The sequence below is a fragment of the Mastigoproctus giganteus genome, chromosome 4 (assembly GCF_048544385.1).
Source record: "Mastigoproctus giganteus isolate SK-2022 chromosome 4, ASM4854438v1, whole genome shotgun sequence".
Taxonomy (NCBI): Eukaryota; Metazoa; Arthropoda; class Arachnida; order Uropygi; family Thelyphonidae; genus Mastigoproctus; species Mastigoproctus giganteus.
In genome coordinates, this window is record NC_143578.1 from 145,845,642 (window position 1) to 146,422,357 (window position 576,716).

A 576,716-nucleotide genomic window follows, 5' to 3' on the forward strand; every position below is an offset into this window, starting at 1 on the left:
TGATAGTTTATACAATTTCTGAACTAGAAAATTTTGACTTTTATAACCTGAATAACAGTAATTCCATAATAGACAACTGCAAGTTGCAGAGAGCAGATGCAATTCTCATTGCTCTATTGCTTGGTGAATTATATTTCTGGTATTATGGGTTTCGGTAAAGAATTCAGTAGATTAATTTTTGCTTTTACTTGATTTCTTTACTATCTTAATTTAATTCTATTACTTTTAAATTAAATTAAAATTTTATTTATAAATTAAATAAATAAAATATAAATTTGTAAATGATAAATTTTAATCTTGTTAAGATATTCTTTTTAATATCTTGTAGGTTTAAATTCATAAGTTCAATAGTTGATAAATTTTTGGTACCTATTTAAACACTATAATATTTAGCAAATTTAATTCAGTAAATTGTAAATATAATTCTCACCTTAATAATGGTTGCTACAAAGATGTGCTTTGAATACTTCATCTGAGGATATTGTGTGAATCAGAAGGGAATGGCTGTAGGCAATTCACATGCAAGTCATGAATTCATGGCTTATATAACCTTTGGCATATATTCTAGCTTCCCATATGTTTAAACAAATGGGAAACTAATGCTAGGGAAAAAAAGCTTAAAACTGCAAAGTGTGTGTCAGGGTAGTTGTTCTCATATAGTTTACTATATGAGAACAACTCTATTTGAGAACTATTTTACTATTTGACAACAACTAAGTGTTCTCATATAGTTTACTGTATGGGAACACTTAGTTTCACCTGTGTTTTCAATAAAATCGGTGAAGTTAAACTCCTGGTTACAACAATTAATATTGATATCACAGGGCTAATGAAAATGTAATGTTACCCAAAAATAGGAAATGATGAGTTTCACTATGATATGTACAATATAAGAAGGATAAGGAAGGGGGATGGAGCACGCATAACTTCTTATCAAAAGCATACTGGAATGTAAAAAAGCTTTCAAAGATTTCACAAGTTACATATACTAGTACATATGTCATTATAATCCTCACAACCAGAAGGTTTTGAATAGAATGATGAGAGCTTCCTCATGCAGATGAAATTGGTAAGCAAGGATGCCTTATTACGGGTGATTTCAATTTGACCTTATTGATCGGAGAAAGTTGGAGGGAAGTCATTGTGAAATCAGAATCTTTAAAAATCAACCAGATGCTTATTAATTTGAATCAGCATATTAGGGAAAGTACCAGAGGAAAGAATACTAAAACTGATCATAAGACAGTGTCAAAAGGCCAAAGAAGGGGGTGATCACAAAATTGTAAGTTGTACGATGACAACAGAGATAGCTGTTAAGGGCAAATTAATGGGTTTTAATTTCAGGAAAAGAGACTATGACAGCTTAAGTGAATACGTTAGAATTGTAGAATACCCTTAAAGCAATAGACACAGAAGCAGTGAATGCATATACAGTCGGTCCTCGTATAACACGTGTTTGCATTACACGAATTCGATCATACACGATTTATAAATAGAGGAACGTTATCTTATATAACACGAACCGAATTCGCTTATACACGATTCGCCTTTGTGTTTACAAGAAATGGCAGTCGAACGCGGAATCACCCCAACTGAACGCAACACGATAGGAATGAAGAAGATTCTGAAAATGTATTTATGTGTTTTATATCAGTGAAGGGGAAACACATTTCACCATAATAACGTAAAAACCAACACAATTCCAGCTATCGATATAATCGCAAATGCAATTAGATGGAGTTTACTACCAGTTTATAACAGGTTCCACTAGCATAAAAGCAACTGGAAATTGTTTTTATTGTTTTATGGTAGTAACCTCCAAAAATGTGCTTTAGTAAAATGCAATGTGTTAATTAATAGTGTATCTCGGCCTTTACGGTGTTATTTATTCAGTTGCTACACGTGCGCAGCTTTGTTTATGTGTATCAAGCGTGCCTCCTCGTTTTGTAATTGTGCTTTATTCCCTAAAAATTAGTAAAATACTTAAAAGGTGTGAAAAGGAAGCGTCCTGGCTAAGACACTGCAGATTCAGAGAGAAAAAAAAAAAGCAATATCGATAAACAGAGCCGGACTGGATCAAAAATTCTTACCCGGGAAAATTTATAGTGGCCTCATACTACGGTTTATGGCCAAAATCACACCGGCCTCCGGCCCCCGGCCCACCGTGGTTTCCCCCGTAAGGCTTATGGCCAGTTCGCTTCTGTCAATAGAGAAAAAATATGAAATTGTGAAACGCTTTGAGCGAAATGGAAGACCGATATTGCACGTGCTACAGACTTAAATGAGGCAACGCTGAGAATTACAAAGAATGCGGAGAAAATAAAAACAACTTTCATAGCAGGAACAACTCAAAGTGTAATTAAAATCATTAGATTAAGACACAAAGAATTGGAAGAGATGGAACGGCTGTCATCTCTTTGGTTAGAAAATCAAACAAAAAGCAAGTTTGCTTACGATAGAAGCAAAAGCATTAGCAATATTTTATTACGACTTACGTATTATAATTTATACTTACGTATTATAAAATATGTAAGTATTTTATTACGACTATTTTATTTAATATATTAGTAAAATAATAAGAGGAGTATACCTCAATATAGTGCGTAGAACCCTTCCGTATGATACCCTCCAGAAATTAAAACGGAAAAATCGGCAACTTACCGGTACATTAGAGTAAAAAATAAATAATTAAATGATTTTTAATTGTTTTAAATTGATTTGTATTGTGTTAAATTGATTATTTAATTATTTATTTTTTACTCTAATGTACCGGTAAGTTGCCGATTTTTTCGTTTTTTCCGTTTTAATTTCTGGAGGGTATCATACGGAAGGGTTCTACGCACTATATTGAGGTATACTCCTCTTATTATTTTACTAATAATATTACCAACGTAGAACATATTGAGTAGCACAGCTCTGATTCATACTATCTATTTATTTAATATAATAAATTTTTTACGAATAAAATACATATTTTATTCGTAAAAATACTTTTTTAGTATTAAAAAATACTAAAAATACTTTATTATAATATAATATTATTTTTATTACGTATTTTAATCATTATAAAATACGTAAGTATTTTATAACGATTAAAATTACCCGATTATTTATTGTGTTTGGTAATGTTTTGGTTCCAAATGTGTGTTCAATCTTGGGTGGTCGGCACCTAACCCTACTTTTCCCATAGGGCCTGTTGTTTATATTGCATGATTTTGCATTGCACGAGGATTTCTAGGAACGCAACTATCGTGCTATACGAGGACAGACTGTATACCATTAACATTTGTACAGAGAAATAGAATAGGCCAGTAAATCAGAATATCTTGAAATGGGGGATTTTAACTTCCCAGATATTGACTAGAACTTATGGGTTGGTCACTCGCATGCTAGCAAGACTTTTGTGGATGATTTTTTTTTGCAGCAGCATGTTCGAGAGGCAACCAGGAGTAATATTTTTGATCTAGTTATCAGCAGAGATTATTCATGTATTAAGAATTTACAGATAAAGGAACCACTAGGTTGCAGTGATTACAGTGTACTGATGTGAGATTTACTTAAAGACATTAACAGGAGTATCATCCTATCATCAGGAGTAAATGAAAGAGTTTTTGCTTCCATAAAGGTGACTCATTGGTCTCAGGCATTTAAATTCTATATGATGGGACTATCTGATGATGCTACCAACAACAAATTCTAAATGGGAAGCATTCAAGGAATTAATCTTGGAAGCTACACTTTTCACACCAATTAAGAAATTCTGTTCAATTTTTAGCCCTAAATGGATGTCAAATGAACTAATGAGACTCAGAGCAAAGAAGAAAAATGCACGGGATGCATATAAATTATCAGGTGACACAGAAGCCTATGGTACATATTATTATTTATTTGGTTTTTTTTAGGAGCATTAGCAACTAAGGCCATATTGCTCTGGGGATATGCGGTGGTCATTATTTGACCTTTCCGCATCCTCTGTATTTGGTGGTCACAGGCTCGAACCCCGGTCTAATCAAGAAGCGTGTGCTACGCACTGCTGCTCCTGCCCACCTGGCTACGGAGGCACCTATGGTACATATAAGCTAGTCTGTAATCAAGTCATAAAGGAGGGTAGGCAAGTGAAGGCAGATTGAGAAATCTTTAGCAAAGGATGCTAAGAAAAACAGCAAGGAATTCTTTACTTATATAAACTCTAATGGAGGCATGTGATGCAAGATTTGATGATAGCTGACAAACTGAATGCGTATTTTGTATCTACATTCACATAAGGAACTCTGTAGGGAAACGGAGGACAGAAGCTTATTAAACTCTAGCAGGGAGCTTAATGATTCTGCAATAACTGAGAGTAAAGAAATTAAGCCTTTCTTGGTAAGAGGACCTCTTCGTTCCCCTCCTAAAATGAGGCTTCTAGTGCTGTACGCAGTACTCAAGACGTGGCCTGACCATTGCCTTATACAAAGGGATTATCACCTCCTTTTCCCCTACAAGAAAAATTCCTGTATATCATTGACAATACCCCATGACCTGCTCTTGCAGCCTATCTGTATTGATCAGAAAACTTCATATCTGACAACACAATTCCTCCCAGATATTTTTAATTTTTTCTACCACCCCAAATGTAGTACCACACAGTTGGTACATTTATCTGAGGGTACTTCTGCCCATATGCAGTACTTTGCATTTGTCAATGTTAAACTTCAGTTGCCACTTTTCAGCCCATCTGCCCAAATTTTCTAGATCCTGTTGCAGTAGCACACTTTCATTAACAATCCTGTCAACTTTTGTATCATCTGCAAACTTTGACATTAAACCTGATATACCTTCATCAATTGATAAATATACAAAACAGTGGGCCCAACACCCAATCCTGGGGGACTCCACTAACAACATTAGTCCACGAAGAGCAGTGTCCATTGATTACCACTCCGTCTTCTTCCACCCAACCACCCTTTTATACATTGTAGCGACTTACCCTTAATACTACACCTGTCAATTTAACTTCTGTTCCGGGGAAAATAATGGAGTCGCTGGTTAGAGAAGCATTGCAGAATCATCCAGACAAGACTGCAGTAATAATTCAGACACAGCATGGGTTTTTAAGGGAAAGTCTTGTCTGACAAATATGATTGGATACTATGATGTGGTTACAAAGGAAACTGGATGCAAAAAATAATTTTTATATCATATACTTGGATTTCAAGAAAGTTTTGGTACTGTTGCTCATGGAAGACTACTGTTCAAATTGGAGCAGTATGGTATTAAGGGCAATTTGCTACAATGGATAAAAGGATGGTTGAGTGGGAGAAGACAGAGTGGTTATCAATGGGCGCTGCTCTTCGTGGACTAATGTTATTAGTGGAGTTCCCCAGGGTTTGGTGTTGGGCCCACTGTTGTTCTGTATATTTATCAATGATGAAGGTATATCAGGCTTGATGTCCAAGTTTTCAGATGATAAAAAGGTTGGCAGGGTTGTTAATGACAATATGCTGCTGCAGCAGGATCCAGAAACTGGGCAGATGGGCTGAGAACTGAAGATTAACATTGACAAATGCGAAGTACTGCATATTTATAGAACTAACCATAGAGAAACGTATCAACTGTGTGGTACTACATTTACAGGGTGGTAGAAAATGAAAAAGACCTGGGAGTACTTGTGCAGTCAGATATGAAGTTTTCTGAGCAGTGCTGGCAGAGCAGGTCTTGGGGTATTGTCAGTGATATACAGTAATTTTTCTATTAAGGAAAAGGAAGTGATTATCCCTTTGCAATGGTCAGGCCACACCTTGAGTGCTGCATACAGTTCTGGAGGCCTCATTTTAGAAAGGATGTAGAGTTGCTTGAGCGAGTACAGAGAAGGGCAACAAGATTGGTGAGGGGAACGAAGTGGTGCTCTTGCCAAGGTAAGGTTGTTCTGCAAATTGCAGCATCTGGAGACTAGGCACCTGCGAGGTGATCTGATTGAGGTGTATAAGGCCTTGAATGGGTTGAGCAGGCTCAATTCTAATGGGATTTTTCCCTCTTGCTCAGATTATGAACCTAGAGGGCATAAATTCAAATTGAGGAAAGACAGTTGTCGAACTGCTGTGCAAATTTGCCTTTACTGCGGGTAATTAATTGCTGGAACAAACTTCCATCTGTCGTGGAAGTTGATTGCTTAAATAAATTCAAGATGAAACTGGACAATCTTTTAGAGGGAATGGATGTGTGAAAAGTTTTTTTTTTTATTCTTTTGGCTGATGCTGCATAAGCTTGCTTTCTTGCATCGTATGCTTCTACTACTATTAAGATAGAACAGCACAATAAGGATGCCAAGATGGATGAATAATGAACTAGCCAGTTGAATTATAAAATGATGACATGGGAAGGTTACAGAGTTATGAAAGGTACTGAAGCCTATAACAAGCACAAGTTGATCTGGAAAGGTAGCCAAAGTTGATTATGATAAATTCTAAGGAAAAAGGAGATTTTGATGTATTTAAATACAAATAAGACCTGACCACATACTCAGTACCATCAACCTTTTATTCACCAGCCAAGTATGTGCAACTAGAAAGCTGAAGCCAAGTAGAGTTGCAAACATTAAAATCATGAAGGTAAATTACTTCACTATTAGGAAAGTTATAATGGAGAAAGTTGAGTTTCAAAGAAAGGAAATGAGAGGGTTCTGAGTGATTAGTGGAGTTGGGAGAAAGATAGCCAACAGATGAATTTGACTGGATGGAGAGACTTTAATCCAGTGGAGATCCATGTTAAGAAGTCTCTGACAAGGTATATCAGGAAGGACATATGTACAAGTACCATCTTTAAAGCAGAAGGAATCACACAGTAAACAGTTGGGGCAACTGATAAATGAGACCATCAGAACAAATTGTAAAAATGGGCATCACTGAGACCATGTATTTTTGTGAAATGAATGAGGAAGTTTTTTGTAGGTTTAGATCTTTTTTCCATTGAAGTTTTATGTTTGACTATTCTTGATGCATTCAGTAGGTTAAGTAAAAGGGGAGAACATGTATGGATTAAATGAAATTTTTGGAACATGTATGAAATTTTTGGCTATGGTGTGCACACAGTAAGCATATACCTAGCTCCTTGACTTTATGTGGCTTCAACAATGCCACACAATCACACTACTAGGACTCCCTCCAGTCACTAGCTTGCAGAGTAGAACAAGATAATATATATTTGCTGATCCAAGTGGCTTGTAGAGCGTTACCAATAGGTTTGGTCCGGTGGCCTGTTGTAAACACTGTGTTACCCTTGCTGTACCCTTCTAACATAAAGAATTCTTAGCATGATTCTCATCATAACCTCAAAAAGACATTACTCATACTGCATCATGGAAGAGATAGTGTTTCCAGCACTAATCCTGGATTCACCACTTCAAGCTTCCAAAATGATGATGTTTCATTAGTCATCTTCCAGCTAGTATGACCTGGTGACACATAGGGGCAGCATTCTTTTCTATGATGTTGATGCCACACAACTCCTGCTCATGTTGATTCAACTGGATGATCACCTCCAGTATACTAAGTGCCGTGTTTCACACCTTGTATGGAGAACATGTATGGATTAGGAACCTGATTACTAACAGTCCCACTATCATGAAGGTGCAAGCAGAGGATTTGGTTGTCACAGAACAACTGGACTTCAGAATTTAACCAGATGGTCTCCAAATATCAGTTCTATCAGCATTTTAAACTCTCCGCTAGCAAGTCTCATCCTATCATACCTGGAAGAATATCTGTGACAAGCCTGATAGCTCAAAATTGGTTATACAGCCAGGCCTCGCTTAACCCTTTTTTCAGTTACCGCTATTTGAAAAAATCATACCACTTTTTACTTTACGTGATCTTTTTTATGTGATAGTTGAAAAAGATAAGAATCGCACGCTAAGCATTTGATGGCTAATAAACAAACTTTTGCCTGCCTCAGTGTGTTCCATCAACCATCGGAAACAAACATGTTACTTGTTTGTCTCCCGTTAATAAAGTCACATGCAGACATTTAAAAATTCTAATTTTCTATCCCTGTTAATGATGAGTGAAAACCAATGTGATTGCAATGAAAAAAAAAAAAAAAAAAAAAAAAAAATGTTATTACTTTAGCTGAAAAACAAGTTATTAAAAAAACATGTAAGTGGTGCAAACCATGCAAAAATCGTAAGAGATCTAGGATACAGTGAGTCTACGGTACGAACTGTCTTGAGCTGTAAGGACGAATATAAAGAGAGGTAAAGTTTCATCAACTTCTTTTGATTTATAAAATACCAGAAACAAAATTCCAATAATGATTGAAATGGAAAGTTTTTTTTTTTTTTTTTTTTTATCAATTTGGATAGAAGATTGCAATAAAAAAAAAATTCCATTATATAAGTATAATATTCAGAGCAAAGCTATTAACATTTTTAATGAGCTCAAAGAAACAAAATCTCAAGTGGAGACAAACATTTTTTGCTAGTTCAGGGTGGTTTCAACATTTCAAAAATTGAATAGGACTGCATAATATTAAAGTAACAGTTAAAGCTTCTTTTCTTTTTTCTTTTTTAAAACAAAACTGCTTTTGTTTTACAAAATACCAGAAACAGAACTCAAATAATGATTGAAATGGAAAGTCTTTTATCAATTTGGACAGAAGATTGCAATAAAAAAAGAATTCCGTTATCTAAGGACAATATTCAGAGCAAAGCTAGTAGTTGTCGGTGACTCCATTGTCAGGGAACATTGTGCAAAAGGATAGGTTGAACAGGACCAGGGTATGTCTGCCAGGAGCAAAGGTTGATGACATTGTAGAGTAGATATCATCTTTTAAGGGCACAAAAGGTGATATCGTGTTAAATGGTGGCACTAATAGTAGTAGTAGTAGTAGTGGCACTTGATGCAAGAAAGCAAGTGTAGGAGCTTATGCAGCATCAGCCAAAAAAAAAAAAAAAAAAAAAAATCACACCATACCCTCCAAATGCCTGTCCAGTTCCTCCTTAAATTTATTTAACCTATCAACTTCCACAACGACAGATGGAAGTTTGTTCCAGCAATTAACCACCCGCTGGCTAAAGGCAAATTTCCGCACATCTATTCTACATCTATCCTTTCTTAATTTGAACTTATGTCCCCGTAGGTTCGTATTCTGAACAAGTGGGAGGATCCCATCAGAATTCAGCGTGCTCAACCCATTCAAGGCCTTATAGACCTCAATCAGATCACCGCGCAGGTGCTTAGTCTCCAGCCACTGCAATTTGCAGAATTTAAGCCTCTCTTGGTAAGAGGATCCCTTCATTCCCCTCACCAATCGTGTTGCTCTTCTCTGTACACGCTCAAGCAAATCTACATCCTTCCTAAAATGAGGCCTCCAGACCTGTACGCAGTACTCAAGGCGTGGCCTGACCATTGCCTTATACAGAGGGACAATCACCTCCTTTTCCCTGCTAGCAAAATTCCTATATATCATTGACAAAACCCCATGACCTGCCCTAGCAGCCTGTCTACATTGCTCAGAAAACTTCATATCTGACTGCACAATTATTCCCAGGTCTTTTTCATTTTCTACCACCTTAAGTGTAGTACCACACAGTTGGTACGTTTCTCTCGGGTTACTTCTACCCATATGCATACCCTACTCTTAATATCTTAATGATATTAAGAGTAGGAGACCAGCGGAATTACTTAACAAATAAAGGTCACTGTTGAAAAAAGCCGTGAATTAGGGTTGAATTTAGCCAGCGAGTTATAAATTACTGGAATAAGTTGCCTACATGGGTGTTAGAGGCTGACAGTTTGGGGAAATTCAAAGGTCATCTGGATAGTACCTTTAGGTGAGGGAAGTGCATAGGATGATAAGTTTAATTTCCTTTTCTTTTATTAATTATTATTATTTATTATTGTTATTTTTAATTTTTTATTATCATTGTTTTATTCGTTTTTTTTTTTTTTTTTTTGACTTGTGGAGCATAAGCCATAGGCTTTCTTGCACCATGCAGCCATTACTAATACTAATTTGAAAGCATCTGAAATTCTGCCCAGCACAATAGGAGGGAGTACATCTTGGGAGCCTTGTCGATCAATTCGGCCCTGGAGAGATTGTGCAAGGCTCAAGGGGTAGAATTTTTCTTAGCCTGGTCTGTGCTTGTTAACAGGAGAGATTGCTTCTACAGGGATGGGATACACTTGAATAGAAAGGGTGCAAGAATATTTGCTGATGTTATCGAGGTAGTGTTAGGTGGGTCGGAAAACTGCTAGCTTGGGGGTTACATGGACTAATAGATTAACAGTAGCCACTGGCAGAGGTGAAAGTAATTCTTGCACTGCTTCTATTGAAATGAGCAGCATCCTGGAAAACAGGATGCAGGGGATTTCAGAGACTGCTGGGAGTCATTGTGGTACAAGTAAACACATGGGCTGTGTTAGGGTAATTAAGAATAGGAACAGGTGCACGTATACTTGCGTGGGCACCAATGCTAGGAGTTTGGTAAATAAATTTTATGAATTTGAGGTGTTGATCAAAACATCAAAGGCAGATATTGTTGGGATATCAGAGACATGGTGTCACACATATATAAGGAATGCAGAAATGGAATTTGGGGAGTACAATGTGTACAGAAAGGATAGATACGACAGGACAGGAAGGGAGGAGAGGTTATGCTATTAGTTAAGAAACACAAAATCCAAGGAAGTACAGCCAGTCGACATGGCTGGACAGTGCAGTGTTGAGTCAGTTTGGTGTTACATAAGCACTGGGAAATCAAAATTGAGAGTAGGGGTGTGTTATAGGCCTAATGACTCTGATGAGTATAATAAACAAATCTGACATCCATTTAGGCATAGCTAAATGGATGTCAGCTGAACTAATGAGACATGTGGCAGAGAAGAAAAATGCAATGGGATACATATAAATTAATGGGAGACATGGAAGCCTATGATAGATATAAGCTGGTCTGTAACGAAGTCACAAAGGAGGTTAGGCAGATTAAGAGAAATCTTTGGCAAAGGATGCAAAGAAAAACAGCAAAGAGTTCTTTACTTATGTAAACTATAGAAGGAAGGGGATGAATCAGATTGGTCCACTGGATATTGATGGTTCAACTGTTGATGATTCTGCTCACGTAGCTATCAAACTAAATGAGTATTCTGCAACTACATTCACACATGAGAGGAATGCCAGAGGTGAATTAAACTCTGGCAGTGGGCTAGATGATTTTTAATAACTGAGAGGAGAAATTGTTGAAGATAAAAATATAATAAAGGCACCTGGAGTGGATGGGATCTATCCAGTTATATTAAAGGAGGCAGCAAAGGAAGTAAGCAAACTCTTAGCCATAATTATGAGAGCTTCCTTGGACTCAGGGGAGGTATCCATGGACTGGAGATGTGCAAATGTGACCCCAATTCACAAAGGATCAAAGGGCGACACAAGTAATTACAGACCTGTTAGTTTAACTTTTATTCCAGAGAAATTAATGTAGGCACTGGTTAAAGAAGCACTGCAGGATCATCTAGACAAGACTTCACTTATAGCTCGGACACAGCATGGTTTTGTTATGGGGAAGTGTTGTCTGGGCAATTTGATTGGATACTATGATGTGGTCACAAAGGAACTGGATGCGGGGAATAACTTTTATATCATATATTTGGATCTTAGAAAGTTGTTGTTGTTGTTGTTAAATTTGTTGGTGCATCAGCAGCTTAGGCTATAATGCACTAATTACTGTCTAATATCTTCTTCGTTTGTCTTACGAGTGATATAACTCATATATTGTGATATTTATTTATCAATTTTAGAAAGAGAAAAATGTCATCCATATCCTCACGCTCTCCTAGAACACACTGTAATGATAACTGGCTGAAGTTATGAAAATGAGAGAAGAAAGCAGTTTTCCCTCCTTTTAGATATAGCAGGCATTCCAGGATAATATGTTTTACTGTTAATGAGCATAAGCAGTTACTGCATTGTGGAGGATCATCGTTTGTTAGTAGGTAGCTATGAGTGAGGAATGTATGACCAATCTTAGAAAGGCTTTTGATACCATGCACAAGGAAGACTGCTGTACAAATTGGAGCAGTGTGGCATTGTGGACAAATTGCTGCTATGGATAAAGGGATAGTTGAGTGGGAGAAGACAAAGAGTGGTAATCAGTGGACACTGCTCTTTGTGGACTAATGTTATTAGCGGAGTCCCTCGGGGTTCAGTGTTGGGTCCATTGTTGTTTTCTGTATTTATTGATGATGGTATATCAGGTTTAATGTCTAAGTTTGCGACGATACGAAGGTTGGCAGGGTTGTTAATGACACTAATGACAGTTCGCTGCTGCAACAGGATCTAGAAAAGTTGAGCAGATGGGCTGAGGTGGCAACTGAAGTTTAACATTGACAAATGTAAAGTACTGCATATAGGAAGCAGTAACCCCAAAGTGATGTATCAACTATGTGGTACTACAATGACAGTGGCAGAGAATGAAAAGGATCTGGGGGTAATTATGCAGGCAGATATGAAGTTTTCTGAGCAGTGCAGAAGGTTTGCAAGAGTAGCTCATGGTGTCTTGTTAATGATATACAGGAATGTTTCTAGCAGGGATAAGGAGGAGGTGATGATCCCCTTGTATAAGGCAATGGTCAGGCCACACCTTGAATACTGTATACAGGTCTGGAGGGCTGATTTCAAGAAGGATGTAGAGCTGCTGGAACAAGTACAGAGAAGGGCAACAAGATTAGTGAATGGAACAAAGGGTTGCTTTTATGAAGAAAGGCTTAAGTTTTGCAAATTACAGTGTCTGGAGACTAGGCACCTGCAAGGTGATCTGATTGAGGTGTATAAAGCCTTGAATAGTTTGAGCATGCTCAATGCTGATGGGATTCTTCCTCTTGCTCAGAATAAACGCCTGAGAGGGCATAAATTCAAATTGAGGAAAGACAGTTATAGGATAGATGTGCAGAAGTTTGCCTTTAGCCAGTGTGTGGTTGATTGCTGGAACAAACTTCCATCTGTTGTCGTAGAAGTTGATAGCTTAAATAGATTCAAGGCAGAACTAGACAAACGTTTGGAGCGAGTGGATGGGCAAAGTTAGATTTTTTTTTTTTTTTTTTTTCTCCTGATGGTATATAAGCTTGCTTTTTTGCTTCATGTGCCTTTACTAATGCTAATGATATTAACATTTTTAATAAGCTCAAAGAAACAAAATATCAAGTGGAAAAAAAATATTTTTTGCTAGTTCAGGGTGGTTTGAACATTTCAAAAATAGAGCAGGATTGCATAATGTTAAAGTAACTGCTTGTGCTGATGAAGATGCTGCAGCCAAATTTCCTGTAGAATTGCAAAAAATCATTCAGGATGGTGAATACAATGATTGGCAAGTATTTAATGTAGACAAAACGGGCCTATTTTGGAAATGGATGCCAATTAAAACTTATTTGGCTGCAAATGAAGCATCACAACCTGGGTGTAAAGTCCCAAAAGATTGACTAACACTTTTATTAAGAGGTAATGCTGAAAGTGATTTTAAATTGAAGCTTATGCTTGTGTACCATACACAAAATCCTAGGGCTTTAAAGGGATACAGCCATCAAACTTTCCCAGTCATTTTGCATTCAAATAAAAAAGAATGGATGACCAAAGCCCTATTTGAAGACTGGTTTACGTCGTAATTTCTGTCCAACAGTTGAAGCCTATTGCAAGAAAAATAATCTTACTTTTAAAGCTCCTTTGCTTTTAGATAATGCACCTGGACATCCTTCTACACTTAGTGACTTAAATGAAAATGTCCAAGTTTTTTTTTTTACTGGCGAATACAACTTCATTGTTGCAACTTTCAAGGCTACTATCTCTGTAGAACATTTGCACAGGCACTTGAAGCTACAACAGGAGACAATGCAATTTCTGTACCAGAATTTTGGAAAAAATATCAGATACAGGTGGCCATTGAAAACATTCATGCAGCATGGGAAGAAGTGATAGCCAGCAATATGAGAGCAGTTTGGAAGCATCTTTTAAAACATTGCACAAACGATTTTACTGGCTTCAAAATGCAGTCGAAAAGGTTACTGAAGACATAACTAATATTGGTAATGACCTTGGTTTCAAAGGCTTGGATATGGCTAACATTTGATAATCACTGAATTCACATTCAGAACACTGTGTGTATGAAGAAGTTGAAGAAAAAGAGTGTGAGCCAGATGAAAATGTTATCTCCTTTGTGGTAACACAAAGGAGATAAAGTAAAAGAACTAGGCAAAACCTTTCGTGTTGCGGAGAACCTCAAACAAAAGGTAATGGATGTTGATCCTAACATCGAAAGAAGCATGTTATTTCGTCAGGGCCTAGAGAAGCATCTTGTCGGCTATTGGAAATTGTATGATGAAAAAAAGAAAGCCAACACTGTTCAAACAACTGTGTTCAAATATTTCTGTAACAAATAGTTATTTCTTCATTATGTATTTTATGCAATAAACATTTCATTCTATAATTATTTTTATTATCTTTTACATGGTATACAGTTATAAAGTTATTTAAAAAGTATTTTTAAAATTCTTTATGGGCATTTCTGAAGGTCACAGACCAATTATAATTTTTCCTATTGATTATTATATTTGATTAATGTGGGTCCATTTTGCATGATGGGGTCGCGGGATGAATTAATCGCATTAATCAAGACCAGCCTGTAGTACTATAACCATTAAAAAAGCTTATACATTTTTATAGGAATTTTTTTTTTAACTTAAAATGACTGCCTGTCATTAGCTCCCATAGTCTTCTTGTCGAATTACTTTGTATTTTTTTTTTTTTAATTTAGTACTTTTTTTTACTAAATTTTATGGATTTCTTTTTGTTCGCCTTGATATTAACCAACCATCTAGAGGGCAAATTAAAATGGGAAACAAATGTTATTCTTGATTCTGACTTTACATGTATAATATGATCAAAATACATTAGAAATAACAGCTTAGTTATCCAAAAAAATCCCCACTATTTTATGACCAAATCTCAGGATAGCAAAGCAGGTGAAACAAAGGAAACAAACTATTACGGAAATTAACATAGGATTTTTTTTATAGGTGCTATTCCATTTAAGTTTTTTTTTTTTAAACTTATAAATTATATATAGATATTTAAATTTATAAGTTTGACTGTTTTTGGTGTACAAAATACAAGGTAAAAGTGTTTGGTAAAAATTTACCAAGGTAAATTTTTACCAAAGAAACATTTTTGGTAAAAATGTTTCTTTAAAAAACTTGAACTGAATGTAAATTTAGAGGCAAATTTATGCAGAGAGGAATCTATATTGAATGTAGATGTGTAATTTCCGAAGACTTAAAAACTAAGTTCATTAAAGCACAGCTTTATTTTCACAGCAGCAAATTAATCACACTACAATGAAACAAAACAATAACAGAAGTATTATACAAAACATACATTATTGCACACATGAATATTCATGTTCACATGATGTTTGTGACACCCTCCCACGATGGGAAGTATAATAACCTTATTTTGCTCACTTTTCCACAAACTGTTTAAATTGAAGACATATCAGAATGGTTGGCTTCTGTGATATGTATTAAATACAAGAAGGCAGTGCAACAGAAATCTGTATTTTAGAATGGTAGGAATTTCTGTTTTTCTGCATTATATACCGAAGGCACAGTTCTTCAGTGTGTGTGTTATGTAGTAAATCTCTATATACATATACTGAAAAATAACCAAATGCTCCTCTGTAAGATGTTAAAAAAAATATGTACAATCAAATTGTTCTCTTATCAAAAATCCCTACAACTTGAATTTTAATTTCAGAAACTTGGTTGAAGTTTCTCAGGTATTTCCAAGGTTATTATTAAATTTGTTAAGTTCTGACTTTGATTAATTACTTTATGATGCTAATTATAAAGGCAATCCTTTCTATTTCTGACTTCAGTAATAATTAGTATGAAAATATACAAATGGTAGGTAGTGATTCCTTAATTTCAAGCTACCAAATGGTAGTTCATATGAAGAAACAATGAAAATATGTAATCCGCTTCATCACAACCATTTCCATGGAAGGTAAACCAGCAACTAGCATTGGCACAGGTCTCTTTGAAAAGGTTAGTTTTCTTCATCTGGGAATCCTTTTGTCAAGCTCTCTAGAAAATGAGTCATCTCGCTCATCATCACATTATTGGCACACAGTTATTGAAGTCTATCTTTGTCAATTTTTTGGTTTTCTAAATAGATAGGTGTTACTCGAGCAGGTTTGAAGGACCTAGAAGATAAGGGGGGAAAAAGTTAAGACAGTGAGTACCCTTTTAAATGATTGAATAAAAAGAACACTTTTATTCATGAATAAGAAATAATTTACACAATGAATGAAAAAATTGTTACAAAATAAAAAGTTAATCTTTTATTCATTATTAGAATACATTTTTATTTGCTGAATGTGAATGAAAATTAGAATAATCAGAAAGGCAAGTCTTGTATTTTAATGGGTTGTAAACCCTGACTTTGCTTACAACTGAAGTGGCCATCCTGTTTATACTTGCCACTTCAATGTCCATACATTATAATCGTTCCAATCATTCAAATTAGATTGCAGTACTAAATTTTATTCAAAGAAGTCATCAAAATGTCTATGGACTTAGGAATGTTAATAATAGAGGCAAAAGAGAAAAGTCTTCCTACCAGTGCAGAAGATGGAAGTGGTATATCAAATCGAAGAAATACTTTCTTGACAGCCAGATATTTCTTTAAACAATTTATATCAACATCCCCTTCATTTAAAATGTGCAGTACTTCCAGTTCTCCACTTGATGCTACTTTTTTCCCTACATGGTGTTGGTATTTCTCCACTTGTTCTCAAAACCTGTGCTCCTGAACTTACTCCTGTTCTTTGCCGCCTTTTTTCACTTTCTTATTCCAAAAGTGTTTTTTCCTTCTGCTTGGAAATTTGCTCATATCCAACCAGTTCCTAAAAAGGGTGACAAATCCCTCCCATCCAATTATCGTCCTATTGCAATTACTTCTACTCTTTCTAAGGTAATGGAGAAATCAATTAGTTATCAACTCCCTTCAATTAGTTATCAACGGAAGGTTTCTAGGTAGTTATTAAACTACCTAGAAACCTTCCGTCTGATGAACGATTGCCAGTATGGATTCCGTCAGTATCGATTCACTGGTGATATTCTGGCTTGTGTTACTCATTTATGGACAAATTCAATGGAAAGGTTTGGTGAAAACACAAGCAGTTGCTCTTGACATCTCAAAGGCTTTCGATCATGTTTGGCATAAAGGTCTTCTAAACAGGCTTCCATCTTATGGTTTGCCAACTGTTTTTTGTAATTGGTTATCCAGTTTTCTATCTGATCGCTCACTGAGGGATCACCCTCAGATGGCTCTCTGTCTTCTAACTTCTCCACTAATGCTGGTGTCCCCCACTCTTTTCCTCTTGTATATTAATGACCTTCTTACATCGACTGGAAATCCTATCCACAGTTTTGCCAATGACAGCACATTGCATTCCACTTTCCATTTTGAGAAACCTTGCCCTGTTCAGTCAGCTTCAACTTCTCGAATATCTGCTACCAATTCCTTAAATGCCGATCTCCAAGTAATTCTCCAGTGGGGCAAAGACAACTTAGTTGATTTCAATCCTTCTAAAACTCAGTCTTGTCTTATATCTCGCAAAAAGGATTCTTCTGCCCCTATGCTTATCTTTGGTGACACTCTGATTTCTAGGCAAATTAAGATATATCTCTTTTGGGGATTACCCTGACTTCTAATCTCTCTTGGCACAAGCACATTACAAATATTGCTTCTTCCGCATCTAAAAAACTTGGTTTTCTCTTTTGTTCTCAGCGTTACTTTTCTTCCAAACAACTGTTCACTCTGTATAAATCGCAAATCTGCCCTACCATGGAATATTATTCCCACATCTGGGCCGGTGCTCCCAAAACCTCTCTGAGGCTTCTAGATTCCATTCAGAAGAGGTCAGTAAGGTTAATTAATGACTCCTCTCTAACAGAGTCTCTCCACTTGCTGTCTCATAGACATACTGTTTCTGCTGCATGCCTTTTCTACAGATACTTCCACGGGCACCGTTCTTCTGAATTGGCTTCTATAATTCCCACTCTCTCTTTCAAAACAGTCCGAACACGTGCTGCCACCAGCCAACATCCATTTACTGTCCAACTTAAAACTCACAGAACCAACTTTTCATCTTCCTCGTTTATTCATTCAAGTGCTGTTTTCTGGAACAACCTTCCTTTATACGTATTTCCTGAAAATTACAGTCTACAGAAGTTCAAGTCTAATGTCAACAAATATCGTCTTTCATTTTCTCAACCTCCAACCCAAGCATAAGCACGGTACTAAGTAGTATTGGTTCTAATACCTCTCGTGTTTGGTGTTTTCATTAAAAAAAAAAAAAAAAGTCAGCTGTCTTGCATACAAAATTTATTTTAGAAGTTCCTGTTTTATTTGAGAAATGCTTATAGTGGAATAAATCATCAATATGATGTCCAAGATTATGACATCTATTAACTTTGAAACCAGCTTTAGAAATATTTTAAGTTCTCATACATTTTTAAAAAATATGTTCTCGACAGTTCTCAGAGGAACCATAACATGCGTTTTGTAATGTCTTCATTAGAAAACTGTTGAGAAATACTTATCTTCATATTCGGTGATAGCGTTTTATTTTTTAAAGCAGATTCACGACTTCTTTCAGGCTTTTTTTTTTTTTTTTTTACTTGCTATATTCCTCATTATCTTAGAAAGCTGCAATTCCATGCCACCTATTAAGATGAGAAATAAAATTATATGATGAATTTGTGGAACCTTTAATATTTATTCTCCTTCATTTTACGCAGCACTTTACGCAGGATGCAACAATCCTGTTTTCAGATGAACTTTCTTCAGTCAACACTTTAAAAAAAAAGAGTGCCATCCACAATGGCTAATCAGAACTGCGACTCACTTTCAAGTTTATTGCTAATGGATTCATTTATTCCCAAATGTCCAAGTTTCATGGATATTTCAAAGCTTGAAAGGCTAAAACTTGATCGAGTATCACTGTAACTTCAGTCCATTGTGAATAAAGAGGAAATAAAAAAAATTGTAACTAAGTCAACACAAAAAAAATTCCACTTAAAACAAATTTTCCAACTAATCAAAGATTAATTAATTGGAAAAATATAATGGATTAACAAGAAAATAATCTCGAAAGAAACTGTTTACTCCTCGGAAGCAAAGAAAGAACCGAGGAGATAATGAAATCATAAGTTAGAAGAAAAACAAATCAACAGTTGTTTGACTTCAGTTCTGCAAGTTTGCAGCTTAGAAACTAGGCACCTCTAAGGAGACATGATTTAAGTTTTTAAAGCTTTAAATGTATTGAATACACTAAATGCTGATGGCACCCTTACTTTTTTTTTATCCTCGCCTTTTCCCATTATTATATGGGGGTTCAGCGTTTTTATTGTTTTGGCATGCAATTTTTATGGCTGGATGCCCTTCCTGACACCAACCCTCACCCTTTATGCGGGCTGGGAATATGCGGTGGTCATTCCCTGACCTGCCGCATCCTCCGTATTTGGTGGGTACGGGTTCGAACCCCGGTCTAATCAAGAAGCGTGTGCTATGCACTACTGCTCCTGCCCATCTGGCTACGGAAGCGCCGCTGATGGAACCCTTACTATTTCTCAGAAAATGAGAGGATATAAACTTAACCCTTTGGCACTCATCTATGATTATTACACAACTAGTCCACGTAATTCAAAAAGACCTGATACCATATCAGTATGCTGATGTGGTATGTTAATAGATTAATTTCCTTGATAATTTCTTAGCAGATGCAATATACACTGAAGAAAGAAAGCATATATATTTTTTTGAAAAACGAATTTGTTGTGAGGAGTACAAACTCTTTTCAATATAAACATGTGAGACCATGCACACACTTTAGTTGAGCAAACTAGCTATGGCTACTGCACGCTAACCAGGTTCATTAGAGTAAGTGCATAAATCACATTTAAAAGAGTAGGCAACAGAGCTATGTTTGGAAGCCTATGTCATCGAAAAAAGCAAAAGTTGTGGCTTCTGCAGGATAGGTTATGGTTGTCTCTTTTTTTTTTTGACATTCAAGGAATAGTTTAATAGCATGCTGTGGCACATCATACAACTATTATGGGACCTTACTACAAAACTGTAGTCCACACTTTGCAGGATCACATTCATCAAAAACAGAGCCGGCCCGAGGGGGGTGCAAACGGTGCGAGCGCACAAGGCCCTGCACCGCTGACTGATTTTGCAAAATAAAAATGGTTTAATTATTATTATTTTTTTTTTGTTTTAATACTGTCGCAAAATCTAGCGACATCGCCATAAAATGGCCATATTTTTAATATACATAAGAAATAAAATGTCAATAATCATGTTATTAACATTATCTGAAAGCCCATCAAAGAACACGGAAAAATATATTTTCTTTCAAATATATTTAAAATATCTCTCCTTACAAATAAAAATAATAATTATATAATAATTTATTGGAGTTTCATTTGAAATTATTGAATAAATATTCCCCACAAATACGAATATATACAGGGTGATTCACTACCAGTGCGACAAACTTGCAGGAGGTGTAGGGGGCGCAAAGACGAATCGGAATCACATAGCATTGCAGGATCCGAAATGCCTTCATCATGCGGTAGAGGACGTTGAACAGGAGGTCGCGTGAACAGCGATCCCGCTGGAAGTCAGCATTTGCGAACCGTTTCTGTTGAAGAAACCAAGTAGCAAAAGTCCTCCGGAGTGGATAATCCACAGGCTCCAATGATTGGACGCATTGCAGATGGTATGAAGTCATTTGGTTTGTTGACAGTATCCTCCATACAGTGGATTGGGAAATACCCAATCGTTGGCTTATCGCTCGAGTACTCGGATTGCCTTCTGCAAGACGTAGGACATTCTCCTCATTGTCTGGCATCCTCGTCATTCGCTCTCGATTCATGGCACCTCTCGTGAAATAATCAGTCTCACGTAACCTTCTGTGCACACGTGCGAAAATCGTATGATGAGGAGCACGCCTGTGCAGGAAACGTTCCTGGTACAAGCGCAGAGCGACGCACACGTTACAGTCCGCAGCTCCATATGCGAGGTGCATGTCGGCCAGTCCAACGTTTGAATACTCGTCCATCCTACTGCCTCAGGAACCGGTTCGCAAATGCTGAATTCCAGCGGGATCGCTGTTCACGCGACCTCCCGTTCAACGTCCTCTACCGCATGATGAAGGCATTTCGGACCCTGCAATGCTATGTGATTCCTATTCATCTTTGTGCCCCCTACACCTCCTGCAAGTTTGTCGCACTGGTAGTGAATCACCCTGTATATATATATATATATAATGACAGCTGATTGTACATCATACGTTTTTATTGTGATTCGTGAGGTGTGAAAATAAATAACATATTCGTAAATAACATATTCGTATCTATTTCGCAACATGACTAGTAGAGACAGAGATGCAGGAAGAAAGTATGTGTGGCTCTGATAAATTGAAGAAAAAAAGAGGAAGTCCCTTGCAAAATTTTTAAAAACCGAAAATGTGCAACAAACTGAAGAAACGCATAATTCACAGTTACTGGAAGATCAAACTCGGGGAAATGAAATTACGGCGTGCAACATCCACGAAAACGATCCTGATCATCATAAAGCCAGCTCTCGTCCTAATGAGGAGGAAAGCGATGATAAGAAAACTGTAGAACAGGAAGATAATCATGAAGCAGAGAGAAACGTACAGACGGAGGATTTTTTGTCAGCGTTGAACAAAGAACAAGATGAATTATTCCGAGGACCGCAGCTTCACGAGAATCAACAAAGCGACGAAGACAAAAATGTCGATATCAACGATCCTGGTACTTGGCCTGAAATTATAACTGATAAATTTAGAATGGCTATCGTACAAAATGGCATGACACAAGTAAAAAACTATATTTTCTGAAAGAAAAATAACAGAAGTTTTTCTGAAAATTATTATTAACGAATGGGGAACGTCAAGAACGAAGGTGGTTACTCTACTCAAAGTACAAAGATGCCACATTGTGTTATGCGTGTAAGTTATTCTCTTCAACTACCACTTCTCTGTGTTTAACTGGACTTAACAATTGGGTACATTTAAGTTTGCGATTACAAAGTCATGAAAGATCAGAATATCATTTACAAGCTATGTACAAATTGTTACAACTTGAAAAGAATTTGAAACTTGGAAACGCTATTGACAAAGAACATGAAAAAATAATATTATCAGAGCATAATTTGGCGTTCAGGGTCAGTAGCGATGCTTTATATAAACTGCACAACGGTAATTCCTTAGGTCTCAGAATTACTTGCAAGATTTGACCCAATCGTGAAACAACATTTGGATCAGTGCGTAGAATCAGCATCGCGTTCCTATTTATCTCATAGAATACAAGATGAACTGATTTCTGCTTTGGCTAAAAAAGTTAGAAAGGAAATAATAAATACAGTTAAGAAAGCTAAGTATTTCACAATTTTATTAGATTGCACTCAGGACGTAAGCCATCAAGAACAATTATCTGTTATTTTAAGATATGTTAATGTAGATAACTCTGAAAGTGATGTGAGTATACAAGAACGATTTATTTGTCTGGAAACAGTAAAAGACTCGACAGGAAAAGGGTTATCAGCCAAAATTGAAAGCATATTAGAAAAGGAGGAATTAGATTTAGGGAACTGTCGAGGACAGGGGTACGATAACGGAGCTCATATGAGAGGTTTATATAAAGGCGTGCAAGCACTTATCCTGCAAAAGAATTCCAAAGCACAGTATATGCCCTGCGGAAGTCATAATTTGAATTTAGTTCTTGGAGACATTTCAAAATCATCTTCTCTTGCAAATTCATTTTTTGGGACTTTACAAAGCATATATAATATTTTTGCAAGTTCTGTAATATGCTGGGATATATTAAAAGAACATGTCAAACATCTTACTCCAAAACCACTGTCAAAAACAAGGTGGGAATGTCGCCTCGAAAGTGTGAAATCTGTGAGATACCAAGTACCACAATTTTCTCTAGCTTTGAAATACCTTTATGAACATACCAGTGACATGAAAACAAAATCCAATCAATCAAAAATAAACTTACTTCATTTGAATTTTTATTATTTGGTCATTTGGTATGACATACTGAATGAAGTAAATATTGTGAGCAAGATATTTCAAAATTCAAATATAGATATCGGTACTGAAAATTCACATTTAAAAGGCCTTTTAAATTTTTTTGAACAGTATCGTGAATTGGGATTCAAATCTTCTTTAATAACTGCAAAGGAAATAGCTGAAGAATTACAAGTGACATCTGAATTTAAGAATCAAAGAACTGGACGAAAAACAAAGCAATTTTGTTATGAAGGAACCGATCAGCCTATTTTATCAGGCGAAGAATATTTCAGAATTCAATATTTTCTAGTCATAATCGATAGTGCAATTATTTCTTTTATGAAAAGATTCGAAATTTATCACGAACATGAGACATCATATGGTTTTTTTATATAATTCGGATAATATTCAAAAACTGACTGAAAACGATCTTCTTAAATGTTGCAAAGACTTAAATGCGACCTTGCAAGACGATATTGATTGCATTGATTTATTTAATGAAATCAAAATTTGTCGTAGAGTTTTGCCTTCCAGGATCACAATATTACAATATTTACCGAAAAATAATTTATTTGAATTGTATCCAAATTTTGTTACTGTTCTGAAAATTATATTAACCTTACCAATTACCGTCGCATCTGCAGAAAGATCTTTCTCAAGATTGAAAATAATAAAAAAAAAAAAAAATTACTTGAGATCTAGCATTAGTCAAGAACGATTTACCTCCTTAGCCATTTTATCTATCGAATCCGAAATAGCCAAAAAACTAAATTATGATGATATCAACAAATTTGCTATAAAACATGTAAGAAAATGAAACAAAAATCACATATTGTGACCTTATTCGATTAAGTCGCATACCAAATTCTTGTGAACTATCTTGTGAACTCCTCTGATCATTTGGTCGTCCCGGAGTATAAACAGAAAATTTATTTATTTATTTAAATTGCATTTTATAAGTATATGAAGCAATTATTTTTCTTATTTGATTTATTAAAGATTTTTTTGTGATTGAAATGTTAATTTTATTAAAATAATTTAATTATTTATCATTTTCATGTAATCCTTACTAAACCAATTTGTGCAATGTAATAAATATCAAAATGCAATAAATTATTTTGTTGTATGAAATTTGTATCAAGACCCCGCAAGTCAACTTTGCATCGGGCCCCGCTTTTGTTCGGGCCGGCCCTGACCCTGATCAAAAATAACCACTAACTGCACACAGGTCCTAGTACACTTATGTGCATAACAGCATCCTAAGCTGTCCCCACGATGACACCAGTAATGGTGGACATTTTCATTGATTCAACTGCAAAATTTGACAGAGGATCACTGGTTGTTGCTTCTAGAACAATGAATGCTATGCAGTATGCAGACATGCTGGAATGCAGGTCAACAAGAATTTTTCACTTGGGGTCTGGGGGAGATCTTTGGATGCCGATTCTAAATCCACTTTTGATTTGCTTATAGCACATCAGGAGACTGGTGTGCTATAAGCAAATCTGATTCTACCACTCATATCTCTTTAGAAATCCTACATAAGTATAGTTATTATTTATTATATTATTGTTATATTAGTATTGTTTATGTAATTGAATATAGCTACAGTAGAGCATCAGTTATCCGGAATGATTGATGTTAGACCTCTTCCAGAGAGCCAAATTTTCTGAATAATCGAACTGGAAACTTTTCCGGATAATTTTTCCGGTAAGATTAAATAAATTAAATTTATTTAATCTTACCTTACAATTAAATAAAAAAAAATAAGATTAATAAAATTTAAAAAAAAACTAATCTCAGAAAAAAAAACTGTGTGCAAATGTCATTGGGATGCACAGACAATCTGTGCATCCCAATGACATTTGCACACATAGTAATTGGTGCAGGCATTTCTCAGTAATGCTTTCCATAACAAGCCCGTCTCATTAATGTTATAAACATTTTCTTTCTCGTAATTTGCTTAACTGAAGCAGACTTACTTTTAAAGGACACAGCTGCCAATTCATCTGCAGACAGTTTCTTGCCTTGAATATCTAGTTCATGTATACCGTGTCTCAGTATAAAATTTCTCAGTCAACTTGTCAACCTGTGCTTGCCTTAAAATCTTCATTACCTCTTAATTTTTGATTAAAATCCAATGCTTTTTCATACAACATTGGGCCAGACACTGGTTCACCTAAACTCACTTCTGAAGAAAACAAAAAAAAAATAAATTGCAATCTCTACAGTGGCATTTTCAGGTTTCGACATAGTCTTTTTCCTGCTAGATCCTCCTTCACTATCCATAATCGACGCTTTGGAATTTTTCTTGATGTCGTAAATTCTTGAAGTCCCCACATTAAACTCCTTGGAGAGATTTCCTAAATTTTCACCTTTTCTAATTCTATTAATAATTTCCGTTTTTTGTGGCAATGTTAAAACTATGCGTTTTCTTTTCATTCACATTTTTCCATAAAAAATTGAGAAAAATAATAAATCGCAGTTTTGGGCCGATATTATTCTTACCGAATATGGAGCTAAACTAATCTAAAATTCACTCATAGTTTCCAAGAAAACCCAGTAGTCTCTGTGATATTTTTCTAAAGCACATTTCTGAAGGTCACATAGAATTCTAGAGGTCACAACCATAAAACAATAAAAACAATTTGCATGCAATTTTCGGTTTATTGGGCTTTTTGTTTGTACAATCTGTTATAAATGGGTAGTAAACTCGATCTTTTGCTTATTATAATCAAAATTCAATTTGCAAAAGTGATCACTATATCCGGCGCTTACCGTACTACCATCAATAAAAAAAAAAAAAAAAAAAAAAAGAGGAAAGATCAGCCTTTCAAATTATTCCAGATAACCAACATTCTACTGTATATCTTTAATTATTACATAATAAATACATTTTGTTACATAATTTGATTATGTAATTAAATTGTAATTATGATGATAGTTACACTTTATAATATGAATGTAACTGGATTCTCAGCAAAAGATTGTTTATTTGAATCTGGATTCAGTGGAGAAACCAAACCCTTGTGATGATGGTACCAATTCCTGTACCTCCATAGCAAAGACTAGAATAGCAAAAAAGTAGTCAAGTCTAGTCAAGTCTAAAAGCCATCTATCCTTACTGCACACTCTGTTCATCTAAAGGAGACACTAACATGACTTTAACACTACTAAAAGCAATTCAATACAGCTGTCATCAATGAAATATTTGTGGTGACCTGAAAGACATTAATATGTTAATGGTATGTAAATTGAATCTATTGAATGGCCATTACATCAGATGTTGCCACAAAGAAGCTCAGTGGGCCAGAAACAAGTAGTGAGCAAGTACGTTAGATTAGTGAATCTAATAAACATTTTTTCCTCAACCTCTCCACATTAAACTTGATCTAAGGAAAAGTTTTGTGAAAGTATGATGAATTCAAGAGAATTTCCTTACTTAATTGAGAAATTTTCAAAGGTCAGTGCCACAAAAGTGGAAGTTTTGTGGGGCCTCAAATCAAAGTTTCTGCTGGAAGAAACCATTGAAAAAGACTACCCATGTTTAGTCTCTAGAGCTAAGTTCTGGTCAACCCTTCCCCATCTCTTCCATCATGCACTATGATTGATGACTTTTGAGGTTATGATGAACATCATGGCGAGATCCAATATTCCTTACATTTTGAGGGTACAGCTCTAAAACGGTGTTCGCAGGCTGGCTGCTAGTTAGTACACCGGACCGAACCTATTGGTAACTCTCTAGAAGGCTTCCGGATCAGCTAGTGTATAATCTTACTACCTCCACTCTGCCAGATAGTGACTGGAGGGAGTCCAAGTAGTGTGTATGCGGGAGGCATTGTCGAGGCCACATTATGTCAAGGATCTGGGTATATTCTTACCATGTGTAAGCAATATACAAAAATTTCATTACTTCATACAGCATGTCCCACCCACTTTTTCTTACTATGGAATACACCATGAATTGTCAAACTAATAGAGCAAGCTTATCTGCGAAAAGATCTAAACCTCCCGAAACACTTCCTAATTCATTTCACAAATATACATGGTCTCAATTTTCAATTGCAGTCTGCCAAACCTCATGTACTTTTTCTGACAGAATCTCAGTTATCGGTTGATTCAACTACTGCTCATCTCAGATGCCCAAATTATTTGATTCTTTGTGTGATTTATTTGATTCTGTATGATTCCTTTTCCCTCAAAGGTGGTACTTGTGCATATGTTCGTTCTGATATTCCCTGGAATTTGGAATCTCCTCTCTTCGATCGTCTCTGGCTTAAAATCTCTCTACCTCATTGTGTCAAATTCATCTGTTTTCTCTACTGTTCTCCCAACACCACTAATCACTTGGAGCTCTTTGACTTCCTCTCTTTCCAACTTGACTTTCTCCAGTCCAACATTCCTAACAGTGAGGTAGTTTTCCTTGATGATTTTAATGTTCACAACTCCAGCTGGCTTCCGTTTTCTAATCACACCGACTCAGCTGGTCGAGATTCTGAGGCTTTTGCAATTACGTCATTGCACAGAACAATCTGTGCAATGATGTTGCGCAGATTGTTCATTTACCTACAAGAATACCGGACAATCCTAATCATACAGCCAACACGTTTGATCTTTTTCTCACACACAACCCTTCTCAGTACATGGTCGAAGTGAGAGGTCCTTTAGGCACGTCAGATCACAACTTGGTGATTGTCTCTTCTCCAATGGAGCCTTTATCTCATGGCTGTTCCCAACCTCGTGTTGTTTGGCATTACAAGAATGCAAAATGGGATGACCTGCGAGATTTCTTTTCTTCCTTTCCTTGGTCGGATTACTGTTTCAAAACTTCTGATGTCAATGTTTGCTCAGATCGTGTCAGTAAAATTATTCTTGCAGGAATGGAATCCTTTATCCCACACTCCACTTTAAAATCTCGTCCTTTATCTAAACCTTGGTTTTCCAATAAATGTGCTAAGGCTGTTCAAGAGAAGAATGTTGCATATCATAATTGGCTTGTTTCTAATTCTTCAGTTTCATTTTCTGCCTGCACCAAAGCTTGCAACTCTGGACTGATTAAAGCAGTTATTAATCAGTCCAAACTAGAGTTTGAACAGGCTAAGAGTAGAAAACTTGTTTCTTCCCTAATGGTAGCTGAGCATCCTGTTCTCTTGCCAAAACTATTGGCTGCAACTTTTGCCCATCTCTGCTCCCACCTCTGTCCAAACCAGATGGTTCTGTTGTCACTTTAGCCAAGGGAAAAGCTGACCTGCTAGCATCCATTTTTCTTCCAACTCATGTATTAATGATCTTGGTAAAACACCTCCCACCATTCCCAACAAGCTCCATTCAATGCCTCCTGTGGTCTTCCTTCAAAAGGATGTCAGAAGGATTTTGACGATTCTTGATGCGAAGAAAGCTCCAGGTCCCGATGGTATTTCTCCACTTGTTCTCAAAACCTGTGCTCCTGAACTTACTCCTATTCTTTGCCGCCTTTTTTCACTTTCATATTCCAAAGGTGTTTTTAAACCTTCTTGGTTTAAAAACACCTTTGGAATATGAAAATAGCCAGTTCCTAAAAAGGGTGACAAATCCCTCCCATCCAATTATCGTGCCATTGCAATACTTCTACTCTTTCTAAAGTAATGGAGAAATCAATTAACCGCCAACTCTTAAACTACCTAGAAACCTTCCGTCTGATGAACGATCACCAGTATGGATTCCGTCAGTGTTGATCCACTGGTGATATTCTGGCTTATGTTACCCATTTATGGACTAATTCAATGGAAAAGTTCGGTGAAACACAAGTAGTTGCTCTTGACATCTCAGAGGCTTTCGATCGTTTTTGGCTTAAAGGTCTTCTAAAAAAGCTTCCATCTTATGATTTGCCAACTGTGTTTTGTAATTGGTTATCCAGTTTTCTCTCTGATTGCTCACTGAGGGTGATGGTAGATGGCGCTCTGTCTTCTAACTTCTCCACTAATGCCGGTGTCCCCCAAGGTTCAGTTCTTTTCCCCTTGTATACTAATCACCTTCTTCCATTGACTGATTGACTGGAAATCCTATCCATAGTTTTGCTGATGATAGAACATTGCATTCCATTTTCCATTTTGAGAAACCTTTCCCTGCTCAATCAGCTTCAAGTTCTCGAAAATCTGCTGCCAATTCCTTAAATGCCAATCTTCAGATAATTCTCCAGTGGGGCAAAGACAACTTAGTTGATTTCAACCCTTCTAAAGCTCAGTCTTGTCTTCTCGCAAAAAGGATTCTTCTGCTCCTATGCTTATCTTTGGTGACACTTCGATTTCTAGGCAATATAACATATCTCTTTTGGGGATTACCCTGACTTCTAATCTCTCTTGGCACAAGCACATTACAAATATTGCTTCCTCTGCATCTAAAAAACTTGGTTTTCTCTTTCGCTCTTGGCATTATGTTTCTTCCAAACAGCTGCTCACTCTGTATAAATTGCAAATGCGCCTTACCGTGGAATATTGTTCCCACATCTGGGGTGGTGCCCCCAAAACCTCTCTCAGGCTTCTTGATTCCATTCAGAAGAGGGCAATTAGGTTAATTAATGATTCATCTTTAACAGAGTCTTTCACTCGCTGTCTCATACACGTATTGTTTCTGCTGCATGCCTCTTCTACAGATACTTCCATGGGCAGTGTTCTTCTGAATTGGCTTCTATAATTCCCACTCTCTCTTTTAAAATAGTCCAAACACATGAAGCCAACATCCATTTACTGAGCAACTTCAAACTCACAGAACCATCTTTTCACCTCTCTCGTTTATTCATTCAACTGCTGTTTTCTGGAACAACCTTCCTTCATACGTATTTCCTGAAAATTACAGTGTACAGAAGTTCAAGTCCAATGTCAACAAATATCTTCTTTCGTCTTCTGAACCTCCAACCCAAGCACGGTACTAAGTACTATAATACCTCTCGTGTTTGGGGTTTATATAAAAAAAAAAAGGGATAAGGAGGTGTTTATCTCCTTGTATAAGGCCATGATTAGGCTGCATCTTGAGTACTGTGTACAAGCCTGGAGGCATCACTTTAGGAAGGATGTAGAACTGCTGGAAGAAGATCTACATCCTAATAGCTTCAGTTCTGTAAATTGCAGTGCCTCAAGACTAGGCATCCGTGGGGAGATCTGATTGAGGCGTTGAATGGATTGAGTAAGCTTAATGTTAATGGCATTCTTCCACTTGCTGATTGCAGGATAGATGTGCATAAGTTTGCCTTCAGCTAGCAGGTGGCTGATTGTTGGAATGCTTCCATCTGTTGTTGTGGAAGTGTTGAATAAATTCAAGGAACAACTAGACAAATTCTTGGAGAGTACGGATGGGTGAACTGCGTTTTTTTTTTGACTGATGCTATACAAGCTTGCTTTTTTGCATTATTTGCCAATACTGCTACTACTAACTATATGTGCATAACTCGGTTAGAAAAGGGTATTTATATCTTTGATGGAATAATTCTGTTCATCAAATGGTATAAGTCTGTTCTACCCATACTGTAGCAACAATGTAAGGCAGGCTCTTTTCTGTTTTTGCATCACACAATATCATCCTGCACAGCTGGTAGTGAATAGGTTTGAAGACACAGGCACATAAAGCATTGCTGGCCTGCCACAACTTTAACCAAACTGGATTAGAATGTCAGCCTTGGGCCAGGCCAACATACACATAATCAGTAGCCGAACTGACCAAGAAAAACACTGAAATATTTCCTTCCCCGAGTAGACTCTGATACAATGTGCAATAAGGCAAAAGATGGCCAAACATGTTATTAAATATTGTATATAAATATACAATAATATCTTGCAGGTGTTATTACTTTTTTGCATTCTTTGGCTTCACATTACCAAAACACATACTTTCAGCCATAAAGCCTCTAAGACTATGTAACTCCTTGACAAGGCAATCTGGGAAAATATACTGCTAATTTTATAATTAAATATAAATCTGATTATTTCTCTGTGTGTGTATATATATATATTTTACTTACGAGTATGAAGAATTTGGCACTCCTACTACCAACAGATGGTTTCCTTTCATATACAGTCTCCACATACTCTAAAATATTCAAAGGAATTGTTTAGCTTTCTTCATATATATAGATAAGAATTATCCAAATTACATTCATAAAGATCATAAAAATCACAAAATTAAACATTAACTATTTTTCAATACTATTTGGAAGAGAAATTTTATACTGTACTATGCAAGTGGTTATCGGAGCAATATGGCCTTAGTTGTTAATGCTCCTAAAAACCAAATAACAAACAAACAACAAGCAAGTGGTTATATTTTCAGAATTTATTATTATCTGCTTAAGTTTTTTTATTAGTGTGATCTCTCTCTCTCTCTCTCTCTCTCTCTCTCTCTCTCTCTCTCTCTCTCTCTCTCTCTCTCTCTCTCTTTCTTTTTACTTGACACCTGTCTAGTCCACATTTACCATAAGGTAATCAGAACACACGCTGAAGGCAGGGATATCATTTGGTGTCTGTAATCCTAGATAATCTTCATTCCGAATATAGCTTCCAAAAGGAACACAATAGACTGTCCACCTCTGAAGCTAATCAGCTCCTAATGAAATAACAAAACAATAAAAAAAAGGACACAATCAATCAAGAACTTTCTTGATTATGCACTGGTCATATGAGCCTGTGAGCAAACTCTCTCTATTCATTATTCAAAGTTGCCTACACAACAGTAATTTGACCATTTTGGGTATCCCCAAAATGGTCAAATGACTCAAATCAGATCTACTAATAGACTACATAACCTGCAATGTTGAGTCAGTTTGGTGTGACATAGTGCTGGGAAAGCAAAAATGAGAGTAGGAGTGTGTTATAGGCCTAATGACTCTAATGAACACAACAAACAATTGCACAGAGAAATAGAATGGGCTGCCAATTCAGATTGTGTTATAATGGGGGATTTTAACTTCTTAGATATTGACTGGAACTTGTGAATTGGTCACTCGCACACTAGCAAGACTTTTGAGGATTTATTGGATGATTGTTTTCTACAGCAGTATGAACGAGAGGCAACCAGAGAGGGTAATACTCTTGATCTGATTATCAGCAGTGATCCTTCGTCCATTAAGAATCTGCAAGAAAAATACACACTGGGTGGCAGCGATCACAGTGTAATAATGTAGAATTTAATTAAAGACATAACTACTATAAAGGAAAGGGCTTTTGCTTTCATAAGGGTGACTACACAGGATTCAGACAATTTTTAAACTGTGTGCAATGGGATCAACTGATGATGTTACCAACAGCAAATTCTAAGTGGGAAGCATTCAAGGAATTAATCGTGTCATGTTGGTAAGGTGAACTTCGTTCCCCTTACCAACAAGACTGGTGAGGGGAACAAAGGGATCCTCTTACTAAGAAAGGCTTCAGTTCTGGAGACTAGGCACCTGTGAGGTGATCTGATTGAGGTGTATAAGGCCTTGAATGGGTTGAGCACACTGAATTCTGATGGGGTTCTTCCGCTTGTTCAGATTATGAACCTGAGGGGACATAAATTTAAATTGAGGAAAGACAGTTGTAGAATAGATGTGCAGAAATTTGCCTTTAACCAACATGTGGTTAATTGGTGGAACAAACTGAATGGTCTCTCACACACTAGCAATATTCGTGAATTTATTGGACTTCTTTCTACAGCAGTATTTTAGAGAGGCAACAAGAAGAAGCAATATTCTCGATCTTATTATCAGCTGATTTTTCATACATTAAGAATCTTCTGGTATAAGACCCACTGGGTGGCAGTAATCACAGTTTCCTGAAGCTTTTCATATCAACTAAAAGTGCTATTCAAAGGCTCAAATGAATTGCAGACAAGAACAATTCATGAATGCATATAAAGTATTAGGTGATACAGGAGTCTATGGAAGATATAAACTAGTCTACAATCAAGTCATAAAGGAAGTTAGGGCCCATTCAGTGCACTGTTTTCTATATTTATTGATGAAGATATATCGGGCTTAATGTCTAAGTTTGCAGATGATGATGATACAAAGGTTGGAAGGGCAGTTAATGATAGTAATCAAGGTATATTACTGCAACAAGATCTATAAAGATTAGGTAGATGGGGTGAGAAAAGGCAATTCAAATTCAACATTGACAAACACAAGGTTCTGCAGATGAGTAGCAGTCAATTAACATATTAATTGTGTGGTATTACACTCAGGGTAGCGGAAAATGAAAAATACCTGGGGGTAAATGTGCAGTCTGATATGAAGTTCTCTGAGCAATGCAGACAGGTTACCAGAACAGATAATGGAGTTTTGTCAATGATATACAGGAACTCCACTAGCAGGGATAATCCCACTGTATTAGGCAATGGTTAGGCCACATCTTGAATACTGCATAGTGGTTTGCAAGCCTCATTTAGGAAAGATGCAGATCTGCTGGAACAGGTGCAGAGAAGGGCAAAAATTGTTAAAGGGAACAAAAGGGTGGTCTTACCAAGAGAGGCTTCAGTTCTGAAAATTTCAGGGGCCAGAGAATAGGCACTTGCATGGTGATCTGATTGAAGTGTTTAAGGTTTTGAATCGATGCTATCAATACTGATAGCATCCTTTCTTTTGCTCAGACTACATGTGGGCATAAATTCAACTTGAAGAAGGATGGACGGATGCAGGATAGATGTGCAGAGATTTGTCTACTTCAGCCAGTGGGTGGGTAATTGTTGGAACAAACTTCCGTCTGTTGTAGAAGTGAGTAGTCTGAATAAATTCAAGGAAGAACCAGATAAATTATTGGAGGAGGAGATGGGCAGGTGAAGTTTTTTTTTTGGCTGATTCTTAAGTTTGCATTCTTGCATCTTTTGCCACTACTAATACTAAAAACATGAATCAAAAACCAGAAGTAAAGTAACATAAGCCAGAAGAATTAAGATTCAAAAAGATGGTAATCTGGTTCTATGCATAACATCATATTTACTTTCATTAAGCCAAAATTGCCAAATTCAGTAAAAGTAGGTTACCTAAATCATCATCTCTTACCCTACATTCCAAATCCCGTAATTATTACCAATGTCTAAAATTTCCCCACTTATGCCAAGGCTATGCCATATGTCAAATGGTGGATTAAAAAGTCATATCCAAACAGAATACACTGCATCATAACCTCTCTGCTCTAACTGCAAGAGTAATGATCCAGCTCTTTCTAATGCACATGACTTATGGAAGTTAGGGGGAAAAATACAGAAATATATCTCAACCCCAGGGGCTCACATCTGGTGAGTATGGGCTTGGCACACCCAGAGTCCTGGTTATCATCATTCTTCTCTTTCTTGATGATTCCTTTCTACTTTTGACTCACTCTCTCTCTCTCTCTCTCTCTCTCTCTCTCTCTCTCTCTCTCTCTCTCTCAGGGTAACTCAAATTTTTTTTTTGCTGATGCAGCATAAGCTTCAGGCTTCCTTGCACCATATGGCTAATAATAATAATAAAACTGAAAGGTAAGTGACAAAGTGACATACCAAGAGGTGAGAAAGCAAGTGAAGTTAATCATAGCAAAATGTATGCCTTAACTACTCAAAACTACAAGTCTGTAACAATTCAGACAGAGGTGACAGTTCCCTTGAGCACATTATTAGAAGAATGGGCTATATCAGTGTTTTCAATCCATTATCCATCTTCCAAGTCATGTCTAGTAGTCCAAGTAGTAACACTTCGATCACAGTAATAATAACAACAGTCTTGCAAATAATAAAGCACTAGAAGGATCACACAATCCAGATGCTGTTGGAGCACACTAATCATGCAAAACCAATCTGAACGTAGACAATAGCAACCGAGATGGAACCACGTTAGATCTTCATGCAGAACATAGGAACTAAATGTTCTCTAGACTTAACCAAGGTTAGAAAATGAGCCTGTACAAAAAAAAAAAAAAAAACCTGTCCATAAAAACAGACTGACTCATCTTCCTCCTTGAAAACAAAATAATGCAAAAAAATCGTACACAGGAATTGTGGATGATTATGCAGCAAAATTAGGGCCGCCGTAGCCTAGTGGTCAGGCGCGCGGGTGCATAAGTACACGTGCCTTGAGTGACCGGGGTTCAAGCCCGTGACTGCTGAATACGGTGCTGTTTCTTGTATTCTGTCTATCTTGTTAACTCCTCTGACTGTTTGGTTGTCCCGGAGTATAAACAGAAAATTTTATTTAATATTGAAGGCATCTATGATCTCCAGATATGGACCCACAGCAATCTTACAAGAGACTCACCTCACTCCTTAGGTGACTCCTAAAATCAAAAGCTATATTATGCATTAAAGAGATAGAGGCGCCTTCGTAGCCAGGTGGGCAGGAGCAGCAGTGCGTAGCACATGCTTCTTGATTAGACCGGGGTTCAAGCCCGTGACCATCAAATACGGAGGATGCAGAAAGGTCAGGGAATGACCACCACATATCCCCAGAACAATATGGCCTTAGTTGCTAATGCTCCTAAAAACCAAATAACAAACAACAACAAACAAACAAAGAGATAGAAATGCATCCTCCTCTACTCATGGAGGTGTGGTGATTGTAGTGTGCAAACGAGTTCCATCCAGACAGATTCCTCTTCAAACATCCCTGGACACAGCTGCTGATTGCATTAGACTGGGAATTGCATTAACTATTCTATATATCTTTCTTTAAACTACACCTGAAGGACTTATAATACTACTACCATAACCCTTCTGCTTATTAGGTGACTTTAATGCACACTGCCCATTATGGGGGTTCACCCACTTATATACGCTTCTCGACAGATTCCATCATGGCTATTAATCTTTCTATATGCCCTCCTGCTTTATACTCAAGCACAGAGTGCGGCAATGCTAAATGCTCTCTTGGCAGCGAATATTTTTTACTCTGTAATTACAAACAGCAATATCATCACACAGAGAAAACTGAAAAACCTGGAAATTCTCCAAAACAGACTGGTAAAAATAACAATTAAATTTTACAGAATTGAAAAAAATGTGACCAAATACGTAACTAAGGAAATACGAGTAGCTACCAAGACATATAATGGAAAAACAAACATGTTAATCACTGGTGGAATGATTTGTGCAATAAAGTCAAACAAGAACAGAACAGAGCCTGGAACTTATTTTGCAACTACCCCACAACAGCAAACCTCATTAATTATAAAAGACTGAAAGCCAAGGCAAGTAAGCAAAAAAGGAAACATGGTTGCACTTTGCCTCTACCATTACAAAAGATTCAAATACCAGATTAACTTGGAAAAGAATCAAACAGTTAAATGGCAAATATCTGTCATCATCCAGACCAATTCTCAGTTGGAATTGGCAAAATATATCCCCCACCTTGAGATAACATATCATTCTATACCATATCAGAAGTAACAGCATAACCAGATTATTCTTTTCATATCAAAATGCTAGTTGAGCAATATAAAATAAAAATGAACAGCAATTTATCTCTAGATTATAATTAGTCTTTCACAATAACTGAACTTAGGCAGTCTTTAACCACAACATCCAAATAGTGCTGCAAGTTCAGATGAAATATATAAAATTATGTTACATCTAAATGATGTAACATAATTTTATATATTTCATTTATGTTATATATAATATTTCATTTTATATATTTATGTTAATATTTTATATATTAACATAAATAAATATGTTACATCTAATAATCTTAAATTCGTTGATTTTTTTTTTTTTTCATAATCGAATACTATCAAAAAGCTCATATCTTTCATTCTTTTATCAAGAAAGTATCCTATAAAGGTCAGTTCTTAGTGCCATGTTTTCTATTCAAGTAAATAATATGATATAAGATATTCCACTGTTGAAACATATCTATATGCAGATATTTCACAATCTCACATCATTTGCGAAATATGCACACTACAGGAAGACAACTTCAGACTTCAATAAACAGAATAGCATTTTGGATGACATGCAATGGCTTCTCAAAAATCCAAGGCTATTTGCTCTGTAAGAATCATGGCATGCATCCTGAATGTGAACTATGGTTGAAAACTTAACCAATTCCAGTTACCAATTGTATCAAATTTCTAGACCTAATACTAGATAATAATCTCACTTTTGTTGCACCATTATACATTTACATATGTTATGTTTTAAAAACTAAACATCCTTAAAAGCATCTCTGCAAAATGTGGGGTGCTTAACAATACACCCTCTTACCTCTGTATCATGAACAAATCAGTTCCCATTTAGATTATGGAGCTCCTGTTTATGATTCAGCTAGACAAAGCATTCAATACTGCCTTGAGAATTGTTTTGGGAGTATTTTGAACATCTCCAGTACAAGGCGTCTATACAGAAGCAAATGAACTGTCACTACATCTCAGGAGGAGAACACTAATGCAGAAATATGTGACTGAAATTCTGAGTACAAAATTAATAAAAAATTTGTGAAAAATAAAATTTTCCTTCGTTATTTTGAAAAAACCTGACAACAGAAAAAAATGGAAAAAATCATTTTTAAAATCAGCATTAGAAAATGATTCAGAAAAAAAGCTTTCATGAGAAAATGAAATTTCTTGCAAATGCAGAATAGTGTTATTCATTTCATAATTACAAGACTATTTGGCTATTTATTTTATAACCACAGAGCTTTTGCTATGTTAAATAAACTGAAGTTTTAAATTTAAAAAATTTATTAAAATAAAATTGTAAAAATATTCATACAGACCTTGTGGTATCCTCTTGCATCTAAATCCCAGATTTTAAAACACTATGAGTAAGATAGAAAAATTAACAAAATTTGATATTTTCTGAAACACAAGATCATGAAACAAAAAAAAATATATTATTAGCATTGACAAAATAGTCAAGGAAGCAAACCCATACAGCATCAAAAAAAAAAAAGAAAATAAAAAAAAAGTTTAATCCACTTCATTTGCCCATTCTTCTTCTAATAATAATTTGTCCAAAATCTTAAAATTTTTTGACTTACTTTCATAAAACTAAGTGTAAGTTTATTTCAACAATCAATTATTCTCTGTTTGAATGTGAATGTCTGTATTTTTCTATTCTGCAACTGTTTTCTTAATTTAAATGTATGTCCTCTTGGGTTTTTCATTATAGTAAGAATTTAGATAAGATGTCAGCAGTATATGAGAGTACATATAACATATTTTGGGAATTAATTGCAGCTGATTCCATAACTGAGACTGTGTTGAAAAGACCTACATAAACTTTATTTATTGATATAATATTAGATATAATAACAGATTATTAACAGATACTAACAGATTAACAGATACCATTCTACATGGTATCTGTTAATTTTAATCAAAGTTGGAAGTATTAATTAGTTGCACAATATCGCAGATATGAGATCAACACACTAAGTAGCAAACCTAGTTTGCTCATTACTATGTATATAAAGAGGCGTTTGCTGGAAATTACTTGATTTTATATAAAGTATATTTCATACATTTTAAGATGTGTTAATTGCTACATTTTTCATATGCATCCTAATGTGCTGGCCCGAGAAAGAGAGATATTTTGGACAAAGTTTACGGAATAGAATTTTCTCAGCATGGTCTGTGCTTGTTAAGAAAAGGGACTGTTTTTACAGTGATGAGATTTCTTGAATAGAAGGGGTATAGGAATATTTGCTGACAATATCAAGGCAGTGTTAGGTGGGTTGGAAAACTGCTAGCTTTAGAGGATATACAAACTAATATATTAACAGCAGTTGCAGGCAGAGGTGAAAGTGATTCTTGCACTGCTTTTATTGGGACATGCAGAAGACTGGAAAGTGAGGAGTTGGAGATTACAAAGTCTGCTGGGGATTACAAGACCTGGTCTTGAGACAAACATGGGCTATGTTAAAATTACAAATAGCATAAATAGGTGCAGGTATATTTGCATGTACATTAATACTAAGAGTATAGCAAAACAAATCTGAAGTACTGAACATGGACACTGTAGAGTTAATGGAGTCATGATCATGCAGACATAAGGGATGCAAAATTTGAATATAGAAAATACAATTTATATAGAAAGGAGAGGAGTGAGAGGGGGGGGGGGTTATGTTTGTTTGTTTTGGTGTTTAGGAGCATTAGCAACTAAGGCCATATTGCTCCGGGAAATGCGGTGGTCATTCCCTGACCTTTCCGCATCTTCCGTATTTGGTGGTGACGGGCTTGAACCCCGGTCTAATCAAGAAGCGTGTGCTACGCACTGCTGCTCCTTCCCACCTGGCTACGGAGGCGCTGGGGGAGTTATGCTTTTGGCTAAGAAACACTTAGAGCCTAAGGCAGTGTACTCAGTTTACATTGGTGGCTAGTGCACTGTTGAGATAGTCTGGTATGATACAAACACTGGGAAAACAAAATAAGTGAAAGTGTCTTATAAGCCAAATGATGTACATTGAGTACAAATAAGTACAATGAGCAACTATACAGACAAACTGACTGTGCCAATAAATCAGAATGTCTTATGTTGGATTTTAACTTTTCAGATACTCATTGGAAATTGTGGGTTGGTCACCCACACATTATCGAGAGTATGGATTTATTGGATGACTGTTTTCTTCACCAGCATGTTAGAGAGGCAATGGCAGAAAGCAATATTTGTTATCTGATTATCAGCAGTAATTCTTCATGCATTAAAAATATCCAAGTAAAGGATTATCACTATATATTGAAGAGGAAGCTACTTAAAGATATAACCATTATGAAGGGTAAAGGGAAGGGATTCTAATTCATAAAGGTGACACCGTGGTTGTTGACAATTTTCAAATTCCCTCCAGTAAGACCAACTGATAATGTTACAATGCAAATTCTAAATGGTAAGCTTTCAGGAAAGTAATCAGAGAAGCTACTAGGCTTTTCCAACCAACTAAGAGATATTCTTCCAGGTTTAGATCTAAAAGAATGTCAGATGAAATAATAAGACTAGTGATAAAGAAAATAAGTTCAGGGATGATTATAAATTAGCAGGAGAGAAAGAAAAAATTAAGTACAAACTAGTCTGAAAATATATCACTAATAGGGTTAGGCAAGCTAATATGGATTATGCAAGTCTTTAGCTAATAATGCAAAGAATTCTTCGCATAGACGGGCTGCAAGAGTAGCTCATGGTGTATTGTCAATGATATATAGGAATTTTTCTAGCAGGGATAAGGAGGTGATTATTCCCTTGTATAAGGCAATGGTCAGGCCACACCTAGAGTACTGTATACAGGTCTGGAGGCCTCATTTCAAGAAGGATGTAGAGCTGCTGGAACAAGTACAGAGAAGGGCAACAAGATTAGTGAATGGAACAAAGGGGTGCTCTTATGAAGAAAGGCTTAAGTTTTGCAAATTACAGTGTCTGGAGACTAGGCACCAGCGAGGTGATCTGATAGAGGTGTATAAAGCCTTGAATGGTTTGAGCATGCTCAATGCTGATGGGATTCTTCCTCTTGCTCAGAATAATCACCTGAGAGGGCATAAATTCAAATTGAGGAAAGACAGATGTAGGATAGACGTGCGAAAATTTGCCTTTAGCCAGCGGGTGGTTGGTTGGTGGAACAGACTTCCATCCCTTGTCGTGGAAGTTGATAGCCTAAATAAGTTTAAGGCTCAGCTGGACAGGTATTTTGAACGAACAGAGGGGTGAAGTAGTGGTTTTTTTTTTTGGCTGATGCTGCATAAGCTTGCTTTCTTGCATCAAATGCCTCTACTAATGCTAATGTTAACACTAAAAGAAAAGGGATAAACCACATTGGCTGAATAGGTATGAATGGCAAATGATTCTCTTTAGGTTGCTGACAAACTGAATAAATATTTTGAATCTACACTCAGGGTACCTACCTACCCACTGAAGATAGGCCAAATAGCCTTGAAATGGTACCATCTGGGTGGTGGTGGTGCTATCCACCAAGAATAAGTAACAATAGTCTTCTCCATTAGTGAAGCATTACTTATTCGAGACAGTGCAATATCATAACTCATTGTGAATGTATTTACAATATGAGATACACCTAAACAATGCCATTTTCAGCTATTTTAGAGTTTGCTGAGTAGTAGTAGTAGTGGCATGTGATGCAAGAAAGCAACTGGAAAAAAAAAAAAAAAAAAAATCACACCATTCCCTCCAAATGCCTGTCCAGTTCCTCCTTAAATTTATTCAACCTATCAACTTCCACAGCGACAGATGGAAGTTTGTTCCAGCAATTAACCACCTGCTGGCTAAAGGCAAATTTCCCCCCCACATCTATTCTACATCTCTCCTTTCTTAATTTGAATTTATGCCCCGTTGGTTCGTAATCTGAACAAGTGGAAGGATCCCATCAGAATTCAGCGTGCTCAACCCATTCAAGGCTAACATGATGCCATTGCACAAACTTGTACATTGAAAACAGGAGTTATAACATGGAGCTAAAGGTAAATATGGCACTAGCAGTTTATGGGATTTATCCAACTATAATAAGGGGGGGGAGGTACTAAAGAGGTAAGCAAACCTTTTGTCATAATTATGAGAGCATCTTTCAATTCAGAGAAAATTATGGAGTCACTGGTTAATGAAATAATGCAGGATGTCTAGACAAGAATGGAGTAATACTGCAGTCCCAACATGGATTTGTTAAGGGATGATCTTGTTTGACCAATGTGATTGATACTGTACTTCTGTAACAAAGGAACTGCATACAGAAAATAATTTTGACATCATATACTTGGAATGAGAAAAGCTTTTGATACCCACATGAAAGACTGCTGTACAAATTGAAGCAGTGTGGCATTAGGGACAAGTTACTGCTATGGACAGAAGAATGGTTGATCGGGAGAAGACAGAGATGGTTCTTATCAATGGGCACTGTTCTTGTTGGACTAATATTATTTGTGCAGTGTTCCTAGGTTCTCTGCTGTTGTTTTCAATATTGATATCAGCTTAATGTCTATGTTTGCAGAAGATACAAAAGTTGGCAGGGTGGTTAATGACAGTAGTCAGGGTATGCTAGAGTTGAGTAGCATACCCTGAAATGTATCCTCTTCAGGTTGCTGAAATGATTACAAAGAAGAGCAATGAGGTTAGTAAAGGGAAGAAAAGAGTACCCTTACTACGAAAGACTTCATTCGTGCAAGTGTCCGGAAAAAGGGTGGCTGCAATGAGATCTGAATGAACTGTTTAGGGTTTGAATGCACTGAATACCAAATCCATGAGCTGAATAGATTGTGTAGAAGCTATATATCTGAGTCAGCTAAAATAAACTTGGTGTGTTGAGTAAGCTAACTGTTGATAGCATTACATTACTCTTAACTTGTTTAAATATAAGATTGATATCATACCTTTATTGTAGGAAATCTTAACCCGACGCTCACATCAAACTAATCCGATTAATGTAATATAAAATCTTTAAGTATTAAAATCTTAAAAACCACGAACATATCCCTATTGAAGGATTGTTGAACGATATGATATGATATTATATAAAAAACTAAACATCTCTTCAATTCACATAGTCTGCCAGCTGCCACCAAGGAAGAGCCAAGCACAGCCGATGTACATCCACTTACCCCAAACTAAACCCATTTGATAGACCAGAAAGAGTCTGTACTTGTTAACAGAAAGGAATACTTCTACAGGGATGGGATACACTTAAATAGAAAGGATGCAAGAATATTTTCTGATGCTATCGAGGCAGTGTTAGGTGGGTCGGAAAACTGCTAGCTTGCGGGTATACAAGGACTAATAGATTAACAGTAGCCACTCGCAGAGGTGAAAGTGATTCTTGTACTGCTTCTACTGGAATGAGCAGAAGCCTGGAAAACAAGATGCAGGATATTTCAGAGACTGCTGGGAGTCATTGCGGTACAAGTAAACAAATGGGTTGTGTTAGGGTAGCTAAGAAAAAGAACAGGTGAATGTATACTTGCATGTACACCAATGCTAGGAATTTGGTAAATAAATTTGATGAATTTTGAGGGATTGCTCAAAGCATCAAAGGCAGATATTGTTGGGATATCAGAGACGTGGTGTCACACAGATATAAGGAATGCAGAACTGGAATTTGGGGAGTACAACATCTACAGAAAGAATAGACAGGAGAGGAAGGGTTATGCTTTTAGTTAAGAAACATAAAATCCAACGAAGTGACGCCAGTCGACATTGCTGGACAGTGCAGTGTCGAGTCAGTTTGGTGTGACATAAGCATTGGGAGATCAAAATTGAGAGTAGGAGTGTGCTATAGGCCTAACGACTCTGATGAGTATAATAAGAAACTGAACAGGGAAATAGAGTGGGCCAGTAAATCAGAGAGTCTTATAATGGGAGATTTTAATTTCCCAGATATTGACTGGAATTTGTGGGTTGGTCACTCACACACTAGCAAGGCTTTTGTGGATTTATTGGATGATTGTTTTCTACATCAGCATGTTCGGGAGGCAACTACAGGGAGTAATATTCTTGATCTGATTATCAGTAGCGATTCTTCATACATTAAGAATCTGCAGATAGAGGAACCACTAGATGGCAATGATCACAGTGTGCTGAAGTGGGATTTACTCAAAGAGGTAACTACCATCGGGGTAAAGGGAAGGGTTATTGCTTTCGTAAAGGCGACTATGATGGTCTGAGACAGTATTTAAATTCTATACAGTGGGACGAACTGATGATGTTACCAACAGCAAATTCAAAATGAGAAGCATTCAAAGAACTTATCTTGGAAGCTACTAGGCTTTACATACCAACTAAGAAATATTGTTCAAGGTTTAGGCCTAAATGGATGTCAGATGAACTAATGAGACATATGGCAGAGAAGAAAAATGCATGGGATACATATAAATTAACACGTGAGACAGAAGCCTATGATAGATATAAGTTGATCTGTAACCAAGTTACAAAGGAGGTTAGGCAGGCGAAGGCAGATTACGAGAAATCTTTAGTGAGGGATGCAAAGAAAAACAGCAAAGAGTTCTTTACTTATGTAAACTCTAGAAGGAAGGGGATGAATCAGATTGGTCCACTTGATGTCGATGGTTCAACTGTTGATGATTCTGCTCAGGTAGCTAACAAACTAAATGAATATTTTGTATCGACATTCACGCATGAGGAGTTATTCAGCAAGGGGAATGCCAGAGGTGTATTCAACTCTGGCAGAAAGCTATATAATCTTGTAATAACTGAGAGTAAAGTGGAGGAGAAATTGTTGAAGATAAACACAAGAAAAGGCACCTGGGGTGGATGGGATCTATCCAGTTATATTAAAGGAGGCAGCAAAGGAAGTAAGCAAACCTTTAGCCATAATTATGAGAGCTTCCTTGGACTCAGGGGAGGTACCCACAGACTGGAGATGTGCAAATGTGACCCCAATTCACAAAGGAGGATCAAAGGCTGACACAAGTAATTATAGACCTGTGAGTTTAACTTCTGTTCCAGGAAAAATAATGGAGGCACTAGTTAAAGAAGCACTGCAGGATCATTTAGACAAGACTTCAGTTATAGCTCGGACACAGCATGGTTTTGTTAGGGGAAAGTCTTGCCTGACCAATTTGATTGGACACTACGATGAAGTCACAAAGGAACTGGATGCAGGGAATAACTTTGATATTATATACTTGGATCTTAGAAAGGCTTTTGATACTGTTGCACATGGAAGACTGCTGCACAAATTGGAGCAGTGTGGCATTGGAGGCAAATTGCTGCTGTGGATAAAGGGGTGGCTGAGGGGGAGAAGACAAGAGTGGTAATCAATGGACACTGCTCGTCGTGGACTAATGTTATTAGTGGAGTCCCTCAGGGCTCAGTGTTGGGTCCATTATTGTTTTCTGTATTTATAAATGATATTGATGATGGTATATCAAGCTTATGGTCGAAGTTTGCAGACGATACAAAGGTAGGCAGGGTTGTCAAGGACACTACTGACACTATGCTGCTGCAACAGGATCTGGAAAGGTTGAGCAGATGGGCTGAGAGGTGGCAAATGAAGTTTAACATTGACAAATGTAAAGTACTACACACGGGAAACAGCAACCCCAGAGCAACGTATCAACTCTGTGGTACTACACTGACAGTGGTAGAGAATGAAAGGGACCTGGGGGTGGTTGTGCAGGCAGATATGAAGTTCTCTGAGCAGTGCAGACGGGCTGCAAGAGTAGCTCATGGTGTATTGTCAATGATATATAGGAATTTTTCCAGCAGGGATAAGGAGGTGATTATTCCCTTGTATAAGGCAATGGTCAGGCCACACCTAGAGTACTGTATACAGGTCTGGAGGCCTCATTTCAAGAAGGATGTAGAGCTGCTGGAACGAGTACAGAGAAGGGCAACAAGATTAGTGAATGGAACAAAGGGGTGCTCTTACGAAGAAAGGCTTAAGTTTTGCAAATTACAGTGTCTGGAGACTAGGCACCAGCGAGGTGATCAGATAGAGGTGTATAAAGCCTTGAATGGTTTGAGCATGCTCAATGCTGATGGGATTCTTCCTCTCGCTCAGAATAATCACCTGAGAGGGCATAAATTCAAATTGAGGAAAGACAGATGTAGGATAGACGTGTGGAAGTTTGCCTTTAGCCAGCAAGTGGTTGGTTGGTGGAACAGACTTCCATCCCTTGTCGTGGAAGTTGATAGCCTAAATAAGTTTAAGGCTCAGCTGGACAGGTATTTTGAACGAACAGAGGGGTGAAGTGGAAGTGGTTTTTTTTTGGCTGATGCTGCATAAGCTTGCTTTCTTGCATCAAATGCCTCTACTAATGCTAATGACGTTTTCCCACTTAATGTTTTTTAAATATAGAACTTCTTTATTTTTATATTAAAAAAAAATATAAATCAATAAAAACATTTTGGTAATTGAACAAGTAAGCTTTCCTGCATAAAAAGCGCATGATAAAGAATACATAGTGTATTATTATAATGACATTTTCCCCCACTTAATGTTTTTTAAATATAGAAATTCTTTATTTTTATATTAAAAAAATATAAAACAATATAAACATTTTGGTAATTGAACAAGTTAGTGCATAACATCATTTTAGTTCATAGTAAACCACCAAAGTAGATGAAATGGCATCGTTTTTTATATCTCATATTGTGAATGCCTTTGCAACAAGTTGCCCTGATATTTCACTATTTTACTTATTCACAATGTTACTTATTCTCAGCGGATATCACCACCCAGGGGTGGTGGTGGTGGTATCTGCTGAGAATAAGCAGCATTAGTCTTCTCAGTGGCGAAGCATTGCTTACTGGAGGTAATGCAATATCATGGGCAACATGTTGTGAAGGCATTCAAAATATGAGGTATAAAAAATGATGCCATTTCACCTACTTCAGTGATTTTGAAAATTATCAGTGATTCGAGGAGTTAGGATAGGGGAAAGTTGGCACACAATCAACTCAGGTAATGATATGGGCAAAACTACACTTGCACCCTCCCTGTTAGGGTAATTAATGGTTGGGAAGCTGTAAAGGTAAAATCCATCAACATTCTAGGACCTTATTGAGAAAACATTTTTACCAATAACTCCAACTACACTGGATCACAAAATAGCTAAAAGAAAGGAGTCTGAGAGTTGTCAAATGGTTAGTCTTCAGAGTAGACTGGTGTAACAAGTGCAGTCTCTTAAGGTTTGGTATTGGTCGCTCCTTAATTTCTAATTTTCATAAATGCTTTGATGAAATGTATCCAAGAGAAACAATAAAAAGTTTGCCAATCATTTAAAGGCTGGCCCATTGTTGTTTTCTATATTTATTAATGATAGCAATGAAGGCATATCAGGCTTAATGTACACTTTTGCAGATGATATATTGCCATAGGTTGGCAGGCTAATGACAGTAATGAATGTATGCTGCTGCAACAAGGTCTAGAAAAATTAAGCAGATAGGCTGAGAAATGATAAATGCAAGTTAATGCATATGGGTAGTAATACCAAAGTAACATATCAACTGTGTGATACTACAGTCATGGTAGATAGTGGAAAATGAAAAGGACCTGGGGTTAGTTTTGCAGTCACATATGAAGTTCTCTGAGCAGTACAAACAGGCTGCCAGGACAGCTATGTAATTCTGTCAATGATATACAGGAATTTTGCTAGAAGAGATAAGGAAGTAATTATCCTATGGTATAAGGCAATGGTCATGCTACATCTTGAGTACTGCATACAGATTTGGAGGCCTCATTTTAGGAAGGATGTGGAGCTGCTGGAATGGGTACAGAGAAGGGCAAGCCTGGTGAGAGGAACAAAAGGGTTCTCTTACCTAGAAATGCTTCAGTTCTGCAAATTGCAGAGGCTGGAGACTAGGCACCTGTGAAGTGATCTGATTGAGTGTTTACGGTTTTGAGCGGATTGGGCAAGCTCAATGCTGATGGGATTCTAGCTCTCGCTCAGACTATGCAAATGAGGAAGAATTTATTCAAATTGAGGAAGGATGGTTGCAGAATACATGTGCAATGTTTGCCTTTAGTCAGCTACTAGTTGATTGTTGAAACAAACTTCCATCTGCTGTTGTTGAAAGTTGACTTTAGGAATGTCTGAATTTAAAACCATATGATAGAATGTCTTTAAGATCAGAATACATAACAATACCCAAATCTCCAGTAATAATATGACCAAAATTTCATTGTTATAACAATATGATTCAATATTTTGCATGGTTAAAACAAATTTATTAGAACGTTTATACTCTGAAAATTTTAAAACCATTTAGCCAAATCATGAATCTGTCAAAAAGATAGTAACAATTGTGGATTCCGTGTACTTACTTTAGCTACTTGTAGCCACGTTGTAAAATCTCTAGGCCCATTCATTTTGATGAACATTACATAAACTTCTCCCTATAATTAATGAAATAGAAATTATCCATTATTCAAAATATTTTACACCTAAACCACATACATTATGTTATGGCAAAGAATCTTATTTGCAATCATTGTAATTTTCTGCATTGTCTTTAGCAAATTTATTATGCTGCTGTACTTTGCTTTGAATAATCTGGGAAATAAAAGGGATAGAATAGTAAAATTAAACCTTTGTAGTTCAATGTAGCATCTCACATGACACCATACAATTTCTCATCTGTCACGTCATATATGCCTTTCTGTTTTTCCAATTATATAGCTTGTTTTCCCACTCTTCTGGCATAATAATTGAACTGACTTCTATTTATACTTCATATAAACAATTTGACAAACTAATTGAATGTTTACATTTAACTGTTAACAGTTGATGGCTGTAGTTTTTCTTCATTTTAGTGTTCACTGTATATTATTATATTTATATGCATATATATTTGTATATATATTATTTATATATTTGTATATATATTATTTGTATAATCTGTATATTTATTTTATTTATTTACTATATTTATATAAATATTTATTTATATTTATAATATTTATATATTTATTTTTTACTGATTCTTTGTTTGAAGAATAGGTAAAAAAACAGCTACCCACCGTGCTTCATATTGCATGGTATCAACATATGGTTCTGTTACTGGAGGTCTCTATTTCATGAAAAGGATAGGTGTACCCAAGTATTGTGAAGGGAAGGGGTTGCACTGATTTTGTTTCATCTGGCTGGCAACTTCTAAATCCATTTTGAAATGTATTTCCTCTGCAACATCCTTATTCTTACTCTCAGTTTATTCTCCCCACCTCTCCCTCTCTCACTCTTAATTGTAAGACCACATTTGGAATACTGTGTTCAAATATGGAGACTCATCTGAAAAGACACTGAGCTTCTTGAAAGGGTCCGAAGATGGGCAACTTGAATGGTGAGATCGGCAGAAGGATGACCGTGTGAGGAAAGACTCCGATTATGTGGGCTACAGAGCTTGTCAACCAAGCACCTCAGAGGTGACTTGATTGAGGTTTATAAGGCTCTGAGAAGGATTAATAAAATGAATGAAGGCGGAATTTTCACTGTTTTAAAGAATTCCAGAAATAGGGTCCATAAATTCAAATTGCAGCGGTTTAGATTAGATTGTAGGAAGTTTTCTTTTAGCCAGCTAGTTGTTGGCTAAAAGAAAACTATTAACTATTACTATTATATCCTAGTATTTCTTTCTTACTTTCTTGTTCATAATTAACTTTTCTCTCTCCATTAAAAGTTTACACCATCTCAGTTAGTGGTTTGAATTTGTTTTGCGAGTTCCTTCAGCTGCTATATTTCAATTTTTTCACTGCATAAGGGCCACCATCATTATGCAAATATATTGCACATGTGCAGACTACATGTCAGCTGTATTGATATATCAATTTATTTAGTGTTTCAAATGCAGTAATTCAATGGCCATTCTAATCTTGTAGGTTCTGATGATATGGGGTTCAATGGTTAATTTTTTAAAATTTATTTTTGCTTCATATTATTAGGGATGTTGTTGTGGTACTTAGCTCCTTCATGTAGTGATATTTTGTGCAGTTTAGTCATGAAATTAGGAGGGGTCTAAGTTTGTTTCAATGGCCAGCTTTTGCTATAGTAAAGTACCAGTTTTCTTTGTATTCAATTCTTTCTTGGATTGTTCATTCTGCTAATATTCTTAATTTATACATTTTACTTTCATTATATTCTGTAATGTGTAGCTGGTAATACACTGCCATTGATACATATCTTACTGTCTTTTTGTACTTTTCTTCCTTTATTCTTTTCCATATTACATTAGAAAAAATACATTATATATAATTTAGTTTGTTTATTTTTATTTATTCTTTTATTCTGTCAGCTGCCACACAATCAATCAGCAAAAATAGATAGCAGAATAGTAGCATTACATCTTACAGATGTTTCCATCATGCATTACCCAGCAAAAATCATAAAAATTCACTTCAGAAACTAAAAATTCATTTCCAAGTGTAACTCATGGCTACAGCAATGAGATGCACTTTGTGGGGAATGTTTAGCTCCAGGGGGATTTTAATTCTGCATCAGTGACATTGCACTTCACAGATGTTTTTAAAAATATCAGTCATTAATTACTGGTTCAAGATATATAAAAAAAAAAAAGCACTACGTTCCTAAACACAGACATTTTTATCTGATTAGTTTTTGAAATGCAATTTCGTGGTTTTTAACATAACAATGGGCTACATAACTAAAAGTAAATATAGGCACATATATAATTTCATGTACACTAATTTATTTACCAATGTCAGGACCATTAGTAAATAAATTTGACTAATTTGAATGCAGACATGTTAGGATGTCAGAGATGTACTATCACTCAGATACAAGGAATGCAGAATTTGAATATGGGAGGTACAATGTGTACAGATAGGTCAAGAGGAATGGAATGGCTACCTATGTCAACTAGTTAAGAATCACAAAATCTAAGACAGTGCATCTAGTTGACATAGGTAGCCATTGCAACATTGAGTCAGTTTGGTGTGACACCAGGACCATTCAAGAAACAAAAACGAGAGTGGAATTGTGTTATATGCCTAATGACTGATGATGTCATTAGGCATATAACAACATACAGACAAATAAAGGATCAGTAAATCAAAATGTCTTATAATGGAGGATTTTAGCTTTCCAGATATCAATTTTAATTTGTTTAATCTAAATTTAATTCTTAATTCCCACATGATGCCTTTCACCCAACATATTAGATGTATTCCCTCCCCTTTACATCTTCAGTATATTTTAATATAAGAAATACACTGGTATACTTCACACTAAATGTTTAGTTAATATGAAATATACATGTGGGTTAGCATTAACATTAGTAGTGGCATATGATGCAGCAAAGCAATCTTATACAGCAGCAGAGAAAAAAAAAAAAAAAAAAAAACACATACTTTCCACTCACCTATCCATTTGATCCAAATGTTTGTCCAGTTCATCCATGAATTTATTTAACCTATCAACTTCCACAATGACAGATTGAACTTTGTTCCAGCAATCAACTGCTCACAGACTAGAGACAAATTTCTACGCAGTGGTTCTGCAATTGTCTTTCCTCAATTTGAATTTATGCCCCCTCAAGTGTGTAATCTGAGCAAGAGTAAGAGCGAGAATCCCATTAGCATTGAGCTTGTAAAACCATTCAAAGCCTTATCCATCTCAATCAGGTCACCTTAAACATGCCTAGTCTCCAGACACTGCAATTTACAGAACTTAAGCCTTTCTTGGCAAGAGCACTCCTTTGTTCCCCTCACCAATCTGATTGGCCTTCTCTGTACTTGTCCTAGCAGCTCTACATCCTTCCTAAAATGAAGCCTCCAGACCTGTATGCAGTACTCAAGGTGTGGCCTGACTATTGCCATATACAAAGGAATAATCACCTCCTTATCCCGGCTAGCAAAGTTCCTGTATAACATTGACAAGACCCCATAAGCTGCTCTAGCAGTCTGTCTGCACCGCTCTGAAAACACCATATCTGACTGCACAATTACCCCTGGGTCTTTTTCATTCTCAACTACCCTGAGTATAGTACAGAACAGTTAGCATTAGCATTAGTTGAGGCATATAATGCAAGAAAGTGAGCTTATACAGCATCAGCAAAAAAAAAAAAAACCTTCTCATTTCATCCATCCGGTCACTCCAAATGTTTTTCTAGTTCAGCCTTAAATTTATTTAAGCTATCAACTTCCACAACATTAGATGGAAGTCTGTTCCAGCAATCAACTATCCACTGGCTTAAGGCAAACTTCTGCACATCTATTCTACAACTATCTTTCCTCAATTTCAAACTATGCCCCCCCCTCAGGTTCTTAATCTGAGCAATCAGAAGTATCCCATCAGCACTGAACCTACTCAAACTATTAAAGGCCTTATACACCTGGTCATATCACCTCACAGGTGCCTAGTCTCAAGATGCTGCAACTTGCAGACTTAAGCCTTTCTTTGTAAGTGCATCCCTTTGTTCCTCTCACCAATCTTGTTGCCCTTCTCTATACTCGTTCTAGCAACTCTACATCCTTCCTAAAATGAGGCCTCCAGACCTGTATACCTCAAGGTGTGGCCTGGTCACTGCCTTATACAATGGGATAATCACCTCCTTGTCTCTGCTGGCAAAATTCCTATATATCATTGACAAAACTCCATGACCTGTTGTGGCAGCCCATCTGCACTACTCAGCAATACTTATCTGACTGCACAACTACCCTGAGGTTTTTTTCATTCTCCACCTCCCTGAGTGTAGTACCACACAGTTGGTACATTTCTCTTGGGTTACTGCTACCCATATGGAGTACTTTGCATTTGTCAATGTTAAACTTCAGTTGCCACTTCTAAGCCCATCTGCATAACTTTTCTACTGTATTTCCTGTTGCAGTAGCATACTGTCTTTACTGTCATTAACAACCTTGCCAACCTTTGTATCATCTGAAAACTTGGAGATTAAGCCTGAGATACCTTCATCAATATCATTGATAAATACACAAAACAACAATGGGCCCAGCACCGAACCTTGGGGATTCCGCTAATAACATTAGTCCACGAAAAGCAGTGTCCATTTACTACCACTCTCTGCCATCTCCCACTCAACCATCCCTTTATTCATTGCAGTAACTTGGCCTTAATGCCATACCACTCCAATTTGTACAGCAGTCTTCTATGTGCAACAGTATCAAAAGCTTTCCTGAAATCCAAGTATATGATATCAAAATTATTTTTTGCATCCAGTTCCTTTGTAATCACATTGTAGTATCCAATCAAATTGGTCAAACAAGACTTCCACTTTACAAACCCATGTTGTGTCTGAACTATTACTGCTGTCTTGTCTAGGTGATCCTGTATTACCTCCTTAACCAGTGACTCCATTATTTTCCCCAGATCAGAAGTTAAACTAACAGGTCTATAATTATTTGTGTCACCCTTTGAACCCAATTTGTGAACTGGGGATACATCTACACATCTCCAGTCCATGGGGACCTCCCCTGACTTTAAGGATGCTCTCATAATTACAGCTAAGAGTTTGCTTACTTCCCTTGCTGCCTCGTTCATTATAACCAGATAGATTCCCTCTGCCCCAGGTGCCTTTTTTATGTTTGACTTCAACAATTTCTCCTCCACTTTGCTCTCATTTATTACAAAATCACTTATCTCCCTGTTAAGAGTTTGATAAATTTCTGGCATTCCCCTCCTTGAATAATTCCTTATGTGTGAATGTAGATGCAAAATACTCATTCAGTTTATCGGCTACTTGAGCAGGATCATTAATAGTCGAACCATTTATGTTAAGTGGACTAATCTGATTCATTCCCTTCCTTCTAGAATTTACATAAGTAAAGAACATTTTGCTGTTTTTCTTTGCATCCTTTACCAAAGATTTCTCGTAATCTGCCTTTTGCCTGCCTAACCTCCTTTGTGACTTGATTACAGTCTAGCTTATATCTGGCATAAGCTTCTGTGTCGCCTGATAATTTATATGCATCCCATGCTTTTTGCATGGGATGCATACTAAACCTTGAACAGTATTCATGGGATGCATACTAAAGCTTGAACAGTATTTCTTTCATTCTTCACCTCCCTGAGTGTAATACCACACAGTTGGTACTACACTCAGGGCCTAGTAGTAGGCCTAGTAGTAGCCTAGTAGCCTTCAAGATTAAGTCCCTGAAGGCTTCCCATTTACAATTCACCATTGGTAACATCATCAGTTGATCCCACTGTACAGAATTTAAAAACTGTCTGAGACCACTGTAGTCACCTTTATGAAAACAAAAACCCTTCCCTTTACTCTTGATGGTAGTTACATCTTTAAGTAAATCCCACATCAGCACACTGTGATCACTGTCACCTAGTGGTTCCTTTATCTGCAAATTATTAATGCATGAATAATCATTGCTGATAATGAGATCAAGGGTATTACTCCCTCTGGTTACCCCTCAAACATGTTGCTGGAGAAAACAGTCATCCAATAAATCCACAAAAGTCCTACTAGTGTGCAAGTGACCAACCCACAAGTTCCAGTCAATATCTGGAAAGTTAAAATCTCCCATTATAAGACATTTTTATTTACTGGCCCACTATATTTCTCTACACAATTGCTCATTATACACATCAGATTCATTAGGCCTATAACACACACCTACTCTCATTTTTACTTTCTCAGTGCTTATTTCACACCAAACAGACTCAACACTGCATTGTCCACCAACATCAATTGGATGCACTTCCTTAGATTTTATGTGTTTCTTAACTATTAGCATAACCCTTCCTCCCTTCGTGTCCTGTATGTCCTTTCTGTACATTGTACTCCCCCAAATTCCAATTCTGCACTGCTTATATCTGTGTGATACCATGTCTGATACATTAGTGTACATGCAAGTATACAAGCACGTGTTCTTACTCTTACATTACATTTCTTAATAATCTTACATCTGTGTGATAAAGAAGCAAATGATGGCCTGCATCTATGTCAAATCATAACTGCTTGAAAAGTCGTGAGTTGAGAGCTCCTCCTTTCACAAAATTCACAATTTGAATTGTTTGATCCAAAAACCTTCCCTAGTTGAGCTGGAAGTGTTTTTGAGGCCAGTGCCTGACGATGGATCATACAATGAATGCTTTTCACTTTTGGAGCTCGATTTTTCACACTAACTTGAAATTCAGATTTTGTTCCCAACATAGCTGGTGCTCCATTTGTAGAGCACCTACAGACATTATCCCACAAAAGATTTTCTGATTCAAAGAAAGATGAAACCTTTCCAAAAATATCTGAGGCCTTGGTTGTTGTTTCAAGAGGAGAACAAAAGAGAAAATCATCTTTAAATGAACCTGAGTGAACATATCTTGCAAACAGCAGCAACTTTGAGCAAGATTCCACATCAGTTGATTCATCAAGCTGAATTGAAAATAAGCCAAATGCTGCAGACTTGATCTCCTGCACAACTTTATCCTTGATGTTAATGGCCATGTTGCTGATTCTCCTTTGAACAGTACTATTCGATAGTGAAATTGCTGCAAGTTTTTTCTCCAATCCATTTCCCAACACAATTTCCACCATTTTGAGAGCACAAGGTTTGATCAAAGTTTCCCCAATTGTATGTGGTTTTTTCTGCTTTGCTATCTCCAGTGCTAAGACATAAGAAGCTTCAGTAACCTTGTGGTTCATTTCTTGGAATGCCCCTGTTGAATCCAGCTTAATCTTTTTGAGAGCATTCCCATGACGTTCAAAAAAACTTTTGTCCTTGTGTTGAGGATGAACATTCTGTAAATGTTGCTTCAACTTTGTTGGTTTCATAGAATCATTTGACAAAGATTTGCTACAAATAACACATTGAGGCCTTTCTGCTCTATTGATGATGACGGATATGAATTCATATTGAATGTATGAATCATCATACCATCTTTTTTTGACACTAATGATGGGCTCCAAAATCTGTGCATAAAAAACAAGAAATAGTCAAATATAACTATAAATGGAATATTTCCACAGATAAAAAAGTGAAATATTTATCTTTATTTTTAATTTAAAATGTGACATCCAATAAAGTGTGATGTCCTGTAGATTATGTACAATCTGTAGAATTGTTTGTAGAAAGATCAATATTCCAACGGTTTGAGTCTGTCAATCTGTGGTCCCAATCCCTCCCTGAAACTATAAAATCCCAACCCCCCGGTTGAGAACCCCGCTCTAGCAGATAGTATGAGTGCCTCCATAGCCAGGTGGGAAGGAGCAGCAGTGCGTAGCACACGCTTCTTGATTAGACGGGGGTTCGAGCCCGTCACCACCAAATACGGAGGATGCGGAAAGGTCAGGGAATGACCACCGCATTTCCCAGAGCAATATGGCTTTAGTTGCTAATGCTCCTAAAAACCAAACAACAACAAATAACAATAACTATCAGATAGTATGGCACTGATTGGGTAGAAACATCAGGTAGATTAGTTCCGTGGAAATCTAGTATGCATAAAGGCCAGAATGAAGTTACTTTGGTCAGATTTCAAGTAAGCCACAGTTACTTCATTCATTCATTCATAGCTTTTAAAAGCTAAGGATTTGTCCATTTGAAGAAATAACTCTGAAACTAACAGTAGAGCATGTTTTTAATATCTGCCGCAATTTTTTTTTATGTGCAATGTAAAGGTTATACTGCTTTTAACTTGGTTTCTTGGTTTCTTCCTGAATAGTCAAAGGGCAAACTACCTTTGCCCTTTGACTACTCAGGCTGATTTTAACTGATAATGTATCAAATGGTGGACCTTTTTGCAGTTAATTCATGTTTGCTATGGTATATAACTTGTGAATTTCATTATGCTGTACATCTTTACCTTATACTCTTATACATAGTATTTTGATACTCTTTTACTCCTTCCTCCTCCTCCTTCTGATAACAGATCTCACAAAAATGCCTCAATGACTGGTATGCTTCATATGCAGTGATTCTTATGGTGCAGTGGCACATAGCCAGCCAGAACAAAAATATCCTTCTGGTTATGGATAAGTGTACCACTGACAATCATAAAAGCATGAATTTGGAACTCATGCATTCAACACAACTAGTTATCTACAATTCTTGGACTTGGATATCCATAGCTCCCTGAAAGCATTGCACCAGAGGTGTGATATTACACACTTCCAATACAGTGGTTCGATTTTTCTGGCCCATTCCTGGTATGGAATTCTGTGTGGGGGGATTCCATGTGTGTAGGGGGGGGTGGAATTCTGTGAAGTCCAGAATAATAAAAAAAAAAAAAAAAAAGGTTTTGCTCAAGTTGGATTTATTTTAAAAAAATAGTGCCATCAAAGAGGATGGTGTGCAACCTACTTTTATATCCAATGACTGAGAGCAGTAACACCTATAATGGATTCTTCATTAAATTTCAACAGTATTATCGGACATTAAATTTCAACAGTATTTTCAACAGTATTATGGACTGCATCACTGCAACTTCTGGCAGTACCACAGAAGAAGAGGAGGAGAGTGAAAGAGTACACAAGAAAAAGAAGGAGCTGCCTTTTGAACCTCAACATAACTCCCTTAAATAAGCATGCACTGCTTTCACTGTACCTAAGTCAATACCACAATTTGGGAATGTAATAACAGCATAATGGAGCACTAGACAAACATCAAATTTGTTATGAAATACAAAACTGAAAAAGGGCAGAGCAAGATAGAAAATTTCTTTAAAAATATGATCTGTGTGGCCTGTTGCTCTAACTACTTATTCTCATTCCCATTTTGACTCAAACTTGCTAATAAGTAATGAATTTTGTGTTATGCTGTATTTTATTTGTTGCTAACTCCTTTCCATTATGCATAAAATTACCATTAAATACATATCACATAACATTTCATCAACATATGTGTATGCACTTCTTTATACATCTGTAATTATTTTATTTTTAACTATTTATAGATATAATTATTTACCATTATTAATTATAGTATTAGTATTGTTATTATTAGATTATTATTACTGTATTTACTTTCAGCAGAAAATATTTGTTCCATTTTACCTTTGCAATGAAGAATATATTATTGCCAACTGTTACATACAGCATATTGATACTGACAACACAATTTTAAATGTTGCTTATATAATTTGAATAATACAAATTTAATAATTTAAAGTCCCCTTGATATTCAAATTAACATGGTTTTCCTGTAGATATATGTTAGGCATACCTTAGTGTCAGGAATGAAGTTTTCTTCGCAAGGTGATTTACTGTGATCTAGAACTACTGCCTTCCTGAAATATTATGGAAACAATAAGAAAGAAAATTATTATTCATTATGCACTGTTAAGTTATAGAAGTTACTTTGAAAAAAAAAAAAAAACATCAAAATTTATTATTTGTTGAACAGGTGCATGTTCAAACAGATTTTACATAATCATTATGTAATTATCTCTTATGGTCAGCTAAGAAATAATTAGTATTAATCGATAATAATTAATATCTACATTAATAATGGCAAGCTCCATTCAGCTCTTGAATTGTAAAATTTTTAGAAGTGTGAAAAATACCTTAAGAAGAAATTAATATTAAAATGATTTTTAATGGCAAGCTCCAATTGAGTTGTTGAATTGGAAAATTTTTAAATGATACCAAAGTTAAGTATTATCATTGATTATTTTCTTTTATGTAATTCTGTAGGCATATACACTGAGTGGACAGAAATCATGGGATACCTATCTAGTAACGGGTAAAGTAAAATGTATTTAGTGTCAAGCGGCACCAGGGAGTTCCCCCATCTCCACATTGAATTTATTGTGGGTGTTCCAGTTCACTGGAAAGGCCTGAGATTTAAAAGTGTATGGATATTGTATACGTATAGTGTTATGTACCATTGTTCTTCTGGCCATTTAGCCGCTGGAGGCAGACCAGGTATCCAGTAGCCTTGAAATTTACTCTGGCAGGTCCTGCCATCTAATTTCCTGAGATTTCAGTGGCTAGAACCTATAAAAAAAAATTAAAAAAAGTTGATCTTTCGCATGGGGGTGATAGTGCTAGGATTGGAAAGACCAAAATTATTGGCGAACAGTAATTTGGACGTGTAGGGCATTTGCTTGTGTACAGATAAAGTAGGGGGGGAGACTAAAGACTGGGGGAGAGATAGAAATATGGGGTCAACAGGAAAGGTGTCAGTGGGGCATGCCCCACCAGAGGGAAAAAATGGGGGTGGCAAGGAGGGGAAGAGACAAGAGGATAGTCACCTCCCCCCACCAGGGAAGGGGAGTGGAAAGCAATCCAAGCAAGAGCGGCCAGCCCGGGTCGCCAATTGGCCCACTTGCAGCAAATCTGCTTTCAACGTGGGGAAAAGACACGGGTCCAACGAGACAGTCAGAACCAGTGCCCCCATGTCATTCGTGGGCCATGTGCCTGTCCAGGTAAGTTCAAGTCAGTCACGTTCATGGGGTAGATGCCTGACCAGGGTAGAGCGTCTTGCAGATTATGTCTTTTGCATCCCGGATGGGTCTGGTCCATTGATCTTGTTCCCGTCATCAGGGAGGGTGGTCCAAAACCTTTTCCATCCAGTGGGCCCATCATTTCTGTGGTGTGGGTCAAGTAGGTTGGTTGGATCAGGCAATTTGGGTTTCAGTGCTGGTGTATTTGCTCATAGTCTGGTGGTTGTCGAAGTTTCATGTCTGCTAACAAGGCGCACTGTGTCTTTAGTTCCTGATCACAGAATGGGTTCTGGCAAAGAGTGCCTGTGTGAATCTGGTGAAGTTCTTATCTTTTTCGCTTGTGTCCAAGAGATTATGCTCCTGGTCCCACAGCAATTAGGTCCTCATAGTTTGTATATTCGTGCACGGGGTGGGTCCAGTTTGCCGGTTCGCCACACAAATAGTTGGGATCTTGGAGGAGGCCCAGAGATGTTAGTTTCTTGTTGAAGGGGCCGTGACCCGTCAATAAGTAGGTGGCAACTACCGGCCTGGGTGAACCATGCAGGTAGTTTCAGGAAAAGCCTGTCTACATCAGGTATGAAGCATCATGTTACTTCCCCTTTGGACAGACTCAACCAAAGACTTGGCACACCTAAACACATTCCTGTTTTAGGTGTGTCAAGAGCAGAGCTTTTTCCATTTTTAGTGTTTGTGGGTTCAATCATAAAGCCTGAGTAGGTCACAAAGATTCCTTGTGACAGGTAGTATAGTAGTCCGCATCTGACCACTTTGAGATCTAGTGGTAAGGATCCAGTAAGAACCTGGAGCGCCTACGCTCACAGTATTGCAGGCTCAGGTGATTTTGAGCAATATTATTTGTTGTGTCAAGTCCAGAATTCTTTTGTTGGTGGCCAGTCTGGTTCTATGGTACTATATTGGTATGGGATATGTGATGGCTGGGAGAAAAGTGGTCTTGTAGTAGAGAGGCGGGGCCGAATAGTTCCTAATCTTGGTCCTGAGATGTGGTTGGAATGTGAGCTTGCTGTGAAAAATGATTCTGAGGTATTTCATTTGTTGAGCAAATTTGATTGTAGCATGATCTATTTTAATTTGCAGTGGGAAGAGACAAGATGGAAGTAATTTTGGGCGAGATCTGCAGAAAGTGCTCCGTAGCCCACCGCTGTAGAGTATGTAGAGCTTGATTTGCTCGAGTCTCAAGTTGTGCCCTATTATCTGCTGTCACAGTGAGAATTTAATAGAACTGCAAATGCCTGGGTTATCATCTCCCCAAGGCCGGTGTTCAGAAAGTCATCAAATGCTATATTCCACAGCAGTGGTCAGAGAATGGAACCCTGGGGGCATCCCCTGTGGATGTTCCTGCTGATTTGCTAGTATGGTACTTTCTCTTCTATTTTTCGGTGTGAGAGGTAGGTTTTGATATTATTGTAAAGGTTGCTTGGGACCTGCACCATTCTGAGCCTGCCCAGGACACTCAGCTACCAAAGTGAGTCGAACGCCTGAGCAAAATCACTGCATTAGCGAGAAAGTACTTCTGTTGGCTGATATGAGTAGGTTTCTCATCGCATCGACAGTTGAGTGACCCGGCTTGAATCCGAATTGGTTTTTGCCTCAAGGAAGGTTGGTAGTGGAGTAGTACGGTTGGATCCGTCTATGAAGGAGCCATTCATATAGCTTGCTTAAAAGTGTTAGGAGCACTATGGGTCGATATGATTCCAGGAGTGCTGGATTTTTGCTTGGGGCTTTGAGAATTAATTTGACATTTGCTGTTTTCCATTCAACAGGGAAGTAGCCAGCCTCCAGGCACCAATTGTACAATCTTAGGAGAAGTTAGAGTGCTAGGTCAACAACCTTCGTTATTATTTCAGGTTCAAGCATTTCTCTTCCGGGGCATCTTTTGGGCCTTATCAGGGCAGCCACTTCTTGGAGTTCCTCCATTGTAAATGGTGGTTCCCTCTGTTCCATGAGGTATTCCTTGTTTTCTTTGAACAGCTTGAGTTGTTGTTCACTGGTGGGCTGTGATGGTTCCGTCAGTATTGCGTTTAGGAGGTTGTTGACTGATTCCTCCCACATTGTTGTTAGAGTGCCTTGTGGCATTCGGGTTGTTGTGAGGACTTCTCTACTGGGGAGTTTGTTCGTGGTTACATTGTATACAACCCCCCAGGGATCCATGTTTCCAGCGGTGGAGACAAACTTCTTACCTCCCTGTAGTGTTGTTTTAAGGCCTCCACCTCAGCCTGCGGCCAAGACCTGTGGCTCTTTGGAATTGTTTCCTTCTATTTGTGACCTTCCTAAGGGTCTGAAGCTCCCGGCTCCACCATGGGGCCCATTCCCTGGGAGGGTCTATTCTTCTTTATGGTTGCAGTGCTGGGCTCTGTGATTATGTAATGTACAGATGGCCCTCTGTGTGTTATGCTAGAATATTTTAATCTCCGTGGTATTGAATTTCTTAGTTGTACCCATTAATCAGTTCCAAGTTTGGTACATGCTCTTGGCTTTGATGTATGAGGGGCACTTGGGGTGCTTTATCGAGTGTTTGCATTCCATTTTTACTGACTTGCAATTAGTACAGATAGGGTCTTTGTCCTTATTTGGACAGTTTTTAAACTTGTGTCCCCAGTCTCCACTCCATGCAATGGCCGCAGGTGGGCTGAGTCTGAGCACAGGTGTGGGCAGTATGCCCGAATTTACAACACAGGCACGTACTCCCTGAGGCAGTGGCTGCCCCAGTTGATAAAGACTGTTTTTCTGACATATAATCTTCCAGGCCACTGATGAGAGCTCTACCACCCAGTTGGTGGTGTTTGCTGCTCTAGCTTTAGTCTGAAATCTCGGAGTCATGATGGTTGATTGTTCCTCCCCTGAATGGTCTTGCTGTAAGTTTCTTATGTACAGCTCTGTTTGGATCTCAGTCGGGGTTATGTCCTTATCCAAGTCGTATATAATTAGAGAATTAATTTAACATTAGGTCCCTTTCTTTTTGGTGGTAGGGCCTCTAATCCAAATGTGAGGATTCTTTGATTATTTAGTATCAGGTTTGCATCCTCCTTTAGTATTCCCATTAGTAGAGACATACGATGCAAGAAAGCAAGCTTATGCAGCATCAGCAAAAAAAAAAAAAACAAAAAAAAAACAAATGCCTCCCATTTCATTCCAAATGCCTGTCCAGCTCAGCCTTAAATTTATTTAGGCTATCAACTTCCACAACAAAAGATGGAAGTCTGTTCAACCAATCAACCACCCACTGGCTAAAGGCAAATTTCCGCACATATATTCTACAACTGTCTTTCCTCAAATTGAATATATGCCTCCTCAGGTTCTTAATCTAAGAAAAAGGGAGAATCCCATCAGCATTCAGCTTGCTCAACCCATTCAAGGCCTTATACACCTCAAACAGAATACCTCACAGGTGTTTATCTCCAGGCACTGCACTTTGCAGAACTTAAACCTTTCTTGGTAAGAGCACCCCTTTGTTCCCCTCACCAATATTGTTGCCCTTCTTTGTACTCATTCTAGCAACTCTACACCTTCCTAAAATGAGCCCTCCAGATCTGTACACGATACTCTAGGTGTGGCCTGACCATTGCCTTGTACAATGGGATAATCACCCCCCCCATCCTTGCTAGCAAAATTCCTATATATCATTGGCAAGACTCTGCCCTGCCCTGGCAGCCCATCTGCACTGCTCAGCAAACTTCATATTTGACTGCACAATTATTCCCAGATGTTTTTCACTTTCCATTTCCGTGAGTTGGTATGTTTCTTTTGGGTTATTGCTATCCATATGCAGTACTTTGCATTGTCAATGTTAAACTTCAGTTGCCACTTCTCAGCCCATTTTCCCAACTTATCTAGATCCAGTTGGAGTAGCATACTGTCTTTACTGTCATTAACAACTCTGCCAACCTTTTGAACCCTGGGGAACTCCACTAATAACATTTGTCCACGAAGAACAGTGTCCATTGATTACCACTCTCTGTTGTCTCCCACTCAACCATCCCTTTATCCATTGTTGCAACTTACCCTTAATGCCATACCTCTCCAATTTGTACAGCAGTCTTCCATGTGCAACAGTATCAAAAGCTTTCCTGTAATCCAAATATATGATATCAAAATTATTTTTGACATTCAGTTCCTTTGTGACCATATCATAGTATCCAATCAAATTGGTCAGACAAGATCTCCCTTTAACAAACCCATGCTGTCTCTTAACTATTACTGCAGTCTTGTCTAGATGATCCTGCAATGCATCTTTCACCAGTGACTCCATTATTTTACCCAGAACAGAAGTGAAACTAACTGGTCTGTAATTACTTGTGTCACCCTTTGATCCTCCTTTGTGAATTGAGGATACATTTGCACACCTCCAGTCCATGAGGACCTCCCCCGAGTCCAAGGATGCTCTCATAATTATGGCTAAGGGTTTGCTTAGTTCCTTTTCTGCCTCATTTAATATAACTGGATAGATCCCATCCACCCCAGGTGCCTTTCTTATGTTTAACTTCAACAATTTCTCCTCCACTTTGCTCTCAGTTATTACAAGATCATTGAGCACCCTGCTACAATTTAATAACCTTCTGGCATTTTCAATCCTTAGCTCCTCATGTGTGAATGTTGCTGCAAAATACTCATCCAGTTTGTTTGCTATCTGAGCAGGATCATCAACAGTCGAACCATCGATATCAAGTGGGCCAATCTGATTCATCCCCTTCCTTTTTGAGTTTATATAAGTAAAGATAATATTAATAATACTAAAAGTCCTATGGGTGGCAGCATTTCCATATATTGAAGCCCAGTCAAATCAATGATAAAATCAAAATATTATGCCCTTGAACAAAGGTGAAAAAGTGAGATATAAAAAAATTACTGAAATCAAAATAGTCATCAGATTGGTCAGCGAAGGTCACACATTATGCTGCAATTATCATGTACCTGCATTGCTGTCCAGATGATTCAGCAATATTTCTCTAACTTGGCAGGGATGCCCCAAAGTGTAGCAAAAACAGTGATGGGTCACAAGACAGGTGACCAACTTTCATTAATTTCTGGGAAAAAAATTATTATTATTATTTTTTTTATTCTGCTTAAACAGTGTCAATATTTCATTTTTTTAATGGATTGCAGTGCTTATTACAATAGACTTATTACAACAGACAACAGTGCTTATTACAATGTACTTTAAGTTTTAATAAAAAAAATAAAAATTTTAAAACATGGTGTTTTGCACCTCTTCATTTAAAAAAAATAAATAAAGAAATAAAAATTCTGCTGAAAATTGCACAAAAAATGTTTTAGGCATAAAATAGAAACAATCTCATATTCTCTTCCATTTTCAGTTTATAAGACTGTTAAGTGTGCAAAATTTCAAATATGCACATGCACAAATATTTCTACTAATAATGCATATAAATATTATAAATAAATTTAAAAAAAAAACATTATATATATATTCAGTACTATTACTTTCATTTTTTGGTTTATTTCAAACTTGGAGAGTTCACAATGTGAAAAAAACAAACTACATATCATGCTTCCTGCAGTGAAGTGGCCATCTTGAGTGAATATCAAGTTTTGTATCTCCATCTTTATTATGTGAAAACAAATCTTTCAAAAACAATTAGGGTAAGACTGAACAAGTGGGAGAAGAAAATCAAGTAATGTGAAAGTATAAACAAACATTACATCAGTGCTTGTCCACTATTACACCATTCAAGCAAACAGTTGCAAAGACAGCGGTGGGTCACTTACAGATCCTTGCACACAGTTTCGGTACAACATACCATAAAAAACTATCACTTCAGAAAAAAACTGCATTAAAGTTTGATTATATTTAGGAAGGTAAAAAAACTTTCGGTTGTAAATCATTAATTAATGGTTAACATGGGATCATTATTTTCAAAGGTCACTTGTCAGGTGACCTACCTTCACCGCTAGGTTAACCACTGACGCCTTGATTTTTCTTGGCACAAAAGTCAAGCTTATAGTTGTCTATTTACTCACTTCACCCTTTGTGTAGAGGAGAGACACTTGTACATTTTCAGTCTATAGAGACTTATTCTGACTCCAAAGATGCTCTCATATAATTCTGGCTAAAGATTTGCTTACCTCTTCTACTGCTTCTTTTAATATAATTGGATAGACTCCATCAGCCTTAGGCACATTATTTACTTTGCACTTCAGCAATTTCTTCTCCACTTTCCTCTGTTATGGTAACACATCAATTAACTCTCAGTTAGAATTGTGTATTCTTTTTGTATCCACATCCCAAAACTTCACTTGTTAATGTAGATAACAAGTGAAGTTTTGGGATGTCCACACAAATATGGACACTGCCATTTAGTGGTTCCTTCAATTGAAGTTTCATAATACATGAACAGTCACTGCTGATTGCCAGATAAAGTGGACTGCATAGAAAATAGTTATCCAGTAAATTGAGAAATGTTCTGCTACTGAGTGAGTGAGTGAGTGACTACCCAAGGCTTCCAAATCAATAACTGGAAAATTAAAAATTAAATATGCAGTAAATCAATAGTTGATATTGATTTACTGGCCCACAATATTTTTCTGTATAGCTGTTCAAATGATCACATTCAATTGGCCCATAACATACTGTTCTCATTTTTGTTTTTCCAGGGTTTTATGTTACACCAGACTAACTCAACTTTACAATGGTCTATGCCAACTGGACATATGGTTGAGAATCCATATGCTTTTTAACCAAAATCATAACACCTCACCACCTCCTGTTCAGTTTGTAAAGGGCTTGCTTTTGCTAGACATTCATTATATAAGAGTAATAGCACCCTATGGTTTCAGCTTGATAAGCCTCTTAATCACACTTCAATGAGGACCATTCTAGGGCTTTTGTGTGCTTGAATGCCTCATCAAACCACCTCAGTTAATGTCTGTTTTGCTTGCGGTTGTGACACAGTTTTAATTATTTTATGTAATTTCTACACATTCCTGGCTTTCATTGCTTATGTCATCCTTTGCAATTATTTCTCTTAGGATGCTCTCTATAGGGGATCTCTAGACAATTGTTTCTGTTGAATTCTCTTGTCTGATGAAAGAATTTAGTAATTCTTTCATCACACAACATATAGTCTCAATCTGCATCAAATGGCAAATAAATGTGTCTAATCTACATATGAAACCATGCAGTGTGGAAGAAAATCTTTTGATGGACAACAAAAGAATTTAGTAATTCTTTCCTTAAACAAGTAGAATTTATAATTGCAAACAAGATTACTGTAGTGGCAAATTCAAACTGTGAGGTTCATGAATAATGGTCCATCAGTGACAATTTGACTATAACAATAACCTTGACTGACAATAGAATCCCACAAGAAATCAAGTAGATGTGTTTTTTTTTTTTTTTTTTGCTGGCACTGTATAAATTTGCTTTTTCTTGCATCATTTGCCACTACCAATACTAAGCATCAAATTCAGGAATTAAATTTTAAAATATTAATAGTATGAGAAAATAACAACACTGTTCTGCATTGTTTTCTGTCTTTATTGTCTAGAGATATTATTCCTCATATACTGTAACAGAGATTATAGACTTAAGCTCACTTCAGAAATTATTAAAACTTCAAGGGCATTGGTGTTACTGGTTTTGGAATTATTTGGCTCTTCATCACACAACATATAGTCTCAATCAGCAATCTGCATCAAAATGCAAATAAATGTGTCTAATCTATATAAGAAATCATGCAGTGTGGAAGAAAATCTTTTGATGGACAATGTAATTTTTTTACGAATATCAAAAGCTGCCTGTCACTAGAAGGACAAGAGTATCCCCAGATAGGAATACAGAAGGCAGGACCAGTGTTTTTTTTTTCTCAAAATAATTCAATACTTGCAATGAAATGGTATCCTGCTTCTTTATTAATCTGTTCCACTGGGCCAATACAGCATTCCCAGTTTCAATTCAATTAAAAGTGATATGAGAAACTTTAGGTTAAGTGGTGAATAAAGTAACTATCTCTAAAGTGAGCATTCCCAAGCTGTCGCTGTCAGTGGAGAGACAATAATATCCCCAGCAGTAAAGAGAGAAAAACATAAGAGTACCTTTCTTTTCTCAAACTATTGTAATTTTTCTTGATACAATTAATAAATTAATTATTTAATTTATTTAATCCAAACCTGCTTATTCTGCAAGGCCTAGTACTATGCTAAGTTTTAATAATTTCTGAAGTGAGCTTAAGTCTATAATCTCTGTTACAGTATATGAGGAATAATATCTCTAGACAATAAAGACAGAAAAACAATGCAGAACAGCTGTGTGTGTGCATTGGCTGCTCTAACAATGAAATTAGCATCTTACTTGCTTTATAACTTTTCACTTGCTTTATAATTACAAAAGTATATATTTATGCACTTTATATACATATACAGTGGTCCTTTTATCCCTCAATCACAAACCAAAATTATCATTACTCAGCATACGAAATACATGCTAAAGGCTTAATCCATTTCAATAATATTGGAAGTTGAACTTTTTCACTGAAAAATGAACATTACAATACAGTACTGAATAGTATTTGAGAATTTCATATTAGTAAAAAAAATATTTATACTAACATTGCTCTATGCCTTGCAGCCAATCTCTTCCTGGTTCTAATGATATGGAATTTTCTTAACTTTTACAGTTGTCATATATTATCATCCTGCTTTCTTTTGTCTTCTCCAACATCATGTTTGATCACAGATTTCAACTGGTGCTGGTCTTCAGCAGTTAGTTCCCTTTCATAAGACTCAAAGTCTTCAACGTCCTCTTTGCCCACTTCAAGTCCAATAGACTGACTAACAGAAATTTCTCGATCAACATTAGCCTGATCCTCAAAGCCTTTAATGCTGAATGGCTAGCCAAAAAGCTTTCCAAGCAGCATTCAGGTAGTGAATTAAGACTTCTTGCCACATGACAATGTTTTTTTACAACTCCAAGATGTTGAACTTTGTCTTCCAAAATTCCTTTGGCATCATGACATCATCAATGTTGCTTTTTAGTATTTACTAAATGCCATCTTCATGTAAAGCCTCTTGAAGCTGGCTATCATTTGTTAATCCACAGGCCAGAATAAAGAAGTGGTGTCGGCTAGCAGGAACATCACTTTGATGAAATCAAATTTGCATCCCAAAGAATGCAGAAAGCTGAGGGTCATGGCCAAGTACACAGTATAAAAACAGCAGTGCCTTCAATACCAGTCAGTTCACCTTGGATAAACTTTTTCTGCTCATACTCTGAGATTTATAGAGCAATATACAACTGTAGGATTTAATTTGAAGTTGTCAGAACCATTAGGACCAAGCAACAAGATAATCCTGTCCTTCATAGGCTTGGCAAAGCAGCTTCATTTTTAGTTATGTTGGTTCTCTTTGGAATCTTAGTACTTCTTCACAGCAGGACAAAAAATTCAACTGCCCATTCAATAAATATCTGCCGGGTCACCAATGCCTTGTGGTTTGACCCTCAATTCACCTTGGATAAACTTTTGATGCTTATACCTTGAGATTTATAGAGCAATACACAATTGTGGAGTTTAATTTGAAGTGCCAGAAGCATTAGCACCAAGCAACAAGATTATGTTTGGAATCTTTAGCATTAGCATTAGTAGAGGCATTTGATGCAAGAAAGCAAGCTTATTCAGCATCAGCCAAAAAAAAAAAAAAAAAAAAAAAATCACTTCCACTTCACCCCTCTGTTCGTTCAAAATACCTGTCCAGCTGAGCCTTAAACTTATTTAGGCTATCAACCTCCACTACAAGGGATGGAAGTCTGTTCCACCAACCAACCACCCGCTGGCTAAAGGCAAATTTCCGCACGTCTATCCTACATCTGTCTTTCCTCAATTTGAATTTATGCCCTCTCAGGTGATTATTCTGAGCTAGAGGAAGAATCCCATCAGCATTGAGCATGCTCAAACCATTCAAGGCTTTATACACCTCTATCAGATCACCTCGCTGGTGCCTAGTCTCCAGACACTGTAATTTGCAAAACTTAAGCCTTTCTTCGAAGAGCACCCCTTTGTTCCATTCACTAATCTTGTTGCCCTTCTCTGTACTCGTTCCAGCAGCTCTACATCCTTCTTGAAATGAGGCCTCCAGACCTGTATACAGTACTCTAGGTGTGGCCTGACCATTGCCTTATACAAGGGAATAATCACCTCCTTATCCCTGCTGGAAAAATTCCTGTATATCATTGACAATACTCCATGAGCTACTCTTGCAGCCCGTCTGCACTGCTCAGAGAACTTCATATCTTCTTCCAAAAGAGGTTAGTCTCATCCACTGAACACTTGGTGAAAAAATTGACCTTCCTTTTCTATTAATTCACAAAACAACCTATTTATCTGCACTTGCAGCTTCACATGCCTGGCTACACTTTTAACTGTGGTTGTCTCTTTTAAAATGCTTAAACCATCCTTGACTAGTTGTAAAGTCTTCAAAATGGGAATCTGATGACTGTGAAGTGTCACATTTTAAATCACAGCTTTAGCCCTGTCATAAATAAATTGAGCACTGAAATTCATCTTTCATTTCATTTTTCACAAACCACAGCATTAATAGTTTTCCATTTCTAAAATTAATCCTTTGAAAACTGGTAAAAGCATCCATCACTTGCATTGTTTTTAATGCATCCTTTTTGTTTAATGATTGTCAAAACCGTGGATTGCATAACACCACATTCACTTACAGGTGCACTTACTTTAACATTGTTTTCAATGTTAATATTTTGAAAAATCTTTCTTCATTTGCATAGAAATTGATTTCCCTGCTTTTCTTTTCCTTCACATTCACTTATCCCAGACAAATGGACTCCAAGCACTCAAATGCAACTGCATGATTTTAGAGTATTGTTGTCGGCTTAAAATTAATGCTTGACTTTAGGGGTACTTGGGTGGCCAAAAATGAAGACTGCATGGCTCATGAGCACTTTTCTTGGCCAAAAATGAGCCCAGAATATTATTGCACTGATATCATTAATTGAGGCATTCATCATTAATCAGATGCAAAGGTTCTATGAGAGGCACATCATAAACTAAAGTATCATTAATCAAAGGCATTATTAATTGTACCACTGTATATTTTTTTAAATATGACTCACTAAATTTTGAGGGTTAAATAATAAATTGGTTTTTAACAAACAACAGGTTTATTGATATTAAAAAAATAAGATAAATGAATTACAAATGACAGACTTTTGAGGAAAGTATTACTTACCTTAAGAGATCATGTATCACTTCTTCGTAACTTTCTTGTTTCACGCTAAAATAAAATTCATGCTGATTAATTAAGCAGAGAACATAAGCTTAGAGAACAACTGCATTATAATTTTACTAACAGCAGTAAATTAAATGAAAACTTCCAATTAACATTTACCTGTCCAGATCTTTTAGTTCAACATGAGGCTGTGTATTAAATGCATGTTTCTTAAAATACACATCTTGAAAATAGGAATTCATGTTTAATCCTGAAGAACCAAAATGGTACGTACGGGACACATCAGGAACTATACATTCTCTTCCCTTTCGAATATCTGGTAGTCTCATCCACATATCCCAGTCCCACAGCTATGGAAAAAATTATATACATGTAAATACACCAAAATCTCAATGAGTAACAGAAAAAGTATATAATTTCTATATGCTGTTTAAAAAAATAGACACCAACCAATGCTTCTGCCTGGCAACTCAAATTTGAGAAAGTTTTAATTTTCAAAAATTAATTTAAAATAAATTTTTAATACAAAACATGTACTTTTCACAGTCATCTTCAGAAAAGACTGAAAATATAATGGCATCAAAAAACAGTTTTGAATTATTTTTTGGGGATTTTTCATGTGCACAGAGGAATTGCATTTTGCATACTTAACTCAGGGTTAAAAGCAATACTTATAGATGTACTAGCTAAAAAAAAAAAAAAAAAAAAAAAACATTCATTTCTCCATTCCTTCTAATACTTTTTTCCAAATCATCCTTAAATTTATTCACCAGGATCCCAACATGAACTAATGTGATGAGTTGGAAACCCACTCAACACATTAGTTCATGAAAGGCAGCAGCCAGTTATAATTACTCTGTCTTCTATCACTTAACTAAGAAATACTTCTAATCCAACTAAGAAACACTGTTCAAGGTTTAGGCCTAAATGGATGTCAGAGGAATTAATGAGGCTCATGGCAGAGAAGAAGAATGTATGGGATGCATATAAAGTATCAAGTGACACAGAAGCCTACGGCAGGTATAAACTAGTCTGTAATCAAGTCACAAAGGAGGTTAGGCAGGCGAAGGCAGATTACAAGAAATCTTTGGCAAATTTTGCAAAGTAAAACAGCAGAGAGTTCTTTACTTATGTAAACTCTAGAAAGAAAGGGATGTATCAGATTGGACCACTTAACATAGATGGGTTGACTATTGATGATCATGCTCAGGTAGCTGATAAACTGATTGAGTATTTCGCATCTACATTCACATATGAGAAGTCATTCAATGAAGGGAGTGCCAGAAGTTTATCAAATGCTAACAGGAAGGCAAGTGATTTTGTAATAACTGAGAACAAAGTGGAGAAGAAATTGTTGAAGTTAAACATAAGGAAGGCACCTGGGGTGGACGGGATCTATCCAGTTATATTAAAGGAGGCAGCAAAGGAAGTAAGCAAACCATTAGCCATAATTATGAGAGCTTCCTTGGACTCAGGGGAGGTCCACATGGACTGGAGGTGTGCAAATGTATCACCAATTTACAAAGGGGGTTAAAAAGGTGACAAGTAACTACAGACCTGTTAGTTTAACTTGTGTTCCGGGGAAAATAATGGAGTCACTGGTTAAAGAAGCATTGCAGGATCATCTAGACAAGACTGCAGTAATAGTTAAGACACAGCATGGGTTTGTTAAAGGGAGGTCTCGTCTGACTAATTTGATTGGATACTATGATGTGGTCACAAAGGAACTGAACGCCAAAAATAATTTTGATACCATATACTTGGATTTTAGGAAAGCTTTTGATTTGCACATGGAAGACTGCTGTACAAATTGGAGAGGTATAGCATTAAGGGTAAGTTGCTACAACGGATAAAGGGATGGTTGAGTGGGAGATGACAGAGAATGGTAATCAATGGACACTGCTCTTCGTGGACAAATGTTGTTAGTGGAGTTCCCCAGGGTTTGATGTTGGGCCCATTGTTGTTTTGTATATTTATCAATGATATTGATGAAGGTATATCAGGTTTAATGTCTAAGTTTGCAGATGATACACAAGTTGGCAGGGTTGTCAGCGACAATAAAGACAGTATGCTACTCCAACTGGATCTAGATAAGTTGGGCAAATGGGCTGAGAAGTGGCAACTGAAGTTTAACATCGACAAATGCAAAGTACTGCATATGGGTAGCGATAACCGAAGAGAAATGTACCAAATCTGTGGTACTACACTCAGGGAAGTGGAAAGTGAAAAAGACCTGGGGGCAATTGTGCAGTCAATTGTGCTGAGCAGTGCAGATGGGCTGCCAGGGCAGGTCATGGTGTCTTGTCAATGTCAATGATATATAGGAATTTTGCTAGCAGGGACAGGGAGGTGATTATCCCATTATACAAGGCAGTGGTCAGGCCACACCTAGATTACTGTGTACAGATCTGGAGGCCTCATTTTAGGAAGGATGTGGAGTTGCTAGAATGCGTACAAAGAAAGGCAACAAGATTGGTGAGGGGAACAAAGGGGTGCTCTTACCAAGAAAGGTTTAAGTTCTGCAAATTGTAGCACCTGGAGAGTAGGCACCTGTGAGGTGATCTGACTGAGGTGTATAAGGCCTTGAATTGGTTGAGCAAGCTGAATGCTGATGGGATTCTTCCTCTTGCTCAGACTAAGAACCTGAGGGGGCACAGTTTCAAACTGAGGAAAGATAATTGTAGAATAGATAAGTGGAAATTTGCCTTTAGCCAGTGGATAGTTGATTGGTGGAACAGGTTTCCATCTTTTGATGTGGAAGCTAATAGCCTAAATAAATTTAAGGCTGAGCTGGACAGGCATTTGGAACGTATGGACGGATGAAATGGGAGCGGTTTTTTTTTTTTTTTTTTGGCTGATGCTGCATAAGCTTGCTTTCTTGTATCATATACCTCTACTAATGCTAATCATTTTTTACAGAGGAAAAACTTGTCCTAATACAACATTGCTCAAATTCATACAACTGCACATATGGTCTAGTATCAAAGGCCTTTATTGAATTCTAAGTATGGAATGTTAAAATAACTCTTTGCATCCAGTTCCTTTGTGATAACTCATAGTAGTTAATCAGACTGGTGATGCATTGATCTCCATTTAAAAAACTCATGCTGTGATTGCCTTATAGCTCTACTCCTATCAAGATGATCTTCCATTACTTCTGTTGTTCACACTTTACAGAGACTAAACTTAAAGGTCTGTAGTTACTCAATTTACCTCTAAATCAGTCATGTGAATAGTAGATACATTTTCACATCTCCAGTCTGCTGGTACTCCTTCTGAATCTAAGAATGCTCTCATTATTAAATGAATGATCTCTTTAAAGGTTTAACTATCTCTTTTGCATCTTCTTTTAATATAACTGAACAGATTCTAACAGCCCAGTAATCCAAAAAGTGTACTATACACATAAGAAAAAATACTAAGGCATTATTACAGAGAAGGGCAATGAGACTAGAGGGGAAACAAAGGGATGCTCTTATGAAGAAATGCTTCAATCGCAGTGCTTGGAGACTAGGCACCTGCAAAGTGATCTGACTGAGATGTTTAATTAAGGCCTTGAATGGCTTGAGAAAACTCAATGCTGATGGGATTCTTCATCTTGCTCAGACTGTGCATATGAGAGGGACAAATTCAAACTGAGGAAGAATAGTTGCAGAATAGATGTACTAAATGTACAGAAGTCTGCTTTTAGCCAACAGATGATTGAATGCTGGACAAGCTTCCATCTGCTGTTATGGAATTGGATAGTTTGAATAAATTCCAGGAAGAACTAGACAAACTACTGGAAGAGATGGATAGGTGAAATGGGTAATATATATATATATATATATATATATATATTTTTTTTTTTTTTTTGCTCATGTTATATAAGTTTGCTTTCTTGCATCATTGCCACTAGTAATACTAATACTAAATTGGTTAAGCCAATCTGATATATACAGAACCTATAAATAACTATTGATTACAGCTAAACTAATTTAATATACTGAGAACCTGTAAACAACTGCCAGGGTATATTATATAATTATTCAGCTAGTGCTTGAAGTACTGTTAACTTTCTCATTAATTTGTTCAGCAATGGCTTATTATAGCCATACTCACCTCCTGCTTAATAAGCCATTGCTGAATGAATTAACTGCCAGGATCTATTAAAGCTAAACCAAATTTAGTATTTAAATAAATGCACTATGTTATATTTAATTTTTAATAATATCCTGTGGATATACATGATTAGATCATAGCTTAAGGCATACTGAATCCCATTAATCATACAAAATTGGTTTAGCTTTATTATACTAACAGCATTTCATAATGATAGGACCATCAGTGCAGTCATCTCTTCATACAGCCCATCAAAACTTGCTGTATAACATGCCTACTGCTTACAGTTTTAGAATAAAGTTAGTTCACAGTGGTAGAACATCTATGAAATAGATTACAAGTTTTATTTTTTCTTTATTTGCCCTATGGCATGACTTGTTCCAACACTGAAATTCTTACAAATTCCAGTTCAATATTGCAGCCTTGTAATATTGGCTATTAGTGGTCACATGTTTAGCAAAGGAAGTAAGCAAACCCTTAGCCATAATTATGAAAGCTTCCTTGGACTCTGGGGAGGTCCCCATGGACTGGAGATGTGCAAATGTGACCTCAATTCACAAAGGGGTATCAAAGGGTGACAAGAGTAATTACGGACCTGTTAGTTTGACTTCTGTTCTAGGGAAAATAATGGAGTCACTGGTTAAGGAAGTGATGCAGGATCATCTGGACAAGACTGTAGTTATAGTTCAGACACAGCATGGGTTAAGGGGAAGTCTCGTCTGACAAATTCGATTGGATACTATAATGTGGTGACAAAGGAATTGGATGCAAAGAATAATTTTGATATCATATACTTGGATTTTAGGAAAGCTTTTGATACCGGGGCACACGGAAGACTACTGTACAAATTGGAGCAGTATGGTATTAAGTGTAAGTTGCTACAATGGATAAAAGGATGGTTGAATGAGAGAAGACAGAGATTGATTATCAATGGACACTGCTCTTCAGGCTTAATGTCTAAGTTTACAGACAATACAAAGGTTGGCCGAGTTGTTCATGACAGTAATGACAGTACACTACTGCAACATGATCTGGAAAAGTTGAGCAGATGGGCTGAGAGGTGGCAACAGAAGTTTAACATTGACAAATGAAAAGTACTGCATAAGGGTAGCAGTAACCCCAGAGTACCGTATCAACTGGGTGGTACTACACTCAGAGTAGTGGAGAATGAAAAGTATCTGGGGGTAATTGTGCAGTCAGTTTTAAGTTTTCTGAACAGTGCAAAAAGGCTGCAAGAGTAGCTCATGGTGTCTTGTCAAAGATATACAGAAATTTTGCCAGCAGGGATAAGGGGGTGATTGTCCCCTTGTATAAGGCAATGGTCAGGCCACACCTTGAGTACTGTATACAGGTCTTTAGGTCTCATTTTAGGAAGGATGTAGAGCTGCTGGAACGAGTACAGAGAAGGACAACGAGATTGTGAGTGGAACAAAAGGTTGGGGTTACCAAGAAAGGCTTAAGTTCATTGCAGCTTCTGGAGACTAGGCTTGGTTTGGTTTGGTTTTTTTTTTTAGGAGCATTAGCAACTAAGGCCATATTGCTCCGGGATATGCGGTGGTCATTCCCTGACCTTTCCGCATCCTCCATATTTGGTGGTGACGGGCTCGAACCCCGGTCTAATCAAGAAGCGTGTACTACGCACTGCTGCTCCTTCCCACCTGGCTACGGAGGCGCCTGGAGACTAGGCACCTGCGAGGTGATCTAATTGAGGTGTATAAGGCCTTGAATGGATTGAGCAAGCTCAATGCTAATGGGATCTTCCTCTTTCTCAGATTACTCACCTGAGGGAGCATAAATTCAAATTGAGGAGAGACAATTGTAGAATAGATGTGCAGAAATTTGCCTTTAGCCAGCAGGTGGTTGATAGTTGGAACAAACTTCCATCTGTTGTAGTGGAGGTCAGCAACTTTAAAAAAATTCAACGCAGAACTATACAAACATATGGAGTGAATGGATGGGTGAAATGGGAAGGGTTTTTTATTTTTTATTTCTGGCTGATGCTATATAAGCTTGCTTTCTTACATCATATGCCTTACTAATGCTAATGTTAATGTAATAACTGAGAGCAAAGTGGAAGAGAAATTGTTGAAGTTAAACATAAGGAAGGCACCTGGGGTGGATGGGATCAATACATTATATTAGAGGAGGCAAATGAACTAAGCAAACCCTTAGCCATAATTATGAGAGCATCCTTGGAATCAGGGGAATTCCCTACGGAGTGGAAATGTGCAAATCTATCCTGAATTAACAAAGGGGGATAGATGACACGAGTAATTACAGACCAGTTAGTTTAACTTCTGTTCCAAGTGAAATAATGGAGTCACTGGTTAAAGATGCATTGCAGGATCATCTAGACAAGACTGCAGCAATAATTCAGACACAGTATGGGTTTGTTAAGGGGAAGTCTTGTCTGACAAATTTGATTGGATACTATGATATGGTTACAAAGGAATTAGATGAAAAAAATAATTTTGATATCATATACTTGGATTTCAAGAAAGCTTTTGATACTGTTGCGCATGTATAAACTGGAGACCTGGGAGTGATTATGCAGTCAGATATGAAATTTTGTGAGAAATGCAGACAAGCTGCCAGAGCAGATCATGGGGTATTGTCAATGATATACAGGAATTTTGCTAGCAGGGAAAAGGAGGTGATTATCCCTTTGTATAAGGCAATGAGCTTGCACACCTTGAATTGAGGTCACACCTTGAATATTGTGTACAGGTCTGGAGACTTTATTTTAGAAAGGATGTAGAGCTGCTGGAACGAGCAGAGAGAAGGGCAATGAGATTGGTAAGGGGAACAAAGGGGTGCTAGTACCAAGATAAGCTTAAGTTTTGCAAATTGCAGCACCTGGAGAGTAGGCACACGTGAGGTGATCTGATTGAGGCATATAAGGCCTTGAATGGTTTGAGCAGGCTCAGTGCTGATGGGATATTTCCTCTTGCTCAGATTAAGAACCTGAGGGGGCATTGATTCAAATTGAGGAAAGACTGTTGTAAAATGGACGTGCAGAAATTTGCCATTAGCCAGTGGGTAGTTGATCGCTGGAAGAGACTTCCATCTCTTTTTGTGGAAGTTGACAGCTTAAATAAACTTAAGGCTGAGCTTGATAAGCATTTGGAGTGAATAGATGAGTGAAATGGGGGGGGGGTTCCCTTTGGCTGATGCTGCATAAGCTTGCTTTCTTGCATCGTATGCCTTAACTAATGCTAATGATAATGTAAAAAAAAAATGAACTGAAAAAATAATACATAAATGATGAGTTATAGATATAAAAGTTAATATTTTTAAAATCATTGAATAAATACTTAAGTTGTACAATATATATCGCAGTATTATTTTTTCTAAAAATGTGCCACCATACCAGATTTCAGTATCAGGAGGGTACAATGTACCTGCTGACCCTACCCTGGCTATGCCATTGAACAGTAGTAATCAGAAAGTAATCCATTACAGTGTGGGCAGTGGAGAATGTTTTCTGCTTCAAATGGATGGAAAGTAGTTGTCAATATTCCATTTGGAAATAATGATAACTGGCGTGGAGGCAGTACAATCGGTGTTTTTTTCTGAAAAGTTCCTTGCAGTAAATTTAAACAGGAAGTTACCCCTTACATTACTGAAAGGAATTTTGCTAGAAGGGAAAAGGAGGTGATTATCCCTTTGTATAAGGCAATGGTGAGGCCACATCTTGAATACTGTGTACAGGTCTGGAAACTTTATTTTAGGAAGGATGCAGCCAGTGCTAGGGGTATGCAAGTGAGGCACTTGCCACTGGTGCCATGCTGTTAATAAAATATGCTTTACATTTAACATTCAGTATCAATTTCTACTTTCTCTCTACCCCAAATACAAAATATATTTTCTTATTTATTGTATTGTTAGGTTTCACTACCTACGATGATACAAATATACCAGTGATAGGTATAGTTAGTGCTTTTTTTGGTATGCAACAGTACGGTGTACCTGCACCTTTATTAACAGTGACATTTGGATGCAGTACATTTCGAAATTTGTAATATTTAGTAAATTTTTTTCATATGTTTACCTACTATTCAAATAAGCTTATAGTTATTTAACTAAATTTGCACTTTTCACTGTCTGTTGTTAAGATATTTCCTATATAAAACTTTACAACCATTTTTAGAATTTTAAATTACTCAATCGGATCTCTTTTTAACGAACTCCTTTATAGCTAATTTTTCTATTTGAGTTTTTTTGAATTCCCCTTGGTAAAATAGTTTCCATTGAGTGAAGAAAATTTTCATATAACAAACAGTTTAGGAGAGACTTAAGGGTATGCACTGTTCGCATTTCTTGCCTTCAGGCAATTTAGGCAATTAGTGCTGCTGCTGCTAAGCACATATTAAGAGAGCTAAAGGGATTACCATTCAACAACTTAGTGGAATTTGTACAACATCTGACCACCTGTCCCACATACCAAGAAGTTGCGCTGGTGAACAGTGAGCAGATCAAGGGGTATTCCCAAATTCTCTAACACTGTGCTACTATAAGTGTCCTGTTAGAGAATTTGGAGAGAGTGATTTAGAGAATTAGGAGAGAGAAAGTATCTGTTGAAAAGCAGTCATAGGTTTTACTAGTGGAGGTGTCTATTTTTAATGATATCACAATTATTTCGGTGTCACACAGTGCCATACCTAGACTTCTGTCGGCCCATGGGAAAATATTCATCTTGGTAGTGGTTGGTTTGTTGTTATTTGGTTTTTAAGAGCATTGGCAACTAAGGCCATATTGCTCCGGGGATATGCGGTGGTCATTCCCTGACCTTTCTGCATCCTCCGTATTTGGTGGTGACGGGCTCGAACCCCGGTCTAATCAAGAAGCGTGTGCTACGCACTACTGCTCCTTCCCACCTGGCTAGGGAGATGCCTCTCAGGCCCTTTACGGGCCTGGCGTCTTTGGCTGTCTCCTGTTTTTCCAATTTTCATCATTAATTAAGTAGGGGCCCGAACATGTTCTTTGCCTCCGGGCCCGAAAAAGGGTAGCTATGCTACTGCATCTTGAGCCCCCTCGCAAAAATTAAAGGTGGAATTCGTAAAATTGAAAAAAAAAAAAGTAAACACTCAAAAATTATTCTAATCATAATTATTTATTTAAACTTTAATGGCTAGTACATTATTTATATAAACTTAAAAGTTTTCACATCATTATCTTACAATATTTACTTGCTATGAATCTGTTTATAACTTCTGATGTTTTTATATCTTTTAGTACATCTTGTTCTATTGACATAATGGCCAATCCCTTAATTCTTTCTTGGCCAACTGTTGCTTGTGAATATGTTTTAATCATTTTGAGTCTTGAAAAACTCCTCTCTCCTGACACAACCATTGGCAGTGTTAATAATATCTGAAGAGAAATGGTGATGTTGGAATATAATTCAACTAATAAATTAATAAATAAATAAATAATTCAACTAACAAATAAATGTCAATAATTCTAAGCAACTAAATTTTTTTTCCTTTTAAAACATGTTGCAAAGATTGGATTTCTTGATGTAACTTTTTAGCATTGATGTCGCTGCTCCCATCGTCGCCAGTGAGAATTCCTTCAAGGTGTTGACATTTCGTTTCTATTGCACTTTCAAATAAATTCATGAAGTTTTCTGATTTTAGAATAAGATGAAATGCCGAGGATATTTAATTTATTCATCTTCTCAAATCTTTCTTGTAAGCTAACGATAGCAACATTGATCATTATATTAAAAAATTCTGTTTCAAATGTTTGAAAATACTGTTTCAAATTCCACTTTGGTTGAATCAATACAGTGTTCATCTGATGAAGTTTCATAGGTAAACTCATGCTTTTTCTAGAAACTCGCACTTCTAGTAACACTGATGGTACTTCCAACTCAGTTGCAATGTCTGTAGCTTTATCTATGCACAATTTAAATCCTGATGCTTTAAAATTGTTTAGTTGACTAAGGACACCTTCTATCAATATAAATGCAGTGTTACTACTTTTCATGGCTTTACTTAATTTATAATACTTAATGTTTCATACAAAACAAACTACACTTATAATAAATTTAAAAGAAGTAATTTCTGTTAACAATCCTTGTATTTCAGACTGAAATTTTGCATCTTTTCCTTTGGCTTGTTCCTTGATTTCATTTAATGCAGCCTCGTAACTGATATTGTTATATTCAGAGCAAAGCAAACAGTTTTAAATCTGAATCTGCATTATTGTGGGTTTTTGCTGCATTAAAACTAGGTTTAAATAATAAAAATAGGCAAAAATTAATTTATTTCAACATCTGATTATAAAATTTATAAATTTACTGCAATATAAATAAGGCAATATTGAAATTTTTTTGTATAATTAAAGTATTAAATTAAGAAACAATCATTTTTTTATATTTAAAATAATTAAAATATCATCGGAATTTGGCCCCCCCCCCTACATTCTCAGACCCTGGGCAGCTGACCATACTGGTGCCGCGAGGTGGAATTCAAAAATTTTTCCATACTGCAAACAAGTGATGAGCACTTTCTCAAACAATACTTGAACACTTCATATGTGAAATGAGAAAAAGAATGGACTGTCCTCATAATGGTATGTTATCTGAATTGAGAACTTTATGATTAGTAAAGATCTGTGCACATTGATATTCTCTTTAGTATTCAAATAAAATACTTTCATTCGTTAAAACTGTCTTTAATGAAAATTTTCGAATTTTAACCAGAATAATAAGAACACTATAACTACAGCTTGGAAATTACAATCTTTACCTTATAATTTTCAGACATGGGTATTTATTTTCAAGCTTAACCACAATAGGCGAATTTCATTTAACTTTTAATTTCTCCTTAGAATTTAAAAATTCATCTGATTGAAATTAATTTCAAAACTTTATAATTTCACATAATATTCCAGTTTAAGGCACTTGCCCATAAACTTCAGTTCAAATCCCACCAAATGAAATTATTTTTATAAAAAAAAAAAGTGGCACCACCTAGCAGCAAAATTTAAAATTAAAAAATAAATAAATAACGGGGTCCAACCTGTGCAAAGGATCATTGGAAATGCAAATAAACTATTGGAGTCCAGTCTGCGCAAAGGATAATGGGAAGCAGTCATCGGAAAAAATATCGGAGCACGGAGCGAAGAGTCATGTGGTTGCACAAGGGATCATGGAAAGGTCAAGGAATACCAGAGTGGTATTCCAGGAAGCAAACAAGCAGATGGTATTTTTGATATTCAGGACAAGTTATAGCAGAACCTAAAAATACTGGTGTCCTTGAGATCCACACAACACATGCTGGAATTTTTGAGAGTCATCCATACAGCTTAAGTATTTAAGGGCAATTTGTTATTTTTATTAGATAATATAGTAGCTCTCATTCCTATGATCTCCTCAGTTGTCAGCATTAGGAAAAAAACATTAACTCCTACTGCGGGATGGGTCTAATGAGTAATGCCCTTGTCTGAAAAAAAGGTTGTGGTTCCCCTGTTTGAAATGAGGTATAAATAGTGCAACAAGATTTCAAAAATCAAATGGCCTTAAAAACTAAGTACATACTACTGTGGTATTAAGTACTATTGTGAATTAGAATGTCTGACAAAATGAACACATTTATATGTTGCAAATACATAGCAATAATGACATGTAGTCTAGGAAATTACATCCCACTAGCTTATTTCCCCTCTGCCCTTGTACATTTAACTACCCTTGGAGAAACATTCAGAAGTTTTTGATTTTTGAGGTTCTATCATTATTTTCATTCTGTATTTTTCATAGTAGTGAAGCTGAGACCAGATAGATTTTAAAACTGGATTAAAGAAGTGAAGATGATTTTGTGTAACTGACATTATTGTGAAATCTGTACAGATTATTGCAGGCCATACAGAGAGTTCACCTATTTTAACCAGAGCTAAATGGATTTCATGTCTCAGCTTTAAGTATACTGCATTCAAGAGGTAATAACACAGAGTACATGAAGGAAGGAACTACAGCTGCTGCATTGCCATGCTTTTCAGATTTAGTACCATCTGTGTATATTTTATATTTATCTAGATTCTCTGAAGCATGCACAGCATAGTTGTTGAAACATATGATGTGGTAATGTATTCCTACAACAACATGTGAAGGATACATTACAATGAGGATGTCAGGCTCTACCATGGTGGAACAGGCATATCAGTATCCTAGTAAATGTTACACAGACCACTTCAGTTGTGTAACAGTTTTAATCTGACAGACTGGGGAACGGAATGGAGATGGGAGAAAGACAGTAGCCTTGTGCAGGCGAAGTTTTTTCTGTTTTATTAGCTTAAATTAACTTATTTTCTAGAGTAGTTTTATATTCCTAGTTACGATACTTTTGGTGGAAAAGTTCTCTATAGGATTCAGGTCCGACTGGGCTGTTTCCTGGCCAGCTAACAGTTGTAATGGACCATTCTTCCAACAATTTTTTCACCTGTAACAAAAATGTAAACACATTACTGTCGAACCTCTAATGCAGAAATGAAGATAAAGCAACTACAGAAGTGCCTACTTTTCGCCCGATGACAAGGAGCAGAGTCGTCCTGAAAGATGCAGTTACTTAGCAGGTTGAAATGGTCACTAATTGTTGGCAGCAATTTGCCTTCCAATATAGCCAGGTATCCATTGGCATTTACGGAACCTTTCAGGTTCCGTAAATGCCAATGCAAACTCCGCGATACGAAATGCACCCCCATAACATTTGGCTGGCAGGAAATTTCACTGTTGACACCATACAGTCTGGATGGTATTCTTCACCATGTCTACGGCAAATTGTTTGTCTCCCATCAGAGCCATGCAGGTTGAATTTCTTCTCATCTGAGAAAATAACTGACTTCCACTGCTCGAGGGTCCATTTGACATGCTCCTTACACCAAATCGATTGGACCTTTTTCATTTTTTGTGTGTGAGGAGGGGCTTCTTCTTAGGATGCCAGGCTACAAGTCCATTTTTTAAGAAGTGTCTTCTGACTGTTACTGCACTTGCTACCACTCCTGTATGTTCTTCTCATTCTTTTTTCAGCTCAGATGAAGAAGCTTTACGGTTTTTAAGGTTTAAGCACTTCAAACCGCGGCCCTGTTTTGGCGTAGAGACTTGTTTGTGTCCGTTTCCTTTTTTCCTATCAGCAGAACCAATATTCTTGAGTTTGGAAAGAAATATACTCACTGTTGAGCAACAATAGCACACTTTCTTCGTGGCACCAATTGCATGTAACTCGCCATCCTGCACAAGCAAGGAATGACTGCAACTCTTGCAGAGCGTGCTTATATAGCTGAAAGTAACAGCTGATGCAACATTACATCATTACCTATGCGTGTCAATGTTATCTGATGCAATTTGTAAGAAATATTGCCATATACTTACGTTATTTGGACAACAATTACAATTTTAAGCAGTAATGCACTTTCTTTGAACACCAGAGTATGTAAGAGGAACAGTGAAAATGAACCTACACTATTACTCCTGAGAAACAGTGTAGGTTCAGTTGCTTCTTATATATAAACTTTGTACTGGAAAAGTTCTAAAACCTTTGTGGGCTGTCCGAAGAGCACTATGCTGAACAGTATTGAGATGCTGTAATATACTTTTCCTGGCTGATGAATATACTTAGGAGGAATGAATATACCTAGAAGTGACCTGACTGATGCTTTATATCAAGGATGGGCAACCTTTTTAAATGGTGAGCCATATAAAATGTCTATGACATACACGCGGCCAAAATTTTTTTTAGCTTACTACGATTTTTAGAATTATTAAAAGAGTGTATAATAAAAAAAAATTGTGCTAAACCTTTTCATGTTATTTATTGAAATATTTCTACATATTCATACATATAATTAATTTTATTAATAGCAAAAAGGAAATACAAATTCAAGATAAAATTACAAAAATACAATCATAGCATACAATTATAAAAAAATTAAATAGAAAATTATTATAATTTCAAAGATTTTTTAAAACTTAATAATTTTAGATTTTCAATTATGCATTACAATAGGTTTGAATATATACCTTCATAAAAATAAAATGGTAAATGCTCTCCAAATTTTTTACTTTTATCTGTTCATTATTCACTGACATTTAGCATTAGCATTAGTAGAGGCATATGATGCAAGAAAGCAAGCTTATGCAGCATCGCCAAAAAAAAAAAAAAAAAAAAAAAAAAAAAAATGTTCCTATTTCACCGCTCCATTCGTTCCAAATATCTGTCCAGCTCAGCCTTAAATTTATTTAGGCTATCAACTTCCACAAAAAAGAATGGAAGTCTGTTCAACTAACCAACTACCCAAAGCCAAACTTCCGCACATCTATCCCACATTTATCTTTCCTCAATTTGAATTTATGCCCTCTCAGGTGATTATTCTGAGCAAGAAGAAGAATCCCATCACCATTCAGCATGCTCAAACCATTCAGCTTTACACACCTCAATCAGATCACCTTGCAGGTGCCTAGTCTTCAGATTCTGTAATTTGCAAAACTTAAGCCTTTTTCGTAAGAGCAACCCTTTCTTCCATTCACTAATCTTGTTGCCCTTCTCTGTACTCATTCCAACAGCTCTACATCCTTCTTAAAATGAGGCCTCCAAACCTGTATACAGTACTCAAGGTGTGGCCTGACCATTGCCTTATACAAAGGGATAATCACCTCCTTATCCCTGCTAGAAAAATTCCTGTATATCATTGACAAGACACCATGAGCTACTCTTGCAGACCACCTGCACTGCTCAGTAAACTTCATATCTGCCTGCACAATTACCCCCAGGTCCTTTTCATTCTCCACCACTGTCAGTGTAGTACAACAGAGTAGTACTACACTACTCTGGGGGTTACTGCTTCCCATATGTAGTACTTTACATTTGTCAATGTTAAACTTCATTTGCCACCTTTCAGCCCATCTACTCAACTTGTCTAGATCCTGTTGCAGCAGCGTAATCTCATTTGTGTCCTTAACAACCCTGCCAACCTTCGTATCGTCTGCAAACTTGGATATTAAGCTTGATATACCATCAATCAATAGCATTTATAAATACAGAAAACAACAATGGACCCAACACTGAGCCCTGAGGAACTCCACTAATAACATTAGTCCACGATGAGCAGAGTCTATTGATTACTAGTCTCTGTCTTCTCCCCTCAACCATCCCTTAATCCATAGCAGCAATTTGCCTCCAATGCCACACTGCTCCAATTTGTGCAGCAGTCTTCCATGTGCAACTGTATCAAAAGCCTTTCTAAGATCCAAAAATATGATATAAAAGTTATTCCCTGCATCCAGTTCTTTTGTGACCACATCATAGTATCCAATCAAATTGGTCAGGCAAGACTTCCCCTTAACAAAACCATGCTGTGTCCAAGCTGTAACTGCAGTCTTGTCTAGAGGATTCTGCAGTGCTTCTTTAACCAGTATCTCCATTAAATTTGCTGGAACAGAAGTTGAACTAACAGGTCTAATTACTTGTGTTGCTCTTTGATCCTCTTTTGTGAATTGGGGTCACATTAGCACATCTCCAGTCCATGGATACCTCCCCTGAGTCCAAAGAAGCTCTCATAATTACGGGTAAAGGTTTGCTTACATCTTTTGCTGCCTCCTTTAGTATAACTGGATAGATCCCATCCACCCTGGATGCTTTTTTTATGTTTATCTTCAACAATTCCTTCTCCACTTTTCTCTCAGGTATTACAAAATCATCTAGCTCACTGCCAGAGTTTGATTCACCTTTGGCATTCCACTTCCATGAATAACTCCTATGTGTGAATGTAAAAAAAATACTCATTTAGTTTGTCACCTGAGCAGGATCATCACCAGGTGAACCATCAATATCTAGTGGACCAATTTGATTCATCCCTTTCCTTTTAGAGTTTACATAGGTAAAGAACTCTTTGCTGTTTTTCTTTGCATTCTTTGCAAAAAAAATTTCTCATAATCTGCCTTTGCCTGCCTAATCTCCTTTGTGACTTGGTTAGAGACCAGCTTATATCTATCATAGGTTTCCATGTCACCCATTAATTTATATGTATCCCATGCATTTTTCTTCTCTGCCATATGTCTCATTAGTTCATCTGACATCCATTTAGGCCTAAACCTTGAACAATATTTCTTAGTTGGTATGTAAAGCCTAGTAGCTTCCAAGATAAGTTCTTTGAATGCTTCCCATTTTGAATTTGCTGTTGGTAACATCATCAGTTCGTCCCACTGTATAGAATTTAAATACTGTCTCAGACCATCATAGTCGCCTTTACGAAAGCAAAAACCCTTCCCTTTACTCCTGATGGTAGTTACCTCTTTGAGTAAATCCCACTTCAGCACATTGTGATCACTGCCACCTAGTGGTTCCTTTATCTGCAGATTCTTAATGCATGAAGAATCACAACTGATATTCAGATCAAGAGTATTACTCCCTCTAGTTGCCTCCTGAACACGCTGATGTAGAAAACAATCATCCAATAAATCCACAAAAGCCTTGCTAGTGTGTGAGTGACCAACCCACAAATTCCAGTCAATATCTGGAAAATTAAAATCCCCATTATAAGACTCTGTGATTTATTGGCCCACTCTATTTCCCTGTACAGTTTCTTATTATACTCATCAGAGTCATTAGGCCTATAACACACAAACTGACTTGACACTGCAATGTCCAGCGATGTCGACTGGCTTTACTTCCTTGGATTTTATGTGTTTCTTAACTAACCGCATAACTGCTCCTCCCTTCCTATCCTGTATATATCATCATTCTTCTCTTTCTTGGTAATTCTCTTCTACTTGTGACTCTTTCTCACTCTGTATCTCAGGGTAACTTGGGGAATTTTTTTTTTTTTTTTTTTTTTGGCTGGTGCAGCACAAGCCTCAGGTTTCCTTGCACAATGTAGCTAATAATAATAAAAAATCCTTCCTGTACACATGTACTCCCCAAATTCCAGTTCTGCGTTCCTTATATCTGTGTGACACCACGTCTCTGATATCCAAACAATATCTGCCTTTGATGTTTTGAGCAATACCTCAAATTCATCAAATTTATTTTGATGAATTTGAAGTATTGCCAGATATTTATAGGGATGCCAGAAGATTCCATTTTCTGGCATCCCCTTCCCTAAAAAATTCCTCGTGTGTGAATGTAGAGATGCAAAATACCTATTCTATTTGTCCGAAACCTGAGCAGGGTCATGAACAGTTAACCCAGAGACATCAAGTGCCCCAATGTGATTCAACCACTTCCTTCTACTGTTAATATAGCATAGAAGCGAGTGCAGAGACTTCTCATAATGTGCCTTAGCTTGCCTAACCTCCTTTGTTACTTGATTCCCACTAATTTATATCTAACATAAGCTTCTGTACCACCTGATAATTTATAGTGTACGTCTTCATTCACTAATACCAGGATGTTAAGGGAAATATTTTCACAAAGAACCGGGATAAGCAGAAATGAGTGAGTCGAAGAATTCTCTGAATTAAACTATATAGGGCAACATCAGTAGAACAAAGCACTAAGAAGGACAAGAGAAATCTAGAAAATCGGGGATTAACTGGGGGGGCAGGATAAAGGAATGGTATCCCTCTACACATTTACGGAGGTGCCTGAATCAGTATGTGTGTGTGTGGTATGTAGTCGTGTGCAGACGTAGTGCGTGTAGAGGTATTGTGGTTAGTCGTGTCTAGGTAGTGGCGTAGAGTGCAGTGGAGTGTGAGGAAAAAGGATTGATATTTTGGGAAGTGGGATTGGAAAGTTGCAGTCCAAAGGTGTTCGAAAGTTATGATAAACACTTAGAATCCTGAAGTTTCTAAGTAGAGTTGGAGGTCCGGGGAGAAAAGTGGAGGAAGGCAGAAAAGGTTCCAGGAAATCCAAAAATGGAAGCAACTCCTGGTTAAGTAAGCTGGTCCGCCCTGATAGAAATTGTAAGTAACAATTTTCCGTATAAAGTTTTCCTCCCCAGAATTTTCCAGACAAGCAGTATTAAATACTTCTTTTCTGGAAGCAGCGGAAGTGAGCCAGTAGAAGGAAACTCCCTAGATGGCATTCAGTGTTCCTGAGAACTCATATTTTATTGTAGATAATTTTAAAGGATAAATTTCCAGAACTCTGGAATGAGATATGCGTCATTTGAGATCGTAAGAACTTTTCCTGAGATTGGAACTATAGTATTTGGATTTTATTGGTGTGTGGAAGTATAATTTTGATAATTATGTATATTTCATGTGTTAATAATAGATGCTAGTATGTGGGGCGTATTCCCATTGACCAAACATTAAAAAAAAAGTTCATATAAACATGGGTCTAGAATGCTTAGTTTCTTCCCCACATGCCTCGATATCACTATCAAGTCATGTAAACACAATACTAGTAGAGACTCCACCACTCAGCAGAAAAGATATTTGCAACAGGTAGTAGTGTTTTGTTTTGTTGACTGGCTTTTTCTTTGTTGTTTACGAACATTAGTTGGTTGTGGAAGATACTGCAAGATTACTTCGGATTAAAGAAATCGTAAAGAAAATGTATTTGATGAGTGAAATGGCAGATGTGCACTACACTTATGGTCTTGCAGATGGGAATGCATTAAGAGCACGTGAACTTTATTCAGAAAGGTATCCCAACAGGCATTTACCTTGTCCAAGAACATTCACACGAATCCACCAACGTTTGCGAGAGATGGGCTCATTTGAGAGAAGACCTTTTGACACTGGAAGACCAAGAGAGGTACGAAATGCTGACCTTGAGGAATGAGTTCTTCATAATGAGGAAGAAAATCCATCAGATAGTACAAGAAGAATTGCAGTAAGGGAAGGAGTTAGTCATATGACTATTTGGAATATTCTCCATGAAAACCTTCTGTACCCCTATCACCTTCAACGAGTGCAAGGACTTATTGAGGCAGACTTTCTGTCATGAAGAACATTGTGCCAACACATTCAAAAAAAGTGTGCTGTGGTCCTGAATTTCTTGGCATTTATCTTGTTCACTGATGATGCTGGTTTTACACATGATGGGGTCTTAAATTGCCATAACAACCACATCTTGAGCGATGACAACCCTCATGCAGCGCGACAGGACAAACATCAACATAAGTTCAGTCTAAACGTTTGGGCTGAAATCATGCATGATCATTTGATAGGCCCCTATTTTTTACCTCCGTGTTTGATTGGAGACATTTATCTGCAGTTTCTTGAAAACGAATTGCACCATTTAATGGATGATGTACCTCTGGATGTCATCCAACAAATGTGGTTCATGCACGATGGTGCCCCAGCTCACTTTAGTCTGAGAGTTCATCAGCATTTGGATGGCCATTTTCCTCAAAGATGGATTGGTCGTGGGGGGGATCCATCGAATGGCCTGCTCAATCACCAGATTTGAACCCAATGGATTTTTATCTCTGAGGACATTTAAAGTCCATTGCTTACGCAATTCCTGTGCCTGATGTTGACGTTTTAAGAGAGCATATCATAAATGGATGTCAGCAAACAAGTAACACTCCAGGTGTATTCAACAGAGTATGACAAAGCATGGAACACAGGCTCAGAGGATGCATTGAAGCAGGAGGAGACCATTTTGAACAATTTTTGTAACAAAATGTTTTCTGTCTTGTGTTTACTTTGTTTCTGTTAAACTTTGTCTTGTTTAATTGCATTACTTGTTCTGTTGGATTGCTTATTAGCTTATTAGTTTATTGCTTATTAATAGTTTTAATAGTTTGATATTGTTAAACAATAAAATTCCTCCTATCTCAGACTAAACGTTTCTAGACCTATGTTTATATGAACTTTTTTTAATGTTTGGTCGATGGGAATATGCCCCTAAAATATTTGACACAAATTTAAATACACACTGTATATGAGTTTAAAATTTTCAGTTTATACTCCAGCGCGACAACCAGGTCAGTAGAGTTTACAATAAATCATCAATACAAATATTTATCGTATTTAGCAGTCACGAGCTTGAACCCCAGTCCACTCAAGGAATGTGTGCTATGCACTCTCGCTCCTGACCACTCAGCTACATCAGGCCTACATAAATTTTCTGTTTATATTCTGAGATGACCACACAGACAGAGGAGTTCACAAGGTAGAGAGAATACAAGAAACAGCATCGTATTCAGCAGTAACGGGCTTGAATCCAGGTTACTCAAGGCACGTGTACTTATGCACCCGCGCGTATTACCACTTGGCTACGGAGGAAGAAATTGCCCATATGGGGTATGTATAAATTAATGTCTGTGAAATATTATATTAAGCTTTTTTGGAATTATACTTATGTCTAAAGTAAGTTGCTTCACCCTACTCTGTCCTTCTTCTGAACTTGGAATTTCTTCAGTCATACAGAATACGAATTTACAGTAGGAGGGTAGCCTTCATGCAGAATTAACTTATGTGATAGGAATAAAGGTATAAAATTGAAATCTATCCAGCCAGGATTTCTCCTACAATATGCATACAATGCACTTTACTTCTCTGTCATGTGTCTCAATAGTTCATCTGACATTCATTTAGGTCTAAGCCTTGAACAGTATTTCTTTGTTGGTATGAAAAGCCTAGTAGCTTCTTTGATTACTTCCCCGAATACTTCCCATTTAGAATTTGCTTTTGGTAACATCATCAGATGGTCCCACTACACACAATTAAATAACTCTCCGAGACCTCTGTAGTGTGTTGATGGTTGCCTTCAGCCAGCAGGTGGTTGATTATTGGTACAGGCTTCCACCTGTTGTTGTGGAAGTGGATGGGGTCAATAAATTCAAGGGACAACTAGACAAATATTTGGAGAGTATGGATGGGTGAAATGGGTTTTTTTTGTTTTTTTTGGCTGATGTTATATAAGCTTGCTTTCTTGCATCATTTTGCCAATTACTATTACTACTACTAACTCAAATAGCCTTCAAGAATGGTCAGATAAGTGGCAGCTGTGTTTTAAAATGCAATTTTTACATTTTGAAAATAATTCCAAAATAACTTATACCCCTGGAGGGGGTTAAATCAAAAATAGTTGATGAAGGAAGCAATTTGGACATTATGACACAGGCAGACTTGAAGTTTTCTATTCCTTACCACACAGGTGGCAAGGAGTTTGATGGTGTCCTATTGATGATTATGGAACAACTACATGTAAGAAAGGAGGTTATAATTCCACAATTACAGCAGACTCTCGATTTATCGGGATTGGATTAACTGGGATACTTTGACTCCAAATAAAAAAAAAATCAACCAGAAATCATAAAATTCAAGTAATAACTAGAATAGGTATAAACAGATGATTTGCAAGTCAATATGCGACAAGAAGCGACGTTATAAGCCGTCACTGGGAGATTATTATCTTGCAACACCCGCAGCTCAAAAAAAAAAAAGAGAGACCAAATGTTTAGTTTTTTTTAGTGTGTCGCGTCAATTGTTGTGTTCCATCGCACCGCTAAAGGACAAATTTTGTTTCGTTATTTAAATCAGGGATGTCGGATTTTTTTTAATTTTTTTTTTTTTGTTTAGAAATCGCGAAAATGATGGGCAAACGCAAGAGTTGTGCTTTCAATTAAACAAAATCTTGAAATTATTCAAAAGTTTGAAAACGGTGCATCCGTTAAATCTCTAATGAACCATTATAATGCTGGTGACCAAACCATATGCGACATTGTAAAAAATAGAGGAAAGCTACACTGGCATGCAAAATTTAAGGTCCAGTCAGGTTTTCACCTGTAGCTTCACATAGGAGTGGCCTGGATATGGGAAAAGCATACAAAAGGAACTTCGTGAGGTACAGAAATGATGAAGGAAACAACACAGACACAACAATGGAAACAAAATGGTACAGAGGGACTTTATTCAAAAATGGCAACACAGCACTGGCTGCCATGATACAGATGCATCACTGCCAAAGATGGAACAAATGGATGGAGGTGGTCCTCAGTAGGAGGTATGGCCACCCCTAATGTTGATGCAGGCTTTGCACCACCTGTCCATACTTAGAAAAATGTTGTTGATAAGTTCTTGCAGTAACATTGTCCATTCCTCTGTCAGCACCATCTTCAGCTGATGCACATTTTCTGGTGGGTGTGGGCATGCCGCTAGGTGACTCTACCCAGATGTCCCATATGTGTTCGATGGGGATTTAGATTGAGGGAATGGGCAGATCAATCCATACCAACAATGTCCTCATTCTCCAAAAGCATATCAACAGCTGCAGTGTGATGGGGTGTGCCGTTATCATCCATAAACACGAACTCGGGGCCAATAGCACTTGGAACAGAAGCACATGGGGAAGGATTACCTCAGTACAGCAGCGTGCACCGGTTACAGTACCACCTTCCAGTATCTGGAGTTGTGTATGTCCATCCAAGATAACGCCTCCCAAGACGAGAACACCTTGACTGCCATATTAATCCCTTTCAGTGATGTTTGCGGGGTGATACCATGTGCCAACCTCTCGCCAGATTAGCTGACATCCAGAATCACTGCTGAGACTGAATCTACTCTCATCAGTAAAGAGTACCTTAAGTAAAGATTTTGCAGTTGTAACCTTTAGAAATAGTGTGGGTCCTTAAGTTTTGCACACCAGTATATTAGATTTAAAATTGACATCGTAAAAAATAAATGCGTGTCCAATACGTGAGTAGTGCATATTGGACATGCATTTATTTTTTACGATGTCGATTTTAAATCTAATACTGGACATGCGAGTAGTGCATGGTAAGTTTTTTTATTTTTTATCTATCACCATACTTTTTACATAGATTGCTGAATATTTTTCGATACAGTAAGTCCCTGACTTATTTAGCTTCAGACTTATGTTACGTTATTTATATTTTTTTCTTATATGACTGAAGATTTCAGTGAAGGGGACACACATTTCACCATAATAACATAAAAACCCACAGAATTCCAGCTATAGGCATTATCGCAAATGCAATAAGATCGAGTTTACTACCCATTTATAATAGATTGCGCTAACAGATTTGCCAAGTAACCTGGAAAGTGCAAATTGTTTTTATTGTTTTATGACAGTGACCTCCAGGGGCGGACTTTGGCCTAGACAGACTAGGCAACTGCCTAGGGCCTGTAATTTTTTGGGGCCAGCAAAACGGTTTTATTATACATTTTTATAGTATAAATTTTTATAGGCAGAGGACTCTTTTTAGCTTTCAACATAATACAAGACCTGTATTTTTATATTTAGTAATAGAAGACCTTTTTTTAACCCATTCAACTGTGTCCTCTATTACAATTTCTGAAATGTGGCAACCGTAGGCGGGGCCCGAAATGAGACTCTTGCCTAGGGCCCGATTTTTCCTTAGTCTGCCACTGGTGACCTCCGGAAATGTGCTTTAATAAAATGTGAGCTCGCGTGGGGTGATAATAGTGCGTTTTCGCCTTAACCCTGTGAAGTTCTTTACAGAAAATTTAATTTTGACTGTTATCATGGTGTCGACTAAGAGAATAAGTGACAGCGCTACTAGTAAATCTACCAAGAAAAGGAAAGCGATCGATTTGGATTAGAAAATTAAAATAATAAGGATGTATGAAAATGGCCAAACATTAACAAGTATCGCGTGGAATTTAGATTTGTCAGTTGCAACGGTGAACACAATAATAAAGTAGAAAGACAATACGAGAAGTGGTGAAATGATCGGCACCAATGAATTTAACTATAATAACCAAGGCTATGTACGAAATACAAATCAGTTTTTACAGTACAATAACATGCGTTTTTTTCTTCCTTTTATGTTTTCTTTTCTTATGTGCCACTCTGCCTACTTCATCGCTGTCCCCAGATAAAGTTTTTAATTGAACTAATTAAAAATATATAACTATTTTTCTTCATTCTTCTGAGGATATTATGTGGTTTTTGTAATTTTGGCATATCAGGGATATAGTAGCAATATTTTATTAGTTATCTCCAAGTTAGTTACATAAAACTTGACTTACGTAAGAAGTCCTGGAACGTATCTCTTACATATGTCGGTGACTCACTGTATTTTTGGATTAATCGGGAAATCGATTATCCGAGAACTTTTTTTTTACCATGCATCTTGGAAAATCGAGCATCTACTGTATATATAGCAATTTTGATACCACACTTGAAACACTACATCCAGGGATGGTGGCAACACAAAAAAAAAAAAAAAAAAAAAAAAAAAGGAGCAATAATGCGATTGAACTGTCAAAAGGTTGCCTATTCTAGGTGAGATTTCAACTTTGAATATGTGGAACTAGACTTCTGAAGTTTGAGGTTCCAAGTAGGGATAGTAAAATGATGAAGGCAAAATTTTCACATGTTAATTACATTTCAACAAACTGAGGTGGACTGTACAAAGTTTTGCTTTAGCCAGTGAGTACTTAATCAATAGAAGAATTACTTTCATGGGCAGTGGAGATTGATTCCTTTGGGGGGGGGAGGAGAACAGAAGTTTTTTTTTTTGTTTTTTTTTGCTGATGCAACAATAATTTAATATTTTAATTAAATATTAAATTACAATTATAATATATGATTCATTTTTATTAAACCATTATTTAATAATTAAATATCACTTGATAAAGGTGCTCTCCCTGATCACTACTGAGCAGACTGTGCGTGCATGCCAGTACTTGTCGAGCTAGTGCCAGTTTGAGCTAGCTTTGAATGGGTTGAGCATGCTCAATGCCGATGGGATTCTTCCTCTTGCTCAGAATAATCACCTGAGAAGGCATAAATTCAAATTGAGGAAAGACAGATGTAGGAAAGATGTGCGGAAATTTGCCTTTAGCCAGCGGGTAGTTGGTTGGTGGAACAGACTTCCATCCCTTGTTGTGGAAGTTGATATCCTAAATAAATTTAAGGCTGGGCAGGTATTTTGAACGAACAGAGGGGTGAAATGGGAGTGGGGTTTTTTTTTTTTTTTTTGGCTGATGCTGCATAAACTTGCTTTCTTGCATCATATGCCTCTACTAATGCTAATGTTGCCTGAAGAGAGTTTTTTTTTAGCTGCATGTCACTGACAATCATTTTGAAGCAAGTATTGTGTCGGATACACAGATTTAACAGTGATATGTGATTCGTTATTGTGTCAGATGGGGAATGCCTCAGAAACAGTTGAACAGATGAATGAAGCATATGGTATTGAGCGTCTTGGTAGGATGGCCATATTTAAATAGCACAAGCTATTCAGTGAAGGCCGTGAATCTATTGTAGATGACCCAAGACCTTCCTCCTCAACAATACTCCTGAGCAAATTGCAAAAGCCCTGGAAATCTTGGACGAAGACAGGCGAATTTCACTTTCTGAAATAGCTGTTAGAATGTCCATTTCATGTGGTAGCGCTCACAATATTGTGAAAGAACACCTGAAAATGTCATGAATCTGTGCCCCTGGATTCCATACAATTTGACTCCAGAACAAAAACAGCAAAGAGCAGACTTGTGCAAAGAAATGCTTTGAAACACAGAGTCAAAACTTTTTAAATCGAATAGTGACTTGTGATGAAACTTGGATTTTTCACTATGATCCAGAGACAAAATGAGTGGAAGCATTCTGATTCATCAAGACCTAAGAAACTGAGCTTCTTGTTCAGCTGATAAACACAGTTCTTGCAATTTTTGACATAAAAGACATTCTTGTTACACATTTTGAATAAGGAACAACTATGAATAAGGAAGCATACTCTGAGGTCCTCAGAGTCAAACTTTGCCACGCCATTCGTGAGAAACATCAAGACCTTTCCAGTGTAAAGTGGTTTCTCCATCAAAACAGTGCCAGACCCCCACATGGCTAATATTATGCAGCCAGTGATCACTATATGTGCTGAGGTTCTGGTGCATCCCCCCTTATTCACAGGACTTAGCCTCGTGTGATTTATTCCTGTTTCCACATCTGAAGAAAGCTTTGAAAGGCAAGCATTTTGCGTCCAACAATGATGCTCACAGAGCTGCAATGGAAGCACTTTACAGTCTTTCAAAAAATGGCTTGCAAGCAGCATTTAATGTGTGGGTATAATGGTGGAAAAAGTGTGTAAAGTTCAAGGGAAAGTATTCTGGAGGCCTCATTTCAGGAAGGATGTAGAGCTGCTGGAACGGGTACAGAGAAGGGCAACAAGATTAGTGAATGGAACAAAGGGTTGCTCTTACGAAGAAAGGCTTAAGTTTTGCAAATTACAGAGTCTGGAGACTAGGCACCGGCGAGGTGATCTGATAGAGGTGTATAAGGCTTTGAATGGTTTGAGCATGCTCAATGCCAATGGGATTCTTCATCTTGCTCAGAATAATCACCTCAGAGGGCATAAATTCAAATTGCGGAAGGACGGATGTCGGATAGATGTGCGGAAATTTGCCTTTGGCCAGCGGGTGGTTGGTTGGTGGAACCGACTTCCATCACTTGTTGTTGAAGTTGATAGCCTAAACAAATTTAAAGCTCAACTGGACAGGTATTTCGAACGAACGGAGGGGTGAAATGGGAGTGGGTTTTTTTTTTTTTTGTTTTTTTTTTTTTTTTGGCTGATGCTGAATAAGCTTGCTTTCTTGCATCATATGCCTCTACTAATGCTAATGCTAATTTCGAGAAGGAGAAATCCACAGAAGATTCAGGTGATGCAGACTCGTGCAAGATAAGATCTTGCACGAGTCTGCAAATTAAACATGAAGCTCAAGCTCTCAACACTAAAAATGGCAAGCTGAAAGGTGATGGTAAAAATGGCGTACCTTTTCCGGAGTAGGCCACCGAGGCTCTAGCTCTTCTTTATATAAAGACCGTTTCAATATCCATCCTAAACCTGGCATTGTTTCAACCCTATAGAGGAGCCCTGCATCTTCACTGGTATGTTCATATCCCTTGAATGCAAAAATGCAGAAAGATTTTTCATCCTCTTAAACATAACTCTATAGTATTTGTTATGAACAAATTATTAAATCATATGAAATAAATAATTTTCTCTGTTTTTCCTTAACAAGTCAAACATTTTACAATTGTAGAAGCTCAGAAATTAAAGATGGTGATGTGTACCTGGAATATTTAATTTTTCATGTGTTCAAGCAGTTAAACACATGATAAAAGAAAATAAATTTATTCCAGTCATAAATCAATAATTACAATAGGAAATAATTATTAATCATTTCATATGCATTCAGCACCAGAAAGTGGGATATTCTTAAATTTTATGTTATAAAAGTGATTATGATTAATTTAAAAAAAACGAATAAAATAATCTGTGCCATTTAGGGAATGTGCTACATGATAATATAGATAACCAATTAAAACAATATTGTGATTAAATAATTTAATTAATACATTTAATTATAACATTTATATAGACATATAATTAAAATATTTACTTAATACTTGAAGTGTTATAATAAAAAGTCAATTTAAATAGCAAACAGGCATTTAAATTGACTAGGCTTTGTTTATCAGAAGATAATATATTCTGGTCGTAATATATATATTATGTGCTCTACATAAAGTACAAATATATAGCATAGCTGCCACAGTGACAATATGCAACTGTAATCATAATCTTGCCATTAGACCAGAAGTGTCTCTTCTCTGGAATGCTGACAGCAAACATCCTGCATAAGAACTACAGATTCAATAGTAGGATGCATGTGCTATCCCTGATTATGCTTCATAACCAAGCAGCAAGATTAATTACCAACATCAGTAATTCGTACTATAGCAGCACAAATTATGCTGACAACAGGAATCAGCTTATTGAAAGAATTGGACCTACTGAAACAGGTAATGAAAACCAATTACTGACAGACAGAGAAAAATGCAGACATTTCTTTGCCTATGTACATGAGGTGCTGCAAGGTAGAACCAATAGGCACAAGAAGAATCACCAAAACCCAAACTATAGAGCAAAATGGATAGCCAACAAATAAAAATCACCATCCTGCAATAGACCTCCCTGACCAGATGCAAACACCTTTTTTTAAACATATAGGACTTAATATAACTCTACTTAATATAACTTGACTTAGCCTAATTAATTAAAAATTAAATTAAATTAACTTGAGGTTATAACCTACAGAACTAGTGACACACCCCAATATCAAACAAACACCTAATTAAGATTAAATGAACATTCAGGTTAATTTTGTTTCACATCAAATAGCCACATTGAAATGAAAGTTAATACTTAATAAATTAGAAAAGTTATGCAGCAGAAACTGAACATCTATGAGATAGAGTGCAGAGACTTTGAAAGGCATGGTTCATTGGTTCATTAATTAACCTCACTGCCCTCTTTTGAATGAAGAAAAGAAGCTTGAAAGAGGTCTTGGGATACCACCCCAAATGTGGGAACATTATTCCACGGTAGGGTGGATTTTAGATTTGTACAGAGTGAGTAAATGCATTTTATTGTACAACAATAAAAGTGAACACCTCTGTTGTACAAGCCCTTCACAGCCAGAAGACCAGGAGTAGTTGTTTAGAAGAAATGTGCTGAGAATGAGAGAAACGCAGGAATCTTTTTTTTTTTTTTTTTTTTCAGAGGATGTTAATCTAAGTGTCATTGAAGATGAGCACAAGAGCTGTAGCCTTTTTTTTTTGCAAGAATGAGTTTCAGCAGGACTGAAGTTAACAAGTTTTCTTTAACTCATTGCAGAATTACCTGCAGATCACAATTTAAGGAATTTAAGGCAGTATATATTAAAGAGGTTGTGGCTGTTTGAGCACTACAAAGTTTTTAAAAACTAGCAAGACTTATTATTATTATTTTCTTTTTAAGTTCACACTGCATCTAAAATTAAATTTCACTAGCAAAATGCACATTTTATATTAAAATACAGCCATATGATTGTTTACCAGTACAGAATGCTTTCAAACATTAGTTTACTAAGAAAAATTTTGGGCTAAAAGTCTCAAACTTAGTTTACTTAACATTTTTCTGTCAGCAGATTTCTGTTTGAATATTCTCTTAGACTGACTGATTTTGATTTCTTCAAGACAGACACTATGCAGACTTTGCCCTCTTAAAAAATGTTGTGTTAAATTTTTGTTCATAATAATGGCCCTGCTGTCCAGATTTTGTTGTCAAGAGCATTTCCAAAGCTCCAACCAGAAAGAGAATATCTATCTAAACTCAGTTTTTGTTTTTCTAATTTAAATGAATATTCCCTCACATTCAGAACTGCTACAGAGAACTGTTAAAGTGCCAAGCATGACTTGGGACAAACTGTTATATTTCAAGCTTCCTTGTGCACTTGTCAGTTCCCAACAAAGGACCACTGTACGTCAATTCTTTATTTCATAACAATATTCTGATTGGTTCTCACACTGAAACTGACTGCAGTGCATTTATTGTTTTTTTTTTTAACAACAACAAGGAATACTGGAAAGGTGTCCATAAAAAATTTCAAAGTTTAAAGTGATGCAGTGCCAATGACAGGTCATGTTACATCATCATTTATAAGAACATCAGTTTACAACAGGAACTTGTGCACCACGCAGTCAAATGTAGTGTCATAAAGTAAAAAAAAAAAAAAAAAAAAACTTCGAAAATGGAAGTGGATGATTCTTCAACATATCCAGGAGTAATAATCTCAGTACATGAATGCAAGTAGGCCTTTATGTCTACCATAACAGGTATGATATCAGCATTAAGCACCAGACAGTTTTTTAAAGGAATCCCAACAAACATTTTCAGGTTTTTCAGGAGACGTCTAAAGTTGTAGAGTGTACAGTAACTTTTCCAATGCTGGCACTGAGAGCAAGATGCTTTCAACCTGATGAATTTTTTTTTTTTAACTAAAAAATGGCCCATTCTTCAGAGCTATCACTACCTCTTCTTTTCCTATCTGTGCAACTTAAGTAACAATGCTATATATTTTGGTTCTTCCATAACAGTATTTTTTTTTTCTTCTTTTTTGCCATTGCACGAACAAAAAACATATTTCTGAATGTCACAGCATGATTGGCACAACTAAGAGGAAGATTGTTTTTATGACAAAAGATTCAAATATCCATTCAGCACATGACTTTACATCATTATCAACATGAAATGCAACATCTTTTGCATTTCTTTCTATTGCATGCTCTTTGTACTTATTTGTTTGCAAATATCTGATTACACCTAATTTCCTGCTACTTGGAAAAGAAAACTCACATCTACATACATGAATGTGAAAAAAAATCACATCTACAAACAAGATGTTATTGTCAGAGTCACCGGCTTGGAACCTCTCGCCGGTGACTAAGGTGAACTAAAAAATGAATAGCAAATGCTTAGAAAATGGTACTCACCTTGTATAAATCTGCAATAAATTTTTTTTGATAGATGGTAGTTAAATTTAGGTTGGAAGAAGCATTAAAAAGAACTAAGGCGGGGAATGGGGTGAAAATATTTTAAACAGATTTTAAAATGAGCGCAAGGAAGTAGAAATGCAGATCTCCAATCCTTGGTTGTCATAAAGAGGTTGAAAGACGTAAATGAAAAAAGAGAGAAGACCGGTGGTGCCAATAGTCATTATGAAGGACTTTCGTGAGTAAACCGTCATCAGTTGGCAAATGGAAGAGAAGTGAGCGCGTGTTGTATTTAAAGTTTATCTAAACTCCCATGATGCTCTTTTTGACACGTGGGAACTTTAGCCGCGAGAGGTTCCAAGCCGGTGAAAGGTTGAAGGGAAGTTTAGCGTTAATAATGTTGAGATCAGAATGGTGACGGTACCATTCGATGGTGAGGGCTTCATATTGAAGAATTCTGTAGCTCGATCTAAGTTTAATAATAGTGATGGCAGAGTCAACAAGAGGGGTGTGGTTGTGGGTTTGAGATGGGTTGTTAACTCAGTGCAGGATTGACTTGTCTTGAAACTGATGAAGTGGTAGTATGCGCGGGTATTGGAAGTTGTGGAGGAACTGAATTTGGTGGTAATGCTGCCGATGTAACAGGTGTCGCAGTTCGGTTGGCATTTTATGAGATATATTAAGTTATTGAGATCATTGATGGGATATTTGTGTGTATCTTTATAAGAATTAAATAGGGAACCTAGTTTATTGTAAGTGGAGAAGGTGAGGGAGATGTCGGTATCTTTGAATGTACGTCAAAATTGTGCTGCGAGTTCACTATGGTAAGGGAGAACTATGCGAGTATTTGTCTTGTGACTGTGTCTGGTGGAGTTATTAATACTGTTTTTAACGGTGGATATTGTGTGTTGGATGAGTTGAGGGGGGTAGCTCCTGGCTATGAATTTATCAGTAAGGTATTGAAGTTCATTGTGTAGATCGTTTTGTGAAGAGGTGAATTTGAGGTGAATTCACCTCTTCACAAAACGATCTACACAATGAACTTCAATACCTTACTGATAAATTCATAGCCAGGACTACCACCAAATTCGGTTCCTCCACAACTTCCAATACCCGCGCATACTACCACTTCAACAGTTTCAAGACAAGCCAATCCTGCACTGAGTTAACAACCCATCTCAAACCCACAACCACACCTCCCTTGTTGACTCTGCCATCACTATTATTAAACTTAGATCGAGCTACAGAATTCTTCAATATGAAGCCCTCACCATCGAATGGTACCGTCACCATTCTGATCTCAACATTATTAACGCTAAACTTCCCTTCAACCTTTCACCGGCTTGGAACCTCTCGCGGCTAAAGTTCCCACGTGTCAAAAAGAGCATCATGGGAGTTTAGATAAACTTTAAATACAACACGCACACTTCTCTTCCATTTGCCGACTGATGACGGTTTACTCACGAAAGTCCTTCGTAATGACTATTGGCACCACCGGTCTCTCTTTTTTCATTTACATCTTTCAAACTCTTTATGACAACCAAGGATTGGAGATCTGCATTTCTACTTCCTTGCGCTCATTTTAAAATCTGTTTAAAATATTTTCACCCCATTCCCCACCTTAGTTCTTTTTAATGTTTCTTCCAACCTAAATTTAACCACCATCTATCAAAAAAAATTTATTGCAGATTTATACAAGGTGAGTACCATTTGCTAAGCATTTGCTATTCATTTTTTAGTCAGATTTATCACGGTATTATAAGGTTACTATAATTTCACTATTATCTACATTTATTAATGATACTGATGAAGGCATACCAGGCGTAATGTCTAAGTTTGCAGATGATAAAGGTTGGCAAGGTAGTAATCAGTAATCAGGGTACTGCAACAAGATCTAGACCAAATTGAGCTGATGGGCTCAGAAGCGGCAATTGAAGTGTAACATTCAGAAATGCAAGCCACTTCATATGAGGAGCAGTAATCCAGGATTAACATGCCAGTTGTGTGATACCACACTCACAGCAATGGAGAATGAAAAAGTAGTGCAGATAGGTTACCAGGAGAGATCATGGGTTTTGTCAATAATCTGAAAAAATATATTGAGGTAATTGTCCCATTATATGAGGCAATGGTTAGGCCACATCTTGAATACTGAATACAAGGTCCAGAAGCCTCATTTTAGGAAGGATGTGGATCTGTTGGAATGGGTGAAAAGAAGAGCAACAAAATTGGACAGGGGAGCAAAAGGGTGCTCTTACCAGGAAAGGCTTCAGTTCTGCAAATTGTAGTGTCTGCAGCTTAGGCACCTGCAAGGAGATCTGACTGAGGTGTTTAAGGCCTTAAATGGATCGAGTAAGCACAATACTGATGGACTTCTTCCTCTTACTCAGACTACACACATGAGGAGGCAAATTCAAATTGAAAAAGGTAGTTGTAGGCCAAATGTGCGCAAGTTTGCCTTCAGATTGAGGGTGGTTGATTGTTGGAACAAATTCCAATCTGGTGTTATAGAGGTAAGTAGTTCGCGAGTCAAAAAAATTGGAAACTTTTTTGACTCGCGAACTCTCTTCAACATAATATTTTTATAGCGAACCACTAGGCCCACATTCTCTGAAATCGTATAACAGTTCTGAATTTTTATTATAAAATATTTACAGTACTATGCTTTTATAAGCAATATTGCATAATAATGTAAAATTATTATTAAGTACCTATACATAAGAATGGTCTTTGTGAATGAAAAAACAAATTTAGTATGGAAAACATTTATTTAACACAATATACTGTAAGATGGTAAACTAATTATAAGGAATCGTGGGAGATTCTGGAAGCCTCATTTGAGGAAGGTTGTAGAGTTGCTAGAACGAGTACAGAGAAGGGTAAAAAGACTGGTGAAGGGAACAAAGGGGTGCTCTTATGAAGAAAGGCTTAAGTTCTGCAAATTGCAGCTTTTGGAGACTAGGCACCTGCAAGGCAATCTGGAAAACAGAGACATCAGGATACTTATGAATACCAGAGAGCCTTCTACAAGAAAATTGGGAAAAAGGAAAGCAATAAACCCTCCAATCAGCAGGTACTCGAGAGTTTCTGAGACAAACTGTGGAGCAGCAACATTAGCCATAATGATCATGCCCCTGAATAGTTCTAGAAAGAAAGAAAACCAAGAATGTATGAGAGATCACAGAATTGGAGATTTGGAAAGAAGAAGTAGTACAACATGCAATAAGGAAGTCCCACAACTGTGAACTCGGACACACACACACACACACACACACACACACACACACACACACACACACACACACACACACACACACACACACACACACACACACACACACACACACGAGCGAGCGTAGTAGTTCACCCAGATAATAAGACGCCTTGACACAATCCTACACTGACTCAAGGAATCACCTTCATGAAAGCTAAGGACAAAAACACCACAAACCCAGCAAAGTACGGACCAATCACTTGTCTCCCAACAATGCACAAGATCCTGCATAATTAAGAAGATATCAGAACACTTGGAGAGCCAGAACATCAGAGCCAAGTAGGAGAAGAGATGTAAGCAAATGAGCAAAGGATACAAGGAGCAACTACCATTGCTGCTGCATTACACAGTCCCAGTACTAACATACTGCTTTAGAATCATAGATTGGACCAACACCAAGCTGGAGGAGATTATGAGATCAACCAGGATAATAATTACCAAGAGCCGCCGCTGCCACCAACCACCACAGCCACCTGAAGTTGGCCATCGAGAGATTGACCTTAACCTGGAAAGAAGGAGGGAAGGGACTGACTGACCTCATTTATTGAACAGAAGAAGCCAATTAAGAACTTGCGGAATTTACTTCAGGGAAAACATAGCACCAATCTACCAAGCTATAAGAAAGATAGACAAGCTCCACTCACTCAACTTTAACAAGGAGACCACACTTACACAGATAGGAGAAACAAAGACAGAAAGATGGGAAAAGAAAACACTCCATGGTAGACACTACAATGACCTCCAACACTTGGCTTGCAAATGGAAGGCTCTTATCCAAGCCTGAAGGGTTAATGCTTGTCATCCAGGATCAGGTAACCAACCAGGGATACTGGAATAAAAGCTAACATGTTGATGATGCCACCTGGCCCCAAAAACAATCCAGCACATCACTGCAGGATGATCATCCACACAGAGAACACTGAATTGTTTCCAACTTCAGTGTTCATAGACATGGCCAGGTCACCATGATAATGCATCAGAAGCTAGCAAAAATAGCAGCTGATCAAAGAAAGTTTATCATATTACAAGTACAAACCTCAGGCCATACTAGAGATCCCTACTCACAGATCACCTTGTCTGTCATTATGGCACTGGGACAGTGCCATAATAACAGACAAGATGATCCCACACAACAGACCAGACATAACCCTCATCAACAACAAGAAGGAAATGGCCACCTATCTGAGTGACATAGTGGTAGCCAACACCAGCAACCTCCAGAAAATATAAAAGAAAAAGATCAGGAAGTCTCTGACCTAAGACAGGAAGTCAAAGAAATGAGGCATATGGAACAAGTAATGACCCTCTTGATCACCATGCCAACCACCGGCATGGTGCCACAGAGCCTTCATAAGAACCTAGCAGCAATAGGCCTCCCAGAGAACACCTACATGGAACTCCAGAAGCCATGATCCCGAAAACCTGTAGGATAGTTATTACTGTTAGTTGTTCAACTAACAGTAATAACAATAATAGTAGCTGGACTCAGCCAACCACCCCATGCACTTGGTACCAGTATCTGTCACAGAAGGAAAAAATCCTATGAAGGAGAAAAAGTTCAAACCCCCCCAGCTGGTTACCATCCTGGCACGTGCAGCCAGGCTAGTGATCTACTATCTCAAACACAAACATGTTCTAATAACTATTAAGGGAAACCATGTACTGCATCTTTATCAGTATAAAGTAAAGTCATTGAAGAAAGACCCTAGCCACCTAGGATTTAGTCCAACCATTAAACAGTAAAATCACAACAATGTCACTTACAATAAATCCTGTATCACCATAAGCAGCTAGGCTTCAATCCAGCTACCAAAACAGTAGATTCACAATAACATCACTTGCTTTAAATCCTGTATCACAGATGTGTTCAATACTGCAGACACTCCTGCACTGGGTCAAATTTGTACAAAATCACTCTTCAAGATCATGTCTATAGTTAGTCAGGGGACAGGCAACGAGATTCAAGCCGGCCATCAGACAATACTAGTAGTATGATGACTATGTCACTACTGAAGAAGTCACAAAAGTTCAGACATTTCTGCATAAAACCAGAATCATACATGATCACCAGGGTGATCAAGTATGATTGTATTGCGTATTACATGAGATGTAATACACAATATTCAAGTGATGCATGGAATAGACAAGTCACTAAAACAACCTCCGAGCAGCACAAAGGGTTGCACAGGGCAGCCCACTTTTTAGCATTAGCATTAGCAGAGGCATTTGATGCAAGAAAGCAAGCTTATGCAGTATCAGCCAAAAAAAAAAAAAAAAAAAAAACCACTTCCACTTCACCCCTCTGTTCGTTCGAATACAATATCTGTCCACAACACAAGGCACAGCAGTGAACTTTACAATATCTGTCCACCACACAAGGCATAGCAGTAGAATCAGCCCTCACACAGTGTAGCAACCATTCCCCTGAGATACAAAGTTCACAGTCAGTCATCGAGATAATTAAGAAGTGTTTAAGGAGCCTCAAAGCAACACCAAGAGTTGCACAGGAGAGCAGTCATCCACAATACTAGCATAATATATGAAGTCCATCACTTTCAGAAACACAGAGGCCAATAAGAAAAGGTTCAAGATGATCTCCAACAGCATGAGATGCTGTGCAATGTAGATGCACAAGTTATGAAGATTGAGAAGCTTCACTTACACAGGTACTATGAAATGATTTCTCAGTAGCCACACTTACACAGGTACTATGAAATGATTTCTCACAAAAGAGAATAATGCTATTATTCCATATTTCTATTTTGTTATATTAGACTATTACAACACACCTGACAACCAACTTCTTAATGAAAATAAGCAGAAAATGGCAAAATTTAAAAAAATACAATTTTAAAATAGTTTTATTATTGTTTGTGAAAAGAAAAGATGGAGAATGGCCGAGTTTTTGCAAAAAGACAGAGAAAGGTCAAATTAAGTAAAAAAGGCAGATTCCCCATATGTAACTAATACCAACACTTGTCACAGAATTACATGCCAATCACTGATTGATTAAATTATATTAAGGATTTTGGACAATTATTATGAAGACAAAAAAAAAAAAAAAAAATACCTGATCATTCCAAGCAGATATGCAGTAGATTGAATCATCCTCTTCTAACAGTCGCAAGGCTTGGCTGAAATAGCTGAAAGACAACAAGGAACTTTTGCATCCCTTTAATTGAAAAATGAAAATAATAATAAAAAAAAATTATCCAAATAAAATGGCCAAGTTTTCAAATCACCTCAAAAAGTCTATCACAAATAATTAAAGATAAAAATATGTTGAACCATAAATACTTATTTAATTTATCTAATATAACTGAAATCAATGAAATGATACAATAAAAGTTGGGATTTTCATTTTGAAAGGAAATACAGTACTCAAATAATAAGTCTTTGTGGCTTCCTTTATCATAAATATTATAGCTGCAGAAGCTAAATATCAAAACAGTTCCTGCAGTTGTAATCTTGAGCCTAATTCATTTCACAAACATAAATATCATGAAGTTCCTCCAGGGTTTTTGATACATGCTGCAGACCAAGGCCCAGAAACATTTTTTACCATATGATCAACTTTAAAAATAAACAAGGTCTCAAGAACAACCCATCATTTTTTTATAAGTGTATTTCTGCTTTAAATGAAATATGCTTGTATTAGAATTATTATAATTCATTTTTATCATAAAAAAAAACACATTATGTAGCTACATAAAAATTGAAAGTATAAATAAAAACTAAATCAGGAAAGTAATTAAAGGTTTGATACTAGTGTTTCTCAGAAAATTATATTTTTATTTCTTATGCACTCTGACCAAAACATACTTTGGAACCGATCATTCATTTGTGATCAACCATTTTCTAGCCCCTGCTGTAGATAAACAAATGCAACTATAAACATGGGGTTTGCTAAAATTTGTAGTAAATGTCTAAATTTCATTGCTTACCTCAGAATACAACAATGTAGGCATCTTCAATGGCACAGAATGCATCCATACAATAATTGGTATCCTACATTGTTTGTCTGAGCATAACATAGTCTATCACTTCAATGGAATTTGAAATCATTCGGGGATCATCATTCATTGCGACTATAGTGTGATACATCATGTATGCCATAGTTGAATGCGATAATGTGTCCTTACATTTCTACATAAAGAAATCAAGGAGGTAAATCTGGTGATTATTTCAATGAAGATGGACTGACAGAGAACGGGAAAACCCCTGGCTTCCCTGCTCCACAGACATAATCCCACCTGATTTATTAATGTAAGGAAATGTTATGGGCAGAGATGGTCTTATGATCCATATTATAAACACCACTGTGATGATAGAAACTGCTATGCTGAAACCAACATGGGTAGGAAATCAATTACTGGGTGGATATACTCTGTGCTATCAAGGATGCCGATACTGAGGTATACCAAGCTAGGCAATTATAAATGGAGAAAATGATTAAAAATTTCAGCAAACTGCATTCACTATAGTTGCATTCATTTGCCTACAGCAGCTATTCAAAGTCCTGGAATAACCTTGCAGATGCTTTGTATATGGTATCAGTTCTAATTTCAATGATGTCCATTGCCAAGCTGCTAAGTTCCACTTACTTTTTCAGACACTCTCAAGAAAATTTCTTCAACCACCATTCACACTCATTTGTCCTAATTACTCATTCTTCAATTCTTTCCACTTTAAAGGGGGAAAGGTGTATATGCCCACTCTGAATTTCATTTTGCTTGTTGTTTTTCACTCCTTTTGCAACAATACTCTTATCACATTGCACTGCTACTTGCATCACTTAGATGCTGTTTGATGTGCATATACATCAAACAGCATCTAAGTGATGTGTCACTGAAATATATATGAAGTTGCTCCTCAACATTAAGAAACTAATGGCATGTGGAATGCATTCTCTCACAAACAGGCAGTAGCAAGCATGTTAATAATATCTATCTGTTGTCTCTACTGCTTTCTAAAAATGATAAAACATCTGGAAACTTTGGATTTTTCAGCTTTTTTTTTGGATATTTGCCTTTCAAAAATCACTTAAATTATTTTTAAAAGGCATTACATATAAGAATCACATTTTCTGATAATGTCATGCAGTAAGTGTTTGCCTTCATTTAAATGTTTCTAATGTGTTTAAATGAAGACAAATACTTACTGCAATTTTTGGTAAACTCACAAATTATTTGAAAACTCAGGATTTTCCAGGTTTTTGTTGCAATATTAATGCAGTTATTCCTGGCATTCACCCTGTATTTGTACATAATATTGTTGCACATAAAACACTGCTATACAAATTGGAGTAATATGGCATTAAGGGCAATGCTACTGCCATGGATAAAGGGGTGGTTGAGTGGGAGAAGACAGAGTGGTTATCAATGGGTACTGCTCTTCTTAGGGTTCAGTGCTGTGCCAACTGTTTTCTATATTGATGAAGGCATTATCAGGCTTAATATCTAAGTTAGCAGTTGATAAAAAGGTTGGTAAAGTGGTTAATCATCAGAGTAATCACGGTATGCTACCGCAAGATTGAGACAAATTAGATAGATCGGCTGAGAAGTGGCAATTGAAATTTAATATTGACAATTGCAGGGTACTTCATGTGGGAAGCAGTAATCCCAGATTAACATACCAGCTATGTGATATCACACTCGGGATAGTGGAGAAGGAAAAAGATCTTGTGCATTTACAGTTACTCGCAGGGGAGGGAAGTCATAAATTCTCTGAGCAGTGAATTTATACAGGTACGGCAGGCCAGCTCATGGTGTTTTGTCTGAGCAGATTTACAAAATATTTATTAACACATTCATTATTCTTTCTTTTTTTGCATTTTATATCAGTGGCCAGGTTAGGCTCAATGCCAAGAATCTGAGCCTATAGAGACAGAAGCCATGCTTATGAAATATGAACATAAGGCCCAAAGGAAGCTCACTGGCACACATGACAAGAAGTAGCATCTACCTTTCTATGGCATATGGCATTGCCCTTGTTCATTGCCTAAATGGCTCTATACTACCAAATATCAGCTGCATGTATGATAATTGGAGGAAAACATAGTTGTAATTCGGTCCTTGAGGCTGTCACAGACATTCTCTCAGATATGCCAGACAAGTTGTGCTTGCTACCCTAAAACGCTGAGAGAACTGATATTCGGGTCAAACTCAAGTCAAGTGGACGCAATTTCGGCAAAGTCCGGATGGTCTGTGACAGCCAAATCCTCTGCTTGCACCTTCACGATGGTGGGACTGTTAGTAATTCTGGGTATAATCCCCATGCGCAAGCACACTGTGCGTGACCACCCAGGTGCGAACCAACATAAGCAGGGGTTGGGTTATGGCACCCACACCACACAGAGGAATGATGCCCCTCTGTGTTACTAGGCAATATTAGGTGGTAGAAGACTCTCATCAACCAGTACAATAACCACCACTTTGCTTACTGGAGACTGGAAGTGGTGGAACCCATGTTTAGTCTCCAGAGCTAAGTTCTGGACAATCCACCGCCATCTCTTCCATCTTGTAGTATGAGTGATGTTTTTTGAGGTTATGACGAACACCATGGCGAGATCCAAACTTCCTTACATTTCCAGGGTACAGCTCTAAAATGGTGTTCACAGGGCGGCAGCTAGTCAGTACACTGGACCGAATCTATCGGTAATTCTCTAGGAGACTTCTGGATCAGCTAGTGTATAATCTTGCTGCCTCTACACTGCCAGATAGCTACTGGAGGAAGTCCGAGTAGTGTGTATGCGGGGGGAATTGTCGAGGCCACGTTATGTCAGGGATCTGGGTATATTCTTACCATATGTACACCATATCCAAAAATTTCATTACTTCATACAGCATGTCCTTCTCCCCTTAACTAATTCAGCAAACTTATCTGCGAAAAGATCTAAACCTTCCAAACACTTCCTAGTTCATTTCAGAAATATATGTGGTCTCAGTTCTAATCTCAATGATGTCCATTTCCATTTACAGTCTGCCAAACCCCATGCACTTTTTTTGACAGAATCTTAGTTATCGGTTGATTCAACTCATATGTCCAAATTATTCGCTGTATGAATCCTTTCGCCTCAAAGGTGGTACTTGTGCATATGTCTGTTCCAATATTCCCTGTCAGAGACTTGGTTATTTGGAATCTCCTCTTTCGATCTTCTCTGGCTTAAAATCTCTCTACCTCATTCTGTCAAATTCATCTGTTGTCTCTACCGTTCTCCTAATTCCACTAATCATTTTGAACTCTTTAACTTCCCCTTTTTGCAACTTGACTTTCTCCAGTCCAACTTTCCAGCTGGTTGAGATGCTGAGGCTTTTGTAATTACTAATGACCTCAGACAGACTGTTCATTTACCTACCAGAATACCAGACAATCCTAACCATACAGCCAACACACTTGATCTTTTTCTCTCAAACAACCCTTCCAAGTGCACATTCAAAGTGAAGTGGTCCTTTAGGCACCTCAGATCACAACTTGGTGATTGTATTTTCTCCAATGAAGCTTTTATCTCATGGCTATTCCCAACCTAGTGTTGTTCGGAATTACAAGAATGCAAAATATGATGTCCTGCATTATTTATTTTCTTCTTTTCCCTGGTCAGATTACTGTTTCAAAATTTCTGATTTCAATGTTTTCTCAGATCGTGTCAGCAAAATAATTATTGTCAGAATGGAATCCTTTATTTCACATTCCACCTTAAAATCACATCCTTTATCTAAACCTTGGTTTTCCAATAAATGTGCTAAGGCTGTTCAAGAGAAGAATGTTGCATATCATAATTGGCTTGTTTCCAATTCTTCAGTTTCATTTTCTGCCTACACCAAACAATTGCTCACAACAATTGTAAAGCAGTTATTAATCAGTCCAAACTAGATTTTGAACAGGCTAAGAGTAGAAAACTTGTTTCTTGCCCTAACAGTAGCTGAGCATTCTGGTCTCTTGCCAAAGCTACTGGCCACAACCTTTGCTCATCTCTGTTCCCACCTCTGTCAAAACCAGATGATTCTATTGTCACTTCAGCCAAGAATAAAGCTGACCTGCTAGCATCCCATTTTTCTTCCAACTCATGTATTAATGATCCTGGTAAAACACCTCCAAGCATGCTCCATTCAATGCCTCCTGTGGTCTTCCATCAAAAGGATGTCAGAAGGATTTTGACGAATCTTGATGCTTAGAAAGCTCCAGGTCCTGATGGTATTTCTCCACTTGTTCTCAAAATCTGTGCTCTTGAACTTATTCCTGTTCTTTGCCACCTTTTTTCACTTTCTTATTCCAAAGACGTTTTTCCTTCTGCTTGGAAATTTGCTCATATCCAGCCAGTTACTAAAAAGGGTGACAAATCACTCCCATCCAATTATCGTCCCATTGCAATTACTTCTACTCTTTGTAAAGTAATGCCAAAATCAATTAACTGCTAACTCTTAAAACTATCTAGAAACTTTCCGTCTGATCAACGATTGCCAGTATGGATTCCGTCGGTGTCGATCCACTGGTGATATTCTGGTTTATGTTACCCATTTATGGACAAATTCAATGGAAAAGTTTGGTGAAACATAAGCAGTTGCTCTTGACATCTCAAAGGCTTTCGATTGTGTTTAGCATAAAGGTCTTCTAAATAAGCTTCCATCTTATGGTTTGCCAACTGTTTTTTGTAATTGGTTATACAGTTTTCTCTCTGACCATTCACTGAGTGTGATGGTAGATGGCTCTCTGTCTTCTAACTTCTGCACTAATGCTGGTGTCCTCCAAGGTTCAGTTCTTTCCCCCACTCTTTTCCTCTTGTATATTAATGACCTTCTTCCATTGACCAGAAATCCTATCCATAGTTTTGCTGATGATAGCACATTGCATTCCACTTTCCATTTTGAGAAAACTTGCCCCGCTCAATCAGCTTCAACTTCTCGAATATCCACTACTAATTCCTTAAATGCCAATCTCCAGGTAATTCTCCAATGAAGCAAAGACAACTTAGTTGATTTCAATCCTTCTAAAAGTCAATGCTGTTTTATATCTCACAAAAAGTATTCTTCTGCTCCTATTTTTATCTTTGGTGACACTCCGATTTCTAGGTAAGATGATATATCTCTTTTGGGGATTACCCTGACTTCTAATCTCTCTTGGCACAAGCACATTACAAATATTGCTTCCTCTGCATTTAAAAAACTTGGTTTTCTCTTTCACTCTAGGCGTTACTTTTCTTCCAAACATCTGTTCACTCTGTTCACAAATTGCAAACTCGTTCTATCATCATATATTGTTCCAACATCTGGGAGGTGCCCCCAAAACCTCTCTCAGGTTTCTAAACTCCATTCAGAAGCCTCATCTCTAACAGACTTTCCACTCTGTCTCATAGACATACTGTTTCTGTTGCATGCCTTTTCTACAGATACTTCCATGGGCACTGTTCTTCTGAATTGGCTTCTGTAATTCCTGCTTTCTCTTTCAAAACAGTCCGAACACGTGCTGCCACCAGCCAACATCCATTTACTGTTAAACTTCAAACTCACAGAACCAAATTTTCATCTTCCTTGTTTATTCATTCAACTGTCGTTTTCTGGAACAGCCTTCCTTCAAACGTATTTCCTGAAAATTAGAGTCTACAGAAGTTCAAGTCTAATGGCAACAAATATCTTCTTTCATCTTCTCAACCTCTAACCCGCGCATGATACTAAGTACTATAGGTGTTCTAATACCTCCCGTGTGTTTGGGGTTTTCATAAAAAAAAAAAGAAGTTGTAACACTTTACCTTCAATGTCCCAATCAGTATGCATGATTCTGAGCATAACACATAAATTTGTTAACTTTATCTGATAAATGAGCTAGGTGGGGGCCATAGTTTATGATCTAAAATAACTCCTAATGCTTTAGAAATGTAACATTAGATAATGAGTGATCTTGATGTTTTATCAAGATGTCAGATCACCTTTCGTTAACAGTTTTGGTTTTGTCAGGGGAGGTAGGCCATTAGTTTATTTGTTATACACCATGTAGCAAGTTCTTTTAAAACTTCATTTGAATTTTTTTTCTATTTCCCTTGTGGAATTTTAAGTAACAAGGATATTAAATCATCTGCATATGTGACCGTACTGGTTTTATTCCATATAACATGATGACTGTTTGCATTTCTGTTGATTGTGGAGGTGAAACACATCCATAATACCTTTCTACTCTTATGCCATATGTGATCTGGCTATAGTTCTGGCTTTTTTTAAAATTTATAAGATTGGTGATGGTTGGATACTTTCAGAAGAGATTCCAAGCCTTTTCTCTTTTCGTAATACTGCATTCAATGTCCTGCCATGTAGTGCATGTTTATGATAATTTTTGGATGATTGAGATATTGTACTTAAAAGTTACTTAAAGTTACTTTTAAGTTACTTAAAATTCCACATTAATACCTGGTTAGTGGAATCAGTTATAGCAATGTCTATAGACTGAGTAGTGATTATTTTTTCATCTACTGTCACAAGAGTTGTATATTTTGTCCAATTAGCTTTATGGAATCTCCATCGTTTTTTGCCATCACAACATATAACATTATTTGTTAATATTCTGCAGACCACAGGAATATTAAATTAAATGTACCATTTAAGACTGTTCATTCATGGAGTAGGTATAGGACTGGTGAATACATGGAAATGTCAATGGCAATGTTGTTCCTGTGAGTAAATGGATTTATGTTTCAGCTTAAGAAATTAAAGATTCAATAATAATTCAATAATTAAATAATTTTTCAATAATTTTCAATCAGTTTTACTTGTTTGTCTTTATGGTGAAATCCACACAGGGAATGGTGTTCATTTATATCTGCCATGATACAGATCAGGGGTGGTAACTGAGTCACTAACTCTTCAAGATTTAGTTATGTATATTGTTCATTTGGAGGAAGATAAAGTGAGACTAGTGTGAATGTAAACTGGACTGAGATTTGCACTGCAACTGCTTCCAAAATTGTTTGCAGATGATGTATTTACATGAGATCCTGAAGTCGATTAAAATAGACACTCTGCCATGTGCACCCCTGAATGGAAATCAGTCTTGTCTGTAAGTACCATAATGGTTCACTGTTACATTTACTTATGGAGGCTGGTTCATTTCAGATTATATTTAATCAATCAGGTCACGAATGCCATCGATGTTACTGTGGGAACCAGAACAATTCCATTGTATTATTGTATGCGTTATATTGGTTTCATATTTGTGTCTATCTTTTTGTGAAAGGTGTTCTGCTTGTATCATTCAGGCTTTTTCTCTTTTTTCAGGAAATCCAGATAACTGTCCATCTCTTCCTAAGACTGGTTCAGCCAAGGCTTCTTTTCCATTTATATCCATATGATCTTGGACAGAGGGTTTGACTTTTGTTTCTAGATCTTCAGCATTTGTGGTTGGCTGCAAAGTAGAAGACATGTTTGGCAGAATTGTAAGTGTTGTACTGGTGGCAGTGAAGACCACTTTAGTGTTGAATCTAGCATTGAGCAGGTCCAATCAGCCACAGAGATGGTGGGAGGAACTGAAACATTGGTTTGAACTGCAGTGGTAGTGGTAGAAGATATCTGTTTGTGTTGTTGGACATTTGCTGAAATGTGTATGGTATTTGATCTATTATGTAATTGGTCTGTTATGGTGATATCTGTATCTTTGCTTCCAGATAAGTAACTTTTAACCTCAGTTTTCTGAATCATTTATCTCTTTTCCATGTTTCACAGTCTTTGGAATAGGCAGTGATTGCCTATATAGTTTTGGACAACACAAAGAATGTGTGGAACATTTACTATGTGTATGTTTCTTGAACCACACAAAGCACATGCTGCCTGTGAATGCCAAAATTTCTAACATTTGAAGCAGCTGATAAGGTTTGATATATATTGCTTTTACAGAAATTGGTAGTTTTGGCAAGTTAAGCGTTAGTATATACAGTTGACCCCTACTTTAAGATATCAGTTCATTCCGGAGACACCATCGTATCGTGAAAATATTGTAATGTGAACCCAATAACACTGTTTTTTGGCAATTCGTTCCAAGTCTTTAGAAGTTGAAAATTTCACTATATAACTAAGCTATTTATCTCTCGAAAAAGCAATTTTTATAATGGAAATTGTATTAGTTTTATACAGAATACCGAATACCATATTTTCCAGTGTATACCACACACCTTTTATTTAAAAAAAGTAGCTCTAAAATTGTGGTGCGTCTTATACACCAAGATAAACATCAGAACACGATACAAATTTAAAAAAGGAAAAAATTGTTGATGGTGCCACATTTTTACTTATCCCCCCTCAAATGTTGTTTAAAATGACAATTGATAATTATAAACATCAGAAAAACAAGAATGGTAATTTTCATTTAACTTACACTGGAAAAGCTGTTTCAATGGTGGCGTGGTGATGGAATTGGAAGAGAATCTTTTATCATCAAGACAACCTTCAGGATCTGGTGTTTTTTCCAGTCGCTGCTTCTTGCTGCTTAGGTATAAAAACTGTCCAAAGTGGTTTGCTTTTGGCGCTTTCTCTAAAGGTTCTTGAAATAACGTAACACCTGATCTTCAAATTTGCAGGCTGTCAATTCAGTGGTTTAAATATTTGGTTTATTTTTTACTGTCCTCTTCATAATGTCCCACACAGCAAAAATGTCCTTAATTTCTAGAGTTGTTGCTACATGGTCATCATCCTCATGTGCTTCATCTCCACTGTCATGCTCACCCATCTGCTCTAATTCCTAGAGCACCTCTATTGTCTACTCAATTCCATGGTCCTCAATTTGGCATCAATCTCAAGAGCCAAAGACTCCCCTGCTCTAGAACAACTTCAGCTTCAAATCCTTCAAAATCATGGATGACTGAAGGCCACAAGTTCTTCCAGGCTGCATTGAGGCACCGAGCTGAAACTTCATTCCAAGAACTGACAATCATTTTTACACAGTCTAAGATATTAAAACTGGTCTTTCAGGATTCCTTTAAGGTGATGGCTCTTTCTCCTGAAGTCTCTTCAAAGCACTTGGCAAGCATCTTCTTCATGTAAATTTTTTAAAAGTTGGGAATCACTTGCTGATTCATCAGCTGAAGCAGAGGGGTGGTATTGGGTGGGAGAAATTTGACAGTAACAAAGTCAAATTGCTCCTCCAGAGATCAGGAAAATTCAGGATCACGGCCTGGAGCATTATTCAAAATTAACAGTTCCGTTAAAGGAAGTTTGTTCTTTTCTATGTAACTTTTGACTAAAGAAAAAAACACTTCAAATACCCATTCATTGAAGAGGTGTCTTGTCACCCGTGCCTTCTTGTTACACCGCCAGAAGACACCCAACCTGCTTTTGATGAACTTTTGCTGTTTAACACCCTTGGAGTTTGAGTGGTAAACCAAAATTGGCTTAAGTTTAAAATAACCAGAGATGTTGGACACCAATAGCAGAGTAAGCCTATCCTTCAAAGGCTTATGCCCAGGCAATGAGGCCTCTTCTTTTGTGATGCATGTTCACCTGGGCATTCTTTTCCAAAAGATGCCCATTTCGTCTGTATTAAACACTTGTTGAGGAAGGTAACCCTCCTTCTCAACGAGCTCCTGGAACTCCACCTTAAAATTTTCAGCTGTTTCCTGATCAGCACTGCATGCCTCTCCATGCCTTATGACACTTTTAATATCGGACCTTTTTCTAAAATGGTCAAACCAACCTTTTCTGGCTTTAAAGTCCCCATATCGCATATCACTAGTTGAAGGTGTTTTAGCCTTCGAAAATTTTAGCCTTTAATTCCCCAAAAAAAGTTGCGAGTTAGGGTTGAATGTGAAAGTGTCTGCAACTCTGCCCAGACACAGCAGGAGGGAGTATATGATGAGAGCCTTGTCAATCAATTCGGCCCTGGAGAGATTGTGCAAGGCTCAAGGGGTAGAATTTTTTTCAGCCTGGTCTGTGCTTGTTGACAGGAGAGACTACTTCTATAGGGATGGGGTACACTTAAATAGAAAGGGTGCAAGAATATTTGCTGAAGCTATTGAGGCAATGTTAGATGGGTCGGTAAACTGCTAGCTTGCGGAGATACATAGGCTTAAAGGTTAAAAATAGCTGCAGGCAGAGGTGAAGGTGATTCTTGCACTACTTCTAATAGAATGAGCAGCAGCATGGAAAGCAAGGCAATGGAGATTTCCAGGACTGTTGGGAGCCATAGTGGAACAAATAAATACATGGCTGTGTTAGGGTAACTAAGAGTAGAAACAAGTGAATATATACTTGCATGTACAGTTAATAAATTTGATAAGCATGAAGTGCTAATCAAGACATCAAAGGCAGGTACTGTTGGGATATCAGAGACGTGGTGTCACACAGTGCAGAATTGGAATTTGGGGAGTACAATGTGTACAGAAAGGATAGACAGGACAGGAAGGGAGGAGGGGTTGTGCTGTTAGTTAAGAAACACAAAATCTAAGGAAGTGCATCCAATTGATGTTGAGTCAGTTTGGTGTGACATAAGCACTGGGAAATGAAAAAGGAGAGTAGGTGTGTTATAGGCCTAATGAATCTGATAAGTATAATGAGCAATTGGGCAGATAAATAGAGTGGGCCAGTAAATCAGATTGTCTTATACTGGGGGATTTTAACTGGCTTGGGTAAAGAGAGCCTGCACGAGAACGACGAGAAACATCGGAAAACGTACGTGGAAAATTAGCTTCCCGATACGGCACTGTAGCACTGCTCGGTCTGGAGCAGAAATTGAGAAGGATATATTGATTGACAGGTAATTTTATGACAGGCGTGGCAAACGATGAAATGATTGGTGGTGGTGGTGGTGGGCGTGACAGACGACAAGCTACTGTGTAGTCATTGGTTGGCATTATGATGTGTATTTACCAGTAGGTGCTGACTGACGTTATGATACGTATGTATCCGCATGAGTGTCTTTAAAAATAAAAGTACAGTAATAACAATTTAATATTTCATTAATAAACAATTTATGTGCTAGTCCACTCATGATTCTAAAGAAAAAAGGTTAGATTACCCCCTCCATTTTGGAAGAGGTTCAAGCTCCCATGGGATTCAAGTCGAGGTAACCTGACCTTTTTCACCATTACAGTAAATGTTAGGGCATGTGCGATTAGGAAAAGTTACCATTAGTGCTGCTACACTAATACTAAACCGATGTTATCGTGTGTTGTTGTTGTTGCTGTTTTGGTTTTTAGGAGCATTAGCAACTAAGGCCATATTGCTCCGGAATATGCAGTGGTCATTCCCTGACCTTTCCGCATCTTCCATATTTGGTGGTGACGGGCTCGAACCCCGGTCTAATTAAGAAGCATGTGATTCGCACTACTGCTCCTTCCCACCTGGCTACAGAGGCGCCCCGTGTGTTGTGTTCGCGCACCAATCAGCACATCGTTTGCCACGCCTACCCGTCAATCAGTATATCGTTCTCGACTTTGCTCCAGACGATAACACCTAGCGTCTGTTTACCGAGTGAGCAGCGCTAGAGTGCTGTATAGGCAAACTAATTTTCCGCATAAGTTATCCGACGCTTCTCATCGTTCTCATGCAGGCTTTCTTTACCTTCGCCTTTTAACTTCCAAGATATTGACTGGAAATTGTAGGTTGGTCACTTGCACACTAGCAGGACTTTTTTGGATGAATGTTTTCTACAGCAGCATGTTTGAGAGGCAACCAGAGGGAGTAATATTCTTGATCTGATTATCAGCAATGATTATTCATACATTAAGAATTTGCAGATAAAGGAACCACTGGGTGACAGTGATCACAATGTACTGATATGGGAATTACTTAAAGATGTAACTACCATCAACGCTAAAGTGAAGGCGTTTGCTTTCGTAAAGGGGTCTCAGACAGTTTTTAAATTCTGTACATTAGGATCAACTGATGATGTTACCAATGTTGAATTCTAAATGGGAAGCCTTCAGGGACTTAATCTTGAAGGCTACTAGGCTTTTCATTCCAAATAAATACTGTTCAAGGGTCAGGCCTAAATGGATGTCAGATGAATTAATGAGGCTCGTGGCAGAGAAAAAAAATGCATATAAATTATCAGGTGACACAATGGCAGATATGAGCTTCCCTGTAATCAAAACACAAAGAACGTTAAGGTAGGCGAAGGCAGATTTTTTTTTTTTTTTTTAAGAAAACCCCACACACCAGAGGTATTAGAACCTATAGTACTTAGTACTGTGCTTGGGTTGGAGGTTGAGCAGACTAGAGAAGATATTTGTTGACATCCAGAGTATGGTAACGCAGGAATTTTTTCTCTTTGGCTGGTGCAGCATAAGCCTGAGGCTTCCTTCCGCCATATGGCTAATAAAAATAATAATAATACTAATTAGACTTGAACTTCTGCAGACCGTAATTTTCAGGAAAGATATATGAAGGAAGGTTGTTCCAGAAAACGGCAGTTGAATGAATAAACGAGGAAGATGAAAAGTTGGTTCTATGAGCTTGAAGTTGGACAGTAAATGGATGTTGGCTGGTGGCAGCATGTGTTCAGACTGTTTTGAAAGAGAGAGCGGGAATTATAGAAGCCAATTCAGAAGAACAGTGCCCATGGAAGTATCTGTAGAAAAGGCATGCAGCAGAAACAGAAATCTATGAGACAGCGAGTGGAGAGAGACTGTTAAAGATGAGTCATTAATTAACCTAACTGCCCTCTTCTGAATGGAATCAAGAAACCTGAGAGAGGTTCTGGGGGCACCACCACAGATATGGGAACAATATTCCATGGCAAGGCAGATTTGCGATTTGTACAGAGTGAACTGCTGTTTGGAAGAAAAGTAATGCTGAGAGCAAAAGAGAAAACCAAGTTTTTTAGATGCAGAGGAAGCAATATTTATAATGTGCTTGTGCCAAGAGAGATTAGAAGTCAGAGTAATCCCCAAAAGAGATATATCACCTTGCCTAGAAATTGGTGCGTCACCAAAGATAAGCATAGGAGCAGAAGAATCCTTTTTGCAAGATATAAGACAAGCCCGAGTTTTAGAAGGATTGAAATCAACTAAGTTGTCTTTGCCTCACTGGAGAATTACCTAGAGATCGGCATTTAAAGAATTGGTAGTGGATATTCAAGAAGTTGAAGCTGAATGAGTAGGGTACATTTTCTCAAAATGGAAAGAGGAATGCAATGTACTATCATTGGCAAAACTATGGATAGGATTGCCAGTTAATGGAAGAAGGACATTAATATACAAGAGGAAAAGAAATGAACCATGGGGGACACCAGCATTAGTGGAGAAGTTTGAAGACACAGAGCCATCTACCATCACCCTCAGTGAGCGATCAGAGAGAAAACTGGATAACCAATTATAAAAAACAGTTTGCAAACCATAAGATGGAAGCTTGTTCAGAAGACCTTTAGGCTAAACACGATCGAAAGTGTTTGAGATGTTTAGAGAAACTGCTTGTGTTTCACCGAACTTTTCAATTGAATTTATCCATAAATGGGTAACATAAGCCAGATTATCACCAGTCAGTGGATCAACACTGACGGAATCCATACTGGCGATCATTGATCAGACGGAAGGTTTCTAGGTAGGTTAAGAGTTGGCGGTTAATTGATTTCTCCATTACTTTAGAAAGAGTAGGAGTAATTGCAATGGGTCGATAATTGGATGGGAGGGATTTGTAACCCTTTTTAGTAACTGGCTGGATATGAGCAAATTTCCAAGCAGAAGGAAAAACACCTTTGGAATAAGAAAGTGAATAAAGGCAGCAAAGAACAGAAGTAAGTTCAGGAGTACAGGTTTTGGGAACAAGTGGAGAAATGCCATCAGGACCTGGAGGTTTCTTAGCATCAAGATTCATCAAAATCTTTCTGACATCCTTTTGGCGGAAGACCACAGAAGGCATTGAATGGAGCGTGTTGAGAATGGTGGGAGGTGTTTTACCAAGATCATTAACACATGAGTTGGAAAAAAAATGGGATGCTAGCAGGTCAGCTTTATCCATGGCCGAAGTGACAACAGAACCATCTGGTTTTGACAGAGGTGGGAGCAGAAATGAGCAAAAGTTGTGGCCAATAGCTTTGGCAAGAGAGAACAGAATGCTCAGCTACCAGAATTGGAAACAAGCCATTTACAATATGCAACGTTCTTCTCTTGAACAGCCTTAGCACATTTATTGGAAAACCAAGGTTTGGATAAAGGACAAGATTTTAAAGTGGAGTGTGGGATAAAGGATTTCATTCCTACAAGAATAATTTCAATGACACAATCTGAGCAAACGTTGACATCGAAAGTTTTGAAACAATAGTCCAACCAAGGAAAAGAAGAAGATAAATCTCGCAGGTTATCCCATTTTGCATTCTTGTAATGCCAAACACACGGTTGGGAATAGTTATGAGATAAAGGCTCCATTGGAGAAGAGACAATCACCAAGTTGTGATATGAGTGGCAAAAGACCATTCACTTTGACCGTGTACTTAGAAGGGTTGTTTGTGAGAAAAATATCAAGCAGGTTGACTGTATGGTTAGGATTGTCCAGTATTCTTGTAGGTAAATGAACAATCTGTGCAAGGTTATTAGCATTTGCAAAAGCCTCAGCATCTCGACCAGCTGAGTCGCTCTGACTAGAAAACAGAAGCTAGCCGGAGTTGTGAACATTAAAATCACCGAGGAAAATTATCTCACTGTTAGGAAAGTTGTACTGGAGAAAGTCAAGTTGTAAAGAAAGGAAGTCGAAGAGCTCCAAGTGATTAGTGGAGTTGGGAGAACGGTAGAGACAACAGATGAATTTGACACAATGAGGTAGAGACATTTTAAGCCAGAGAATATCGAAAAGAGATTTCAAATTACCAAGTCCCTGACAGGGAATATTGGAACGGACATATGCACAAGTACCAACCTTTGAGGCAAAAGGAATCTTATGTACTTTTTCTGACAGTATCTCAGTTATCAGTTGATTCAACCGATAACTGAAATTCTGTCAGAAAAAGTACATGGGGTTTGGCAGACTGTAAGTGGAAATGGACATCATTATGATTAGAATTGAGACCACATATATTTGTGAAATGAACTAGGAAGTGTTTGGAGGGTTTAGATCTTATCGCAGATAAGCTTATTCTATTTAGTTTGACAATTCATGGTGTATTCAATAGTAAAAAAAATTGGGGGGGATTTTCATTATTGGGGGAAATTTCATTACTTCATACATGCTGTATGAAGTAATGAAATTTTTGGATATGGGTACACATGGTAAGAATATACCCAGATCAACAATGGCTTCGACAATGCCCCCGGCATACACACTACTCGGACTCCCTCCAATCATTGTCTGGCAGAGTAGAGGTAGCAAGATTATACACTAGCTGATCTGGAAGCCTCCTAGAGAGCTACCAATAGGTTCGGTCCAGTTTACTAACTAGTGGCCGGCCTGCGAACATCATTTTAGAGCTGTACCCACGAAATGTAAGGAAGATTGGAGCTCTCCATTGTGTCCACCATAACCTCAAAGTCATCAGTCATATTGCATGATGGAAGAGTTGACTGGAACTTAGGTCTGGAGACTAAACATGGGTTCCACCACTTCAGGCCTCCAATAAGCAAAGTGGTCATATTGCAGCGGTTGATGAGAGTCATCTACCACCAATATTGCCCAGTAACACAGAGGGGCAGCATTACTCCATATGGTGTGGGCACCACACCTCGACCCCTGCTTACATTGGTTCACACCTGGGTGGCCACCCAGTGTGCTTGTGCATGGGGGTTATACCCAGGATTACTAACAGTCCCACCATCATAAAGGTCCAAGCAGAGGATCTGGTTGTTACAGACTGTCTGGACTTCACTGAAATTGGGTCCCCTTGACTTGAGTGTCTCCCGAATATCAGTTCCATCAGCGTTTTAGACTCCCATGCAGCAAGTACAGCTTGTCTGGCATATCTGAGAGAATGTCTGTGACAACCATCTGGATACTTCAACAGGATCTCGATATGTTGGGCAAATGGGCTGAGTTGTGCAACTGAAGTTTAACATTGACAAATGCAAAGTACTGCATATGGGTAGCAATAACCCAAGAGAAACGTACCAACTGTGTGGTACTACACTCAGGGAAGTGGTTGTTGTTGTTAGGTTTTTAGGAGCATTAGCAACTAAGGCCATATTGCTCTGGGAATATGTGGTGGTCATTCCCTGACTTTTCCGCATTCTCCGTATTTGGTGGTGAAGGGCTCGAACCGCGGTCTAATCAAGAAGCGTGTGCTACGCACTGCTGCTCCTTCCCACCTGGCTATGGAGGCCAGGGAAGTGGAAAGTGAAGAAGACCTGGGGGCAATTGTGCAGTTAAATATGTAGTTTGCTGAGCAGTTCAGATGGGCTGCTAGGGCAGGTCATGGAGTCTTGTCAATGATATATAGGAAGTTTCCTAGCAGGGACAGGGAGGTGATTATCCCATTGTACAAGGCAATGGTCAGGCCACACTTAGAGGCTTGTATACAGGTCTGGAGGCCTCATTTTAGGAAGGATGTAGAGTTGCTAGAATGAGTACAAAGAAGGGCAACAAGATTGGTGAGGGGAACAAAGGGGTGCTCTTACCAAGAAAGGTTTAAGTTCTGCAAATTGCAGCACTTGGAGAGTAGGCACCTGTGAGGTGATCTGATTCAGGTGTATAGCCTTGAATTGGCTGATCAAGCTGAATGCTGATGGGATTCTTCCTCTTGCTCAGACTAAGAACCTGAGGGGGCACAGTTTCAAACTGAGGAAAGATAATTGTAGAATAGATAAGTGGAAATTTGCCTTTAGCCAGTGGGTGGTTGATTGGTGGAACAGACTTCCATCTTTTGCTGTGGAAGTTGATAGCCCAAATAAATTGAAGGCTGAGCTGGACAGGCATTTGGAACGAATGGAAGGGTGAAGGGGAGGGGTTTCTTTTGGCTAATGCTGCATAAGCTTGCTTTCTTCCATCGTATGCCTCTGCTAATGCTAAAATTTGCTTTGCACATTCACAACTGTATTGTCCAGGAACTGTATCACCCTTCATTTGTTTTTCTTTTATCCACAGCAACAAAAGCCTTTTCATTTCTACAATGAGTTCTCTGCCTTTTTGGACTGTGTTAGATTCATCACTTACTTTAACTTTTTTAAGGTTTTCTTTTTGTTTCACTATGGTTTAAATGGTTGACTGGGAAAAACCATATTCACGCACCAATGAAGTAATTTTAGCACTATCATGTTTTTTCACTATTTCTTGTTTAATTTTAATTGGAATTTTCATTTTACTGTGCTCTGTAGGAGCTATATTATCAGTTTACACAATGTTGTACGTTGAAGAATTCAATACAGGAAATTTATGGAAAGCAAGCACAACACAAAAAATCACTTCAACTAAAGGATACAAAAAATAAGTGCCCAACACATTTACAAATGCTGCTATTGGCAGAGAGAAAGGACCATATTGTGGAGACAATCGTAAGCCATCGTAAAGTAAAATAAGTAGGCACCCGTGATCAGTGGTTAGTAGAATCAGCCACTTTATAGAGTAAAATTTCAAAAACCCAATTCAAATTATTAAAATGCACTTCACCACACCATTTATTGCTATGTTTTGTTTTAAGAATCAATTTTGAAAGCATTTGTGATATTTTTCTAAAGCACATTTCTGGAGGTCACTACTATAAAACAATTTGCAGTTTCTGGTTTATTGGACTTTTCTGTTAGTGCAATCTAATTTTAAATGGGTAGTAAACTCAATCTTATTGCATTTGCAATAATACCGATCGCTGGAATTCTATAAGTTTTTACGCTATTAAAGTAAAATGTGTTTCCCCATCATATAAAAAACATAAATAGATTTTCAGAATCTGCTCTTCATTCCTATTTTTTAAGGTTCGTTTAATAGAATTAAAATTAAATTCCCAAACATGATCACAATGTCTCACACTTACTACATATCGTATAGTGAAAGGTATTTTATTATGGAGAGTCCATCGTAAAGTGATTTGATCATACAGTGAACCCATCATAAAGCACGGGATTCACTGTATCTGGTTGGAACTAATGAGCCATCTGTTTTAATTAATATTCTCTTGGCATGAACATTTTGATCTGAGAGTTCCTGTGTAATTTATTCATCACATGCACATGTAGAAGATCCCATTCTGTTTTCACTCCTTTTGAGTGGTTTAAGGTGGCATGAGGGACACCTGTATGGGAGTTACTACAAATGTTGCCAATTGAACAATTATTCAGGGTGCCTGTGTTGCATTGTTTCAACAAGCAAGTGTCTGGATTTTTGTCAACAAACCATTTTTGGTGAGCCAGCAGCATTCTCTAAAAAATTATGGATCAAAAAAAGGGGCAGAGCTTGCTAACTGGTTGGTCAGTCAGCAAATGTATTCTCTCTCTCTCTCTCTCTCTTTCAATTTCTGTATTTTTCCTATTTTTCTTCATTTAATTTAATTTAATTAAGCAACCACAGAATGGAAGGTGCACTTTCCTTTCTTAGAAAATTTTTTATAGCCCATAACTTAGTTTTAAACCCATAATCTCTGTAAGTTATTAGAATCCTATAACCACTATGTATGTGATAAAACTCTCCACCAGCTAACGGATTACTATGAGGTGAGTGCTGAAAATTAAGCTAAGCTATACATACGATCTAGTTATTACATTACAGCACATAAGGACTCCTTAAAAAATCAAGTTTCTGTAGATTTTAATTTTCAGGAAATACATATGAAGAGATTACAGAAAACGGAAGTTAAAGGAATAAATGAGGAAGAAGAAAAGTTGTTTCTGCGAGTTTGAAGTTGGAAAGTAAAAAGGTGTTGAGTGACTGTGGTACATGTTCGGATTGGTTTGGAAGAGACAGCATTAATAACTGCTTTACAATTGTTGTGAGTTTGGTGTAGGCAAAAATGAACCTGGAGATTTGGATGCAAGCCAATATGTAACATTCTTATCTTGAAGAACCTTAACACATTTATTAGAAAACCAAAGTTTAAAGAAAGGAAAGATTTTGAGGTAGATTTTGGAACAAAGGATTTCATCCCTACAAGAATAATTCGCTGACACGATCTCTGCAAATACTGCCATCAGAAGACTTAAAAAAGTAAACCAACCAAGGAAAAGAAGAAGAAGAAGAAGAAGAACAGAAATCTTGCAGATCATCGCATTTTGCATTCTTGTAATGCCAAACAACAAGAGATTGAGAATGGTCACAAGAGAAAGTCTCTGTTGCAGAAGTGTCATTCACTAAGTTGTGATCAGAGGTGCCTAGAAGACCACTCGCCTCAATCGTATACTTGGAAGGGTTGTTTGTAAGAAACAGATCAAGGGTGTTGGCTGTGCGGTTAAGATAGTCTGGTATTCTGTATGTCATTTATGACTACTTTCTGTTTCCTATCTTTTCAGCCAGCCCCTGATCCAATAAACACCATTTCTAGTAATCTCTATTTGCTTCATATAATAATAATCTTTCAAGGGAAAGATTATTATCTTTCCCTTGAAAGATTATTATTATATGAATCTTTTTTTGAACCACAATAAAATATTATTATTTAATACAGTTACAAGGGTAACCATATTAAAAGCTTTACTGAAGTCAAGCTAAATAATGTTCAAGTTGTTTTATACATCCAAATGTTTTTGACTGTCATCAAAATTAACTAGACTGATCCTTCAAGATGTTCCTTTTGCAAATCCATACTGTGATCCATTAAGAATATCATTCCTATTGGAATAGTTCTGTATTGTATCCTTAAGCAGACTTCATAATCTTTTGTACCTTTGCTCAACTTCAGGAGTTTTCCCAAAAGATTCTTCTCTAAGACTGCTATATTATTTAAATTTATAGTCACCTGATTCCTTGCCACTGATCACTCATGGTTCAAATGACTGTTCAACTGCAAAGATAACTGTAAAATATGTGGGGGCGGTTCAAAAAAAGATTTGTATTCACCCAGAAGTAGCTGAAATAGAAAGGTTTTTTTTTTTTTTTTTTTTTTTGATACCTTGAAATCTCTATAGCAACCACACAAATTTTTGTTTCGATCTGACAATTAATTTTTTTCTTTGCAGAGCCGAATGAAGTGAAGTGTCAAAATAGATAATGTAGTGGAATACAGATCAGTGATTTTGATCCCCTTTCTGCAAGGGGAAAACATCCAAAACACTCCACAAAGAAATGGTCAGTGTTTATGGAGAAGATTGCCCAGGTTAGCGTGTTTGCAAACTGGTATAAACAATTCAAATGTGAAAGGATTTTAGCGCATGAAAAATATCATGCCCAGCAACTACTGTAACAGTTTTCTGTTACAGCAGTTGCTGGGCGTGCTGCAAAAATTGAGGCACTAATCCTGGAAGATGGCCATACTAGCATCAGAAAACTAACTGCACCGCTCCAAATTAGTGTAGGTTCTGTGGAGAACATCATCCATATGGATTCCCAGACTTCTGACCCCTTACCAGAAGAAGGAAAGGGAACAATGTGCATATGAAATGCTGTGACATGAAAAGCAATGGCTATTTTGTTTAGCTGTTCTTAACAGGTGTTAAGAATGCCAAGTTGTGCAAGCACAGCTGGAGTAGGAAGCAGCGAAGAGAACAATTCATTTACAGATTTATGTCTATTACTTGCACTCTCCCTCTCACTCATCCCTTATTACATACCATGCAGACATTTATTTTAAGTGGTGTGTGTGTGTGTGTGTGTGTGTGTGTGTGTGTGTGTGTTAGCACAGTAGTCAGGGAAGGGAAGAATCTGTATTTATATGTCTTATTCCTATCTTTTCATATAATCATCTTTTCAGGTGGGAGTAGATAATATAAATTTGGTAGCAGGTAGTAAGGCAAGGTAAGCAGTTATTTGAAGAGCGAAAAGCTAATGTTCTTTGGAGAGAAAAAAAGTTATTTCTACACCCAAAAGGAGGATGTCATCAGGGTTAGCAGAAAGTGTGTCAGAGCTGTTAGCAGAGGTACTGCTCCTGCTAATCTAGAGTACATTTGAGATCCTTCGGTAACTGAATTAGCCTTGCCTAAGCAGTTAACCAACTTCTTTGAGTGAGTGCAGAGGTTGCAGACCAATGCTTGGCTCTGTTCTGGAGGGAAAGCAGCAAATGTTCAAGCCACATGCAGTGAGGTCTTTTATAGTAATTTCTGTGGTCATGGAAGGCAGCTTGTGGAGGACATGGGTATGTACAGTAGGAGAGGGAATTAAGTCTGAAAGGTAGCACAGGAGGGAGGTCTGTAGAGCAGTTTGGAGATTTGTTAGGAGGGAAGCATTCACATGCCACTAGCCAAGACCATTGGGGGGGACATGGTTTATGGAGTGGGATCGATTGTAGTAGTATTAGTATTAATAGTGGTAAATGATGCAAGAAAGCAAGCTTATATAGCATCAGAAAAAAAAAATCCAATTTCACCTACTCATCCATCCCCTCCAATAATAGTTTATCTATTTATTCCTTGAATTTATTCAAACTATCCACTTCCACAACAATGTATGGTAGTTTGTTCTAGCAAGCAACTGTCCATTGGTTGAAAGCAAACTTCTGGACATCTCTTCTGCAACCATCCTTCTACAATTTGAATTTTCCCTCTCATATTCACAGTCTGAACAAGAGGAAGAATCCCAACAGCACTGAGTTTGCTCAAGCCATTCCATAGTATTTTCCCAGGTATTGGATAAGTCTGTATGGCTAAGTAGTTTTTAACAAAAGAAGAAAGGATATTTGTGAATGTTACTTACAATGACATTTCCTAATCGTGCACACACACCAAGTTAATTTTTTTTTTTTGTTATACACCAGTCTGCTGCTTTGGGTGAACATGTTTTCTCATTTGTCACGTATACTGAAAATGATGATATTTCACAAATTTGACTGACAAAAACATTCCTGCCATTCTGCACCCAGCTTATTCATACAATTTAGTACCATGCAACTTTTGGCTATTCCCAAAATGAAAACAGGACCTGAAAGGAAAATTATTGAGTTGATTCAAGAAATCTAACCAAACATGGATTGCCTAAAAGCATTCAGAAAAGAAGACTTCCAAAAATATTTTTATCAGTGACAGGCACCATGGAACAAGCATGTGGTTGAAGGAGATTATATTGAAGAATATTAACAATGTAAACATTTATCATTGAATAAAATTTATTTTTTGCAATACTCACTGAATTTTTGATAGAACCACAAGGTTTGATCAAAAGATAAAGCAACAATCCACCTCATTACTAATTCAATGGTTGGAGAAATGTATTTCAGTTGACTGGCTTCTGGCTTTATTTTTCTCTAATCTATTTCAGTGATGGAACATTTCCATTGAAAGTGGACACAAAAGACAACTGCTTTTATATAGATTCTTAATATTTAAAAATATTTGCAAAACAATTTTTTAATGTCATATTTTCATTTCAATATTTATGTTTATATATTAATGGCCAAGAGAGATAAAACGAATTTTTACACTAGAGTGCATAAAATGATACTTTGAAATTTATATAAACAATAAAATATGAACAATACACTATCTTCCAACATGTATTGGGATGCATTATCCAAAAGTCACATAGCAAGCTGATGTTTGGCACTGGTTTTTAGGAATATGTAAGAGGGAAAACAGACTCAGGAGCAAAAATAATAAGAATCAAATTCCCCCTCCCCAAAAAATGACGTGTTATAGCAAGATGCCATATTGTGGGTATATCCATTTGTTAGATAGCAAAGCAAACCTGCAGGTCCCAAGTCAACTGCTGAAACTACTGTATGTGAGTGGAAGGTAATATTACTGATTTCTCAAAGAATGGTAGGAACCTATTAATTCTGAAAGTCAGCAGATGAAAATGTACTGGACAAGGAAACCACAAAGAAATCTTGTCAAGCTCTAAATAGTAACAGGCAGAGAATGCAGATAACTGTTGCACCAATCACTGCCAAAAGGACCCATGTAAGAAGAGAGATTATGGCCATGAATCTATTGACAAGCTCAGGATATCAATAACTCCAGCCAATACTTGTCATAAAAAATATTATATAATCCGCTGACCAGATGGATGCACCTGATTGCGGCAAATGGCAAACTACAGATGCAATGTGCCTACATTGAAGCTGTGGCAGTATAATAGTTCCAACCAGGGACATACACAGAAATTTTACTGGATGAAGGTGGGAGTATTCTTTCCAAATTTTGGCAGATTACCCTTTGCACATATTCTATTTTGTAATGCCTCCCTCAATTTATAGATCCCAGGTAAACTTTTAAGTATAGTTTTTCCTTGATTTTCACAAGAAAATTTGACAATTTATTCCCATTCTTAGCCACTGTACATATCCCTGATTAGGGCTTGAGGCACAGAGTTTGGCCTAGGCCCATTAGTTGTCTTCCACAGCAAATTAGCCAGCATAGTACGCTATCTGCCACTCACTGTCTGAGTTTAGTTCCAGTCTGTAACTAGAAGAATTTTTGAAGTCCTTTTCAAGTATGCTGTAGTCAGCGAACCTCAGGCAGAGGGAATAAAGTTTTCCCCTGAGAGTTATTTCGGGGGTTATCAGACTGTACAACATGCAAATTGGCCCGTACATCCACTTTCAGAGAAAATATTCATGTATATAATAAGAGAAAGAAACTTCAGTGCCATTTTTAAAATAATAATTTGGAGTTAGTCTCATTAGTTGTTTTCCAGAACTATAAATTGCTTACATTTTAACAATGGATAATTCAGCCCTGTCTATTTGTGGGAAATTCAGAGAGAGAAGTGAAATACTTGCCACACAGTTCATCAATAATACACTGGTCTTAGGGATAAGAGTTTTAAAAATCTGCCTAGGGCTAGTCCAAAACCCTCATCATCAGCCATTTTCAATCCACTGCAGGATGAAGGCCTCTCCCGCAATTTTCCAGTTCCTTCTGTTTTGAGCACTGCCCATCCATTTACTACCCAAAAACTCATGAATTTCATCTATCCATCTCTGCCTTTGTCTTCCAGGTTTTCTTCTAGCTCCTCTTGGGTACCATTCTGTTATTTTCTTAGTCCATCTGTCATCATGTCTTCGAGCTATGTGTCCTGCCCAAGACCATTTTAGTTCTTTAGTTTTGATAAGAATGTCCTTTACTTGAGTTTGCTGCCTAATCCATGTGTTTCTCTTCTTATCTAACAGTCTGATTCCCAATATAATTCGTTCCATTCTTCGCTGTGTAGTTCTCAGCTTCTCTTCCATTCTTTTGGTGAGTGCCCAAGTTTCACTTCCATAAGTCATGGTGGGGAGTATACATTGATTCATTATTTTACGTTTCAGACAAACTGGGATATTGCTCTTCAGTATGTGACTATATTTCCTGAATGCTATCCATCCAAAATTTATTCTTCTCTTGACTTCCAGCCATTTATCATTATTACAGCTAATAACTTGTCCCAGATAAGTATATGACTCCATCTTTTCAATTACTGCTCCTTCAATCATTATTTCCCTTTCCGTGGCATACTTGTTCATCATTACTTTTGTTTTAGCCATATTCATCTTTAGTCCAAAATCCTTAATAACTGTGCATAACTGATTAAGATTTTCATCTAATTCTTTGGGATCGTGGCTTATGACCACAATGTCATCTGCAAATCGTAAATGGTTTAGGTACTCTCCGTTCACATTGACTCCTTTCTGCGACCAGTCTAATCTTCTGAAAGCTTCCTCAAGGGCAGCAGTAAACAGCTTCGGAGATATTGTGTCTCCTTGTCGAACTCCTTTCTCGATTTTAAATTTCCTACTGTCTTTGTCTAGTCTAATAAAGGAGGTAACACTCTCATATATTTTCTTCAAAATCATAATATATGGGGTATCTATGCCTTGTCTTTCCAGTGCCCGAAACACTGCCTTATGCTGTATGGAGTCAAATGCCTTTTCATAATCCACAAATGCCAGGCATAATGGTGTTTTATATTCATTTGCTTTCTCCATTAGCTGTGATATTACGTGAAGGTGATCCATAGTTGAGAATCCTGTCCTAAAGCCAGCTTGCTCTTTTGGTTGATTCTCATCAAGTATTCTTTCTAATCTGTTAGTAATGACCCTTGTGAACAACTTGTAGATGTGGGATAACAAGCTAATTGGTCTATAATTTCCCATTTCTGATTTATCTCCTTTCTTATGCAGCAAAACTATGATTGCATTATTCCACTGCTTAGGTGTCACACCTTTTCTAATGCACTTTGTGAACAGCCTTGCCAGTTTTTGTGTTATGTCTCTTCTTCCCAATTTTAACAACTCTACAGTAACTTCATCTTCCCCCGGGGCTTTCCGATTCTTCATTTTCTTCAATGCATGTTCTACCTCATCAGGAAGAATATCGGGTATGTCGTATGTGTTGCTACTTTGCAATCCATTTTCCCTACTGCTGCTATCATTCCCTCGCTCCTTGTATAATTCTCTATAGTAGTCTTCTGCTATTTGAATTATGCCTTCTCTGCTTTTTATAAGTACACCATCGCTATTCTTCAGTTTCAGTATCATTTGTCTTTCTGTATTACTGCTCATGGCTGCTGATTTAAATCCTTTGTTTTCCCTTAATGCTTGTTCTACTTTTCTTGTGTTAAATCTTCTTATGTCCTCTCTGAGACTCTTTCTAATGGCTTTGCATAACTCAGTATACTCAATTTTCTCCCTGTCAGTGTTTTTCTTGCTCTTCATTTGTCGTCTTCGGTTCATCATGACAAGTGTTTCTTGACTAATTTTTTCTTCTTTGGATTTCTTTTTCCCTATAGGTTTCTTTAGCTTTATCACTTTCAGAAAGTTGTAATATTCCTCGTCGTTATCTTGGTCCTGAGCACTCTGCAGAAGCTCAAACTTGTTCTTAAGTTCCAGTACATACTGCTTTTTCTCCTCCTCTGTTATCTCAAAGACCTTTGTATTATTTACTCGAGTCAGTTTTTTCCTTTCCTACATCTATATCAAGTGTAGATCTTAACATTCTGTGATCACTTCCAACATTTACCTTATTCAGGACGGTAACATCATTCACAATATATCTTGTGTTAGTGAGGATGAAGTCGATTTCATTAGTTGTTAATCCATTTGGACTCTTCCATGTCCACTTTCTGTTCACCCTTTTCTTCAAAAAAGTGTTCATTACTGACAGTCCTTGAGATTCTGCAAATTCCACAAGTCTTTCACCTCTTTTATTTCTTTCACCAATTCCAAAATTTCCTATAGTTGCTCTTTCTGCGCTGTTTTGCCTTTTTCGAACCTTAGCATTGAAGTCCCCCATAATAATAGTGTAGTGGGTTTTCTGCTTATCTAGAAGACTCTCAATTTCGGTGTACATTTTTTCAACCTCTTCATCATCATGGCTCGATGTTGGTGCATAAATCATTATAATCTTTAGCTTGTACCTCTTAGAAATCTTGAGTATTAGTCTTGACACCCTTGGTGATGTACTTTTGAATTCCAAAATGTTGTTTTTAAAATGTTTATGGACCAGAAACCCAACTCCACCTTCACTCCTTTCACTGTTTCCATTGGTGTACAGCAGATTTCCACTTGATAAACTTATAAGTGATTCATTTCTTCTTCTTGTTTCAGCCAAACCGATGATATTCCAATTCACATTTTCTAACTCCTTTTCCAGCTCTAATATCCTGTCTTCACCGATGAGTGATCATACGTTATAACAGGCCAAGTTCAGTTTCCGTGCATGGCAGACTGGTCGTACCCAGAGATTCTTAGCACCCTCTGCTTCCACTCTGATCCTCTCGCTGCCGTAAGAGGGAGAGTGAAAGCTGCTGGGGACTGAGGGCCATTTGTATTGTTGTTCTGTCATATGCTGGAGGGTTTAGTCTTTTTCTCTTCACGCTGACCAGGCATCTTGAAGAGAACCACTCTACACGTTCGTTGCCACCTAAGTGATGTAACAGGGCTTACCATCGAGAAGGTGTACATGAGTGGATTTTAGGGAGGCAGGCCAACCGGACTTCTCCTAAATCTTCTGTAATAGAGAGATATTGGATCCATCAGTGTTTTAGGCTGAGTGTCTGATAACACACAGGATACCTGTTCCCCTCTAAGCCCCAAAACCCTCATTTTAATCCAACTGAATATCTAAGATTCTCAAGAAGCAACCAAAAGCTAGATCAAGAAGCCCAACTTCTATGAATAGTTCTTTACATTGTACTGAATTGCATCAAAATTCAAGTGTCCATGGACTGGCTGAAATCTTGCTGTAGTTATTATAAAGCCTCTAAATATGACCACATCAGGATCTGAGGGCAGGGAAAAATTATTCATTAAACCAGGAATATTTTGCAGGGAAAAATCACATCCCTTTATCAAATAACTACTGCATCAACTGTAGGATCCGAGGTCAACTGTGACCTCCCTAAATGAGCGATGTGTTCAGAGAGATTTGGAACAGGTGGAATTACAAATAGTAATTCATATGAATGAATTTGTAACAAATTCATTCTTATGGTGCAATAGAATGAATTTGTAACAAAGTAATTATTAAATAAAAATAATCTGGCTGCTCTCTTTTTGAATAGAATAAAAAGTTTACCAAGTTCTTTACCAAGATGACCAAGTTTACCAAATTCTTTACCAACCTGGATGTTGGGTAGATTTTTGAAGGAAAAAAAAAAAATAAATAAAAAATAAATATATATATATATATATATATATATATATATATATTATTTTAACAGTGCTGGAGTTTTTTGCTTCTATGAATAGTTCTTTACATTGTACTGAATTGCACCAAAATTCAAGTGTCCATGGACTGGCTGAAATCTTGAATTCTATTTTGTCTGTAGAATTGCATGTTCATCAGTCAATCTGGATGGTGGGCAAGCTGAAAATCCTTGAATAACCTAGTTTCCTTGAAAATCCTAATTTCCTCACCCAAGATAAGCAAAGTACAGCCTCAAGTGAAGAGGATGGACTCAGGTCACCTACACCTAAGTTCGATTGGAAACTCCGGTCTCTCCAAATGAGTGCCAGACAATATATTGTGCTGATTAAGCTACTGCAGAAGACTTTTTGAAAGACATTGAAAAGTCATTTTCAATGACTTTGAAAAGTCATTTTCAAATTTGGGGATTGACAATGGATTTGACAGAATATAGTAAAGGTATTTTTAACCAAAGGATACAAAAAAGAGGAGATTCTAGGTTATAAAATAGCTGACAAGGAATATTACACTGGACAAGTACCATCTTTAAAGTGGAAAGAATCAGAGTGAATAATTTGGACAAATAAGATAACTGTTGTCAAGGAAACTGATACTTGAAATCCTGTTAGAAATATAAGTATAAGATAAAAGACTAGATGATAATGAATGAACCAAGACCAACATATCTGTGAAATGAATTGGGAAACTTTTGAGAATTAGATTTCTCAAACCAGTCTTTTTTTCTCAATATATGTTGGAGGATGGCATATATGGATATTGCATAATGGTGGTAAACATACACAAGTAAAGTACCTGAAAAAATCTAGCGAAACATCCAAATCTTCTTCAATAATTATAGCATATTTTGCATCCTGAAATAAATAATGCTGGTTATAATAAAAAGAAACTAGTCTTTCTTCAGATCAAAAACAACAGCATTTGCCATTTTACAAAGAAAAGAATAGAAATTATTAGTGAAATTTTCTAGTTTACTTTTCTCCCCCACTAAGATATGACTATGAGCCTAGAAATGGAAAGAGAAAAATATACAAAAAAACATTCACTTATATTCTAGAAATACATTCTTTCTATTCCCAGTGCAACCTTCATATACCATGCCTTGTTACCACCATTTTGTATGTATCACAGGTGTGATTATGTTCCCCAAGATGGAGATAAAAAAAATACATTATACAGCAAAACATTAATTTTTTAGAGAAGCAATAAAAAAAAAAAATCAATAAAATGCTAATTTCATACTGAAAGCTCATAAAAGTAAACATTTACCAGTGGAAGGGGAACCAGCTACAGGTTTAGTTCAAATTACCAACAATAGAATTGCCAAGTGTAAAAATACTGATTCAAAACAGTTACAAGTGAAAATGGCAGTTAAAAACACCGACAGAGTTAAAATTACAAAAGAGTAGCACATTGAGAGGATGAGAATACCAACAAATCAAACCATATGGTTTAAATGCCTGTAGTTCAAAATTCCAACAGGGTCAAAATGCTGGCCAAAACACTGAAAGTTCAAAAATAGTGATAGCTGAAAATGCCAATAGGGTGGAAACAAATTGGTCAAAACTGTGATGGGCTGAAAATCGATAGTTACAGTGCAAAATATTCCAGATTCCAAATAGGAAAAACAACAATTATTATCATATCTAATAATTATTATTATTAGATATAATATTCTAATATTATTATTATTATTATTATAAGAAGAATAAAAAAAAGGAGGTGCGATGGCCCAGTGGTTATGACACTGGACTACCAGCTTGATGGACCCGGGTTTGAGTCTGTTTTGGCAGAAGCAAAGGCAGCTCCATCACACTGGGAGACCGGTATAATAACTATAGTAATAAATTTAAAAATATATAAAATAATAATAATAATAATAATAATAATAAATGAAAAATAAATAAGTTGCTCCAGCAGACCTACCTTCCCCGAGGTCGGAGTGATGGCTAAGGCAGATTGTGGTGCTATTTGGTGTTGCTCACAGGGACTAGCACTACCACTGGACATAAGCCGAAGTGCTAAACAGGTACACCTCCATAGATGGATGATGTCAAAAAGAAATAATAATTATACTGCATCGAGTGTGGTGCAGGATAAAGTCACTCGCATTCTGTACTTAGGCAGAGGAGTTGGTTCAAAAAGTCGGAAACAGTCTCCAGAGGAAGACAGTGGAGAAAGTTGCACTGTCCCCCATAAGGCTACCACAATAGAAGGGCAAGACCATCCAGCCTCACTAACTGGAAGTGCTTCCTGCGCAACTGCACTACTGACCACCCAGGAAGGTAGAAAACGGCAACACATCAAGAGGAGCATTGAAATGATTATGTACATCATGCGAGCATACTATGAAATAACCAAGCTAGAGACTACAGGTGGAGACTACATACCAATTGGTTGGAACAATTACCAAATATTCATATCACCAAATGAGCAGCCAGCCGACCAGCGAAGGACCATCATTATGAAGAACCTGATAGCTCCTGTAATCTTGGAAAAAATCAAGCAGGATGTGAGCGATCAACTACAAAGAACAACATATATGGGCAACACGTAACCAGAGGAGGAGGAGCAAGAAGGAAAAAAATCCAGAGCAGCTGAAGTGGAAAGAGATGAGTTCGTGATATCCAAAAGAGAAGATGAGTGGAAGAAGGCCCTCACAGAATTCAAAGAAATGGAACCCACAAAGACCTATGTGATACCGAAGCAGAGGCCCAATAGAATCCTGTGGAGAATCAAAGACCACCTCAATCAGCAAATAATACCACATTACCTCAATAACAATGGTGCAACTGGAGGCCATCCACCAGTCGTATACTGTGCTGCCATAGCAGCAACTAGGATTAATGGAAGAGAAACAATAGAACAACAGCAGAAGAGCCGAAAAAAAAAGAAGGAACCGCCAGCATGGAAAAAACATCAGCAGAAGATAGATGAATTAAGAGTCAAGATAGGCCAATCGGCCCAGTACCAAGAGATTAAAGGAGTAAGAAATTGATTGGAAAAGTGAAGAGTATCCTCAAGAGAGAGAGCATCCACAGCAAGCACGAGACCAAAAATCAGAGAATAGGGGAATACTTGGATACACTGAAGCAGAACCTCCTCACACTCAGCAAGAGACTAAGCCAATACAAATAGAGCTCCCAGAGGAAAATAAACAAGCAAATCTTCGATGAGGACCAAAGAGCGAAGTCTCGGAAAAGATGGAAATGTACCACCCAAGCAGAAGACGATCAAGGAGTTCTGGGACAACAAATGGAGCAGTGAAGCCAAGCTAGATAACCACATAACAGCCAAGCTTCCTGGATAGAACTAGAATGGAAGAAAACCAAGGATCTACAAGAGATGGGGGGGAGAGAGAGAGAGATTTGGAAGGGAGAAGTAAAACAGTCAATTAGGAACCCACAAAACTGGTGAAACCCAGGAACAGAACGTCTACAACTACAGGTACAAGAAGCTCACTTGCACACACAAACACCTAGCAGGGCAGCACCTGAATAATAAGGCACCCAGAGACAATCCTGAAGTTTCTCACTCAGGGAATCGCATATCTGAAGCCTAAACCAATATACAAGAAACCCGTAGAAATACAGGCCAATCACCTGTCTCAATGATGTACAAGATCCGCAAAAGCTATGTGATACCGAAGCAGAGGCCCAATAGAATCCTGTGGAGAATCAAAGACCACCTCAATCAGCAAATAATACCACATTACCTCAATAACAATGGTGCAACTGGAGGCCATCCACCAGTCGTATACTGTGCTGCCATAGCAGCAACTAGGATTAATGAAAGAGAAACAATAGAACAACAGCAGAAGAGCCGAAAAAAAAAAAAAGAAGGAACCGCCAGCATGGAAAAAACATCAGCAGAAGATAGAAGAATTAAGAGTCAAGATAGGCCAATTGGCCCAGTACCAAGAGATTAAAGGAGTAAGAAATTGATTGGAAAAGTGAAGCGTATCCTCAAGAGAGAGAGCATCCACAGCAAGCACGAGACCAAAAATCAGAGAATAGGGGAATACTTGGATACACTGAAGCAGAACCTCCTCACACTCAGCAAGAGACTAAGCCAATACAAATAGAGCTCCCAGAGAAAAATAAACAAGCAAATCTTCGATGAGGACCAAAGAGCCTACAGAAGTCTCGGAAAAGATGGAAATGTACCACCCAAGCAGAAGACGATCAAGGAGTTCTGGGACAACAAATGGAGCAGTGAAGCCAAGCTAGATGACCACATAACAGCCAAGCTTCCTGGATAGAACTAGAATGGAAGAAAACCAAGGATCTACAAGAGATGGGGGGGGGGAGAGAGAGAGAGAGAGAGAGAGAGAGAGAGAGAGAGAGAGAGAGAGAGAGAGAGATTTGGAAGGGAGAAGTAAAACAGTCAATTAGGAACCCACAAAACTGGTGAAACCCAGGAACAGAACGTCTACAACTACAGGTACAAGAAGCTCACTTGCACACACAAACACCTAGCAGGGCAGCACCTGAATAATAAGGCACCCAGAGACAATCCTGAAGTTTCTCACTCAGGGAATCGCATATCTGAAGCCTAAACCAATATACAAGAAACCCGTAGAAATACAGGCCAATCACCTGTCTCAATGATGTACAAGATCCTCAAAAGCTGCATAACCAAGAAGATGTCAGACCACTTGGAGAGCCAGAACATAATGGCCAAATAGCAGAAAGGATGCAAGGAGCAATTAATCATAGATGCTACAGTAATAGAGCAAGCCTACAAGAAAAGGTGCAACATGTACATGGGCTACATCGATTACTTCAAGGTCTTCGACTCTGTGCCTCATAGCTGGCTAATAGAGGTGCTGAAGATCTACAAAGCCAATCCGACAGTGACAAACTTCCTAGAAGCAATGATGGCAAAATGGAGTACCAGCATTAAGGTCAAGAACATCACAACCAGACCGATCTCCATCAGGAGAGGAATATTTCAAGGAGATGCCCTGAGCCCACTGTGGTTCTATCTAGCACTTAACCTGCTATTAACCATGCTCAACAGCAGCAAGTATGGATATAACCTCAAAGGAGGAAGGAAAACCATACACCCTCTCCCACCTGATGTACATCAATGACATAAAGCTCTACGTGGCAACCAAGAAGCAACTCCAGCAACTAGTCCGGATCACTGAATAATTCGGCAATGATGTTTGGTCTAGACAAATTCAAGATCCATAGATCGCATCAGGGGAAATTAGTCAGCCGAAACTACGAAATACAGACTGGTAAAGTGATCGAACCTATGACAGAGGGAGAGACTTACAAATACCTGGGAATCATTATTGGATGATTGTTTTCTACATCAGCATGTTCAGGAGGCAACTAGAGGGAGTAATATTCTTGATTTGATTATCAGTAGTGATTCTTCATGAATTAAGAATCTGCAGATAAAGGAACCACTAGGTGGCAGTGATCACAGTGTGCTGAAGTGGGGTTTACTCAAAGAGGTAACTATCATCAAGAGTAAAGTGAAGGGTTTTTACTTTCATAAAGGTGACTACGGTGGTCTGAGAGAGTATTTAAATTCTATAGGGTGGAACCAACTGATGATGTTACCAACAGCAAATTCAAAATGGGAAGCATTCAAAGAATTAATCTTGGAAGCTACAAGGCTTTTCATACCAACAAAGAAATATTGTTCAAGATTTAGGCCTAAATGGATGTCAGATGAACTAATTAGACATGTGATAGAGAAGAAAAATGCATGGGTTACATATAAATTAACACGTGACACAGAAGCCTATGATAGATATAAGCTGGTCTGTAACCAAGTCACAAAGGAGGTTAGGCAGGCAAAGGCAGATTATGAGAAATCTTTGGCAAAGGATGCAAAGAAAAACAGCAAAGAGTTCTTTACTTATGTAAACTCTAGAAGGAAGGGGATGAATCAGATTGGTCCACTTGATATCGATGGTTCAACTGTTGATGATTCTGCTCAGATAGCTAACAAACAAAATGAATAAATATTTTGCATCGACATTCACACATGAGTTATTCAGGGAGGGGAATGCCAGAGGTGAATTAAACTCTGGCAATGAGCCAGATGATTTTGTAATAACTGAGAGCAAAGTGGAGGAGAAATTGTTGAAGATAAACATAAGAAAGGCACCTGGGGCAGATGGGATCTATCCAGTTATATTAAAGGAGGCAACAAAGAAAGTAAGCAAACCCTTAGCCATAATTATGAGAGCTTCCTTGGACTCAGGGGAGGTACCCATAGACTGGAGATGTGTAAATGTGACCCCAATTCACAAAGAAGGATCAAAGACTGACACAAGTAATTACAGACCTGTGAATCTAACTTCTTTTCCAGGAAAATTAATGGAGGCACTGGTTAATGAAGCACTGCAGGATCATCTAGACAAGACTTCAGTTATAGCTCGGACACAGCATGGTTTTGATAAGGGAAAGTCTTGCCTGACCAATTTGATTGGATACTATTATGAAGTCACAAAAGAGCTGTATGCAGGGAATAACTTTGATACTGGTAACTTTGATAACTTTGAATAAAGGCTTTTGATACTGTTGCACATGGAAGACTGCTGAACAAATTGGAGCAGTGTGGCATTGGAGGCAAATTGCTGCTTTGGATAAAGGGGTGGTTGAGGGGGAGAAGACAGAGAGTGGTAATCAATGGACACTGCTCATCGTGGACTAATGTTATTAGTGGAGTCCCTCAGGGTTCAGTGTTGGGTACATTATTGTTTTCTGTATTTATAAATAATATTGATGGTGGTATATCAAGCTTAATATCCAAGTTTGCAGATGATACAAAGGTTGGCAGGGTTGTTAAGGACACTACTGACGCTATGCTGCTGCAACAGGATCTGGAAAGGTTGAGCAGATGGGCTGAGAGGTGGCAAATGAAGTTTAACATTGACAAATGTAAAATACTACATATGGGAAACAGCAACTCCAGAGCAACGTATCAACTCTGTGGTACTACACTGACAGTGGTAGAGAATGAAAAGGAACTGGGGGTGACTGTGCAGGCAGATATGAAGTTCTCTGAGCAGTGCAGACGGGCTGCAAGAGTAGCTCATGGTGTCTTATCAATGATATACAGGAATTTTTCTAGAAGGGATAAGGAGGTGATTAATCCCTTGTATAAGGCAATGGTCAGGCCACACCTTGAGTACTGTATACAGGTCTGGAGGCCTCATTTCAAGAAGGATGTAGAGCTGCTGGAATGAGTACAGAGAAGGGCGACAAGATTAGTGAATGGAACAAAGGGTTGCTCTTACGAAGAAAGGCTTAAGTTTTGCAAATTACAGTGTCTGGAGACTAGACACCGGCGAGGTGATCTGATAGAGGTGTATAAAGCCTTGAATGGTTTGAGCATGCTCAATGCTGATGGGATCCTGCCTCTTGCTCAGAATAATCACCTGAGAGGGCATAAATTTAAATTGAGGAAAGACAGATGTAGGATAGATGTGCAGAAATTTGCCTTTAGCCAGCAGGTAGTTGGTTGGTGGAACAGACTTCCATCTCTTGTTGTGGAAGTTGATATCAGCTGGATAGGTATTTCGAAGGAATGGAGGGGTGAAATTGCAGGTTTTTTTTTTTTTTTTTTTTGGCTGATGCTGCATAAGCTTGCTTTCTTGCATCATATGCCTCTACTAATGCTAATGCTAAGTTAGTTATTATCTTTAACAAAAGTAATTTTTCATATATATATATATATATATATAAATGAATATTAAATGTAAACCATTAAAGGTAATGTTTAAAAAGTTATATGGGATAAAAAGGTACTCAGTTGATGAAATGGTTTCAGTAAATGAAAGGTTAATAAGTCAGGTATGACAGAGGCACCTAAAAGCACAAAGAAGCATTACAGGATTCAAGAGTATATATAAGTTGTATTAATATATTGAATAAAGTATCCATAAATGGATGTGAAAGTTATACAGAGTGCCAGTAACAAGAGGGGTGAGGATAGTTGAAAAATAATTGTAGTAAATATGCAAAACAATGTTAATATCCTAAAGCTTATGATGAATTAAGAAAATTATGGGCTGAATTTTCTTAGGTTGAAAAAAAAAAAAAAAAAATCAATTTTAGCAAGACTGAAATGTTGTCTTCAGGGCCAGGACATGTTCTAAATATTGCAGGTTTTAAAATCAAACAAGTCGATAAATTCAAATATTTGGGATCAATCTTACAAAGTGATGGATCATCCCAAGCAGAGATCAATAAGAGAATTACAGATGGCAGAAAGGCTATCGGCTTGTTAAACTCTGTTCTGTGGGGCAAAAATATCCTAAATAAAACAAAGAAACTTATATTTCAAACGATTGTACAAAGTCTTCTATTGTATGGAGCAGAAACCTGGACATTGAATAGGCGAGCGGAAAACAAATTGCTCTCCACAGAAATGGATTTTTGGAGACACTCAGCAGGAACTTCTAGAAGAGACAGAAAACGGAATGAAGACACAAGGGAAAAAATGGAAGTGAAAAAGACTATTATTGACACCATCAAAGAAAAGCGTCTAACATGGTATGGACATGTAAAACAGATGCAAGAAAACAGATATCCAAAGGCTATCCTGGAATGGATACCTCCTGGAAGAAGAAGAGGAAGACCTAGGAGGACATGGATGGATGGAGTACGGGAGTGCATGACAGCCCGAGGCTTAACCGACCAAGACACCTTGAACCGCACTTTATGGTGGGAAAAAATTCCTAACAAGAAATAACTTGTAGGCTGAGGAAACCCATTGTAAATGGAAACACTCCTCTTGAAGAACATGGGCTGAATTACTAAGCCAATAGAAGGTGGGAGAACTGTAAAGTAAAAATTAGTACAGCAAACTGCCAATAAACCAAAAATAAAAGTAAAAAGTGGTACAGCTGTCATCAGATATGGGGAAACATATTTAGATAATGGTCAAATATAGGTAAGGCAAATGTGTTTGATCTGATGTCAGCTGAAACAAATATTAATACATGATGACAGCTGTACCACTTTCTACTTTTATTTTTGTTTTATTGGTATTTTGCTGTATTAATTTTACTTTTCAGTTCTCCCACCACATTGGCTTAGTAATTCAGCTCATAATTTTCTTAATTCATCATAACTTTTAGGATATTAACATTCTTTCACCTTTCACATATCTACTACACTTCTTTTTCAACTATCCTCACCCTTCTAGTTACTGGCACTTTGTGTAACTTTCCCATCCATTTATGCATACTTTATTAAATATATTAATACAAGGATATATATATATATATATATATATACATTCCTTGATTTCATAAACTGTAAAGATGCTATGAAATCTACAATTGTCTTTCCTTAATTTGAATTTCTTTCCCCTCAGGTGAGTAATCTGAGCAAGAGGAGGCATTGAGCTTGCTCAATCCATTCAAGGCCTTATACATCTAAATTAGATCACATCGCAGGTGCCTAGTCTCCAGAAGCTGCAGTTTGCAGAACTTAAGCCTTTCTTGGTAACACCAACCCTTTGTTCCAATCACCAATTTCGTTGCACTTCTCTGTACTCGCTCCAGCAGCTCTACTTCTTTTCTAAAATGAGGCCTCCAGCCCTGTACAGTACTCAAGGTGTGGCCTGACCATTGCCCAATCACCCCATTATCCCTGCTAGCAAAATTCCTGTACATATTTGACAAGACACCATGAGCTACTCTTGCAGCCTTTTGGCACTACTCAGAAAACTTCATATCTGACTGCATAATTACCTCGAGATCCTTTTTATTTTCCACCACCCTGAGTGTAGTACCACCCACTTGATACGTTACTCTGGGGTTACTGCTACCCATATGCAATACTTTACATTTGTCAATGTTAAACTTCAGTTGCCACCTCTCAGCCCATCTACTCAACTTTTACAGATCCTGTTGCAGTAGCGTACTATCATTACTGTCATTAACAACCCTGCCAACCTTCATATTGTCAGCAAACTTAGACATTAACCCTGATATACCTTCATCAATATCACTGATAAATATGGAAAACAACAAGGGCCCAACACCGAACCCTGGGGGACTCCACTAATAACATTAGTCCATGAAATAGGCGCCTCCGTAGCCAGGTGGGCAGGAGCAGCAGTGCGTAGCATACACTTCTTGATTAGACCGGGGTTTGGGCCCGTGACCACCAAATACAGAGGATGCGGAAAGGTCAGGAAATCACCACTGCATATCCCCGGAGCAATATGGTCTTAGTTGTTAATGCTCCTAAAAAACAAATAACAAGTCCATGAAAAGCAGTGTATTTATTATATTGCTCCAATTTGTACAGTAGTCTTCCATGTGCCACAGTATCAAAAGCTTTCCTAAAATCCAAGAATATGATATCAAAATTATTCTTTGCATCCAATTCCTTTGTGACTACATCATAATATGCAATCAAATTTATCAGACAAGACTTCCCTTTAACAAACCCATGCTGTGTCTGAACTATAAATGCACTCTTGTCTAGGTGATCCTGCATATCAGTTCCTTAACCAGTGATTTTATTATTTTCCCTGGAGAATTACACTGGTCTGTAATTAACCATGTCACCCTTTTGATCCCCTTTGTGGATTGGGGACACAGTCAATGGGAACCTACCCTGAGTCCAAGGATGCTCTCATAATTATGGCTAAGCTTTTGCTTACTTCCTTTGCAACCTCCTTTAATATAACTGGATAGATCCCGTCCACTCCTGGTGCCTTCCTTATGTTTAACTTAAACAATTTCTCCTCCACTTTGCTCTCAGTTATTACAAAATTATGTAGCTCCCTGTTAGAGTTTGATAAACTTCTGGCATTCCCCTCCTTGAATAACTTCTCATGTGTGAATGTAGATGCAAAATATTCATTTAGTTTGGCAGCTATCTGAGAATGATCATCTACAGTCAACCCACTGATATCAAGTTGACCAATCTGATTCATCCCTTTCCTTTTAGAGTTTATAAAAGGAAAAAAGTATTTGCTGTTTTTCTTTTCATCCTTTGCCAAAAATTTCTCGTAATCTGCCTTTGCCTGCCTAACCTCCTCTGTGACTTGATTACAGTCTATAGCTTATATCTGCCATAGACTTCTGTGTCACCTGATAATTTATATGCATCCCATGCATTTTTCTTCTCTGCCACAAGCCACATTAATTCATCTGATATCCCTTTAGGCTTAAACCTTGAAAAGTATTTCTTAGTTGGTATGAAAAGCCTAATACCTTCCAAGATTAAGTCCCTGAAGGCCCATTTAAAATATTAGCATAACATTTTAAAAGAAACAAGCAAATTGCTTTATTCAGGCCAGAAGAGAGGAACATAAAGACTTTCTGCACTAGTGAGGATAACAACCTCAGAGTTATCAGCTTGTTCAGGATTGCTTCCACCAGAATGAGTTCTTTTTCCTGAAGTTCATCAATTTGTCTTCTTTCAAAACTTTTGGATCATGAACTGGATTTAAATATGAGTCATCTACACTTCAATTTGGTAACTCTGATAAGTCTTAGTATGACTTTTCTCACCATTTCTAACCTCTTTTTTAAAGAGATTTGTCAAAGGTTGCCACTGCTCTGCCAGTCTAGTTACACATTTAATAGGACAGCCAATGTGTACATACATGCTTAAAAATCATTTTTACTTTAATGGCATATACATCAGTTTAAATTGTTTAAATTTTTCCTTTTAGCATTTCTCTCTAGATAACAGTAAATTTCCATCAAATATTCACCCACTATCACAGGAAAGCATGCAGAGCCTTTTTTCAGTACCCAATTTAACATGACAGATACAGCCTATTACCACCAAGTGTCAATCTGTTCTTTTAATATCCTTCTATCCAGTCTTTAAGCTTAACATAAAAGGCACGTTATGAATACCAAGTGCCATACAGTTTTTTTTTTTTTTTAAATGAATACCAGGTGAATTCAGGTTGTTCAGAGGATAATGTCCAATGTTGTATCCTGTAGATTCACCTTCCAACGTTGGCACTGATGCAAGCTCTTTTTACATTTGATGATTTTATTACAAATTACAATGGGATATAGTCTGGAATAAGTTTGATTCCAAATCTAATTATTGTATGTAGCAATCAAAAATAGCCCATTTTTCAGAGCCATCACAAAATATGCTCTCCCTATCTGTGAAATTTCATTAATAGTGCATGTTGTTTTTATTCTTCTAAAACTGTAATTTTTTGCTATCAGAAACATATTTCTGAATAACATGCTTCCACAATTACCACAACTCAGAACAAGCTTATGTTCTATGACAAAAGATGTAAATAAACACTTAGCGTATATTACCTACAAAGATGTGTGTTCACATCTACTTTGTGTTCCCTATGCAAATGGAACACTAATTAAAGTGTTCTAATTTTTTTTTCCAATCTAAGTTCTAATCTTTTTCAGATAAAGTTCTAATCTTTTTCAGATATTACAATACATGAAATATCTTGCATATACATTTTCTGCAATTGAGGTATCTGAAAAAGTTTACTAATTAGCTCTGCATCACAAAAGTATAATGAAATGTACATTACAAAGAACAAAGACTATTATCTCATGTTTCTATTTGAAATGTAGACTGGGACACTTGACAACCAAATTAGCATTAGCAGTGGCAAATGATGCAAAAATGAAAGCTTATACAATAGTTTGTTTAGTTCTTCCTTGAATTCATTTAAGCTATCAACTTTGACAACTGGAACAAATCACCTGCAGGCTAAAGGCAAACATCTGCACATCTATTTTACAAACATCCTTCCTTGATTTGAATTTGTGCCACCTCGTGTGTAGACTGGGCAAGAGGAAGAATCCCTCAGAATTGAGCTGGCTCAATCCATTCAAAGCCTTTTAAACACCTACATCAAATCACCTCACTGTCTAGTCTCCAGATTCTGCAATTTGCAGAATTGAAGCCTTTCTTGGTAAGAGCACCCCTTTGTTACCTCTCACCAATATCTTTCCCTTCTCTGTACTCCTTCCAGCAGTCCAACATTCTTCCTAAAATGAGGTCTCCAGACCTGTATGCAGTACTCAAGATGTGTCCTGACCATTGCCGTATACAATGGGATAATCACTGCCTTATCCCTGCTACTAAAATTCCTGTATATCATCGACAAAACTCCATGAACTGTCCTGGCAGCTGGTCTGCATTGCTGAGAGAACTTCATATCTGACTGCACAATTATCTCCATGTCTTTTTCATTTTCCAGTATGCTGAGTGTAGTACCACACAGTTGGTACACTACTCTGGGGTTACTGCTACCCATATGCAGTACTTTTCATTTGTCAATGTTAAACATTCAATTGCCATTTTTAGCCCATCTGCCTAGCTTTTCTAGATCCTGTTTCAGTAGCACAACATCATTCCTGTCATTAGCCACCCAGCCAACCTTTGTATCATCTGAAAACTTGGACATTAAAGCCTCATATGCTTCATCAATATCATTGACAAATATAGAAAACAGCAATGGGCAATACTGAATCTTGGGAGACTCCACTAATAACATTAGTCCACTAAGAGCAGTGTCCATTGATTACTGCTCTCTGTCTTCTCCCACTCAACCATCCTTTTATCCATAGCAGCAACTTGCAATTAATGTCACATTGCTCCAATATGTACAGCAGCCTTTTATGTGCAACAGTATCAATAGTTTTCCTGAAATCCACGTATATGATATCAAAATTGTTTTTTTGCATCCAGCCCCTTTGTGACCGTATCATAGTATCCAATCCAATTGGTCAAACAAGATATCTCCTTAACAAACCCATGCTATGTCTGAAGTATAACTGCAGCCTTGTCTACATGAGCCTGCATTATTCCTTTTAACAGTGACTGCATTATTTTCCCTGGAACAGAAGTTAAACTAATAGGTCTAATTAATTATCATTTTCTGCAATTGAGGTATCTGAAAAAGTTTACTAATTAGCTCTGCATCACAAAAGTATAATGAAATGTATATTACAATGAACAAAGACTATTATCTCTATTTTTTGCATCCAGCCCCTTTGTGACCATGTTATAGTATCCAATCCAATTGGTCAAACAAGATATCTCCTTAACAAACCCATGCTAGGTCTGAAGTATAACTGCAGCCTTGTCTACATGATCCTGCATTATTCCTTTTACAGTGACTGCGTTATTTTCCCTGGAACAGAAGTTAAACTAATAGGTCTAATTAATTATCATCCCCTTTCATTCCCCTTTGTGAAATGGGGATACATTCGCACATCTCCAGTCCATAATGACCTCCCCTAAATCCTTGGATGTAGGGGAGGTCATCATCGCTAAGGGTTTGCTTAATCTCTTTGCTACTTCCCTTAATATAACTAGATAGATTTCAACAATCCCAAGTGCCTTTCTTATGTATAACTTCAAAAATTTCTCTTCCACTTTTCCTCTCATTTATTAAACATTATTTATCTCCTGTTAACGTTTGATAAATTTCTGGCATCCCCTTCTCTAAATAATTTCTCATGTGTGAATGTAGGTGCAAAATTCAAATTCAGTTTGTCATCAATCTGAGCAGGATCATCAACAGTTGAACCATCCATATCAAGTGGACCAATTTGATTCATTCCCTTCCTTCTAGCATTTATATAAGTAAAGAGGCCTTTGCTGTTTTTCTTTGCATAGTTTGCCAAAGATTTAATTGCAAAAAATATTTTTGAAAGAAAGACATAGAAACTCTTTGTAGCCAACTATATTATGATGGTGAGACCAAAAGGGGCTGAATTATGAAAATGGCAAATTCTCCATTGCTAAATCACAGTTGGCAGCTATGCTATGAAGAAGGTTGAGATATGGGTCATTTACCCAACATGATAGACAAGTTTGAGAAAATGGAAAGCTCTTATGCTTTGCAGAGGGAGGTTGAACGGTTTCCGATGTACTGTACACAAAATTACTGTGGAGGATTTAACATTTAGTTAGTGACAAATATACTTCGTTTTTTCATTTACTGCATTAATTTTTTTTTCATAAATAAATTTTAGGGAGAAATTGATAGACAAAAATGCTTATCACTGAAAATAGAATATATGAAATAAATAAATTAACCATTGTGTGATATATATATTGTTATATATTGCAAAAATATTTGCTGATGCTATCGAGGCAGTGATAGGTGGGTCAGAAAACTGTTATCTTGGGGGGGATACTGATACTATTAGTTTAATTAGTGGAAAATTAAATTCTAAATTCTAATTAAAAGCCACAGGCAGAGATAAAAGTGATTTTTGCATTGCTATTATTGGTACATGTGTGTGGGATTTCAGGCCCTGCTATGGGTCATTATGGAACAAATGAATACATGGCCTGTGTTAGGATAACTAAGGGTAAGAACATAGGCATGTATACTTGCATGTAAACTACTGCTAGGAGCATTGTTAATAAATTGTTAATCTATGGCAGTGCATCAAGTTGAGATGATGAGTGCAATGTTGTGTCAGCTTGGTGTGTAAGCACTGGGAAAACAAAATTGAGAGCAGGAGTGTGTTATAGGCCTAATTACTGTGATGAGTCGACCAAATAATTACACAGGGAAATATAGTGGACCAGCAAATCAGAATGTCTCAAAATGGGGGATTTTAACTTTCCAGATATTGACTGGCATTTGTGGATTAGTCACTCACACACTAGCAAGACTTTTCTACAGCAGCATGTGAGAGGCAACTAGAGGAAGCAATACCCTTGATCTGGTTATCAGCAGTAATTCTTCATTCATTAAGAATCTGCATGAAAAAGACTCAATGGGTGGCAGCGATCACAGTGTATTAATGTAGAATTTAATTAAAGACATAACTACTGTGAAGTGTAAAGGGAAAGGCTTTGCTTTCATAAGGGTGACTACAGAGGACTCAGACAATTTTTAAATTGTGTGCAATGGGATCAACTGCTGATGTTACCAATAGCAAATACTAAATAGGAAGTAATCAAAGAAGCTGCTAGGCTTTTCATACCAACAGAGAAATACTGTTCAAGGCTTAGACCTAAATGAATGTTAGATGAACTATTGAGACACATGACAGAGAAGAAAAGTGCATTGGATGCATATCAATTATCAGATGATATAGAAGCCTGTGCTAGACATAAATTAGTCTATAATCAAGTCACAAAGGTTAGGCAAGCTAAGGCAGATTATGAGAATTCTCTGGCAAAGAATGCAAAGAAATACAAGGACTTCTATGCTTACATTAACAGTATAAGAAAGAAGTTGAATCACACTGGACCACTTGATGTCTATGGGTTGGGTTAAATCAGTGGTTTTCAACCTTTTTTTAATAACGGCACCCCAAGTCATTTATTTTATTTTGGGGCACCCCTACTCAATTTTCTGCCTGTTAGATCCAATTCTCTCTCTGTATATATAGATATATAATATTAAAAAAGATATAGAGGTACTAAGTAAACATCAATTATAGATTACACCAAATTAAAAAGATACCGTACACCTTTTTTATAATGAAATAAACATATAAATTTTAAAAAAATAATAAGTTTAAGTAACTTAAACCAAAATTACGTGGCACCCCTGGAATGTTGTTGCGGCACCACAGTTGAAAACCACTGTGTTAAATGTTGATGACCCTGCTCAGGGCTGCAGACAAATTGAATAGGTATTTTGCATCTACATTCATGCATGAGGAATTCTTTAGAGTAAGAGATGCGAGAACTTCATCAAAATCTAACAAGGAGCTAAATGAATTTGTGATAACTGAAAAGGAAATTGAGAAGAAATTGTTCAGGATGAACAATAAAAAAGGTTCAGGATGGGCATAAAAAAAAAGGCACCGGCAAATGGAATCTATCCAATTACATTAAGAGAGGCAGCAAAGGAGGTAAACAAACCCTTAACCATAATTATGAGACCATCCTTGGATTCAGGGGAGGTCCCTATGAACTGGAAAAGTGCAAATATATCCTCAGTTCGTAAAGGGATATCAAAAGGCAACACGTGTAATTATAGACCTGTTAGCTTAAGGTCTGTTCCAGAGAAAATAATGGAGTCACTGGTTAAGGAAGTAATGCAGGACCATCTTGACAGGAATGCAATTGTACTGTAATCACAACATGGATTTGTAAGGCAGTCTTGTCTAAACAATTTGATCGGTTACTATGATGCTGTGACCAAGGAAGGAACTGGACGCAAAAAACAATTCTGACATCATATACTTAGATTTCAGGAAAGCTTTTGACACTGTTGTGCATGGAAGAGTACTGTAGAAATTGGAGCAGTATGGTATTAAGGGTAAGTTGCTACAATGGATAAAAGGGTGGTTGAGTGGGAGAAGACAGAGAGTGGTAATCAATGGACGCTGCTCTTTGTGGACTAATGTTATTAGTGGAGTTCCCCAGGGTTCAGTGCCGGGTCCATTGCTGTTGTCAATATTTATCCATATTGATGTAGGTATATCAGGCTTAACATTAAGTTTGCAGATGATAAAAAGGTTGGCAGAGTAATTAACAATAGTCATCAGTGTGAGCTACTGGAACAAGGCCTGGGAAAATTGGGTCGATTGGTTGAGAAATTAGCATTAGTAGAGGCATATGGTGCAAGAAAGCAAGCCTATGCAGCATCAGCCAAAAAAAAACCTCCCATTTCACCCCTCCAGTCATTCCAAAAGCTTGTCCAGCTCAGCCTTAAGTTTATTTAGGCTATCAATTTCCACAACAAAAGATGGAAGTTTGTTCCACCAATTAACTACCCGCTGGCTAAAGGCAAATTTCCGCACATCTATTCTACAACTGTCTTTCCTCAATTTGAATTTGTGCCCCCTCAGGTTCTTAATCTGAGCAAGAAGAGTATATTAAGAGTTAATGCTATGATTATAAATGTAGTATTCATTTACTATAACACAATTTCTCTTTTATCTGGTGGTATGACAATTCTGTGATGAACTTAATGTACTACTGTAGAATTATCTCTAGTTTATATATCAGCATATCTTAATAAAGTAGAGGTTCGAATTAGATTTCTCTTATAAATCAGCTCTTTAGAGGTTCTGACAAGTGACACTGGCCAAATCATGTTAGTACAAGTAAAGATTAATTCCTATTAATGTATTTGAGATATTGTAATAATGTTTAAATTAAAAAAAAAAAAAAAAAACATAATGGAATTACAGAAAAGAACTGCAATTAAAAAAAAAAAAAAAAACTGAAACAATTTAAAAATCTTTTTAAAATATACTAATTACTTACAGGGAAGAGGTTGAAAGTTGCAGTCAGACTAGCTTTATAATGTTGAGATATCCTTGCATTTTTAACTCCAATTGGTGTATGCTAAAAATTCAGAAATGTTACAGCTAAGAAACTAATAAAGAATACTAGTATTATGAAAGTGGAGTACAAACAAAGATTAAGAAAAAAAGAGTCAGATTTTATAGCCTTATAATCAATTTGTGATTTCTAATAACATTTCTAACACACACACACGTGCGCGCATGCACACACAGTGAAGAAATACAGAAGAAAGGCTGAAGACATCTAAGTAATAGAAAAATAAAAAATATAGAAAAAGGGAAAAAAAAATCTAAAGAAATTACAGCATAAAAAAACATGCAAATATACAAATAAATATAAAAACAGATAAATATATCACTGTATAACCCACACCCCTGGTGTCATTTCAAAGAATCAACCACCAGAAATGCACAAAACTATGACAATATGGAGTCTCTGTTTCTAATGCAAAGCACTTTTTTTTTTTTTTTAAATAAAAACACCAAACACATAAGAAATTAAAACCTATAGTACCATGTGTGCACTGAAGGTTGAGTTGATGTAATATGATACTTGTTTACACTAGAATTTAATTTGTGTAGACTGTAATTTTCACAAAATATACTTCAAGGGTGACTGTGCCAAAAAAAAACAGAAGTTGAAGGGATACAGGAAAAAGAAAAGTTAGTGTTCTGAGTTTGAATTTGGACATAAAGGAATGCTGCTGACTGGTTGCAGCATATGTTTGGACTGGTTTGGAAGAGAGGGTGGGAATTATACAAGCCAATTCAGAAGAACAGTGCCCATGGAGGTATCTGCAGAAAAGAATTAGATACAGAAACAGAACATGTATGAGTCAGATAGTGGAGATACTTTGTAAGAGATGGGTCATTAATTAACCTAACTGCCCTCTTTTAAATGAAGTCAAGAAGACTGAATGAGGTTATTATTATTTTTTTTTTTGTTAGTTGTTGGCGCATCTGCTTCTGTGGCCATAATACACCTCCCAAAGTTTTTGCATTTTTTTACTCTGATCCAAGCCCAAGGCAGGATTCGAACCTGCGACCATTGGGTTGCCAGGCAGGCACTTTACCCCCCTGGCTAGTTCGGTCGGCAGTGAGGTTATGGGGACACCATCCCTGATGTTGGAACAATATTCTATGGTAGGATGAAGTTAATATTTATACAGAATGAGTAGCTGTTTAGAAGAAAAGTAATGCTGAGAGTGAAAGAGAAAAGACAGCTTTTTTCATTCAGAGGAAATAATATTTATGATGTGCTTATGCCAAGACAGAGATTAAAAGTTAGAGTAATCCCTAATAGAAATATATGTTCATGTATAAAAATCTGAGAGTCATTGAAGATAGGAGCAGGAGAATCTTTTTTGAGATATAAGACAGGCCAGAGTTTTATAAAGATTAAAATTAACTAACTTATCTTTGCCCCACTGGAGATTTACCTTGAGATAAGCATTTAAGGAATTAGTAGTGGATATTTGAGAAGTTGAAGCTGTGCAGAGTAAGGTTTCTCATACTGGAAAGAGGAATGCAATTTGCTATCGTCATCAGAACTATGGACAGCATTTCCAATCAATGGAAGAAGGTCATTAATATACAAGAGGAAAAGAGTTGAAGAAAAAACTAAACCTTTGTGGAACACTTAGCATTAGTCAAGAAGTGAGACAGAACCATCTACTGTCACACACAGTGAGTGGTCAGAGAGAAAACTGGATACCCAATTACAAAAACTACTTGCAAAAACCATAGGATGGAAGCTTATTTAGAAGACTTTTATGCCAAACATGGTCAAAAGCCTATGAAATGTCGAGCAACTGCTTAAGTTTAACCACTCTTTTCCATTGAATTTTTCCACAAATGGTAACAAAGTATGGATTCTGTCAGTATCTGTTCACCAGTGAACAGACACTGACAGAATTCATACTTTATCCTTTAAATCTTGCTGGCCTAAAAATCTAATAATATAACGATCTTAATTATAAAAACAGAATAAACCTACCTTTCCAACTCTATAAGGCTAATGGACGTATCTACATTTGGAGAAATGCAACGTGAGGACATGGCACCTGGATTCACTGATAGTGTTCGGCAGGCTGGGGGTGGTGGTGGTGGTGTTATGATTTGTTGATTGTTTCTATGGCATACCCTAGGTCTTATCACCATTAATCAATGGCTTGGTGGGAACAACAATATCATCGCTAATCAAGTATACCTCTTCATGATGATAACTATCCAGACAACTCCAGTGTTGACCAACAAGACAATGGCCATTCCACTTGGCCTGGAAAGATGCTAACTGGTGTCGGGAATACAACAATGAATTCTCTGTTCTCCCACTCACCTAATCTCAACCCAAATGAACATGTTGGGATCTACTCAAAACGGGCATTTGATGCTGCAACCATCCGCCGAATAATGTGCAGGCATTACTGTATAGATTGTGCAGTGTAGTGCTACCACAGGATATCCTGCAATGCCTAGTGGATTAATAGTAATAGAGGCATGTGATGCAAAAAAGCAAGCATATGAGCTTATGTAGCATCAGCCAAAAAACAAAAAAATCCACACACCATTCCCTCTAAACGTTTGACCAGTTCCTCCTTAAATTTATTTAAGCTATCAACTTTCACAACGACAGATGGAAGTTTGTTCCAGAAATTAACCGCCCGCTGGCTAAAGGCAAATTTCTGCACAATCTATTCTACAACTGTCTTTCCTCAATTTGAATTTAAGCCGCTTTAGGTTTGTAACCTGAGCAAGCAGAAGAATCCCATCAGACTTCAGCATGCTCAAGGCCTTTCAATCAGATGACATCACAGGTGGCTAGTCTCCAGCCGCTGCAATTTGCAGAACTTAAGCCTCTCTTGGTAAAGAGGACCCCTATGTTCCACTCACTAATCTACATCCTTTTTAAAATGAGGCCTTCAGACCTGTACACAATACTCAAGGAGTGGCCTGACCATTGACTTATACAAAGGAATAATCACCTCCTTTTCCCTGCTAGCGAAATTCCTGAATATCATTGACAACACCCCATGACCTGCTCTTGCAGCCTGTCTGCATTGCTCAGAAAACTTCATTCTGACTGCACAATTACTCCCAGGTCTTTCTAATTTTTTACCACTCTAAGCGTAGTACCACACAGTTGGTACGTTCCTCTGGGGTTACTTCTACCCTTATGCAGTATTTTGCATTTGTCAATGTTGCCACTTCTCAGTGCATCTGCCCAAATTTTCTAGATCCTGTTGCAGTAGCACACTGCCATTACTGTCATTAACAACCTTGCCAACTTTTGTATCGTTTGCAAACTTTGACATTAAGCCTGATATACCTTCATCAATATCATTGATAAATATGCAAAACAACAGTGGGCACAACACCGAACCCTGTGGGACTCCACTAATTACATTAGTCCACAGAGCAGCGTCCACTGATTACCACTTTGTCTTCTCCCACTCAACCACCCTTTTATCCATTGTAGCAACTTACCCTTAATACCATACTGCTCCAATTTCTATAGTACTCTTCCATGCACAACAGTGTCAAAAGCTTTCCTGAAATCCAAGTACAGGTGACCCCCGCTTAACGCTGATAATTCGTTCCGTAAAAACAGAGCGCTAAGTGAATCCACGCTAAGCGAGCACCGCATTCCCATAAGGTAACATATGTATTTGTGAGTTGCGGTCGGTGCCATAGGATATTTCCTAATCAATAATAAACGGTAGTGAAAAGATGCACAAATGTCGGTCAAAATATTTAATATTCAAATATTTGTACATATAAAATATTCTACATTACATTACATATGTATATAATTATGTGGTAACTACTTACATATCAAAATTAAACTTAAAATTCCAATTAAAATCATGAATTTAATTGATCTAAATCTAATTGATGAATTTAATTTAATTGATGAATTTAATCATGAAAAATGTGTCGATTTTGGGTTGAACTTTGGCCCTCTTCCAAATAAAATAAAAGGGGTATTAATTTTAAATCCCCCGCAGCGTTACCACCCAACAATAAAGTCAACCGATCCTTCGCTGCTTTGAAACCTGGCATGTTTTTTACTTCTTTCAATATGAAACTTCTTTTAGGCATTTGTTTCCACAAAAGTCCTGTTTCGTCTAAGTTAAAAACTTGTTGAGAAGTATAACACATAATATCCCTCTTCAATAATTTTAACAAGTTCTTTTTTGAAAGTTTCGGCTCCTTCTGCATTTGTGGCTTCTCCCTGGATTTTAAATCTATTCAACCAGCCCTTACTAGTTTTAAATGGTTCCACATTTTTTTTTTTAATAATATTTAACTTAACTGAATTATGCATTGGATATTATCTTCAATAAAATTAGTTAAAAGTCTTTCCATTTCAATCCTAAATAGCCGGCCTAGCCCTAGTTGCTTGCAGTGGAACAGCTATCTTTCCCGCTGCTAAAATTAATTCTTTATCTTTTTTTATAATTGTTCTTACAGTTAAACTTGCAAGTCCTAAATTATGGCACACATCTGCTTGTCTTTAACTGGAATCGATTCGCTTCAAAACATCTAATTTGATTTTCAAATTCAGTCTTTTTCTTACATTTAAGTCTTCGTACTGCGCTCAGACGTTGTTGCTTTTTCATTCTTATCGGCCATTATTAACTCTTCGAAAATGTAACTGCGTTGGTTGCATTAATTATGATACAATGTTCAAGTAAACTGTCCGTTTCGCACGATGTCTAATAGGGTACTGAGTGATGACTAGACTTCGGATAAATGCACATAACGCAAATATTACAAGCAATATTATTATTATTATTATTATTAGCTACATGGTGCAAGGAAGCCTGAGGCTTATGCTGCACCAGCCAAAAAAAAAAAAATTCCCTAAGGGAGAGAGAGAAAATCAAAAGTAGAAGGGAATCACCAAGAAAGAGAAGAATGATGATATCCAGCTCAGGACACTGGGTGTGCCAAGCCCATACTCACTAGATGTGAGCCCCTAGGGTTATAATCAGATCAAGAGTATTACTCCCTCTGGTTGCCTCTCAAACATGATGCTGTAAAAAACAGTCATCCAATAAATCCACAGAAGTCTTGCTAGCATGCAAGTGACCAACCCACAAGCTCCAGTGAATATCTGGAAAGGAAAAAATGCCCAATTATAAGACATTCTGATTTACTGACCCACTCTCTCTCTCTGTATAGCTGGTCATTGTACTCGTCAGAGTCATTAGGCCTAAAACACACTCCTACTCTCATTTTTGCTTTCCCAGTATCACACCAAACTGACTTAACATTGCACTGGCCACCCATGTCAACTGGATGCACTTCCTAAGATTTTATGTTTCCTAACAACATAACCCCTCCTGTCTGTCCTTTCTGTACATGTCAGGCCCGTTTTACACCCCTCGACATGGGCACCTGTACGTGGTGAGGGGACCTCCCAGTGATGCTGCTGGGCTTCCAGATTAGCATCACTGGGATCTAATGCCCATACCTTGGTTCCAGGGTTACATCTTTGGAATCCGGCGTGTGCAGCCGTATGCCGCGACCCATGGAATTCGGAAAGGGGGATCCTGGTGGTTGAGGGGCCCAGCCTTAATACACCACTTTGGCTCCTACTTCGACAAGACGTGATCATTTTTTAAAATGTTGATCTCGGAACTACCTAACAAGTCACTGTACTAAATTAAATTAGCGTGCGAGAAAATGTCACTGAGTGTGGGAAAAATTTTTCAAGTCGGCGTGGGAAACGTTTTAATGCAGTTTTGCTATTCATTTTCAAGCTATTGACTCCATCAAATGAAACGATTTTGTTAAATATGCCAAAAATGCAATCTGTAAAAGAGCGTTATAGTGATCTGTGACAGCATTATAGTCAAATAGGAGTTATAATATAAGAACAGCGTTATAGCGAATCAGCGTAAAGTGAACCGCGTTATAACGGGGGCCTGCTGTATATGATATCAAAATTATTTTTTGCATCCAGTTCTTTTGTAACCACATCATAGTATCTAATCAAATTTGTCAGACAAGACTTTCCCTTAACAAACCCATGCTGTGTCTGAATTATTACTGCATTCTTTTCTAGATGATCCTGCAATGCATCTTTAACCATTGACTCCATCAATTTACCAGGAACAGAAGTTAAACTAACTGGTCTGTAATTACTTGTGTCACCCTTTGATCCCCCTTTGTGAACTGGAGATAAATTTGCACATCTCCAGTCTGTGGGGACTTCCCCTGAGCCCAAGGATGCTCTCATAATTATGGCTTATGGCTAAGAGTTTGCTTAGTTCCTTTGCCGCCTCCTTTAATATAACTGGATAGATCCCATCCACCCCAGTCACCTTTTTTATGTTTAACTTCAACAATTTCTCCTCCACTTTGCTCTCAGTTATTACAAAATCATTAAGCACCCTGTTACAATTTGATAAACTTCTGGTATTTTTCTTCCTTAATAACTCCTCATGTGTGATCATCCTCAATCATCCACATGTGTGAATGTAGATGCAAAATACTCATTCAATTTTTCAGCAACCTGAACAGGATCATTAACAGTCGAATAATCGTTATCAAGAGGACCAATCTGATTCATCCCCTTCCTTTTAGAGTTTATATGAGTAAATAAATCCTTGCTGTTTTTCTTAGCATCCTTTGCCAAAGATTTCTCGTAATCTTTCTTCACTTGCCTAATCTTTTTTGTGACTTGATTACAGACTAGCATATATCTGCCATAGGCTTCTGTGTTGATTGATAATTTATATGCATCCCATACATTTTTCTTCTCTGCCACGAGTCTCAGTTCATTTGAAAACCATTTAGGCAACCCTTGAACAATATTGTTTAATTGGTATGAAAAGTCTAGTAGCTTTCACAATTAATTTCTTGAATGCTTCCCACTTAGAATTAACATCATTAGTTGGTCCCACTGTACAGAATTTAAAACCTAAGACCAATGTCACCTTTACGGAAGCAAAAACACTTTACTTTACCCCTGTTGGTAGTTACATCTTTAAGTAAATCCCACATCAGTACACTGTGATCACTGCCACCAAGTGGTTCCTTTATCTGCAAATTCTTAATACACAAATGATCACTGCTGATAACCAGATCAAGAGTATTACCCTTTCTGGTTGCCTCTCGAAGATGCTGCTGCAGAAAACAATCATCCAATAAATCCACAAATGTCTTGCTAGTGTGCGATTGACCAACCCACAAATTCCAGTCAATATCTGGGAAGTTAAAATTGCCCATTATAAGACATTCTGATTTCCTACCCCACTCTACTTCTCTGTACAATTGTTCATTCAAGTCATTAGCCTGTAATACACTCCTACTCTTATTTTCGCTTTCCCAGTGCTGATGTCACACCAAACTGACTCAACATTGTACTGTCCATCTATGTCAACTGGATGCACTTCCTTAGATTTTATGTTTTTCTTAATTAACAGCATAACCCCTCCTCCCTTCCTATCCTGTCTATCCTTTCTGTATATATTGTACTCCCCAAATTCCAATTATGCATTTCTAATATCTGTGTGACATACCATGTTCTTATTCTTAGTTACCCTAACACAGCCCATGTATTTATTTGTTTCATGATGACTACTATCAGTCCCTGAAGCCCCCAGCACCCCTTGCTCCAGGCCACTGCTCATTCTAACAGAATTAGTGCAAGAATCACCTTCACCTCTGCCTGCGGCTATTTTTAACCTTTTAATCTGTGAATACCCCAAGCTAGCAGTTTACCAACCCACCTAATACTGCATAGATAGCATCAGCAAACACTCTTGTGCATTCAATGTCTATTTAAGTGTATCCCATCCCTGTAGAAGCAATCTCTCCTGTTAACAAGCACAGACCACGCTGAAAAAAAAATTCTAACCCCATGAGCCCTGCACGCTCCCCTCCAATGTGAATTTATTGACAAGGCTCTCATCATATACTCCCTCCTATCATGTCTGGGCAGAATTGCAGACACTTTCAAATTTAACCCTAACCCATAACTTTTTCAACATTGACCTGTATTTGTTAAGTAAATCTGTATATCTCTTACTCTGAATGTCATTTGTGCCGACGTGTACAACAATATTACCCTTTGTGCATTTAAAAGATGATATCTGCTCTACAATGTCATCAACATTTGCCCCTGGCAGACATACCCTGGCCCTCTATCCTTTTTAAACAATATATTAACCATCTCCCTGACAATTGAGTCACTGACAATAGCCAACTCCTGTGGGACCAGTGCATTCTGCCTTGGAGATTGCTGCTGTGTTGTCTGATGCACAGGAGTGAGCTCTGGCGTTGAATTGGGCAGCTGACAGTTTGATGGGCCCCTCATATTAATTTCTTCGACGGCATCTACCCTACACCTCAAGCTCTCATAGAAGCCCATCAGAACGTTCAGTTGATGCCAAATTTCTTCACATTATCTGCACCTAGCACACACAAAGACATAATCCTTGGCTAGATCATATTCTGTTCCAGAGAGTTCGGCAAACATTTCACAAGTTGCACATTTTTTTAGGCTGTTATGCATTGAAGAATTGCCTCCCTCATTTCTCCCCCGAGTTCCTACCAAGAAGTGTATGGGCTATATTGTGTACAAAAGGTAGCCCCATGATGTATTAGGTAGATGGTGCTAATGGAAAGGTGGCACTATTACACATGAATGCATAGTATGTTTTAAAAAAATAGTTATTAATGTATTTTTATGAATAGTTTTATGGTCCATGGCTTCTAATTGCAAATATAAAAGTGGCCTGGAGAAAAAAAAAAAAAAAAAATAGAGACTTAAATCTTGTTTTGTGTCACCTTTACACACTCCTTTATTCCACAGGAGTTTCCTTCTTGCATGGAAATTTGTTCATATCTAGCCAATTCTTAAAACTATGGCTGGATATTTGATGATGCTAATGTGATGTGTCCTGTAGCCTACTGATAAAACTGGAAAAAATATATATATATATATTTTGCATTTGCATTCAACATGTGAAGAAGTTTTTAGAGATGGGAATATCCTAGAGTTGTTCTCTTACCGAGAAGAGCTTGGATTCTATAAATTTGAATAGTGCAACGAGTGTAAAGGATTCTCCCCTACCAATAAGACTGAAGCTGGATTTCCACAGCTGTGGGCTCTGCTTTATTTGAAGCAGCTTATTATACCTCTGGATATGCCATATTTGAATCCACTTGTGGGTATATATCTGTCAAATAATTGGTTTGTGGTCAGTAAGAGAAATCTGGACAAAGTCAATGTCAAAATGGTCTCTTTCCACTTAGTTCTGTGAATTCATTTTCCAGCATCCCAATATACTTGTAAGCCGAGCAAAATTTTACAGTATACTTATTTTGATTGAGGTGAAATAGCAGATATAATTTGCTTCAACAATGAATGAGAAGTTTGGGAATTATTCTGCAGGATCTTCACTGCACTTAGTCTATATAGATTATGATCTGTGAATGGAAGAGATCTTAAAGAAAAGCTAAGGCCATCTTAGTTGCATACAGTTAAACAGTGTACACACTACATTCCTGTAGCAGCAAGACAGGGATATTATGGGAATTATTCTGCAGGATCTTCACTGCACTTAGTCTATATAGATTATGATCTGTGAATGGAAGAGATCTTAAAGAAAAGCTAAGGCCATCTTAGTTGCATACAGTTAAACAGTGTACACACTACATTCCTGTAGCAGCAAGACAGGGATAACAGGGGTGGGGAAAATTACTACAGCTTCCATGGATATATATGATTTTGAGACACTGGTACATAACTAAAAAGTTTGGGCATTAGTTGAGACATGGCTTGCTTACATGCAATTGCTGAAATCTTTGGCTTGCCTTACCAACAATTAGATGCATAACATTGTCTATGGAGGTTGTACTGTCAAAGTCTTCATATTAGCAAGATGTACATTCCATTCCTGCTGCATTAGATCTTGAAAATTGGATTCAGTAGATATCATCACTGTTACAAGTTGCTGATCTCTAAGGATGCCTGCAGTTCAAATATGATAAAAGTGTTGTCAAAGATATACATAGCAGCAGAAGAATTCTTTTTGAAAGATATAATGCAGGGTAGAGTTTTAGAAGGGTTGAAATTAACTAAGTTATCTTTGCTCCACTGGAGAATTGCCTGTAGATCAGAATTTAAAGAATTAAAAGTGGATATTCCATAAGTTCAAGCTGTTTCTGCAGGGCAAGGTTTCTCAAATTGGAAGGTAGAATACAGTGTGCTATTATCAGAAATACTATGGATATTATTTCCAGTCAATGGAAGAAGTCCATTAATATACAAAAGGAAAGGAGTGGGGAAAAAACTGAACCTTAGGGAAAACTAATGTTTGTGGACAAGTGAAAAGACAGGGCTGTCTACCAATCACCCACAGTGAATGCTCAGAGAGAAAACAAAAAATTGACAGTCCTTAAGACAGCAGCTTGTTTAAAAGATTTTTTTTTTTTTTTTTCTGTTAGTTGTTAGTGCATCGGCTTCTGTGGCTATAATGCACCTCCCAAAGTTTTTGCATTTTCTACGCTGATCCAACCCCGAGGCGGGATTCGAACCCGCGACCTTTGGATTGCCAGGCAGGCACTTTACCCACCTGGCTAGCCTGGTCGGCTTAAAAGACCTTTAAGAGAAAAACAATCAAAAACCTTTGAAATGTCAAGAGCAACTGCTTGAATTTCATCACGCTTTTCCACTGAATTTTTCCATGGATGGGTAATATGGGACACTGACAAAATCCATACTGGCAATTGTTGATCAGGTGGAAAGTTTCTAGCTTGTTTGGGAGTTGGCAGCTAATGGATTTCTCCATTCCTTTAGCAAGTGAAGTGCAGTGGGGCGATAATTTAATGGGAGGGTTTTGTCATCCTTTTTTAGGAACTGGCTGGACTTGAGTAAATTTACAAGCAGAAGGAAAAATACCAGTGGAATTAGAAAGCGTAAAAAGGTGACAGAGCAGGAGTAAGCTCAGGAACACAGGTTTGAGAACAAGTGGAGAAATACTATCAGGATCTGGAGTTTTCTTGGCATCATGATTATTCAAAATTCTTCTCACATCCTTTTGATGGAAGACAACAGAAGGAATTGAATAGATTGCTCTGGGAATGATAGGAGGTGGTATACCAAGATCATCAATACAAGAGTTAGAAGAAAAGAAAGATGCTAGCAGGTTGGCTTTATCTTTAGCCCAGGTGGCAATAAAACCATCAGGTTTTAACAGAGGTGGGAGTAGGGATGGGCAAATGTTGCAGCCAATAACTGGCAAGAGACCAGAATGCACAACTACTGTTTGGATAAGAAGCAAGTTTACTCTTAGCCTGACCAAAGTTTGGACTAATTAATAACTGCTTTAAAACTTTTTCGAGTTTGGTGTAGGCACAAAATGAACCTGTAGATTTGAATGCAAGCCAAATTCAATATGCAACATTCTTATCTTGAACAGCTTTAGCACATTTATTGGAAACCAAGGTTTGGATATCTCTGTATACCATACTGTAGCCTAATCATGGCCTTTGTAAAAAGGGATAATCACATCTTTATTCCTGGTAGAAAGTTCCTGCATATCATTGACAAACATCCTATGAGCTGTCCTGCTCAAACAACTTCATACCTGACTGCACAATTAACAATAGGTTCTTTCATTTTCCAATATGCACACAATTGAGTGTAGTACACAGATGGTGTGCTACTGATTACTACTATCCATATGCAGTAACTTGCATTTGCAATGTTAAATTTCAACTGCCATTTCTCACCCCAACAGCCTAATTTTTCTAGATCTTTTGCAGTAGCTTTCCTTGATTACTGTCTTTAACACCCTGCCACTTTTTGTATCATCCGCAAACTTAGACATTAAGCCTAATATACTTTCATCAATATCATTAATAAATAATGAAAACAATAACGGGTAACCAAGCAGCAAATCCTGGGGGCTTCATATTATCATTAGTCCACAAAGAACAGTGCACACTGGTAACAACTCTTTTCTTTTCCAGCTCAACCATCCATTTATCCACAGCAGTAACTTGCCCTTAATGCAACATTGTGCCAGTTTATAAAGTTGTCTTTATGTATAACAGTATGAAAAGCTTTCCTGAAATTTAAGTGTATAAGATCAAAATTACTTTTTACATCCATTTACTTTTATACTGCATCATAGTATCCAATCAGATTGGTTAGACAAGTCCTCCTCTTAACAAATATATGCTGGGACTGCAGTATAATTGAATTCCAGTATAGATGGTCCTGCAACACTTCTTTAACCAATGACTCCATTATTTTCCTTGGAACAGACATTAAGCTAACATATCATCATTCTTCTCTTTCTTGATGATTCCTCTCTCTCTCTCTCTCTCTCTCTCTCTCTCTCTCTCTCTCTCTCTCTGGCAGGGTTACTAGGAAATTTTTTTTTGGATGGTGCAAAATAAGCCTCTGGCTTCCTTGCACCATATGGATAATAATAATAATAATAATAATAATAATAAAGGTTTGTAATTACTCATGTCACCTCATTTTGATAACCCTTGGTCAACCGGAAATACATTCCCACATCTCCAGTCAATAGGGTTGACTGGAGATGTGGGAATGTAATCCTGAATCCAAGATGCTCTATAATTATGGCTAAAGGTGTGCTTACCTCATTTGCTTAATATTATTGCATCAAACTCCAGGTGTCTTTTTTATGTTTAACTTCAACAATTTCTCTTCCACTTTACTTTCAGTTATCACAAAATTATTTTCTCTGTGTTAGAGTTTGATAAACTTCTCTCATCCCCTTCCCTGAAAAATTGTTCATGTATGAATGTAGATGCAAAATACCCATTCAGTTTGTCAGCTACATCAACAGTTAAACCATTGACATCAGGTGGACCAATGTGATTTTTAATTAATATGTTTGTTTTATTTGTTATTTGGTTTTTAGTTGTTGTTGTTATTTGGTTTTTAGGAGCATTAGCAACTAAGGCCATATTGCTCTGGGGATATGCGGTGGTCATTCCCTGACCTTTCCGCATCCTCCATATTTGGTGGTCACAGGCTTGAACCCCGGTCTAATCAAGAAGCGTGTGCTACGCACTGCTGCTCCTGCTCACCTGGCTACAGAGGCACCATTTTTAATTAATAAGGTATAGTGGAGAAAGACCCTTCCTTCTACTGTTAATATAAGCAAAGATCTCTTTGCTGCTGTTCTCTGCATTTGTTCCTGGAGACTTCTCATAATCTGCCTCAGCCTGCTTACCCTCTTTTGTGATTACAGACTAGTTTATATCTACCATAGGCTTCTGTATCACTTGACAATTTATATGCATCCCCACACCATTTTATTCTCTGCCAAAAGTCTTGTCCGTTCATCTGACATCCATTCAGGTCTAAGCCCCGAACAGTACTTCTTAGTTAGTAAGATAAGCCTAGTAGCTTCTATGATTATTTCACTGAATGCTTTCTATTCAGAATTTCCTCTTGGTAACATCATCAGTTAATCTCACTGCAAAGAATTTAAAAAATGTCCAAGACACCGTTACCCTTATGAAAGCAAGAGTCTTTCCCGTTACCCTTGATAGTAGTTATATTTTTAAGTAAATTCCACATCAGTACATTGTGATCAACGTCATTCACCTGCAGATTCTAAATGCTTGAAGAATCACTTCTTGGTCTGCTTTGAGTCAGAACAATCAAACAGAAGTTAATAAAACAGAAGTTTTACTAACACTTGGTGAGGTCAACAAAAAATTAACCCACTATAGTAGATCATATTGCACATCTCTCTTTCATGTAATCTCCAGCAGATAATATCTACATAGTTACATAATGTCAGCATTGATGTTTAAGTTTTTTAATACATTTATTAATTAAAAACCTTAAACATCAATGCTGACATTATGCAACTATGTAGATATTATCTTTCTTATATTAATTGTATAAGTTGTTATTATATATTTTTCTCACCTTCTTTCAGCTTTGAAATCTTTCTTTCCTCCTATTTCTACTTTCCGTCCTTCACTTCCTTTAGGTTCTCATCCTGAACAATGAAAACCTCAACTTACCATCTTACGTATACCTTAAATTTTAACTTAACAATTATAGTTTAACTTACAGTATACCTAAGCAGAATAGTTCTCAAAGGTGTACGTTCATATTTTATTTCTATATGCATAAAAATGCACCCACACAGTGTTAATTTCTACTATTCTGTGTGTGTGTGTGTGTGTGTGTGTGTGTGTGTGTGTGTGTGTGTGTGTGTAAAAGTACAAAAAATCCACAATTTGTTCCTACATGTGCAGAAACCAAGACTTTAATTATAAAAATTATAAGCCCATTTAAACTAAAAAGATAACAATTGATTTATTTGTTCAATAAAAAGAAAACAAAAAAACATTAAGTCACCTGAATTCCACGCAGCCCAAAGAGTTTTGTAACTTCCAGTGGTTCCTAGAACGAGAGAAATGTAAAGAGTAAATATGTATTTTTCAGAGACAGATTCTGAACAACTACTAATTAAAATTCCAATTACTGGTGGTAATAATTTAATGCTACTGATTAGTGTTTCCCAAAATAAAACAATCATGTACTATTTTCAGATTCTTGGCCTTATTCACTAATTTTTATCAATCTTCCTTTATATTTTTTTGTTATTTTTGAATTATTTATTATTATTACATTATTCTTTGTTATTATTGCTTATTCTTCATTATTTTATTTTTGTTGTGTATCAAATGCCTGCGGCTTCCTTGCTCTACATGGCTAATACTAATACAATGAGTCCCTACCTGAAACTTGAATGAATTGGAAGTCTAAGTGCCTTGTTATGTGATATTTCTGCTTACCACTCACAGATTTGAAACTGTGGGATGGTAAGTTATCAAAACACTATGTTCTTACTTCATCTGCTGGAGTACCTTGTAGCTGTCCCTGAGGAGATGAGTATACACAGCCAAATTTCTATATCTTCTCAAGTGTGTGCATATGTGTGTTTTTAATGTTGCGTAACTTCCATTAGACAGACTACTTTATTCTTTTCTAAATTAATTTCAGCTTTAAATAGATTTAGAACACTAAAGGAGACATATCATCTCACTACTTTTTTAAAATTTTTCACTTTTGAAAATTTCTCACAATCATTTCGTGTAATTCATTTATAACTTCAGGTTTCAAAGGATGCCAACCACCTCACTGAAATCTTGGAGTTTCTCTTTCTTACAATTAATTTAATTTATAAAAGGATAGACTTTATATTAAACTTTCTTAGGCTTTATTTTTCATTTGGCCAGTGGATGCATATTATCTGAACAAAATAGGGAGGATTCATAACTACCTCAGTTCAAATGCCCATAAACACAAAGCAATTCAAAATAAAACTTAAACTACAGTCTGTAGAAAATTAATGCAGGGACAGGTTAGAAATGTACAGTGCACTTTGGGTTTTCAACTTTAGCATTAGCATTAGCTGTTGTTGTTGTTGGTTGGGTTTTATTGGCGCATTAGCATTTAGCATTAGCAACATTAGCATTAGCATTGGAATTTGAGCATACTCAATGCTGATGAGATTCTTCCTCGTGCTCAGAATAATCACCTGAGAGGGCATAAATTCAAATTGAGGAAAGACAGATGTAGGATAGATGTGTGGAAATTTGCCTTTGGCCAGTGGGTAGTTGGTTGGTGGAACAGACTTCCATTCCTTGTTGTGGAAGTTGATAGCCTAAATAAATTTAAGGCTCAGCTGGACAGGTATTTCGAACGAACGGAAGGGTGAAGTGGAAGTTTTTTTTTTTTTTTTGGCTGATGCTGCATAAGCTTGCTTTCTTGCATCATGTGCCTCTACTAATGCTAATGCATTAGTTGAAGCATATGATGCAAGCTTATATAGCAACAGCCAAAAAATAAAAAAAAAAAAAAGAAGCCCTTCCCATTTCACCCAACTCCAAATGTTTGTCTAGTTCAGCCTCAAATTTATTTAAGCTGTAAACTTCCTCAAGACCAGATGGAAGTCTGTCCCAACAATCAACTACCCACTGGCTAAAGGCAAACTTACGCACATCTATTCTGCATCTGTCTTTCCTCAATTTGAATCTATGCCCCCAACAGGATCATAATCTGTGCAAGAGGAAGAATTCCATCAGCACTGAACCTTCTCAAGCCATTCAAGGCCTTATACACCTCAATCAGATCACCTCGCAGGGGCCCAGTCTCCAGATGATGCAACTTGCAGAATTTAAACCTTTCTTGGTAAGAGCACTCCTTTGGACCTCTCATCAATCTTGTTGCCCTAATTTTTACTCATTCTAGCAGCTCTACATTCTTCCTAAAATGAGGCCTTCAGACCTGTATGCGGTGCTCAAGGTGTGGCCTGACCATATCCCTTAGGGGATAATCACCTCCTTGTCTCTGCTAGCAAAATTCGTATATATGACAAGACTCCATGACCTGCTCTAGCTTGTTTGTTTGGGAATTTTTTAGGTGCATCGGCATCTATGGCCATGGTGCACCACCTGCTCTGGCAGCATGTCTGTACTGCTTAGAGACCTTTGTATCTGACTGCACAATTAACCCCCAGTCTTTTTCATTGTCCACTTCCCTGAGTGTAGTACCACACAGTTGGTTGTTTGTTATTTGGTTTTTAGGAGCATTAGCAACTAAGGCCATATTGCTCCGGGGATATGCGGTGGTCATTCCGTGACGTTTTCGCATCCTCTGTATTTGGTGGTCACAGGCTCGAACCCCGGTCTAATCAAGAAATGTGTGCTACGCACTGTTTCTCCTGTCCACCTGGCTACGGAGGCGCCCACACAGTTGGTATGTTTCTCTTGGGTTACCGCTGCCCATATGCAGTATTTCGTATTTGTCAAAATTAAACTTCAGTTGCCACTTCTCAGCCCATCTGCCTAACTTTTCTAGATTCTGTTGCAGTAGCATACTATCTTTACTGTCGTAAACAACCCTGCCAACCTTTATATCATGGGAAAACTTGGACATAGAGCCAGATACCTTCATCAATATCATTGATAAATATACAAAACAACAACGAGCGCAGCACCGAACCCTGGGGGATTCCACTAATAACATTAGTCCACAAAGAGCAGTGCCCATTTGTTACCACTCTCTGTTGTTGCCCACTTAACCATTCCTTTATCCATAGCAGCAACTTTCCCTTAATGCCACACTGCCCCAATTTGGACAGCAGTTTTTTATGTGCAACAGTATCAAAGCTTTACTGAAATCTGAGTATATGTTATCGAAATTATTTTTTTTGCATTCAGTTCCTTTGTGATCACATCAAAGTATCCAATCAAATTGGTCACACAAGACCTCCCATTAACAAACCCAAGCTGTGTCTGAAACTATTACTGCAGTCTTGTCTAGATGATCCTGCAACACTTCTTTAACCAATCACTCCATTATTTTCCTTGGAACAGAATTTAAAACTAACGGTTCATAATTATTTGTGTCATTCTTTGAAACTCCTTTGTGAATTGGGGATAGATCTCCGGTCTAAGGGGACCTCCCCTGAACCTAAAGTTGCTCTCATAATTATGGTTAAGGGTTTGCTTACTTCCCTCGCTGCCTCCTTAAATATAACTGGATAGATTCCATCCATCCTGAGTGCCTTTCTTATGTTTAATTTCAACAATTTCTCTTCCACTTTGCTTTCAGTTATTTCAAAATCATTAAGCTTCTGTCCTCATTCCCCTACAGAGTTCCACATGTGTGAATATACATGAAAAATACTCATTCAGTTTGTCAGCTATCTGAGCAGGTTCATCAATAGTCGAACCATCAATACCAAGTGGACCAAATCTGATTCATCCCCTTCTTTCTAGAGTTTACATAAGTAATGAAGTCTTTGTTGTTTTTCTTTGCATCCTTTGCCAAGGATTTCTTGTAATCAGCCTTTGTGACTTGATTACAGACTAGCTGATAACTACCATAGGCTTCTGTGTCCCCTGAAAATTTATATGCATCCATTTTTCGTCTCTGCAACGAGCCTTATTAGTTCATCTGACATCTATTTAGGTCTAAATCTTGAACAGTATTTATTAATTGGTATGAAAAGCCTAATAGCTTCCAAGTCTAATTCCTTGAAGGCTTCCCACTTAGTTGTTGTTGTTATTTGGTTTTTGGGAGCATTAGAAACTTTTTTTTTTTTTTTTTTTTTTTTTTTTTTTTTTTTGGTAGTTGTTGGCGCATCGGCTTCTGTGGCCATAATGCACCTCCCAAGGTTTTTTCAGTACTTTGATCCAAGCACGAGGCGGGATTCGAACCCGCGACCTTTGGGTTGCCAGGCAGGCACTTTACCCACCCGGCTAGCCGACCGGGCTAGCCGGGTAGGCACTTTACCCACCCGGCTAGCCCGGTCGGCGCATTAGAAACTAAGGCCATATTGCTCCGGGGATATGCGGTGGTCATTCTTGACCTTTTTGCATCCTCCGTATTTGGTGGTCATGGGCTTGAACCCCGGGCTAATCAAGAAGCGTGTGCTACGCACTGCTGCTCTTGCCCACCTGGCTATGGAGGCGCCTTCCCATTTAGAATTCGCTGTTTTTAACATCATCAGTTAACCCCACAGTACTGAATTTAAAAACCCGTCTGTGACAACTGTAGTCACCTTTACGAAAGAAAAAACCATTCCCTTTTCCCTTAATCGTAGTTACATCTTTAATTAAATCCCACATCAGTACACTGTGATCACTGTCACCTAGTGATTCCGTTATCTGCAAATTCTGAATGCATGATATGCATGAATAATCACTGCTGATAATCAGATCGAGAGTATTATTCCCTCTGGTTGCCCATCGAACATGATGCTATAGAAAACAATCCTCTAATAAATTCACAAAAGTCTTGCTAGCGTGTGAGAGACCAACCCACAAGTTCCAGTCAATATCCAGGAAGATAAAATGCCCCATTATAAGACATTCTGATTTACTGGCCCACTCAATTTCTCTGTACAATTATTCTTTGTACTCATCAGAGTCATTTGGCCTATAACACACTTCTACTCTCATTTTCCCTTTCCCAGTGCTTATGTCTCACCAATCTGACTCAACATTGCATTGTCCACCCGTGTCAATTGGATGCGCTTTCTTAGATTTTATTTCTTAACTAACAGCATAACCCCTCCTCCCTTCCTACCCTGTCTATCCTTTCTGTACACATTGTACAGAAAGGACATTGTACAGGGTAGGAAGGGAGGAGGGGTTGTGCTGTTAGTTTTTCGTCTCTGCAGCAAGCCTTATTAGTTCATCTGACATCTATTTAGGTCTAAATCTTGAACAGTATTTATTAATTGGTATGAAAAGCCTAATAGCTTCCAAGTCTAATTCCTTGAAGGCTTCCCACTTAGAAGTCGCTGTTTTTAACATCGTCAGTACTCCCCAAATTCCAATTCTGCACTGCTTATATCTGTGCGATACCATGTCTCTGATATCCCAACAATATCTGCCTTTGATGTCTTGACCTTCAAATTCATCAAATTTATTTACTATACTTCTAGCATTGGTTTACATGCAAGTATACATGCACCTGTTCTTACTCTTAGTTACCCTAACACTGCCTATGCATTTACTTGTTCCATGATGACTCCCAGCAACTTGCTCTCTAGGCGGTGCCTTCGTAGCCAGGTGGGAAGGAGCAGCAGTGCATTGCATACGCTTTTTGATTAGACTGGGGTTCGAGCCCATGAGCCACCAAATACGGAGGATTCAGAAAGGTCAGGGAATGACCACTGCATATCCCCGGAGCATTATGGCCTTAGTTGCTAATGCTCCTAAAAACCAAATAACAAACAAACAGCTCTCTAGGCTGCTGCTCATTACAATAGAAGCAGTGCAAGAATCACTTTCACCTCTGCCTGCGGCTACTGTTAATCTTTTAGTTGATTGACAATACTCTCACATCCTATACTCCCTCCTATCATGTCTGGGCAGAATGGCAGACTTTCAAATTTAACCCTAATTCACAACTTTTTTTCAACATTGACCTGTATTTGTTAAGTAAATCTGCAGATCTCTTACTCTTAAGGTAAATGTCCACAACAGTATTACCTTTTGTGCCCTTAAAAGATAATATATGCTCTACAACATCATCAACTTTTGCCCCTGGAAGACATACCCTGGTCCTGTTCTACCTATCCTTTTTGCATAATATATTTCTTGTCTCTCTGACAATACAGTCATCGACAACAACTAGCTCCTGTGGGAGCACACATTCTGCGTTGGAACTTGCCGCTGTGTTATCTGATGCAAAGGAGTGAGCTCGGCATTGAGTTGGGCAGCTGAGAGCTTGATGGGCCCCTCATTAATTTCTTCAAGGGCATCCAACCCTATACCTGAAACTCTCATAGACACTCATCAGAATGCTGAGCTGCTGCTGAATTTCTTCACACTCTCTGCTTGTTGTTGTTTTTTGTTTTTCGGTTTTTAGGAGCATTAGCAACTAAGGCCATATTGCTCTGGGGATATGTGGTGGTCATTCCCTGACCTTTCCGCATCCTCCGTATTTGGTGGTCATGGGCTCAAACCCCGGTCTAATCAAGAAGCGTGTGCTACGCACTGCTGCTCCTGCCCACCTGGCTACGGAGGCACCTTCACACTCTCTGCACCTAGCACACAAAAAGACCTGCTTGGCTAGATCATGTCCTGTTCCAGAAAGTTCTGCAAACATTTCACATTTCGCAAATTGTTTTAGACTGTGATGCATTGCAGAATTGCTCCCTTCGGTTCTCCCCCGAGGCACAGCACTCCCGCTACTTTGTGCCCATTGCTTTGCTGCTGTAGTCTAGGTCATGATTCTGTTTAAGTACAACTTAATTAACAATGAAATTTAATACGAGTAATAAATTTTATTGATTAATTTATAATACTATACTAAGCTAACAGATTCCTAATACAGTGCTACGTATTAGGCTATCTAATTTTACATTACACTTTACACTATCCAGTTTTATGTTATATTTTATGCTATTCTGTATTGAACTAATATACTATAACAATGGTGGCAAGTTATGAACAGAGGCTCTACCGACACCATGTGTTAACTTTCAAAATCACTATCTAAATTCAAAATAAACTAAGAAGCGTGACTAGGACTATAAGCTACTTCTAGAAATAAATTAATATGACAATTACGTCAATAAAACGACCGTATATTTATCAAAAACTTAACGTTTGCCGGAGCTGCAAATTCTTGTACAACATGTAGATAACCTCGTTATTACATTAACTTAAATAACACTGGTCAACAAAATGAAACCTTTCCCCCATCCACCAACACATTTTGCTAAACCAGTTTTCAATGCTGATTTCAAATATGTTCTCAGTATTTTCTAGTATTTGGAGGTTTAATAATACAACTGCTGATAATATCAGTACAAGTTAATTATGATCATTCCATTATAAAACATTTGGGACTAGTTACAATTACATTTTTTATCACTTTTACAGTTTAAACTGAACACACTATTGTAAAAAAGATATGTACAATTTAAAAATGTTGTGCAGATGATTTCCTTTATGGTACATATTGCCCAGAATGTCACAGTACAACATGCAGCAGTAATCTAGCAACATACATTCAGTCCAGAAACCCTGGCTGTGATTTCCCATCAACTTCATGCATTAACGGGATTGTTTCCCTGCTAGTCAACTCACTGTGAATACCACACTATAGGAATGCTAAAATTTGCACAGATTTAATTCTAACATATATTTAAATTTAATATTTTTACACATATAAACTTATATATATATATATATACACACACATATATATATACAGGGTGTCTCAAAAATATTGGTACAAACGTTTAGGGGAGGTAGGTAACATCTAAAGGAATCTGAATCACATAGGAACCCATAACCGGAAACATCACCGTAAGTAGGTAGATGGCGCTGTTGATCAGTTCGCGAGAGGGAAAATTTCTGGTTTACTCATTCAGCAGTAGTCGCCGCACGAAGAGCATGCATCGATATACGAACTGTGAGCTGGCAGACATGAACCCAGTTATGGATTAGCAGAGGCCAATGGACGAGCAGCTCAATGAATTTATGGAGAATGCTTCCCAGACAGACATGTACCGGACCACCATTTGTTTGAGCGTGTGCATCAAAATTTGTGTGATTATGGGTCATTTAGAGGTAACAGGAGTAGTGTAGGCAGACCACATTTGACGCGAACTCCCGCCATGGAGGAAAGTGTGTTGAATGTCATCCAGAATAATCCTACTACCAGCACACGTGCCATTGCCTCTGCCTTAGGAGTGTCTCATTGCAGTGTACAGCGTGTCTGGCATCACGATTCCTTACACCCCTTTCATCTCCAAATGGTTCAGTTACTGCTCCCCCAAGATCATCCTGCACGTGTGGCTTTTGTGCAGTGGTTTCGCCAAGAAAGTGTTCAAGACTTGAATTTTCCAGCCTATGTTTTGTTCACGGATGAGGCTTATTTCACTCGGGAAGGCTTATTCAATCAGCACAATGCTCATGTTTGGGCTCACAACAACCCAAACGGTGTGCACCCCCATGCGGCACAACATCGCTTCGCAATAAATGTGTGGGCAGGTACGGTCGGTGACTGTTTAGTCAGCCCATACCAGTTACCATCCTGCATGAACTCTGCTAAATATTGGATCTTTCTTGAACAAGTTCTATCAGGGTTACTTGACGATGTTCCAGCAAACGTGAGACGCATCATTTGGTTTCAACATGACGGGGCACCTGCCCATTATGGAAGGTGTGTTCATGACCATTTGAACAGGCGTTTTGGGCGTCGATGGATTGGCCATGGTGGACCCGTTGCCTGGCCCCCCCATGCTCACCTGATTTATTGAGCCTTGATTTCTTTCTGTGGGGGACCCTCAAATCTATCATGTATGAATCGCTAGTGGAGACGGAAATGGATCTTGGGGCGAGACTCATCTGCGCTGCTTCTACTGTCAAAGAAACTCCAGGTGTGTTTGACCGTGTCCGGCAATCCATGCTGCGTCGGTGTCACGCATGCATCGCGTCTCATGGTGTATATATATATACAAAGAATGAAATCAAAATGAATTAATAGAAACATACACAAAGATGGAGCAGTATACAACAATAGAAGAAAAGGAAGAAAATGAAAAGAATAAGATACAAAAAAGGAAAAGAATTTTAAGAATCTATAAGAATTATAAAATTATCTGAAATTACAGGCTGAATCAAAGAGCCAATTCAAAGTAGAGGAGCTGAAAGGGAAAGTAAAATATATGATTAGTAAGTAAAGAAAAACAGTGAGTATCAAATTGAGGGTGGGAAGATAATAAACTAACTGAGGGAAAGTAAATGTTTGATGCAAACTATGGAAGGCTGGTACATAGATCATGTATTTCATCAGGGGACTACACCTAACTATGTACCAAATTACTGTGTTTCTATACACAATTTATGGTAATAAGTTTATATAGAAACTTTGAATTGTATAGAAAGAAATTTGTATAGAAAGTTTGTATTGGTAATTGCTTGTTAACAGAAGAGACTGCTTCTACAGGGATGGGATACACTTAAATATAAAGAATGTCATCCAGAATGCAAGAATATTTGCTGAAGCTATTGAGGCAGTGTTCGGTGGGACAGAAATCTGCTAGCTTGGGGGGGGGGGATACACAAACTAATAGATTAACAGTAGCCGCTGGCAGAGGTGAAAGTGATTCTTGCACAGCTTCTATTGGAATGAGCAGCAGCCTGGAAAACAAGATGCAGGGTATTTCAGAGACTGCTGGAAGTCATTGCGGTACAAGTAAACACATGGGTTGTGTTAGGGTAGCTAAGAATAGGAACAGGTTCATGTATACTTGCATGTACACCATGGATGGGAGTTTGGTAAATAAATTTGATGAATTTGAAGTATTGGTCAAAACATCAAAGGCAGGTATTGTTGGGATATCAGACATGTGGTGTCTCAGAGATATTAGGAATGCAGAACTGGAATTTGGGGAGTACAATGTGTACAGGAAGGACAGACAGGATAGGAAGGAAGGAGAGGTTATGCTATTAGTTAAGAAACACATAAAATCTAAGGAAGTACAGCCAGTCGACATGGCATGACAGTGCAGTGCCGAATCAGTTTGGTGTGATATAAGTACTGGAAAAGCAAAATTGAGAGCAGGAGTGTGTTATAGGCCTAATGACTCTGATGAGCACAATAAACAATTGTACAGAGAAATAGAGTGGGCCAGTAAATCAGAGAGTCTTATAATGGGAGATTTTAATTTCCCAGATATTGACTGGAATTTGTGGGTTGGTCACTCACACACTAGCAAGGCTTTTGTGGATTTATTGGATGATTTTTTTCTACAGAAGCATGTTCGGAAGGCAACTAGAGAGAGTAATACTCTATCTGATTATCAGTACTGATTCTTCATGCATTAAGAATCTGCAGATAAAGGAACCACTAGTAGGCAGTGATCACACGTGCTGAAGTGGAATTTACTCAAAGAGGTAACTACTATCAAGGGTAAAGGGAACGTGCATTTGTAAAGGTGACTATGGTGGTCTGAGACAGTATTTAAATTCTATACGGTGAGACCAACTGATGATGATGTTACCAACAGCGAATTCAAAATCGGAAGCATTCAATTAATTAATCTGGGAAGCTACTAGGCTTTCCTACCAACTAAGAAATATTGTTCAAGGTTGAGGCCTAAATGGATGTCAAATGAACTAATGACACATGTGGCAGAGAAGAGAAATGCATGGGATATATATAAATTAATAGGCACACGGAAGCCTATGATAAATATAAGTCTGTAACAAAGTCACAAAGGAGGTTAGGCAGGCAAAGGATGCAAAGAAAAACAGCAAAGAGTTCTTTACTTATGTAAACTCTGAAGGAAGGGGATGAATCAGATTGGTCCACTTGATATGATGGCTGAACTGTTGATGATCCTGCTCAGGTAGCTAACAAACTAAATGAGTATTTTACATCTACATTTACACATGAAGAGTCATTCAGGGAGGAGAATGCCAGAGGTGAATTAAACTCTTGCAATGAGCTAGATGATTTTGTAGTAACTGAGAGCAAAGTGGAGAAGAAGTTGTTGAAAATAAACATTAGGAAGGCACCTGGGGTGGATAGGATCAATCCAGTTATATTAAAGGAGGCAGAAAAGGAAGTAAGCAAACCCTTAGCCATAATTATGATTCCTTGGACTCAGGGGAGGTACCCATGGACTGAAAATGTGTAAATGTGACCCCAATTCAGAAAGGAGGATCAAAGGGCAACACACTTGTGTTCCAGGGAAATTAATGGTGGCAACGGTTACAGAAGAAGGGAAGATAGTTGTGCAGAAGTTTGCCTTTAGCCGACGGGTGGCTGATTGCTGGAACAAACTTCCATCCTTTGTTGTAGTAGTTGAGATCTTAAATAGATTCAAGGCAGAATTAGACAAACATTTGGAATGAGTGGATGGGTGAAATGAGAAAGGTTTTTTTTTTTTTTTTTTGGCTGATGCTATATAAGCTTGCTTTCATGCATCATGTGTGAGTGCAATATGACCTAAGTAGCCATTGCACTTTAAACCCCAACAACAACAACATGCATCATGTGCCTTTACTAATGTTAATAGGAAACAAAACAAAATTCATTTAGGAATGAAGATGATTAATTAAGAAGTACAAAGCAGGACAAAGTTTGTCATCTATTGCACGGAATTAGGTCTCGCTGCTCCGTAGCCGAGTGGTCAGGAGCGGGAGTGCAGTAGCACACGCTCTTTGAGTAGACCGGGGTTCAAGCCCCTGACTGCCGAATACGGTCGATCTGCCAACCCGCACTGGACCAGCGTGGCAGATTATGGTCCATTTCCCTCAGCATGAATTGTTGAGGAGGCTTCCATCCTGCAGTGGGTTGATAATGGCTGCACTTGACCTTTGCTTCAACAGTGAATACTATTTTAAAGGAGAGTGCACATATAAAAGAACCCATTAAAGAATCAATGCATTTAAGATCAACAGTGATCACAAAACAGCATTCAGGTGCTATATTGAAGGTGGAAAAGCTATTAATAATATGGATGGAAAATCAGATTCAGAAGCAAGTGCCCCTGAGTCCAATGGCCATTCAATTAAAAGCAAGAAGTATTTATTTTATGAAGATATTATAAGCATAAGTACGGCGAACCCAAAGCCAAGTTCGTGGCAAGTAACGGGTGGTTTAATAGGTACAAGCATTGGCACTGGTTTCCAAAACATTAAAGTACGTAGTGAAGTCACCACTGCCTACTAAAAGAACCCCTACTAAATCTCCACAGCCCTCAACTTCTGCAGCGGTGTGCTTATCAGCTGGAGAGTTAATTCTGGCAATGATGCTTGAAAGGTAAAACTTGCTGACGTTATGCCTGTCTCCTCTCTCTTTTTATAATTTTATAATTTTTGTAATTTTTCCCGTGCATGAGATAAAAAAAATTTAATAAATAATTCTATTTACATGTTCATTTAACATTTCTTTTTTGCTTCAATCAAATTCAGCGCGCATAGTTGCGAGTGTTGCAAAAGCATTCAGGAAAATTCCAACTTATGTAAAATTTGACTTATGTAGAGTTCAGCGGACCGCAATTCTTACATAAGTCTGGGAGTGGCTGTATATATATTAGGTCAAACAATTGATTTTTGTTTTGCAAGTGGTAGTGTAAATTTTTATTATTTTGGGCAGGATGCATTACTGGTAAATAAGGCTAACATATAGGTTAGTGCAAAAGCATCATTTTAACACAGCCATTGTTTTAGTTATATCTCATATCGTGAATACCTTCAAAATGAGTTGCCATGGTATTGTACTACCTGATATAAGTAACACTTCACCAGTGGAGAAGACTACTGTAACTTATTCCCAGTGGATACCACCACCCAGACGGCCCCATTTCAAAGCTTGTTGGCTTCTCCTCGGCGGGTGGGCAGGTACCCTGATGTTGTGACAACCCAGTTATGAAGTATAACTTCACAATATGAGAGATACCTGATAGTGTGCAATGATAAAGACTATTAAATATTTAATGGTAAAGGCCTCATGCTACGAGATAGAATGACTCTGACAAAGATACTGAAATTGTGAAAAACACTGCAATGTAGTCTTATTTTTGTCGTCTTTTCATATCTTATTTTAATTTCTTGTCAACTATCTGTCTCTTTTTCATATCTTACCTGGCCACCTCATCCTACCATATATCACTACATTTCTTATCCATTTTGTCGAATTCACGTCTTGTGTATACCGTATATTCAATAGGATTAAACAAAAAATCTTTTTCACACTTTCTTCATACCATAAATATATATATACAGTGTATATAAAATATTTAAGGGCAAAGGCCTCATGCTATGAGATAGAATGACTCTGAGTTTAGGCATGGTTTTTAAACATAATTTTGGAATGTGAATTTTTCTAGCCAAGTTAGAAATATTCACATGCACATCGAGGGATTAGTGTAAATATATATATATAAGTGCATTACACTTATATATATATATTTACACTAATAAACACTACGCAGAAGGCCTCCGTAGCCGAGTGGTCAGGAGCGGGAGTGCAGTGGCACACGCTCTTTGAGTAGACCGGGGTTCAAGCCCCTGACTGCTGAATACGGTCGATCTGCCAACCCGCACTGGACCAGCGTGGCAGATTATGGTCCATTTTCCCTCAGCATGAATTGTTGAGGAGGCTTCCATCCTGCAGTGGGTTGATAATGGCTGCAATTTACTTTATTTTATATATATAAGTGTCACCAATGAAAGTAAAATAAAATAAAATAAAAATAAAAATAAATATAGATGGAGAAGTTATTAAACACAAAATGCCGAGCCTAGTTGAAGAAAAAAGAGAAAAAGAATGTTAAGAACCTATATAAAAAAATTAAGTAGAATTAAATCTGAATTAATGCCGAATTAACCGGCCAATCATATGTACAAAAGCTGAAAGAAAAAGAGGGGAGGGTAATAGAGATAAAAATTATAAAATAAAAATTAAAAATTGGTACATAGATCAGGTATTTCATCAGGGGGCTACACCTGATCATGTACCAAACACTGTGTTTCTATGCAAACTCATGCTGATGGAGACGCTATAGAAATGAAATGGATATAAAAATTTATTTATTTTTTTTTTTTAATTTTTTAAAAAAATTTAACAACCCGAACCTTAATTTTTATGAATTCCGTTATGTTGATGACATTCTTATTCTCAACATTCATTTTGAAAATATTGCTAAATCAATATATCCAACTGAACTCACTCTCAATAAAGAAAACCTTGGCAACCGACATGCAAATTTTCTAGATTTAAGTATTACTCTAAATAGTCCTCCTCTTCGTCATAATTTGGAACTATTCGACAAAAGAAGCAAATTTAATTTTAATATTATCTATTTAACAAATTGGAACTCGAACATTTCGATTAAGGTTCATAAAAATATAATCTACACACAAATTATCCGTTTAGCTAATATTAGTAGCAATCAATCACTTTTCGCTGGTGCTTTAAATGATCTCTATACCAAACTTCGCAATAATGACATTCCTATTAATTTCTTAAATTTTATTATAAAAAATCTCTCTGATTTCATTAAAGAAAAATTCGGTTTCACCATGTTCCACCTTGATTAGGGTTAATTCGATACCTGTATAGTTGTATATTTGAATGGTGGTATTTCCACTGCTTGGAAAGTGATCACACATAATGACTTCTATTATGACTTCTATTAGAACGATGTTCGTGTTCTTTCACTTCCTAAGTTTTTCTTTTCATTTTTCGTAATTTAATATCAGTATTTATTTTTGTCCAATCTTATTTTCTCTATTTTATTTTAACCACAGAGGGCTCCCATAGTTCTTCTCTTCTGAGCAACTCCACCATCGTTGTCATAGTTTTCCCTCTGTTTACATTCCATTCTTATTAATCATATTCGCATAATTGTATCTTCATTTCTTGATTATATTTCCCTCAACTTATTTCTGCCAAATATCATAGGTATTTAATTTTTCTCCTCTTCATATTTTTTATTATATTTCATGTCTTTCACTCAAAATATACACTACAAGCTAGCGGTATTAATTTCCACTTCTACTAACACTCTCACAGCCAAGGCCCTCTCTATGAGGTTGGGTACTTACACACCCAGCTTGCCTAGTATCCTTTAAACTCTTTTCCTTCTCTTTACATCTTTCTACTTTCTGATCTTCGTTTTTCCGTCCGTTGAACTATTAGTGTAATACGAGGGTGATTCGGACATTCTCACTATCTTCGCCTCTATATTTTTAACTTCTTTTCCCTCCCCTACCTTGCATTGCTTCCTCTTTCTATACCGCTACCTTGTTATTCATTATTATTTAACTTACATACTTTTGATTTAAACTTACGTTCTTACACACTTTCTACTTAATTTATTAAATTAAACACACTGTGTTTGCGTTCTTACATACTATCGACTCAATTTATTTTTAAATACACTACGTTACTTAATTTATTAATCTAAATACACTGCGTTGGGGCTACCTCACTCATGTTTCTGGAGTTTTTAAAAAATTTAAAAAAAAAAAAAAATTTTTATATCCATTTAATTTTTTTATATCCATTTCATTTCTATAGCGTCTCCATCAGCATGAGTTTGCATAGAAACACAGTGTTTGGTACATGATCAGGTGTAGCCCCCTGATGAAATACCTGATCTATGTACCAATTTTTAATTTTTAATTCTTTAATTTTTATTTTATAATTTTTATCTCTATTACCCTCCCCTCTTTTTCTTTCAGCTTTTGTACATATGATTGGCCGGTTAATTCGGCATTAATTCAGATTTAATTCTACTTAATTTTTTTTTATAGGTTCTTAACATTCTTTTTCTCTTTTTTCTTCAACTAGGCTCGGCATTTTGTGATTAATAACTTCTCCATCTATATTTATTTTTATTTTTATTTTATTTTATTTTACTTTCATTGGTGACACTTATTTATATACATGTATCCTGTTTTGCTGCTTTGCGCATTCAGGTACACGTACTGTTTTTCCTTTTTTTTTTTTTTTTTTTTTTCCACTTCTTCGTTTTCATATTTCATATATATATATATATATATATATGCATACACATAAATAATATAAACAGATTATCAATAAAAAATTAAATATAAACATTAAAAGAAATGTAAAGTTATTATTATAAAATTATGAATAATAAAATTATTTAAAAGATATTTAAATAAAATAAATTCATTGCTATAATAAGCTGTCAATACCTTTGAAATAAATAAATACAAGCAATCTGAATCATAAACAAATCATTAGCAAATATCAAAAAATCTTTGTTTTCACAAGCAAAAAATCTATTTTTCAGAACAGCATTAATTCTAAAAAAGGAGTAGTATTAACACACCTCAAAATAGCCATCAATGAACACGGTTATCATTTCAGGATTAGCACCATGTGCTGAAAGTAGTGATCGAAGCATTCTGGGGGAGAAAATAATAATAATACTTGATAAGTCTGTATTTCACTGAAAATTTAAAAATTTTAGAACAATAATTTTATTTGTAATTTGCCTATTAAAAAGTATACTGAAAAAGTATGACTGAAAAATATAATTATGACTTGCATCCAAATATAAATGCTGAAAAAAATTGCAAAAAATATTATGAATAAATCAAGTAAATACACTGCAATAAAATAAAATCAGTAAAATAAATTGTATATCGTATACATAATTTATTTGGCCAATTAAATCAAATCATCTATTAGTAGCAAAAATAAATAAATAAATAATAATTTACACCTTTCTACATGCAGATATAGTACACCCGGGGGCTCACATCTGGCGAATATGGGCTTGGCACACCCAGGGTCCTGAGCTGGATATCACCATTCTTATCTTTCTTGGTGATTCCCTTCTACTTTTCTCTCTCTCTCTGGGTAAATTCAGAAATTTTTTTTTTTTTTTTGCCTGGTGCAGCATAAGCCTCAGGCTTCCTTGCACCATATGGCTAATAATAATAATAATGTTATGTTAAGTCACTCTTCATTTAGCCATTTTCATCATCATCAGCCATTTTCAATCCACTGCAGGGTGAAGGCCTCTCCAGAAACTTTCCAGTTCCTTCTGTTTTGTACAATGGCCATCCATTTACTACCCACGAACTTGTGAATTTCATCTGTCCATCTGCGTTGTCGCTTTCCAGGTTTTCTTCTAGCTCCTCTTGGGTACCATTCTGTTATTTTCTTGGTCCATCTGTCATCATGTCTTTGAGCTACATGTCCTGCACAAGACCATTCGTTTAGTATCTTCATTTAATATAGAGTGACTCAACATAAGAAATTCAAGATCACATATTTCTTATTGGTAGCAAAACATCAACATCACATGAATTATTAAGGAGGTGATTATCCCCTTCTATAAGGCAGTGGTCAGGCCACACTTTGAGTACTGTATACAGGTCTGGAGGCCTCATTTTAAGAAGGATATAGAGCTGTTAGAATGAGTACAGAGAAGGGCAACAAGATTAGTGAATAGAACAAAGGGCTGCTCTTACGAAGAAAGGCTTAAGTTTTGCAAATTACAGTGTCTGGAGACTAGGCACCTGCAAGGTGATCTGATTGAGGTGTATAAAACCTTGAATGGTTTGAGCATGCTCAATGCTGATGGGATACTTCCCCATGCTTAGAATAATTGCCTGAGAGGGCATAAATTCAAATTGAGGAAGGACAATTTTAGGATGGATGTGCAGAAGTTTGCCTTTAGCCAGTGGGTGGTTGATTTCTGGAAAAAACTTCCACCTGTCATTGTAGAAGCTGATAGCTTAAATAGAATCAAAGTAGAACTAGACAAACATTTGGAGCAAGTGGATGGGTGAAATGAGAAGGGTTTTTTTTTTTTTTTTTTTTTGGCTGATGCTATATAAGCTTGCTTTCTTGCATCATGTGCCTTTGCTAATGCTAATTATAAGAAGGATTAATAATAATAAATAAACATATATTTATTTCTTATATAATGACCAAAAAGGCTGCTCTTTGCTCAGAAATGCATCAGACAGCCTTAAAGAAATTAACTGAGAATTGGGAGTAGGAGGAATGTATTAAATGAAAAATTGACTTTTTTTTTTAACACTTCTGAAATCCAAAATAGAGATGGAGAATGGTTTGAGAATATGCTAGCTGCATAAATGTTGAGAGAAGTAGAGGTATCACTGTATAATTAATTACACTCTAAATTTTGTATACTATTTAACTGGGTAGCCAGGTGGGCAGGAGCAGCAGTGTGTAGCACGCACTTCTTGATTAGACCAAGGTTCGAGCCCGTGATCACCAAATACGGAGGATGCGGAAAGGTCAGGGAATGACCACTGCATATCCCCACAGCAATATGGTCTTAGCTGCTAATGCTCCTAAAAACCAAATAAACAAACAAGTTATTTAACTGGTAAATCAACTGCTTATAAGTAACGGATATGAAGGTTCAGCAAGGCCACTGAATTTAGGCATGTTTTTTAAACATAATTTTGGAATATGAATTTTTCTAGCCAAGCTAGAAATATTCACATGCACATCGAGGGATTAGTGTAAAAAAACGTTAACTACATAATCATTTTTTAGTTAATGTTTTTGTAGTTAACCAAGAAAAAGTATTTTGACATTTTCTTGGTTTACTGGAAATGTACTTACAGCCCAAGCTAACTTGTAAAGTATCAATCGGAGAGATACAGCTCTATGACATGAGATGCATTGTTATTTGTATAAAGTAAAACTAAAGTTATCTCAAAAAATGCATTTTTGTATTTAACATTGTTTAACACTAAACCCTCAACATGTTAAAAAATTCCTGCTTTTTTCAAAGAAATCTGGTTATCATATTCTCCATTATGACAATATCTTGGCATTACAGCAACACAGATCTGTCCCAATCTTCTAATATTGAGGTTATTTTAAATAGCCTGACATTAGATGTTTATAATGATTGCTGCAAATCAATATTTCTATTTCATGTTTTTTTTTTCTTGATTAACTACAAATGATAAAAGAGACCAAGATAATGTTTCTGTTGAAAGCTTGTTTAATCAACCATTGCTTGCAATATAAGTTGGATCACATACGCTGGTGCAGCATTTTTGCTTTTATCATAAAATGCAACGTTCAGCATTTTCTTATTAAACTGAAAATTGTATTTTGTTAATTATTTACAAAATTAATCCCATTTCTCATTATTTAATTTTTTTTCTCTGGTTGGCTCCTTTGTTGTACTTGCACTTTCACCAGGTTCATTCATGGGGGTTCAACCTGGAAATGCAGAATTAAAAAAATGTAAAAAAACAAAAACAGAATCAATTAAAAGTTTGATACAACCAACAATGTACCCAGCAATAAAAATATAATATATGCACAAATAAAAAAATAATAGAAGTGCAAACTCAATAAAACCGATAAAATTTGAAGACACTATAAGTTATCATTTCTCAAACATTCCCTTAATGAATTTTCATATTAATGTATTTGAAAATTAGCACCCCATTTTCAATACACTGAGTGCATTTTTGCTCAATGATAATTAGCCAAGCAGTGTCTATATTGCATGGGTTGCATATAAATTATCAAGTAACACAGAAAGAAGCCTATTGTAGATATAAACCTGTAATGAAGTCACAAAAGAGGTTAGGCTAGCTAAGGCAGATTATGAGATATCTCTGGCAAAGGATGCCAAGAAAAGCAGCAAAGACTTCTTTACTTATATTACTTTACTTATTATAGCTACTAAAAGTTTCATACCTATTAAGAAATATTGTTCTAGGTTTAGGCCTAAATGGTTATCTAATGAACTAATGAGACTCGTAATAGAGAAGAAAAATGCATGGGATGCATATAAATTATCAAGCGACTCAGAAGCCTATGGCAGATATAAGCTAGTCTGTAATCAGGTGACAAAGGAGGTTAGGCAGGCGAAGGCAGATTACGAGAAATCCTTGGCAAAAGATGCTAAGAAAAACAGCAAGGATTTCTTTACTTATATAAACTCTAAAAGGAAGGGGATGAATCTGATTGGTCCACTTGACATCAATGGTTTGACTGTTGATGATCCTGCTCAGATAGCAAACAAACTGAATGAGTATTTTGCATCTACATTCACACATGAGGAATTATTAAGGTTTGAAAATGGCAGAAGGTTATAAAATTGTAGCAGGATACTTAATGATCTTGTAATAACTGAGAGCAAAGTGGAAGAGAAATTGTTGAAGTTAAACGTAAGAAAAGCACCTGGGATGGATGGGATCTATCCAGTTATATTAAAGGAGGCGGCAAAGCAACTAAGCAAACCCTTAGCCATAATTATGAGAGCATCTTTGGACTCAGGGGAGGTTCCCATGGACTGGAGATGTGCAAATGTATCCCCAATTCACAAAGGGGGATCGAAGGGTGACACAAGTAATTACAGACCAGTTAGTTTAACTTCTGTTCCGGGTAAAATAATGGAGTCACTGTTTAAATATGCATTGCAGGATCATCTAGACAAGACTGCAGCAATAATTCAGACACAGCATGGGTTTGTTAAGGATGTTAAGGTGTTAAGGAAAGTCTTGTCTGACAAATCTCATTGGTTATTATGATGTGGTTACAAAGGAACTGGATGCAAAAAATAATTTTGATATCATATATTTGGATTTCAGGAAAGCTTTTGACATTGTTGCGCATGGAAGACTATTGTACAAATTGGAGCAGAATGGTATAAAGGGTAAGTTGCTACAATGGATAAAAGGATGGTTAAGTGGGAGAAGACAGAGGGTGGTAATCAATGGGTGCTGCTCTTCTTGGACTAATGTTATTAGTGGAGTCCCACAGGGTTCGGTGTTAGGTCCACTGTTGTTTTGTATATTTATCAATGATATTGATGAAGGTATATCAGGCTTAATGTTGAAGTTTGCAAATGATACAAAGGTTGGCAGGGTTGTTAATGACAGTGATGGCAGTGTGCTACTGCAACAGGATCTAGATAATTTGGGCAGATGGGCTAAGAAGTGGCAACTAAAGTTTAACCTTGACAAATGCAAAGTACTGCATATGGGTAGAAGTAACCCCAGAGAAACGTACCAACTGTGTGGTACTACACGTAAGGTGGTAGAAAATGAAAAAGACCTGGGAGTAATTGTGCAGTCAGATATGAAGTTTTCTGAGCAATGCAGACAGGCTGCCAGGGCAGGTCATGGGGTTTTGTCAATGATATATAGGAATTTTGCTAGAAGGGAAAAGGAGGTGATTATCCCTCTGTATAAGGCAATGGTCAGGCCATGCCTTGAGTACTGCGTACAGGTCTGGAGGCCTCATTTTAGGAAGGATGTAGATTTACTTGAGCGTGTACAGAGAAGGGCAACAAGATTGGTGAGGGGAATGAAGGGATCCTCTTACCAAGAGAGGCTTAAGTTCTGCAAATTGCAGTGGCTGGAGACTAGGCACCTGCGCGGTGATCTGATTGAGGTATATAAGGCCTTGAATGGGTTGAGCATGCTGAATTCTGATGGGATCTTCCACTTGTTCAGATTACGAACCTAAGGGGACATAAATTCAAATTAAGAAAAGACAGATGTAGAATAGATGTGCGGAAATTTGCCTTTAGCCAGCGGGTGGTTAATTGCTGGAACAAACTACCATCTGTCGTTGTGGAAGTTGATAGGTTGAATAAATTTAAGGAGGAACTGGATAGGCATTTGGAGGCAATGGTGTGATTTTTTTTTTTTTTTGGCTGATGCTGCATAAGCTCATACACTTGCTTTCTTGCATCACATGCCACTACTACTACTATTAACTGCCATTGGTCCTCATGATGTCGATGGTTTCACTGTTGGTGATCATACTCAGGTCGCTGACAAACTGAATAGGTATTTTATATCTACATTCATGCATTAGAACTTCTTTAAGGAGGAGAATGCGAGAAGTCATCAAAATCGAAGAGGGAGCTAATTGATTTTGTGATACCTGAGAGGATGGTGGAAGAAAAATTGTCGAAGCTTAACATAAAAAGAAGGCACCTGGGGTGGATGGGATCTATCCGATTATATTAAGGGAGGCAGCAAAGAAGGTAAGCAAGCCTTTTGGCATAATTATGAGAGCATATCTGGATTCAGCAGTCCCTATGAAATGAAGACGTGTAAATGTATCCCCAATTCACAAAGGGGGGATCAAAAGGTGACATGAATAATTACAGACCTGTTAGCTTAACTTCTGTTCCAAGGAAAATAATGGAGGGACTCTAGTAATTGCAATTAAACTACAGTTACTAGAAAGTACTTAGAGCAATTACTAGAGGGAATGCAATTAAACTGCACTCATAGCATGGATTTATTAAGGGGCAATCTTGTCTGATCAATCTCATTATGAAGTAACAAAGGAACTGGATGCAAAAAATAATTTTGATATCATATATATGGACTTCAGGAAACCTTTTGATGCTATTGCATACAAAAGACTGCCATAAAAACTGAAACAGTGGGATATTAATGGAAAGTTACTGGATAAAGAGATGATTGAGTGAGAGAAGACAGAGAGTGGTTATTAATGGACACTGCTCTTCATGGAATAATCATATTAGCAGAGTCTCTCAGAGTTCATTGCTGGTCCCACTGTTGTTTTCTATATTTATTAATAATACTGATGAAGGTAAGGCTTAATGTCAAAGTTTACAGATGATACAAATGTTGACAAGGTGGTTAACACAAATATGCAATACCTTGACAAATGCAAGGTAGCAGTAATGCAAGAATAATGTACCAACTGTGTGGTACTACACTTAGGGTGGTGACAGTTGAAAAAGACTTGGGGGTAATTGGTCAGTCAGATAATAAGCTCTCTTAGCAATGCAGACAGCTCATGGAGTTTTTTATATGATATACAGGAACTTTTCCAGTTGGATAAGGAAGTGATTATCATATTCCATTGCATAAGGCAATGTTTAGGCAGTACCTTGAGTACTGCATAAAGGTCTGGAAGGCTTCATTTTATGAAGGATTTAGATCTGCTGGATCTGCAAAGAAAGGCAACGAGATTGGTAAAGGGAATGAAAGGGCAGTCTTACCAAGACAGGCTTCAGTTCCATAAACTGCAGCATCTGAAGACTGGGAGCAGTGATCTGATTGATTGTAGTGTTTAAGGCTTTGAATGGATTAAGCAGGATAAATGCTAATTGCATTCTTCTTATTATTGCTCAGACTACACACATAAGAGGGCATAAATTCAAACTGAGGAAGAATGGTTGCAGGATAGATATGTGGAGGTTTTCATTCAGCTAGCAGGTGGTTGTGGTTATTCAAACACATCGATCATTCCATGCATTGTTGTTATGGTGGTGAAAGTGGGCAGTTTGAATAAATTCAAGGAAGAACTAGACAAATACTTAGATTGAGAATGAACAGGTGATACGGGAAGGGAAGGATTTTTTTTTTGTCTGAGATTTTATAAGCTTCCTTTCTTGCATCATATGCCTCTGGTACTACTACTAATAATATTGCCAGGAAATTAAAAGATGATGAGGTTAGTACTCTCCAGCCCTTTTAAAGTAAATATTTTCAAACAAGATAACTTGAACGTGAAATGCGACCTTGGCAAAAATGCTGAAGATGCCTTTGTTGCTATAGGTAGCACTTAAAAAAAAAATGAAAAATGTGCACTCAATTCTTACTTGAAATGAAAGCTAAGGGGATCCAGTGACTTCAGACCTTAGTCATCAACTTCAAACAGCAATAAACGGCCATTTTTTTTAATAATGTATATTTATTTTCATTTTTTACTGTACAATTTAGGTGATCATTCATTATAATAAATACATCCTTTAATTTAAGTGGAAGATCCATTTACACTTAACAAATGACTTTTGAGGAAACATCTCTTTAAATTTATCTTTATAAATCTTTATTTCTATAAAATGAGTAATTAGTGTAATAAAAACATTAAAAAATTGGAAGTAATTTATTTGCATTTTAATTTTTTAATAACATATTTTAATATATTTTTTTTAATTTTTAATAAAAATAATAAAAATAAAAATACTTTGTCGGTTCTCTCCAACTTTTTAAGATAAGCTTTTTGGATCACAAAGCTTATTTGGTGAACAAACAGAATACTGTTTTCAAAAAAATAAAACTATCTGCAAGCCGAAATGCATGATGAACATAATGAATACAGTGTGCCCAGTTCAGGGGTGTTCCTAGGGTATGTGGTGCCTGGGTGCCAACTGAAATTTGGTGCTCCCTTTAAAACTTTCTTCATATATGTATGAAAGTTTCAGGTTTTCAGGCACCCCTTGAATGTTGGCACCTGGGTGCAGTGCACCCCTTGCACCCTTAGGATGGCCCACCTCTGGCCCAGTTATAGAACAGCAACTGTAAAGGAGGCAGCAACTCTTATTAATCCACCAATCCATGAAGCAATATTCACTTATTATACTCCAACAATTACAAAAAACTATTGACAGATGTGTTTGCAATGGATGAAAACTATAACAGAAACTATTGCATCATCAGCTTGTTTTGGGTAAAAGATATGATCGCACTCTCAAAGTCAGAGAAATAACAGAAATAAAAGAGAGAAAGAGAGAGAGAGAGAGAGAGAGAGAAAAATAGTTCAAATGTATTTTTTCTGCTGCCAACATTTAACAGAGTGTATTCCATGTGCTAAAATTCAGAATTTTGATGAGCAACTCATTTAATATCTGCCTAAAAATAGATAATGGCTGAAAACTGGAATTTGCAGCTCAGCCCAAAAGTAAGTGTTCACTAAACTGAACACTTACTTTTGGGCTGAGCTGTAAATCAGAACAAATTTCAAAATTTTATCAGGAGTTCATTCCATACATATAAACTAACCTCAACACAAAGAACAAATAAAACTGTGCCAGCACATGATTGATAACCAAAAACCCAAACATTTCTACAAATTCTTCTGAATTGGCTTCTATAATTCCTGCTCACTCTTTCAAAACAGTCCAAACACGCGCTGCCACCAGCCAACATCCATTTACTGTCCAACTTCAAATTCACAGAACCAACTTTTCATCTTCCTCGTTTATTCATTCAACTGCCATTTTCTGGAACCTTCCTTCGTATGTATTTCCTGAAAATTACAGTCTACAGAAGTTCAAGTCTAATGTCAACAAATATCTTCTTTCATCTTCTCAACCTCCAACCCAAGCATGGTACTAAGTACTATAGGTTCTAATAACTCTCGTGTTTGGGGTTTTCATAAAAAAAAAAAAAAAAATAGAAGAGGAGTTCACAATCAGTGTGCCAAAATTGTTAATAAAGCTGCCACTTTACATATTGAATGATCTTCACTGTCTGTATTGATAGTCGATATAAATTAAAAAAAAAAAAAAAAAAAGGAATGATTTAGAGATAAGTCATGATATAAGGAAAGAGTCATTGATACAGAGTCTGAATTTAATTTCAAATTGTTTTCTTGACCATCTATTAATTAATTTTTTTCAATATCTTTCTTAAGTATAAAGCAAGTATCTCCTATCTAAGATATCACCTATCTGTGTTTTTTAAAAAATTATAGTATAATATAAATGACTCTTAGGGCTATACTAGACTTGTGTTTAAAGTGCCGGCGTCAGTTGGTGTTGTGAACGCCTCGAAAACAGCAAACTACACAGAGTTTCTAATGTCAAATTGTTTTAAGCTAGAGGGAAAGCATTTCTAATATTTTACTGGATACCACCAGCGACTCACTTTTTTCTATTATCAGTTGCAAGGTGGATGTTGTTCAAGTTGGATGAATTGTGCATTTATGTTTACAGTTGATTGAAAGTAGAAAGAGAAAACAGCGATAGTGGATTCATCCAGCCCAGCAAATTCAAATAGGTTAAAACAGGACAGTTTTATATTATTTTTGAAACACATAGGAAGTTTCCTAAGAAGGTTTTTATTTTTTATTTTACAGAATGTTGATACAGAGTTTTGATGAACTTCTAATGTTAATTAGTGAAAAAATATCACAAAATTTGATAGCGTGATGCAAAAATCGATACAAACTACTGTTTCACTGCATTGGTGCTTATGGATGTGATGGTGATTCAAACATTTTTAAAAATTCATATTTTGGAAGAAGCTTGTTAAAGAAACAACTTCATTTGCCGTTAAATAGAGCTCTTCCTGTGTGAAATTTTTTTTTTTTTTGGCTGATGCTACATAACATCATACGCTTGTTTTCTTGCATCACATGCCTCCAGTACTACTACTACTACAAATGAGACGGCAATGCTATTTGTTTTTGTAAAGGCTGAAGCATTTGGACTGACTGAAAATTTAATACTACCATACCCATCAAAAAATTTGAGCAGTGAGCAAAGAATTTTCAATTATAGATTAAGGCGACTTGTGGAATGCATGTTTGGAATACTGAGTAAGTTGCACATTTTTCACTCTATCATATTACTGAATCCCCATTCTCCTATCAACATAATAAAAAATTGTTGCATATTTGATAATTTTGTAATAAGAAGGGATGGAAGTCTTTTTGAAGACACATTAACTTGAACTTGAGAGATGAAAGAGAGAATGGAAATGACAGCAGTTGGGAGGGGCAGTCTTCAGGTGTGTCAATAAGGGATCCTTTTTCTACATATTTCAATGGTGATGGTGCCCTTCATGGTAAAATATTAGAATATAATAACAATAAAATTTATCCTATTTTTTAAAATAAATATTAGTATTTAGAAGAAAATTAAAATTCTGAAAAATAAGAAACTATGTACAATGAATTTGAATTAAATGTATGTGGCAATCAAAAGATTTAAATTATTTAATACTTTCCCTCACATATAATAAATTTCATTAAAACCTTTGTTAGTCCTGTGCAGCAATCCTTTAATGCCATGTTGTACAAGGCAGGCCTCCTTCCCACCTCACAAATAAATTTCTCAGTGTCAAATATTGTATTCTCCAAATAATAACAAACAAATGAATGAAGGCCAACCACCCCAAGCACAGGGAGAATTTCTCCTCAGGCAATATAAACACCAAGTTGGTGTTTTCAATGCATCTGGTGGCGTCAGCAGGCATTGAACATCAGCTAAAGTCGTTCAATGTGGTGTTGGATGCTTCCTTTAAAACTGGGCATTTGAAGGTTTTTCCCAACACCGCATTTTAAGCACCAGTCTAGTATAGACCTTAAGCTTATAAACTTCAAAATTTCTTTGTTTTTTGGTCCATATGGTATTTCTAATTATTGCCTAAAGAACACCTTTAGGTGTTCTTTAGGCAATAATTAGAAATACCATACTTTTGGAATATTATTCTTTACTTTTGGAATATTATTTTATTTATACAGTTGGTTAAGCTTTTATCCCTCCCGAGCTGAAAAGATACAAAACTATTTAGTTTAATATTTCATATTTAATAATATGTCTCTTAGAGTTAATATAATTCCATATATCATGACACTTATGGTAAAGAGACTGTCATATCATGCAACAACAACTGAAAAAACCAACAAGGGTGCCTTATTGGATTCTTATACATTAGTGTCAATCCTTGGTTTTTGTTTGGTGTGCTAAAATAGAAATAATTAGTTAAACATAATGTCAAACATATACATAGTGAGAAATGTTAATAATCGATATTTATTTTATATATGGGGAATTGACTTTGAAATGGTCCTTAAGGCTGTCACAGACACTCTCTCAGGTATAACAAGTTGGGCTTGCTACCCGGGAGTCTAAAACACTGGGGGAAAAAAAAAAAAAAAAAACCTGATATTCAGGTGATACTTAAGTCACCAAAGTCTGGTTATTCTGCAAAAACCATATTCTCTGCTTGCACCTTCACGATGGTGGAGCTTTTAGTAACCCTGGGTGTCAAGTCCTGAAATATGGCAACTAATATACTGGAGGTTACAACCCAGGTGTGAACCAAAGTAAGCAGGGGCCAAGGTGTGGCATCCATACCACACAAAGGAATGCTGCCCCCTCTTACCAAGCAATACCACTACTTTGTGTAATGGAGGCTAAAACTGGTAAAACTCATGTTTAGTCTCAAGAACAACCCCATCTCTTCCATCATGTAGTATGATTTATGTCTTTTGAGGTTATGATAGGCATCATGGTGAGATCCAATTTTCCTTACATTTTGAGAGTACAGCTCTAAATTGGAGTTTGCAGACTGACCACGAGAAAGTCCACCAGATGGAACCTACTGGAAACTGTCCAGGGGCATCCAGATCAGCTAGTGTATAATCTTGCTACCTGTATTCTGGCAGTTAGTGACTTCAAGGAGTCTGAGGAGTATGGATGCAGGTGGCATTATTGAGACAACATTATTATTATTTTTATTATTATTAATAGTGGCATATGATGCAAGAAAGCAAGCTTATAAAGTATCACCCCAAAAAAACCCCCAAAAAACTTCCACATAATGTGTTCATCCACTGCTATAATTTCTCTAGTTCTTCCTTGAAGTTATTTAAATTGTCCACTTCAACAATACCAGATGGAAGTTTGTTCCAACAATCAACAACCCACTGATTGAATGCAAACTGCCACACATCTATCATGCAACCATCCTTCCTCGATTTGAAATTACGCCACCTCATGTACATAGTCTGAAAAGGAAGAAGAATGTCAAGAGCATTTAGCTTGCTCAATCCATTCAAAGCCTTAAACACTTTGATCAGATCACCTCACTGGTGGCTAATCTCAAGATGCTGCAATTTGCAGAATTGAAGCTAGTCTTGTAAGACCACCTTTTCGTTCCTTTCAATCTTGTTGCCCTTCTCTGCTGCCAATCCAGCAGATCTACATTCCTAAAATGAAACCTCCAGAGCTGCATGCAGTATTCAAAATGCTGCCGCCTAATCATTGCCTTATACATGGGATAATCACTTCCTTATACCACTAGAAAAGTTCCTGTAAATCACAGATAAAACTACCCTGGAAGCCTGTCTGCATTGCTCAGAGAACTTCATATCTGACTGCACAATTACCCCAGGTCCTTCTCAATTTTCACTACCCTGAGTGTAGTACCACACAGTTTGTACATTAATCTGAGATTACTGCTACCCATAGCAGTAATCTCAGATTAATGTACCTTGCACTTATCAATGTTAAACTTCCAACTGTCATTTTTCAGCCCATGTGCTTAATTTGTTTAGACCTTGTTGCAGCAGCTTACCTTGATTACAGTAAATAACTACCCTACCAACATTTGTAACATATCATCTGCAAACTTAGAAAGTAAGCCTCATATACCTTCATCAATATCATTAATAAATATAGAAAGTATCAATTGGTCCAGCACTGAATCCTGGAGAACTCCACTAATAACATTATTCCACAAAGAGCAGTGTCCATTAATAACCCAATCTGTCTTCTTTCACTTAACCATCCCTTAATCCAGAGCAGTAACATGCCATTAATGCTAAACTGCTCTAATTTGTACAAGAGTCTTATGTGCAACATTATCAAAAGTCTTCTGAAATCTAAGTATAGGTAACCCTGACTCAATGCTGATAATGCATTCTGGAAAATCTGTAACATAAGCCACTGATACTTGTATTGATTCTTATTTAATAATTCCGGTCTAATTTAATATTTAATAATTCCAGTCTAACTTGGCTAGTGTCCTGAATGTTTCCCATTTTCCATCTGGGGTGCCTAATGGCTTGGTATGTCATTTTCCTCATGATTTTCAAAATTATGGGGTAGTGCAGAGGTTCCCAACCTTTCTCGGTTCACGGCGTCCTTACTGTCCCAGTAATTTTTACACGACACCCCTAGGCCAAAAGAAATACCTAACACAGTAGTTTCGACCTTTTAATTAATATATACCTATATAATAATTTTATTCTTTATATAGAGATACTAAATAAAGATCAATTATACATCACCACAAAATTAAAAAGATATGGTACAATGGATATTGTACCGTACCCTTTATATTGTACCCATTTTATAATGAAATAAATTTATAAATTTCAAAATAATAATAATAACTTTAAGTAACTTAAACCCAAATTACACGGCACCTTGCACATTCCCTCCAGGGCCGAATTGATTGACAAGGCTCTCATCATATACTCCCTCCTATCGTGTCTCGGCAGAATTGTAGACACTTTCAAATTCAACCCTAATTCAAGCTTTTTTTTTTTTTTTTTTAAACAGTTACCTGTACTTGTTAAGTAATTCTGCTAGTAACCTACTCTTAATATCATCAGTGCAAACATGTACAACAATATCACCTTTTGTGCTCTTAAAAGATGATATCTGCTCTATGACATCATCAACCTTTGCCCCTGGCAAACATGCCCTGGTCCTGTTCCACCTATCCTTTTTTGCACAATATGTTCCCCGTTTCCCTGACAATAGAGTCACCAACAACTACTAGTTCCTGTGGGACCAGTGCATTCTGCATTGGGGGTTGCTGCTGTGTTGCGTGATGTTCAAGTGCAAGTTCTGGCACTGATGTGGGCAGCTGAGAGCTTGATGGGCCCCTCAAATTAGATCCTTCAAGGGCATCTACCCTGTCCTTCAAGCTCTCATATAGGCCCATAACAATGCTGAGTTGTCGCCTGATTTCCTCACACTCCTTACATTATGCACACACAAAGACATTCCCCTTGGCAATATCATGTCCCTTCCCTGATTGCTCAACAAACTTCAAACAAGCAGTACATTTTAAAAGGCTGTGATTCAGAAGACAACTGTCCCCCCCCCCAAGTTCTCCCCTGAGCCACAGCACTCCCATTAGCCAGAGCCATTTGCTTTGCTGCCCTGAGTCATGATTTCAATACAAAATTATAACCCTAAACTTATATCCTAATGCAGTTATAACACTATATATATATATATATATATATATATTTTTTTTCATTATCGAGTATTATCTCCGAGTTTCATTATGTAACTTCCGTATATGTATTAATTAATAATGTTACGTTCATAAAATCTAAGTCGTTATAAGTATTTAGTTAAAAAAGTACAATTTAACTGACAATGAAGTTTAACAAGATTAATAAATTTTACTGATTAATTGATAATACTATACTATACTAAACTAACAGATTTCTAATACCGTGCCATGTGTTTCACTAACTAGTTTTACCTTAAACTATCTAGTTTGGGATATACGTTGTAATGCAAAATAATGGCGGCAAGTTACGAATGGTAAATCTATGGACACTAAGTATTAAGTATTAATGAACTTTCAAAATCATGCTATCTAAATTCAAAATAAACCAAGCAGCTTGACTAAGTCTATAAGCTACTTATAGAAAATAATTTAATATAACAATTAAATCAATAAAATGGCTAAATACTGTACAAATAAAGACTTAGCGTTTGCCAGAGCTGCAAAAACTTGTAAAACATGTGGATTCGAAACCCTTACTGTTACTAACTTTAGGGAAGGGGATGCCAGAAGTTTATCAAACTCTAACTAAAGCTAAATAATTTTGTAATAAGTGAGAGGAATTGTGGAAGAGAAATTGTTGAAGTTAAACATAAGAAAGGCACTTGGGGTGGATGGGATCTATCTAATTATATTAAGGGAGGAAGCAAAGGAAGTAAGCAAACCCTTAGCCATAATTATGGGAGCATTCTTGGATTCAGTAGAAGACCCATGGACTGCAGATGTGTGAACATATTCCCAATTCAAAAGGAGAATCAAAGGGTAGCATCAGTAATTACAGACCTGTTAGTTTAAGTTCTGTTCCAGGAAAAATAATGGAGTCGCTGGCTGAAGAAGTAATAACAGGATCATCTAGACAAGACTGCAGTTATAGTTCAGACACAGCATGGGTTTATTAAGTGTAAATATTTTCCAATTTGATTGGATACTATGATCTGATCACAAAGGAACTGGATGCAAAAAATAATTTTGATATCACATATTTGTATTTCAGGAAAGCTTTTGATACTGCTGCACATAAAAGAGTGCTGTCCAAATTGGAGAAGCGTGGCATTAAGGTAAAGTTGCTACAGTGGATAAAGGGATGATTAAGTGGGAGAAGACCTCTGTCTTCTCCCACTTAATCATCTCATCCAGTTGTAATCAATGGAAACTGCTTTTCGTGGAATAATGTTATTAGTAGAATGTCTGGGTTTTAATTAAAAAAAAAAAAAGTTTTCATAACAATAATTAAGAGGCATGTGTTAAACTTTGGATGTAAGATCAATGGTATGGATAGCAACAAAGGTTCATAGTGTGATTGTTATTTCTGTCTGAATCATATTAGCATTAGCAGTGGCATATGATGCAAGAAAACAAAGCTTATACAGCATCAGCCCAAAAAAAAAAAAAAAACCCATTTCACCTATCTATTTGCTCCAAAAATTTGTCCAGTTCTTCCTTGAATCTATTTACGCTATCAACTTCCCTTCATATCTGGATTTTATTCAAAGCTGAAATATTCCCATACAATATGTAAACCTGCTGTTTGATATTCAGCCAATAATTCAGTGATAAGAAGCTACAAGTAATAGAGCCATCTGAAGAATAGCCTTTAAAATAAGAAGAATCCAGTGCAGAACTCAAGCAATGTACCATATATAACAATTTAATTTATGGATCCAGACTTTCAACAGTCTACTGCAATGAGCTTTCTCTTTATTTAAATCACAATTAAATGATCTTCTCAGCAACCTCAATTTACAAATTAAAAAAAAAAAAAAAAGAAGAAGAAAAAAATTAAGCTGAGCTCTTAAGGTTCCAGATTGCAACGACAGACTCCTCCAGAAAAAATGTATCAAAGTCACTTTTCTTCATAATTTTGTAACTGTTTAAAGTGTCACTGACAGTTTCCTAGGCAATATTAAAGCAGAAAATTATGTTGACATTATTAAAGAAATGTTGGACATCATTAAAAAAAAAAAAAAAAACAGGCATCAATATGTCCTTAAAGATTTGTTCTGTACTTGCATTTACAGTTTTTCTATCTCATCTGGATGCTATCAGTGATGAAGATGGCAAAAATTGTATGAATTGTTGTTGTTGTCTTAGGTTAATGGGTGCAAATTCTACAGTGGCTATGTTGTGAGGGCTGAAAAACACTGAATAACTCATGGATAGGGTTGTCTTTTCCATTAGGCACTGTGCTTAGTCTCCAGGAAAAAAAAAAAAAAAAAAAGAGAGAGAGAGAGAGAGAGAGAGAGAGAGAGAGAGAGAGAGAGAGAGAGAGGAATGCAAAAAAAAAATAATTCAGATAGAGTATTAGATTAAGAAAAACATTCATTTCTTTCACGAGCATGATGTCAGCCCTGTAATGTGCTTTTCTTAGCTTTTCCTTGTCAGAAGCCACTGTAGCATTTGCATCTTCCAAATGATTTTTAATTACACCAGATTCACAGATATCTTTCAACCTCATTTGCTAAATATCATTAAAGCATTACACAATTTTACAATAAGAAAGACGTTAGAAATATCCAGTAATACAGTTACAAGATCAAATCATTAAGCATATGCTTAATGATTTGATCATGAGGGAAGAAAATACTTTATTTCACTGTTTATAGAAAGGTTAGGTGTGTGTGTGTGTGTGTGTGCGTGTGTGCGTGTGTGCGCGCGCGCAAACTGAAGTTCTTCAATATGTTATTTGGGAATAGCCATATTTTTTTTGACATCTATAACAGCTGATCAGCCTGGGAATATATGGTAGCATATAATTTAAGTAGCCTACTTTGACTCTTTCTAGTAAGGATGAGTATTAAAAGTGATAATAATATTATAGGTTTGTGAAAGAGACTATATTACTATTTGTTTTGTTGAATAACCTTTTGGTCATACCATTTCTGGATAATCTACTCTTCGGTAACAGTCCAAAAGTCGCACTCAGAGATGATGCCTTTGGAAGTATTAAAGGTGTCATGAGAATTAACTATATACGGATACAAGCAGAGGATCATGATTTTAAAAGTGACTCTGAGTGCTAAGTAATTGTTTCAATAAGTAAATCTCCAAGTTGAAGCCTCTTCACTGTTTTAAGTATATACAGCATTTTATAATAAGCACTTCTGGAAAAAAAGAAGGATAGATACTTGTGTAAAGCTTTTTTTTTTTTTTTTTTTTTTTGTCTCTTAGGATTTACAGTTTCATTGTCTTTCTTCTTCTTCTTGGTCCTTAGCTGGCAGCTGGGGGAGGCGGTTGGCCACGCAACCAGTATGCTTCTGTAGGTGCTGCAGGGTTTCGGACTTGCTCTGTGATGTTCTTCCATACTTTACGATCCATGGCGTCAGTCCTGGCCTGGTTAAGGTCGAGACGTCGGCTCTTCAAGTCATTTTCCACTTGCTTGGCCCACGTTTTCCTAGGCGCAGTCCGTTGGATGCTCCATTGGGTGGGTCGTTGTCTCCAAAGGAGTGTGGATGGTATTCTGTTCGTGCCCATTCTACATACGTGGCCAAACCATCTAAGCCTTCGCTTCTGGATTTGGTCGGCAATGGTTGGTTGCTGTTGGCATCTGGTGCGGATGGTATCATTAGTGATGCGGTCACGAAGTGAGATGCCCAAAATCTGCCGCAGGCATCGCATTTAGAATACCTCAAGTTTGTTTAAATCTAGCTTGAGACAAATCCATGTTTCTGATCCGTAAAGGAGAATGGGCAGGATCAAAGTCCGGAAGAGTCGGATTTTAGTCTTTGAGGAAATGTTGGTCCTCTTCCACAGACACCATTTGAGCGAGGCGAACGCAGTGGCCGCCTGTCCAATTCTGCTGTGGATTTCCATGGTGGATGCAACTTTCTTCTCCTGGACCAGCGACCCAAGGTATTTAAAGTCCTGCACTTGCTCGATCTGGACGCCTTCGAGATAGATGGTGGCTTGCGACCCATCTGTTGTCAGGGCCTTTGTCTTATCAGCATTGATCTTCAAACCGTATGGACGGGCAATGCGGGCAATGTCGTAGAGGATGTCCGTGGCTTCAGAGTCGTTACCAGCAAAGATAGCACTATCATCGGCAAACATCAGGTCAGTCACATAGTGATCCTTGTCATATTGTATGCCCCGTCTGTTTCTGAATGCTTGCCTCATAATGGCGTCGACCACGATGTTGAAAAGCAACGGGGAGGCTACATCCCCTTGGCGGACTCCAGTTTGGATGGTAAATTCCTCAGATAAATCATTCTGGATGCGCACCTGGCTGGTTAAACCATTGTATGCAGTTTGGAGGAGTGTGATGACTTTTCGAGGTACATGTTCGACCTCTAGTAGTTTCCATAAGGCAGGCCGATGGACACAGTCGAAAGCAGACTTAAAGTCAATGAAAACAATGACGGTTCGCTGTCCACACCGGATCCTCTCCTCCATCAGCTGACGGATGGCAAAGATTTGATCACAGCATCCTCGCCCGGGTCTAAATCCTGCCTGTTCTTCTCGACCGGTTTGCTCGCAATGTTTTTGCAGCCTTGACTGGATGATCTTCATAAAGACCTTTCCGATGATGGAAAGGAGGCTCATGCCACAGTAGTTCTTGCAATCCTGGTTATCACCTTTGTTGCGGATCGGTACGATAATGGCTTTCCTCCATGTTAGTGGAATTTGTTCAGTGCACCAGATGGTTTTAAGGAGTGAGTGTAGTCGGCGAAGCAGTACATCTCCCCCGGCTTTGATCGCTTCTGTGGTGACTTGGTCCACTCCTGGTGCCCTGCCATTCTTTAGGGATTGTATGGCTGCTTTCACTTCTTCTACTGTAGGCTCAACATCGACCATGGAGACTTCAGGGGGATCGATCGATAGTGCGGCTTCTGGCGGTCCCTGAGGTGGGTCGTGATTATACAATGCTTTGAAGAATTCACTCCACCGTTGCAGGCGTTCGGACGGTAATCGCACGAAGGTCCCATCAGCATTCTTGATGTTGTCACTAGTCAATTTGGTCTTTCCACTCAGACATCTGAGGGTGCGGTACTCGTTCTTGGATGCCGCCACTTCAAGATCGTCTGCCACTTGGTTCCAGTATGCTTCTCTTTCCGCTGTCATCCTCTGTCGGACTTCTCGGTTGAGCTGCCGGTACCGTTCAAAGTCGACCAACTTTGCCTGTTTCCGTTTGTCCACGAGGTCGAGGCACTCGTCTGATATCCATGGTTGCATTCGACGTCGGGCAGGTGGACATAGGGGCTTGGCACATTCCAGGATGGCATCAGAGATCTGATTTTCTTCTTCATTTATATCCTCGGGCACGGCTAGCGTCTCGAAGGGGTTGGATAGGGCGATCTGATATGCCCTTTTGTTGGCAGCATTCATTAGCTGCCTCCAGTCCAGCTTGGCTGACCGAGATGACCTTTTTGCATGCCGTAATTTGAGCTGCACCTTAGCCCGGATGAGGTAGTGATCAGATCTGCAATCAGGTCCCCTCATGGCACGAACGTCCATGAGTGATGAGCGAAATCGGGCGTTGATCAGAATGTAGTCTAGGATTGCTGAGTCCTTGCCAGATGGATTTCGCCATGTAAGTTGATGTTTTTGAGGGTGCTGGAAATGGCTGTTTCCGATGATCAGGTTGTTAGATGCGGCAAAGGACAACAAACGTAGTCCGTTGTCATTGATCTTCCCATGGCCAAACTTGCCCATTGTTGTTTCCCAACCAGATCTGTCCACGCCAATGTGGGCATTAAAGTCCCCTGCGAGGATGATCACTTCTGTCTGTGGAATTGAATCCAGCGTATGTTGGAGCTGGTTGTAGAAGTCATTCTTGGTCGGGTCCAGGCTAGTCTCAGTTGGTGCATAGGCGGAGATAATATGGGTCTTGATGGTGCCCTTGACAGTAAGGACTGCCAGGCAGTCCGATATTGGTTGGAAAGCGATCACACTACTGGTGGCCTGAACATCGACCATAAAGCCCACTCCTGCTTCACGTTTCTCACCACCAGAGTAGAATAGCATAACCGCTTCGTTAGGTGCTGGTGGTTGGATGATCATCGTTCCAGACCCGGTGAGCCTTAATTCGGATAATGCCGCGATTGATACCTTGCACCTAAGTAGTTCTTGGGCAATGATTTCCTTTTGTCCAACGTGGTGTCCCGTTCGAACATTCCATTCGCCAATGTTAATTGCCCTTTTCGGCGTAGTAAGCTTATTGCTATGGCCAGTGGTCCACTTTACACCAGCACCCTGGGTCCCCAGTGCTGGCGCATCGGCTACCCCGGATGCGGTAACATTGTTGTCATGGTCCTTACCATGACATTCAATAATGTGTCCTCATCCTCATGAGTTTTAAGGCTCAATCAACGAAAACTGTATATTCCAAGTTGGTACCTTATTGCTGCCATATAGAGGCAGCAGTGCCACTTGGTGGTCAAGTAAACAAGCAAGAAACCAAAGTTTTCTCATTTCAGTACTTACAGAACTAATGAAACAAGATAAACTAACCCATGAACTTATCCCCTTACAGAGAGGGAGAGCACTACATGAATCAGAGAAATTGTTTGGCCATAGAATATACTTGGAACCCATGGCCATTACGGTTAGAAATTTGCCCCCCACCAACACCACCTAAAAGGAATGAGTGTTAGGACTGAACCTATCACTGAATTTATTAAATAACAGCAATAATTACAGAATATAATGCCATAATTCACAGATGGCATGAAGGCCACTGAAGGTGAGTGGTTAATTGTTGTTGTTGTAATGGGGGTTTAATGGCGCACGAGCTGCTGGGGCTATAGTGCGCCTATTCATAGGAAAATAATAAAAATCAAATTTCAGATAGAATCAATTTATGGTTTATTAGAGTGATGTTTTAAAATTTATGATACAATCCAATTTTTTTCAAAAAAGAGAAGAATTCGTTGATGTTTGCATCGTCACCTATAATATTTTTTAATGTCTTCGGTTCTGGAAGATTTTTTAGGGAAAGGAGGATGGATATTCTCTCCTGATCATAGTGAGGGCAGTCAACGAGAATGTGTTTGACTGATAAGTGCGAGGAACAGTGTGGACAATGAGGAGGATCCTCTCCTGTAAGTAGGTGAAGGTGAGTCAGATATGTATGTCCTATCCGTGCTCGTGCAAGCACTACTTCTTCTCTTCGTACTGTTTTGGTGCTAGAGCGCCAAAGCTGTGGATCCTGTTCAAACTGATAAAGTTTATTATTGCTTTGGGTGTGTCATAGCTCTTTCCACATCGCAAGACATGTTGTTTGAGTGGTTAATGACCACTGACCTGGTCCTCTTGCTAACATCAAATAATGATCCATTGAGAACTTGAATAGGACTCAGGAATGGTTAGCAAGTGATAACTATGTTTTAATGCTGTAAAATGTAAGATTTTACACTTAGGTAATAACAACCCAAAAATACAGGGTGATTCACTACCAGTGCGACAAACTTGCAGGAGGTGTAGGGAGCACAAAGATGAATTGGAATCACATAGCATTGCAGGGTCCGAAATGCCTTCGTCATGCGGTAGAGGACGTTGAACGGGAGGTCACGTGAAGTCAGCATTTGCGAACCGTTTCTGTTGAAGAAACCAAGTAGCAAAAGTCCTCCGGAGTGGATAATCCGCAGGCTCCAATGATTGGACGCGTTGCAGATGGTATGAACTTATTTGGTTTGTTGACAGTATCCTCCATACAGTGGATTGGGAAATACCCAATCGTTGGCCTATCGCTCGAGTACTCGTACACGGATTGCCTTCTGCAAGACGTAGGACATTCCCTCATTGTCTGGCGTCCTCGTCATTCGCTCTCGATTCATGGTACCTCTCGTGACACAACCAGTCTCACGTAACCTTCTGTGCACACGTGTGTATGATGAGGAGCACGCCTATGCAGTAAACATTCCTGGTACAAGCGCAGAGCGGTGTGCCCGTTACAGTCCGCAGCTCCATACGTGAGGTGCATGTCGGCCAGTTCAATGTTTGAATACTCGTCCATCCTACTGCCTTGGGAATCGGTTCACAAATGCTGACTTCCAGCGGGATCGCTGTTCACGCGACCTCCCGTTCAACGTCCTCTACTGCATGACGAAGGCATTTCGGACCCTGCAATGCTATGTGATTCCGATTTGTCTTTGTGCCCCCTACACCTCCTGCAAGTTTGTCGCACTGGTAGTGAATCACCCTGTATAGTTCCTGGATGTTAAAGCATGCATGGGCACGATGCATTCCCTCTAACCTCTAGTTTACTCTTCCTACTAGTGAGAAGTAATATCAAATATGTTCCAATGGTTAAACTGAAAAAGTTTCTTCTTCTTCCACCTTTGAATATATAAAACTTGGAATAACAAAGAATTTTGTTAAGGTTCTAAATAAAAAAGGAAATGGATTCTACTAGCTAAAGGAAGTTTTTTCTAATTTAACAGATTCAAAACTGAAAGAAGGAATCAAAGGGCCTCAAATAAAGAAACTGCTGAAATGTGATGTATATGAAAAGCTACAGGATACCAGTAGACTAGCTGTGCATGGATTTCTTGGAAGAAGGAAAGAAGACAATTAGGAAGCTCTGATGTCAACTTTACTACAATATTATAAAGATATGGGCTACCAAAATGTCATTGTCTGTCTTTGAAAATTCATTTTCTTCATTCCTATCTCAGTTTTTTCCCTCAAAATTTGAGAGATGTAAAGATGAGAAATGGGGAATGCTTTCATCAGAATATATCTACTATGGAAATGTGATACACAGGTCATTGGAATACTGCCATTATGGGAGATTACTACTAGTTTTTTAAGAGGGAAAATAAAATGGACTATAAGAAAAACTATGAATAGCAAACATGTCTAAGGAAATAAATGTTTGCCACTCTCTTAAAAATTTTTATTTTTAAAAATTTTTAAGATTCTTATAAAAGAATATATAATTCTTAAAAAAGTTTTATTCATTTTACAATGCTTTAATCAAACATAATGTACTACATATATTACGTTATGTTTGATTAATGTATCATAAAATGATTAAAACTCATTTTTAACAGACTTATATGTTTTACTGTATGCTATTTGAAATTGGTTGTTCATTAAGTTACTAAAACTTCAGTATATCTTCAGTGGAGATGTGATAGGAAATTTTGGTATTTTCGGAATCAGCAGATCAATTTCCTGAGTCTGCAACTTTTGCTGTGGCATAAAGAAGAAGAAGAAGAAGAAAACAAAAAAACGTGTTGGTCATTGTTACGAGGCCATTATTAGAATAAGTCTCACTGATATGGAACTATCAAGTGGCTACTAAATTTGAGGTTAGGGAAAATACAAAAACATGCTGTAACACATCTGGGTATTGTATATAAATACCCAATACTTGAAGATAATTGCATCACTCAACTGCAATTTTGTGCAGTCATCTCCAGCTTTAGTATAATTTTATTGCTTCATAAAACTACAATGCTGAGCAAGCACTGTCTTCTTTTAATTGCAAATTAAAAATAAAGATTTTATATCCTGATTTTATACTTAATCAGATGTAACAGTTTAATTATAGTAAGTAAGCATAAGTATTAGCCATACAGTGCAAGGAAGCCACAGGCTTTTGCTTGTACCAAGGTATATAAGAAAATATATTATTATTATCCATGACCTTTGAATTTCTTTAAACTGCTAACCCCCAACTACCTGCAGAGGCATTTTTTCCCCAGTAATCAATGGCTCTCTGGATAAAAGAAAGCTTCTAGTCTAAACCTCTTTCTTGCACTTTCATTCATTTTAATAACTCCCTCAGTGCCTTATAAACTTCAATCAGGGCCCCCCCCCCCTCCAAGGCTGCCAAGCTCTGGTAGCCCATATTCGATAAGAGAGAGAGAGAGAGAGAGAATGAAAGAGAAGCCTCTATCCAGTTATGAACAGCAAATCATAATCAACAGCACTTGATTATTTTATGGATCATTAATAATAAGCAAATACCAAGAAAGCAGCATGCCAAGAGTCTCCATAAACTTTTATTAAGCTTTGTGCTGCCAAATGTTAAATGATAGGAATAAATTGAAGATATTTTTATTTATAATTTCTAGTTAAAAGAAGAACAAGAAAATGAACTCGCTCAGCAGCATAACATTTTCTGAAACAATCAAGTGTCACCAACTGCAGTTTGTTGTTTTCTACAATCACATTATCAATGGATTTGACCAAGTAAAAATGGCTGGAGATGATGTGTGTGTGTGTGTGTGTGTGTGTGTGTGTGTGTGTGTGTGTGTGTGTGTGTGTGTGTGTGTGTGTGTGTGTGTGTGTGTGTGTGTGTGTGTGTGTGTGTGTTTTCTTTGAGCACAATCCTCAAAATAGCCACTCTATAAAATGAATATTGTTATCATCCTTTATCTGAAAATATCTTAAAATCACCTACCTATATAAATAATGAGGTCTGTTGCTTGCAATTATAGCAACTGGAACATCATAAACCCTATTGTTTAAAACCTAAAAAATAAAAAGATGGATTTTCTTAAACATTTATAAAAAAAAAAATCAAACAGGGAATAGCTTATAATGATTCAATTATATGCAAAAATTATTCTCTATCCTGTCTGAAAGCGTATTAAACTGCAAAGAGAAAAGAAGTCCTAGGAATCTAAACAAAAGTGGCAAATGCTGCCTTGTGATATATTTGGTTCATCTGCAATAGATTTGTGGATATACATGACAAAGGAAATGTATAGAGCAGGACTTTCCAAATCTCAGTAATCTCTCTAAAATCTGGCACCCTTGGGATCGAGGGGTGCCAGATTTAAAATTTTTTAAAGGTTTTTGTGAGGTATATATACTTAGAGGTTGAACAGTTTTAAAGGAGCACAGGGGCTTAGAGGGAAACAAGCATTCTGCGTGTTATCAGACACTCAGTCTAAAACACTGATGGATCCAATATCTTTCTATTTTAGAAGATTTAGGAGAAGTCCAGTTAGCCTGCCTCCCTAAAATCCACTCATGCACACCTTCTCGATGGTAAACCCTGTTACATCACTTTGGTGGCAATGAACGTGTAGAGTTGTTCTCTTCAAGACACCTGGTCAGCTTGAAGAGGAAAAGACCCACCCCTCCAGCACATGACAAAATGAAGAAACAAATGGTCCTCAGTCCCCAGCGGCTTTCACTCCCCCTCTTATGGCAATGAGAGGATCAGAGTAGGGTGCTAAGAATCTCTGGGTACGACCAGGCTGCAATGCACGGAAACTGAACTTGGCCTGTTACAACGTAAGGTCGCTCATCGGTGAAGATAGGATATTAGAACTGGAAAAGGAATTAGAAAATGTGAATTGAAATATCATCGGCTAGGTTAAAACAAGAAAAAGAAATGAATCACTTATAAGTTTGTCAAGTGGAAATCTGCTGTACACCAATGGAAGGTGGAATTGGCTTTGTGGTTCATAAAGCTATAAAAAACAACATTTTGGAGTTCAAAACTACATTACCAATGGTTTCAAAAGACTAGTATCAGGATTTCTAAGAGGTACAAACTAAAGGTTATAATGATATATGCACCAACATTGAGCCATGATGATGAAGAAATGTACACTGAAATTGAGAGACTTCTAGATGAACAGAAAACTCACTACACCATTATTATGGGGGACTTCAATTCTAAGGTTGGAAAGAGACAAAACAGCGGAGAAATGGAAAATATAGGAAATATTGGAATTGGTGAAAGAGGTGAAAGACTTGTGAAATTTGCAGAATTTCGAGGATTGTTAGTAATGAACATTTTTTTTCAAGAAAAGGGTGAACAGAAAGTGGACATGGAAGAGCCCAAATGGATTAACAACTAATGAAATCAACTTAATCCTCAAAAGAGAATTAAGCTGATTTCATTAACAGAAGATATATTGTGAACGATGTTACCATCCTGAACAAGGTAAGTGTTGGAAGTGATCACAGAATGGTAAGATGCACACTTGATATAGATGTAAGACAAGAAAGGGGAAAAAACCTGACAGAAACTGGCAAGTTTCTGTCAGGTTTAATTATAATGCAATCATAATTTTGCTGCATAAAAAAAGAGATATGTCAGAAATTGGAAATTATAGACCAATTAGTTTGTTGTCTGCATCTACAAGTTGTTCACAAGGGTCATTACTAACAGATTAGAAAGAATACTTGAAGAGAATCAACCAAAAGAGCAAGCTGACTTTAGGACAGGATTCTCAGTTATGGATCACCTTCACATAACATTGCAGCTAATGGTGAAAGCAAATGAATATAAAACACCATTATTCCTGGTATTTGTGGGTTATGAAAGGGCATTTGACTCCATTTGGTCCTTGAGGTTGTCACAGACATTCTCTCATATATGCTAGACAAGCTGTACTTGCTACCTGGGAGTTCTAAAACACTGATGGAACTGATATTCGGGTGACATTCAAGTCAACTGGACCCAATGTCGGCAAAGTCCAGACGGTCTGTGACAGCCAAATCCTCTGCTTATACCTTCACGATGGCGTGACTATTATTAATCCTGGGTATAACCTCCATGCACAAGCACACGGTAGGTGACTACCCAGGTGTGAACCAACGTAAGCTGGGGTACAGCTGTGGCACCACATGGAGGAATGCTGCCCCTCTGCATTACCAGACAATACTAGGTGGTAGATGACTCTCATCAACTGGTGCAATACCATCACTTTGCTTATCGGAGGCTTGAAGTGGTGGAACCCATGCTTAGTCTCCAGAGCTAAGTTCCGGTCAACCCTTTCCCATCTCTTCCATCATGCAGTATGACTCATGACTTTTGAGGTTATAATGAACATCATGGTGAGTTCCAATCTTGCTTACATTTCAAGGGTACAGCTATAAAACGGTGTTCGCACGCCGGCCGCTAGTTAGTACACTGGACCAAACCTATTGGTAACGCTTTAGGAGGCTTCTGGATCAACTAGTGTATAATCCTGCTACCTCTACTCTGCCAGATAGTGACTGGAAGTAGTCTGAGTAGCGTGTATGCGGAGGACATCGTCAAGGCCATGTTACGTCAAGGATCTGGATATATTCTTACCATGTGTACGCCATATCCAAAAATTTCATTATTTCATACAGCATGTCCCACCCACTTTTTCTTACTATTGAATACAACATGAATTGTCAAACTAATAGAGTACGCTTATCTGCGAAAAGATTTAAACCTCCCAAACACTTCCTAGTTCATTTCACAAAAATATATGTGGTCTCAATTCTAATCTCAACGATGTCCATTTCCACTTGCAGTCTGCTAAACCCCATGCACTTTTTCTGACAGAATCTTAGTTATCGGTTGATTCAACCACTGCTCATCTTAGTTGCCCAAATCATTCGCTGGATGATTGCTTTCGCCTCAAAGGTGGTACTTATGCATATGTCTGTTCCGATATTCCTTGTCAGAGACTTGGTAATTTGGAATCTCCTCTTTTCGATCTTCTCTGGCTTAAAATATCTCTACCTCATTGTGTTAAATTCATCTGTATTCTCTACCATTCTCCCAACTCCACTAATCACTTGGAGCTTTGTCTTCCTCACTTTGCAACTTGACTTTCTCCAGTCCAACTTTCCTAACAGTGAGGTAATTTTCCTTGCTGATTTTAATGTTCACAACTCCAGATAACTTCTGTTTTCTAGTCACACTGACCCAGCTGGTCGAGATGCTGAGGCTTTTGCAATTACTAATGACCTTACACAGATTGTTCATTTACCTACAAGAATGCGACAATTCTAACCATGCAGCTAACACGCTTGATCTTTTTCTCACAAACAACCCTTCTAAGTACACTGTCGAAGTGAGTGGTCCTTTAGACACATCAGATCACAGCTTGGTGATTTTCTCTTCTCCAATGGATCCTCTATCTCATGACTATTCCCAACTTCGTATTGTTTGGCATTACAAGAATGCAAAATGGGATTACCTGCGAGATTTATTTTCTTCTTTTACTTGGTTGGATTACTGTTTCAAAACTTTTGATGTCAACGTTTTCTCAGATCGTATCAGTGAAATTATTCTTGTAGGAATGGAATCCTTTATTCCACACTCCACTTTAAAATCTCGTCCTTTATCTAAACCTTGGTTTTCCAATAAATGTGCTAAGGCTGTCCAAGAGAAGAATGCTGCATATCGTAATTGGCTTGTTTCCAAATCTTCAGTTTCATTTTCTGCCTACACCAAAGGTTGCAACAATTGTAAAGCAGTTATTAATCAGTCCAAACTAGATTTTGAACAGGCTAAGAGTAGAAAACTTGCTTCTTGCCCCAATGGTAGCCGAGCATTCTGGTCTCTTGCCAAAGCTATTGGCTGCAACAGTTGGTTCTGTTGTCACTTCAACCAAGGATAAAGCTGACCTGCTAGCATCCCATTTTCCTTCCAACTGCTGTGTTAATGATCTTGTTAAACACATCCCACCATTCCCAACACACTCCATTCAATGGCTCCTGTGGTTTTCCGTCAAAAGGATGTCAGAAGGATTTTGACAAATCTTGATGCTAAGAAAGCTCCAGGTCCTGATGGTTTTGAGAACAAGTGGATTTCTCCACTAGTTCTCAAAACCTGTTTTTTCACTTTCTTATTCCAAAGGCGTTTTTCCTTCTGCTTGGAAAGTTGTTCATATCTGGCCAGTTCCTAAAACGGGTGACAAATCCCTCCCATCCAATTATCGTCCCATTGCAATTATTTCTACTCTTTCTAAAGTAAGGGAGAAATCAATTAACCGCCAAGTCTTTTAAACTACCTAGAAACCTTCCATCTGATCAATGATCACCAGTATGGATTCTGTCAGTGATATTCTGGCTTATATTACCCATTTATTGACAAATTCAATGAAAAAGTTTGGAGAAACGGAAGCAGAAACTCTTGACATCTCAAAGCACTTTCGATCGTGTTTGGCATAAAGGTCTCCCAAACAGCTTCCACCTTATGGTTTGCCAACTGTTTTTTGTAATTGGTTATCCAGTGTTCTCTATGATCGCTCACTGCGGGTGATGGTAGATAACTCTCTGTCTCCTAACTTTTCCACTAATGCTGGTGTCCCCCAAGGTTCAGTTCTTTCCCCCCCACTCTTTTCTTTTTGTTTATTAATGACCTTCTTCCACTGGAAATCCTATCCATAGTTTTGCCGATGATAGCACATTGCATTCCACTTTCCATTTTGAGAAACCTTGCCCTGCCCAATCAGCTTCAATCTCTTGAATGTCTGCTACCAATTCCTTAAATGCAAATCTACAGGTAGAGACAACTTAGTTGATTTCAATCCTTCTAAAACTCAGTCTTGTCTTATATCTCACAAAAAGGATTCATTCTTCTGCTCCTATGCTTATCTTTAGTGACACTCCAATTTCTAGCCAAAATGATATATATCTTTTTTTGGGATTACCCTGACTTCTAATCTCTCTTAGCACAAGCATGTTACAAATATTGCTTCCTCTGAATCTAAAAAACTTGGTTTCTTTTTGTTCTCGGTGTTACTTTTCTTCCAAACAGCTGTTGACTCTGTACAAATCGCCAAATCTGCCCTACCATGGAATATTGTTCCCATAGCTGGGACGGTGCCCCCAAAACCTCTCTGAGACTTCTAGATTCCATTCAGAAGAGGGCAGTTAGGTTAATTAATGACTCCTCTCTAACAGATTCTCTCCACTCACTGTCGTATAGACATACTGTTTCTGTTGCATGCCTTTTCTACAGCTACTTCCATAGACACTGTTCTTCTGAATTGGCTTCTATAATTCCCGCTCTCTCTTTCAAAGCAGTCCAAACATGTGCCGCCACCAGCCATTTACTGTCCAACTTCAAACTCACAGAACCAACTTTTCATCTTCCTCATTTATTCATACAACTGCTGTTTTCTGGAACAACCTTCCTTCATACGTATTTCCTGAAAATTACAGTCTACAGAAGTTCAAGTCTAATATCAACAAATATCTTCTTTTGTCTTCAACCTGGCACGGTACTAAGTATTATAGGTTCTAATACCTCTAATGTTTGGGGTTTTCATAACAAAAAAAAAAAAAAATGTGTAGCCATATCCAAACATTTCATTACTTCATACAGCATGTTTCTCCCCCCTCACCTTTTCTTACTATTGAATACACCATGACAGGTCAAACTAATAGAGTAAGCGTATCTGCGAAAAGATCTAAACCTCCCTAACACTTCCTAATTGATTTCACAAATATACGTGGTCTCAATTCTAATCTCAACGATGTACATTTCCACTTGCAGTCTGCCAAACCTCATGTACTTTTTCTGACAAAATTTCAGTTATCGGTTGATTTAACTACTGCTCATCTCAGTTGACCAAATTATTCACTGTATAATTGCTTTCGCCTCATAGGTGGTACTTGTGCAAATGTCCATTCCCATATTCCATGTCAGAGACTTGGTAATTTGTAATCTCATCCTTCTGATCTTCTCTGGCTTAAAATCTCTCTACCTCATTGTGTAAAATTCATCTGTTGTCTCTATAGTTCCCCAACTCCACTAATCACTTGGAGCACTTTGACTTCCTCTCTTTACAACTTGACTTTCTCCAGTCCAACTTTCCTAACAGTGAGGTAATTTTCCTTGCTGATTTTAATGTTCACAACTCCAGCTGGCTTCCGTTTTCTAGTCACACCTACACAGTTGGTCGAGATTCTGAGGCTTTTGTAATTACTAATGACCTTGCACAGATTGTTCATTTACCTACAAAAATACGGGACAATTCCAACCACACAGCCAACACGCTTGATCTTTTTCTCACAAACAACCCTTCTAAGTACACAGTCGAAGTTAGTAGTCCTTTAGGCACCTCAGATCACAACTTGGTGCTTGTCTCTTCTCCAATGGAGCCTTTATCTCATGGCTATTCCCAACCCTGTGTTGTTTGGCATTATAAGAATGCAAAATGGGACGACCTGCAATATTTCTTTTCTTCTTTTCCTTGGTCGGATTACTGTTTCAAAACTTCTGATGTCAACGTTTGCTCAGATGTTGTCAGTGAAATTATTCTTGTTGGAATGGAATTCTGTATTCTACACACTACTTTAAAACCTCATCCTTTGTCTAAACCTTGGTTTTCCAATAAATGTGATAAGGCTGTTCAAGAGAAGAACGCTGCATATCGTAATTGGCTTGTTTCCAATTCTTCAGTTGCATTTTCTGCCTACACCAAAGCTTGCAACAATTGTGAAGCAGTTATTAATCAGTCCAAACTAGATTTTGAACAGGCTAAGAGTAGAAAACTTGCTTCATTCCCTAATGGTAGCCGAGCATTCTGGTCTCTTGCCAAAGCCGCAACTTTTGCCACCTCTGCTCTCACCTCTGTCAAAACTAGATGGTCTTGTCACTTTAGCCAAGGATAAAGCTGACCTGCTAGCAACCCATTTTTCTTCCAACTCATGTATTAATAATCTTGGTAAAACAGCATTCACAACACACTCCATTCAATGCCTCCTGTGGTCTTCTGTCAAAAAGATGTCAGAAGGATTTTGACGATGAATCTTGATGTGTCACATAATATTGCAGCTAATGGTGAAAGCAAATGAATATAAAATACCATTATGCCTGGCACTTTTGGATTATGGAAGGGCATTTGACTCCTTTTGGTCCTTGAGATTGTAGTAGTAGTAGTGGCATGTGATGCAAGAAAGCAAGTGTATGAGCTTATGCAGCATCAGCCAAAAAAAAAAAAAAAAAATCACACCAATCCCTCCAAATGCCTGTCCAGTTCCTCCTTAAATTTATTCACCCTATCAACTTCCACAATGACAGATGGAAGTTTGCTCCAGCAATTAACCACCCACTGGCTAAAGGCAAATTTCCGCACATCTATTCTACATCTGTCCTTTCTTAATTTGAATTTATGCCCCCTTAGGCTCATAATCTGAACAAGTGGAAGGATCCCATCACAATTCAGCGTGCTCAACCCATTAAAGGCCTTATACACCTCAATCAGATCACCGTGCAGGTGCCTAGTCTCCAGCCACTGCAAATTGCAGAACTTTAGCCTCTCTTGGTAAGAGGATCCCTTCATTCCCCTCACCAATCTTGTTGCCCTTCTCTGTACACTCTCAAGAAAATCTACATCCTTCCTAAAATGATGCCTCCAGACATGGCCTGACCACTGCCTTATACAGAGGGTTAATCACCTCCTTTTCCCTGCTAGCAAATTTCCTATATCTCATTGACAAACCCCCCATGACCAGCCCTGGCAGCCTGTCTGCATTGCTCAGAAAACTTCATATCTGACTGCACAATTACTCCAAGGTCTTTTTCATTTTCTACCACCTTAAGTGTAGTACCACACAGTGGTACGTTTCTCTGGGGTTACTTCTACCCATATGCAGTACTTTGCATTTGTCACGATTAAACTTCAGTTGCTACTTCTTAGCCCATCTGCCCAAATTATCTAGATCCTGTTGCAGTAGCACACTACCATTACTGTCATTAACAACCCTGCCAACCTTTGTATCATCTGCAAACTTCGACATTAAGCCTGATATACCTTCATTAATATCATTGATAAATATACAAAACAACAGTGGACCCAACACCGAACCCTGTGGGACTCCACTAATAACATTAGTCCACAAAGAGCAGCACCCATTGATTACCACCCTATGTCTTCTCCCACTTAACCATCCTTTTATCCATTTTAGCAACTTACCCTTAATACCATTCTGCTCCAATTTGTACAATAGTCTTCCATGCGCAACAGTGTCAAAAGCTTTACTGAAATCCAAATATATGATATCAAAATTATTTTTTGCATCCAGTTCCTTTGTAACCACATCATAATAACCAATGAGATTTGTCAGACAAGACTTTCCCTTAAGAAACCCATGCTGTGTCTGAATTATTGCTGCAGTCTTGTCTAGATGATCCTGCAATGCATCTTTAACAAGTGACTCCATTATTTTACCCGGAACAGAAGTTAAACTAACTGGTCTGTAATTACCCATGTTACTCTTCGATCCCCCTTTGTGAATTGGGGATACATTTGCACATCTCCAGTCTGGGGGAACCTCCCCTGTTTCCAAGGATGCTCTCATAATTATGGATAAAGGTTTGCTTAGTTGCTTTGCTGCCTCCTTTAATATAACTGGATAGATCCCATCCACCCCAGGTGCTTTTCTTATGTTTAACTTCAATAATTTCTCCTCCACTTTGCTCTCAGTTATTACAAAATCATTAAGTATCCTGCTACAATTTGATAACCTTCTGCCATTTTCAAACCTTAATAATTCCTCATGTGTGAATGTAGATGCAAAATACTCATTCAGTTTGTTTGCTATCTGAGCAGGATCATCAACAGTCGAACCATCAATGTCAAGTGGACCAATCAAATTCATCCCTTTTCTTTTAGAGTTTATATAAGAAAATAAATCCTTGCTGTTTTTCTTAGCATCTTTTGCCAAGGATTTCTCGTAATCTGCCTTCGCCTGCCTAACCTCCTTTGTCACCTGATTACAGACTAGCTTATATCTGCCATAGGCTTCTGAGTCGCTTGATAATTTATATGCATCCCATGCATTTTTTTTCTCTGTTACGAGTCTCATTAGTTCATTAGATAACCATTTAGGCCTAAACCTTGAACGATATTTCTTAATAGTATGAAACTTTTAATAGCATCCACGATTAATTCCTTGGATGCTTGCCACTTAGAATTTACTGTTGGTAACATCATCAGTTGATCCCACTATACAGAATTTAAAAACTTTCTGAGACCACAAAGACACAAGAGAATGCCGTACAAGCTGTACTTGCTATCTGAAAGTATAAAACGCTAATGGAACTGATATTCGAATGACATTCAAGTCAAGTGCACCCAATTTCGGTGATGTCCGGACGGTCTGTGACAGCCAAATCCTCTGCTTGCACCTTCATGATGGTTGGACTGTTAGTAATCCTGGGTGTAGGCTACATGCACAAGCACCCTGTTGATGACCACAAAGGTGTGAATCAACGTAAGCAGGGGTCGAGGTGTGGCGCCCACACCACATGGAGGAATGCTGCCCCTCTGCGTTACCAGGCAATACTAGGTGGTAGATGAATCTCATCAACCGATGAAATACCACCGGTTGATGAGAGCTAAGAAAGCTCTAAATCCTGATGGTATTTATCCACTTGTTCTCCAAACCTGTGCTCCTGAACTTACTCCGTTCTTTGCCACCTTTTTTCACTTTCTTATTCCAAAGGTGTTTTTCCTTCAGCTTGGAAATTTACTCATGCCAGTTCCTAAAAACTGGTGCCAAATTCCTCCAATCCAATTATGGTCCCATTGCAATTACTTCTACTCTTTCTAAAGTAATGGAGAAATCAATTAACTGTCAACTCTTAAACTACCTAGAAACCTTTCGTCTGATCAATGATCACCAGTATGGATTCTGTCAGTGTCGATCCACTGGTGATATTCTGTCTTATGTTACCCATTTATGGACAAATTCAATGGAAAAGTTTGGTGAAACACAAGCAGTTGCTCTTGACATCTCAAAGCCTTTCGATTGTGTTTGGCATAAAAGTCTTCTAAATAAGCTTCCATCTTGTTTACCAACTGTTTTTTGTAATTGGTTATCTAGTTTTCTCTCTGTCTGCTCATTGAGGGTAATGGTAGATGGCCCTCTGTCTTCTAACTTCTCCACTAATGCTGGTGTCCTCCAAGGTTCAGTTCTTTCCCCCACTCTTTTCCTCTTGTATATTAATGACCTTCTTCCATTTACTGGAAATCCTATCCATAGTTTTGCCGATGATAGCACATTGCATTCCACCTTCCATTTTGAGAAACCTTGCCCTGCTCAATCAGCTTCAACTTCTCGAATATATGCTACCAATTCCTTAAATGCTGATCTCCAGGTAATACTCCAGTGGGGCAAATACAATTTAGTTGATTTCAATCCTTCTAAAACTCAATCTTGTCTTATATCTCACAAAAAGGATTCTTCTGCTCCCATGCTTATCTTTGGTGACTCTCCAATTTCTATGCAAGTTGATATATCTCTTTTGGGGATTACCCTGACTTCTAGTCTCTCTTGGCACAAGCACATTACAAATATTGCTTCCTCTGCATCTAAAAAATTTGGTTTTCTCTTTCACTCTCGGCATTACTTTTCTTCCAAACAGCTGTTGACTCTGTACAAATTGCAAATCTGCCCTACCATGCAATATTGTTCCCACATCTGGGACAGTGCCCCCAAAACCTCTCTGAGACTTCTAGATTCCATTCAGAAGAAGGCAGTTATGTTAATTAACGACTCCTCTCTAACAGAGTATCTCCACTCGCTGTCTTATAGATGTACTGTTTCTGCTGAATGCCTTTTCTACAGCTACTTCCATAGGCACTGTTCTTCTGATTTGGCTTCTATAATTCCCGCTCTCTCTTTCAAAGCAGTCCAAATATGTGCCGCCACCAGCCAACATCCATTTACTGTCCAACTTCAAACTCACAGAACCAACTTTTCATCTTCCTCGTTTATTCATTCAACTGCCATTTTCTGGAACAACGTTCCTTCATACGTATTTCCTGAAAATTACAGTCTACAGAAGTTCAAGTCTAATGTTAACAAATATCTTATTTCGTCTTCTTGACTTCCAATCCAAGCACAGTACTAAGTTTGTAGTTTGTTTGGTTTTTAGGAGCATTAGCAACTAAGACCATTTTGCTCCGGGATATGCGGTGGTCATTCCTTGACCTTTCCGCATCCTCCGTATTTGGTGGTGACGGGCTCGAACCCCGGTCTAATCAAGAAGCGTGTGCTACACACTGCTGCTCCTTTTCGCCTGGCTACGGAGGCACCTCAGTACTAAGTACTATAGGTTCTAATAGCTCTCGTGTTTGGAGTTTTCATTAAAAATAAAAAAATAAATAAAATAAAAAATACAGTATAAGGCAATGTTTCGGGCATTGGAAAGACACAGACAATCCATACATTATGATTTTGAAGAAAATATATGAGAATGCTACCTCCTTTATGAGACTAGACAAAGAAAGTAGCAAATTTAAAATTGAGAAAGGTGTTCGACAATGAGACACAAAATCTCCGAAGATGTTTACTGTGCCCTTGAAGCTTTCAGAAGATTGGACTGGTCGCAGAAAGGAGTCAATGTGAATGGAGAGTACCTAAACCACTTATGATTTGCAGATGAAATTGTGATCATAAGCCATGATCCCAAAGAATTAGAGGAAAATCTTAATCAGTTATGCAGAGTTAGTAAGGATTTCAGGCTAAAGATGAATATGGCTAAAACAAAAGTAATGATGAATAAGTATGCTAGAAAGGGATATAATCATTGAAGTAGCAGTAATTGAAAAGATGGATTCATATTCTTATCTGGGCCAAGTCACATGTAACAATGATAAATGGCTGGAAGTCAAGAGAAGAATAAATTTTTGATGGATAGCATTCATGAAATATAGTCACATACTGAGGAGCAATCTCTCAATTTGTCTGAAATGTAAAATAATGAACCAATGTATACTCCCCACCATGATTTATCTAAGTGAAACTTTGGCACTCACCAAAAGAATGGAAGAGAAGCTGAAAACTGCATAGCGAAGAATGGAACAAATTATACTAGGAATCAGACTGTTAGATAAGAAGAGAAACACATGGATTAGGCAGCATACACAAATAAAGGACATTCTTATCAAAACTAAAGAACAGAAATAGTCTTGGGCAGGACACATAGCTCAAAGACATGACAGACGGACTAAGAAAATAATAGAATGGTACCCAAGAGGAGCTAAACGAATACAAAACCAGGAAGTTAACAATGGAGATGGACAGATTAAATTCACAAGTTCGTGGATAGTAAATGGATGGCCACTTCGCAAAACAGAAGGAACTGGAAAGTTGCTGGAGAGGCCTTCATCCTGCAGTGGATTGAAAATGGATGACGATGATGATGATGAAAGGAGCACATTTCAATTAACATTAAACACAAATAACTGAATTTATTTACCTCTGTAAACACTCATGACTATTTTGTCCTTTCATCTGTTTTTGCAGACAACATTTAAACTGCACTGTTTTAATTCTAACAGCAGACAAACTTGCCACTGTAATGAGCTGTTCTAGTATTGCACCACTCTCAGACAAGTTTTAGACAAGTTTTAGCTATATTACATTATTATTATTGTAGTGTTTTAGGAAATCAGCAACTTAGCCCATATTGCCGGTAAAATGTGTATGTTTTGTGGTCAATTTGCTGGGTGAAAAACCCAAGTTTCTTAGAGGAAACTTTGCAATCTTCACTTAAGACCAACTAAATTAGCGACATTGTGAAAACTGCCCATGATAATTCCTTGCATCATTAACAGGATTCAAACCTGTGCCCTTTCACCTGGTGTGAGGAGAATGGTGCTTACATGCACTGTGCTACCCACAAAGGCCTATATTACATTTTTGGAAACCCTCATTTCATATACTGTATTGTAACTCACATTAAACAACTTATTCACAACCAGTTAAGTATGGTTCTTATCACTAGTGACCACTTGCTATCTGATGGACCAGTTATTCCTAACAGACTTGATTTGGTATGGGTTTTTTTGGCACAGCTTCAGTTTAATGCTGATGTGCCAAGTCACATAAAAGATAATAGTGAGGAATTCAGTGACCTCAGCTCACAACATGGAGAACCACAGAGATATGTAAATGGGTATAAAAATGCAAATTTTAAATAAGACTAAAAAGTTTTAAGCATTTTAAATAACTAAAAATGGCTGACACAGTTATTGCAGGATAAAATCTGACCGAGTGTGTCAGGCTCAGTAGATTACTAAGAGTGGTAAAATATAAAACACCGTAATGACAATTGCTTTTGTTGAATAAACAAGGATGATTTGGTTGCTTTGACATTTGCTTTGGTTGCTGTGTCCCGAACATATATGCTCTGGAGAGCATATATGTTCGGAACACAGCAGTGGCAATCTGAATGGCCTGATGGTGGACTGTGTCGAGCTGTCGTAGTTTCTAGCCGATGCATACACCTGGGACTAATAATCTAATTAAAACAAAAGATACAAAAAAAAAAAACAGAAGTAACATGCAACGAGCTGCACCCCATTTTTTGGAGGACATAGCCTGTAACAAGTGCAGCCATTTTGAGCAATTTGTTTAAAGTTGATGGATGTGCTGTAAAAATATCCATCTTTTATCGAATATAAGGCCCAGGAATTTTGTTTCGGGTGCTACTTGGATCGCATTTTGTGTGAGCTTTAGTTCCAATTTAGGGTGAAGGTTGTGCCCCTGAGAGAAGCGGATGCAAACAGTCCTCTGGGAAGAAAACTTCAATCCATTTATCATTTCCCAAGAGTTAATATGGTCAATGGCATGCTGTAATTTCCTTTCAATAACCCTCATGTTGTATGACTGTGAAAAGATGTAAATGTCATTGACGAAGATGGCACTGTTTATGGTTGGAGGAAGTTATTCAGTAATAGAATTAACTTTGACAGCAAAAAGCATTACACTTAGCACTGATCCTTGAGGAACTCCCTCCTCTTGGAAAAATGGATGGCCAAGAGAGTGGATTCTACATGAAATTGGAATGACTGGCTTGAGAGGAAATTTTTAATAAAAATGACAATGTGTCTCCCTAAGACACGAGTTGTAAATATCTTTTAAAATTCCAAATCTCCAAGCTGTGTCATATGCTTTTTCCCACATCAAAGAAAACCAAAACCTGGTGCTCACTTTTCAGAAAAGCAACACAAACAGATGCAAATAGATGTCTATTTTTTTGGATTAACTGGCGAACGGTTAACCTGTTTCTTTGGAAGCCACAGTATGTCCTGGAAAGGAAGTCATTAACTTCTAAATACCACATAAGTTGAACATTGACCATTCGTTCCAGAATCTTGCACAAAGAGCTGGATCGACAATTATTTGGTTGGTTTTTTTTTTTTTTTTTGGATCCTTTCCTGGTTTAAGAAAGTCAAGTACGACTGCTATGTGCCAGGAATCCAGAAATTACTCTTCTAGTCAGATTCTGTTGTAGAGAGAGCAGACAACCCATAGATCCTCACGAAAGATGTTTAATCAACTCATAATAGATTTTGCCTAGTCCAACAGCACTAGCCTGGGATAGAGAAAGTACTGCTTTCAGTTCCCATTGTGTAAAATGTTGGTTATAGGTTACACAGCCATTTGAGGATGCCTTCAATTGCTGTTTTTCTGAATGGCCAGAAACTCTGGGTATAAGATGTTTTGGCAGGTAAGCAAAAAAGGCAAGCTGCAGCTATTATCAATCCACTGCAGGATGAAAGCCTCCTCAACAATTCATGTTGAGGAAAAAATGGACCATAATCTGCCACGCTGGTCCAATGCGGGCTGGCATATCGACCATATTTAGCAGTCAGGGGCTTGAATCCAAGTCTACTCAAAGAGTGTGTGTGCTACTGCACTCCTGCTCTTGACCACTCAGCTATGGAGGCTAATATTTCGGCAGACACTTTAGCAAACGCCTCTCCAAGAGTGTTTGCAATTTGCACATCCATTATGCTCTAGGATTGATGAGGGGTGTGATGTGTATTTTCCCTTCATTTGTTGGACTTTGTTCCAGAAAATTTTTGCTGTTGCAACCCAGCTGAGGGAAGAGAGGTCACTGTTGATAAAAAGCCTTGAATTAAGGTTGAATTTGAAAGTGTCTGCAATTCTGCCCAGACACCATAGAAGAGAGTATATGATGAGAGCCTTGTCGATCAATTCAGCTCTGGGGAGATTGTGCAAGGTACAAAGGGTAGAATTTTTCTCAGCCTGATGCATGCCTGTTAACAGGAGAGACTGCTCTATAGGGATGGGATACACTTAAGTAGAAAGGATGCAAGAATATTTGCTGATGCTATCGAGGCAGTGTTTGGTGGGTTGGAAAACTGCTATTTTGGGGGGAGGGTATACATGGACTAATAGATTAACAGAAGCCGCTGACAGAGATGAAAGTGATTCTTGCACTGCTTCTATTGCATGAGCAGCAGCCTGGAAAACAAGCTGTAGGGGATTTCAGAGACTGCTGGGAGTCATTGTGGTACAAGTAAACACAAGTGCTGTGTTAGGGTAGCTAAGAATAGGAACAGGTGCATGCATACTTGTGTGTAAACCAATGCTAGGAGTTTGGTAAATAAATTTGATGAATTTGAAGTATTGGTCAAAACATCAAAGGCAGATATTGTTTGGATATCAGAGACATGGTGTCACACAGATATAAGGAATGCAGAAATGTAATTTGGGGAGTACAATGTGTACAGGAAGGACAGATAGGATAGGAAGGCAGCAGGTGTTATACTATTAGTTAAGAAACACATAAAATCTAAGGAAGTACAACCAGTCGACATGGCTGGACGGCGCAGTGTCGAGTCAGTTTGGTGTGACATAAGCATTGGGAGATCAAAATTGAGAGTAGGAGTGTGTTATAAGCCTGATGACTCTGATGAGTATAATAAACAACTAAAAAAGGAAAATAGAATGGGCCAGTAAACCAGAGAGTCTTTAATGGAGGATTTTAATTTCCCAGATATTGACTGGAATTTGTGGATTGGTCACTTACACACTAGCAAGACTTTTGTAGATTTATTGGATGATTGTTTTCTACATCAGCATGTTCGGGAGGCATCTACAGGGAGTAATACTCTTGATCTGATTATCAGTAGTGATTCTTCATGCATTCAGAATCTGCAGATAAAGGAACCACTAGGTGTCACTGACCACAGTGTGCTAAAGTGGGATTTATTCAAAGAGGTAACTACCATCAGGAGTAAAGGGAAGGGTTTTTGATTTTGTGAAGGCGACTATGGAGGTCTGAGACAGTATTTAAATTCTATACGGTGGGACCAATTGATGATACTACCAACACAAAATTCAAAATGGAAGGCATTCAAATAATTAATCTTGGAAGCTACTAGGATTTTCATACCAACTAAGAAGTATTGTTCTAGGTTTAAGCCTAAATGGATGTCAGATGAACTAATGAGACATGTGGTAGAGAAGAAAAATGCATGGGATACATATAAATTAATGGGTGAAATGGAAGCCTATGATAGATATAAGCTGGTCTGTAACCAAGTCACAAAGGTGTTTAGGCAGGCAAAGGCAGATTACGAGAAATCTTTAGCAATGGATGCAAAGAAAAACAGCAAAGAGTTCTTTACTTATGTAAACTCTTGAAGGAAGGGGATGAATCAGATTGGTCCACTGGATATCGATGGTTCAACTGTTGATGATCCTGCTCAGGTAGCTAACAAACTAAATTAGTATTTTGTATCTACATTCACACATGATTTATTCAGGGAGGGGAATGCCGGAGGTGAATTAAACTCTGGCAATGAGCCAGATGATTTTGTAATAACTGAGAGCAAAGTGGAGGAGAAATTGTTGAAGATAAACATAAGGAAGGCACCTGGGGCAGATGGGATCTATCCAGTTATATTAAAGGAGGTAGCAAAGGAAGTAAGCAAACCCTTAGCCATAATTATGAGAGCTTCCTTGGACTCAGGGGAGGTACCCATGGACTAGAGATGTGAAAATGTGACCCCAATTTACAAAGGAGGATCAAAGGGCGACACAAGTAATTACAGACCTGTTAGTTTAATTTCTGTTCTAGGGAAATTAATGGAGGCACTGGTTAAAGAAGCACTGCAGGATCACCTAGACAAGACTTCAGTATAGCTGGGACACGGCATATTTTTGTTAAGGGGTAGACTAATCTGACCAATTTGATTGGATACTATGATGGGGCCACAAAGAAACTGGATGCAAGGAATAACTTTGATATCATATATTTGGATCTTAGAAAGGCTTTTGATACTGTTGCACATGGAAGACTGCTGCACAAATTGGAGAAGTGTGGCAATGGAGGCAAATTGCTGCTATGGATAAAGAGATGGTTCAATGGGAGGAGACAGAGAGTGGTAATCAATGGACACTGCACTTTGTGGACTAATGTTATTAGTGGAATCCCTCAGGTTTCAATATTGGGTTCATTGTTGTTTTCTGTATTTATTAATGATATTGATGGTGGTATATCAGGCTTCATGTCCAAGTGTGCAGACGATATGAAGATTGGCAGGGCTGTTAATGACACAAATGACAGTACCCTGCTGCAACAGGATCTAGAAAAGTTGAGCAGATGGCCGAGAGGTGGAAACTGAAGTTTAACATTGACAAATGTTTGTTTGTTTGTTATTTGGTTTTTAGGAGCATTAGCAACTAAGGCCATATTGCTCCGGGACGGGATATGCGATGGTCATTCCCTGACCTTTCCGCATCCTCCGTATTTGGTGGTGATGGGCTCAAACCCCGGTCTAATCAAGAAGCGTGTGCCTCGCACTGCTGCTCCTTGCCACCTGGCTACGGAGGTGCCCCAACAAATGTAAAGTACTGCATATTGGAAGCAGTAACCCCGAGTAACATATCAACTCTGTGGTACTACATTGACAAGTGTAAAGTGTAAAGTGTATTGGTGTCAAACGGCACCAGGGGTTTTCCCCCATCTCCGCGTAGTATACATTGTCATGTGAAACAGAACACTGTTGAGGCCAGAGATTTAAAAGTGTATGGATATTGTACTTGTGTACTGTCGTGTACCGTTGTACTACATTGACAGTGGTAGTGAATGAAAAGGACCTGGGGGTAATTGTGCAGGCAGATATGAAGTTTTCTGAGAAGTGCAGACGGTCTGCAAATGTAGCTGATGGTGTCTTGTCAATGATATACAGGAATTTTTCTAGCAGGGATAAGGAGGTGATTATTCCCTTGTATAAGACAATATTCAGGCAACACCTTGAGTACTGTATACAGGTCTGGAGGACTCATTTTAGGAAGGATGTAGAGCTGCTGGAGCAAGTGCAGAGAAGGGAAATAAGATTAGTGAATGGAACAAAGGGTTGCTAGTAAAAAAGGCCTACGTGCTCGGGATTCATTACGAAAAATTTTATTTTGTTTCTCAGAGCAAAACTGGAGTTACAATTAATAAGCTTTCGGCTGGGAGGCAGCCTTCTTCAGATTAAATACATGAATGGCAGTTGGAATAGAGATGTGCACTGCCAGGATGGTGTGTGAGGCACGTGGTTAATTGTTTGTTGATGTTTGTGGCTGTGACATATGGTGGTGAAGTGGCCAGCGTTTGTCTATGGATAGAATTACTGATTCTGTGATGGGATTAACTTGGCAACCACTGTTCCTGTTCAAAGAGACATCCGAGCATTTTATATTTAACGATTCCAACCAGGGTGTGCGTCGATGTCGTGGCGGGTTGTCCAGACATGCTCTGCGATAGCTGAGTGTTCTACATCTGCCAAACGGATCGCCCTTTTATGTTCTGAGAGACGTTTCTTGAGTCGACGTCCAGTCTCTCCAAAGTAGCAGCTGGTGCAGTCACGGCAAGAGATGCGATAGACCAAACCGCTCTGTAGAAGAGTGGGGACGGGTGTTTTTTACGTTGGAGATAAGAGAATGCAGTTTCTTGCCTGGGCGTTGGATGCATTTTATCCCATATGATTTTAGGATTCTACCAATCTGTTGTGACAGGTTGGGGTAGTATGGGATAAATGCCCTCGTGGATGACTCGACCCTGTTGGCGTTGCTGTTGGTCGTCACGTTGTCGCGATCCTGTAGATCACACCTGTCAAGGACATCGATGGGAAAGCCACACCTCGTAAGGTCTACTTTGACTCTGGTGATCTCTTTGCGTCTTTCATCTGCGGATCTAGAGTGTGTCCAGGCGCGAGTTAGCAAGGTTCGGGCAGTGGAGAGGAGGTGGCCCTGCGTGTGTGCTGACCGGAAGTTGGTAAATTGGCCAGCACACATAGGTTTGCGATAAACTGTCGTCTTCAAGCATGTGTCTTCGCGCCGGACAAGTGTATCTAGGTATGGTATAGAGTTGTTCGACTCCAGCTCAATCGTAAACTTTATGAAGGGCGATAGTGACCAAAAGGCGATGTGATCTGGCGCATGTGTAAACGCACGTCCCTCTAACTCCTCCATCACGATGTTTGCTGTGACAGAGCTGACAGGGGAACCCATGGCTGTGCCATGTATCACATCGCCTTTTGGTGTCGCTATGTAGACGATGTGTTCGTTGTCATCCCTAGAGACTCAGATCAACGACTCCTAACCCACCTCAACTCACTATCGCCCTTCATAAAGTTTACGATTGAGCTGGAGTCGAACAACTCTATACCATACCTAGATACACTTGTCCGGCGCGAAGACACATGCTTGAAGACGACAGTTTATCGCAAACCTATGTGTGCTGGCCAATTTACCAACTTCCGGTCAGCACACACGCGGGGCCACCTCCTCTCCACTGCCCGAACCTTGCTAACTCGCGCCTGGACACACTCCAGCTCCGCAGATGAAAGACGCAAAGAGATCACCAGAGTCAAAGTAGACCTTACGAGGTGTGGCTATCCCATCGACGTCCTTGACAGGTGTGATCTACATGCACGCGACAACGTGACAACCAACAGCAACGCCAACAGGGTCGAGTCATCCACGAGGGCATTTATCCCATACTACCCCAACCTGTCACAACAGATCGGTAGAATCCTAAAATCATATGGGATAAAATGCATCCAACTCCCAGGCAAGAAACTGCGTTCTCTTATCTCCAACATAAAAAACACCCGTCCCCACTCTTCTACAGAGCGGTTTGGTCTCTCGCATCTCTTGCCGTGACTGCACCAGCTGCTACTTTGGAGAGACTGGACGTCGACTCGAGAAACGTCTCTCAGAACATAAAAGGGCGATCCGTTTGGCAGATGTAGAACACTCAGCTATCGCCGAGCATGTCTGGACAACCCGCCACGACATCGACCCACACCGCGATGTCATGGTTGTGGACAGGTCCCACCATTACCTAAAGCGCACCTGGTTGGAATCGTTAAATATAAAATGCTCGGATGCCTCTTTGAACAGGAACAGTGGTTGCCAAGTTAACCCCATCACAGAGACAGTAATTCTATCCATAGACAAACGCTAGCCAAGTCACCACCATATGTCACAGCCACAAACATCAACAAACAATTAACCACGCGCCTCACGCACCATCCTGGCAGTGCACATCTCTATTCCAACTGCCATTCATGTATTCAATCTGAAGAAGGCTGCCCCCCAGCCGAAAGCTTATTAATTGTAACTCCAGTTTTTCTCTGAGAAACAAAATAAAATTTTCCGTAAAGGGTTGCTCTTACAAAGAAAGGCTTACGTTTTGCAAATTACAGTGTCTATCGACTATTCACCTGCGAGGTGATCTGATTGAGGTGTATACAGCCTTGAATGGTTTGAGCATGCTCAACGCTGATGGGATTCTTCCTCTTGCTCAGAATAATCGCCTGAGAGGGTATAAATTCAAATTGAGGAAAGACATTTGTAGGATAGATGTGCGGAAGTTTGCCTTTAGCCAGTGTGTGGTTGATTGCTGTAACAAACTTCCATCTGTTGTTGTAGAAGTTAACTTAAACAGATTCAAAGCAGAACTAGACAAACATTTGGAGCGGGTGGATGGGTGAAATTAGAAGATTTTTTTTTTTTTTTTTGGCTGAAGCTATATAAGCTTGCTTTCTTGCATCATGTGCCTTTGCTAATGCTAATGCTGAAAGACTGAAGAGGATCCAAGATTCCTTCTGACTCTGATGTAACACACTTTGGCATGTGCACATTTGAAGGCTATTACGATATGAATGGAATATTCCCCCACTCCTTGTTTTGTGCCTTTCTTACTGCAGTACATTCTGCATTCCACCATGGTTTCGGAAAAGGTGGAAATTGAGTAAATGTCTTCAGAAATTCAGTTGCCACTGCTTGGATAATACTTTCTGTGATGTACTTAACTGTGTCCTTAATTGGCTTCTCGCTGACTGTGGTTATATTAAACAATGCCCAATGTTTGAAGGCATTCCAATGAGCATGATCAATTTTCCAACATGATAACTAGATGGGTGGCATAGTCTCCCTCTGCAAAGGGTACTATCACGGGGAAGTAAGTGATCACTACCGAAAGGTGTACTTCAACCTCCCATGTGAACACAGGAAGAAGGGAAGCAAAGCGGATGGAAAGATCAATGGCAGTAAAAGTACAGGTATGCATGTGGAAAAACGTATTAGAGTTCAAATTTAGAAGGGTAAGGTTGTTGTTTTCCAGCATATGCTCAATAGTCTAACTCTTATATTAGCACTACCCCACAGTACTGTCAATTGAAATACCCTAATAATAGAAAAGGGGCACCAACTGCCTAATGAGATTTCAAGGTCTGCCTGGGTGACGTCGCTCCCAGGTGGCAAACTGATTGATCAGATATTTAGAATGAACTCTACTGTGAGGCATATAGCTACAGCCTCCATCGTAATGGTCAGTGATGTAAGTTGAAAAGGAATATGGTTACACAGAAGGATGGTGGCTCCTCTGTGGGCAAGTCCATCCCCAGTTCTGTCCTTCTGAATGAGGACCCTTACAATCACGCATGTACGGGTCCTCATTTGCTTTTAAATATGTCTCCTGTAAGCAGAAGCACATTGGCTCATACACAAAACAGCCTTGATGTCTTCACTATTTCAATGGAAACTACAGAAGTTCCACTGCAGAAATCTTAATATGGACATTACTTGAATTTGCTGGGCTTCTGGGTGGGGGGGAAAGGCCTTTGCTTTCTCATTCTTGGATTTATCCTTTTTGGCCAAGTATGGTTTTTGTCCAGTGTCCATATCTTCGTCTGCAAAAAGTTTCAAGACCATATCTTTATTCGTTTCCTTCACCACCATATCCATTCTTTCATTTATTTGTTGAGGGCATCGAGTCAAGTTTTTTAGTATTCTTCATTTTATTTGGTTAGTTAGAGCTGGAACAGTTGGCAGTATCGATATGGGAGTGGCAGCTGATTATTTATTTTGTACTGGCTTTCAAGTGGCATGCAATAAGTAGCATGCAATGGGAGCAAAAGATTCTTTTGGCAGGACTGTCATATCTAGACATATGTTGATTCCTTCCTTGCAGCCTTCTAGACATATGTTGGATTATTGCTACTTATTGGGCATTACCAGTTTTCTCGCCTCCTTATAGGGAATATTCAGTTCTGCCTTGTGTCACTGTATTTGCTTTTCTTGTTTCCACTGCTAGCATACACTTGAGTATGCAGGGTGCTCAACTTCACAATTGACACGTGTGGGTTTGATGGCTGTACATGCATTGCTTTCGTGGCCTTTTTTGCACTACACCGAGCACAGGCAGGTGCTCCATGGCAGGTCATCTGTGAATGCCTATATTTCTGGCATTTGAAAGACCGCAGTGGGTTTGGGATGTATGACCTTACATTACAATTTATGTATCCACATTGAATATTGTGGATACATAAATTGTAATGTAAGGTCAAGAAAACATTGGAGTATTAAATGTAAGGATGATGTTTCTCGTTGGCACTAACTTCTCATCTCTACGGTTCCTAAATTCTTTTAACAGCTATCACTCCCTGCAGCTTTAGTTTGGAGCATCTTTCCTCCTCAGAAACCTCAAGGAGGTCCCACTCCAAGATGACACCTCTTGATTAATTTAGCATTCTGTTGGTTTTGCAGTAATTGGTATCCCTTCTGATTGATGTTGTTCATAGTAGCTGCTCAGTGCCAGTTGTTTTTGGTTTCAATTAAGAGGTGCCAGGAACGAGGCAACCTCTTAACTGATTTTGAGTAACCTTCTAAACACCTCTAAACCCTTCTGTATAAAAAAGGGCAACATTTTCCACATAGGTCTGTCAGTTTTAGAGTCAGGGTGGCATATTTTGAAAATTGGTAAGTGGGACAACTTGAAACGAAATGTGTAGTATAGCATTTTTTCCTTCAAAAAGTAAAAGACAAATATAAAATTACAATTAAATAAATTTTTTTATCAATCAATCAATCATAGTATTTATTTGTTATATTTGTTCTATTTTTTGCTTTATATTTGTTCTATATTTGTTTATTTGTTATATGATTGTTATTAATATGTATTTGTCCTATATAAACTATACTATTATTTATAACAGTTATTTTAAAAATAGCGAGGAAGACTACTTTTACTTTATATATTTTTCTTTAGATTTCACTAGTTTTAAAATTTCTTCTCCTTCCAAAGATTTAAAAAAGTTTTTAAATTCTGAACAGGACATGTTATAGTTTTCTTTCACCATAAGTTCGGCTTCTAAATTTTCTAATAATAGATGGTTTCTCTCTTTCCACAAAGCAGTTTTCATTAAGCTGAAAACTCTTTCTGATGAAGCATTTGAATGTGGAATGCTTAATAGTGAGCTTACAATTTGAGACAAATTATTTGCCTCCAGAAATTTTGAGAAAAATTTAACCCATTTTTTTTATCAATTTTAACAATTCAAAAAAAGGAAAATTCATTTGAGAATTATTACTAAAATAATGTATGACAGAGATAAATTAATATGTTATACAAGTAATTTAAAACAACAAAGAGAAAAAAGATTTCTCATTTATTTTTCTCTTGTTATTAGAATTAATTTTTAACACATCCATTAGATACCAATAAGAATTAATTAAAAATAAGTAAAAACAATAAATTGACAGTTTTTTTCCTTTCTTATCAGGACGAATGATGGTATTATCGGGAAGCGGGACTTGAAGCTCTAAATCGGGACAATCCCAGTCATATCGGGATGGTTGGCCACCCTGTTTAAAGTGTATGATTAAAAATCTTGGAATGGGACCTGACAGAACTTCAGTTTGCAGTCTCTTTGGCTGCATTGGCATAGTTTGCTTCACCGTTTTTATTTTCAAATAGGGACCTTGTTGGAACCCCTGAAGTAATAACTTTATCAGGATTCATAGAGTTTTTAATTTTGGTTCAGTGGCAGGGCTCCATACTCACCACTGAATTAAAACTTGAACCTACTCACAGACCTATTTTAACTAACTGGCTGCAGCCAACTGTATTATATTAGCTAATGGAACAATTAATGAAAACAAGAGAGATTTTACGTTGGAATCACTCCACAAGCATGGAAGTTTATAATTTTTAGTTTCGATAAAAAATGTTTCCTTTCTATCTGGCCAATATTTTCCCATAAGTCAGAAATAGCTACTGTTGTGCTTCTAACTCATTGTGGTTACTCTGCCACACACACAAAAAAAAAAAAAAAAAAAAAATTCTTGATTATATATATATATATATACATATATATATAAAAAATCAAGAATAATGATTTAGAGAAGCTATATGATATGGGGAGGAAATTAAGTTTGAAATTAGATAAGTCTGAATTACAATAACATAACTTATGGATCACTGCTATAGCAAAACTTACGTACCCTACAGCCATAATGTGTATATGTATATAAAAAATAATTTAAGTATAAAATATTGTAGGTAGAACATGTTAAACAGCTTTATGTATAGAATTAAAACTAATGAATATACCGTATACTCTGGGAGCGATATATGTTGTGAAAGAAGGGGGGGAAATGAATTGGAAAATAAAACGATAAGAATTGCACAAATTGAAAAAATATTTTGAAAAAACGACCAAGGTGGAAATAACATTTCAGTGTCTTTCATAATTTTTGTGTCATCATCAGAGGTCATCCACCAAAATCATGAAAAGACAGCAGTTCTCTTACTTCTGTTTCCAAAAATGCATATTTTTGTTTTAATAGAGTGAATGTATGGCTAATCCATATGCCTCTAATGATATGCCTCTATAGGTGTGTTATGTTTGTAAGCTTGTTGAAAGCAGTAGTTTAACAGGTCTTGATATAGTTGTTTATTGAAAGTGGTTAGATTTATTTTGGTACATGGCCTGAATTTGAATCCTTGTGATAGTATATATCTGAGCAATGGGTCTGTAACTATGTTTAAATTACCAGTGATGATGTGTCCATGGTCTGGATCAATATATTGTTGCATGTTACTATGCTTGCATATGCAGTTGTTGATGTCTGTATTATAGGATATTAAATTGGTTGTCATGGATTTATAGTTACAGGCTAATATTCCAAAAGGTTTCTTATATTTATATCTAACTTTTATATAGCTTTGGCTGGTATTAGGAAGCAGATAATTATGATGATTTATAAGTTTATTAATATTTATGTTGTCCATTATTTGGCTATTGAAGTTTAAGATTATGATTGATTCATTTGCACCTGTTGTAGTGCATAGGTTTTTTAGACTGAATTTACAAATATCGTCTATTATATGAAAGAGATGTTGGACTCGAAGTTGAATGTGTGTATGAACCTGTGTAGTGCTTTCAGTATACTGTGTTTAGTGCTGAAAAGTAAATTATGTATATATTGTACATCTATATTATTATTTTTATCCCAGTCTTTAAGGGTGGCATCAAAATTGCCTAGAATAGGCTTATGTTTAATGTTGGTATTTTTAGATTTTTTAGAACGTTTGTGTGGTTTGTTGTGGAATTTAATTATATTGAATTTGTCATATATACAACAGTCTGTTAAGTTGTTGGTAATAATTTTATGGTTGAATTTATTATTTAGACCATATGGGTATAAGTATTGCATTGTTTGATTTTTAGGAGCATTAGCAACTAAGGCCATATTGCTCCGAGAAATGCGGTGGTAATTCCCTGCCCTTTCTGCATCCTCTCTATTTGGTGATGACGGGCTCGAACCCCGGTCTAATCAAGAAGCGTGTGCTATGCACTGCTGCTCCTTCCCACCTGGCTATGGAGGTGCCTATGGGTATAAGTGAGCTCACCCTAAAAATATATATATACAATGAAGGGTGAATGAAGTGTGGATGCAACCAGGTGTAGACCATAAGTTCAAAAGTAGGGATAGGCTGGTGAACATATAACATGCGGGTTGTGTATAAGCTGTTCTAGGTGGCGTGAGCTCAGCTTTGTCCAGGCTGAGCTCACTTATACCTGAGCTCACAACAGGTGCAAATGACTCAATCATAATCTTAAACTTCAATAGCCAAATAATGGACAACATAAATATTAATAAACTTATAAATCATCATAATTATCTGCTTCCTAATACCAGCCAAAGCTATATAAAAGTTAGATATAAATATAAGAAACCTTTTGGAATATTAGCCTGTAACTATAAATCCATAGCAACCAATTTAATATCCTATAATACAGACATCAACAACTGCATATGCAAGCATAGTAACATGCAACAATATATTGATCCAGACCATGAACACATCATCACTGGTAATTTAAACATAGTTACAGACCCATTTCTCAGATATATACTATCACAAGGATTCAAATTCAGGCCATGTACCAAAATAAATCTAACCACTTTCAATAAACAACTATATCAAGACCTGTTAAACTACTGCTTTCAACAAGCTTACAAACATAACACACCTATAGAGGCATACCATATGTGGATTAGCCATATATTTACTCTATTAAAACAAAAATATGCATTACCTAGTTCAAATATATATAACCAGCACAAATACCATAACTTAGCTAAATTAAAACAAAAACTGCTAGAAATACACAGACTTCATCATCACACCTTTAGATAAAGCAGCAAACAATTATGCATTTATTTGCAAATCTTTTTATGCACATACCTTGATAACTGAACTTAACTCCAGCAATACATACAAGCCTATATCCAGTGCCTGCAATATCATTACAAAAAAACTCATAGCCTTCAATAAAAAACTAAAGCTGAACAATTACAGCTTACCTTATATATACTTCATTCCAAAATTTCACAAAAAACCCATAGGTTTCAGATTCATAACCTCCTGCAAAAATAGTTATGTGCACAAACCTGGAAAAACACTTGAACAACTACTGCAACCACTGTTAAATAACATACATAACAGCAGAATCATAGGCAACAACCTACCAGTATTAAATTTCTTGCAGAATAATAATGTTACCAATATACAAACCTTTGACTTCCACAGCCTATTTACAAGTATCAACCAAACCAAACTAAAAACAGTACTCAAAGATATATATGCTAAATATAAAGATTATATAACATGCAATACCTACTACTGGAACAACCTACTGAACTTGTGTATCTCCAATAATTTTATATATGACGGTAAAACAGTGTATCAACAAACCAATGGGCAGCCCTGCCTCATGCATAATAGCCAACCTATATCTATATTGGTCAGAAATCTCATTTCCACAGGACCTTAACCTCTACAGATATATAGATGACCTCATAGTGATCAACTGCCCTAATTTCATCAAGGATTATGGACACTTATACCCCAATGAACTCATACTGGAAAAAAACAAACAATAATGATACTACAGCCCATTTCCTGGATCTGGATATTAAGTTAAAGAACAACATAGCCACCATTAACCTGTACAACAAACGTGATGCATTCAACTTTAATATAGTCAACCTCACACAATGGAATTCGAATATTTCCAAAGGAGTACATGCCAACGTTATTCTAGCGCAAAGCATCAGAATAGCAACTATTTGCAGCAATAATGAAACAGCTATTGATAACATCAGGATATTATACAAAAAACTTATAAACAACCATTTTTCTAAAGCATATCTTTGCCATCACATCAGTAAAGCCTTAACATCTTAAGGCACAAAAAACTAAAGGATATTAATATAGTAGTAGTAGTAGTAGTGGCATGTGATGCAAGAAAGCAAATGCATGAGCTTATGCAGCATCAGCCAAAAAAAAAAAAAAAAAAAATCACACCATTCCCTCCAAATGCCTGTCCAGTTCCTCCTTAAATTTATTCAACCTATCAACTTCCACAACGACAGATGGAAGTTTGTTCCAGCAATTAACCACCCGCTGGCTAAAGGAAAATTTCCGCACATCTATTCTACATCTGTCTTTTCTTAATTTGAATTTATGCCCCCTTAGATTCGTAATCTAAACAAGTGGAAGGATCCCATCAGAATTCAGCGTGCTCAACCCATTCAAGGCCTTATATACCTCAATCAGATCACCGCGCAAGTGCCTAGTCTCCAGCCACTGCAATTTGCAGAACTTAAGCCTCTCTTGGTAAGAGGATCCCTTCATTCCCCTCACCAATCTTGTTGCCCTTCTCTGTACACGCTCAAGTAAATCTACATCCTTCCTAAAATGAGGCCTCCAGACCTGTACGCAGTACTCAAGCCGTGGCCTGACCATTGCCTTATACAGAGGGATAATCACCTCCTTTTCCCTGCTAGCAAAATTCCTATATATCATTGACAAAACCCCATGACCTGCTCTGGCAGCCTGTCTGCATTGTTCAGAAAACTTCATATCTGCCTGCACAATTACTCCCAGGTCTTTTTCATTTTCTACCACCTTAAGTGTAGTACCACACAGTTGGTACGTTTCTCTGGGGTTACTTCTACCCATATGCAGTACTTTGCATTTGTCAAGGTTAAACTTCAGTTGCCACTTCTTAGCCCATCTGCCCAAATTATCTAGATCCTGTTGCAGTAGCACACTGCCATTACTGTCATTAACAACCCTGCCAACCTTTGTATCATCTGCAAACTTCGACATTAAGCCTGATATACCTTCATCAATATCATTGATAAATATACAAAACAACAGTGGACCTAACACCGAACCCTGTGGGACTCCACTAATAACATTAGTCCAAGAAGAGCAGCACCCATTGATTACCACCCTCTGTCTTCTCGCACTTAACCATCCTTTTATCCATTGTAGCAACTTACCCTTAATACCATTCTGCTCCAATTTGTACAATAGTCTTCCATGCGCAACAGTGTCAAAAGCTTTCCTGAAATCCAAATATATGATATCAAAATTATTTTTCGCATCCAGTTCCTTTGTAACCACATCATAATATCCTATCAAATTTGTCAGACAAGACTTTCCCTTAACAAACCCATGCTGTGTCTGAATTATTGCTGCAGTCTTGTCTAGATGATCCTGCAATGCATCTTTAACCATTGACTCCATTATTTTACCCGGAACAGAAGTTAAACTAACTGGTCTGTAATTACTCGTGTCACCCTTCGATCCCCCTTTGTGAATTGGGGATACATTTGCACATCTCCAGTCCGTGGGAGCCTGCCCCGAGTCCAAGGATGCTCTCATAATTATGGCTAAGGGTTTGCTTAGTTGCTTTGCCGCCTTTTAATATAACTGGATAGATCCCATCCACCCCAGGTGCTTTTCTTACGTTTAACTTCAACAATTTCTCTTCCACTTTGCTCTCAGTTATTACAAAATCATTAAGTATCTTGCTACAATTTGATAACCTTCTGCCATTTTCAAACCTTAATAATTCCTCACGTGTGAATGTAGATGCAAAATACTCATTCAGTTTGTTTGCTATCTGAGCAGGATCATCAACAGTCGAACCATCGATGTCAAGTGGACCAATCAGATTCATCCCCTTCCTTTTAGAGTTTATATAAGTAAAGAAATCCTTGCTGTTTTTCTTAGCATCTTTTGCCAAGGATTTCTCGTAATCTGCCTTCGCCTGCCGAACCTCCTTTGTGACCTGATTACAGACTAGCTTATATCTGCCATAGGCTTCTGAGTCGCTTGATAATTTATATGCATCCCATGCATTTTTCTTCTCTGTTACGAGTCTCATTAGTTCATTTGACAACCATTTAGGCCTAAACCTTGAACAATATTTCTTAATAGGTATGAACCTTTTAGTAGCTTCCACGATTAATTCCTTGAATGCTTCCCACTTAGAATTTACTGTTGGTAACATCGTCAGTTGATCCCACTGTACAGAATTTAAAAACTGTCGGAGACCACTGTACTCGCCTTTACGGAAGCAAAAACCCTTTCCTTTCCTTTACCCCTGATGGTAATTAAATCTTTAAGTAAAGCCCACGTCAGTACACTGTGATCACTGCCACCTAGTGGTTCTTTTATCTGCAAATTCCTAATACATGAATGATCACTACTGATAACCAGATCAAGAGTATTACTTTCTCTGGTTGCCTCTCAAACATGCTGCTGCAGAAAACAATCATCCAATAAATCCACAAAAATCTGACTAGTGTGTGAGTGCCCAACCCACAAGTTCCAGTCAATATCTGGGAAGTTAAAATCCCCCATTATAAGACATTCCGATTTACTAGCCCACTCTATTTCTCTGTACAATTGTTCATTGTACTCATTCGAGTCATTAGGCCTATAACACACTCCTACTCTTATTTTTGCTTTCGCAGTGCTTATGTCACACCAAACTGACTCAACAGTGCACTGTTCATCTATATCAACTGGATGCACTTCTTTTGATTTTATGTTTTTCTTTATTAGCAGCATAACACCTCCTCCCTTCCTATCCTGTCTATCCTTTCTGTACACACTGTACTCCCCAAATTCCAGTTCGGCATTCCTTATATCTGTGTGACACCACGTCTCTGATACCCCAACAATATCCGCCTTTGATGTCTTGACCAACACTTCAAATTCATCAAATTTATTTACTATACTTCTAGCATTGGTATACATGCAAGTATACATGCACCTATTCTTATTCTTAATTACTCTAACACATCCCATATACCCACCTGTTTCATGATGACTGCCATCCGTCCCTGAAACCCCCAACACCCCTCGCTCCAGGTCGCTACTTATTCTAATAGAAGTTGTGCAAGAATCACCTTCACCTCTGCCTACGGTTACTGTTAAACTATTAGTCCTTGTATCCCCCCAAGCTATCAGTTTTCCGACCCACCTAACACTGCCTCGATAGCATCAGCAAATATTCTTGCACCCTTTCTATTTAAGTGTATCCCATCCCTGTAGAAGCAGTCTCTCCTGTTAACAAGTACAGTCCAGGCTGAAAAAAATTCTATCCCTTGAGCCTTGCACAATCTTTCCAGGGCCGAATTGATCGACATGGCTCTCATCATATACTCCCTCCTATCGTGTCTGGGCAGAATTGCAGACACTTTCAAATTCAACCCTAATTCACGGCTTTTTTTCATTAGTGACCTGTACTTGTTAAGTAATTCTGCCGGTCTCCTACTCTTAATATCATTAGTGCCAACGTGTACAACTATATCACCTTTTGTGCCCTTAAAAGATGATATCTGCTCTATAACGTCATCAACCTTTGCCCCTGGCAGACATACCCTGGTCCTGTTCCACCTATCCTTTTTACAAAGGATGTTCCCCGTTTCCCTGACAATAGAGTCACCAACAACGACTAGTTCCTTTGGGACCAGCGCAATCTGCCTTGGGGGTTGCCGCTGTGTTGCGTGATGTCCAAGTGCAAGCTCTGGCGTTGATGTGGGCAGCTGAGAGCCTGATGGGCCCCTCAATTTAGATATTTCGAGGGCATCCACCCTGTCCTTCAAACTCTCATATAGGCCCATAACAACGCTGAGTTGTCGCCTGATTTCCTTACACTCCTTACATCGCGCACACACAAAGACATCCCCCATGGCAATATCATGTTCCGTTCCAGATAGTTCGGCACACATTTCACAAGTTGCACATTTTTTAAGGCTGTGATGCATTGGAGAATCGTCCCCCTCAGTTCTCCCCCGAGTCACAGCACTCCTGCCACTTTGTGCCCGTTGCTTTGCTGCTCTAGTTTGGGGCATGATATTTTAAATTAATAAGATCAATAAATTAAATTAAATTAAATTAAATGTCAATACTACGCTATCTAATAGAAACAGTGAAGCGTATTACTGTTTCTATAATTATACGTTAGAGCTACCTAGCTACCTCAATTAAAAATTTGAATTCCCTATCACTATATACAAAAAACAATGCCTGCAAGATTCGAACGGACTAACGGTTTTATAAAGTATTACGTATATCTACAAAAACTGTTTATATAAATTAAAATAAAAATAACCAGCGTAATTAGAACTATAAGACTACGTATTAAGTACAATATAAAATAACAATTATGTAAATAAAAAGCAAACACTTATCGTTTTTTTCGGAGCCTGTAACTCGCAGCTGTATTTTCTAAAGAGAGTCAGCGCCCTCCTGACTCTTTAGATTCAGGAGGGCATTCAATCGGTAATGCTAATTATATTAGCATTACCGATAATGCTAATATAATTAGCATTATCGGTAAATAATTATTCCCATACACATCAAGTATGTATATAGTGTAAATACAATACACTAGACCTCTGTGTTGTCTTACAGTCTGGAAAACTCGTACCCACCAATTGGCCTATCACAGTGTATTAATCTTGTAATTATATTCAAGCTTAACTTTATTTCATTATACCACTCATTTACACAACTGACCTTAAATACATGATGCACTCACTCCCAGACATTCGTTCAGGGTCCTAACTATAGGAACAGGTTTGCAACCCCGAGCTACCTGAGCCCAACTACTTATCTTTACCATAATCATCTTTCTACTTTACTATCCTCTACTTCATATGTCCTGTGAGCCATTAGTATACCGAACGCAACAGCGGGCTCTATTTTCTAACTTTACCCAATCTATTTTTCGCCTTAACAAAGTTTAGCTGCCTTCTACGGCTACTTTGTCAGCTATTATATTTCTTAACTATACTAGGCAGTTTGGACATCATGCATTTAACCTAGCGCATCATCACCACCCATTTCATTTCAATCAAAAACATGCACGATAATTTTTAACACTAGGAGCCGCTAGTGTACCCACACATAAATATACAGGTAACCCGCTAACTCAGTCTTTTGGTCAGTTCTGCTAGTAACGGTAAGTCCCTGTCTTACGGTATATACTGATTTTCCTTACTTTCGGCTTTACATTTTTCATTTTCATAGCGTTTCACTTACTTCTGTAAGGGCATCCATGATCGGTATGCAACACTTTTATTAGCACATTAACGTAAATTCAAATTTAGTAAAATTATATTCAAAATTTGTAAAATTTAAATTGTAAAATACCACGTGGCTTTTCACAAGTGAACCTATGCAAACAGAACATGTCGGAAACAGAAGTAAGAGCATTACTGTCTTTTTCATGATTTTGGTGGATGACCTCTGATGATGACACAAAAATTATGAAAGACACTGCAATGTTATTTCCACCTTGGTCGTTTTTTCAAAATATTTTTTCAATTTGTGCAATTCTTATCGTTTTATTTTCTGATTCATTCCCCCCCCTTCTTTCACAACATATATCGCTCCCAGGGTATACGGTATATTCATTAGTTTTAATTCTATACATAAAGCTCTTTAACATGTTCTACCTACAATATTTTATACTTAAATTATTTTATATATACATACATATATATATAAATATATATACACACACATATATCCGATAATTCAAAGATAATTCAAAATAAAACGAAATTAAAACATAAGCCAGTAGTATGGCAAAAATGTAGAGCGAAATATTAATATAAAAATAACGTAAAATAAAATGAACAAACAGGAAAGGGAAAGTAAAGGTAATAAGACATAAACAGTAGCCGATTGTACCCTATATAATTTAGCACTTTAAATCCAATTAATATATCACTTTAAATCCAATTAATTAATATTAATATATTTAAATAAATCAGGGTAGTAGTGGGTTGATGTGGAGGATGTGCATTTTGCTGCCTCTAATGATAGCTTAATATTTTCTTATTTTATCTTACATTAAACTTTAAGCCATTATTTAAATATAAATCAGGGTAGTAGTGGGTTGATATGCTAAATAAGCAGCGCCTGTGCCGCCATCTGTTCCATTTTTTTCTTTATATAAGCTGGTTAAGCTTACATTATGTCAGTGGTGTGGCTCTGATCTAGAGTGCTGTCTGTTCTATGAATTATTTCTCGCTGCATAAGAACCACCGCCATGCAAATCCTCTGCATTGGTGGATCGATCGGAGGAGGAGGAATGGGTGGTTAGGTTCTTCGATCTTTTCGCCTTTGCGACGATTTGTATGATGATTGAAATGCAGCGATTCCATGAAGATTATTGGCCTCGTGGTCCTCTGTCGATATGGGGCATAATGGTTAGTCTATTATTTTGATATTTTGTTTTGCTTTTAGTAGTTCTTTTAACCCCTTTTTTGGTGATATTTCACGTTTTTCAGAACTGGTACCTTCAAGGGGGGGTACCGCTAAATCATATTATAATTGGCATTATTTTAAATTTGACATCGGTTCTATTAATTGGATTTAAAGTGCTAAATTATATAGGATACAATCGGCTACTGTTTATGTCTTATTACCTTTACTTTCCCTTTCCTGTTTGTTCATTTTATTTTACGTTATTTTTATGTTAATATTTCGCTCTACATTTTTGCCATACTACTGGCTTATGTTTTAATTTCGTTTTATTTTGAATTATTGGATATATCAGGGCTTCATGTGGAGGATGTGCATTTTGCTGCCTCTAATGATAGCTTAATATTTATTTATTTTCTTATTTTATCTTACGTTAAACTTTAAGCCATTATTTAAATATACACACACACACATATATATATATATATATATGCAAGTCCAATTAGCATACACATGTGACCACAAATGACATATAATATAAATTAAACTACATGTAATTGTCATAATACCATTACTATTTTCATAGTAGAATAATTCAGTTAGGTATGTACTTACTGATTCAGGAATAAATGTGAGAGGTGCAGGATCTATGCAACTGCAAACACTGCCATATCCTTCTATATGATTACAAAATGCTCGCCGGCGCTTATTTTCTTCAGTATCTGGCCAGTCGCATTCACTTTCTATTAAGAGAAACATTTCACCAATTATCATAACAAAAATGGTGCAATAAGGATAGCAGTTTTTTTGCAACCTCTTAGATGACCCCAAATATAATTCCCTGCTGTATTAGTTAATGTGACTGTACTTAAGTTTTCTGGGAACTTAAAGCCTGGCATAACTGACAATGTTCTGGAAATACTTCATAAATACTGGATAAAATAAGTCAGAGATATACACTGTCCAGTCAAAACATTATGACCAATTTCCCATGTTTTTGCAATCAGCCATTCCACCCCACCCGGTGGCCATTCCACCCCACATGCTGTGATGAGAACCAATAAATGTGATACTACAGGATCTTGGCATGCAGTCCATACCATGTATGGACTGCACACCAAGATCAATACAAACAAGGGATGTGATATGACGGGTTTAAAAAAGGGATGACTGTCGGGTACCAGTCGAGGGTGGCAGTATTACGAAACCTGCAGTTCATGTGGGCTGTTTGCAGAGTGCTGTCTGTTTAAAGTGTTTGAAGAATGGATGGACAGTGGGCAGAGCAGCAGTCACCAGGGGTCAATGGCTGTACTCACACCTCATCAATGATTGTGCTGAATGAAGGCTATCTCACCTGGTGCAAGCTGATACATGGAAAATGGTGGAATGGCTAACCACAGATTTTAACCAGGGAATGACGAGCAATGTTTAAAAGACTACGATCCATGAAATCTTCCTCCATATATACCCGTGGAGTAAGTGCCCAACAAGGAATCCATGCTTATGTCCACCCATTGCCAATGACACCTAAAGTTTGCACCTGAACGGAGTCATTAGACCATTCAGAACCAGAAATAAGTTGCTATTTCCTGTGAATCATTTTCCTTGCTATGCTGTGTGGATGGTAGACAGAGGTTATGGCGACAAACTGTGGAGAGAAATGACTCCAATTTCCTTGTCCAACATAAACAGGTAGGTGGCAACAGTGTTCTGGTATGGGAATGTTTTCCTGGGAATCTTGTGGAGCCTTTATACCCTTAGAACAGTGTTTCTCAAACTTTTTCGTTGGTGCGACACACTTTTAAAGACTAAAATTTCACAGCACACTATACATGGCAATCACTACTATACTCATATATTCACAAACAGGAAGTTATTTCTGTTGGGTATATTTAATAATACACTTATTATTTGTGTAGTATAGGTGAACAGATCTAGTACTCTTTATTTTTATTTATTACTAGGAATCAAACGTCACATTAAATTTACTGTCGGAAGGCACTCAGATCGGCGCAGATTAAATAAACGAATATTTTGTTTGAATTAATTTTATTATAAAACTTGGATTTATTAAGGTTATTATTATATTAAAACCATTCTTATACCATGTGAAAATTAATTATTATTATTTTTTGTCCTCGCCTTTTTCCCATTTTATATATGAGGTCAGCGGTTTTTTTTTTTTTTTTTTTACTGTTTTGACATGAAATTTTTACGGGCGGATGCCCTTCCTGACGCCAACCCTTACCCTTTTTTATCCGGGCTGGGGATATGTGGTGGTCATTCCCTGACCTTCCGCATCTTCCGTATTTGGTGGTCACAGGCTCGAACCCCAGTATAATCAGGAAGCGTGTGCTACGCCCTGCTGCTCCTGCCCACCTGGCTACAGAGGTGCCTACCACGTGAAAATTAATAATATAGTTTATTAGGCTGCTCACCTAAATTACTATACATTAGGGTGAACAGCCTAATAAACTTTATTATTAATTTTCACATGGTATAAGAGTGGTTTTAATATAATAATAACCTTAATGGAAAACAACATTGTAGCGTCCTTCCCTAAGTATATTGGATTTATTATTATATATATTTTTTTAATTTGCATTTTCCTGTGTACACTTAAAGCATACTCATGGAACACTAATGTGCCAAGGTACACAGGTTGAGAAACACTGCCTTAGACCATACTCTGAATTCTAAAAACTACCTATCCATTGTGATTGATCAGGTACATTCTTCATGGTGATCATCTTCTGGGATGGCACAGGTGTGTTTCAGCAGGAGTGCACTGCCACATTGCTGGTATTGTTCGATAGTGGTTCACTGAACACAAAAGGGACATCTAGGTGCAACTTTGCAGTCAAATTTGCCAAATGTGAATCCCATGAAACATCTCTAGGATTATGTGGATTGACAGATCTGGCATTCGGATCCTCCAACGTGGACTATTGGCTATCTACAGGATGGAATCATGGTGACATGGTACAATACGGTACACTTCCTGTAGTGTTCAGAAGCCTTATAAAGTCCATGCCTTATTTTATGGGCGACAGCACTGGCAGCAAGAGATGGATATACCATATGCAAGAGAAGGATAGGCAGGTTGTTAAAGTTTTAACTGTGTATATATACACACACGAAGACTGCTCCAAAACTAATAGCTCAAAATTTTCAACTTCAACTGCCATTTCTTGGCTTCGACCCAATTTTCCCAGATCTTGTTGCAGTAGCTCACCCTGATGACTGTTGATAACCACCCACCCTGCCATTGTAACCTTTGTATCATCAGCAAACTTAGACATTAAGCCTGATATACCTTCATCAATATCATTGAAAAATATTGAAAACGGACCCACCACTGAACCCTGGTGAACTCCACTAATAACATTAGTCCACAAAGAGCAGTGCCCATTGAAAACCACTCTCTATCTCCTTCCATTTAACCATCTTTATCCATAGCAGTAACTTGCACTTAATGCCACATTGTTCGAGTTTTATATCTATATAATATAGGTGTGGATACACCATAGATAACTCTTAAGAAAAAACTACGATAGTAGTGTGGGAGGCATCATTTCCTCTATCTCATATTGTGCTTGTCCTTCACAACGAGTATTACACTACTTCGAATAAGTAACACTTCACCAATAGAGAAGACTATTGTTACTTATTCTCAGTGGGCACCACCACTCAGATGGCACCATTTCAAAGCTATTGGCCTGTCATTAGTGGGTGGGCAGGTACCCTGGTATTGCAGACATGATGACCCAGTTGTGAAGATAATCACACAATATGAGAGATGCCAAAAGGTTTATATAGTATTTAAAATAACTAAATGCAAAAAGGCATAATATGTTAAGAGTAAAAGTTTTATATCTATATAATATTGGTGTGGATATATAGATAGATAACTATAAATAACTCTTAAGAAAAAAACTACGATAGTAGTGTGGGGAAACATCATTTCCTCTGTTTTCCTTAAGAGTTATCTATGGTGTATCCACACCGATATTATATAGATATAAAACTCTTACTCTTAACATATTATGCCTTGTTGCATTTAGTTATTTCAAACTGTTCCAGTTTATACAGCACTCTTATGTGCAACAGTATCAAAAGCCTTCCTGAAATACATGAAGTCAAAATTATTTTTTGCATCCAGTTCCTTGGTAACATAGTAACCTATCAGATTGGTTAGACAAGACAAATCCATGCTGTGATTGCAGTACAATTGTATTCATGTCCAGATAGTCCTGCATTACTTCCTTAACCAGGACTCCATTATTTTCCCTGGAAGAGACGTAAACTAACAAGCCTGTAATTACTCATGATGCCTTTCCATATTTCATTATGAATTGAGGATATATTCACACTTTTCCAGACCATAGGTACCCCCCCCCCTGAATCCAAGGATGCCCTCATAATTATGGTTAAGAGTTTGCTTACCTCTTTTCTGCCAAAATAATGCTAAAAAAGGAGTGACCTGTAGAAAAAAACTATTAAATGAGAATGAAAAATAAAAGTAACAGTCACTGGCATCAAGATAATGGTGCGCAAATTTGGCTATAATTCAAAAAGGGGGAATATGGCAAAAGTAAAACTTTATACATGATCAGGTATTTCTGATCATGTATTATATTCTGATTAAATACCTGATCATGTATTAAGTTTTACTTTTGATGTCATCAGATTTTATTCATATTTGCTCTACTCCTCCTTTTTGAATTATAGTCAAATGTGCCCACCCTTATCTGATGCCAGCGAACATTACTATTATTTTTCATTCTTCACAGGTCACTCTTTTTTTAATCATCTTTATGATATAACCTGCATTTTCTTCTCGACTTTTGGCATTTGTATAACTTACACTTCCATCTTTACATTTAACTGTTATATTTCTTACAATATACGAATATATACAACTGCATCATTTGCTGCTGATTTGCACACTCTGGTGCATTTGTCATATCCAACTTATTTTTATTTTTTCACTTTTTCTCCTGGTTTTGACTCACTAGTATTACATTTTATATCAATTTAAGAATTAGCTATCTGCTGCTTTGTGCAATGTTATTCTTTAAATTACAGCCACTTCTGTTTTATATCTTTAGATAGTCTTGTTTGTCACACAACCTGCCATACTTCTACATACTTTTTTGTTTTAAATTTAGCATGCATTTTTCTCATATTTCTGCTATCTTTTTCCTCTTGGCTTTTGGCATTTGTGTAACTTACACTTCCAGCTTCACATTTATATGTGTGTGTGTATGTATATATATATATATATATATTTATATACACACCAATGAGCCAAAACATTATGACCAGCGAGTCATTATGCATATTGAAGCAACTGCAGGTGAACTACAGAGTGTGCGCAGATCAGGACATGGTATAAAAAACACCTGATACTGAGCTCCGTTAATCAGTGTTACTCTTGTTCTTCAGATGGGAAAGGCAGCGGACTTAAGCAAGTTTCACAAAGGCTAAACTGTAATGGCCAGATGACTGGGTCAGAGCATATCCAAAACAGCATGGCTGGTGGGGCGCTCACAGTCAGCCGTGGTTAGCACCTACTGAAAGTGATCCAAGGAGGGAAAACCCACGAACCGCCAGTGAGGAGGTGTTGGACGACCATGGCTCATCGATGCTCGAGGTGAGTGAAGGCTCTCAAGGATAGTACGTGGCAACAGAAGGGCGACTGTGGTGCAACTTGCCGGTAATTGGAATGCTGGTGGCAGGAGTAATGTGTCACAACACATAGTACATCAAACCCTGCTGAAAATGGGGCTGTGTAGCCTCAGGTCGCTCCAAGTGCCCATGCTAACCACAGTTCACTGGTGACAGAGGCTACAATAGGCATGCGAGCATTGAAACTGGACCTTGAGTGATTGGTAGAAGGTTGTCTGGTCTGATGAATCATGTTTCCTGTTGCACCATGTGGATGGATCGGTATGCGTGCATCATTTACCTGGGGAAGTGATGGCGCCTGGATGCACCGTGGGATGAAAATAAGCCAGTGGCATGCTTTGGGCGATATTCTGCTGTGATACCCTGGGTCCAGTCATCCATGTGCCAGGCATTCTGATATCTACCACCTACCTAAACATCATTGCTAACCAGGTACACCCTTTCATGGCAATGGTCTTCCCCTCTGGCGGTGCTGTCTTTCAGCAGGATAATACGCATGCCACACCGCCCGGATTGTTTGAGACTGCTTCACGGAACATGAGGAAGACTTCCAGGTATTGCTCTGGCCTGCAAATTCCCCAGACATCAATCCCATCAAGCATCTCTGGTTTGTGTTTTAAACAGCAACTCCGATCTGTGGGATCCTTTAACTCCTTACAGGAGTTAAAACACGTAACCAGTAGATCCTTTAGCTCCTTACAGGAGTTAAAGGATCTACTGGTTACGTGTTAGTACTAGATACCACAAGACACATTTAAAAATCTTGTAGCATCCATGCTTCGCCAGATACGAGCTGTTTTGGCTGCATGTGGAGGACCAATTAGGTAGGTGGTCATAATGTTTTGGCTCATCGGTGTATATATACCAGGTAGTTATAAAATAAGTTTCCCTATTCAGGAGACCCTAGTGTTAAAACTGTAAAAATCGGTGGGTAGGTCATTTAGGGTATGGGGTATCAATTTGTAGAAAAAAAAAAATTAGTTCAAATTTCCATCACCATGGTAGAAATTGGCACTGTAAACATGAGATGGAATACTTAACTTAGGATTAGATTTTAATATCAGAACTTAGAAAACTACAGATACAGTAAACCCTTGATTTAATGGACTAATAGGGGAGAAGGAGAGTCCGTTAAATCGAATGTAACCTGTGGGGGGGGGGACATTTTTTTATTGTTCTTAAGGTAAAAAAAAAAAGCTTTAATACAATATACAGTACTGTACAATATAAAATTATGTTGCAATTTGGCCTTTGATTTACGGATATCAGAAACAGTTTTTTATTTTTTTTTTTACGCCGTAAATTTCACAAACACGTGCTACTGAGACGCTTTGTTCTAATTTCTGTGCCTGCTACATTTAAGTTCACACACTTTCTTTTAACTCCTCTATCACTTGATGCCATTTTAAATTGTAAGGATTGAAAAATTATTTAATAAATAAAGTCAATTCAGAAATCACAGAAACACTGTATACAACCTGACTGCACGATAGGTTGAGGCAGACTGACACTGAAACAAAGCGAGTCAGTATACCTGCAGTTCAGCTCACAAGTCACTGTCTGCTCTTATTTGTTATCTGTATTCTGGGAAAACAGCTATTTGAACACGTTTTCAGAAAGAATAAAAAACAATTTCCTGACTACAATTTCGCAAATTTGATTATAAAAATAAAAGTAGGTAATTTAGAGGGGAACAGGTATCCTGTGTGTTATCAGACACTCAGCCTAAAACACTGATGGATCCAATATCTCTCTATTACAGAAGATTTAGGAGAAGTCTGGCTGGCCTGCCTCCCTAAAATCCACTCATGCACACCTTTTCGATGGTAAGCCCTGTTACGTCACTTAGGTGGCAACGAACATGTAGAGTGGTTCTCTTCAAGACGCCTGGTCAGCGTGAAGAGGAAAAGACCAAACCCTCCAGCATATGACAGCACGACGAAACAAATGGCCCTCAGTCCCCAGCAGCTTTCACTCTCCCTCTTACAGCAGCGAGAGGATCAGAGTGGAAGCAGAGGGTGCTAAGAATCTCTGGGTACAACCAGGCTGTCATGCACGAAAACTGAACTTGGATGTTATAACGTAAGATTACTCATCGGTGAAGACAGGATATTAGAGCTGGAAAAGGAATTAGAAAATGAGAATTGGAATATCATTGGTTTGGCTGAAACAAGAAGAAGAAATGAATACTTATAAGTTTATAAAGTGGAACTCTGCTGTACACCAATGGAAATAGTGAAAGGAGTGAAGGTGGAGTTGGGTTTCTGGTCCATAAAGATTTTAAAAACAACATTTTGGAATTCAAAAGTAAATCACCAAGTGTGTCAAGACTAATACTCAAGATTTCTAGGAGGTACAAGCTAAAGGTTATAATGATTTATGCACCAACATCGAGCCATGATGATGAAGAGGTTGAAGAAATGTACACCGAAATTGAGAGTCTTCTAGATGAGTAGAAAACCCACTACACTATTATTATGGGAGACTTCAATGCTAAGGTTGGAAAAAGACAAAACAGCGCAGAAAGGGGAACTATAGGAAATTTTGGAATTGGTGAAAGAAGTGAAAGACTTGTGGAATTTGCAGAATCTCAAGGAATGTCAGTAATGAACACTTTTTTCAAGAAAAGGGTGAACAGAAAGTGGACATGGAAGAGTCCAAAAGGATTAACTACTAATGAAATTGACTTCATCCTCACTAACAGAAGATATATTGTGAATGATGTTACCGTCCTGAATAAGGTAAATGTTGGAAGTGATCACAGAATGGTAAGATGTACACTTGATATAGATGTAGGAAAGGCAAGGAAAAAACTGACTCGAGTAAATAATACAAAGGTCTTTGAGATAACAGAGGAGGAGAAAAAGCAGTATGTACTGGAACTTAAGAACAAGTTTGAGCTTCTGCAGACTGCTCAGGACCAAGATATCGACGAGAAATATTACAACTTTCTGAAAGTGATAAAGCCCAAGAAACCTATAGGGAAAAAGAAATCGAAAGAAGAAAAAATTAGTCAAGAAACACTTGTCATGATGAACCGAAGACGACAAATGAAAAGCAAGAAAAACACTGACAGGGAGAAAACTGAGTATACTGGGTTATGCAAAGCCATTAGAAAGAGACTCAGAGAGGACATAAGAAGATTAACACAAGAAAAGTAGAACAAGCATTAAGGGAAAACAAATGATTTAAATCAGCAGCCATGAGCAGTAATACAGAAAGACAAATGATACTGAAACTGAAGAATAGCGATAGTGTACTTATAAACAGCGGAGAAGGCATAATTCAAATAGCAGAAGACTACTATATAGAATTATACAGGGAGCCAAGGGAATGATAGCAGCAGTAGGGAAGATGGATTGCAAAGTAGCAACACATACGACATACCCAATATTCTTCCTGATGAGGTAGAACATGCATTGAAGAAAATGAAGAATCAGAAAGCCCCGGGGGAAGATGAAGTTATTGTAGAGTTGTTAAAATTGGGAGGAAGAGACATAACACAAAAACTGGCAAGGCTCTTCACAAAGTGCATTAGAAAAGGTGTGACGCCTAAGCAGTGGAATAATGCAATCATAGTTTTGCTGCATAAGAAAGGAGATAAATCAGAAATTGGAAATTATAGACCAATTAGCTTGTTATCCCACATCTACAAGTTGTTCACAAGGGTCATTACTAACAGATTAGAAAGAATACTTGATGAGAATCAACCGAAAGAGCAAACTGGCTTTAGGACAGGATTCTCAACTATGGATCACCTTCACGTAATATCACAGCTAATGGAGAAAGCAAATGAATAAGGCAATGTTCCGGGCACTGGAAAGACAAGGCATTGATACCCCATATATTATAATTTTGAAGAAAATATATGAGAGTGCTACCTCCTTTATTAGACTAGACAAAGCCAGTAGGAAATTTAAAATTGAGAAAGGAGTTCGACAAGGAGACACAATATCTCCGAAGCTGTTTACTGCTGCCCTTGAGGAAGCTTTCAGAAGATTAGACTGGTCGCAGAAAGGAGTCAATGTGAACGGAGAGTACCTAAACCATTTACGATTTGCAGATGACATTGTGGTCATAAGCCACGATCCCAAAGAATTAGAGGAAAATCTTAATCAGTTATGCACAGCTAGTAAGGATTTTGGAATAAAGATGAATATGACTAAAACAAAAGTAATGATGAACAAGTATGCCACAGAAAGGGAAATAATGATTGAAGGAGCAGTAATTGAAAAGGTGGTGTCATATACTTATCTGGGACAAGTTATTAGCTGTAATAATGATGAATGGCTGGAAGTCAAGAGAAGAATAAATTTTGGATGGATAGCATTCAGGAAATATAGTCACATACTGAAGAGCAATATCCCAGTTTGTCTGAAACGTAAAATAATGAACTAATGTATACTCCCCACCATGACTTATGGAAGTGAAACTTGGGCACTCACCAAAAGAATGGAAGAGAAGCTGAGAACTACACAGCGAAGAATGGAACGAATCATATTGGGAATCAGACTGTTAGATAAGAAGAGAAACACATGGATTAGGCAGCAAACTCAAGTAAAGGACATTCTTATCAAAACTAAAGAACTAAAATGGTTTTGGGCAGGACACATAGCTCGAAGACATGATGACAGATGGACTAAGAAAATAACAGAATGGTATCCAAGAGGAGCTAGAAGAAAACCTGGAAGACAAAGGCGGAGATGGATAGATGAAATTCATGAGTTTGTGGGTAGTAAATGGATGGCCAGTGCTGAAAACAGAAGGAACTGGAAAGTTGCTGGAGAGGCCTTCATCCTGCAGTGGAATGAAAATGGCTGATGATGATGATTATCAAAACATGTAATTATTATTAATTTTTAATTAATAATAACACTGAAGTTTTGTATAACCTAAACAAAATAATATGGTCAAGATTAATATGTACATTACTGTATTATTATTTATCCGGTCTGTTACATCTGAAATCCGTTATTTCAGGGTCCGTTAAATCGAGGGTTTACTGTATTGTTCTATGTGCTTTCCTTCATTTGAGATGAATTCTGGAAATGGAGGACTGCGTGTGACACAGTTTCAAGTAGCATCTCATTGGGGATGTTGGCTACATGCTGTTTAATGCTTGCCTTCAAATCGACAAATATCTTTATGCCGCCACAGTAAAGACTTTCTGCATCCAGAATTGCAGAAAGTCTCTATAAAAGATGCAATCGTTTCCGAATGTTGAACAGAGCAATTCTTTCACTTATCAACCACCGTGGGGAGGAGCACCATCTCGCATGAACGCTATGGTCTCCAAGCATTGCCTTTCTTGCAGAGCAGGAATAATGTGATCTCTTAGAAGAGTGCAGTACCATGCACCAATTACCGTACACCTTACAGGGCCATGAGGTGTAGACTCTTCAAAGAAAAATGGTCCGATAATAAACTCTACTGTGAATCCACACCATACTGTAACGTATGCACTTTGTAGTGGTCTTTTATGCACAGCAGATGGACAAGAAGTTCCCCATATTTGGCAGTTTTATGCATTTACAGCTCCTGAAGAGTGAAATGTGCCTAATCAGACCACAAGATCATTCAAGTCCATGTACTGTCACGTTGCATACGAGCCAGAAATCGTAGAGCAAAGTCTATTCAATTGCTGATCACAAGACTTTAGTTCTTGCGCTATGTGAATCTTGTACGGGAACCAGCGTAAAATCATTCGAAGCACTTTACATACAGTAGACTAAGGAAGGTTCAAGTCTCTTGACACAACTCTCGCACTACCGACTGGTAGTGTTTCGCATTCTGACCATTGCACTTCATCCACTGCCTCCATTCCGATACATGGTCATCCCCTGCCTGGAATTACACCTAACTCCCGGCGCCTCCGTAGCCAGGTGGGAAGGAGCAGCAGTGCGTAGCACACGCTTCTTGATTAGACCGGGGTTCGAGCCCGTCACCACCAAATACGGAGCATGCGGAAAGGTCAGGGAATGACCACCGCACCGGAGCAATATGGCCTTAGTTGCTAATGCTCCTAAAAAACAAATAACATAACAACACCTAACTCCCCGGTCACTTCAAATTTCATTATTAGTTTTTGAAGCTCCACTGATGTCAAAGGTCCTTTACGCAAACCTTTAAATTTCCAATATTCACGTAGTGCTGCATTAGCATTACTATTATTCTGGTAGAACAGTTTTACTAAAAGAGCAAGTTCCTTTTTTGTAAGAGCCATAATGGTTATTGATGGTGGCGTTGGCTTTTTTGCTTTTATCTAACAGGATGTCATTTGCGTAAGCAGCGTGTCTTGAAGTAAATGACAACTTTTACATATGTGCAGTGCCGTTTTAACCCTAGTGGTGGAAATTTGAACTTTTTTTTTTTTTTCTTCTAAAAATCGCTTCTCCATACCCTAAATGACATACCCACCAATTTTCAAGGCGCTAACTCTAACCGTTTTGACACTAGGGTCTCCTGAATAGGGAAACTTCTTTTATAACCACCCCGGGTATATAAATTAAAGCTTGTGGAAGCAAATGTTTCTTCATATGATAAAATATTTCTTCCATAGTGGGTGTACTTGTGAGAACATCCGGAAATGCGTTATCTAAGTGTAATTGTCAATTGAAAGATAAGGTCTGCAATGAGTTTATTTCTGTTGGGCTAATTATGATAAATATTTTCCCATTTAGGGATATAGAGGTATTGCCACTGTGGATGATTTGATAGGCTTCTTATCTTTACAGCATAATTTAATAAGAAGCTTGTTGATGGAAACAGAGTGAGGGATCAAAAGTTTCAGTGTATGTACTGGTGATGCAAAAAAATCTCCCAAAGTAATTTGTAAGCCATTATGATGAACTCTGTTAAGCCATTTTAAGGTGCTACTATCCACTAGTGTCAATGTACTGGATATCAAGATCTATCACATTCTACAGTTTTAAGAAGATATTAACAAAGCCAGTGTAGCCTAATCAGCATCTTCCTCTTGTGCAATACAGTGAAATATATGGTTAATACTTCTGAGGAAGTAAAGGCTAAATACAGAATGAAGGATGGATTTTTGTTTTGGATAGTCTTGTATTATAAAGTCTGCTACAAATATGCTCCCTGAAGTTTGATGGTAATGTACTTTCAATTAAAACTGAGAATTGTCATCACACTGCATGTGCTAGCTACTACTGCAACAAGAGAGAAAAATTTCAGTGCTTGTAATATCATTCATTCATTCTGAAAAATATAACAAATTAATATACATAGTATGCAACTTTAAACAAAGTACTAATGTCACACTCCAGTGGATCTTGAAATATTATTCAGCCAGCTGTCAAGGAAGAAAGAGCTGAAATTTTATCAGGCTCAAAATTGAAATTCTTACAGATTTAGATTAAGACATTACAATAAGAAATATTTAATTTCATCGTTTTATTCTAAATTCACCTTTTGTATTTTTTAAGAAAGCGTTTTTTTTTTTTTTTTTATCATATTTCAAGTATTTCTTCCTCATCAATCAACTCTTTAGGGAGAGCTGTATTCAGATCTTCCTCCACCTCTTCTCCATTCAATGTCAAAGTTACTTTAACTTCTAAATGAGATGAGTTTAAGTGAAGGTAGATTCAAGGTACACTTTGAATGTGACTCTAAAAGTTATAGACAAGTGAATCTCTAAGCATGGAATAAGGCAGCCAAAGTAACCTCCATGGGCCATATATGGAAATTATTACTGATTTAAAGATTTAAGGTTTCCATGAAAATAAGATCCACATCATATTTCATTCATATAAAATTTGTTATGAAGAAAAGTTATGAAAATTCTGCATTAAGAATATTCTTAACCGAACAAGATGATAATTTATGAGGGGTGATCATTTAATTCGCAGACTGGTGCAAGATTTTACGTTTATCATGAGAACTTTCCATAACTGCCGCTATAGGCATTCTCCCTGATGGCTAGTGAGCAGACTCTGTGTGCACATGCCAGTACTTGTCAAGCTAGTGTTGTGTAGAGAGTTTTTTTTTTAACTACGTGTCACTGACTATCATTTTGAAGCAAGTATCATATTGGACATACAGACTGAACAGCGATATGCAATTTGTTATTGTGTCAGATGGGGCTTAAATGCATTGGAAACAGTTAAAGAGTGAATGAAGCATATGGTATTGAGTGCCTTGGTAGGACAGCCATATTTAAATGCCACAAGTGATTCATTGAAGGCCACAAGTCTGTTGCAGATAACCCAAGACCTGGTCAGCCTTCCTCCTCAACAACTCCTGAGCAAATTGCAAAAGCCCAGGAAATCTTGGATGAAGACAGGCGAATTACACTTTGTGAATTAGCTGTTAGAATGTCCATTTCATACAGTAGTGCTCACAATATTGTGAAAGATCACCTGAAAATGTCGCAGATTCCACACAATTTGACTCCAGAACAAAAACAGCAAAAAAAATTATTGATTGTTTTGAAACACAGGGTCAAAACTTAAATCAAATAGTGATTAAACTTGGATTTTTTACTATGATCCAGAGACAAAAGAACAGTTGAGTCAGTAAAAGCATTCTGATTCACCGACCTAAGAAATTTCAAGCTTCTCATTCAGCCGATAAACAAATGGTTATGTTTTTTGACATAAAAGGCATTTTTTTTACACATTTTGTGCCTTGTGGAACAAATATGAATAAGGAAGTATATTCTGAGGTTCTTGGAGTCAAACTTCGCCACGCCATTTGTGAGAAACGTCAAGAACTTTTTGGTGTGAAGTAGCTTCTCCATCAAGACAATGATAAACCCCATACGGCTAATATTGTGCAGCCAGTAATCACTGCCATAGCTGCCAAGGTATTGCTACATTCCCCTTATTCACCGGACATAGCCTCATGTGATTTCTTCCTGTTTCCATGTCTGATGAAAGCTCTGAAAGGCAAGTGTTCTGCATTCAACAACAATGGTCACAGCACCGCAATGGAAGCACTTTGCAGTCTTTCGAAAAATGGCTTGCAAGAAGCATTTAATGTGTGGTACAACAGTGGTGAAAGTGTGTAAAGTTCAAGGGGGAGTATTTCGAGAGGAAGAAATCCATAGAAGATTCAGATGATGACAATTAAGATAAGATCTTGCACCATTCCACGAATTAAATGATCATTCATCATACACAATTTTACAGCACATTTTATACAAATTATTCACCAGTACAAAGAACACTTCAAGTGACAGCAATCACAAACCTCAAAAAAGGTGGCAGTGTTGAACAAATTTTTATTATTTTTATGAACAAATAACAAGCAAATAATATACCTTCAACTGGTACTAAAGGAACTTCTACTCGTAAAAGGACAGGGGCACCCCAGCTATTAAATTCTGGACTTTTGCTATAGGACTCTCCATACATTTTGCCTATGAATAATGGATGCATAGACATTATAACAAAATGATGCACTCTGTGTCTATTTAAAGTAATAAAAATTTAATAGTAAATTCAAAATAAACAAATTTTAATTACTATTCTGAAGAAATAAAACACTCCTTATCTGCATACTAGGTTTAAGGAAATTCAGAGGCAGGGTTTCAGAGGATGAGTATGTTTTCTAACTCAACATGTTTTCCAACTAAAGGTTAGAAAACACTATGTTTTCTAACTATCAGCCTAAATAAATTAAATTAAATGTCTGATTGTAATTGGTCAAATATCCTAGCAGGAATATAATTTTAAGCTGAAGAAAAGGCATTACTGAATTAACAAACATGTGAAATCACAGATTAATAATAACAAAATGATAATAAAATAATAAAACAAAATAATTACAATTGAGGTTAAAATACAATAAAATAATACAAAAAACCTCCACATGATATGCAAAAATTTTCCTTTCTGTCTTATATGTTGTAGTTATTTTAAGATTGGTCCAGTGGGGTATGGCATGAACTACTTCAGTCAAATCATCTAATTAGTTTGTTTGTTTCTTTGTTATTTGGTTTTTAGGAGCATTAGCAACTAAGGCCATATTGCTCTGGGGATATGTGGTGGTCATTCACTGACCTTTCCGCATCCTCCGTATTTGGTGGTTATGGGCTCAAACCCCGGTCTAATCAAGAAGTGTGTGCTCTGCACTGCTGCTCCTGCCCACCTGGCTACGGAGGCTCCCCATTTAACTAGTAAACCAGTTCACGAGTTTATCACACATCAGGCCTCTAATCAATAAGGTCCACAAGGTGATATGCTTGCTATACAGAATGAGAATAATTTTATTTTAAGGAAATTTCACAATAAATTTCTTTAAAAAAAAATGAAAAACCAGGGCATAGGCCTCTTTCAAGGTTTTTTGAGACAGTTTTTGAACAGTGAAAACAAGGACACCAGGCAATTCTAACCTATATGGCAGGTGTGGTGAAGCATGGTCACGAGACACATGAACTTTGACTTGAACTGCAACTTCCAGGAAAATTCATGCCCCTTGATTAATAGGACATTATAATAATAATAAAAAAAAAAAAAGCAACCAAATATCAAATGATGATTTTAATACTGGTTGGAATTTTAAGGAACTTCACATGATTTCTAACTTTTATTCATACAGAAATAAACAGATAGCTATATCCTGAGTTATGAAAATACCAAAAATCCCAAGAAAAAAATTGTGCCCTCATTCATGCATTCTTTTACTACCGAGCAGGAAAGTTTGCTTCCAAAACTTTATTCATTAATGAGCATTTTAAGTGTAGTTAAAATAAAACAACCTAACTAATTCTGAAATTGCTTGATTTGAAAAGTAAATTTTTACTGCCCACATGAATTTTATTTATTAACCCCTTCCCAGAACATTTTTTTCCTGAAAATATGCCATAACGGATCGACTTTTTTTTATTTTACAGATTAAAAGTATGCATCATGCAAATACTCATTGTATAGTTTTTGTGTTTTTTATAAATTTTTTAGTAGAAAATACATGGGAGTAATTAACCCATTTGGGCTATCCCGAGTTATCTCATGTATGTCAAAAAGTTTTAAAATTACACAGATTTTTTTAATAAATTAGCACTTGAGCTAATAGAAAGGAATAGAAAAACACTCTTCACTACTCATTAATATAAATAAATTTAAAAAATCAAGCGGAATGCACAAGCAGTAACCTCTCACCACAAGCAATAATCGTGAACTAACTACATTCTGACACACGGTGGCAGTTCAAGAGGGTGGCGAAATATTTTTCGATATAGTTTTCTAATTGGTTAACACTTATCAGTATTCAGCATTTAGGACGGCAAATTTTATTTTGCTTACTGGCGACACATAGGAATGCACACTATTGTTCTGACATTGCTGTACAATAAGTAAATATATACCGTATTTCCCCATGTATAAGACGCACCTTAATTTTGGGGCCTGAAATTTGGAAAAAAATGTATTACATAAAGTTATTGAACTCAAGTTTTATTCATCATAAAATTAATACAACTCATCACTGTGAAAACTCCCATCATTAGCTTGTCCTCATCTGTGTCTGATGACAAATCACTGTCTTCATATATTGCCTCGTCCTCAGTTCCATCATGAAATGCCACACTTCTTAAATGACTTGACAACGATCTCAATCTTGATATTATCCTAGGATCTTTTCACCCAGGTACAAACTTCTCCTATAGTTAGTTTCTTCACTCTTTGTTTTTTGCTCTGCAGCAATCTTCTTTGTATTTTTTGTTGTGTGCCCTGAACTGATCAAGCACCAATAGGGCAGGTTTGCGTAAGAGCCTACCTGGTCTCCTGCTCCAAACTTTCTCAAACCTTTCAAACCTTTCTCAAACTTTCTTCATCCCATCCTGATCCAACCCTTGTCATGAACGTGGACAAATCACTCCTCGAGGAATGTCTTCTTTTGGCATTTTTTGTGTTTGAAAATCAACATAGGAAGCATCTTGGTTCCGTCGGCACAACAAGCTAGAACAACTGTATAATGGCTCTTTTCATGTCCACTTGTCTTCACAGTTACAGTTTTCACCCCTTTCTTATCAACAGTTCTGTTACTTGGGAGATCAAATTGAAGGGGGACTTTGTCCATATTTGCAATTTGTCCCAACTCAAACTGATGTGTCTTCTGACATTGAATGACAAAACGATGAAATTCAAGGACCTTCTGCTCATAGCTTTCAGGCATCTTTTGGGCAAGTCTGGTGCATGTACACATGCTTAGTCCATTCCGTTTCATGAACCTGAAGCACCAATTGTGTCCTCCTTTGAAATCAGTAACTTCTTTTTCATCAGCAATTCTTCTTGCCTCATGCTGAACCATCTTTGTGGACACAGGAATCCCAATTGCTCTTTGCTCCTCAATCCACATCTTCAATTCCCTTCTAAATCAGGCCATTTTTCTGACTTGCCTCTCATGGCCTTCTTCTGCTGTGGCGTTTTCAGTAGGGTTTCTTCTTCCCGTAGCCAGTCTCTGATTGTTTTCTCAGTTGGAGGAGGACCAAATTGACGTTCAGCAGCACGATTTCCATTCACTTTTGCAAACTAGATCACTTTTAACTTTAATTCAGCACTGTACGAAAATCTTTTCTGAGCCATTTCTGGGCAGAACATGGCAAAACGTAATCTAATATACCGGTAACAAGTGCGAAACAATGAGCGCAAAGACAACAAGCGCAAAAAAGTGGGAAATGCAAGTAAAAAAAAATCTACAACCACTGTATAAGACGCACCCAGTTTTTAGACACCAAATTTTTCGAAAAAAGGTGCGTCTTATACATGGGGAAATACGGTAAGTAAAATGAAAGCCAGTCGTCTGCTGCCAGGCATAAGAAAATCCTGAGAAATCTCGGGATTTATCTGGCTAATGCAAAATTAGCCAGATAAATGCCTGAGAAAATAGGTTTAAATCCTAAATTTGAAAGTATTATTGTTTGCTTCGGGTATTATTGTATCCCGAGATATTTCGTGTAGTTCCAAATAACTTTTAAAACTAAAAACGAATTATCTCGGGATAATCCACGAAGGAGTTAAAGGTCACCAAAATGCACTTCAGAGGCTTGCATCTCTCAATCATGCCCAACATACTCAAATGATCAAACGGGTGCAAAATGATCCTAACCAATGATGAAATTTGGAGGGATTACGGTATGCAATAAAACATCAAGTCAAAATGTTTCAAAGATTTCTATTATAAATGTGTGGTACTCTCATTAATAAAATAATATAATTAAGATCAGTTGAAGATGTATGACAAAGTCAGAAAAAATGTATTAAAAGCAGAGAAGCTCTAAGTAAACTTAAAGCCACATGCCAACACAGAATTGGTGTGGCACAAAATAGTTGGATATAAAGATAAAGTGACAGTGGGAGTATGATACAGATTGTGAAGATTATGACATGAGCCTCTCTACATGCATATGAAATAAGCAAGCAATTTTCAATGTCTTATTTTGGGAAATTTAAATTAGTTTCTTATTTATCAGAGAAATGGCTGGAAAACTCACCATGTGGGACAAAATTTTGGCATAAACTAGGTTATTTCTTGTATCAGAAGTTAGGGAAAATACTAGACGTAAAAATATCCAAGATCAAAAGATTCATTACTCACAAACCAGATGAAATCATAGAGCTATAGTATTCAAGAACCATTAACAAGAAGTGATCACACTTTAGGTGAAAGACCATTGCAACCTCTTTCTTCATTCTAATAGATGGAAAAAAGAGGTTGCAATTATTAAAAGTAAAGGCATGGGTTTTAATTTCAAGAAAGAGGGATGTGATTGTTTAAAATGCTAAATAACATCCATACCAGGCAAACAGCAGAGGGGAAGGGGAATACATTAAAATTATGGAATATGTTTAAAGCAATAGTCAGAGAAGTCAGGAATGCATGAGGAGGATTCCAAGATGGATGAATACAGAGCAGTATCCAACAGAATTTAACTGAACACTTAGTTTTATGGAAGTCTATCAGATAAGATTTTAATGCAGGAAAAGCCTCAGAATACATTATGGTTTGCAAGTAAAAGCAAAGTTGATGTTTTCTGAGGCTAGTTTAATTGAATATAGTTCAGCCATACATATGCTACATTTGACCAGGAGAGATAGAGAAATGGAAAAGTCAGGAAATATCAGCTAGTGCTCTGACTGCTGATTTTGTCATTGACACATCAACACTGTGAATCACAGGGAGGCACATGTCTGGACCACGGAGGAATAGGCACATGGCTTTGAGTGAAATATATTATCTAGCTTTTCCTCCAACTGTTCTTTAATTCCCACAATCAAATTCCAGTCGGTCAATTTTTTTTTTACTGAAAATCGGCTGTTTTTTTTTTTCTATTTGTCCAATCAGTTGATTAATCAATTGATTGACAAAGAAGTATGGTCACATTGGACAAACAGAAAGACTGTATTTTTGTTGCATAATTGAGTAATAACATAACTCATCAACAGTCAAACCATCGATATCAAGTGGACAAATCTGATTTATCCCTTTCCTTCTGGAGTTTATATAAGTAAAGAAGTCTTTGCATCCTTTGCCTTTTAATGAACTAATGTTATCAGTGGAGTACCCCAGGATTTGGTGTTGGGACTATTGTTGTTTTCTATATTTATCAATAATATTGATGAAGGCATATCAGACTAAATGATGAAGTTTGAAGGTGATACAAAAGTTGGCAGGGTGGTGATTAATGATAGTAATAACAGTATGCTAATGCGACAGGATCTAGAAAAGTTACACAGATGGGGTGAGAAGTGGCAATTGAATTTTAACATTGATAAATGCAAAATACTGCATATGGGTATAGTAATCCCAGAGTAACATCCCAACTCCATGATACTACACTCAGGGTAGTGGGAAATGAAAAGACCTGAGGTTGGGGGGGGGGGGGCAATTTGGCAGTTAGATATTCAGACAGCCTGCCAGGACAGCTCATGGGGTTTTGTCAATGATATACAGGAATTTTGCTAGCATGAATAAGGAGGTGATTATACCATTGTATAAGGCAATGGTGCAGCCTGACCACTGTATAAGGAAATGGTCAGGCCGCATCTTGACTACTGCATACTGGTCTGGAAGCCTCATTTTAAGAAGGATGCAGAGCTGCTAAAATGAGTACAGAGAAGAGTGAACAAGATTGGTGAGGGAAACAAAGGGGTATTCTTACCAAGAATGGCTTCAGTTCTGCAAATTGCAGCATCTGAAATTAGACTAGCAAATTGATCTGATTGCGGTGTTTAAGGCTTTGAATAGATTGAGGAAGCTCAATGTTGATGCAATTCTTCCTCTTTCTCAGACCACACGAGGGGGCACAAATTCAAACTGAGAAAGGATGGTTGCAGAACAGACATGCTGGCTAAAGACAACCATGTTGTCTTTATCCAGCAGGTGGTCGACTGCTAGAACAAACTTCCATCTGTTGTTGTGAAAGTTGATAGCTTAAATAAATCAAAGAACTAGACAAACTTTTGGAGGTAATGAATAGGTGAAATGGGAGGTCTCTCTCTCTCTCTCTCTCTCTCTCTCTTTTGTTTTTTTTTTTGCTAATGCTGTATAAGCTTACTTTCTTGCATCACTTTCCACTGATAATGTTAATCTTCTCGAGACAGTAATTGACATTTCTTATTCATGATAAAAGTATTTTCATTGCTAACTTTTAGGTAATTATAAAACAACTAAAAATATATACACATGATTAAAATTAAAACTCGGAAAATATCTTTTACCTCCCTTCTGTGTTATCATTGCCCACATATCCCTCCATCCTATAACATGAGCTTTCTTACTTCCTAGTTTCTTTAAGAGCTCTCTAGCAGGTTGCTTCATCTGAAATGTACCCTCATCCTGGAATTATGAGAGAATACTAATAAGAATACTGTGATTAATATACATTATTATTCAACAAATTTTTGAATTTGTTACAAGCTGTAATGGACCTGTAAATTCAAAACTACCTATGGCACTAAAGGTAATAATAAGGACACATCAAATTGAACAAAAAATTAACATTGGTAACTCATGTGGATACTGCATAAGATATTTTAACAATTTCCCCTAAACTATCTAAAAAGCAGTTAAGTAGAGTTTTCTTCTTCCCCTCCCCCATTTTCTTGAAGACTACAACCTCAAAAAATTTATTCCCAAAGTCATGTGTTTTTTAGTCATGAACTTGAGCATCCTTCTTTTGCATGAACTTCTCCATTGGAACAAATGCATTTATAGCTTCAAGGATATATTTATTATAATGAACTCATAAACAACTAACAGTGTACACTCTCTCTCCAGTTGGTATTAATAGCAGAATTAAAGCAAGAAAGTAAGCTTTATACAGCATCAGCCAAAAAAAAAAATCTCATATCACCTGTCCATTCCCAAGCAGCTTGTCCTTGAATTTATTCAAACTGAACACTTCTACAATACCAAATGGATGTTCCAACAATCAACTACTTGCTGGCTGAAAGCAAATTTCCACACATCTGTCCTGCACCCATTCTTCCTCAATTTGAATTTATACTCCCTTGTGTGTGCACGTGTATCTGCGCAAGAGGAAAGATTTCATTGGAAATGAGCTTTCTCAATCCATTAAAAAAGCCTTAGACTGGCACCCATTGTTCTATATATTTCTTCCAAGCACAGAAACATTTCTGAAAGTCACCTTCTGCAAGCCCTTTTAACAGTTGCGTAGTTTTTTTCCGAATGTCTTCAATAGATTGAAAATGGTTTCTCTCAAGTACACTTTTCAGTGTACAATTATCTGGTAAGAAATTTAAATCTTCCAAAAGAATCTGCAGAACTCCTTGGTTCTAGAATTAAGTCAAAAAATCTTCTAGCAGATGGGATGCTTTTCTCATGGCACAAACACAGAAAATAAGAACTAGTCCCCAACTTTTCTGAGGACAATTCTATAGTTTTTTGCAGTAACATAAATGACTTAATTATCTATTTAGGAATTAGTTACAATCCTATACAGTTGAAACTTTTTATTGACTCAAAGAGGAGTCTCAAAAATGTGTTCCAATGGAAATAAATGAGTCAATTCTAGTAGTTCCCTCTGTGCATTTGAAAGAAACATACAAGAACTGAAAAAAATTGTTGACAAATAATTAAGAATGAAGAACATGGTTGGTTGGTTGGTCTATGCTGACTTTAAAGTGATAGGCATGTTACTTGCCTATCACATTAAATGGCTTGCTTTTTGTGTGAGTGGGATGGTTGGGCACTGGAATGTATGGTCTGGCTAAAGAAGGGCAGTTTGTTGCCTGGATCAAAGAACATAGTTCATAAGCCTCTGGTAGACTGCAAACTATGCTCCTTCACTCTTGGACATCAAACTGGGTTTGACGAAATATTTTGTGAAATCTTTATCTCAGGAAGTTACCTGCTTCAACTACTTTTGTACTAAATTCCCATCAATCATCCAAGAGAAGCTAAAATACGGTATTTTTGTTGGACCTCAAATTTACAAACTGATTAGGGACCAAGATTTTTAGGAAACGAAGAATAAAAGAGAAAAACAAGCATGAGTTTCAGGTCTGTTGTTGAGAACATTTTAGGGAAGAACAAGAATCCAGACAACAAGAATATAGTTGAAAATATTTTGGCAAACTTCAAGAAGCTGGGCTGCAACATGAGTGTCAAGGTACATTTTTACACTTCCACATTGACTACTTCCCAGAAGATCTAGGAAGTATTAGTGAAGAACAAGGCGAGAAGTTTCACCAGGGCATTAAAGACATGAAGAGAGGGTACCAGGGGAAGTGGAATGTCAACATGATGGCTGACTGCTGCTGGATGCTGAAGAGGGACTGAAAAGTATAAGGATCTGCAAGAAAGTCAAAATGCAAAAATCTGACCCATTGTAAATCAGTTTTTAAAATGAGAGGTAACTGCTGTTTAGTGGACTTTTTACCACACTGCCCTTTTTTAATAGTGTTGTTTTTAAAATGTATCTAAATAAAAAATATCTGGTAAAAAGTAGAATTTTGATATAATTTCGGTGCACAAATTCTGCCAAAATTAACAAAAATTTGTGAAAAATCAAATTCTATTTTGTGATTTTTAAAGAAACTTATGATGGAAACAAAGGGAAATCATTTTTTGAAATCGGCATTAGAAATACCCTTTTCTGAGAAATCGTCAGTGAATTGTTTTCAAAATGCAGAGTAGTGGTATCTTAGAGTATCCTCATATTACACAAAGGTCCAATCTGATTTATTTTCTTCTTCATTGTATTTATATACATGAAAAACTCCTTGTCCCTAACCTTTGGGGATTTTTGCAGACCTTTGCGGAATTAACAAGTACAGGTCACTGTTGAAAAAAAGCCGTGAATTAGGGCTGAATTCGAGAGTGTCTGCAATTCTGCCCGGATATGATAAGAGGGAGTATATGATGAGAGCCCAGTCGATCAATTCAGCCCTGGAAAGATTGTGCAAGGCTCAAGGGGTTGAATTTTTTTCTCAGCTGGTCTGTGCTTGTTAACAGGAGAGACTGCTTCTACAGGAATGGGATACACTTAAATAGAAAGGGTGCAAGAATATTTGCTGTGCTATTGAGGCAGTGTTAGGTGAGTCGGAAAACTGCTAGCTTGGGGGGACTAATAGAAGGACTAATAGATTAACAGTAGCCACTGGTAGAGGTGAAAGTGATTCTTGCAGAGCTTCTGATGGAATGAGCAGCAGCCTGGAAAACAAGATGCGGGGTATTTCAGAGACTGCTGGGAGTCATTGCGGTATAAGTAAACACATGGGTTGTGTTAGGATAGCTAAGAATAGGAACAGGTTCATGTATACTTGCATGTACACCAATGTTGGGAGTTTGGTAAATAAATTTGATGAATTTGAGGTATTGCTCAAAACATCAAAGGCAGATATTGTGGCGATTTCAGAGACGTGGTGTCACACAGATATAAGGAATGCAGAACTGGAATTTGGGGAGTACAATGTCTACAGAAAGGATAGACAGAGTAGGAAGGAAGGAGAGGTTATGCTATTAGTTAAGAAACACATAAAATTCAAGGAAGTGAAGCCAGTCGACATCGCTGGACAGTGCAGTGTTGAGTCAGTTTGGTGTGACATAAGCATTGGGAGATGAAATTTGAGAGTAGGAGTGTGCTATAGGCCTAATGACTCTGATGAGTATAATAAGAAACCGTACAGGGAAATAGAGTGGGCCAGTAAATCAGAGAGTCTTATAATGGGGGATTTTAATTTCCCAGATATTGACTGGAATTTGTGGGTTAGTCACTCACACACTAGCAAGGCTTTTGTGGATTTATTGGATGATTGTTTTCTACATCAGCATGTTCGGGAGGCAACTAGAGGGAGTAATACTCTTGATTTGATTATCAGTAGTGTTTCTTCATGCATTAAGAATCTGCAGATAAAGGAACCACTAGGTGGCAGCAATCACAGTGTGCTAAAGTGGGATTTACTCAAAGAGGTAACTACCATCAGGCATAAAGGGAAGGGTTTTTGCTTTCGTAAAGGCGACTATGATGGTCTGAGACAGTATATAAATTCTGTACGGTGGGACCAACTAATGATGTTATCAACAGCAAATTCAAAATGGGAAGCATTCAAAGAACTTATCTTGGAAACTACTAGGCTTTACATACCAACTAAGAAATATTTTTCAAGGTTTAGGCCTAGATGGATGTCAGATGAACTAATGAGACATTAGCATTAGTAGAGGCATATGATGCAAGAAATCAAGATTATGCAGCATCAGCCAAAAAAAAACCCACTTCCATTTCACTCCTCCGTTCGTTCGAAATACCTTTCCAGCTGAGCCTTAAATTTATTTATGCTATCAACTTCCACAACAAGGAATGAAAGTCTGTTCCACCAACCAACTACCCGCTGGCAAAAGGCAAATTTCCGCATATCTATCCTACATCTGTCTTTCCTCAATCTGAATTTATGCCCTCTCAGGTGATTATTCTGAGCAAGAGGAAGAATCCTATCGGCGTTCAGCATGCTCAATGCCGATGACAGAGAGTGGTAATCAATGGACACTGCTCATCGTGAACTAATGTTCTTAGTGGAGTCCCTCAGGGTTCAGTGTTGGGTCCATTGTTGTTTTCTGTATTTATAAATGATATTGATGATGGTATATCAAGCTTAATGTCTAAGTTTGCAGACGATACAAAGGTTGGCAGGGTTGTTAAGGACACTACTGACAGTATGCTGTTGCAACAGTATCTGGAAAGGTTGAGCAGATGGGCTGAGAGGTGGCAAATGAATTTTAACATTGACAAATGTAAAGTACTACATATGGGAAACAGTAACCCCAGAGCAACATATCAACTTTGTGGTACTACATTCTCTATAGTGATAGAGAATGAAAAGGACCTGGGGGTAATTGTGCAGGCAGATATGAAGTTTTCTGAGCAGTGCACATGGGCTGCAAGAGTAGCTCATGGTGTCTTGTCAATGATATACAGGAATTTTTCTAGCAGGGATAAGGAGGTGATTATTCCCTTGTATAAGGCAATGTTCAGGCCACACCTTGAGTACTGTATACAGGTCTAGAGGCCTCATTTCAAGAAGGATGTAGAGCTGCTGGAATGAGTACAGAGAAGGGCAACAAGATTAGTGAATGGAACAAAGGGTTGCTCTTACGAAGAAAGGCTTAAGTTTTGCAAATTACAGTGTCTGGAGACTAGGCACCGGCGAGGTGATCTAATGGGGGAGTATAAAGTCTTGAATGGTTTGAGCATGCTCAATGCTGATGGGATTCTTTCTCTTGGTCAGAATAATCGCCTGAGAGGGCTAAATTCAAATTGAGGAAAAACAGATGTAGGATAGATGTGTGGAAATTTGCCTTTAGCCAGCAGGTAGTTGTTTGGTGGAACAGACTTCCATCCCTTGTTTTGGAAGTTGATAGCCTAAATAAATTTAAGGCTCAGCTGGACAGGTATTTCGTACAAACAGAAGGGTGAAATGGGAGTGGTTTTTTTTTTTTTTTTTTTTTGGCTGATGCTGCATAAGCTCGCTTTCTTGCATCATATGCCTCTACAAATGCTAATGCTAATGCTTTGTTCTCTCAGCCAGTGCTTTCTCATACTCAGCCTTGGCTGCCCTAACCTTTTCTGTGGTACTACTGCAGATCACCTCGTAGCTCTTGAAGGCCCCAGTACCTTTCATTGCTTTGTTTCTTTCCCAGGCCATCTTTTTCTGCTCTAATAGACTAGTCAGCTCCATATTCATCCATCTTGGGAAAGCAGTGCATATATTTTCTTAATAGTATAATGCATTCTTAGCTTCTGTGATTATTGCCATAAAGGTATTCCATAATTCTAATATATTCACCCTCCCTCTAAAATCTGCACAAATGATAGATGCGATGTAGTGTCTTAAACGGCTATAGTACTATTTTCTGAAATTAAAACCTGTGCCTTTACCTTTAACTACTGCAGTATCCTTCTTCATCTTCCAACGAACAACTGCATGTGCTGCCTATAGCTCTGCATGATGGCTGGAAAAGGAAATGCACATCGTAGAGCTTCACTGCGCTCCTGCAGGCAACCGCACCAGTCCTCGGGGGAAAAAAACTTGGAGGGGGTTCCCTCCTCGATCGCGATGACTAGAAACAAAGTTCGGACCACGAAACAACAGGCTTCTGCAGCAAATGAACACGGCATACCTGCCACAGACAACTCTCCCGGCGGCGACGATGCCGATTGTAATGGGGGGAACAGCGATTGTGCTCCCGCAGCATCCATGAAGAGACTTCCTCCCCTCAAGAAAAAGGTTCCCAAAAGATCCAAAGCATCTGGTTCACTCCCCCCTAAACAATGGGAGGATGAAGAGGAATGGGATGAAATGCCAAATTTATTCAGCAAAGATTTTCCCAACCTTAAAATTATGCACAAACTGAGGCGCAATATGGAATACTGCCTCCGTAGCAAAAACAGCAAAATCACCAGAGCCGTATCATTACAAATTTTGCGCTGCTGGGGCTCTTTAGAGAACATGTTATATGAGGTCATTACAGAAACTGAACAGTTGAAGGCCACCAATGCCCAACTCCAAACAAACTAATAAAACCCTATGTAAAGTAATCAAAAAATATAGCAGCTCTGAATACCGGGCTACCCTCCAACCAAGTGTCTGATGAAGATACTCGGCACCAGTTGTCTTATGCTGTCACGCTCAAACTACCTCAGATTCCCACCACACAGAACAAGCATATGCTGATTATAAAAGCTAGAGAAGGGTGCAACATCCCAGATAGCGATGGAGTGAAGGACACCGTCCTAAAGAAGATAAAACCAAAATTAGACAATCTCCAAATCAAAAGCATTCGCAAAATTCGCGACAAAGGGATAATATTGGAAGCAGCCACTAAGTCAGATCTAGAACAGATCAAGTCTTGCAGCGATCAAGTCTTTCAAAGATCAAGTCTTTGAAACCCCTAAACTCAGGGGGCCAAGTTTAATTGTGTTTGATGTAGATGGCTCAATCCAAAAAGATGACCTACTGAGGAAGTGTATAACAGAAATCTCTTTGAATCCATGAGCAAAGAAGAAGCCATTAATGAGATGAAAATTCAATTTTCCACCAATGCACGGACTTGTGGTTGACTTAATTGGGTTATAGAAGTGTCCCCCAGGATAAGGAGATTCCTACACAGCCAGGATAGAATTTTTCTGGGCTGGTCATCCCACAGATTCAGAGATTTTGTGCCAGTCCTGAAATGCTACAAATATCTTGGTTATGGGCACACCTCTGCTAAGTTCTTTAAAAAACAACCAATATGTGGACATTGTGCTGAGGCAGAGCATCTCTACAAGGACTGTCCCAACAAAGCCTCGCCTCCTAAATGCTCAAATTGCAAAGCAATTAACAAACCCTACGATCACTCTGTGTGGGATGGAGCGTGCCTTGTATATAGAAGAGCAGCAGATATAGTACGTAATAAGACTAACTATGGAAAATAGGATGCTCAACCCCCCCCCCTCTCCCAGTCTTCGTATAGCTCAGATCAATGGCCAAAAATCCATCTCAGTGGCAACACAGCTTCATCTTCTAATGGACGAGTTGAATCTAGATATTCTTCTGCTTCAGGAACCTTACTGCATCCATGGAAGGGTCTCTGGTTACCCCTTGGCTTTCAGGAAAATCCAGACGACAAACCAATTGTGCCTCGCTGCTATCATCGTCCGCAATCCAGACCTAGTAGTAACACAGATAGAATCACTCTGCACACCCCCCACCTAGCAGGGGCTACAATAGAAGGCAGCTTCGGCCGTATTGTGGTCCTAACAGCATATTTCCAATTTGGTACAGATATCCTCCCACACATAGCTCGACTGGAACAAGCTCTTGACCACCTGGAGAACACTGATGTCATTATAGCAGCAGATTCGAATGCCCAGTCGACACAATGGTTCAACACCTCTACCGATGCAAGAGGAGACATGTTAGATGAATTCATTGCCTCACACGGCCTTGAAATAATCAACAGACCAGGACAACCAACCACCTACTCTTCGGGAACTGGAGAGTCTAACCTGGACATCACACTTGACTACTACTTCTCTTCGCAATAGACTCCTTCATTAGCAGTTGCATGACACGACCACTACTAGCAACCATTGCCTTATCGTTTCAGTGTCACTGATTCTGCCCTCCCCAGCCAAGTGTCTATCCAGGATATTGTAAGATTCTCTACTAAAACAGCAAACTGGGACCAGTTTGACAATGTAATTCAAGATGTTCTTCATGACCAAGCTAGCAACTTCTACCAATCAATGAACAGTGTGCAGAAAATAGACTTTGTGCAGAGTCTGCTTCTCAAAGCGTCCATGAAAAAATGCTTCAGGAACCCAAGATCTGTACCATGGTGGTCGCAGGAACTCACTAACCTGTGCAATTCTCTGAAGCGCGCTCGCAAAGAGTACCAATGCAAGAGAAGGACTGAACCTGCTCACATCGTAGAACAGAATAGAGACCGATTCAAAGCAGTCCGCCGTGAATATACTAACAAAATTTACCATGCCAAGCAGAGCTCCTGGCGTTCCCTTGTCGAAACTGAGGGGAACTGGAATCTGTGGGGTTTAGTCCATAAACTCGTGAGGAATAAGCTGGGATCCACGGATGTCATACACTCTGTCCGCTCTGATGATTCATCTGAGACTACACACTGGGAAGATACAATCAACCAGATTCTGGATGAACTAATATATCAGGACAACACCAACTCTGATACTGACATCCACAGGAAGATAGCAGTACAAAATTCAAGCTTCCAGCTAGATATTATGGAGGAACCATTCACAGAGGAGGAAGTCGATGCAGCAATTAAAAAAAATCAAAAAAGGTAAAGCTCCTAGTCTGGATTTTATTGAAGGCGAGACTGTGCAACGTCTCTGGGCCATAGCTCCAACGATACTTCTTCAGCTCTTCAACACCTGTCTGAATGAGGGTAACTTTCCATCACGTTGGAAGCATGCTAACCTGAGGCTCTTACCTAAGGATCCCACAGGTACCACCAAGGCATACCGCCCTATTGCGCTGCTTCCCATTCTTGGCAAGGTTTTTGAGAGACTGCTGCTCTCCCGCTTCCAACTCCGATATGAAGCCAGTGGTTTGGCATCCTCGCTTCAATTTGGATTCAAACAAGGGTGCTCCACAATTGCTGCTCTACCCAAAACCCTCAAAGTTGCAGAACAGTCGGATGCAACTTACGTACTGGCAATCTTCATTGACTTCAAAGGAGCTTTCGACACAGTGTGGTGGCCGGGCGTTCTTCAGAGGGCCAGAGTCTCTAATTGTACCTGGAATTTCTACCACTGCCTCAAAAGCTACTTCTCTAACCGCAAGGTCAGCATCAAAACAAAATATCACTGCATCACCCGACATCTAACCCGAGGCTGTCCCCAGGGTTCCATCCTGGGGCCAGCTGTCTGGATGATACTCGACAACTGGCTCCTGAGGGACTACCCACACACTACTCAGCTTTCTTACGCAGACGACATGGTTATTATCATCATCAAGGGCCCCACTCGCGCCACCATAGAAACCCAGGCTACGGTTGTTCTCTCTACTCTGTCCATATGGGCCATGGAAAATAAACTCTCAGTCTCCACTGAGAAGAGCAAAACCCTCCTATTAAAAGGCAAACTGGACTTCTCCAGACCTCCTACCATACGTTTTAATAGCCGTCCACTGAAAAACTACCAATCAGTGAAGTACCTAGGAGTAATTTTGGATGACAGGAGAACTTTCATCCCCCATATCCAAGCTATCAAAGAAAAGATAAAAAATTACATCACTATGTTAGCACGCTTTACCCGCAAGGACTAGGGTCTTAAAGGACCAACTCAACGCCTTCTATACTCAGCAGTATTTATACCAATTGTCCCATATGGAGCTGCAGTATGGTACCACTGAATGACTTTAGTGCATGCTCAACGTAAAATTCAGCAAATTCAATGACTCATGCTACTACAAATGACCCGCGCATGTAGAACGACATCAAGTGCCGCCCTACAGCTACTAACAGGCTGCCTCCCCTTGGACCTCCACGTCGCTTTTATCGGACTCTCTCATGCCATCAAGAAGAATAAGGAAGCTGAATTCCTCGCTATTCAAACCCGTACCGATACCAACATCAAACAGGAACATAAACGTGTGTGGCTAGAATTGATATAAACTTAGGGCAAACCCGCTGGAATAACTCCACAACTAGTGCAACTACTAAACTTTTCCTCCCCGAGGTAACCTACATCAACAAACAACGTTCCACTTGGTCTTTCCCAAACGTCTATGCTTTCTTCCTATTAACTGGCCATGGATCCTTCAAGAGACGCCTTCTAGAGTTCGGCCTAGTCGAGGATGCCCTCTGTACCTGCGGAGAACCTGAAGACTGGGATTACGTGATGCACTCATGCAACATATACTTAGACCTAAGAATCCAACTACTCCTAGACCTCCACACTACATCACTTTGGCCAGAAACCAAGTTACTGGAATCTAACGATGTTTTCCGTGCACTAACCACTTATGCAAACGAGGTCTTTCATAATCACTGGCATCACCTGCATTTCCTGAACACTACTCCTGGATAACCTCCTCCACACAGCAACTGATACCCAGCACCAGAAACTTCCAGTCGTGAAATTGAAAATTGAGGCCAGCCCTGCCGACGCCGCTCCATGATTCTCAATTGTGATGATCCTGGACTCTTTAATTTGAACTTTACTTGTTCTCTTCTTCCTATCCACAGTCCTTCTCCAGGACTCCCACAACTGCATCTAGCACTGTTCCTGCTCCTTTTTGCCTGGGAGGATGCCTACGCTCTCTCATCCCCCGCTATCTTACCTGTCTCTTCTCTGCTCTTTCTTTGGCCTTCCCCACTCTCGCTTCTGCAGGAGTGTGGACGACGACCCGCCAGATGTCTTTTACTCCCTGGTCCAGCTCCTCGTGCCAGTGGACGGATTCTTTGAGGCTCCTTCCTGGTGATCGCGCCTCCCAGTAATGAAGAGGCCAGTCAAACAACACAAACAACACACTACTCACACATAACCCACATTGACTGGCTTTGCTATGTTAACAGAGTACTTAACGCGGATATGTGGGAAACCACGGGAACCACATACCAATAACACTATGTCCACTATATGATCACAACCGGCCATTGTTTCCTCTATTGTAAGCCTTGTGGTGTCATCTGGTTTGCGAGTAATAATGAGGTCTACAAAATTCTTACCTCCAGTATTTTAAAAAAAAATTTCTATAAAATTCTTAATTCTAGTTTATTAAAAAAATTTTGTTCCCATGGTGAGTTTCCCTCCCACTATTCCAATCAATTAGGGGCAGATTGAATCACTCATTGTAAGACTTTCACACATGCTTGCTCATTCAATCTGAATGCAGAGAGCCTTGTCATATTCTTTGCAATCTTCTGGTCTGTAGATTACTCCCTCTCTCATTGTACCTTTGCTTCCAACTACCACACCACACAGATCTATGCTGGCAGGCATAACTTCTGACTCGACAAAAGCACTTTTCATGCTCAGGCCACTTTTGATAAGAAGCATGACCCCACCACTCCTTCTATCTTCCCTATTCTTCCTAAATAATCATACATACCATAATGGAACTTATCATCCCCAACTGCTAGGTGGCACCACATTTCTGTTAGCCTTATTATGTCAACATTAGTTGTCCTAACCAGGAGTTCAAATTCACTCATATTATCGACACTCCTGACATTACTCTAGACACAAATAAGACTAAATATTCTTCTACAGTTGACCACACTGACACACACCTTGATGTTATTTAGGCTTGTTTTCCTAGCTTTATCTTCCTGCTCACTTGAAAAATGAAGAAACCTCACTTGAAACCCTGAGAACATCTTGCCAATATTGGCTCTTACAGCAACAAACAGGAATTATTGATATTGGGTGCAAGCATTACTTTGACCCATATCATCAGATAAATGCACATCTATATTACCCCTCTCCCTTCTAACTAGCAATTTCTCTGAAGCCTTAAGGTACCCTCAATAGCACTGACAAAAATCTTGCACTACCTTATTTAAATGAATACTGTCTGCACAAAACTGCTTCCTTCTTCCTTCAAAGTGCAGCCCATGCATAAAAATTCCCTTCCCCCCCCCCCCCCCCAAAAAGCCCTGAAGAGTCCTTAAATTCTTGAATTAATGCACAATGCTTTGCTGCATATAAACCCTCTTCTGTCTGGGCAGGCACAGACACATTCTAACTTAACTCACAGCATTTTTATATTTATCCAACGAATCATCAGGTCATGTTTGTTTAATATCATGCCCTCCCATGAATAATAATGCTCTCTATACACCTCCCTTAAAATCTGACAATCTGTTGGTAACATTAGCAATTGTTTCTCCTGGCAAACACACACTAGTTCCTCTGTTACCCATTTCCCTGATAGAATCTTCCAGTAACATTAACAATTCTTGAACAAGAGCAGTATTGACTGCTCTGCTATAAAGCTCTACAAATAATGTACAGCCATTCCTTGGGTTGGATGCAGAAAAGGAAGGATAAATTTTGGTAGCATAAACCCCAAAAGTAAGGAATTTTTCAATTGTGAGTCTTAAGTTTCACAAGATCAGCCACGGCTTTCTTAGATTTCAAAATTGAAAACCAAGGCTTGCTAGTTTTTATTCTAAATAGTTTCTATCCAGGGAAAATAATGAAGTCACTGGCTAAAGAAGTAATGTAAAGAAGTAGGAGCCATAACTACAACTGTCTCACTAAACAGTAATACAGTTACAGCATGGAACTTTCAAGGGGTAATCTTGTCTGACAATGCAATTGAATACTGTGATGCAGTAACAAAGGAACTGGATGCAAAATATAATTTTTACCTTACATGCTCAGATTGCAGAAACATTTTTGATACTTTTACCGTAAAAGACTGCTGTACAAATTGGAGTAGTTTGGCACTAGGGTAAAGTTACTGCTATGGATAATGGATTGGTTGACGAGGAGAAGAGGGAGCAATTATGCACAGTCACTGCCTGTTGGACTAATGTTATTAGTGGAGTCTATCAGGGTTCAAAATGCTGGGGCAACTGTTGTTTTTCATATTTATTAATGATATTCATGAAGATATATCAAGCTTATTGTTTAAGTTTTCAGATGACACAAAGGTTGGCACGGCATTTTTGTTAAAAAATTTGAGGGGAAATTGATGTTAAGGAGTTTAGGGAGAAAATATGATTTTCTCCTTCTTATAAGTTAGATGTGAAGTTAGAATTCTTACAAGTTAAGATGAATGAATTTTTGATATATCTTTCTTGCACTTTTAATAAGTTTCAATTTTTATTGTGTTATTCACTTAATTTTGATTAAGTGAATATTAATAATACCAATTTCTTTTAAGTTGTTTATATAACAAAATATACACTTTATTCAACCAACAGTATAATTTTGTCAAAACGTGCTCTCTCTCTCTCTCTCTCTCTCTCTCTTAAATATAAAACAGGATTTTATATTTAAATGTTTCTCATTTTGCCTTCAGAATCATTATAAAGGAAATGAATGCATATAATGCATTAAGCTTATAAATGTATTATAACAATGCATGTATTCCACATTGATAAATATTTTCCTAATTATGACTTTAAAAGAGTTGTTTCCTTTAGAGGTTATTCTATTAAAACATAACTACCATCATAATAAATAATAATCATAGTGGAATAGTATATTAATTGGTATTTCTTGCTTAATCAAATATTTTGATCTGATAATTCTAAATGTTGATTTATTAATATTAAATGAAATCCTTACTTAATTTCAGTTGTATATATACTGAAAATCAATTTTATTTCCACACGTATATGATAGTAACTGTGTTTTTTTTTTTTTTTTTTTTGCTTACTTTCAGTTTGCTGTTGTTGTTATTTGGTTTTTAGGAGCATTGGCAACTAAGGCCATATTGCTCCGGGGATATGCGGTGGTCATTCCATGACCTTTCCACATCCTCCGTATTTGGTGGTCATGGGCTTGAACCCCAGTCTAATCAAGAAGCACGTGCTACGCACTGCTGCTCCTGCCCACCTGGCTACGGTTCTGTCATGCAAACCCTTTCAGTTTGCATGACAGAAGGAAGTGGTTATGAATACAAGTTACAATCCTAGCATCCTCCAGCTTTCTTATAGGAGGACTGGCTGAAACTAAAAGGTTTCAATAAATTGTCTGTAAATTTTAAGTACTTTAAGGATTGACTTGCTTATTTGAGATGAAAAGCTATAGTTCCCCCACATGTCCACAGTTCTCCCCTGCCAGGAATAAAAAAGTTAGCTAATCTTTGCTTAAGAACAAATAACTTAGCAACAGCATGAAAAATCCCATAAGTTTCTGAAGGGAATGGGAACGCAAGCTTTTTCCACACAGGGTGGAAGAAAGACAGTAATAGCCACTGTGCTGACCACAATTGTTACACATTACAGCTACCTCACAGCTAGCACAGTCAAATGCATTCATTTTAGAATAGCTCTGAAGCAATTATATTCCAAGTATATTCACACCTTTTCTCATATTATGGCTTAAATAACTATTGAAATTAATGTCGAACACACAATAAGAAATCTAGATGTAATGACACTGTGACTTTCTATTACCTTGATTGTAAAGATAAGTATACGACCATCAGATACCATGTTCAAGAAGAGTGACATTGCTTCGTCTTCATGAGGAGAGTACGTATCGAACATTCTTTGAGCCATTACACTTCCCTTAAAAAAAAAATAAAGCATATAAACATATCATAACAAAAATACTTCTCTATTATATTTGATGGGTAACTTCAATCATTAAAGATTAACTAATTACAGACAGTTCACACACAAATACACACATATACAGGGCATTTCAAAAATTTAAAGGTGAAAAGTACAAACTAAAATAAGCAAAAAAGTCCCAGTTTCCGAGATAATGCATTTTCTGTTAAGATTCGCCACTGGCTATGGGAGCACTAGTTTAGCAAAAAAGCTGTGAATTCTTCACTATGGGTGATTTTATTAAACATAAGATAATATATTTTTAATTTTTGGTTTCAACACCACAGGATTTTACAGATGTTACATGTTACAGGATGTTCTTTCTAACACCCTTTCCTCAACATCAGGTGTTATGCTTCTGGGCTTACCTGCTCATACTTCATGTGTGAAGCATCCATGTTCTCCAAGGCGTTGATGTACCCTGATGAATGTGCACCTGCTGGGCGCACATTCATCAGGGTGCACCTGCCTTCGGCGGAGAAATGCTTCTTCGTACAATGTGCGCCTGCCTTTGGTGGAGAAATGCTTCTTTGTACAAATGTGCAGCCTCGAGTGCACTGCCATTGGCTTACCATACATGGAGTGCATGTCTGCATACTCTTTGTTGCTGTAACCTCTTTCCATGTTGACTATCCTTTGACAAGTACTGGTGTGCCTGCTACATCTCAGAGCATTGAGAGAGGCGAAACGGAGAGAATGAGCATAACCTAACCTAAACAAACAAGTCAGTGGTGGATCCCAACTCTGTACAGTTCACTTTGTCAGTGGTGAATCTCAACTAGAAATGTGCAATATCTCTTAAAACGATTCACTTAAGGACCAATGTTTACTAGGCTTTTTTTGCATATTGTAGTCCAGTTCACCTTTAAATTATTGACCATCACTTTTGAAACACCCTGTGTATATATATATATATATATATATATATATATATATATATATATATATACAGTATTTATTGAATGGTATACCAAGGAAATCAAATGCCAAATGAAATTTAATAAGAATATAGGTATTCAGAGTAAAAGTATAGCCATAAGGCCAAGTATTTAAGTAACCTAAGTTGGACTTCATTGTTATACCCTATAATAAAATACAATAAAATAATTATAATAATAAAATGATGATGAAGCAAATTACTGATAAAAGGATACACTGAATGGTACGTTTACAAGGGTTAGCACCATTCAATATACCCTATCAATAATCGGTTAAGACTATCTGTTTCTGTTTGCTATTTGCCAGTTAGTCTAGGTTCAAATATTCTAAAATTATAGATACAAACTGTGTTATATTTTTGCAGCAAACTGAATAATCTGTTGGGCCAGAATAACAGCTGGCCCAACAGATAGTAGTCAATCAAAAAAAATGAAAGTGAGTGCCAACTAATAATTTTCTTATAGGTTTATTTATTAGTGAAAAATAATGGCTTTTGCTGAATTAAGGCAAAAAGGAGGAGTAAGGAGAGAAATTGAGGTACTATTGCTATCCTTACTCCTCCTCCTCCTTTTCACCTTAATTCAGCAAAAGTCTTTCCTTTTCACTAATAAATAAACCTATAAGAAAATTATTAGTTGGCATTCACTTTCATTATTTTTTATTCACTGCTATCTGTCGGGCTTGCTGTTATTCTGCCAATTTGCTGTAAAATCTCCAATTTTAGAGTATTTGAACCTAGGCAAACCTAGGTAAACAAACAGAAACAGATAGACTTAGAAAATTATTGATAGGATGTATTGTGTGGTGTCATCCCTCGCCATTGCACCATTCACTGTATCCTTTTATAAGTAATTTGCTTCATCATTTTATTATTATATTATTTTATTGTATTTTATTATAAATGATGTGTCTAATTATAGGGTATAACAATGAAGGTTACTTAATGAAGGTCAACTTAGGTTACTTAAATACTTAGCCTTATGGCTCTATAGGTATACTTTTACTCTGAATACCACTGTTGTTTTGCATATTTATCAGTGATATTGATGAAGGTATATCAGGCTTAGTGTCGAAGTTTGCAGATGATACAAAGGTTGGCAGGGTTGTTAATGACAGTGTGCTACTGCGAAAGGAACTAGAAAATTTGGGAAGATGGGCTGAGAAGTGGCAACTGAAGGTTAACATTGACAAATGCAGTACAAAAGTACTGTATATGGGTAAAAGTAACCCCAGAGGAACGTACCATCTGTGTGGTACTACATTGACAGCGGTAGAAAATGAAAGTTATGGTATGTTGTTATTATTTTGGTTTTTAGGAGCATTAGCAACTAAGGCCATATTGCTCCGGGATATGCGGTGGTCATTCCCTGACCTTTCCGCATCCTCCGTATTTGGTGGTGACGGGCTTGAACCCCAGTCTAATAAAGAAGCGTGTGCTACGCACTGCTGCTCCTTCCCACCTGGTTACGGAGGCGCCAGAAAATGAAAGGCCTAGGAGTAATTGTGCAGTCAGATATGAAGTTTTCTGAACAATGAAGACAGGCTGCAAGAGCAGGTCATGGGGTTTTGTCAATGATATACAGGAATTTTGCTAGCAGGGAAAAGGAGGTGATTATCCCTCTGTATAAGGCAATGGTCAGGCCACGTCTTTAGTACTGCATACAGGTCTGGCGGGCTCATTTTAGGAAGGATGTAGATTTGCTTGAGCGTGTACAGAGAAGGGCAACAAGACTGGTGAGGGGAATGAAGGGAACCTCTTACAAAGAGAGGTTTAAGTTCTGCAAATTGCAGCGGCTGGAGACTAGGCAATTGCGAGGTGATCTGATTGAGGTGTATAAGACGTTGAATGGGTTGAGCATGCTGAATTCTAATGGGATTCTTCCACTTGTTCAGATTACGAACCTAAGGGGGAATAAATTCAAATTGAGGAAATACAGCTGTAAAATAGATGTGCGGAAATTTGCCTTTAGCCAGCAGGTGGTTAATTGCTAGAACAAACTTCCATCTGTCGTTGTGGAAGTTGATAGGTTAAATAAATTTAAGAAGGAACTGCACAAACATTTAAAGGGAATGGTTGTGTGAAATTTTTTTTTTTTTTTTTTTTGGCTGATGCTACATAAGCTCATATGCTTGCTTTCTTGCATCACATGCCATGATTACTATTACTATATTCCATATTCTTATTAAATTTCATTTGGCATTTGATTCCCCTGGTATACCGTTCTATAAATACTGTAATATATGTTTTACAAACTGATGTAATGTTTAATCAATATTTTGATGGAATTAATCCGATTAATTAATTAATTAATTTGTTCAATGCTTCTGCCGAAATGATAATAAACGAGGCACTTGGGAATAAGAAGTGGTGGTTAAAATAGATGAAAAGTACATACAGGCTATTAAGTTTGCATATGATCAGGCCATGCTAGCAGGATGTTGGCGCCTCCGTAGCCAGGTGGGCAGGAGCAGCAGTGCGTAGCACACGCTTCTTGATTAGACCGGGGTTCGAGCCCGTGACCACCAAATATGGAGGTTGCAGAAAGTTTAGGGAATGACCACTGCATATCCCCAGAGAAATATGGCTTTAGCTGCTAATGCTCCTAAAAACCAAACAACAACAACAACAACAGTAGCAGGTTGCCCTGCTATGCTGCAAAAAATGAAAAATGATCAAACGACTAAATAAGAAAGCACTGAAGTATGGAATGAAGATAAATGTTATTATTATTATGCCTAAGACTAATGCTGTACCAGGCAAGAGAGAGAGAGAGAGAGAGAGAGAGAGAGAGAGAGAGAGAGAGAGAGAGATGGCGCAAAGAAGCCTGAGGCTTTTGCTGCACCAGCCAAAAAATAATAATTTCTAAGTTACCCTGAAAGAGAGAGATGTAGAAGGGAATTGCCAAGGAAGAGAAGAATGATGATATCCAGCTCAGGACCCTGGGTGTGCCAAGCCCATACTCACCAGATGTGAGCCCCCTGGAGTTGTTATGAAAACTAAGGATGATTGATAAAAGGTTAATTCTCTTCTAAATTGAGATCGATGGAGTAAGAAAAGAACAGGTAGAGTACTTTAGGTATCTGGGGCAGTTATTTACACAGGATATTTCATGTCAAACTGAGATGAGAATTGCAAGGGCAAAACAATCTTTCAAAAATAAACTGTCCTTGATTACACAGCAGATGTCACAAGAAATTAGGAAGACGATAATAAATACATATATCTGGTCAGTGGCACTATATGCAACAGAGACGTGGACTCTAACAAAGAGAGACAAAAAGAGACTTGAGGCCTTCGAGATGTAGTGCTGGTGCAGGATGGAAAAAATTAAATAGACTGAAAAAGTGTCAAATGTGAAAGTTTTTTTTTTTTTTTTTTTTGGTAGTTGTTGGCACATAGGCTTCTGTGGCCATAATGCACCTCCCAAGGTTTTTGCAGTACTTTGATCCAAGCCCGAGGCGGGAATCAAACTCGCGACCCTTGGGTTGCCAGGCAGGCACTTTACCCACCCGGCTAGCCCGGTCGGCAATGTGAAAGTATTAAGATGTGTCCAACAGCAAAGGAAAATTTTAGGTAGAACAAGATCAACTAGACTAAAATAGGTGGGTTACGTGATTCAACATGGTGGATTGCTTCTGGATGCAATGGAGGGGACTGTGGAGGGAAGGTGCCCTAAGGATAGACCAAAAAAGACCTTTATCAGGACATTGCTGGATGAAGCAGGGCTTCAAAATTTTGAGGAATTAAAACAAACAGCACAGGAGAGACAAAGATGGCAACAGCTCATTAGAGGAACTGATCAGTCACAAGACTGAATTACTAATGTATATATATATATATATATATTATTATTTTTTTGTTTTTGAGTAAGCAAGAAGTGCAATACATACAAATTACTTAATTACAAAATTATTAGCAGATAATTAAAATTAGAGCAAACAACAGCTCTAAAATACAAAAATTCTAAAAGCATTCTTCTACAGAATAATATTCTAGAGTACAGATATTGTAAGTGTGGGGCATGGCCCTTCCCTTGGGACACACTTCATTTTTTTTTCGTCGGAGAACACTGGTTTTCATGAAACACTTTTTAAAGGAAATATGGACAAACCATCCCACTAATCCTGGTACAAAGCATTTTTTTATTTATCTCTATTTATTTGTATTTTAATCATCTTTTATTTCTTTGAGATTAAATGTATTGAAGTATAAATTAATTTGTAGATGTATGTACATATATTTATAGCTAAATTTTATGTCAAATCTAATTATTTGCACTTGCTCTGGCACTTGGGAGGGGGAGAGTAATATGATATTTATGAAAAATTTTAAGGGGCTCAAAATATAAGGGTTTGGGAACCTCTGCTCTATAGAAATGATATATTATGACTAACAGTCACAGCCAATTGCTAGCAAAATTTACAGATACCAACATTTTCAGAAAATGTAATCCAGTAACGAAAAAAATATCCCATCAACCATTGGAGATAGATTCAGAAAATACTTTAATTATTGCCAAAGTAGTAAATAACAGTTATAGTAAACTGCAAGCAAGCCCACCTTTCAGGCAAGACTAAGTTCTACATAATTATTAGATGCATAGGGATATGGGATCATCATCATCAGCCATTTTCAATCCACTGCAGGATGAAGGCCTCTCCAGTAACTTTCCAGTTCCTTCTGTTTTGAGCACTGGCCATCCATTTACTACCCAAAAACTCATGAATTTCATCTATTCATCTCTGCCTTTGTCTTCCAGGTTTTCTTCTAGCTCCTCTTGGGTACCATTCTGTTATTTTCTTAGTACATCTGTCATCATGTCTTCGAGCTATGTGTCCTGCCCAAGACCATTTTAGTTCTTTAGTTTTGATAAGAATGTCCTTTACTTGAGTTTGCTGCCTAATCCATGTGTTTCTCTTCTTATCTAACAGTCTGATTCCCAATATAATTCGTTCCATTCTTCGCTGTGTAGTTCTCAGCTTCTCTTCCATTCTTTTGGTGAGTGCACAAGTTTCACTTCCATAAGTCATGGTGGGGAGTATACATTGGTTCATTATTTTACGTTTAAGACAAACTGGGATATTGCTCTTCAGTATGTGACTATATTTCCTGAATGCTATCCATCCAAAATTTATTCTTCTCTTGACTTCCAGCCATTTATTATTATTACAGCTAATAACTTGTCCCAGATAAGTGTATGACTCCACCTTTTCAATTACTGCTCCTTCAATCATTATTTCCCTTTCTGTGGCATACTTGTTCATCATTACTTTTGTTTTAGCCATATTCATCTTTAGTCCAAAATCCTTACTAACTGTGCATAACTGATTAAGATTTTCCTCTAATTCTTTGGGATCGTGCCTTATGACCACAATGTCATCTGCAAATCGTAAATGGTTTAGGTACTCTCCGTTCACATTGACTCCTTTCTGCGACCAGTCTAATCTTCTGAAAGCTTCCTCAAGGGCAGCAGTAAACAGCTTCGGAGATATTCTGTCTCCTTGTCGAACTCCTTTCTCGATTTTAAATTTCCTACTGTCTTTGTCTAGTCTAATAAAGGAGGTAGCACTCTCATATATTTTCTTCAAAATTATAATATATGGGGTATCAATGCCTTGTCTTTCCAGTGCCCGAAACATTGCCTTATGCTGTATGGAGTCAAATGCCTTTTCATAATCCACAAATGCCAGGCATAATGGTGTTTTATATTAATTTGCTTTCTCCATTAGCTGTGATATTACATGCAGGGGATCCATAGTTGAGAATCCTGTCCTAAAGCCAGTTTGCTCTTTTGGTTGATTCTCATCAAGTATTCTTTCTAATCTGTTAGTAATGACCCTTGTGAACAACTTGTAGATGTGGGATAACAAGCTAATTGGTCTATAATTTCCAATTTCTGATTTATCTCCTTTCTTATGCAGCAAAACTATGATTGCATTATTCCACTGCTTAGGCGTCACACCTTTTCTAATGCACTTTGTGAAGAGCCTTGCCAGTTTTTGTGTTATGTCTCTTCCTCCCAATTTTAACAACTCTACAGTAACTTCATCTTCCCCCGGGGCTTTCTGATTCTTCATTTTCTTCAATGCATATTCTACCTCATCAGGAAGAATATTGGGTATGTCGTATGTGTTGCTACTTTGCAAACCATCTTCCCCACTGCTGGCATCATTCTCTCGCTCTTTGTATAATTCTCTATAGTAGTCTTCTGCTATTTGAATTATGCCTTCTCTGCTGTTTATAAGTACACAATCGCTATTCTTCAGTTTCAGTATCATTTGTCTTTCTGTATTACTGCTCATGGCTGCTGATTTAAATCCTTTGTTTTCCCTTAATGCTTGTTTACTTTTCTTGTGTTAAATTTTCTAATGGCTTTGCATAACTCAGTATACTCAATTTTCTCCCTGTCAGTGTTTTTCTTGCTCTTCATTTGTCGTCTTCGGTTCATCATGACAAGTGTTTCTTGACTAATTTTTTCTTCTTTGGATTTCTTTTTCCCTATAGGTTTCTTGGGCTTTATCACTTTCAGAAAGTTGTAATATTTCTCGTCGATATCTTGGTCCTGAGCAGTCTGCAGAAGCTCAAACTTGTTCTTAAGTTCCAGTACATACTGCTTTTTCTCCTCCTCTGTTATCTCAAAGACCTTTGTATTATTTACTCGAGTCAGTTTTTTCCTTTCCTTCCCTACATCTATATCAAGTGTACATCTTACCATTCTGTGATCACTTCCAACACTTACCTTATTCAGGACGGTAACATCATTCACAATATATCTTGTGTTAGTGAGGATGAAGTCGATTTCATTAGTTGTTAATCCATTTGGACTCTTCCATGTCCACTTTCTGTTCACCCTTTTCTTGAAAAAAGTGTTCATTACTGACAGTCCTTGAGATTCTGCAAATTCTACAAGTCTTTCACCTCTTTTATTTCTTTCACCAATTCCAAAATTTCCTATAGTTCCTCTTTCTGCACTGTTTTGCCTTTTTCCAACCTTAGCATTGAAGTCCCCCATAATAATAGTGTAGTGGGTTTTCTGCTCATCTAGAAGACTCTCTCAATTTCGTTGTACATTTCTTCAACCTCTTCATCATCATGGCTCGATGTTGGTGCATAAATCATTATAATCTTTAGCTTGTACCTCTTAGAAATCTTGAGTATTAGTCTTGACACCCTTGGTGATGTACTTGTGAATTCTAAAATGTTGTTTTTAAAATCTTTATGGACCAGAAACCCAACTCCACCTTCACTCCTTTCACTGTTTCCATTGGTGTACAGCAGATTTCCACTTGATAAACTTATAAGTGATTCATTTCTTCTTCTTGTTTCAGCCAAACCGATGATATTCCAATTCACATTTTCTAATTCCTTTTCCAACTCTAATATCCTGTCTTCACCGATGAGTGATCTTACGTTATAACAGGCCAAGTTCAGTTTCCGTGCATGGCAGCCTGGTCGTACCCAGAGATTCTTAGCACCCTCTGCTTCCACTCTGATCCTCTCGCTGCCGTAAGAGGGAGAGTGAAAGCTGCTGGGGACTGAGGGCCATTTGTATTGTTGTTCTGTCATATGCTGGAGGGTTTGGTCTTTTCCTCTTCACGCTGACCAGGCGTCTTGAAGAGAACCACTCTACACGTTCGTTGCCACCTAAGTGACGTAACAGGACTTACCATCAAGAAGGTGTGCATGAGTGGATTTTAGGGAGGCAGGCCAACCGGACTTCTCCTAAATCTTCTGTAATAGAGAGATATTGGATCCATCACTGTTTTTGGCTAAGTGTCTGATAACACACAGGATACCTGTTCCCCTCTAAGAGATATGGGATAGGGATAGTTTAAGTCCGATGTATGATTGATTTATTTTGAAAAGAGCATAAAGTCAAAAAAAATAAATTTTTCAGCTATTGAAAAAAAAGTTTTCTTATTCCCAATAAGCTCATGACTTGCCAGTTTTAAAATATGGATCTTCTGTAAACTTACTGCCATTTAGTGAAGTACTCCTTTATTTTATTTCCATTATCATGGTAATTTATTTAAAATGTATGAATTGTACCATTTTCAGGGGATTTTAACTTGTATTAGTGGTGGCAACTGATGCAAGAAAACAAGCTTATACAGCATTAGCCAAAAAAAAAAAAAAAAAAAATCCACATCACCTCCACCCCTCTATAGGATTAAGACTAATTCTTTCAGGTCATTTGCAATTGTTGCACCCTTTTCAGTTGTAGATCCAGGTAGCAGCTAAAGGTGCCACTGCCCTCCACTTGTGATCCAAATAATGTGGATTTTTTTATTCCTACCAAAAATTCAAGTTTAATGATTTTCTGAAAACTGCTTTAGTCCTGCTGTTTAACTGCTTTACTCCCCACCCCACCCCACTTTAGAAAATCCTGGGACCACTCCTGGTTATAGAATATTTTTTTTGTGCCATTTTTGAAAGGATCTGAGCTGATATTGTTAAATAAATTCAAAGTTTATTTATATTATTCCCTACCTAGCAGTTATAGTAACAAAGTGTAAATGGAGAGAATTAGTCCTGGAAATTAAACTGGAAATTATACAAGAATTCGATAGAATGGAGCTAAGTATAATAGACAAAAGAATACAATATTCCTTTATCTACTATATTGAAAAAAAAAAAAAAAAAAAAAACCTAAAGTCTGTCATCTTGCAGACAGCAGAGCAGCAATAAAAAAAAACACGAAATAAATTGGTGCAAAATGGGAAGAGCTTGAAACAAAACTTTTCAAGTTGTGCCAACAAATGCAGGTGGCTTGGCTCCAAAAATATAAGGATAGGAATAACTTAGTTTAACAAAATGTTTGCAGTGAGTCTAGATCAGTTGACAAAGAAAGGATAGGTGCCTCCATAGCCAGGTGGGAAGGAGCAGCAGTGCATAGCACACGCTTCTTGATTAGACCGGGGTTCGAGCCCGTCACCACCAAATATGGAGGATGCGGAAAGGTCAGGGAATGACCACCGCATATCTCGGAGCAATATGGCCTTAGTTGCTAACGCTCCTAAAAACCAAATAACAAACAACAAGAAAGGACAATAGCAGGTTGTGTTTTGTTCAGTCCATTCTTGAAAAGTACAGCACAAAGGATATTTTTAATCTTGACAAGGCAAGTATATTTTGTAATTTGCTGTACAAAGCTTTCTGTTCAATAAGACTCTTTTAATGTAAGAAAATTAAGTAAACAAAAAAAAATCGCTATTGTCTTATGCTGCAATGCAGATGGAAGTACAAAACTGCACTGAACTGTAGTCAGTAAATTTTCCAAATCAAGATGTTTTAAAGTAGTCAACCAACTGCCCTGCAATTATGAGGCCAATCAAAGTGCTTGGCCTATGATCAAAATTCTTCAGCCTTGGATATTGAGAGGGAACAGAAAAATAGCTTCAGAAAAAAAGGAACATTTTGATTATTGTAGATTGTAGCAAAGCTCATTCTGCTGAAGCACTTAGGTTGACAAATATATGGATGTTGTTCTTACTTCTCCATACAACCAGTTTTATGCAGCCACTGGATCAAGGCATTGTTTATAACCTTAAGAGAGCATATAAGAGCTTGCTTGATAAGATACTTGATCCATAACAGAGGAGGGAGCAGTTTGCAGTCAAAGACTTGGATGCTATCCAAAATATTGTTTTTGATTGGAAGAGTACCACAGCTAATGTAATGATCACTGTTTCAGAAAGAACGGCTTTGGAGAGAATATGATATAAAAACACAGTAAAGAAAACAAATGTTATAGCAATTTAAGGAATGCGGGACTTTGAAGAAGCATAAGAATTTTGTCAGCAAGTTTGAAGAGTTTGTTAAGGTAGATAAAGTTGTTACCACAGCAATGCCAATGCCAGAAGTGGGATTCTTCCGCTTGCTCAAATTACGAACCTGAGGGGGCATAAATTCAAATTGAGGAAAGACTTCCTCAAATTGTAGAATAGATGTGCAGAATTTGCCTTTAGCCTGTGGGTGGTTAATTGCTGGAACAAACTTCTATCTGTCGTGGAAGTTGATAGCTTAAATAAATTCATTGGATAAATTTTTAGAGGGAATGGATGTGTGAAATTGGTTTTTTTTTTTTTTTTTTGGCTGATGTTTCATAAACTCATAATGCTTGCTTTCTTGCATCACATGCCTCCATTACTACTACCACTACACCATGTTTAATTTATTTTTTTGAGTTCAATTGTAATATTAGAATTAAATATGCTTTATCTGCAAATTATCAGAAAATTCAACAGTAAAAAAAAAAAAAAAAAAAAATTCAGCACTTCAAATAAACTGCTTTTACTTAAATAAATTTTTCTATTAATATTTCCAATTTCAATATGTATTTTACTCACTGTAGCTTGGTTTAGGACTAAAACGTGTATCCCTCTTCCTTTATTATCCTCAGCATCTTCAAGTATCTTATAAAAAAAAAGGGGGGGGGGGTTATTACTTAATTAGCCATAAAAAATACTCCACATAAAAATTATTACATTAGTTCTTAACCTTTTACCTATCTCTCACCTCTTCTACAATCCCCAAGTGAAAAATGCACCACTTACTACACTCAGTGATCACTGAATTATGACCACCCCCATCCATAATGGACTATGCTGTATAGCTTGCAGTATAAAAAAAACAAACATATTAGTAAGTTTGAGCAGTGGTCATTTGCATTTGGTCGTGCCAGTCAAAGTGATAAAGTAGCAACTATTGGATATAGTAAAGATATCATGGAGTTTCAAAATGGCATGGTTGTGGGAGCTGATTCCTCAAGTGAATCCGTATCGGAAACAGTACGTCTTGTCAGTTGCTCAAGGCCCACTATGGTTTCAAATAGGTCAAACCATTTCCCACCAACAAAACTGCATACGATTAAGCAAGTTGGATGTTTGTGGTGAGCAAAGGATGCAACACATTATATGCTCAAGCAGGTCACTGTGTGATAGTCGACATCAACAATGCAATATGGAGAATGCAAGAACAACATCCCAAATGATGTGTCGCACACTCAGATGTATCGGGTTCCACAGCAGATGACCGAAGAGACACCCTCTCCACACAACTGATCATAATCGATGGCAAATGCTATGGCGTCAACAACATGCTGGTAGGACACTGCAGGACTGAAAATGAGTGTGCTGGTCAGATGAGTCCAAATACCTAATACAACATGCCAACAAAAGCCTTAATGTGTGGTACAAACAACAAAAGACCATGGACCCATTATCCAGGCTTGCGGCAGTGGTTACTTAATATGGGGCATGTTTTTTTGGCAATAACTAGCACCTCCTGATGCAGATGGACCAAAGTTTCATTGGTTAGGTCTGCTGGCAGCTCTTAGGAGACCATGTGTACCCTGCTGTTGTTGCATTTCTTCTGATACAGAAACACAGGATCTTCCAAGACAATAATATGCCATGCCATGTCATCGGGCCTGCATGTGCACAAGTAGTTCGAGGAACACAGGGTACATATCAGCCATTTTGATTGGCCTTCAAATTTGCCTGAATTCAATCCAATTTGAATACTTCTAGGATGCACTGGAATGGGAAGTAAGGTTGTATAGACTTGCAACCAGCATGGACATCTTCAGACATACAGTGGAGTCAATGGCTAGGTGAATAGCACCTTTTATCTGTGTGAACAGTGACCCATCACAGTATTAGGTAGGTGGTTGTAATTCAGTGATCACTCAGTGTATATATCCTTGTGTACACGATATATATCCCTATAAGTATGCATGAATCAAAAGTTTAATTGATATGTATCATCAGTTTAATTTTTTTTTCTTATATAAAACTAATGATGGATAATTCTTGAAAATAATCAATTCACAAATATTCTCTGTTCACATCACTAAAATTCAGCATGACTTTTAGAATCCATAATGTGTTGAGGAAAAGGGGAAGAATCTTGATGCAGGATATAGCAATTAAAAAGACAACACTTCAACTGCATAAAATTGGGTTTATTTTCACCACAAGTATCAATCCCTCTCTAGAATCCTTTTCAATATGGTTTTAAATGGTTTACAAATTAAAACCATAATAGTGAAAAACAATCTGGTGAGCCACAACAGAAATTAGTTGGAAGAATGCTGAAACTAAAGGTCCGTAACCTGGTTTAGCTAAACAAAACTAGGAAATGGAAGTTCTGATTGGCTGGATTGTCTAGTGATATCATAGGAGAGTAGTTATTAGTAGGCTCTAATTCCCTTCCTGGTTGGGAAATAGAGTTTCAAGTTATAATGCACTTCAAGTTTCATTCAAATGAATGAAACTTGAAGTGCATTATAGCATCATATCAATTTGAGGTAGGTAAATATTTGGTTATATCCAGTGTATAAGCCAAAGACAGTTCATCACCCTCTGATGTGCATAGGACAGTGCATGCTAGATTGTGAATTGCAAGTTCAGCAATCTGGAGGTCAGTGGCTTCTGAAGATGAATTAGTGGGTATACAACTCCAAAAAAAGCATCTTCATTGGGAGTACCCATCGCATCACTTTCTCGGGCTGATACCACTATAATTAAGTCACTAGGAGAATCATAAAACACAAAATTCCTTCATAAAATTAAACCTGTATTTAATAACTATATTTTAAAAATAATATTTTAAAAATAAAACACATAAAAGCAATAATTAATAAATTAAAATACAATAAAATTATCTAAAACTATTATTATAAAAATAAATAAATAAAAATAGCAGAGCTTTCCAAAGCCAGGGCTTTCTTCATCAGTGGAATATATGTTCTGATGGTAACACAACGGCCCTATATGGTCATATCCCATCATGGCAATGGAAGTGTTTCTTCATCCAGATGATTTTCAGCAAACATACCATTTAAAAACAAAGATTCAGTGGCTAGATAAATATGACATAGCCAACCATGGCTTATAACCATTTGTATTATTGCTATATGCTATTGCCACTTCCAGTCATGTTATTGTCCACTTCTTTCTGCTGTTATTCCTCAAGGTAGGGTAAGCTTTTGCCTCATTTTAACAGCTTTTCAGCAGACATCCAATTCACCACTGAAATGGAGGTTGATGGCATCCTAAGCTTTCAAAGTTGTTTTGGTTAGGAAGGTTAGCTCATACAAAAAGCTTGAAGTGAATGGGATAATTTGTGAATTATATGTTGGCTCATGCAAAGATGCATAAAAATAGTCCTGTGAAAGAAGTGATGGGCAGGGAATGATCACGCTGCCATATCACGAAGGAGAGGTGGGTGGAAACTAATAGGAATAGGGCGAAATCACATTGTTCAGTGCATGGCTTTCTGCAGGCAATGTTGGATCAATATGCCAACAAAAGGTGTAAGGGAGGCAGTAGGGATTTCTCGGATCCTGAAATTATATAAATGTCTATCTCTGTGTAGCTTTCTGGCAGGATTCTATTCTTGCCAGAATTTCTGATGGTTTCACAGATTAAGATTCCAGTTCCACAGGGGTCAAAATGAAAGTGTACAAGACCCACGGCACAACGCAAAAGACATGGTTCATTTGCAAGACAGGTCATCATATTAAGGATATGGTGAAGGAACGCAGCAATGCTATTAAAGAGGATTTTGACCATTCGGCCCTAGCTATATTGTGTAGGTAAGCCACCAGGTTCACCATGGTAATGGTTAAGTGCAAACAGGTTTTATGAACAAAAGTGGCTCAAGAGTCTTTGTGTAGGAAAAACAAAAAGTGTTATGAAACAAGATCAGAGATAGCGCATACAGCCCGCTACTGTATCTGTAGTTCTTGGGTGGGTGCTTTCTAGCAACAAACCAGATGAAGAGATACTTCCGGTGACACAGTGGGGTTATGACAGGAGTCACATATTACCACTGCAATCGTCATGCCACGTACTTATACAGAGTATAAGTCAGAAAAGGAAGGCTTTGGAAAGCTCCAGAATTTGAATTTATTATTTTTATAACATTTTAGATTTTATTCTATTTTAATTTGTTTTATCACATTTATCTATTGTATTTTAAATGTTCAGTTATATTAAATGCTGGTGTAATCTTATGAAGGAATTTTCTGTTTTATATTCTTTTAGTGAATTGATTACAATGGTATTGGTGTATTTGAGAAATTGATATTAACAGTATAACTTCTTATATAACATTTTAGATGTTGGAATTCTGCAATTTTAAATTGCTTTCTTTATACAGAATAATTTCTTGTTGGTTTGGTTTTCTCACTCTTGTTGCCATTTCTGTACATCACTGATTTACAATTAACTTATCTGAAACTGGTAAATTGAAAGAATCAATAAAATTTCCTGCAGTTTTGGTAACTAAATCTGCATGCTTGTTTACCAGGATACCACTAAGATAATACTTTGCATATTTTCATTACATTTGGTCAGGATATGCAAGATCTCTCTGAGTAATGCATTGTAATTCTTTTCCTTCCTTTATATAACTTAAATTGCAATAACTGGTAATCTATAACTGGCATCGGACAGTGGACTGGGGGCGCCTCCGTAGCCAGGTGGGAAGGAGCAGCAGTGCGTAGCACACGCTTCTTGATTAGACCGGGGTTCGAGCCCGTCACCACCAAATACGGAGGATGCGGAAAGGTCAGGGAATGAAAACCGCATATCCCGGAGAAATATGGCCTTAGTTGCTAATGCTCCTAAAAAAACCAAATAACAAAATAACAAATAACAGTGGACTGGTAATCCACTGTCCTATGCCATATATAGAACAGTGGCCAGTGTAGTTGTTGGCCACATGAAGCTTAAAACTATACAAATTGCATAGAGTTCCACAGTAAACATATTACATAAATACAGAAGAGTTTTTAGCTATGGTGATGTTGGGGAGGAAAATTACAGTTACACTGGCATGACTGCCCGTTTTGGATCCATGCGACTGTAATATGCTCTGTGGGGAGAAAGTATTTGTGAGGCTGTCAGAATGTTCAGCATGCTGTTGCGAATAGAGCTGAAGTTAAAAGGAAGATGGGGTATTAGATTTCATCATGTTTTTAAGCAAGAAGTCAGATGCCGGTATTTGAGCAGGCCAGGGTGGAAGGGGCTGCTTTGGTGTTGAGCAACCTTGTCTACCATGACGTTAAGCTTTCTGAGCAGCTCTTGGACATAAATGCCAAATGGATACTTGGCAGTCTAACGTGTTATAAAGATTTTCCCATCATGCTCAAAAATGGATGTCCACATGGGATGGTCTTTTTTTTTTTTTTTTATGAAAACCCCAAACATGAGAGGCATTAGAACCTATAATACTTAGTACCATGCTGGGGTTGGAGGTTGAGAAGATGAAAGAAGATATTTATTGACATTAGACCTGAACTGATGTAGACTGTAATTTTCAGGAAATATGTACGAAGGAAGGTTGTTCCAGAAAACGGCAGCTGAATGAATAAACGAGGAAGATGAAAAGATGGTTCTGTGAGTTTGAAGTTGGACAGTAAATGGATGTTGGCTGGTGGCAGCACGTGTTCGGACTGTTTTGAAAGAGAGAGCGGGAATTACAGAAGCCAATTTAGAAGAACAGTGCCCATGGAAGTAGCTGTAGAAAAGGCATGCAGCAGAAGCAGTACATCTATGAGACAGAGAGTGGAGAGACTCTGTTAGAGAGGAGTCATTAATTAACCTAATTGTGCTCTTCTGAAAGGAATCTAGAAGTCTGAGAGAGGTTTTGGGGGCACCGCCCCTGATTTGGGAACAATATTGCATGGTAGGGCGGATTTGCGATTTGTACAGAGTCAACAGCTGTTTGGAAGAAAAGTAACACCATGAGCAAAAAAGAAAACCAAGTTTTTTAGATGCAGAGGAAGCAATATTTGTAATGTGCTTGTGCCAAGAGAGATTAGAAGTCAAGTTAATCCCCAAGAGAGACATATCATTTTGCCTAGAAATTGGAGTGTCACCAAAGATAAAGATAGGGGCAGAAGAATCCTTTTTGCGAGATATAACACAAGACTGAGTTTTAGAAGGATTGAAATCAACTAAGTTGTCTTTGCCCCACTGGAGATCGGCATTTAAGGAATTGGTAGCAGATATTCGAGAAGTTGAAGCTGATTGAGCAGGGCAAGGTTTCTCAAATTGGAAAGTGGAATGCAATATGCTATCATCGGCAAAACTATGGATAGCAAGGTCATTAATATACAATTGGGGGAAAGAACTGAACCTTGGGGGACACCAGCATTAGTGGAGAAGTTAGAAGACAGAGAGCCATCTACCATCACCCTCAATGAGCGATCAGAGAGAACACTGGATAACCAATTACAAAAAACAGTTGGCAAACCATAAGAAGGAAGCTTGTTTAGGAGACCTTTATGCCAAACACGATCAAAAGCCTTTGAGATGTCAAGAGCAACTGCTTGTGTTTCCCTGAACTTTTCCATTGAATTTGTCAATAAATGGGTAACATAAGCCAGAATATCACCAGTGGATCGACACTGACAGAATTAATACTGACGATCATTGACCAGACGGAAGGTTTCTAGGTAGTTTAAGAGTTGGCGATTAATTGATTTCTCCATTACTTTAGAAAGAGTAGAAGTAATTGCAATGGGACGATAACTGGATGGGAGGGATTTGTCACCCTTTTTATGAACTGGCTGGATATGAGCAAATCTCCAAGCAGAAGGAAAAACACCTTTGGAATAAGAAAGTGAAAAAAGGCGGCAAAGAACAGAAGTTAGTTCAGGAGCACAGATTTTGAGAACAAGTGGAGAAAATACCATCAGGACCTAGAGCTGTCTTAGCATCAAGATTCGTCAAAATCCTTCTGACATCCTTTTGACGGAAGACCACAAGAGGCATTGAATGGAGCAAGCTGGGAATCATGGGAAGTGTTTTACCAAGATTATTGATACAACAGTTGGAAGAAAAATGGTATGTTTGCAGGTCAGTTTATCCTTGGCTGAAGTGACAACAGAACCAACTGGTTTTGACAGAGGTGGGAGCAGAGATGGGCAAAAGTTGCGGCCAATAGCTTTGGTAAGAGACCAGAATGCTCGGCTACCATTAGGGCAAAAAAGCAAGTTTTCTACTCTTAGCCTGTTCAAAATCTAGTTTGGACTGATTAATAACTGCTTTACAATTGTTGCGAGCTGTGGTGTAGGCAGAAAATGAAACTGAAGATTTGGAAACAAGCCAATTACGATATGCAATGTTCTTCTCTTGAACAGTCTTAGCACATTTACTGGAAAACCAAGATTTAGATAAAGGACAAGATTTTAAAATGGAGTGTGGAATAAAGGATTCCATTCCTACAAGAATAATTTAACTGACACGATCTGAACAAATGTCGATATCAGAAGTTTTGAAACAGTAATCCGACCAAGGAAAAGAAGAAAAGAAATCTCGCTGGTCATCCCATTTTGCATTCTTGTAATGCCAAACAATGAGGTTGAGAATAGCCATGAGATAGAGGAGCCATTGGAGAAGAGAAAATCACCAAGCTGTGATCTGAGGTGCCTAAAGGACCACTCACTTCGACAGTGTACTTAGAAGGGTTGTCTGTGAGAAAAAGATCAAGCGCGTTGGCTGCATGGTTAGGATTGTCCGGTTTTCTTGTAGGTAAATGAACAATCTGTACAAGGTCATTAGTAATTGCAAAAGCCTCAGCATCTCGACCAGCTGGGTCGGTGTGACTAGAAAATGAAAGCCAGCTGCAGTTGTGAACATTAAAATCAGCAAGGAAAATTACTACACTGTTAGGAAAGCTGGACTGGAGAAAGCCAAGTTGTAAAGAGAGGAAGCCAAAGATATTAAGAGTAGGAGACTGGCAGAATTACTTAACAAGTGCAGGTCACTGTTGAAAAAAACCCTTGAATTAGGGTTGAATTTGAAAGTGTCTGCAATTCTGCCCAGACATGATAGGAGGGATATATGATGAGAGCTTTGTCGATCAATTCGGCGCTGGAAAGATTGTGCAAGGCTCAAGGGGTAGAATTTTTTTCAACCCGGTCTGTACTTGTTTACAGGAAAGATTGCTTCTGCAGGGATGGGATATACTTAAATAGAAAGGGTGCAAGAATATTTGCCGATGCTATCGAGGCAGTTTTAGGTGGGTCGGAAAACTGCTAGCTTGGGAGGATACAAGGACTAATAGATTAACAGTAGCCACTGACAGAGGTTAAAGTGATTCTTGCACTGCTTCTATTGCAACGAGCAGCAGCCTGGAAAACAAGGTGCAGGGTATTTTAGAGACTGCTGGGAGTCATTGCGGTACAAATAAACACATGGGTTGTGTTAGGGTAGCTAAGAATAGGAACAGGTGCAGGTATACCAATGCCAGGAGTTTGTTAATAAATTTGATGAATTTGAGGTATTTCTCAAAACATCAAAGGCAGATATTGATGGGATATCAGAGACGTGGTGTCACACAGATATAAGGAATGTAGAACTGGAATTTGGGAAGTACAATATACACAGAAAGGATAGACAGGATAGGAAGGAAGAAGGGTTTATGCTATTAGTTAAGAAACATATAAAATCCAAGGAAGTGCAGCCAGTCTACATCGCTGGACAGTGCAGTGTCGAGTCAGTTTGGTGTGACATAAGCATTGGGAGATCAAAATTGAGAGTAGGAGTGTGCTATAGGCCTAATGACTCTGATGAGTATAATAAGAAACTGTACAGGGAAATAGTGGGCCAGTAAATCAGAGTCTTATAATGGGGGATTTTAATTTCCCAGATATTGACTGGAATTTGTGGATTGGTCACTCACACACTAGCAAGGATTTTTGGATTTATTGGATGATTGTTTTCTAGGTTAGCATGTTCGGGAGGCAACTAGAGGGAGTAATACTCTTGATCTGATTATCAGTAGTGATTCTTCATGCATTAAGAATCTGCAGATAAAGGAACCACTAGGTGGCAATGATCACAATGTGCTGAAGTGGGATTTACTCAAAGAGGTAACTACCATCAGGGGTAAAGGATGGGTTTTTGCTTTCGTAAAGGTGACTACGATGGTCTGAGACAGTATTTAAATTCTATACAGTGGGACCAACTGATGATGTTACCAACGGCAAATTCAATATGGGAAGCATTCAAAAAATTTATCTTGTAAGTTACTAGACTTTACATACCAACTAAGAAATATTGTTTAAGGTTTAGGCCTAAATGGATGTCAGATGAACTAATGAGACATATGGCAGAGAAGAAAAATGCATGGGATACATATAAATTGCTGGTCTGTAACCAAGTCACAAAGGAGATTAGGCAGGCAAAGGCAGATTATGAGAAATCCTTGGCAAAGGATGCAAAGAGTTCTTTACCTATGTAAACTCTAGAAGGAAAGGGATGAATCAGATTGGTCCACTGGATATTGATCATTCAACTGTTGATGATCCTGCTCAGGTGGCTATCAAACTAAACGAATATTTTGCATCTACATTCACACATGAGGAGTTATTCAAGAAGGGAAATGCCGGATGGGTTTTTGCTTTCGTAAAGGTGACTACGATGGTCTGAGACAGTATTTAAATTCCATAATTCCGGAGGTGAAGCAACCTCTGTCAGTGAGCTAGATGATTTTGTAATAACTGAGAGGAAATTGGAGGAGAAATTGTTGAGGAGAAACACAAAAAAGGCACCCGGGGTGGATGGGATCTATCCAGTTATATTAAAGAAGGTAGCAAAGGAAGTAAGCAAACCCTTAGCCATAATTATGGGAACTTCTTTGAACTCAGGGGATGTACCCATAGACTGGAGATGTGCAAATGTGACCCCAATTCACAAAGGAGGATCAAAGGCTGACACAAGTAATTATAGACCTGTGAGTTTAACTTCTGTTCCAGGAAACTTAATGGAGGCACTGGTTAAAGAAGCACTGCAGGATCATCTAGACAAGGCTTCAGTTATAGCTCGGACACAGCATGGTTTTGTTAAGGGAAAGTCTTGCCTGACCAATTTGATTGGATACTATGATGCAGTCACAAAAGAACTGGATGCAGAGAATAACTTTGATATTATACAGGGTGTCTCAAAAATATTGGTACAAACGTTTAGGGGAGGTAGGTAACATCTAAAGGAATGTGAATCGCATAGGAACCCATAACCGAAAACGTAACCATAAATCGGTAGACAGCGCTGTTCATCAGTTCGCAAGATGGAAAATTTCTGGTTTACTCATTCAAGCAGTAGTCGCCGCACGAAGAACATGAATCGATATAAGAACTGTGAGCTGGCAGACATGCACCTAGTGTATGGATTAGCAGAGGGCCCACACAGTGTGCACCCCCATGCGGCACAACATTGCTTCGCAATAAATGTGTGGGCATGTATAGTCGGTGACTGCTTAGCCGTCCGATACCCGTTACCATCCAGCATGAATTCCACTAAATATCTGATCTTTCTTGAACAAGTTCTACCAGGATTACTTGAGGATGTTCCAGCAAATGTGAGACACAACGTTTGGTTTCAACACAGCGGGGCGCCTGCCCATTATGGAAGATGTGTTCGTGACCATTTGAACACGCGTTTTGGGTGTCGATGAATTGGCTGTGGTGGACCCGTTGCCTCGCCGCCATGCTCATCTGATTTCTTTCTTTGGGGGGTCCTCAAATCTATCGCGTATGATCGCCAGTGGAGACGGAAATGGATCTCTTGGCGAGACTCGTCTGCACTGCTGCTTACTTTCAAAGGAACTCCAGGTGTGTTTGACCGTGTCCACCAATCCATGCTGCATCGGTGTCACGCATGCATCGTGTCTCATGGTGGAACTTTCGAGCATATGTTGTAACATCGTGAAATGCATCCATCTCGCACTCCATTGTTAATATTATGTCAAATAAATGTTTGCCACTAATTAGTCTTGGGTCATTTCTGCTTCTTGTGCCTCTGCTACTACTTTCCCGTGATGTTTCCAGTTATGGGTTCCTATGCGATTCACATTCCTTTAGATGTTACCTACCTCCCCTAAATGTTTGTACCAATATTTTTGAGACACCCTGTATATTTGGATCTTAGAAAGGCTTTTGATACTGTCGCACATGGAAGACTGCTGCACAAATTAGAGCAGTGTGGCATTGGAGGCAAATTGCTGCTATGGATAAAAGGGTGGTTGAGGGGGGAAAAGACAGAGTGGTAATCAACGGACTCTGCTCATCGTGGACTAAAGTTATTCGTGGAGTCCCTCAGGGTTCAGTGTTGTGTCCATTATTGTTTTCTGTATTTATAAATAATATTGATGATGGCATATCAAGCTTAATGTCCAAGTTTGCAGACGATATAAAAGTTGGCAGGGTTGTTAAGGACACTACTGACACTCTGCTGCTGCAACAGGATCTGGAGAGGTTGAGCAGATGGGCTGAGAGGTGGCAAATGAAGTTTAACATTGACAAATGTAAAGTACTGCATATGGGAAACAGCAACTCCAGAGCAACGTATCAACTCAGTGGCACTACACTGACAGTGGTAGAGAATGAAAAGGACCTGGGGGTAATTGTGCAGGCAGATGAAGTTCTCCGAGCAGTGCAGATGGGCTGCAAGAGTAGCTCATGGTGTCTTATCAATGATATACAGGAATTTTTCTAGCAGGGACAAGGAGGTGATTATTCCCTTGTATAAGGCAATGGTCATGCCACACCTTGAGTACTGTATACAGGTCTAGACGCCTCATTTCAAGAAGAATGTAGAGCTGCTGGAACAAGTACAGAGAAGGGCAACAAGATTAGTGAATGGAACAAAGGGTTACTCTTACGAAGAAAGGCTTAAGTTTTGCAAATTACAGTGTCTGGACACTAGGCACCAGCGAGATGATCTGATAGAGGTGTATAAAGCCTTGAATGGTTTTAGTATGCTCAATGGTGATGGGATTCTTCCTCTTGCTCAGAATAATCACCTTAGAGGGCATAAATTCAAATTGTGGAAAGAGATGTAGGATAGATGTGCAGAAATTTGCCTTTAGCCAGCGGGTAGTTGGTTGGTGTAACAGATTTCCATCCCTTGTTGTGGAAGTTGATAGCCTAAATAAATTTAAGGCTCAGCTGGACAGATATTTCGAACGAACGGAGGGGTGAAGTGCAAGTTTTTTTTTTTTTTTTTCTGGCTGATGCTGCATAAGCTTGCTTTCTTGCATCATATGCCTCTACTAATGCTAATTGTGCAGGCAGATATGAAGTTCTCTGAGCAGTGCAGATGGGCTGCATGAGTAGCTCATGGTGTCTTGTCGATGATATACAGGAATTTTTCTAGAAGGATAAGGTGATTATCCCCTTGCAATGGTCAGGCCATACCTTGAGTACTGTATACAGGTCTGGATTCCTAATTTTAAGAAGGATGTAGAGCTGTTGGAATGAGTACAGAGAAGGGAAATAAGTTTAGTGAATGGAACAATGGATTTCTCTTATGAAGAACAACTTAAATTTTGCAAATTACAGTGTCTGGAGACTAGGCACCTGCAAGGTGACCTGATTAAGGTGTATAAAGCCTTGAATGGTTTGAGCATGCTGATGGGATTCTTCCTCTTGCTCAGAATAATCGCCTGAGAGGGCATAAATTCAAATTGAGGAAAGATAGTTGTAGGATAGATCTGCGGAAGTTTGCCTTTAGCCAGCTGGTGGTTGATTGCTGAAACAAACTTCCATCTGTCGTAGAAGTTGATAGCTTAAACAGATTCAAGGCGGAACTAGACAAACATTTGGAGTGATTGGATGGGTGAAATGAGAAGGGGTGTGTTGTTTTTTTTCTTCTTTTTTTTTTGTCTGATGTTATATAAGCTTACTTTCTTGCATCATGTGCCCTTGCTAATAACAGACTCAACATTGCATTACCCACCAATATCAACTGGATGCACTTTCTTAGATTTTATTTGTTTCTTAACTGACAGCATAACCCCTCTCCCTTTCTGTCCTGTCTATCCTTCCTATATACATTGTACTCCCCAAATTCCAACTCTGCACTGCCTATATCTGTGTGACACCACGTCTCTGATATCCCAACAATATCTGCCTCTTATGTCTTGACTAGCATTTCAAACTCATCAAATTTATTATCTATACTCCTAGCATTGGTGTACATGCAAGTATACATGCATCTGTTTCTACTCTTAGTTACCCTAACATAGCCCATGTATTTACTTGTACCCTGATGACTCTCAGCAGTCCTGGAAATCCCCACTGCCTTGCTTTCCAGGCTGCTGCTCAATTGTATTTCAACAGAAGTAGTGCAAGAATCACTTTCGTCTCTGCCAGCGCTGCTGTTAATCTGTTAGTCCCTGTATCTGGAGGCCTCATTTTAAGAATGATATAGATTTGCTGGAACAGGTGCAGAGAAAGACCACAAGATTGGCAAGGGGAACAAAAGGATATTCATACCAAGGTCTGGAGACTAAGCATCTGTAAGGTGATCTGATTGGGGTATTTAAGGCTTCAAATAGATTGGGTATGCTTAATGCTGAAGGCATTCTTCCTATTGCTTAGACTATATACATGAGGGGAACATAAATTCAAATTGAAGAAGGATGGTCAGGATAAATGTGTAGAAGTCTGCGTTCGGCCAGCAGATGGCTGATTGTTTAAAAAAAACTTCCATCTGTTGTTATGGAACTGAGTGGGTTGAATAAATGTAAAGAAAAACTAGACAAACACTGTTCTTGCAATGCCTGCCACTACTAATACTATGAAGACCATTTGTGGGGAGGGGGGTTAAATAATATAATTTGGAACAATTTAAATATTAATATGGAAGCTACAGTTAAAATATATAAAACTATAGTAAGACCAATAATATAGTATGAAGCTGAGAAGACAAGAGGTACAACAGCAAAATTAAGGAAAATAACTAACTAAACATTAAGAGATAAAGCTAAACATGTGTAAAGAAGGTAATATACAACCTATTAACAAATGGATATATAGCATTAGCAGAGGCATATGATGCAAGAAAGCAAGCTTATGCAGCATCAGCCAAAAAAAAAAAAAAAAAAAAAAAAAAACCTTCCATTTCACCCCTCTGTTCATTTGAAATACCTGTCCAGCTGAGCCTTAAATTTATTTAGGCTATCAACTTCCACAACAAGGGATGGAAGTCTGTTCCACCAACCAACTACCCGCTGGCTAAAGGCAAATTTCTGCACATCTATCCTACATCTGTCTTTCCTCAATTTGAATTTATACCCTCTCAGGTGATTATTTTGAGCAAGAGGAAGAATCCCATCAGCATTGAGCATGCTCAAACCATTCAAGGCTTTATTCACCTCTATCAGATCACCTCGCGGGAGCCTAGTCTCCAGACACAGACACTGTAATTTGCAAAACTTAGGCCTTCCTTCGTAAGAGCAACCCTTTGTTCCATTCACTAATCTTGTTGCCCTTCTCTGTACTTGTTTCAGCAGCTCTACATCCTTCTTGAAATGAGGCCTCCTGACCTGTATACAGTACTCAAGGTGTGGCCTGACCATTGCCTTATACAAGGGAATAATCACCTCCTTATCCCTGCTAGAAAAATTCCTGTATATCACTGACAAGACACCATGAGCTACTCTTGCAGCCCGTTTGCACTGCTCAGAGAACTTCATATCTGCCTGCACAATTACCCCCAGGTCCTTTTTATTCTCTACCACTGTCAGTGCAGTACCACAGAGTTGGTACGTTGCTCTGGGGCTGCAGTTTCCCATATGTAGTACTTTACATTTGTCAATGTTAAACTTCATTTTCCACCTCTCAGCCCATCTGCTCAACCTTTCCAGATCCTGTTGCAGCAGCATAGCGTCAGTAGTGTCCTTAACAACCCTGCCAACCTTTGTATCGTCTGCAAACTTGGACATTAAGCTTGATATACCATCATCAATATTATTTATAAATACAGGAAACAATAATGGATCCAACACTGAACTCTGAGGGACTCCACTAATAACATTAGTTCACGATGAGCAGTGTCCATTTATTACCACTCTCTGTCTTCTCCCCTTCAACCACCCCTTTATCCATAGCAGCAATTTGCCTCCAATGCCACACTGCTCCAATTTGTGCAGCAGTCTTCCATGTGCAACAGTATCAAAAGCCTTTCTAAGATCCAAGTATATAATAACAAAGTTATTCCCTGCATCCAGTTCTTTTGTGACTGCATCATAGTATCCAATCAAATTGGTCAGGCAAGACTTCCCCTTAACAAAACCATGCTGTGTCCGAGCTTTAACTGAAGCCTTGTCTAGATGATCCTGCAGTGCTTCTTTAACCAGTGCCTCCATTAATTTTCCTGGAACAGAAGTTAAACTCACAGGTTTATAATTACTTGTGTCAGCCTTTGATCCTCCTTTGTGAATTGGGGTCACATTTGCACATCTCCAGTGTATGGGTACCTCCCCTGAGTCCAAGGAAGCTCTCACAATTATGGCTAATTGTTTGCTTAATTCCTTTGCTGCCTCCTTTAATATAACTGGATAGATTCCATCTACCCCAGGTGCCTTTCTTGTGTTTATCTTCATCAATTTCTCCTCGACTTTACTCTCTGTTATTACAAGATTATCTAGCTTACTGCCAGAGTTGAATACACCTCTGGCATTCTGCTCGCTGAATAACTCCTCATGTGTTAATGTCGATGCAAAATATTAATTTAGTTTGTTAGCTATCTGAGCAGGATCATCAACAGTTGAACCGTCGATATCAAGTGGACCAATCTGATTCATCCCCTTCCTTCTAGAGTTTACATAAGTAAAGAACTCTTTGCTGTTTTTCTTTGCATCCTTTGCCAAAGATTTCTCATAATCTGCCTTTGCCTGCCTAACCTCCTTTGTGACTTGGTTACAGACCAGCTTATATCTATCATAGGCTTCTGTGTCACGTGTTAATTTATATGTATCCCATGCATTTTTCTTCTGTGCCATCTGTCTCATTAGTTCATCTGGCATCCATTTAGGCGTAAACCTTGAAAAATATTTGTTAGTTGGTATGTAAAGCCTAGTAGCTTCCAAGATAAGTTCTTTGTATGCTTCCCATTTTGAATTTGCTGTTGGTAACATCATCAGTTGGTCCCACTGTATAGAATTTAAATACTGTCTCAGACCATCATAGTCGCCTTTACGAAAGCAATAACCCTTCCCTTTACCCCTGATGGTAGTTACCTCTTTGAGTAAATCCCACTTCAGCACATTGTGATCACTGCCACCTAGTGGTTCCTTTATCTGCAAATTCTTAATGCATGAAGAATCACTACTGATAATCAAATCAAGAATATTACTCCCTCTAGTTGCCTCCCAAACATGCTAATGTAGAAAACAATCATCCAATAAATCCGCAAAAGCCTTGCTAGTGCGTGAGTGAACAACCCACAAATTCCAGTCAATATCTGGGAAATTAAAATCCCCCATTATAAGACTCTCTGATTTACTGGCCCACTCTATTTCCCTGTACATTTTCTTATTATACTCATCAGAATCATCAGAGTCATATAACTGGAAAAAAGAATGGGAAACGTATAGCTAGGATGGATAATGATATGTGAACAAAATAATTAAACAACTGGAGATCACAGGCAAATAAAGTAGAGGAAGACCAAGAAGAATTTGGAAATGTGGTCTCTCCTAAACCCAACTTTCAGTATGCTTAATTGAAGAAGATACTGACTAGAATTCCGAATGGTGCTAAACACTATTCTATTCCAACCCTTCCTTTAAACTTGTCCAAGTTTAAGCTTGAACATTATTTCTTTAAGCTTGTACACTATTCCTTTAAGCCTGTCCAACTAATCCTGAAGGAGTGCTGCTTAATGCTGATCATTAACCATTCTTTCAATCTTCACATTCTCTGCAAATTGACATTTTATCAGGTATCTCATTGTCAATGTCATTTATAAAAATCAGAAAGTTCATGTTTTTGTAATACAATAATAAATAATTACCTGAATAATAATGAACTTCCAACTGACCTCTGAATTTCTGCAAGCTGTCAGCTTTAATAAGGAGGTAATTCAATCCAGTAAATGACAACTTGCTGACAAAAAGAAAACTTGCTAGGATCCAATATAAACCTTTTTTCTTCATGGTTTAACCAAAGTCTACAAGACTCTGGTTAAACCATGTAGTATGTGCCATTTATTACATGGTATTAGGAGAGTAGAAAAGAAATAATGTTTCTCTGAAACATAAGAAACAATGTGTAATAATTTATTTGAAGTATGAATAAAAATAAATAATTCCATCTTTAACAAACAATTTGAATAATGAATAAATTAATAATTAAATAAGGAATAATTATTATTCAAATAAACATTTTTGGAAACATGCCCAATCCTGCTATTGTCTGGAGTGTTTTAATGCTGCAAAATGCAAGGTCTGACACTTAGGGAATAATAACCCCAAAATAACTTATACATTTGGTAGGGATGAAGAAAGGGTTTTGAGAGTTACGATACAGAAAAACAAGAAGTTCTTTGAGAAGGGCAGACACACAGTGAGGCAGGCTCATGGTGTTCTTTCGATAATTTATTGAACATTTGTTTTGCCTGTAGACAGGAAGATCATAAGTCCATTGTATAAGGCAACTGTAAGATCCTACTGGGAATACTGTGTCCAAGTTTGAGACCACACCTAAAAAATATATCGAGCTTCTTGAAGGGGGTCTAAAGATGGGGCAACCTGCTTCATGAGGGTTGTCAGGAATTGTAGAGGCCACATGTAGAGGTCAAGGAGCTGGATATATTCTAGCTGTGTGTGTATATTCTCCATATCCAAAAATTTCAATACTTCATATAACATATCCTCCCCAAATTTTCTTACTACTGAATACATAATGAACAGTCAAACTAAAACAACAAACTTATCTGCAAAAAGATCTAAACCTCCAAAATGCTTCCTCATTCATTTCACAAATATACATTATCTCAGTACAATCTCAATGATGCCCATTTCCACTTACAGTCTGTCAAGTCCCACATACGTTTTCTAACAGAATCCCCAATTATCAGTTGATTCAACCACTGCTCATTTCAGTTGTCCTAATTATTCATTGTACAATTCCTTTGACTTCAAAGGTGGTACTTGTGCATATGTCCACTCTGATATCCCCTGTCAGAGACTTAGTAATTTGGAATCTTCTCTTTTTGATCTCTTTTGGCTTAAAATCTTTCTACCCCATTCAGTAAAATTCATCTGTTGCCTCTATCGTTCTCCCAAATCTGCTAATCACTTGGAACTCTTTGACTTCCTCTGTTCAAAACTCTACTTTCTCCAGTCCAACTTTCCTAATGATGAGATAATTTTCCTTTTTGATTTTAATGTTTACAGCTAGAGCTAGCTTCAATTTTCTAGTCACAAAAACCCAGCTGGTCAAGATGCTGAGGAGTTTGTAATTACTAGCGACCTCACACAGATTGTTTTACACACAGATCATTTACTTATCAGAATACCAAACAATCCTAACCACACAGACAAACAATCTTTAAATATTTTTCACAAACAACTCTTCCAAGTACACAGTCATGGTGAGTGGTCCTCTAGGCATCTCATATCACAACCTCATGGTCTCTTCTCCAATGGAGCCATTCTTTTATCAGCAACATATTGTTTGGCAATACAAGCAAAATGGGATGATCTGCTTTTTCTATTATATTATTCTTTTCCTTGGTTGGATTACTGTTTTAGATTTTCTGATGTCAATGTTTGCTCAGATCAAGTCAGTGACATTATTCTTAAATATATAAAGATTATTTGTCTGTGTGGTTAGGATTGTTTGGTATTCTGATAAGTAAATGATCTGTGTGAGGTTGCTAGTAATTACAAACTCCTTTATCCACACCTTATCATAAAATCTCATCCTTCATCAAAACCTTGTTTTTTTCCAATAAATGTGCTAAGGCTGTTCAAGATAAGAATGTTGCATATCAGAATTTGCTTGCTTCCAATCTCCAGCTTAATTTTCTGCCTACACCAAAGCTCATAACAATTGTAAAACAGTTATTAATCAGTCCAAAGTAGGTTTTGAGCCAGCTAAGAGTAGAAACATGCTTCTTGTCCAAATGATAGTTGAGCATTCTGGTCTCTTGTCAAAACTACTGGCCACAACTTTTGTCCATCTCTATTTCTACCTCTGTCAAAACCAGGCAGTTCCATTGACACCTCAGCTAAAGATATAGCTGAGCTGCAAGCACCGTACTTTACTTATAACTTGTGTATTGATGATCTTGGTAAACCACCTCCTACTCTTAGCACATTCCATTCAATTCCTCCTCTGGTCCTCTGTCAAAAGAATTTTAAACAGTCTTGATGCCAAGAAAACACCATATTCTGATGATATTTCTCCACTTGTTCTCAAAACTTGTACTCCTGGGCTTACTCCTGTTCTGTTTTACCTTCTTACAAATTTCTTATTCCACTGGTGTTTTCCGTTTTGCCTTGGAAATTTGCTCATATCCAGCCAATTCCTAAAAAGGATGACAAATCCTTCTAATCAAATTATTGGCTCATTGCATTTCTACTCTTTCTAAAGTAATGGCCAAATCCTTTAACCACCAATTCCTGAACTATCTAGAAGCCTCCCTTGTAATCAATGATTGCTAGTATGGGGTCCGCTAGTGTCAATCCACTGGTGATATACCGGATATGGCATAAATTCAAATTGAGGAAAGACAGATGTAGGATAGACGTGCGGAAATTTGCCTTTAGCCAGCGGGTGGTTGGTTGGTGGAACAGACTTCCATCCCTTGTCGTGGAGGTTGATTGCCTAAATAAGTTTAAGGCTCAGCTGGACAGGTATTTTGAACGAACGGAGGGGTGAAGTAGCAGTGGGGGTTTTTTTTGTTTTTTTTTTGGCTGATGCTGCATAAGCTTGCTTTCGTGCATCAAATGCCTCTACTAATGCTAATGCTAATATGAGTAGCAGTAATCTGAGGGCAACATATCAACAGCACTGCACTAAAGGTAATAAAGAATGAAAAAGACCTGAAGATTATTGTGCAGGCAGACGTGAAGTGCTGTGAACAGTGCAGACATGTGCTAGGACAGCTCACAGGTTTCTTCTATGATATTCTCAAATTTTTCTAGCAGAAATAAAGGGTAATTAGTCACTGTATAGGGCAATGGTAAGGCCATGTTGAGTATGCCTTACAGATCGGGAAGCTTTTGGGAATAACAAGGATCTGTTAGATTTAGTGGGAGGGGCGGTGAATACTTTTATCAAGAAAGACCTGTTCTGTAAATTGTATTATCTAGAAACTTGAGATCAGATCCCCTCACAGGTGTGTGAAGATCTGATTGAGGTATGTGAGGCTCTGAATAGATCAATTAAGCTATATGTTAATGGTATACTTACTCTAGCTCAGACACTCACACACACACAATCATACGGTGCATAAGGAACATTGGTTGCAGTATAGATTTGCATAAATTTGCTTTCAACCAATAACTAGTTGATTGTTTGAACAAACTTCCATCTAGTGTTGTAGAAGTGGATAGTTTGAATAAATTTAAATAAGATTTGGTGATGGATGAGTTCAACAATCCTTGCATTGTTGACTTTGAGTGCAAAGTCTCTTCTTAAGTGATCAATTAAATCAGAGTAATTTCATAGAATACTTATTTTATATTTATTTCTTTCCATTTATGGAGCTCTTTATTTCTAGTTCTTTTCCACAAATAGTCAATAGATTTTTAGAAAGGAAAGTCACCTTTCTTATTATTGCAATAACCCAACTAGCCCTACTCATTTCTAACAGCTGCTTGATTACTTAGAGGCACCTCTCCTGCCTCGATATGTCAGTGCTGGAAATCTGGGTGGTAAAATTAACCCTCGGGGCCAAAGGAGTGTGATACAAACATGGAGTGTGATACATTCTCACCACTTAGGCCTTCGAGTTCAACCTGTCCTGATACATACTAGCCCAGTCATAACACTTCTAATCCTATGTGATTAAAAACTAGCCAACCTGAGCAGGACTGTCCATTATTTTTGATGTTACATTTGTTATCGAATCAGCTAATAATTAAACTGTCAACCTTTCTCTTTAAAAATATATAGAAAATCTGCTAGTTCACTTAAGATGATCAGGAAACTCCAGTCTAGATATCTACTCATAGAAATCGTAAACAACAAACACTCAGAAGCTCTACCCTCACACTTTCAACTTTTGGTAGATTCCCTCTCAGAGGTATATGGGTGAAGTGGTTTACTTATTAGAAAAGATTGTATATTCACACTTAACATTACCTTACCCTTCAGCACACCACCCCACAAAATAATGTAAAAGCAGGCTTCTGTTTACCTAAATTGTTGAATCCACCCATACATTCCAAACCCTATAAGATGCTGCAAATGCTGAAATATGAGAAAAGGCCAAGATCTGGCCTATTCAGAGCATGTGAAAAGTGGAAACACAAATACAAAACAGAACATAAGGTGACATATCAGGATTAAAAAAACAAAGTATTGCCATATGAGAACCTTCACCACAGTAATTCAGAAACAAGTCTGTAGGAATCACTGCTTACAATCCCATGGCAGCTTTCTGAGCCATTAGCAACTGTGCAAATGAATAATACACTGATTTCAGCCCCTCCATTCCTCACTCCAGTCATCAACGGAAGCAAATGGACAGGAATTTAATATGAAAAAAAGCCACCCCGAAGCCCATATGGATATCAATGACAAAACCGACCAAGAGGAAATATCAGAGGTCCATGCAGACAATTGCATAGATATTAGACAGAGATCCCCTTTCACTAAAAAAGAAAAACTAAAACTGATTGAAATAAACAAGATACCTCAAAGAAACAGTCAGATTCATCTTCTAATAAACATGAATAAGGCATAATATAAATTAGTGGAACTGTAGGGGCTTTCATAACACTGTGCAGAAGTTTCTTACAATCTGATTAACCATTATAACCTGGCAGGTATTTGTTTACAAGAAACAAACCTAATCACAAATAATACATTCTATTAAAAAGTACACTCTTTACAGACAAGCCAGAAATACTGCAACTATTGGCATGAGCAACCAAACTTACTCCTTTACAGGTAGATCTAGAAGCAGTTGCTATGCACATAGTAGTTATCAGAATTAGCATCTTTGTTGGGAAATTTCAATATTCACCGCCCTCTTCGGGGAATAAACAGACATAAGGTGAAACAACTGAATCCATTCTAGATATTCAGAATCTCACTCGAACACTGTCATTCACACATATGTGCATCTACCCAGTGAATCAACATAAATTATTGATATTTCCTAGTTCTGTATCCCAGCATTGAATAGACAGTAATAAATGATTCACTTAATAGTGATCACTTTCTGATAAGATGCAAGATTCAAGCAACAAATTCTATGAAAATAGAGATTTACAGCAAATGGAAGTTTTCTGAGACAGATTGGATAAAATACAAATCATCCATTCCATTAATTGAAAAGAATATTCATACAGAATTCATTGACAGTGTTGCTGAGAACATTACAAATCAATTACTGGTTGCAGAATGCAATACTATTGCAAAAGCATCTGCTCATAAACACATGCATACTAATCCCTGGTGGGATGAAGCATGTAACAACATCAAAAAAGAGAACAAAGCATGGTATCTGTTTTGGATGTTTGCTACCTTCACTGCCACTCTAATTATAAGAAAAAAAGAAACTCAGAGAAAAGACATGTCACATGAGAAAGCAAGCTAAACACAACTCTTGGATTCAGTTCTCTTTGTTAATCACTAAATACTCTGATTCCAGAGTAATGTGGAATAAAAATTCCTAATGGCAAATCTTACAAAACATCCCCCAATTTTTAAATGGGAAAAAATATCGTTCCCACTATATTTGCAAATGCTCTTAGTACCACTTTCTTTCAAGTATAGCATCAACATCCCCATCTTTCCAAAAAGTTAAATTCATAGCTGAAAGTTAGTTTTCAGTTACAAACCATTGTCATCCTTATCACTAGCTCTTTATGATATATGAACTTTTTTTTTTTTTTTTTCTTGTTAGTTGTTTGCGCATCAGCTTCTATGGCCATTATGCACGTCCCAAAGTTTTTACATTTTACTGTGATCCAAGCCCGAGGCGGGAATCAAACCGGTGACCTTTGGGTTGCCAGGCATGCACTTTACCTACCTGGCTAGCCTGATCGGCAATATATGAACTGAAAGATTCTTTCAGTAGATCTTGCACAATAATGCTGCTGGCCCTGATGGGATATTCTAATGTTTCAACACTTGGAAGACATGGCATTACAGATTATTCTGTATTTCTTTAAGTGAATATTCATGGAGAATTCTTACCTTTACCCTAGTTTCTGGCATCATTCAATTGTACTAGCTTTTCCACAGCTTGGGATGGATCACTCAGATCCACACAACTACTGGCCAATCTCAATTACCAGCTGTCTTACTAAAACTGGAAAAAATGATTCATGCCCACCTGGTATGGAACCTTCAGTTTTTGAAATTTGTTAACATAAATAATAGATCCACAAGAATGGACCCTCATAGTCAAAGCACAATGCATTTGTAAGAAATGGTATACAGAAATCTTTTGACATTACCTTGCAATATGGCATAATTCACGATTTACATACACTTGGACAATGAGACAATCTACTACTGTTGAGTCAAAACTTTGTGTATAGCAGAACATTTTAGGTGCATTATCAAAATGTCCTTTCACAGTACTTTTCTCAGGAATAAGGGGTGCCACAGAGTGGGCACTGGGCACAGGGATTGCTGCTCAGTGCACTCTATTTTCAGTTATAATAAACTACATGACAAGCAACATTCCAAGTATCATACCTACATTCTTTTGCAGGGGACCATACTATTTCATGCCATTATTAGAACATGCCATCTCTAGAGCAACAAATTCAGCTTACATTGAATAAACTGCTTCTGTGGATGAATAATAATGGCTGATTCTCTGAACAGAAAAGCTTTTGTCATATATTTTTGTGGCTAGTAGAAAATGCATCCTGATCCTGAATTATGGTTATTTACCTTTTACTAAAAGCATCTGATTTATGAGTTTAATTCTTGACATCAAGCTTAACTTTTAGAGCACATAAAATATATATGACCTATTCTGAGTAATCTCTGCCTTCACATGGGGCTCAAATCATGACATCTCTCATTTATATTGATCCCTAATTAGATCCTATCTTGAGTATGGGTCTCTGTACGTGATTCTGTTAGGGAAAATGCACTCAGTATTGCTCTCAGATTCATAACATCTCCAGTTCACAGTTTATATATTGAGACACACGAACTGTCATTATTCTTTCAGAAAAAATAATATTACTGAGTTATATGGCAGAACTCTAGCATCTTCCTTCCTCATCTCATTTGGTCATACCTCTTTGATCCCAAATGTGTCACCTATTACAGAAATAAACCCATGAATTAAAGGATAATTGAAAAATACACTTTGAAAAACACAGATAATGTAGTCCTTCCATGGGACTCATGTTACCATTCTGCAATGATTACTTCTGCAAATGAGGAAAACAGTGAATATTAGGCAACTCTCTGCAGTTCACACACACATTTATGCACATTTCACTGAGATATATACTGATAATTCTTTAAAAAAATAAAATTCACCTGTCTGTGCCCTCTAACAGTTTATCTAATTCCTCTGAATTTATTCAAACTACCCACCTCTATAACACCAAATGAGAATTTGTTCCTACAATCAACCATCCTTCCTCAATTTCAATTTTTGCCCTCTCATGTGGTATATTCTGAGAAAGAGGAAGAATTCCATCAGCATTGAGCCTGCTCAATCCATTTAAAGCCATAAACACCATAAAGTATTTAAGGCAAAGGCCTCATGCTACAAGGTAGAATGACTAATATGTAGGTTAGTGCAAATGCATCATTTTAACATAGCTATGTACCAAAGTAGTTTAATTAAATTAATTAATTAATTAAACTGGCATCGTTTTGGTTATATCTCATATTGTGACTGCCTTCACAATGAGATGCCATGGTATTGTATTACCTTGAATAAATAACACTTTACCAGTGGAGAAGACTACTGTTATTTATTCTCAGCGGATACCACCACCCAGACAGCACCATTTCAAAGCTTGTTGGCTTCTCTTCGGTGGGTGGGCAGGTACCCTTGTGTTGCAATAGTGACAACCCAGTTATGAAGTATAACTTCACAATATGAGAGATGTCTGATGGTGCATAGTGATATAGACTATAAAATATTTAAGGGCAAAGGCCTAATGCTACGAGGTAGAATGACTAATATGTAGGTTAGAGCAAATGCATCATTTTAACATAGCTATCTACCAAAGTAGTTAAATTGATTAATTAAATTGACATCATTTTTTTGGCATCTCTCATATTGTGAAGTTATACTTCATAACTTGGTTGTCGCTATTGCAATACCAGGGTACTTGCCCACCCACCGAATAGAAGCCAACAAGCTTTGAAACAGTGCTGTCTGGGTGGTGGTATCTGCTGAGAATAAATAACAATAGTCTTCTCCACTGGTGAAGTGTTATTTATTCGAGGTAGTATAATACCATGGCAACTCGTTGTGAAGGCAGTCACAATATGAGATATAACCAAAACGATGCCAATTTAATTAATTAATTTAAGTACTTTGGAAGATGGCTAAGTTAAAATGATGCATTTGCACTAACCTACATATTAGTCATAAACGCTTCAATCTAATCTCCCCACAGGTGCCTAGTTTCCAGATGCTGCAATCTGCAAAACTGAAACCTTTTCGGGTGAAACACCGTTTTTCTCCCCTCACCAATCTTGTTGCTCTCCTCTGCACCTGTTCCAACAGATCCATATACTTCCTAAAATGAGGCTTCCAGATATCTATGCAAGATGTGCCCTGACCATTGCTATGTACATTGGGATAATCACCTCCTTATCCTGCTGAAAAAATTTTTGTATATCAACGACAAAACCCCATGAGCTGGCCTGGCACCTGTATATACTGCTCAGAGAACTTCCTGTCTGATTGCACAATTCTCCCCCAGGTCTTTTTCGTTCTCCACTGCCGTGTATGGTAATGTACACAGTTGGTGCATTAATCTAGGATTATTGCTCCCAATATGAAGTACCTGTATTTTAGCATTAGCATTAGTAGAGGCATGAGATGCAAGAAAGCAAGCTTATGCAGCATCAGCCAAAAAAAAAAAAAAAAAAAAAAACCACTTCACCCCTCCGTTCGTTCGAAATACCTATCCAGCTGAGCCTTAAATTTATTTTAGGCTATCAACTTTTTAGCATTAGCATTAGTAGAGGCATTTGATGCAAGAAAGCAAGCTTATGCAGCATCAGCCAAAAAAAAAAAAAAACCCACTTCCACTTCACACCTCTGTTCGTTCAAAATACCTGTCCAGCTGAGCCTTAAACTTATTTAGGCTATCAACCTCCACCACAAGGGATGGCAGTCTGTTCCACCAACCAACCACCCACTGGCTAAAGGCAAATTTCCGCACGTCTATCCTACTTCTGTCTTTTCTCAATTTGAATTTATGCCCTCTCAGGTGATTTTTCTGAGCTAGAGGAAGAATCCCATCAGCATTGAGCATGATTAAACCATTCAAGGCTTTATACACCTCTATCAGATCACCTCGCTGGTGCCTAGTCTCCAGACCCTGTAATTTGCAAAACTTAAGCCTTTCTTCATAAGAGCACCCCTTTGTTCCATTCACTAATCTTGTTGCCCTTCTCTGTACTTGTTCCAGCAGCCCTACATCCTTCTTGAAATGTGGCCTCCAGACCTGTATACAGTACTCTAGGTGTGGCCTGACCATTGCCTTATACAATGGAATAATCACCTCCTTATCCCTGCTGGAAAAATTCCTGTATATCATTGACAATACTCCATGAGCTACTCTTGCAGCCCGTCTGCACTGCTCAGAGAACTTCATATCTGCCTGCACAACCACCCCCAAGTCCCTTTCATTCTCTACCACTGTCAGTGTAGTACCACAGAGTTGATACGTTGCTCTGGGGTTGCTGTTTCCCATGTGTAGTACTTTACATTTGTCAATGTTAAACTTCATTTGCCACCTCTCAGCCCATCTGCTCAACCTTTCCAGATCCTGTTGCAGCAGCATAGTGTCAGTAGTGTCCTTGACAACCCTGCCAACCTTTGTATCATCTGCAAACTTGGACATTAAGCTTGATATACCATCATCAATATCATTTATAAATACAGAAAACAATAATGGACCCAACACTGAGCCCTGAGGGACTCCACTAATAACATTAGTCCACGATGAGCAGTGTCCATTGATTACCACTCGCTGTCTTCTCCCCCTCAACCACCCCTTTATCCATAGCAGCAATTTGCCTCCAATGTCACACTGCTCCAATTTGTGTAGCAGTCTTCCATGTGCAACAGTATCAAAAGCCTTTCTAAGATCCAAGCATATAATATCAAAGTTATTCCTTGCATCCAGTTCTTTTGTGACTGCATCATAGTATCCAATCAAGTTGGTCAGGCAAGACTTCCCCTTAACAAAACCATGCTGTGTCTGAGCTATAACTGAAGTCTTGTCTAAATGATCCTGCAGTGCTTCTTTAACCAGTGCCTCCATTAATTTTCCTGGAACAGAAGTTAAACTCACAGGTCTATAATTACTTGTGTCAGCCTTTGATCCTCCTTTGTGAATTGGGGTCACATTTGCACATTTCCAGTCTATGGGTACCTCCCCTGAGTCCAAGGAAGCTCTCATAATTATGGCTAAGGGTTTGCTTACTTCCTTTGCTGCCTCCTTTAATATAACTGGATAGATCCCATCCACCCCGGGTGCCTTTCTTGTGTTTATCTTCAACAGTTTCTCCTCCACTTTACTCCCAGTTATTTCCAGATTCTGTAGCTTACTGCTAGAGTTGAATACACCTCTGGCATTCCCCTTGCTGAATAACTCCTCATGTGTGAATGTCGATGCAAAATATTCATTTAGTTTGTTAGCTACCTGAGCAGGATCATCAACAGTTGACCCATCAATATCAAGTGGACCAATCTGATTCATCCCCTTCCTTCTAGAGTTTACATAAGTAAAGAACTCTTTGCTGTTGTTCTTTGCATCCCTTGCCAAGGATTTCTCGTAATCTGCCTTCGCCTGCCTAACCTCCTTTGTAACTTGGTTGCATATCAACTTGTATCTATCATAGGCTTCTGTGTCATGTGTTAATTTGTAAGTATCCCATGCATTTTTCTTCTCTGCCATATGCCTCATTAGTTCATCTGACATCCATTTTGGCCTAAACCTTGAACAATATTTCTTAGTTGGTATGTAAAGCCTAGTAGCTTCCAAGATAAGTTCTTTGAATGCTTCCCATTTTGAATTTGCTGTTGGTAACATCATCAGTTGGTCCCACTGTATAGAATTTAAATACTGTCTCAGTTCATCGTAGTCGCCTTTACGGAAGCAATAACCCTTCCCTTTACCCCTAATGGTAGTTACCTCTTTGAGTAAATCCCACTTCAGCACACTGTGATCACTGCCACCTAGTGGTTCATTTGTCTGCAGATTCTTAATGCATGAAGAATCACTGCTGATAATCAAATCAAGAGTATTACTCCCTCTAGTTGCCTCCCGAACATGCTGATGTAGAAAACAATCATCCAATAAATCCACAAAAGCCCTGTTAGTGTGTGAGTAACCAGCCCCCAAATTCCAGTCAATATCTGGGAAATTAAAATCTCCCATTATAAGACTCTCTGATTTACTGGCCCACTCTATTTCCCTGTACAGTTCCTGATTATACTCATCAGAGTCATTAGGCCTATAGCACACTCCTACTCTCAATTTTGATCTCCCAATGCTTATGTCACACCAAACTGACTCAACACTGCACTGTCCAGTGATGTCGACTGGCTTCACTTCCTTGGTTTTTATGTGTTTCTTAACTAATAGCATAACCCCTCCCCCCTTCCTATCCTGTCTATCCTTTCTGTAGACGTTGTACTCCCCAAATTGCAGTTCTGCATCCCTTATATCTGTGTGACACCACGTCTCTGATATCCCAACAATATCTGCCTTTGATGTTTTGAGGAATACCTCAAATTCATCAAATTTATTTACTAAACTCCTAGCATTGGTGTACACGCAAGTATACCTGCACCTGTTTCTATTCTTAGCTACCCTAACACAACCCATGTGTTTACTTGTACCTTAATGGCTCCCAGCAGTCTCTGAAATACCATGCATCTTGTTTTTCAGGCTTCTGCCCATTCTAATAGAAGCAGTGCAAGAATCTCTTTCACCTCTGCCAGTGGCTACTGTCAATCTATTGGTCTTTGTCTCCCCCCAAGCTAGCAGTTTTCCGACCCACCTAACACTCCTTCGATAGCATCAGCAAATATTCTTGCACCCTTTCTATTTAAAGATATTCTTTAAATAGAAAGATATTCTATTTAGATAAATTTAGATATTCTAGCATCCTTCAACATAGTTTCACTTTACACAAATGTACACCTACCTTTCACTCTACAAGCTTTACAGGATCTCCTAATGGAAGATAATACCCTACCCAACCGCGCCTCCCTCTCCATCAATAATACTTTAGTTCTTACTTCTTTCCTATTAGACGCTAGACATTTTCGGTTCAATAATCAAATATACCAACAAATATTTGGCCTACCTATGGGTCTAGGAATCTCTGCCCCTTTATCTGAAATTTACCTAGCAACTATAGAGAATCAAATTCTACAGCCTTACCCTCCAGAAATAAAATTATGCATATGTTATGCAGATGATATATTAATAATAGGCAATAGAACCATAATTGATATCCTTTTCACTAAATTTAATTCAATACATGGCAGATTAAAATATATACTTGAAACAGAAGAAAACGGACAGATCACTTTTCTTAATGTTCCCATATATAAAACTTGGAACCAGAATCTTCAGAAAAAAACACACATACAGGGAAATACTTGCATTTTGACTTACACCATCCACTTAGTACAAAAAAAGCCGTCCTCTATAATCAGGTTTATAATGCTATTAAATATAGCTCCACACAAGATCTATCTACTGAACTGCAATATCTTACAGTTAAGTTTATGGCCAGGAAATACCCATTTCAGTTAATTCAACATACTATTTCTACCGCCAAAAATAACATCAATAATTCACCTAAACATAACACAAATAGCAACACACGAATTGTTCTCCCTTACCATAGCTGCCTGGCTGGACAGTTCCGCCGGGTGTTTGCAGGTACTTAGCTCAATGTTCAACTCATACAAATAAACATAAATATCAAATTAATGACATGAATAACATCGTATACCTAATAAAATGTCAACAAAATTGCAATACCTGTTATATCGGAAGTACCACCACCAAATATGGTTCCACAAAAACACTTAATACATGAGCATACTATCATTACAATAGTTTTAGAACAGGACAATCAAGTACCGAACTCACACAACATGTACATTCCAATAATCACAACCCCCAATCGACTCAACCATTACTATTATTAAATTAAGATCCAGTTATAAAATTTTTCAGTACGAAGCCCTCATCATAAAATGGTTTTGCCGTCACTCCAAACTCAAAGTCATAAATGCAAAACTACCCCACAATCTTTCTCCAGTCTGGAATCTCACACACCTGAGATTCCCATATGTTTCAAAGAGCATCACGGGAACTTAGAACTCCTTTAAATATACACGTTCTCTCCCTACTTCGTCATTGCCAACTGAAGATGTTAACAAACGAAAGTCAACTCGTTATGACTTTTGGCCTACCCAGTTTAAATTCCTACCTTAATTAATTTATCAACTATTTCATTAATGACAACCAAGGATGAAGTTGTGTGCTCCTACTTCCTTGAGCTTATTTTAATTCTGATTTTCAATTCATTACCCCAACCCCAATTTATTTAATTCCCTATCCTAAGCATCAATTGCAGATCATACTAAACTGAGTACTGCTAAATTAAGCATTGCTATTAAATTTGAGTCAAATCAATTCGGTACCTTAAGAAATTTCTATAATTATTTGATAATGGCAGTAATATAAAAGAGAAAGCTCATATTAGAAAGACTGAGAAGAAAAGAAAAGATATCGAATAAAACAAAGCAGTTATTGAAAAATATGAAAATAATAAGTTAAAAGCTTCACAATTAAGAAAGGAAAGATAACATTTCTTCCTTATTTCCACTACATATGTGTAGTGGAAATAAGGAAGAAATGTTTGGTTTGTGAAGACGTCACAGGTGACAGAGCCAGATCAAAAACTTATATTCTTTAGATTCATATGTATTCAAACAAAGGGAAATATAACTTCATTTTTCAATGAACACAGTTTCCTGTAAAATTGACTTTTAGTATGAAAATAAACAAACGTCAAGGTCAAACATTATCTAAGGTTGACTTAACATCACCATGTTTTTCGCATGGATAGTTGAAGGCAGCTAAAAATCTCTTTGTATTAATGGAAAACAAATCAAAAAAACTGAAGAATGGGGTGTGGTTTAGTGCTTTTAATTTTTAGAATTCTACATGTCTCAAGGCAACAATTCAATTTTTTCAAAAGTTTCTTAAGCTATTAGCAATGTTGTTAATAATGGCAGTACTATAAAAGAAAAAGACCGTATCAGAAAGACTGAGAAGAAGAGAAACCATCCGGTATGAGGGGGACAGTGATCCTACCAACTGTGCTATCCACAAACTTCTGTCTAGACTGAGTAATGGCAAGAGCGTTGTTATGGTGCTGTGTGAGTAACATCATAAATGTGTGTGGTGAAATGAGAAAAAAAATTTAAATATAAAAACGTATAAATCAGATTCATGTGGCAGAAGGGAGTGAAGTGATCTTCTGGCTTGTTTATTTAAAATAAATATTGTCAAAAATCCATAACTTTTTTATATTGTCAGTATTTCTTTGCATGCTGACAGAATTTCTTACCATGGCTACCATATATTTGCTATCCATACTTTACAGTATCTAATTTTTTTGGAAAATTCAGATTTTTGGTCACCTGTAACACATCTCCTGTTCTTGTGGGAAAAACTTGTTTCCCAACAAACTGGTTCAAGTATACTCAGTTTTTTAGGACTACATTCTAAGTATATAATGATATGTTCCTGTATTTTTAAAGGTATATAACACCAATTTTATATGTAAATTATTATTTTGTATCACTTAAAATTATTGTTTTGTATCAGTATCACTCGTCTTCTTGATTTACACTAATTTAATATTTTCTCCAGAAACTGGAAGACAAAGAAAAGTGGAAGAAAATATGCAAAGAAACCATATCTGAAGCTCTTAAAAAGGAGCCTCAAAGCAGCACTTGCCAAGGATGCAAATAATGCCCGGTTTGATATTATAAAAATTAGATTATTAACTAATTAAAAGTGTGTTATCACTCAAATTTTAACTAAAATTACAAAAAAAAAGTTTTATACTGTATTAAAAAATGCAAATGTACACACACCTACTTTGCTTAAAATATCAACAGAAATTATTGAAATATTGCAACAGAACTTAATTTCTTTGCAGTAACTCTATTGACAATATTTTCTTCATACACTTTCCAAAAATATCATCAGTATGATTTATTTCAGAGAAATTAAGTTCTGTTGCAATTTAAAGATACAGCCTGTGTAGTACATTAACTAGTTTCCTGGAAAGTAGCTACATTAATTCCCACATATATAAATAGGCCTTATTGAAAGTGTTTTATCACTCATATTTTAACTAAGATTACAAAAAAAAAAAAAAAAAAGAAAAGTTTTATGCTGTATTAAAAAATGTAAGGCTCATAAGGGAATGCACTTAGCTTTCATGTTTGAGTTGACTTTGTTCAAGCTTGTGTGACTGCTAAAAAAACTCCTTTAACCTATGTGATTATGCTGGAGTATAAATAGAACATCACCTTCCATTTCATCCTCTTGTTCTCCTTGTGTCTGTATCTGGGAAACTATCTCTCTGCATTGGTCACACACAACCCAGTAATTTCAGTATCATGAGCATTCTCAAAGTTTCCAACTGATTCAGTTATCCCCTAAGCAGAAAGGACAGCATTCCAGCTGTGACACGAAACATTTAAGATCTTCCTCTAAACGTTCCAATAAGTTCGGCTTTACAGCAGAACTTATTGGAAATCCCGCAAGCCTGAAAGAGTGATGTCTCTCTGCCTTTTTTTTTTTTTTTAATTTTTGGCAAATTTTTCAGCCTTTTTGCATAAGTGTTTTGCTTAAGGGAATCTTTTCTCAGCACTGAGCAAACCACTTTAAATAAACTTTGGTTGTATTTCAATACCTACACTTCCCATCCATTTCTTACTGGTAAAGGATTTAGTATTGTTTGTCTGCTTCCAGATTACATCCTTATTTGCTAAATATGTTGAGAGTATATTTCAAAGAATCCCAAATTCAACAGAAATTAAAGACTTCTTACAAACTTTTTGTATGGCCTAAATTACTTTAATTTTATCTGAATGATAGTCTTAAGTTTTATCTTTGGTGCCATCCTGCACAATACTGAAATTGTCAATAAATTTTCATATGTCTACTCTGAAAACAAATCCAAAATATTCAAAACAGAAAATGTGCTTACAATGCTCATCGTGGCATTTCATGTGATAAAATGACGTGACCTTCTTTTGTACATATGTACAGTACCATAATTTTAATCCTTACATAATATTCAAAAACTGTCAAAATTTTTCATTCTGAAAAAAAGTAGGATTACTGCAGTTGTAAGTACATTTCATATAATACAGAAGATCAAAATTTTTCAAAGTGATTCATTGAGAGAGGGTTCACATGAATATCTTGTGAATTGATTAAATGAATATGTTGCTGATACATTCCCTGCTCACCCCTGCTTGGATTTAGACTACAGATATATTTTATATTTGCCTACATTTATAGTACTAAATGACAAAAACTATGAGTTATGAGAACAGCATTGAATTCTGTTAGAATTAACAAGAATTTTAAAGCACTATTCCTATGGGTTTTCATGGGTGATTATTGAAGTTTGAGATATTGAGTAATTGACATTCAGAATGTCAAGAGTCTGCACGTTGTAGCTGAAGATTGAAATCATACACAAAAGTAAAATGCAATTTGAAGATTTATTTCTTATCATTTGCTTGGCAAAACTGTGAGGCCATTTATGAAAAATACCTGCTCAAGCTAGGCACCATTAACCAAATATAGTATTTATACTGCAACAAAATATTATTCATTATGGCAACTATTGTTTCTTTCCTAATTCCACTGTTTTGGCTCTGTAGAATTGTTTACTTTGCTTTTGTATGCATGTGCTCTTGCCTTTTATTTATATATTTTTCCATTGTACCAAACTTTTGACACACTAGATAAATTACATCTCTTGAAATAAATTACATCTTCATACAGCTTGTGTAAGCCGTATGAAGTTTATTGGAACTCATTTTCTTGAAAAATCAAAAGAAAAAAACATGTTTCAACCTGTTTTAGTAATGTTTCATTCAATGTTACTGCACATTATACAGTAATGCAGTAACTACAACTCTGATTGCTTTCCTAAATAATCTGTGGATTTTCTCCAATCCATATTCTTTTTTGCTGATGTATCTGTTCCAATCGAAATGAAATTGTCAGATGTAAAGTATGATGTTTTGATTGTTTTCAAAGATGTTTAACATGGTTTGACAACATAATCGCCGACCGGGCTAGCCGAGTGGGTAAAGTACCTGCCCGGCAACCCAAAGGTCGCGGTTCGATTCCCGCCTCGGCTTGGATCAAAGTACTGCAAAAACCTTGGGAGGCGCAATATGGCCACAGAAGCCGATGCGCCAACAACTACCAAATCAAAAAAAAAAAAAGACAACATAATCTGTTCCCAAAATTTCAGACTCACCAATCCTTAGAAGTTGAAAGCATGAAAAGTTTCTTCAAATGTATTTATAATGAAAATTTCAATGTATGCTTTAGTGCATTATGATAATTATCAGGCTACTTAATTTTAATGAAATTTTGATGTATGCTTTAGTTCAAGTTAAGCTTAATCATCTATAATTATGCATTAATTAATTGATATAGAAATTGGAACGCAATTGGAATGTTACCAGGCAGCACTAGGTGGTAGATGACTCTCATCAACCGGCGCAATACCACCACTTTGCTTATTGGAGTTTTGAAGTGGTGTAACCCATGTTTGTTTGTTTGTTATTTGGTTTTTAGGAGCATTAGCAACTAAGGCCATATTGCTCTGGAGATATGCGGTGGTCATTCCCTGACCTTTCGCATCCTCCGTATTTGACAGGCTCGAACCCCAGTCTAATCAAGAAGCATGTGCTACGCACTGCTGCTCCATCCCACCTGGCTACGGAGGTGCCTGGAACCGTTTAGTTTCTATAGCTATGTTCCGGTCAAACCTTCCCTACCTCTTCCATCATGCAGTATGATTGATGACTTTTGAGGTTATGATGAACATCGTGGCGAGATCCAATATTCCTTACATTTCGAGGGTACAGCTCTAAAACGGTGTTCGCAGACCGGCCACTAGTTAGTACACTGGACCGAACCTATTGGTAACTCTCTAGGATCAGCTGATCTTCCAGACCAGCTACTGTATAATCTTGCTACCTCTACTCTGCCAGACAGTGAGTGGAGGGAGTCCAAATAGTGTGTATGCGGGGAGCATTGTCGAGGCCACGTTATGTCAAGGATCTGGGTATATTCTTACCATGTGTACACCATATCCAAAAATTTCATTACTTCATACAGCATGTCCCACTCACTTTTTCTTACTATTGAATACACCATGAATTGTCAAACTAATAGAGCAAGCTTATCTGCGAAAAGATCTAAACCTCCCAAGCACTTCCTAATTCATTTCACAAATATACGTGGTCTCAATTCTAATCTCAACGATGTCCATTTCCACTCCAGTCTGCCAAACCCCATGTACTTTTTCTGACAGAATGTTAGTTATTTGTTGATTCAACTACGGCTCATCTCAGATGCCCAAATTATTCGCTGTATGATTCCTTTCGCCTCAAAGGTGGTACTTGTGCATATGTCCGTTCTGATATTCCCTGTCAGAGACTTGACAATTTGGAATCTCCTCTCTTTGATCTTCTCTGGCTTAAAATCTCTCTACCTCATTGTGTCAAATTCATCTGTTGTCTCTACCATTCTCCCAACTCCACTAATCACTTGGAGCTCTTTGACTTCCTCTCTCTGCAATTTGACTTTCTCCGGTCCAACTTTCCTAACAGTGAGGTAATTTTCCTTGGTGATTTTAATGTTCACAGCTCCAGCTGGCTTCCGTTTTCTAGTCACACCGACCCAGCTGGTCGAGATGCTGAGGCTTTTGCAATTACTAATGACCTTGCACAGATTGTTCATTTACCTGCAAGAATACCGGACAATCCTAATCATACAGCCAATCATTTTTTCAAAAACAACCCTTCTAAGTATACAGTCGAAATCAGAGATCCTTTAGGCACTTCAGATCACAACTTGGTGATTGTCTCTTCTCCAATGGAACTTTTATCTCATGGCTATTCCCAACCTTGTGTTGTTTGGTATTACAAGAATGCAAAATGGGATGACCTGCGCGACTTCTTTTCGTGTCAGTGAAATTATTCTTGCAGGAATGGAATCCTTTATCCCACACTCCACTTTAAAATCTCATCCTTTATCTAAACCTTGGTTTTCCAATAAATGTGCTAAGGCTGTTCAAGAGAAGAATGTTCCATATCGTAATTGGCTTGTTTCCAATTCTCCAGTTTCATTTTCTGCCTACACCAAAGCTCGCAACAATTGTAAAGCAGTTATTAATCAGTCCAAACTAGAGTTTGAACAGGCTAAGAGTAGAAAACTTGCCTCTTACCCTAATGGTAGACAAGCATTCTGGTCTCTTGCCAAAGCTATTGGCCGCAACTTTTGCCCATCTCTGTTCCCACCTCTGTCCAAACCAGATGGTTCTGTTGTCACTTCAGCCAAGGATAAAGCTGATCTGCTAGCATCCCATTTTTCTTTCAACTCATGTATTAATGATCTTGGTAAAACACCTCCCACCATTCCCAACACGCTTCATTCATGCCTCCTGTGGTCTTCCGTCAAAAGGATGTCATAAAGATTTTGACGAATCTTGATGCTAAGAAAGCTCCTGGTCCCGATGGTATTTCTCCACTTATTCTCAAAACCTGTGCTCCTGAACTTACTCCTATTCTTTGCCGCCTTTTTTCACTTTCTTATTCCAAAGGTGTTTTCCTTCTTCTTGGAAATTTGCTCGTATCCAGCCAGTTCCTAAAAAGGGTGACAAATCCCTCCCATCCAATTATCGTCCCATTGCAATTACTTCTACTCTTTCTAAACTAATGGAGAAATGAATTAACTGCCAACTCTTAAACTACCTCGAAACCTTCCGTCCGATCAACGATTGCCAGTATGGATTCTGTCAGTATCGATCCACTGGTGATGTTCTGGCTTATGTTACCCATTTATGGACTAATTCAATGGAAAGGTTTGGTGAAACACAAGTAGTTGCTCTTGACATCTCAAAGGCTTTCGATCGCGTTTGGCATAAAGGTCTTCTAAATAAGCTTCCATCTTATGATTTGCCAACTGTTTTTAGTAATTGGTTATCCAGTTTTCTCTCTGATCGCTCACTGAGAGTGATAGTAGATGGCTCTCTGTCTTCTAGCTTCTCCACTAATGTCAGTGTTCCCCAAGTTTCAGTTCTTTCCCCCACTGTTTTCCTCTTGTATATTAATGGCCTTCTTCCATTGACTGGAAATCCTATCCATAGTTCTGCTGATGATAGCACATTGTATTCCACTTTCCATTTTGAGAAACCTTGTCCTGCTGAATCAGCTTCAACTTCTCGGAAATCTGCTACCAATATCTTAAATGCCGATATTCAGGTAATTCTCCAGTGGGGCAAAACGACTTAGTTCTTTTCAACCCTTCTAAAACTCAGTCTTGTCTTATATCTCGCAAAAAGGATTCTTGTACTCCTCTGCTTATCTTTAGTGACACTCCGATTTCTATGCAAAATGATATTTCTCTTTTGGGCATTACCCCAACTTCTAATCTCTCTTGGCACAAGCACATTAGAAATATTGCTTCCTCTGCCTCTAAAAAACTTGGTTTTCTCTTTTGCTCTCGTCGTTACTTTTCTTCCAACCAGCTGCTCACTCTGTATAAAACGTAAATCCGCCTTGCCACGGAATATTGTTCGCACATCTGGAGTGGTTCCCCCAAAACCTCTCTCTCGGGCTGCTTGATTCCATTCAGAAGAGGGCAGTTAGGTTCATTAATGATTCATCTCTAACAGAGTCTCTCCACTCGCTGTCTCATAGACGTACTGTTTCTGCTGCAGGCAGGCAGGCGTGCTGTTTCTGCCTCTTCTACAGATACTGCCATGGGCACTGTTCTTCTGAATTGGCTTCTATAATTCCCAATCTCTCTTTCAAAACAGTCCGAACACGTGCTGCCACCAGCCAACATCCATTTACTGTTCAATGTAAAACTCACAAAACCAACTTTTCATCTTCCTCGTTTATTCATTCAACACATATCTACACACGCTAGTATCACAAGTACTACTTCAGTTTAATACAGTCATATTTCAAAAGTGAGACTCATATGTGAAATGTTGGATATGACAATTTTATAATTTTACAATAGGTTATGTAATAGTGTGCTTCAATTAAAAAGCAATGGGGTCCTGCCTGGCTTATTTTTAGGTTTAGGCAGTTTGTAGTTGTGATCTTTTTTAGTCATATTTGAGGGAAAATTTTTGAATTTGATGTTAAAATTGCACTAAATATTATAGTGTAGATTTTATGATTTTTAAATTAAAATTTTGCCTAATGAACTGCTTTTCAGTAGTTTATTAGGCAAAATAAACTACTGAAATAAATTTAAATTAAAAAAAAAAAAATATATATATATATATATATATATATACAGGTTGTCTCAAAAATATTAATACAAACGTGTAGTGGGGATAGGTAACACTAAAGGAATGTGAATCGCATAGGAACCCATAACCAGAAACATCACAGGAAAGTAGTAGCACAGGGACAAGAAGCAGAAATGACACAATACAGTAATTAGTGGCAAACATTTATTTGACATAATATTAACAATGGAGTACGAGATGGATGCATTTCATGATGTTACAACGGATGCTCAAAGGTTCCACCATGAGATGCGATGCATGCATGACAGGACGCAGCATGGATTGGTGGACACGGTCGAACACACCTGGAGATTCTTTAGCAGCAGCGCAGACGAATCTCATCACGAGATCCATTTCCGCCTCCACAGGCGATTCATACATGTTAGATTTGAGGCCCCCCACAGAAAAAAATCAAGGCTCGATAAATCTATATGAGAGCTTGAAGGACAGGGTGGATGCCCTCGAAGAAACTAAATTGAGGGGCCCATCAAGCCCTCAGCTGCACACATCAATGCCAGAGCTTACACTTGGGCATCGCGTGACACAGAGACAGCCCCCAAGGCAGAATGCGCTGGTCCCGAAGGAACTAGTAGTTGTTGGTGACTCTATTGTCAGGGAAACGGGGAACATGCTTTGTAAAAAAGATAGGTGGAACAGGACCAGGGTATGTCTGCCAGGGGCAAAGGTTGATGACGTTGTAGAGCGAATATCATCTTTTAAGGGCACAAAAGGTGATATAGTTGTACACGTTGGCACTAATAATATTAAGAGTAGGAGACCGGCAGAATTACTTAACAAGTACAGGTCACTGTTGAACAAAAGCCGAGAATTAGGGTTGAATTTGAAAGTGTCTGCAATTCTGCCCAGACACGATAGGAGGGAGTATATGATGAGAGCCTTGTCGATCAATTCGGTTCTGGAAAGATTGTGCAAGGCTCGAGGGGTAGAATTTTTTTCAGCCTGGACTGTACTTGTTAACAGGAGAGATTGCTTCTACAGGGATGGGATACACTTAAATAGAAAGGGTGCAAGAATATTTGCTGATGCTATCGAGGCAGTGTTAGGTGGGTCGGAAAACTGCTAGCTTGGGGGGAGACAAAGACCAATAGATTGACAGTAGCCACTGGCAGAGGTGAAAGAGATTCTTGCACTGCTTCTATTAGAATGAGCAGAAGCCTGAAAAACAAGGTGCATGGTATTTCAGAGACTGCTGGGAGCCATTGCGGTACAAGTAAACGCATGGGTTGTGTTAGGGTAGCTAAGAATAGAAACAGGTGCAGGTATACTTTCGTGTACACCAATGCTAGGAGTTTAGTAAATAAATTTGATGAATTTGAGGTATTGCTCAAAACATCAAAGGCAGATATTGTTGGGATATCAGAGACGTGGTGTCACACAGATATAAGGGATGCAGAACTGCAATTTGGGGAGTACAACGTCTACAGAAAGGATAGACAGGATAGGAAGGGGGGAGGGGTTAGGCTATTAGTTAAGAAACACATAAAAACCAAGGAAGTGAAGCCAGTCGACATCGCTGGACAGTGCAGTGTTGAGTCAGTTTGGTGTGACATAAGCATTGGGAGATCAAAATTGAGAGTAGGAGTGTGCTATAGGCCTAATGACTCTGATGAGTATAATCAGGAACTGTACAGGGAAATAGAGTGGGCCAGTAAATCAGAGAGTCTTATAATGGGAGATTTTAATTTCCCAGATATTGACTGGAATTTGGGGGCTGGTTACTCACACACTAGCAGGGCTTTTGTGGATTTATTGGATGATTGTTTTCTACATCAGCATGTTCGGGAGGCAACTAGAGGGAGTAATACTCTTGATTTGATTATCAGCAGTGATTCTTCATGCATTAAGAATCTGCAGATAAATGAACCACTAGGTGGCAGTGATCACAGTGTGCTGAAGTGGGATTTACTGAAAGAGGTAACTACCATTAGGGGTAAAGGGAAGGGTTATTGCTTCCGTAAAGGCGACTACGATGGACTGAGACAGTATTTAAATTCTATACAGTGGGACCAACTGATGATGTTACCAACAGCAAATTCAAAATGGGAAGCATTCAAAGAATTTATCTTGGAAGCTACTAGGCTTTACATACCAACTAAGAAATATTGTTCAAGGTTTAGGCCAAAATGGTTGTCAGATGAACTAATGAGGCATATGGCAGAGAAGAAAAATGCATGGGATACTTACAAATTAACACATGACACAGAAGCCTATGATAGATACAAGTTGATATGCAACCAAGTTACAAAGGAGGTTAGGCAGGCGAAGGCAGATTACGAGAAATCCTTGGCAAGGGATGCAAAGAAAAACAGCAAAGAGTTCTTTACTTATGTAAACTCTAGAAGGAAGGGGATGAATCAGATTGGTCCACTTGATATTGATGGGTCAACTGTTGATGATCCTGCTCAGGTAGCTAACAAACTAAATGAATATTTTGCATCGACATTCACACATGAGGAGTTATTCAGCAAGGGGAATGCCAGAGGTGTATTCAACTCTAGCAGTAAGCTACAGAATCTTGAAATAACTGGGAGTAAAGTGGAGGAGAAATTGTTGAAGATAAACACAAGAAAGGCACCCGGGGTGGATGGGATCTATCCAGTTATATTAAAGGAAGCAGCAAAGGAAGTAAGCAAACCCTTAGCCATAATTATGAGAGCTTCCTTGGACTCAGGGGAGATACCCATAGACTGGAAATGTGCAAATGTGACCCCAATTCACAAAGGAGGATCAAAGGCTGACACAAGTAATTATAGACCTGTGAGCTTAACTTCTGTTCCAGGAAAATTAATGGAGGCACTGGTTAACGAAGCACTGCAGGATCATTTAGACAAGACTTCAGTTATAGCTCATACACAGCATGGTTTTGTTAAGGGGAAGTCTTGCCTGACCAACTTGATTGGATACTATGATGCAGTCACAAAAGAACTGGATGCAGGGAATAACTTTGATATTATATACTTGGATCTTAGAAAGGCTTTTGATACTGTTGCACATGGAAGACTGCTACACAAATTGGAGCAGTGTGACATTGGAGGCAAATTGCTGCTATGGATAAAGGGGTGGTTGAGGGGGAGAAGACAGAGAGTGGTAATCAATGGACACTGCTCATCGTGGACTAATGTTATTAGTGGAGTCCCTCAGGGCTCAGTGTTTGGTCCATTATTGTTTTCTGTATTTATAAATGATATTGATGATGGTATATCAAGCTTAATGTCCAAGTTTGCAGATGTTACAAAGGTTGGCAGGGTTGTCAAGGACACTACTGACACTATGCTGCTGCAACAGGATCTGGAAAGGTTGAGCAGATGGGCTGAGAGGTGGCAAATGAAGTTTAACATTGACAAATGTAAAGTACTACACATGGGAAACAGCAACCCCAGAGCAACGTATCAACTCTGTGGTACTACACTGACAGTGGTAGAGAATGAAAGGGACTTGGGGGTGATTGTGCAGGCAGATATGAAGTTCTCTGAGCAGTGCAGACGGGCTGCAAGAGTAGCTCATGGAATATTGTCAATGATATACAGGAATTTTTCCAGCAGGGATAAGGAGGTGATTATTCCATTGTATAAGGCAATGGTCTGGCCACACCTAGAGTACTGTATACAGGTCTGGAGGCCTCATTTCAAGAAGGATGTAGGGCTGCTGGAACGAGTACAGAGAAGGGCAACAAGATTAGTGAATGGAACAAAGGGGTGCTCTTACGAAGAAAGGCTTAAGTTTTGCAAATTACAGTGTCTGAAGACTAGGCACCAGCGAGGTGATCTGATAGAGGTGTATAAAGCCTTGAATGGTTTAAGCATGCTCAATGCTGATGGGATTCTTCCTCCAGCTCAGAAAAATCACCTGAGAGGGCATAAATTCAAATTGAGAAAAGACAGATGTAGGATAGACGTGCGGAAATTTGCCTTTAGCCAGCGGGTGGTTGGTTGGTGGAACAGACTGCCATCCCTTGTGGTGGAGGTTGATAGCCTAAATAAGTTTAAGGCTCAGCTGGACAGGTATTTTGAACGAACAGAGGGGTGAAGTGGAAGTGGGTTTTTTTTTTTCGGCTGATGCTGCATAAGCTTGCTTTCTTGCATCAAATGCCTCTACTAATGCTAATGCTAATGCTAAATCAGGTGAGCGTGGGAGCCAGGCAACGGGTTCACCATGGCCAATCCATCAATGTCCAAAACACCTGTTCAAATGGGCAGGTGCCCCCGTCATGTTGAACCCAAATGCTGCGTCTCACATTTGCTGGAACATTGTCAAGTAACCCTGGTAGAACTTGTTCAAGAAAGATCCAATATTTAGCGGAGTTCATGCGGAATGGTAACAGGTATGGGCTGATTAAGCAGTCACCAACCATACCTGCCCACACATTTATTGTGAAGCGAAGTTGTGCCACATGGGGGCACACACTGTGTGGGCCGTCTGCCAGTCCATACACTAGGTCAGTGTTTCTCAATCTTTTTATTCTCGTGGCACATTTTTCAAAGAAGAAAAATTTCGCGGCACACCTACGTAGTCATAGAAGAAGAAGAAATTTCTAAATTAAATAAATAGAACGAAAAATAATAATATTAACAATTTTTTTATTTATACTTGTATTATATCTGTGTTATGCAAACAATTCTTACAACCAAAACAAAATATTCGGACATAGTGCATAGTGTGCATAGTGTTAGGGTCAGGCGCCACCCGTGATTTCTGACATCTGCGCCATATGTACGCTGTGAAGAAATACAGAACTATTGTAAATGCCAGAAAAGTGTTGTCTGTTGTATATGACATATTGCGTTAGGTTCTGTTGGGTGTCCTGGCATTTGGCCGCAGGGCCCCTGGTAACGACACTAGTTTTTTTTTCAAGATTTCGCGGCACACTTAGAAAATTTTGCGGCACACTAATGTGACGTGCCACACCCTTTGAGAAACACTGCACTAGGTGCATGTCTGCCAGCTCACAGTTTGTATATCGATGCATGCTCTTCGCATGGTAACTACTGCTTGAATGAGTAAACCAGAAATTTTCCCTCTCGCGAGCTGATGAACAGCGCCGTGTACCGACTTACGGTGACGTTTCCGGTTATGGGTTCCTATGCGATTCACATTCCTTTAGATGTTATCTATCTCCCCTAAACGTTTGTACCAATATTTTTGAGACACCCTGTGTATATATATATATTTATTTTATTTTTTTTTTTCCTTTAAATAAAATCAGTTTATATTCATGTTGGAAGTACACCAGTGATGTTGTTGGACTAAACTGAGGATGTGGAACAACTTTCCCATTGAGCAAAAAGCAGTTGATTATGCAAAATTAATTTAGATATCGTAAAATGTAAGTTGTAATACTTAGTCCGGATTCAAAAATTTCACTGCACATACAACAAAAAAGGTCAAACAGTCTAAACCCTAAAAGTAAGCAAGACAAACCCTAAGCATTTAATTGAAACACCCTGTATATTTTCTCTCCTTAAGAAAGAATTAAGTCAGGCTATGACACGTTGTATACAGATACCCTGGTATTAAATATCATTATTATTAATGCAACTATTGAAAAGCAGTGACTAGACCTATTGCAAACTCATATTGCATACTCTCTTGCACCATACTGCCTTATTTCACTTGCAATGTACTGCACATTCTTTGCTTACCTGATCACAGGTGGCACAGCTCCTGCCTTCACACAGAATTGCTGAAAACCTGAGTAGAATGAGCTTTCTTTTAGACCTAAAGGATCAAAATGAATACAGATTCTTATCCAGTGCTTAAATCATTGGTTAGCTTAAATAACTTAAATGGGTGCTTTAACACACCTATATTGCATGATCTCCTAAAATGGTTATGCGACTGCAATCAAGGGACCTACTAGTAGAAGCTGTGGACCGAAGGCACTCTGAAAAATTCTTACAACTCACAAACTTCACTGGAATCCCATAAAAGTACCTTCCCATGCAACCCCAAATACTGCAACCTAAGAGTGTTGTATCTAGATGGAAATTACTAAATGTCAGAGGAAGAATTTTAAAGAATTCCAGATTTTACAGTTTACTGATTATCAATATCTGATTGGGCTCAAGTGAATCTTCCCTCAATAGCAACCCAGTATATCTCATCATCAGCCTAAGCTCTCAGGTTAGGTAATTGATACCCTTCTGATAATACCTGCAGAATTGCCTCCTCTGATTGCTACCACATTCCATGATTTGAACTCAAATGTGATAAAGAATATTCAAGATACATCAATGGACACAGATGGCACATCCAAACAGAAAGATCCCATACTAGAAACTTATATATTAAACAGGGTGTCTCAAAAATATTTGTACGAACATTTAGGGGAGGTAGGTAACATCTAAAGGAATATGAATCGCATAGGAACCCATAACCGGAAACGTCACGGGAAAGTAATAGCACAGGCACAAGAAGCAGAAATGACACAAGATAGTAATTAGTGACAAACATTTATTTGACATAATATCAACAATGGAGTACGAGATGGATGCATATGTGAAACCGACGCAGCATGGATTGGCGAACACGGTTGAACACACCTGGAGTTCCTTTGACAGTAGCAGCAGTGCAGACGAGTCTCGCCACGAGATCCATTTCTGTCTCCACAGGCGATTCATACACGATAGATTTGAGGGGCCCCCCCCAACAGAAAGAAATCAAGGCTCGATAAATCAGGTGAGCATGGGGGCCAGGCAACGGGTCTACCACGGCCAATCCATCGACGCCCAAAATGCCTGTTCAAATGGTCACAAACACGCCTTCCATAATGGGCAGGCACCCCGTCATCATGTTGAAACCAAATGTTGCATCTCACATTTGCTGGAACATCGTTCCCCTCGACGTGGGCACCTGTACGTGGTGAGGGGACCTCCCAGTGACGCTGCTGGACTTCCAGATTAGCATCACTGGGATCCAACGCCCACAGCCTAGGTTCCGGGCTTACATCAATGGAATCCGGCGTGTTTGCCGTGCGCTGCGACCCGTGGAATTTCGGAAAGGGGGATCCTGGTGGTTGAGGGGCCCAGCTTCAATACACCACTTTGGCCCCTGCTTCGACAAGACGGGTGGTCCTGGAAGGCCCGGCTAGGATCAATCGGCTAGTAGGTTCGCCTGCGAGGGTCAACCGTGTTAATGCCACGCCCCTACCCTCATGGTCCGAGGGACAGGATTCAGGCTGGCGGCGGTGCGGGTATAGTGTCTGGGTAGCCCTGGCGTCCCACTCCCGAGCGCATTTAATGCATGCCGAGTAGTGGGCGTCCCTTTGGGCTCCGTGGTGGGTGGGGAGCCCGGGCACTGAAACTTATAAAAACTCTATGAATCCTGATAAACTAAATTCTTCAGGGGCCCCAACCCGGTCCCTATCTGAAACTATTGATAAAGACGCAGATAGCATTATAGCTAAAAAGAGGCAGCGAACCGAATTACCATCAGGGCCAGTCCCAAGGTTCTTCATCATGCATTCTACCAATGAAACACCGATTGGTAAAATGTCGCCCTTTTTTATACAAAAAGGGTTGGATGGGTTAGCAGGTTCACCCAAGTCAGTTAAGAGGCTCCGTTCTGGGGACCTCTTGATTGAAACAAAAAATGACAGGCAGTCAGAACATCTACTCCGAGTAACATCAATCGGAGGAATCCCTATAACAGTGACACCACACAGAACACTCAATTCATCGAGAGGTGTCATTTCGGAGTGGGACCTTCTCGACGTAACCGAGGAGGAAATCTGCTCTGAATTAAAACCACAGGGAGTTACTGCCGTCAAGAGAATTACTGCGCGAAGGGATGGAAAGATAGTTAAAACCAGGAGCGTTATCCTGACCTTTAACTCTCCTAAACCTCCTGATGAGATTAAAGCTGGATATATCAACTGTTCAGTGCGTCCATACGTTCCGAACCCTTTACGGTGTTTTAAATGCCAGAAGTATGGACATTCTCAAATGGCCTGCCGTGGAGTCCTTGCATGCGCTCGATGCGGTGCAAAGGACCACGAAACAACAGCATGTTCAGTCGCAAAACCCACCTGTATTAATTGTGAAGGCGAACACCCGGCCTATTCACGAGCATGCCAGAGGTGGAAAGAAGAAAAAGAAATTCAACGGCTGAAGGCAGAGCTAAATATATCATACCAGGAGGCAAGGAAATCGGTCAAACCCCTGAATATCAACAAACCTACCTACGCCCAGAAGGTAGCATGGAGATGTTCCGTCGGAACTCAAACGGACATGACCATTCCTCCAAAGGAGTCTTTCACTCCCATCGCGCGATATCTTTTAAGTTCTCAAAAACCTGCACAGAAGGACCAATCAGCTGCCACTCCTATATCGGTACCTCCTAATGCTCCACAAGTAACAAAGATAATTATGAAAGAAAAGAATAAGAAACGGGAAGTCTCCCCTAGTACCCAAGAAAAGATGGATGTTGAGCAGAAGGAGGTACCCGAAGATTCAGTCTTGGAACTCTTTGCGGAGGAAGAAATGGACACGGGACAGCGTCCATTCTTCCCCAAAAAAGACAAATCCAAGACTGACAAAAGTAAGCCCTCAGCACCTCAGAAGCCGCCTGATGGACCCACCAAGCCAAAATAATGGCTAAATTCCTACAATGGAATTGTCGTGGATTCCGGCAAAATACTGATGACATCAAGGCCCTCCTGCAAAAGCACGAGCCAGTTTGCTTTTGCTTGCAGGAGACTTATCTGAAGGCAAATGATCATCCCACCATGCACAACATCACAATTTTTCGAAAGGATAGAATTGCGGATGGTCCTGCTCATGGAGGAGTGGCTATCCTTGTGGGCAACCAGACCCCAGTTCAGCCATTGCTAATTACAACCAGCATAGAGGCTGTTGCAATTCGCCTTTCAGTGGGATTTTTATTAACCGTCTGCTCTATCTATTTGCCACCTGGGACTGACATCTCCCAGCAAGACCTTGATGATCTTCTAACGCAGCTGCCTCCCCCTTTCTTACTTCTCGGGGATTTTAACGGACATAACACCCTGTGGGGTAGTGCTAACATCAACGGAAGGGGACGAATCATAGAGCGTATGCTCAATGAAAATGACATTTCCCTTCTAAATACTGGAACAAACACCTTCTTCCACATGCCTACCCGTACCTTTTCTGCCATTGATCTCTCTATCTGCTCCCCTTCTCTACTCCCTTCACTCACCTGGGAAGTGGAGGAGAATCCATACGGAAGTGATCACTTCCCTGTGATAACCTCGTTACACAGTGGGAGACCATGTCTTCCCTTGAGGTTACCACGGTGGAAGATTGATCAGGCTGACTGGACTGCCTTCCAACATCAGGCAATTTTTGATCTTAGCACGGTCAGTCAAGAGCCTATCAATGATGCAGTTAAATACATCACAGAACATATTGTCCAAGCAGCTGCGAATGCTGTCCCAAAAACATCAGCCCGGTTTCCACCATTTCCCAAACCTTGGTGGAATTCACAATGCACAGCAGCAAAAAAGGCTCAAAACAAAGCGTGGGGGATATTTCGCCGATATCCTACCATGAACAACCTTATAGCCTTCAAACGTGCACGAGCCAAAGCACGCTACATCCGTCGTCAGAGTCAAAAGGAATCGTGGATCCGTTTTACATCATCTATTAACCAGTCTACCAACTCTAAGGTAGTCTGGGATAAAATCCGGAAAATGAAGGGAAAATATACCTCCCACCCTTCTGCAATCCTAGATTATAATGGATGCGCTATTGCAGATCCAACCGCAATAGCCAATGCTCTTGGGGAAACATTCTCTAACATCTCTGCAAAATCTTCGTATTCCCCAGAGTTCCTGGTCCTGAAATATAAAATCGAAAAACAGGCACTTAACTTTAAAACTAAGGGCATTTATCCCTACAACGGGGATTTCACTATTCTGGAATTGAAAAGAGCCCTCGCCCTTTCCAGAGCAAGTGCCGTTGGACCAGATGCCATCCATTATGAAATGATTAAACATCTTTCATCAAAATCTATGGATTGTCTGCTCCTTCTGTATAACAGAATCTTTACTGAGGGGCAGTTTCCGGACTCCTGGCGAAAGGCAATCGTTCTTGCCTTTCCTAAGCCAGGAAAGGATCCAAAAGTCACCACCAATTACCGTCCTATTGCTCTGACTAGCTGTCTGTGCAAAATCCTGGAGAGAATGGTTAATTCTCGTTTAATATGGTATCTTGAATCAAATGACCTTCTCTCCAACATCCAGTGCGGCTTCCGAAGGAACCGGTCCACTTTGGACCATCTCATTAGATTGGAAGCATCCATCCGGGATGCTTTCCTAAAACGCGAACACTTGGTGTCGGTGTTCTTTGACATGGAGAAAGCGTATGACACAACTTGGAGATTTGGCATTTTAAAAGATTTACATAGCCTAGGCTTAAGAGGGCATCTGCCCTTTTTTATTCAAAACTTTATAGCCAATCGATCGTTCCAAGTTCGTGTGGGATCCTCACTCTCTCACTCCTTTAGCCAAGAGGAGGGAGTACCACAAGGATCAGAATTAAGTGTCACGCTTTTTGCCATCAAAATAAATTCCATCACAGAACAACTTCCTCCAACCGTAAACAGTGCCCTCTATGTTGATGACTTTAGCATTTTTTGCCAGTCGTGCAACATGAGGGTTATTGAAAGACAACTGCAGAAAGCCATTGATAATCTGAATTCCTGGGCACTTGCTAATGGCTTCAGGTTCTCGCCGGAGAAGACCGTTTGCGTACACTTTTGTCGCAAGCGTAATCTTCATCCTGAACCTGAATTAAGGCTCGGACAAAATGCTATTCCAGTAGCAGCGAACACAAAATTCTTGGGACTCATATTCGATAAAAAACTGACCTTTTTGGATCATATTCGTGAACTCCGCACAAAGTGCACAAGAGCCCTTAATATGCTACGCTCGCTCTCCTCCTTATCTTGGGGTGCAGACCGATGCACCCTTCTAAGGCTTTACCGTGCACTTGTGCGATCCAAATTAGATTATGGGTCCCATGCATACTCCTCAGCCAGAGACAGTGTCCTGCGATGGCTGGACCCTGTCCATCATCAGGCTCTACGTATAGCTACTGGAGCATATCGCACGTCTCCTGTCCAGAGCTTATACGTCGAAGCAAACGAACCACCGTTATCGCTTCGACGTAAGCAGTTGTCCTTAAAGTACACTTTAAAACTGAAATCCCTGCCAGACCATCCTACGTGGCCATTCGTTTTTGAACCACGATGGGAAAACTTGTACAATACCCGTAAGACTGCCAATCGTCCTTTTGGTATTCGTCTCCAAGAGCTACTCAATGAAGTTAATATCAAGGTAGACAAGGTTGCCCAAACATCAAAGCAACCCTTTCCACCCTGGCATGCTCGTGTCCCGGCATGCGACTTGTCGCTTAGAAACTGGGGAAAGTCGGACACTCCATCATGTGTCTACCTGCAGCTTCATTCAGCACACCGAACTGAATATTTCGACTTCGCGCCAGTCTACACAGACGGTTCGAAGTCAGAATCATATGTGGGATCTGCTGCTGTCTTTACAGACAGCACTATATCAGAGCAGATTCCCTCTGAATGCAGCATATTTACTGCAGAGCTGCACGCTGTAGAGTTAGCCTTGGATCATATTAGTAAATGCCAATACCAACGGTTCATTTTATATTCCGACTCTCTTAGCATGTTACAGGCTTTAATATCTGTGAGATATAATCCTCACCCAGTTCTGTCTAGCATTCAGCAGAAGATTCACGTTCTCCATGAACGTGAATATGACATCCGCTTCTGCTGGATTCCCAGCCACATTGGGATTAAGGGAAATGATTTGGCTGACGCCGCAGCCAAATCAGCAATTCCCAATAATAACCGCTGCCTGTTAGTCCCCTATACAGACTACAGGCAAATAGTACATCAAAAAATACATTCCCAATGGCAGGATTCGTGGAATCGACAGACTGCGAATAAATTATATCGTATAAAGCCTGTAATTGAACCGTGGCAGTCTAGTCTGCGCAGGAGTCGTAAGGAGGAAGTTGTTCTAGCTCGTCTCCGTATAGGACACAGTCATCTTACACATTATTTTCTGCTGAGGGCAGATGACTGTCCTATGTGTGAGAACTGTGGCACAGTTTTATCCATGAGACACATTTTAATTGATTGTCCAGATTTTAGAAATATCCGTCTTACCGCTTTTTATCATCTGACCGAGCCGTATACACTCAGTCAGATTTTATCCGACAATGACAATGTGTCTGCTATTTTTACCTTTTTAAAATCACTAAATATTTTTAATCGAATATAAAATTTACATTTTTACTTTATATATTTGTTATACCTTTGGACATAGTGACCTAACTAATTAGGTCACTGAAAGTTTAAACCTTTTTATAAATGACATGGTCTTGGCGCATTATAGCCTTAGCAGCTAATGCGCCAATAAAACCCAAAAAACAAACAAACAAACTGGAACATCGTCAAGTAACCCTGGTAGAATTTGTTCAAGAAAGATCCGATATTTGGCGGAGTTCGTGCGGGATGGTAACAGGTATGGACCGACTAAGCAGTCACCGACAATACCTGCCCACACATTTATTGCGAAGCGATGTTGTGCCGCATGGGGGCACACACTGTGTGGGTTGTCTTGAGCCCACACATGAGCATTGTGCTAATTGAATAAGCCTTCCCGAGTGAAATAAGCCTCATCTGTGACCAAAACATAGGCTGGAAAATTCAAGTTTTGAACACTTTCTTGGAGAAACCACTGTGCAAAAGCCACACGTACAGGATGATCTTGGGGAGCAGTAACTGAACCCTTTGGAGGTGAAAGGGGTGTAAGGAATCATCGTGCCAGACATGCTGTACACTGCAATGAGACACTCTTAAAGCAGAGGCAATGACACGTGTGCTGGTAGTAGGATTATTCTGGACGGCATGCAACACACTTTATTCCATGGTGGGAAGTCGCATCGAATGTGGTCTGCCCGCACTACTCCTGTTATCCCTAAATGACCCATAATTGCACAAATTTTGATGCACACGTGCAAATAAATGGTGGTCTGGTACATGTCGGTCTGTTAAGCATTCTCCATAAATTTTTTGAGTGGCTCATCCATTGCCCTCTGCTAATCCATACAATAGGTACATACCTGCCAGCTCACAGTGGGAGAAGACAGAGAGTGGTAATAAGTGGACACTGCTGCTCTTCATGGACTAATGTTATTAGTGGAGTCCCCCAGTGGTTCATTGTTGGATCCATTGTTATTTTCTATATTTATTAATTATTGTTATTATTATTATTGCAAATAATAATAATGCAAATAACAAATTTGTACAAAAAAATGAGATTTTATGTGTACTTCTTTTATTATATTAAAAATAAATTAAATCAAAGAACAAAAGTCACCTTATATTATGCATTAGTGGACTCCCAACTCAGTTATTTAATAAATGGGCAAGAGCAAATATAACTGAAATAGTGGTTCTTGTTCTGAATGATCTGAATAAGAGAAGGCAATTTTTGTTAAAATCCAAAATACTATATCCAATTCGAAAACTGAAGTTAAATTTATTTTTGAAAAATCTTAACACTATTTATGAAGAATCTTCAAAGGAATGTTTCACACAACTTAATGAATCCAAAAGCAGTTGTTTTGCCTCACCCTAGGGTACTAAATAAATTTGGAGATAGGCATACAGTGAACATATTAAATAACTTGTTGGCAATGTTGATTTCAGGCTCAGGAGAGGTTATTCAATCTCCAAATTAAAATTCCTAGTAAGAAAATTTTTGATACTCAATGATACAGTAGAATAGATTTTCAATGCGGATCAATCACTACCTCTGTTTACAGAGTGGAATGTACTGTGTGTAATGACTTCATTGTCTTTTCTGTTAGCTAACAATTGTGTATGCAAAAACTGATGAATTGCAACTTGTTGTCAAGAAATTTACTTTTCTTAACAAGTTCTTGTATTGTAAACAAATTCAAATAATAAATAAATTTGTATTGTATTGTATTATTATTATTATTATAATAATTAATAAATATATGATATTGATATATCAGATATGTATATCAGGCTTAATGTCTAAGTTTGCAGATGATAAAAAGGTTGGCAGGGTTTTTAATGACACTAATGACAGTACGCTACTGCAATAGGTTCTAGAAAAGTTGAGCAGATGGGTTGAGAGTTGGCAACTAAAGTTTAACATTGAGAAATGTGAAGTACTGCATATGATTAGCAGTAACCCAAAGTAACGTATCAACCGTTTGGTACTACACTGAGGGTAGTAGAGAAATAAAAGGCCTTGGGGGTAATTGTGCAGTCAGATATGAAGTTTTCTGAGCAGTGCGGATGGTTTGCGAGAGTAGTTCTTGGTCATCATGTCAATGAGATACAAGAATTTTTCTAGCAAGGATAAAGAGGTGTTTATCCTCTTGTGTAAGGCAATGGCCAGGCCATACTTTGAGTGCTGTGTACAGGTCTGGAGGCTCATTTTAGGATGGAGCCGCTGGAACGAGTACAGAGAACGAGAACGAGCAACAAGATTAGTGAAAGGAACAAAGGGTTGCTCTTATGAAGAAGGTTGGAAAAAGGCAAAACAGTGCAGAAAGAGGAACTATAGGAAATTTTGGAATTGGTGAAAGAAACAAAAGAGGTGAAAGACTTGTGGAATTCGCAGAATCTCAAGGACTGTCAGTAATGAACACTTTTTTCAAGAAAAGGGTGAACAGAAAGTGGACATGGAAGAGTCCAAATGGATTAACTACTAATGAAATCGACTTCATCCTCACTAACAGAAGATATATTGTGAATGATGTTACCGTCCTGAATAAGGTAAATGTTGGAAGTGATCACAGAATGGTAAGATGTACACTTGATATAGATGTAGGAAAGGAAAGGAAAAAACTGACTCGAGTAAATAATACAAAGGTCTTTGAGATAACAGAGGAGGAGAAAAAGCAGTATGTACTGGAACTTAAAAACAAGTTTGAGCTTCTGCAGACTGCTCAGGACCAAGATATCGACGAGGAATATTACAACTTTCTGAAAGTGATAAAGCCCAAGAAACCTATAGGGAAACAGAAATCCAAAGAAGAAAAAATTAGACAAGAAACACTTGTCATGATGAACCGAAGACGACAAATGAAGAGCAAGAAAAACACTGACAGGGAGAAAATTGAGTATACTGAGTTATGCAAAGCCATTAGAAAGAGACTCAGAGAGGACATAAGAAGATTTAACACAAGAAAAGTAGAACAAGCATTAAGGAAAAACAAAGGATTTAAATCAGCAGCCATGAGCAGTAATACAGAAAGACAAATGATACTGAAACTGAAGAACAGCGATGGTGTACTTATAAACAGCAGAGAAGGCATAATTCAAATAGCAGAAGACTACTATAGAGAATTATACAAGGATCAAGGGAATGATACCAGCAGTGGGGAAGATGGATTGCAAAGTAGCAACACATACGACATACCCGATATTCTTCCTGATGAGGTAGAACATGCATTGAAGAAAATGAAGAATCGGAAAGCCCCGGGGGAAGATGAAGTTACTGTAGAGTTGTTAAAATTGGGAGGAAGAGACATAACACAAAAACTGGCAAGGCTCTTCACAAAGTGCATTAGAAAAAGTGTGACGCCTAAGCAGTGGAATAATGCAATCATAGTTTTGCTGCATAAGAAAGGAGATAAATCAGAAATTGGAAATTATAGACCAATTAGCTTGTTATCCCACATCTACAAGTTGTTCACAAGGGTCATTACTACCAGATTAGAAAGAATACTTGATGAGAATCAACCGAAAGAGCAAGCTGGCTTTAGGACAGGATTCTCAACTATGGATCACCTTCACGTAATATCACAGCTAATAGAGAAAGCAAATGAATATAAAACACCATTATGCCTGGCATTTGTAGATTATGAAAAGGCATTTGACTCCATACAGCATAAGGCAATGTTTTGGGCACTGGAAAGACAAGGCATAGCTACCCCATATATTATGATTTTGAAGAAAATATATGAGAGTGCTACCTCCTTTATTAGACTAGACAAAGACAGTAGCAAATTTAAAATCGAGAAAGGAGTTCGACAAGGAGACACAATATCTCCGAAGCTGTTTACTGCTGCCCTTGAGGAAGCTTTCAGAAGATTAGACTGGTCGCAGAAAGGAGTCAATGTGAACGGAGAGTACCTAAACCATTTACGATTTGCAGATGACATTGTGGTTATAAGCCACGATCCCAAAGAATTAGAGGAAAATCTTAATCAGTTATGCACAGTTAGTAAGGATTTTGGACTAAAGATGAATATGGCTAAAACAAAAGTAATGATGAACAAGTATGCCACAGAAAGGGAAATAATGATTGAAGGAGCAGTAATTGAAAAGGTGGAGTCATATACTTATCTGGGACAAGTTATTAGCTGTAATAATGATAAATGGTTGGAAGTCAAGAGAAGAATAAATTTTGGATGGATAGCATTCAGGAAATATAGTCACATACTGAAGAGCAATATCCCAGTTTGTCTGAAACGTAAAATAATGAACCAATGTATACTCCCCACCATGACTTATGGAAGTGAAACTTGGGCACTCACCAAAAGAATGGAAGAGAAGCTGAGAACTACACAGCGAAGAATGGAACGAATTATATTGGGAATCAGACTGTTAGATAAGAAGAGAAACACATGGATTAGGCAGCAAACTCAAGTAAAGGACATTCTTATCAAAACTAAAGAACTAAAATGGTCTTGGGCAGGACACATAGCTCGAAGACATGATGACAGATGGACTAAGAAAATAACAGAATGGTACCCAAGAGGAGCTAGAAGAAAACCTGGAAGACAAAGGCGGAGATGGATAGATGAAATTCATGAGTTTTTGGGTAGTAAATGGATGGCCAGTGCTCAAAACAGAAGGAACTGGAAAGTTGCTGGAGAGGCCTTCATCCTGCAGTGGATTAAAAATGGCTGATGATGATGATGATATGAAGAAAGGCTTAAGCTTTGCAAATTACAGTGTCTGGAGACTAGGCACCTGTGAGGTGATCTGATTGAGGTGTATAAGGCTTTGAATGGTTTGAGCAAGCTTAATGCTGATGGAATTCTTCCTATTGCCCAGATTAATCATCTGAGGGGACATAAATTCAAATTGAAGAAAGACAGTTGTAGATTAGTTGCGGAAATTTGCCTTTAGCCAGCGGGTTGTTGATTGCTGGATCAAACTTCCATCTCTCATAGAAGGTGACAGCCTTTAATCCCTCTTGTTGCCTCTCTAACAAGCTGCAGTAGAAAACAGTCATCCAATAAATCCACAAAATCTTGCTATTGCGTGAGTGACCAACCCACAAGTTTCAATCAATATGTTGTAAGTTAATATCCCCATTATGTGACAATCTGATTTACTGGCACACTTTATTTCTCTGTACAACTGTTTGTTGTACTCATCAGAGTCAATAGGCCTATAACACAAGCCCACTCTCATTTTTGATTTCCCAGTGCTTATGTCACACTGAACTAACTCAATGTTGCATTGGCCATCCATGACAACTGTATGCACCGTCTTAGATTTTATGTGCTTCTTAACTAAGAGCATAACTCCCCTTATCCTGTTTGTTCTTTCTCTACACATTGTACTCCCCATATTCAAATTCTGCATCCCTCATTTTGGCATGATGCCACATCTCTGATATCGTAACGTCTGCATTTGATGCCCTGAGCACACTTCAAATTCCTCAAATTTATTTACTATGGTCCTAGCATTGGTATACATGCAAGTATACATGCACCTGTTCTTACTCTTAGTTACCCTAACACAGCCGTAGTATTTACTTGTTTCACGATGCTGGGAATTCAAGGACTCCAAGAAGTCCTTGAAATTCCCAGCACTTTGCTTTCAAGGCTGTTGCTCATTCCAATAGAAGTAGTGAAAGAATCACTTTCAACTCTGCATCAGCAAATATTCTTGCATCCTTTCTCTTTATGTGTATTCCATCCTTGTACAAGTAGTCTCTCTCTCTTGTTAACAAGCACATACTATGTCGAGACAAATTCTACCTCATAAGCCTTGTGCAATTTCTCCAGGGCTGATCTGATTGACAATTCTCTCATTATATACTACCTCTTATCATGGACAAAATTGCAGATGCTTTCAAATTTAAACTTAACTGGCAAATTTTTTTAAACATTGCCCTGTACTTGTTAAGTAAGTCTGCAGATCTACTCTTAACGTCATTAGTGCCAATGTGTAGAATAATATCACATTTTGTGTCCTTCAAAGATGATATCTGCTCTACAATATCATTAACTTTTGCCACTGGTAGACATACCCTGGTCCTATTCCACTGATTCTTTTTACACAATATATTTCCCTTTTTTCTGACAATAGAGTCACCGAAAACAACTACCTCGTGTGGACCAGTGCAACCAGTGCATTCTGCCTTGGGGGTTGCCTGATGATTAAGTGCAAGCTGTGGTGTTGATATGGGCAGCTGAGAGCTTGATGGTGATGGGCCCCCTATTTAATACCTTTGAGAGCATCCACCCTGTTCTTTAAGATGTCATAAAGGCCCATAACAATTCTGACATATAAGTATATGATGTCAAAATTACTTTTGCATTCAGTTCCTTTGTTACCACGTCATGGTATCCAATCAATTTGGGCAAACTAGATTTCCCCTTAACAAATCCATGCTGTGACTGCCATATAACCACATTCCTGTGGTTATATGAAAGTCAGTAGTTAGTTGTTCCTGCATTATTTCTTCAACTAGTGATCCCATTATATTTTGTGAAACAGAAGTCAAGCTTCAGGTCTGTAATTACTGACTTGACCTTTTGATCTTCCTTTGCAAATTGGGGAGACATTTCCACATCTCCAATCCACAGGGACCTCCTTGAATCCAGCTACCTATAGCTAAGGGTTTACTTCCCTCTTTTGTTGCTTCTTTTTATACAAGTGAACAGAACCCAAAACACTAGGTGCCTTATTTATATTTAGAATTAACTATTTCTCTTCCACTTACTTCTCAGATATCACAAAATCATTCAGCTCCCAAATATACCTTGGTATACTTCTGGTATAACTATCCCTAAAAACTTCTTTGCAGGTGAATTTATATGCAAAATATTTATTCAATTTGTCAGGTTACACCTGAGCAGGTTCATCAATAGTTATGCCATTCATATTTAGAGGGCCAATGTGGTTTTTTCCCTCCTTGTATATAACACTTTATCAGCAAAATAGACATGGCTCCTGCAAATATCTTTCAGATTTCTGCTTCTTTTCATATGTCATCTTATTAATGGACTATCTTAGTCCAAAACTTCAAGTGGTACAGATTGCTTACTCTAATAAGTTACTTTATTTTAAATTAATATAGGGTGTGGTACTGTGATCTTGTAGTTCTTGTAATAAAAGAGTTGAAGTGTTTTTTGTATTTTTTTTTTTTTTTGGATCAAACATTAATCAAAAACATAGAAGGAAAAAATCCACACAATTAAAATTAATACTTGTGAAATGCAGCAAGTGCTCCCTCATATAAGTTCTGTTGTTCTAGCAACATTCCTAACATGATATATGCTTCTGCATTAGTACCAATTTGACCTGAAAAGACAAAATACAGAAATAATCAAGTAATAAATCAAATAATACAAAAACAATAAAAAAAGATAAAATTAAACTGATTATATTACAATTTATCTATGATAACAAAGCAAAATTTATTTCTTTAAAAGTTAATATAATATCTCAACTTGAAAGAGGTGAAAATAATTTTTGCATTACTTCTATTGAAATGGGCAGCAGCCTTGAAAGCAAGGTGCTGGGGATTTCAAGGAATGATGGAAGTCATGAAACAAGAAAATACATGAGCTGTGTTAGGGTAACTAAGAGTAAGAACAGTTGCATGTACACCAGTGCTAGGACCATAGTATATAAATTTGGGGAAATTGAAATGCTGGTCAAGGCATCAAATGCAGACATTTCTGGGATATCAGAGACATGGTGTCATGCCAAAATGAGGGATATAGAATTTTAATATGGGAAGTACAATGTACAGAGAAAGAACAGACAGGATAAGAGGGGTTATGCTCTTAGTTAGGAAGCACATAAAATCTAAGGCAGTGCATCCAGTTGCCATGGGTGGCAGGTGCAACGTTGAAGAAGTTTGGTATGACATAAGCACTGGGAAACCAAAGATGAGAGAAGAAGTGTGTTATAGGCCTGATGGCTCTGATGAGTACAACAAACAGCTATACAGAGAAAGAGAGTGGGCCAGTAAATCAGAATGTCTTATATGAGGGATTTTAACTTACCAGATATTGACCAGAAAGTGTGAGTTGGTCACTCACACACTAGCAAGACTTCTGTAGATTTCTTGGATGACTGTTTTCTAAGATATCATGTTACAGAGATAACAAGAGGGAGTAATACCCTAGATCTGATATTGGTAGTAAGTATTCATGCTTTAAGAATCTGCAGGTAAAAGACCCAATGGTAACAGCAATCACAGTGTACTGATTTGGGATTTACTTATATACATAACTACTATCAATGGTAAAAGCAGGGGTTTTTGCTTTTGTAGAGATGAATACAATGATCTCAGACAGTTTTTAAATTCTATACAGTGGGACCAGCTGATGATGTTATGAACAGCAAATTCTAAATGATGATGTTATGAACAGCAAATTCAAATTCATAATCTGAAGCATTCAAGGAATTAATCATAGAAGCTACTAGCTTTTCATACCAACTAAGAAATACTCTTCAAGGTATAGTCATAAATGGATATCAAATGAACTGATGAAACTCATAGCAGAGAAGAAAAGTGCATCTGATGCATATAAATTATTGGGTGGCACAAACGCCAATTCTAGATTCAAACGCCAATTCAGTAGTCTGTAATCAAGTCACAAATGAGAAAAGGCAAATGAAGGCAGATTAGCAGCAGACACATATAATGCAAGACAGCAAGCTTATACAGTATCAGCCAAAAAAAAAAAAAAAAAAACCTTACCATTTCACCCATCCATTCGCTCCAATGTTTATCCAATTCTTCCTTGAATTTATTTAAGCTATCAACTTCCACAATGACTTATGGAAGTTTGTTCCAGCAATCAACTACTGGCTGGCTAAAATCAAATTTACACACATCTATTCAACAGCTGCATTTCTTCAATATCAAATTATGCACCCTCAAGTTCATAATCTGAACAAGAGGAAGAATCTCATCAGCATTGCGCTTGATCAAATCATTCAAGGCCTTATACACCTCAATCAGATCACCTTGCATGTGCCTAGTCTCCAGATGCTACAAATTGCAGAACTGCAGCAGTTCTTGGTAAGAGGAACTCTGTGTTCCCTTCACCAATCTTGTTGCCCTTCTCTGTATTCTTTCCAGCAGCACTAAATCCTTCCGAAAATGAGGCCTCCAGACCTGTGTGTGTGCAGTGCTCAGGTGTGTGACCTGACCATTGCCTTATACAAGAGAATAATCACCTCCTTATCCCTGCCTGCAAAATTTTTGTATATCATTTACAAGACCCCCCATGAGCTGCTCTAGCAGTATATCTGCACTGCTCAGAAAACTTCATATCTGACTGCACAATACTCCAGGTCTATTTCATTCTCCAGTACCCCGAGCGTAGTACCACACAGTTGGTAGTTGGCTCTGGGGTTATTGCTACCCATATGCAGTACTTTGCATTTGTCAATACTAAACATCAGTTGCCACCTCTCAGGCCACCATCTGAGCTTTTCTATATCCAGTTACAGTAGCGTACTATTACTGACATTAACAACTGTGCCACCATTTCTATCATCTGAAAACTTGGACATTAAGTCTGATATACCTTCAACAATATCATTGATAAATACAGGGTGATTCACTACCAGTGTGACAAACTTGCAGGAGGTGTAGGGGGCACAAAGACAAATCACATAACATTGCAGGGTCCAAAATGCCTTTGTCATGCGGTAGAGGACGTTGAACGGGAGGTCGCGTGAACAGTGATCCCGCTGGAAGTCAGCATTTGTGAATCGGTTCCTGAGGCAGTAGGATGGACGAGTTTTCAAACCTTGAACTCGCTGACATGCACCTCGCGTATGGAGCTGTGAACTGTAATGGGCGCGCCACTCTGCGCTTGTACCAGGAACATTTCCCGCACAGGCATGCTCCTCATCATACGATTTTCGCACGTGTGCACAGAAGGTTACGTGAGACTGGTTGTTTCGTGAGAGGTACCATGAATTGAGAGTGAACTACGAGGATGCCAGACAATGAGGAGAATGTCCTATGTCTTGCAGAAGGCAATCTGAGTACAAGTACTCGAGCGATAGGCCAAAGATTGGGTATTTCCCAATCCACTGTATGGAGGGTACTGTCAACAAACCAAATGAGTTCATACCATCTGCAACACGTCCAATCATTGGAGCCTGCGGATTATCCACTCCGGAAGACTTTTGCTACTTGATTTCTTCAACAGAAATGGTTCGCAAATGCTGACTTCCAGCGGGATCGCTGTTCATGTGACCTCCCATTCAACGTCCTCTACCGCATGATGAAGGCATTTCGGACCCTGCAATGCTATGTGATTCCGATTCGTCTTTGTGCCCCCTACACCTCCTGCAAGTTTGTCGCACTGGTAGTGAATCACCCTGTATATAAAACAACAAGGAGCCCAACACCAAATCCTGGGGGTAGTCCATTAATAACATTAGTCCAAGAAGAGCAGTGTCCAAGAAGAGCAGTGTCCATTGATTACCACTCTCTGTCTTCTCCCACACAACCATCCCTTATCATATTGATTCTGTTTGCATGATACCTCAACACTTTAAATACTATTAAGTTTATCCCCCCCCCCACACACATAGACTAACTATTGATTTGTGCATGCTTCCTCATACTGAAACTAAATTCTGCAATCAATTTCAGCAATAAATTCCTTTGCACTCAATAATCTCATTACAGATTGCATAGACCTTGGTACATGACTAAAGGGCGAGGATCTTGAAATTTGCTTGTTTTCAAATAATAACAGCATGGTGCTATACAGGCACCCAGTGCTGCTAACAGATGATGATTGCAGGATAGGTGTGTGAAAATCTGCTTTCAGGCAAAGAGTATTTGATTGTTAGAACAAACTTCCATCTGGTTGTTTGAATACAACAGTTGTTGAAGTGGGTAGTGGAAATAAATTAAAGGATGGATTAGAAAAATTGGTAGAGGGGACGGACAGATGGCAGATGAGATTAAAAAAAAATGCTTTCTTTTTCCTATCAAGGAGCATCTCCATAAATTTTAATGAGCATTTCATGTGTCTTTGTGGCTGCTTTCCAAGTCTCCACCAAAATTTAAAGTCCCACATAGTCATTTTCAGTACACATAAAAATTGAGAAAACAACTGATCACTCAAAGCAGCTTTTCAGCAGAAAAGGGCAAAAGCTAAAACTTGGTGTGCACAAGCTCAAAAGATATTGTTTTTAACCCTGCTCAATCTTTAATTACCATCACAGGTTCAAGAATTATTACTCACCAAACTTTTTGATCAAACTTTGTACACAAGAAGAAATGTAAAACAAAAAGAAAGGGAACTTTTTTGATTGGAAAAAAAAAAAAAAAGGGGGAGGGAATAAAAAAAATACAATTACAAAATCAAAATAAGTATATATATAAAATAACTTTCAAAGACTTACATGTGTACTTTATCATGCTTTCGGTAGCAAAAGGAACTGCATTCATCTGTTTGATATTATATTTGAAAAAATTTGTATCCTTGTTTTTTTGTAACATTGTACATACCCAGTGACCATATCCTAATAATCCTTCTGTCTAAAAAAAAAAAACAGACATGGTTACTTTAAATAAATAAAATTAAAAATATCCCAATAATTTTAATCATTGCAATCATGTATTAATTCATTTAATCAAGTGTTAAAACACTTAAAGTAACCATATGAAATCTACGTAATGCAGTTAAGTGCTAATATCTCATGAAAATTTATTAAACAAAATTCTTACTGTGAAACTTCAAAATATGATGCTTGCTACTATTCTTAAAGCAAAAACCCTGATAAATTTATTAAACCCACTTCCCAGACAGTTGTTCCTAAGCTGTTTGGCATTTCATTGGTGGAAAGGTATGCACACCATGGACAGAGTTTCTTAAAAATGAAAAATGGGGCCAGTACCATAATACTAAAAGGTAAGTAGTAGTAGTAACTTGTAAAAAACATGGGAGGCATGTGTATGCCCAAACTTAAGTGAAGGGAAAAACAGAGGATGATGGATTCTTTGCCATCAATTAATTTACTCGGACAGTAGAAATTGGGAGAAAAATAAAGGGAAAAAAATAATAAGGATAAATAACAGTTTCCTTTCTGTCTTTCTTTGGCAGAAAGACCAACATGCCATTGAGGCCATCATGACTATTATGGCAGTAACTTAAAAATGTTTAATTACTTTAAAAATAGTAACGCTGTTTGTGCTTCCATTATCCATAAAACTATGTAAGCAGAAAATGTCTAAGTATACAAAGCATTGAATATATTACTTACATAATTGTAATGTACTTGTTACTTATGTCTCATGAAACTTCACTGAACAAAACAAACATTAAAATTTTAAGAATAAAATTCTCTTCACTTGATTATTGTGCAAAATCACCTTATTTTATAATAGGCCAAATATTTGTGTAGGGCTAGAACCACATTTGATTGAATTTTGCTAGAATATACTGAACTGATAAATTCATGAAGATCCATCAGTATGGACTTCTTACCTGATCAAGGGTGAGGAGCTAAGAAGTCCATAAAATATGTTCTCAATGAATACTTGTTATTTCAATTAGAATTGGTATTGACCAGAAGCACTCAAAGTATGTTCCACATGTCACATCAAGTCTTTACTAACTGATTATGTACGTAAAACTATACATCATCAGTTAGTAGAAACTTATGGAGAAAATGTTATGAATTGCTGGAATGTAGCAAAGTGGTGCCGTGCACTCCATGAATGGAGGAATGATGTATATAATGTAAAAAGGAATGGAACACCATCCATTATTGTGATAGTTCGATTAAGACAGTTGATGAAAGAATTTGATAACAGAACGTAAACAATTTTGAATTATCAAAATAGTTTCCCCAATATCTCAAAGTCATTACTTCACAAAGTTATGGAATGTATCTGTATATCAATTGCTTATGTCTTTCTGTGCTTCTCAAGAACACTCTTTGAACTCAAATAACTCAAAGAGTAAACAAGCTTTTGACATGATTCCTTTTGAAATAGGTTTTATTTAGTAGTAAAAAGAAAAGAAAAAAAAATAATAATAAATAAAATAAAATTTTCTAAAAAAAATTTTCAATTGATTTTCAAATCCCAAGAACAGACTTAGCTCCCATTGAAACTAACTTGCTGTTTACTTTGAAGAGAAGAGCAGGCAATTTCATAGCTTTTGTCATTGAAATCAACAAATCTCAGGGTCAGACTTTCAACAAAGTTGGTGTTTTTGCTCATGGACAACTTTGTGTAGCGTGTAGCAGTTTCAAGATCCAGATAATTTTTATGCAATAACTGTACTTTTTTTTAAAAGGATGATATAGTCATACATGTATAAAATTATCAATTTTTATTAATTCATTAATTAATTCATAATTGATAATTCAATTATCAATTATGAATTTTTACTGGAGTTTGACACCTCAGCTAGCAGTGAAGGGAGCTGAGGGAAAGGTTTTGTAATTACGTTGATTAATCTTTACTTATATTCTGAAACAGTTTTGGTGAAATACTCATCATGGGTATTCTAGTTGCATAATAATATTTAATTTAATAATAATAATTTAATATGATAATAATTTGGTATCCATCTTAAACTATTGATTTAAGATGGATATTAAAAACATAAACCAAGACTCACAAAGCAAAATGAGTGGCAAGCGCATTAATGCTTCTGCAGCATTACACAGAGTAGATGATTCTTTGTTAGACAGACCCAGGCTAGCCATTACACCTGAGGGTGAGGGCAAGCACCAATTCCTATGGTGCACATGGACTCACCTGGAATTAAGAAATCCAAACAATTTGAGCAATAAAAATCATGCCTTGTTTTATGATATAATATAAAAGATGTTTTATGGCTGAATTTATATTGCAAGGAATAACCATAAATGCAGACATGTAGACAGAGACTATGAAAACTAAGTTGAGCCATTCAGAACAAAAGCCATGGTTTACTCTCTGTGGGTGTTTATTTAAGGCACAATAATGGAAGACCTCACCCTGCTGTTTGCACTCAAGCGCTGTTAATACAATTTCATTAGGAAATCTTTGATCTCTCACCCTGCAGCCCAGTCTTGGCATCTAGGGATTATCACCTCTTTTTTGCATTTGAAGAAGAACACAGCGTTGGATGAGTAGTAGTAGTAGTAGTAGTAATGGGGTAGTAGCAAATGATGCAAGAAAGCAAGCTTATATAAGCACTAATCAAAAAAAAAAAAAAAAAACCTATTAATCACTTCTCCCATCCATACCTTCCAAGAATTTGTCTAGTTCTTCCTTGAATTTATTCAAACCACCATTCACTTCAACAACTTATGGAAGCCTGTTTGACCAATCAACCACCCACTGGCTAACTTCCACACATCTATTCTGCAACTATATTTCATCAACTTAAATTTATGCTCTCTCATGTGTGTGGTCTCAGCAAGAGGAAGAATGCCATTCACATTCATCTTACTCAATCCATTCAAGGCCTTAATCAACTCAATCAGATCACCCCCCACAGAAGTAGCAATTTGCAGAACTGAGGCCTTTCTAGGTAAGAGACATTTTGTTCCCTTCACCAATCTGGTTGTCCTTCTCTGCAACCATTCCATCAGATCTACTTCTTACCTAAAGTGAGCCCCCCCCAGACCTGTATACAATACTCAAGATGCTGTCAGAACTTGTTCAAAGGGATATTCACCTCCTTATTCCTGCTACCAAAGTTTCTATATATCATTGACAAAACCACATGAGCATATCTGACAACAATTGATTTGATTTGGTAGTTGTTGGCGCATCGGCTTCTATGGCCATATTGCACCTCCCAAGGTTTTTGCAGTACTTTGATCCAAGCCCGAGGCGGGAATCGAACCCGCGACCTTTGGGTTGCCGGGCAGGTACTTTACCCACTTGGCCAGCCCAGTCGGCTCTGACAACAAAATCAACCCTTTTGTGGTCAGATATGCTCATGTATCTTTTTAATTTTCTACTACCCTGAGTGTAGTACTGCTACCAATATGCAGTACCTTGCATTTGTCAATGTTAAATTTAAACTGCCATTTCTCAGCTCATTGACCCAATTTTTAATCACCTTGCCAACCACTGTATCATCTGCAAAGTTTGGCAAAAACGATAAAACGCCATGGGCTTTCCTGGCCTCCTGTTTACAGAAAACTTCATACCTGCCCATATTCCAACTTCCAGATCCCTTTCCTCCTCAACTATTTAAATTCAACACAACAATAAATATAATTTATTTGGGGCCACCATTCCTCAAGTGTAAGACCTTCATTTAGCAGCATTGAAACATAACTGCCACCTCTCTGTCCCCTCTCTGAAGTCCGTTCAAATCATCCTGAAGGAGTGCTGCTTGGCACTGATCATTAACAAAATGCTATCCACTGAAGATGGTTATTATGTTGAACATACCTCCAAAATGAACAGTCAAGGAAGAGTTAAATACAATTTAGACATTGCTACACAATGGAAAGAAATCACAAGGACTGATAGCAAACAATGTGTTTTGAAGAAAATACAGCATCTTGTATTACAAAAAATAATAATTTTTAAGCAGAAAATACATAGGTGATTGTTTTCAAGCTGTATAATGCATGTACAGCATGTAAATTATAAATGTAAATTACTGGAATTTTCTTTCCTTAATTTTTTCTTGCTTCCCTTTTATTTTTTGAAACAAATTTTTTTCCATTTCAGGGAGCATGTCATTGCCATTTCAAATATTGTATTCATGTTTGTGGACTACATTTGGAACACCACACCTTGTCACCTGAATAAACTTTCCACATGTTTTGAGTCTGACAAACTTTTGTTCAGAACAAACTTAGTGTAGATATTCTCAATTCTCAAATCTGTCAAAATTGTAGAATTGTTCTCTCTGTTCTTCTGAAATTGTTACTCCATCATTAGAAGAGTTATTCAATGATCAGTTGATTTTAATGTGCAACTTTCAACTGTTTCTGAGGTTTGAAGCATTTTTGGATGTGTTCACCATCTCCCAGATTTTCATGACCCGTTCCAAATCTTGCAAGCTAGAAAAGCAGATGCAAGAAAGTTTACTATACATTTAGCATTAGCAAGGGCAAATTATGCAAGAAAGCAAGCTTATATAGCATCAGCCAACACCCCCCTCTCATTTCACCCATTCACTCGCTCCAAATGTTTGTCCAGTTCTGCCTTGAATCTGTTTAAGCTATCAACTTCTACAACGACAGATGGAAGTTTGTTTCAGCAATCAACTAGCTAAGCCAGCTAATTTGTTTTACCAATTAGTAGGTTTCAGTATTCCAGTGCTGAAACCTACGTAAGTACAGTACATGTCACACTTTTCAGTAACTTGAAACAAAATTTAATGTTTGCTTAACACAGTGGCTTAACGCAATGTCTTGAACAATATTACTGAATGACTTTAATATGCAAATCATCTTGCATAGTTACATAAGTCAGCTACTGGAGTGTATTGCATCATGGTCCTACGTGCACTGACATGCATACAATGAAGTTTTAGTCCTGGAACATAATTGTTGGAACTGTACGGATTACGTCTTTGATATTGATAATTTTAATCACTGTGTGGCATTGTATTGTGACTGTAGCAAGTGCAAAAGAAGTTGCCTGTGATAATGTCAATTCATGGCAGTTAACATGCCTTGGTCCAGAGATTGAAGAATAGATGTTATGACTGCCAGTAAGAAAGGAAGAAAATTAAATGAACGTACATTATTTGACATAAAAGTATCACAGTTTGAAAGGTAAGATGTTTGTTCAGTTATTACTATTTAAGTTACTACTATTATAAAAATATTAAGTTAAAATATTAAGTTATTACTACTATAAAAATTAAGTTTCTGATAGTTATATAAAAAAAAAAAAATGGCATATTTTTGTTCGCTTTTGGAATGTAACCCCCTTTTTTTACGGGTTCTTAGTCCCATATAACATGGTTTCGCATTACACAAAATTTTGTAGGAACCAAACTACCATGTTATACGAGGGTTACCTGTATATATATATATATATATATATATATATATATATATATATATATATATATATATATATATATATATAATGTGCATTCAATGTAACCCATTAAAGGTAATGTTTAAAGAATTATATATGAAAAGAGGTATAGAGAACTTGGTGAAATGGTTTCAGTGAATGCAAGATTAATAAATCAGGTATGACTTCTTCTTCTTCTTCCAGTCACATAGCTTCCTGAGGAGCTGTGGTGGCCACCAACAAATTCCTCCAACTGCATCTATCGTGTGCTATACGAGCAGAATAGCAAAGTGTCATGCCCAGAAGTTCACTGATCCCAGTTGAAGTCCAACTGCAACTAGGTGGAAGGATGGGTCCTTCCACCTAGTTGCAGGTCTTCCTCTGCACTTCTTCCCCTTGGTTTTTCCTTCCATTATATTCTTCAAAAGAAAGTTTTCCTCTCTTACTATATGACCAAAAAACTTGAGTTTTCTTTTGTTGATGCTATGAAGAAGAATTTTAGGCCTGCCAATTTTATTCAATAACCACTCATTTGTTCTTTGATCCAAGTAAGAAATACGCATTACTCTCCTGTAACACCACATTTCAAATGCCTCAATTTTTTCCTGTCAACTATTTTCAGATTCCATCCTTCACATCCATAAGTGGCAACTGGAAAAATTAACAAATCAATAATTCTCAGTTTCATCTTTAGGGGCAGATCATGATCTCTCCATAATTTTATCAGATCAGAGACCGACATTTTAGCAATTGCCTGTCGTCTCTTTACATCGTTTGAGTAGTCACTATTTTTATTTATTCTTGACCCTAAGTAATCAAATTCATCAACTTCTTCAATGTTTTGCCCATTAACCTTCACCTTACTGGAATCAAGATTATCACCAATCACCATAATTTTATTTTACACACATTCAGAAACAATCCTTTTTTCTTACTTGCTTCACATACTCTCCTCAGAGTTTCTTTAAGATGATCATGCTGCTTTGCACCTAAAAGTGCAAAGCAGCATTAATATATATAAGTTGTATAATATATTGAATTAAGTATGCATAAATGGATATGAAAGTTACACAAAGTGCCAGTAACTATAAGAGTGAGTACAGTAGAAAAAGAAGTGAAGTAGATTTGTAAAAGGTGAAAGAATGTTAATATCCTAGAGGTTATGATGAATTAAGAAAGTTATGGGCTGAATTGCCAAGCCAATATAAAGTAGGGGAACTGTAAAGTAAAATTAGTACATCAAAATACTAATAAAATGCAAATAAAATGAAAATGGTATAGCTGTCATCAGATATAGGGGGAAACATTTTTAGTAAATGGTCTAATATAGGTAATACAAAAATGCTTGATCCAATGTCAGCTGAAATAAATATTGATACATGATCAGGTATATTATCAGGGGACTACACCTGATGATGTATCAGAAACTGCGTTTCTATGTCCATAGTAGTAGTAGAAGAAAAGTGAAAGGCCAAAAAAGCAATGAAAATGAAATTAGCACTTTCTAATACAGTATGGACAAGGTAGTCCCAACACAGCGGCTCAGTAGCCAGGTGGGCAGGAGCAGTAGTGCGTAGCGCAAGCTTCTTAATTAGACCAGGGCTCGAGCCTGTGACCACCAAATACGGAGGATGCGGAAAGGTCAGGGAATGACCATCGCATATCCCCGGAGCAATATGGCCTTAGTTGCTAATGCTCCTAAAAACCAAATAACAAACAACAAACAAACAGTCCCAACACAATGTAATTTATTTAGGTAAATAAGTATCGAGTTGGGATTAAAATGGTTAATATCAATATGTTTAATATAAATAGGTAGAATTTAGTGTAGGATTTAATTTTGTATCGATAGGAAATCAATATATTTTAAAAATAGATTCAGAACAAGCAAATGGTATAATGGTGAGGTATTAAATTGAGAATGGGGAAGGGAAAAAGGAGTATTTTAAATAAATAAAGACAAAAAATAGCAACAGAAGTAGGATAGTAGGAACGTTCATTCCTACTATCCTACTTCTGTTGCTATTTTTTAATGGGGAAGGGAAAAAGGCGTATTTTAAATAAATAAAGACAAAAAATAGCAATAGAAGTAGGATAGTAGGAACGTTCATTCCTACTATCCTACTTCTATTGCTATTTTTTGTCTTTATTTATTTAAAATACTCCTTTTTCCCTTCCCCATTCTCAATTAATACCTCACCATTATACCATTTGCTTGTTCTGAATCTATTTTTAAAATATATTGATTTCCTTCCTATAAAAAATTAAATCCTACACTAAATTCTACATACAGTAAACCCCTGCTATTCGCGGGGGTTACGTTCCTGAGAAATGCCGTGAATACTAAGTTATGGCTCCCATAGTAATAAAGGGTTTCCATTCCTAAGTATGAAATATATAAGAAAAACTAGTCTAAAATTTTGTCTATGTATGTATTATATGTACCTTCATAATATGACTATGTATATAGACAGTACATATTTGGTATTTGGTATGTTGAGGGTCTAGCGGCTCCTGAGATTTCTCCCATCTCCGCGGTGTTCTCTGTATCGAGTGACAGTACCCTGTCAAGCCAGAGATTTAAAGTGAGTGGATTGTGTGTAGTCTGTTGTACCCATTGTTCATCTGGCTTATTGGCCATCGGGCCTCTGATGGGACCCGACGTTGCCCATACCGCGCCACGTGGAGGCTAGCCAGGTGTTACCAGTAAGGGATCAGTACTCTGGCAGGTCCTGCCACCTACTTTTCTCAGATTTCAGTGGCTAGGACCTATAAAAAAAAAAAAAATTGCTTTAATCGCTGTTGGTGCTTTTGTTTGGTCATAGAGATTTGCCTTAAGAGCGAGAAGGGATGTATGCTGGATGAGTTTTATTTTTGGCCGAAAAGGGTCGGGCAAGCAATTTTGGTGTAATTACAATTTGACGCTGTGCACTGTGAAGGTAGACAGATTTAAGCGGGGAGAAGGCTGGAGGGCAGAAAAGGAAGAAAGGGACCGATAGAGAAGGTGGCCCCCAAATGTTCAGTGGCGTGCCCATGCCACACCAGAGGGAAAGTGGGTTTTGCAGGGAGAGGAGGGGACAGGGTTGTCCCCCCCGCTGGGGGAAAAGGAGATAAAGCAGGCCCAGAAAGGTGTCGGACCTGGGTCGCCATTTGGCTAGTTGGCAGCAAGGCTGCAATCTAAGTCGTTCACTTTGACTCTCCAGGTGGTGGACTTAGTCTCGGCAGAGGCCAGGATGCATCACCTGCACATGACAGGCCAGCTACATCTAGGTCCCAGTGTTTGGTCGCATCCAGTTAGGACTCAGTTGTCTTTCAGTTGCTGTAGGTTGTCCCCACCACTTGTGCTCAAGTCCTGTAGTCACTCAGCTGGTCATCAATGGCCAGTTGTGTTCTTTGTGTCCATTGGTGGTCCAAAGTCTGAAGTTTGTTTCAGGGTGGTGGAAGTGCTCTTTGCCTCGTGAAGAAATTTTGAGCAAAAAGCGTGAAAGCCTTATAGTTTTCTTCTTCCTGCAGCACTATGGCCTCCTGATTTCTAAGGATGGAGTGTAGTTTGGTAAACAGCAGGCCACGGTAGACATAGACAGTATATAGTGAAATGCAAGCACATGGCATCGAAATGAAAATAAGAAACAATTTAATATTAAATGTAATATTTATTAGAAATTTCAAACCTACGCCTTTACTAGCTAAAAAACTTATTCCACCAGTGCTATCAACAGTTTTGCTAAAGTGTTGATAAAGGAGTTTTGCCTTTTCACAAATGATGAGTGAACTTAACGGAATTTTATTTTGAGTTCAGTCTTCTATCCACAGATTTAAAGCCTTTTCCATTTTTTCTAATTTAACATCACGAATTACAGGGCAAATTTTTGAAGCAGTTAGCGTGATTTCACAGACACTACGGCAGATTTTTTCTTCCGATTTCTTGATTGATCGTACCGTTGACTCATTGATTTTATAATGTTTTGCCCCTGAGGATACACTTTCACCATTAGAAATTTTATCTAATAACTCAATTTTATTGGCTAATGTCATCACCTTCTTTGATCTTTTCACATTTCCCTTGTTATTCGTAGCCATATTTTTGTACGGGTTAGGAAGAACTTGTCCACAATAAAGTCATTTGCTTCCATTAACACACTCGAAAAAGTCTGTTTTACAACGCAAAATGGTAGGTTTTTCACTTTTGTAAGCATATCAATTTATAAATTGATAAATTTATTCAATTTATAAGCATATCAATTTATAAATTGATAAATTTATTCAATTTATAAGCATATAAATTAAAAGCAAACGACGAAACCTTCCATGACAAGTGCATAACACACACTGAACAAGGATTAGTGGGAAACATCCATGCCGGGATTTTGTCACCCCTCTCCCCCCACCCAGTGAGTGCTGTTTTGACCGGGACAGATAATTTTAGCCACGCTTATGTTTTTTAAGGTGGAAAATGTTCAAGGCGCTTTAAAATTCACATTTTTTTAGGTTTCATTTTATATTAAATCAGCAACCGCGAATACGCAAAACCGCGAATAGTGTGGGGGTTTACTGTATTTATATTAATTTCAGAGACACTTGAAATTAAATTACATTAAAATTCAGTCAATGTATGTCGGCCCGACCACATCTCAGATTTATGGTCCTTCACGTGCATGCACCAGGATTGCAACTAATCTCCATGCTATAAAATCCCCCCCCCGCAATACCTGCGGTTTCACTTTCCTCTGATCATGACCCTTGTCGAAAAGGCCTCATCCACTTGAGGGAAGTAGCAAAATTCCTTAACATCTTAATATTTCAGAGGATTCTTAATGTTTTTGTGTCTTAATAATAGTTTTAAAGTATTAAAAGTATAAATTCATTATGTATCTATTTGGTCCCATTGCAGTTAAATTGTTTTAAAAATACGGACGTTTTGTATTCTCTCGCTCAAGATTGGGGTGGTAGTTCGATGTATTTTGGGGTCGGGCTTGGGATCCATGGGTTCCCGATTCACTTATTCAGTGATATTGGATCACTGATCTTGTCTACGACAGAGTGGAATACAATTAATCGATTTGTATAGTTATCCAACTATGGAGAGTATCAGCACCGAAGTGTTCTCTTCAAGACACCATAGAAGTAATTCCTCCATTTTTAAACTAATTTACTTATAATGTAGAACTTATTGAGCCATTGCTGCTCTGTTATCCATTAATTAAACATATTGATATTAACCATTTTTATCCCAATTAGATACTTATTTTTACCTAAATAAATTACACTGCGTTGGGACTACCTTGTCCATACTGTATTAGAAAGTGCTAATTTAATTTCGTTCCTTTTTGGCCTTTCACTTTTCTTTTACTACTATGGATGTATATAGAAACACATTTCCTGATACACGGTAAGGTATAGTCTCCTAATGAAACACATGATTATGTATCAATATTTATTTCAGCTGGCATCAGATCAAGCATTTTTGCATTACCTATATTAGACCATTTACTAAAAATGTTTTCCACTAATTCTGATGACAGCTATACCATTTTCATTTTATTTGCATTTTATTAGTATTTTTCTGTACTAGTTTTACTTTACAGTTCCCCCCACTTTATATTGGCTTGACAATTAGGCCCATAATTTTCTTAATTCATCATACCCTCTAGGACTACATTCTTTCACCTTTCACAAATCTACATCACTTCTTTTTCTTCTTTCTTCACTCTTCTAGTTACTGGCACTTTGTGTAATTTTCACATCCATTTATGCATACTTAACTTTCACATCCATTTATGGGGGCAGAGCCCCAGATGTGGGAGCAATATTCCATGGTAGGATGGATTTGCAATTTGTACAGAGTGAACAGCTATTCGGAAGAAAAGTAACGCTGAGAGTGAAAGAGAAAACCAAGTTTTCTAGATGCAGAGGAAGCAATATTTGTAATGTGTTTGTGCCAAGAGAGATTAGATGTCAGGGTAATCCCCAAAAGAGATATATCATTTTGCCTAGAAATCGGAGTGTCACTAAAGATAAGCATAGGAGCAGAAGAATCCTTTTTGCGAGATATAAAACAAGACTGAGTTTTAGAAGGGTTGAAATCAACTAAGTTGTCTTTGCCCCACTGGAGAATTACCTGAAGATCGGCATTTAAGGAATTGGTAGCAGATTTTCGAGAAGTAGAAGCTGATTGAACAGGGCAAGGTTTCTGAAAATGGAAAGTGGAATGCAATGTGCTATCATTGGCAAAACAATGGAAATGATTTCCAGTCAATGGAAGAAGGTCATTAATATACAAGAGGAAAAGAGTGGGGGAAAGAACTGAACCTTGGGGGACACCGGCATAGTGGAAATGTTAGAAGACAGAGAGCCATCTACCATCACCCTCAGTGAGCGAATCAGAGAGAAAACTGGATAACCAATTACTAAAAAACAGTTGGCAAACCATAAGACGGAAGCTTATTTAGAAGACCTTTATGACAAACATGATCGAAAGCCTTTGAAATGTCAAGAGCAACTACTTGTGTTTCACCAAATCTTTCCATTGAATTAGTCCATAAATGGGTAACATAAGCCAGTTGTTGTTGTTGTTATTTGGTTTTTAGGAGCATTAGCAACTAAGGCCATATTGCTCCGGGATATGCGGTGGTCATTCTCTGACCTTTCCACATCCTCCATATTTGGTGGTGACGGGCTCGAACCCCGGTCTAATCAAACATAAGCCAGAACATCACCAGTGGATCGACACTGACGGAATTAACACTGGCGATCGTTGATCAGACAGAAGGTTTCTAGGTAGTTTAAGAGTTGGCGGTTAATTGATTTCTCCATTACTTTAGAAAGAGTAGAAGTAATTGCAATGGGACAATAACTGGATGGGAGGGATTTGTCACCCTTTTTAGGAACTGGTTGGATATGAGAAAATTTCCAAGCAGAAGGAAAAACACCTTTGGAATAAGAAAGTGAAAAAAGGCGGCAAAGAATAGGAGTAAGTTCAGGAGCACAAGTTTTGAGAACAAGTGGAGAAATACCACCGAATAAATACCACTGTATATATATCTATCTATATATATATAGTATTAATAAAAATAATTAAGTTACCGAATGACAAAGTAAGCAAACAAAGTATTAATTCAAAAATATTAAACTGTGCGTTATGGATCCGGCTACTACTAGTTACAGTAGAGAAACCTGGCAACCATAATGAAATAAAGACAAATGTTTATATTCAGTGTATAGGGAAGGGATGTTGACCTGTCAATTGTAATTACCATGGAAAAATTGAGAAGGCCTATAAGGTGAAGGAGATAACCTGAAATAAATTGATTAACGTAAAAATAGAAATAATAATGAAGATAACAATGTTACCTAAAGTAGTGGGTCCTAAAGCTTTAATTACTTCTTCATAGGGTCGGCAGCCAAAACCATAGGAGCCATAACAATAAGCAGGGTCTCTGTTTCTGTTGTATACATCATAACAGAAACAGAGACCCTGCTTATTGGCTTAGTGAAATTAAATTTTAAGGCATGACCCAACGAGGTCAAAAACATAATCAACTTGCTCTTGATATTCAAGATGTGCTACTATCAGCCTGAACATGTGACAATTTTTGGGGAGGAAACTGGCTGTGGTTCTTCTCTCTGTATATTCTAGATATCTAGCTCTCTGAGATTTCTTCTTGTTCTGAGCAGATATTCCAGGGGCTCAGATCTGGTATGGGCTTGGCACACCCAGGGTCAGGAGCTGAATATCATCATTCTTCTCTTTCTTGTTGATTCCTTTCTACTTCTGTCAATCTCTCTCTCTCTCTCTCTCAGGGTAACTCAGGAATTTTTTTTTGGCTGGTGCAGCATAAGCCTTAGGCTTCCTTGCACTATATGGCTAATAATAATAATAATAATAATTTCATGATATTTCAGAGAACCACAAAAAGTCATGCAAGTAATAAAGGTGATCACAAAACAAGCTTTAGAAATAATTTCAATTGGAGCAGAATCACCAGACTCACTATATCATCTGAAAAAGATCATGGAGTGGCAAGTGCATAACAAACCTTGTATAAGTATATAACATGTCTGAAAAACTAACAATCTCAAAAAAAAAAAAGTAAACTTTCAAGATTGACAATTTTTTACAGCACTTTCATGTTGAGGCAGTTTACAAATAAATCAATTTTCGGTACCTAATCAGGCAACAAGAAATGGCTAGTGTACACATATCAATTACAGCAATGAAATGTTGTCATTTATACCTGTAACCACCCCTCCTAAGCCAGTTAATTACAATTTACTGTGAAGTACAATTAAAACGTCACAATGTAAACTTTTATCAGAAAGAGTAAAAATAATTGAATTAAATAAGTAAACTTTCGTTCTTAACCCATTAATGCCTATGAAAAAACTACCTATCAAAACCCATTTCACTCAATATTATGGTGAGATTATAAGTCAAGGAAATAAACGATACCAAAATTTCGAAGAAAATTTATTTATTTTTTTTAGAAAAAAAGGCGTTCTCAAATGGGGACGTTGAGCAGATAAGTGGTATATTTTGAAGAACCTTTTTACAATGTACATTATTTTCTGACAATTCTTACATGACCACCTAGCTTTCATATGACAAACACATTTTAATGGTCTATCGAGTTTTTCTGGAAGGTGATGGCCTTCACTAATTTTCATGAAACTCCTGGGTTTTTGCTTCTTATCAATGCAGTATCTTTCCAATAACTTTGTATGATGCTTCGATGAAAATCTAATTGATTCATTTTTATCTCTGCTGTCATTTGGTGCAAGTTCTAGGAATTAGTGATGGTCATATCTAACATGTATGTAAACAGGACCCACCAACCGTTTCTTGCTTCTTATCGCTATCTGTACAAAGATATACATTGGTCATGGATATCTATGCCACCCATTCCACTACTGTATGATGCAAATGATGCAGATTGTTCTACATTGACCTTAGCCTTTTCAGTTTTTGACAAACATTTTACGTATTGTAAAGGTTCAACAGAACCATAATTTGTAAAAAAAGAACATATACTATTATCTTTCCATTTTATACATAATATGCCGTTTATGACATCAAACCTATAGTCATAAGTATCTCTTTCAATTTTTTTTTATTTCTTTAGACGCTATAATAAGACAGTGTTGAACTCGATTGTCCCTCACAGTTCCTGTAGCTCTTATTTTCTTCTTTTTCAAAAATATCATCAATGAGAATATCATGAACGTTGTAAAATAATTGTCGAAGAAAACTACATGGTTTGATGGATCCGGCACATGTTCCAATAAATCAATAACCACTCTTGCACCTATAGGTATACTATTCACATTTTTGGTTTCTTTAGTTGGTTTTCTGCAATAGACGCTTCCAAAAGCGTACCAATACCTAGAACTACTACTTCCATCCAAATTTTATAATCGAACCTCACTGGTTTCCCCTTGATAAATTGTTTGGCTGCATTATGTCCAAAATACTTCACCATTGACTTGTCTATTGACAGATTCTTGTGAAAAAAACCCCACTGGCAAAATAGTTTTATGAGCATATTCATTATTGGCCTAACTTTGTACATTCGATCTTGACAATTTCCAATTTCATCATTATTGGCCAGATGTACAAATCGCTTTATTTCTACATATCAATCTCTTGATATGGATTATAAATGCACAAGGCACCGAAGTCCTCATCCAATGACCAATACTTTCTTGAGGAATGATGGGATATCCTGTCAAAAGTAATACTGTAATAAAACTTTGCATTTCTTTGTTGGCAATAGTAAATTCACGATTGTTTTTTTGTTGAGTGTATATTATTGTTTGTTCGCATATGTAGTCTACAATTTCATCACTAAAAAGTTTTTTGAATATTTTGGGAGGGAACAAAGCTTTTAAGTAATTTTTCACAGCATCTAACTCACTTGTTGTTGTTATTTGGTTTTTAAGAGCATTAGCAACTAAGGCCATATTGCTCCGGGAATATGCGGTGGTCATTCCCTGACTTTTCTGCATCCATCCTCCGTATTTTGGGGTGACGGGCTCGAACCCCGGTCTAATCGAGAAGTGTGTGCTACGCACTGCTGCTCCTTCCCACCTGGCTACAGAGGCACCAAACTCACTTGTAAAACAGTGTTCATTTGTTCCGAAAGGTGCATATTCCGGATGTCTCTTCAGCCATTTTGCTTTTTCGAAATCAAGATATACCATTGAATCATTACCACTTTTATATTCTGGAACATCATCTTCTTCTGGGGAAAAAACATCTTCATTGGTATTTTCAAATGAAATTTCCATAGAACCAGGAATTTCTTTTGGAAATGAATTAAGGTCTTGTAAAATATCTTCATCAAACTCTTCACAATCTGTCAACTTGTCCAAATTTTTAGAGGTAATATGCAAATTTCAAAAAACTCATTATCATTAGATTCTTGATTTGCAATGTCTTCGATAGCTTCCTGAAGTCTGGTGTATTTCTACTTGCCATAAAAAATCTTCGGTTCCATTATCGTCCAGTTTATGATTCACTATAAACAAAAATAAAACTTATATACAGTAATGCCTAATGTCCCTGTTTGAGGATGGTATGATATAAACAATAAAAATAACTAGAAAATATGTAACGAATGAAATTTCGTTCATAGTTACAGCATATATTGTGTCTCTAAATTTGATTAAAAAACAAAGACAATTAAACTTCCGTGAGTCACTCGAAAAATACAGGTACCGAGGACATCTGGTGCAGATGGCGGTATATGAATAATTTCCTGATATTTATAGATAAGCAATATAAAAAAATATTTCATGGAATTGTAACAGTTTCAAAATAATAATATTTTGAATTAGCTTTCCCATACGAGTACATCTGGTGCTAATGGGTTAATATGCAGATTTTATTGTAAGACAATGCTAGGCACCTCCGTAGCCAGGTGGGAAGGAGCAACAGTGCGTAGCACACGCTTCTTGATTAGACAGGGGTTCGAGCCCGTCACCACCAAATACGGAGGATGCGGAAAGGTCAGGGAATGATCACCGCATATTCCCGGAGCAATATGGCCTTAGTTGCTAACGCTCCTAAAAACCAACCAACCAAACAAACAAACAAGACAATGCTATTCAAAGTGCAAAAGATTACTTAAAAAAAGGAGGGAAACTCATATGGTGAATACATAATTAAGCACCAATTTTGAGAGCAAAAAATGGAAGATGACTTATATGTTGGAATATTTGGTATCTACAGTCTGTTCACCTTACGTTAATCCTGGAAGAAATATATCATAACATTGTTGATTAACGTTCTTGTTTATACTCCGGCACAACCACCAGGTCAGTGGAGTTCACAATAAATCATCAAGCAGTCATGAGCTTGAACCCCGGTCCACTCAAAGAGCACGTGCTACGGCATTCACGCTCCTGACCATTCAGCTGCGCTTCAATTAATTCCTCATTGCTAAAAAGAAAGTGACACCTTAACAATTAACCAATGAGAACATTGGTTATCAAGTGTATTTATTTATTAGCATTAGCATAGGCATATGATGCAAGAAAGCAAGCTTATGCAGCATCAGCCAAAAAAAAAAAAAAAAAAAAAACCCACTCTCATTTCACCCCTCCGTTCGTTCAAAATACCTGTCCAGCTGAGCCTTAAATTTATTTAGACTATCGACTTCCACAACAAGGCATGGAAGTCTGTTCCACCAACCAACTACCCGCTGGCTAAAGGCAAATCTCTGCACATCTATCCTACATCTGTCTTTCCTCAATTTGAATTTATGCCCTCTCAGGTGATTATTCTGACAAGAGGAAGAATCCCATCGGCACTGAGCATGTTCAAACCATTCAAAGCTTTATACACCTCTATCAGATCACCTCGCCGGTGCCTAGTCTCCAGACACTGTAATTTGCAAAACTTAGCCTTTCTTTTTAAGAGCAACCCTTTGTTCTATTCACTAATGTTGTTGCCCTTCTCTGTACTCGATCCAGCAGCTCTATATCCTTCTTGAAATGAGGCCTCCAGACCTGTATACAGCACTCAAGGTATGGCCTGACCATTGCCTTATACAAGGGAATAGTCACCTCCTTATCCCTGCTAGAAATATTCCTGTATATTGTTGACAAGACACCATTAGCTACTCTTGCAGCCCATCTGCACTGCTCAGAAAACTTCATATCTGCCTGCACAATTACCCCCAGGTCCTTTTCATTCTCTACCACTGTCAGTGTAGAGATGATACGTTGCTCTGGGGTTACTTTTTTTTTTTTTTTTTTTATGTGAACCCCAAAAACAAGAGGTATAAGAGCCTATAGTACTTAGTACCGTGCTTGGGTTGGAGGTTGAGAAGACGAAAGAAGATATTTGGTGACATTGGACTTGAACTTCTGTAGATTGTAATTTTCACGAAATACATATAAAGGAAGGTTGTTCCAGAAAAACAGCAGTTGAATGAATAAATGATGAAGATGAAAAGTTGGTTCTGTGGGTTTCAAGTTGGACAATCAATGGATGTTGGCTGGTGGCGGCACGTGTTCAGACTGTTTTGAAAGAGAGAGCGGGAATTATAGAAGCGAATTCAGAACAGTGCCCATGGAAGTATCTGTAGAAGACGCATGCAGCAGAAACAGTACGTCTATGAGAAAGCGAGTGGAGAGACTTTATTAGAGATGAATCATTAATTAACCTAACTGCCCTCTTCTGAATGGAATCAAGAAGCCTGAGAGAGGTTTTCGGGGCACCACCCCAGTTGTGGGAACAATATTCCATGGCAGGGCGGATTTGCGATTTATATAGAGTGAGCATTGGAAGAAAAGTAACGCCGAGAACGAAAGAGAAAACCAAGTTTTTTAGATGCAGAGGAAGCAATATTCGTAATGTGCTTGTGCCAAGAGAGATTAGAAGTCAGGGTAATCCCCAAAAGGAATATATCATTTTGCCTAGAAATCGGAGTGTCACTAAAGATAAGCATAGGAGCAGAAGAATCCTTTTTTGCGAGATATAAGACAAGACTGAGTTTTAGAAGGGTTGAAATTAACTAAGTTGTCTTTGCCCCACTGGAGAATTACCTGAAGATCGGCATTTGAGGAATTCGTAGCAGATTTTCGAGAAGTTGAAGCTGATTGAGCAGGACAAGGTTTCTCAAAATGGAAAGTGGAATGCAATGTGTTATCATCGGCAAAACTATGGATAGGATTTCCAGTCAATGGAAGAAGGTCATTAATATACAAGAGGAAAAGAGTGGGGGAAAGAACTGAACCTTGGGGGACACCGGCATTAGTGGAGAAGTTAGAAGACAGAGAGCCATCTACCATCAACCACAGTGAGCGATCAGAGAGAAAACTGGATAACCAATTACTAAAAGTAGTTGGCAACCCATAAGATGGAAGCTTGTTTAGAAGACCTTTATGCCAAACACGATCAAAAACCTTTGAGATGTCAAGAGCAACTACTTGTGTTTCACTGAACCTTTCCATTGAATTAGTCCATAAATGGGTAACATAAGCCAGAATATCACCAGTGGATCGACACTGACGGAATCCATATTGGCGATCGTTGATCAGACGGAAGGTCTCTCGGTAGTTTAAGAGTTGGCGGTTAATTGATTTCTCCATTACTTTAGAAAGAGTAGAAGTAATTGCTATGGGACGATAATTGGTTTCCCATATGTAGTACTTTACATTTGTCAATGTTAAACTTATTTGCCACTCTCAGTCCATCTGCTGAAGCTTTCTAGATCCTGCTGCAGCAGTATAGCATCAGTAGTGTCCTTAACAACCCTGCCAACCTTTGTATCGTCTGCAAACTTGGACATTAAGCTTGATATACCATCATCAATATCATTTAAAAATACAGAAAACAACAATGGACCCAACACTGCACCCTGAGGGACTCCACTAATAACATTAGTCCACGTTGAGCAGTGACCATTGATTACCACTCTCTGTCTTCTGCCACTCAACCATCCCTTTATCCATAGCAGCAATTTGCCTCCAATGCCACACTGCTTCAATTTCAATTTGTGCAGCAGTCTTCCATGTGCAATAGTATCAAAAGCCTTTCTAAGATATAAGCATAATATCAAAGTTATTCCCTGCATCCAGTTCTTTTGTGACTGCATCATAGTATCCAATCAAATTGGTCAGGCAAGACTTCCCCTTAACAAAACCATGCTGTGTCCGAGCTATAACTGAAGTCTTGTCTCAATTACCCTGCAGTGCTTCTTTAACCAGTGCCTCCATTAATTTTCCTGGAACAGAAGTTAAACTCACAGGTCTAATGCTTACTTGTGTCATCCTTTGATCTTCTTTGTGAATTGGGGTCACATTTGCACATCTCCAGTCTATGGATACTTCCCCTGAGTCCAAAGAAGCTCTCATAATTATGGCTAAGGGTTTGCTTACTTCCTTTGCTGCCTCCTTTAATATAACTGGATAGATCCCATCCACCTCGGTTGTCTTTTTTATGTTTATCCTGAAAAATTTCTCCTCGACTTTCCTCTCAGTTATTACAAAATCATCTAGCTCACTGCCAGAGTTTACTTCACCTCTGGCATTCACCTTCCTGAATAACTCCTCATGTGTGAATGTAGATGCAAAATACTTGTTTAGTTTGTTAGCCACCTGAGCAGGATCATCAACTGTTGAACCATCAATATCCAGTGTACCAATCTGATTTATCCTTTTCCTTCTAGAGTTTACATAGGTAAAGAACTCTTTTCTGTTTTTCTTTGCATTCTTTGCCAAGGATTTCTTCTAATCTGCCTTTGCCTGCCTAACCTCCTTGTTACTTGAATAGAGACCAGATTATATCTACCATAGGCTTCTGTGTCACCTGTTAATTTATATCTATCCCATGCATTTTTCTTCTGTGCCACATGTCTTATTAGTTCATCTAACATCCATTTAGGCCTAAACTTTGAACAAAATTTCTTAGTTGGTATGTAAAGCCTAGTAGCTTCCAAGATAAGTTCTTTGAATGCTTCCGATTTTGAATTTGCTGTTGGTAACATCATCAGTTGGTCCCACTGTATAAAATTTAAATACTGTCTCAGACCATTGTAGTTGTCTTTACGAAAGCAAAAACCCTTCCCTTTACCCCTGATGGTAGTTACCTCTTTGACTAAATCCCACTTCAGCACACTGTGATCACTACCACCTAGTGGTTTCTTTATCTGAAGATTCTTATTGCATGAAGAATCACTATTGATCTGATTATCAGGAGTATGTTGCCTGTAGTTGCCTCCTGAACATGCTGAGGTAGAAAACAATCATCCAATAAATCCACAAAAGCCGTGTTAGTGTGTGAGTGTCCAACCCACAAATTCCAGTCAATATCTGGGAAATTAAAATCTCCCATTATAAGACTCTCTGATTTACTGGCCCTCTCTATTTCCCTGTACAGTTTATTATACTCCTCAGAGTCATTAGGCCTATAGCACACTCCTACTCTCAATTTTGATCTCCCAATGCTTATGTCACACCAAACTGACTCAACACTTCACTGTCCAGCGATGTTGACTGGCTTCAGTTCCTTGGATTTTATGTGTTTCTTAATTAATAGCATAACCCCTCCTCTCTTTCTATCCTTTCTGTACACATTGTACTCCCCAAATTCCAGTTCTGCATTCCTTATATCTGTGTGACACCACGTCTCTGATATCCCAACAATATCTGCCTTTGATGTTTTTTGCAATAACTCAAATTCATCAAATTTATTTACCAAACTCCTAGCATTGTGTACATGCAAGTATACATGCACCTGTTCTTTTTCTTAGCTACCCTAACACAACCTATGTGTTTACTAAAAAAATGAATGACAAATGCCTAAAAAACGGTACTCACCTTGTATAAATCTGCAATAAATTTATTGGTAGATGGTTACTAAATTTAGGTTGGAAGAAGCATTAAAAAGAACTAAGGCAGAGAATGGGGTAAAGATATTTTTATTATTTTTTTTTAAACAGATTTTAAAATCAGCGCAAGGAAGTAGAAGTGCAGATCTCCAATCCTTGGTTGTCATAAAAAGGTTGAAGGATGCGAATGAAAGAATGAAATAAAAGAGAAGACCGGTGGTGCCAATAGTCGTTGTGAGAAACTTTCGTGAAATGAACCGTCATCAGTTGGCAAATGGAAGAGAAGTGAGCGCGTGTTGTATTTGAAGTTAATCTTACTCTCGTGATGCTCTTTTTGATACGTGGGAACTTTAGCTGAGAGAGGTTCCAAGCTGGTGAGAGGTTTAAGGGAAGTTTAGCGTTAATAATATTAAGATTGGAATGGTGTTGGTACCATTCGATGGTGAGGGCTTCATATTGAAGAATTCTGATAGCTCGATCTAAGTTTAATAATAGTGATGGCAGAGTCAACAAGGGGGGTGTGGTTGTGGTTTTTAGCATGGGTTGTTAACTCAGTACAGGATTGACTTGTCCTGAAACTGTTGAAGTGGTAGTATGGGCGGGTATTGGAAGTTGTGGAGGAACCGAATTTGGTGGTAGTGCTGCCGATGTAACAGGTGTCACAGTTTGGTTGGCATTTTATGAGATATATTATATTATTGAGATCATTGATGGGATACTTGTGTGTTTCTTTATAAGAATTAAATAGGGAACCTAGTTTATTATAAGTAGAGAAAGTGAGGGAGATGTCGGTATCTTTGAATGTACGTCGGAATTGTGCTGCGAGTTCACTATGGTAAGGGAGAACTATGCGAGTATTTGTCTTGTTACTGTGTCTGATGGTGTTATTAATGTTGTTTTTAATGATGGATATTGTGTGTTGGATGAGATGAGGGGGGTAGCTCCTGGCTATGAATTTATCAGTAAGGTATTGAAGTTCATTGTGTAGATCGTTTTGTGAAGAGCTGAATTTGATAGCGTTGTAGATTTGGTTGTGTAGGTTTTGGTTGTGTAGGACGGCTTTTTTGGTACTAAGGGGATGATGTGAAGTGAAATGTAGATATTTACCGGTGTGTGTGTTTTTTCTGAAAATCTTGGTGTTTAAATTTGTGTCTGTTGTATAAATAGTGAGTTTAAGAAAATTAATCTGGTTGTCCGTTGCGATTTCGAGGGTAAGATTTAGCCTGTCATGTATTGTATTGAATTTTAAAAAAAGATTGTCTATGGTTGTTCTGTTGCCTATTATTAGGATATCATCGGCGTAGCGGATGTATAATTTAATTTCAGAAGGGAAAGGTTGTAAAATTTGTTTTTCAATAGTGGCGAGATAAATTTCAGAAAGTGGGTCAGAAATGCCAAAACCCATTGTAAACCGAATGTTTGTCGATAAATTTTATTATTAAATCTAAAATATCTAGCGTCTAGTAAAAGAGTGGTAAGTTCAAGGATGTGGTCAACTGAAAGAGAGGTACGTTTCGTTAAAGTGTCATCAGCTGTTAGAAGTACGCGTAATGCTTGTAGGGTGAAAGGAATATGCACGTTAGTGTATAGGGATATGACGTCAAACGAAGCTAATACGTCTTCGTCAGATATGGTGGTGTTGCTGATTTTTTGGAACGCTTGGTTTGTATTATTAATTTTGAATGTAGAGAATCGAGTGAGTGTTGATATAATTTTAACAAGGAAGGTGGATAAATTAGCAAAAGCTGATCTACTAAAAGAAACAATAGGTCTTAGTGGGTGGCCAGGTTTGTGTAGTTGGTTATTCCGAACATGTGGGGCAGAATGTTGTTGCGAATACCTATCTGTTGTAAAGTAAAGAGGTTGATTTCTTTGTTCTGTCCGAGTTTTCTGAGAATTGTGTCAAGTTTATTTTTAAGTTTTGTAATGTTGTGGTTGCTGTCATTTGTATATGTATCTTGGTCGGCTAAAATTAATTCCATTTTTTCTGTGTAGGTGTCCTTGTCTGTGTAGGTGTCAACAGACACAAATTTAAATACCAAGATTTTCAGAAAAAACACACACACCGGTAAATATCTACATTTCACTTCACATCATCCCCTTAGTACCAAAAAAGCCGTCCTACACAACCAAATCTACAACACTATCAAATTGAGCTCTTCACAAAACGATCTACACAATGAACTTCAATACCTTACTGATAAATTCATAACCAGGAGATATCCCCCTCAACTCATCCAACACACAATATCCACCATTAAAAACAACATTAATAACCCCATCAGACACAGTAACAAGACAAATACTCGCATAGTTCTCCCTTACCATAGTGAACTCGCAGCACAATTCCGACGTACATTCAAAGATACCGACATCTCCCTCACTTTCTCTACTTATAATAAACTAGGTTCCCTATTTAATTCTTATAAAGAAACACACAAGCATCCCACCAATGATCTCAATAATATAATATATTCTCATAAAATGCCAACCAAACTGCGACACCTGTTACATCGGCAGCACTACCACCAAATTCGGTTCCTCCACAACTTCCAATACCCGCGCATACTACCACTTCAACAGTTTCAGGACAAGTCAATCCTGTACTGAGTTAACAACCCATGCTCACAACCACACCCCCCCCTTGTTGACTCTGCCATCACTATTATTAAACTTAGATCGAGCTACAGAATTCTTCAATATAAAGCCCTCACCATCGAATGGTACCGACACCATTCCGATTTCAATATTATTAACGCTAAACTTCCGTTCAACCTCTCACCGGCTTGGAATCTCTCGCAGCTAAAGTTCCCACGTGTAAAAAAGAGAGCATCACGAGAGTATAGATTAACTTTAAATACAACACGCGCTCACTTCTCTTCCATTTGCCAACTGATGATGGTTCATTTCACGAAAGTCTCTCGCAACGACTATTGGCACCACCGGTCTTCTCTTTTATTTCGTTCTTTCATTCGCGTCCTTCAACCTTTTTATGACAACCAAGGATTGGAGATCTGCACTTCTACTTCCTTGCGCTCATTTTAAAATCTGTTTAAAAAAAAAAACTTTTACCCCATTCTCTGCCTTAGTTCTTTTTAATGCTTCTTCCAACCTAAATTTAGCCACCATCTACCAATAAATTTATTGCAGATTTATACAAGGTGAGTACCGTTTTTTAGGCATTTGCCATTCAATTTTTTAGTCAGTTTTGTCACGGTATAATAAGACTATTATAATTTCCTATGTGTTTACTTGTACTGCAATGACTCCCAGCAGTCTCTGAAATACCCTGCATCTTGTTTTCCAACCTGCTGCTCATTCCAATAGAAGCAGTGCAAGAATCACTTTCACCTCTGCCAGTGACTACTGTTAATCTATTAGTCCTTGTACACCCCCAAGCGAGCAGTTTCCCGACCCACCTAACACTGCCTCGATAGCATCAGCAAACATTCTTGCACCCTTTCTATTTAAGTGTATACCATCCCTGTAGAAGCAGTCTCTCCTGTTAACAAGTACAGACCAGGCTGAAAAATATTCTACCCCTTGAGCCTTGCACAATCTTTCCAGGGTCGAATTGATCGACAGGGCTCTCATCATATACTCCCTCCTATCGTGTCTGGGCAGAATTGCAGACACTTTCAAATTCAACCCTAATTCACAGCTTTTTTTCAACAGTGACCTGTACTTGTTAAGTAATTCCACCGGTCTCCTACTCTCTTAATATCATTAGTGCCAATGTGTACAACTATATCACCTTTTGTGCCCTTAAAATGATATTTCTTAATATTTCAGAATTAAAGTAAGATCGAATAGACCATACATTTAGTTTATCATTAAGTATATTATTAAAATATATACTATAATACATAACATAGATAAACCAGTAAAGAAATCTCTAATTACATGGATACTGAGAGAAGCTGCATGTCTAAATAAATCCACTGTCTCTTCATGGCAATCAATACTTTCAGCAATGAGGGCTTGTCCAATCCAACAAAGTGGATAAGTAGGATCAATGGACTGGGCTACTTTAAAAGCTTCATTTGCTAGCTGAAATGATATTATTTATAAGAAACACTAAGTTATTAGATTAAATACATTAATGTGCTTACAATTCATGAACTAACAGGTTAGTTATCAATAGTAGATATACTCAGTCTCTCAGTAATGACTGGGAGATTATTTCAAGTGAATTACAATAAACTTAAAATTAAAAAATAATAATAACAACAACTATATTAAAAAGTAAAACCATATAAATATTAAATATTGCATAAATATAAAAGTTCCTCGTGTCTTTGTTTTATTACTTAATTTCCATGGCTGAAGATCAGGTTTTATTGGAACAGTTTATTATTCATACGGTTCTGTCAAGAGCATAATCACTGCTGTTTATATGCCTGTTTTAGGATAGATTCATAGTTGACATATGGGACTTGGTATGATGAAGCATTCAGACTTGTTGGGATTTCAATCACTTTTTTTTTTTTTTTTCCAATCATGTTTTTTCTTCTTGGATCATCTTTAAGAATCCCATACCTCCAAGTCATATCAAATGACTTCTCTATGTTGAAGCGTATCATTAGCAGAGTTTATCATGAAGGAAAGCATTGGAAATACAGTATTTGCTTCCACTTTTATTAAGAGGTGTGCAGTTTTATTAAGAGGTCTGGCATTCCAAAAACCATACTGATGGATGTTTAATAAATATACAGTGTCAAGAAACCAAGACAGACCATTTTTACCTGTGTTTTGCCTACACACAGCTTGTAAGGATAATTGGGCAACAGGAATTGGATTTGTATGGTTTGGCTTAGAGAAACCAAAGGCAATGGCATGGCACTAGATAATTGAGTAGTAGGAGTTTTGTGTGTAGATTCTGTTATACAGTAGTAGAAGTATGTAGAATACATACTTCTTCCCCAGACAGAATACATTTGATAATGTGTTCTGTCTGGGGCTACAGCTCTTTTTTCAATTTGGTCCAAACAATTTGTAACTTGTGTAAGATTGATTGTATGGAAGATGTCAAGTGGCAGAAAACTTAAGTTTACAATTTTTGAACATGACCTTTGCAAACTTTGTAGATACACAGAAGTAGCTGATGACTGTATGAATTATGTCCTGTCTGTACACTGTATTATTGGAGTATGGTAAGGAATTTGTTGTTGTCTGATAGTATTCCAAATTAATTGGGTATCTGTATTTTTATTGAAAATTTTAGTTCTTTAGTTTTATCAAAACTAAAGAACTAAAATGGTCTTGGGCAGGACACATATCTCGAAGACAAGATGATAGATGGATTAAGAGAATAACAGAATGGTACCCAAGAGGAGCTAGAAGACAATGACGGAGATGGACAGATGAAATTCATGAGTTTGTGGGTAGTAAATAGATGGCCATTGCACAAAACAGAAGGAACTGAAAAGCTGCTGGAGAGGCCTTCATCCTGCAGTGGATTGAAAATGGCTGATGATGATGATGATGATTTTTATTGATGGTAGAAGCAAAACATTTGCTCATGTTGAATGTATTAGGCTTTTGCTTTAGCTTTATCATAACTAATAACATTGTCAGTGGGCAGGATATTTGCAAAACAGATTTCAGGCCTTATGCTTCACTTTCACTTTTTTAGTTTTGCTGTTCATTTTTACACAGTAAAGAGCAGGTCTATAATGTCTAAAAGCAAATGGTGGAATTGCAGTTTGGCTGCCATTACAATCTGATTTGTAATGTTGTTATGTTATTATTTGGTTTTTTTAGGAGTTTTTTTTTTTTTATTTATTTATTTTTTTTTTTAGGAGCATTAGCAACTAAAGCCATATTGCTCCGGGGATATGCGGTGGCATTCCCTGACCTTTCCGCATCCTCTGTATTTAGTGGCCATAGGCTCGAACCCTGGTCTAATCAAGAATCATGTGCTACGCACTGCTGCTCCTGCCCACCTGGCTACGGAGGCGCCGATTTGTAATGTATGTAAGAGCAATGTCTACAGGTTGATGATACAATATGTTTCTCCAGTATAATAAGATTTGCATAATTTTAGTTTCAAGTAGTGGTTATAATTTGTTATAATTTGGTTTTTTAGGAGTATTACAACTAAGGCCATGTTGCTCCGGGGATATGCGGTAGTCATTCCCTGACCTTTCTGCATCCTCCGTATTTGGTGGTCACGGGCTCGAACCCCGGTCTAATCAAGAAGTGTGTGCTACGCACTGCTGCTCCTGCCCACCTGGCTACGTAGGCGCCTTCAAGTAGTGGGATGTAATTAGTAAGCTGTTTACTACAATCACTTTTCCTGTAAACTATTTACAGATTATAGGAAAATGATTGATATTAAATGGATCATCAGTACCAGTCCAATCACAAAGCAGATATATAACTAGCAAACATACAGACAGATCTGTTGCTGAGTTAGTTTTTGTGGAAAATGTATATACATATTAGCATCAAAACTGAGCAGAGTGAGGTTTATTTGTCTAGTAGGTGTTCAATCATTCATCATCAATTATCTAAATGATGGCATCCCAACAGAGGATGGTGTCCATTAATGTTCCTCGTGATGTAGAAGGTGGAGGGTATAAGAGTGACAAGTATTTTCAAGGTCTTCCATATGTAATGCGATTGTTTGGAGGAAGATATGAGAATAATTGTGTAACAGAAACATTATGTAAATCATGACGCATACTGTTACAGCCTCCAAAGGTGTTGAGGAATATACTTGGATGGTCTAGAATCGATCAGAATGGCTACTCCTTGATGAGTATTATTTGAGGTGGTGGTGGTGGTGGTTCAATCTTTTCTACATATGATATAATAATTATTTACTGTGATGTTTACCTTTGTAGTAGGGTTTGTTTCCTGAAGACAGATACAAGAAGGATGATGCTGATCAAAAAGAAATCTTAGTAATTTAGCTATTACTGTGTGCATCATTTGGTCTTAAGATTTATTGTAAATCTGTTTCTAGGTGTCCTGTTTATGCTGTTCGAACTTTGCCTTTTTAATAAGATGAATGTCCATATCATTCTTAGGATGTATTTCCAGAATTGCATCATCCTGGTGTATTATCTATATTTTCAATACAAGGCAGTGTTTTTTCTAAGAAATTTGAAATGATATATAGTGATCTTGGAATTGGTTGAGATGTTGAGGTTGCATCTAGATTCCTTCAAAGATTGTCACCTGGGGCAACTGTGGACATGTAAATACTGTTAGTGATGCACCATAGAGCAACGTCAGTTCACTACGGATACATTCAAAGAGAATTTTTTGGACCTTTTTTTTAGTTCCTTTCCAGATGTTACAGTCCTTTGTGTATGTAAGATGACCACCATTGCAGTTTGGACATTAACAGAATTCTGCAGAATGTTCTGCAATGACATGTTTTGCAGATCCACAGTGGCTGCAAACTGTAGATTCCCTGCAGATTTCTTGTTGATGTGTTGTTTGAAACAGCTAATAGGATCTGGTATGTATGAGTAAACTTTACAATTTCAGTAGCATGCTTTTGTTTCCAGTTTGAAATAAAAATATGACATTTCAAGATGATGTGAGACCATCTCTGTTAGTCAAGGTTTTCTTGGCCTGGACAATATTTTGATTTTTTAGCAGTTTTTTCGAAATTTCATTCTCTCTGACATGTATGAGGTCTCACCCTGATATGACACCCTTTTAAGTACTGAAGGTGCAGTTTGTAAACTATATGTAGGGCAGATACAACTAGTAATACCACACAGTATTATTAGGCTGCTAGATATTAGTAATCTAATGAAGTATGAATATCTGAAATAACTACCTGAATTACATGATAACATTCAATAGTTTATGATATATAGTGACTTCTTATTTCAGTAAGACTCCTGGCACAGGTTCTGTAAGCCTCACCAAAAATCTTTCAGTTTTTAATTATGTTCCTGGTTTTTTTAGTAATTACAGTAACCAATCCCATCACCAGTATTATAGTTTGAAGATGAATTGAACTTTTCTGAAGACTTAAGGAATTGTATTCATAATTTATATGCATTATTTTTTGACCATTAAAAAATAGATTTGTGTTTACTTCCCTATCAATTTATTTTCTTTATAACATAGCAATAAATATTTTAAACAATGCTGGTATATACTGTTTCAAAACTTTAATCAGAGCAATTCTTTAATTGCTGTTGTGAGTAAGAATATGTTAACTCTGTCTTGTGCCTGTTGCATGAAGTTGAGTATGCACATCACAAGTCATGTGAGGAGTACTCAGTTATCATCTCTTGTGTGCACTTGGGGCACGCACACGCAGACACAAGATAAAAGAAGAGAGAATTCTTAATGAAGCAAAATCTGGTATTTTATACTGTTTTTTGAGAAATCAAAAGGAATTTCTAACTTAATGTTTATTGTAACAAACAGGACAATTTACAATTGTTTTCAAAGTAAAGGATTACATTGAGTATTACAAAAAAAGAAAATTTCAATTAGAAATATTTATTTTAATGCTGCTCTAATTTTAAAAGAATGGAGCATTTCAGTTTTGAAGTTTGCTATATAATAAAAAATAGATATGTTCTTTTGGAAAACTACAGCAAGTTTTGCTGATCATTGCTCAAGAATAAAGTAGGAGAACAGGCTGTATCATAATTTTTTAGCATATTCGAGGATTTTGGTTCTAAAAAAAGGCTGTAAAGACAGTCATTCAATCTTGTATAGGTGGCCAATAACATTTGTGTCATTAAAGTCAGTACTATTAAAAAAACAATGCAGGTCAATTATAGGGATAAAAGGAACACTGGAAGTCAATCAATGTTGTTATTGCTGAAAATTTTAAAATGTCAAAAATATTCCTTAGTTTTTAGAATTATAAATAGGTGGCCATCAAATTTTCTATAGTTAAGTAGGAAAAAAAAAAGATTATACAATATCTACCATTTTAATACCACTAGGTGGAAGTGATCACAGTGTATTGATTTTGGATTTATTTAAAGTTGTAACTACCATCAAGAGTAAAGGAAAGGGTTTTTGCTTAAATAAAGGTGACTACAGTGGTCTCAGACAGTTTTTAAATTCTATACAGTGGGACCAACTGGTGACATTACCATCAGCAAATTCTAAATGGGAATCATTCAAGGAATTAATCATAGAAGCTACTAGGCTTTTCACACCAACTAAAAAATACTGTTCAAGGCTTAGACCTAAATGGATGTCAAATGAACTAATGAGAATTGTGGCAGAGATGAAAAATGCATAGGATGCATATAAATTATCAGCCAACACAGAAGCCTAAGGTAGACAAACTAGTCTGTAATCAAGTCACAATGGAGTTTAGACAAGTGAAGGCAGATTATGAGAAACCTTTGGAAAAGGATGCAAAGAAAAACACAAAAGACTTCTTTACATCAAAACTAAACACTAGAAGGAAAGGGAGGAATCAAACTAGTCCACTTGATATTGATGGTTGAACTGTTGATGATCCTGTTTAGTTTCTGGAAAACTGAGTGAGTATTTTGCATCTATAATCACATATGAGGAATTCTTTAGGGAATGGGAGGCCAGACATTTACCAAACAGGAAGCTAAATTATTTTTTAATAACTGAGAGGAAAGTGGAAGAAAAACGTAAGAATGGCACCTCGGGTGCATCCAATTATATTAAGGGAGGAAGCAAACTCTTAGTCATAATTATGAGAGCATCCTTGGATTCAGGGGAGGTTCTCTTGGGACTGGAGATGTGTGAATGATCCTCAATTCAACAGAGGATCAAAAAGTGACATGAATTTGTTCCAGGGAAAATAATGAAGTCAATGGTTAAAGACATAATGCAGGCTCATCTAGATAAGGCTGTAATTACACTTCAGACAAAGCATGGGTTTATTAAGTGGAAACTGGATGCAAAAAATAATTCTGATATCATATACCTATATTTCAGAAAACATTTTGATACTGTTGCACATAAAAGACTTCTATACAAACTGGGGAAGTGTGGCATTAAAGCAAATTGCTGGTATGGATAATAAGATGGTTGAGTGGGAGAAGACAGAGAGTGGTAATCAATGGACACTGCTCACTGTGGACAAGTGGAGTCCCCCAGGGTTGAATGTTGGGCCCATTGTTGCTTTCTCTATTTATCAATACATGATATAGGTGAATATGCTCTAGTGTTGTATATTTTACTCATTAGCTCACATAATGTTATCATTTTAAAGAATATAGTTGGATGTTTACTGTTTAAATTTAGGAGGAAGAAGAAGGCAAAATTCAACATGTATTCTCTCTCTCTGTTACTCAGAATGTCTTTTGGAGCATTCTACTATTTTAATTGGGAAGGCACTGGATTATATACCTCTAACATTCAACAAGGTTTCTGGCTCTAGAAAGTAGTAGTAGTGGCATGTGATGCAAGAAAGCAAGTATGAGCTTATGCTGCATCAGCCAAAAAAAAAAAAAAAATATCACACTATTCCCTCCAAATGCCTGTCCAGTTCCTCCTTAAATTTATTTAACCTATCAATTTCCACAACGACAGATGGAAGTTTGTTCCAGCAATTAACCACCCATTGGCTAAAGGCAAATTTCCACACATCTATTCTACATGTCTACATCTATTCTTAATTTGAATTTATGCCTTCTTAGGTTCGTAATCTGAAAAAGTGGAAGGATTCCATCAGAATTCAGCGTGCTCAACCCATTCAAGACCTTATACACCTCAATCAGATCACTGTGCAGGTGCCTAGTTTCCAGCCACTGCAATTTGCAGAAATTAAGCCTCTCTTGGTAAGAGGATCCCTTCAATCCCCTCATCAATCTTGTTGCCCTTCTCTGTACACGCTCAAGTAAATCTACATTCTTCCTAAAATGAGGCCTCCAGACCTGTACGCAGTACTCAAGGCATGGCCCGACCATTGCCTTATACAGAGGGACAATCACCTCGTTTTTCCTGCTAGTAAAATTCCTAATATATCATTGATGAAACCCCATGACCTGACCTGGCAGCCTGTCTGAATTGCTCAGAAAACTTCATATCTGACTGCACAATTACTCCCAGGTGTTTTTCATTTTCTAACACCTTAAGTGCAGTAGCACACAGTTGGTATGTTTCTCTGGGGTTACTTCTACCCATATGCAGTACTTTGCATTTGTCAAGGCTAAACTTCAGTTGCCACTTCTTAGCCCATCTGCCAAAATTTTCTAGATCCTGTTACAGTAGCACACTGCCATTACTGTCATTAACAACTCTACCAACCTTTGTATCATCTGCAAACTTCGACACTAACCTGATATACCTTCATCAATATCATTGATAAATATACAAAACAACAGTGGACCCAACACCGAAACCTGTGGGACTCCACTAATAACATTAGTCCACGAAGAGCAGCACCCATTGATTACCACCCTCTTGTCTTCTCCCACTCAACCATCCTTTTATCCATTGTAGCAACTTAACCTTAATACCATTCTACTCCAATTTGTACAATAGTCTTCCATGCGCAACAGTGTCAAAAGCTTTCCTGAAATCCAAATATATGATATCAAAATTATTTTTTACCTCCAGTTCCTTTGTAACCACATCATAATATCCTATCAAATTTGTCAGACAAGACTTTCCCTTAACAAACCCATGCTGTGTCTGAATTATTGCTGCAGTCTTGTCTAGATGATCCTGCAATGCATCTTTAACCAGTGACTCCATTATTTTACCCGGAACAGAAGTTAAACTTACTGGTCTGTAATTACTCATGTCTACAAGTTGTTCACAATGGTCATTACTAACAGATTAGAAAGAATACTTGATGAGAATCAACCGCAAGAGCAAGCTGGCTTTAGGACAGGATTCTCAACTATGGATCACCTTCACGTAATATCACAGCTAATGGAGAAAGCAAATGAATATAAAACACCATTATGCCTGGCATTTGTGGATTATGAAAAGGCATTTGACTCCATACAGCATAACGCGATGTTTCGGGCACTGGAAAGACAAGGCATAGATACTCCATATATTATGATTTTGAAGAAAATATATGAGAGTGCTACATCCTTTATTAGACTAGACAAAGACAGTAGCAAATTTAAAATCGAGAAAGGAGTTCAACAAGGAGACACAATATCTCCGAAGCTGTTTACTGCTGCCCTTGAGGAAGCTTTCAGAAGATTAGACTGGTCGCAGAAAAGAGTCAATGTGAACGGAGAGTACCTAAACCATTTACGATTTGCAGATGACATTGTGGTCATAAGCCACGATCCCAAAGAATTAGAGGAAAATCTTAATCAGTTATGCACAGTTAGTAAGGATTTTGGACTAAAGATGAATATGGCTAAAACAAAAGTAATGATGAACAAGTATGCCACGGAAAGGGAAATAATGATTGAAGGAGCAGTAATTGAAAAGGTGGAGTCATATACTTATCTGGGACAAGTTATTAGCTGTAATAATGATAAATGGCTGGAAGTCAAGAGAAGAATAAATTTTGGATGGATAGCATTCAGGAAATATAGTCACATACTGAAGAGCAATATCCCAGTTTGTCTGAAACGTAAAATAATGAACCAATGTATACTCCCTACCATGACTTATGGAAGTGAAACTTGGGCACTCACCAAAAGAATGGAAGAGAAGCGGAGAACTACAACAAAGAATGGAATGAATTATATTGGCAATCAGACTGTTAGATAAGAAGAGAAACACATGGATTAGGCTTAAAACTCAAGTAAAGGACATTCTTATCAAAACTAAAGAACTAAAATGGTCTTGGGCAGGACACATAGCTCGAAGACATGATGACAGATGGACTAAGAAAATAACAGAATGGTACCCAAGAGGAGCTAGAAGAAAACCTGGACGACAAAGGTGGAGATGGATAGATGAAATTCATGGGTTTTTGGGTAGTAAATGGATGGCCAGTGCTCAAAACAGAAGGAACTGGAAAGTTGCTGGAGAGGCCTTCATCCTGCAGTGGATTGAAAATGGCTGATGATGATGATGAATTACTCATGTCATCCTTCGATTCCCCTCCTCCTTTGTGAATTGGGGCTACATTTGCACATATCCAGTCCGTGGGGACCTCCCGAGTCCAAGGATGCTCTCATAATTATGGCTAAGGGTTTGCTTAGTAGCTTTGCCACCTCCTTTAATATAACTGGATAGATCCCATCCACCCCAGGTCCTTTCTTATGTTTAACTTCAACAATTTCTCCTCCACTTTGCTCTCAGTTATTACAAAATCATTAAGCACCCTGCTACAATTTGATAACCTTCTGCCATTTTCAAATCTCAATAATTCCTCACGTGTGAATGTAGAAGCAAAATACTCATTCAGTTTGTTTGCTATCTGAGCAGGATCATCAATAGTCGAACCATCCATATCAAGTGGACCAATCAGATTCATCCCCTTCCTTTTAGAGTTTATTTAATTAAAGAAATCCTTGCTGTTTTTCTTAGCATCCTTTGCCAAAGATTTCTCGTAATCTGCCTTCGCTTGCCTAACCTCCTTTGTGACCTGATTACAGACTAGCTTATATCTGCCATAGGCTTCTGAGTCACTTGATAATTTATATGCATCCCATGCATTTTTATTCTCTGTCACGAGTCTCATTAGTTCATTTGATAACCATTTAGGCCTAAACCTTGAACAATATTTCTTAATAGGTATGAAACTTTTATTAGCTTCCACGATTAATTCCTTGAATGCTTCCCACTTAGAATTTACTGTTGGTAACATCGTCAATTGATCCCACTGTACAGAATTTAAAAACTGTCTGAGACCACTGTACTCACCTTTACAGAAGCAAAATCCCTTTCCTTTACTCCTGATGGTAATTATATCTTTAAGTAAATCACACATCAGTACAATGTGATCACTGCCACCTAGTGGTTCCTTTATCTGCAAATTCTTAATACACGAATGATCACTGCTGATAACCAGATCAAGAGTATTACCCTCTCTGGTTGCCTCTTGAACATGCTGCCGCAGAAAACAATCATACAATAAATCCACAAAAGTCTTACTAGTGTGTGAGTGACCGACCCACAAGTTCCAGTCAATATCGTGGAAGTTAAAATCCCCCATTATAAGACATTCTGATTTACTAGCCCACTCTATTTCTCTGTACAACTGTTCATTGTACTCATTCGAGTCATTAGGTCTATAACACACTCCTGCTCTTATTTTTGCTTTTGCAGTGCTTGTCACACCAAACTGACTCAATAGTGCACTGTTCATCTTTTTGATAAACTTCATCAAAAAGATCTGTTCATCTTTTCATAAAATCATTTTGATTTTATGTTTTTCTTAATTAACAGCATGAAATCTCCTCCTTTCCTATCCTTTCTGTACACACTGTACACCCCAAATTCCAATTCTGCATTCCTAATATCAGTGTGACACCACGTCTCTGATATCCCAACAATATCTGCCTTTGATGTCTTGACCAACACTTCAAATTCATCAAATTTATTTACTATACTTCTAGCATTGGTTTACATGCAAGCATACATGCACCTATTCCTAGTTACCCTGACACATCCCATATACCCACCTGTTTCAAGATGACTGCCATCAGTCCCTGAAACCCCGAGCACCCCTCGCTCCAGGTCGCTATTCACAACTTCTATTCTAATAGATGTTGTGATAAAAAAGAAGTGAAATATATTAGAAGAAGTTCTAATATATTCACAACTTCTATTCTAATAGAAGTTGTGAATCCCCCCAAGCTAGCAATTTTCCAACCCACCTAACACTGCCTCGATAGCATCAGCAAATATTCTTGCACCCTTTCTATTTAAGTGTATCCCATCCCTGTAGAAGTAGTCTCTCCTGTTAACAAGCACAGACCATGCTGAAAAAAATTCTACCGCTTGAGCCTTGCACATTCCCTCCAGGGCTGAATTTATTGACAAGGCTCTCATCATGCACTCCCTCCTATCGTGTCTGCGTAGAATTGCAGACACTTTCAAATTTTACCCTACCTCATGACTTTTTTGCAGCATAATGTCATTGGTAAATTTGTAAATTTCAGCACCGCACTCATATTTTAGATATATAAATGCCAATAAAAACTAATTTAATGATAATTTCATTAATTTAAATATACACAAAGCATGCCAATTTATTCCTTGATTGAAGAATCACCTTCAACTGCATACTAGATTAGAATTCAGTTAAAATTCAGAAGTTGAGAACAGTGGATTTCTGCAGCCAACGTTCTTCTTCCTCACATTCAGGGCTTCTTTTTAATGATCAGTAGAAACCAATCTTCGTTGCTTCAAGGATCTCTTGGCATTTGTGAGTCACTGCAGGATTCTCTCTCTCTGCGCTGAGATCTCTTCTAAAAGCTCCTCCTTTTACTTCCTCCCCATGCTCGGCAAAATCCATTCATATTGAGATTCTTAATTTCAAGGAATTGGTGACAATATTCAAGTTATAACTTCCTCCACATAGCATTTTTACAGTAGGAACTGACAAATCAAATGCAACTGCAATGGGGTTATTGTATTCTTGATAATGAATATTTTTTACATATTCCCTTAAAGTGGACACTCCTCTCCATCAGGTGGCCATCAAGCATTTAGTGAATGTGATAGTATGTTACTATCGGTGAAATAAGAAATCTTCTGAATGACTGCCTTGTATTAGTATTAGGAAAAATCAATTTCATATTAGGAAAAAGAAGATGAACTACAGCATTCCATCTCCACTCTCCCATCTCTAATTCATCTCATTAAGGTCATCTGAATGATCCAGAATTGTCAACAATTTGCAATGCCTCCTTAGTCTTTAATGCAGAGCAGAAATGATGACACTACTACTCCTAGTAAAAAGGTCCTGGTAATCAAAAGCTTTCTTGTTTGGCTTCAAAGCAATGGCAAGCTAACGTTTTTCGAAGTTCTTGGGTTCTTAACTTGGTAAATGAGTGTCAGTTTCAACTTTAAATCCCATAGAGCATTGACTCCAGGAGGTCAGTTGAGTAATTCTTCCAGAACAGCTCTGGTCTTGAAGAATTACCCAACAAAACTTGGAAGAAAGAGAAGAGCTTGCTGGGTAGGTCAACTAACAATTGACCTCCTGGAGTCAACACTGTATGGGATTTAAAGTTGAAACTGACAAAATAAAACTTGACCATACTACCATGCACACTCTTACCATACTTTTCCCACCTAACCTCAAGTCAAGACAGATTATTTTCAGTACCTTTTATCAAAGTTGCACAAGATCAATGTAGATCAGAAAGATGATGAAAGCTAACAATTTTTTAATAATAAATTTCAGAAAAGAGGCAGCATGGATTCAGGAATATTGTATAAAACTTTAAGGAATCTCGAGACAAAAAATACAAATTTTAAACAATATGTTAACTAGTTTAACAAACCCAGGTTGTAATATAAATCTGAAGTTACAAGGAGAGGGGGTGGTATTTGAAAAGATTGTGGCCTGAGTATGAAAGGGCAGTGGTACAGTGTTAAAAATTTCTGTACCTAATGTATAACACTTCAAATAGTAACTGACAATTTTCATGCAGTTTCAATAACATCTTTTTTTTTAATTACAGGTCCTGAAGTCAACAAGCTGTATGCATGAGAAAAGATGGACAAAATCAGTCACTGTGCAGCCATCCAATATTTGGGGGAAAAGGGACTAAAGCTGAATGTAATTCATAAGGACATTGTTGAAATGTTGGGGAGGAGATGTCCTTCTTATTATACAGTTAAGAAGTGGGCAGCAGAATTGAAATGAAGGAGGAAGAGCCTGGAAGATGACTCACGCCATGGAAGACCTGCATCATTCATCACTCCAGAAGTTGTTGACAGTGTGCATGATCCGGTGATGAGTGATCAAGTAAGAGCTTGGTACATTGTCCTTTTCTGATTATTATTATTAAGGTTCTTTGTTGCTGACTGTTTTTTTTTTTTTTTGTTAGTTGTTGGCGCATCAACTTCTGTGGCCATAATGCACCTTCCAGTTTTTGCATTTTACTCTGATCTAAGCCCGAGGCGGGATTCGAACCCACCACCTTTGGGTTTCTAGGCAGGCACTTTACCCACCTGGCTAGCCCAGTCAGCTGCTGTAAATATATAAGCTAGAGCACTGGTTCTTGAGGTTGTCACAGACATTCTCTCAGATTTGCCAGACAAGCTGCACTTGCTACCTGGGAGTCTAAAACGCTGATGGAACTGATATTCGGGTGACACTCAAGTCAAATAGACCTAATTTCGGCGAAGTCCGGACGGTCTGTGACAGCCAAATCCTCTGCTTGCACCTTCACGATGGTGGGACTGTTAGTAATCCTTTGTATAACCTCCATGCACAAGTACATGGTGAGTGACCACCCAGGTGTGAACCAACGTAAGCAGGGGTCGAGGTGTGGCGCCCACACCACATGGAGGAACGCCGTCCCTCTATGTTACCAGGCAGTACTAGGTGGTAGATGACTCTCATCAACCGGTGAAATACCACCACTTTGCTTATTGGAGGCTTGAAGTGGTGGAACCCATGTTTAGTCTTTAGAGCTAAGTTCCGGTCAACCCTTCCCTATCTCTTCCATCATGCAGTATGATTGATGACTTTTGAGGTTATGATGAACGTCGTGGCGAGATCCAATATTCCTTACATTTCGAGGGTACAGCTCTAAAATGGTGTTCGCAGGCCGGCCGCTAGTTAGTACACTGGACCGAACTATAATCTTGTTACCTCTACTCTGCCAGATAGTGACTGGAGAGAGTCCGAGTAGTGTGTATGCGGGGAGCATTGTCAAGGCCACGTTACGTCAAGGATCTAGGTATATTATTACCCTATGTACGCCATATCCAAAAATTTCATTACTTCATACAGCATGTCCCAACCACATTTTCTTACTATTGAATACACCATGAATTGTCAAACTAATTGAGCAACCTTATCTCTGAAAAGATCTAAACCTCCCAAGCACTTCCTAATTCATTTCACAAATATATGTGGTCTCAATTCTAATCTCAACGATGTCCATTTCCACTTGAAGTCTGCCAAACCCCATGTGCTTTTTCTGACAGAATCTCAGTTATCGTTTGATTCAACTACTGCTTATCTCAGATGCCCAAATTATTCGCTGTATGATTCCTTTCGCCTCAAAGGTGGTACTTGTGCATATGTCCGTTCTGATATTCCCTGTCAGAGACTTGGCAATTTGGAATCTCCTCTCTTTGATCTTCTCTGGCTTAAAATCTCTCTACCTCATTGTGTCAAATTCATCTGTTGTCTCTACCGTTCTCCCAACTCCACTAATCACATGGAGCTCTTTGACTTCCTCCCTTTGCAACTTGACTTTCTCCAGTCCAACTTTCCTAACAGTGAGGTAATTTTCCTTGGTGATTTTAATGTTCACAACTCCAGCTGGCTTCCGTTTTCTAGTCACACCAACGCAGCTGGTCAAGATGCTGAGGCATTTGCAATTACTAAAGACCTTGCACAGATTGTTAATTTACCTATAAGAATACCGGATAATCCTAATCATACAGCCAATACGCTTGATCTTTTTCTCACAAACAACCCTTCTAAGTACACGGTCGAAGTGAGAGGTCCTTTAGCCACTTCAGATCACAACTTGGTGATTGTCTCTTCTCCAATGGAACCTTTATTTCATGGCTATTCCCAACCTCGTGTTGTTTGGCAATACAAGAATGCAAAATGCAATGACCTGCGAGACTTCTTTTCTTCAGTCGGATTACTGTTTCAAAACTTCTGATGTCAACGTTTGCTCAGATCGTGTCAGTGAAATTATTCTTATAGGAATGGAATCCTTTATCCCACACTCCACTTTAAAATCTCATCCTTTAACTAAATCTTGGTTTTCCAATAAATGTGCTAAGGCTGTTCAAGAGAAGAATGTTGCATATCGTAATTAGCTTGTTTCTAATTCTCCAGTTTCATTTTCTGCCTACACCAAAGCTCACAACAATTGTAAAGCAGTTATTAATCAGTCCAAACTAGAGTTTGAACAGGCTAAGAGTAGAAAACTTGCTTCTTGCCCTAATGGTAGCTGAGCATTCTGGTCTCTTGCCAAAGCTACTGGCCGCAACTTTTGCCCATCTCTGCTCCCACCTCTGTCCAAACCAGATGGTTATGTTGCCACTTCAGCCAAGGATAAAGCTGACCTGCTAGCATCCCATTTTTCTTCCAACTTATGTATTAATGATCTTGGTAAAACACCTCCCACCATTCCCAACATGCTCCATTCAATGCCTCCTGTGGTCTTCCGTCAAAAGGATGTCAGAAGGATTTTGACGAATCTTGATGCTAAGAAAGCTCCAGCTCCTGATGGTAGTTCTCCACTTGTATTCAAAACCTCTGCTCCTGAACTTACTCCTGTTCTTTGCCACCTTTTTTTCACTTTCTTATTCCAAAGGTGTTTTCCCTTCTGCTTGGAAATTTGCTCATATCCAGCCAGTTCCTAAAAAGGGTGACAAATCCCTCCCATTCAATTATCGTCCCATTGCAATTACTTCTACTCTTTCTAAAGTAATGGAGAAATCAATTAACCGCCAAATCTTAAACTACTTAGAAACCTTCCATCTGATCAACGATTACCAGTATGGATTCTGTTAGTGTCGATCCACTGGTGATATTCTTGCTTATGTTACCCATTTATGGACTAATTTAATGGAAAGGTTTGGGGAAACACATGTAGTTGCTCTTGACATGGCGCCTCCGTAGCCAGGTGGGAAGGAGCAGCAGTGCGTAGCACACGCTTCTTGATTAGACCGGGGTTCGAGCCCATCACCACCAAATACGAAGGATGCGGAAAGGTCAGGGAATGACCACCGCATATCCCGGAGCAATATGGCCTTAGTTGCTAATGCTCCTAAAAACCAAACAACAACAACAACAGCTCTTGACATCTCAAAGGCTTTCGATCGTGTGTGGTATAAATGTCTTCTAAACAAGCTTCAATCTTATGGTTTGCAAACTGTTTTTAGTAATTGGTTATCCAGTTTTCTCTGTGATCGCTCACTGAGGGTGATCGTAGATGGCTCTCTGTCTTCTAACTTCTCCACTAATGCCGGTGTCCCCCAAGGTTCAGTTCTTTCCCCCACTCTTTTCCTCTTGTATATTTATGACCTTCCATTGACTGGTAATCCTATCCATAGTTTTGCCGATGATAGCACATTGCATTCCACTTTCCATTTTCAGAAACCTTGTCCTGCTCAATCAGCTTCAATTTCTCAAAAATCTGCTACCAATTCCTTAAATGCCGATCTTCAGGTAATTCTCCAGTGGGGCAAAGACAACTTAGTTGATTTCAACCCTTCTAAAACTCAGTTTTGTCTTATATCTCACAAAAAGGATTCTTCTGCTCCTCTCCTTATCTTTAGTGACATTCCGATTTCTAGGAAAAATGATATATCTCTTCTGGGGATTACCCTGACTTCTAATGTCTCTAGGTACAAGCACATTACAAATATTGCTTCCTCTGCATCTAAAAAACTTGGTTTTCTCTTTTGCTCTCGGTGTTACTTTTCTTCCAAACAGCTCACTCTGTATAAATTGCAAATCTGCCCTGCCATGGAATATTGTTCCCACATCTGGGGTGGTGATCCCATAACCTCTCTCAGGCTTCTTGATTCCATTCAGAAGAGGGCAGTTAGGTTAATTAATGATTCATCTCTAACAGAATCTCTCCACTCGCTCTCTCATAGTATTAAAGAAGCCAATTCTTCTGAATTGGCTTCTTTAATACTACGGATTTTTAGTGTTTTACACCAACCTTGCGTAGGAATAAAAATAAAAATACACAAAAGCAACTGGAATCTTGATAACTGTGTTTATAATAAAATATAATAACCTATATTTACAATAAATTTAACTTTGCGATTAACACATTCGCTGCCGATCACGCACCAGTGCGTGATGTTGCAGCAGTATTGAAGAGCCGATCACGATCTGGCGCGGGATGCGGCATCATTACCCAGTAGCCAATCACGCGCGGGCACGGGATTCACTAGACTTTTGTATGAAGTTGTGAACTTCAGTTGGCATTGTGTTTCTGCTGTTTTGGCGTCAAGTAAAGTGTGTAAACTATATGTGGTTGTATTTGGTGTTGAATATTTTGTTACGTGACGTGCGGAAAAGCCTTGTAATATGAGTTGTGCAGATGACAGTTTAGCAGGCCAGTCGGGCCCGAAAAGAAGAAAAGTGCAATATAAAAAATCCCTTACAGATGAAGAAATTGCAGAAATATTGGAGGATTTATCTGACGTATATTCCAATGACGTCAGTTACGACGATGAAGAAGATTTTATCCCTCCAAAGGACGCTTCGGATTCGGAAAGTATAGATGAAGAAGATATTGTGGAAGAGGCTACACTTCCACTGCAGGATCCCTGTAAGTTGGAAAACGTCGTGTGGGAAAATGACGTAACATCCATGAAACAGTTTCGTTTCACAAAATCCGAGTCTTTGCTGCAACCCGTGCCAGGTGAGAATCCAATAGATTACTTTCGTCATTTATTAACCGACAATATCTTGGATGAAATAATTACACAAACAAATGTTTATGCTCATGAAATACTTCTTCCCAGAGAAAATAAAAAACATTCTCGAATAAATGCATGGAAGGACACCACTAGAGATGAAATGCTGGTATTTTTAGGATTAATTTTACCTATGGGAACCATCCGACTGAACCGCATACAAGATTATTGGAAAACAGATAAGCTGTTCGGTTTACATGTATTCGCAGACAACATGAGCAGGAATCGTTTCTTATTATTACTGCGGGCCTTGCATTTTGCAAAAAATCCAGAAAAGAAAGAGGTATGTCCACGGGATCGCCTATATAAAATTCGGAAAATGGTGAATCTGTTCAATGAACGAATGTCGGAAATATATTATCCAGGACGTGAGATTAGCTTAGATGAGTCTATGATATTGTGGCGTGGAAGGCTTGTTTTTCGACAGTACATTCAAAACAAACGCCATAAGTACGGCATCAAGTTATATATGATCACAACACCTACTGGCATGGTTATCAAATTTCAAGTGTATACCGGTATGTTGGATGATTCTGGTGGAAAAGGACATGCACAAAAAGTCGTCATGAACTTACTTGATGGGATGTTAGATGTCGGGCATAGCATATTTATGGACAATTATTACAATAGCTATGAACTCGCTAAGTGTCTCGCTGACAGACAAACACATTGTACTGGGACAATCAGAAGTAATAGGAAAACATTTCCGAAAGAGGTTCGAGAAAAAAAACTGAAGAAAGGAGAAACTTTATCAAGGTGTGCCCGTGGTGTAATGATTGCTAAGTGGAAGGATAGAAGAGATGTCAGTTACATATCTACAGAATACCAAAATGATATGGTGGAAAAGCAGAACAAACGAGGCGAACTGAAATCAAAACCATTGCCTATAATTGAGTATAATAGGTTTATGTCAGGCATTGACAAGCAAGATCAAATGCTTGCCTATTATCCTTGCGAAAGGAAAACCATTAGGTGGCCTACAAAAATATTTATGCATATTTTGCAACTAATAATGATAAATGCACACCATATCTATAATAAATATTCACATAACAAGGTGCAACTTTATGACTTCCGTTTATCAGTGATCAGATCTTTATTAAAACAGCCATCTGATCTCTCTCATACTGTGCATCATGTACCTGAACTGGAACATGTGCTCAAACCACGGGAAGAAAGAAAAGGTGGAAAGATATTGAGGAAGCAATGCAAACGTTGCTATTCCGAAGGGAAACGTAAGGATACAATCTATATCTGCAGTGTTTGTGAAGGATCACCCGGCTATTGCTTAGATTGTGCGAAAATTATACATAAGTAACATTCTGACATATGGTATTTATAATCTGTATTGGTTCGGTATGAAATAAAACGTAATTCTTAATGTTACCATGTTTTTGTTTTATTATTTACAAACTATATTATTCTGTTTTTTTAGTCACGCGCCAGCGCGTGATGCGGCATTTAAAGCTAAATTTGACCTCCAGTGCCTATCACGCGCTGGCGCGTGAATCTCAAAATCTTTTGGAAACTGCTTATACGACACTTAAATATTGATATGGTATACCGAACAATCCCTTATTACCAATTTTCAAGCTTTTTGGTTATGGAAACACAGTCGGCTTCTGGCGACTGTCTCCGCCTTCTGTGCCGCGCTATTGACGATAGCATGCCGACTGATGACCGGCAGCGAACGTGTTAAACTATACATATAAAATATTAAAATATACAAATTACAAGCAATAAAATACATTAAAATATACTGAGTTAAAAGCGATAAAAACCATAGCTTTCAAAGGCTCCAGCCTTCTTCTTCAGCGGTATTTTCTTATTCTGCAGTACATCTTTAAATACCAGCAGGCTGATGGTACTCATTACGTGTTTAATTCTCACACGTTCCGTTCTCTTGCATTGTGGCACCGGAAGTGGCTCGAATGGAAGTCATACGGAACCGTTCATCCCTTCTGAGGATAGTAGCCTCAAAGAGGGGATGAATCCGCGTACCTCTATCTCTATTAATGTTGATTGTAGAACAGATCCGCAAACTCTCGAGCCACTTAAGGTCCCAGAACTTATGCGCCCGATCGGTGATGATAGCATCGTCCGGGGAGATCTGGTGTTGCTCCTCCCAAAAATGTTCGGCCACGGCGGACTTGCCATACTCCGCATTTCTTATTGCCTTAGTGTGTTCCCCCAGACGATCTTTGAGACGGCGTTTTGTTTCCCCTACATAACATTCCCCACAATCCGGGCATCTAATACTGTATACGACCCCACTAGCATTCTCTTTTTGGATGGGGTCCTTAACTTGAGACACGATTGTGTGCGGCCTCCATCCCGGAAGCTGCACACAACGCGTCTGGTACTTTCTTAATATTCTGGTTATATAATCCGTTAAACCCGGTTAAACCCTTTGTGCATTTCATTGGAAGCCAGCACATAGAAGAGAATGAAATCATGATATCGTTCGACATGAAATCGCTATTTACTTGTATTCCGATTGACCATGGGGTGTGGTGTGCACACATGGCCTTACGGAGGGACACCACCTTAAATACTAGAACACAACTAAATCTAGAGGATATTGAGAAAGGTATAGAATTATGCCTCTCAAGCACCACCATGGTGTTTGATAATACTATGTATAAGCAGGTTAATGGTACAGCCATGGGCTCCCCCATTAGCGCAATTATAGCCAATTTAGCTATGGAAAAGCTCGAGGCCAGAATATTTAATGTTAATGTTCTCCCTATGCGCCCCTGGAAAAGGTACGTAGATGATACGTTTTCAATTATTCAGAAGGGGAATGAAGATCAGGTGTTGAATATCTTAAATGGCTTCTCCCCATTCATACAATTTACATCGGAGGCAGAGGAAGGAGGAGTTTTGCCGTTCCTAGATGTGTTGGTCTGTAGGGAAGACCAACAGCTAAAGACTAAGGTCTATAGAAAACCGATGTGTAAAGGGCAGTATTCACACTATGATTCAGCCCAGACCAACCATCATAGGAACAGTGTGATAAGAACATTAGTTGATAGAGCAAAATCACATTGCAGTACCTCCGATGATAGGAAGGTAGAGTATGAACGTGTCATGACGGATCTTGCTAAATGTGGTTACCCCCAGAGGATTATAAATAAATATATTAAAGGAAATCAGAGGAGAGGCGAATCTTTTACACCAATAGCCACTGCATACATTCCCTACTACCCGGGTTTAACGGATTATATAACCAGAATATTAAGAAAGTACCAGACGCGTTGTGTGCCGCTTCCGGGATGGAGGCTGCACACAATCGTGTCTCAAGTTAAGGACCCCATCCAAAAAGAGAATGCTAGTGGGGTCGTATACAGTATTAGATGCCCGGATTGTGGGGAATGTTATGTAGGGGAAACAAAACGCCGTCTCAAAGATCGTCTGGGGGAACACACTAAGGCAATAAGAAATGCGGAGTATGGCAAGTCCGCCGTGGCCGAACATTTTTGGGAGGAGCAACACCAGATCTCCCCGGACGATGCTATCATCACCGATCGGGCGCATAAGTTCTGGGACCGTAAGTGGCTCGAGAGTTTGCGGATCTGTTCTACAATCAACATTAATAGAGATAGAGGTACGCGGATTCATCCCCTCTTTGAGGCTACTATCCTCAGAAGGGATGAACGGTTCCGCATGACTTCCGTTCGAGCCACTTCCGGTGCCACAATGCAAGAGAACGGAACGTGTGAGAATGAAACACGTGATGAGTACCATCAACCTGCTGGTATTTAAAGATGTACTGCAGAATAAGAAAATACCGCTGAAGAAGGCTGGAGCCTTTGAAAGCTATGGTTTTTATCGCTTTTAACTCAGTATATTTTAATGTATTTTATTGCTTGTAATTTGTATATTTTAATATTTGATATGTATAGTTTAATCGCAAAGTTAAATTTATTGTAAATATAGGTTATTATAATTGGTTAAAGTTTACAAACGAGTACGGACACCTACCTTGAATGTTCAGTGGGCGTGGCCTGCCTGATGCCGTGTTTGACAGGCGTTGATTCTCCGGAGAGGTCACGTGATGTTTATGACGTCACTTCCGATCATGTGACCCATGACGTTTTGGTCATGTGACATACGTGCGGAGACAACTTCTGAGACTGCGCATTGCTCTAGTAAGCTGGTCACATGACATCAATGGCGTTATGCCCGCGCTTTTCTTCGAACTCGCAATTGGCAGTCTCAGAGAATGTACATCAATGGCGCTCTTCCACTGCTGCTTTCTTCGAATGTCGGCAATAGCAGTCTGAGAAAATGCGGGCACCCACTTGTACACATGCGAAGTAGTGCTAAAATCAATGTATTTTTACCACCGCTGCGTGCCTGCCACACACACATGTGGGTTAAAAGGGTTAAAGTTTACAAACATGGGTCACATGATCGGAAGTGATGTCATAAACATCACGTGACCTCTCCGGAGAATCAACGCCTGTCAAACACGGCATCAGGCAGGCCACGCCCACTGAACATTCAAGGTAGGTGTCCGTACCCGTTTGTAAACTTTAACCGAAAGTTCTATCATTGGATCGCTGATATTAAACGGAATCTTCTGGTAGTTAATTCATCATGGTGCACTGTTACGAACACTATATTTTTGGCTCTTAGCGCGGAGCTTCAAAACGCGTGACCTCCTCGAATGCGAAAGGTAACGTTATTCAATAACGTAATTCTTGCGATAGAATCTTTGCTTTGTTGAATCTGATTTTCTTTGTTCTCTCGAGGATTATGGAGATATAGAAGAACACTTTATAAATCAGTGCATCTTTGTTTTACTTGAAATTTTAATGCAGCATAACTCTTTGGACAGAAGAGTTTTGTTTGCAATTGATTTCATCATAAACCATATAGTAGCACTTGCACTTAGCAAATTGGTGTCTTGGCAACATAATGCTTCAATGGAGAGCTTCACAGGAAGAACTAAAATTGCCATTAAAAAAGTATTGAATTCATTCTCAGTGAAATGAATTTTAGAATCAGTCAATACTTTTTTGAACCAAATTTCTCAATTCATAAAACTGCTCCATTATGCCGAGCAAATCATTCTAAAGTTTTTGAATCTGATGTTAGCTTGAGATCTTTACCATATTCAGGATATACATATTTTGTAAGATTGCATTTTTAGGAGGTGAACATCGAAATATCTTAACGACTTTTTGAATTTTTGCTATTACTGTATGTAGTCCCATACAAGTTAGATTATTAGGATGTCACTGCTGTCCTCAAAATTTATTGCAACTAAACTATTCCCACCAAGGTCACCATTTTCTTCATCTTCACTACAGTTGAGAGAGAATCACTGTCACTAGTCTCCATACTTTCCATTTCATCATTACTCTGCTTCTGTTGATTTTTTTTTTGGTAGTTGTTGGCACATCGGCTTCTGTGGCCATAATGCACCTCCCAAGGTTTTCAGTAATTTGATCCAAGCCCGAGGTGGGATTCGAACCCGCGACCTTTGGGTTGCCAGGCAGGCACTTTACCCACCCGGCGCTTCTGTTGATAAAGAACACTAATTACACCCAAGTGGGTTTGCTATCTGCATAGCAAAGTTGCTGGCTTGCATCAATTAATTTGCCAATGTTTGTCATTACTGATGCGCCATTAGTAATGGAGACTACATATCTTTCTTAAGAGAAGGTCCATAATCTTTCAGCTTATTTCCAATTATTTCTACACATTTTTCTACCAGAAAAGTTCCTAGCACACAAGTTGAACTAAGGTTCCAACAATTTTGGCTACTGTGAGCATTAATGTTCAAATAACGCCTAGTTTTAATGCTTGTCCACTCATCAAAAGTTAAACTTAGTCTTTTGCCATTCAATTTCAGCACACTTAAATCTTTTATTAAAATGCCACATATTTTTGTGCTATAGTCAACAATTTCTTAATAGTGTTGGGAGATTTAAGTATTTCATTAAAGCCTTGCAGTATTAATGCTATTCTCAGATCATTTGAAGTACAGACTACACTAAAAGTTAACCCATTAAGGGTAATCATTTGTGGTAAAGTTGCAGGAAGAGTCATTGTTGATACTGGGAAAAAAATTGTAATTTTAGATTTGTGTTTTACAAGCAGGTGGATCAGTATGCATTGAACTTGAATCAGCATCTACTTCTAGTTTTTTATTTTTAATAAATTTATGTTGTGTTCTGAGATGCACATGAAGCCCACTTGTTGATCCTCCAGCACGTTTAATAATTTTGGGACACTGCTTGCTAACATTTCCTTTTCTGCATATAAATAATAGAACCATACTAAGTTCTTTTCATTTTTTTGTGGTTTTTAAATGTAATGTTATTCATTCTGGATAACATTAATCTATAAAGTATATACATTAATACAATAACTAATTATTAGTAAATATAATAATTGATAAGCATAACTTGTGTACTTTTATTACTTATTGTTAATATTGGCAGTGTATTAGAATAATCAATCAATCAATTCTTAAAGAAAATGTCCAAAAATGAGAAAACCTTGTCCATTCAATTATAATGCAGGAGACGGTGCTTAATGCTATACCGACTATTATGTCTGTCATACCCCAGGGGCTCACATCTGGTGAGTATGGGCTTGGCACACCCAGGATCCTGAGCTGGATATCATCATTCTTCTCCTTCTTGGTGATTCCCTTCTACTTCTCTCTCTCTCAGGATTTTTTTTTTTTTTTTTTTGTCAAGTGCAGCATAAGCCCCAGGCTTCCTTGCACCATAAGGCTAATAATAATAATATGTGTCACCAAAACATCTCACAGACAACTTTCGAACTCGAATTTGAGAAACTATTCGTTAATTGGCTGCGAGGCATCACTGGCCCTGATTGTTGTAAATCCCATTGCTAAGGGCCATTCAGATAGATATAGGCAAAACATAAAGCAATGTTCAGTTTGTGTTTATGCATATTTAAATTGAAAAATCAACTTTTAGTTCTAGAATCTAAGACCAGAAAGCCAAAATACAATATTTTACAAACAAATATACCTGTATTACAATCCCTAATATATATCCCCACCTATTCTTGTTTAAAAATTGGGAAAGGTGAATGACCCATTAAATGGGCATGCTCATAACTAGTATAGGTAGAGCGTCCAAAATCCAGAAGTTTTTTTTGGTTTTTTTTTTGTGAAATTGGGCCATTTTATTTTGACACAAAACGTGTTCCCCAAATAGCACCAATGAATTGGTTCTCCAAATTAGACTATATTAAAAGTGAAGTCAAATATTATTTAACTTCACTTATTCTTCATTGGAGCAGTGTGTCCACAATATGTGATCGACGCACTGAGTAACAAAACCTGGTTTGCTCAAAGCCATGTACAGAAAAAGGCCATGCCTGACATGTACAATGAATTTTTACAAGCTTTCATGGCTTGAGGCTTTTGCCCTGAACTTAATATTTATCTTAACACTTTCAAAAACTCTTTGGTGGCTTTGTAGCTATGCATATTCGTTCAGCGACTAGCATTTTCTACTGCTGTAAACGAAACATGCTATGATCTTACCCTTGATAGTCTAAGTCTGCTTGCCATCAAAAAATTCCACAATGTACCAAATTAATTTCAAAATATTGCATATAAAAAAGGCCATACCCTCACTGTATGTAAAAATGCTTAGAATAAAATTTGATGTGAAATGTACCAAGATCAGTTCATCTAGCAACATATGTGACAGTCAAGGATAGCTCATCTCTCTCTTGCTAGTCATGAATAACTGTGTTGTTGATTAGAAGGCAGCCTTTATTAATTTGTTAACAAGGGAGGCAGTATATTTGTTCATATTTTTAAACTTCTGACTATCTTAGAGTTGCCATTCCATGCATATTTATTTGCTTTAAAAATAAATATTGATATTTTTATTAATTTCTATATTAGCCAAATCTTTACTGATTTCTAAAGTGAGGGAGAGTAAGAATATCAATCTCTGGACTGCACTGTTTGTGTTAAATAAATAAATAATAATAATAAAAAAATCCACAGAACAAAATTTTATTGATGACTCAGTAAGGCTTTTCCCAAATGTTTATTACAGCTGTATTATTACTCTTGCTTTTTAATTATATACTGTATAGCTGTTAAATACTTTGGTAAGTAAAAGATATGTGCATACTGTATTAAAGTTATCTAAACACAGCTATGGATAATTTTGTTCAGGACTGCCTCTTTCATCTGACATTTGAGAGTACAATAGGCCAATGATACAGTACAGGTTCAGAAAACCTATACTGTATTTGAGATAGGAAACTGGTTTGTTTCCTATCTCAAAGATGAGAAAGTTTCACTTGCAAAAGATTATCATCTCTCTGCAATCTGAATAAAAAAAAAAAAGTGTTTCTTTTGAATGACTTTTGTTTTTTTGCATTGCTTTCAAGGCAATTTGAAGATGTTCCAACAGTTTCAGTATGCTTTTCCATAGCTGATAAAAACTGGAAAGTGTTCAATGCTGAATGGGGAAAATCTAAAAACCTTTACTTTTATTCCTAAAACATATAAAAAAAATCCTCTAAAAAATACTGTGCTTAATTCATTTATGTCTATTTTTTTTCTCAATTTTATTTATTTATTTATTAAATGGAAAGCAATCATTACTTGTTTTATTTAAATTTTGTTCACCAGTAATATTTATTCTTTTATAACAAAGATAAAGGAAAATAAAAATAAAATAATGTAGTTAATAAAAATAACCACATAAAAAAAATTATCAAAAAGTAGATGTATACTACTAATGCATTGTCCCATTATCTGTGCTTGATTTTGACACAGTGTTTGGTTAGATTTATTGTCCAAAAACTGGCAACCTCAGGACCTGAGATTTCTGGATTGTGGATCACACCTATAGTGTTACATTACATTTCTGAGTATAAATATATTATAAAATAATATTTGTGTGTGTGTGTGTTGGTCACATAACCTTCCAAGTGTAAATGAACATGTAAAAAATAAACTGTAATCTATTAATTAAAGGTGTGTAGGTGTGCAAATAATTAGTAAATCATGCACTGGTCTATACTACACTATAGTTACCAAATTAAAGTATAGTTATTTAGTGACAACACTAATTAGAACAGACTCTCAGTCTGGATTCCCAACCCACTGCATCTTGAAGGATAGCTGCTGGGGTGAACAATGTGCATGCCTAAAACCTGGAATAACTTGTAGTGAAAACCTACTACCTGAGATTGGCTAAGCCCCAAGTGAAGAGGTCTTTAAGAATGTCTCCAATGGAAATCAAACTTTTCCAAGTGAGTGATGAGCCCATTATATAATACTGTCATTGAGAATGGTGAATCAATGTACCATAACAAATTAAAACATAAAACACAAACAAAGGAGGCATTTGGTTGACTCTAGGTTAAGAAGAAACCTTGTCCTAAAAGCTAATAGTGTAAAGTCAAAAATTATTTAATATTTTGAAACTGGAGCAAATGTTTGTTTATTCTCAAGTCCATAAAGGTATAAATATTAGTGCTCTTTTGGGGGTTTTAAAAAAAAAATTCCACTGATTATTTTTTTTTATCGAAAAGAAATTTATAAATTATTTCCATGTTCACTTTGTATAAAAATAGTTTATTACTTTATAAACTATTTTTAAGTTCATTTTAAGTCACTGTATAATGCTCTATTTTTGTAATTAGACTGTTTAATTTTAATTTTTAACTATTAAATCTTTGATATATTTTATTTGGAATTTTTAAAAAGGTTAATAAAGGCTTGTTGTTGTTATTATACTGTATATGTGTTGTGCTTCTTTTGTATGGTCTCTTGTTTCACTACTGATGTTATGAACAGTACAGCCAAAACGTTCCCAGATTCCCATATTAAACATAACTAACAAAGAGCACACTAAAACTGGATGAAAATCTGAAACAGCCAGAGGATTAGATACTTTTAGGAATGTGAAATATGATCACTGATACACCGGTGTCCTCAAAGATAGAAATTAAAGGCATATAATTTTCAAATTCCTGGAATAACAATAAAATTGATCTGGAATAACAATAATTGGATACGGTCTGATGCAGGCAAACTTAACAATGGTAAATAGATTTTGTTCTGACTTTTTAAGGGCAAATTTAATGGGCTATGGAAGATCTTTCATCCTATATTCAAGATCCCTATCTTAACCTCTTTTGCAGGTTTTTGCTTGTGGACCTGATTATAACATATGATAAACACACTATATACAACTTGCCAGACCAATACTTACCTAAAGAGCTTTGTTTCCTTTATCCAGTGCATAACTTAAATTTATCCAGTGTCCGATGTTTATTTCCGTACAAGTAATTATAGTAGTATACTGTGGTAAACAGATATTGTTTCTCAATAAGAAAAAATTCTGCTCAGACCTCATTCAGTATACCTCTTCTTAGCTTAGAGAACATGCTGCAAAACAGTATGGATATGTGTGAATTAGTCTGTGCTGGCCAATGCACATATATATCCTTGTACGAATTGGCATGCAGAGACATCTGACATAATCACACAAAACAATGGTTCTCAAATTGTGAGAGGCACGAAAGCATTTTTAAATGGGACAGAATATGTTAATAACTATTTTTCATTGCACAAGAAACAATTCTTTCTCAGTGACTGCAGAAAGAGAAATTGTTTCTCGATTTGTCCATTAATAACCATTTCCTAAAATGGTGTTAATAGACCTGCTCTTGAAACTACAGGTATATGTGGCTTAAAGACATTTCTTTATAACATTTACCATCAATGTGCAATGACCCTCACATCCCATCTTACAATTGTGTACATGAATGAGAATCAGTATTAATAGCAATTTCTGAGAAAAAGTTTGAGAAGCAATTCTTTAGCATACCTCTAGGAAGATGCACTGTACTACTTTGAAATGATGGAATTTTATGGAAAGAGGCCATACACATTTCAGAAGGGCAATGCTCCTTGCCATAGAATGCAATGCAGTGGCATAACTAGAAAAAGTGGGCCCCAATGTAGTTTAGTGTGGGTGCCCCTGAAAATATTTGTTTTGGTAAAAATAAAAAATTAACAATACAACAGTAAATGTGTATTTAAAATCTATATAAAAACAAAAATAATATTAAATTCTGAAAATTAAATGAAGTAATATGTTGACTTACATAATTTAGAATGGTTTTCGTCAAGATTTGGCATTGACAAAATCATTAATTAATTTAGAAATGTCCATTCTTTCAGTTTCTTGTGCTTCTATGCTAAGCAGTGGCTAGCACTGACATGTCCCAAGGTGTTTCTCAAATAATTCTTAATTAATTTTAATTTCAAGAAAGTGTTCTGCAGTTGATACAGTAATGAGAATTGTCAAAAATAATATCAGTAAGGATGATACAGTACTTACAAAAAACTAGCACTCATATCGTAGTATTTTACTACTAGTTCTATAAATTTACGAATAGTTTTCATTTTTGCAATTTCACTTTTTAGCAACTTTACGCAAAGTAGTAAGTTCATCGAAAATTATTCTGAAAAGTCACTTGAAAATTTCTTTTGCACCTTCTCTGCATTTTTTATAATGGAATTTTCATCCATTTGGATTAATTGAGTTGGAGTAAGAAATGCAAACAAGTCAGAAAATGTATTTACTCCTTTAAACTTTTTGTGCAGTTGGGTAGTCTAAGTCAATTACACGATAAAAAATGTTGACTTGAAACAGCAGTTCAGCATTTTAAAATCGGTAGTCATCTGCCAGTTCATCAAAATGTTTCTTAACAAATTGCCTCCGTTCATTTGCAAACTGACAAGGTATATTCCATTTCTGTGCAACAGATGATGCTTCCTTGATGATATTTTCAAATTCATTTCTTAATTTTTTCAGTTGATTATACGATGTTTCTATGCCCAATGCAGCTTGAACAATATCCATATTCGTTCTTTGCAAAATTGTTGATGCTGAATTAATATTCGACAAGATTTTTTCTATCAGTACGGTGGTTAACACAAAATCAAAATTTTCAATATTATTTTTAAACCAGATGGCTTCTAACTTTTCGTCACTTTTTGATGATTGTATGATAATTTTATTTAATACCATTAGCAAATCAGGAAATCTCAATTTTATAGCAATTTATAGATGCAAGCTGACTAGACTAATGAGTTGGACTTAATTTCTTTAATATATATAGCATTCACCTGTAATTTGAGATAACAAGTCCCAAAGGTTGATACTGTAGCCAAAAAACACATGTATACTTTGAACAATTGTTGGATATTTCCGGTACTCCATTTACTGCATCATTAATTAATAACTAGATTGAGACTGTGTGCCACACAATGTATGTACAACGCATTTGGTTGTAATTCTTTTAGGCAGGATTGTACTCCTGAATATACACCACTGATTGTGTTTGCTCCATTGTACCCTTGTCCACGACATTTTGAAAGATCTAAATCGTTTGAATTTATGGAGTCACAAATAACTGACATTATTCCAGCAGCTGATCCATCAGTAATGGTGAGAAAAACCAAGGAACATTTCTCTGATATCTATACATTTAGGTCTGTTGTCATACGGATCTTTTACAATATGGACAAAATGGTACATAAAGCTTAGTTGATCCATTGTTGAGATATGTGTTGTATCAGCAATGATGGAAAAATGTGGACTTTTTTTGACATATAAACTGGGGGGGAAAGTCTCCGGAGACCCAACTGCATGGTCATCCCCCTCCAGTAATACTCAGAAAGGTGCAATAGTAATACTATACTCGATAATAATGATCCCCAATAAATGGGCCCCTATTTGACTTTGACCCCAGCAGTCAGAAATCCTTAAAAATTGCCCTGGAAGCAGTAGCTATGCTAATACCATTTCACCTCTATTTACTGCAGCTTTGTTCGTGCTGTGCAGCTAGCTGACAATAAACATGCTTTGTGCGAAAAAAATTATTTTTCATAGACATAGTAAATTTTATCATAAACATAACTAAAAAAAAAAAAAAAAAACTTACATTTTAATCAATAAAATTTTTTTATGTTTTGGGATTTGGCTGTATTGGCATAGTTATGCCACTGATGCAATGCATAATGACCTGATTTTAAGAAAACTGTGCTAACACTAGAATGGTTAGCTTGGAGTCCCCGGTCTTCACCCAGCTAAACAACTGTGGAAAAAATTGTGTAAGTGTGTGAAACTGACCATTGGTGCCATCTTCAAAAAGCTGCATTTAAAGATTTCCTGTATGATGGCAACTAGTTTCCTTTGAAACTCGCCAAAATTTTGGCGAGAAGTTAGTCATATGGATCACCTGCTGTATTGAAGATTGAAGTTGAGCTAACACCATATTAAAACTGCTTTAAGTCACATATATGATGTCCCAATACTTTTGATAACCATGCATCTTGATTGAGTTTTCTGCATGTGAATGAGCATGGTCATAAAGGAGGAAGGTTCCCTCTGACCATATATGAACTTAATGGCTGTAGATAGACAATCTGATTAACTGTAATGCATGGCCTCCCACATGTCACTGCAGCTTATCATCTGCTTTCAGACACATTACACAACTACCCTGACACTACAGTCAGATTAGTTGTGTAATGTGCTGATGCATATATATATATATATACATACAAGATCAGAGTGATATGTTTTTGAATGCTAAGCTCCAACTGATTTCTTTTATTGTTGTTTGTTATTTGGTTTTTAGGAGCATTAGCAACTAAGGCCATATTGCTCCGGGATATGCGGTGGTCATTCCCTGACCTTTCCGCATCCTCCGTATTTGGTGGCGACGGGCTCGAACCCCGGTCTAATCAAGAAGCGTGTGCTATGCACTGCTGCTCCTTCCCACCTGGCTACGGAGGCGCCTTTCTTTCATTAACCCTTCCTTATAACTTGCTATGAAATTACTGAAAGTGAAGATAAAATATGCCACAAATGGAAAGCACCACTGTCCTGGTAAGAATTAAAAATAAGTTTGTACCCAATCAATGTGCTTAACATGAAATGCACTGGGTGTTCCAATATTACACCAATTCAGCATATATAATAAAATACAGACCTTTATTTTCTGATAATTGTCTATTGACTGATTATGTAACTCGCTAGGTTCGATGCTAGCATATTTCTAATTACAGTATTATTCTGTTGCAGTGTGACGAACATGAAAATTTACAACATATTCAGCATTTGTTCTTTGCACACTTATAGCAAACGGATCGTGGGGATGGAATGTAAAAGCAACTAGTCGACTTTTATGAGCTGAAGGTGGAGGACTTCTCTCCTGTACACCAGCATAGATCTTGTATTTTAGTAATCCTGAATCACGAGCATAGAACCTATGGAAAATGAAGAAATATTACTCACAGAAAAGTAACTAATAAGCAAGATTTTGTTTTCAGTCAAAATCTGTACACCCAATTTCACTATTTTAACAAATATTTTTACCTTGTCACTACCTACCTTACATATAGAAATACAGCTCAATTTCAAGTTTTAAAAATTAATTTAAGTAGAAGCATTGAACCTGAATGGTACTAGAAGCATTGAACTTGAATGGTACTATGGCTGTGAGATAACTTTTCTTCCTTAACTCTGGTTGATTTTATTCATAATAATTACACAATACACCAACAGATGTTATAAATAGTGTTATGTTTATTAAAATAATGTTGTAAATAAAATAAAATAAAATGCCAATAAAAACTGACTGTACAATATAATATGAATTTAAACTGCAAAGAATTATTTACAATAAAACAATGTAGATGAAACACAGGATGATAAAACGCTAAAATACCATAGCTTTCAGAGGCACCCACCTCCTTTTTCAACAGTAAGGCTTATGGTACGGCACTTCCTTAAATATCGGCAGGCACACGGTTCTCAGCACGTGGTTCCACAGGAGCATGGGCAGCACTTCCCTGTGTGCACTGGAAACGGCTCGGGAGCCTGCCAGGCAGAACCGCTCATCCTGTCCAAGAACCACCAGGCACATAGATTTTGGGAATGCAAGTGGCTCGAGAGCTTGCGTATTTGTTCCTCTGAGAGCAATACCATTAATAGATACAGGGGAATCTGCATTTATCCCCTCTTCGAGGCAGTGGTTCTTGGACGGGATGAGTGGTTCCGGCTGGCATGCTCCCGAGCCATTTCCGGTTCCAGTGCACATGGGGAAGCGCTGCCCATGCTCCTGTGGAACCATCTGCTGAGAACCGTGAGCCTGCTGATATTTAAGGATGTGCCGTACCATAAGCCTCTGTTGAAAAAGGAGACGGATGCCTCTGAAAGCTACAGTATTTTAGCGCTTTTATCATCCTATGTTTCATCTACATTGTTTTATTGTAAATAATTTTTTGCAGTTTAAATTCATATTATATTGTACAGTCAGTTTTTATTGGAATTTTATTTACATTATTTTAATAAACATAACACTATTTATAACATTGGTTGGTGTATTGTGTAATTATTATGAATATAGAATATTCCCAACCCCAGAGGCCTATTTGAAGATTTGGTTGATTTTAAGTAGAATTAATGTAATTCAAAATGATGTAAGTGTAACAACCACACAAAAAAATGAAAGACAATATAGACGACATTGAATATATACCTAGCTTATGATTGCAAAAGCCTGATGTTTTGTATAGGTCCATATAGGCCACCACAGTGAACACCAAGGAAGAGTCAGTCAAGGAAGTAATTTCATAAAGAAAGTAAAAATTTTAACGTCAGTAAACACATGCTGCTTACAGCAGTGCTTTATCTCATGACATCTGGTGACCTTGTGTTGAGTGTCCCACAAACACAATTAGCAGAGTAAGCAAAGTTCCAAGAGGGTACACATTAGAAAGTAAATTAAAATTTGTGTAAACAAAAGGCATAATACTTAAAAGCTTATGAAAGTGGTCAGTAATCTGTTTAAGGAATTTGAAACAGCATTCAAAGTAATAATATTATCTTCAATTTGACAGAGCAAAGAATTAGAACACAGTTCTCAAAAATGATCTAAATTCAATGAGTTAGTAAAAGAGCAATAGCATTAAAATTAAATGAAATAAACTTTTAGCCATTTCTGTGTTTCTTATTTATTTTTTTCTCTTATCATTCATATTAGTATTTTTTTTTTTTTTTTTTTTCAAAATACAATTTCATAAACAAAATCCCCTATTCCATTTCCCCATTAAGGCTCATCAAAATGTAAAATTTTATGAAATGGAATGGTCATCTGGATAATACATGTTGAAGAAGGCAGTAACCATGTGTACATAATATTACTGATGCATATTATGAACAAGAACAGTAATGCAGCATCCATTCCAAGCTCATTCCAGTCCCCAAAAAACAATTTTTATACTGCAGATTAATCTGGCACTCTCTCAACAGAGCTCTGCTGAACTGAAGGGTAGGCCATAACAAAAAGTTTCCACTAAGTTGTTTGCTTCGGCTGTCTGCTCTCTACTGGAATGTGAACAGCAGAAAAAGAGATTGCTTGTTTGTTAGTTTATTTGGTTTTTAGGAGCATTAGCAACTAAGGCCATATTGCTCCGGTCATTCCCTGACCTTTCCGCATCCTCCGTATTTGGTGGTCACGGGCTCGAACCCCGGTCTAATCAAGAAGCGTGTGTTACGCACTGCTGATCTTGCCCACCTGGCTACAGAGGCGCCACAGTAAAAGAGAAGTTTCTGTAAACATAAACATAGGTGAACAAGCATCACACACATATGATATCAAGCATAACATACACACGCAGAAGTATCCCCAGTGGCTTAATATAAAACTAGAAACTTAACCACTTTGCACATGTGTCATCTGACAGTTTGTGTGAATGGCTTTCAAACAGCTGCAAGTGTTAATAAGATAAATGGAGTCTTGAATTTGAAAGAAAATTATAAATAATATCATTATGATTTTTGACTGTTTTTGTCCACTATGACAGCAAGCAAACATGTATTGTTACTAGGGCTTCTCAAATATAGTTTTTTCTTCCTGGGATTTTCCGGAAATGGTTGAATAAATTTAGGAAAATCGACCGTTTATGTTTATATATTTAAAAATTGAACAATTTACAGGAAACAGAAAGACTAGAACATTATATTTCTTTATTTCCAACTAAAATAAATTTCTTTTAAAAAATGAAGCCGAAGCCTTTTTATTTAAAATATCAACATTTACAATCAAAAATTAATTTTTTTATGTATTTTGATAATAACTCCTTAAACACAAAGCATCAATACTCCTATCACTAAAGCTAGTTCTCATCTTTGTGATAAACCGACTGCAGAAAATGCTCACTCTGATTCAACAGAGGTCGGTGGAATGGTTTTTAGTGAATCAACTAAATGCATAACGTTGGGAGCTCTGTCCCCAGTTGCTTCGAATAATTGCAAATTCTTGCTTCAAAACCAGGCCTAAACACTGTGATCCTGAGAAAAAGTTTAAAATTCCACAAGTTTTGTCTTAGATTAAATTGCTGCTTCTAAATTGCCTCTCAATGTCCTGAGACCCATGGGTTGTGCAATTTGAATCTATGCCTGAGGGGGCATAGATTCAAATTGAGGAAAGACAGTTGTAGAATAGATGTGCGGAAGTTTTCCTTTAGCCAGCAGGTAGTTGAGAGCTGGAACAGACTTACATTTGGAGTGACCAGATGGGCAAAATGGTAAGGTTTTTTTTTTTTTTTTGGCTGAATGCTGTATAAGCTTGCTTTCTTGCATCATATGCCTCAACTAATGCTAATTTCTTGATTTTTCTTCATCTACTGATTGTGAAGAGTTGGGGCTAGAGATTCGTCTTCTTTGGAAAGGTTAATCAATGTCACCTTAGCAAATACAAATAATGATTCTTTGTTTGGTAATGATGGGAAGCCAGTAGTCACCGCAGAATTCACATAATTTTTCTCAGTATTTAAATACTAAAGCAGGCCAACCAAAGTTGTATTCATTCTCTCATTAATTCGTTTTATAAGAGAGTTTTTCATCTTCTTGGCAAATTCTGACTTTTGTTGTTGTAACTCATTAATAATGAAAGCAAATACTCCTTCAGCAGTTAGCAGAGTTGCATCACAGCTGCATAATTTACCTGCACCAATTTTTACTGGCTGCAGAGTTGAAACTATTTTGCAGGACATCAAATTCCTCATTAGTTAAACTTTGCTTTTCTTTAATATCAATTAATGCTTTAAAAACTGCTGCTCTTGTTTCTAAAAATCTCTCCATCATACCCAATAAATTGTCCCAGCACTTTTTCGAATCTAAAATTAGCAACATTTTGGAACCATGTTCTGTCTTTACGTAGTTTAGAAGAATTTCATTCTTGAGAGGGGATATCCTGAATATTTTTACAATTTTTCTTACCGTTTTATCGTTTCACTAATGTCTGTAAATTTTTTGGTGCTGCTTTCTTCATCTACATTGGCAATTTAGATCTATTTTATTGGCAAAAGCTAACTCCTTAATTTCAATTGCTGGATTCAAATCATCTAATTCACTTTCATGATCGTCATCTGACTTGTTTTCTGCTTGATTTCTACCTGAATCGATTACTTTCGTATAAAATACATCACACACACACACACACACACAGCCAGGTGTATGCCATGTGCATAACATAAGTGATGATGGCAGCCCATTAATTTCCCAAATTTAATCAAATTTGGTAATTAAAAATTTGTTTGGCAATGAAAATAAATCATTTGGTATACTGGTAATGAAAATGGTGATTTTGATAATAATAAAGTAATATATCAACTAAGATTTTAAATCCTGCAAAAAAGTCAAATCATTTAAATATTCTTATTCTATTCGCAAGATGAATAACAGTTAGCACTCCTGTTTGCTGACATATCATAGGATACCACAATACATACTTGAACATGCTACGTACGTAGTTTTCGTGCGGTGCTGCGGACTGCGACTAGCAGAGTGAATTCAATTCAATATATATACTTTTTTTTTTTTTTTTTTTTTTGAGTAATTGGTAATAAAATCGAGAATTTGGTAGTACACCAAGCACGAGACTTGACAGTCATGGTGTCAGTTGTCAAGTGTTACTTGAGGATAGATGAGATGCCTGGAATTGCAATAACTCTTTCATAATCCATAATCAATATCTCATAACTCATTATTGCATATAGTTATATTAAAAAATAAATTTAAAACAATTTAATGTTCCTCGGAAATTTCCAGAATTTTTTTAATTCCCAGGAATTAAAAAACCAATAAAAACATGCTGGATCCTTAGAAAGAAGCCCTAATTGTTACCAAAAAAATATCTAGTTTAACCTGAATGTAGTCAAGGATTTAGTGGCTAGGCCAATTCTTTCTCTGTGGGGAAAAGCTGCAGTAAATTGGAGAGGAGAGCCAAGCAATATCCCTCTGAGGAGATGCAGGCTACAAAGACTGGTAACCAAAACACCTTAGGGAGGACCTGATGAGGTGCATAAAGAGCTGAAGGGGATGAAATGAATGAGAGAGGTAAGGTACTTTCTCACTGGTAAAAGTGCCAAAAAAAAAAAAAAAAAAAGAGCACAATTATAAAATCTCAGGGAGTAACAGAAAACTGGATCTCATGAAGTTTATCTCTGGCAATGTGTTGTAGATTAATGGAATAAATTAGCACCCAAAGTGGAGCACATTCTGCAGAGTTGAAGAAAATTGAAGAATGGAAAAATGGAAGAAAATTGAGTGAGTGTAAATAGTTATTTTTTTTTATTTTATTTACTGTTATTAGTATTTATTTTTTTTTTTTTTACAGGTCACCAGTTATCCACTTCACCCTTTCAACCACCTTTAAAAATAAGAGATACATATACACATCTCTAATCTATAGAGACTTTCCCTGAATCTAAGGATGCTTTCATTATTATGGCTAAATGTTTATTATTATTAATAATGAAGTTTAATTATTAATAAGTTAAATAAATATAAGTTTAATATTATTATGGATAAAGGTTTACTTTGCAGCTTCTTTTAATAGATTCCTAAATGACTGCTTTCTGTACCAACAAGTTAGAGAAGCAACAAGAGAAAGTAATATTCTTGATCTGTTTTTCTGCAGTGATCATAGAGTATTGATGTGGGATATATTTAATGATTAATTCAAAGAAATATTTACTGATAGGGGTAAAGGAAAGGGATTTTGTTTTTGCAGATGTGATTACAGTTGATACAGACTTTTTTAAAAAAACTTTTCAGTGAGACAAACTGATGCTATTAAAAAATATAAATGCCACTCAGGCACTTGTTCATTTTTAGTTTACTCTCTTTTCCATCATTTTTAAGTTATCATAAAATCATTTAACTCCCAACCAGTATTAGAACTGATGCCAGGTAACCCCCATCTCCAGACTTCATGTGTGGATGTTGATACAAAATACTTATTCAGTTGTAGGGTTTTGGGTGCATCAGTAACTTAGATTGTACTGTACTGCTATCTGAACAAGTGCATTCATGGGCTGATATCCATGTTGTGGGCTGTAAAACTCAGAATGTCATTAGGGAAACCATATACAGGCACTCCTCGACTTACGTACAACTTGCATTACGTACAAAGCACAAAGCAGTTACTATGTTCAGTTATAAGAATCAATTTTGAACACCTTTGTGATATTTTTCTAAAGCTGATTTCTGAAGGTCACTACCATAAAATAAAAACAATTTGCAGTTTCTGGTTTATTGGGCTTTTCTGTTAGTGCAATGTAATTATAAAGGGTAGTAAACTAGATCTTATTGCATTTGCAATGATACTGATAGCTGGAATTCTGTGGAATTTTACGTTATTATGGTGAAATGTGGTTCCCCCTTCACTGAAATCTTCAATCATATAAAAAACAAATAAATTTTCAGAATCTTCTCTTCATTCCTATTTTTTGAGCTTCGTAAAGTTGTTACCCCGTATCTCATATCATGTTAGTTGCAATTTGTGCATGCTGTGTTCTTTGTTATTGATTGCTTATTTTCTTACTGATTTAAATTTTAGGACCAAAAAAAAAAAAAAAAAAGTCAGTGAACAGAAATAAATTAGTTCAAACTATTAATTAAGCTAGTACGTAAATGTAAATTTATTTTTCTTTTGCTAACCTGTGGGAAATATTCTTCCTATTTTCACACATTTAATTTTGTCAATTGGAGGAAGTAAAGTGTAAATTTGTGTTCTATATCTTTAATTTTATAGCTATGGTTAATATTTTTCATATTTTCGCTTATTAGAATAGCTGTTTAATAGAATTAAAATTCAGTTCGCAAACGTGATCACAATGACCGGTGCTTACTATATATCGTATGGTCAACGGGATTTTATTTTGGAGAGTCCATCATACAGTAATTTGATCATAGATTAAATTACTGTACGATGTATCAAAACTAATTTAATCTAAATACGACGTATCGTATTTAGATTAAATTAGTTTCCAATAAATACTGTACTCTACATTATTATTCATTGTATGTTTTTTTAGCCTCATTTAACTGTTACAAATCGTAAAATACTGTACATGAAGTTTGTTGGGGGTTATAATCTTGGTGCATTGTACTGTACTGTATATATATACTTTGTATCTACAAGACCGAAGTTGGACTTACAGACATGAAAAAAAAAAAAAACAAAAACGATTAAGTACATAAGTCGAGGAGTTCCTGTACTCCCTTCACCTGAGATCAGATAACTGCTGCCTCAATTGAAGAGGTCTTTAGAAATTACATCAGTCATAGATGGGAATCAAACAAAAACATCAAATTAGCGACAAGTGGTGAAACCACTATACAGTAAACCCCCGCTATTCGCAGTCGCTGATTTAATATAAAATGGAACCTAAAAAAATGTGAATTTTAAAGCGCCATGAACATTTTCCGCCATAAAAAAACATGGGTTGGCTAAAATTATCTTTCCCGGTCAAAACAGTGCTCATTGGGTGGGGGGAGAGGGGTGACAAAATTGCGAACGTGGATGTTTCTCGCTAATCCTTGTTCATTATGTGTTATGCGCTTGTCATGGAAGGTTTCGTCGTTTGCTTTTGATTTATATGCTTATAAATTGAATAAATTTATCAATTTATAAATTGATATGCTTACAAAAGTGATAAATCTACCATTTTGCAGTGTAAAACAGACTTTTTCGAGTGTGTTAACGGAAGAAAGTGACTTTGTTGTCGACAAGTTCTTTCTAACCCATACAAAAATATGGCTACGAATAACAAGAGAAATGCAAAAATATCAAAGAAGGTGATGACATTAGTGAATAAAATTGAGCTATTAGACAAAATTTCTAATGGTGAAAGTGTCTCCTCAGTGGCAAAACATTATAAAATCAATGAGTCAATGGTACGATCAATCAAGAAATCGGAAGAAAAAATCCGTTGTAGTGTCCATGAAAACGCACTAATTGCTTCAAAAATTTGCTCTGTAACTCGTGATGTTAAATTAGAAAAAATGGAAAAAGCTTTAAATCTGTGGATAGAAGACCAAACTCAAAATAAAATTCCATTAAGTTCACTCATCATTCGTGAAAAGGCAAAACTCCTTTATCAACACTTTAGCGAAACTGGTGATAGCACTGGCAGGATAAGTTTTTTAGCTATAGCAAAGCCGCTGGATTGAAAGATTTGTTTGAAATTTCTAATAAATATTACATTTAATATTAAATTGTTTCTTATTTTCATTTCGATGCCTTATGCTTGCATTTCACTATGTACTGTCTATGTACATAGTCATATTATGAAGGTACACATAATACATACATAGATAAAATTTTAGACTAGTTTTTCTTATATATTTCATACTTTGGAATGGAACCCCTTTATTACTATGGGAGCCATAACTCAGTATTCGCGGTATTTCTCAGGAACGTAACCCCCGTGAATAGCGGGGGTTTACTGTACTTTCATGAGGAATTTCAGTTTGTCAGCAATCTGAGGTTCATCCTTTTCTTTCTAATGTTCACATATGCAAAGAACTCTTTGGTATTTTTTCTTTGCACTGTCAGTCAAGGACTAGCAATGCCTAACCCATAAGTAATTTGATTACAGACAAGTTTGTATTTAAAATAGGTCCTTGTCCCCTGCCAATTTATAATCACCATGTATTTTTCTTCTCTACCACTAAGCTCATCCATTCATCTGACATCCAGTTTGGTTTAAAATCTTGAATAATCTCTTGGCTGGCATAAAACACTTAGTGGCCTCTATAATTAACTCTCTGAACACTTTTGGCATTTATATTTTTTAATAGCATCAGTTGGTCTCACTGAAGTTTTTTTTAAAAAAAGTCTGTAGCAACTGTAATCACATCTGCAAAAACAAAATCCCTTTCCTTTACCCCTGTCAGTAGATATTTCTTTGAATTGTTTGTTGTTTGTTATTTGGTTTTTAGGAGCATTAGCAACTAAGGCCATATTGTTCTGGGAATATGCGGTGGTCATTCCCTTGACCTTTCCGCATCCTCCGTATTTGGTGGTGATGGGCTCGAACCCCGGTCTAATCAAGAAGCGTGTGCTACGCACTGCTGCTCCTTCCCACCTGGCTACGGAGGCGCCCTTCTTTGAATTAATCATTAAATAAATCCCACATCAATACTCTATGATCACTGCAGAAAACCAGATCAAGAATATCACTTTCTTTTGTTCTTTCTCTAACATGTTGGTACAGATAGCAGTCATCTAGCAAATCTAGGTTTTGCTACTGAGTAATGAATTGCCAATCCATGGATTCCAATCTGGAAAGTTAAAAATATCCATGTTAAGGCATTCTGATTTGCTGGCATACTATATTTGTCTGTATAGCTGTTCATCATACTCATGACAGTAATTTATTTAAGTGAAATAAACCATAAATTACTATTTGTATATATTAGAAAAGTGTAGAATTTATTTATAAAATAATGAATATTTTGAAATAATTTTGACTTTACTGTAATCATTATTCACATAATAATAATCATATAAAATTATTGTAATCATAATATGTTACTACAAGATGGAGAATAGGAAGTTGTACTGTTCTGTATTTCGAATGTGTGATATTTCTTATAAATAATAAAATGATTTCAAACAAGTTTTAAAAACACATTTTTTACTTTTTTTTTGTAGTGCATAAATTTCATCATTACATTTATTTATTATTGATTTTAAGTGCAGCAGAATTTTTTTATACAAATATGATTCCTTTGAAATAATTTGTGCACCTCAGACAAGTTCCACTTAACAGGATTTTACTGTAGTAATTTAATAGTAATGTTACTATTAAGTAATATATTACTTAATAGTAATATGTTAACATAAGATGGGGAAGGGATGAAGCACCTAAAAAATGAATGGGTTACAATATTCAGTTATTTTTAAAATAAAAAAAAAATTCTGTTATATGCTGGAACGACTACAAGGTCAGACGAGTTCACAAGACAGAAAGAATACAAAAACAGCACCATATTTAGTAGTCAAGCAGGCTTAAACCATGGTCACTCAAGCATCATATTTACTTACCCTTGCTTTTGGCTACTTAACTACAGCAGCCTTGTACGTCTGTCGTAATGTAATAACTCCAAAACTAAAGCATTTTTATATGCACATTTGTTACTAATTTTATGACATCGTAACTCATTCAATGAATGAGTTATGACATTCAGATTATGCTTAAGTTCTTAGCTTTATATGTTTTAATGTAATAACTCCAAAATAAGGCAGTTTCAGACATATTTTGGATCCTAATAATAATGCCTGATTTTAGAGAGGTATACCTAGTGGTGGTGAAGTTTTGTAGAGGCGCATTTCAACAATGACTAACAACTGAACTTATACATATCTGTAAATGTTTATATAGATTATAAGATGGCACTAGTGGTTAAAACATAAATGAGAGTTCAACTTGTTAAATATGACCAAATGACATTTAACATAGTCACGATAAATGTTTTCAGGATATCAATGGATGTGCTTCAGAGAAAAAAAAAAAAAAAAAATCTCAAAATGGAGAATAAGAAAAAATTAAATATTGTTCTTGAGGAATAATTATTTTAACAAGGCACCACAGTTTTATCAGTTTACATGGCAATTTGTTTCTAATAATGCACTGATCAAGAAATTGATTGAATTTCTCTACATAACAACAAAGATCATTAAGTTTCATTTTTTGCCTCCATTATAATTATAGCAGAACAAAAAGCAACAGGTGGCTCATCGTCATTCAACAGCTTTAGTGTAGTGGAAAGCCAAGTGGGTAATCCTGCCCACCGGTTGCTTTTCTCTCTACTTTAGTCATGCATCTGACGAGTATAAACTAGCTATAATGGCAGCAAAAAAAAAAAAAAAAAAAAAAACCCACCTTGGTTGTGTGGAATTAAATTTACTGTTTGTGTGCAAACTACGGAATAGCTCTCTCTCTCTCTCTCTCTCTCTCTCTCTCTCTCTCTCTCTCTCTCTCTCTCTCCTGTTCCACCCACCCTTCCACACACTTCTAGTGAAGGCAGCAGTGCTTTGGAAATACCAACATCAGAAAACTATTCCGAAAGGTCTGTGAATGGATGGATAAAGAAATTTTCTGTTTGCACTATGGAACGACCACATATTCAGAGGAATTCAGAAGGTAGAGATAATACAAGAAACAGCACTATATTTACTAACCATGTAGGCTCCAACCATAATAAAGCATGTGTATTCAAGTACCTTTGCAATGACCACTGAAGTTTTATGAGAAACAATGAGCTTTGGCATAGTGAATTGGGGGGAGGGGGACTATTAACAAAGCATGTGAAGGAGATTGCAACTGTTGAGGTGACCATAGGACAGCAACAGTCATAGTGCAGCAATGGTATTAGCTTTGTTGCACATCAACAAAATCATTAGACCATTCAGACATGTCTGCTTTCACAATATGGAAGGGGTTTGATATCTGTACAAAATTCACATACAGGCAACCCCCGGTTAACGCTGATAATTCATTCCGGAAAAACAGCAATAAGTGAATCAGTGCTAAGCAAGCACTGCATTCCCATAAGGTAATGTGTATTTGTGAGTTGTGGTCTATGCCATAGGATATTTCATAACCAATAATAAATGTAATGAAAAGACATACAAATGTCGGTCAAAATATTTAATATTCAAAAATTTGTACATATAAAATATTCCATATTACATATGTATATAATTAAGTAATGACTTCATTACATATCAAAATTAAACTTAAAACTAGCAGTACCCATTGCAAAAATTTCACAATTGGTAGCAGAGTTTTTCTCTAGCTGTCCTAAAGAAATGCAGTCCATGTTTTGTTGTTTTTATTTCCTGATATTTTCCCGAAATTTTTGGATAATTCATTGTCATCTCTATAAAATACTACTGAAAAGGGAAGAATATTAAAAAATACACTAAAACCTAATTCTCTATGCAAATAGCCATATTTTAGCTGTACCCATTGCAAAAATTTTGCAATTGGTAGCACAGTTTTTATTGCCTGATATTTTCCCAAATTTTTTTGGAAAATTCATTGTCACCTTTATAAAATACTGCTGAAAAGGGCAGAATATTAAAAAGTACACTAAAAGCTCACCTTTCACTTTAAAAACTCGGTCAAATTTTCATTATTAGTGTTTTGTTTCTTTCATTTTCTTGCAGATGTTTTTTCTACTGTACAGTACCTCTTCAGTATCCAGCAAACATCAGCCCTGATGCTGACATTTCAACTTCCCTGGTACCTCATCTCCATGTGTTTAATGTCCTGTTTACTTACACTTCCAAAGGTGGAAGTGTAAAAATGTACCATGACAATCACGTTGCAGCCCAACTTCTTGAAGTTTGCCAACATATTTTCGACTGTAGTCTGGTAGTCCGGATCTTTATTGTTCTCTAAAAAATTCTCAATCACAGACCCAAAACTAATGCATACCTGAATTTCTCTTTTAAATTTCGTTCCCTTATTAGTATACAAATTTAAAGTTTTCTCTAGTTGTTCTAAAGAAATGTAGTGCATGTTTTGTTGTAAGCCAGTATGCGTTGAATCCTTATGTTGTAAGCAGGTAGGCCAGTAAGCGTCAAATCTTTTGTCATTTCTTGTATCTCAGGAAACTCATAAATTTTCTTTGATTTTACCATTTCAGACCGATCCTGAATACATTTGCAGAAACACGAAAAGGCTAGTTTCTTCTTCACTGCAAGGTACATTCAACATGACCAATCATAGTAGCAGTGGACACGTCTTCCTGACTGTGACATAATTCTAAATCCTTATATTATTACTCACCTTATAAAACAAAAAAACAAACAAAAGTTGATAACAATAAAATGATGACTTCCGAATGTATTAAATGTAAGGAATGGCAATGGTTGTATGAGCTCGCATGTGCAACGTGGGGACATACGGTGAGCGAGCAGTGCAATGGAATCCTAACAATTAGTTCTTTCTTTTGAGGTAGGCAATTTTGCATTTGGTAGCAGTTTTATTATTATTATTATATATATATTTTTTCTCTTTTGGAACAAAGGACACCACTGTGCGAACATGCAAATTGTTAATCATTTAAATAACTAAAGTGCAAATTGTTAATCAGAAAAAAATGCCATATCAACTTAGACAACTGTTTGTTTAACAGTTAACATCTTCCTGTGGCTCCATCTATGAAATGAATGTTGAACTATTCTCGTTTGTAGTACAAAACTGTCCTGTTCCATAACTATTTGGAATTTTTAAATTTTAACAACTTTGTATACACCTAGGAAGAAACAACTTCAATTTGAGACCACTTTCAGCCTGATTGGTTAAGCCCATCGTTCACATTGACTGTCAAAAGAAAATGCCTTCTGTATTAAATATATAGATGCCAATTAAAATCCTGAATTTATTAATCTGATGGCCCTGGGCTGCCGAGTTTTCGTATGTTTGGACTGAAACACACGTTGATTTTGGGTTATACTTTGTCCCTCTTCCTCTCATACAAAATCACGTAGGGATTCATTTCTTTCTTTAAATTTCTTATTACCTTGGAACTTCGTTACATGTCAGGGTCATTCTCCCAGAAATAATCTCTTTTTTTTAAAGTGTTTGAGGGACAATAGGATGCAGCTTTCTGATGACAACTACTTCATGGGAGCAAAGTGGTCAGAAACAAATGAACACACACACACACACACACACACACACACACACACACACACACACACACACACACACACACACACACACACACACACACACTTTTAGCCATTTTACAGTTACGTATTCATTACAATGTAACATGGCAGAGTTGAACCAATGTTCAGGAGCTGACCTACATAAGATGCAATGCACAAACACACACACAGTCCTACTGTACTCCCTGAAATTAACTATTATGTAGACTTCAGTTTCCTTGCTCACTGTATGATTCCTTATTGAAAATGTTCAACCTGGAGGGCCACACTAGATTTTTTAAATGTCCAACATGTTAGCGATTTCTAACAATGGAACATGTCAGAAATCGCTGTTATTCCTGTGCTCCAACAATGGAGTTATCAACAGAAACTGATGTTTATGCAGAGCAAAGCACCATCTAATATTACTTGATCTGTGCAAAGCTCTTCTGAAAGCATTTCCCCAGTGACAAAAGGACTGGTCAATCCTGCCCAAAATTGTGGCCACCCTGTTCACCTAAGCTCAACCCCTGTGATTTCTGGCTATGGGAGTAGCATGAAGTTATTGTACCTTCACCAACCTGGTAGAAAAGCATCACTTTCCATGTGATTACCATCACACCCATCATGTTATAGCCCTCTTTAAGGTGCTCAACCTGATTAGCATTGTCATGAAGCTAGTGAAGAAACTGGTTCATTATACAAGCAAGTAATTAAAATCTGAAAATGTGTTAGTTTCCCTTGAACATATGTTTAAAACTTATGAACAGGTGTTCAAGGGAAACTAATACTGTTCATCTATTCAACCTTAAACATTTGTTCAAAAGTTTATCTGCTCATCATTGCTTTTGTAAGGATTGTTTATCTAAATTTCACATTTTCATCAGATATTAAAGCTCAAAGTAATTAATTCAATGGTCAAATTTGTTAAAAGAAATAGGTGTGATGTGATCTGATATGTAAAAAGAACACAGCAACATGAGTTTGGAAGTATGAAAACTAATAATAGAAACTTTTTTCATTAATGTATTTTTGTTATGTTATCGAATTACAAAAATTAAATCATTGAAATATACAAAATTTTTCCTTTCCTTTAACGTGGGTAGCAGCTTTTATACTATTGGAACTATTTTTGTTGACATGTAAAAATGGCGCCTCTGTAGCCAGGTGGGCAGGAGCAGTAGTGCGTAACAGACGCTTCTTGATTAGACCGGGGTTCGAGCCCGTGACCACCAAATACAGAGGATGCGGAAACGTCAGGGAATGGGCACCGCATATCCCCGGAGAAATATGGCCTTAGTTGCTAATGCTCCTAAAAACCAAATAATAACAACATGTAAAAATCATTATTCATGTTATGGAACATACATTTGTCAAAATTGTCTAAAGAGCACTGTGAACATCTGCCCACATGGTGCCTCCAGGTGGGCAGGAGCAGCAGTGCGTAGCACACACTTCTTGATTAGACCGGAGTTCGAGCCCATGACCACCATATATGGAGGATGCGGAATGGTCAGGGAATGAAAACCGCATATCCCTGGAGCAATATGGCCTTAGTTGCTAATGCTCCTAAAAACCAAATAACAAACAAACAAACATCTGCCCACATTTGAAATTTACTGGGCATAGGACAGGATTTAGACTATTATTCTAGTGCCAGGTAGTAGGTTGAGAGTTGTTTGTATTGTACACTCGGGCCAATGCTTTTGTCTAGCCCATAGTAAAGTGATATGATGTGAAATGACCCCAAAGGGGAAGTAATGTGGACACAGGCTGCATGGGAGTAATAGCCACTTCCCAACTTACGCAACGGTTGCGTTCTATGGAACTCTAAGTAAGTCAAATTTTATGTAAGTCGGAATTTTCCTAAATGCTTATGCAGCACTCGCAACTATGCACACTGAATTTGATTGAAGCAAAAAATAGAATTATTTATTCAATGTTTTTATCTCATGTGCAGGAAAAATGTACAAAAAGAAGTGTACAAAATTACAAAAAGAGAGAGGAGATAGGGATAAGTTTTACATTTTGAGCATCAATGTCTCCAGCTGATAAGCACGCAGCTGCTGAAGTTGAGGGCTGTGGAGATTTATAAGGGATTTTTTCCAACACATCACAAAATTTCTCTGCAGCTGCAGAATCGGCACCGGCGACTTCACCACATGCTTTAACGTTTTGGAAACTAGCACGGTGCTTGAACCTATTAAATCACCCATTGCTTGCCATGAACTTGACTTCGGGTTCGTCGTACTTATCCTTAAAATCTTCTTAAATACTTCTTGCTTTTGCTTGAATGGCCATTGGACTTAGGGGCACTTGCTTCTGAATCTGACTTTCCATCCATATTAATAGCTTTTCCATTTTCAATATAGCACCCGAATGCTTTTTGTGATCACTGTTGATCTTAAATGCATTGATCCTTTAACACATTCTTTTATCCAGGCACTGTCCCTTAAAATAGTATTCACTGTTGAAGCAGCGAGATCTAATTCCATCCATGCAATAGATGACAAACTTTGTCCTGCTTCCCACTTCTTAATCATCTTCATTTCTAAATCAATTTCATTTTGTTTCCTAGCACTGCCAGCACTTGCACTTTCTGCTGATCCCTTTCCCTTCACCATTGTAATAAGTAAATAGGAATGAAGAGAATATTCTGAAAATTTATGTTTTTTATATGATTGAAGATTTCAGTGAAGGGGAACTCATTTCACCAATAATACCATAACATAAAAACCCACAGAATTCCAGTTATCGGTATTATCGCACAGTTTACTACCTGTTTATAATAGACTGCGCCAACAGAAAAGCCCAATAAAGTGCAAGAAAGTGCAAATTGCTTTTATTGTTTTATGGTAGTGATCTCCAGAAATGTGTTTTAGAAAAATATCACAAAGGCATTCAAAATTGATTCTTATAATTGAACATATGATAACAATGAAAGTGTAGTGCAATTTCCATTATAAAAATGACCTTTTAGCTATTTAAATTTAAATAGCTTATTTATATAGGAAAAATTTCAACTCCTTGGAATGAATTACAAAAAAAAAAAAAAAAAAGTGTTATTGAGTTCACATTATGATATTTTCATGATACCTCCATTTATTCCTGTGGGATGCAAAATACATTTCCATGATTTTTTTGTTTGCACTGGCTGGCAAAAACTTATATAAAGTCGAATTTCCATAAGTCGAATATTATGCAAGCTGGGGAGTGCCTGTACATGGATTGTTTATCCTGTCACTGTGATTTTTTTTTTTTTATTACTATTGCCCACATGGTGTCCATGGTGGATTCTATCTAGGGTATCCCTGAAACCCCCCCCCCAGGCCACAGGTGTAGCACTCTTGGATACAAACAATCTCAATCTGTTTTTCTTCAGATTGTTTGTATCCAAGCTGATGTTTGCCAACAGTCACTGAAGAAGTGGTACAGGAAGCACCATGAAATGTCTGAGAATAATCTGTAATAATTCTTTAAGAAATTAAAGGCAGATTATACTTCCACAGGTTTAAGTGCCCATTATTTCACGAATTTCCAGTTTATTTTCTTTCATTATTTGCAAGAGGAGAGGTAACACAACTGTCCTCGTGCAGCTGGCTGTTTGACATGGTTATATGTACCTATCGAAAAGCAACCACCGCATACAACTGCTGTATTCCTCCCCCCCCCCCCACAAATAAAATGGTTTATGTTCATTTCAGAAATACACGTCCTCAGTTTTTACACTAAACTAAGGACGGGGAACAACTTTCCCAATGGGAAAAAAAAAAAAGCAGGCAAAATTTAACTGGCAATACTTAGTCTAATTTAAACATCGAATTCAAAAATGTCATCCCAAATATGACAAAAAATGTCCAAATAACATATAGCCTAAACCTAAAAATAAGAGAGACAGATACTGATGCATTTTAATTGAAATACCTTGTGTGTGTGTGTGTAACTTTTTTTTTTTTGTTTATTTTTCCCTGCTATTCTCTTGTACATTATGGACTACATGTTGTTGTTGTTATTTGGTTTTTAGGAGCATTAGCAACTATGGCCATATTGCTCCGAGGATATGAGGTGGTCATTCCTCTGACCTTTCTGCATCCTCAGTATTTGGTGGCCACGGGATCGAACCCCGGTCTAATCAAGAAGCGTGTGCTACGCACTGCCGCTCCTGCCCACCTGGCTACGGAGGCACCGTGGACTACACGTGTGCACCAAATTTCACTTCAATCTGATTAATGATCCAGACATCTGTGAATAGGGATACTTTATAAATCCTGCAGAACCGTAGATTGTAAAGAATCCCCCCCACCCAAATTCCCAATAGTACACTAAACTTACAGTACAGTACACTAAATTTTTTTCCCTAATCCTCCATACATGCTACATCAATTCAAGTTTGGAAAACAGTAAAAGGTCAAAGGTCAAATTAAATGGGCAATGTTAAATTCAGTTTTGGAAAAAATCTAGACTATTTTCAAAGAGGCACAATGACAGGACACTACACTGCAGACGTGTCCATTTATCAGATATAAAATCAAGTCAGTCGTCCCAAGTCAACCATTGCCAGAATTTTAATGTAGTGGAAAACAGAAGGAAATATCACTATTCACCCAATCTCTGATAATGCAACTACTAATGATTTTCATAGCCCACTAGCTGTTAAACTATGCTGTAACAAGCCACCAAAGCCATCTTTGTTTGCACTCATAGGACAAACTATGCAAGGGAATGATGAAGGTTTTACCAACTAATTACTAGAATACGATGAAATATGATGGAATAATGTGCTTTCCTTAAAGGGGAAAAGCTTTGATTCACAATGAAAGCTTTTCCCCTTAAACTCTAGTCTACTATGGCAAATAGAGCTGAACAATGAACCTTGCATAAGTAACCAAAAGGTAAAATAACTTGGCAAATCATATTGCATAATTCACAAATTACATAGATGAACCTGGGTGTGGTGTAAGCTCAAAGAATAGTTTGGTGCATACAACAATAAATAAATCCAATAAAGTTCAGTTGCATTATGTTAAGTTGATTACATGATTATAGCCACTGACTGTTTTGCACAAGCTAGTAATTCTAATGTCTATGTGACATCCTGGAGGTGGTAGATGACTTTCATCAACCGGTGAAATACCACCACTTTGCTTATTGGAGGCTTGAAGTGGTGAAACCCATGTTTAGTCTCTAGAGCAAAGTTTCCGGCATCCCCCTCTCCCCATATTTCTCCTTCAACCCATGCACGGTACTAAGTACTATAGGTTTTGATACCTTTCGTGTTTGGGGTTCTCATAAAAAAAAAAAAAAAAACTTTATGCTATTTACATTTTTGGAATTCTATAGAAAAGGGTACCTATATCAGAACGGCAATGCTCTGTGTCATGCAAACTTGTTCGCTAACATATTTGAAGAAAATACTGTGGAAAATACTTTAGTAGCCCACAGTTATGATTATAATCTAATTTGAGATGTTACAGGATAACAACTGCAAGCCAGATCAGGGTACACAATGTTTGTGAATGAACTAGCTACTACTGCACTGAGAAATGAGTGGCATGGAACTCCAGTATCTACATAAAAAAAAATCGTGCTGAGTGTATCCTGCATTATGACTTTGTCATAATTTAAAACCCATGATAGTTGCAACAGATATAGAATTTTGCTTTCTTTAACTATAATTTCTTCCCTGCCCCTAGAGCTCCAGTAAATGATGGAATATAGTGTATGCTGAAGGAAAATAATTATCTTACCTGATTGGATGATCACCACAAGCCTTTGGTCTTTCCAAGACAGATACTCATTTATCATCATAACTAAAAAGTGACAGGTCAAGGTAAGGACTACTACTGTATGACTGTGAACTTATTGGTAACTGGGCAAGGAGTCGTTTCACAGCTTCAGTGTGCCCCCCATAACGAGCATTAATTATTAATTATAGTCTGTTTAGATCGCTGTTGCAAAAGACGTGCATGAATATTATTGGATGGTGAGCAGGCAAGCTGGGATTCTGAATGAAGTGCTGCATTTCGAAACAAGTCACAGAAATTTTCAAAAAGTTCTAATAGTTCTTCTGATGTATTCTCATAAACTGCCAATACCTCAGTTGTCAAAAGGTTATATATAACAAAAAATGCTGGCTGGGAATTTGGATAGCTAACACGAAGAGTGATCACGTCTTCACTGGCATACTTGATAAGCAAGTGATTTTCATCCAGAAGTTGCATTTTCCACATTCGTAACTGACAAAGTTGATCAAAATGTTGGAAAAACCTTCTCAAAGGTTGGGGAGAATATGTTTTTTGGCTTTCAGCTGCTGCTCTGTGATAAAGAAAACCTACGGACGATGTTTCAATGCACTTATTGCAAGTTCTCTATAAGGGCGATAATGTTTTCTGGAAGTACATTCATGTAACATTGCAGATGTAACTAGAAAATCATCATCTTCATGGCAAACCTTCCAATCATTCGAACATTTACAAATTTTCACTCAGAAGTTACCTGAAATATGTGTATTGTTTGATGTTGTACTGAAAGAACAGCTAGAGTATCCTTATAGAGGTATAAGCCTTGATTATGAGAAAGAAAAATCTTATCAGTTTTAAAAGTTCTTTTATCGCACAATTTGCCATTTTGTATATCTACAAGATGTAATGAATAGTCTTCAAGGGGAGACCTTTGGTTTGGTGAAAGTGATTCATTATTTCTATAAATGTCAAAGAAATGTGGAGGAAGTGCATCAGAAACATAGGCAGCTGAACCAACAATGACATATTTACCATCATCTGTGAATAGACTGCACTCCCTATTTAACTGTTCTCCACTAGGAGCCACTTTAACAGCATGTTTCAATCTAAAGAAATGCTCAAAAATTTCATTCCTTATTTTTGAAGATTCAGGATCTGGTCCACATGCTGTATGTTCTCCCTGAGCATCCTTTAACAGTTCTTCAGCAGCAGCAGGTCCTCTATATTCATAAATTTCTATAGAAGTCTGATCTGATGAAAAGGCAACAAAGTACCGACCATCCGGACAGAACTTTCTCAAGAAACAAGGAGGTTTTTCTACATTGATCACAGTAAAATTAGGAAATACATTTTGATGGAAAGCTCTGGCTACGTAAAAGTGGGCAACAGATTGCTTGGCAGGATATGTTTCTCGTCTTATCAACCGTAATATGACATTCTGTGGAGGGATTTTCCTTGGTATTATTGTATGTTCCTCTTGACTCGGATGCCTCTTTAAATAGTCACTAAATGTTGACGAATAACTTGATCTCAACCGTTGACAAGTCTCCTGATGTCTGTGTCGGTTAACAAGAACGAGCCTCTCCTTTACATGAGACCCATGTCCACCTATGTGAATTAAAAACAAGAACTATACATATAATTCAGAAATGGATTTCTAACCAATATAGAATAAAATTTAATGTTTAGAAGACTAAGTTTTGAATTAGATGCTACTATCAGTATACAGGGTGGTCACTGGTTGTTGTTGTTTAATAATACAGGTCGACCATCACTAATCCGGCAGTGTTGGGATTGGTGGTTATTTTAGCACATACATTTTACCCAACAGTTAACCACCTTCTTCTACGTTGACTGCCAAGCTAGTTTAAGAAAAAAATTCCCCAGGGACCAAAAATATTTAGGAAATAGTTTGATTAGTAATTCTAAAATAAATATTGCAATGCCAGTGTTTTGTTTTTTTCGCTTAAAATATAAAAAAATATATAAATGTCTTTATTCATGTCACATATATGTGACATGAATAAAGACATAAGTTAGTTACTTTACTTCTTGTGAAGCCGTGTCGGCCACATACATGTGACGCTATTACAGCATCCATCATATTGTGTTGTGTTGTAAAAAAAAAAAAAAAAATCTAAAAAGGAATGACTAAAAGAAAATTATTAATAATAATAATAATTTTCTTACTAAGATAAGAGGAACTGAGAGAAATTGCTGGAATTTACAATTAAGCAGAGTTAAACTTCTCACAGATACACCGCTGTCGAGTTTTCTCAGAAGTTCAACTTTATCTGTTATGTATGGTGTTTGCACTTTACACCACGAGAGGCACTTCCTTTATATATTGGAACCATGGCTGGGGCTAAATGTGAGCAGGTTATAATAATAAATCCAGAAAAACAAGTGGGAATAGTTTGCCAATGTTTATGAGTTTGCGCCAACAGCTAATGCTGCAACCAACGCCACCAAAGCGGCAGGTCGGTGCACTGACCCAGGAAATTTGAAATTACGTTCATGGAAATTATGTCCGAATTAGCGGTGGAACCGGATTATTGGTGGCCGGATTAGTGATGGTCGACCTGTATATACTTTCAGGACCTGAAAACAATGAAAGAAGTTTATGTAAACGTGTCAATTCTGAGCAGTAAAGGAACTATGAATGTTTGAATTAAAAAAAAAAAAAAAAAAAGGCTAGTGAGTTTAATAGTTAAAAAAAAATAGCAGTAATAGTTATTACTTTATTTGAAAATATGATTAGTTACAAAAAGATATACAATATATAAAAATATTTGCACCTCAAGACAGCTAAGGCAAGAGGAAATTCACAGGAATGAAATAAGGTCAGAATAAGAAGTAATCCCTATTAAATGTTTATTCATGGGTACATGTTTATGACTGAAAACTCCATACCATTTTTTTAAAATCAAACAGCCATAACTCCATAACCATTCAGAACTAGACCCAAGTTTAAAAACTTATTTTCATTGCTTTCAGGCCCTCTTGAAAGTATAGGCCATATTATGGAACACCCTATATAAATTGACTTAAATGCATATAAAAAAAAGGATCATAAGTGTTACAACAAAACATGATGGCAGAGATTTTAACACTATCTTTAATTTGTTAAATGTGTTTAATTTGCAAGGACAGTGTTAAAACCTCTGCTTTTACACTATCAAGGTCTCTTAATTCTCTGAGAAATGTCAGAGGTTTTTAAAATTTAACACTGTTTAACTATTCTGATTTAACCTACCGTCAGTTACACAACACCTGACAGCTGCCTCCCAAAAACGTGTTATGTATAAATCAGTAATTAATAATTAAAACAATGAAATTTTTTTCTATCTTCCTTTTTAGGAAGGTTTTTTAACCTTCCGAAAAACTTTCATTCAAACTGTTTTGACAGGTTGGACAGACAACTTGTGTAATTGTTGTCTGTCCAACATGTACCGATCAGTGTTCTCAAGAAAATTTTGCCAGCCAGGTGACATTATGAAGTAGCCAAGTGAGGAAGTTTAATACTTCACAATATTATAAAATTTTCTGTTACGTATTTATAAATGTGACTTAAGCGATCCAGAGCAAAAATTAATTGCATAATTTAACATTATATGCTCCTGTCACATTGATCTCAATTGCATGGCATGTTCAAATTAATATTGATCAAGATCAGTGAGTAGTACCATACGGTACCGCAAGAATCGCTTAAATTTCAGCTGGGCGGTCAGTTAAATTCGCCGGGTGGTGCGCCCATTCAATATGTCCTGGGGAGAACACTGCCAATGTACCAATTAAAATGTTCAGAAAGTAAAAAAATTGTTTACTAGGAATTAAAAAAACAAGAACCTTATCAGGTTTCACATGATTATTTACTGATTTTACCTTTTGCTTCACGGTACTAGTTTCGCTTTCAGCATCTTGTAAACATGTTGCTCACATGTGTAGGAAGTGTCTGCAATGGAAAGTACTTCCTCTTTGTAGGTTTTATGTTTAACTGTTGTACAAAATTATTTTCTGTCTCAGTTATTATTGTTAATAATAACTTTTATTTTAATAATAATTTTACAGAAGAATTCTGATGGGATTCTTCCTCTTGCTCAGATTAAGAACCTGAGGGGGCACAGATTCAAACTGAGGAAAGACAGTTGTAGAATAGATGTGCAGAAATTTTCCTTTAGCCAGTGGGTAGTTGATTGGTGGAACAGACTTCCATCTTTTGTTGTGGAAGTTGATAGCCTAAATAAATTTAAGGCTGAGCTGGACAGGCATTTGGAACGAATGGAGGGGTGAAATTTGAGGTTTTTTTTTTTTTTTTTTGCTGATGCTGCATATGCTTGCTTTCTTGCATCGTATGCCTCTACTAATGCTAACTGACGTAAAATGGTTTCTTGCTTGAGCTATTATTAATCTGTTTATTCCTTTATTTGTTTGACAAAGCATAATGCGTGCAAATGTTAAGATAAATTTTGTATTCTTAACAGTTCTCTGAACTAGAAAATGAAGTGATTGCTAGGTTGAAATAATGTATATTTTTTACTAACTTTGTATTTTCATTTTCAGCAATATATATATTTTTAAATGACATGTAAAAACAGCATTTTTGATATTTTAATTTTTTTTTATTAAAAACTACATATAATAAGTACTACAATCCATTAAGAAATAAAAAAAATACTGCAACAGTATTTTTTTAAATTTCTTAATGGATTGTAGTACTTATTGTATGTTGTAGTCAAGCAAAATTTAATTTTTCCCTAAACAAAATCTGGGTACTTATCAGGTTCTGTGTGACTGTGTTTGTAACAAACAGTGGTGCAACTGCTGCCAGGTTAACAAGAGTAAATATCAATATATCATTTGTTAATAACAAATGTATAAATTAAATCCATGTAATGTTCTATAACTGTCACTCAGCTGGTAGGTTGCAAAAATTTTTAAGCAGGCTGAAAAAAAGTTAACACTGAGTTATGGTATATTGTCGCAGAAATGTATCATAAATACAGTGGATCCCTGCTTTACAATATTAATCCATTCCAGAGACACCATCGTATAGTGAAAATATTGTAATGTGAACCCAATAATACATTGTTTTTTGGTAATTCGTTCCAAGCCTTCGGAAGTTGAAATTTTCACTATATAACAAAGCTATTTATTCCTCTAAAAGGTGATTTATCAGTTTACACAATGTTGTATGCGAATTCAATACAGTAAATTTATGTCAAATAAGCACAACATAAAAAAATCACTTTAACTAAAGGACGCAAAAACAAAACATGCAGCCAACACATTTACAAATGTTGCTGTTGGCTAAGAGGAAGGACCACATGGTCCAGTCGGAAACAATTGTAAGCCCATCGTAAAGTGAAATAAGTAGGTGCCGGTTAACAAATATAATTAAATTTCAAAAAAACGAATTCAAATCAACAAAAACCAATTCAAATGCACTACATTTCTATCGTTATCATATGTTCGGTTATAAGAACGAACTTTGAATGCCTTTGTGATATTTTTCTAAAGCGCATTTCTGGAGTGCACTACCATAAAACAATAAAAACAATTTGCACTTTCCAGTTTATTGGGCTTTGATGTTAGTGCAATCTATTATAAATGGATAGTAAACTCGATCTTATTGCATTTGCGATAATACCGATAGCTGTAATTCTGAGTTTTTGCATTATCATGGTGAAATCCCCTTCCATGAAACTTTCAGTCATATAAAGAACATAAATAAATTTTCAGAATCTCTTCATTCCTATTTTTTAAGCTTTAATTGATAAGGTTAAAAAAATGTAAATTTGTTCTTTATATCTTTACTTTTATAACCTGTGGATAATATTCCTCTTATTTTCGCTTACTAGGATTGCCATTTAATAGAATTAAAATTCAATTCACAAATGTGATCACAATGACCAGTGCTTACTACATATCATATAGGAAACCAATCATAAAGTGGGGTCCACTGTATTGTATCATATATTTTAACGATAAAATTGATGAAAGTTTTTCCACACATATTTACACAGGGTAAGTCAAAAATAGCTTCAATCCTCGACATTTTATTATGTTCACAGGAAGAAACTACACTCATAGCTGTAGTGAAACAGTTAACATTTATACAGGCTGATCATTTTATTTTCAGAACAGCAGTAGCACTGAAGTTTCAGCAAACTGTAGTAGTAGATGGCAGGAATGTGTATATCCAAGAATATGCTGACACTGTTGCAAGTTCAACGAAAACTTGCAATAATGAGAACAGCAATTTAAGTGGCACAGGTGTATTACTGGTTGAGAATCTGTGGCCAAAATAATCGCTTTCAGACTTATCATGAAATGATTTCAGGGACTGCTTCCACAAGCAGGTTCATCAATGCCACAAGTGTATAAAGAGTATTTTAAAAAGGAGAGAGCACTGGCAGACCTCAGTGAAAAATATTAAAATTAAGGTGGGTCCATTCTGCAAATTAAACAATCAATTTGCATAGATAGACAACCAGCAGTAATGCAGCACACATCACAATAGTATTAGTAGTGGCAAATGATGCAAGAAAGCAAGTTTATACGACATGAGCCAAGAGATATTGCCCCCAATAGTTTGTCTAGTTCTTCCTTGAATTTATTCAAACTACCCATATCCAGAACAAAACATGGAAGCTTGTTTTGGCAATCAACAACTTATTGGCTGAAGGGATACTTCAACACATCGATTCTGCAACCATCCTTCCTGAATTTGAATTTATGCCCCCTCAAGTGCAGTCTGAGCAAGAGGAAAAATCCCAACTGTATTGAGCTTGCTTGAGCCATTCAGACCCTTAAACACCTCAATCAAATAATCTTGCAGGTGTCCAGTCTACAGATACTACAATTAACAAAACTGAAGAAATTCCTGGTAACAGCACCCCTTTGTTCCCCCTCATCAATCTCATTGCCCTTCTCTGTACCCATTCCAGCAGTTCTACATCCTTCCTGAAATGAGACCTCCACCACACAATGTGGCCTGACCATTGCCTTATAACAATGGGGTAATCACCTCCTTATCCCTGCTAGCAAAATTTGTGTATATTATTTAAATAAAACCCCATGAGCTGTCCAGGCAGCCTGTCTCACTGCTGAGAAAATTTCATATCTGACTGTACAATTACCCCAGGTACTTTTCATTCTATACTACCCTGAGTCTAGTACCATACAGATGGTACATTACTCTGGGATTACTGCTTTCCATATACAGTACTTTGCATTTGTCAATGTTAAACTTCAATTGCCATTTCCAAGTCATCTGCCTAATTTTTCTAGATCATGTTGCAGCAGCATACCTTTATTACTGTCATTAACCACCCTGTCAACCTTAGTATCATCTGCAAAATTAGACATTAAGCCTGATATATGTTTAAAATATGTTCTTGTTTATACTCTGACATGACCATCAGGTCAGTGAAGTTTACAATAAATCATCAATATAAACATTAATTGTATTTAGCAGTCACAGACTTGAACTCCAGTCCACTCAAAGAGTGCATGCTATTGCACTCTCGCTCCTGACCACAATGGGCCCAGTTCGATCTTGTCGAACTTCACTAATAATATTGTTCCATTGATAAGCATTCTCTGTCTTCTCCACTCAAACATCCCTTTAACCACAGCAGTAACTTTTCCATAATGCTGCACAGCTCCAATTTGTACAGCAGTCTTATGTGTTCAAAAGCTTTCCTGAAATCCAAGTATATGATATCAAAATTATTTTTTTGCATCCCATTCCTTTGCCGCTTCATCATAATATACAATCAAATTGGTCAGACAGGATCTTCCCTTAATGAACCATAACTACACTCCTGTCTAGCTGGTCCTACATTACTTCTTTAACCAGTTACTCCAATATTTTCCTGGGAACATAATTGTTAAGCTAACAGGTCTTTAAATTACTGATGTCACTTTTAGTTCCCCTTTTATGAATTGGGGATACAATTTGCACATTTCCATTCCATAGAGACCTTCCCTGAATCCGAATTATGGCTAAGGGTTTGCTTACTTCCTTTACAGCCTTCTTTAATATAACTGGATCCATTTGTCCAGGTGCCATATTTATGTTTAACTTCAACAATTTCTCTTCCACTTTCCTTGCAGTAATTGAAAACAAAATCATTCAGCTCTCTATTAGTCTGATAAACTTCTGCCATTCTCCTCCTGTGTGAATATAGATGCAAAATACTTATTCAGTTTGTCAGCAACAGCGAAACCACTGATATCAAGTGGACAATGTAATTCATTCCCTTCTTTACTTATGCGAAGAAACTACTTTACATAAGTAGAGTTTCTTTGCATCCTTTGCCAAAGATTTCTCATAATTTGCATTGGCTTGACTAATCTCCTTTGTGACTTGATTGCAGACAAATTTATATCTGCCATAGTCTTCTGCATCACCTGATAATTTATATGCATCCTGCACATTTTTATTCTCTGCCATGTATCTCATTAGATCATATCTGAAATCCACTTAGGGCTAAACCTTGAAGAGGCTGAACCCTAAGTGGATTTTCCCTAAATGATTCCCATTTAGAATTTGTTGGTTCTAAATGGGAATTCTAAATGATTCCCATTTAGAAATAAGTGGATTTTCCCTGAATAATTCCATTTAGAATTTGTTGTTGATAACATCAATAGTTGGTCCCACTGTATAGACCTTTGCAAAAGCAAAAACCCTTCCCTTTACCCTTGATGGTAGTTACATCTTTAAGTAAATTCAACATCAATACACTGTGATAAATGCTGATAATCAGATGAAGAATATTGCTCTCTCTATCATGCTGCTGTAGAACATAGTCATTCGATAAATCTACATTAATGTCAATATCATAACCAATTTCATGCCAGATGTGCTCTAACATGGCTAACATGTGTTAATCAATGTAATGATCATCCTCTTCATATTAACAACAGTTGCAAGAGGTAGACTTATACACCGATGAGCCAAAACATTATGACCACCTACCTAATATGACGTTGGTCCTACACGTGCAGCCAAAACAGCTCGTACCCGGTGAGGCATGGATGCTACAAGATTCCTAAATGTGTCTTGTGGTATCTGGTAACAACACATAACCAGCAGATCCTTTAACTCCTGTAAGGTCTGTGGTTGAGACACTGCAGATCAGAGTTGCTGTTCGAATACAGACCATGCTCGATGGGATTGATGTCTAGAGAATTTGGAGGCCTGGGCAATACCCGGAAGTCTTCCTCATGTTCCGCAAACCAGTGTTGAACAATCCGGGCAGTGTGGCATGGCGCATTATCCTGCTGAAAGACAGCACCACCAGAGGAGAAGACTGTTGCCATGAAAGGGTGTACCTGGTCAGCAATGATGTTTAGGTAGACGTCAGAGTGCCCAGCACATGGATGTCTGGACCCAGGATATCCCAGCAGAACATAGCCCAAAGCATGACACCTCTGCCACCAGTTTGTTTTCATCCCACGGTGCATCCAGGCGGCATAAATTCCTCAGGTAAATGACGCACACGTACCCGGCTGTCCACATGGTGCAACAGGAAATGTGATTCATCGGACCAGACGACCTTCTTCCAATCACTCAAGGTCCAGTTTCGATGCTCGCGTGCCCATTGTAGGTGCTGTCACCGGTGAACTGTGGTTAGCATGGGCACTCTGAGTGGCCTGTGGCTACGCAGCTCCATTTTCAGCAGGGTTCGATGTACTGCATGTTGTGACACTTTACTCCCGTCACCAACATTCCAATTACCAGAGAGTTGCGCCACAGTTGCCCTTCTGTTGCCACATACCATCTGGGAGAGCCTTCGCTCATCTCGAGCCATGGTCATCCAACACCTCACAGGGAGTTCGTGGGTTTTCCCTCCTCAGAACACTTTCGGTAGGTCTGAGGAGGGAAACCCATGGCTGACCGTGAGCATCCCACCAGCAGTGCCGTTTTGGATATGCTCTGACCCAGTTGTCTGGCCATTACAATTTGGCTTTTGTCAAACTCACTTAAGTCCGCTACCTTTCCCATCTGAAGAACAAAAGTAATGCTGATTAATGGAGCTCAGTATCAGGTGTTTTTTATACCATGTCCCAGCCTGCGCTGTAGTTCACCTGCAGCTGCTTCGATTTGCATAACGACTCGCTGGTCAATGTTTTGGCTCATTGGTGTACATCTGGCTCTCAACATAATCCCACAAAAAGAAGTCTGATGGTGTAAGGTACAGCAAACAAGCTGGCCAAAAAATGGGACCAGCATTTTTGGTTCCACATTCTTATAGAATGTTAAGGGGGTGAACCATGTTGCTGGCAGAAGACACTGCTACTTGGATCACCTTGGGCAATTTGTGGGATCAGAAAGAACCAATGAATATTTTTTCTGTGAAGAACAAGCTGCAAACCACCTTTTTTGCAACTTGAGGGACAAAACATTAACTTTGAGATAGCTATTTTCCAAAACTATTTTGGGTTTTTCATTTTTCCACACTCTCACATTGTGTGTTCACTTTGCCTGCAACATGGGAAGTGCACATGATGCTAAAAAAAAAAGCAGCTCTTCCCCTTTTGCCATCTTGATAAAGAGTATCTACACAGAATATTTGACATCTGACCTTGTTAGCTGTACTAGCTCGTATTATTTTCAACTTGTATGGTTTTGGATGCAACCACCTTTACAATACTCTCCAGCCGACCGGGCTAGCCGGGTGGGTAAAGTGCCTGCCTGGCAAGCCAAAGGTCGCGGGTTCGATTCCCGCCTCGGGCTTGGATCAAAGTACTGCAAAAACCTTGGAAGGTGCATTATGGCCACAGAAGCCTATGCGCCAACAACTACCAAAAAAAAACAATACTCTCCATACTGTTTTATTTTGCAGTACACGAAGTTCTATGCTGGTTCAATACATCGATTTTGGTTCAATACATCGTGGCCTATGCATGAAACTCCTAATTTCCTCAAGTTTCCTCAGTTATGACATCACTAAAAGCCTTCTTAACATGGTGCACAAAACACCTGGTATCTAAGCTTATGCCAATCAAAATGAATAACTTCTCAGCAGAGTTTTATCAAACTTTGTACAAAGTTTTCACTTCACTCAAATAGAAATTATGGATATGGATAGAAGAAATAATTAACAATGTCATTTCTTCTATCCAAAAAATGCCCTGTGCTCTTGCTGCACCAGTGTATGTCACTATTTAGGTTTACACTACAGTGATGTGTGTGTGGGGGGGGCGGCATTACTTCAGTAATCAACAACAAACGAGCATGAAAATTCCAAGTTATCTATATCTACTTTTACATCTGTCAGCCCGTTGACCGTAGTGAACACATTTACAAAGTTGGGAAGTTGTGAAGCTGCTTTTGACTTATCCTGCATAAAAATACCCATTAAATTTCAGAAATGGGAATCTATAAAACTTAATATATATCTATTATTCTACTGAAATGTGGAGGAATGGCATTCAGAAAATTCATCATCGATCAAGCAAATCTGTTACATCCAGTGGGTGTACAAGACTACTCTGACAAAAAAAAAAAAAAAAAAAAAAAAATCAGCTATTCTGGATTATCAGGGCTTCCATTCACCATTTCATTCATGATATCCTATTTCCTATTAGGTCTAGCCACATCAAGCCCTCTTTCTACTAATACTCGCTTGCTTGATACCATCAATCAAAATTCTTTTTTATTATCAAAAATTTGCTTAACTAGTTTCCCATCTTCAGTTCTCTGCATGTCCATACCATTTTTAAATTTGCTTCACTTACTTCTAATTGCCCATAAATCTAACAAGTGAATATTATAGTACTGCAGTAAGTAGCAGCAACTCATAAAAATATACAAACTGTTCATCAATTCATGTACACTTTGCATTCTGCCTTTAGCTGTTTTGGCCATTCTAAATATGAATTTATCGTCGAAAAGAATGTTACATGCTGTTGTTTACAAAAATTTATATCGAAATTTATATCGAAATATATATAAATCCGGTAGCTGGTTTCCCTCTCAGAGGAAAATGTTTAGTTTTGTGAGTGTCCTGTGTGCAATTTAATGTTTTGTTGATGTATTTTTTATTGCATCTCTAACTGAGGTGAGATGGGATGGGCAAAACTGAATGAGGGAATATATCGCAGAAGAGAATATGATAGCTCAGTGGTCCACTTTGAAAACTATTACAGTAGCTGCTTCTACTAGTGTCTACTGTGAAATTTGTTTTTGTCATAAAATGCATTTTTTATGTCCCTCTCAGAAGACATGATCACATATTAGCATTAGTAGAGGCATATGATGCAAGAAAGCAAGCTTATATAGCATCAACCAAAAAAAAAAAAAAAAACATTTCACCCATCCATTCAGTCCAAAAGTTTGTCTAGTTCTGCCTTGAATTTATTTTATTTAAGCTGTCAACTTCCACAATGCTGTCATTGGAAGTTTGTTATAGCAATCAACTATCTGCTGGCTAAAGGGAAATTTCCGCACATCTATAACTGTTTTTCCTCAATTTGAATTTATGCTCCCTCAGGTGCATAATCTGAACAAGAGGAAGAATCCCATCACCATTCAAGGCCTTACACAGTTCAATCAGATCACCTTGCAGGTGCCTAGTCTCCAGATGCTGCAATTTGCAGAATTTAAGCCTTTCTTGGTAAGAGCAACCCTTTGTTCCTGCCACCGATCTCGTTGCCCTTCTCGTTCCAGCAGCTCTACATCCATCCTCCAGACCTGTATGCAGTACTCAAGGAGTGGCCTGACCATTGTCTTGTACAGGGGTATAATCATCTCCTTATCCCTGCTAGCAAAATTCCTGTACCTCAATTGATAAGAGCCAATGAGTTGCTCATGCATCCTCTCTGCACTGCTCAGAAAACTTCATATCTGACTGCACATACACTATATCAGAACCTGTAGTATAACCAAGAACAGTATATCAAGATTGCAATGTAGTTATTTTGACTTTTGCTCCATATGAATTTGCTTAACATGCTAATTGCTATGTTGTTAATTAAAAATAGATTCCAAGACCACAAATTTATTTTTTTTCAAATATAATTATACTATAATCAACATACCTTGACCTATTCAAAAAAAAAAAAAAAAAAAAAAAAAAACTGAAACCATTATTTGGGTCTGTCAGGCATCTAAATTCATTTTGCACTAAGAAATATGCTACCTGTGATGTTACATAGCCACATGGCTTGAGCAGTAAGGTGAACTATAACATAAATGTTGTGTAAGTAGTCTAACACTTAAAGAAAGTAAGGCATGAACACCGTCTTGTGGGGATTAACATGTTAGCTAACTTCCTATTCTGCTTTGTTCTACTGTTCATTTCCACGATCTGTCTTACATTGTCATTAAAAACTGCTCAATTAAGGCTGTCAAAAAAAAAATTTATTAGATTACTATGATTTTTGTCGATTTTGTCTACATTTTAAATTTCTTAGCAACTTTCATAATTTTGTTTTTGTATTAGTGTGTAACCAATTTTCATACCAAATTCTCTACAATCTAATTTCTTCAGGTGATGCTCAAAGATCTTGCAATCAACTTTTGAATACCACAATATAATATTATTCATATACAGTGGCAGACAAAAAAACCTGTGAATTTTGCAAATAATGTGTTTTGCACTGCATTGCAGGTTGCAGAAATGTTCAAAATGCATTTGTTAGATGAGATATATATCTCTGTGAATGAAATCCAATAAAAAGACTCCACCTGATATACCTAACTGCCATAAATATCTTCCCAAAGGGTAAAATGCATAATTAATGGAAATATGAGAAATCATGCAAATGGCAATCATGACAACCAAACATACATTTTAATGCATTTATGTGTACAAACTGAAATGACAAGTTAACGTAATAGTATTATGTACCGTAAATCAGCAAAATAAGTCCTCAATATTTTTTGTTCCTCCTCAAGCTGCAATTACAGCCTTGCAACAATCTGGCATAGAGTTGATCAACTTCTGGATATACGGAAGCCCAATTTCATGGTACCACATCCTTGCAATGCTCTCCTGCAGTTGAATCTTACTTGTTGGTTTCTTCTGAGCAATTTTAGATGACATTATGTACCAGCAATTTAACAGGGTTCAAATCTGTAATTTTTCCGGGCCAGTCCAACACTGTAATGCCAGCATTTCTGAGGTATGACTGTACCTTAAGGGGAAAAAATGATGGAAAACATTGGTGTAAGTATGTTTTAAGCCTTGTGAGACAAGAAGACAAACTCATCATTAAATCTAAATAGCATAAAACTTACCAATTTTGCTGTGTGGCAAGGTGCTGAGTCCTGTTGAAAAATGCAGTTTTGGACGTCTGTGTGGTGATCCTAATAATGGGTTTCAGGCACTCCATCAAGATAGCAGTGTAGGTTTCTGCATTCACCGTTCCGTTAATAAACTTAATTCACCCCATCCCTTTGCTTGTTATGCATCCCCAGACCATCTGACTGGCGGGGAACTTTACAACTGGTGTTATGCAGTCAGGATGGTCTGCTTCTGATTTTCGTCTTCTGACATATCGCTTCCTATCCGAGTCATGCAGGTTGAATTTAGATTCGTCAGAAAAGAAGAATATGCCCCATTGCTCTTTTGTCCATGAAACATGCATTTTAACCCAAGCAAGTTGCTTTTCCTCATTTGTTGGGTAAACAAAGGCTTCTTCTTGGGCCGATAGGCATGCACATTCCAAAAGCTGTCTTTGGATAGTTGCTGTTATGTTGTTATTTTGGTTTTTTAGGAGCATTAGCAACTAAGGCCATATTGCTCCGGGAATATGCGGTGGTCATTCCCTGACCTTTCCGTATCCTCCGTATTTGGTGGTGACGGGCTCGAACCCCGGTCTAATCAAGAAGCGTGTGCTATGCACTGCTGCTGTGGAGCTGGCTATGGAGGCGCCTCGGATAGTTGCAATACCTTGCACTTTCTGCATTCACCATTCCATTAATAAACTTAATTCGCCCCATCCCTTTGCTTGTTTTGCATCTCCAGACCATCTGACCGGCGAGGAACTTTACAGTCGGTGTTATGCAGGCAGGATGGTCTTGCAATAGATGCAATACCTTGTACTTGTTTCAACACCAGATGCCATCTCAAAGTCCAGTTTTCGATCAGAAGCACTAGCATGGCGATTACAAAGGCATAGCCGTTTCAAATATTGATCTTGGGAAGGCATAGTCACACTCTTACGGCCTGATCCAGGTCTTCTCTTCACATCACAGGTTTCAAGCTTTAATTTCAGCATCCGGGATACTGTTGACTATTTTATCAACAGCCTATTTTATCAGTGATAGCACGCATAGAAAGCTCTTCCTGGGACAGACCAACAGCTACACCTTTTTTCTTAGTGTTAACTGAACATATGGAGCCATGCTGACACCTCCACACATGTATACCCTTCCAATGGCATATTTATAGAAACGGCTGATGCAATACCTTTGCTTTGTGACAAACAAAACGACTGTAATCAAACTATCTTATACGTTTCACTACAAATGTTATTTTATTTATTATTTATTTTTTTTAAGGTGATGCAGTTTTTTTGTCCGCCACTGTATTAGTATTACCAACGTAGTATAAGGAAACAAAGGTTAGCAAAAAAAAAAAAAAAAAAAACCTTACCCATTCCATCTAAAAATTTGTTCAAACCTTTATATTTATTCCAAGTACCTACTTCCACAATAACAAATGGAAGTTTACGCCAACTTCCATCAGTTAATAAAAGAAAGTAATCGTTCAATTACTTTCTGGATAAATGAAAAATTTACACATATCTACAGGGTGTTTCAAATATATTGGTACAAACGTTTAGGGGAGGTAAGTAACATCTAAAGGAATGTGAATCACATAGGAACCCATAACCAGAAAAGTCACCATAAGTCGGTAGACGGCGCTGTTCATCAGTTCGCGAGAGGGAAAATTTCTGGTTTACTCATTCAAGCAGTAGTCACCACACGAAGAGCATATATCAATATACAAACTGTGAGCTGGCAGATGTGCACCTAGTGTATGGATTAGCAGAGGGCAATGGACGAGCCGCTCAACGAATTTATGGAGAAAGCTTCCCAGACAGACATGTACCGGACCACCATTTGTTTGCACGTGAGCATCAAAATTTGTGCGATTATGGGTCATTTAGAGGTAACAGGAGTAATGCGGGCAACCACGCTCGACGCGAACTCCCACCATAGAAGAAAGTGTGTTGAATGACGTCCAGAATAATCCTACTACCAGCACACGTGCCATTGCCTCTGCTTTAGGAGTGTCTCTATGCAGTGTACAGCGTGTCTGGCACAACGATTCCTTACACCCCTTTCATCTCCAAAGGGTTCAGTTACTGCTCCCCCAAGATCATCCTGCACGTGTGGCTTTTGCGCAGTGGTTTCTCCAAGAAAGTGTTCAAGACTTGAATTTTCCAGCCTATTTTGTTCACGGATGAGGCTTATTTCACTCGGGAAGGCTTATTCAATCAGCACAATGCTCATGTGTGGGCTCACGACAACCCACACGGTGTGCGCCTCGTGGCACAACATCGCTTCGCAATAAATGTGTGGGCAGGTATTGTCGGTCCACACCTGTTACCATCCCGCATGAACTCTGCTAAATATCGGATCTTTCTTGAACAAGTTCTACCAGGGTTACTTGACGATGTGAGACGCAACATTTGGTTTCAACATGACGGGGTGCCTGCCCATTATGGAAGGTGTGTTCGTGACCATTTGAACAGGCGTTTTGGGCATCGATGGATTGGCTGTGGTGGACCCCATTGCCTGGCCCCCATGCTCACCTGATTTATCGAGCCTTGATTTCTTTCTGTGGGAGCCCGTGTATGAATCGCCTGTGGAGATGGAAATGGATCTCGTGGCAAGACTTGTCTGTGCTGCTGCTACTGTCAAAGAAACTCCAGGTGTGTTCGACCATGTCCGCCAATCCATGCTGTGTCGGTGTCATGCATGCATGACGTTTCATGGTGGAACCTTTGAGCATCTGTTGTAACATCATGAAATGAATCCATCTCGTACTCCATTGTTAATATTATGCCAAATAAATGTTTGTCACTAATTACTGTCTTGTGTCATTTCTGCTTCTTGTGCCTCTGCTACCACTTTCCCGTGACATTTCCAGTTATGGATTCCTATGCGATTCACATTTCTTTAGATGTTACCTACCTCCCCGCCCCCTAAACGTTTGTACCAATATTTTTGAGACACCCTGTATATTTAAATATCCTTTTCAATTCAAATGTATGCTACCTTGGTGTTTATCATATGAGAAAGAGTAAATATGCCATCAGCATTTAGTTTATGTAACACTTTCAGTTAGGACACCATGAAGATGTCCAATTTCTGGAGATTCAATTTATAGAACCCCAGTCTGTTTTAGGCACATTCACACATATATATGCATAAGTGCCTGTTGTCTTCACCACATCTGTCTGCCTAAAAGCAATGATTCCAATCCTGGTAATTTTTGAAATTTTTTATTTGCACCTTTTTGAACAATTTGTCAAGCCATCCCAAATTTAAAATCACACAAATAGAAATCCAGCAATTATTATTTTCACATATATACAGTGAGTCAATAAGTAATGTGCAATTACTCACACATGTGCATCCATAAGGAAGAGAGGAGAATTTATGATGTACACTTACCGTACCAATTGTCCATTTATTTATTTGGATACACATCCCTTTATCAGGTGAGCAGTCGGCCACATCTATGAAAAACTCCTGACAGCCTATAGGGACCAGATAATTGAGTGAAGTAATGTCCAGATATGGCTCCAATGGTTTCAGGAAGGTGATTTCGGCATCAAGGGAAAACTAAGAGCCAAGAAGACTAGCATCTGTCACAAACAGTGAAAATGGAGAACTCAGTGACCAGCTCATTTGAAATGACAAATTCATAACCAGACAAGTAATGGATGCAAAAATGTCAAAGGGAAGTGTTTTGACCATTATAAACAGACTGCTTTACAGAAATATCTGTTCTCAGTGGGTGCCTAAGCTGCTCACATGAGAAATGGAAGTGGCTGGGAGGAAAAAGATCTATGAAGATCTTCTGGAGAGGTTTGGTTCTGGCAGTCCTGAGTCCTTTAAAGGGGTCATCACATTTGGTGAAACATGCTCTTCGATTATGACCCATAAACTAAATGACAGCTCTTCGATTATGACCCATAAACTAAATGACAATCCATGAAATAAGCACACCTGACATCAACTGTAAACAAAAAGCTAAAACTTTTCAAATCTTCGATAAAACTTATGACAACCTTCTTCATTTTTATCAATTTCTTGGAAGGTGGAACAACCATTAACAAAGAAAGATGATTGTCCTTGGAAATGCTTAATCGAGCTCTGACAACCAAAAGAATGGTGATGAAAGGGCCTGGGGTACTGGGGTCCATAGTTCAAATAATAACACATACAGTTTACCCAGTTAATTTATTAGTAAAGTACAAATAAGATAACAAACGTACAAAAACAGTAGCTTTCGGAACGCGCGTCCCTTTATCAACTGACTTAATGTAAATATGAATTTAAATACGCTACAAGCAGAGTGGCACGTTAATTATTGTTGTTGCACGGACGTGATGTTTTACGCCAGTGATCATCTAATAGTAAAACTGTAGTTTCCAGGATTGGATGTAGACGCATTCCTTTCTGGCGATTCAATGCTGTAGGGTTGTTGGCTATGTTTAGAGACTCTAGCCATAGGCGGTGGCGAAAGTGACGTGAGTGGTCCACTATCTCAAAGTCGCGTTTGGGGTCCAGATCGTGGTTGGTGGCCCAAAAATGTTCTGCGACCGCGGACTGGTCAGTTTCGGCAAGTCGGATAGCCCTGTCGTGTTCTGTGAGGCGATCCTGGAGACGTCTTGATGTTTCCCCTATGTAGCAACTGTTACAGGCTCTACAGGTGATACGGTACACTACATTGCTGCGTAAGACAGGTGTGACAGGGGTCTTCACGTTGGAGACAAGTGACCGTAGGTTCCTGCCGGGTAATTGTACACATTTGATGTTATAACTTCTAAGGACCTTCGAGATACGTCCTGACACTCCTGGATAATACGGAATGTAGGCGGATGATATGCCGACTTGCTTCGGAGGTCTCGGGTTGGATGTGAGTTCTTCTGCCTGCAACAAGCATCTGTTTAGTATATGGGATGGATAACCGCATCTGGTTAGGTCCGTCCTCACACGGGAGATCTCGTTGCGTCTAATTGTATCGGTGCTGGAATGGCTCCAGGCCCTGGAGAATAGGGTGCGGGCAGTGCTGTTGAGATGGCTTGGAGCGTGGCCAGACCCGTAGTTGGTGAATTGACCGCACCACATGGGTTTGCGGTATACTGAGGTCTCTAGATGTGGGCCCACGCGATGCACTAGGACGTCCAGGAACGGGAGCGAACCGTTCACCTCTGATTCCATAGTAAACTTGATGAAATTGGATAGGGAGTTGAGGTGTTCCAGTACTGCCGTTTCAGAACCACGTGGTATTATGGTGAAGATATCGTCAACGTATCTACACCACGGAGTAATGGGTGTAGGTGGGTTCTGGTGTATTTGTTCTTCCAAATCTTCCATGGCGATGTTCGCGACTACGGAACTGACAGGGGCACCCATAGCAGTGCCATGCACTTGTTTGAAGAGTGAATCTTCAAAGGTGAAGATGCTGCTAGACAGACATAGATTGAGGGCGGTACAGATGTCATCAGTGGATAGTGCTGTCCTGGATTGGAGGCTTAAGTCGCTCTCGAGGAGCCTTCTGGCGCAGAGCACGGCCTGTTGGACGGGAATCGAGGTGAATAAAGAAACCACGTCAAATGATACCATGACAGAGTTGTCAGGGATTGAAAGGTCCTTAATGAGGTGGATGAATTCACCGCTGTTTTTAACGGTGCGAGATGTATTGCCTATAAGAGGCGACAGGAGGCGCGCGATATGTTTGGACAGTTCATACGTTGGGGCACTGCAGCAAGACACTATAGGTCTGAGAGGAATACCCGGTTTGTGGATCTTTGGTAATCCATAGAATTGCGGTAGTTGGCAGCCAGTAGCACGTAGAAGATGCTGAGTCGTGGTCGAGATCTTCTTATCTTTAAGCCATGCGTGAACAAGTTTATTTACATCTGCCTCCAGACGTTTCAAGACCTTAATGGGAGGATCAGGTAGAGGTTCATATACGTTGGGATCGAGTAATAGGGTTAAGGCTTTTTCTCGGTAGGCTGATCGATCCAACACAACAGTCCGGCGTCCTTTATCCGCAGGAAGTACAACGATGGAGTTGTCTTTTCTTATGGATAATAGGGCGGCATGTTGACGATGGTTAAGGTTTGAGTACGTTTTTCGAGTGTTGCGGAGGATTGCGGCCGTCTTAAAACGGATCTCGTTGGCAGTTTCTTCAGGAAGGTTGGTAATACTGGCTTCTATACCCATAGCGAGCTGTGTGATCGGAGGTTTCGATGGTATAACGGCGAATTTCATACCGTTTGACAAAACATTCAGCTGCTCGCTGGACAGTTGTTTGCTACTAAGATTCAAGACGAAAGAAGTTGTGTCGTTTGAACGAGTGTTCGTCATTAAGGAGTTAGCTTCTATGCTTAAGTTTATGAACTTGCGCTGTTGGCGTAACCGGTATGTATCAGAGGTCTGATTAGCCCGATGGCAGATGGTACAGAACATTTTTGGGCCACCAACCACGATCTGGACCCCAAACGCGACTTTGAGATAGTGGACCACTCACGTCACTTTCGCCACCGCCTATGGCTAGAGTCTCTAAACATAGCCAACAACCCTACAGCATTGAATCGCCAGAAAGGAATGCGTCTACATCCAATCCTGGAAACTACAGTTTTACTATTAGATGATCACTGGCGTAAAACATCACGTCCGTGCAACAACAATAATTAACGTGCCACTCTGCTTGTAGCGTATTTAAATTCATATTTACATTAAGTCAGTTGATAAAGGGACACGCGTTCCGAAAGCTACTGTTTTTTGTACGTTTGTTATCTTATTTGTACTTTACTAATAAATTAACTGGGTAAACTGTATGTGTTATTATTTGAACAACCAAAAGACCTAAAGTGAATTGGCAGGACATCAACTTTCATTGGTATAACACAAGGTCGCACACAGCACAGACAATACTATGAAAGACCACCCAGCTGGGATAGAACATAATGCCTCACTTACCCTATAGAGCCCTGACCTTGCCCCATCCGTTATTTTTATTATATATATTTTTTTGTTTAGTAGACTGAAGGCATACCTGCATGGTAAGGTGCTTGAGAGTGATATGGAACTTGTTTCTGACATTAAACATTGGTGTAAACATCAGCCTCCTGATTTTTAGCAAAGTGCATTCACTGACTGGAAAGAACGCTAAAGAAAATGCAGCAAATCTGCTGGTTCTTACATTGAGTAATATTTTCTCACAGTTGAAAGATTGTATTTTATGTATGTGAAGTATGGTTACAATATCTCAGATAAAGATGTTACAGCTTATAGTTCCACTTATTGATCCACCCTTGCATTAAATAAATAAATAAATTTTCTGTTTATACTCCAGGACGATCGCACAGTCAGAGGAGTTCACAAGACAGAAAATACAACAAACAGTACCGTATTCAGTAGTCACAGGCTTGAACCCTAGTCACTCAAGGCACATGTACTTATGCATCCTCACGTCTGACCACTCGACTACAACTTACATAGGTTATTCTTTTAAGGAAATGATGAAATTATATTATTTAGCTTTTTTAAAAAGACTTGCTGAGCCATTCCAAATTTCATCAAAATTGGACAAACAGAAATATAGAAATTATTATTTCTTATTTTCATACATATCACATAGGGTATCCATAGCAGCTGAAGCAATGAATGTTATATTTGTTGCTGTGCAATTAGTGGAAGAATAAATGGACAACATGGAAGATGGACAGAAATGAAATTTTCTGTTATCAGTGTGTGAATGTTGATGCAAAATACTTAATCAGTTTGTCAGCAACCTGAGCAGGATCATCAACAGTTAAACATCAAGTGGAGTAATGTGATTCAACCTGTTCCTTCCACTATAAGTAAAGTCTTTGTTGCTTTTCTTTGCATCCTTTGCAGGAGATTTCTCATAATACCCACTTAGCTTGCCTAACCTCCTTTCTTCTTCTTCAAGAGGAGTGTTTCCATTTACAATGGGTTTCCTCAGCCTACAAACCTCAGCCTAACCTCTTTTCTGACTTGATTATAGACTAGTTCATATCTACCACAGATTTCTGTGTCACCTGATAATTTACAAAGTCAGACAATTAAATTTCAAGACTGTTTTTTTTATTTATTGCCAATTGGTTTGGTAATGTTGCACTAGCTGTGTATTCATTACATAATAGGAGACTACTCAACCAAGCTTCAATTCACTATATTTATTAGTAAGCAAATAAGAGCCTTGTGAAGTTGCACATGTCTAAATTTTGTAACCGTTAAAAATGGAAAGAACGATTGAGCAAAGAACAAATGTAATATGTTGTGTTAAATTGGTGGTAAGTCACCTGTGGAAATGATAAGACAAGCATGCGGTGAGTCCTCCAATTCTAAAAATAATGTTATGAATTGGCACAAAAGGTTTCATGAAGGGAGATAAGCAGTGGAAGACTATGAATGGTATGGTATGCCGTTTACCAAATCAATGGACAAAAACTTAGAGAAATTTGCAACACTGGTGAGGTCTGATCATTGGTTAACATGTACCATGTTGGCTGCTAAAGTTGATATGAACAGGGAAAGAGTGTCAATTTTTACATGAAAAACTGGGCACGAGAAAGTTGGCAGCAAAATTGGTTCTGCACTTGATGTTGGAACAAAAACAACAGCAAACGAACTTATGTAAAGAAATTTATGAACAGATCGAAAAAGATAATTTTCTGATCCATGTTATCACAGAGAATAAAAGTTGCTGTTATCAGTACAATCCAGAAACAAAACATCAATCAATGGAATGGAGAACATCAAACTCGCTCAGACCAAAAAACTTCAAATATCAAAGTCAAAAACAAAGATGATGCTGATATTTTCTTTGATATTCGAAGTTCTGAGTGAATACACATTTGTAGCAGAGGGATGTACGGTTAATCAGAAATTTTACCCGATTAAAGAAAAAGACCAGACTTATGGTCTTTTTTTCTTTTGACAAGAGATGGTTTTTGCATCATGACAACGCTCCAGTGCACTCACCACTCGCTGTTCCAGAAACAAATTATGGTCATGGATCACCCTCCATATTTACCAGATTTGGCATTATGCAATTTTTGGTCTTTTCCAAAATCAAAAAATTACCTGAAAGGGAGGATTTTGCAGACACAGAAAATCAAAATCGTAAAACAAATTTTGAAGGACCTCACAGTTGATGACTTTGGCAGCTGTTTCAGTAAGTGGCAGAAGCGTTGGACAAAGTGCATTGAATTAGGGGGAAGAGTACTTTGAAACTTTTAGAACAAAGATAATTTTGCCATAGTAAACAACAACCAGATTTACCAGATTTGGCACAATTAATTGAATTATCATTTAATCAGTATTCAAAAGTAACAAAACCATTAATGAAAACTTTTAGAACAAAGATAATTTTGCCATAGTAAACAACAACCAGATTTACCAGATTTGGCATTATGCAATTTTTGGTCTTTTCCAAAATCAAAAAATTACCTGAAAGGGAGGATTTTGCAGACACAGAAAATCAAAATCGTAAAACAAATTTTGAAGGACCTCACAGTTGATGACTTTGGCAGCTGTTTCAGTAAGTGGCAGAAGCGTTGGACAAAGTGCATTGAATTAGGGGGAAGAGTACTTTGAAACTTTTTAACTATTTCGTATTTGCATGATTAAAAATAAATTTTTAAAATTTTAGTCTCAAAACTTAATTGTCTGACCTTGTATATGCATTCCATGAATTTTTCCTCTCTGCCAGAAATTTCATCAGTTCATCTGACAGCAATTTAGGTTTAAGTATTGAAAAGTATTTCTTAGTTGGTACAAAAAGCCTAGTAATTTCTACAATTACATCTCTGAATGCTTCTTACCTTTTAGAATTTGTTTTTGGTGACATCATCGACTGGTCCCAACTGCACAGAATTTAAAAACTGTCTGAGAGTAATGTGGTCACCCTTACGAAAGCCCTTCCACTCACTTTACCTTGACAGTTCTTATGTCTTTAAAAGTATATCCCACATCAGTGTACTGTGATCACTGCTACCTACCCAGTGGAACTTTTACTTGCAGATTCTAAATGCATGAAGAATCACTGCTGATAATTAGATCAAGAGCATTACCTCTCTGAAATGCTGCTGTAGAAAACAGTCATCCAATAAATCCAAAAAGCCTTGTGCATATGTTAGTCATCAACCAACAAATTCCAGTCAATATCTGGAAGGTTAAAATCTCCCATTAAAAAGACTTTCTGATATACAAACCCACCCTAATTCTATATAGTTGTCTGTTACACTCATCACAGTCATTAGGCCTATAAAACACTTGTTCTCATTTTTGTTTTCCCAGTGGTTATATCACACCAAACTGACTCAACATTTCAGTAGCCATCCTTGTCAACTGGATGCACTGCCTTAGATTTTATGTACTTATTAACTAAGTGCATAACTCCCCCCCCATCCCCTCTTTGTTCTTTGTGTACACACTGTACTCCCCATTTTCAAATTAGTATTAGTAGTGGTAAATGCAAGAAAACAAGCTTATAAAGTATCAGACAAAAAAAAAATACACACTTCACCCATTCATACCCTCTAAGAATCTGTCTAGTTCTTCCTTGAATTTATTCAAACCATCCACTTCAACAACAGATGGAAGTTTGTTCCAACAATCAACTACCCACTGACTGAAGACAAACTTCCACACATCTACCCCACAGCCATCCTTCCTCAACTTGAATTTATGCGACCTTCCTGTGTGTAATCTCAAAAAGAAGAATGCCATCAATATTTAGCTTACTCAATCCAATCAAAGCCTTTAATACCTCAACCAGATCACCGCTCAGGTGCCTAGTCTCCAGATATTGCAATTTGCTTAAATGAAGCCATTCTTGGTAAGAGCACTCTTTTGTTCCCTTCAGCAATCTGGGTGAATTTTTCTGCACCTGTTCTAGCAGGTCTACATCGTTCCAAAAGTGAATTTTCTTGTATACGGTACTCAAGGTGCAGGCTAACAATGGCCCTCAAAAAAAAGGTAATCACCTCCTTATCCCTGCTAGCAAAGTTTCTGTATATTGTTGACAAAACCCTATGAACTGTCCTGGCAACACTGCTCAAAGAATTTCATATCTGACTGCACAAATACTCCCAGTTTTTTTTCATTTTCCATATTTTAACATACCAACTGTGTACTAGAATCCCAGAGTGCAGTACCACACAGATGGTATATTAATCTGGGATAACTGTTACCCATATGCAGTACCTTGCATTTGTAAATGTTAAACTTCAACTGCCTTTGACCTAGTTTTCCAAGATCTCATTGCATTACCTCACCCTGATTAATGTCCTTCACCACCTTACTAACCTTTGTAACATCTGCAAACTTAGGCAATAAGCTTTATATATCTTCATCAATATCATTAACAAATACAGAAAACAACAATGGGACCAGCACTGAACCCTGGGGGACTCTACTAATAACATTAGTCCACAAAGGCAGTGCCAATGATAACCACTCTGTCTTCTCCCACTCAAACATCTCTTTATCCATAGCAGTAACTTGCCCTTAATGCAACATTGCTCCAGTTTGTATAGCAGTCTTATGTGCAACAGCATTAAAGGCCTTCCTGAAATCCAAGTACAAGATAATTTTTTTTTTTTGCTTCCAGTTTCTTGGTCACCAACATCATAGTATCCAATCAGATTGGTCAGACAAAGCTTCCCCTTAACAAATCCATGTTGTGGACTGCAGTATAATTCCATTCCTGTCTAGATGTTCCTAAATTACTTCTTTAGTGACTCCATTATTTTCTCATAAACAGATGCTAAGCTAATAGGTCTCTAATTACTCATGTCACCTTTGATCCCCTTTGTGCACATTCGCACATCTCTAGTCCATAGGGACCACCACCCAATCCAAGATTTCTCTCATAATTATGGCCAAGGGTTTGCTTACCACCTTTGCTGCCTCCCTTAATATACGATAGATTCAATTGACATCAGGAGCCTTTTTTATGTTCAGCTTCAGCAATTTCTCTTCCACTTTCCTTCAGTTATTACAAAATCATTTAGCTTCCCATTAGAGTTTGATAAACTTCGTCACCATAAAGAATTCCTCATATGTAAATGTAAAATACCTATTCAATTTGTCAGCAACCTGAGCAGGGTCATCAGCAATTAACACACTGATATCAAGTGGCCCAATATGATTCAATCCCTTTCTTCTACTGTTAATATAAGCATAGAAGTCATTTTTTCTGTTGTTCTTTGTATTCTTTGCCAGAGACTTCTCATAATCTGCCTTATCTTTCCTAACCTCCTTTGTGACTTGATTACAGACTAATTTATAAATACCAGGCTTCTGTATCACCTGTTATTTTATGTGCATCCCACACATTTTTCTTCTCTGCCACAAGTCTCATCAGTTTATCTGAATTTTGCATCTTTATGACTGAGTAATGCCATGTCTAATATTCCTACGTTATCTGCATCTGATGGCATCATCAGTTCTTCAAATTCATCAAATTTATTTACTATGCTCCTAGCATTAGTGTACATGCAAGTATACATACACCTGTTCTTACTCTTAGTTACGACGACAAAGCTCACATATTTACTTGTTCCGTGATGACTCACAGCAGGGCTTGAAATTCCTAACACCTTGCTTTCCAGGCTGCTGCATGTTGATATAGAAGCAGTGTCAGAATCACTTTCACCTCTACCTGCAACTATTGTTAATCTATTAGCCCTGTGTATTCCCCCCAACCTAGAAGTTTTCCGACTCACCTAACATTTTCTCAATAGCATCAGCAAATATTATTGCACCCCCTTCTGTTTAAGTGTATCCCATCCCTGTCGAATTAATCTCTCCTTTTAACAACCACAGATGCACTGAGAAAAATTCTACTTCATGAGCCTTGCACAATCTCTCCACAATTGCACAATGCATTGGCACTAATTTCATTACAGTATGAAATCTGCAGACTTACTTAACAAGTACGCACCAATGATGAAAAATAAGTCACAAGTTAAGGTTAATTTGAAAGTGTCTACAATTCTGCCCAGACACGATAGGAGAGAGTACATGATGAGAGCCTTGTCAACCAATTCAGTCATGGAGAGATTGGTGCAAGGCTCATGGGGTAGAATTTTTCTCAGCATGGTCTGTGCGTGTTAAGAGGAGAGACCGCTTCTACAGAGATGGGATACACTTAAATAGAAAGGTTGCAAGAATATTTACTGATGCTATCGAGGCAGCATTAGGTGGATCAGAAAACTTTTGGGGATACACAGACTAATAGATTAACAATGGCCACAGACAGAGGTGAAAGTGATTCTTGAAACTGCTTCTATTGGAATGAGCAGGCAGCCTGGAAGCAAGGTGCTAGGGATTTCTAGAACAGCTGGGAGTCATCGTGGAACACGTAAATACATCAGCTGTATCCGGATAACTAAGAGTAACCTGGGGGTGGTTGTGCAGGCAGATATGAAGTTCTCTGAGCAGTGCAGACGGGCTGCAAGAGTAGCTCATGGTGTATTGTCAATGATATATAGGAATTTTTCTAGCAGGGATAAGGAGGTGATTATTCCCTTGTATAAGGCAATGGTCAGGCCACACCTAGAGTAATGTATACAGGTCTAGAGGCCTCATTTCAAGAAGGATGTAGGGCTGCTGGAACGAGTACAGAGAAGGGCAACAAGATTAGTGAATGGAACAAAGGAGTGCTCTTACGAAGAAAGGCTTAAGTTTTGCAAATTACAGTGTCTGGAGACTAGGCACCGGCGAGGTGATCTGATAGAGGTGTATAAAGCCTTGAATGGTTTGAGCATGCTCAATGCTGATGGGATTCTTCCTCTTGCTCAGAATAGATCACACCTGTGAGATCAGGAACAGACTTCCATCCCTTGTCGTGGAAGTTGATAGCCTAAATAAGTTTAAGGCTCAGCTGGATGGGTATTGTGAACGAACAGAGGGGTGAAGTGGAAGTGTTTTTTTTTTTTTTTTTGGCTGATGCTGCATAAGCTGGCTTTCTTGCATCAAATGCCTCTACTAATACTAAGAACAGGTGCATGTATACTTGCATGTACACCAATGCTAGGAGTATAGTAAATAAATTTGATGAATTTCAAGTGCTGGTCAAGACATCAAAGGAGGATATCAGAGACGTGGTGCCACACAGATAAAAGGAATGCAGAATTGGAATTTGGGGAGTGCAATGTATACAGAAAGGACAGACAGGATACAAAGGTAGCAGCAATGATGCCGTTATTTAAGAATCCAGTTGACATGGGTGGACAGTGCAGTGTTGAGTCAGTTTAATGTGACATAAGCATTGGGAAAGCAAAAATGAGAATAGGACTAATGACACTGATGAGTACAATGAACTGTACATAGAAATAGTGGGTCAGTAAATCAGAATGTCTTATAATGGGGGATTTTAACTTCCCAGATATTGACTGGAAATTCTGGGTTGGACACTTGCAAGACTTTAGTGGATTTATTGAATGATTGTTTTATACAGCAGCATGTCTGAGAGGCAACTAGAGGGGGTAATACTCTTGATCTGATTATCAACAGTGATTATTCATGCATTAATAATCTACACATAAAGGAACTGCTAGGTGGTAGTGATCAGAGTGTACTGATGTGGGATTTACTTAAAAATTTACCTGCCATCAGAGGCAAAGGAAAGGTTTTTTGCTTTTGTAAAGGTGACTATGTAGTCTGAGACAATTTTTAAAATCTATACAGTGGGAACAACTCATTGTGTAACCAAAAGCAAATTATAAATGGAAAGCATTCAAGAAATTAATCTTGAAAGCTACTGGGCTTTTCATAAGTTTAACTTCTGTTCCGGGTAAAATAATGGAGTCGCTGGTTAAAGATGCATTGCAGGATCATCTAGACAAGACTGCAGCAATAATTCAGACGCAGCATGGGTTTGTTAAGGGAAAGTCTTGTCTGACAAATTTGATAGGATATTATGATGTGGTTACAAAGGAACTGGATGCAAAAAATAATTTTGATATCATATATTTGGATTTCAGGAAAGCTTTTGACACTGTTGCGCATGGAAGACTATTGTACAAATTGGAGCAGAATGGTATTAAGGGTAAGTTGCTACAATGGATAAAAGGATGGTTAAGTGCGAGAAGACAGAGGGTGGTAATCAATGGGTGCTGCTCTTCTTGGACTAATGTTATTAGTGGAGTCCCACAGGGTTCGGTGTTGGGTCCACTGGTGTTTTGTATATTTATCAATGATATTGATGAAGGTATATCAGGCTTAGTGTTGAAGTTTGCAGATGATACAAAGGTTGGCAGGGTTGTTAATGACAGTAATGGCAGTGTGCTACTGCAACAGGATCTAGATAATTTGGGCAGATGGGCTAAGAAGTGGCAACTGAAGTTTAACCTTGACAAATGCAAAGTACTGCATATGGGTAGATGTAACCCCAGAGAAACGTACCAACTGTGTGGTACTACACTTAAGGTGGTAGAAAATGAAAAAGACCTGGGAGTAATTGTGCAGTCAGATATGAAGTTTTCTGAGCAATGCAGACACGTTGCCAGGGCAGGTCATGGGGTTTTGTCAATGATATATGAGAATTTTGCTAGCAGGGAAAAGGAGGTGAATATCCCTCTGTATAAGGCAATGGTCAGGCCACGCCTTGAGTACTGCGTACAGGTCTGGAGGCCTCATTTTAGGAAGGATGTAGATTTACTTGAGCGTGTACAGAGAAGGACAACAAGATTGGTGAGGGGAATGAAGGGATCCTCTTACCAAGAGAGGCTTAAGTTCTGCAAATTGCAGTGGCTGGAGACTAGGCACCTGCGCGGTGATCTGATTGAGGTGTATAAGGCCTTTAATGGGTTGAGCACGCTGATTTCTGATGGGATCCTTCCACTTGTTCAGATTACGAACCTAAGGGGGCATAAATTCAAATTAAGAAAGGACAGATGTAGAATAGATGTGCGGAAATTTGCCTTTAGCCAGCGGGTGGTTAATTGCTGGAACAAACTTCCATCTGTCGTTGTGGAAGTTGATAGGTTGAATAAATTTAAGGAGGAACTGGACAGGCATTTGGAGGGAATGGTGTGATTTTTTTTTTTTTTTTTTTTGGCTGATGCTGCATAAGCTCATACATTTGCTTTCTTGCATCACGTGCCACTACTACTACTACTACTATAACAACTAAGAAATACTGTTTTAAGTTTTAGGCCTAAATGGATATCAAATGAACTAATGAGACTTGTGGCAGAGAAGAAAAATGCATGGGATGAATATAAATTATCAGGCGACACAGTAGTCTATGGTAGATATAAACTAGTCTGTAATCAAGTCAAAAAAGATTAGGCAAGTGAAGGGAGATTATGAGAAATCTTTGGTAAAGAATGCAAAGAAAAACAGCAAAGACTTCTTTACTTATGTAAACTCTAGAAGGAACAGGATTAATCAGATTGGTCCACTTGATATCGATGGTTCAACTGTTGACGATCTTCCTCAAATAGCTGACAAACTGAGTGAGATTTTGCATCTACATTTAATGCATGAGGAATTCTGTATTGAAGTGGAGGCCAGAAGTTAATCAAACTCTAACAGGGAGCTAAATGATTTTGTAACAACTGAAAGCAAGTGGAGGAGAAATTGTTGAAGTTAAAATAAGAAAGACACCTGGGGTGGATAGGATCTATCCAGTTATATTAAAGGAGACAGTAAAGGAAGTAAGCAAATCCTTAGCCATAATTATGAAGCCTCTTTGGATTCAGGGCAAGTCCCCACTGACTAGAGATGTGCAAATGTATCCCCAATTCACAAACGGTGACAAGAGTAATTACAGACCTGTTAGTTCAATTTCTGTTCTGGGGAAAATAACGGCGTCACTGGTTAAAGAAGCAATGCAATATCATCTAGACAAGCCTGCAGTTAACTCACACATGGCATGGGTTTGTTAAGGAGAAATCTTGTCTGACCAATTTGATTGGATACTACGATGTGGTCACAAAGGAACCAGATGCAAAAAATAATTTTGATATCACATACTCGGATTTCAGGAAAGCTTTTGATACGGTTGCACCTAAAAGATTGCTGTACAAATTAGAGCAGTATGGTATTAAGGGCAAGTTGCTGCTATGGATAAAAGGATGGTTGAATGGGAGAAGACAGAGTGGTAATCAATGGATACTGCTCTTCGTGGACTAATGTTATTAGTGCAAGTAACATCAAATTTTCCAAATTTTCAAAGAACTGTACTTTGTTTATGCAAATCTGTAAACCAAAACAGCAATCACAGGATAGCATGGGATTTATCAGACCACTTCCATTTATAATTTCACTAAAACAATGATGTGTTATTGTATTAGTGAAATTATAAAGAACTACTCAAGTAACACCATAAGGAACAGTCTCTAATCTTAAACTGGAAAATAGTGCACATTAAATACTTTACAGAGGGTGGTATCTGACCAGGCATCACTTCTGTTGTGTTAAGGATTCAAACTCTATGCAATGTAGACAACAAAAAGAATACTTTCAACAGAGGAGGCAGAAAGGGCTGTGACCCTGGAATAATATGCACATATGCAATTTTCACATTGTGAGATGAGGCCCGTACACTACTCCAAAAAGTGCACAGCCCAATGTTAGTTGCTGTACTGTTATGTCAACTGCAGTAAAACAGCTACAATGAAATTACAAGGCACTCAGCTGTCCAGACATTCATTTTATTTACTTTTCCTTCTACCTCTGCAGAAGTAAATGCAACTAAAATGGTTCAACCTTTACTGAGACTTTATGCTTTTCTGTTAATGGTTGGATTTAAACCTTGTTTTACTTCTTTTTTTATACCGTTTTGCATAATTGCTTTACTCAACCATGTATCCCATACTGCATTTTCTTTTCTTCTAAGTAAATGTTTACTGAAACAATTAGCTTTCAGCTTGATTCGGGCTTCTTTTCTTTCTGTATTTATTTTAACCAGTTAGTAGGTATGTAAGATCATTCTTTTTTAAGGTTCTACTGAATTCATTCAGAAAATTTATAGTATCTTTCATGAAGTTTCTGTCAGTTTCTCTAAGCAAGGAAACATGCTTAAAATGATAGCCCCTCCCCATAAACCTATCAGTTTTTGCATCAACTTTTCAACGTAGCAAATTACTGCAATACACACATAAAAATGACTTAATATTTTGTCACCTTATTAGCTGTATTCATAATTTTAAAAAAAACGTAAATGATTATGCAATAATAATACTTTTCAATAATACATTAATAAGTACATAGGAATGACTTACTTGTCATAATATGCGACTTATTTGACAGCCAGGTGTTGTTTTTAACAGATGAACTTAAGCTATTTTTCAAAGTTGTTCCATGGCTCTCCTTTTAAATGACTGGCTTCTGCATTTTCAGAACAAAATTGTGGACTTCACATATTAACACATGTGTAAGCACATTGTTACTATAAATGTAATTAAAAGACACTGGATGATATGCACTAAAAATAGGCAAAATATGAATGCAAATATGCAATAAAATATGAAAATAGGCACCAAAATGCTTTTACATGAAAAAACATTTTTACATCTATTACCAGTTTATCACAATTAATTGAATTATCATTTAATCAGTATTCAAAAGTAACAAAACCATTAATGAAAACTTTTAGAACAAAGATAATTTTGCCATAGTAAACAACAACATATTTTTCAATGTGGTCCACTGTAATTCTGTGATGTTCATCATCAAAATCATTTAAAAAATAGATAATCTTTCCACATCAACAGAAGTTACAGAAAATAGAGCTAAATTTAAAAATGTAAAGCATTTTTAAATTTAATTTAAATGCTAAATTTAAGCTTAATAGAACTAAATTTAAAAATGTGAGCCTTTTGAAGACTCATTTGAAATGGAATTTCCTGTTCTTGTCCATCAGCAAAGTCACCCATTTTTCTTAAAATATGAAATCCAGGATTCTTTTTTAAAACATTATAAAATTTTTTTCTCATTTAATCTCTTAAAGTCTACAGGAATGGTTGAAATTTCTAACTAAGGTTTCTCCACCTCTTCACAATTGAACTGCTCAGAGATTTCCCATTATCAAGTTTATTCACAGAATAAGGTAACCAAACAAAAGTCTTGATGAACAACAAATGTTTTCTAACTAAAGAATCAGAAACAATTTCCTTAGAAGTGACAATGGCTTCAATATCTGGAGTATTTAAAGCACAGATAAGCTTTTCTGCTGCACAACCATTTTTTCCCACCTTGTGAAAATAAGCTTTGGAGGAAGAGGTAGGCCAGGTTGCATATCTCTGTAAATAGCTTTGAGTGTAGAGATTATTATGATCTTTTCATACAAGAAACAACTTTACTGACTTTGCTAAAATTCTCCTATATAGTTTCTGCAAGCCTATGTAAGCTACATACAGGCTAAGCAAGCAATGTGGATTAGGTTTGGATAGAAAAACTGTAAATGCAGAAGCTGCTTTTATATGATATATACAGGTAACCCTTGTATAACATGATAGTTTGGTTCCTACAAAATCTCGTGTAATGAGAAACTGTGTTATACGGGACTAAGAACCAGTACAAAAAGGGGGGTTACATTCCAAAAGCTAACAAAAATGCGCAATTTTTTTTATAACTATCGGAAGCTTAATTTTTATAGTAGTAATAACTTAATATTTTAACTTTATTTTTATAATAGTAGTAACTTAAATAGTAATAATTGAACAAACGTTTTACCTTACAAACTGTGATACTTATATGTGAGATAATGTACATTCATTTAATTTTCTTCCTCTTCATCGCTGCTAAGCACAATCTCTTCTGCAGCAGCATCCAGATTTTGTGTACCTTCTGCTCTCTTTAAAAGTCACGAACTGCACTCTTCAAAGTCACAATTATTTTTATGGTCTCAAACAAGCACAAGTTCAATAGCACAGAACCTAACCCAAGGATCTCCCAACAAAATACAGTGGACCCCTGCTTTAAATGATACGGAAAAATTGAAAGAATATTAGCATTGGCATTAGTAGAGGCATATGATGCAAGAAAGCAAGCTTATGTAGCATCAGCAAAAAAAAAAAAATACCCTCCCATTTCACCCCTCCATATTTTCCAGTTAGCAAAATAAAAATTAATTTACGCTTACATACAGTGTACTAATAAATCGCCAGTTACTGCACCCCTACCATATACAGAGCGTACAAGGTCTCAACAATACTGACTACCCTCCCAGAGTGAACTTCTACCAGTGGATGCAACAACAGTGTGTCCTGAACCCCCAATTTTTAAATAACATTTTGTTCACTAACGAAGCTGGATTTACTTGTGATGGTATTTTTAATTTTCATAACTGTCACGTTTCGTGCAACGAAAATCCTAATGCAATTCACGAGTCATGACATCAGCAACATTTCTCGTTGAATTTCCTGGTAGGACTACTAGGAAACCGTCTAATTGGACCACACTTTCTGCCAAACAGGCTAACAGGAGAGCTGTACCTTCAGTTCCTGCAGAATGTTCTTCCAGACCTCCTTGATGATAATAATGTTCTACTTCAGCAATGCCAAAACATGTGCATGCATGATGGTGCAGCAGCACATTTTGCTTGAGTTGTGACTCAGTATCTAACTAGAAAGAATGGTCAACGGTGGATAGGTAGAGGTTGGCCTGTAATGTGGCCTCTCAGATCACCAGACTTAAATCCTATGGATTTTTGTATCTTTTTTGTCATGTAAAAAACTTGGTGTACACTTCTGACATTAACACAGTTGAGGAATTGCAACGTCAGGTTGAAGGAGCCTTTCAGCAAATCAGAAATGATCGAGGAATGCCTGAGAGGATTCGCAACTCAATGTAGAGAAGACTACAAAGCTGCATAGGGATGCAAGGACAGCATTTTTAACACCTTTTGTAACATCTGTAAAATCCTGTAGTGTTGAAACCAAAAATTAAAAATGTATTATCTTATGTGTGGTGGTATCCGCTGAGAATAAATAACAATAGTCTTCTCCACTGGTGAAGTGTTATTTATTCGGGGTAGTACAATACCATGGCAACTCGTTATGAAGGCAGTCACAATATGAGATATAACCAAAACGATGCCAATTTAATTAATTTAACTACTTTGGTAGATAGCTATGTTAAAATGATGCATTTGCACTAACCTATATATTATCTTATGTTTAACAAAACCAACATTAGCAAAGGATTCACAGCTTTTTGCTAAACTAGTGCTGCCATAGTCAGTGGCGGATCTTAACAGAAAATGTGCATTACCTCGAAAATGGTTCATTTGCGGCCCGCTGTTCACTGGGACCTTTTTGCTTATTTTAGTTTGTACTTTTCACCTTTAAATTATTGACCATAATTTTTGAAACACCCTGTAGTAGGGAAAGAAATCGAGCATAACATGATTTTCGCATTGGCTCATGCACGATTTCATCTGCAAGTACCAGGTGAATGCAAAACCCGGCACAAGCTGAACATAGCGACCTGCGCAGCAATATGTAAAACACGCACGCACACACACACACACACAAATCTTGTGTATTTCTTACCTCAGTTCACCGAGGTAATTTCTTACCTACGAGTGTGTGTCTTGGATTGTTCTTCCGCATTTGTTGCCTTTTCTTTATAAAAAAGTATTCAAACAACATCCCAGATATGGGTAAGCATTCTGGTTCCAAGGATCCAAGCAGTGAGTGCAAAAGGAAAGCATTAAGTACAGTAGAGAAATTTGAAATAATAAAACGTTTTGAAAGAAATGACAAAAAGTGATATCTCAAGAGCAACAGGCTGAATCCACATTGTGCACCATCAGAGACAATGCCACGAAAATAAAAACCAAGCGTATAGCTGGAACAACTTCAAGTGACACAAAGTCAATTAGAACAAGGCCTAAAGAAATAGAAGAAATGGAAAGACTACTAAGAATATGGATTGAAAACCAAACCAAAACCAACAAATCAGATGCAAGCTTTCTCACAGTGAAAGAGAAAGCACTAGCTATATATATATATGAAAACCTTAAAACAAAATGGCTCCTTTTAATGCTAGTAGTGGCTTATTCATTTTTATATACATGTTTCTCACACCAGGGCACACAGATCCTAAAAAAGGTGAGAACGCTAGGAATTACAGAAAATACAAAACAGTAATACAAAACTAGAATTAAAATATATAAAAAATTTACATTAAGAAAACAGAGTAAGGAGCAAATTCTTATAGATAGATGGATTAAGAGTTGATGGATTGAGCAAAATGCAGCCAATAGCTTTGGCAAGAGACCAGAATGCTTGACTATCATTTGGACAAGAAGCAAGTTTTATACTCTTAGCCTATTCAAAATCTAGTTTGGACTAATTAATAACTGCTTTACAATTGTTGTGAGCTTTGGTGCGGCAGAAAACGGACCTGGAGATTTCGATACAAGCCAATTACAATATGCAACACTGTTCTCTTGAACGGCCTTAGCAAATTTATTGGAAAATCAAGTTTAGAAAAAAAGGACGAGATTTTAAGGTGGAGTATGGAATAAAGGATCTGAGTCCTATAAGAATAATTTCACTGACACAATCTGAGCAAACGTTAATGCCAGAAGATTCAAAACAGTAATCCAACCAAGGAAAAGAAATCTCGAAGATTCATCTCATTTTGCATTTTTGTAATGCCAAACAACATGAAGTTGAGAATGGCCACCAGAGAAAGGCCCAATTGGGGAAGAGGCCATCACCAAGTTGTGATCTGAGGTGCCTAAGGACCATTCATCTCGACCATGTACTTAGAAGGGTTTTTTGTGAGAAAAGGATCAAGCGTGTTGACTACGTGGTTAGGATTATTTGGTATTGTGGAAGGTAAATGAACAATCTGTGTGAGGTCATTAGTAATTGCAAAAGCCTCAGCACCTCGACCAACTGGGTCCGTGCAACTAGAAAACGGAAGCCAACTGGAATTGTGAACGTTAAAATAACCAAGAAAAATTACCTTACCGTGAGAAAAGTTGGACTGGAGAAAGTTGAGTTTCAAAGAGAGGAAGTCAAAGAGCTCTAAGTGATTAGTGGAGTTGGGAGAACGATAGAGTCAACAGATGAATTTGACAGAATGTGGTAGAGAGATTTTAAGCCAGAGAAGATTGCAGAGGAGATTCCAAATTACAGTCTCTGATAGGTAATATCAGAATGGACATATGCACCAGTGACACCTTAGAAGCGAAAGGAATCATACAGCTAATAATTTGAACAGAGATGAGAAGTAGTTCAATCAACCAATAACTAGGATTCTGTCGGAAAAAGTACATGGGATTTGGCAGACTAAGTGGAAATGACATCATTGAGATTAGAATTGAGACCATGTATATTTGTGAAATGAATGAGGAAGTGTTTGGAAGGTTTAGATCTTTTCACAGGTAAGTTGTTCTATTAGTTTGACTATTCATGATGTATTCAGTACTAAGAAAAGGTGGGGAGGACAATACTATATGAGGTAATGAAATTTTTGGATATGGCATACACATGGCAAGGATATACCCAGCTCCTTGACATAACATGGCCTTGACAATTTCCCTTGCATTCACATTACTCGGTCTCCCTCCAGTCACCATTCGGCAGAGTAAATTATACACTAGCTGATCTGGAAACCTCCTAGCAGTCTGCCTGCGAACACCATTTTAGAGCTGTACCCTCGAAACGTACCAAAGACTGGATCTTGCCGTCATGTCCATCATAACCTCAAAAGGCATCAATCATACTGCACGACGAATTTGCCAGAGCTTTACTCTAGAGAATAAACATGGTTTCCACCACTCCAAGCCACCAATAAGCAAAGTGGTGGTATTGCCCCAGTTGATGAGTCATCTAACACTTAGCACATCTAACACTTATTGCCTGGTAACACAGAGGGGCAGCATTCCTCCATGTGGTGTGGATACCACACCTCTGTTCGTGCTTACTTTGGTTCACACCTGGGTGGTCACCTCCAGTACACTAGGTGCCGTTGCTTTCTTTAATGTCCAAGTCTCGCAACCACATAGTGTAGAGCAGATGTAACACTCCATTACTCTCAATCGAAGATTTAAATCCAATTGCAGATTACATAAAATACTTTTCATTTTGCAAAAGGCAGCAGATCTTGCAATTTCAACCCTTCTTTTAATTTCAGTTGAATCATCCCCTTTGTCATTAATTTATCTTCCTAAAGAGACATTTTTTGGAGGTACTTTTTCAGTCAGTCTCCCATCAACAGTAAGTGTGAGAATTGTATAATTCTTGGAGCCAACTACCATTCATTTAGTTTTACTGGGATTTATCTGAAGACTCATTTGCATTAACTATCTCCATAAGTGTTTGAAGATCAGAATTGCTTCCTGCAATGATGACTGTATTATCAGCATAGTATATATCAGGGGTGGCCAACAAGTCGATCACAGCTTTAATTTTGGTTCATCACGACGAATTTTAAATATATATAAAAAACAGAATAGTCAATCTAAATATTATTATTATTATGCATCCCACTGCATAAGCTTATTACAAATCCGTTGAACCACACGACTATTCTTGTTGCACGCAGCCAGTGCGCTTGTTTAGTGAAAATTCATGCAGTTTCGTTGTGGAGAGCATAGTGTATGCGTCGAATCCTTATTTAGCTTACTCAATATTAATAACCGGACAGTACTTACACGTTACTTTAATATTTGACTTAAAATGAACACTACAAAAAAGAGTAAAACATATCATTTTCATCAAGGGTGGGAACTAGAATATTTTTTTGTAATGACAAAAAAAAATGTTGTTGTTTGATTTGCAATGCTTCCATGGCCATACCCAAAAAAGGAAATTTAGAAAGGCACTTCAGCACACTCCATGGTAAATACTAATCAGATTTTCTGCCTAATAATGACCTTAGAAAAAATAAATTAAAAGAACTTAAATCCAGATTATTCGCACAACAAAATTTCTTCATGACACCTAATTTACAATCTAAAGCAGTAACATTTGCATCATTTAAAGAGTCATTTTCTTGCAAAAAAAAAATACAAACCATTTTCTGATGGTCAGTTCATCAGACGTATTTTTAGAATTAACAGATTCTCTTTTTGAAAATTTTAAGGATAAAAATGAAATTAAAAGTGCTCTTCAAGATCTGCAATTAATGCATCAAAAAAATGTTTAAAAATGTGAGTGAACAATTGCATGCTCATACTACTAATTTTGTGTCCTTTTCTTTACAATTGGATAAATCTAAAGACATCAGTGATACAGCTGAATTGCTCGTTTTTATTTGTTTGGGTTTTGATGATTCTGCCACTAGAGAAAAATTGCTGGTTATGGTTTCATTAAAAGAAACACACTAGAGGTCTTGATATATTTAATGCATTAAAAAATTTTATTGAAAAAAATAAATTACCACTATTTAAGCTCGTATCAATAACAACAGGTGGAGCTAAAGCAATGATGGGGCATCTTAACGGATTCATCGCATTTTGCCAAAAGGATGATGAATTCCCAGATTTTTTGAGTTACCACAGTACTGTATCATATTTTACTGGCTAACATGTTAGCCAGCAAAAGATTAAGTACATAAATACTAAAAGTGTTATGGACATAGCTTTCAAAATTGTGAATTCCATCAGAGAACAATCTCTTCAAAGGAGACTTCAAAATGCAACTCGATAAAAATGAACCAGATCTGATATCACACACAGATGTGAGGTGGCTGAGTCGAAGTAAGTTTCTACAGAGATTTCGAAATTTGCTGAATGAAATTAAAAAATTTGTTGATCAGAGGGGAGATGGTTATCAGCAGCTACAAAATACAGAGTGGTTGTGTGATCTGGTTTTTTTGGCAGGTTTTAACAGTAAATTAAGTGATCTGAATTTAGAATTAAGGAAACTATAAGAATGTGGGTGACATGATTAGTAGTATTTCTGCATATAAATATCAATTTTTGGCAATGACTAAGGATCTCAAAGAAAAAAAATTCGATCATTTTGCAAAGATGCAAGATCATTTGCAAAAATATCCTGTTTTTGAATTTAATACTAAGAAATATGTTTCTGAAATTTAGAAAGTTGCAGATGATTTTGAAACCAGATTCAGTGATTTTAAAACAATTGAAGACATTATTTAATATATTTCTTATCCATTTAATGTCAACTTAGATACGAAACAAATTACAGAAAAAAATCGCTGATTTTTTCACATGGAGAAAATATTACTTGAAAATGAAATTATTACATTGCAAAACAATATCTTCCTAAAAGCCAACTGGAATTGGCTTTTAGGATCATCAGAAAAAGACTTTTGGAAATATGTTTGCTGAGAAAAGTACCCAAATGTAAAATAATGCAGTGAACTTTTAAATTCATGTTTTGGTTCCACATATCTAAGTGAACTGGCCTTTTCGTATTTGAAACAAACAAAGATGAAGAATCACTCTACTCTTACGGACTTGCATACAGAAGATTCTTTACGGTTGGCCTTATCACAGTATAGCCCCGATTTTGAAAGCTTGGCAGATGACATGAAGACACAAACTTCACATACATTAAAAATTTAAATACATGACTTTAAAATAAGAATTCTGAAGTGTATTTAATTTTAAAATTTATAAACAACATTTTTCAATATGTGTTGATTAACTTTATTAACCACGTGCAATGAAATTCTTGAGATAGTAGTCGCGGCGCATTTTGAAGAAAAAAAGTAGATCGCATCACAAATTAAGTTGGCCACCCCTGGTATATATAATTGATGACTACTCTATTTAAAGCAATTCCTTCTGCTCTATCTTCCAATGCCTTCTTCATAATTTTTTCAGAATAGACATTAAACAGTAATGGAGAAGAATGCACCCCTGTTGAACACCTCTCGGGATCATAATTTCTTCTGTCAGCTCATCTTCTACTCTTACCACAGCACTCTGATTATAGCACAAATTCTCGATTATCTGAAGTTTATCTGTCTAAGTTTATTTGCAGGATAGCAAACAGTTCACCATGTTGAACTTTGTCAAATGCTTTCCATAGTCTATGAAACAAGCATAGACATCTTGTTGCATTTCCATACATCTTTCTATTACAGCAAAGCTTCGATTAGTACGAATAATGAATCACATGAAACCATAGAATTAAATGAATTCATAGTATTCAAAGCTATTATAACAAAGTATGATAATTGGTCCCACCCAATTGAAAATATGATAAAAATTTTTAAGCACAAGTTTCTTATCTGTTTATTACCAAAGGATAATAAAAATGTATTTCTGATTCAAGTTTATTATTATAAACTAAGCAAACAAAACAAAACATTATTACATTTTATTAAAATATTTTAGCAGGCTAGACTGAACTGTCTTCTCTTTCTTTATAAGTCTTCATACATGCACTTGTAGTTGTTGAAAACTTTATCCATATCTCGGCAGACTTGCATGCTCAGTTGGTGTTGGGGTCAGTATCCATAACTTGTTGTTTTAAAGCTTCCAAAGTTTGAATTTTTTTATTCTTTGATGGTGAACTCCTTCATTTGCACATTGTCTACTTCTTCAAATGCATGCTGTTGATCTAAATTAAGGTCTCCATCAGTCATTTCTTTCAAGTGTGATTCAAGCAAGTCACAGACATTTGTAGTGTCCAGTTCATCTAAACCAAACTGTCTTCTAATGCCTGTTATTTTTTCAACAGCTTGCACTTGAGAGGGAAAGCCATCAAAATTCTATGTTCAATGAGGCATAATGTGTTTCCACACTGCATGCATATTGCTTGCAGTTAATTCTTCCCAATCATGGGAAATATTTTCAATTAATATAGCAATTTGTTGCTATATTTTTTCCAGAAGTCAATTAAAGAAATTGCATTGTCACTTGTTGTTTGAGCAATTCCCTGTGCAAAAGCTCTTCTTAGGTAAAAAAAAAAGGTAAAGTACGGCCATTATCAACCCACTGCAGGATGGAAGCCTCCTCAAGAATTCATGCTTCTTAGGTAGTAGGCTCTAAATGTAACGATTATTCCTTGATCCATGGGCTGCAATAAAGATGTCGGGTTTGCTGGTAAAAAAATGACATTTACATTCTCACACAGTGTACAAAGTGTAGTCGGATGACCAGGGGCATTACCTAAAATCAATAATGCTTTAAAAGCAATATTGTTATTACAATTATTTTCAACAGCTGGGCAAAAATATGTTGAAGACCAGTCTTCAAAAAGAGCTTTGGTCACCCATGCTTTCTTATTAGAATGAAAAAAAACTGGAAGCGGTCACTGATTGTAACCTCTATGAACAATAAACAAGCATTGGTTTCAATTTGAAATCTCCTTCTGCATTGACTTCCAATAAAAGTGTTAAATGATCCTTAGCCACTTTATATCCAGGTTGACTTTTTTCTCTTTTGGAAATATAAATTCTGGAACTGGAAGTTCTGAAATATAACAGAACTGGGATATCAGAGACATGGTGTCACACAGAGATAAGCAATGCAGAATTGGAATTTGGAGTACAATGTGTACAGAAAGGATAGACAGGACAGAAGGGGTGATGCTGTTAGTTAAGAAACACAAAATCTAAGGAAGTGCATCCTGTTGACATGGGTGGACAGTACAGTCCTGAGTCAGTTTGGTGTGATATAAGCAGTGCTTTTTTTTGTTAAAAAAAAATAGATGCCAATACTCATTCTTGACTATCAGGAAAAATTGAAAATTAAAAGGATATGAAAAGTACTCTAAAATTTTTTTTCCCTGATATTATTACTTTAGTAGTAATATTTTTGAAATAAGAACAACAAATTAGGTAAACCGATGAGCCAAAACATTATGACCAGCGAGCTGTTATTCAAAGCAACTGCAGGTGAACTACGCTGCATTCACAGGTTGGGACATGGTATAAAAAACATCTGATACTGAGCTGCATTAATCAGCATTACTCTTGTTCTTCAGATGGGAAAGGCAGATTGGAAATATAAATTCTGGAACTGGAAGTTCTGAAATATAACAGAACTGCGATATCAGAGACATGGTGTCACACAGAGATAAGCAATGCAGAATTGGAAGCAAGCTTGACAAAGGCCAAATTGCAATGGCCAGACGACTCGGTCAGAGCATATCTGAAACGGCATGGCTGGTGGAATGCTCACGGTCAGCCGTGGTTAGTACCTACCAAAGGTGGTCCGGGGAGGTAAAACCCACGAACCGCTGGCGAGGTATTGGACAACCACGGCTCATCAATGCTCGAAGCGAGCGAAGGCTCTCCCGGATGGTACATGGCAACAGAAGGGCAACTGTGGTGCAACTCGCCGGTAATTGGAATGCCGATGACAGGAGTAATGTGTCACAACACACAATACATCGAACCCTGTTGAAAATGGGGCTGCATAGCTGCAGGCTGCTCCAAGTGCCCACGTTAACCACAGTTCACTGGTGATGTCTGCAATGGGCACGTGAGCATCAAAACTGGACCTCGAGTGATTGGAAAAAGGTTGTCTGGTCCGATGAATCACATTTCCTGTTGCACCATGTGGATGACCGGGTACACGTGCTTCGTTTACCTGGGGAAGTGATGGCGTCTGAATGCACTGTGGGACGAAAACAAGCTGGTAGCGGAAGTGTCATGCTTTGAGTGATGTTCTGCTGGGATACCCCGGGTCCAGTCATCCATGTGCCGGGCACTCTGATGTCTACCACCTACCTAAACATCATTGCTGACCAGATACACCATTTCTTGGCAACAGTTTTGCAATATGGCGGTGCCATTTTTCAGCAGGATAATGCGGCATGCCTCACCGCCCGGATTGTTCAAGACTGGTTCGCAGAACATGAGGAGGACTTCCAAGTATTGCCCTGGCCTCCAAATTCCACAGACATCAATCCCATCTAGCATCTGTGGTTTGTGTTGGAACAGCAACTCCGATCTGCCACATCTCAACCATTGACCTTACAGGAGTTCAAGCATCTGCTGATTACGTGTTGGTACCAGATACCACAAGACACATTTAGAAATCTTGTAGCATCCATGCCTCGCTGGATATGAGCTGTTTTGGCTGCACGTGGAGGACCAACATCATATTAAGTAGATGGTCATAAAGTTTTGGCTCATTGGTGTATATTAACACAGTTTATTAGGCATAAATTTATTATTCAAGTATATAAAAAAAATAAGTAAAATGTGAGTAAAATAAGTAAAAATAATTTTATAATAAAGTTTTTGTAGAATATTTAAATTTTTTAGTAAGTTCTCATTCTGACTATGCTGACTTCTTTTCTTACTGTTTGTGTCTGTTGCTGAATGACGTTTCCGAAGCAGCCACGAATTTACATATTTTGCTGAATCGAAGCGTGTCAGAGGTGGGCCTACAATTTTAAGAAATAGTAGTGAAGAAACTGTTTTTATCATCAGCATAGCTGTGGTTGGGCTGACAATCAGATACATTTGTGAAATTCCTCATTCACTTTCACTTGATGAAATTGGTATCGTACTCAGAGTATTCATCAAATGCTTCAATTCTTTCGAAACCTTATCAATTAGGTATCCCCGAAATCAACAAATTGCATCTCTTTCATTTAACTGTAACCTAATTGACAATTTTCAAACTACATTAACATTTCATGTTTAGAAAGTTTAATACCTCCATTATCCACATTTTCCTTCTCTCCTCATCGATACCGTCACTAGTTTTTTGAACTACTTGTTAAATTTGAATTTTCTTTCTCTCTCTTTTTTTTTTTTTTTTTGAAACTGTCCAAATGTCAGTGTCATTCGGATATTTAGGTACTGTGACCATGTTAACAGAGATAGAAAAAAGTTACGGAAAAATGTGGATAACACAATTGCACAAAACAACAGATGATTATTCTTCGGGGTAAAAGAAAATCATCCCTCCTAATTCTCAAACAGGGTGCTTACAGTTGATTCACAGTGGTGTCTAACCTACGGCCCGCATGGAAAGTGAACCAAAAGAGCATTTTAAATTTTGTTAATTATCAAAAAAATTCTCATTAAATGTTTTGTTCAGTAAATGTAATTGTGCATTGTACTTAATGAAATTTTCAAATAGTTTCAATTTTACTTTTACATGTAACAAGATATAGAAAAAGGAACACACTTAATTTTTCTTGAATCACTCAGTGCGGCCCGCAAAAGAAATCTAACTTTGAATATGGCCCCTGTACGGGAAAAGGTTGACCAAAGCCCATTGTCAGCATCGGAATACCCCTTGATCTGCTCACTGTTGACCAGCGCGACCCTTCCGTATGTGGGACAGGTGATCGGATAGGTTTTACAAGTACCACTAAGTTGTAGAATGGTAATCCCTTTAGCTCTCTTAATCCATGCAGAAAAACTAACTGCCTAAATTGCCTGAAGGCCAGAAATGCAAATAGTGCGTTCTGAGTTAAGTCTGTCCTAATAATGCATTTGTTATATGAAAATTTTCTTCGCTCAATGGAAACTACTGTATTTTAAATGTAACTTCCAAGGGGAATTCAAAAAAAATTCACTATAAAAGGAGTTCGTTAAACAGAGGTCGGTCTGACTGAGTATTTAGAATTCTAAAAATAGTTATAAATTTTTATATAGAAAACTAGGGGGCTTCGCTCCCTGCACGCTTCTTTTGATAAAATAAAATACTCACAGAAGCTTTTGACTCTGCATGTCTCTTCTTCAGATATGAATGCATAAATCCATTACTATATCTCTATAATATTAGTGTAGATACATCATAGAAAACTACGATAGTAGTGTAAAAGGCATCATTTCTTCTCTATCTCATATTCTGCTCATCCTTCTCAACAAGTTACCATGTATTGCACTATCTCCAATAAGTAACTGTTCACTAATAGAGAAGACTGTTGTCACTTATTCTCAGTAGGCACCACCACCACCCAAGATGGCACCATTTCAAAGCTAGTTGACTTTTCATTGATGGGCACCTTTTACACTACGATCGTAGTTTTTCTTTTAAGAGTTGTCTATGGTGTATCTACACTGATATTATATAAATATGGAATCTTAAACTCTTAATTATGTTAGAGAAACCATAGCGCGCGATCACACTTAAACAGAAGCTTATGTATTTTTGTATTTGTTACGTATTGCCACGTAACCCGCATCTCTCATCTAAAATTGGCTAAATAAATATCATTAGGAGGAAACTTATTTTAATATATAGAAAGATATCTTAACAACAGACAGTGAAAAATGCAAATTTATTTAAAAATTAATTTATTTAAATAAATTTGCATTTTACTGAATAGCAGGTAAATGTGAAAAAAATTTACGGAATATTACAAATTTCGAAGTGTACAGCATCCAAAGGTCACACATCACTGTTAATAAAGATGCCAGTACGCCATACCATTCCAAAAAAAGCACTGGGAAAATCAAGCTGAGAGTAGGAGTGTGTTATAGCCCTAATGACTCTGATGAGTACAGCGAACAACTGTACAGAGAAATAGTGGGCCAGTAGATCAGACTGTCTTATAATGGGGGATTATAACTTCTCAGATATAGGGAAGTGGAACTTGTGAGTTAGTCGCTGACACACCAGAAAGACTTTTGTGGATTTATTGGATGATCGTTTTCTACAGGAAAATGTTCAATATGCTACCAGAGGGAGTAATACTCTTGATCTGATTATCAGCAATAATTCTTCATGCATTAAGAATCTGCAGATAAAGGAACCACTAAGTGGCAGTGATCACAATTTATTGATGTCAGATTTACTTAAAGATGTAACCATCATTAGGGAAGGGTTTTTCATTCATAAAGGTGAGTATAGTGGTCTCAGAGATTCTTTAAATTCTATACAGTGGGACCAACTGATGATGTTACCAACAGTAAATTCTAATTGGGAATCATTCAAGGATTTAATCTTGCAAGCTACTAGGCTTTTCATACCAATTAAGAAATAGTGTTCACGGTTTAGGCCTAAAGGTATGTCAAATGACCTAGTGAGACTCGTGGCAGAAAAGAAAAATACATAGAACACAAATTATCAGGAGACACAGATGCCTATGGTAGATATAAGATAGTCTGTAATAAAGTCAGAAAGGACATTAGGCAAGCAAAGGCAGATTACAAGAAATCTTTGGTAAACAATACAAAGAAAAACAGTAAAGACATCTTTACTTATGTAAACTCTAGAAGGAAGGGAATGAATTAGACTGGTCCACTAGATATCGGTAGTTCAATTGTTGATGCACCTGCTGAGGTAACTGAAAAACTGAATGAGTATTTTGCATTCATTCACAGATGAGGAATTATTCAAGGAGGTGAACGCCAGAAGTTTATCACTCTGCCAGGTACTAAATGATTTTGCAATAACAGAGCAAAGTGGAGGAGAAATTGTTGAAATTGAACATAAGAAAGGCACTTGAGGTGGATAGGATCCATCCAGTTATATTAAAGGAAGCAGCAAAGGAAGTAAGCAAACCCTTAGCCATAATTATGAAAGCTTCCTTGGACTCAGAGGAGGTCCCCCAGACTGGAGATGTGCAACTCTATCCCCAAATCACAAAGGGTGACATGAGTAATTACAGACCTGTTAGTTTAACTTCTGTTCCGGAGAAATCAATGGAGGCACTGGTTAAAGAAGCACTGCAGAATTATCTAGTCTAGACAACACTTCGGTTATAGTTCGGACACAGCATGGCTTTGTAAAGGAGGTCTTGTCTAACTAATTTGATTGGATATTATGATGTGCTCACAAAAATAATTTTGAAATCATATACTTTTTTTTTTTTGGCTGATGCTGCATAAGCTCATACACTTGCTTTCTTGCATCACATGCCACTACTACTACTACTTGAATTTTAGGAAAGCTTTTGATACTGTGGCACATGGAAGACTACTGCACAAACTGGAGCAGCATGGCATTCAGAGCAAGTTGTTACAGTAGATAAAAGGATGGTTGAATGCGAGAACACAGAGAGTGGTAATCAATAGATACTGCTCTTCGTAGACTAATGTTATTAGTAGAGTTCCTAGGGTTCGGTGTTGGGCCCATTGTTGTTTTCGGTATTCATCAATGATACTGATGAAGTTTTATCAGGGTTAATGTCCAAGTTTGCAGATGATACGAAGGTTGGCAGGGTTGTTAATGACAATAATGATAGCATGCTTCTTCAACAGGATCTGGTAAAATTGAGCAGATGGGCTGAGAGGTGGCAACTGAAGTTTAACATTGACAAATGTAAAGAACGGCATATGGGTAGCAGTAATCCCAGAGTAACCTATCAACTGGGTGGTACTACACTCAGGGTAGTGGAGAATCAAAAGGACCTCAGGATAGTTGTGCAGTCATATTTGAAGTTTTTCTTAGCAGTGCAGACAGGCTGCCAGAGGAGGTCATGGTGCCTTCTCAAAGATATACAGGAAATTTGCTAGCAGGGATAAGGAGGTGATTTTCCCCTTGTATAAGACAATGGTCAGGCCACATCTTGAGTACTGTATACAGATCAGGAGGCCTGCTTTTTTTAGGAAAGCTGTAGAGTTGCTGGAACAAGTACAGAGAAGGGCAACAAGATTGGTGAGTGGAAAAAAGCATTGCTGTTACTAAGAAAAGTTTAAGTTCTGCAAATTGCAGCTTCTGGAGACTAGGCACCTGCGAGGTGATCGAATTGAGGTGTATAAGGCCTTGAATGGTTTGAGCAAGCTGAATGCTGATGGGATTCTTCTTGCTCAGATTACTCGGCAAGGGTTTGCTTACTTCCTTTGCTGCCTCCTTTAATATAACTGGATAGATCCCATTCACATGAAGAGTTATTAAGGGATGAAAATGCCAGAGGTTTATCATACCGTAACAGGGTGCTTAATAATTTTGAAATAACTGAGAGGAAAGTGGAGGAGAAATTGTTCAAGTTAAACATAAGAAAGGCACTTGGGATGAATGGGATCTATCCAGATATATTAAAGGAGGTGCAGAGGAAGAAAGCAAAACCCAGAGCCATAATTACGAGAGCTTCCTTGGAGTCACGGGAAGTACTACGAACTGAAGATGTGGAAATGCACCCTTAATTCACAAAGAGGATATAGGGGTGACACGAGTAATTTCAAACCAGTTAGTCTAACTTCTGTTCCATGGTAAATAATGGAGTCACTTGTTAAAGATGCATTGCAGGATCATCTAGACAAGAATGCAGCAATAATTCAGACACAGCATGGCTTTTTTAAGGGAAAGTCTTGTCTGACAAATTTGATTGGATACTATGATGTGATTACAAAGGAATTGAATGCAAAAAATAATTTTGATTTCATATACCTGGATTTCAGGAAAGCTTTTGACACTGCTGCAAATGGAAGAATACTGTACAAATTGGAGCAGTGTGGTATTAAGGGTAACTTGCTACAAAGGATAAAAGGGTGGTTGAGTGGAAGAAGACAGAGTGGTAATGAATGGATGCTGCTTTTCGTGGAGTCCCGTAGGGTTCGGTGTTGGGCCCACTATTGTTTTGTATATTTATCAATGATATTTAGTGTTTTCCCCAGAAAGTTTTGACGGCCGGGTGGCATTATGAAAGTAGCCAAGTGGGGAAGTGTACAAATTGGAGTGTACACTTTGCAATATTATAAAATTTTCCGTTACTTATAAATGTGACTTAAGTGATCCAGAGCAAAAATTAATTGCATAATTTAACATTATATGATCCTGTTGCATTGACCTTGATCACATAGTAGGTTCGAATTAATATTGATCGAGATCAGTACCATATGGTATCGCGAGAATCGCTAAACATTTAGCCAGGCTGCCAGTTAAATTCATTGGGCGGTGCGCCTATTCAATAGGTCCTGGGGAGAACACTGATATTGATGAAGATATATCAGGCTTAATGTCAAAGTTTTCAGATGATACACGATACAAAGGTTGGCAGGGTTGTTAATGACAGTAATGGCAGTGTGCTACTGCAACAGGATCTAGAAAATTTGGGCAGAAGGGCTGAGAAGTGGCAACTGAAGTTTAACATTGACAAATGGAAAGTACTGCATATGGGTAGAAGTAACCCCAGAGAAACGTACCAACTGTGTGGTACTACATTTAGGGTGGTAGAGAATGAAAAAGATCTGTGAGTAATTGCACAGTGAGATATGAAGTTTTCTAAGCAATGCAGACAGACTGCCAGAGCAGGTCATGGGGTATTGTCAATGATATTGTTTGTTTGTTTGTTATTTGGTTTTTAGGAGCATTAGCAACTAAGGCCATATTGCTCCGGGATATGCGGTGGTCATTCCCTGACCTCTCCGCATCCTCCGTATTTGGTGGTGACGGGTTCGAACCCTGTCAATGATATACAGGAATTTTGCTAGTAGGGAAAAGGAGGCGATTATCCCTTTGTATAAGACAATGGTCAGGCAACATCTTGAGTACTGTGTACAGGTCTGGAGGCCTCATTTTAGGAAGGACGTGGAGTTACTTGAGCGTGTACAGAGAAGGGCAACAAGATTGGTTAGGGGAACAAAGGGATCCTCTTACCAAGAAAGGCTTAAGTTCTGCAAATTGCAGTGGCTGGAAACTAGGCACCTGCAAGGTGATCGATTTAGGTATATAAGACTTTGAAATGGGTTGAGCAAGCTGAATTATAATGGGATTCTTCCCTTTGCTCAGATTATGAACCTGAGAGTGGCATAAATTCAAATTGAGGAAAGACAGATGTAGAATAGATGTGCGGAAATTTGCCTTTAGTCAGCAGGTGGTTAATTGCTGAAACAAGTTTCCATCTGTCATTGTGGTAGTTATAGCTTAAATAAATTTAAGGAGGAACTGGACAAACTCTTAGAGGAAATGGATGTATGAAATTGTTTTTTTTTTTTTTTTTTTGGCTGATTCGACATAAGCTCATTCTCTTGCTTTCTTGCATCACATGCCTCCATTACCCCAGGTACCTTTCTTATGTTTAGCTTCAACATTTCTTCCACCATTTTGCTCTCAGTTATTACAAAATCATTAAGCACCCTGTTACAGTTTGATAAACTTCTAGCATTTTCCTCCCTTAATAACTCCTCATATGTGAATGTAGATGCAAAATACTCGTTCAGATTATCAGCTATCTGAGCAGGATCATCAACAGTTGAAACATCGATATCAAGTGGACCAATCTGATTCATCTGCCTTCCTTCTAGAGTTTATATAAGTAAAGAAGTCCCTGCTGTTTTTCTTAGCATCCTTTTCCAAATATTTCTTGTAATCTTCCTTTGCTTGCCTAACGTCTTTTCTGACTTGATTTATTAGCTCATATCTGCCATAGGCTTCTTGTGTAACCTGATAATTTATATGCATCACATTCATTTTTTTTCTCTACGACGAATCTCATTAGTTCATCTGACATCCGTGTAAGCCTAAACCTTGAACAATATTTCTTAATCAGTACGAAAAGCCTAGTAGCTTCCACGATTAGTTCCTTGAATGCTTCCCACTTAGAATTTGCTGTTGGTGATATCATCAGTTGGTCCCACTGTACAGAATTTAAAATTTGTCTGAGGCCACTGTAGTCACCTTTATGGAAGCAAAAACCCTTCCCTTTACCCCTGATGGTAATTATATCTTTAAGTAAATCCTATATCAATGCACTGTGATCACTGCCACCTAGTGGTTCCTTTATCACAAATAATCACTGCTGATAACCAGATCAAGCGTATTTTTTTTTTTTTTTTTTATGAAAACCCCAAACACGAAAGGTATCAAAACCTATAGTACTTAGTACCGTACATGGGTTGAAGGAGAAGTATGGGGGGAGGGGGATGCCGGAAACTTTGCTCTAGAGACTAAACATGGGTATTACCCTCTGGTTGCCTCTCGAACATGCTGTTACAGAAAACAATCATTCAATAAATCCACAAAAGTCTTGCTAGTGTGCAAGTGACCAACCTACAAGTTCCAGTCAATATCTGGGAAGTTACAATCCCCCATTATAAGATGGCCCACTCTTTCTCTACACAGTTGTTCAATATATCAGATTCATTACGGCAATAACACACTCCTACTCTCAACTTGGTTTTCCCAGTGTTTATGTCACACCAAAATGACTCAACATTGCACTTCCATCTATGTCAACTGGATGCACTTCCTTAGATTTTATGTTTTTCTTAATTAACAGCATAACCCCTCCTCCCTTCCCATTTCTATCCTTTCTGTACACATTGTACTCCCCAAATTCCAATTCCACACTGCTTATATCTGCGTGACCGGTGGAATTAGAGAGCATATGATGAGAGCCTTGTCAATCAATTTGGCATGAAGAGATTGTGCAAGGCACGTGGGATAGAATTTTTCCCAGCATGGTGTGTGCTTGTTAACAGGAGAGACTGCTTCTACAGGGATGGGATACACTTAAATAGAAAAGTTGCAAGAATATTTGCTGATGATATCAAGGCAACGTTAGGTGGGTCAGAAAACTGCTAGCTTGGGGGATACACGGACTAATAGATTAATAGTAGCTGCTGGCAGAGGTGAAAGTGATTCTTACACTGCTTCTATTGGAATGAGCAGCAGCCTTGAAAACAAGGTGCAGGGGATTTCAGGGACTGCTTGGAATCATTGTGGAACAAGTAAGTACATGGGTTGTGTTAGAGTAGCTAAGAATAGGAACAGGTGCATGTATACTTGCGTGTACACCAATGTAAGGAGTTTGGTAAATAAATTTAATGAATTTGAGGTGTTGGTCAAAACATCAAAGGAAAATATTGTTGGGACATCAGAGACGTGGTGTCACACAGATATAAGGAATGCAGAACTGACATTTGGGGAGTACAATGTGTACAGAAAGGATAGACAGGATAGGAAGGGAGGAGGGGTTATGTTATTAGTTAAGAAACACATACAATCCAAGGAAGTACAGCTAGTCGACATGGCTGGACAGTGCAGTGTTGAGTCAGTTTGGTGTGACATAAGGTGCAGGGAAAGCAAAATTGAGAGTAGAAGTGTGTTATAGGTCTACTGACGAGTATAGTAAACAGCTGTACAGAGAAATAGAGTGGGCCAGTAAATCAGTGTCTTATAAATGGGGGATTTTAATTTCCCAGATATTGATTGGAATTTGTAGGTTGATCACTCACACACTAGCATGGCTTTTGTGGATTTATTGGATGATTGTTTTCTACAGCAGCATGCTCAGGAGGCAACTGGTGTGAGTACTATTTTTCATGTATTAAGAATCTCCAGATAAAGGAACCACTAGGTGGCAGTGATCATAGTGTGCTGAAGTGGGATTTACTCAAAGAGGTAACTACCATCGGGGTAAAGAGAAGGGTTTTTGCTTTCATAAAGTTGACTACGGTGGTCTGAGACAGTATTTGAATTTTATACGGTGGGACCAACTGATGATGTTACCAACAGCCAATTCAAAATAGGAAGCATTCAAAGAATTAATCTTGGAAGCTACTAGGCTTTTCATGCCAACTAAGAAATACTGTTCAAGGTTTAAGCCTAAATGGATGTCAGATGAACTAATGAGACATGTTGCAGAGAAGAAAAATGCAAGGGTTACATATAAATTAATGGGTGACAGAGAAGCCTATGACAGATATAAGCTGGTCTGTAAACCAAGTCACAAAGGAGGTTAGGCAGGCAAAGTCAGATTACAAGAAATCTTTGACAAAGGATGCAAATGTCTTGACCAGCACTTCAAATTCATAAAATTTATTTACTATACTTCTAACCTTGGTGTGCATGCAATTATACATGCACCTATTCTTATTTTCAGTTACCCTAACACAGCCGATGTATTTATTTATTTCATGATGACTCCCACCAGTCCCTTAACCCCCAGCACCCTGTTAGAATGAGCAGCAGCCCCCTTCTATTAGAATGAGCAGCAGCCCACCAGGCCACTGCTCATTCTAATAGAAGCAGTGCAAGAATCACTTTCACCTCTGCCTTCAACTACTATTAACCTTTTAGTCTGTGAATCCTCCAAGCTAGCAGTTTTCTGACCCACCTAATGTGTGCCTCAATAGCATCAGCAAACACTCTTGCACCCCATCTCTTTAAGTGCATCCCATCCCTGTAGAAGCAGTCTCTCCTGTTAACAAGAAAAGACCGCGCTGAGAAAAATTCTACCCCATGATTAGTAATGATGTTACTAATAGCAATTCTAAATGGGAAGCATTTATGGAAGTAACCAGGGAAGCAACTAGGCTTTTTATACCAAGAGATACTGTTCAGGGCTTAGACCTAAATGGATAACAGTTGAACTAAAGAAACTAATGGCAGAGAAGAAAAATTCAAGGTATGCATAGAAATTAACAGCCTATTATAATACACTAGATATAAACTAATCTGGAATCAAGCAAAAAAGGAGGCAAGCTAAGGCAGATTACAAGAAGTCTCCAACAAAGCAGGAATGGCTCCTTTACTCATGCAAACACTAGAAGGCAGGGGATAAAACCGATTGGTCCACTTCATATTGATGGTTTAATTGTTGATGATCCTGCTCAGGTTGCTGACAAACTGAATAGGTATCTCATATCTACATTAACATATGAGGAATTCTTTAGAGAGCTAAATGATTTTGTGTTAACTGAAACGAAAGCGGAAGAGAAATTGTTGAAGCTAAATGAAAAGCGGAAGAGAAATTGTTGAAGCTAAATGTAAACAAGTTAGTTAATATATGCAGTGCATTACATTTCAGAGATTAAATTTTTTTCCCTCAAATTTATTGATTTTATTTATTTTCTTTCTATTTATTATAGAAGTTAAAAGTAAACATAGTTATCTCCTTTCCAGTGAATTACTAAGATAACAATACATGTGAAACACATTTAATCTATGAATTTCTTTTATCCCATAAAATTTGTATGAAGAAAAGAATTTCCATTTTTTTGATTTCAGTGAAATTTGGAATAGCTTCATAAATAGTTTTAAAAGGCTTAAATATAAAATTTCATGAAAATCCATCCACTCCTTGAAGTCCCTCTGTTATATGCTGACTGACAGACAGACAAACTGACAGATGGACATTAGCATTACTAGAGACTCAAAGTTTGAACAGCATAAAGCTTAATGAGACATTAAGATAAATCTCACTACTACAGACATAATATGCAAGAAAGAATGCTTATACTGCATCAGCCAAAAAAAAAAACAAAACCTTCCCATTTCACCCACACATTCACACCAAAAGTCTGTCTAGTTCTGCCCTGAATTTATTTAAGCTGTCAATTTAAATAAATTGACTGAGTGTAGTTCCCCAACAACAGATGAAATTCCAGCAATCAACTACCCGCTGGCTAAGAGCCAATTTCCGGACATCTATTCAACAGCTGTCTTTCCTCAATTTGAATTTATGCTCTTTTGGGTGCATAATCTGAGCAAGAGGAAGAATCCCATCAGCATTGAGCTTGTTCAAACCATTCAAGGCCTTATACATCTCAATCAGATCACCTCGCAGGTGCCTAGTCTCCAGACATTGCGATTTGCAGAACTTAAGCCTTTCATGGTTAGAAAAACTCATTGTTCCACTCAACAATCTCATTGCCCTCATCTGTACTCATTCCAGCAGCTCTAAATGCTTCTTGAAATCAGGCCTCCAAACCTGTATGCAGTACTCAAGTTGTGGCCTGACCATCACCTTATACAAGGAGATAATCGTCTCCTTATCCCTGCTAGCAATATTCCTGTATATCACTGACAAGATTCCATGAGCTATTCTTGCAGGCTGTCTGCACTGCTAAGAAAACTTCATATCTGACTGCACGATTACACCCAGGTCTTTTTCATTCTCCACCTCCCTGGGTGTAGTACGGCACAGTCGGTACATTACTTTGGGGTTACATCCACACATGCAGTACTTTTGCTTTTATCAATGTTAAACTTCAGTTACCACATCTCAGTCTAACTGCTCAACTTTTCTAGATCCTGTTGCAGTGGCATGCTGTCATTACTGTCATTAACAAACCTGCCAATCTTCGTATCATCTGCACACACTTGGACATTAAGCCTGATATACCTTCATCAATATCATTGATAAATGTAGTAAACAACAAAGGGCCCCCAACACCAAACCTCGGTGGACTCCACTAATAACAATAGTCCACAGAGAGCAGTGTCCACTGATTATCACACTCCGTCTTCTCCCACTCAACCATCCCTTTATCCGTAGCAGCAACTTGCCCTTAAAGCCATACTGCTGTAATTTGTACAGCAGTCGTTTATGTGCGACAGTATCAAAAGTTTTCCTGAAATCCAAGTACATGATATCAAAATTATTTTTTGCATCTGGTTCCTTTGTGACCACATCATAGTATCCAATCAAATTGATCAGACAAGACTTCCCCTTAACAAACCCATGCTGTATCTGAATTATTACTGCAGTCTAGTCTAGATGATCCTACAATGTTTCTTTAACCAGTGACTCCAATAATTTGTCCGGAACAGAAGTTAAACTAACAGCTCTGTAATTACTCATGTCACCCTTGATCCCCCCCCCTTGTGATTTGGGGATACATTTGCACATCTTCAGTCAGTGGGGATCTCCTCTTAATCCAAAGATGCTTCATAATTATGGTTAAGGGTTTGCTTACTTCCTTTGCTGTCTCCTTTAATATAACCGGATATATCCTATCCACCCCAGGTGTCTTTCTTATGTTTAAGTTCAACAATTTCTCCTCCACTTTGCTCTCAATTGTTACAATATCATTTAGTTCCCTGTTAGAGTTTGATAAACTTCTGGTCTTCACTTACCTAAAGTATTCATATGTGTGAATGTAGATGCAAAATACTCATTCAGTTTGTCAGCTACCTGAAAAGGTTCATCAAGATTCGAACCATCGATATCAAGTGGACCAATCTAATTCATCCCCTTCCTTCTAAAGTTTACATAAGTAAAGAAATCTTTGCTGTTTCTCTTTGCATCCTTTGCTAAAGGTTTCTCATAATCTGCCTTTGCTTGCCTGACTTCTTTTTGACTTAAATATAGACTAACTTATATCTACCATAGGCTTCTTTGTCTCCTGATAATTTATATGCATCCCATGCACTTTTCTTCTCTGCGACGAGTCTCATTAGTTTATCTGACATCCGTTTAAGCCTAAATCTTAAACAGTATATAAAGTATATGCTGAGTACATGGTGAAGATAATAGTGCTTATGCAACATATATATGTGTGCATGTGTATAAAAATGGAGCTCGGGAGGGAGAGAGGAGGGGGAATCTATCCAATTATGTTAAAGGAGGCAGCAAAAGAGCAAATAAATCTTCTGCCTCAATTATGAGCGTGTCGTTGGATTCAGGGGAGGATCCCTATAAACTCGAGATATAGTATGAATCAGAGCTGTACTGCTCAATATGTTCTACGTTGATTAGCATTAGAATTAGTAGAGGCATTTGATGCAAGAAAGCAAGCTTATGCAGCATCAGCCAAAAAAAAAAAAATAAAAAACCCACTTCCACTTCACCCCTCTGTTCGTTCAAAATACCTGTCCAGCTGAGCCTAAAACTTATTTATTCTATCAACCTCCACCACAAGGGATGGCAGTCTGTTCCACCAACCAACCACCCGCTGGCTAAAGGCAAATTTCCGCACGTCTATCCTACTTCTGTCTTTTCTCAATTTGAATTTATGCCCTCTCAGGTGATTTTTCTGAGCTAGAGGAAGAATCCCATCAGCATTGAGCATGCTTAAACCATTCAAGGCTTTATACACCTCTATCAGATCACCTCGCTGGTGCCTAGTCTCCAGACCCTGTAATTTGCAAAACTTAAGCCTTTCTTCGTAAGAGCACCCCTTTGTTCCATTCACTAATCTTGTTGCCCTTCTCTGTACTCGTTCCAGCATCACTACATCCTTCTTGAAATGAGGCCTCCAGACCTGTATACAGTACTCTAGGTGTGGCCTGACCATTGCCTTATACAATGGAATAATCACCTCCTTATCCCTGCTGGAAAAATTCCTGTATATCATTGACAATACTCCATGAGCTACTCTTGCAGCCCGTCTGCACTGCTCAGAGAACTTCATATCTGCCTGCCCAACTACCCCCAAGTCCCTTTCATTCTCTACCACTGTCAGTGTAGTACCACAGAGTTGATACGTTGCTCTGGGGTTGCTGTTTCCCATGTGTAGTACTTTACATTTGTCAATGTTAAACTTCATTTGCCACCTCTCAGCCCATCTGCTCAACCTTTCCAGATCCTGTTGCAGCAGCATAGTGTCAGTAGTGTCCTTGACAACCCTGCCAACCTTTGTATCATCTGCAAACTTGGACATTAAGCTTGATATACCATCATCAATATCATTTATAAATACAGAAAACAATAATGGACCCAACACTGAGCCCTGAGGGACTCCACTAATAACATTAGTCCACGATGAGCAGTGTCCATTGATTACCACTCGCTGTCTTCTCCCCCTCAACCACCCCTTTATCCATAGCAGCAATTTGCCTCCAATGTCACACTGCTCCAATTTGTGTAGCAGTCTTCCATGTGCAACAGTATCAAAAGCCTTTCTAAGATCCAAGAATATAATATCAAAGTTATTCCCTGCATCCAGTTCTTTTGTGACTGCATCATAGTATCCAATCAAGTTGGTCAGGCAAGACTTCCCCTTAACAAAACCATGCTGTGTCTGAGCTATAACTGAAGTCTTGTCTAAATGATCCTGCAGTGCTTCTTTAACCAGTGCCTCCATTAATTTTCCTGGAACAGAAGTTAAGCTCACAGGTCTATAATTACTTGTGTCAGCCTTTGATCCTCCTTTGTGAATTGGGGTCACATTTGCACATTTCCAGTCTATGGGTACCTCCCCTGAGTCCAAGGAAGCTCTCATAATTATGGCTAAGCGTTTGCTTACTTCCTTTGCTGCCTCCTTTAATATAACTGGATAGATCCCATCCACCCCGGGTGCCTTTCTTGTGTTTATCTTCAACAGTTTCTCCTGCACTTTACTCCCAGTTATTTCAAGATTCTGTAGCTTACTGCTAGAGTTGAATACACCTCTGGCATTCCCCTTGCTGAATAACCCCTCATGTGTGAATGTCGATGCAAAATATTCATTTAGTTTGTTAGCTACCTGAGCAGGATCATCAACAGTTGACCCATCAATATCAAGTGGACCAATCTGATTCATCCCCTTCCTTCTAGAGTTTACATAAGTAAAGAACTCTTTGCTGTTTTTCTTTGCATCCCTTTGCCAAGGATTTCTCGTAATCTGCCTTCGCCTGCCTAACCTCCTTTGTAACTTGGTTGCATATCGACTTGTATCTATCATAGGCTTCTGTGTCATGTGTTAATTTGTAAGTATCCCATGCATTTTTCTTCTCTGCCATATGCCTCATTAGTTCATCTGACATCCATTTTGGCCTAAACCTTGAACAATATTTCTTAGTTGGTATGTAAAGCCTAGTAGCTTCCAAGGTAAATTCTTTGAATGCTTCCCATTTTGAATTTGCTGTTGGTAACATCATCAGTTGGTCCCACTGTATAGAATTTAAATACTGTCTCAGTCCATCGTAGTCGCCTTTACGGAAGCAATAACCCTTCCCTTTACCCCTAATGGTAGTTACCTCTTTGAGTAAATCCCACTTCAGCACACTGTGATGACTGCCACCTAGTGGTTCATTTATCTGCAGATTCTTAATGCATGAAGAATCACTGCTGATAATCAAATCAAGAGTATTACTCCCTCTAGTTGCCTCCCGAACATGCTGATGTAGAAAACAATCATCCAATAAATCCACAAAAGCCCTGCTAGTGTGTGAGTAACCAGCCCCCAAATTCCAGTCAATATCTGGGAAATTAAAATCTCCCATTATAAGACTCTCTGATTTACTGGCCCACTCTATTTCCCTGTACAGTTCCTGATTATACTCATCAGAGTCATTAGGCCTATAGCACACTCCTACTCTCAATTTTGATCTCCCAATGCTTATGTCAATAATAATAATATGATAATAATATTAGTAAAATAATAAGAGGAGTTTACCTCAATATAGTGCGTAGAACACTTCCCTATGATACCCTCTAGAAATTAAAACGGAAAAAAACGAAAAAATCGACAACTTACCCGTACATTAGAGTAAAATATAACTAATTAAATAATCAATTTAACACAAATCAAATCAATTTAAAACAATTAAAAATCAAATTAACGCAATTAAAAGAATCTAACGAAAATATTCAAAATGATTTTCCTTCCTGAAGCTGACAACGCTTTTCGACCGTATGATTATCTTTAATCAATTTCTTAATGCCTATAAATATTCAACGACAGATTCTGCTTTGGACTCAGAAATACAAATATTAACTAGCAGATTCTTAAACAGGGGTTATTCCATTACCACAATAAACCGAATTAGGGTACAAGCTAAGGATAAGATACAAAATACTACACCAATCAACAATAGTAATATCAAAAAATACTTTATTTCTGTCCCATATGTTGAACAGTGGCACAAACAGCTTAACAGATTCTTTAAAGATACCGAATTTAAAATTGTAGCTAGGCCAATACGGAAGTTACACACTATACTGAACAATCGCTCGGTTCTTTCAGCGTTCGCAACACAAATTAATGATCTGGTATACAACATTTCTTGCGGTGATTGCGACTCGTCTTATCAAGGTTCGACCCGATTTTCTCTTAATATTCGTGTAAATCAACATGAAGCCTCAGTTCGTGCTTCTCGTTCAGCAGCATCAGAATTAGCCTTTCATGCCATTAACGAAAAACATACTTTTTTATTTAACGAGGCCAAAATACTTAACGTTCAACGTAATTATACGCGACTATTAATTGCAGAAACCGTTGAAATTAAATTACACGAGAATTCTGTTAATGTTCGGCGGCCATATTTGATCTCCAATGCGTGGAACTTTACGCGCATGCTCGAAGACAAATAATCTCTATTTAAGTATCAGGTTAAACCCGTTTCGGTAATTTTCATTCCTGTGATCACGACATACGGTCGAAAAGCGTTGTCAGCTTCAGGAAGGAAAATCGTTTTGAATATTTTCGTTAGATTCTTTTAATTGAGTTAATTTGATTTTTAATTGTTTTGATTTGTGTTAAATTGATTATTTAATTATTTATTTACTCTAATATACGGGTAAGTTGTCAATTTTTTCGTTTTTTTCCGTTTTAATTTCTGGAGGGTATCATAGGGAAGTTTTCTACGTACTATATTGAGGTAAACTCCTCTTATTATTTTACTAAGAACTGGAGATATGTAAATATACATACTCTAATTTGCATGCGGGAGATCGAAGGGCTATATAATTATTCAGTCACCTGTTAACTTCTGTTCCAGGACAAATAAGTCACTGATTAAAAAAGTAATGCATGATCATTAGACAGGAACGCAGATTTTTTTAAGTGGCATTTTGTCACGGATTTTTTTAAGTGGCATTTTGTCAGACCAATTTGAATGGATAATATTAGTATTATTAGTAGTGGCAAATGATGAAAGAAAGCAAGATTATACAGCATCAGCCAAAAAAAAACAAAAAAAAAAAAAAACAAAACCTTTCTATTTCAATTATCCATCCTGTCCAACAGTTTGTCTAGTTCTTTCCTGAGTTTATTTAAGCTATCCACTTCCTCAATATCAGATGAAAACCTCAGACCTGAATTGTGAAAGGATGGTTGTATGACCATCAGTTTATCCAGCACACAATATGCTCTCTGTTTGCCCCAATTTCTGGCCAAAAAAACAAATCCTTGTGTGTGAACATGCACCCTACTCACCAGATCTAGTCCCTTGTGACTTTCTCTTCCCTAAACTGAAAAGTGTACTTAATGGAACCCATTTTCAGTCTACTGAAGACATTCAGAAAAAAATGATCAAAGTGTTAAAAAGGCTTACGGATGATAACTTCCAGAAATGTTTCTGTGCTTGGAAGAAATGTATGGAACAATATGTGCAAGCCCAAGGTAATTATTTTGAAGGGAATAACTTGTAAGGTAGTGGAAGTTGATAGCCTAAATAAATTTAAGGCTGAGCTGGACAGGTATTTGGAACGAACGCAGGAGTGAACTGGAAGCATTTTTTTTTTCTTTTTTTTGGCTGATGCTGCGTAAGCTTGCTTTCTTGCATCATATAATACTGAAGGTACAAAATATTTCAAAATACTTATTATTTGATAGCCATAATTTGTATTTTTAAGCATTACATCACATTTCTCAAGAGGGAGCACCATCAATAAAGTCAATTTGTTTAACAAGTTCATATTAATTAGCATCGATATTGTAAATGAATCATGATGTAAATTTCTCTTAACAAATGAAACAAGTTACATCTTTTAAAAACAAAGAATTACCCTGAAATTTTCTGATATTAATTAATGTCAATTTTATAAATGATGATCACCATTAAAGGGTCAAATAAAAAGCTGCTGTAATTCAACTAACTCATCACTAAATGTTCAAATGGAACAGTCCAGATTATGAAAATTTTTTATTTTGTTTCACAGAGCAAACAAGAAATACAAATAATAAGCTTTCGGCTGTGTGGTAGCCTTCCTCAGATTAAAACTGAATGGCTGTTGGAATACAGATGTACTGCCAGGATGGTGCGTGAGGCGCCTGGTTAGTTGTTTGTTGATGTTTGTGGCTGTGACGTATGGTGGTGACGTGGCCAGCGCTTGTCCATTGATAGAATTACTGCCTCTGTGATGGGGTTAACTTGACAACCACTGTTCCTGTTTAAAGAGGTATCCGAGCATTTTATATTTAACGATTCCAACCAGGTGCACTTCAGGTAATGGTGGGACCTGTCCACAGCCACGACGTCGCGGCGTGGGTCGATGTTGTGGCGGGTTGTCCAGACATGCTCGGCGCTAGCTGAGTGTTCCACGTCTGCCAAACGGATCGCCCTATTATGTTCTGAGAGACGTTTCTCGAGTCGGCGCCTAGTCTCTCCAAAGTAGAAGCTGGTGCAGTCACGGCAAGAGATGCGATAGACCAGGCCGCTCTGTAGAAGGGTGGGGACGGGTGTTTTTAAGTTGGAAATGAGAGAACGCAGTTTCTTGCCTGGTAGTTGGATGCACTTTATCCCATATGATTTTAGGATTCTACCGATCTGTTGTGACAGGTGAGGGTAGTATGGGATAAATGCCCTTGTGGATGACTCGTCACTGTTCGCGTCGTTGTTGGTCGTCACGTTGTCGCGTGCCTGTACATCACACCTGTCAAGGACGTCGATGGGGTAGCCACACCTCGTAAGGTCTACTTTGACTCTGGTGACCTCTTTGCGTCTTTCATCTGCGGAGCTGGAGTGCGTCCAGGCGCGAGTTAGCAAGGTTCGGGCAGTGGAGAGGAGGTGGCCCCATGTGTGTGCTGACCGGAAGTTGGTGAATTGGCCAGCACACATAGGTTTGCGATAAACTGTCGTCTTCAAGCATGTATCTTCGCGCCGGACAAGTGTGTCTAGGTATGGTATAGAGTTGTTTGACTCCAGTTCAATCGTAAACTTTATGAAGGGAGAAAGTGAGTTGAGGTGGGTTAGGAGTCGTTGACCTGAGTCTTTCGGGATGACCACGAACACATCGTCTACATACCGACACCAAAAGGCGATGTGATCTGGTGCACGTGCAAACGCACGTCCCTCTAATTCCTCCATCATGATGTTTGCTGTGACAGAACTGACAGGGGAGCCCATGGCTGTGCCCTGTATTTGCTGGTGTATTGAGTCGTTAAACATGATTGCACCCCCTGTTAAGCACAGTCTGAGGGCGGCGGAAATGTCATCAGGTGTCAGTCTAGTTCTGTCGCTAAGGGTTTCATCGTTGTCTAAGAGCTGTTTTGCACAAGAGATGGCAAGTTCCACTGGGATGGAGGTAAAAAGTGATATTACATCGAACGAAGCCATGACTTGATCATGTGAGATGGATATAGAGCGGATCCTCTCTATGAACTCAACACTGTTGGAGACGGTGTGGGTGGTCTTACCAACTAGAGGAGAAAGAAGTCTCGAGACAAACTTAGACAGTTCGTAAGTCGGTGATCCACAGCAGGATACAATTGGTCTTAGTGGTGTGCCTCCTTTGTGCACCTTTGGCAGGCCGTAAAACTGTGGGATCTGACACCCGGAGGCCAGGAGGTTGCGGAGCTGGACGCACTCCAGCTCCGCAGATGAAAGACGCAAAGAGGTCACCAGAGTCAAAGTAGACCTTATGAGGTGTGGCTACCCCATCGACGTCCTTGACAGGTGTGATCTACAGGCACGCGACAACGTGACGACCAACAACGACGCCAACAGTGACGAGTCATCCACAAGGGCATTTATCCCATACTTCCCTCACCTGTCACAACAGATCGGTAGAATCCTAAAATCATATGGGATAAAGTGCATCCAACTACCAGGCAAGAAACTGCGTTCTCTCATTTCCAACGTAAAAACACCCGTCCCCACCCTTCTACAGAGCGGCCTGGTCTATCGCATCTCTTGCCGTGACTGCACCAGCTGCTACTTTGGAGAGACTAGGCGCCGACTCGAGAAACGTCTCTCAGAACATAGGTATAGGTATAGGTATAGGTATGTTGAGGGTCTGACGGCTCCGGGGATTTCTCCCATCTCCGCGTATGTTCTTTGTATCGAGTGACAGTACCCTGTCTATGCCAGAGGTTTAAAAATAATGTATGGGTCATGTGGTATGTAGTTTGTTGTGCCCATTGTTCATCCGGCCTGTTGGCCGCCGGGCCCCCAGTGGGACCCGGCGTTACCATACCTAGCGACGGGGACGCCGGCCGGGTGTACCAAGAGACTAATTATACTCTGGCAGGTCCTGCCACTTACTTTCCTGGGATTTCGGTGACGAGGACCTAAAATAAAGGTTGGAGTTATCGCTAAGTTGGAGTTATCGGTTTAAGTAAAATTGCATTTAGAAAGCGCTGCGTGGGGTTTTACGCTGAAAGAACTATTTCTAGAGAGCCTAAAAGGTCGGGCAAAATTTGATGTGATTTAAATTTGGACATGTGGGGCAGTCGCTGTACAAGAGAAAGTGTTGGGAGGGGAGGGTGAAGACTGGGGGGATGAAATAGGAAGAAGAGGGGTCGGATAGAGAGGTGACCCCCATTTTCAGTGGGGCATGCCCATGCCTCACCAGAGTGAAAATATGGGGAGGCGAGGAGAGGAGAAGAGCAAATACCCCACCCTCCCCCTCCCCGAAAAAAAAAAAAAAAAAAAACCGCACAAGGGAGTGCAGTTTTGGGTCGACAGTAGGCCATTCAAATCATCTTAAGTCTTGTCTTTCTGTGGTATGGTGAGTTTTTTGCTTGTGTTTTTTTTTTTTTTTTTTTTTTTACTTGTTTGACCTCCTGCATTCTTTCTAGTTGGGTTGCCTTTGGTATATTTCTATCATTGTTTTCCTTCTAGAAAATAGATCCTGGGCATATTGACTGAGTGCCTTGTAGTCCTCTTGAGTGTCTAGCAGTCTGGGTTCTTGGTTGTCTGGGATATATTGGATTGACGATATTAGCTGTAGTCGCAGGTCGTCATACAAATCGCACTCAAACATTAAGTGTCTCCAGGACTCTGGGTTGCCACAGGGACAGTCCGCGTTATTTATGATACCAAGTTGGTGAAGTTTAGCTTTAAACGGGCCGTGTCCTGTAAGGAGGAAGGTGGTATTTCGACCAGGGTGAAACCACGCTGGCGCCTTAGGGTACAGCTTGGTGACAGTGGGGAATAATCTTCTGGTCACTGCACCTTTTTCTGTGTTGCTCCATCTCCTCTGCCAAATCTGGATGAGGTGGTCGGTGATTCTTCTCTTCTCATAGTTGCGGTCATTAGTGATGTCAGTGGTGAGGTCATACATCGTAGCCGATGTGTTTCTGGCAAGATGGTAGAGCAGACCACAGCGGGTAGCTTCGAGATCCAGGGGTAGAACTCCTACCAGGACTTGGAGGGCAGCCGTGCTAGTCGTTCTAGTTGCTCTCGACATGGTAAGGAGGATGGTCCTCTGAATGGTTTCGAGGATCCGTTTATTCACTTCTAGTGCCGCCCTCGCGTACCAGACAGGGGAGCCATATGTGATGGCAGGGATGAAGAGAGCTTTGTAGTACAAAGACAGGGTAGTACGTCTGAGTCCCCAGTCCCTGCGAGTGACTCTAGCGAGGAGGGCTGCATATCTTCTTATCTTTTGTTTAATATATTCTAGGTGTGGCTTGAAATTTAATTTTCTGTCCAGGATTATTCCTAGGTATTTAATCTGTTCGCACAGCTTAACTGTTTTGTTCTCAATCTTAATTTGTGGTGGTCTCCTTAGGTCTAGCGTACCTTTTAGCAGCACCGAATTAGTCTTGTCGGGTGCTAATTTGAGCAAGTGTAGCTTCGTCCAATCTAGCAGCTTTTGCAGGGCATCATTTGCTTGGATTTCTAAGGAGGATCTGCTGTCAGCCTCGATGGTCAAGATCAAGTCATCTGCATAGGCCTGGGCCTCCACACCACCCAGATCCATGGCGAGGAATTCGTCCAGGACAACGTTCCACAGGAGTGGCCCCAGGACAGAACCCTGGGGGCAGCCCCTGCGGACTGGGCGACTGAGGCATTTATATGGTGTGGTAACTTGCACTGCTCTATCAGCCAGGTAATCCTTCATGCAATAATAAAGATTCAATGGGAGGTTGGCAGCTCTGAGTCTCGCCAAGACGCTCGGCCACCAGAGGGTGTCGAACGCCCCAGCGAAATCCACTGCGATGACGAGGAAGTATTTCCTTTTACAATGGGCGACTCTAGAGAGGAGGTTCTGTATTGCTTCGATAGTGGATTTGCCAGGAGTAAATCCGTATTGCTTTGACATGTTAGGATTTGCTTCATTATAATGCCTTGTGATTCTTGTATGTAGCAGCCGTTCGAATATTTTACTGAGGGTTGGTAGCAGGGCTATGGGTCTGTAGGAACTAGGTGTCTCTGGTGGCTTTGTTGGGTTTTTTAGGATCAGTTTTAAATTTGCTTTTTTCCACTGTAGTGGAAATTTACCTGCTTCCAGGCAGCAATTGAATAGTTTTAGCAGTAATTCAGGTATATGTTCCGTTGCTTCTTTTGCCATCTCCGGTTCAATTAGGTCCAGTCCAGGGCATTTCTTATTTTTCGCGCGGCTTGCTGCATCCTGAATTTCTTCTAAGGTGAAGGGGAGTTCTATTTGGTCATTATTATAGGAATTTTTTGCTTGGCAGATAGCCTGCTGCTCATCTGTTAGTGTTATTGGCAGCTCCTGAAGGATGTTCCCAATCGACTCCTCCCAGGTTATGGTTAAATTTCCTTGTGCTGTTTTGGTGGCTGTCACGACTTCCCCCCTGGGGAGTTTGTGAGTGGTAATTTTGTATACCACCCCCCAGGGGTTGCTGTTTCCTGACCCTTGTACCAACCTCTCCCATGATTCCCTTTTATTTTTCTTTATCTGTTCAGTATAACAATTTCTAGCGATTCTATATTGGTTCCTGAGTTCAGTGACTTCTTGTTGCGGCCAATTCCTCCTAGCCCTCTGAAATTGTTTCCTTCGGTGTTGTACTATTTTCCTCATTCGTGTGAGCTCTGGAGTCCACCAGGGCGTGGCCCCTGCAATGGGGATTCTTCTCTTCATGGCTTTCTCTGCTGCTTCTGTTATTATTTTTGTTAAATCCTTCTGGAGTCGTTCCGGATTTTCGCTCCCGCATTCCTGCTCCCTCAGTGTTTGCAGGTATTGCTGGCCTGCTGTGCGTAGAGTCTCTCTGAAGGGGTCCCAGTTTGCCTTGCTTAGGGCGAATCTATTTAGCATGTGCCTGTCGGCAGCTGTTCTTGTCAAGTTCCTTTCTAATGTGAAGGTTATTGTACGATGGTCCGAGGTCGTCCAGGCATTTCTAACCGTCCAATTTGTGATGTGGGTGTCTATGTTTCTTGTGGCTAATGTTATGTCAATCTCTGCTTCCCATAAGGTGTTGCAGAAGGTCGGGAGGCAGAAGGGTTGGTTTTTAACAACAAATATGGAGTTGGCCAGGTGCTCCTCGAGCCTTTGCCCATTTGTTGAGCCTCTTCTTTCAGGCGTGGTACTGTGCCAGAGGGGGGATCTGCAGTTGACGTCTGCCCCTACTATTATCTTGTTTCCGCTTAGTGCAGTTTGAAGATTCTCCAGGTATGTTATCGCATAGTCGATTTCTGCCCCTGGCCTGCAGTATAGAGCAACCACATAAAGACTTCCCAGAGAGGTGACAAGGTGGGCACATGCTGCCCATGGTGTGCAGAATTGTGGGATTTTTGTGACCGTGATATGGGGGTTCCCGATTATCACAGTTGCCCATGGGGTTTCATCTGTGTACTGCACAATTTTGTATTTAATAGGATACCCCCGTACTTGCTTTTGGTGCGTGTACGGTTCCAATATTATGAGGATGTCAGCATTTTCATCGTCAGCTTTTAGTCGGACTTGCTCCGCCACCGCTCTGGCACGCTGTGCATTGAGCTGGTGGAATGTGAGAACGCTGGAGTTGAATTGTTTATGGTGTGTGGCCATAATCTATTCTCTGTTGGTAGGAACTCTTGATTTTTTGGTATGTCGGACACCCAGTATCGCGGATGGAGTGTGAGTGCTCCAGTTTCAGACTCTTACAGTTTGCGCAGGTTGGTGCGTCGGTTTTGTTGGGGCAGGTATTGTACTCATGCCCTTTGCCAGAGCAGTGGCCGCAGGTCGGCTCTCTTTGTGTGCAAGTATGAGTGGTGTGGCCATATCTGCAGCAGCGAAAGCACTTGGGAATGGATATATGTTCCCTGTATCTCAGGCTGCTCCATTCTATATATATTCTGTTTTGGGTGCTTAAGATTTTCCAAGCAGATGGCGCCAGTTCCACCGTCCAATTTACTCCCATCCCGTTCTTTGCTTTTATTTTGAACTTTGGAAAAATCAGCTCAGAGGGTTCCAACTCTGGGAAGTGGCTCTGTAAGTTCTTTCTATAAAGCTCGTTGGTTAATTGCTGCGGATCCATGTCATACTCTACATCAAATATTAGTATAGTTGGGCCTTTCTTTTTCGGTAATTCTGCCTTTAGCCCTAATGTGGTTATTTTCTCATTTGCTTTTATTTCTTCTATCTCCTTCTCGCTCTCAGTCTCAATCACGATCCCTGGGTTCCTGGTTTTGCGGATAGACTTTATCCTGGTGTTTTGAAAGTCTTCCTTCATATTATCTATGACTTTTTGTTTGATTTGCTCACTTGATTGGTTGCTGTCGCCGGTAGGTCTCAGTATCACTATATTTGGAGTTTTTGTGAGTACTTTCTTCTTTGGCACTTGTAATTCACTGGTTTTTTCCCTCTCACTTGGGGTATGCCTCAGCGCTTGGGCATATGATGGGGCGCGCTGTAGCATTTGTTTGCCACCATCAGCATCTTTATATGCTTCTAGGGCTGCAAGCGCCCTCTGGTGCTCCACATTTGTTTGCAGGAGGATTGTTTCTAATTTAGTCCATTGAAGGACTATGTCTGCTCTTAAGGTTGAAGAAATTCTGCTACTGTTATCTCTCATTATGTTTTCTAGAGTGGCTCGCAGGGTGAGCACTTGCTCAAGGACTGTTCCCTGTGGCAATGAGAGATCCGGGGGGGGAGATTTTTTCCCCTTGTTTTTGCTCTTCTGTGTTTTTGCCTGGTTCCTGTCGATCTCTTGCTTCACTATTGCTCCTCATTTCCCGGTCTGGTTTTTCAATATTGTACCTCGTTTTTCTTCTCTTGCAGGTGGTGTCTTGTCTGGTTTCGTCTTGTTCTTCTGGTTTGTCCAGGGTGGGTTTCACCGCTCGCTTGTCGGTAGATGTCTGGGAACCCTCTGGCTGGCCTTGTTGACTGTCTGGCATCTCCTCCAGGTCTTGTGTTCCCATACCCAGAATTGGATAATGGTGCCAAAATAATTTTTTGCAGCAGGATGAAATCTGCGGGATGAAAGGTTCTGAGGGGCAGTTGCTTTGCTGCTGGGGTGCAGTTCAGAGTCTTGGAGTTTTGCGAGGGGGGGGGAGTCTTAACCCCTAGATATGAAGAATACTGGATGACGAGCTTGGTTTATTGTTCGTCCTGGGGAGCCATTGGGAGCACGGCACTGCGCATATTATTATATATATATATATATGTGTTCTCAATATCTTAAATGTAATTAAATTAATAACTTCTATTCATATTTTAAATCAAATAAATTTAGTACCAATAAATATTCTGGATATAGATGTCTTGAGGTACGTAGCTACCAACTCACGCTAACGGTCACTCAAAACAGGGCTTGACCAATCAGGGCTTGACCGCGTGGTGTAAATTGAGAACAAAGGCCTTTGTTTATTAACCAGCATACTAAAGTCAAACAAGGAAAACTAGCAAAATATCCAAAATTCATTATGAAAGTTACATGTGGTTGTAGAACTGTTCAATTACTGTTCCCGATAATTACTATGATCAATATTTAGGAATTATTTGTTATACTATTCACTTTAACAAAATTGGCTATATAACAATATGCAATGCAGAATCACGTTGTGACCCGGCGAGATCAACGCTAATAAAAATTTTCATAACTTTCGATTACCTTGGCCGATCTTCACGAAGTTGATGTCCATGGACACATCTTGAAAAGAGGAACTTAATGGACACAAAATAAATGAAAATGTGACACTTGAAACCAATAAACGGCACAACAAATAACGGAGCACCAAAACTATGCGTGTGGCCAGTACTTGGTCAGCGCCCTCTCCTCTCAGAACATAATAGGGCGATCCGTTTGGCAGACGTGGAACACTCAGCTATCGCAGAGCATGTCTGGACAACCCGCCACAACATCGACCCACGCCGCGACGTCGTGGTTGTGAACAGGTCCCACCATTACCTGAAGCGCACCTGGTTGGAATCGTTAAATATAAAATGCTCGGATACCTCTTTAAACAGGAACAGTGGTTGTCAAGTTAACCCCATCACAGAGGCAGTAATTCTATCAATGGACAAGCGCTGGCCACGTCACCACCATACGTCACAGCCACAAACATCAACAAACAACTAACCACGCGCCTCACGCACTATCCTGGCAGTACATCTGTATTCCAACTGCCATTCACTTTTAATCTGAGGAAGGCTACCACACAGCCGAAAGCTTATTATTTGTATTTCTTGTTTGCTCTGTGAAACAAAATAAAAAATTTTCATAATGAATCCGGAGCGCATAGGCCTCTTTAATTATGTTCGGACTATTCTTGGCCAACCAGCATACGATATGGTCGTGAGACTGCAGAAAGATTTTATCTGTATAGCCCGTGATAGACAACACCTGAGGTTTGCACATAGATGCAAAGCTAACAAGATCATTCCGAAAGGGTTTCGGTACAAACAACCGTTCTCTAATGAGCATATGGGACGTGCCTGTCGGAACTTCGGCTTCAAGACTCTGCGCATATGGATCGGCTACCTCCATCATGACATACAGCGTGCTTCAGCGAGCAAAACATGCCTACTAGCCGACCTTAAGGCTTTGATTCCCGATCCGGTCTACACCGATGTAATCAATACTTTATGTTACCAGGCCGTCAGAGAATCAGATCGTTATTGTGCCCGACAGAAACGTAAGTTCAATACTTTATTTAATGAATCCCAACAATTTCGTCGCCAACATAATGGCCCTCTCACAAATTGTACGGATTTCGTACTGAACCTAAGCAGCAAGCAGTTATCTGCAGAACAAATAAACTTATTGACCCTTGGCATGACATTTGCCGTTCTTCCTAAGCACCCACCGATCACCGACATCGCCTTGGGAGTGGAAGCAAGCTTATCACGCCTCCCAGAAGATACAGCCAACGCAATCCGCTTGAAGACTGCAGCAGTTCTACACCATGCTCGCCCCGTCTCTTCAAACCTCAACCGTATGCAGATTTCCGCCCTCAAGGCACTGAAACAGGATCCGTCCATTGTCATCCTACCGGCGGACAAAGGCCGTCGTACGGTTGTAATGAACCACGCTGATTACATGGCGAAAGCCTTACTGCTTTTACGAGACACCTCCGTCTACAAACCCTTGGCCGTTAGCCACAACAGAGCTTTAGAACGATGGGAGTCAGAGGTAAATATTATTATTATTATTATTATTATCAGTTTATTTAACAAACACCCCTGTACAGAAATTTCCTAGGAGGGTGGCGTATACATACATCACTTATTAGAGTGTAACAGGATTAAATATCAGCAAATACATAAGATATATACACATAGAGGAAGAATTACATACAGACATCCTGCATTCACAGAAAAATTACAAACCAATATATGTACATAGAAAAATTACAAAATTACAAAACAATGTACATACATAGAAAAATGACATCGTCATTTACACTATGAATTGGTCCTCATTTTTATTCTCTGAACAAAAGGAATACCCTCAGTCCTATAACAGTCTTTTGGAAACACAATATATCGTTCATTTAAGATTTTTATGAGTTCGGCACTTGAAGTCTTTCTTCAATTACTTTCTTTATCATATTTGTAGTTCTGTGTACAGATCCTCTGCAATGAGCTTCCTGTAAGTTTTCTCGTGGCAGTACCTGTCCGGGTCTATTTTGAGATCTCTAAACAGCTCCAGAGTATTGGCAGGAAACATCCGCTTTAATCCGTCCGTGTGGTGGAGAGCGCTTCGGAGACTATGAGGGTTGAGGAGGCGGGCTCCAGGGCGGGGCCTAACTACAAGATTTTCAATTTGAGGGGCATCTAAACTTCCAGTGAGAAGTTGTGCTAGAGTGCAGATGTTACGTATTGTGATCATCTGAATCCACGGAGCTATGTTCAAGTTTGCGTACAGTATGGATTTCGAAATTGTGAAGGGCTTCCCGGCGATCCTATTTAACCACCGGAGCAACCAGTACTCCAGGCTGAGAAATTTCGTGATATAAGTATTTGGAGCAGAGGACCAAATTGTCGAAGCATATAAGGATACAGGAACGATACATCTTTGGATATATTGGGTCACTAGCTGCTGGTTTCGAATCCCAGTTATTTCCTGTCTTACAGCCCATATGGCAGCGAGAGTTTTTGTTCTCGTGGATCCTCATCAACGACTGGCTGAAGCAAAGAAAAATCACACAGTCAACCCGTAATCACCTCCGGGCCTCCGGGTGTCAGATCCCACAGTTTTACGGCCTGCCAAAGGTGCACAAAGAAGGCACACCACTAAGACCAATTGTATCCTGCTGTGGATCACCGACTTACGAACTGTCTAAGTTTGTCTCGAGACTTCTTTCTCCTCTAGTTGGTAAGACCACCCACACCGTCTCCAACAGTGTTGAGTTCATAGAGAGGATCCGCTCTATATCCATCTCACATGATCAAGTCATGGCTTCGTTCGATGTAATATCACTTTTTACCTCCATCCCAGTGGAACTTGCCATCTCTTGTGCAAAACAGCTCTTAGACAACGATGAAACCCTTAGCGACAGAACTAGACTGACACCTGATGACATTTCCGCCGCCCTCAGACTGTGCTTAACAGGGGGTGCAATCATGTTTAACGACTCAATACACCAGCAAATACAGGGCACAGCCATGGGCTCCCCTGTCAGTTCTGTCACAGCAAACATCATGATGGAGGAATTAGAGGGACGTGCGTTTGCACGTGCACCAGATCACATCGCCTTTTGGTGTCGGTATGTAGACGATGTGTTCGTGGTCATCCCGAAAGACTCAGGTCAATGACTCCTAACCCACCTCAACTCACTTTCTCCCTTCATAAAGTTTACGATTGAACTGGAGTCAAACAACTCTATACCATACCTAGACACACTTGTCCGGCGCGAAGATACATGCTTGAAGACGACAGTTTATCGCAAACCTATGTGTGCTGGCCAATTCACCAACTTCCGGTCAGCACACACACGGGGCCACCTCCTCTCCACTGCCCGAACCTTGCTAACTCGCCCCTGGACGCAATCCAGCTCCGCAGATGAAAGACGCAAAGAGGTCACCAGAGTCAAAGTAGACCTTACGAGGTGTGGTTACCCCATCGACGTCCTTGACAGGTGTGATCTACAGGCACGCGACAACGTGACGACCAACAACGACGCCAACAGTGACGAGTCATCCACAAGGGCATTTATCCCATACTACCCTCACCTGTCACAACAGATCTGTAGAATCCTAAAATCATATGGGATAAAGTGCATCCAACTCCCAGGCAAGAAACTGCGTTCTCTCATTTCCAACGTAAAAACACCCGTCCCCACCCTTCTACAGAGCGGCCTGGTCTATCGCATCTCTTGCCGTGACTGCACCAGCTGCTACTTTGGAGAGATTAGGCGCCGACTCGAGAAACGTCTCTCAGAACATAATAGGGCGATCCGTTTGGCAGACGTGGAACACTCAGCTATCGCCGAGCATGTCTGGACAACCCGCCACAACATCGACCCACGCCGCGACGTCGTGGTTGTGGACAGGTCCCACCATTACCTGAAGCGCACCTGGTTGGAATCGTTAAATACAAAAATGCTCGGATACCTCTTTAAACAGGAACAGTGGTTGTCAAGTTAACCCCATCACAGAGGCAGTAATTCTATCAATGGACAAGCGCTGGCCACGTCACCACCATACGTCACAGCCACAAACATCAACAAACAACTAACCAGGCGCCTCACGCACCATCCTGGCAGTACATCTGTATTCCAACTGCCATTCAGTTTTAATCTGAGGAAGGCTACCACACAGCCGAAAGCTTATTATTTATATTTCTTGTTTGCTCTGTGAAACAAAATAAAAAAAAATTTTCATAATGAATCCGGAGCGCATAGGCCTCTTTAATTAGGAACAGTCCAGATTAACAATTTTCCAAACTAATACTGTTTAAATTTGCTGAAGAAAATAAAACAAAGCTCTCAATCAATATGCTTGAAAAAGATTGACTGACTGGAAAATGGTTGCCCTTGTGAGGGCATCATCAGGCATTGCTACTACAATGTTAAAGGAGAAAGAACATATCACTCTTTACCCATTTATGAGTACAGTACATTCCACAGATCTATGCTTTCATGTACACTAGGAAGCAAACTGGGATGTACACAGATCTATGTTTTGAAGGCCACTGCAAACAATGTGTCTGCTAATAATGACATTAAGAGTAGGAGACTGGCAGAATTACTTAACAAGTACAGGTCACTGTTGAAAGTGTCTGCAATTCCGCCCAGACACGATAGGAGGGAGTATATGATGAGAGCCTTGTCGATCAATCCGGCCCTGGAAAGATTGTGCAAGGCTCAAGGGGTAGAATTTTTTTTAGCCTGGTCTGTACTTGTTAACAGAAGGGACTGCTTCTACAGAGATGGGATACACTAAATAGGAAGGATGCAAGAATATTTGCTGATGCTATCGAGGCAGTGTTAGGTGGGTCGGAAAACTGCTAGTTTGGGGGGGGATACAAGGACAAATAGATTAACAGTAGCCACTGGCAGAGGTGAAAGTGATTCTTGCACTGCTTCTATTGGAATGAGCAGAAGCCTGGAAAACAAGATGCAGGATATTTCAGAGACTGCTGGGAGTCATTGCGGTACAAGTAAACACATGGGTTGTGTTAGGACAGCTAAGAAAAAGAACAGGTGCATGTATACTTGCGTGTACACCAATGCTAGGAGTTTGGTAAATAAATTTGATGAATTTGAGATATTGCTTAAAGCATCAAAGACGGTTATTGTTGGGATATCAGAGACGTGGTGTCACACAGATATAAGGAATGCAGAACTGGAATTTGGGGAGTACAACGTCTACAGAAAGGATACACAGGATAGGAAGGGAGGAGGGGTTATGCTATTAGTTAAGAAACACATAAAATCCAAGGAAGTGAAGCCAGTCGACATCGCTGGACAGAGCAGTGTTGAGTCAGTTTGGTCTGACATAATCATTGGGAGATCAAAATTGAGAGTAGGAGTGTGCTATAGGCTTAATGACTCTGATGAGTATAATAAGAAACTGTACAGGGAAATAGAGTGGGCCAGTAAATCAGAGAGTCTTATAATGGGGGATTTTAATTTCCCAGATATTGACTAGAATTTGTGGGTTGGTCACTCACACACTAGCAAGGCTTTTATGGATTTATTGGATGATTGTTTTCTACATCAGCATTTTCAGGAGGCAACTAGAGGGAGTACTACTCTTGATTTGATTATCAGTAGTGATTCTTCATGCATTAAGAATCTTCAGATAGAGGAACCACTAGGTGGCAGTGATCACAGTGTGCTGACGTGGGATCTACTCAAAGAGGTAACTACCATCAGGGGTAAGGGGAAGGGTTATTGCTTTTGTAAAGGCGACTACGATGGTCTGAGACAGTATTTAAATTCTATACAGTGGGACCAACTGATGATGTTACCAACAACAAATTCAAAATGGGAAGCATTCAAAGAACTTATCTTGGAAGATATACTAGGCTTTACGTACCAACTAAGAAATGTTGTTCAAGGTTTAGGCCTAAATGGATGTCAAATGAACTAATGAGACATAGGGCAGAGAAGAAAAATGCATGGTATACATATAAATTAACATGTGACACAGAAGCCTATTATAGATATAAGTTGATCTGTAACCAAGTTGCAAAGGAGGTTAGGTAGGTGAAGGCAGATTACGAGAAATATTTGACAAGGGATGCAAAGAAAAACAGCAAAGAGTTCTTTACTTATGTAAACTCGAGAAGGAAAGGGATGAATCAGATGGTCCACTTGATATCGATGGTTCAACTGTTGATGATCCTGCTCAGGTAGCTAACAAACTAAATGAATATTTGCATCGACATTCATACATGAGGAGTTATTCAGCGAGGGGAATGCCAGAGGTGTATTCAACTCTGGCAGTAAGCTAGATAATCTTGTAATAACCGAGAGTAAAGTGGAGGAGAAATTGTTGAAGATAAACACAAGAAAGGCACCTGGGGTGGATGTGATCTATCCAGTTATATTAAAGGAGGCAGCAAAGGAAGTAAGCAAACCCTTAGCCATAATTATGAGAGCTTCCTTGGACTCAGGGGAGGTACTCATAGACTGGACATGTGCAAATGTGACGCCAATTCACAAAGGAGGATCAAAGGCTGACACAAGTACAAGTAATTATAGACCTGTGAGTTTAACTTCTGTTCCCGGAAAATTAATGGAGGCACTAGTTAAAGAAGCACTGCAGGATCATCTAGACAAGACTTCACTTAAAGCTTGGACACACCATGGTTTTGTTAAGGGGAAGTCCTGGCTGACCAATTTGATTGGATACTATGATGCAGTCACAAAGGAACTGGATGCAGGGAATAACTGTGATATTATATACTTGGACCTTAGAAACGCTTTTGATACTGTTGCACATGGAAGACTGCTGCACAAATTGGAGCAGTGTGGCATTGGAGGCAAATTGCTGCTATGGATAAAGGGATGGTTGAGTGGGAGAAGACAGAGTGGTAATCAATGGATACTGCTCATTGTGGACTAATGTTATTAGTGGAGTCCCTCAGGGTTCAGTATTGGGTCCATTATTGTTTTCTGTATTTATAAATAATATTGATGATAGTACAGTATATCAAGCTTAATGTCCAAGTTTGCAGACGATACAAAGATTGTCAGGGTTGTTAAGGACACTACTGACACTATGCTGCTGCAACAGGATCTGGAAAGGTTTAGCAGATGGGTGGAGAGGTGGCAAATTAAGTTTAACATTGACAAATGTAAAGTACTACATATGGGAAACAGCAACCCCAGAGCAGTGTAGTACTACACTGACAGTGGTAGAGAATGAAAAGGACCTGGGGGTAATTGTGCAGGCAGATATGAAGTTTTCTGAGCAGTGCAGACGGGCTGCAAGAGTAGCACATGGTGTCTTATCAACGATATACAGGAATTTTTCTAGCAGGGATTAGGAGGTGATTATTCCCTTGTATAAGGCAAGGGAATAATCACATATATGCCTTATACAAGGGAATAATTCCCTTGTATAAGGCATACAGTACTCAAGGCCACACCTTGAGTACTGTATACAGATCTGGAGGTTGCATTTCAAGAAGGTTGTTGTTGTTGTTTGTTAGGTTTATTGGTGCATCAGCAACTTAGGCTATAATGCACCAATTACTGTCTGGTATTTCCTTCGTTTTTCTTACAGGAGATAGCAGTTCAAATAAGTTGATATTTATTAATAAATTTTAGAAAAAAAAATGTCATCCGTGTTCTCTCGATTTCCTAGGACACACTGTAGCGTTAAATGATTGTAATTATGAAAATTAGAGGAAAATGCTGTTTTCCGTTCTTTTTGATATTGCAGGCATTCTATGATGATATGCTTTACTGTTAGTGGGCATAAACAATTACTGCATTGTGGAGGGTCACTGTTTGTTAGTAGATAGCTATGAGTGAGGAAAGTATGACCGATGCATAATCTGGCTAGAATAGTTTCTTCCTTTCTGTTTCGTTCAGGCTGAATTGCAACTGTTTAGGTTCTCTCTTGATTTCAAAAAGTTTATTATTTGTCTGATCTTTCCACATGCGTGTCCATACTTCTTTATATGTCTGTTTGATAAAGGACTTATGATCACTATAAGGAGTCCTGAAATTAGAGGGCATCACATTTGTAGCAATTTTAGCAGCTAAGTCTGCCTGCTCGTTTCCTAGGATTCCAACGTGTCCAGGGATCCAGCAAAATATTACGAGCTGTCCACGTCATTGAAGTGCTAATAACTGTGCTAAACGTTTCTGTATCAGAGGATGACTAGGGAAGGATTTACACTGTAGAGCATTAACAGCACTTAACGAGTCCGTATATATGATGGATTTAGCGTACGAGGCTTCTTTTATATTCTCTAGGGCTAGTAGAATTCCATATAACTCTGAGGTATAAGTACTGCATTCTGGTGGGAGCTGTCTGGAGATGGTGGCATTTGGTAGTACTACAGCTGTGCCAACTTTATTACCAGTTTTGGATCCATCTGTGTATAGCTGAATGAAGTTGCTAAATTCGGTGGAGTGAGCCATATGTATTTGTCTAATGTTGATATCGGGGGAGTTATTCTTTCCCCATTGCTGAAAAAGTCTATCAATATGTACTGTAGCCATGGAAAGCCATGGCTGGGTTTCCATGCTAGTATCCTGGAGAGTGTTATTTCAAGAAGGATGTAGAGCTGCTGGAACAAGTACAGAGAAGGGCAATAACATTAGTAAATGGAACAAAGGGTTAAGTTTTGCAAATTACAGTGTCTGGAGACTAGGCACCGGCGAGGTGATCTGATAGAGGTGTATAAAGCCTTGAATGGTTTGAGCATGCTCAATGCTAATGAAATTCTGTCTCTTGCTCAAAAAAAAAAAACTTCCACATCACCCATCTGTTCGTTCGAAATACCTGTCCAGCTGAGCCTTAAATTTATTTAGGCTATCAACTTCCACAACAAGGGATGGAAGTCTGTTCCACCAACCAACTACCCGCTGGCTAAAGGCAAATTTCCGCACATCTATCCTACATCTGCCTTTCCTCAATTTGAATTTATGCCTTCTCAGGTGATTATTCTGAGCAAGAGGAAGAATCCCGTCAGCATTGAACATGCTCAAACCATTCAAGACTTTATACACCTCTATCAGATCACCTCGTCGGTACCTAGTCTCCAGACACTGTAATTTGCAAAACAATCGTGAGTCAGTAATTTGCAACAAACTGCTCTGGAGGACAACAGTCATCCATATGACCACTCTTTATAAATCCAGTTTCATCTTTGGAGTGCAGCATTCTTGTTTGCTGCATAATTATGCAATTACTTTATTCATATCTAGTTATTATTCTGGTACAATTCAATTCTAGAGTGAAACACTGCTGTTTGATGTTGTAATCACTTAGTGATTACACAGCAATAATTTTGCTCAATCATGCTGCATTCTAAAAGAATTAGAATAGGTGACTTTCGTGCTGAGAGCAAACAACTTCTAGAATGGATTAATGAATATACAGATTATAACCTAAATGAGCATAGGAAAGGCAGGCAGGTCAGCTATCCTGAGCCTGGACATTGAGCGGGAGGGGCACTGAAACAGAGTAATGAGTTAAAGAAAAGAGGGATTGGAGGGGAAAGGTGGCTGTATTTAAGGCTCAGTAAGGATGTTTGTTCTAGGGCCCTAGAACCAACAACCTTACTGAGCCCAATTAATGACCTTGGAACTAAATAATTATGAAGATGGAGATGACAATGTTGAAGCTGACAGTATTTTATGTAATGACTAAGATTCTGCTTAAACTAGATAACACTAGAAAAATCACTCTTAGTGAATTTTTCCTAATTCATAACAATGATGTGTGCTTAAGACATTGGTAAAACACTTTGGAAAAGGTAAAAAAAAAAAAAAAAATGTATTATTTTGTTTATAGACATGAAGACTTTTTACTGAAGGTGAATTTAAGTAAAAAAAAGTCTTCATGTCAATAAACAAAATAATTCATATGAATTGCCTTTTGAGAATTTTTTTCTTTCACTTTAAAGAGAAAAAATCGAAATGTAGAAAATGGCAAATTTCTGGTGAAATATTTTGTGGAATACTTTGGTAATTCTCGCAGAACAGCTCAAACTGTCTACACAGAAGCTCTACAGGTAATTAGTCTACACCAGGAGTTCTCAAAGGAGGTGAAAATTGGTTTTTTGGGGGGCAAATAAATCATGGGTATTACAATGGTTTGTGGCCCCTCCAAAGTTCAACCCAACCCGACAACATTTTATTCCTTAATATTTAATTTCTCTCATTGGGTTTTCTTTTCCCCTGAGACAACTGATTTTTAACATATAGGTATATTTTATTAGGAGTGAGTGAGAAATTTTGATAAAAGGAAGATAGTGGGCATGATTTAATTCAACCACCTTTTCTTTTCATAGGCATTAAATGCCTCAGTGCTTTCAGAGGTAACTAAGTGATTACACAGGCACAAAGGCCAAGGATTGCAGAGACGTACCGTCTCTGCAATCCTTGGCCTTTGTGCTTTTCCAACAGCTGCGACCTTTGCGGCAGCATGGTGGACGTGGTTTATTTATTTATTCTTTTGTTTCGCTTGTCAATATATGAGGCATGAATGGAAGGAGAAAATGTTTCAGTCTACTGTTTCTACTTTCTAAGTGACAATTAGTATTGATTTATTGTTTCCTTGTAGAAGTTGTTTATTTTTGATCCACAGTGCTTTTGTTAGTGACATGGGCTATGAGAGTTAAATAAAAATAGTCTATATTTTATTATTTAATTCTTTGTAGTTATTCAACCCATCATCAATCATGTCAAGTGCTGAAAGGAAAAAGTGTTGACACTATCTGGATGAATTTAGCTTATGGTTTTATTGAAAGCCCAATTAACTCAAGACAGCCCATGTGTCTTATGTGTAATAGTTTTTTTCAAATGAGGCTATGAAACCATCAAGTCTTTTGGATAACTTAAAAAGGAAACATCCTGATAAAGTTGGTAAACATACTGAATATTTTAAAAATTTTAAAAAGAATTTTGAGCAACGTAACACTGTTACTTCCCTATTTAAGAAGAACACACAAAGAAATGACGATGGAATGATTGCATCTTATAAAATTGCAGAAATCATTGCAAAACCTGGTAATGCTCATACAGTTGCTGAGACTTATACAACCAGCATCAGAGACTGTAATTTCAACAATGATGCATCAAAATCCTTCCAGTATATTAAAAGCATTGCCATTGAGCAATGATTCAATTCAAAGACAATTTGATGAGATATCAGCTGATATTGAAGAGCAGCTAATTGACAAACTAAACACAAGAAAATTTACTGACAATAAGGTCCTTCTAAAGGCATATGTTCATTATTTCATTGAATAGAATCTTTAATTGCAGCAATGATAGACATACAATTAGTCCCGTCACGGCATGGTGGTGCCAGGGGTTTGATTTTAATGATGATTTGATGATTTTAAATTACAAGGAGAGATGTGTTGTTTGTAAAATCTACAGAAACTGACCATACTGGAGCATACATTTTTGCTGCTGTAAAAACATGGTTTGATGAAAAACAAGTACCATTGGAAAATTTGGTATCCTGTGCCATTGATGGTTCTACCTCCATGGTTGGAAGACAAAGGAAGTATATCCCAAAGTTCTTGCAATACACTGCATTGTGCACCGACATCATTCGGTTGCAAAAAATATTAGTCCAGTTCTTTATCAACCTCTCAGTATAGTTATTAAAGCCATCAATAAAATAAAGTCACACAGCAAATATGATCACCTTTTCAGAAATTTTTTGTTGTTAATGAAACAGTATGCGAGGCTTCTTTTACATACAGAAATCAGATGGCTTTCTAAAGTAAACTGTCTAACATGATTTGTAAACCTTTTTGATAAGATAATAATAATAATTATTATTATTAGATAATAATAGGTATGCAAGAGTTAGCTGAAATCAATGAATCTGTCACCGAAAACGATCTTAAGAATTATTCAGATCTTTGTGTTTTTTAAAAGGTGAAATGAAAAATAGATTTTCATATTTATTTTCTTTTGAAGTGAAGCCACGGATGTTAGATCCAGTTAGATGCAATATCGGGTCTGCTAGTGAAAAAATTCGAGAACTCATTGAATTAAAAATGTAATGAAGAATGCAAATGTAAATTCGAAAAAGGTGGAATGGCTAAGTTGTGGGGATCAAAAACAACTAAACTTCTTTATCCAACAATGTGGTCTGAAATGGCCAAAGTAGCTCCTTGTTTTCCAATGTCTTATGTGGTTGTATTTACTGAACTAAAAGTGGTTTTAGTTCAGTAAATAAAATATTAACGGAGGAAAGAAATAGAATTGATATATGTTCAAGAGGAGACAGAATTAAACTTACTAACTTCATACCTAACATCGAACTTTTAGCTAAGAAGCATCAGGCTCAGGGATCCCATTGAATAAAAAGAGCAAGTATAAAGTATTTTCTTATTTAAAATTTAATGGGAGGGGGCGATTTGGAAAAAAAAATGTCTAAAAAAGCCCTATAGGGGGCGATAATTAAAAAAAAGGGTTGAGAAACACTAGTCTACATCTACAAATAATTTTGGTTATTAAAACCTGTACAAAGTCAAATACTTTAGCCAGTCATTACGTTGTTACACACATGCACAGCTTAATCACACAAATGGTTGGTATGCATTACCTTTTTAATTCCATTTTGGTTTATCATATTAAGTTCATTTGTGGGTGCAGAGCCATGCAGGTACATACCAAATCACCGTAAAGAAAATTCTCTTGAGACACTCGACACTGAATTTGCCGAAAAATATTTCCACCCTCAAGATGTTTATTTTGGCTCTTCAACACTGTGGATCTCGATATATATGATCAAAAATTCACCAATAAATGACAAAAACAACCAATGTATACATAAACTAGGAAACTTGTTTAGCCTCTTGCCGAACATAATCTAGGCCTAACGAGTATGAATTTAGATTTTAATTAACACTAAACAAATTCGCATATTTTTACAAATCACCACAACTTTAAATTATAAAAGGACTCATTACCTTCTTTTTAAACGTTTGAAAGAAAAACGTTTAGCCTATTCAAAAAATTATTAACGATTACTGACAAACAATAAATGCGCAAATGTCTCGAAAATATGAATGCCTTCCAGTAGTGTGAAGTCATGTTTTGACATCTGAATTAACAGTGAATGAACGCGTTCAGCATATTTCATAAAAAAAATGTTTCTATTGTAAATAACGTGACGATACTCCTTGAACCCAAAGAAAGCTATAAACATATCGCATCACAAAAGGCAAAACTAAAATCTGCGCTTGTAACAACAAAAATATTCATACTATTATTGCATCCATTCATGCTATTTATTAGTCATTCTAAATGTGAAAAACGAAAACAAAACATAAAAATTAAAATTCAATTAATGTGTATATATACCTACTTTTTAAATTATTTAAAAAAAAAAGACTAAATGTTTCTCGTAATCACTGGCACTCTAAAATTGTTCAATTATGACAATTATTTTCAAGAAATTACATCAATATGCGCATCAGGCTTAATGTCGAAGTTTGCAGATGATACAAGGGTTGGCAGGGTTGTTAATGACAGTAATGGCAGTGTGCTACTGCAACAGGATCTATATAATTTGGGCAGATGGGCTAAGAAGTGGCAACTGAAGTTTAACCTTGACAAATGCAAAGTACTGCATATGGGTAGAAGTAACCCCAGAGAAAGGTACCAACTGTGTGGTACTACACTTAAAGTGGTAGAAAATGAAAAAGACCTGGGAGTAATTGTGCAGTCAGATATGAAGTTTTCTGAGCAATGCAGACAGGCTGCCAGGGCAGGTCATGGGGTTTTGTCAATGATATATGAGAATTTTGCTAGCAGGGAAAAGGAGGTGAATATCCCTCTGTATAAGGCAATGGTCAGGCCACGCCTTGAGTACTGCGTACAGGTCTGGAGGCCTCATTTTAGGAAGGATGTAGATTTACTTGAGCGTGTACAGAGAATTACAACAAGATTGGTGAGGGGAATGAAGGGATCCTCTTACCAAGAGAGTCTTAAGTTCTGCAAATTGCAGTGGCTGGAGACTAGGCACCTGCGCGGTGATCTGATTGAGGTGTATAAGGCCTTTAATGGGTTGAGCATGCTGAATTCTGATGGGATCCTTCCACTTGTTCAGATTACGAACCTAAGGAGGCATAAATTCAAATTAAGAAAAGACAGATGTAGAATAGATGTGCGGAAATTTGCCTTTAGCCAGCGGGTGGTTAATTGCTGGAACAAACTTCCATCTGTCGTTGTGGAAGTTGATAGGTTGAAGAAATTTAAGGAGGAACTGGACAGGCATTTGGAGGGAATGGAATGATTTTTTTTTTTTTTTTGGCTGACGCTGCATAAGCTCATACACTTGCTTTCTTGCATCACATGCCACTACTACTACTACTACTACTACTACTATTACTACATCACCGCAGATTTTGCATTACAGTATTTCGCTTTGGGTCTGTGATGACACAAACAAGTAAGATATCTTACTACTCTTTGACACCAAGTATGGCCCAAACAGTTTTATTAAGTTATTAGCAACCATTTTTTCAACTGTAACAAATGTAAACACTTTACTGTCGAACTTCTAATGCAGAAATGAAGATAAAATAACCACATAAGCGTCTACTTACACTTCTCGCCCGATGACAAGGAGCAGAGTCGTCCTGAAAGATGAAGTTACTTGGCAGGTAGAAATGGTCTCTGATGGTTGGCAGCAATTTGACTTCCAATAGAGCCAGGTATCCATTGGCATTTACGGAACCTTTTATAGACTGCAGGTGACCTACTCCGCGATACGAAAAGCATCCCCCATATCATTTGGCTGGTAGAGAATTTCGCTGTAGACACCATACAGTCTAGATGATATTCTTCATCACATCTACGGCGGATCGTTTGTCCCCAATCAGAGCCATGCAGGTTGAATTTCTTCTCATCCGAGAAAATAACTGACTTCCACTGCTCGGATGTCCATTTGACATGCTCCTTACACCAAAATAATCGGGCTTTTTCATTTTTTTCTGTGAGGAGGGGCTTCTTCTTAGGACGACGGGCTACAAGTCCATTTTTGAAGAGACGTCTTCTGACTGTTACAGCACTTGCTACCACTCCTGTATGTTCTTCCCATTCTATTTTCAGCTCAGGCAAAGAAGCTTTATGGTTTTCAAGGCATAACCGCTTCAAAACGTGAGGAACGATGTTTTTCCCGTCATATTGCTTATAGAGGGTGCTGTAATCAGTCGACAGTGAGTAGATTTCTTTCCAAACTCAACAATACTGGTTCTGATGATAGGAAAAAAAGGAACCGGACGTAAACGAGTCTTTATGCCAAATCTTTAATTATGAGAGTTTCCTTGGACTCAGAGGAGGTACCCATGGACTGGAGATGTGCAAACGTGACCCCAATTGACAAAGGAGGATCACCGGCAAACACAAGTAATTACAGACCTGTTAGTTTAACTTCTGTTCCAGGGAAATTAATGGCGGCACTGGTTAAAAAAGCACTGCAGGATCATCTAGCCAAGACTTCAGTTAAAGTCGGACCCGGCATGGTTTTGTTAATGGGAAGTCTTGTCTGACCAATTTGATTGGATACTATGATGTGGTCACAAAGAAACTGGATGCAAAGAATAATTTTGATATCATATATTTGGATCGTATAAATGCTTTTAATACTGTTGCACATGGAAGATTGCTGCACACATTGGAGCAGTGTGTCATTGGAAGCAAATTTCTGCTATGGACAAAGGGATGGTTGAGTGCGAGAAGACAGAGGGTGGTAATTGATGGACACTGCTCTTCGTGGATTAATGTTATTAGTGAAGTCCTCCAGGGTTCAGTGTTGGGTGCATTGTTGTTTTCTGTATACAGGGTGATTCACTACCAGTGCGACAAACTTGCAGGAGGTGTAGGGGGCACAAAGACGAATCGGAATCACAGAGCATTGCAGGGTCCGAAATGCCTTCGTCATGCGGTAGAGGACGTTGAACGGGAGGTCCCGTGACAGCGATCGAGCTGGAAGTCAGCATTTGCGAACCGGTTCTCGAGGCAGTAGGATGGACGAGTATTCAAACGTTGAACTGGCCGACATGCACCTCGCGTATGGAGCTGCGGACTGTAACGGGCGCGCCGCTCTGCGCTTGTACCAGGAACGTTCCCGCACAGGCGTGCTCCTCATCATACGATTTTTGCAAGTGTGCACAGAAGGTTACGTGAGACTGGTTGTTTCACGAGAGGTACTATGAATCGATAGCGAACGACGAGGACGCCAAACAATGACTAGAATGTCCTACGTCTTGCAGAAGGCAATCCCGGTACGGGTACTCGAGCGATAGGCCAACGATTGGATATTTCCCAATCCACTGTATGGAGGATACTGTCAACACCAAATGAGTTCATACCATCTGCAACGCGTCCAATCATTGGAGCCTGCGGATTATCCACTCCAGAGGACTTTTGCTACTTGGTTTCTTCAACAGAAACGGTTCGCAAATGCTGACTTCCAGCGGGATCGCTGTTCACGCGACCTCCCGTTCAACGTCCTCTACCGCATGAAGAAGGCATTTCGACCCTGCAATGCTATGTGATTCCGATTCGTCTTTGTGTCCCCTACACCTCCTGCAAGTTTGTCGCACTGGTAGTGAATCACCCTGTATATTAATGATATTGACAATGGTATATCAGGCTCCATGTTCAAGTGTGCAGACGATACGAAGGTTGGCAGGGTTGGTATTGACACTATTAACAGTATGCTGCTGCTACAGGATCTAGAAAACTGGAGCAGATGGGCTAAGAGGTGGAAACTAAAGTTTAACATTGACAAATGTAAAGTACTGCACGTGAGAAGCAGTAACCCCTAGAGCAACGCATCAACTGTGTGGTACTAAACTGACAGTAGTAGAGGATGAAAAGGACCCTGGGGATAATTGTGCAGGTAGATATGAAGTTTTCTGAGCAGTGCAGACGGTCTGCAAGAATAGCTCATGGTGACTTGTCAATGATATACAGGAATTTTTCTAGTAGGGATAAGGAGATGATTGTCCCCTTGTAAAGCCATTGGTCAGGCCACACCTTGAGTACTATATACAGGTCTGGAGGCCTCATTTTAAGAAGTATGTAGAGCTGTTGGAACAAGTACAGAGAAGGGCAACAAGATTAGTGAATGAAACAAAGGGTTGCTGTTACAATGAAAGGCGAAAGTTTTGCAGATTACAGTGTCCGGAGACTAGGCACCTGCGAGGTGATCTGATTGAGGTGTATAAAGCCTTGAATGGTTTGAGGATGCTCAATACTGATCACAACAATACAAATGGCCCTCAGTCCCCAGCAGCTTTCACTCTCCCTCTTACGGCAGCGAGAGGATCAGAGTGGAAGCAGAGGGTGCTAAGAATCTCTGGGTACGACCAGGCTGCCATGCACGGAAAATGAACTTGGCTTGTTATAACGTACGATCACTCATCGGTGAAGACAGGATATTAGAGCTGGAAAAGGAATTAGAAAATGTGAATTGGAATATCATTGGTTTGGCTGAAACAAGAAGAAGAAATGAATCACTTATAAGTTTATCAAGTGGAAATCTGCTGTACACCAATTTAAACAGTGAAAGGAGTGAAGGTGGAGTTGGGTTTCTGGTCCATAAAGATTTTAAAAACAACATTTTGGAATTCAAAAGTACATCACCAAGGGTGTCAAGACTAATACTCAAGATTTCTAAGAGGTACAAGCTAAAGATTATAATGATTTATGCACCAACATCGAGCCATGATGATGAAGAGGTTGAAGAAATGTACACCGAAATTGAGAGTCTTCTAGATGAGCAGAAAACCCACTACACTATTATTATGGGGGACTTCAATGCTAAGGTTGGAAAAAGGCAAAACAGCGCAGAAAGAGGAACTATAGGAAATTTTGGAATTGGTGAAAGAAATAAAAGAGGTGAAAGACTTGTGGAATTTGCAGAATCTCAAGGACTGTCAGTAATGAACACTTTTTTCAAGGAAAGGGTGAACAGAAAGTGGACATGGAAGAGTCCAAATGTATTAACAACTAATGAAATCGACTTCATCCTCACTAACAGAAGATATATTGTGAATGATGTTACCGTCCTGAATAAGGTAAATGTTGGAAGTGATCACAGAATGGTAAGATGTACACTTGATATAGATGTAGGAAAGGAAAGGAAAAAACTGACTCGAGTAAATAATACAAAGTTTTTTGAGATAACAGAGGAGGAGAAAAAGCAGTACGTACTGGAACTTAAAAACAAGTTTGAGCTTCTGCAGACTGCTCAGGACCAAGATATCGATGAGGAATATTACAACTTTCTGAAAGTGATAAAGCCCAAGAAACCTATAGGGAAACAGAAATCCAAAGAAGAAAAAATTAGTCAAGAAACACTTGTCATGATGAACCGAAGACGACAAATGAAGAGCAAGAAAAACACTGACAGGGAGAAAATTGAGTATACTGAGTTATGCAAAGCCATTAGAAAGAGACTCAGAGAGGACATAAGAAGATTTAACACAAGAAAAGTAGAACAAGCATTAAGGGAAAACAAAGGATTTAAATCAACAGCCATGAGCAGTAATACGGAAAGACAAATGATACTGAAATTGAAGAATAGCGATGGTGTACTTATAAACAGCAGAGAAGGCATAATTCAAATAGCAGAAGACTACTATAGAGAATTATACCAGGAGCGAGGGACTGATACCAGCAGTGGGGAAGATGGACTGCAAAGTAGCAACACATACGACATACCCGATATTCTTCCTGATGAGGTAGAACATGCATTGAAGAAAATGAAGAATCGGAAAGCCCCGGGGGAAGATGAAGTTACTGTAGAGTTGTTAAAATTGGAAGGAAGAGACATAACACAAAAACTGGCAAGGCTCTTCACAAAGTGCATTAGAAAAGGTGTGACGCCTAAGCAGTGGAATAATGCAATCATAGTTTTGCTGCATAAGAAAGGAGATAAATCAGAAATTGGAAATTATAGACCAATTAGCTTGTTATCCCACATCTACAAGTTGTTCACAAGAGTCATTACTAACAGATTAGAAAGAATACTTGATGAGAATCAACCGAAAGAGCAAGCTGGCTTTAGGACAGGATTCTCAACTATGGATCACCTTCATGTAATATCACAGCTAATGGAGAAAGCAAATGAATATAAAACACCATTATGCCTGGCTTTTGTGGATTATGAAAAGGCATTTGACTCCATACAGCATAAGGCAATGTTTCGGGCACTGGAAAGACAAGGTATAGATACCCCATATATTATGATTTTGAAGAAAATATATGAGAGTGCTACCTCCTTTATTAGACTAGACAAAGACAGTAGCAAATTTAAAATTGAGAAAGGAGTTCGACAAGGAGACACAATATCTCCGAAGCTGTTTACTGCTGCCCTTGAGGAAGCTTTCAGAAGATTAGACTGGTCGCAGAAAGGAGTCAATGTGAACGGAGAGTACCTAAACCATTTACGATTTGCAGATGACATTGTGGTTATAAGCCACGATCCCAAAGAATTAGAGGAAAATCTTAATCAGTTATGCACAGTTAGTAAGGATTTTGGACTAAAGATGAATATGGCTAAAACAAAAGTAATGATGAACAAGTATGCCACGGAAAGGGAAATAATGATTGAAGGAGCAGTAATTGAAAAGGTGGAGTCATATACTTATCTGGGACAAGTTATTAGCTGTAATAATGATAAATGGCTGGAAGTCAAGAGAAGAATAAATTTTGGATGGTTAGCATTCAGGAAATATAGTCACATACTGAAGAGCAATATCCCAGTTTGTCTGAAACGTAAAATAATGAATCAATGTATACTCCCCACCATGACTTATGGAAGTGAAACTTGGGCACTCACCAAAAGAATGGAAGAGAAGCTGAGAACTACACAGCGAAGAATGGAACGAATTATATTGGAATCAGACTGTTAGATAAGAAGAGAAACACGTGGATTAGGCAGCAAACTCAAGTGAAGGACATTCTTATCAAAACTAAAGAACTAAAATGGTCTTGGGCAGGACACGTAGCTCGAAGACATGATGACAGATGGACTAAGAAAATAACAGAATGGTATCCAAGAGGAGCTAGAAGAAAACCTGGAAGACAAAGTCGGAGATGGATAGATGAAATTCATGAGTTTTTGGGTAGTAAATGGATGGCCAGTGCTCAAAACAGAAGGAACTGGAAAGTTGCTGGAGAGGCCTTCATCCTGCAGTGGATTGAAAATGGCTGATGATGATGATGATGATGAATGCTGATGGAATTCTTCTTCTTGCTCAGAATAATCACCTGAGAAGGCATAAATTCTAATTGAGAAAAGACAGATGTAGGACAGATGTGCAGAAGTTTGTCTTTAGCCAGGGGGTAGTTGGTTGGTGGTACAGACTTCCATCCTTTGTTGTGAAAGTTGATAGCCCAAATAAATTTAAGGATTAGCTGGACAAGTATTTGGAACGAACGGAGTGGTGAATTGGGAGCGTTTTTTTTTTTTTTTTTTTTTTTGGCTGATGCTGCATAAGCTTGCTTTCTGGCATCATATGCCTCTACTAATGCTAATGCCAGTGCATGTTAAGATATGATATGAATTAGGCGCTGTTACGAGGTTTTGCCTCAAATGTCACAAACATTAGTGCCTTTTTGGCTGGATAGATATTCGGAAGTTAATCTTCAGCCAATCGATGGGTGATTGTTGAAGCAGGCTTCCATCTGTGTTCGTGAAATTGGATGGTTTGATTAAATTCAATGAAGAATTAGACAAATTCTTAGAGTGAAGTCTGTAGTTTTTTTTTTTTTTGGCTGATCTATGTAATGTTACTTTCTTGCATAATTTGCCACTACTACTATTATTACTATTAATCTTCTCTTTGCGACGTTTTCTCAGCATTACTATGGACTCTTGTTAAGTAAGTTCTCAGATCCCAGCCTTCGTAGGTAGCACAATTAGCAGAATCGCCGTGCTCCCGACGTCGGGGGAAAAAGACCTTAGTTCGAGTCCCAACGATGAAGTGAGGAATTTTAATGGCCCTTTCAGAATGTGGCTGACTTAGTAGGTCTCAGTCGAGGGTAGCATGGTCTTTCTCCCTGAAACTCGAGTTTTTTTTTCAGCAAACAGAAAATCGAGTAAAACACATGCAATTTACATGCAGTATATAAGAAGCACTCTGCAGCTGAGTTAGTCGGTCTCAGTCGTAGATAGCAAGATTTTTTCCCCAGAAACTGGGGTTTTTCGTTCAGCAAACAGACAAATCGGCCATAGAACACACGCAATTAACAGATATAAGACACAGCACGGCAGATGAATTTAATTATTCGGGTGGCATAAATACAGGCTGTCTCAAAAATATTGGTACAAACGTTTAGGGGAGGTAGGTAACGTCTAAAGGAATGTGAACCGCATAGGAACCCATTACCGGAAACGTCAAGGGAAAGTAGTAGCAGAGGCACAAAAAGCAGAAATGACACAAGAGAGTAATTAGTGGCAAACATTTATTTGACATAATATTAACAATGGAGTACGAGATGGATGCATTTCATGATGTTACAACAGATGCTTGAAGGTTCCACCATGAGACGCGATGCATGCGTGACACCGACACAGCATGGATTGTCAGACACGGTCGAACACACGTGGAGTTTCTTTGACAGTAGCAGCAGCGCAGACGAGTCTCGCCACAAGATTCATTTCCGTCTCCACAGGCGATTCATACACGATGGATTGGAGGGCCCCCACAGAAAGAAATCAAGGCTCGATAAATCAGGTGAGCATGGTGGCCAGGCAACGGGGTCCACCACAGCCAATCCATCGATGCCCAAAACGCCTGTTCAAATGGTCACGAACACACCTTCCATAATGGGCAGGCGCCCCGTCATGTTGAAACCAAATGTTGCATCTCACATTTGCTGGAACATCGTCAAGTAACCTTGGTAGAACTTGTTCAAGAAAGATTCGATATTTAGATCTTCATCCCATCCTGATCCACCCTTGTCATAAACGTGGACAATCACTCCTCGAGGAATGTCTTCTTTTGGCATTGTTTTGCGTTTGAAAATCAGCATAGGAGGCAGCTTGGTTCCATCGGCACAACAAGCTAGAACAACTGTATAATGGCTCTTTTCATGTCCACTTGTCTTCACAGTTACAGTTTTTACCCCCTTCTTATCAACAGTTCTGTTACTTGGGACATCAAATTGAAGGGAGACTTCATCCATAAAGTGGAACAATAAGGCCTGTTCCCCTCTATTCGGACAGGTAGTGTGGATGCTTATTTTTTTGTTTTTAGAATAACTGTATGTTTAATAATTTTTGCTAGAATATTTATTATTGTAATAAAAATTTGATTTAAAAATGTGAATTCAAGAATTACTTGTTTTTTCCTTACTTTATTGCACCTAAATTTTGATTAAAATTTATTGCGAAAAATGTTTTTTTTTTGTAATACTGGTATTCCGGTTTCATAAATTAAAAATGCCAAAATACCGGTATTAAGATTTTGACCGGTATTGTGAGCCCTAGTCTGGATGCCTCATTTTAGGAAGGATGTAGAGTTGTTAGGACGAGTACAGAGAAGGGCAGCAAGATTGATGAGAGGAACAAAGGGGTACGCTTAGGAAGAAAGGCTTAGGTTCTGCAAGTTGTGAGACTAGGCACCTGCGAGGTGATCTGATTGAGGTGTATAAGGCCTTGAATAGTTTGAGCAGGCTCAATGCTGACGGGATACTTCCGCTTGCTTAGAATAATCACCAGAGAGGGCACAAATTCAAATTAAGGAAAGACAATTGTAGAATAGATGTGCGGAAGTTTGCCTTCAGTCAGCGGGTAGTTGATTGCTGGAACAGACTTCCATCTGTTGTTATGGGAGTGATAGCTTAAATAAATTTAAGGTTGAACTAGACAAACATTTGTAGTGACCGGATGAGCGAAATGAGTAGGGTTTTTTTTTTTTTTTTTTTCTTTTGGCTGATGCTGTATACGCTTTCTTTCTTGCATCATATGCCTCAACTAATGTTAATGCTGCAATCCCCAGGTCTTCATTTTGTGGAACAGGCCTTATGTTAGGATATTTGATGTTAGGATATTTGATGCTGTACTTGCTTTTTATTGAACATTCCTGATATTTTTGTCTTGTAGAAATTGCAATCGTCAATGTGTTTGCGCAATTCTCCCCACACGATAGGAACTGCAAGATACGTGCATTTAATTATCTCATTTAATTACCTTACCTCAGATTTGTGGTACGAGTAATACAGTACATATGTGGAGCCCAAGTTTAGACCAGATCACCAATCTGACAACCAAAGTACGAAGAATGCACGCGTTTAGTAATAATCCGGTTTTTCTTCTTCAGTTTTTGTTATTAACCCTCCACACATGCAGCAGAAATTGTCAAGGTGATTCTGACACTTCCTTTTGTTCTGCTTAAATATTTTAACTATATAATGCTAAGCAAAACACAGAAAAAACAAACAATATGCAATATATATACAGATAAAGCGTACTCCAACTTACACTACAGCTATCTTTCTATTACTGAGAGAGAGAGGTGGGAAACATACTGGCTGGAACACAGGCACAGACGGGAATCAAACCCATAACTCTCCAAACGAGTGGTAGGAGGCGATGCTTCGTGCCGAGTAAGCTGCTTTGGAAGATGTGGCAGGACCGCGTAAAAGTGGGAAGGGAGTTCGCTGAACGCAATGCATAATCACCAAAATTTGGAGGTAAAGTAAAGTGTAAAGTGTGTTTGGGGTCAAACGGCACCAGGGGTTTCCCCCATCTCCGCGTAGTTTACATTGTCGTGTGATATAGTACACTGTAAAGGCCAGAGATTTAAAAGTGTATGGATATTGTAGATGAGTAGTGTTGTGTACCGTTGTTCTTCTGGCCATTTAGCCGCCAGGCCTCTGCTGAGGCCAGACGTTGCCCACACTTTGCCCCGTGGAGGCAGACCAGGTACACCAATATTTTAAATAAGTACTCTGGCAGGTCCTGCCACCTAGTTTCCTGAGATTTCAGTGGCTAGGACCTAAAAAAAAATAAATAATAAATAAAATAAAAATAAAATAAAATAATAAAATAATAAAATAAATAAATAAATAAAAAAAGAAAAAAAAAATTTGAGAGGTTATCGCATGGTGGTTGTGCTAGAATTGTGAGGCCGAAAATTGTGGGCGAATCAAATTTGGCTGTAATTAAGTTTGGATGTGTGGGGCTTTCGCTTGCGTGCAGGTAGAGTGGGAGGGAGACTGAAGGCTGGGGGGGACGACAGACAGAAGAATGGAGTCGATAGGGAGGGTGACTCGAAGATTTGGTGGGGCATGCCCATGCCCCACCAGAAGGAAAAGTGTGGGTGGCAAGGAGGGAAGGAGATAGAGGGACCATCACCTCCCCCCCCGGCCAGGGAAAGGGAAGAAAAGTGGACCAGGCAAGGGTGCCAGGTCAGATCGCCAATAAGGCTAGTGTGCAGAGAGGCTCTGCAGTTTCTTCAGTCGGTGGAATGTCATTTTTGGGACATTGTCCCATCCGAGGTTTACAAATTCCAGTTAATTTTGTAGCCATTCATTGGTTAAGATCCCATCCTAGGTTATTTAGTCCAGTCAGCTTGGATGTGCATTTGCGATTTCATTTTGTTTCTTCTGTTATGAAGTCGGATCCCTGGGGGTTTGATTTGTTCTGGTGGTCCTTAGTGGTGTCGAATTGTTTTTCTGATTATGGGCAGCTTTGATGGGTACTTGCATTCTCTTCATTGCAGTGGTTGCGGCTGGGGGAAAGTCCGTCTTCTGCTGAAGAGGCCCTGAGCGAATTTTGTTAGCGCTTTGTAGCTGTCTTCTTCTTCTAGGATGAGGTGTTCCTGGTTTTGCAGTGTGAATCGAATTTCAGTGATGAGCCGGCAGCGTAGATCTTGATACAGGTGACAGTGATACATGAGGTGTTCCCATGTTTCTGTTTGGCCACAGTGGCAGAGAGGAGTGTCACTGAGTCGGAAGCCTGATAACTTGTGTCTGAATGCACCGTGTCCGGTGAGTAGGTATGTGACGAGGAGTCCTGGAGACAGCCAGTGGGGATATTTTGGATATACCGTCTGAATTGTCGGCACGAATTTCCGAGTGATTTCACCTTTGATTGAATTTTCCCAGCGGGTTTGCCAGGTCTGTTGGAGATGCAGTGTGAGTCGCTTCTTTTCCATTTTAGGGTCATTGGCTAAGTCAATCGTGTAGTTCGGGCAGGTGGACGTTTTTCCTTTGCTGAGGTGGTGTAGGATTCCGCGACGAACGATCTCCAGGTCCAGGGGGAGGGCACCCATAAGGACCTGCAGCGCGTGAGTACTCACCGTCCTGCAGGCTCTGGAGATCGTTAGCAGGGTATATCTTTGTATCGTCTCGAGTTTTCTCCTGTTGACCGCGGTGGTCGCTTTGTGGTACCAGACTCCGGAGGCATATGAAATGGCTGGCAGGAATACTGTCGTATAGAAGAGGGCGAGGGTCCTTTTCCTCAAGCCCCAGTCCTTACGGGTGACTCTTGCAAAGAGTGCAGAATAGTTTCTGATTTTATTCCTGATGTATGTCAGATGTGGTGTGAAGGATAGATTCCTATCGAGCATGACTCCCAAATGTTTTAATTCCGTTGCGAGTTTGACGGTTTTCAACTGGACTTTGATTTGGGGAGGCCTCCTAATATCTAGGTTCCCCCTGAGTAGGACTGAACATGTCTTGGTTTGAGAAATTGTGAGTTTGTTGTTGTCAGCCCAGTCTTTGCAGGATAGTGACTGCTCTATTTGCGGAGTTCTCTAATTGTGCTCTGGAGTCCTCAGCAAGCATCAGAATAAGATCGTCTGCATAAGCCTGGGATGTGACGTTTCCAAGGTTGAGATTTAGGAAGCCGTCTAGGACGACATTCCAAAGAAGAGGGCCCAGAACGGAACCCTGTGGGCATCCTCTGTGTATCAACCGTGATACGGAGCAATACGGAGTAGTGACTGTGACTGATCTGTCTAAAAGGTATGTACTGATGCATTTGTATAGATTTGCTGGCAGGTTAGCCTCCCGGAGCCTGCCGAGGACACTTGGACACCAGAGAGTGTCAAAAGCCCCAGCAAAATCTATTGCGATGACGAGGAAGTACTTTCGGTTGGTTGTGGTTGCGGCGTTAACAATATTTTCCAATGCATCTACGGTGGAGAATCCTTTTCTGAACCCGAACTGATTTCGGATTGAAGGCCTGCGTTTGAGTAGTGAGTTTCTATCCGATTTCGTAGAAGGTGTTCCATCAGTTTGCTCAGTACAGACAGTAAGGCTATGGGGTCTGTAGGACCCTGGGAGATCCTGCTGCTTTGTTGGATTTTTGAGGATGAGCCGAAGCGTTGCCGTTTTCCAGGTGTGTGGGAAATAGCCTTCTTTTAGGCACTGGTTAAATAAATTTAGTATTTTTTCTGGGATAGTCTCAACTGCCTTTTTTACGATTTCTGGCTCTAATAAGTCTGCACCTGGTGATTTCCTGTTTCTTAGTTTTGCGGCTGCAATGTCCAGTTCGATCCTAGTAAAGGGCTCCTCCTCTTCGATTGTTGTGTAGGTACTATTTCTTAGGCAGAGCGATGTTTGTTCTGGGGTGGTTGGATCCAGGTGTTTCTGAAACATGGCATCTAGGATATTATTGATGGATTCCTGCCACGTTTTGGTGTAATCCCCTTGTGGCTTCTTGGTTGTGGGGATGACTTCGCCTCTGGGGAGTTTATTTGTGGTCACTCTGTAGACCACTCCCCAGGGGTTGTCGTTTCCAACTGTGGATACTAGGTGCTCCCAGGAGCATTGTTTTCGTTCACGGATCTTTGCTGTATATTGATTCCTGGCCGTTCGGTACTGTTGTCGTAGTGCTTCCACCTCTACTGCAGGCCAGCTACGCCTGGCACGTTGAAAAGTTTTTCGGCAGGTGTTTACCACACGTCTGAGTTGTTGTAATTCTGGGGACCACCAGGGAACAGCTCCCGGAGTAGGTTTTTTCCGCTTTATGGAATTGTTTGCTGCATCTGTGATAAGCTTGACAATTTTAGCTTGGTGTCTATCTGGGTCTAGTCCTTCTGTGTCAAGTGCTTGAGCAGCTGTACGTAATGACTCCTGGAAGACAGGCCAGTCTGCCTTCTCAACAGCATATCTGTGTTGCATTTGTCTATTTAGTTTCCGGTTTAGTTGAAAGGTAATTGTTCGGTGATCAGATGAGGTCCAGTCTTCTCTGACAGTCCAGAATGCAATCTGGTCCGCTAGAGATCTGGTAGCCAAGGTAACATCAATCGTGGCCTCCCACATCGTGTTTGAAAATGTTGGTAGGTTGTTTGATTTGTTAAGGATCATATAGTAACTGTTTGCCAGATACTCCTCCAGGTGTTGTCCATTTACCGCGCCACGTCGCTCCGGGGTTTCACTAAACCACGCCGGCGAACGGCAGTTTGCATCAGCGCCCACTACGATTTTAGCGTTCGGGAATTCCTCCAGAACATTTTGCAGGTAAGTTATAGCTGGGAGGATATCTTCTCCTGGCCGACAGTAAAGCGATACTGCATAAAATTCGCCCAGTGCAGTGATGACGTGGGCACATACAGCCCACGAGAGACAGTAATTTGTGATTTTGGTGACTGTGTAGTCTGGATTTCTGATTAGAATGGCGGCCCATGGCGTTTCATCATCAGTTTGCACGATTTTATACTTCAGGGGATATCCCTTGACCTTCTTACTGTGCGTATATGGTTCCTGGATGAGCAAGATATCCAGGTTTTCCTCGTTTGCTGTCCTGGTCAGCTGCGCGGCAACTGCCTTGGACCTCTGGGCGTTTAATTGTGCAAATAGTACCCTCTTGTTATTATATGGTCTAAGATGTGTACCCATAATCGAGTCTCAATTGGTATGTACTCCTTGCTTTTTTGGTATATAGGGCACTTATTGTCCCTGATAGAGTGATCCGCCTGCAGCTTTTGTGACTTGCAGTTTGCACACATAGGTGGTTTGTCCTTTTTTGGGCATGATTTAAATTCGTGGCCTCGTTCAGCGCAATGGCCACATGTAGGCTGGGTTTGGGCACAGGTATGTGTTGTGTGCCCAAAGCGGCCACATCTAAAGCATTTGGGTACATGCTCCCTGTAGCGGTGGCTGCCCCAGTTTATAAATACTCTGTTTTGCTGGCTGATGGTTTTCCACCCAGCTGGCGATAGTTCCACGACCCAATTTGTGACCATGCCTGATCTGGATCTCGTTTGATGTTTTGGTGTTATTAAGCTTGTGGGTTCCATGTCTGGGTGATCTCGCTGGAGGTTTCTTGTATAGAGTTCATCCTGCAACATTTCTGGGGTCAGATCCTTGTCGGTGTCGTAGATTACAATACTCGGTCCTCTTCTTTTTGGTGGCGCTGCTTCCAGGCCAAGGGTTTGAATCTTTGGATTTGTAATTATCTTTTTAGCATCCTCTGCTGTCTGTGTCTCAATTATCACACCTATGTTACGCGTTTTGCGGACTGACTTTATTTTAGTCGTTTTTAGATCGCCTGCGAGGTTTGTAATGACAGTGTTTTTTACCTCTTCGCTTGTGGGATGTTCCTCTGTGGAGGTTGGTCGGAGGATGACCAAATGTTATGTTGGCAGGAGAGACTTTCGTTTGGGTATGTTTTCTGCGGTTAACACTTGCGGTTCTTGTGTTTTGATCCTCAGCACGTCGGAGTAGGACGGGGCGCGCTGTGCCATTTCTTTCGCCCTTCCTTCCTGATAGACTTCCAGTTTGGCGTTCGCGATTTCATACTTTGATTGTGAAAATTTGGAGGTGGACCATAAAACGTTTCTTAGATAATTATAATATTGATATGTAATAAATAGAATGGGCCGCAAAACCAACTGTGTACCCTGCCTCGCGGGTACTATTGCACCGGTCTGGATGTGGTAATATGATACAAGTATTACATAGTTCTGTAAATTACATTCGAAGAAAAGAGTATATGTGAAATAAATAAATCTTCTGTTTATACTCTGGGACGGCGACACGGTCATAATAATAGTAATAGAGGCATGTGATGCAAAAAAAGCAAGCGTATGAGCTTATGTAGCATCAGCCAAAAAAAAAAAAAAAAAATTCAACAACCATTCCCTCTAAATGTTTGTCCAGTTGCTCCTTGAATTTATTTAAGCTATCAACTCCTCATATATGAACAACCACCTCAAAACAAAATGGAAATTTTATTTTATTTTTTGCATTGTATGAGAAATGACAAGAAAAATTACAATAAATGATTAGCATTTGTTCGATTTTACGAAAATTAGCGGGTCTCGACTACTCAAGTTGGACAGACAACTTGAGTAGTCGAGACCCGCTAATAAAGTTTCGAGACTTTAGACCTCCACATATTTTTTACTCTATGTCATAGGAAACTCAGAATCTGACATGGCATTGTTAAAATCGAAGACTCCAGGTCAAACTGAGAGAAGCAGAAATTCAAGAAATTGGATATACTAATTGTAATATCTTTTTTTCTCAATCGTTTTCCTGATTATTGGTTGGTTGTTGGAGTTCTAGGCACATCAGCAACTCAGGCGATATTGTGCCGTAACATATTATGTCTGTAAAATGCGTGTGTTCTGTAGTCGATTTGCTATTTGCTGAACCCCATTTTCCGGAACAGAAAAAAAAAAATGCAATCCTCTCCTGAGAACAACTAAATCAGCCAGCTTGCAAAAAGAGGCCTCAGCCATAAAAACTGCCTCATGTCATTGAGAGGATTCTAACTGAAGTCGTTTATATCCGTTTTGCGAGGAGGGCAGTGATCATTCAAACTATGCTAAATACGTGAATCCTCGTGATTATTGATTGGTCATGTTTATTTTAATATGAAACTTTTATCAATCTTATCAAATTATCCAATTTAAAATGCACAGCTTGCATGATGTTTGTGGAGCATTCAGGTACGGGACATGATATTGCCATGGGGGATGTCTTTGTGTGTGCGCGATGCAAGGACTGTATCGAAATCAGGCAACAACTCAGCGTTCTTATGGGCCTATATGAGAGCTTGAAGGACAGGGTGGATGCCCACTAAATTGAGGGGCCCATCAAGCTCTCATGTGCCCACATCAACGCCAGAGCTTGCACTTGGTCATCGCGAAACACAGCGGCAACCCCCAAGGCAGAATGCGCTGGTCCCAAAGGAACTAGAAGTTGTTGGTGACTCTATTGTCAGGGAAACGGGGAACATGCTTTGTAAAAAGGATAGGTGGAACAGGACCAGGGAATGTCTGCCAGGGGCAAAGGTTGATGACGTTGTAGAGCAGATATCATCTTTTAAGGGCACAAAAGGTGATATAGTTGTACACGTTGGCACTAATGATATCAAGAGTAGGAGACCGGCAGAATTGCTTAACAAGCACAGGTCACTGTTGAAAAAAAGCCGTGAAATAGGGTTGAATTTGAAAGTGTCTGCAATTCTGCCCAGACACGATAGGAGGGAGTACATGATGAGAGCCTTGTCGATCAATTCGGCCCTGGAAAGATTCTGCAGAACTCAAGGGGTAGAATTTTTTTCAGCCTGGACTGTACTTGTTAACAGGAGAGATTGCTTCTACAGGGATGGGATCACTTATATAGAAAGGGTGCAAGAATATTTGCTGATGCTATCGAAGGAGTGTTAGGTGGGTCGGAAAACTGCTAGCTTGGGGGGAGACAAAGACGAATAGATTAACAGTAGCCACTGGCAGAGGTGAAAGAGATTCTTGCACTGCTTCTATTGAAATTAGCAGAAGCCTGAAAAACAAGATGCAGAACATTTCAGAGACTGCTGGGAGTCATTGCGGTACAAGTAAACACGTGGGTTGTGTTAGGGTAGCTAAGAATAGAAATAGGTGCATGTATACTTGCGTATACACCAATGCTAGGAGTTTAGTAAATAAATTTGATGAATTTGAGGTATTGCTCTAAACATCAAAGGCAGATATTGTTGGGATATCAGAGACGTGGTGTCACACAGATATAAGGAATGCAGAACTGGAATTTGGGGAGCACAACGTCTACAGAAAGGATAGACTGGATAGGAAGGGAGGAGGGGTTATGCTATTAGTTAAGAAATACATAAAATCCAAGGAAGTGAAGACAGTGGACATCGCTGGACAGTGCAGTGTCGAGTCAGTTTGGTGTGACATAAGCATTGGGAGATCAAAATTGAGAGTAGGAGTGTGCTATAGGCCTAATGACTCGGATGAGTATAATAAGAAACTGTACAGGGAAATAGAGTGGGCCAGTAAATCAGAGAGTCTTATAATGGGAGATTTTAATTTCCCAGATATTGACTGGAATTTGGGGGCTGGTTACTCACACACTAGCAAGGCTTTTGTGGATTTATTGGATGATTGTTTTCTACATCAGCATGTTCGGGAGGCAACTAGAGGGAGGAATACTCTTGATTTGATTATCAGCAGTGATTCTTCATGCATTAAGAATCTGCAGATAAATAAACCACTAGGTGGCAGTGATCACAATGTGCTGAAGTGGGATTTACTCAAAGAGGTAACTACCATTAGGGGTAAAGGGAAGGGTTATTGCTTTCGTAAAGGCGACTGCGATGGACTCAGACAGTATTTAAATTCTATACAGTGGGACCAACTGATGATGTTACCAACAGCAAATGCAAAATGGAAAGCATTCAAAGAACGTATCTTGGAAGCTACTTGGCTTTACATACCAACTAAGAAATATTGTTCAAGGTTTAGGCCTAAATGGATGTCAGATGAACTAATGAGACATATGGCAGAGGAGAAACATGCATGGGATACATACAAATTAACACATGACACAGAAGCCTATGATAGATACAAGTTGATCTGTAACCAAGTTACAAAGGAGGTTAGGCAGGCGAAGGCAGATTACGAGAAATCTTTGGCAAGGGATGCAAAGAAAAACAGCAAAGAGTTCTTTACTTATGTAAACTCTAGAAGAAAGGGGATGAATCGGATTGGTCCACTTGATATCGATGGGTCAACTGTTGATGATCCTGCTGAGGTAGCTAACAAACTAAATGAATATTTTGCATCGACATTCACACATGAGGAGTTATTTAGCGAGAGGAATGCCAGAGGTGTATTCAACTCTAGCAGTAAGCTAGAGAATCTTGTAATAACTGAGAGTAAAGTGGAGGAGAAATTGTTGAAGATAAACAGAAGAAAGGCACCCGGGGTGGATGGGATCTATCCAGTTATATTAAAGGAGGCAGCAGATGAAGTAAGCAAACCCTTAGCCATAATTATGAGAGTTTCCTTGGACTCAAGGGAGGTACCCACAGACTGGAGCTGTGCAAATGTGACCCCAATTCACAAAGGAGGATCAAAGGCTGACACAAGTAATTATAGACCTGTGAGTTTAACTTCTGTTCCAGGAAAATTAATGGAGGCACTAGTTAAAGAAGCACTGCAGGATCATTTAGACAAGACTTCAGTTATAGCTCGGACACAGCATGGTTTTGTGAAGGGGAAGTCTTGCGTGACCAATTTGATTGGATACTATGATGCAGTCACAAAAGAACTGAATACAGGGAATAACTTTGATATTATATACTTTGATCTTAGAAAGGCTTTTGATACTGTTGCACATGGAAGACTGCTGCACAAATTGGAGCATTGTGACATTGGAGGCAAATTGCTGCTGTGGATAAAGGGGTGGTTGAGGGGGAGAAGACAGAGAGTGGTAGTCAATGGACACTGCTCGTAGTGGACTAATGTTATTAGTGGAGTTCCTCAGGGCTCCGTGTTGGGTCCATTATCGTTTTCTGTATTTATAAATGATATTGATGATGGTATATCAAGCTTAATGTCGAAGTTTGCAGACGATACAAATTTAGGCTGGGTTGTCAAGGACACTACTGACACTATGCTGCTGCAACAGGATCTGGAAAGGTTGAGCACATGGGCTGAGAGGTGGCAAATGAAGTTTAACATTGACAAATGTAAAGTACTACACATGGGAAACAGTAACCCCAGAGCAACGTATCAACTCTGTGGTACTACACTGACAGTGGTAGAGAATGAAAGGGACTTGGGGGTGGTTGTGCAGGCAGATATGAAGTTCTCTGAACAGTGCGGACGGGCTGCAAGAGTAGCTCATGGTGTATTGTCAATGATATATAGGAATCTTTCTAGCAGGGATAAGGAGGTGATTATTCCCTTGTATAAGGCAATGGTCAGGCCACACCTAGAGTACTGTATACAGGTCTGGAGGCCTCATTTCAAGAAGGATGTAGTGATGCTGGAACGAGTACAGAGAAGGGCAACAAGATTAGCGAATGGAACAAAGGGGTGCTCTTACGAAGAAAGGCTTAAGTTTTGCAAATTACAGTGTCTGGAGACTAGGCACCAGCGAGGTGATCTGATAGAGGTGTATAAAGCCTTGAATGGTTTGAGCATGCTCAATGCTGATGGGATTCTTCCTCTCGCTCAGAATAATCACCTGAGGGGGCATAAATTCAAACTGAGGAAAGACAGATGTAGGATAGACGTGCGGAAATTTGCCTTTGGCCAGCGGGTGGTTGGTTGGTGGAACAGACTTCCATCCCTTGTCGTGGAAGTTGATAGCCTAAATAAGTTTTAGGCTCAGCTGGACAGGTATTTCGAACTGACAGAGGGGTGAAGTGGAAGTGGTTTTTTTTTTTTGTCTGATGATGCATAAGCTTGCTTTCTTGCATCAAATGCTTCTACTAATGCTAATATCAATAATAATATGTAATGTTTTAAGTATAATTTTTTTGTTTATTAATGCCCATGTGCTGGTTACATGTAATGGTGGGTATGTTGCATATGTATTTATTTACTATATACTGTACTATTCAAATAAAATTGTTTATTTTATGCACTTTATAATACACTGCTCGACAAAATTAACAGAAAAAAATGTTTTTCATGAATATTTTATTGTGAAAAGTGTCTCTGAAGGCTAATATTCGATATAATAGGCATCATGACATGGCAATTGCGAGTATCCAATAGAAATCGATCTATCCCCATACACACCCGCACACTATGCATATTATTCATGCTTATAACAATATGGGTTGCAACCAGATCACTTCATTCCCGTTTTTTATCTTGCTCAGTGGGACAGCCACATCTTCAGTACTCAAGATGGCAAATCATCGTCGTTTAGATCATTTTCTTTGAAATGGCAGGCCGTTGGACTATTTGAAGCTGGGCAGTCCCAGGAAGAGGTGGCACGCTGGCTTAATGTGTCACGCAGTGTCATCTCGGCACTATGAAAGCAGTTTCAGGGGACAGGAACCATTACAAGTAGAGTTGGCCACGGTCGCTCGAGGGTTATACCGACCAGAACAGACCGCTATCTGGCTCTACCAGTAAGATGGAACCCTACGATGTCCTGTCATCAACTGTCTCTTCGGGCTGCTGCAGCCACAGGTGAAAACTTTTCCAACCGGACTGCGTTAAGAAGACTCAATTCAAGTGGACTCTATGCAAAGAAGCGAGTTCTTTGTGTCCCATTAACCCGAAATCACCGCAGAGCTCGACAAAACTGCCACCATGGACATCTGACTTGGAGCCCTGACAAATGGGGTGCAATTCTGTTCTCTGTTGAATCTCGTTTTAGCCTACAAACAGATTCTAGATGTTATTTCATCTGGAGACAAGGAGGAATGCTGTACTATCCCTCCAACGTCAGAGAAGGTGACACTTATGGTGAAGTCGGTGTTGTCGTGTGGGATGGAATAATGATCAACGGCTGCACCCCTCTTCATTTTTTTTAATAAGGGTACCGTAACTGCGCAGAAATACCGAGAACAGATCCTGAAACCCTATGGGCGACTTGTTAGGAGTGGGTAGGCCCAGATTTTCTTTTCATGTACGACAACGCCACTGCACATAGAGCTCAAGTAGTGGAGGAATACCTTGATACTGACCTCCGTAGCCGAGTGGTCAGGAGCGGAAGTAGTCAGGGGTTCAAGCTCCTGACTGCTAAACACGATCGATATGCCAACCCGCACTGGACCAGCGTGGCAGATTATGGTCCATTTCAACCAACATGAATTGTTGAGGAGGCTAACATCCTGCAGTGGATTGATAATGGCTGCAGTTTGCCATTTACCTTAAAACTGAAGATATCCAACGACTTCAGTGGCCAACACCATCGCCAGACGTAAATGTGATCGAACATGTGTCGACACCCTTGGGCGTTGCATTGCACGCCGAGAGCCAACTCCTCGGTCCTTTGGTAAGCTAAGGTCTGCGCTGGGGGAAGAATGGATTGTGTCATATTGATCAGGTGCTAACGGTGGTTTCCCACATCTGCACTGTATCTATACTTTATGATAGAATGCGGAACCACCGCAAAAGCCAGAAAATGTGTAATGTCTGGTTTATGTAGTACTGTGTTTTGTTCTCTTGTGTTTCTGGCTGCTTTTTCGTGTGTATGGTAAAAAATTTTTCCCATGCACCCGAAATTTAAAATTTACCATTTTCGTGTGTATGGTAAAAAATTTTTCCCATGCACCCGAAATTTAAAATTTACCATTTTCGTGTGTATGGTAAAATCACTATATGTAATCACCATATATAAAATGTGTATAGAAAAGTCAACGAAGGAAGATCTCATACAATTTGTATTAGCAGTTATACTGCTACTTGCCAACCTTCACATGTATCTTATACATGTACAGAGATTTAAACGTAGCTTTAGATAGATGAAATACAACCGAAATGACCAAATGTTCGAACAAAAAAATAATAAAATAATAATACAGTGAAACGTCTCCTAACGGACACCTCTCGTTAACGGACATCTCTCTACAACGGACATTTTCAAATTCCCTAACTCACCTCCATTGGTTTTAACGTGTTTGCAGCTTCTGTCTAGCGGACATTCTCTGTAACGGACGCGGACAGGCAATCTGAACTGTTTCGTATAGATTAGCACTTAATTTGATCTCCCCATAACGGACTGCGGGAGAGCTCACGGCCCTTTTTCTAGGAACGTTTCTTCCACATATTGCCTCAATCTATTTCCGATTCTCTGAATTTTATCAAGGTTTACGTCGCGGTTGTAAACCCTTTTTCAAGAATTTTTAAGGCACGTGTAAAACTTCTGATGAATTCGGTGTGTGCAGGGGCGGGGTGAATTTGGTCGGCCTTTCGTCTTTTCAGTTTCAGTTTTGTTCAGTGTCGTGTGAAGTGCACAATGTCTTCTCGTAAACATTTAACTTTAAAAGATAAAGTCGAACTCATTAATGCGTATGATCGGCAAAAAAATAGTGTTCGCAATCTCGCTGCAAAATTCAAAATCGGGAAGACGCAGGTAAGCGACATGCTAAAGAAAAAAATGAACTGCTCAAACAATTTTGGCAACACGGAAATGATCACGTTCAAAAATCATTCCCGAAAACTGTTGTTGTTATTTGGTTTTAAGGAGCATTAGCAACTAAGGCCATATTGCTCTGGGATATGCGGTGGTCATTCCCTGACTTTTCTGTCATCGTCCGTATTTGGTGGTGACGGGCTCGAACCCCGGTCTAATCAAGAAGCGTGTGCTACACATTGCTGCTCCTTCCCACCTGGCTACGGAGGCGCCTCCAGAAAACTGTTGGACTTCAAATTGACAATGTTACATATGAGTGGTTTTGTCGCGCACGTGCTAAAAAAATTCCCATTAATGGGTCTATTATTAGGGAAAAGGCTTTGGAGGTTGCGAAATCTATGGGAGTAAATGAGTTCAAAGCTTCTGTGGGATGGCTAGACAAGTTCAAAACTCGGCATAAAATTTCTTGGAAAACCGTAAGTGGTGAAGGTGGATCTGTTGATACTGGGGTTGTAACAGAGTGGACCGTCAAATTGGAAGAGTTATGTCGTGATTTTGAAGCTAAGGATATTTACAACTGTGACGAAACAGGGTTGTTTTTTAAAGCTCTTCCTGAAAAAACAATGAATCTAAAAAACGAAAAGTGCCAGGGCGGAAAAATTTCTAAGGAACGCTTGACTGTACTATTGTGTACAAATATGCTGGGAGACTTTGAACAACCTCTTGTTATAGGAAAACCACAAAATCCTCGTTGTTTCAAGGGAATAAAGTTGAATCTTTTGAATGTTGACTGGAAGTCTAATAAAAAAGCGTGGATGACACGAGATATCATGAGCGAATGGATAAGTCACTTTAACCAAAACATGATTCGTCAAAACAGAAAAATTATTCTTTTCATGGATAATGCTGCATCTCACCCGCACATTGAATTGTCCAACATTCAAATCGTTTTTCTTCCACCAAACACATCTGCAGAGTGTCAGCCCTTGGATCAAGGGATAATAAAAAATTTTAAACTTCACTACAGAAAACGTGTTTTAAGACATCTCATTGCAAACATGAACGATGTCACATGTGCGAGTGACCTTGCAAAGAAAATCAGCATCCTAGATGCGATTCAGTGGATTTCCTCTTCAGTAAACGCAATTAGAAAACAAACTGTGGGACTGTTTTGTAAAGTCTGGCTTCTCAAACGCAAAAATTGAATTTGTGAACAGCAATGTGGAGCACCAAGAAGAACAAGAACTTCAACATCTATTGATAATGTACGATACTTCAGCTACAAGTGACCCTGGCTACAAAGATATAGACTCGAACCTCACTACAGAAGATGGTGCTCTAGATATCAACGACATTATCATCGATATTTTTCAAGAGGTTCCTCATGAGGATGAAGAATTGGAAGGAGGTCATTCTGTCGAAGAACATATTAACGACGAACCGCCGATGAAAATAGAAGAAGCGCTCATACAAATCAATCGTTTAAAAATGTTTTTCGCCGCTGAAGAAGATACTGAAGGACTTTCGATGGTTTCTTCACTCCAAACAAATGTTGAAAACAAAATTATCAGCCGGAAGAAGGTGCAGAAGAAAATAAGTGATTACTGTATGTATTTTTCTTAAGATAAAGTCATAATATGCGTAGCACAATTGTATGTATATTATTTACAAAAATATTGTGCAAAATCTGTATATAATTTAATTTAATTTTACATTAAACGTTTAACGATTTTTCTTTATCTCTTGTGTATGTAATTGTATATTATTTACAAAAATATTGTTCAAAATCTGTATATTTTTTAATTTAATTTTACATTAAACGTTTAACGATTTTTCTTTCTTTCTTTTTTTTTTTTTCTCCCTCAGACTTCTTGTTAGCGGACACTTCTCTCTAACGGACACATTTTCGTTCCCCATGGCTGTCCGTTAAAGGGAAGTTTCACTGTAATTGTTTATAGACTATATAATTAACAGATTGTGAGAAATTAATAACTTTTTCATCCCTTTCAGAGGGCGCTGTTTATTTGTTTATTTTAATTAAGAGTACTTATAGGTGTGAGCTGTTCGTGTTGTGTTTTCGCAGTTCGGTTATTTCTCAATCACAGTAAGTTTACCACTATATTATTTTTAATTAATTTTCCACCGCAGAATTTTCCGTGGTATTCAACTTTTCAAGTGACTTCGAAAACCTTACATAACTTTAGCAAAATATAAGAACGAATATGCTTCTCTCTGACAACAGGAAAGAAAAATTTTGATATTAAACCAGAGCGTGTTATTATTTATTTTATGTTTATTTAAATCAATATTAAATTAAATTTGCATTTACGAGATTTTTTATGGTTATATAGGCAAATCATTTTATCAATTACAATTTCTACATAAAACGTGTATCTTAGTATATCAGATGCACTAGTCCAGTGGTTATTATTATTATTATTATTATTATTATCATTCCCGCTAGAGGGCTAGTGTTAGCATGTGTACTGTATCAACGCTCCAAGAGAAAATTGGAAATTTTTGCTAGTTGTAAGTTGTTAAATTCATTCTTTTGTTATTTATTTTGTGAAAGTGCTTTATCTGAAACGTCTTGTGTTGACTACTCCAAAGTGCTGCAAAAATGAATCAAAATATATGCAAAAAGTGCAACCTACCGCTGCACGTGCAGGAGGTGGTGTGTCATGGCTGCAACAATGGGTACCATTACAGATGCTCATTGAAAGAAGCAACCTATAAAGGAATGGCGAAACAAAAGAAACAGCAGTGGAGGTGTATATTGTGCAGGAAAGAAGAGAGGGAAGAAAGAAGTGAAATTTCCTACTCGGCAGAAGAATTTCACGACTTGCTGCATTCACCAAAAGAAGTGAACGAAGACTTAGAAGCTACACAAAAGCAGGCGAACACCCTTAATATGGAAGACGTGCTGAGAAAGCTATCCAGTAAAATCCATTTGCTGGATTTACTAAAAGACATAGTACCAATAAAGAAGCAAATGGAAGACCTGAAGACAGAAGTAGAAGATATAAAGAAATCGATCTCATTTGTCTCAGATTCCTTTGACAGAATACAAAAAAGCATAAGCAAACTACAGGACGCCAACACAGCAATCGGTAAAAGAATTGCGGAGCTGGAAGCCTCATTCAAGCAAAATGAGGAAAATTCCAACTTGCTTAACATAAGGATAGACTCGATAGAGCAGCAGTTGTTAGCGAATAACGTAGAAATTGTAGGATTAACTGGATTAACAGGCCAAGATCTAGAGCTTGTTATACAGCAGCTAGGACTTGCATTGAAACTACAGAACAACAAAGAAATAGAACACTATTACATACCAAACAGTAAGAAAACAAAAGACAAGCCAACACTAATTGTGAAGTTTTCAAACCATGTGGCAAAGGAAAAATGGATGAGAAAGGCAAAGGAGATCCGACTAACAGCAAAGGACATATATCAGAACAATAGCAATAGCCCAATCTACATAAATGACCACTTAACAGCCCACCTCAAGCAATTGTTTTGGGAAACAAAACAACTAACAAGAACTCACAGTTACAAATTTTTATGGCTAAAACATGGCAAAATTTATGTGAAGAAGAATGAATCTTCAAGAGCCATTAGAATTCAGAGTTCAAAGGATTTGCAGTTTATAAAATAGACTCTTTTATTGTGAATAATAGAAACTTTCAGAAATCTAGATTTAAGGTAAAATTAAGACATCAGGTATGCTTTTTGAGGAATCACAGATTTATAATTCACCTTTACATTTTATAAATAATCAAAATATTCAAGCTCTTATAATTGATAAAAAACAATTCTTTATGGTAGCTCTAAATATCAGGTCACTAAGAAAAAATTGGTTTAACTTCTTACAATATATAAATCCAATGAAAGAATTTATCTCTTGTATAGTTTTAACGGAGGTTAACATAAAAAGTGAGGAAATTTCCAATTATAACATACAAGGTTATGATAAGGTCTATATATTGAGAGAGTTGAGAAGGGGTGGAGGAATAATAATATACTATAGAACATGCTTTAGGGCAATACAGGTTTACCACTTAACTCAGTCTTGTGAAAACTGCTGTGTCAAATTATTAGGAGAAGACTCAGAAAACACATTCATGATTTGTGCTTTTTACAGGCCACCATCAGATTCAATAAACAGCTTCCTAATAGAATTAGAAAACATTATTTTGCAATGGGACGACATACAAACAGATAAGACCATACTAGTAGGAGATTTTAATATTAATTTACTAGCCGATGTAACTGATAATGTGATACCCAGATACTCTGCAATCTTAAACAATTATGGATTTGAACATACCTTAATTGGAATAACTAGACAACAAAGGATGGAGGGTAATAGAACAGTCAGCTCTTGTTTGGACCACCTAATTACAAATATCAAGTTGAAGTATGCTAATTCCTACATACTATTAAATCAACTTTCAGATCACAGAACATGTATACTAATAGTAGATATGTATTCAAAACAACACCCATGTGAAGAAAAAAAATTAACAAATGCTATGAAGAAAAATTATTTATCAACAGGGAAACTGAAACAGAACATAGGAAACTTGTTAATACAAGAGCAAGCATCATACACAACAAATGTAAATGTTTTTTCAAATAAGATAATACAAATTATAAACAATTCGAGGTTTAATACCGAGAGAAAAGTTAATCACACAGCCAACAACACAAACACTGGGAGTAGCAGGATTAAGCTTAGGAAACCTTGGATGACTAAAGAAATAGAAGAACTAATGGTACAAAGGGATAAATATTACAGGCAGTTTAGAAATTGTCCATCAAAGAAAGAACATTATCACAATCATAAAACACTCAGAAATAAAGTGACAGGTATGATAAAAAAGCAAAAAAACACTTATTACAATCATCTTTTCATGGATAAGCAGATAACACAAAAGGATAAATGGAGCATTATAAATAACATGTTAAGTACAAGGAAGAAAAAGTCAAGGGGAAACCAAATTAAAACACTTGTAGAACAGATTTCTGGTGCAAACAAACAATATGAGGCTGCAAATAGGTTTGCCAAAGCTGTATTAGATCTCAACAGATATTTAATACATTATTGCCAAAATTCCTTTACTCAACAAGATAGGCTTCCTCAGATAATGAACTCTTGTGTAGTCTTAGCTCCACATTATACTGAGATTCTTAAAATTATAGAACAATTAAAGAACAAGAAATCTTACGGACTGGACTGTATTACAGTAACCGAAGTAAAGAGAAACAAAGAACAGTTCTCTGTTCTCTTGGTAGAGCTAATAGCACGGATGTTAGAGTCGGGAAGCTATCCTACAAACTTACTGTCATTTAAGATAATTCCTATATATAAAAAGGGACCACCAGATGACTTTTGCAACTACAGACCAATAACAATACAGTCAGTTTTAAATAAGATAATAGAAAATTATATATTTTCCCATATAAGCAAATATTTACATCAATATGGACTGTTAAACAGCTCTCTATTCTCATATCAGAAGGGCAAGAGCACACAGACATTATTAGAGAACTTAATAGACTCTCTAAACTTACATTTAAACAACAATAACTTCATATTAATTTTATTTATAGATTTGACCAAAGCATATGACCTAATTGATATCCCAATATTGCAACAGAAATTACTGAAATATGGAATAAGGGGAAGACTCAATCAACTACTAGCAAATTATTTAACCAAGAGAAAAATAACAGTAGAAGTAGAAAATACAAAGGGGAAATCTTATAATGTAAAGAGAGGAGTACCTCAGGGCACTCATGCTGGGCCAATCATGTTCAACATCTATATAAATGACATATTCGAAGTAATTAAGAACTCCTTTATAAAAATTTATGCAGATGATATAATCTTATATACAATAGGAAAGGACCTAACAAAAATGGCAAATGATTTACAACAGGATGCAATACATTTACAATCTTGGCTGCACGATAATAAATTAGCACTCAGCTTTGAAAAATCTAAATTTTTGGTAATAAGGCCTCCTCATCAAACCTTGGACATTCAACCCTCTATCAAATTGCACAAACATGATTGCCTACATGAACAGAATTTCCAGAATTGCGAATGTCTAACTGTGGAAGAAGTCTCAAATCATTGTTACCTTGGGTTATGGATCGACTACAGTCTAAGTTGGATAATGCATATAACAAACTTGTACAAAAAAATGAGATTTTATGTGTACTTTTTCTACTACATTAAGAATAAGTTAAATCTTAGAACAAAAGTAACCTTATATTATGCATTAGTGGACTCCCAACTCAATTATTTAGTAAATATATGGGCACGAGCAAATAAAACAGAAATAAGGGCAATAGACAACTTAATGAATAGGATTCTGAAACTTTTAATGGGGACAAACTCTTGGAATGACCTGAATAAGAGAAGGCAATTTTTGTTGATACATAAAATATTGTATCCAGTTCAAAAACTAAAGTTAAATCTATTCTTAAAAAATCTTAACACTATTTTTGAAGAGTCGAATCTGCAAAGAAATGTCTCACATAATTTAAGGAACCCAAAAGCAATTAATTTGCCTCACCCTAGGATATTAAATAGATTTGGAGATAGGCACACAATGAATGTAATAAACAACTTGTTGGCTAGCATTGATTTCAGGCTCAGGAGAAGTTATCCCATCTCCAAATTAAAATTCCTAATAAGAAAATTCTTGATACTCAATGACACAGTAGATTAGAATTGATATGCAGATAAACTACCTCTGTTTACAGTGTGGAATATACTATGTGTAATGACTTTTCTGTAAGATAACAAATTTGTACAAAACTTGTAAAGGAAGAACTACAACTTGTTGTCAAGAAATTTACTTTCTTAACAAGTTCATTTATTGTAAACGAATTCTCTTGATAAATAAAATTGTATTGTATTGTATTGTATTGTATTGTATTATTATTATTATTATTATTATTATTATTATTATTATCTGTTTATTTCTCTTTCGAGACACCCATAGACAGCAAGTGGCTAGAGGGTGTGGTTATACTATTTCAGTATTTACAAGCATATTTACATGAACTTATTTACAAAATTTGGAGATGAAAAAACACAGAATATGTGGTTAATGGATTAATTGTTAAGTTGGTTTAATTAATTGCAAATGGTTGTTAAATTCTAATTATTATTATTTAAATTGTTAAATTAGTCTTCTTATTATATTTGTACCTGCCGGTACGCATTACCAAAGATTTCTGTCCTATACATTTTGTCTGTACATAGTTTCTCTGGATCATTATTTAAATTATTAAAATAATTTACAGTATTTGCTGGGAAAAATCTTCCCAGGGAGTCCAATTGTGTCAATTGGCACTTGAGACTTGGTTCTTCTCTGTTTATTCTCGGTCGTATCATCCGAGGGCGAGTGATCACGTTTCCCACTTTCGGCGCATCTATTCTCTCCGTTAGTAGCTTTGCCAGAGTTAAGATGTTTCTGGTTATGATGATATACTTCCAGGGTGTGATGTCCAGATTGGCAGACAAGACCGCTCTTGAGATGGTAAACGGTTTCCCGGCGATCTTGTTTAGCCATCTCAGCAGCCAGTATTCTGCTCCTAAGAAGGCCTTGATGTTGTTCTCTGGGGCCGATGACCAGATAGTCGATGCGTACAACGGAATCGGTGTAACGCATTTAAGGATGTATTGGATCATAAGATGAGGGCTTCGGAGACCGGTGAGTTCTTGTCTAGTGCTCCAGAGTGCTGCGTATGTCTTTTTCCTAATGTGTTCGAAGTGAGGCATGAAGTTTAATCCTTCATCCCACTTAAGGCCAAGGTCAACATGTGCGGGGGATTTTTGTACTCTGGTATTGTTCACAAAAATCGTAATTTCATTTTTCTTCTTTTTGTTGGTGAAGGTCATTTGGGCAGTTTTCTTTTCATTAAGTTTCAGGCCAATGTAGTGCAGATATTCTTCCAGCTTCCTGATTGCCTTGTTTGCTTCCTCTGATAGATGGGGTGCAGTTTCTTGTTCTTTAGAGGTTACAAAAAATTTCAAATCGTCAGCATATGTAATAAATTGTTCACAGTTTTGAGTTAAAAATGGGGCTAGTGCTATTGCGAAGAAGGTGGCGGACAATACGCCCCCTTGAGGTACTCCCCTGGAGATACAGTAGGTTGCTGTTTGTTTCCCGTTTATTGCGATAATTTGTCTTTCTTGAAGGATGTTAGTCAGAATGCTTAAAGTGCTTCCTGAAATGAGGAAAGTAGGAGCGGGGTCACTTTGAACCGATTTTAGTTGCGAAGGTCGCCGCTAGGTGGCGCCACCATAGAAACATTTTGAACGGATTTTGTCAGCAGGTGGTCTTCCACCCTACCTCTCCACACCTTCACCGCCAGGTGGCGCTGCCATCGAAAAACTTTGAACCGATTTTAGTTGCGAAGGTCGCCGCTAGGTGGCGCTACCATAGAAACATTTTGAACGGATTCTGTCAGCGGGTTGTCTTCCACCCTCCCTTTCCCCACATACGCCCCCAGGTGGCGCTGCCATCGAAACACTTTGAACAGAATTTCACAGCTTCCCCCTTCCCTACCCCCGAAACATTTTGAACCGATTTTGTCAGCGGGTGGTCTTCCACCCTCCCCCTCCCCGCGGCGCTGCCATAGAAACACTTTTAAGCTAGCTGACCAAGGGCAGTATTCCACCCTCCCCACCCCCGCACACAGACGTTGAATCTTTGATTGTGATGACATCACCAATCACGTGAATCCTTCCCATGATAATGTTATTTTTAGGCAATAAATTAATTAGTGCTATTTTGAATTGTTTTTACTTTAAAGTATTCATGACCAATATTTTTAACCAATGGTATTTTTTAAAGTATTCATGAGCAAATCAATGGTATTATTTTAAGTATTCATGACCAATATTTTAAACATGTTATTTTTAGACAACAAATTAATTAGTGCTATTTTGAATTGTTTTTACTTTAAAGTATTCATGAACAAATCAATGGTATAATTTTTGATTCTCTGTTCCTGTACAACTCAGAAAATATTTTTTCAAGCGGAATATACGGTATTTTTCAGTTGATGTTGAAAGTCTGTAGTCACAAATTTGGTTCCTTTCTGGCAATACACATCTGAAGTTCTTGATAACTACCTTCAAGTTGATGCAGTCTACACATATATATCTAAGGCATTTGATAATGTCCCACACGAACAACTTATAGAAAAACCTAAGCAACATGGTATCCATGACCCTTTGCTCTCATGGCCTACGTAGTTATATTACGCATCGCTCCTTGAGTGAACTCGGACCGTTTTATACCACTAAGGAGAGTACCTCAAGGCTCCCCCTTAGGTCCTCTACTTTTCACTGTTTTCATAAATGATCTTTCATCTGCACCTCCAATATTCAAGTTGTTCTCTATGCGGATGATCTTAAGATCTACTCAGCAGTGAAGGAGATAACGGATTCTCAACAATTTCAATGCGCCCTTAATAAATTCTCTCTGTGGCTATCTCTGAATGGATATCTCTGCTAACCCCTGAAGTGCAAAGTAATCTCTTTCTCATCCGACAGATCTCCACAACTAATAAATACGGAGTACACTATTAACTCTGTGATCATTGAAAGGTGTGACCAAGTTGTGACGACTTGGGGATTCTCTTCTCCAGCAGTGCTAAATTTAATGCCCATGTCTTTAAAATCACCAGCAAAGCATTAAAAACACTGGGCATTCAAAAATTTATCAAACGGAACATATACAAGTTCAAAAACTACAGATATGCGGTTATCCTTTATAAAACTGTACTTCTCCCAATCCTTGAATTCAGCTCACCCATCTGGAATCCTCACACCAAAACTTTGTCTTTGTTGTCTGTTACCTTACGTTCCGTAATCCTCTATTTTATCACACAGTGTATTAGGAATCGCTGTGTGATTACTTTCATCTGAGGCCTCTGTGCACTAGAAGAATTATTGCTGACATCACCCTTCTATCCAAAGTAATCACTGGGACTCAAGAAGCATCTGATATCCTTAGCAAAATCAACTTCAACGCTCCTTGTATACGAGTCAGGAACATTACACCGTTTCGCCTTGACTCTGCCACCACGGACTTTATGAACAGTCCACGAAACAGCACACCACGTACAGTCCACTAAACAGAATCAGAAAATGACTCTCTCATTGACTTCTTTGACAACTCCCAATCACTGATCAACTCCATCGACAGGTATGACTCTTCTCTTAAACTGCAAAGTGACTAGCTCTCGTCTAATTATTGTAGTTTATTATTATTTTTTAAAATTATTTTTATATTCTCTAACTAATTAATTTATTATTTGTTTTACCGGTAACATATGATTTTAATTTTTAAATCTATATCAATGTTTATCTTCCTGTTGGATTTCATATTATTGTCATTAATTGTGTTCATTGTTCTGATCTCAGATACACTGTTAATGGTCACCTGTTGTGTATCTTGTTGTTAATAAAAAAAGTATATATATTTTATCTGCAGTTAATTTTTAAATATAACCAGCATGAATATAATTCATTCTAACAAGCAAGCCTTGCCAGACCTTTTCCTGGACAATCAGTGCTCAAATGGATCCATGAGCTGGATCTAAACTACACCTGTTTGCCACTAATGCAGCTCCCTTGTGATTCCGCACAGTTGGCTCGCAATTGACTTCGTACGTGATCTCCTGCTAAAATCGCATATGACCCCCCCCCTCCCCACAAGAAAAAAATTCCTCCGGTTAGTCAAAGCATACGATTGTTAGATATGATTACTTCATTATGACATCAAGTCAAAAAGCAAGGGTCCCATTTTATCTCTTAGTAAGAAACTATAGAAACAACCATAGTGGGTTCTGACTAAAGGATTCAGTAGTGCGTTATCCAACCAGTAGGCTGCAGGCAAACAAAGGCACAGTCCGCGGGGCTTTAATTTGACTAAAGTGAATGTACTGCAGAACGTCACAATATGCCATCCTTCTGGCGCCATTGCGCTGCCAATTCTAATACAGACTAATTTCAAGCTACTTCGATGAGCACTTCATGACACCATGCATTAGCACAGCTTAGGATAATTTGGTGTAACATATTGTTGTAGTTTATTATTATTATTTGTTTCGGAGGACATCCCCGGGAAGATTGTAATATAAATGTAATATAAACAAATAAGACTATATTTCAGTACCTTTAATTTGAATACATTTAACTTCCATAATGAACCACTATTCTCATATTTCTGAATAGCTCAGGAAATTTTGTGTTAGCGTTTTCGATATACCAATTAATGCTTTACGTGATCACTCGGTGCATCACGTGATTAATTAATTCATTAAATGTATTCTTCACTCGAAAACTGAAATGAAAATATAGATCGTTTGCATTAAAGTTTTATGCAGAAAAGTAAAACATCCTTTGTAAAAAGGATAGGTGGAACAGGACCAGGGTATGTCTGCCAGGGGCAAAGGTTGATGACGTTGTAGAGCAGATATCATCTTTTAGGGGCACAAAAGGTGATATAGTTGTACACGTCGGCACTAATGATATTAAGAGTAGGAGACCGGCAGAATTACTTAACAAGTACAGGTCACTGATGAAAAAAAGCCGTGAATTAGGGTTGAATTTGAAAGTGTCTGCAATTCTGCCCAGACACGATAGGAGGGAGTATATGATGAGAGCCTTGTCGATCAATTCGGCCCTGGAAAGATTGTGCAAGGCTCAAGGGATAGAATTTTTTTCAGCCAGGACTGTACTTGTTAACAGGAGAGACTGCTTCTACAGGGATGGGATACACTTAAATAGAAAGGGTGCAAGAATATTTCCTGATGCTATCGAGGCAGTGTTAGGTGGGTCGGAAAACTGATAGCTTGGGGGAAATACAAGGACTAATAGTTCAACAGCAGCCGCAGGCAGAGGTGAAGGTGATTCTTGCACAACTTCTATTAGAATAAGTAGCGACCTGGAGCGAGGGGGTGTTGGGGGTTTCAGGAACGGATGGCAGTCATCGTGAAACAATTGAACACGTGAAACGGGTATATGGGATGTGTTAGAGTAACTAAAAATAAGAATAGGTGCATGTTTACTTGCATGTATACCAATGCTAGAAGTATAGTAAATAAATTTGATGAATTTGAAGTGTTGGTCAAGACATCAAAGGTGGATATTGTTGGGATAGCAGAGACGTGGTGTCACACAGATATAAGGAATGCCGAACTGGAATTTGGGGAGTACAATGTGTACAGAAAGGATAGACAGGAGAGGAAGGGAGGAGGTGTTATGCTGTTAATTGAGAAAAACATAAAATCAAAAGAAATGCATCCAGTTGATATAGATGAACAGTGCATTGTTGAGTCAGAGTGGTGTGACATAAGCACTGCAAAAGCAAAAATAAGAGTAGAAGTGTGTTATAGGCCTAATGACGTGAATGAGTACAATGAACAATTGTACAGAGAAATAGAGTGGGCTAGTAAATCGGAATGTCTTATGAGGGGGGATTTTATCTTCCCAGATATTGACTGGAACTTGTGGGTTGGTCACTCACACACTAGGCAGACTTTTGTGGATTTATTGGATGATTGTTTTTTGCAGCAGCATGTTCGAGAGGCAACCAGAGAAAGTAATACTCTTGATCTGGTTATCAGCAGTGATCATTCATGTATTAGGAATTTGAAGATAAAAGAACCACTAGGTGGCAGTGATCACAGTGTATTGACGTGGGATTTACTTAAAGATTTAATTATCATCAGGGGTAAAGGAAAGGGTTTTTGCTTCCGTATAGGCTAGTACAGTGGTCTCCGACAGTTTTTAAATTTTGTACAGTGGGATCAACTAACGATGTTACCAACAGTAAATTCTAAGTGGGAAGCATTCAAGGAATTAATCGTGGAAGCTACTAAAAGGTTCATACATATTAAGAAATATTGTTCAAGGTTTAGGCCTAAATGGTTGTCAAATGAACTAATGAGACTCGTAACAGAGAAGAAAAATGCATGGGATGCATATAAATTTTCAAGCGACTCAGAAGCCTATGGCAGATATAAGTTAATCTGTAATCAGGTCACAAAGGAGGTTCGGCAGGCGAAGGCAGATTACGAGAAATCCTTGGCAAAAGATGCTAAGAAAAACAGCAAGGATTTCTTTACTTATATAAACTCTAAAAGGAAGGGGATGAATCTGATTGGTCCACTTGACATCGATGGTTCGACTGTTGATGATCCTGCTCAGATAGCAAACAAACTGAATGAGTATTTTGCATCAACATTCACACGTGAGGAATTATTAAGGTTTGAAAATGACAGAAGGTTATCAAATTGTAGCAGGATACTTAATGATTTTGTAATAGCTGAAAGCAAAGTGGAGGAGAAATTGTTGAAGTTAAACATAAGAAAAGCACCTGGGGTGGATGGGATCTATCCAGTTATATTAAAGGAGGCGGCAAAGCAACTAAGCAAACCCTTAGCCATAATTATGAGAGGGTCCAAAAACTCAGGGGACGTTCCCACGGACTGGAGATGTGCAAATGTATCCCCAATTCACAAAGGGGGATCGAAGGGTGACACGAGTAATTACAGATCAGTTAGTTTAACTTCTGTTCCTGGTAAAATAATGGAGTCACTGGTTAAAGATGCATTGCAGGATCATCTAGACAAAACTGCAGCAATAATTCAGACACAGCATGGGTTTGTTAAGGGAAAGTCTTGTCTGACAAATTTGATAGGATATTATGATGTGGTTACAAAGGAACTGGATGCAAAAAATAATTTTGATATCATATATTTTGATTTCAGGGAAGCTTTTGACACTGTTGCGCATGAAATACTATTGTACAAATTGGAGCAGAATGGTATTAAGGGTAAGTTGCTACAATGGATAAAAGGATGGTTAAGTGGGAGAAGACAGAGGGTGGTAATCAATGGTTGCTGCTCTTCTTGGACTAATGTTATTAGTGGGGTCCCACAGGGTTCGGTGTTGAGGTGCACTGTTGTTTTGTATATTTATCAATGATTTTGATCAAGGTATATCAGGCTTAAATCGAAGTTTGCAGATGATACAAAGGTTGGCAGGGTTGTTAATGACAGTAATGGCAGTGTGCTACTGCAACAGGATCTGGATAATTTGGGCAGATGGGCTAAGAAGTGGCAACTGAAGTTTAACCTTGACAAATGCAAAGTACTGCATATGGGTAGACTTAACCCCAGAGAAACGTACCAACTGTGTGGTACTACACTTAAGGTGGTAGAAAATGAAAAAGACCTGGGAGTAATTGTGCACTCAGATATGAAATTTTCTGAGCAATGCAGACAGGCTGCCAGGGCAGGCCATGGGGTTTTGTCAATGATATATAGGAATTTTGCTAGCAGGGAAAAGGAGGTGATTATCCCTCTGTATAAGGCAATGGTCAGGCCACGCCTTGAGTACTGCGTACAGGTCTGGAGGCCTCATTTTAGGAAGGATGTAGATTTATTTGAGCGTGTGCAGAGAAGGGCAACAAGATTGGTGAGGGGAATGAAGGGATCCTCTTATCAAGAGAGGCTTAAGTTCTGCAAATTGCAGTGGCTGGAGACTAGGCACCTGCGCGGTGATCTAATTGACGTGTATAAGGCGTTGAATGTGTTCAGCACGCTGAATTCTGATGGGATCCTTCCACTTGTTCAGATTACGAACCTAAGGGGGCATAAATTCAAATTAAGAAAGGACAGATGTAGAATAGATGTGCGGAAATTTGCCTTTAGTCAGCGGGTGTTTAATTGCTGGAACAAACTTCCATCTGTCGTTGTGGAAGTTGATAGGTTGAATAAATTTAAGGAGGAACTGGACAGGCATTTGGAGGGAATGGTGTGATTTTTTTTTTGGGTGATGCTGCATAAGCTCATACACTTGCTTTCTTGCATCACATGCCACTACTACTACTACTACTGCTACTAAAGTCAACACGTAATGCATTTATTAATTGGACTAAATTAAATTCTTTGTGGACAGACTCTCTAACAGACTACTACAGAATCTTTACGATAATTGTTTAGTGGGCGTAGAAGGAAATAAATCTCTCACTTTTATTTTTGAAATGCTATTTTTATTACTTTTTTGATTTAGCTCTTAAATGCGACTCTCACTAACACAATTTTTATTACTTTTCAACCATTTCACGCGATAAGTTTGCTTGGAGATTGGTTTTAGTGTGAATATGTACTGAAAGACCAAAATTGAGAGAAGAAAGAAAGACGTCAAAAATCACTTAATATTTGAGTAAAATTTGGGGTGCAAAGGTCCTTCCAAAATAGTGTACTTACCTTTACGTAGCTGAAACAGAACTAAACTGTTAGTACTGAGCAATGCTAAAAACAAAACGAGTTTCTAACATATAGGAACTAGAAATTTTTTTTAAAATTTATTATTATTATTTGTTCTGACACATCAATTAACTACTTCTAAAAGCTTCTAGTTGCTAAGTGTTACTACTATGTATGTACTTGAGGACTGTGTTATTTGTATTGCTGAAAAAGAAAACGAAAATTAATTAAAATGCCTCTAACCATTCTCTGTATACACACAAAATCACTTGTTGGACGTTTTCCCTTTCTTTCTATTACAACAGTAATCCCTTTTATTTTGTCTTCTATTCACTAGTTTCTCCTGGTGTGACTCTGCTCTTCAGTTTACAGTAATCCTCATAACTCACAAGCTTTCATATAAAAATAAGAGGTTTTTCATCCCGCAAAAGCACATTTAATCCTGGTCACGATTAGCAACAGTGTTCCACAGAGTTTTCCGTATATTATGCGCTTGCCTATCAATGTACTCGTGAATCACTCGGCTTCCAGCAAGACCACACAATACCATGTGACTCCAGAAAACCCTGGGTTTTAAATGATCTATCTAGCAGTTTAAATTAGGATAAAATCCTGCGCCCTCAAGTCTCACTCAACATGTCACAGTGAGCGAACTCGCAGCAACAAAACTGCGTTGTGTTCAAACTCAAAGTTTTTTTTGTATTGGCCTTTGAGCCCCGCATTTAATGGTTCTCCTACAAGTTTGTTCAGTGAATTGCATGTAATTAGAAAGAATGGTCAAGACGCCGAATAGAAACAAACAAACAAGGTTTATTTAACATATATGTATACAAATGAGTACAATATAACTGGTACATAAGATAGATTAATTGGTATGTAATTGTGAGATTAACTGGATACAAGCAGTATCTTGCTTTAGCAATATTATAATTTTGTAATGTTCTTCATGTGGCTTTTACATTAATTGTCAAGGAAGAACAAAATAATTTGTGTTCGTCATAACATAACACTGTTCAAATACTAGAACAGGGAATTATATTAACTTAATAGTGTAATTAGTACTTGGACAACTAAATTAATAAGTCGCATTATCTATTAAAACTAAGTACTAAGAAAATGATTCAACAATTGTCTGGGTATATATATATACATGTGAGGAAAGATGTCTTATAAATGCATTAAAATGTATGCAGATGGTAGGTTCGGCTTTTGGGTAATTTAATACAGTTTGTTATTAAACCATAAGGGTTGACTTACCCGAAAATATTCTGCACCGCCTCGGTGGGGGGGGGGAATCTGTATCAGACATCAATATGGTTCTTTTCTCATCTTTTCCTAGTAATTATTATTTTACTTCTTCTTCACACAATGACAAAAATCGGCCAAAACTCTCACTGCTCTTCTCTTCCTGTCATGTTTCACCCATGAACTTCCTATTATTTTTTCCCCTCTCCAATATATATATATACCTCCGCATCCCCTCTCTGAGCTCCCTAAGAATTGTTTTGTTCTCACGAGTCAACTATGTGGGGGGGGGGAATTAAATGGATATTTTACCATGCACGGAGTGTCGAAGTGACAGCTAATATGTTTATAAAGGTCTCGTTACACAAGACGTGCTGTGTCTTGTCCTGCTAATTTCTACTCATATATCAATCTAATCTGTTCTTAGGACCTTGCGTGATCGACGCTCTTGTCCGGTCACAGGAGAACAGGTGACATCACTGTGGTGTCCTATTATGGCGACCGCACCCCTGGGGTGAATGAAAACGAAAGTAAAGCTTAAGCTCCATGAGTATCGCTATATCCTTTAGTTGCACAGGTCACTGAAAAAAGTATTCGGCACTATGAGGCGAAATTACTTCTTGAAAGCAAGTAAAAGGGCTAAAAAAATGAAAATATTTGCCTTTTTACAGAAACCACAAGTAAAAATTGAAGAACTCGGTGGTGCACATAACTGCATGGCTGTTCTCTAATGTTAGCGTTTTTATTAAAGGTCGATTAAATAAAAATTGCTCCTATTCTTTGGCGGATTTTCCTGTTTTGCTGGATGAAAACCTCTGTTTCCAGGAAGCTGCCTAATTCAGCCATGGAGAGGATTCAAATCTGAATCTTTTCCACCCGGTTTGGGAGAATGATTACTCTATCACTGTGCTACTCGCGAGGACAAAGCAATTAGTGGACTGACATTTTTTTTTTTTTTTTTTTTTAGAGTTAATTTCTAACAGAGTAAATTTCAGTTACAATTACTTGCCACCAAGGCTAAACAAGAAAAGAGTACCCTCGCTACTCCTTTTTTGAACAATTTTGGTTCCCTATTGTTTATACAACTTCTCCATCGACCTTCATTCGAATGGATTTATATTGTTTTTCGTGTCTGTAGATTGTGTTTGTGAATTACGACATTCTATGGTTGGGCTGCCTGTTTTGTGTTATGAAAATGCGAAGTGTCCCTTAAAAAAAGCAATCCCGCCATCGACTGAGACTAACTAACTTGGTCTCAGTGCAAATGAAATTCCTCATGTCCTGACGGGAAGTGCATAACCTTCAACTTCGACCTGCGACACTAACCCCACAGAGACTTTATCCACACGATGTCAGAAAACAGTGAAGCTGTTCACTTAACTAACCACGGGGATCTCTGGTGGAAAGCGATAGTGTTGTAATCAAAATTTCAAGGTCTTTTCAAGTGATATTAAGTTTGTTTGTCCCAGACGTAGGTTTCCCGCTTTTTATTAGATTATTTCTATTTATTTGCGTACTTACAAGAGAAAAATATTCCAACTAGCAAAATACAGATTCAATCACGAACCTACAGTCTTCCTTCCTCCTCATAGATGCTCTTGCTTTTCCTCCCGGCCTTAAAACAGACAAATCGACCTACAGCTATAAGACGCAACCTAATCTGACATTCATAAATACTCCAGCTTTCTTCGTCTGCTCTTTTACTTTATGGCAGGATATTAAATCTACCATTTAAGGTAGATTTAATATCCTGCCTGGCCAGTTTATTAGGACCACGGAGGTTTTGACTATATGCAAAAGTCCATGAAGTGGCATGGACTTAAACACTTTTTTGAGCAATGCCACATCATGTTGGAGTTAGATTTCGCCCAGCAGCAGTGGTCCAGATTTGATTATTAAATTTATAGAAAAACAGCAAATCGACCAGAGAACACACGCGATTTACAGATATATTATATAAGCGCAATATGGTCTAAGTTGTAAGGCTCCTAAAACGCTACAACAACTAACCAACCTGTGTGATATGTATAAGGAGAGGTGACAGGTGCGCGACCTGTGGTAGGTCATAAATTATAGTTTGTCAGACTATCCTGGCTGTCCAACCAAGACCAACGTGCTGTTATAGTTTTGAGGTGAGGAAGGAGGTTACCAGCCTTCCAGAATTTATCACAGGATGTAGAGCAGTAAATTCTTTTAGGGTGGTTTTATGGCAATTTTATCCTAAAGAATGAGGATAAAGAATGAATAGTAAATTTAGTAAATTGTGTAAAATGTACTCGTGATATAAATTTTAGTATGAACCGAGAGTTTTAGGTTACACGCGTACTACCGGCGTTAATAATTACTCTACCACATGGTAATCCCCTTAGCATAATCGGGTTGTTCATTCTGACGTTAATTATGATGAATTTTCTCGAGCCGCAAGAACCGGGTAGAATTCTGTCACTTTGTCTGCTGTTATCCTGTAGCACTTAGATACCGGCAAAAGTAATTCTCTTGATCATTTGGCGCTGTGTTCCTCCCTTACGGTCTCTGCTATTCAATTACTCCCTCGTAAACCTTCAGCATAGAAATTTCTCAGGAAATCTCTGAGAAATCTAAACTAACGACATTCTTTATTAGGGGTGACTCGCGGAACACTCTTTCCGAGATTGATAGAGGCGACCAGTAACGCAGTACGTTGCTTGATCAAACTGTGTGAAATATTAACCCACAGAGAAATAAGGGTTATTTCAAAGTAGTGCCATATGCGGCTGTAAATTCAAAGTTGGCTATATCCAAATTCCTTTTCCCCTCAAGCAGCCATCATTGTCGCCCTGGTCAGAGAGTTGGTGGTTTGCCAGCGTCCTGTCTCTGTCGAATAGCAGAATATTTATTTACATAACCGTTTTATAGAATCGCAATGTACTTGTTTCAATGGATAAAATGGGGAAGCAGCAGTTTCATTTTAGTAGTGAACGCTGTTTATACACTTCCGCTTAAAAGTTTGGAATCACAGCGTATGATAATATTTTCTATAATTTTTTTGAAATTAACTATGCCAATGTAAGGCTTAATATAAAAAATAATACACTACAAAGTATTTTAAGATTTTTTATTAAGCATTGAAAAATTTACAACAAAAAACATTTAAATGATTAATATTAACAACTATACAGATTTATCGTTCAAATATCTTCCACAAGATTTTATCACTGCCTTACACTGACGTGGCATTCTGCCGCTTAATGCCTTCGTGAGTAGAACAGTTCGAAGGATCGCCGTCCTCCCCACACCGGGTGGAAAAGACATGAGTTAGAATTCCATCGATGATAGGAGGAATTTTTATGGGTCTTTTTCAGAAATTGGCTGAGTTAGCCGGTCTCAGGCGAAGGTAAAATGTTTTTTTCTCCCAGAAACCTCTGGTGTTTTGCCAGAAAAACAGAAAATCGACCACAGAACACACACAATATATGCTGAACAACATGGCCATGGTTGTCGATGCTCCTAAAACCCAACAACAACGACTGCGTATAATAGTGTCTTATTTCAAGTGATCTGCAAGGTTTCCCATAAATTTTGTGAAGACGGGCAGACTTCACTGACTGGACATTCTAGATGATCCCACAAAAACTCTATTGGGTTTAAGCCAAACGATTGTGATGACCACAACATAATTTTCAGTACTGATTCCTATTGTTTAGTTGATAGAAATTCACGGCACAGCTGCAAGCTGTGCATCAGCTCTCAGTTGCATCAGCCAAAAAATAAATAAAATAAATAATAATAGAAGAAAAGGAAATAAACAACTTATGCATTTTTCTCCTCCCTTAGGTAATTAAGGGAGGAGAGAAATGCATAACTTTGAGAAATTCAAAGGTCCAGCTGACCTTTGAATTTCCCAAACTGTCAGTCTCAACCACCCATGTAGATAATTTGTTCCTGTAATTTATAACTCGCTGGCTAAAATAAAACTTCCTGCAATCCAATCTAAACTTCTTCCCCGGTAACTTGAATTTATGGACCCTAGTTCTAGAATCATTTCGTCCTCGAAATGATTCTAGAACTAGAATCATTCTAATGAGAAAATATCGTCCTCATTCATTTTACTTTTGCCGCTCAGAACCTTAAACACCTTAATCAAGTCTCCTCCAAGGTGCTTAGTTTCCAAGCTGTGCAACTCAGATATTCTCTGTCTTTCCTCATATGGACGCCTTTTTGCCGATATCACCAGGCGAATTACCCGTCTTTAGACCCTTTCCAGAAGCTCGATGTCTTCTTTTCGGTGCGGTCTCCATACTTGAACACGGTATTTCAAATGTGGTCTAACAATAGGCTTGTATAATGGGATTGTGACGTCCTTATCTCTACTAGCAAATGTTCTATAAATCATTGATAGGACACCATGGGCCTTCATTGCAACCTGTCTACAATGGTCGGAGAACTTCATGTCTGACCGTGTCATAACACCCAAGTTCCTTTCCTGTACTACTGGCTTTAGTTCAACTCCATTAAGTGTATAAGTTATTTGGGGGTTACTGTTTCCCAGGTGAAAGACCTTGCATTTTGCTGGATTAAAGAATACTTGCCACTTTTTGACCATCACTGGAATCTATCTAGTCACTAAGAAGAAGCTGTGTTTTGCGGTAATCATTAACTACGCTCCTGATCTTTACATTATCTGCAAATTTAGACATCATGCTCTCCATCCCTTCATCGATGTCATATAAGAAAATCAAAAACAACAGTGTTTCCAGTACTGATACATGGGAAACTCCACATTTTACATTAACCCAATCTGAGGCATAACCATTTATCACAACCCTCTGCCTCCTGCCCTGAAGCCATCCAGCTATCGATGTATTAATGATCTTGGTAAAACACCTCCCACCATTCCCAACACGCTCCATTCAATGCATCCTGTGGTCTTCCGTCAAAAGGATGTCAGAAGGATTTTGATCAATCTTGGTGCTAAGAAAGCTCCAGGTCCCGATGGTATTTTTCCACTTGTTCTCAAACCTGTGCTCCTGAACTTGCTCCTATTCTTTGCCGCCTTTTTTCACTTTCTTAATCCAGAGGTGTTTTTCCTTCTGCTTGAAATTAGCTCATATCCAGCTAGTTCCTAAGAAGGGTGACAAAACTTCCATCCAATTATCGTCCCATTGCAATTACTTCTACTCTTTCTAAAGTAATGGAGGAATCAATTAACTGCCAACTCTTAAACTACCTAGAAACCTTCCATCTGATCAACGATCGGCAGTATGGATCAGTATCGATCAACTGGTGATATTCTGGCTTATGTTACCCATTTATGGACTAATTCATTGGAAAAGTTCGGTGAAACACAAGCAGTTGCTCTTGACATCTCAAAGGCTTTCGATCGTATTTGGCATAAAGGTCTTCTAAACAAGATTACATCTTATGGTTTGTCAACTGTTTTTAGTAATTAGTTATCCAGTTTTCTCTCTGATCGCTCACTGAGAGTGACGGTAGATGGCTCTCTGTCTTCTAACTCCTCCACTAATGCCGGTGTCCTCCCAAGGTTCAGTTCTTTCACCCACTCTTTTCCTCTTGTATATTAATGACCTTCTTCCATTGACTGGAAATCCTATCCACAGTTTTGCCGATGATAGCACGTTGCATTCTACTTTCCATTTTGAGAAACCTTGCCCTGCTCAATCAGCTCCAACGTCTCGAAATTCTGATACCAATTCCTTAAATGCCGATCTTCAGGTAATTCTCCAGTGGGGCAAAAACAACTTAGTTGATTTCGAGATTTCTAAAACTCAGTCTTGTCTTATATCTCGCAAAAAGGATTCTTCTGCTCCTAAAGCTTATCTTTAGTGACACTCCGAGTTCTAGGAAAAATGATATATCTCTTTTGGGGATTACCCTGACTTCGGATTTCTCTTGGCATAAAGCACATTAAAAATATTGCTTCCTCTGCATCTAATAAACTGGGTTTTCTCTTTTGCTCTCGGCATTACTTTTCTTCCAAACAGTTGTTGACTCTGTATAAATCGCAAATCCGCCCTGCCATGGAATATTGTTCCCACATCTGGGCTGGTACCCCCAAAACTTCTCTCAGGCTTCTTGATTCCATTCAGAAGAGGGCAGTTAGGTTAATTAATGATTCATCTCTAACAGAGTCTCTCCACTCGTTGTCTCATAGACGTACTGTTTCTGCTGCATGTCTCTTCTACAGATACTATCATGGGCACTGTTCTGAATTGGTTTCTATAAGTCCGAACACGTGCCACCACCAGCCAACATCCATTTTCTGTACAACTTCAAACTTACAGAACCAACTTTTCATCTTCCTCGTTTATTCATTCAACTGCCGTTTTCTGGAACAACCTTCCTTCATACGTATTTCCTGAAAATTACAGTCTTCAGAATTTCAAGTCCAATGTCAACAAATATCTTATTCCGTCTTCTCAACCTCCAATCCAAGCACGGTACTAAGTACTATATGCTGTAATACCTCTCGTGTTTTGGGTTTATATAAAAAAATCTAAAGATTTTCCCTCTGATTCCAACCTGTTCCAGCTTATAAAGCAACCGCTCGTGTAGGACTGAGTGTAATGCTTTCCTGAAATCCAAATAAACGATGTCGAAATTATTCCCCTGGTTCAACTCTTGAGTGACCCTGTCAAAATAGCTGACCCGATTTTTTACACATGATTTTCCCTTTACAGAACCATGCTGTGTATCTTTCGGAATTCCATTTATATCTAAATGATCCTGAATTCTACCCTTGATCATTGCCTCCATGATTTACCCTACCACTGAAGTCAGACTGACAGGTCGATAATTTCCTACTTAACTCTTAGAGCCACCCTTATGTATGGGAGATCATTGGCACTTTTACAATTCAACGGAATCACTCCCGAATCCTCTCATAATTAGCCTCAATGGTTCAGTGCACTCACTTGCCGCCTCCCTTAAGGTTATAGGGTGTATGCCGTCAACCTTAGGAGTCTTACTCGGCCGTAGACTCGAAAGTTTTTTCATTAAATAATCATGCGAAATTTCAGTATCATTAATTACATATTTTTCAACTTCACTGCCATAATTTCTCATTGACATAAATGATTTTTGTAGTATTATAGGCATCTATAATACTATCCCACGTCCATTACATAAGAGTCCTATCTGGTTTGTTCTTCTCTTCTTTGTATTTATATATGTGAAAAATTCCTTATCTCCACCCTCTTTGCTCTCTGCCAGCGATTTCTCATAATCCTATTTTCATTTATCATAATCATAATAAGATTACGAATAATCTCATAATCTGGTTTCTCATTAGCCCAGATACCGATTATATTTCCCTACAGATTGGTCAGAGGACGTAGAAAACTCAACGGCTGAACTTTACGTATGATTTTCAAGATCGTATGTAAAATTTTGAAATTGCGAATTTGAAATGAACTGTACATTTAGAAATTTGTAGTTCTATAGATTTATAGGGGTGTTTCAACGCAGTAGTTGAACGTTTGCCAATTATGATTTTAAATTTGAAATTACTGATTATTTCCATTAGGGGGCGCTTGCTTATAATTTTTTTCTCTTCACAGGTGCACTGTAAAACTGTGTTTATGCTTTCGGTGTATTTTCTTTGTTTGTGTGAATTTAATTAAGACAAAAAATCGTGTAGACTACTTAATTTTACGAAATCTTAGAGAAACTGGCCCAGTTAGTGGTTTCGTCTAAATCAAGTTGCCGTGTGAAGTATTGCGTGTCTTTGCAAGTCTTTGAAGAAAGAACAGAATTCGAAATTTCCTCGCACGAACTTTGCTTGCCATAAAGTGGAAAGGAAGCCGGCGATAAAGAGGTACGTGTTAATAGTAGAATGTTGTTATTTGGTTTTTAGGAGTATTAGCAACTAAGGCCATATTGTTCCTGGATATGCGGTGGTCATTCCTTGACCTTTCCGCATCCTCCGTATTTGGTGGTGACGGGCTTGAACCCCGGTCTAATCAAGAAGCGTGTGCTACGCACTGCCACTCCTTCCCACCTGGCTACGGAGGCGCAATAGTAGAATGAAATGCAGTTACAGTTTTCTGTTATTTTTCTATAATATCTGTCTGTATTAATTTTAATTGCAGGTTTTATATCCATAATTCTGTTGTCGTTAATTTATGAAATGTGTCGCTTAAATAGTAAGTAGGATTATAATCTAGTTCGGTTCATATAAGTTCAGGATACGTTCTGAATGATTTTATTTACGAATATAAGTGAGACACGATATGAAGATGTAAGTTCGTATCACCTGTTTCTTAATTAAATGCAAATACATATTGACCTTCTTATTTGTAATAAGCCAAATTCGTTTTGTTTGTGGATATGAAGTGTAAATCTCATATTTACAGACAGAATCCTTCCTATACTCGAAATATTTTGCGTTCAGTCCGTTTTATTAAATTTATATCAGTAAATAAACGGATAATTACAAATAATTGTCATATTTCAGGGGAAAATTTGATAACATCTTCCCTGATCGAATGTTTGTAGCGTCATATTCGGGTCCCTACGCATTGCACATGCTTCGTTCAAAAGAAGCAGACAGCACTAGGAAACTGAATAACCACGGGTAGGCCGAAGTTGCCAAACTCGAGAATGCAGTAGTGCACACTCCCTTTGAGTGCAACGTGGTTGAAATCATAAATACAATTAACGGAGTAGCATTGTCAGAATTTTTTTTTTTTCTAGGTTAAAGCACTGGCCGTGATCCACAGAACCCTCCCCCCCGCACTAAAATCTCTTGGCTGCGCGCCTAACCCTAATTAATTTAGGTGAAATACCAACTACCAGCTATGCATATTTTGCATTTTGAGAAAAACAATTATTACCGCAAGAGAAAAATTTGATATCCTTGGTAATCAACATGTTACATATTTATTCATTATATTAGGTTGTTTAAGAATTACACTAATTGTAGACGAATTAGCCATCTTTCTTCGTCTACTGCAGAAGACGAAGTTGTACAAGTAACTCGTCAATATCACGGTTTACCAGTTTCAAAATCCACTTTTCTGATTGCGATGGTGGAGACCAAAGATCTTTAATAAGGGAGAGCTCTTTAGTGGTTAACCAGTGAACTTTATGGGTCACACCATTATTATTTCTTTTCACTTTTTTGTTTCAAAGTGTAGTAGCTCAGCGTGCAACTTGATGCATTTGCATGGACAGATCTGACAGAGAATCGATGCAAGAAACCAGCGATTCAAACCCAATCTCACCAGGCCCAAACAAATGGACAGAATATTCCCCAATGCATCTCTTCATCTCATAAATCATCACAACATTGATTGCAACAGGTTAATCAACTCTGAAGCCTACAGGAGTCAGATATCCGATGAAATGAAGAAAAATAATCCAACCCAGTAATTGCAACTGAAAGCTAAATGCCCTGTTCTGCAATTTTTAAATTCATAACTAAAATTCCTAGCCATTGTAAATATCTATATAAAATTTGTTATGTACATATACTTTATATCATTTCCTTTGTATTCTTATCTGCCCCTAGCTATGTGCTGTGATGGGCTTGCTGTATTTGCAATAAATGAATATTTATTTATTTATTTATTTATTAAATCTCTACGCCAGGGGTATCCATCCAACGTTTTAGCTTCCATGGGCCACATTGGAAGACGACGAGTTGTTTTGGGAATATACAGTTAACATCTAACTTCATTAATTCGCGAACTTTTTATTATAAAAGTAAAAGACAGGACAGCAACATGAAATTAGAGAGATGTTTGACATTGTTTTTGAGACACTAATGCTTCGACATAAGCAGTTGCAATTCTCAGTGAGTTCTCAAAGTGCTCATCAGATATTTTGGATCTAGTTTTATTCTGCGTGCGCTTCCTCCATGAAAATAGCTGCTCGCAAATGTAGGTGCTTCCAAATAGCGATGACATGAATAAGGCATGATTGTAAAGCGAGGGATATTTTTCTCTGGGAAGATGTATTTTATACAAGTCCAGTGAAGAGTCATGATCAAAGTTTTCTCTAGGTTGAATGTCCGATTGTAGAGCTCAGCATTCTGTTTAAAAATTGGCAGGTAATATGTTTAGGGGATCGCAAATATACCAAAAGATTGATGATTTTTCTGGAAATCTTGAAACCAGTTCGCAAATTCCTGTATCAAATCGAAAAGCAAGGCTGCATATTTTTCGTTGTTCACAGGACCGTATTTAGCCAACGTGTCGAAATACATAAAATTGTTTGCCTTAATTGAGATTGCCATAGGTTCACAGTTTCATTTCGAACGCTCTTATAGTTTGAAACATTCTATTGATTAGTTGGTTTCTACCGTGAAGACGAATGTTTAACTCGTTTAAGTGGGCGGTCAAGTCTACTAAAAATGCCAAATCTGTGAGCCAATTTTCACGTCAAGTTCTGGCACAAATTTTGTTTTTGATTCCATAAACGACCTGATTTCATTTCGCAAATCATAAAATCTATCCATCATCGACTTAACCATCTTACCCCACCGACTCAGCTGGTCGAGATGCTGAGGCTTTTGCAATTAATAATGACCTTGCCCAGATTGTTCATTTACCTACAAGAATACCGGATAATTCTAATCATACAGCCAATATGCTTGATCTTTTTCTCAGAAACAACCCTTCTAAGTACACGGTCGAAGTGAGAGGTCCTTTAGGCACTTCAGATCACAACTTGGTGATTGTCTCTTCTCCCATGGAACATTTATCTCATGGCTATTGCCAACCTCGTGTTGTTTGGCATTACAAGAATGCAAAATGGGATGATCTGCGAGACTTCTCTTCTTCTTTTCCTTGGTCGGATTACTATTTCAAAACTTCTGATGTTAACCTTTGCTCAGATCGTGTCAGTGAAATTATTCTTGTAGGAATGGAATCCTTTATCCCACACTCCACTTTAAAATCTCGTCCTTTATCTAAACCTTGGTTTTCCAATAAATGTGCTAAGGCTGTTCAAGAGAAGAATGTTGCATATCGTAATTGGCTTAATTCTAATTCTTCAGTTTCATTTTCTGCCTACACCAAAGCTCGCAACAATTGTAAAGCAGTTATTAATCAGTCCAAACCGGAGTTTGAAAAGGCAAAGAGTAGAAAACTAAACTTGCTTCTTGCCCTAATGGTAGCCGAGCATTCTGGTCTTTGCCACAGCTATTGGCCGCAACTTTTGCCCATCTCTGCTCGCACCTCTGTCCAAACCAGATGGTTCTGTTGTCACTTCAGCCAAGGATAAGGCTGACCTGCTAGCATCCCATTTTTCTTCCAACTCATGTATTAATGATCTTTGTAAAACACCTCCCACCATTCCCAAACACGCTCCATTCAATGTCTCCTGTGGTCTTCCGTGAAAAGGATGCCAAAAGGATTTAGACGAATCTTGGTGCTTCGAAAGCTCCGGGTTCCGATGGTATTTCTCCACTTGTTCTCAAAACCTGTGCTCCGGAACTTACTCCTATTCTTTGCAGCCATTTTTCACTTTCTTTTCCCAAAGGTGTTTTTCCTTCTGCTTGGAAATTTGCTCATATCCAGCGAGTTCCTTAAAAGGGTGACAAATCCCTCGCATCCAATTATCGTCCCATTGCAATTACTTCTACTCTTTCTAAAGTAAGGGAGAAATCAATTAACCGCCAACTCTTCTCCACTCACCAACGATCGCCAGTATAGATTCCGTCAGTGTCGATCCACTGGTGATATTCTGGCTTATGTTACCCATTTGTGGACTAAGTCAAGGGAAAGGTTCGGTGAAACACATGTAGTTGCTCTTGACATCTCAAAGGCTTTTCGATCGTGTTTGGCATAAAGGTCTTCTAAAAAAGCTTCAACTTATGGTTTGTGTACTGTTTTTAGTAACTGGCTGTCCAGTTTTCTCTCTGATCAGTTCTGGCACAAATTTTGTTTTTGATTCCATAAACGACCTGATTTCATTTCGCAAATCGTAAAATCTTTCCATCATCGACTTAACCAACTTACCTCGACTTAACCATCTTACTTCTGAAAAGTAAATGATGTCCCCATGGTCAGCATTCATAAATTTAAGGAATTCCTGGAATTGGCGATGATTCAATCCCTTGGCCATTATAAAATTTACAGTCTTGATGCTGACAATCTGCATGAGACGTTATCCATCTTTAGAGCTTTTGCGCATAAATTTTCTTGGTGTACAATGCAGTGATATTTCATCATACGTAAATTTTGGGAGGCAATTGCATCGTCTTCTATTAATTTTACAAGTCCATCTCTTTTACCTATCATCGCTCGCCGGGGCACCGTCAGTAACTGTACCAGATAAGAAAATCGCTTTAAGGTATTGGTATTTAGTTGTGTCTTTTAATGGCACGAAAGAAGCCGTTTCTGCAGTGATGTTATATTCGTCATGAATACCTCTAATAAAAATTTCCAATTGAGCTGTATTAGTTGCATCAACACTTTCGTCTATCGCCAAAGCATCCAGAATATTATTTAAATAAAATTTTTATAAACAGATAAAAGTTTGAATAAATACAATTATTTGAGAATGATTTTATGAATCTCTCATTGCTAAAGAACGTGTTAAATTCAAAAATTCATCGCTTATAAATTAATCGCGTGTTAAAATTGTATTTGTAGTATTATTAATGGTATTTTTAGTCGCAAAGTTTGTATACAATATTTTGTTGGTCCGCATCCATAGCCGTCCTGGGCCGCGGGTTGGACAAGCCTGCTGTGCGCGAACGCTGACAGAGGAATGGACGATGTTATCGAAAGGAATTCTCGACAGCATTGTTCTAAGTATTAACGGGCGGTGCAAAGCTTGCATCGACACAACTCGATGGCCAGAACTCCTACTGAGGACCACCGCTTCCGTTTGTTCCATCTTTGGCAGTGATTCAGCTCTATCATGGCAGCCAGTGCTATGTTGCCATTTTTGAACAAAGGCCCTCTGTAACGTTTTGTTTCCGTTGTTATTTCCTTCATCATTTCCGTACCTCGCAAGGCTCCTTTGGTATGCTTTTCGCATATCCAGATCATTCCTATGAGAAGTTACAGGTGAAAACGTGACTGGTCCTAATATTTTGCACGCCAGTGTACTATTCTACTGGGTACATAATTTTATTTATTTTATTTTCATCGTTTTATTTTTTAATCTAAATAAATTTTCGATTTTGTTATTCTTAGATATACAGTTATGTACCACAAAAAAAATAATAATAAAAAACATTTTTTATGTCTTTCCACTTTTGGGAGACCTCCTTACTACAAATCTCGTTATTACAAAACGCGAAAATTTAGGTCCCTTGAACTTTGTATTAACGACATTCGACTGTGTAACGGAAATAGGATTGTACTAATATCGTGCTGAGAAATCCAGCACTCCATTCAAGAATCGCGATGATTGCTAGCAAACGTGCACAGCACAGCACAGGTGATTTCGAAGAACCGCTTATTCGCAAATACACATTCATATACATCTTCGCCCTACCCAAAAATCCTGCAGATAAAAGACTGACATAGTGTGCATAGTGTTAGGGTCGGGCGCCACCTGTGGTTTCCCACATCTGCGCCATATGTACACTGTGAAGAAATACAGAACACTGTAAATGCCAGAAAAAGTGTAGTGTGTTGAATGTGTAGTTTTGTGTTGGGTTCTGTTGTGTGTCCTGGCATTTGGCCGCAGGGCCCCTGGTGGAACCCCACGTTGCCCGCACACACCACTAGGAGGTAGCCAGGCTGCCCATAGTTCTCTGGCTAGTCTCCGTCAGGGTCGCCTCAGCTTCCTGAGCGGAGACCAAGTAAAAAAAAAAATAAAATAAAATAAAATAAAATAAAAATAATAAAAATAATAAAAAAAAAAAATAAAAAAAAAAAAATAATAATAATAAAAAAAAAATAAAATTAAATAAATAAATAAAAAAAAAAAATAATAAAAATAAAATAAAATAAAAGACTGACAAAAAAAGAGTTGTGAAATTTGAAATGTACGCAAATTAACTGCCCACCACTTCCTCGCCACTAATTACCACATGCAGAAAACCCTCGCCACTCCTCCAACTCCAATATACCTCTCCCAACCTCAGACTACAAAATTGAACAGCTGAAGCCAAACTGCACAACTTCGTCAGCCAATTCCTCAACGGAGTTCTGCTCCACCCTCCCACATGATATTGTTATAATAAATCACCTGAAACGTACTAAGATTTGAAGGTGATTCCACTCATACAACTTCTAATTTTGAATGTACGCTTACAAATACAGCGATACACAAATCTTATGGACCGAACAGATTACCGTGGCAACTCGGAACAGACGCACGTAGGGAAGACTTACCTCAGCACAATAGCGTGCACCGGTTACAGTACCGCCTTCCAGTATCTGCAGGTGTGCGTACGTCCATCCAAGATAACGACTCCCCAGACAAGAACCGCCATATCGATCCCTTTCATTGATGCTTGCGGGGTGATACCGTGTGCCAACTTCTCTCCAGACTAGCTGACGTCCAGAATCGCTGCGGAGACTGAATCCACCCTCACCAGCAAAGAGTATTTTAAGTAAAGATTTTGTGGTTGTAGCCTTTAGAAATAGTGTTGGTCCTTAAGTTTTGTACACAGATGTAGTATGAGAAACAAGTAGATTTATATTATTCGACCAAATTTCATCACCGGTTTAACTCCAAAAAAAAAAAAAAAAAAAAAAACTTATTTTTGGGCCAACCGAAATAATTAAATTTGTCCGCCGCGCTCTGTGTCTTATGTCTGTGAAATGAGTGTGTTCTATGGTCGATTTCTCTGTTTTGCTGGACGAAAAACTCCAGTTTCTGTGGGGAGGAGCAAAAACGTTGCTCTCTATTCCCGAGACCGACTAACTCAGCCACGGTATGAAAAAAGCCCATTAAAGTTTCTCGCGTCACCTCTTTCACTCCACTGGATATCACTTGCAGCCTCGATATTCTAATCAGAATATCGAGTAGCAAGGCAAGGAGACAACTACACCCACAGTATATATACATTAGAGCAGTGACGTAACGTATTATGTCAAATGTACATTCCATTGTTAACTGAACAATTCAACCTAATCACTTATTATTGTTCAAAGGCAACAGATTCTCATTGTAAGTCACATCTACTGTTTACTTTTCTCCAAAATTTGATCATAAGTTAAAATACTGTGCCTAACAGAACACGAACAACCCTTGGCACTGGCCACATCGTATCCGTGGACATAAAACATTGGATCTTTAATAGATTGAAGAGCATTGCACAAAAGCCTTTCCCCATGGGATTGTCATATTGCGAGTCAATATAATCTTTCCCACTGGAACAGCGAATGTTAAATTTGAAAACTCATATAAATACCTGGGTGTTGTCTTGGATGAAAAACTAAATTTCATTCAACACGCCAGATACGTCCGAGACAAAATTAGAGTGCTAACAGGTAAAGTCCAAAGGGTTGTAAGGAAAAATTGAGTATTAAATCTTCTACTCTATTAATTCATTATAAATACCTTTTTCTCCCCACAGTATGTTACGCTGCTGGGGCTTCGGCTACTTGCATTCGTCATTGCGTTGTGAGCAGACTTTTTCAACAGGCGCAAAGAATCTATTTACTTGCTTCGTCCAGGGCCCGCCGGACGATTTCTACTGCAGCCCCCTTTACTATCTGTGGCAAGTTGCCCATTAAATATGAAATGGTACATTTTTTCCTGAGACATCGCAGACGTCCTTGGAATACCTGCTGACTTTGACCAGTTTAGTATTGACTATAATATTACTGATAAAGAGGATTACAAGCGCCTCAGCACTTTATATTAGCATTAATAGAGGCATATGATGCAAGAAAGCAAGCTTATGGAGCACCAGCCAAAAAAAAAAAAAAAAAAAACCCGCTTCACCCCTGTGTTCTTTCAAAATACCTGTCAGCTGAGCCTTAAATTTATTTAGGCTCTCAACTTCCACGACAAGGGATGGAAGTCTGTTCCACCAAACAACCACCCCGCTGGCTAAAGGTAAATTTCCGTACGTCTATCCTATATCCGTCTTTCCTCAATTTCAATTTATGCCCTCTCAGGTGATTATTCTGAGCAAGAGGAAGAATCCCATCAGCATTGAGCATGCTCAAACCATTCAAGGATTTATACACCTCTATCAGATCACCTCGCCGGTGCCTAGTCTCCAGACACTGTAATTTGCAAAACTTAAGCCTTCTTCGTAAGAGCACCCCTTTGTTCCATTCACTAATCTCGTTGCCCTTCTCTGTACTCGTTCCAGCAGCACTACATCCTTCTTGAAATGAGGCATCCAGACTTGTGTACAGTGCTATACGTGTGGCCCGACCATTGCCTTATACAAGGGAATAACCACCTCCTTATCCCTGCTAGAAAATTACTGTATATCATTGACAAGACACCATGACCTACATTTTAGCCCGTCTATCCTGCTCAGAGAACTTTATATCTGCCTGCACAATTACCCCCAGGTCCTTTCCATTCTCTACCACTATCAGTTTAGTACTTCAGAGTCGATACGTTGCTCTGGGGTTGCTGTTTCCCATACGTAGTACTTTACATTTGTCAATGTTAAACCTCATTTGCCACCTCTTAGCCCATCTGCTCAACCTTTCCAGATCCTGTTGCAGAAGCATAGTGCCGGCAGTGTCCTTGAGAGCCCAGCCGACCTTTGTATCGTCTGGAAACGTGGACATCAATATCATTCGTAAGTACAGAAAACAATTATGGACCCAACACTGAACCCTGAGGGACTCCACTCATAATATTAGTCCACGATGAGCAGTGTCCATTGATTACCACTCTCTGCCTTCTTCCGCTCAACAAACCGTTTATCCATAGCAGCAATTTGCCTCCAAAGCCACACTGCTATAACTTGTGCAGCTGTTGTTTGTTTGTTATTTGGTTTTTTAGGAGCATTAGCAACTAAGGCCATATTGATCCGGGTATATCCGGTGGTCATTCCTTAAACTTTCCGCATCCTCCGTATTTGGCGGTGACGGGCTCGAACCCCGGTTTAATCAAGAAGCGTGTGCTACGCACTGCTGCTCCTTCCCACCTGGCTACGGAGCCGCCTAACTTGTGCAGCAGTGTTCCATGTGCAACAGTATCAAAAGCCTTTCTAAGATCCAAGTATATAATATAAAAGTTATTCCTTGCGTCCATTTCTTTTGTGACTGCATCATAGTATCCAATCATATTGTTCAGGCAAGACTTCGCCTTAATAAAACCATGCTGTGTCCGAGCTATAACTGAAGTTTTGTCTAGATGATCCTGCAGTGCTTCTTTAACCAGTGCCTCCATTAATTTTCCTGGAACAGAAGTTAAACTCACAGGTCTATAATTACTTGTGTCAGCCTTTGATCCTCCTTTGTGAATTGGAGTCACATTTGCACATATGCAGTCTGTGGGTACCTCCCCTGAGTCCAAGGAAGCTCTCATAATTATGGCTAATTGTTTGCTTGCTTTCTTTTCTGCCTCCTTTTATATAACTGTATAGATCCCATTCACCCCAGTTGTCGTTCTTCTGTTTATCTTCAACAATTTCTCCTCCATTTTACTCTCAGTTATCACAAGATTCTCTAGCTTACTGCCAGAGTTGAATACACCTCGGGCATTCCCCTCGCTGATATCACCTCATGTGTGAATGTCGGTGCAAAATATTCATGTAGTTTGTTAGCTACCTGCGCAGGATCATCAACAGTTGACCCATCGATATCAAGTGGACCAATCTGATTCCATCTAGAGTTTTTTTTTTTTTTTTTTATGTAAACCCCAAACACTTCAGTTACTAGAATCTACAGTACTTAGTACCGTGCTTGGGTTGGAGGTTGAGAAGACGAAAGAAGTTATTTGTTGACATTGGACTTGAACTTCAGTAGACTGTAATTTTCAAGAAATACGTATGAAGGAAGGTTGTTCCAGAAAACGGCACTTGAATGAATAAACGAGGAAGATGAAAAGTTGGTTCTGTGAGTTTGGTGTTGGACGGTAAATTGATGTTGGCTGGTGGTGGCCCGTGTTCGGACTGTTTTCAAAGAGAGAGCGGGAATTATAGAAGCCAATTCAGAAGAACATTTGCCCATGGAAGTATCTGTAGAAGAGACATGCAGCAGAAACAGTACGTCCATGAGACAGCGAGTGGAGGGACTTTGTGAAAGATGAATCATTAATTAACCTAACTGCCTTCTTCTGAATGGAATCAAGAAGCCCGAGAGAGGTTTTGGAGGCACCACCTTAGATGTGGGAACATCTAGGGTGGGCGGATTTGCGATTTATACAGAGTGAGCAGCAGTTTGGAAGAAAAGTAACGCCGAGAGCGAAAGAGAAAACCAAGTTTTTTAGATGCAGAGGAAGCAATGTTTGTAATGTGCTTGTGCCAAGAGTGATTAGAAGTGAGGGTAATACACAAAAGAGATGTATCATTTTTGTCTAGAAATCGGAGTGTCACTAATGATAAGCATAGGAGCAGAAGGATTCTTTTTGAGAGATATAAGACAAGACTGAGTTTGAAATCAACTAAGTTGTCTTTGCCCCTTTATCTGAAGTTCGGCATCTAAGGAATTGGTAGCAAATTTTCTAGAAGTTAAAGCTGATTGAGCAGGGCAAGGTTTTTCGAATTGGAAAGTGGAATGCAATGTGCTATCATCCTCAAAACTCTGGATAGGATTTCCAGTCAATGGGAGGTCATTAATATACAAGAGGAAAAGAGTGGCGAAAAGAACTGAACCTTGGGGGGCGGACCGGCATTAGTGGAGAAATTAGAAGACAGAGTGCCATCAAACATCACCCTCAGTGAGCGATCAGAGAGAAAACTGGATAACCAATTACTAAAAAGAGTTGACAAACCATAAGATGGAAGCTTGTTTAGAAGACCTTTATGCCAAACACGATGGAAAGCCTTTGAGAGGTCAAGAGCAACTACTTGTGTTTCACCGAACCTTTCCATTGAATTAGTCCATAAATGGGTAACATAAGCCAGTATATCACCAGTGGATCGTCACTGGAGGAATCCGTACTGGCGACCGTTGGTCAGACGGAAGGTTTGTAGGTAGTTTTAGAGTAGGCGGTTAATTGATTTCTCCATTACTTTAGAAAGAGTAGAAGTAATTGCAATGGGACGATAAATTGGATGGGAGGGGATTGTCACCCTCCCTTTTTAGGAACTGGCTGGATATGAGCAAATTTCCAAGCAGAAGGGAAAACACCTTTGGAATAAGAAAGTGAAAAAAGGCGGCAAAGAATAGGAGTAAGTTCAGGAGCACAGGTTTTGAGAACTAGTGGAGAAATACCATCGGGACCTGGAGCTTTCTTAACATCAAGATTCGTAAAACTCCTTCTGACATCCTTTTGAAGGAAGACCACAGGGGGCATTGAATGGAGCGTGTTGGGAATGGTTGGAGGTGTTTTACCAAGATCATTAATACATGAGTTGGAAGAAAAATGGGATGCTAGCAGGTCAGCTTTATTCTTGGCTGAAGTGACAACAGAACCATCTGGTTTGGACAGAGGTGGGAGCAGAGATGGGCAAAAGTTGCGGCCAATAGCTTTGGCAAGAGACAAGAATGCTCGGCTATCATTAGGGCAAGAAGCAAGTTTTCTACTCTTAGCCTGTTCAAACTCTGGTTTGGATTGATTAATAACTGCTTTACAATTGTTGCGAGCTTTGGTGTACGCAGAAAATGAAAGTGGAGAATTAGAAACAAGCCAATTACGATATGCAATATTCTTCTCTTGAACAGCCTTAGCACATTTATTGGAAAACCAAGGTTTAGATAAAGAACGAGATTTTAAAGTGGCGTGTGGGATAAAGGATTCCATTCCTGCAAGAATAATTTCACTGACACGATCTGAGCAAACGTTGACATCAGAAGTTTCGAAATAATAATCCAACCAAGGAAAAGAAGAAAAGAAGTCTCGCAGGTCATCCCATTTTGCATTTTTGTAATGCCAAACAGCACGACGTTGTGAAATGCCATGAGATAAAGGTTCCATTGGAGAAGAGACAATCACCAAGTTGTGATCTGAGGTGCCTAAAGGACCTGTCACTTCGACCGTGTACTTAGAAGGGTTGTTTTTGAGAAAAATATCAAGCTTATTGGCTGTATGATTAGGATTGTCCGTTATTCTTGTAGGTAAATGAAAAACCTGTGCAACGTCATTAGTAATTGCAAAAGCCTCAGCATCTCGACTAGCTGGGTCGATGTGACTAGAAAACGGAAGCCAGCTGAAGTTGTGAACATTAAAATCACCAAGGAAAATTACCTCACTGTTAGGAAAGTTGGACTGGAGAAAGTCCAGTTGCAAAGAGAGGAAATCAAAGAGCTCCAAGTGATTAGTGGATTTGGGAGAACGGTAGAGTCAACAGATGAATTTGACACAATGAGGTAGAGAGATGTTAAGCCAGAGAAGATGAAAGGGAGGAGAGTCCAAATTGCCAAGTCTCTGACAGAGAATATCAGAATGGACATGTGCGCAAGTACCACATTTGAGGCGAAAGATGGACCAGCTTCTATTAGAGCTAGAAATTTCAGGTAGAGCGTTCAAAATAAGAACGAAACATCTGTAAGGACCCGTCCTTACATTAATTAATAAAATTGGTTCTTCTTCTTCTTCTTCTTCTCTTCTTTGGTCCTTAGCTGGCAGCTGGGGGAGGCGGTTGGCCACGCAACCAGTATGCTGCTGTAGGTGCCGCAGGGTTTCGGACTTGCTCTGTGATGTTCTTCCATACTTTACGATCCATGGCGTCAGTCCTGGCCTGGTTAAGGTCGAGACGTCGGCTCTTCAAGTCATTTTCCACTTGCTTGGCCCACGTTTTCCTAGGCGCGGTCCGTTGGATGCTCCACTGGGTGGGTCGTTGTCTCCAAAGGAGTGTGGATGGTATTCTGTTCGTGCCCATTCTACATACGTGGCCAAACCATCTAAGCCTTCGCTTCTGGATTTGGTCGGCAATGGTTGGTTGCTGTTGGCATCTGGCGCGGATGGTATCATTAGTGATGCGGTCGCGAAGAGAGATGCCCAAGATCTGCCGCAGGCATCGCATTTGGAATACCTCAAGTTTGTTCAAATCTAACTTGAGACAAATCCATGTTTCCGATCCGTAAAGAAGAATGGGCAGGATCAAAGTCCGGAAGAGTCGGATTTTAGTCTTTGTGGAAATGTTGGTCCTCTTCCACAGACACCATTTGAGCGAGGCGAAGGCAGTGGCCGCCTGTCCAATTCTGCTGTGGATTTCCATGGTGGATGCAACTTTCTTCTCCTGGACCAGCGACCCAAGGTATTTAAAGTCCTGCACTTGCTCGATCTGGATGCCTTCGAGATAGATGGTGGCTTGCGACCCATCTGTTGTCAGGGCCTTTGTCTTACCAGCATTGATCTTCAAACCGTATGGCCGGGCAATGCGGGCAATGTCGTAGAGGATGTCCGTGGCTTCAGCGTCGTTACCGGCAAGGATAGCACTATCATCAGCAAACATCAGGTCAGTCACATAGTGATCCTTGTCATATTGTATGCCCTGTCTGTTTCTGAATGCTTGCCTCATAATGGCGTCGACCACGATGTTGAAAAGCAACGGGGAGGCTACATCCCCTTGGCGGACTCCAGTTTGGATGGTAAATTCCTCAGATAAATCGTTCTGGATGCGCACCTGGCTGGTTAAACCGTTGTATGCAGTTTGGAGGAGTGTGATGACTTTTCGAGGTACATGTTCAACCTCTAGTAGTTTCCATAAGGCAGGCCGGTGGACACAGTCGAAAGCAGACTTAAAGTCAATGAAAACAATGACGGTTCGCTGTCCACACCGGATCCTCTCCTCCATCAGCTGACGAATGGCAAAGATTTGATCACAGCATCCTCGCTGTGATCAAATTCGCTGTGATAAAATTGGTTAAATATTATGAGAATTTAATTGTAATGTGAATAGTGGTTTTCTGGTCAAAACAACATGGGTTAAGGAGCACTGGAATTCAAAAGTACATTCCAGACACTCCCTGTTTAGTTGTAGCTTGTTTGTATGGAATTTCTTTGACGAGTCAGTAAAAGTAATAAACCGTGACAAATCCCTATTAAGACAGAGGCAGATGCACCATAGTAAGGGCCAAGAGCGCTTAAGTTGGCCCTCTTAAAAATTTCACTTTGAAACGATAGCAGGTGTGGGCGAAGTCGCAAGGTATGCGAGCGTGAGGTCACGGGAAGAGCTGTGACGTTTCTCAAGTGACAGGAACTTCCGCTTCCCTTTCTGGATTGTTCTCGTATGTTCGAGGCCCACGGAAGTTGGGACACAAAGAGTATGGAAGACCCGCCCACGGAAGAGGAGAGGAGACAAATGAGAACACAGGGAAAATGATGCGCAGATCTCCTATTGGCCAGGAAGAAAGTGGAGGGAATTTTGAGAGGGAGATTCGGAAGAAGGTTTCGTAGCAGTCGGAAGAAGTGCTCGGAGCATTCTGTGGAAGTTTTCGGAGCAGTCGGAAGAAGTTCTCGGAGCAGTCTGGAGAATGATTTGAATGAGTTGGAGAACGATACAAAGCAGAGTAGTAGTCCAGTTTGGGTGATAGCTGCAGCCCTAAGGAAGATGAAAGTAGTGATAGAAATTCTGCGTAACACGACAGCACTAAGGAATGTTCACCTGTAGACATGGAAACCGTAGGGAGGAAGAAGAAATGCCGAGCAGTAACGGGTATGCGATCCTGATTGATTGATTCCAGCCGCGCAGTACCCGGTAGGGAAACACCATAAAATCACCGAGATCCCCGAATGAGCGCCCCCGCATTCCAGTACCCGAATGACCGATATGAAAAGAAGCAGAGTAAGGAGGAAAGGTCCAGGCAAACCACGTAAGTGTTAGAGAGTTTACTGAAATAGGTGTACCTAATTTAATAAGGGAAGGACTTTAGGAGAAATGATATATAGTTAAAGAGGGAGGTTTAAGTAATGAATATATGTAATAAAGTGTAATGTATTTGAGACAGACGTAGCCTGTAATTTGAAGTGAAGTCCCACATATTAATGCTTGTTAGAAAGAGAGGATATAATAGTTAACTGAGAATTGTTTAAGATTGGGAAAGGTTTTTCTAGTTAGTATGAAATTAAAGGTTGTATTTTAATTTATTATGAGTTGATTTATGGAGAGTATATCTGATTTGAGTAGAGGCTGATTAATAGGTGATATATAAGGGAATTGTGGATTAACGGTTCCGAAGGGTATTGTTAAATTGAATTGATTAATGTTTCCTGTTAACCTAATTGCATGAAATGTGCCTGATTGAATAAATGCATTTCCATACAAATTGGGATACGAACTCTGAAGGGCTTTTGTGAGCCAGTTCATTGGCTGGTAGTTGTTGGTTTACTATACAGACTGTTCAGAAGAAGAGTGGGAAGAATTTATGTAAAGTGAATGCCACGACCTATCGAAGTCCCTGTAAAGAACATGAAGAGACACCATGGCATAATGAATAATAATGTGTATTAGTATAGGATATCTGATGATGAAATAATTGAGTTTAAAACAAGATATTTACACATATAAAGGTTAGTGTAATAACAAGTTACCAACCGAATATTGTTTGACTAGATGCTATTGCTAGTTTTCTGTATGATATGTTAATAAACATTGTTTTATTTTACATTCATGTGTTTGTGTCTGTCATTACGAAACTCAGCCAATCCAGTGGAGGAATACCTAATATAATTGGGGTCCCCTTTGAGTCTGGGAATCTTCTGAAAACAAACAAGTCAGGTGCTAAAGTGGGAGGTTTGACTACGGGGATATACATATAACAAGGGGATAAATTATAATAAATAAAAATTAAAGGGAATATAAGGTAGAAAAAGAAAATCATAACCCGCCCCCCACACATCCCACGTATTCATCATTTAGAATTGAGCTAAAGGATTGTGACCTACAACACTATCTAAATCCTGATATCTGGCCAAATGGTCTACTCGTCATGCCATTTTATGGAGCTATTGGAGGATCGGTCAACAACTCTAGT

The 576,716-nt window shown here is 38.0% G+C and overlaps 1 protein-coding gene and 1 pseudogene across 2 annotated transcripts; both read right to left on the reverse strand.

Annotated features, from left to right (window-relative positions):
• Positions 1 to 15,835: 15,835 nt before the first annotated feature.
• Positions 15,836 to 290,889, reverse strand: LOC150087117 (protein O-linked-mannose beta-1,2-N-acetylglucosaminyltransferase 1-like). Its single transcript, XM_090372379.1, has 20 exons — positions 290,866 to 290,889; positions 290,374 to 290,439; positions 278,926 to 279,039; positions 264,531 to 264,648; positions 258,131 to 258,229; positions 243,775 to 243,902; positions 208,696 to 208,766; positions 183,851 to 183,926; positions 167,857 to 167,901; positions 153,439 to 153,519; positions 136,049 to 136,107; positions 106,733 to 106,805; positions 96,845 to 96,973; positions 70,249 to 70,439; positions 70,090 to 70,134; positions 57,645 to 57,708; positions 47,826 to 47,897; positions 37,824 to 37,865; positions 31,128 to 31,195; positions 15,836 to 16,222 (listed from the first exon to the last, which is right to left on the reverse strand). The coding sequence occupies exons 1-20, from the start codon at positions 290,887 to 290,889 to the stop codon at positions 16,150 to 16,152; spliced, it is 1,638 nt and encodes a 545-aa protein (XP_090228505.1). The 3' UTR covers positions 15,836 to 16,149.
• Positions 290,890 to 409,484: 118,595 nt separating this feature from the next.
• Positions 409,485 to 465,368, reverse strand: LOC150087118 (DET1 homolog; annotated as a pseudogene). Its single transcript, XR_016546871.1, has 4 exons — positions 465,020 to 465,368; positions 461,747 to 461,913; positions 429,278 to 430,879; positions 409,485 to 409,776 (listed from the first exon to the last, which is right to left on the reverse strand). The product of XR_016546871.1 is annotated as a DET1 homolog (transcript).
• Positions 465,369 to 576,716: the final 111,348 nt, after the last annotated feature.

Coding starts and splice junctions, on each gene's coding strand:
- LOC150087117 (XM_090372379.1), bottom strand. CDS start 290,889: ATGCAGTTTTGTTGGTGGGAAATG. Junction 167,902..183,850: donor TCATTGATGGCTATTTTGAG/GTGTGTTAATAC, acceptor CTCTCGTTCTAG/GAACCACTGGAAGTTACAAA. Junction 96,974..106,732: donor TATCTGCTTGGAATGATCAG/GTATTTTTTTTT, acceptor TTTGCATTCAAG/GGATATGAACATACCAGTGA.